The 576,716-nt window shown below is 31.4% G+C and overlaps 3 protein-coding genes and 2 long non-coding RNA genes across 6 annotated transcripts; 2 read left to right on the top strand and 3 right to left on the bottom strand.

Moving 5' to 3' along the window:
• Nucleotides 1-157,033: 157,033 nt before the first annotated feature.
• Nucleotides 157,034-273,968, bottom strand: LOC142332602 (uncharacterized). The gene is made up of 3 exons (XR_012758350.1): nucleotides 273,873-273,968; nucleotides 159,472-159,553; nucleotides 157,034-157,171 (listed from the first exon to the last, which is right to left on the bottom strand). It is a non-coding gene; the product is annotated as an uncharacterized LOC142332602 (long non-coding RNA).
• A 22,579-nt stretch (nucleotides 273,969-296,547) lies between these two features.
• Nucleotides 296,548-306,852, bottom strand: LOC142332103 (nudC domain-containing protein 2-like). The gene is made up of 3 exons (XM_075378325.1): nucleotides 306,590-306,852; nucleotides 301,186-301,404; nucleotides 296,548-297,083 (listed from the first exon to the last, which is right to left on the bottom strand). The coding sequence occupies exons 1-3, from the start codon at nucleotides 306,779-306,781 to the stop codon at nucleotides 296,961-296,963; spliced, it is 534 nt and encodes a 177-aa protein (XP_075234440.1). The 5' UTR covers nucleotides 306,782-306,852; the 3' UTR covers nucleotides 296,548-296,960.
• Nucleotides 306,853-307,191: 339 nt separating this feature from the next.
• On the top strand, nucleotides 307,192-357,022 carry Ndfip (Nedd4 family interacting protein). The gene is made up of 7 exons (XM_075378672.1): nucleotides 307,192-307,349; nucleotides 323,061-323,321; nucleotides 330,082-330,210; nucleotides 330,846-330,969; nucleotides 336,160-336,345; nucleotides 345,149-345,283; nucleotides 351,171-357,022. Exons 1-6 carry the CDS (start codon nucleotides 307,323-307,325, stop codon nucleotides 345,250-345,252), a joined length of 831 nt encoding a protein of 276 aa, XP_075234787.1. The 5' UTR covers nucleotides 307,192-307,322; the 3' UTR covers nucleotides 345,253-345,283; nucleotides 351,171-357,022.
• Nucleotides 357,023-362,575: 5,553 nt separating this feature from the next.
• Nucleotides 362,576-557,427, top strand: LOC142332554 (uncharacterized). 2 transcript variants are annotated; one of them, XM_075379008.1, is made up of 19 exons: nucleotides 362,576-362,788; nucleotides 464,729-464,887; nucleotides 473,665-473,900; nucleotides 479,453-479,589; nucleotides 485,055-485,173; nucleotides 490,045-490,179; nucleotides 496,931-497,111; nucleotides 499,959-500,119; nucleotides 507,629-507,793; nucleotides 512,336-512,501; nucleotides 515,877-516,175; nucleotides 520,720-520,931; nucleotides 525,491-525,657; nucleotides 527,519-527,640; nucleotides 529,975-530,101; nucleotides 536,214-536,378; nucleotides 539,791-542,371; nucleotides 546,953-547,027; nucleotides 553,733-557,427. In XM_075379008.1, the coding sequence occupies exons 2-18, from the start codon at nucleotides 464,748-464,750 to the stop codon at nucleotides 546,994-546,996; spliced, it is 5,157 nt and encodes a 1,718-aa protein (XP_075235123.1). In that variant the 5' UTR covers nucleotides 362,576-362,788; nucleotides 464,729-464,747; the 3' UTR covers nucleotides 546,997-547,027; nucleotides 553,733-557,427. The 2 variants fall into 2 exon arrangements, with proteins under 2 accessions (XP_075235123.1, XP_075235124.1); XM_075379009.1 differs by lacking the exon at nucleotides 546,953-547,027.
• A 138-nt stretch (nucleotides 557,428-557,565) lies between these two features.
• Nucleotides 557,566-559,266, bottom strand: LOC142332555 (uncharacterized). Its single transcript, XR_012758325.1, has 2 exons — nucleotides 559,006-559,266; nucleotides 557,566-558,124 (listed from the first exon to the last, which is right to left on the bottom strand). It is a non-coding gene; the product is annotated as an uncharacterized LOC142332555 (long non-coding RNA).
• Between the last annotated feature and the right edge of the window lie 17,450 nt (nucleotides 559,267-576,716).

The raw sequence follows: 576,716 nt of genomic DNA, 5'->3' as shown, positions 1-576,716 counted from the left end.
CGGAAAAGTAAAAAGAATGATATACTTTACACACAAACAACTTTTAATTACAAGTTTTTTACTTTCCTGGTATCATAGCTCCAGAGCCATGCTGCAAGAAGGAAAATATTATAATCAATTAAAAATTGGGTATATCTGCATTTTTTGCCAAAATGCAAAAACAATATTTTTTGCATTTCTCAACGATTCATGACCTAGGGACCCCCCCAAAAAAAGTGGAGGTAATATTCTACGTACGTTGGCCTGTTTGAAACTTAATAACCTTTGACTGGATAAACTGATTTTGATGAAATTTTGAACAGAGATTACTATATATAGGACAATTTATTGGAAAAATTTTGGGGTCAATATCATCAGGGGATTGGGGATAGTTAATTTTTTGGAGTCAATGTTTTCAAAATTTTGCGAATATGACCTCACTTTATGTTAAGCTCAGTACGTACGTGCATGCTTATCTTACAATTTTTAAAAAAAAAGCTTTGCTCCAAAATTCTCCCTTCCCAAAAAATTGAAAAGTTATAGTTTTATTTATTGCATATTTTTTAACTGATTTTTTTATGTTCCTAGACATACTAGTAGTGCAAGTGACTTGCAAAAAAAACCCATTTTGGAGGTGGGGAAGTCGATAATGGTTTAAAAATATCAATTTTTAAAAATATTTTTTGGTTTATTTTCATGTATCGTTGTTTTCTACAATATAAGAACAAATAACCAATGACAGAACAGTATTAAAACTTTGTTGTCATCTTTTTTTATATGCAGTGTCAAATTATGACTGTTCAACAGTCAAATAGAGAAAAACGAATTTTGAAAAATATTTATTACTTATTTTTTGGTATGAAACCATTATACGCCACGCCCCTACGGAAGATAAATAAAAAATCTTAAATGACAATGGGAAAAATTTTGACACATTTTCTGAAAAAATGGATAACATTGACTTCTAACTGATATAAAATGATTTGTTTTAAAAGGTTTAACCCCATCAGTTATAAAAAACTGTTAGATTTCAGTTTAAAGGATTTTTCTGTTTGTTTTCGATGATAAAACAAATTTAAACGTGTTCATACATCCATTCAAGTTGATACATGTTAGGATGCCCAAAACCACTACTGCCAACGAAATCTTCACAAAAATTCACAATTCCGGAACTGATACTGCCAGAAACTTGCTAGAAATGTCCATGATGTTTTGGGTATGAAAAAGCTCTATGGGTGCCGCGTTTTTTAACAATCGGCCAAAGATGCTTTCGATTTAACATCTCTTCAGGATGTTTGAACTTATTTAAAAGCGATTTCGCTGAGTTTCTTCCACGTTTTATAAGAATAGAAGAAACAAAAATTCACTGTTATACCCCAGACACTAAACAGTAGGTGAGAGTAGATGAAAGTGCTCCAAGGAAAGTGAAAACCGTTCCATTTACAGGAAAAGTCATAGCTATGGTTTTTTGGGGATTCTGTTGATGTGGTGTTCATAGAATACCTGGAAAAAGCCAGGTATTATGCCTTACTACTGAACTGATTGAATTCCTATTCAGGTTAAACTTCCACGTTTGACAAAAAATAAAGTCCTCTTTCGTCATTATAATGCGCCTGTAGGCACATCTCGATCTTTAGTGTAAAACTCAATGATTTCCACTTCGAAGTACTTCTAAATTCGCCATATTCGCCAAACTTGTTTGCCATCGATTATTCCCTCTTCCCAAACCTGAAGAAATATCTCGCTGGAATGATTAACCGCTTGTTTTGTAGGGTTTTATATATCTTACTTTACTGAGAATATTAAAAAGTTGTAATTTCATCGATCTAAATGTATCGTATTTCAAGGTTACTACATTGAAAATAAAAAAAAAACCTGAAATATCATGTGTTTTCTTTTCTAGGCCCAAAAATTTCCGAATAACCTTATGTTAGAAAGAAAAAAATCTGTAAAGAAATGAAGAAAAATACTCAGGACGAAATAAAATTAAGAATTTTCAGTTCAACCTGTCGAATGATTCATAAAACAAAAAAAGAAAAAGAATGGGTGCTTTCTTTTTCAAAAATTTTTATTTTTAATGTATACGTTGCAATCTGTTCAACTAATGAACGATAAGCAATCCCTCTACGGCCTCATGAAATGAGGAATATAATAAGTATGACATGTAAATGAGGTGGAATCTTGTACAAACTCAGGCCGACCATTCCTGAAACATGTGAACCCAAACCAACAAAGTACACCGATATTCACTGTCTAATATTCAAATCCGTATAAAAGCAACTAATCTTTACTGGGATTTGAGCCTCAGAAACTTCCACTTCGAAAATAAGCTGTTAAACAACTGTTTTTACGACGACGCGTTACCATCAGACTACCCGGGTGGGCTATATGAAGAAAGATTTATCTAATTTTCAATTAACTTTTAAAAAAATAACTTTAAAATATTTTTTAATTAGAATTTAATTGATAACTCTGGGAAACTATTAAGTAAAAAAAAAAAAAAAAAAAAAAACAACCTGGAAAAAGAAGATTGATTTTTGTTTGGTAAAGGTATGTTTTTGGGTAATATTTTATCGATGGATGTAAATCCGAATTAGGTTAAAAACTATTAACCCACCGAGTTGGTCTAGCGGTAAACGCGGTTTTCGCATTTTTTAAACGGCTGATTTGGTAGTCGAGAGTTCCAGCGTTCAAATCCTAGTAAAGCCAGTTAGTTATTTTTACATGGATTCGAATACTAGATCGTGTATACCGGTGTTCTTTGGTAGTTGGGTTTCAATTAACCACGTATCTCAGGAATGGTCGAACTGAGACTGTACAAGACTACACTTCATTTATACTCATACATATCATCCTCTGAAGTATTATCTGCCAGGTAATTACCGGAGGTTAAACAGGAAAAATAAAGGTTAAAAATATTAATCCATTTTTTTTTTTAATTTTCTTCATTGTTTGAAATTAAATTTCAGTCATAAATTGGTACTGAATATGTTTTACTATTATTATAAAACGAAAATTATTAAGGTTTAAAACTTATCGATATAAATATAATACAATAATTCTATAATATAAATGATTAACAAACCATATACGACTATATACACTACATTTATTATCTGAGATGACATCATATTAGGAAAAAAATTTATTGTTCTACAATAGTAGCTTGTTAAATATTAGTATTAGAATTGTGTGTAACAATAGAATTGGCAGTTGAAGTTGTTTGGCGGCCTTGCGGTTACAACTACATATAACTGTGATGTTTCTTTGTGTGTATAAATGTTATTACTATATATGTATTGTACGTGCGTTTTGTAACTGAAAGAAAAAAAAAATGTGCGTGTACACGTCCGTTCAAGCGAAAATTTCTATCTTATATATATATATATATCTGAATACTTCCCAGCTTGTTATAAATACAAATAACCGATTTGTTTCCCTTTTATAAACTGTGTCGTAGACATTATTTATTTCTTTACTAGTACATTAAGAAATAGAGTAAATTGAGCATTAAAATGTAATATGTTCTTTTCCTTTTGTTTATATATATATATATTTTTTTTCTTCTTCTTTAAAGAAGATTTACTATTATAATCTTTTTTCTTTTTATTCAAAAAGTGTTATGAATATTTAAATTCTTTTAAAATTACTTCTCTTCAAACTTACTTTTATTCCTTCATAATTACTGTACAATAGGCTACATTTATTTTATCTCCTCGTTTTTTACATTATTTTTTACCTCCTGTTTTTTTAATTGTGTCTCCGTAAACTGGAACGCGTATTAGTTTTTTCCTTCTTTCTTTTTTATGGAAAGAATTAAAATACATATTCTTTTTTTTAATATATTTTAATATCACAGAATATTTATTTTATTAATAAATAATTCTCTTTTAATTTTTTTTAAATCCTATAATTTATTTATTTTTCCATTTGTCCATTTGTTTATCATTCATACACATGTTCGTATTGTTTGCTAGAAAATTTAAATAATTAATAAGCTATGTTAAACAAATTGGATGAAATAACTTTTTTTTTTAAATTCTCAAAATAAACTTTAAACAAAGTTAAAAAAAATCAATAAATTAATTTGAATTTCAATAGTGTAGTAATCATCATTAATAATTTAAAAAAAAGGAAAAATTCACTTTTATTTAAAAAAAAATCCCTTTCGGCACGCCGGAAGGAGGAGGTAGATTTCACCGATTCTGAGTAGAGGATAAAAAAGATTTCCACCATAAAGTTAAGAAAAACTTCAAATTTACTAAATACGACAATGGTTGCATGTGAGAAAAAGTTTCACACGAGCATACGACAGGCCCACATCTTCTTACAATTCCAGCAGTATTTTGTTCATCCCTTGCCGTAAGCGTTGGTCGTATTAAAAATTGTTCAAACAAAAGTTTTACGTAATGTTCAGAGGACTAACGATCACTTTAAACCGATTCGATTCTGTGCCTGTTAAGGAAGATATGATTTTTTTTTTATCTTCAAAATCCCGTTTTTTCTACTTCCTGGGCAGATGGTTGTTGATATCAAAAAACTTTATTTATATAAGTTTTAGGTCTTTATCCAAAAAATAGTAGGAAATTTAAAGTAATTAGATATTTTACTTAATAAAAATGTTATAGCGATATATTTTTTTTCGAAAAAGCCTTCCCCCCGAAGAGGAAGATGATGAAGAAGAAGGAAGACCCTCTACTCGACCCAACATCACGGACAGGAGTCCGGAAAAGAGCCTAGCAGAGATGCGTCCCGAAAGGCAGCCATCACAGAAGTGGATTCTACTCAACCTTCTACTCAACCTCTCCCTTTAAAACTTACATTTAAATTAACTTAAATCAGCAATTGCGACTCCTCCGGAGAAGGGGGCGCATTGCTCCCTCTCAGTTAGTGCCTCGTTGTGGCGTATTCCTACTAGCCCGTGAAGCGTTAGCACCGAAAGGACTTCAGTGGACGGTCTGAAGGGGAATTACGTCGGGAGGACAGGTTTGATAAGCCTAGCCTTCCGCGGTCGGCCCATAAAATGGGTTCGAGAACGCTGGTTTAACAACGGATTGGAATGCAATTAAATCCGTCCTTAAAAACACAAAATATTAAATAAGACAAAAATTGAAAAATTAGACCCGTCACCTAAAAATAAACCTTTAAATACACGCCCGATAGAATCATCCAGCAGCAAGGGACTCTGTCCAGGTTCTGCGATCCGTAGGGAGAATCTATAAACTCCCGTCAACTTTGCATTCCATTCCATTCCTTCCCCCCATTTCCAGCCTCATGGCCCGATTTCACCCATTAACGAACTCGACCGAGATTGTGGGTGATATAAATATATATATATATATATATATATATATATATATATAAACTTTTGAACTGACGGTGGTTTTGGGATCTGGGAAATGTGAAACGCGAAGATATATCAAAATTTTGTGGAAGTCGAATTATGTTACCCATTACAATAAGTAGCTTTCTTATGAAATTTACCTAAAAAAAACACTGTTTTCTTGAGATCATCAGAAAAACAAAATTTAGACAGCTGTAAAAAAAAAATAACGTCAATAAAAATGTGATATAATATTTTGCTCATCTAACTCGTAATTTTACACTCTGCCGAGTACCAGCCTGATTAAAGAATTTTTCAAACTTCCATAAAGTTGTAAGTTTGGTATATTTGCAATTAATCAATACGAATTTGATTTTAACAATTTATAATTGAAATAAAATCATGAAAATATGTAATGGAAGTAGATTTGGATTTGTTTTCAACGAACGAATATTTCGTTATGAGTTCAATATTGTGTGTGTGTGTGTGTGTGTGTGTGTGTGTGTGTGTGTGTGCGTGCGCGCGCGCGTGTGTGTGTGTGTGTGTGTGTGTGTGTGTGTGTGTGTGTGTGTGTGTGTGTGTGTGTGTGTGTGTGAACACTTTCTGTCTCGGGTTTTGATGTTGGACTCGAATTAAGCATCGTTAGAGGATTAAAAAAATACACGAATGGCAGCGATTTGACCATCAGATTCACCTCAAAATGAGCGCTAAAATAAAAATTTTCTAATAATCATTACGCAGTAAAGGTGTAAACTATCGCGTTGGTTCAAACGCCCTAATGTGAGGCTTACGAAAATACATAAAATATATATATATATATATATATATATACATTTTTTAAATCAATTATAAGACCTCAAAATGGCGGAAAAACTACATTTTTGATAATTGAGAAAAAATGTCATAAACCGGTAAAACACGGAATAAATAAATTATATTTACTTAGTGTATGTAGGAACCCAAAAGAGATTTATTAAAACTATAACAAACTCATTTGGGTCACCAACAGATTTAAGAAGAAAAAAAAGTTAAGTTAGAAAAATATGTAACTTTTTAATTGAAATAGGTACTTAATAGGAATTGAAGTCGTATAAGACTATAAATTATGATAACGTAATATACGCGCCCTGATTTAATCGGCCATCAAATAATGGTCACGTGATCTAAGGGAACTTTAAAACATAAAGTTTTATGCTGCATATAAAATCTGTTAATAGCAATTTGTATTAATTCAAACAATACTCAGATGTATTATACAAACTGTAATATCTAATAAACTGAGTTAAGTAGAAGTTACAGGTAATAAATTTGTTAGAAATGAATTAATGATTGAGAGAACAGTAATAATGATAAGAATGTTCGTTCGGAAAACTCTTATTAGATATTTAATTGATAACTGGTATGAATTAAAAAGATTCGCGACGAATGCAATTGTTAAAGTACACACAGTTTCAACCGATTAATTATACTGTTGTGAGAAATTTGTAAACAAGTTAAAATAACAAACTGCAAATACTTAATGTAATTAAATCAGACTGCACTTTAACGAGAGAATTGACGTTAAACGAACGCCTTTTTAATTCATAAATTAAGTTCACACTTATGCATGTCCATCACAGGTTTCCATCTTTATATTTCGATTTTAAATTATAATCAGATTCATATTGTAGTGATGATGCCAACAACATCAAATCCTACCCTACTAAAGGACATTTGTATATGTCTGTCTGTGTGTGAGTCCCGCTTAGCTTAGCACCGGAATGTACCGATTACTAGCGGAAATTCCCGATTCGTTAGTAGATGTCTCGTGGTGATCAGGTGTATACATGTTATATTATTATACAGGATGATTTTTTAGCTGTTACCCAATTTTAAAAGTAATTTAAGAAGGGAAATTTAGGTGGAATAAAAGAATGTATTTGTTACTTACAAAAGAGATTTAATAAAAAGCTATTACTTACATAATTGTTAAAGAATATGCTCAAAATGCCCACCCCTTGCGGTTATACACGCACGGACTCTTTTCAGCATATTAGCAGAAACTTTTTTAAGAGTTGCATTGAAAATATTCGCGATTAAGTCTGTAATATTGACTTAAGTTCATCAATAGTGTGAGGATTGTTTTTGAAGGCCTCGGACTTAATATAGCCCCACAAAAAGTAGTCAGGAGATGTGAGATCTGGGGATCTTGGAGGCCATAAGCTCTTGCTTATTATTCGATCATCAAAAAACTCTTGCAGAAAATCCACGGTTTCTCGAGACGTGTGGCATGTAGCGCCGTCTTGCTGAAACCAGCAATTCCGTTCTTGAGGTTCCAGGAGGAACAAAAATTGGCCCGCAATATTTCTGTATACTTCACCATTTACTGTCTGTTCGAAGAATATGGGTCCGACTATACGATGACGAGATATCGCACACCACGCACCAATTTTTTCAGGATGCAAAGATTTGCCTTGCAAAGCGTTAGGATTTTCAACCGCCCAAATTCGACAGTTTTGACTGTTCACATAACCGTCAAGATGGATCCAAGCTTCATCTCTAAAGAACACTGTGTTTAAAAATTCGATTCCGTTATCGTTTACGAGAGACCTAAACCGACGGAAATATTGCAATCGCTTGGTTAAATCTGGAGACTGAAGCTCTTGGACTAATCGTACACGATACGGATACAATTTCAATTTTTTAGCAGCTTTCTGAACACTCGAATATGACAAACTGACTTGCGTGGAAAGTTTTCGTAAACTTTTCCGTGGAGAATTGAGCGATCTTGTCTTCAAATTCTCTAAAACGTCATTGGTCAAGCGAGTTGGTCGACCACTACGTTTTCTGACACAAACACTACCTGTCTCTCGAAATCGGTTTGCTAGCCTAGAAATTAACATTTTTTCTGGCGGAGGAACACCAACAAATTTAATTTGAAATTTTTCTTTTACACTCGCGTACGATTTCGTAGCAAAATGTTGTTAGTTTTAAGTTAATTATCACCTATTTTGAACGCTTTGTTTGTTTTTTTAATAAAAATTAGGAGATGAATGATTAATTTCTTCAACAATCACAGAAAACTCGTTCTGTGGTAAAAGACATTCTGTTCGTAATACGACCGGAAACGGCACGAAAGTTTACACAGCTCAAGGAGAATCAACTCACACTGCCGTATCTATACCGGTTGAGTAGCGCTACCAACTTCGTGTCACAAAACAAAATTTCTCTTTTTTAGAAAAAAATTACCAGACATTAACAATTGTGTAACAGGACTAAAAAATCACTCTGTATATCGATATAAATGTGTAATATAATTATATTATTAAATTTATATTAATAATATTTTTAGTTTTTTATTTCTGTGATTGTTTTTCTTCATATAATAATGAACAATAACCAAAAACGTAGACACCGGAAAGTAATCTACCGGGTTGATCTAGTGGTGAACGCGTTTTCCCAAATCAGCTGATTTGGAAGTCGATAGTTCCAGCGTTCAAGTCCTAGTAAAGTCAATTATTTTTACATGGATTTGAATACTAGATATTCGGTGAATTACACAGTTTTTATAAAAAAAAAACATATTAAACTTTAAACTCATCGGTAAAAATATAATATGACTAGTATAGTTAATAATAATGTATTATACCATTATGAAATTATTAAGATTATCTGTTTGGCCTTAGGCAGGTCCCTTGCAACATTTTTTACTCCATTCTCTTCTATTTTCAACTGAATTTGATCAATTTCCATTTGCATCTGTATAATTTGTGTATAAATAAATAATATGTAATCTGTTACGACCCTTCTTTCCATAATATACTGATGGAAAGTAATATTTAAATTAACAAATCCTTACTCCTTTCATGATATATCGAGACCAATTAAATTTCAGTTTCTGAATTATTCGTATTAAATTTTTATTCTTTATTACATTCCTTATATTTTTTCATCATGAATTAATCCCCCATACAAAACTTACAAGCTTGTGCGTGGGAATATGGAAATGAAATTTTGCAGCTTATGTCAAATGCCATGCCTGACCGGGATTCGAACCCGGGACTCCCAGATTAAAGGCCGAGATGCTACCACTCCCCCATGGAAATCGGCAAAAGTTTTCACTTCACTGTATCCTCTTATCGTCTTTCCTTTTCCAGTTTTCTTATTGCTCTTATTTCATAATTTCATACACTTCAAATGTAAAATTTCACAGTACAGTTTTAATTCTACTCCATTACTCTTTTGTTATTGCATAATAACAATTTTATTAATTATTAAATGATTTCTTAAGTACTTATATTAAATGAGTTCTTAAGATAGTTTCTATTCAGGCCTGTATATAAGCCGTGCCAACAGTATTCAGCTTTGCTGTTGCAGAGAGCAACGGTACAGCTCAATTCCCTATGCTTTTTTTCTTAAAATTAGATTGGTTGGGCAAACTTGATTGCTTTTAACTTGTTAATTTTTTCCGAAAGTAAATTACATTTTTCAGAGTTTATTTTTGAAAATTTATTATAATTAATTTTATACGTATACATTTTTTTTTCAACTTATATATTCCTATTACTTTCCCTCTATATAGCAGCTATAGATATGTAGAAGGGAAAGTATGATGGTCGGAAACCTACGGGTTGGTCTAGTGGTGAACTGGTCATCACAAGTCAGCTGATTTCGAAGTCGAGAGTTCTAAGGTTGAAGTCCTAGTAAAGGCAATTACTATAATACGTATTTCAGTAATAGATTATGGATACCAGTATTCTTTGGTGGTTGGGTTTCAATTAACCACACATCTCAGGGAATAGTCGACCTGAGACTGTTCAAGATTCCATTTTATTTATATTCATATATATCATCCTCATTCATCCTCTGAAGTAATACCTTACGGTGGTTCCGTAGGCTAAACAGAAAAGAAAGATCCAATACACTCCTTTCTATAACAGTTAATAACGTGTCTTTCATTCGATCGAGGACCGCAAATATGAAAAATTCCTTTGTTTCTTTTGAAATTCCCGTAAACACTCTCTGTTGAAGGTAAACCGTTCCCAAATTTATTTTGGCTTAACAGAAAGAAATTCATTTATTTCTACTATTTCAAACGTTTCTTTCTTTTTTTTCCCTGTTTACCCTCCGGGAATTAACGTTCAGGTATTACTTCAGAGGATGAATGAGGATGTTAAGTATGAGTGTAAACGAAGTGTAGTCTTGTAAAGTCTCATTTCGACCATTCCTGAGATGTGTGGTTAATTGAAACCCAACCACCAAAAAACACCGGTATCCACGATCTATTACTAAAATCCGTATAAAAGTAATTGCCTTTACTAGGACTTGAACGCTGGAACTCTCGACTTCCAAATCAGCTGATTTAGGAAGACGCGTTAACCACTAGACCAACCCGGTGGGTCTCTACGCTCAGATTCCACGTATTATTACTGGATTACGGAGTAAAATGTCTGTACACACTTCCATTACAAAGGTTTTTCAATCACAGCGGCAATACCCATTCCAAATTCTTAATTACAAAACTTAAAACACGAACCGTACAGAAAATAAACAACTTCCAAATTTCAGTTTCCTGGCTTGCAGCCACGTACCGCTTTTTAAACGAACAGAATTGTGTCAACTCAGTTTCGTACAACGCCTGTCATCTTCCCTGTCGCTTATCGAAAGAATTTCATGAGCTTTTATAAAAAAACCTACGGTTTTTTATAATCGTTTCGGCTTGCAAAAATCGAACAGCATATTTTATCTGAAACTTCACGGATTAATTCAATTAAACCAATGTCGGATTAAAATAACAAGTAGAGACAAGCACAACAAACATACGCAGTATACACTATTGAAGTAATTGACAGCACCGATTAATATACAGCCAGCGATATAAATATCATAACATAAAGACAGATTGAAATATAGCTACGACAAGATAAACATTAGTAATCTAATACTGTATATAATTATTTAATCGTAAATAATTTACATAACATTATAAATAATTCAGTAAATGAATCCTTAATTAAGGATTGTATCCGTTTCGAAATAAGATACAATTTTTTATCACTTATTTTTATTACATATTCTAACGTATTGGTTTTTAATTTTGACAGAAATCATCTGTTGAATATCCTATGTACATCATCTCCTGAAAATACCATGTCATGTGAGACCCTTATAAAATTTATTTTCCTTCTTCCTACGTTGATCTTTTCATCCTCTTGTTAAAATATTTATGACCGTATTTTCAATATAAATATTAAATAAGGTTTGGAATATAGGTAGAAATAAGCTTATTTTATATACAATACATTGTGAAGTAAACTTTTATCACAAGTTTACGTATAGTCATAAAAAAAAAGTTGTAAACAAAAGAGGATCATAAATATTGAAGTCAAATTACTGTAAATATACAACAGGCTGTATACATTATTAAAGGCAGGCTATTTTATATGTATGAAAACCAGTAATATATCAATCATATGTCGTAACGTTATTACTTCCTTCTTCCCCGTATTCTGCATTACTACCTATTTAATAGACATTCAAATTTTACTGGCAAATACAAACAATCAAAATTCTCTCATATTCTCTTCATTGTTATCATAATTTGACTCCCAACCCTTCGGATATAATATTGTTAACATAATACCAATGTTGACTGTAATTTTGGAAACAATAGAATAGTTTATGTTGTTGTTATTGTGTTGCAAGAACTATTTTGCTATTATTATTATTATTATAATACTGATTACGACATAATGATTACAATAATTATTAATTTATAAGTAATATAAAACAATAGTTATTTTTCTACATAGGTAATTAATTATATTGAATTTAAAAACAGAGCGTTTCATAATGTTCTTAGGAGTTACAAAAATTCAATACAAAAAAAGTATTTTACTTACCTAAATGAAGGTTGTACGAAGTGATGCAGGGACTCAAACAGTTTTTGTTAAAATCTATAAATGTTCAATATGTGCTCCTCTGGTGACACGGCACACATCAACACGAAAGTCCAGCTCTTGCCAAACTCGTTCTAACATGTCATTTTCGATAGAGTTGATTGCATTGATTATACGATCCTTTAGATCAGCGATACGGTGCGGAATTGGTGGGATAAACACCTTATCTTTCACGTAACCCCAGAGAATGAAATCACATAGCGTGAGGTCTGGTGATTTTGGTGGCCACAGCATAATGTGTCGGTGTTCTTCAGACGCACGTCCTATCCAGCGCCGAGGTAATTTTGTGTTAAGGTACTGTCGAACCTCGTAATGAAAACGGGCAGGACAACCATCTTGCTGGAAAATGAAGTCGTTGAGTAGCTGAGGCATAAACCATTATTGTAACATATTCAGGTATATCATGCCGGCTACTGTGCCGGCATGATACATGTATTTCACATTTTATGCAATGCCACATTACAGCTATCCTCCCCACCGCTGCAAAGCCGCGAACTGGTCACTTGTTCGGATCTGGATTCCGTTCCGGAACCAGATCCAGACTCACACCGAACGCCGAACACCAAGTCTGAATGTATCGGAAGTTCCGATACATTCAGAAAAATGTATCACATTTGCAGGCAAATGTATTTCACATTTTATGCCGTTTCTATAAAAAAAGAACGGCCCATACACTGCCTCACGAGAGATCGCACAAAAAACGTTTACTTTCGGAGAATCCCGAATGTGTTCCACATAAGCGTCTGGGTTTTCAGTTCCCCAAACTCGCACGTTATGACGGTATAATTTGCCGCTAATATGGAAAGTAGCTTCATCGCTAAAAGTTATCTTGTTTACAAAACCTTTATCTAACAACATCTTTTCCTGTAACTGTAAACAAAAATCGAGCCTACGTGTTTTATCTCCATCAGAAAGACGCTGGATTAATTGAAGACGGTGCGGTTTGAAAAATATACGTTTACGGAGAACTCTCCACACTGTTGTTTTCGGAATTCCTAATTCTCTGCTTGCAGCCGCAGTCGATTTTGACGGGCTGCGAATGAAACTTGCACGCACACGTTCGACATTGACTTCTGAGGTTGATGGACGACCGGTTGATTTTCGCTTGCACAAGCAACCGGTTTCACTGAATTGTTTATATCGTGCACGAATTGAATTGTTACTTGGTGGCGCCTTATGAAATTTCAACCGAAACGCACGTTGCACAGAAATTACTGACTTTGACAAGTGAAATTCTTACACAAAACGACTTCTCGCTTCCCGTAGCAACCATTTTCTCTACTGTCGACGCCTAGCGAGCAAATGGTTTACTAACTGCCTAGTATATGTGAAAAAAACTATTTGAAGTACTCTTTCGTACAGTACTTGTTTTATTCTTATGAGTGAAGTAGTTTTTTTTAATGAATTTTCAAAACTCCGAAGAATATTATGAAACGCCCTGTACTTTTACAAAATATCTGATGAAGTATTGTCCAGCTGTGCCGGTTCAGTTATGATTATTAAAATAAGATTCTTGTATCAAAATAATCAAATTTCGAATAAAAATGTTTGATTTTAGGGGCTTCCTTACTCTGTGCGGAAAATTTAAGAAAATATTTCCTTAAAGATGTGATTCCTTAAAACAAAAATAATTTTAAAATATTGAAAAAATAAAATAAACTTTTATGAGTGTTATGAAAAAATATTGCTTCTAATTTTGGGTCCAGAATATAGATGCCAAAGCTACAGCTACTGAAATGATCCAACATTTAACCATAAAACTGTCTGCTTCAGTACTGATTTAGTCAGCAACTTAAAATATTACTATATGAAGAATAGTGTTATAAAATTATAACACATTCTCTGTATAACATTTTTTGGATAGTTAATGCAAATTGCATCATTTATGAGCTCTTCTGTTTGATGGCGTGGCACGATGTTCATCAAATTACCTCTTCGCATTTCTATAGTTTTTGTTAACAGCCCATTTACCTCTGTGGTGTTAACATAATATTTATTTAGAAAGGTTTCTACAATGTCTCTAAAAAGTTCATCGTTAGCTACCTGGAACTGAAATTTATGTTTAACGTTTGTGTTTTATGTTATGTTTTATTTCTGTTATTTTTACTCTCCCAGCTGTTTATATTTATAAATTTTTGTTTATATTTATCAATTTTTATTGCACGTATCGAATCCAAAAAAATATATATATTTCTCTCTGTGTCTTTGTTTTGGATACATAAAAGTAAAATAAGACTATAATTTCTTTTATTTTTTAAGTGAAAATAGTTTTGATTTTTTTAAAACTTGATTGAACTTACAAAATCATTATCATAAGAAATTTATTATTAGTTTGATAAAAAAAGAAAATGAAAATAATTGTTACTTTACAAAGAATAACTATATTTCAAGTTAACAAAATAAATTTAATTAATATGTAAGAAATGATCCAACATTTGTTTTCGCAACAATTATTTAGGTTAATCATTTTATTAATAATTATTAATGTGTTTTTTATATTGGCAGATGTGACAGCAGTTCATGAATATTAGTTTCTTTTCTTTCCCAGTGTTAGTTAGTGATGGGATAAACGATTCTATTTCAGGATCGATTCTTTCCATTCGATTCTCAGAAAGGATTCGTAAAAAAAAAAATCGTTCGTCCGATTCAACGATTCTTTTACTTGCCCCGAATACCAGTAACGTAAACTCTAATGCGCATGTTCTCTTTTTCTTTTTCACCCATGTTTAGCGATTCATCTGTGTTCATACTCTTGTTCGTCTCACCTGGTGTATACCTACTAAATGTCTTCAATTCTTCTCTTTTCAAATCTTATTCGACTACTTAAGAAAGATTGCTATGAATCTAATCGAATCGTAACTAAGAAAGATTTGATTTCCTATCGCCTATATAATTTTGAGAATCGTAAACAGAATCGATTTCTCCCGCAAAATGATTCTCGATTCTTTCGTTCATTATAAAGAATCAATAAGGAACTACTCGTTCACGATTCTTCCTACTGTTAGTGTGTCGTTTAAAGATGGCTGACTGTGGAACAGCGCATAAAGACTGTGTTGTTTTTTAATGAAACGAAAAGTGTGGTGCTTACAAAAAGACTGTATCGTGCACATTTTCAAACTCGGAGGTCACCCTCATTTAAAACAGTACCTAAACTTTACGAAAAATTTAATACTGATGGTTTAGTATTTGAGAGTAAGCGGGAACTGCCGATGTTCGTTCTCCATAGAATGTTGAAGTTGTCAGAACAACGTTGCTGAGGAGCCCGAGCAAATAAAAAAGAAAACCAGCAGCATGATTTGGAATTTCTAGGCGATCTGTGCAGCGAATTTTAAAAACTGATTTGAATTTATATCTGTAAAAAATAATAATGTTGACTCAATTAACGGTTGACAACAAACATCAAAAAATGGCATTCGCTGAACGGGCTGTGAACTGAGACGTATTGTTGAACAATGTTTGGTTTTCAGATAAAGCACATTTTCATCTATACGGGGGTTATTAATAAACAAAACATGCGTTTTTGGGCTTCCGAAAATCCACACGTGGTTTCATGAAAAGGTGCATCACTTTCCAAGAATTATATGTTAATTCATGGGGTAATAGGACCATTCTTTTTGACCAGTGAACAGTGAACGTCATCTAAACATGTAGTAATTTTGCTCCTCAGTTTCTTGCAAAAGGGTTTCAATTAGAAAACGAATGGTTCATGCAGGATGAAGCCGGACCACACACAGCTAATCTTGTTTTAGATTTTCTGTATCAAACTTTTAACGCAAATCTCATTTCAAACCGATTTCCTAATCGTTTTGCGTATGGGTAGAACTGGCCCTGGAACAGTCCTGATTTGAATCCATGTGATTATTTTCTTTGCAGACTTCTATAGAGAAAGATTTTCCCTAAACATCCTCGTTCAGTGATAGAACTGAAAGTGCTGATCATTGAGTTTGCAACGAGATAAACGATGATATATGTAGTCGAGTTATTAACAACATAGGAGTTCGTATTGAAGAAGTTGCTAGACGTGATGGTGGAACCCACCGGGTTGGTCTAGTGGTGAACGCGTCTTCCCAAATCAGCTGATTTGGAAGTCGAGAGTTCCAGCGTTCAAGTCCTAGTAAAGCCAGCTATTTTTACACGAACTTGAATACTAGATCGTGGATACCGGTGTTCTTTGGTGGTTGGGTTTCAATTAACCACACATCTCAGGAATGGTCGAACTGAGAATGTACAAGACTATACACTTCATTCACACTCATATATATCATCCTCATTCATCCTCTGAAGTATTATCTAAACGATAGTTACCGGAGGCTAAACAGGAAGAAAGAAAGACGTGATGGTGGTCATATTGATCATATAGAACATAATTTCCAAGTATATTGTAACCACCCACCGGGTTGGTCAAGTGGTGAACGCGTCTTCCCAAATCAGCTCATTTGGAAGTCGAGAGTTCCAGCGTTCAAGTTTTAGTAAAGTCAGTTAGTTTTACACGGTTTTGAATACTATATAGTGGATACAGGTGTTCTTTGATGGTTGGGTTTCAACTCGTCTCAGGAATGGTCAAACTGAAACTGTACAAGACTATATTTCATTTACACTCGTACATATCATCCTCTGAAGTACGGTAGTACTTCTGAACGGTAATTACCGGAGGCTAAACAGGAAAAAAGTATATAGTAAATACGTTGTATTTTACTTTTCTGTATTGCAATTCCAATAAATATTTTTTAACAAAACCAAATGTTGGGTCATTTCGTACACTTTAATTTTGATAGCCCTTTAAGTGATGAAAAAAATAAGTTTTAATAATAAAAATTAAACAAAATACATATGCATTTTAGAGGTGGGAAATAAATGTTAAGAAAAATTCTTCTTAAGATATTTATATACAGCAGGTATCACGAAATTAATAAATTACTTAACGGTAAACCGATCACACTCAAACTAAAATTCATAGAAAACCTTCGCTTACGTCAGTTTCAGTTCACAGTACCCGATATACTTAATGTACCATACAGAATGATTTAAACACTAATACAGTATTACGCGTGTTGAACAGGTTTTATTATATTATTGCCAACTTTGAAATAATAAAAAACATTATTACTAAGTAATTTTTATTCATTGATTTTTATTTAACAATTTTTATGTAATTTCCATTTTTTTTTAACTTTTAAACAGCAAGAGTAAACTTTGTTTTTACAAATTTTTCACATCACTGAAAAAGAATTTGGTTTTTATTTACATTAAATAAATACTTTTATAACAAACTAGCAGACCCGGCAATGATTCGCTATTGCTATATATATATATAGAGAGAGAGAGAGAGAGAGATAGAGAGAGAGAGAGAGAGAGAGAGAGAGAGAGAGAGAGAGAGAGAGATTAAATGAACACAATTAAAAATTTGATAAAAAATTTTTTTTTTTAATTCTGACGGAAGGCTCGTTTCGCTTGTGCTATTCGGCATTTTATATCGATCCTGCTTCGTCCATCTTTAGTAATTCTACTTCCCAAATAACAAAATTCTTCTACCTCCATAATCTATATAAAAAAAATAAAAAAACAATTTCAAAAAAATTTACCTTTCACTTATTCTCCTTCCCCTTTTCCCTTTCCAACTTCTCCCTCCCACCTGTCCCAGTTTCCTTTTTACCCTTTCCCGTTTTTCCCTTTTCTCTTTCCACTTTTCCCCGTTTTCCATTTTCCCCTTTTTCCCTTTTGCCCGCGCGTAAATCGGTCATTAGTTTTTTGGTCTTTAGCGGACACACATACGAACATGCTTTTTATATATACATATATAAAGAGAATAAAAAAGTCTGTTGGTATATTTGTTTGTTTGTTTCGTAAATATCTCGACACCTCCCCACCTAGCGGGTATAGTTTTTACAAAATATTTCTTATTCATATTCTGAATATGAACCACTACGGTCCATAAATATAATTTTTCTAAATATCTCAACCCCAGCGCCATCTAGCGATTTCATTTTTGCAGAGATAATTCTTTCCATGTAAGTAACATGTATTCTGAATATGAGGCAAATCGGATCATAAATACAATTTTTCGAAATATCTCGACGCCAGCGCCACCTAGCGGGTCCAAATTAATTCAGAAACCTTCTCCGGCATGCGTCCAACCATTCCCCAAAGTTTCATTGCTATCGGATGAACGGTTTAGGAAGGCATAAGAGACATACAGACAGACAAACATTCCTTTTTATATGTATAGATTTAGTAATGTATTGTTTCTAAATAAGATTAGAATTTTTGAAACTTTTCTTTTTTTTATTCAACTTATCTTCACCCGTTTTGTTCAGAATTAAATTCTCCATAAGTTTTGTTTAAAACTTTTGTATGTTTACTACCCATTTAACAAAGTTATTATGCGTCAAAAATAAAAATTAAAAAAAAAACAGGGGTTTTTACCCCAATTTATTGGATTTCATCTCAGATTTCTCAAAATCAACTACAGATACGGTTCTGGGATATATTTTATTCGATTTCTCAGGTCAAAAACCATAAGAAATCACTAATTCTGCTCCTTAATTAATATACTCAAGGTTTCAATACGACCTCATTCCGCCTGGGTAGCTGAAATCCGAGTGAAATCTTTCACACTAGCCGTAACTCGCAAACGAATCATTTTAGGATATATGTTTATGTGAACTTTTTCCATTATTTTTACGAGTAGAATTGGTTATGAATGTCCCTGGAGAACTTCGTGATACTCTCTGAATATATATATATATATATATATATATGTGTGTGTGTGTGTGTGTGTGTGTGTGTGTGTGCGTGTGTGTGTGTGTGTATGTGTGTATACCAGTAGGAAAGCAATAACGTTTAAATTATTACTGAACTAAAAAGAAATATAAATGGTATTGATATTTCCACATATAGTCATCATAAATTTCTATGAATAGACAATTATTCCATTGCTACAATCTTCACGTAGAGTAGGAACTGTTTAGCATGCGCTTCTTAGCTAAAATTGATTCTGAACCGTGGGGTAAGAGAAGAGTTAAACTTATATTTCAATTCCCATGTTATTTCCCGTTCGGGAACCGTTCAATAGCAAAGTTTTACGTAACATATATATTCAAATATCTTACTAAAATTACTAAAGTGTAATCCTGATATCATAAAAACTCCTTTTACAGGTCACAGGAAGATGAACTGAAGGAAAGTTTAAGTTAATCCTGTTTTGTATATTTTTCCTTAATCCATTCATCCTACTTTGTGTTTAATCAAGTTAAAACGACCTCCAATAAGAAAGTAATAGTATCATTAATTTTCATTGTAAAGGGTCTGGATTCGAATCCCGGTTAACCTTGAAATATTTCTCCAAATATTTAAAAAATTTCATTTCTCATCATAATCATCACAGAAAGTGAGATACTAAAAAAAATGATCAAAAATTTAAGATACTAAGAAGATTGATTTTTAATACAACGCAACATTTTTGAGAAAATCATTTATCTCATATAAACTATTATACTCCAAGATAGGCTGTACATCGTCGAATATAATTATTTTTTTTAAGAATAATATTTTTTATATCATTAACGATTCATAGGACGTTGCAAAACAAGACAAGTCAAGATACCAAAACTGAATTTCTATAAAATATTGGCTCTAATTTGATGTACATTAGCAAGGTTTAGGTAAAAAAAAGAAGTTGAATAAGCTTTACAGACAACGGAAGCAATTTTAGGAGGGAAGCAATTTTAGGCCTCAGATTAATAGTAGAAGGAAGATTAAAGAAAAACAAACCAACATACTTGGCGTTTATGGACCTAGAAAAGGCATTCGATAGCGTAGACTGGAATAAAATGTTCAGCATTTTAACAAAATTAGGGTCCAAATACAGAGATAGAAGAACAATTGCTAACATGTACAGGAACCAAACAGCAACAGTAACAATTGAAGAACATAAGAAGCCGTAATAAGAAAGGGAGTCCGACAAGGATGTTCCCTATCTCCGTTACTTTTTAATCTTTACATGGGACTAGCAGTTAATGATGTTAAAGAACAGTTTAGATTCGGAGTAACAGTACAAGGTGAAAAGATAAAGATGCTACGATTTGCTGATGATATAGTAATTCTAGCCGAGAGTAAAAAGGAGTTAGAAGAAACAATGAACGGCATAGATGAAGTCCTACGCAAGAACTATCGCATGAAAATAAACAAGAACAAAACAAAAGTAATGAAATGTAGTAGAAATAACAAAGATGGACCACTGAATGTGAAAATAGGAGGAGAAAAGATTATGGAGGTAGAAGAATTTTGTTATTTGGGAAGTAGAATTACTAAAGATAAACGAAGCAGAAGCGATATAAAATGCCGAATAGCACAAGCTAAACGAGCCTTCAGTAAGAAATATAATTTGTTTACATCAAAAATTAATTTAAATGTCAGGAAAAGATTTTTGAAAGTGTATGTTTGGAGTGTCGCTTTATATGGAAGTGAAACTTGGACGATCGGAGTATCTGAGAAGAAAATATTAGAAGCTTTTGAAATGCGGTGCTATAGGAGAATGTTAAAAATCAGATGGGTGGATAAAGTGACAAATGAAGAGGTATTGCGGCAAATAGATGAAGAAAGAAGCATTTGGAAAAATATAGTTAAAAGAAGAGACAGACTTATAGGCCACATACTAAGGCATCCTGGAATAGTCGCTTTAATATTGGAAGAACAGGTAGAAGGGAAAAATTGTGTAGGCAGGCCACGTTTGGAATATGTAAAAAAATTGTTAGGGATGTAGGATGTAGAGGGTATACTGAAATGAAACGACTAGCACTAGATAGGGAATCTTGGAGAGCTACATCAAAGCAGTCAAATGACTGAAGACAAAAAAAAAAGACAACGGAAATGAAATTCCTCCAATCGATAAACGGGTACATTCGAGTTGATCGATTAAGAAAGGTATTCGGTTACAGTTACAGATATTTCCCTTTAATGAAAAAATTCTATTCGGCACGCCGGAAGACGAAGGTAGATTTCACCGGTGCTAAGTAGGAGATAAAAAATATTTCCAACTTAAAGTTAAGAAAAACTTCAAATTTACTCAATACAAATAACATTAACTTCTAACAAACTTGGGGATTTATTGAGTAAATGAAAGCAGCTGACTCACCTTTACAATCACCTGATATCATTCAGTGTTACCAACCTGTATGTTATACCATGGAAAGGGACTTTATGGTCAATTTGTAAATTTAACTGCAGCTACTTTTTATTATTCAGAGCATTATTTTTATTGTAATTCATAAACAATAAATAAAAGTTTACAAGGTTTGATAATAATATTATAAGATTATTTACAAATTATTTAATAATAAATAATATGTACATACGCGTATTATTCACGTGTATAATTTATACGCATTTTGACTGACGTAGTTACATCATTCGACATGGCTCTAAAATGTACGAACAATTCATTTTCATAAAAAATGCAGTAAAGTTAACAGTATTATCTCGATATTCTCAAATTGTTCAGTTAAAATATTTATTTTTATTCTCAGAAAAAAAATACGAATGAAAAATTTAGTTCAATTAAAAGCGGTACCCTATTTGTATTGTTAGTTGACTGTACCTGTTTAATCAGTTAAATTGAAGCATTCTCCCTTCAGTAACCTAATTATATTAACTCATGTATTATTACCAAACGCCAGAGTGATTCTAAAATAAAGTACGAATAATTTATCGTGTACAACATGATATTATAGACTGTAATTTCACTATGGACTGTAATACAGAGATATTTACGTTTCAATTGTAATTATGCACAACTGGTAATATCTTACAGTATATGTTGGAAATTTCCAGCAATTTCCTGAAGGCAGGTCCAAACCCTTTTCACTATATTTTTTGACAGACACCCTTTGTATAACATCACGGCTAATGGTATTCATCTCTGCAGTAATGGCTCGCGCTAAGTATTGTAGAGTACGTGGTTTTGCTCGATATACAGGTCCTTTCAATAAGCCCAAGAAAAAGACGTCTGGTGACGATAAGTCAGGGAAACGAAAGAACCACAGACCTTTTGAGATAATGCGATCACCAAACATTTCTTCCAAAAATTCCATGGTGTTTTGGGATGTATGGTACGTTATTCCGTCTGATTGCACGTAAGAATATCGTTCATCAGGTTGGAGAAGAGCTAAAAATTGCATAATTATAGCCTAGTATGTCCAAAATCCAAACACTGTTTTTTTTTAATTAACACTTTTGTTTTTTTTTTTTAATTACGATTTTTTAATGGGTGTGATGGTGTTCAGCGCGGCGGCTAACCTACATAGTCACTGCCACTGTTATCGTATGTAAGACGTGATTGGCTGCACCTACCTTCGGTTATTTGACTAAAAAACAAAATAAAAAAAAGACCACGACGGAAACACAAGTAACCACATAGAACGGACAAAGGTGCAACGAGGAAGCTAGTGTATATATATATATATATATATATATATATATATATATATATATATAAATTAATTATTTTATAGGAAAGTAGTAAAGGAATTGCTTTTTTTATTGTTACTGTACTGCTATGAACGTTATACATGTTAAAGGTGTTTAATTAACACTTAGGATATTAAAACTGATGCTATAACATAATATCACCCGGTTGTGTACCGCTGGTTTAAAATATCTATCCAATATTTTTTTATTCGATTAAAATTTTTGTTTGGTATTTAACTACTTGATTTGATTCAGAAAGTACATTAAACTTAAAACAATATTAAATTTTCTATTAATAATAATTTAATTACGTATTTTAGAGATTTATAATATGTATCACACAGTTTTGATGTAATATATTATACATTTTTTTAACACTGCTTGTAAAATTGGTAGGCATAGAAAGACTCGGTAGTTTGTAAATATCCCCTACTCTTTTCGTTCGTGAAAGGGACCAGATGACGTCACTATTATCCTATACACATCTTCACCCTTCTCCTAACCGCCTACTAAAACTCGCCTACAAGTCCCCCTACCGCTATTTTAATACTGTTACCTTTAAAACGAGAGCAGCAGTTCTGCTTTGTGCTTAATCCCTTTTACCCCTCTTACCTATATAGGCACCAGCGACCTGCTAATACACATCGGATTGTACTGCGGTCAGCATTAACCTATCTACCTTTCTCTAACACACATGAACCTCTCGCAATATTTCCATCTCTTATTTAAATTTTACATTCTCTTAATTCCCAAACGTCCTATGTGTGTTTTATACGTTTACTTATTTGTATTCATAAATGTTAATATTAGTATATTCATCAGTAAAATATAATAAACATATATAGAAAAGGGAAACGTCAATTAATCTATTGAAGTCTAAATTATTCAACGTTTCATATCATTTAATTTTTGATACGTAATTACTGTTAATATATATGTGTATACTTTTTTATGTACTTTAATATGCGTGATACAACACTAAAAACCTTTGAATTTACATTTAAATGTTTTGTATATATTTACATTTAAATTATTGTTTTTATTAAATAAAAGCTTATATCATATATACAGAGTGTATCACGAAGTTCTCCCAGGACTTTTAAAACCTATTCATGAAAGTAATGGAAAAAGTTTAAACATATATCCTAAAATACTTTGTTTGCGAGTTACGGCCAGTGAAATATTTCGTTCGAATTTCAACTACCTCGGTGAAATGAGTTCGTACTGAAATTTTTAGAACAAATTTAGAGATTTATTATGGTTTTTTACCTAAAAATTCTAATAAAATAGGTCCCAGAACCATATATGCAGTAATTTATGAGAAATGTGGAGTGAAAGCCAATAGATTGGGGTAAAAAACCCTGTTTTTTTTTTTGGCATACAGTAACTTTGTTAAATGGGTAATAAATACATGAAAATTTTAAACAAAACTTATAGAGAATTTAATTCTGAACAAACTGGTGTATGATAAATTGAATAAAACAAAGAAAAGTTAGAAAACTTGGATTTTGTTTAGAAACATGACATTATTACATTTGTCAGAAAAATTTATCACTTAATATTAACGTAAAACTTATATTGGAAACTATTTTATATTTTGTCAAATAGATTTTTGAAACTATAAAATATTTATGTGGAGTGTAGCATTATTAATTAAGAATCTTGGGCAATAGAAGAAACAGAAATGAAAAGAATATCATTTTATTAGAGAAAGATGAAAAATGTTGGGGTTATTAAATGCCCCAATCGGATTAATACATACCCCAAATACGATAAGAAGAGATCTTAAAATGTTCATGAGAGGAGAAAAATTTGTGAAAGAATCTTTTTAAAAAACTTAACGAGATTGGTTGACCGTTTGTTAAGATACCTAGGATTTATTAAGTTGATTATAGAGAAATTATTTTAAAAAGATAAAGATTGAAATATCTTAGAATACATAATATATTAATTATATTAAAATTAAACTACAGTTCTTTCGCAGTTCTGTATAAGAAGGACATTTCGTTATTTTATTTTGTTTCCTTTTGAAAATTATCAACTAAAAAAAAAAACACCCCAAAAAAAAACTTTGATCCATAAAGATAGATAAGTTAAACGTCAAAAAACAGAACAATTAAAAATGAAAATAAAAAAAAAACATTTCTCTATTCATTCACCATTGTCACTCACAGCATAAGCGCGTATGAAAAATGCACCACTACACAGTCAATTTAATCTCAAATTTTTTACAACCTTAAAAAATGGTTGAATCGTTGTTGAGCGTAACTCAACAACGATTCGATCAATCTTCATAAAATTTTCACATACACAACTTTATATACACTACTACAGCATATTTAAATTTCAGTGAATTGTATGTAGTAGTGTTGGAAATTTCGAACCACAAAATTTTATACTTTGACCTATATATATATATATATATATATATAGAGAGAGAGAGAGAGAGTTAGAGAAAGAGAGAGAGAGAGAGAGAGAGAAAGAGAGAGAGAGAGAGAGAAGGAAACCTGGAAAAACCTGATTTTAAGTAAATGATATTTTCGTTCTCTTCATACTTCAAAACGTAAAGAAATTTCATTTTCACTATCATTCCCACCATTTGACCGAAACTAGTACCTTACTTTTCTTCGAAAAGTCGGTAAATAATAGTACAGTACAATATGAAATGGAGAATAACGATTTAACCAGTTGAGAAAGCTCAGGCTTGTATTTGTATAAAGAACTTCATCAGGTAATTTTATTTAAAATTATTAAATGATTAATTTATTTAAACTAATTTTTAATAACTTCCGGTTGGTTTTTCAAGTATTTGTATGTTAATTTTGAATCACCTTTAACAATTCCAAAAATTATTAAATTCCGAAAGTATTTATCAAACTTATTAAATTTTGGTAAAACTCTGCGATGATGAAATCTCAAAAAAAAAAAAAAAAAATACCAACACTAAACACATTTTTGTCTACTTTTTGATTATCTGAATCTTAATTTTGAAATTCCAAGTATACGAATGGAAATAAAGATTCCTGTAACGAACTAAATTTCATTAATGTTCGCTGAAAAATATATAAAAATTACGTTATTAATTTATATAAAATAAATTTAATTAGTTTAGTATTTGATTTTAGTCTTGTTTGCTATTTTATTAATGCTTCCTTAGTTTTTAATTAGTTTACGAGCTGCGTGTGTGTGTGTACTTATATGCGTACTTGTTTATAATTAACTTAATTTTTGTATGTATTAGTTAACGTCTTTTCCAAATAACAATCATTAACTTAAATGAGTAAAAGTAAAACTAATTTCAAGAATCTTACGTGATTTGTTAAAAGATAAACTGTCTAATTTACAATCGTTCATCCTTTAAATTATGGGCAATTGTAATCTGAATGGAAGAAAACGTTTGTGGGATTTAACTGATTAAATTTAACACAATAAAATTAAAGTTAATCCGTTAATTAGAACCAGAACTTAATTAAATCCGTTCTACTTTAGGGTATTTCTTGTTAAGTTTGATTTTCACATAGAACTAAATACTGATATAACAAACTAAGTGATAAAATATACTGACTATTATTGTTCGAACAATCTTTGGTTTCTCTTTAATTCTTTATCTCCTCACTCCAACCGTCCCTCCTTTTATATTTCATTTCCTTTTTTTACTTTGTCTTCATATATAAATACACAAAAGAAGACAAGATTATCCGTCGTCTTAAAAAAACGTTTTGAATAGATATGAAAATTTTTGTTTAAAATAAATAAATACTGCTCTTTCCTTTTCTTATCCACTAAATAAGAAACTCCATCGCTTTTAATTTTCTTATAATTGTTTATTCTCTTTCATTTCAATTTAAATCTGAATCAGCTTTCATTTAATAATTAAAATACTTCCTTGTTATTCATATATCCAAATTGTATGAGAGCATTCCCACTATTTTAATGAATCCGCAAATAGGAATTAATCATCACTATAAATAATATTCTAAGCAACCAATAAGGAGAGTATGAAATGTTGTCTTGCTATTCGGATACAACTGTAGTAGATTTTCATAGTTAATTTTCATCTGGGATAAGAAAATCCTTTGATTATGTGGAATTGCCTATGTAGTAAAAAAAATTAATAACAGCCCAACCACCATTGGTAATAGGTATCCCAAGAAGAACTCGCCGGTTTTAAATTTAATTTACTTTATTTATTACATTTAAAATATAAATTTATGTATTTTATTACATGAAAGTAATGAAACAATGTAATGTTTTCTTATTTTTTAATGTAATTTTATATCAGCACCGTTTACAGTTCATCAGATTGGTTTACTTGGCATTTCTCCCGCCACCACCCCATTCAGTCGCCCTAAAGCATAAGACCGAATGTCTGTGCCACAAACGGCAATTGAGCCTTGAACAGTTTAACTACCAGTATCCTAACATAGCTCTTAGAGCTTACCTAACAGCGTGAGCGGACTAAGTACGGTGCCATACACCACCGGCTTACGTCTCCCAACTGCACACTTGTCATATATTTACTAAAATGGGTAGGCGCACCCCGTAAACTACTAAAAATATATATGATATCCATAAATTAAAATTTACTTCGTCTAGACAGCGATTCGTTGCCACGCCTAACTCGCTGAATGTCAGCAAGTACCTGTCCACCATTTATAGCGCTTGGAGCCATAATAATTGGCTGGTGATCAGCCATACTCGGGTTAGCTTCCCACAGCAAAACGGTAAGAGTCTTTCCCTTAAGTAAACTACGGATGCCGGTTGAACAAAGCAACCGCGTCTAGGAACTCCCATACTGTCTGACAATGCGGCTCTCGCCACATTGACTCGTCGCTTGTGAGTGGCCAATTTTCCCCTTGTCCTCTAAGTTCCAGGGTGGCCCGGTCACTGTCCCTCCCCCCGTCAAGAGCAAGACAGTCAAATATCAGGTGTTCATTGACTGGATTGTTCCGCAGGCGGACAGCTGATCAGCTGCTAGGCGGAACCGAAACAGATATTGGTTCAAGTTAGCCTGGTTGGTGAGTACTTGGGCGCCTGTTGCCCTTAAAAACAAGTTCGAGGCATACCATCCCCCCAGATCCTGTATAAACTTATACAAGTTCATCTGATGTCAAACACGATAACCTACCTAATTCCACTGTTTGGTGAGCGTGTTTGCAGAAATTTGTACGGCTGCTGTTTATTCTTTGGTGCAGGCAGTCGAGTGATTAGATTTTTTTCTTTTTGTACCTTAAAAAGAAGAAATTCATTAGCGTTAAATCAGGAATTCGGGGTGGCGAAGCGATGGTAGCTTCTCTTCCTATCCAGCCTTTTGAGAATCTGTCGTTGAGCGCAGTCCACATAACTTCTACATGATGTGAAGAGGCTCTATCATGTTTGAAAATTATGTTCTTCATATTTTCAGTCTGTAGAAATACAAAGATCTCTAACATGTCCGAGTATACTATACCTATACTAGTCTTATTATGAAAATAAAAATTGCCCTAGAGTTTAATTATGCATGATACAACACCAACTTTCGGACAATTGTAGACGAGTTCTATCGATTTGTGTGGATTTTATGAACCTCATATTCGATAATTTTGGTGATTCATAAGCATGAAATTTTGTTTCATTTGATAATAAAATACGCTGCAGGTAGTTTTCATCACCTTTTAGGGCTTATTGAACTTTTTGGCTTAAGAACTTTTTATAGCTTATTGTTAGGTTTAATTTCATGGAGTATCTGCAACTTATATAAGTTTCAATCACTTGCGAACCAAATCATGGACAATGTATTTAGGAATGTTTAATCGATGATTAAAACTGCAAACTAAACATATTAGACTTCGTTGGAAATGCAACCAAATTCTTTTTATGTTTTAGGTTTACCTGATGAGTGAGTGACCTTTCAAAACATTTCCGGTTTCAAAAAACTGTTCACACCACTTACGTATGTATTTGTTACTCGTAAAATTTTAACGATCACTCGCATTCCTCGTGCGACAATCACCGTTTCTGTTTTCTGCGATTCAGTAAACGTACTATGCTTTATGTTGTGGTGACGTCATGTTATTAAAACCCGACACCTCATAATAGTTTGGCCTAAGCAATACTCTAACTCAGCTGCTATCTGACGGAGATTTTGTAAACTAAAACTTAATTAGTCTTGCTTCAAGATTACGCATAAAACAATATTGAGTGCTAAAAAAAAAAAAAACTAAAGCCGGAGTTACTTTTTGGATACTGGTATTTAAAAATAATATTTTTACAGGTATAAACTTTTAATAATTTATGGACTTTATTTTTATTTTAATAAAAAAAATCCTATTAATAAAGAATCGGACGTCAACATAATATAACGAATAAAACACATTTTTTTTTTTAAATTACTTAACCGGATTTACATTAAACCACAATACGAATCACAAAATGGTTCAAATACCATAAAATAGATATGATTAAATTTTACTTTTCTAATTCATTTGTAAATCTAAAAATGTTTTCATAAGAAAACATATTTTCCTTTAAATTCATACAAAAAATTATTTTAAAAAAAATTTGTTTTAGCTAAGAAAAAATCTCTGTTGAATTTTATTGTTACATTTATATGGAGAGAAAAATTATATTATGACTAAATCAAAAACTGTTCTTCCCCCCCCCCGAATTTTTTTTTTTTTTAATTAAGAAAAATAAAAAATAGAAACGTGTTATTTATATTATTAAAAATTGAAGAAAGTCATGATTTTATGTTCTTTCTCGAAGAAACTATGTTTAGTAAAAAAATTAATATATAGTTTCCTAGTATTGAGTATTTTTTCTTATACATTGAAAAAATCGGATATGGGCACCACAAGTCTTCCTTATACGCCTATTAAATTACACATATACATTTTTAAAAGTATATAAAATTTTATTTCATTAATAACTTCTAATATTTTTTCCTTTTTTTAATATTATTGAATTGTTAACATAAATTTTTTTTACAGTCAGAAGTTAAAAATTATTAATAAATAAATATATTTAAATTTAAAAAAATAAACAAAATAAATAAAGAAAAGGAGATAAAGTGTGATTCGAACCGATGTGCCTTCCCTTGTAACATCCAAATATTTCATTAATTAAAATTTTATTTGTCTATAACTCTGGAACCAATGAAAATAAGTACCATTTATGATGATACATCGTTGAAAATCTCTCAATGAGGGCTTATTACTGCAGTTAAGAAAAATTTCAAAATCGAAATTGTTTTTGAATTTTGGGCTTTTTTTGGATACTTTTGATTCAGTCGATTGCAATCAGAAAGAGAGGTGCACAAATAGACGTTACAACAGTCCTAAATCTAAAATTTCAACATCCTACGGCTAATCGTTTTTGAGTTATGCGAGATACATACGTACGTACAGACGTCACACCGTTGAAGGGGCGCATTGCTCCCTCCAAATAACCAATCACCTCTTGTGGCGTGTTCCTGCTAGCCAATAAAGCATTAGCACCGTAAGGACTTCAGTGCACGGACTGAAAGGGAATCACGTCGGGAGCACGGGTTTTAAAAGCCTAACCTCCTGCGGTCTGACCCAGACTTGGGTGTGATAACGCTGGACATGAATGGACACGGAACGCTATACAAAATCCGCCCATAAAACTAAAAGAAACCACTAAAATCATACCCGAAATTAAAATAAACCCATAAACACGCCCGAATAATAGATAGATACAGCAGCAAGGAACATTGTCCAGGCTCTGCGTTTTCGAAGGGAGAAATGAAACTCCCGCCATCTTTGCGTTCCGTTCCGTTCCGTCACGCCGAAACTTGTCAAAATGGATTCAGGGATGATGAAAATAGATATTTCCGTTGAAATCTGAAAACCGAAATTTTACGCGATCACAATACTTCCTTTACTTCGTACAAAGAAATAAAAACAATGATGTAAGAAAAAAATTCAAAAATCGATATGTTTAAACTTTTATGGACTCTCGCACCCACAAAATATTTTTTTTCATTTGCCACATGCACTACTACTATATTTAGTAAGATACAAAGAAGAATTCGGTTAAAAAACATGCAATAAATAAAAATACAGATTTTTTCGATTTTTGGGAAGGGGAGAATTTAAGAGAAAGTTTTTTTGTAAGGTAGCATGTACGCACGTAGTAAGCTTAATATAAAGTGGATTATGTTTCCAAATAAATTAAAGAATATAATAATAATTATTTTACCTAGAGATACTAACCCCAAACATTTACCAACAAATTACTCTATACATGCGAATCTCTGTGCCAAATTTTATCAAAATTGGTTTATCCATTCAAAAGTTATTAAACTTCAAACACGCCAATACCCGTACAAATGAATATTATCCCCAGTTTTTATTTTTATTTTTGAGTCCCTAGGTCATGATGCCGAGAAATGTCCATACCCCATTTTTTGACTGATTACAGTACTTTCCTTTTTATAGCATAGCTCTAGAGCTGTGATCCCAGGAAAATAAAATTAAAAAAAAAATTATTATCTAAGTATAAATAAATACATAAAGAATTAGTTATGCTAAGATTAAAATAAAGTTAAAAACTGGAAAATATAATTATTTATATTAATTAATAAAAATGAATTGTTTACAAAAGCTTAAAAAAGCTAGATACCCATATTGTTCGTTAAAAAGTCATCATTATTGTAATGTATATATATTAAGTGACATAACCTTAAATGTTGTAAACGACCTGATATGAGAATATGAGGAGTGAAGTGGTGTCTTATCGCTATCTTCACGCAGCCAAATGTACGTTATATATGATAATGCCAAGCCCACGAAATACAGATTATATTCAACCGAACAAGAAACATCAACACTTTATTCAACTCAAGAGTATGGCTGTATAATGAACATCATTACTCTTAATAAAATAAACTCTGACTAGTGTTTCATAATGTTTTAAATCCTTTATCGTAAAAAAATATGTTTAAGCGTATTATATACACTATTTTAATTCAGCAGAGAAGTTATCGATAAACGTACGAGAATTTTAAAAACTAAAACCAAAACCACATTATTACGGTTTGTAGTAGCAAAACATGGACAATTAGAAAACCAAAATATTTATTTTCAGAGGGTTTAAAAATTTTTTATTGCACTTAGAAGAATATGAATTGATAGAGTTCAAAATGAAGGCGTTTTAGAACAAATCGGATATAAAATTAATCCATCTGTAAAAAAAAAAAAAAATTATGTTTAATTTTACTGTTATATTTAACAACCGAAACTAAATTAGTTATAAGAAATTACAAAATGTTAAAAAGCTTAAATACTTAGGAGAAATATAGAATGGAATAGTAAAAAAAAAAAAAAAAACAATTTCTCTGAAAAAGTCTAACTTAACGAAATTTGGCATATCCACTAACACAAGCCCATATATCTATAACAAACATTTCCCCCTATAAATGTGGTGACTCATGCAGAAGTGTTTTACGTTTCAGAATATTTGATGACCAATACAGAGTTTTTAAAAGAAAGAAAAAGTTTTTGAAATAAATATTTGGTTCTTTAAAGGACAACGCAATATATATATATATATATATATATATATATATATATATATATATATATATATATATATATATATATATATATTGTCGCCGAATGGCTTCGACGGCATGTAATTCATAACCTTGCGGTGGCCCTGAAAAGGGACTTTTTTTTACGTTATCTCTGAGAAGAGCTGTTGGTTCCGGAAGCTAGTCTCCGACGAAGTCGGGGAGTTGCGGCTCGCCCGACCGGGCTTTCCCTCAGCGGCAGTTGGGTCCCCACTACAGCGTGGGGCCCCCACGCCCCAGAGCCCCCAGAGCCGATCCCACGCTGAGCCGGCTCTTGCTGCTGAGCCCGGCGAGCTGGAGCTGGAGAGGGAAGGTAGCGTCCGCGTCCAGCGGCTCCCCCTGGCGGGTCGGCTAGGCCAGCTTCTCCGGCGGGGATGTTGACATCCGCCGGGAGGTCCCACGTTGAGACGGCTGGGGAACTTCTTCTGTCTTCTACAGGTGGTGGTCGACGATGAACTCCTTCAATCTCGTGGTGTACGGTCTTTTATTGGAGCCTGGGAGTGGTGGGGGTTGCATCGCCGCTATGGTGGAAGAACTGCTTGGTCATCTCGCGCGGCGGTACTGATGTTTGTATCAGCGCGTCCGTATACTGTGCGCTAGCTCGCATCTAAGTTGCCATTGTTTTCGCCCGCCGATATTAAATTAGGCATATATGTGGTAACAATATAACAATATATATATATAGAGCCGATCTGTTTGGCGGAGTGGTAACTTTTCGGCCTTTCATCCGGAGGTACCGGGTTCGAATCAGCGTCAAACGTGGCGTTTTTCATACGCTACAGAATTCCATTTCCATATTCTACGGATAAGCTTCAAGCTTATGTAGCTAGATCATTGAGCAAAAAAAAATTACTCTTATTAAATATTATAATGGAAATTTACAGAAGTAATGCGTCAGGGGATATTGGACATCATAAGTTACATTTTATGGATGACTTATAATACAATTCCTAAAAAAATCCTCTGATTTTACCTAGTAAAAAAAAATTAAATATAAATAAGTATTGTGATTAAATTAAGAAAGATTTAAACAAAAAAATTAAAAATTCCGTATGTATAAAGGCGTGAATTAATCTAAAAAAAATTAAAAGAAATCCTAGAAATTTTTCTACAAAGGAGCTTTTTAAAAAAAATTAGTAGTAACAGAAAAAGATAATGAGACACTTTTAAAAAGTAGTAGCAAGAAAGAAAGGAGATAAACGGTAATTATGAAACGTAATCCATAGTTAGCAGAAACTAAAAAAAGAGAATCTAAATTTATTTATTTTTAATTAATGGAAAATATGTAGATTACAAAAATACAAGTAGATTAAAGTATAATAAGCTAATAATTAGAAGATAGGATAACAAAGGTATTTAAAGATTAATGTAGAATAGAGAAATGTAATAAAACTAGTAAAGCGTCTGTTGACCCAGAAAAATAATGTAATGATATAAAAGTGAACGAAAGTAAAGATTGCAAAATGGATATAATTCGTAATTTTACGTAACAGAGGTGTAATATAAATGTAAAGTAAGACTAATGGAGTATTTTTAGAATGAGTAGAAGAATGAAAATGAAAGGAAGTGGGAGAGAAGAGATTAAAAAAAAGTAACAGAGAGAGATAAGTTAAATTGAATGTCGTACCAGATGTTAGTAGAGTAAAAGTATAATCCGTACATAAAAAATGAAAAGAAAAAATAATTTTTAACTGAATGGGAAAAAAATGACAAGTAAAAAACATCGAGACAAAACTCATCAACTGATTTCTGTTGAAAGTCTTTTTTGTTTTTTATTTGATAGCATTTCGGTATAGTAGTAATAATAAAAACTTTTTTAAAAAACCAGCAACGAATTGCGTAACTTTCCCGAGTACGCCGGTCATTTGCAATTCATTTTGAAAAAAAAAAATTTACGGATCTTTGATAAAATAATTCCTTTATAAAGAAATTAAATAAAAGTTTGGGAGTACCAAATTTATAGAATAGGAGCATTAGATTCAAAACATGAATACAGGGGCAAACTTTTCCTGGCGATCAGACCAGGTAGAAAAAGTTCCTAAGCATGCATCAATTAACATTCTTTCTTTCTTTTTCCTCTTTAGCCTCTGGTAATTACCTTTCAGATAATACTTTCAGAGGATGATATGTATGAGTGTAAATGAAGTGTAGTCTTGTACAGTCTCAGTTCGACCATTCCTGAGATGTGTGGTTAATTGAAACCCAACCACCAAAGAACACAGGTATCCACGATCTAGTATTCAAGTCCGTGTAAAAATAGCTGGCTTTACTAGGACTTGAACGCTGGAACTCTCGACTTCCAAATCAGCTGATTTGGGAAGACGCGTTCACCACTAGACCAACCCGGTGGGTTTCAATTAACATACTTCTTCTTACTTCTCTTTTTCCGGTTTAGCCTCCGGTAACTACCGTTTAGATAATTCTTCAGAGGATGAATGAGGATGATATGTATGAGTGTAAATGAAGTGTAGTCTTGTACATTCTCAGTTCAACCATTCCTGAGATGTGTGGTTAATTGAAACCCAACCACCAAAGAACACCGGTAGTATCCACGATCTAGTATTCAAGTCCGTGTAAAAATAGCTGGCTTTACTAGGACTTGAACGCTGTAACTCTCGACTTTCCAAATCAGCTGATTTGGGAAGACGCGTTAACCACTAGACCAACCCGATGGATTCCAATTAACATACTAGAAGTCGACAACCTCACTACCATTCTGACATTTGTTTGTAAACAAAATAAAATTTAAGAAATAAATTTTTTAAATTTATTTTGGATGTAGGTCGTTATATATTGACTTTACAAAAAAAAGAAAAGAAATCAGAGCGAAAACATCTACACAAAAAAAATCATTGGACGCATTCCGATTAAATAAAAAATAAACGAGCTAGAGCAATAAACAGTAGTGCCCTATAAATTGCCTATGCGGAGAGATATGAGGTAATCGACGGCACCATTTCAACACGCGTGCGTGATAAACAAATACCTATAACTTTTGATCTACGATAGACAATGCAAAAATACAAAATGCCATCGATAAATTATACCAAAAAAAATAATTTTTGGTAAATTTAAATCATTTGCTACATTTAGGAATAACATATTACAGTAATATGTCAGGTCATATATATATATATAGTAATATATCGTAGTAATAGTTGTCAGGTCGAAGTATATTCAAATTTGTTTACCAAAGAACTGCAAATAAAAATTCAAAAAATCAAAATTCTGATGTGGACACCACATGATCTCCTTGTATGCCTGTTAAGTTTAAAAAAGTAAATCAACTTTACCAGTTAGTGATGATTGGTCTAACCTCTCACGTGTTCGGTAAGCGCTCTCTCTTTCTCACTCTTATACTCGTCTTTTGCGTATACAAAACACGTGCATGCGTATAACACAAAAGATCTGCGTCAGTGTTGAATAAAGATACAGTCACTGAAATCAAAGACCGATTACTCGCCTCGTCAAATAAATCGATCAGACGTTTGTCTGCTGAAATTAATTTGTCTAAATCGACCGTTCATCGGGCGACCAAACGATTACAATTACGACCTTATCGCATTCAAACGGTTCATCGACTTCTTGAGCCCATCAAAGAAAAACGGCTACAATATTGTCAACGGTTCCGTCGATTTCTGCGCGAGGGAATTAATGTTATGGATTCGTAATTTTTCACAGATGAAGCACGGTTTCATTTGGATGGCTACGTAAACAGCCAAAACAGTAGAATTTGGAGCGCTGAAAATCCCCACGTTTATCACGAAAAACAATTACACCCGCAGAAGTCGGGGGTGTGGTGCGCGATATCGTGGAAGAAAATAATCGTTCCTATTTTTTTCGAGTACACCATTAATGCAGAACGATATCAGGATATTTTATTTCAGTTCATCGCACTCTCGGAAGAGGAAGACAGACACTGCTGGCTACAACATGACGGTGCGACATCGCACTACGCAGGTTCAACTTCTAATTTCGTCGAGGAATTCTTTGGTAATCGTGTTATCGGTCGAGGCTTGTGGCCACCAAGATCTCCAGATTTGACTGCGGCGGATTTTTTCTATGGGGTTATTTCAAAGAAAAAGCCTACAGCAACAAACCACGAACACTTGAACGATTGAAAGTCAATATTGAACAAGCTGTATTAAATATCGAGCCACAAACTTTGAAAAGAATTGCAAGAAACGCTGTAAAAAAATTGAAGCTTGTATTCAAGAAGATTCCAACATTTACACTAAATGTAAGGTAATGGATGGTAATAATAAAAATTACATTTACATTTACACATGCCTTTTTATTATTTCAATACCTTCCAATATAACGTTGGGTTGCGTTTTATATGGGACACTATATATATATGTAATAGACGTTAAAAATTGTTTGTTTTACATATATATATATATATATATATGTGTGTGTGTGTGTGTGTGTGTGTGTGTGTGTGTGTGTGTGTGTGTGTGTGTGTGTGTGTGTGTGTGTGTGTGTGTGTGTGTGTGTGTGTGTGTGTGTGTGTGTGTGTGTGTGTGTGTGTGTACAAAAAACAATAACATTATTCTAAACTGTACACATCAGTGAGACGATAAAAAGAATTTAAAACGTCGTCTGTTTTATGTTAAAATCTGTTAAAATGTGGTGGTTGATTATTATTGAAACTTGAAATAAATCCCGTTAAAAATAATTATTTTTTGTTTATTTATTTTTTATGTTGTTTTTTTTTTTTACTATATGATTCCATCATATCCACATGCTAAGATTATTTTTTTCTTTTTTCTTGTTTGCGTAACTGTTGTTCTAATTTTCTTTTATTTTACACTGTTTGTTCTTTAATTATTACCCTCATAAATTTAGTTATTATTATTATTATTATTACACCCTGTTGTAATAGAATTAATAATAAAAAATTAATGCATATTATAAATCGCTATTTATGAAAACAAAATATAATAAAAAATGTTACAAGTTAATCAAAGGCTATTAATAAGTAAAATATTGTACAATAAACAAATAATTCTGATTAAAATAAAATCAAAAACTATTAGTGTAATATTTTTTTTTTGTCTTCAGTCATTTGACTGGTTTGATGCAGCTCTCCAGGATTCCCTATCTAGTGCTAGTCGTTTCATTACGGTATACCCCTTACATCCTACATCCCTCAATAATTTGTTTTACATATTCCAAACGTGGCCTGCCTACACAATTTTTTCCTTCTACCTGTCCTTCCAATATTAAAGCGACTATTCCAGGATGCCTTAGTATGTGGCCTATAAGTCTGTCTCTTCTTTTAGCTATATTTTCCAAATGCTTCTTTCTTCATCTATTTGCCGCAATACCTCTTCATTTGTCACTTTATCCACCCATCTGATTTTTAACGTTCTCTTATAGCACTACATTTCAAAAGCTTCTAATCTTTTCTTCTCAGATACTCCGATTGTCCAAGCTTCACTTCCATATAAAGCGACACTCCAAACATATACTTTCAAAAATTTTTTCCTGACATTTAAATTAATTTTTGATGTAAACAAATTATATTTCTGACTGAAGGCTCGTTTCGCTTTTACTATTCGGCATTTTATATCGCTCCTGCTTCGTCCTCCTTTAGTAATTCTACTTCCCAAATAACAAAATTCTTCTACCTCCGTAATCTTTTCTCCTCCTATTTTCACATTCAGTGGTCCATCTTTGTTATTTCTACTACATTTCATTACTTTTGTTTTGTTCTTGTTTATTTTCATGCGATAGTTCTTGCGTAGGACTTCATCTATGTCGTTCATTGTTTCTTCTAAATCCTTCTTACTCTCGGCTAGAATTACTATATCATCAGCAAATCGTAGCATCTTTATATTTGCACGTTGTACTGTTACTCCGAATCTAAACTGTTCTTTAACATCATTAACTGCTAGTTCCATGTAAAGATTAAAAAGCAACGGGGATAGGGAACATCCTTGTCGGATTCCCTTTCTTATTACGGCTTCTTTCTTATGTTCTTCAATTATTACTGTTGCTGTTTGGTTCCTGTACATGTTAGCAATTGTTCTTCTATCTCTGTATTTGAACCCTATTTTTTTTCAAATTCTGAACATTTTATTCCAGTCTACGTTATCGAATGCCTTTTCTAGTAAAAATAAACGCCAAGTATGTCGGTTTGTTTTTTTTTAATCTTCCTTCTACTATTAATCTGAGGCCTAAAATTGCTTCCCTTGTCCCTATACTTTTCCTGAAACCAAATTGGTCTTCTCCTAACACTTCTTCCACTCTCCTCTCAATTCTTCTGTATAGAATTCTGTAAGATTTTTTATGCATGACTAGTTAAACTAATTGTTCTGTATTCTTCACATTTATCTGCCCCTGCTTTCTTTGGTATCATGACTATAACACTTTTTTTGAAGTCTGACGGAACGTCCCCTTTTTCATAAATATTACACACCGGCTTGTATAATCTATCAATCGCTTTCTCACCCGCACTGCGCAGTAATTCTACAGGTATTACGTCTATTCCAGGAGCCTTTCTGCCATTTAAATCTTTTAATGCTCTCTTAAATTCAGATCTCAGTATTGTTTCTCCCATTTCATCCTCCTCAACTTCATCTTCTTCCTCTATAACATCATAAATCTTCTTTACCTCCTCTTCATCAAGTTTCTCTAAATTCCACCGATTCATCTTACACCTTTTCTTCAGGTTTTTAAACCCCAATTTATATTTCATTATCACCAAATTATGGTCGCTGTAGGCTTTTACCCTGCTCCAGGGTAAGTTTTGCAGTCCACGAGTTGATTCCTAAATCTTTGCTTAACCATGATATAATCTATCTGATACCTTGCAGTATCGCCTGGCTTTTTCCAAGTGTATATTCTTCTATTATGATTTTTAAATTGGGTGTTGGCAATTACTAAATTATACTTCGTGAAAAACCCTATAAGTCGGTCCCCTCTTTCATTCCTTTTGCCCAACCCGTATTCACCTACTACATTTCCTTCCTTGCCTTTTCCAATGCTTGCATTCCAATCTCCAACTATTATTAAATTTTCATCTCCTTTTACGTGTTTAATTGCTTCATTAATCTCTTCGTATACACACTCTACCTCATCATCATCATGGGCGCTTGTAGACATATAGACGTTAACAATCGTTGTCGGTTTAGGTTTTGATTTTATCCTTATTACAATGATTATATCGCTATGCCTTTTGTAATATTCTACTCTCTTCCCTATCTTCTTGTACATTATGAAACCTACTCCTGCCTGCCCATTATTTGAAGCTGAGTTTATTATTCTCAAATCACCTGACCAAAAGTCGCCTTCCTCTTCCCACAAAAAATTGTTTTTTTTTTCCAAGCAATAATTGATTTAAAAATATTATGTTTTCAAATGCAAATCGATGACACTTTGATAAAAATTAGAAGGGATTTCTTTTTTGTATTTATTAATAAAAATTCAAAATTTTCCATCTTTTGAAATCTTCAATTTATTATAAAATGAATAAGGAAAGTATTTAAGTGATATAGCAACATTGATTCTCTTTTATATTTTACTTATAAGAGATAATGTTATTAAAAAGTGGTGCAGTTACTTATACTATATTTTTACAATTAGATTATAGTTCGTAATCTTTATTATATGCTACGGTATACTGAAATTATTCAAATAAGTAAAAAATCTTTTATATTGACACTATACATTGATTTTTACCAGTTTTCGAAGAAAAGTACGGTATTACTTTCAGTTATATGGTGGGAGAATGGGAGCTGAAAATGAATTTTCTTTACGTTATGAGGTATGAGGAGTACAAAAATACCATTCACTTAAATTGCGGTTTTTGTTTTATATATATATATACTACTAGATAGATTTCAGTGGAATTTAGATACGCTGTAGTAGTGTATCTGAAGTTCTGCATGTGAATATTTGATAAAGATTAGTTGATTGTTCTTGAATTCCTCTTGATTACAGGTCGAAAAAATTTGAGCTGAAAAATTTAGAAGCGTGGTTCGTTATGATGCTGTAAATTGGAACGTTGACGTTTCTTTATCTGCGGTATTTATTGTTAGTAATATTGTTCGGCATATTTAGGAAACTTTACCTATTTTGAGGTTCATCATAACCGGGTATATGTTTGAGCGACACAAAAGATAACAAAATAAAATAAAGAAATGTCAATCTTTTTGCACATAACTGCGCAACTATTTTTTGTTCTCTTCTTGATAAATATCCAATAATTTTTGTTATTATGAGGGATATCTCCAAAGTAAAGACCGCTGGGAAATTTCTCTTTTTAAGGTCGGCGAACCAGTGTCGTTCATGGCCACGCTAGTAATGAACACACTGCATTGTTGTCTGTAAGTTGTCGCGCAGTAGTATCTTTGATTATGTGTGAGTTATTACGTTATAAAATGAATAGGAAAATCTATGTTGTCGCCGACTATGAAATACGTGGAGTCATACGTTATTTAAACCATTAAAACGATAAGCCGGCTGAAATCATAGGCAGTTGGTTGCTATATACGATGGTAATGTAATGATGAAAGAAAGAAACGTCCGAAAATGGTGTGAAAGGTTTAGAAATAACAGAATTAATGTGCATGATGAAGAACGTTCGGGGAGGTCTTCGATATTCACCGAGGACTTGTTGAAACGCGTCGATGATGAAATCAGAAAAGATCGTCAATCAACGATTTCCGATCTGGCCCTTCTTTTTCGTGATGTTTCAAGAGCTGTTATCGATCGCATTGTTCATGACGATTTATGCTTCAGAAAGGTTTGTGCACGTCGGGTGCCGCACCTCTTAACAAACGTCACAAAAAAATCCGAATGGAATCTACTTTTGAATTTTTGGCGCTACATAGAAAAGGGGGATTCAATTGTTACCTACGATGAAACATGGATTTCGTATTACCCACCACAGAGAAACGGCAGTCAAGTGAATGGCGTCATTCTCAATCACCAGCCAGAACAACAAAGGTCAAACCACAGTCATTTGAACGCAAACTGATGGCCACAGACGTCCACATGTTGCGGGTCCGACACGTGATTTAATGAGAACATTTGGATTTGAAATTTACAATCATCCAACATATAGTCGAGACATAGCTCATTCTGATTACCATTTGTTTGGGAAATTGGAAGAATTTTTGAGTGGTAAGCAATTCGCGGGTGACGATGAACTTAAAACTGCTGTTAATAAGTGCCTAAATAGACTGCGGAAGAATACGACGAGGGTTTATTGAAGCTAGTGTATCGCTAGCATAAATGTCTTAAATCATTTGGTGATTATATAGAGGAGTAGTATAAACTATGTAGTATAAGATAAATAAAAAATATTTATAAAGTTTTGGGAATAATTTTATTTTCAATAAAAAGGTCTTTACTTTATTGTCTTTATTGGTCTTTACTTTAGATAGCCTCTGTAATTTTTGTATATTTTAACGGTAAATATTTAAAAAAAATTCCAATTTTTTTTAATTTTCGAATTCAATGTTTTCTTTTGAAATTCCTCTTTTTTTAATGTGATAATTTAAAGATATAATATCACATTCATTCTTCTTTTATGATCCCCTTAATCTTAATAATGCAAGACATCTGAAATATTTGATAGCTAAACGCATCAGAAAGGTTTTCATTGTAGTGATTTATTAGCTGCATTCACGTCGGAAAAGAATTAAGGTAAGATTTCGGATTGCATTTAAAGATAAGAATATATATATTCAATTCATATTTGACTTTGCAAGGATTATGGTTTTTTTTTATCTAAAACAAATGACATAACGAGTTGGACTGTATCTCCTGAAAGTAATAATCTGAAATAATTCGATAAACATTTTACAAATGAATGAAATCCCACAGTAAATAGAAAATCCTTTTAAAATTTAAAACCAGGTAAAGTTTCTTGATACATTATACCAACTTTCGTTTCAAATACATGTTTATTTCAACGGGTAATCATAAAAATACATGCGACAAACGTTTATAAATTTTCAATAAAATTTTTAATGTCATCGGCTGATGTAAGAATCACTAAACGACTTAGGTATCGGTATTCATTGATTTTAAATAATAGTAAATTTCTCTGAAAATTTATTCATCATTGGCCCGTTTAAAACAGTACCTTAAGGTTCGTATAAACATTGCTAAATGAAATAAATGCCATAGTCTCCCTTACAACATAAAATATAAACATTCAACCAATCATATCGCAGATATTACACATCAGTTTCACCGCCCCTAAAGATTACTTCAGTAACTAACCAATCAGAATACCGTATTTTAATAACGAATCACACATACGAAAACGATTGACCAATCAAAAAATCACTAATTCCCACCAATCACAACTGTAAAATAGACTAACAGTTACTGATAAGGCAGTAAAGTCAAACCAATCATAATCCTTGTTTTTTAACCAATCAAATGTGAGAATAAAATATATCAATTGGAACATAACAAATTTTGACCGATAAGATAGGTACCGTCCTTGAATTTTGTTAACACTATATCATATACCATTAAGAAATTGTACATTTCATCAGACAACGATTGACAACCATCCAGACAAGAATTCCTTTTGATCAAACAAAAAATAGAGAAATATAAATATTATTTTTACTGAAAATCTTAAAGGCAATATTTTTTAACCAGTGCAAATCCATTTATTATTCAATATTTATACAACCCACTGTCTATATTATAAGATTTCAATATGAAATGCGAAAAATGTATGTTTATAAATTTATACTTTTTAAAAAAATCCAAAAGGGAATCTGTGTTTGTACGCAAAATAACGTATTAGATTTTTGTTTTACGTATTTTTCAACTTAATATCGATACCTGTGGCATTCGCCAGGATAGGATTTGGATTTGGTCGAAAATGAGAATTAAATTTACATATTTATAATTCATTTCAGCTGTTTATTTTACCAGTCGAAAAAAGGTAAAGGCATATAGCGTTTTTTAATGTTTATTCTTCACCGGAATTGAAAGTTCTTCGATACATTATATCATGTAAAATAATAGTAAGATTTTACAAAATTAATAGATTAGTAAATTAGAAATTAATAGATTTTTACAAAATTAAATTAGTAGAAGATTTTACGAAATTATACGAAGGGTTATTCACGATCGTTATTACACGATCTAGTATTCAAATCCGATAACTTAAGTGACCTATCAACGTTGAAACTACAAAAATCGGTAGAGAAGAACATTTTTTTATCCATATTTAGGTTTTTTTTAAATATTAAAAATATAATCATAATACATAAATTTATTTAGTAATTTATTTTTATTTTTTTACGTCGTGTTTTTTTAATATATCTATAAAATTTAAACTATATTTTAACACATTTATGTAACATAAAATATTTTTTTAAAACTGCAATAAACGTTTAATAACATAAAATATATCTCTGTTTTATGTTAGGGCAGTTTCAGTTGAGTTATGAATTAGGTTAGTTTAGGTGTTCAAAGCGTCAAGATTACTTGTGAGTAGGCATACTAGAGTGAAAGAGAGATTGAGAGAGAGAGCGTAAATAAAATTTTAAGTGTAAGCAATTGGAGTACCATCCCCTCATCAACCTACCTTCTTCTCTCATCCATCAACGCCACTCAATTAAGCATTATAAGAGGGTACAGAGAACATGAAACGCGTAACAGCGTTCACTAAGGTGATACACGAGTATCTGACCTAACGCTCTACCACTTCACTTTTACTAGTAAATTTTTTTTCTATAACAACTTCAGTATAATTTAGTATTCCTTTTAAAACTGTTTTTACGTACATTATATAATGTTCTAACGGTAGCGTAAAAGGTTAAACTTACTATAAAAAAAAGGAATTGAATAGAAAACTCATACATAAAAGGAATCTATGGAAATACTTTTTCTTTTAATTTTGAATTCAATGGTTTTCTATATTTCACTTTATTCCTTGCAAGAAAAAAGAATTTATTTTACTTCTTTCAAATCGAATTCCTACCGGTATTATTTATTACCTGAAAAATAAATCCTTGATTAAAATTTAAAAAAAATTTTAATGTAAAAATTTGTTTAATTCTTCTTTAAAAAAAAAAAAAAAATACAAACCAACAGTAAATAAAAAAATTCTTGCCCAATTCTGCGCAAGAAAACCGACTTTATGCTATTCTATTTTGTTAGTAACGTTATCAAGTCATTTCATCTAAAAAATAAAAAAATAAAAAATAGAAAACTAAAAGAGGTATAATTTTTTTAATTTAAAATGTATTTTTTGTTTATAACAAAATTAAACAAATTAAAAACTAATAATGTGATAAACAAAGATGGTACACCAATATATAATACGAAAGGTAAAGTCGATAGATGGGTGGAATATATTGAAGAGTTATACGGAGGAAATGAATTAGAAAATGGTGTTATAGAGGAAGAATAGGAAGTTGAGGAGGATGAAATGGGAGAAACAATACTGAGATCTGAATTTAAGAGAGCATTAAAAGATTTAAATGGCAGAAAGGCTCCTGGAATAGACGGAATACCTGTAGAATTACTGCGCAGTGCAGGTGAGGAAGCGATTGATAGATTATACAAACTGGTGTGTAATATTTATGAAAAAGGGGAATTTCCTTCAGACTTCAAAAAAAGTGTTATAGTAATGATACCAAAGAAAGCAGGGGCAGATAAATGTGAAGAATACACAACAATTAGTTTAACTAGTCATGCATCAAAAATCTTAACTAGAATTCTATACAGACGAATTGAGAGGTGAGTGGAGGAAGTGTTAGGAGAAGACCAATTTGGTTTCAGGAAAAGTATAGGGACAAGGGAAGTAATTTTAGGCCTCAGATTAATAGTTGAAGGAAGATTAAAGAAAAACAAACCGACATACTTGGCGTTTATAGACCTTGAAAAGGCATTCGATAACGTAGACTGGAATAAAATGTTCAGCATTTAAAAAAAATTAGGGTTCAAATACAGAGATAGAAGAACAATTGCTAACATGTACAGGAACCAAACAGCAACAGTAACAATTGAAGAATATGAGAAAGAATCCGTAATAAGAAAAGGAGTCCGACAAGGATGTTGCCTATCTCCGTTACTTTTTAATCTTTACGTGGAACTATCAGTTAATGATGTTAAAGAACAATTTAGATTCGGAGTAACAGTACAAGGCGAAGAGATAAAGATGCTACGATTTGCTGATGATATAGTAATTCTAGCCGAGAGTACAAAGGATTTAGAAGAAACAATGAACGGCATAGATGAAGTCCTACACAAGAACTATCGCATGAAAATAAACAAGAACAAAACAAAAGTAATGAAATGTAGTAGAAATAACAATGATGGACCACTGAATGTGAAAATAGGAGGAGAAATGATTATGGAGGTAGAAGAATTTTGTTATTTGAGAAGTAGATTTACTAAAGATGGACGAAGCAGGAGCGACATAAAATGCCGAATAGCACATGCGAAACGAGCCTTCAGTAAGAAATATAATTTGTTTACATCAAAAATTAATTTAAATGTCACGAAAAGATTTTTGAGAGTGTATTTTTGGAGTGTCGCTTTATATGGAAGTGAAATTGGACGATCGGAGTATCTGAGAAGAAAAGATTAGAAGCTTTTGAAATGTGGTGCTATAGGAGAATGTTAAAAATCAGATGGGTGGATAAAGTGACAAATAAATGTCACTTGTCACTGTATTGCGGCAAATAGATGAAGAAAGAAGCATTTGGAAAAATATAGCTAAAAGAAGAGACAGACTTATAGGCCACATACTAAGGCATCCTGGAATAGTCGCTTTAATATTGGAAGGACAGGTAGAAGGGAAAAATTGTGTAGGCAGGCCACGTTTGGAATATGTAAAACAAATTGTTAGTGATGTAGGATGTAGAGGGTATACTGAAATGAAACGACTAGCACTAAATAGGGAATCTTGGAGAGCTGCATCAAACCAGTCAAATGACTGAAGACAAAAAAAAATAACAAAATTGAATTATTATTAATATAACGGAAATAAATAAATAAAAAGATATTTTATTTTCTTATATAAAATAATTACGATTTTAAACTGACTTATTTAAATATTTATGTTTAAAATTACGTTTTAGTAAATGAAACATTTTATGCTACTATCTATTAATAAACTTAAAACATTTATAAAACAAGATATAATATTAAAACTTAAAAAAACACAACTGAGAAGAAACATTGTTCTTTAATATATGGTAATTTCTAATTTACGATAATTAAAAAGCATACGGGTGACAATGTTGTATATAATATTTGTGTAAAGTATATGTTGGTTTGCTTGGCATTTCTCCCGCCATCACCTCATTCGGTCAAGCATACGACCGAATGTCTGTGCCACAAACGGCTACTGAGCCTCGAAACAGTTTAGCGACCAGTGTCCTAACTAGCTCCTAGAGCTAACCTAATAGCGTGAGCGAAATAAGCGTGGCATAATACCCCACTCGCTTCCGTGTCCCACCGCCCACTTGTCATATATCATTAAAATGGGTAGGCGCACCCCGTCAACTACTAAAACATGTGTGACTATCAATAATTAAACTTATCTCGTCAAAGACAGCAATTACTGCTACGCTGAATGCCAGCAAGTACCTGTCCATCATTAAAGCGCTTGGAGCCTTAATCTGGCTGGTAGCCAGCCATATCTCTCGGTTAGCTTCCTACAGCAGCGCGGTAGGAGTCTTTTCCCTTAGGCAAACTACTGATGTCGGTTGAACAAAGCAACCGCATGAAGGAACTTCCACACGGTTCGACAGTGCGGCTTTCGCCACATTGTCTCGCCGCTTGTGAGTGGCCAATTTTCCCCTTGACTTCTAAGTTCCAGAGTGGCCTGAGTTCTGGCCCCTCCCCAAGAACTGGGCTGTCGAATATCATGTGTTCGTTCAACTGGACCTTCCCGCAGACGCACAGCTCATCAGCTTCCAGGCGGAACCGATACAAATATTGGTTTAAATTTCACTCGGGCTCCCGTTGTGTAAAGTATAATACTTTTTCAAATTTTTTAAATTTATTTAAGCATTTATATATATATATATATATATATATATATATATATATAGAGAGAGAGAGAGAGAGAGAGAGAGAGCTATGGCACTCCAGGATTTGTAAGCAGCATTCGACTGCGTAAGGATTCGATTTTAGTAAGGATTTTACAACTTCAGCGCCATCTAGTATTTCAATTTCAAATTATACGGCATAACTTCAACGACATTAATTGTAGAGGAGAATGTCCTCTACATTTTTTGTTTGTAAAACCTTTCTCTAAAATTCATAGATTCAGCGAAAAACGCATTTCAAAAACATTTTGAGTTTTTCAAAAATCTATGGGAGGGGGATGTTAAAAATCTGGAGTTAAGCTTCCCTCATCGCCCCTAACATATGGAAAAAATATCAATCGGTAGGTAAGGATTTTCAAATAAAAATACAAATTGACTGTACTATAACCAAAAGAGTCGATCTCCGTAATCTGATATAAAAAAAATAAATTATTTATCAGTTGGTTACACTGTATTTACTATACCTTTATATAGATGGATGAAATGGATGGATGAAATGAAAGTTATGTATGTTAGTTCCGAGTTATAGATTGTTAGGGAATGGGAGATAACGAATCAATTATTCCATTTGGGGGGAAAAAACAGTTGCAATGGTTGTTGAGTTGTGGGAATTCTCTGTTATATAATGCCGTGATGATGTAACTTTACTTACATTGTTATTTAATAAATGCGTTGATCGTTTATTTGTACACAAAATTTACGGGGTTAATAACTAATATTTTCAGTAAAATGATATTTTATTTAAGTTACATTATTTCTAATAAATACTGAATATTAAAGAATGATTACAATAATAATTTTAATTTAAACTGACTATACAACAAAACTTAAAATTGATTAATTTTCATAAAATACGACTATATTTTGATTATATTTATTTATTTTTTTAAATTGCCAAACTAGTAAATAGATTAAAATTTCGACTTCCATGATATAATAGTAACTTTTAAAAACCTTTTACCACAGATGTCCCGGGTTTGAATTCCGGCTGTGTTTGATATTTTTCAAATGTAAAAAAATGTCCGTATAAGATTGTATTTATAAATTTAAATTAAATTTATAAATTCACACGCATAAAATTGAAGTTTATCTGGCGAGTTAATCATGTAAAAAATCTAAAAATTGATATAAATAATGAAAGAGATTTCTTCACTCAACCAAACTGTTCCATATTGAAACCTAATAGTACAGGCAATTATTTGTCATCAAAATAGGCTGTATTTGAAAATCCTTACCTACCGATTGATGTTTTTTCCATATGTTAGGGGTGATGAGGGAAGCTTAACTTCAGATTTGTAACATCCCTCCTCCCAGGGATTTTTGAAAAACTCAAAAGGTTTTTGAAATGCGTTTTTCTCTGAATCTATGCATTTTAGAGAAAAGGTTTTCAAACAAAAAATATAGAGGACATTCTCCTCTACAATTAATGTTCGTGAAGTTATGCCGTATAATTTGAAATTGAAATACTAGGTGGCGCTGAGTTGTAAAAAACGTGTTTTTTCGGCTTTTTCACCGGAAAAAATTGTTTTTCGTCTGTATTGCATTTGGAAAAGTTGTTAATCTAAAAAAAACAGACAACTTTTATTTAAACAATTTTCTTGACCGACTTAGCATTCCAGAGTTACAGCGGTACAATGGCAACGCAGCGGTCCTATTGTTACTGTAGCCGGAGAGATCGGTATTGTTCAGCGACTAGACCGGTTTCGAACACGTGCCCAATTCACATTTTCACACTTTCACAAGCTACAGCTCGAAAACGGTAAGTCGTACAAGAAAATTGTTTAAATAAAAGTTGTCTATTTTTTTAAGATTAACAACTTTTCAAATGCAATACAGACGAAAAACAATTTTTTCCGGTGAAAAAACCGAAAAAACACGTTTTTTACAACTTCAGCGCCACCTAGTATTTCAATTTCAAATTATACGGCATAACTTTAAGGTCATTAATTATAGAGGAGAATGTCCTCGACATTTTTTGTTCGAAAAACGTTTCTCTAAAATGCATAGATTCAGAGAAAAACGCATTTCAAAGATGTTTTGAGTATTTCGAGTTTTTCAAAAGTCTGTGAGAGGGGGATGTTAAAAATCTGGAGTTAAGCTTCCCTTATCACCCCTAACATATCTGAAAGTTTGTGTCTGATAATAACTACTTCACCAATTTGAACAATTTTTTCTCTAAAAGTTTACTTGTTTACAATTTATACAGAATACATAATAACTGTGTCATCAAAAAAGTTTATTCTGTTTATTTTCCTTTTTATTATAATGTATGAAACATAAAATCAAATTACAACAAAAAAAAAAACCGTTATTATAGATCCATCAAATTTTGATATCAGTTATTAGTTTCTCAAATGTTTTTAATTTAGTTAACACCCATTCAATTAAATTCGGCACCCTACTAATAATTATAATTAGTATCACGAAGTTCGTTATAACTTCGTCGGTAAGAGACGACGAAGTCGTCGAACTACATTTACAGCTCTAAAGATGTCCTAACCTAACAGTGAAATGAAAATTAAAAAAAAATTATAAAAAAAATGAAAACATTATATTTCAGTTCAATTAGAATTGTAATAAAGAATACTTTCAAAAAATACCTCGAATTTTGTTAGACAACTTTTTTCCATTTCATGAACTGCGGGACTCGAATATGTCATTTTAATCATTTCTTTAATATACCTTTACAAATCACACCGCTAGATAGCAGTACTTGTTAGTACTAGGTAGCGTACAAAAAATTGATAATGTACTGAAATAATAAATTTAAAAGAAATTATACTACAGCTTGTTTTAATAGTAAATGCTCTTATGTAAATAAAAGTACTGAAGATGAAACAATTTTTTTTAATTCCCATCACTTCTTTAAAAAAAATAAAAGTATTAGTTTAGTGTAAACTAAAAGTATTAGGAGTGTAAAAAACCCATTATTTTATGTTTGGCGTAAAATAACTTTTAAAATAACTGTTAAATGGATAATAAGCATAAAAAAACTTGTAGATAATTTTATTCTGAGTAAAATAATATAAATATAATCCACAAAAATAAATTCAAACTTAAGAATTTCAAAGTTTAAAAAACAAAACATATCAAAATGTGGTTGATTTTTACTGTGTATTCAAATAGATCACTCATTTAACAAAGTATTTTACACCAAACATAAAGTTGTATGTTTTTCGACCCCAACCCTTTGTCTCATTATTGTGTGTGTGTGTGTGTGTGTGCGCGCGCGCGCGCGTCTCTGATTGTTGGGTTTATTTAAAAAGTAAATGGTGTCTTACATTTTAGGCACGGACTGGAGTCCGGAACAGAGCCCAGCAGAGATGCGTCCTGGAAGGCAGCCATAACAGAAGTGGATGAAGAACTTCTACACAACCTCTCCTTTAAAAATTACAAGTTAAATAAAATAAACCAGCAATTGCGACTCCTCCGGAGTAGGGGTCGCATTGCTTCCTCCTGATAGTTAGTGCCCCGTTGTGGCGTATTCCTGCTAGCCTATGAAGCGTTAGCACCGAAAGGACTTCAGTGGACGGTCTGGGGAATTACGTCGGGAGGACAGGTTTCATAAGCCTAGCCTTCCGCGGTCGGCCCATAAAATGGGTTCGATAACGCTGGTTTAACAACGGATTGGAATGCAATTAAATCCGTCCTTAAAATACTAAATAAACAAAACAAAACTTGAAAAATTAGACCCGCCATTTAAAAATAAACCTTTTAAAAAAACACGCCCGATTAGAATCATCCAGCAGCAAGGGACTCTATCCAGGTTCTGCGATTTGTAGGGAGAAATAAACTCCCGCCAACTTTGCATTCCATTCCATTCCACATTTTAGGCTACTTTGAAACCGTAAATGATATTTTGTCCTATAATATTCGTTGGATCAAAAAAAAAATTGATTAAAATATTACGTTATTGGAATTATTTTTTTGTTCAAAAATCATTCTATTTTTACATAAAGAAAGCTCAATTATGCTAAAGAGATTTGCGAGTTGTGTATATTACAGATACACTCGTCCCATTTTCAATTAAGAAAGTAATTCAATCAGTTTCATTTTTGAAAAAGTGTATTTTGCTTTTGGTGAGTAGAAAATTTAATAATATTAAGTGGTCTATATATGTATGCCCTTCGTGGTTATTCGTAGGACTATTCAATTAATCCATTCAAAAAGAATTAATGGTTAACAGAAATTAATTATTAAAAAAATTAATATTTACTTATATATAAAATAAAATCTTGTTTATTCATTGCTTAATGTGTAAGTTCTTTGCACATTAACGTTTCTATTAAAATTTATTCGATAAAATCGGCTATTTAAATTTCTTTTTATTTAATAACGAACTCGATCGTGATCAAATTTCAAATGAAGTCAATCTTAAATTAGTTAAAATATTTACTAATTTTTTTTTTTACGTGTCACAAACTATTCTCTTTACGAAAAGGACCTATTTTAATGAGTTTTTTATTTTTTAGAATTTCCTTGATCTTCAGGTAATTTAGATATTTTTAACCAAAAATTTTATGAATAATTTTAAGATATTTTTATTTATTATATTTACATACTAGCTCGGAATTTCCGGCGAGACGTCTAGCTAGGGAATTCCACCTCTGGACCTTCGAGGCCGATCCAGGAGTTTTCTGGCCCTCCAGGGCCCCAGCACTCCCCAAAGACCCTGAGAAGCTCCTCAGAATCAAGCCGATCGGACCGGTACCTGGACTCCCACAGCTTGCTTCGCTCGAGATTACCGATTAACAAGGGGGACCGGTCACTACAGCCCGTAGTTTCCGTTACTACTTATTTTCGATCGCATGGTGGGATTGCGGTGGTAAAGATGAATTTTCTTTACGTTTTGAGGCATGAGGAGTACGAAAATATCATTCATGTACAAAATTTTGTGGCTGGAAATTCTCCAAAACAACTTAATCAATTTTATTGAAATTTATAATTGTTGTAGTAATGTATCTAACGTTGTTTATGTGAAAATTTGGTGAAGTTTGGTTGAAAGTTTTTTGAGTTACACTCAATTACAGGGCGAAAAAATTTGAGCGGGGTAAATTAGAAACGTGGTTATCATTATGCTGCAACTTGGAACGTTGATGTTACTTTATCTGCGGTATATATTGTTAGTGTAAAATAAAATTTAAAAAAATATGAAAACATTAAATTAAATTAACTAAGTTTGTCTTCTTGCGCAGTATACATATTTTTTTGATTATGATTGAAAATGTGTATTTTTAAAAATATTTAAAAATAATAATAAAAGATTGAAAAGTGATTCTATCCGCTACCAAAATTTAAATTAAAAAAAACATCTTTTCTTAGTTTATTTCAAACTAGCTGACCCGGAAATGCTTCGCCATTGCTAAATTTGAGTATATATATAGATATAGATATGTAGTTAAAACGAACACAAATAAAAGTTTGACAAAGTATTAAAAAACGGAACTTTACAAAATTTAACCTTTCCCTTTCTCCCATATTCCCCTTTTACCTTCATCCCTTTTTCCCTTCTCATCCCTTTCTCCCTATTTCTCTATTGCCCTTTTTCAATTTTCGCAAAAATATTTCTTTTCACGTAAGTAATATATCTATATATATTACTTATTATATAACTTATATTGGCTCAGAATATGAGCCAAATCAGACCATAAATAAAATTTTACCATAAATACCTGTAGAATTACTGCGCAGTGCGGGTGAGGAAGCGATTGATAGATTATACAAACTGGTGTGTAATATTTATGAAAAAGGGGAATTTCCATCAGACTTAAAAAAAAGTGTTATAGTAATGATACCAAAGAAAGCAGGGGCAGATAAATGTGAAGAATACACAACAATTAGTTTAACTAGTCATGCATAAAAAATCTTAACTAGAATTCTATACAGACGAATTGAGAGGAGAGTGGAGGAAGTGTTAGGAGAAGACCAACTTGGTTTCAGGAAAAGTATAGCGACAAGGGAAGCAATTTTAGGCCTCAGCTTAATAGTAGAAGAAAGACTAAAGAAAAACAAACCAACATACTTGGCGTTTATAGACCTAGAAAAGGCATTCGATAACGTAGACTGGAATAAAATGTTCAGCATTTAAAAAAAAATAGGGTTCAAATACAGAGATAGAAGAACAATTGCTAACATGTACAGGAACCAAACAGCAACAGTAACAATTGAAGAACATAAGAAAGAAGCCGTAATAAGAAAGGGAGTCCGACAAGGATGTTCCCTATCTCCGTTACTTTTTAATCTTTACATGGAACTAGCAGTTAATGATGTTAAAGATCAATTTAGATTCGGAGTAACAGTACAAGGTGAAAAGATAAAGATGCTACGATTTGCTGATGATATAGTAATTCTAGCCGAGAGTAAAAAGGATTTAGAAGAAACAATGAACGGCATAGATGAAGTCCTACGCAAGAACTATCCCATGAAAATAAACAAGAATAAAACAAAAGTAGTGAAATGTGGTAGAAATAACAAAGATGGACCACTGAATGTGAAAATAGGAGGAGAAAAGATTATGGAGGTAGAAGAATTTTGTTATTTGGGAAGTAGAATTACTAAACATGGACGAAGCAGGAGCGATATCAAATGTCGAATAGCACAAGCTAAACGAGCCTTCAGTAAGAAATATAATTTGTTTACATCAAAAATTAATTTAAATGTCAAGAAAAGATTGTTGAAAGTGTATGTTTGGAGTGTCGCTTTATATGGAAGTGAAACTTGGGCGATCGGAGTATCTGAGAAGAAAAGATTAGAAGATTTTGAAATTAGGTGCTATAGGAGAATGTTAAAAATCAGATGGGTGGATAAAGTGACAAATGAAGAGGTATTGCGGCAAATAGATGAAGAAAGAAGCATTTGGAAAAATATAGTTAAAAGAAGAGACAGACTTATAGGCCACATACTAAGGCATCCTGGAATAGTCGCTTTAATATTGGAAGGACCGGTAGAAGGGAAAAATTGAGTAGGCAGGCCACGTTTGGAATATGTAAAACAAATTGTTAGGGATGTAGGATGTAGAGGGTATACTGAAATTAAACGACTAGCACTAGATAGGGAATCATGGATAGCTGCATCAAACCAGTCAAATGACTGAAGACAAAAAAAAAAAAAAAAATTGGCTCTGAATATGAGCCAAATCAGACCATAAATAAAATTTTCCAAAATATCTCAACCCCAGCGCAATCTAGCGCGTCCATTATTTTCAGAAGTATTTCTTTCCACGTAAGTAACACATATTGTGAATATGAGCCCAGTCGGACCATAAATATAATTTTCCGAAATATCTCGACTCCAGCGACACCTAACGGGTCCAAACTAATTCAGAAACTTCGCGGGCTGTGTACAGCTCCTCAAAGTTTCATCGCAATCGGATGAATGATACAGGAACTCATACGGAACAAAAAAAAACATTCATTTATATATATATATATATATATATATATATATATATATATATATATATATACTGGCCAGGTTATCCGTCGCTGTCCCGCCCACGCGATACTTGATTTTTAAAGATATTTATTGAATGTTTTGAAGTGATGTTTTTGCTTATTATGTTGCTATGTTTAAAAGATGTCAGAAATAGGTAATAGAACTCCTATTCTTATAACTCATAATCATCATTCTTGATCATCATAGTTACTTTGGATTCCCAAAAAAAAAAATAATAAGTGAAAAGCAAGCGCTCGGAACAGGCACGCACCATCTCCTTTGATGGCTTTAACTGTTTGGGTTATAAAAGTGCGGTTGATAGTTATCTTTTCAATTGACATATTTATTCACTTTTTGAGTAAAAAACCCTTTTGGGTGAAGTCAACTAACCTGTTGACTCATGAAAAATCTTCTTTTTTCTTAAATGTTTATAAACGATCAGTAGGAAGAAGCAACACCAACAAATAAGAGACGGAAGAAAAAACATGCTTACATGATGATGCCCGTAAAAAATCATACAATTTTTTCTTAAATGTTTATAAATAACAACATTAATAATAAATTTTACTACCGTAATCCTTTCGTTCAATATCGATTGATCTTAAAATACAAATATTTTCGACACAAATCGATACTGAAAATACTATCAATTATTCATTTGAACCCCTTAAAATCAAAATTTCGCAAAATCCTTTCTTAGCACGCCTACTAAAGATACGAAGGTACCCTGAAAATTTCACGTCTCTACCTATAATAGTTTTGGCTTTTGATTATGACTTAGTCAGCCAGGACATTCTCTTTTATATATATATATATTTTTTAATCTTATATATATATATATAAGATAAATAGAGATAAATAAGAAAAATATGAAGAAATAAATATTTTGGTTATTGGTTTTTTTTTTACAAAGGAAAATTTCACAATGGTAAGATAAATTAATTAGTAATTAACATGTTTATGGCGGAACATATGAATTAACATATAATTAATTTTATCGTGTATTTAATTTTTGATTTTATAAAAATTAAATAAAATCCATTTAAATACGTAGTATGTAATGTTACAAATTCATAATACTGAATATGTCAAGGTTATAATTAAATTTTCCTTTAAATATCATACGTTTAACTGTAACGTAAATTTAATGTAACATCTTTACATAAATGACAGCCAGTTTTAATTTGAACGAATATAGTCATTCGGTGGTACTGATTATATGTATAATATTCTATTTTAATATAGACTATACTAATATGTCGTATTTAAACAACGTTACATATATGTGTTTAAATTGAGTACCGTGTGCTGTTAGTAAATAATTCGAAAAATTAACTGTAATGAAGAGTAAATAAAACGATTAAAGTAAGGCTCTTTTTTAAATAAAAAGAAAAGTGAAAAAATTAAAACAACATTATTTGTTCATAAAACCTACATTTATTTATTACTTTTTTACACAGATACCTTCAACTTCAACACACTTATCATGGCATTTGACTAACTTCATTCCCTCTTCAAGAAATTCCGCCGCCAGTGACTTAAACCATGTCGTAATCGTTAAACCTTTATTACAAGTCACTTTTTAGGGTATATAAAAATAAAACAATCGTTGGAAACTAATTGAGGCCTCATCCTCTGATTTGCTGTGTGTGGCCGGGATTTGTTATGGAAAATTTCACTGGATTATAGTTGGGTCCCCACCACAGTGGTGGCCCACAGAGCCCCTCAGTGTCGGGTCGGCGTCGGTCGTCCTTCGTCGGCGAGGCGAAGGACGACCGACGTGGCGGTTCTCTCCGAGTGATCCCACGCTGGGCCGGCTCCTGCTGCTGTGTTCGCCGGCCAGAGCGATTGAAGCTCGGCGAGCTGGAGCGGGAAGGTAGTGTCCGCATCCAGCGACTCCCTCGGCGAGCCGGCCAGGCCTGATGCTCCGGCGGGAATGTTGGCATCCGCCGGGAGGTTCCACGTTGAGCCGGCCAAGGGGCTTCTTCTGTCTTCTTCTTGGTCTTCTCCAGGTGGTGGTCGACGATGAATTGATAATTCACTCTCGTGCACGCTCTTTTATTGGAGCCTGAGAGTGGTGGGGCTGCAGCGCCTCTATGGTGGGAGAACTCCGCGGTCATCTGGGCGGCGTAAGTGATGCTTGTATCAGCGCGTCCGTATACTTTGCGCCAGATCTCATCTCAGTGAGTCCCGCAGGGGTCTGTACTCGGACCCCTACTTTGGAACATCTTCTATGATGAAATTTTCCGACTTCAATTCCCGCCGGGGGTGAATGTCGTAGGATACGCGGACGACATCTCGCTACTAGTGGAGGCCAGTACCTTAGATGAAGTGGAGGACAAGGGGAATATTACCTTAGAATTAGTGAATGAATGGCTCGTCAACAACAGTTTGGAAGTCTCTCCTTCCAAATGCAAAGGTATCCTCTTCACTGGTAGGAGGATACTCAGAAGATTAAATCTGCGCCTGAGAGGATAGGCAATTGTCGAGGTGGAAAAGGCTAAATATCTAGGGTTGTTACTGGATAAACACCTCAAACACTCCAGCCATGTGGCCATGATCTGCGACAGAGTGGAAACAACAATCCGTGCCATGCGAGGTCACTTTGCGGGACAAGGAATTCCACGTGCGTCGAAGAGGCGACTTATCACCTCGGTGATAACGTCGTCTCTGTTGTACGCCGCCCTGGTATGGGCTGATGCGGTTAATGTCTACCGCAACAGAAGAAAACTGACTAGCAGTCATAGGAAGTCGCTTCTGGGGGTAGTTTCAGGGTACCGAACGTTATCGTATGATGCACTGTGCGTGCTTTCTTCGGTGCCCCCGATAGAATTGCAGATTAAAGGACGAAAACTAAGGGCGTCCGGTGTAGGCAAAGATGAGACCAGTTCTATTATACGAGAACAATGGAAGGTGGCCCGGGCGGGTTCAGCAGTGGCCGCATGGACAAGAAGAATTATCCCGGACCTGGATGCTCGGCTAGATCGCTCTCATGGTGAATTAGATTACCACACAACGCAACTCATGTCGGGACATGGTGCGTTTGAACAATACCTGCATAGGTTTGGCAGGAGAGAGTTCTCCATCTGCTGTTACTGCGATGCGGTTGACGATGCTAAATACACTATTTTTGAGTGCAGACGATGGGAGGAACAACGTATAAATGCAGGACTGATGCATACCCGACCGAAGCAGCTCTCGGAGTGGCTCTTGGCTATGTCCGGAAACTGGAATAATTTTGCAATATTTGCAAGAACAGTTATCAGAATAAAAGAAGATGAGGCAAGACGACTGGGATACTGAGGGGTGTAGTTTATAGTAGGGCTGGGCGGACAGCCCCGTTCCTGAGGGCTCACATGCCCTGGTGTGTGGGTTCCCGTGATGGAGCGGGGACTCCTGGGGTCCGTTAGGTGCGAATGAATGAAAAGACCGAGACCCGGCCGGCGGTGTGGGTTCCCGGATACGCTTTGGCGGCTTCAGCTCCTGCGCCGTCGGTTTGAGGCTGGCAAAAAGAATGACCGAGACCCGGTCTCCGGCGGGGGAGCTGGGAACGGCATAGCCGGGCCTGGGTCTTACGTTGGAGATTAGAGGCAGGCAATTAAAAGATCCGGAAAGGACACGTCCCCGAGTCGAGTATACTTAATTGGATGTCCGGCTCGGGGATGTAGGGCAAAAAAAAAAGATCTCATCTCAATTGCTTTACTGTGTTTGTCCGCCGGTATTAAATTAGGCATATATGTGGTAACAATATATATTTATAATTGTATGTTCCACCAAGATATTGAAAATATCTAATAAATTAAATTTTCTTATAAATACAATTTATTACTGTAAAAACAAAGAAAATAAATAATCATAATAATAACGACAATATGAATGTATAACATACAAACTAGTAATTGAAATATAAAGGCCAAGATTTGTTAATGACAGTTAATTTATAAAAATAAAAAAAAAAACAAAAAAAACACAGAATACAGTGCAGTTTACTAAAGACGTTATTATGACTGATAGAACTTAATATTGTATTAACAACAAGATAACACTAGAAAAGGTTAAAGTACGTACAATTCAATTTTTACAAGTATTATTATTTTTACACTTTTTTTCTGTTTAACCTTCGGAACCACTGCAAGGTATTACTTCAGTGGATGATACGTATGAATATGAATGAAGTGCAGTCTTGTACAGTCTCAGGTCGACCATTCCTGAGATGTGTGGTTATTAATTTAAACCCAACCACCAAAGAACACCAATAACCACGATCTAGTATTGAAATCCGTATAAAAGAAAACTGTTTTACCAGGATTTGAATCTTAGAACTGATTTGTGATAACCAGTTAACCATTAGACCCGTTGGGATATTATTACTTTTACTTTTTACAATAGAATTAGCCTACACTTTACGAATGAGTACTGTCACTTCCACAACTGTTTACCAATAACTCAATGAACAACTTCCTGCATTTACCTACTCTCCACGCTGGAATTCTCATGAAGAACTTTTCACTTGCTGTTACCACATCCTTGCTGATATTGCCATCACGTCAACCGCATCGAAACTACGAAACTGAGCTATTTTTTAAGCGTAATAATTTTCATTGTCTGCGCCCTTACGTTTTTTCTATAAATTCCTTCTTCCTATCCAGTAATCCTTCTGGTCGAAGAACAGCTATTGGAGGTGCCATTGTTTCATATGTTACAAAGAGCAAATTGTTAAACGTACCTCTCACTCTGAAAAAAGAATCTATTTTAGTTGCTTCTTTTCATTATTATCATCTCTTTCTTTATACTAAATTTAAAGAAATTCATTATCCTAGTCCGTTATGTTGGTCCTGTTGCACTCTATAAATTTTGTTAGCTGATTTCATCTCTATCTTTTAATAATATTTAAAATAAATGTTTATAATACTTTAGAAAAAAGTGAAGAGGGTCATAGGCTCTATAAGTGTGTGTGTGTGTGTGTGTGTATGTGTTTAAATAATTTTTTTAAAAATTGTACAGTATATTACACATAAACACACATAGTATACAAATATTATATAAAAATTGTTACCCGCACACTCTTTAATTATCTATCCTATATTAAAGAGCAAAGTTTATCAGCAATGTGTTTTTTTGGCAGTCATGTTTTTAATATTTTAGTATATTCACTACCCTATACTACAAATATTTTTTAAAGATGTTACAAAGATTTTTTCTTTTGTTATTTCCTTTTGTTTAATTATTTTTTATTGAGATGTATGGGTCTCAACTTTCAAGGTTATTATCTGTCGACACATTGTTTAAAACTATGAAAACAATCACCTACAGGATCGCCAGATGTAATGCTATATAGGATCCATACATTTAAATAAAACAACAAAATTAAACTTAACACTAAAAACATTTAAATAAAATACAAAAATTTCTAGAAAATACTAAATGAAGAAAGAATCCCTACTACAGTTACTAGACATCAGACTGTTGTTAATGTATAAACAAATAAATTTTTTTTTTTTAATTTCCTGTTTGTCTTCATTCTTGCCTTATCATCTTTATTATTATTTTTTTTGTCTCCACCTCATCCTCTCCATTCACTTCTTCATCATCGACTTATTTTTCTCTGTTTTCTTCTCTCTTTTTTACATTTCTCTTCTTCTTTCTCTCCTCTTTTAAAACTGTTCATTTTCCTTTCCTTTTTCTGAATTTTTCACTTCACCTCTTCTTCATCTTTTATTCAACCTTTTTTCCTTCTTATTCTCTTTTTATTTCTATTCTTCTTCACCTTTTCTTTCTGTTTGATCTTTCTTCTTTTTCTCCCTCTTCCGCTACTGTTTTCTCTGATTTTTCTCCTACTTCTTTTTATCCCTTTTATCCTTATTTTTATTTTATTATTTTTCGTTGCTTTTTGAATTCATATTGTTCTTTTTCCCGCATTCCAATCCTTCTTTTCCCTTATTCATCTTTTTATTTCAAATTATACTAATTTTTTTAGATATCTTTTTATGTTTCCATTTTAATTTTTTCATTCTTTATCCTTCTTTATCACTTCTTCTTTTACAATATAATTAGTTTTCTTTTCTTTTTTTTTATTTTCATTTTATTTTGCTTTAGTTATTAAAGTGTAATTTTTTCCTTAATCTTTATAATCATCCTGATCTTTTTCCTCTTCCTTCTTCCACTGATAGTGCGATCTTCTTATCCGTAATTCTATTTTGATTTTTTTGGGAAGTCAAATCATTCTTCATTTTAACTCTTTTCCATGATCATTTTAATCTTACTTAAATAGAAGCGGACAAAAATATACTAAAATAAAAAAAAAAGTTTATGTAATCTTGTGTTTGATCAGGAACTGGATTAATTAGAAGATGGGTGATGTAAAATAGTGGAATGAGAGATTAGATGTTTACAGAAATAATTGTATGATACATCTTATCTGAAGTCGATCAGTGTTTCATTTACATCAAAAGATATTTGTTGAAGATGGGAGACACACAATCTTAAACCCATAAATTAGAGAACTAAATTAGAATTTTATGTTACTCGTTTTTATTACAATAATATATCCTTTAATAATTTCATTGTTCGTTACTCTTCTTCTTTTTAACAATATTGATAATCCTATCTAATACAATAAAATTAAATAAACAATACACTTATAAAAAGAAACAAGTTTATTTAGGTATATAGAAGTAATAATATTTTTTTGGGGGGAATTTTCTAAATTACAGGTTTTAAAAGATGCCAAATTAATATTTACTGAATAGATTTTTTCCCAAATCGATATCCCAAATTTTATATTTAAAATGAACCTTTTTATTGACTTTTTTCAGCTTCAAAACCAAATTAAATCTGTAAGATCTTTTCTGTTATTCCACATTACATGTTACACATTTAAGTTTTATAATAAAAGATGTTGGTATAAATGTAATTTTGTTTGGAAAATTAGAGAAAAAAATGAAAAAAATTATCCCATTTAAATCACCCATTTTATTTATCACGTTAAAGATGAGGTTTAGACGTTAAGGTTAAGGGTTCTAGTATGAAAAAGGAAATAAATTTTACTAAACGTCTAGTCTATCTAATATTCTTCTAATTATAAGCACAATTTCGTTTTCCATACTAAAAACCTTCACCTTATTGAACTAACCTTTAAATCAAATTGTGAAACAAATACGGAAAAATAACATATACCCAAATTCACATAAGTCCATTAGTTAAAAAAATTTAAATCTATTCAAATAATTTATTAACAAAATAATAGAAATTATAAAATCAAAAATAGATTCCAAACCTCAGGAGAGCAAAAGCTATTGTCTTAAAACATTTTATCAAGTAAATTACGGAGAGGTGACTGTCCCGGTTTGTACTTCGATGGTGTTTTGATCCCGCAAACGGAGACTGTGCGGTATCTGGGACTTCACCTGGATCGGCGTTTGACCTGAAAGTGTCACGTGAGGATGAAGAGGAAACAGCTAAACGCAAGGTACAGGGAACTTCATTGGCTGCTACGGAGGAACTCAGGTCTCATGTTATCAAACAAGATCTTAATTTACAAGACTATCCTGCGCCCAATCTGGACGTACGGTGTGGAATTGTGGGGAACGGCTAGTACTAGTAATGCGGAAATTATACAACGACTTCAGAACAAAGTAGCGAGGGTAATTGCCGAAGCTCCGTGGTTCACACGGAACGATGAGATTCAGGATTATATGGAGCTCCCACCTGTTCGTGAGATTGCACGACAGCGTAATGTCAAATACCTGCAGAGGGTTGAGAATCATTTAAACCACTTTGAAATTAATCTACTCGATAACAGCAGAGACGTCCGACGGTTGAAACGAACCCATGTACTCGACTTAGGGTCTGCGTAACAGTTTGGAATCTAACACCGTCAAGTTTAGTGGTGTCGTATCTAATTTCTTGTTACTTCTCATTTTTCTTTTTTATTTGTTATTAATGTTTGTTTTGTGGACTATATGGTGCTGAAATTAATGGTTTGTGATTTATGACTGAGCTTGAAATTTCATATTTGATTTTAAGTTTGGTTGCAACTGTTTATTGTTTATTATTTATTTTGGGGGTTCCTTAAGGACCTTCTTATCACGTGATTTTGTCAGGAAACTCATTTATGGCTTCGCAGGAGAGCAGATTACAATTGTAATTGTTATTGATAAAAAAAAAGTAAATTACTTTTATGTTGATTGTCCATTCACATATACTCGCAGAGGTATATGTATATACAATATAACAGTAATAAAGTATAACGATTCCTACTGGAACCATACGCCTTCTTGCTTCATCTTTTCATAGCGCCCCATATTGATTCGACTATCCCACCTTTACGCATCAACAAAATTTTGAAGAGTCATTATCATCATGGGACGGTAATTTATGTTAGGAATGTTCGGTATAAAGAGAATGACTTCATGTGGTGTAATTAGCAGATACACTTCTAGGCGAGTTACATCATGAGAATTTTTTGTAACAAATTTTACCGAATCCTAACACAAAATACCATAATAATGGTGATAAAAACTTCTAGAAAATTTAAACTTTAAAAATGGTGGGGAATAACAGAAATGATCCAATTGTTTTTCTGTATTAGAATAAATAAAACTAGAATAATTTTTACCGAAAAACAAATCTTCGGGAATAAAATATATTTAAAAAAGTAATGAAACACTGGATTCAAGTTTTAAAATAATTTTTTTTTTGTCTTCAGTCATTTGACTGGTTTGATGCAGCTCTCCAAGATTCCCTATCTAGTGCTAGTCGTTTCATTTCAGTATACCCTCTACATCCTACATCCCTAACAATTTGTTTTACATATTCCAAACGTTGCCTGATTACACAATTTTTTCCTTCTACCTGTCCTTCCAATATTAAAGCGACTATTCCAGGATGCCTTAGTATGTGGCCTATAAGTATATTTTTTAACTATATTTTAACTATAAAATATATTGGCTTTTAAATATAGTGGCTTTTAACTATATTTTTCCAAATGCTACTTCCTTCATCTATTTGCCCCAATACCTCTTCATTTGTCACTGAATTACCTAATAATACTGAATTCGTTTTCAAATTTTTGGTTTCCTAAATCGTTGAAAAATTACAAAAAAGAAAATTATTATTAACCCCTTAATAAGTCAAAAAAAATTTTTGATTTCAAAAATAAAAAAATTGAATTTTCTTGTATTATTTTATTAGTACATTTTGGAAGTTGGTTTCACTGTTAATTTCCCATCTAGATAGTAGTATAGCAGTGCTACAGCTCTGGAAGAGAAAGTATTGTAATCGGTCCAATTTGGGCTTATGCAATTTTCACCAGATCCTTGATATTTTGACATCTAAGAAACCCGAAAAACCAAAAAATCGAATGTGAATTTTCTGGAATTAATGTTCCTAGTTACGTGTATGTGTTCGGTGTTGGCCTCTAAATAACCATCTCCGATCTATTTTGACCAAACTTGGTCAGATTACTTCTATGTATAAGGCACTGATGCCATTAAATTTTCAAACTAAAAGCTCGAGGGGTGAAACTGCAGAGAAAGGCCACCCTCAGTATCTTGAAATTTCACCTAATTAAGGTCTTATTTTTTTTAGGCACATCTGTTAACAATTAAAAAATAAGAATACTTACAAAAATAAATTTTGGAAAATCGCACCCTTACCCTATTGCTGTGATAGTCGACAGCTATGTTGTGGCGTAAGAGGTGAGCGATAGAATTAAATAAATGAGTATTATTTAAAGTGTAAAAAAAGAAACTCGATCTGGCTGGATCACGAACTTGATCGTCCGGTTGACTCAGTACCTGGTTCGTTAAGCCTTGCGGCTACACCAGTTTGCCGGCCGTTTAAGCGAAATTTGTTTTATGTATTTTGTGAAATTACATTAGTTTAGTTAGTGCCAACGGTCGCCGCTAGTACCGCCACGCCCGCGCGAAATGAATTCGGTATGCGTGCGCGCTTTAGTACAATCATTGAATTTTAACTTTATTAAAACTTATTACGTTAATTTTTTTTTGTTGAGTTTTTAGTTAAATCTTTAGTGTTGTAAAAGATAACATTAATTGTTTACGTACATTTTTTTTTAAAAATTGTATAAAATAATATTATGTAAATGATTTTATCAAATAGTTAATGCACATTTATTTGATTCGTTGTACGAGTGAAGTATAGATATATATAGATATATATGAAAGCTAGATCGCTCTCATGGCGAATTAGATTACCACACAACGCAACTCATGTCGGGACATGGTGCGTTTGAACAATACCTGCATAGGTTTGGCAGGAGAGAGTCACCAATCTGTTGTTACTGCGATGCGGTTGACGATGCCGAACACACTATTTTTGTGTGCAGATGATGGGAGGAACATCGTATAAATGCAGGACTGATGCATACCCGACCGGAGCAGCTCTCGGAGTGGCTCTTGGCTATGTCCGGAAACTGGAATAATTTTGCAATATTTGCAAAAGCAGTTCTCAGAATAAAAGAAGATGAGACAAAACGACTGGGATACTGAAGGTTGTAGTGTATAGCAGGGCTGGGCGGACAGCCCGTTCCTCAGGGCTCACATGCCCTGGTGTGTGGGTTCCCGTGATGGAGCGGGGACTCCTGGGGTCCGTTAGATGTGAATGAATGAAAAGACCGAGACCCGGCCGGTGGTGTGGGTTCCCGGATACGCTTTGGCGGCTTCGGCTCCTCCGCCGTCGGTTTGAGGCTGGCAAAAGGAAAGACCGAGGCCCGGTCTCCGGCATAGCCGGGCCTGGTTCTTCCGTTGGATATTAGAGGTAGGCAATTAAAAGATCCGGAAAGGACAGACACGTCCCCGAGTCGAGTATACTTAATTGGATGTCCGGCTCGGGGATTAGGGGGAAAAAAAAATATATATATATATATACACGCACAAAATATACTCGTTTGCCCAAAAATATTTTCTTACGTATAGTAATAATAGGTATTAAAATATCTCTGTATTTTAATTATTCATATTTTTATAATTTTAAAACAGCTTAAATAAATATATAAAATATAATACGGTAATAATTTAATCTTAATATTAAATTTGTGATACGAAAATTTAAAACCCAGGAAAAATTAATTTACAAACTAAAATATTGAAAATTATATACTAGATTTGAATCATATTTTAATTACAAATAAACTTATACTGTTGTTTTTAGATCAAGTTTTAATTTCTAAAATTGAGCAGACGATCTGCCGAATAATGGAAATTTATCTCACGACTTTATCTACGGTAGAATGGATTTTAAAAATAAAATTAATATATTAAAACATAATTTTAATGATAATTATGATAATGGAACTAATAAATAATGGATTATTTCATTAACAAACTGTTAAAGAGCAAAAGTTACAGGTCTCGTTCAATCCATTCAACCGATGCGAATTAGCGGGTTTTGTATTGCATTAAATTGTGACCTATTGATTTCTACCGTGCTAACTCTTCCTTGTTCTAATCATTTAATCTCCCATACGTCATCTTATTTATTTCTGTTAGAAAACTATTGTTTTCTTTCTCTTTAATTTAACTCTTTTAACTTATTTCCAATTTTATTCTTTATTTTAAAAAAAAGTTATTATAATACGTATAAGCCTTTTCTTTCTTTTTTCTGTTTAGCCTCCGGTAATTACCTTTCGGATAATACTTCAAAGGATGATATGTATGAGTGTAAATGAAGTGTAAAGTCTTGTACAGTCTCAGGTCGACCATTCCTGAGATGTGTGGTTAATTGAAACACCAAGGAATACCGGTATGCAAATCTATTATTCAAATCCGTGTAAAAATAACTGACTTTACTAGGCCTAGTTCCAGAACGCTGGAACTCTTGACTTCCAAATCGGCTGATTTGGGAAGACGCATTCACCACTCGACCAACCCGGTGGGTTAATACGTATTAATCTGTTTTTATTTATATAAAACACATGTCGTGAGCGATTCATAATCAACGCCCAGTAAAACCTACTGAAGATGAATTGATGGGAATATTTATACACGTTCTTCTTGTAAGAACGTGTATAAATATTTTACCGTTCTCCCGGTAAAATGAGGTCATACTGAAATTTTTAAGGAGCTATATTACGGGTAAACTTGACGGTTTATTATTTTTTTTTGATTTGAAAAATAGAATGAAACAGTTCCCAGAACTACATCTCCTATAGTTTTCATGACATCTACTGTAAAACAGAAAACTTTATGAAACATGAAAATTAATAACGTGTGTCGAATCTTTAAACATGTGAAGATTTTTACATATATTATTAATATCATCATCATTATAAAATTATCTGCCGTTAGGTAGGTCCTTTGCACCATATTTGTTTCAATTCACTTTTATTTTCAGCTAAACGTTTTTTTTTCATTTCCTTTTAGATCGTTTTTAATTTTTAATCTGTTGCTCTTTTTCTTCTACTGATTGTTCTAGCATCGTTTTAATCAGTCCATTTTCTTTCATGATATTTCCCTGTAAAATAGATCTCCTGTTCTGAGCTGTTCAGATTAAACTTTTGTTTCATTCGCTCTACTTATTACTTTTTCATTTTTCATTTCCCCTATCCAATCTTCTTCATGACCACATTTTAAATGCCTTCAAACTTTATTTTTTTTTCCTTTTTCTTACTGACCACGTTTTATATTCAACTTAACAATTTACAAAGATGCTTCTTGAATTCTAACCCCATCTTACTAAATAATAATTGTATCTATGTATTGAATGATTCCTTTGATATTTCTTATTTTATTTTATTTTAACTTCTTGCAATCTTCTATTAATATTTTACTGTAATAATACCTGTACTGTTTGCGTGTTCAATTCTTCCTTCTTTTTTGTGTAGATATTCATTAGTTTGTTGTTTTCTATTCTCGTTACGCTAGTTTTTTAACACAAGAATCTCAATAATTAAACTTTTCTAGTAGGTCTGAAAAAATATTTGCTGAACCTCTGTTATAATGTATCTCTATAGTAAATATATCTATAACAATTATGTATATCTACAACTAGACAGAAGAATTATATCTTCTATACAGAAGAATTGAGAGGAGAGTGGAGGAAGTGTTAGAAGACCAATTTGGTTTCAGGAAAAGTATAGGGACAAGGGAAGCAATTTTAGGCCGCAGATAATTAGTAGAAGGAAGATTAAAGAAAAATAAACCAACATACTTGGCGTTTATAGACCTAGAAAAGGCATTCGATAACGTAGACTGGAATAAAATGTTCAGCATTTAAAAAAAATTAGGGTTCAAATACAGAGATAGAAGAACAATTGCTAACATGTACAGGAACCAAACAGCAACAGTAACAATTGAAGAACATAAGAAAGAAGCCGTAATAAGAAAGGGAGTCCGACAAGGATGTTCCCTATCTCCGTTACTTTTTAATCTTTACATGGAACTAGCAGTTAATGATGTTAAAGATCAATTTAGATTCGGAGTAACAGTACAAGGTGAAAAGATAAAGATGCTACGATTTGCTGATGATATAGTAATTCTAGCCGAGAGTAAAAAGGATTTAGAAGAAACAATGAACGGCATAGATGAAGTCCTACGCAAGAACTATCGCATGAAAATAAACAAGAATAAAACAAAAGTAATGAAATGTAGTAGAAATAACAAAGATGGACCACTGAATGTGAAAATAGGAAGAGAAAAGATTATGGAGGTAGAAGAATTTTGTTATTTGGGAAGTAGAATTACTAAAGATAAACGAAGCAGAAGCGATATAAAATGCCGAATAGCACAAGCTAAACGAGCCTTCAGTAAGAAATATAATTTGTTTACATCAAAAATTAATTTAAATGTCACGAAAAGATTTTTGAAAGTGTATGTTTGGAGTGTCGCTTTATATGGAAGTGAAACTTGGACGATCGGAGTATCTGAGAAGAAAAGATTAGAAGCTTTTGAAATGCGGTGCTATAGGAGAATGTTAAAAATCAGATGGGTGGATAAAGTGACAAATGAAGAGGTATTGCGGCAAATAGATGACGAAAGAAGCATTTGGAAAAATATAGTTAAAAATGGGCCGTAATATTTATCAAATTTAAGTACAAAAAATCGATGTGAACACCCCATGACTTCTTTGTACACCTTTTAAATTACATATACAGATTTTTTTTAAATGAGTAGTAGTACATAAAATTTTATTTCATTAATAACTTCTGATATTTTTTCATAATTTTTTTTATTGTTATTTTTTAATTACTATTTATCGTAATTTATTTTTTTACAATCAGAAGTTAATAAATTAATAATAAATCAATATATTTAAATTAAAAAAAAAAAGGGAGATGAAGACGGATTTGAACCGATGTGCCTTCCTCTTATAACATCCAAATATTTCACTAATTAAAATTTCATTTTGCTAAAACTGGAACCAATGAAAATAATTACCACTTATCATATATTGTTGAAAAGATCTCAGTGAAGGCTTATTTTTAGAGAAGTCGAAAATCCAAATTCTTTTGGAAGGGGTTTTTTTGGTTCAGTCGATTACAATCAAAAGGGGAGGTCCACAACTAGAGGTTACAACAGTCCTAAATCCAAAATTTCAACATACTACAGCTCGTTTTTGAGTTACGCGAGATACATATGTACGTATGTATAAGTCAGAATGCATATTTCCGTTGAGATCTAAAAATCGAAATTTTTCGCGATCACAATACATCCTTTACTTCGTACAAGGAAGTAAAATACCATTTTTGAATAATTAACAGGGTCGTTCAGCAATAATTCTCAGCCTGAAACAGAGGTGGGGTAAGTATAATCAAACGACTATGATATTTGTTAATGATGATATTTGACTATAATGTTTGATGATCATAAGTTCAGAGTGTTGTGAAGTTTCAAACGCGTACTTTTAATTGTTTTTTTAGGGCGATCGAGTAAAGCAAACAAGTTTTAACATTTTCTGAAATATAGATACAGTTGAGGTTTGAGCTGTTATGTAAATACTTGATTTTAAAAGGTTTAACTCCGACGAGAATATAGAATAGAATAGAAGAGAATAAATTTCCATTCGGTTTTTTAGTTTCCTTAGGTATCAAAATGTCAGGATATGTGAAAACCGAGTATGTCTAAATTAGACAGATTACAGTACTTTCCCTTGTATAGCTATAGTTCTATTTTAGTGCTACCTAGACGGAAAAGTAAGTTAGAGATGGAAATCCTAGATGGAAAATCGTTAGTCTAAATACATCGAACTGCAAGGTGACTCCGCTGAATATATTTTTAAAATCTCTGAAAAATTTTGTGTTTTCGTCTGAGAACTTTCCGAATAAACATCGTATCCTAAATCTCAGCCTTTTATGTGATTATAGTACGGGATTATTCGTTAATAAAGAAACCATTTGAAGGCTTTCTGATTTATTAAAAAATAAATATAAATAATTTTGTTTAAAAAAAAAAAAAATCTACATTTAACATCAGAAATTTATTAAAAATCTTTAATTCATTATCACTATAATTTTTGGATATTGATCGAACATTTAAGGAAATGAATGATTTACGTTCTGTCTTAATTTTTAGTGGAAGTGTTAAGTAGAGATGTTTTCTGTAATCGTTAATGAGTGGAATAGTATGTACATATGTATGTGGAATATGTATTATGTACGTGGAATATAATGTACGCAGTCAATAAAATTAAAAATAATATTATATGGTAGTAATCTTGAGAAAAAAACACATTATAGTAGATTATTTCAATTAATTTCAAAATATCTATCTAAATAATAAATGATTTTTTTTTTTTAATTAGATTTTGTTTTTCTATCTTGTTTTTTTGTGACGGACAAGCGAAAATTATATAACACTATTAATTACCATTTTGAAACAAATTTACTTTAAATTAACGTTTATTTATTTTTTTTTAATCTACGTTATAATTTATTACAGCGACGATTTTCATGCCACTGGGTGTTACTATTTTTCGCTAGGTCGTTAGTAAATGTTATAAATTACAGGGTTTTTTTTAAAAATATTTTTTCCTTATTTTTAATTAATTTTAAACGGTATAGTATATATATTTAATTTTATTTAACATTACTTACCAAATGCGATGAAGATTTTTTCTGTTATGAAGCAAATAAGTGGGGTTTATATTAAATGTCATCCCCACGACACCAATATGCAATATACTTCAATCTCCTATTAAAAAAAAAAACAAAAGAAAAACAATAAGAAAACATTTTAATATACTCTTTATTTTAAAGTAAACTTCATTTAATTTTCTTCAGTTATTTGTTTTTATTTTTTTAAATAAAAAATTCAGTAATGAAATTACATAGTTAAAATAAAAGCAATTAGAAAATAACATAAGATCTGATGATAAAATTGTTTACTATTATTATGAAGCGAACTGTTAAGTTTAAAACTCATCGGTGAAGATATAACGAATCAAGTGTAATGAATATCCAACGGAGACTAGCCCTCAGGATAACGTCCACCTACTCCTCAGTCTCAACAGAGGCTGCTCTGGTTATTGCTGGAGTTCCCCCTCTCCACCAGTTGGTGATTATGCGGTGTGACATCATTAGGGGAGGAAACAAAGTAATTGCTCGTGCAGGCGTGATACGAGAGTGGCAGAGGAGGTGGGATCTCTCATCAACGGGGCGTTGGACCCACCGCTTGCCAAACGGGTTGCACCATGAATTGACCGCAAATTTGGCCGACTCAATTTCTGACTAACTCAATTCTTAACGGGGTACGGGGTCTTCAGGTAATATCTTTTCAGGAGGAGGAGGGCTATCGCTTCCAAATGCCTATATTGCGGAGGCTATGATTCCCTGAACATGTCGTGTTCAGGTGTGGACGGTGGATGGTCGAAAGAGGTATCTGCGAACAACTAATTGGACCGGTCGATGTAGACACGATTATAGTGACAATGCTATCTGGAGTCGAAAAATTCAGAATATATAACAACGATACTACAGAACAAAGGCAGTGGCGATGAGGTAGCGAGGCGGTGATGGACAGCCTCCTGTAGAGTCGTCGTTTGTCCGGGTTTGCCGGGATGGCAGTGACGATGAGACACGAGGACTCCATCGCTCTGGAGGTTTAAGACCGACACCCGACATGGAGTAGATTAGAGGCAGTCAGCTGTTAAAAGATCGAGACCCGGTGTGGGCTTCCTATGTCGGTTACTCACACTGGAGGCAAGGCATCAAGACCGAGTCCCGGTCCCTAGGGTGGGATTCAGGAACTTCACAGTAGAGCCTGGATACCTTGCCCTAGGGGTTACAGGCAGGCACTGAAGCGATCCGTTAGAGTTGACAATCCTCTGAGTTGTGCTTATGCTTCACGGTAAATCCAGCCCAGGAAACAAGATTTAAAAAAAGTATAATCAATATACCGGTCTCCGTGGCGCGAGCGGTAGCGTCTTGGCCTTTCACACGAAACCCGGGACTTTCCTGGGTTCGAATCTCGGTCAGGTATGGCGTTTTTACACACGCTACAAATCTCATCTTTTGAAGTAATATTTAACGGTTGTTCCGGAGTTTAAGCAAAAAAAAGTTTAATGAATGATTGGCTAAGTTTTATTATTTAAATATCAGTTTGACTATTTTTGTTCCTCTTAAAACAAAATTTCTGGCTGTAATTTTATCACTCTTATATTAAATCGCTCATTGACTATGTATTTGAGATTCATGGTACGGAACTTTTCAGTCAAATTTTGAAGCACTTCCGCTTATCCATTAGCTCTGAAATTTCACATACAGGTTTGCTCATAATGACAACAAATTTTATCAACTTTTTCAGGTCGCTAAGATGTGTTAATTTTTTTTTTTCCGTAGGGGAGAAAAAGCTCTGCCAGCTGCCGCCAGGACCACTCTGTCGGCAAGTGCTAAATACCTCCCCCCCGTAGTCACGCAAGAGACAGACCTAATCCACATGATATGTACACACAGCCCCTGCGCAATCACTCGGCCGCTCTTGACACCAAATTAGAATAGTCAGAGCGACGGTAATTTCCGTACAACGTGTACTACACAAATATATGTTCAAATAATAAGTAAATTATTGTTTATTAATTTTTGTATTTTTTTTTTGAGTTTGTAATTTTTATCCCCCCCCCCTTGTTCCGGACACACAACTAATCATAAACACAACTCCAGGGGGTGCCATCGCCTCAAGCTATCTCATCGAGAACCATAGTTTCCCTCAGGTAGCCGGGACTCGGCCTTTAAGTTCTGCGACATGCCTCTAATGAGCGGATCCTAAAGGAATCCCCCTCCACCGGGACTCGGTCTTTACGCTACGCCTCAAGTGAGAATCCCAAAGGGATCCCACACCGGGACAAACGAAAGAATCCCCCCACACAAAACGAAAGAAAACATAACGAAACTAACGGAATAAGATAAAACTACGAACGAAATATAAAAGAGAAACTCAATAAAATTCGAAAACAGAGATAAATGTTTGTATTTACTCCCACCATTTGTTCACTTTAATATTTATTATTTAGTGTGTTTATATTTTTAATTATTTATGTGGCATTTATTATTGTTATTAATTATGTATTTTGTGATGCTGCTCTGATCAAAGTTTTTTTACTTTGGTTTCCCTTGATCCATCCAGGCAAATGCTACGATAGTTCCTTTTTTATATCCATGGAGTAGCATATTTATCTACTTCTGACGGTCTATATAATGTATCATTATGTGCCAATCAGAATAAAATTAATGTATTTATTAAAACTCGATATTTTTTTATTATTGAAAAAAACAATTCGTTGATGGATTCTTGTAACAATATTTTTTTCTTTTATTTCTTACAATATATTTTATTATAAATTTAGCTGTTTAATCTCAAGTTGTTCACATCGATTACAGTGCCGTTAATTAAATTTAAACGATTGATTTTCTTTGATAATTCTCAGGTCTGTTAGCATTAAAAAACAGCTACATTTGATTTACGATCTGTTAAACATTAGAAATAATATATATGTGCTTTATTATTTTAAAGATTTAAATTCTTTACATTTTTTTTAAAAAAAGGAATAAAAAGAATAACAAATTTGTTAAAGAATGTACAAATAATCACTCAAAATAATAGAAAGACACAACAGTCATTTATTAAAATTTTAATGTCAAACTAGTTTCATATATTCCCTAAGGTAAACCAAGAATTATAAAGGATTATTTCCATTGAGTTTCTAATCCTAGTCCGTTTTCTACTCTAGAGAAATACGTCATCAAGATAAGCTAATAACTCCTGAGGGAATATTACTATAAGGATAAAACAACCCACGCAACATCCTATAGCACGAGTTAAAAGCGAGCAGTACATTTATAAATGTTGGCTTTAGATATAATGAAAAGTGAAAACTTCTTAATTATTGAATGTATGTTTGTTTTCAAAGATTTTAAAATAATAATAAATTATAAAGCGAACGACGTAATTAAAAAATAAATATTGTAATTAAACGGGTTTATAAACAAATTTTTACATTTTAATTAAAAATGTGAAGAAGAAATATTAGTTGTTTTTTTCCTTGACGTATAAAACATAGGATTTATAAATGTTCTAGAAGGTTTAAATTTGAATAACCTACTTTCCTTGATTGAGAAATGTGCAAGAAAGAAACAATCTTAGATTTTTTGTGTAAGGATGTAATTTTTTTTTCTTAATAAGTTTAATTTATTATCAGTTTCCTAAATTACATTTCGAAATCGTAATTAAATTGAATGGAAAATTATGACAAGAATGAATACCATAAAATTTTTGGACACAAGCGTTACAGTAGACATCAATTCATCTTATAAGCAATACTTCATGAAATTGTAACACTAGTACAGTCGTTAGCAATAAAAATAAAAATAAAGTAATATTAAAACGACAAAACAAAAATAACAGATAACGAAGGTTAAGAAGGTAATAAGAGAAAAAACAATAATGATAAATGTGTCAGTATAATAATGATAGCACCTGACGATAGTAAATGTTAGAATACCAGAAAGTTGCAACGACAATAAATAACAATGTTTCAAAAAGTAAATTAGTAATTACTGTGATAGGAGGTATATATTTTTTTTAACCTTCGGGTCCACCGCCTTAAAAATTTCAATATGAATTTATTTCATCTCGGGAGTAAAACCTAGGCAAAAGTTTTCATTATCCGTAGCTCGATAAGAAAGCCTTTTCAGATATATAATTTTATAAACTTTTTTCCTTATTTCAAACTATAGAATCAGTTTCCAAATTATTTCTGTTTTCTTCTGAACCACTCAATATTCTCAACGAAATAGTCTCATATTACGTACAATTATAAGAAAAGGCCTTATGAAAATTAGATGGTGGTTATTAAAAAACGACTTAAGTTTAAACGTAATGAAGACAGATTAGAAATATAATTTGTTTACATCAAAAATTAATTTAAATGTCAGGAAAAGATTTTTGAAAGTGTATGTTTGGAGTGTCGCTTTATATGGAAGTGAAACTTGGACGATCGGAGTATCTGAGAAGAAAAGATTAGAAGCTTTTGAAATGCGGTGCTATAGGAGAATGTTAAAAATCAGATGGGTGGATAAAGTGACAAATGAAAAGGTATTGCGGCAAATAGATGAAGAAAGAATCATTTAGAAAAATATAGTTAAAAGAAGAAACAGACTTACAGGCCACATACTAAGGCATCCTGGAATAGTCGCTTTAATATTGGAAGGACAGGTAGAAGGGAAAAATTGTGTAGGCAGGCCACGTTTGGAATATGTAAAACAAATTGTTAAGGATGTAGGATGTAGAGGGTATACTGAAATGAAACGACTAGCACTAGATAGGGAATCTTGGAGAGCTGCATCAAACCAGTCAAATGACTGAAGACAAAAAAAAAGAAGACAGATTATATAATTTTTCAATTAAAATGTCTGTCAAAAATGTTTTACCGCATAAAATATCACAGTTTAAACTGTAAAACAAACATAAATTGCTCATGCCAAAGTATACCGCAAGTAAATACGGTTAATTATCTGGAGTAATTTTAGATGTGAATCTGTCTTGGAAGAAACTCATAAATAAAATTAAAAAAGAAATCGGATTAAGTATAGATAAATTTTATTTTGTAAGAATTTTTGTACAACTAAGTTACTGAAGATGTTTTATTAATCCTTGATTGAATCGAGATTAATGTACAGTGTGACTTACATCAAGGATTAATAAAATATCTTCAGTAACTTATTTGGGAGAAATGTATTTTTCTAATATAAAGGCATTATTGGTAACACAAAAAATGTAATTAGAATGATCTAAAATAAAAATAGATTTAGCGAATTTTTAAAATTTTTTCATAAAAACTATATCACATTGCCCTTAAGATATTTGTATGTTTTTACGGGTCCACAATTTTTTTTTATAAAAGATGTAATATGTATATAACTACATATATGAACCTTTGCTTAAAGTTGAACGCAGGATTCTTAGAACCTGCATAAACAAAAAATATAAACACGAAAATCAGTACAGATTATCGCCTAATAAATTTCTGTACGAAAACTTGGAATCCTTAATTGATAACTATGAAAAAGAAGCGAATTTCTTTCTGTGCACACTTGTTAAGATTACTGCAGGATAGGATTACTAAGAGAATTATCGATCGATTTTGGTCTTTAAAAAATCCGCCATTATGGATCAAAGAAATTAAAGAAGACATGCAAGAATTAAATTTGACTTACGAAGATTTACTTAATAAATCCGAAAAAATTAAAATTTGTTATTAAAGATCCGAATACCAAACTTTAAAGTAAGAACTTTTAATTATACAAAAAGGGTTTATTCCGAAGAGGATCGTAAAGCAAGATCATTAAGAACGATTAAATATTGGGAGAAAGTAAAAGCTAAGAACTTAAAAACCAAAAGATCGGCAAAAAAGACTTGAATTATTCTGACTAAAGTGGTCCTTTGCGGCCTTAAAAGTAAAAAAAAAAAGCTTACGTCAAAGATAATTTAAGTAAGAATTTCTGTTTGTTACCTTTGCCAAAATTAGACTGTTTAGATATTTTTATTCATTTTTGGCTCCGAAAGTGTACAATTTGTTACGTAATAATATAAAGGAATCGAGAAACTTTAAGAATACAATGCTCTAATTATTTTTCTGTTCTTATTTATATGGTTACTAGAAATCTATGAAATTGAAAAGTTATTATTATTCTAATTTAATTACTGAGGAAAATTGTTGAAAGAGATTACTATTTTAGGATTACATTATATATAAATTGTTATTGTTCTTTTAAGTTGCTGGCGATGTATCTCAGAATTTCTGTTTCGCTTTATAAAATTTTATTGTAATGGTTTTGACACGGATTTGTATACAGTGGGTACTTAAATTTTCATACAAGTTGCATATTTTATGTTATACTGGAAAAATTGATTTATTGAATTTTCTTTTTATTAGTATTATTAAAAATAAAATATATAATTTTGTTACTGTTTGTGAAAATAATAAATAGTTTTTTTAAAAATTACCTATGATAATTTCTTAAAATTCTACTGGTCGGCTAAACTTTATCGTTAAATTCGATTGGCAACATTTAAATAAACCGAGTTTTTACTTCTTTGATTAAAATTTAATATAGACAAAGATATCTGTGTTAGTTGTCTCAGGCTATAATTTATGAATAAAGGACAAAATTCCTTTTTAATTTTTTAACATATTTATAAAAATTGATTTAAAATTTTTTATAATCTAATATCGACAGGTAAATTTTCGTGAAGATTAGACTTATAAAAAAAAATAAATAAAAAAAATTTAACTAGAAATATAGAATAGACTTTTATCTGTAATCGCATACTAGGTTATATTTACTTATAATTTATTATACGAGTAAAACTACTGATCGACTAAATTTTATCACCCCATTGAACATTCTGTATGTATATTTAAACAAAATTCCCTTTAATTTTTTTCAGGGCTGCGTGCACAAAAATCAATAACCGCAAAAGAAATTATCAAAAATCAATTTGTGTAAATTTTTTTATTGTTGTATACATATGTATCAGTTATACAGAGTGATTTTTTAGTCCTATTACCCAATTTCAAATGTAATTTAAGAAAGGGAAATTTAGGTTGAATAAAAAATGTATTTGTTACTTACAAAAGAGATTTAATAAAAAGCTAAATTTAATAATTGTTAAAGAATATGCTCAAAATACCAATCCCTTGCGGTTATACACGCACGGACTCTTTTCAGCATATTAGCAGAAACCTTTTTAAGAATTGCATTGGAAATATTCGTGATTAAGTCTGTAATATTGACTTTAACTTCATCAATAGTGTGAGGATTGTTTTTGAAGGCCTCGGACTTAATATAGCCCCACAAAAAGTAGTCAGGAGATGTGAGGTCTGGGGACCTTGGAGGCCATAAGCCCTTGCTTATTATTCGATCATCAAAGAACTCTTGCAGAAAATCCACGGTTTCTCGAGACGTGTGGCATGTAGCGCCGTCTTGCTGAAACCAGCAATACCGTTCTTGAGGTTGCAGAAGGGACACAAATTGGCGCGCAATATTCCTGTATACTTCACCATTCACTGTCTGAAGAATACGGGTCCAACTATACGATGAGATATCGCATACCACACACCAATTTTTTTCAGGACGCAAAGATTTGTCTTGTAAAGCGTTAGGATTTTCAACCGCCCAAATTCAACAGTTTTGACTGTTCACATAACCATCGGATCCAAGCTTCATCACTAAAGAACACTGTGTTTAAAAATTCGATTCCGTTATCGTTTACGAGAGACCTAAACTAACGGCAGTATTGCAATCGCTTGTTTAAATCTGGAGGCCGAAGCTCTTGGACTAATCGTACGCGATACGGATACAATTTCAATTTTTTAGCGGCTTTCTGAACACTCGAATATGACAAACCGACTTGCGTGGAAAGTTTTCGTAAAATTTTCCGTGGAGAATTGAGCCATCTTGTTTTCACATTCTGTAAAACGTCATCTGTCAAGCGAGTTGGTCGACCGCTACGTTATCTGTTGCAAACACTACCTGTCTCTCGAAATCGGTTTGCTAGCCTAGAAATTGACATTTTTTCTGGCGGAGGAACACCAAAAAATTTAATTTTAAATGATCCTTTTACACTCGCGTACGATTTCGTAGCAAAATATTGGTCAAGAATGAAAACTTGTTGTTCTATGGTAAAAGACATTCTGTTCGTAACAGAAACCGGAAACGGCATAAAAGTTTGCACAGCTCAAGGAGAATCAACTCACACTGTCGTATCTATACCGGTTGAGTAGCGCTAACAACTTCGTGTCATAAAACAAAATTTCCCTTTCTTAGAAAAAGTTACCAGATATTAACAATTGGAAAACAGGACTAAAAAATCAACCCTGTATAACATGTTCATATATATTTAAACAAAAATAATTAGGAAACTTATTTTATTTGAAATTAACTTTTTAAATTTTTGTAATCTTTTATAGAAAATCCATTCTTTGCAAACTTCATTTTTATTTACTTCTTAACCATTGGCTAAACGTAATTTAATTCTCATAAGGTCTAGATGACTTTATGAGAATAAGGTCTATTCTTAAGGTCAATTCTTAGGTTTTGAATTCTTAGATAGAATTCAATTTTCGAATCTGTTACGGTATTTTATTTTTATGGAATTAATAAGAGAAAATCCACTTTCGCAGTTTACGCTGGATGCTTGAAATGTTTCCATAATGTTATATAGAAAAGAAAGGTTAGATAATTCAGGATTAGTTTGGGCAAATGTTAATGTATCGCTAAAGGTCTCAAACAATCCTAGTTTAGTTACTACTAGAATTGTAAATTTCAATTCTGAATATTCGTTCCATATTTTATCAGTATCAACGTTTTTAGTTGCCATAAATTTTGAATATTTTTGGAAAACTGTATTATATTTTTCTTTCTTAAAATCAAAATATTTTCCTGAATTTATAATAATTTTAGCTGATGGAGCAAATCGTTTTGACATTTCGATAATATTTCTCTTACAGTGTCACTCTAAAAGATTTTGTGTCACAAATATTGTGTTTTTAGTTTATTAATTGTAATTTTTATATACCGATGAGCATCAATAATTGTTAAATCAGTAGATATTTGCATAAGGATGTAAGCTCGTCTAATACATCTTTCCGAACAAATTATGCTACCCGATATTGTGAATTAGTCAGAATCTTTTCATAATATTTATAAATCAGTTACGTGGATAAATCCGGAAAAAGAAACCAGAATTGAGGTAAAACCAATAGTTCCTTCACCACGACAATGCGTCCGTACACTCAGCTTTCTCAATTCGTCAGTTTTGTGCCAAAAATCAGATGACTATCCTCTCTCAGTCTCCCTAATCGCCAGACCTGGCTTCTTGAGATTTTTTCTAATTTCTAAAATTAAAATCAGCGATGAAAGGACGCCGTTTTGAAATTATTGATGACATTAAAGCAAATTTATCATGACCATCTCAACTGAAGCTATCCAGGATTTCTTCGTCAAGTGGAAACATCGCTGGGGAAAGTGTGTGAATAGGGGAGGGAAGTACTTTGAAGGATTCTAGAATTAATAATCTGTAAAATTAATAATAAAGATTAAACAAATAAAGTTCAATTATTTTCTGAACAGACCTCGTATTTATAAACTCCCGTAAGAAAGTCACGGTGTATGCTACTTCGTTGTCTCTAAACGTGTCATTGAGTACACCTTACATATTTACAATATCTGATTTTTGATGTACGGGCAATAAAATTCTCCGTGCATTTTATTGCAATACCTCTAAAATCATTTGGCGGCCTCGTACTCGCGCAACTTAGAGGAACTATTTATGTACGTGAACTGGTTGATAAATATAAAAGATGCTGCATTGATATTTACGTTTATGGGAAATACTATTCAATTTCGGTACAAATTACTGGAAAAGAAAAGACATTTTTTCTAATTTGATATGTTCTATCATTATTTGTAATGAATACATCGATTCATATATATTTTTAATAAAAAAAAAATCAGAAGAAATAAAAATACACATCGAATTATTTTGTCTCTTGATTACAAAACGGCGGTTGCCTGGTTACCCTAATCTCGAAATACATCACAATTATCACTCGTAATTTCTTACAACTCTATTGATCAGCTGAATTTTATTTTATCGTGAAACAGACATGCAACTCGGGAAAGCGTGTTTATCGATTAACAACAGTACCCTGGTTATTTTATACCATTAAAAGGAATTTCTTATAACTTTTATCCTATGATTTTTTTTTAATATGTTACTCTAAGGATTGTTTTTATTTTGGAATTTAATAAGTAATAAAAGAGTAAAGCGTAAACTAATTACTTGGCTAAATTTTGTAATTATATACTTGACCTTTTTACTTAATGACCTTTTAAATAACGTTCTATTTTCACACCTTCAATCATTATTCATAAAAATTAAAAAATCTTGTGTAATATTTGAAAAAATATTAAATAAAAAATAAAAAATAAAATATATAAATATGTATAAAAAATATATATAAATATAAAAGAAAAAAATATATATATAATTAGATATAAATGTAAATTTAAATTACATTTTTTTTTCTCTCAATATAACACCGATTTTTTTTGGATAGTGAAATCACATGCAAAATCTCAATTATTGGTGATAATTTCTTGCAGTTGTGTTAACCAGTTGAATTTTATTGTAACCTTTAATTTTTTTAAAGTTTTAACGAATGAAAGTTTAAATATTATATTTGGGCAAAGAAATGAGGGTAGAGAACCTTTAATATCAGGTTCAACTGTAAATTGGAATTTTCCAAGACGTAATTGCTAAATTGTTTTTTTTTTTTTTTTAAGATGTTGAACATCAATTAACTACTTTGGTCATATTTTCCTTATGAGAATGAAAAATTTGTAGCGTATGAAAAATACCATAAGTGACCTAGATTCGAACCCGGGACTGAATGGTTTAAAACGGAGATTTAAAAAAATAAATTAAATTTAAAAAAATCCTTTTTAAAAATTTCAATTTTGTTATAATTATATATCATTCTAATGCTTTTATATAAATTTGTAGTTCCAACAAATTTTTATAGAAAAATGAAATTCTATCTCTCGATGTTTAAGTAGTAAGCTGTTTAGCTTAATCTCAAAATATGTAATAGTTGGAGTTATTTATTGGTCGCAATAGAATTTTAGAGAAGTCTATCATTTTTTTTTAATTTCATGGAATAAAATATTAGTTTTCGTAACCGGGCGATAAGTCATGAGTACTGATAATTACAGTAAAGGTTTATACTGAATGATTCACGAACTACATAAAAAAACTGTCAGGATATGTTCTACTGGTGTAAATAAAGAAGAAAATTCGTATGAATATAGGTTTGGAAACGCTTCGGCTGGTTTTCGTCCTGATTTCTGCGCCTTCGGTTAAACTAATCAGACTGTAATTTTTGGAACCCAAATTAAGGGATAAATTTAATGGTTTTATATGAAATCTGACCAGAAAAATTAAACAAAAGAGATAGGTCTAAGAAAAGTATTTTTATTAGTTTTTGAGAAATTTGGGGTGAAGGTAAAAGATTGAGATCGAAAAATGCATTATTTTATGTTTGACCAAAAATAATTTTGTTAAATGGGTAAAATTCATAAATGTTTTAAACTAAAGTTGTAGAGGATTTGATAAATAATTTTTTTTTTTTTTTTTAAATTCCCCAGAAACTAAATACAAATATGAGAATTTTGAAGCTTATTAAAAACAAAACATATCAAAGTTTTGTAAATATATCATTAATTACTAGGTATAATAATTTGCCAGATCTGTTGGAAGATCTTCCTCTGATAATAATAAGAAGAATGATATACTATCAGTATATCATTATTACTAGAATACTATGGGGAAATCTACCAATTTGTATAACACAAGACAATATTTTCATTTTCAAAAAAAAAAAAAAATATGCCAGCAAGGAGTTACCCTATCGATTCAATTTAGCTTCTTCTTGGTTTTTTTGTTACTCGACTGCCGAAAAAAGAGTTTAATGTTTTTAGGATGTACGTATATATGTTTGTTTGTTCCTCCGTAGCAGCTCAACGGCCGAACCGATTTAGATGTATCACCCCGGGTTGGAATCCATACGTTACGGTAAGTGTCATAGGCTATATAAATATGTATATATTTATGTTTAATTGTAACTAAAAGGCCACAAAAAAGTGTGATGTGGACACCACGTGACTTCTTTGTACGCTAATTAAATTACATATACATATTTTATTTTTTTAAATGAAAAGTACATAAAATTTTATTTCTTTAATAACTTCTGATATTTTTTAATATATTTTTTTATTATTATTATTGAATTATTATTTATTGTAATTTTTTTTTACAATCAGAGGTTAATAATTATTAATAAATACATTTAAATTTAAAAAAAGAAAGTTAAAAAAAAGGAGATGAAGTCGGATTCGAACCGATGTGCCTTCCCCTTGTAAGATCTAAATATTTAATTAATTACAATTTTATTTGACTATAACTCTGGAACCAATGAAAACAAATACACCTTCATAAAATAATATCACCTTCATAATATCTTTGAAAATCTCTCAATGAGAGCATATCACTGCGGTTAAGAAAAAGTTAAAAATCCTTTTTTTGGATTTTAGGCATTTTTGTACACTTTTGGCACAACTAGATATTACAGCCGTTCTAAATCCAAAATTTCAGCATCCTACGGAAATTTTATTTGACTACGGATGTTAAATCGTTTTTGAATTAGTTATGCGAGATACATACGTACGTGCATACAGATGTCATGCTGAAACTAGTCAAAATGGATTCAGGGATGGTCAAAATGGATATTTCGGTAGAAATTTGAAAACCGAAATTTTTTCGCGATCACAATACTTCCTTTACTTTGCACAAGGAAGTAAAAATCCTATTCTAAATGAATAATCGATAGTATTTTCAGTATCGATTTATTTGTGTCGAAAATATTTGTGTCCTAAGATCTGCTACGATATTGAATGAATGGATTACGATAGTAAAATTTATTTTATAATTATCATTAATTTTGTTTATTGTTTATAAACATTTAAGAAAAAAATATTAGAATTTTTGACGGGCATCATCATGTAACCATGTTCTTTCTCCTGGCTCTTATTTGTTGGTGTTGCTTCTTCTTACCTATTGTTTATAAATATTTCAAAAAAAAAGAAATCATATGATTTTTTGACGAGCAGTACGATCATGTAAGCATATACTTTATTGCTAAATATTAACCAATAATCTCCTTCTTTTATTAATAAAATTAACAACAAATAATAATAATAAGTAAATAAAAATACAAATGTAAAATATATTTTTAAATAATGTACACTTAGAAATTAAATAAAATAATCTGTAAATTAATTGATAACGGAGTGCTTTAGTGGAAGGGAGCCGTGTGCAGCAGTCCGCCGCAGAACCATTGGTCCGTCACTCTGCGCAACAATTTTATTGCTAAATTTAACTAATAATCCCTTTCGTTTATTAATAAAATTTAATAAATAAAATTAATAATTTACTCGAATGTTCAAAAAACAGTGTAGTATTTTTAGGTATAGGTATGTGTGTTTGTTTCACCGTAGCAGTTCGACGGCCAAACCGACTTAGATGAATGACACCGCGTTGGAAGCCTTACTTCTCCGGCAGTGTTATAGATTATTAAATACGCATATATATTACATATACGTATGTATATTTATAAGAATATATGTAGTATAAGAATATATGCCGGTTGAAGCAAAAACGTTAATGAATTAAACTGTGAACTGTGAGCTCTGTCACTTTGTTAGCTGGGTTTGAATTGAATGATTCAAATCAATCGAATATACGTTAAATAAAATAGTATTAAATAAATTTAAAAAAAGGCTGTTTAATAATAACGGGTGTTCCGTGAGGACTGCGTGTGAGGTTTGAGTTTTGAGGTGATTCGAGTACCTCATGCGAGATTAGGGAAATTATCATCATCATTAACTGATAATAAATGGGGTGCTCTGGGGCGCTGTTTTGGGAGGTGAAGTGGGGTGCTGTTATATCTATGCACAAATCGTCCGATTTTCAAAATTTCAACGAGGTATTTGCTAGTTAATACAAAATCACGATGGAATCAAACCGGAACAAAAGAGCAATGTCAGAAATGATTTTTTTTCTACGGTTGTGTTTTTTATTTTTTAATATTTATCTCCTGTTATAAAATATAAACAAATTAAAGTACGAGTATTTAGAAAACAAAACTATTTTTAATAAAAAGTAAATAATTTTTTATGGTTTCTTAAAGCTCTGTTAATGAGAAATTCTTTTATTTAATCCTATTAAAAGATTAGGTAAATAGCATTTCAAATTTCGGTCTAGTGAGTTTTTTTAATGAAATAAGACGACACGATAAAATCATGAATTTTAAAAAAGTTCAACTTCTTGAGTCAGTTTATAATTAAAAGAAGAAACAATTATTATAATCAAATGTTGTAATTAAGACTTCGAGGTTACAAAAATATGCTTAAATTTAAAAAAGTCCAAAAAAATACATATTGTTCATTTTCAGAACACTATATTTAATGCATTTTTACTATACTCTGAGTGTAGCTTAACGAAGATTTTTCCAATGTCGTGTCAAACACCTTTCTACATTAATTAGAGGACAAGATAATACATGTATTCCAGACTTTTGCTCAACACTGTTTGTATGAATTGTATTTTTTTTTCTTATAATGTACTGAAATTATTATCCTCCGTCACGGCTTCGCGCGCGCTTTATGCGTATAGAATTTCAAAAATCTGAAATAATTTTAAAGCGATTATGTATGGGTTATGGTTATTGCTATTCACAATTTACCGGATGAAACATATTAATTTGGATGAATAACAACTTTTCAGTAAAATAAAATTTCATAAAACATGATTAAATAAAAAAATTACAAAACTTTAAGAACGTTCTGGCGTAAATTCTAGTTGTCTACTATTATTCTAGTAGACTTAGAAGTTTTTCTTCTTATCTTTAACTTCGCCGACCTCTCTCTTTTTTTCTGTTTAGCCTCCGGAACCACCGTAAGGTATTATTTTAGAGTATGAATGAGGATGATATATCTGAATGTAAATGAGAAGTTTTAATAGTCTTGTACAATCTCAGATCTACCATTCCTGAGATGTGTGGTTAATTGAATCCTAAACACCAAAGAACATCAATATCCAAAAAGAAAACGATCCAATAAAAGATAAATATCCAAAAAAAGAATAATGAATATCCATTAAAAAAATCGATCTAGTGTAGGTCGATTTCGCCGATGTAGCTATTATGAAAATATTAATATCAAATTGAAAGTCGAATCTATGCCAATTAGGTGTATGGCTTACCTTTTTAGTTAAGGATATAAAAAATCGACTGTACACGCGTGGTGATGAATTCTTACAGGTCACCACCAGATTAGATGACATTTTTTTTTTCTACCTCCGGGTCCATCGTTAGGTATTGCTTCAGAGGATGAGATGAATGATTTATAGCGTTGTGAAAATGCCATGCCTGACCGGGATTCGAACCCGGGGACCTCCGGATTAAAGGCCGAGACGCTACCACTCGCGCCACGGAGGCAGGAAATAGCATTAAATTTAGTAAAACACATAACCTTCTGAAGAAGTCGATATTGATATCGAAATTTAATATTCCTCAAGTTATAAAAACGTTTCTAGATATATAAATAGTCTTCATTCCATTTAATTATATTAACAAACTAATTTGATTTACGCACATTATGGTAGTGATAGAAATTGATCTATTATAGACAATAATATTAAGTTTTTTTAATCACATAACTGTCTGTCTGAAGAAGTCGATTTTGACATAGAAAATGATCGATATATACAACATTAAATTTAGTAAAAGAAGTTTTAGGTTATTTATTTTTTATTTGTAACTAGCTGTACTGGCCACGCTTCGCTTTGGCACATTGTGGCTGCATGGATGAGAAATGAGAAACAAAACAAAGCATACGTTTCATAGAAGTTTAATTTTGCAATACTTGTGGATATACAATATATTTTTGTTTTTCCACGGTCTGCGTAGATATAAAGGCTATCTGGTTTGCCGACTCGGGAACACACAACATACAGTTGTCCATGTGAGAAGCAATCCGCATCTAAATCTAAACCACACAATTCTAAAGATTGACCTTGAGCTTTATTGATTGTGATTGCAAATGCCAATCGAATTGGGAATTGCAATCTTTTAAATTGAAATGGTGTATCGGTCGGGATCATGCATATTCGAGGAATGAGGACATCTTCACCTTTGAAAGGCCCCGTTAAAATCGTTGCTTCCACTACGTTATTCATCAATTTCTTAACTGCAAGTCGCGTGCCGTTGCAGAGTTTAGTGAGTTAAGTGAGTTTAAAAATTCCGTTGGATAATTAACTACTTCATCTGCTTCCACAACGCTGTCTATCGACTTATATGTAATTTCCTCACTTTGAATGCTGGATTGAATAACATTATTAAGTCGATAGACATCTTTATTCTTTGCGGCAAGGATAGCTCGTTCACTGAGCCAATCCTGATTTCTATGATTAATTTGAATATCAGGAAATACTTTTTCGATCAGTTCTTCTTTCGATGTTGCTAAATTACAAAAATTATCAGGAAATGATATTCGTCTAGTCGTCTCGTCGACTGGCAGCTGTCCGTTTCCATTGTCCAGTAATTGTCGTGAGAATACCTCAGCTGATGGATCATTCTGCAACTCGACACGCATATTCGTAGTCAACTGCAATGTACGTACGTGTCGCCACAGTTTTGAATATTTCAGGCAAGCATTTATTTCGTCTGCTAGTGTCGATCGAGAAATTACAGGCAATGTTTGCCTAAAATCTCCTGCGAGCAATATCAAAGCATTCCCGAATGGTTGAACCTTTCCACGCAAATCTCGTAACGATCGATCAAGAGCTTTAAGCGATTTTTTATGTGCCATCGTGCATTCATCCCAAACAATAAGTTTACATTTTTGTAATACTTTTCCCATACAGAATGCTTTGGAAATATTGCACGTGGGAGTCGCGATGATTTGCATGTTTAATGGCAACTTCAGAGCTGAATGCGCAGTCCTTCCACCTGGTAACAATGTCGCAGCTATTCCAGATGAAGCAAGAGCTAAGACTATGTCATTTTTTGATCGAACCGTTGCTAGAATCAATCTAATGAGCAATGTTTTCCAGTTCCTCCTGGCGCATCCAAGAAGAAGGTCCCCCCAACTCCGTCATTTATCATTTGTATTATGCGATCATAAATGCCTTTCTGTTCACGCGTTAATTTGGGAATGTTTGATTGGACATATGACTGAAGATCACCAATGTTGTAACTCTGTTCACGGCGTAAATCCACATCAAATGAAGCAATCGCAGCTAGGGTGGGTGCTGGTATTCCCAGTTGACTAAGAACTTTATTTGCATTAGCTAAGCACTTGTCTTCAATATTTATCAATGCTTCATTGTAAATGCCTTCTGTAAATTCAGACAAAAGTGAATATTTAACCTAACAAAGGATTTTTTAGTCATTATGTAGGGATATTATTTTCTATGTATTTGGTTATTTCGACTTTTTTTGTTTGCATAGTCTTAAGTCTATCTGGGCTATAAGAAAGTTGGGTGTTTTAATTTATTTACTGTAAGTCATCCTTCTTGGTGGCTTTTCTTTTTGTTTTGGTGTTTTTTTTTTGTTTTTTTTAATAAAATACAGATGTTTTAGCTGTTAAATATAATTCAAAGAAATTTGTTACTTAATCAGTTGTGATTTTGTTTACATTGGCAACGGCCATACGGGCTCTTTGTGATTGGTCGTTGTGTTTGACAGCGGCCATCTTGCATTGATCTGATTGGTTTTCCTTTGTTTACATTTCCATCTGATTTATTAAACTCTTATTTATTCAAAAACTGTACAAATTAAAAATATATAGATAGATTTATTAAAAATAGATGAAAACAATCTTTGATGCGGGTTATATATCGTGCTAAAATTTTTTTTTTCGTGTTTTTTTTTTTTAATAAAATACAGATGTTTTAGCTGTTAAATATAATTCAAAGAAATTTGGTAGTTGTGTTTGACAGCGGCCATCTTGCATTGATCTGATTGGTTTTCCTTTGTTTACATTTCCAAATTAAAAATAGATAGATAGATTTATTAAAAATAGATGAAACAATCTTTGATACGGGTAATATATCGTGCTAAAATTTGTGCTTAATCGGTGCAGAACATTTTGAGTTTTTGAAGCGTACACAAATGTACTTAACATTTTTATATATATAGATTTATTTAGTGGTGAGACGAATGAACAGTTATAAACATTTCTGGGTTCATAAGAAAGCTATAGTTAAAGTTTTTATAACGATTGATCAGTAGTTTTTACGGTTATCGATAATAAACGAAAAAGACGATGTCTTTATATAATAGTGAGATAAGGAAATTTTTTTTACATCAGTTATTATAATTATAAATAAATGTTTAATTACTTTCATTAATTATTATTAAATATTTCCTGGTACATATAAAAACAGAAATATGACAAATATATAAGTTTAATTAGAAATTGTTTCAAAGTTGGAAGTTGACTGCTGTATATCATAACTTATTTAGGATTTAAGTGCTTAGCTACCCACTCAGTAATTAAATATTTAGCCTCTATTCAGAGGTTTATCTTACGGAATATAATGAGTAAACGTAGTATTTTAATGACTTCAACTTTCAACATAAATTATAATCAGTGACAGATATATTTAAAATACACATCACAATGAAGAGAAAAAATCAATAATTTTATATTTTTTAATTAGCTTAATAAAGTTGAATTTTATGTAAAATATTACATCATTAAAATTATATATATATTGATTGATTAATAAATAAAACAGCTTTCAAAAACATCTCTTCGTTGCTATTGTTTTTTATAATTCACCATATAAGCTCGAATTTTATAGGATGGAATATAGAATTAAAATTATACAAAAAATGTTATTCCTAGCCCCAGGAGGTTTCCGAATACATGTATACAACACTATTGGTCTGACCACAAGGTACGGCAATTTTAAAGTGAGCTTACAAGAGGTTATTTTAATAGGATTGATTAATTATTGTATTCCGTTGGGTAGGAGACGTTGTGTATTGTTAATTAAGTAAATTTGTTAAATAAAACATATAAAGTTATTGAAGAATAAAAAAATTATATAGAATTAAAATTAAATTGAAGCAATGAAAAATTTAATAATCAATTAAGAATAAATAACTTTTTCAGAAAGAATAAAACAAAAATTGAAATAAACTTTCTAAGAACTATTATAATAAAAAAAAATAGGAGGAATTAGAAATAAATTTGTTATATATACAGAGTGATTGAGGAGGATAGGGTAATACTTTGACAACTCATTTTATTGGCTAAAAATAAGAAAAAAGTTCATATACACACAGGTCCGAAAACGCTTCGTTAGCGAGTTATACAGATGAAAGATTTCGCCCGTGTTTCAGTTCCTCCTGGTAAATTAAGGCTTTCTGAAATTCTGGGAAGATAAATTAAGGGGCAAATTCAATTATTTCTTATGGTTTTTGAGGTGGGAAATCGAAAAAAATAGGTCCCAGAACTGTATCTCTCTTATTTTCTATGATATCCTATGTAAAACGCCAAAAATAGGGTAAAAAAACTCATTTTTTTACGTTTGAATTACAATAACGTTGTTAAATTGGCAATAAATCATACATTTTTTAAACATAAATTGTAGAGAATTTAATTATAAGAAGATTGATGTAAATAATGTCAACAGAAAACAAATAAAATTTTAAACATGTCAACTTTTATTAACAACAAAACCGACGAAAACTTAGAAGAAAATGTTACAAAAAAAAGAAAACAGATGTGTCTAATAGGTACAATAATTTTAGACCTACGGAAAACAAGTTGACAACACTGTTTCAATGTCAAAAGTATAACAGTCATGACTGTAATCATTTTAATTTTTGGCTTATATTATTTTTATCTCCTAATGATGGTTTGAAATAAACCGAAAGATCTCGGGAAAACACATCTTTTTGTGGGTAATGTGGATATAAACATTTTTAATTATTTTTTATTTTATTAAAAAAATTATCAGCGGAAACTATGTTTTAAGTAATTTTTACTTATTTATTCTCATTTTATAATTGTTGCGTAATTTCCAATTTTTTCAAAACATTTTATAACTACAAATTTTAACAGTAAATTTTGTTTTTAAATATTTTCTACATCACCAAAAAAGATTTTGATTTTTGATTACATTAAATAAGTACTTTTCTGACAAATTTAGTAACGTACTGTTTTTAAAGAAAACTCGAATTTCCTAACTATTCTTTCTTTTATTCAAATTTTCTTCACTAATTTTGTTCAGAATTAAATTCTCTACAAGTTTTGTTTAAAAATATTTTGGTTTTTATCCCAGATTTCTCAAAGACTACTACAATACGGTTCTTGGACCTATTTTATTCGATTATATAGGTCAAACACCATAAGAAATCACTATTCTTTAATTAACGTCCTAAAAATTTCAGTGTAATTTCATTTCACTGGGGTAGCTAAAATTCGTGCGAAATCTTGAACTAGCTGTAACTCGAAAACAAAGAATTTTAAGACATTTGTTTATATGAACTTTTTCCATTATTTTCACGATTAGAGTAGGTTATGAAAGTCCAAGGAGAACTTCATGATACATTCTGTATATCGAGATTGGAGTTGCAAAAGATGTAACTAAATGAAAATCCGAGAAACTCAGAATAAATAGACAAGTGTATGAAAATGAGAGGAGATGAAAGATATAAAGAAAAAGATAGAGAAGAAAAAATAAAATTAAAAAAATAAATACATAGAGATATAAACTTTAAGAAAAAAATAAAAAGCTCTAAGATAAAATAGAAAAATATTCATCTGAAAAGGTTGAAAAGGCATGATAGAAATAATACCAACCAAAAGAAGAGGGAAAAAAAGAAAAGTAAAAACAAAGAGTAGTAAAAAAAGTATATATATATTTGAGAAGAAAAAATTGTATCTAACCAATAACGAGGAAAATCTCAATGCCAACACTTATGAGCATCTAAATGTAAGTTGTACGATAACTAAGTTTGTTAACATCTGCAACAGTTGCTGTTTCTTCTTCCATGACTTTTTTCAGTAAAATATTCTTTTTACTTACATCTTGTGCTATTACCGCTATTCACAATATCCGACTACCGTAGTTTTGTTTTACCCATTTTCAATCTAGAAATCAACTATTTAATATTCATTTTATATCTTTTACTATGAGTTTGTAATTAATAAATCGCTTCATTGTAACAGTAAAAATACGATGGTTATCTTTTTTTTAGCCAATTATTTTTCTTTTAACCATAAATTTTTATTTCATTTTGCAAATTTTTTGTTTAAATATATAAAGAAAAACTTGTAATTTGTTTTCTCCTGCTCCCCTGGGCGGATCGGCATTCAAGCAATACTCAACCCAGGGGAGCGAATCTTTTATTCACCTGCCTCAAATCACTGTTTTTAATCTAACACACTTTAGGTAAAAAATGCAAAAATATGCATTTTTGATTGTGTAATTATACAGCAGTTTTCTCAATGTCTTTTCCCAACGTAAGAATCTTTAGATCGGACATTTTTATTTTCCCGATCTTGTCAAAAATGAGGTATCAGTTTTTTGAAAAAAATTTACGTTTTAGACTCCAACTGGTTCAGCTAGACATACTCATATATAGGTATGTATGTACATACGCATGTGTGTCGCACTGCTTTTGGCCTAACATCTCAGGATTGACAAAAACGATTTTCTTAAAATTTAGCTCAAATATTTCTACATATGGGCATATTAATTTTTTTATAATTCGTTATGGGGGGGGGGGGGAACCACATTTTTTCTTCAATAGATTTTCTCTAACAACTTTTTCCAGTAAAGAGTTAAAAGAAGATGAGAGTTCACCTCCTCTTACCTAATACTATCTAAACGGATTTATGATTTCCCGCCCGGAATTTTATTTTGTAGTTAAATTTTAATAATTTTTTTCTTTTGAGTTCTCGTGTTTTATTATCTATGCCAAGTTCTTCCAGGATTTTTATTTATTATCTACAAGTATTTTAATCAGCTTATCAAAATGAACACTATTTTTGTTGTTATTTATTTAGCGTTGATTTTTAAAACATGAAATTTAAAGATTAGAAAATTATTTAATTTTTTATTTATATTACTTTCTTAAGTAATTTAATGTTTTATCCAATCGATTGGAATTATTGTATTATAATCACCACATATAAATTCATCCAGTTAGGTATCAATCATTTTTCATTGTTTATATATATTTCAATGTGATTTTATTAAAAGAAATTTTACTCAAATGTAGAAGAAAAAATGAATTTATGGCAGAGCGGGAGTTAAAATATAGGAGGTGTATCAGCGACTAAATAATGGTTGAACGCGCATTTTTACACTTTTTTATGTGGTTTAGAAATACTAACTGTTAACGAATATTGTCAAATATTTTTATAAAAAAAATAAAAAACATTTATATCAAGATTAATTACAATATTTTTCAGAAAAAATCAAACGTAAATATTCAAACTTAAAATAGTTACTTCAACAGAAAACAATGTTTCATTACCATTGCGGTAATGTGCGGTAAATCTTAATTAAGGGATAAGTATACGTTAAAAAAACTGAAAAAAAAATTTCCATCAAACTTTTTTCACTGTACTTTTTTCTTTAAAATTTCCTGAAAAAGTTGATATATTTATTATTTTTTTAAGTTACCTCTAAGTAAATAGAAAATTGTATGATTAACCTACACATCTTAAGTGCCTGGCTGAAAAGGAATATCGGTACTTTTATAATAGAGCGCAAGTACATGGTAAAACTTCTGAGAAACATAAAGATAATATGAAAATAGCGATCAGTTCGTTTGTTTTGCAGCATGTAGTCCCTATATATGAAAGACTAACAGACAACCGACTGCTTAGGTGATGCACTGGAGGGTTAATCCAAAATGCTAATGAAAGTGTGTATAATTTAAAATGGCAAAGATGTAACAAAACCTACAGTTTTTCTCAAAAAATCGTTGAGATGGCTATAGCAGAACATATTGGTGAATAAAATTCAAGAATTATATCAATTTTATCAGCAATGAATAGGATATTTATCTAGTATTCTTGGACGAAAAATAGACAGGAGAAGAAACGAAGAATTACAAAAATACAGTCAAACACATACCAAAAAAGAAAGAGAAGGTTACGATTAAAGAATTTAAAAGATAAATAACAAATAAAAAAAATGCCTCAGCTTCACAGAGGTACATCGGACATGGATATTTCTCATGTTGATTAAGGTCTGAAGTACAAATTACACAGATTTAAATTTATATATTCGATAATATTTTTTATTTGATCAAATTATGCACATATATACATTAAAATATATTACAACCATTATATACATATTTTACACTTACAAGCAATAATTCGTCACCTAGATTACAATTCATTACATCACATTGATCGAGTTAGTAGAGGACGCAGTCGTAGACAAAAGAGGACGGTGCGTACTGAAGTACGAAACATACGCTTTCGTTTCGAATAGGTCGATATATCGAGAAAATACTGCGTCGATACACATAGAATTTCGCGTTAATATCGTATTAAAAGTACACAATCGAAGAAATTCGTCAAACCTTTTATCGTCGGTAACATTTGCTCTGGATGGTGTATCTCGAAGAAACTGTTGGAACTCCTCGCTGCTGCGTAGACCATTGTCTCGCTTACGTTTGCGGGACTCCCGCATCAACTCAGCTTTCGATTTAGGGGCCATAGTTTTAGATTAAACTATCCTATAATAAAACAGAAGTTTTGAGTCGCAGAAGAAAAGATAAGCGATAAGAAATTATTTTTGATTTGATTTTATTCTATTAAATTTAACAAGTAAAATTTTATTTATACTTTTAATTTACTTTATTTAATAAACGTTATATATTTGAGTTTGACGCATACTTACTTTGGCGGTGCTATTCTAACCTATTCGTTTTAAAAGAACGATTAAAACAGAAATTTTACATATAAAATAAACACTCTGCGCATATCTACAGCGCATCGCGTGCTGAGTGCGACCCACTTCTACTCCCACTATACCAAGCCTCTTTAACTCATGATGAGTCATGGTAACGCTCGGTGTGACAGAAATTTTTTCTAAGACCCCAGCCGTATGACATATCCATGTCAATAAAAACAAGTGCAGAAAGAAGGTATAACATATGTAGCAGGGCAGTTCTGATTCACAGTGAGCTTTAGTGTTTAATTGTTGTTAATTTTATTTTGTTGTTTCTAAAAATTATTTTTTCCGTGTTTTCATTTGCTAGATCATATCAGTTTATACTAGGTAGACACATTTTTTTTCTAAGTGTTCAGAATTCCTTGATCTATGATATGATAGAAGCATATATTGTGATTTATAAGGTATTTTAAAAAACTTACCCAATTAACCTGAATTTTCATTAAAAACAAAAAAAACTAAAATAAAATTCTTGCTTGGGAACAGAATATTTTTAATCTGTTCTTAGAGATCATAAAACTAAGTTAGGCCTTTCAAATGAGACTAAGTTTGCTGTTGTAGTTTCAGCACCGATGAAATTATGATTTCTCTAACAAATCACTGTTTTTGTTACTTCAACCCCTACGTCAGGGGTTGTAAATAACTATTGGGGTTGAAAATTATGGTACATAACTGTTATAAACTTATGAGAGAAAAAAATGTCACCATAAATCTAATATTTAAAAAAAATAGCTTTTAACGTATACTCCCCCCCCCCCTAATTTAACTATAAAAAATTGCTGATATATTACGTCACTTACAAAAAAAAAAAAAACTTATGTAGGTCAACTAGATTTTATTATCCACTTTTCTCTTCTTAAAACATGTAGTAAAAAACAGAAATATTTGTGTTATATGAAAAAGGTTCAACAAAAATAACACATTCAAGTCTCGTAAAACTACCTCATACTACCGGTAAAATACTTCATACTACTATACTTTATGACAAATACAGACAGGTTTGCCAACAATAAACATGAATAATGAAAAAAATGTGCTTATAAATTAAAAAAAATCAGTAATAACAACCCTGTCTGTTTATAAACAATTTATAAAGTGATTACATATATATTGTTTATTATTTATGCTTGTATCGTCCATATATATTTTTTATATTTATTAATAAAATTTAAATTTTATATTGAAAATTTTTACTGTTTTATGAGGTTTCTTTTCTATAATATTTTATAAATGGAGAAAAATTATTTTTTAATTGCCATTATTGGTAGAGGTTTTTGGTAACTTGTTTTTTTTTTTTTTTTATTTCTCTTCCTTTTTTACTTCCTTGTACGAAGTAAATGAAGTATTGTGATCGCGAAAAATTTCGGTTTTTTCAGATTTCAACGAAAATATCCATTTTGACCATCCTTGAATCCATTTTTGACTAATTTCGAAATGACAGGTACATATGTATAGCAAAATATTCAGAGGACAAAAGACGACTCCCGTTAAAGCCCATCAGGGCTATGAACGGTGGAGGGTGGCGACCGGAAATGTCACAAGGCGGGTATCTTCCCCTACGGTGTTGGGATGTACATACGTGTGTATATGTACGTAAGCACGTATCTCTCATAAACCAAAAATGATTAGCTGTAGGATGTTGAAATTTTGAATTTAAAACTGCTGTAACATCTGCTTATTCACCTGCACTTTTTATTGTAATCTACTCGACCAAAAGTGTCCAAAAAAGCTCAAAATTAAAAAAAAATTGGGTTTTGGACTTTTTCTTTACTGCAATAATAAGCCCTCATTGAGAGCTTTTCAACGATTATCATAAGTGGTACTTATTTTCATTGGTTCCAGAGATATAGCCAAATAAAGGTTTAATTAATGAAATAATTGGCTCTTATAAGGGGAATGCATATCGGTTCGAATAATTCATCTCCTTTTTTTAACTTTTTTTTTTTTTAATTCAAATATATTGATTTATTAGTAATTAATTATTAATCTCTGATTACAACAAATAATAATTCAATAATAACAGTAAAAATAAAAAAAATATCAGAAGTTATTAATGAAATAAAATTTTATGTACTTTTCATTTAAAAAAAATGTTTATATGTAATTTAATAGGCGTACAAGTAAGTCATGGTGTCCACATCAGATTTGATGAAACATCTGATTATTCGTTTTTGTTTTCATTTTTTTGATAGTTACATCACAATAATGTAAAAAATATATTGGATAGTTATAAGACAACATTTATTTAAAGCATTGATTCCCAAAGTGGTCCAGGTGGACCCCCAGGGGTCCACGGGAGACTCGACGGGGGTCTACGTTGGCGTAACAAAAAAATGGGGGTTCACAATTCGTAAGCGGGGGTCCACGAAAATTCATCTGGTTTCGATAGTGAAGTACTAAAATGTTGGCTTGACTTTGCGTATCAATCTAGGCAGATTATGTTTTGAGAAGCTCAGCGACTGTTACTTGTAAAAACTTGCGTATTCCATATTCAGTACAACGAACGTGTCGAGACTTGCAAAGCGCCGCCGCCGCTGTCCGCAACGCTTGTTTGATAGCGTTTCCCTCATCATATCTTGTGGAAAAAAGTTTTAGTGTCGTTACAACCTTTTATCAAAAAAAAAGGAGCAGATTCAATATCACAGAACGGGGAGATTTGCGCTTATTCCTAACAAAACTGAAGCTAAATATTGATAATTTGCTGTCAATCCATCAAGTACATCCCTCCCATTAAAATTGTAACTATTTTGTGATTGTCATTGTAGCAGTTACATTACGTTATTAATGTTTAATTTTAATTATATTACGGCAATTTTATTATATTACATTGCAATATGATAACGATAATAATTAATAGTGTAATGATTACATATTTGAATAAATGCAACACAAAAAATATACTATTTTTCTTTTGCTTTTTACCACTCTGAATTGGAAGTTTTCTAAATAAAATAAGTGAGAATTGATTGCTTTCTTGTACTGTGAGTAGATGTCAAAAAAGTAAAGTTGGACGGAAGCATTTTTTTTGATTGGCCAACTTTACTTTTTTGATATCCACTCACAGCACGGTCAATCAAAAATTAACCAATCGATTCTCACTTTTTTTTCGGAAGCTGTTAGTTCGTGGAACTCAGCCGTAACGCAAATTTTCATAGTTATATCTAATCCTCACATTTTCCGTCGACTGGAAATATGGTAGAAATGTAGCTGCAGGGGGTCCACCGGAACCAGCAAAATTTTGAAAGTGGTCTATGAGAAAAATAAGTTTGGGAACCTCTGATTTAAACCTTACTTAGCGTTTCTTCTATGTTTTTGCCTTGAAGCCTGACTAACTAATTTGAATGCCTTAGGATTAAGTAAAGGACGCTATTTTCATGAAGGACGCGGTGATATGTACTGATGGGTCGAAACATGACAGTAACGTTGGTTGTGCTTTTGTTATCAATGAAGAGACTTATATGTTTGGTCTACCTGGTATTATGAGTGTCTTCACCGCAGAACTACTCGCTATGAATAGGGCTCTAAGTATCGTTAGCCCTAAATATAGGAGCATTCTTATTTGCAGTGACTCGTACAGTGCTCTCCAGGCGTTAGAAAACTTTTATTTCAAACATCCTGTCGTCATTGACATTTATGATAAAATCGCTGAGTTAGATAAACTCAACAGAGAGATAAGTTTTTGCTGGATCCCTAGCCACGTAGGGATTGTAGATAACGAAGGAGCAGATTCTGCTGCCAAAGAAGCGTGTATTCAACTTCCTTTCACCACCCGAGTTACTACCTTTGATTTTATCAATCGTATAAAACAATCACTGAGAGCAAGGTGGCAAAGTGACTGGGCGACTACCGTCGATAATAAACAACGACGGATTAAAGATTCAGTGTTGCAATGGGGCTCCTCTTGCAGAAAATCTCGTCGTGAGGAAGTGGTCCTCTGCCGGTTACGGTTGGCATATACGAGGATCACACACGAATACCTATGTCAGGAGAAGCCCCGCCACTATGCACACGATGCAACTGCCGCATGACTGTGCACCACATTCTCGTGGACTGCATATGTTATGCGGCGTTGCGTCGACAGTTTAATATACCTAGAAACATCCGTGATATCTAGTGCAATAATAATGGAATTTTGGACCGGATGTTTCCTTTTTTGCATAGTACCAGGTTACTGCAAAGACTTTAATATTATATATATGTTTTTCTGTTAGAAGAGTTTTTTTAATAATTTTAACCTTACTTTCAATTTTGATTTTTTTGGTTCTATGTATTTAATTTTACTATCCGAGGGGACTTTTGCACAATCCATCGGAATTAGGTAAGTTTTATATAGTTTCTTTATTTGATTATTTTAACTTTTATATTTTATCGACTTCGTCTGTGGTATTAGTTTTGAGTTTTATTTTGCCTTCTTAGTTTGTTTTAATAAATTTTTACTATATGATTAATATTAAATTTACACCGTATAAACTTTATTATTTTGGAGTTATTTTACCCTTTTATTAATAAAATTCCGGGCGATGATAACGCCCAGGCGTTTTTCGCCCACACAAAAAAAAAAAAAAACACTAGACCAAACTACTAGTGACCAAGTTTAGGTTATGACCAGTTTAGCATATAAATTGTATTGAATTTTTATGAAAATCTGAAAATTTTCCTTTTTAATTCAAATTAAAAATGTGCATTTTCATGAAAAAGCTTCACCACAAAAATATTAAATACTATTAGTAGTTATAAAATATGTTTCAAAAATTTTCTTCGCTCAAATTTAAATTTTTTTAGAATTTGAAATTTGTTACCTTTTAAAATAGAGATTAATTTATGCCAAGAAAGAAGAGGTAATTCTATCAGTTTACCGTTAATTAATGTATATTTTACTTTCCCGTCTAGTGCTATAACAGAGCTATAACTTACATCTACAAGTAATTTTTCATAAATTCCATGAACCCACTCATTTAATTACATAAATATATGTTATAAAAACTATAAAATTAAAAACAAGTAAACGTTAAACGTTTATTATATACTTGCTTAAATTTCTTATATGTTATAAAAACAAGTAAACGTTAAACGTTTATTATATACTTGTTTAAATTTCTTTTACATCATTCGTTAAACGAATGTTGTACAACTAACGACGAAAAAAGGATGTATTTACCAGAATAATTGAAAAAGTTTAATGTAATGAGTAAAGTTAAGATAGATATAAGTTTTTTTTTGTAGTTTTTATGTGTTAATTTTTTTTTATTTACATGAAGATGGTTTTAAACTGAAGTTGTTTAGTTGAACAAGTTTCGATACAGATTTTATATATATATATATATATATTTATATATATTTATTTATTTATTTACGAATTGCAGATATATATTATATACATACCTACAATTCGTTAACAAGAAAAAATTTAATAAAATTATTCATATACAGTATCGCATGAAAAAATGGGAAATATTTCTGAACATTATTTACAAATGAAAATAAAGAAAAAAGTTTATATATAAAAATAGGTTCTCGAGTTACAGCTTGCAAAAAGTTACGTCGTAATTTCTGTTCCAAGGATAAAATGAGACCATACTCCAATAAAGACTTAAATTTTATGGTTTCATATGTTTTATGATTTGAAAAATTAAATAAACAAATCCAAGAACTTTATCTCTTGTCATTTTTAAGAAGATTATTATAAAACACAAACTGTTTATTTTTGATGTCCGATAAAATTTTGTTAAATTGCCAATAAACAAAAATACCTTTTTGCAAAAAAAAACCATTGCAGACAATGAATTCTGAGATAATTTATAAGAAATATCAGCATGATATGAAGAAAAGTAAGAAATTGGACTTTTATTAAAAACAAAGCAGATCGAAATCTGACAGAAAAATAATGTATATCATAATTTTAAACTAAAACATGAATCGTTTCAATATTAGAAAATAAGTAAAAATCAAAATCAATTGTTGTTCTTTAAGATAATATATTATCATTATAAAGATAATATTATCTTTTCTGCTAACATCTTTATAGTTTCTATGTTGACTACTGCTTACCTTTCTTAGCTTCATTCTTTTATTATATGTTGCCGGATTTCAGAATAACTCCATTGTCAAAACTTATTGTACAAGGAGGGGCATTACGTCAAATAAAGGAGGAGCGTTGACTAAATGTTATAAGAAAGACTAACAGAAATTTAAAAGTATCGGTACAAATGAGTTTTGACAATGGAGTTATTCCGAATCGCGTCACCAAGTGATGAAAGAATGAAGCTAAAAAAATAGAATAGAAACAAAATCAATTATTAGAACGAAAATAAAAAAAAACATATTTAAGTAAGTTTCTGTTGCAATAATTATTCTTCATTTTCTCTTTCACCGTATACACAAAATTCCGTTTGATTAAAAATTTCTTGGGTCGTTGTTTTTAATGTACGTATTAGAAATGTTTAATGAAATCGTCTTACGTTGAACATTCTTTTCATTATTTCTTTTTACTTTTCCGTCTAGATAGCGCAATAGCAACCCACCGGGTTGGTCTAGTGGTGAACGCATCTTCCCAAATCAGCTAATTTGGAAGTTCCAGCGTTCAAGTCGTAGTAAAGGCAGTTACTTTTAAATGGATTTGAATACTAGATCGTGGATACCGGTGTTCTTTGGCGGTTGGGTTTCGATTAACCACACATCTCAGGAATGGTCGAACTTAGACTGTACAAAACTACACTTCACTTACACTCATACATATCATCCTCATTCATCCTCTGAAGTAATACCTAAACGATAATTCCCGGAGGATAAACAGGAAAAAGAAAAATAGGAAACTCTAGGCTGACATTAGATATGAGAAATGAGGCGACAAAGAGCTGTAACAAAGTTTGTTGAAAAAATATGTTATAAAATTCTGAACTTTAAATTTAAATTTGTCTCGTCCACACTAAAATTATATTTCATTAAGTTATCAACAAACGAGCATTTCGTTATTTAATTCAATGTGTATGTGTGTGTAAACGCTTTTTTCTGGAATTCGGATTAAACGTCGTTAGCGGATTACAAAACTACACGAATGGCCGCGATCGGACTTTGGGTTCACCTCAAAATAGCCGCCAAAATTAAAATTTTGTAATAATCATTACGTAAAAACGGTTTAAGCTATCTAGTTGGTTCAAACGCACTAATTCATAAGGTTTATTAAAATATAAAATATATCATTTTAAAAAAAAATCAAATGTAAGATCCTCAAAATGGCGGAAGAACTAATCTTTTAATAACTAAATAAAATATGTCATAAACTGTCAAAACACGTGATAAATAAATTATATTAATTATCGTAGGAATTTAATATTATTAAAAGTTATAGATAATAATTTTGTTAGAAATGGTTTAATAATTGAGAGAATAGTAAAAATAATAATAATTCGAATATTCGTTTTAACTTTCATTTTGAAGGTCCCAGGTTTGAATCCCCCGATCAAGCATGATATATTTTATACGCTGCACAATTTCCAGTCTATTATTCCACGCACAAGTTTTGAGATAATGGGGTGAATAATTCATCAACTCAAAAAATGAAATGAAACAGTCGTTTCTATCGAATTCTGACGTTGTTGTTTTAAAAAAAAATAATATTTTTTTTTCGATAATGTATTGATAATATTTTTTCGATATTGTATTAATAATCGATTGTAAAAATAAAATGAATCTGTGTATAAAAGAAATAATTATTAAATTAGTATTATTCATTAATTTACTTATGTATTTGCATAATTTATGCAGCTACTTTCTCATTTTATCAAGCCAACTGTAAAAAGAAAGAAAAAGTCTAAAATTTGCATTTTCCATTGTTTTATTTTGATAGGCTTGACATATCAATTATAAAAAAATAATGAATTTAATTAAAATTGTTATTTTTCTTGAATCTTATAAAACATTTTAAAATCATAAATTTTAATTAAAAAACAAACAGCGCTACAGGAATCATTTTTATTGTAGAAAATACTTTTCAACTTAATGGAAGTGTTAATAGATACAAGTCACAAATTTGGAGATTCAAACCTTTATGTAATTTTTGATAAAGAATATGACATATCCTAAATTAATTTATGGTGTGGTTTAATGAAAAAACGTATTTGACTTTTTATTTTTTGAAAAACTATCACTGGAAATTTTTTTATCTAGATATATTAAATAACTGTTGTTTTTCCTTTATCAGATAAACATGAAAACTTAATGGAATTTATTTCCCACAAAATAATTCATATCCCTCTACTTAAATAAATTTTTTAGCCACACTGAATGAAAAATTACAAATAGGTGGCTAGGACGAAAGGCTGAATATCGATTGGTCATTTGTCGAACAACGTAGGGCGCGCGTATTGAAATTTATTGATTATGTAATAAAACTATGTGAAATGGAGAATTTAATTAATAAAACAATGTAACTGCAACTATTTTTATTTAATTCATTCTTTAAATTCTTTTATGATGACCCTGTTATTATCAAACAGGAATGTGTTAAAATTATTTTTAAAAAGGCATAAAGAATACATTTTTAAATGCTAATCGTTTAATACAACATGTACTTTTTTAATAAATTAAAAGAAATATATTCTATTGGCAGCTGTTAAATTAAAATAAGCGATAGATTTCACAACTCGGATTATTATTATTATTTATTAATAAATAAAAATCGTTAAAAAGTTATGTTAATCTATTACGTATAAAAATTTACTTTAAAACCAATTCTGAATATTTTAATTTGAATTTAAAAAACGCGTTCTACCATGTACGTAGAGTACACTAAGATAGCCGGTGGGATCTAGTTGAAAGCGTTGATTACAAATTATTTTCTAATAAAACAATGTTTCAATAATTTCTTTCTATTTTAAACTGATCCATTCCAAAAATTAAAAATTGAATTTACAATATTATTCCCGAAAAAAAATGTTATTTTTTAAATTATTTTTTTATTTTTGTGAGGTGGTTAACTTCAATGTGGAAACTATTATTCTGTCCATTTTACTTTCCCGATGAATACAGCTATAGAATAGATGTATTAAAGGAGAACGTATGGTGATCGTGTCTAAAATTAGGGTATCGGGGTTTTTGTAAATCATTACGTTTCAGTATCCAACCAGTTTATCAAAATCAACAAAGGTTTCAGTTAACTACACATTTCAGGAATGGTCGACCTGACACTGTACAAGACTACACTTCATTTACATTCACACATATCATCATCAGGCTAAACAGAAAAAGAGAGAGGGATCAACAACGACATCATATGTATTCATACATATCATCCTCTGAAGTAATACCTTATCGTGGTTTCAGAGGCTAAACAGAAAAAGAGAGAGGGATCAACAACGACATCATATGTATGTATATATGTGTGTACGTATGTACTTCTATGTATTGTACTCGTCAAAAGTACATTGTGTAAAATGTCAAAAATGAGGTATTAGGTTTTTTTTGCAGGTCGTTACGTTTTAGGGTAAAATTAGCTTCATCTAGACCAAAAATAAAAAAGACCAGCTTGATCTAGTGGTGAAGGCGTCGTCCCAAATCAGCTGATTTGGTAGTCGAGAGTTCCAGCGTTCAAGTCCTAGTAAAGTCAGTTATTTTTATACGGATTTGAATACTAGATCGTGGATACCGGAATTTTTAGTGGTTGGGTTTCAATTAACCACACATCTCAGGAGTGGTCGAACTGAGACTGTACAAGACTACACTTCATTTACACTCGTTCATATCATCCTGATTCATCCTCTGAAGTATTATCTGAAAGGTAATTACCGGAGGCTAAACAGGAAAAGAAAGACCAAACACTTGTGCTTACGTATGTACGTTTGTTTGCGTAGCACTGCTTTTGGCCTTTTATCGCAGGATTGACCAAACCGATTTTCGTCAAATTTGGCTCAAACATTTCTGTACATGTGGCGTTAATCACATCATTTTCTTTCGAAATTCGTTAAGGAGAGGGGATGTTGGAAAGAAAACTAATGTACGTTTTTTCAGAGACATTTAGTAAAAACGTTGGTAAATTACAGGGTAAAATCTCCAGATTTGAGTGCAGCGGATTTTTTTCTACGGGGTTACCTCAAAGAAAAAGCCTACATCAACAAACCACGAACACTTGAACGATTGAAAGTCAATATTGAATAAGCTGTATTAAATATCCAGCCACAAACTTTGAAAAAAGTTGCAAGAAACGCTGTAAAAAGAATTGAAGATTGTATTCAAGAAGATGGCGGCGGCCACTTCTAACATTTACTCTAAATGTAAAGTAATGGATGGTAATAATAAAAATTACATTTACATTTACACATGCCTTTTTATTATTTCAATACCTACCAATATAAGGTTGGGTTGCGTTTTATATGGGACACTCTGTATTTATCTACATTACATATCTAAATAATCAACAAAAAAAACTTTTCAAAAATTCAGTCCTCACCTTTTAAAATTTAAATATATATTTTTTGTTCTTTCGTTCTATTTCCTTTTGGTTTAATATTTTTCAATTAAAGTTTATATTTCAGATATAGAGCTATCAAGAAATATCTACAATCGTTTTTTAAAAGTGTAGACTCCGGTAAAGCAGAAAAGTTTATTGAATTTTTTTTCTTATTTAAGTATCTGTTGAAGGGGGTGTAAGATTTAATAAAAACTTTAAAATTTTATTAAGTAAATTTGCTTAGCTTAACTTATCCGTACAGAAAATTTTTAGAAAAATATTTCTTATAAATTATTCCACTTCTGAAAAATAAATTCTGTTTTTTTGGCCCTAACTCTTTCAATTTTTTTTTCTTCATCACTTATAGGTTATTAAAATTAAAATATCTTTGGCACCTTCCGGACCGAAAATTAGAAACAATTTTTAAAATATTACTTTCATAAACGTTATATTTTATTTTTTCAATATTTAAAAGATTTATTTTTTTAAATATTAGTCAGGCTGTTAATGTTTGAACTGTAAAAACTTTATGGCGAGGTCAGAAAAATTTTGCAGTTCAAACATCAAATATCAAAATTTTGACCGGTTTTAATAAACCGATGATATTCCAGCTTATATAAAGATATATTATAAAATTATAATAATTTACATTTGAGGAAAAATCAATTATACAGAATTATTATAACCGATGGTAAAAATTTCTGAAAAGTGAACTTTCAATTACAGGGACTGAATTAGTTTTTTACACACATACAAAGTATATACACACACACACACACACACACACACACACACACACACACACACACACACACACACACACACACACACACACATACATACACACACACACACACACACACACACACACACACACACACACACACACACACACACACACATGAACACATGTGTGCATGTTTATGTGTCTATGCATCTTAGCGAACCACACACGTATTCCTACACCCAAGCCGTTACACTAGGAACATTGTTGATATAGTGAAGGATAAACCTTGACATGCTAATTAGTTTGCACATGTATTTGTGTGAGTTTATGTTTGCACACGTACGCGTAATACAGACTGCAGTATTATTCAGTGGGTTGATGTTTAGTTCAGTAGACAACATTAATATCTTGTACCCCAGTGTAACGGTTAAATATAAGCAAGCGGCTTAAAACGGCAAGGCAAATTCATAAAATTTAAGTTTTAAATACCAGAAATATTAGTAGTAGTAGTACTAGTAATCTCTGCTTAAAATGCTATATTACAACTTCCGCATATGGTATTAAATTCACGCATCAAAAAATTTCCGGATTTATTTTTCATATACTGGTGTAAAATTTATTTATAGAATATTTTATTTTAATTCAAAATACTATACCTGGTATTTTAAAAAATAAAAATTTCCAATACCATTTGGCTCAATTTAGATATTAACTTATAATCCATTTAGTTAGTAACACGTTACATTATTCCATGGATGGAAAAAATGAAAACTATGTTTTTTCTCAAGTGAATCTATCATAAAAAAACTTTTTTTGTTAGCACTGTTGGAGTTGATCAATACCCATTTTAAATACGTATATTTTACTCAATTTATTGATAAAGATGGCTAATTTCCACCGATTTTGTTGTTTGGATTGATAACTATTACTTGGAAAGCATCTGTTTGGGTAATTTGATAAGTCTTACTAACCTTCTTCAGATAATTTATCTCCTTTTTGTTTAAAATCCTTTCATTTATAATTTATTTCCTTTTTCTTGGAATTTTTTCTTTGATTTTGTTTACACAACCTGAATTCAAGCTAAATTTGTTATTATCTGTTGAATTATGTATCCTTTATTTTTATATGATTTGGTAAACGAGCCTTGGATTTTTCACCAGTTCAGAGACTCTGTTTTCTAAATTTTAGTTACAATAAAAGTTCAACCAAGAAATGAGAAGCTAACTAGTAAATCCAGGCCATGTAGTCTCTAGAATTATAAAATATTAACAGTTTAGTCTTAAAAAAATTGTTCAAAAATATTTCAATAAATGTCAGCGTATTTTAATGCAATGACAATTATAAATCCCCATTTAATCTGATATGTATATAACTTCTGTGGTTTCTGTGAGTCTGTTACGCTTTCACGCAAAAACTAATCAACCGAATGACCTGAAATTCTCCATGAACATAGTTTTTACACTTGGAAAGAACATAGGACTATTTCCATTATGAAATGTGTCGCTGTTTCCAGATGTTAGCCGTTTTAATGGTTTGCGTTACAACTAGATTATGTTCCTTACCGATATTTAACTTTACTAGGGCCAAATTGTTGATCAAATCGAATTTAGAAACCACTTACAATATTTTTAATTAAATTTTTTTACAAAGAGATTTCCGTTATTTTCGTTATTTCTTTCGGTTAAGGAAAATTGCTTTAAATTTGCACCGGTTCAACCAACAAAACCACTGTTATTGTGTTGCGATGTGATTAACTGTATCTGCTTCCGGTTTACTAAAAAACATAAAATAAAAAAATAGAAATGATATACGTTCATCTCCTCGTATGTAAAACAATTTCTTTGATATCCACATGCAGTAGTTGAATTTTTGAACAGTTTATCTAAATATCTTCTCAATTGTAATATTAATTATTTTATATTTATGGAATATGTGTTAAATGTTTTAATTTAATAGAAAAGTGAATAATTTTTATATGAAAGGTTTTTCTTTGCCTTATACATGATGTATAACAATTAATAATTTTATTTTATTGTATTCTTCTATTTACTAAAACAGTGTACCAATATTGAGGAAATGTTTAGTTTTTTTTACGCTGACAAATTATCTAGTTTTATTGCCTTTTCTATGACTGTATGAAATTAGAATGATTCAAAATCGATGTATATTTATTTTTCCTTTTAAGAATATATATAACTTAATTAGATAAAGATGCTACGATTTGCTGATGATATAGTAATTCTAGCCGAAAGTAAAAAGGATTTAGAACAAACAATGAACGGCATAGATGAAGTCCTACGCAAGAACTATCGCATGCAAATAAACAAGAACAAAACAAAAGTAATGAAATGTAGTAGAAATAACAAAGATGGACCACTGAATGTGAAAATAGGAGGAGAAAAGATTATGGAGGTAGAAGAATTTTGTTATTTGGGAAGTAGAATTACTAAAGATGGACGAAGCAGGAACGATATAAAATGCCGAATAGCACAAGCTAAACGAGCCTTCAGTAAGAAATATAATTTTTTTAAATCAAAAATTAATTTAAATGTCAGGAAAAGATTTTTGAAAGTGTATGTTTGGAGTGTCGCTTTATATGGAAGTGAAACTTGGACGATCGGAGTATCTGAGAAGAAAAGATTAGAAGCTTTTGAAATGCGGTGCTATAGGAGAATGTTAAAAATCAGACGGGTGAATAAAGTGACAAGTGAAGATGTATTGCGGCAAAATAGATGAAGAAAGAAGCATTTGGAAAAATATAGTTAAAAGAAGAGACGGACTTATAGGCCACATACTAAGGCATCCTGGAATAGTGGCTTTAATATTGGAAGGACAGGTAGAAGGAAAAAATTGTGTAGGCAGGCCACGTTTGGAATATGTAAAAAAAATTGTTAGGGATGTAGGATGTAGAGGGTATACTGAAATGAAACGACTAGCATTAGATAGGGAATCTTGGAGAGCTGCATCAAACCAGTCAAATGACTGAAGACAAAAAAAAATGTGTTAAATGTTTTAATTTAATAAAAAAATGAATAATTTTTATATGAAAAATTGTTCTTTGCCTTATACATGATGTATAACAATTAATAAATTTATTTTATTGTATTCTTCTGTGTACTCAAACGGTGTACCAATATTATGAGGAAATGTTTAGTCTTTTTTTACGCTGACAAATTATCTAGTTTTATTGCCTTTTCTATGACTGTATGAAATTAGAATGATTTAAAATCTATGTAAATTTATTTTTCCTTTTAAGAATATATATAACTTAATTGCAAAAAAAAAACGGTAAAAGTGTCTGAAAAAAAACACTGGACGTCAGTGTCGAATGGATTAAAAATATTTCTTGAAAACCTATTAGAATATTTTTTTGTATTATACAAGGAATATTTAGTTATTTGAAAAAGATTATTTTTTTAGTATGTTGTATTATTTTATCAAATAACTAAATATTAAATTCAAACAAACAATTTATTTTTATGTTATAGAATAAAGAGAAAAATTGTGATATTATATAAGACTACTAAAAAAACGTTTTTAGTTCTTAATATTATTACATACAAAGTACTGCGCACGGTGTTCCTCCTGGCGAATAGAGTACAGTTAATTTGTACTTGCTTGCTACCTAACGTTGTAAAACATAAGTGAAATGAATTTGATTATTTATATTTAAACTTTTTTTTTAATTTCTACTCTGAAATTAATTTTTTTTATTATTTACTTTGTTTTTCTTTTAATTTTCAATTATCCTATTATTTACTTCATAGTGTGCATTCATTTTGAATCTTCTCAAAAGTGGAGTATTCGTAGTTCAGATAAGGTGAGTTTGCACTTCGCTGTTACACAAATTAGGAACTCCCTATCCTATTGGATCCAATCCCGTCATTAGCGGTGAAAATTTTTGTATAGCCTTGCCTCAACCGGGATGCTGGCTGAGGTAGGCCATTTGTAAATAAATGTCTTAATTAACGTTGTTTCAGAAGCATGCTTTGTTTACTAGATTATTTTTTTGCGTAGATTATTTTTATTTATTATTATTAAGGAAGCTATTATTTTATACGCGATTCTGCAGTTACATAAAATGTTATTATAAATATATAAAACGTGGATTAGTAATTAATAATCATTATTAGACCAAAACAGTGGTAGAATTAAATATAAGATGGGGGTGGTAACTGACCTGAAATAGATGATTATTAGTTAATATTTAGCAATAAGATTATGGGACAAACCGGATAAATATGGTGGGTCGTCGGGCGGCTGCGCTCGGCTCCCTCCTCCATGACTCTCACTCGCTAGAAGTAGTCGGTTGTCGATTGATTTATAGATTATTTAATTTCTAAGCATAGATTATTTTTATTTATTATTATTATTATCTATTAATTTTATTAATAAAAGAAAGGAATTATTAGTGAATAATATTTAGTAGTAAAAAGAACATGATTAAACATTAATTAGAATATATAATCCTTTTTTCTTAATTTTTTTAAAAAATAAATAAGAAGAAGCAACACAAACAAGTAGAGCAAGAAGAAAGAATATGCTTACATGATCGAACATACTGCCCGTCAAAAAATCATAAGATTATTATTCTTAAATGTTTATAAATAATAAATAACCCAACTCAGCTGATATGGAAGTCGAGAGTTCCAGCGTTCAAGCCCTAGTAAAGTCAGTTATTTTTAAACCAATTTGAATACTAGATCGTGTATACCGGTGTTCTTTGGTGGTTCAGTTTTCAATTAACCACACATCTCAGGAATGGTCGAAAACTGAAACTGTACAAGAGTACACTTCATTTACGTTCATACATATCATCTTCATTTATCCTCTGAAGTAATACCTGAGCGGTAATTCCCGGAGGCTAAACAAGAAAAAGAAAGAAAGTAGATTATAGGCTTTTTCGTCTCGGCCTTTCTGGGATTCGAACCGGTCAGGCATGACATTTTTCACACACGCTACTAGTCATTCACCTCATCCTCTGAAGCAATATCTAACGGTGTCCCGGAGGTTAAACAAGAAAAAAAGATTATAGGCTTTATATTAATGCTAGATAAGAATTCTTGGAGAGCTGCATCAAACCAGTCAAATGACTATAGACAAAAAAAATTTTATCAAAAATGTATAGAATGGTTTAAATTCTATTTTTATATAAGATTTTTCTAAGTCCATTATGTGATAATTTTATGTTATTTTTTCTATATGTTATATTTTTAATTTTAAATAATAATTTGTTGATCAGTTTTTAATTGTAACCATTTAATACTGCTATATTCTTTATAATGTTTATTTCGGAGTTTAATTTTAAATTGTTATTTCTAAGATATTTAATAGTTTTATAGGGTACTTACGTATTAACGCCACCGCAGGTACAGTTTCATTTAAAAACAAAGTAGTCAATCGGATTTCGGTGGAAAATAGGCCGATATAGAGTTTAACATAAATAAATAAATATTTATTTTATAAATATAATTTAACCAAACTTAACCTACGCTCGCTAACCTTGACTAATTAACACCGTAATTTTTTAAGTATTTATTTAATAAATTCAATTATTATTGCAATTATTTATTATTTAAATAACAATACTCAAAAAATTACGGTATTAAGTAGTCAAGTTTAGCGTGCGAAGCGAGCGTAGGTTAAGTTTGGTTATGTTATATTTATAAAATAAATAAATATAAATAACCATTTCTTAAAATTAATAAAGAGACTCAATAAAATAAATACTCAATTTTAAATAAAGCTGTAGCTGCGGTGGCGTTAATACGTAAGTACCTTTTATAGATTAAAGAATTAATAGCCGCCATTTTTTAACTTCATGGATGAGATGAATTAGCTTATATTATAGTGTTATGTTGGTTTTCTATGTATGTCGATTTCTAGAGTATTACTACTGAATTTTTTTTTCATTGATCATATCTAAATAATTAATACTATTATTATTAATTTCATGATTTATTGTAAAAGTGGTATTATGATTTATTGCGTTAATTTTATTAAAATTTATATTTGTGTCATTATCTATATTTTTATTAAAAATCATTAAAATATCATCAACATATCTTTTATATAAAATTATTTGGTGATTTTTGAAAATGTTAGGTAAAAATTTATTTTCAAATTCGTCCATGTAAATATCTATCATGATGGCTGAGAGAGGTGATCCCATATTAAGTCTTTTTTCTTGCTGGTAATATTTATTGTTGAATTTGAAGTAGTTACAATTAGAACATAGTTTAAATAAATCCGTTATTTAATTTATCTATTCAATATGTCAATTTAATTTAGATAATCGGTTACATATGTTTATAGTTCCATTTGTATCAATATTAGTGTACATATCTTTTATATCCAGGGTTATGAGTAATTTTATCGATGATTATTAATTCATAATTATTTTTTAGGTTGTATTTATTATTTAAATTAATGTTTTCCTTCACTTTTTTAGCTAGAAATTTATGATCTTGGATTGACAATCCGAGACCGTATTCGGAAGGTCTTGGAAGTTAAATTTTTCCATCCCGCCAAAGTTAATGATTTGAGAGACCTTGATCATTACGCATGACAGTCAGTTATTGTTTTAAAGCTTTCCGAGAACAAACGATAAAAAAAGGTCACGTTCTCAGATTAGCGTGTGATTCATCGAAGCTCTCGTAACCGAAATGTTTTTTTTTCTGGGTGAAATATCATTTTTTTTTATAAAATCGACCACCATCCACTTCATGTTATGATTTGGTCTGGGATGACAGCTGAACATCTTGGTCATTATTTTTTCGATTACACAATTTATCAGTTCTAGAGACAATTAAGAGAAAACTTTAAAAGCAAATTTAATTCCTACAAGGAAAATCAACCCCCACCTCTTAAAATTGTAAAATATGATTTTTGTTTTTTCGTTGTATTTCTCTTCGGTTTAAATATTTTGTAAGTTTATACTTCATTTTTAGAACAATTAAGAAATGTCTACAATTTTTTTTAAATTATAGATCCCGGACCTAAAATACAAAAAAAAAAAAAGTTTTGGAAATATTTTTATCTTATTTTAGCCTTTATTGAGGGGGTGTTTGATTTAGAAGAAACTTTACTTGAACAAATTTATTAAGCTATATATGAATAATTTAAGAAAAACTTTTCTTAATTTATTTACCACCTTTAAAATATATATATTCTGTTTTTTTTGGCTGTAACATTTTATTTTATTAATAGCCGGGAATGTTATAAAATACTTTGTCAGCTTTTTTAGTTAAGATTCTTATGATTTTATTTTTTTGTACATTATTTCTTATAATTTATTATTTATGAATTTATTTAAATAACTTATAATATTTTTATATTTATTATCATCAGAAAATTAAACGATCATCTATTTATTATCTTTGGATATATTTTTATAAAAATCTTTCCTTATCAACAAATGGGTTTTATTCATAAATATATATTTATTTCTTTCACAAATGCAATGTTGTTTGTACGTATATATATATATATATATATATATATATATAGCTATAAGGAATATTACACTTTAAATACTATTTTATTTTTATTTATTTGCGGGCGAAGAAGTTTGTGACAGCAGCAAAAGGTGTGGATGATTTTTTTTAGTCAGTGGGTTAAAGCAAGCAAGCAAGCAAGCATTATGTTACAGCTCTAGAAGAGTAAAAAACGTGGTGATGGAGTGAGTGAATGGTTTTGGTTAGTCACGCGCGCGAGCGTGTGTGTATTTTGTACATGGATGAGTGGGTGGATGGTGAGATATACAAGGGATGAATTGGCGAGTTGGAAGGAAAGCTGTGTGAACTATGACAGCTCTATGTGTGTATATATATATATGTCCCTTCCTCCATTAACTCTCTAACCTGTTACATATATATATATATATATATAATATAGCTTACTACAACAATGTATTACCTTTATACGGTAACATCTAACCAGGTGAATCCGCATGCGCTTTATAAAACTGAATTTTCTGTCAAAACAATATAGCCTGTAGTATTTTGTTCGTCCTTTCATTTGTTTACTGAAATAATAATCTACACAGATAATAAAACTTTAATAAATAAAAATATAAATAAATTGTTTTTATTTTTATCGGAAAATTTTATTAAAACTTATAATTATAACCTGGTACCCGTGCGTTTAAATTTCCTGCTGTTTTATAAATATTAAAAGTACCTTGTATAAAATAATGATAATATAAAAAAAGGTTTTATTATTAAGAATTTCCTTATTCTCTTATTTATTTATCAAACAAAATATCAAAAATATTCGTTTTACATTTATTATTAAAACGATAAAATAGATTGTTTGTTATAAATATTAACGCAAAATCAATTGTGTTAAGTTTTATTCTTAGATAACAAAATGTACGTAAATCATATAGCACTTTAAATGATTTATTAAGTCTTTCAGTCCAATTTTGTTTTTCGTTACAAGTAATGATCTCTCCAAGATATTTAAATTTTTCTACAAGTTCTACTTTGTTTCCATTAATATTGACAGAATTAATAACTAAAGGATCTATAGCCATCATTTTAATATTTTCGTAAGAAATTTTAAGTCCAATTTTATTCGCAAGTTCTTCTATACTTGTTATTTGTATTCTCGCTTCTGCGATACTATTAGCTAATAAAACTAAGTCGTCGGCAAATCCAAGGCAATAAGTCTTAATTTTACCAAAGGCGCTGAAATTTTTTGCCAGCTGGCACTCGCTAACAAAACTCTTCCGAAACTGCACTTATATGAACTGTCTTCTTTATTTTCATCAGTAGAACATGGCCTGTAAGTTTTGTTATGTTATTCGTGCATCATTCTTTATATATATATCATCCTATTTAAGTTTGTATAAACTTTAACTAAATCTGAGTTACCTTCCGTTCTAAATCAGTTTTCTTCAGACTACTACTAGAAACGCTGAATAGTACTTTGTTTTTGGATTTGGCGTTGTTGTTCGGATTAGGTTTTGAAGAATCTTATGAGATCTTTCTTTATCGTATATATAATATTTTAGCATTATGATGTCTATGCATGTTTGATTTATAGTAAATAACTTTGTAGTTATATTGAGGTTATAACGTTGATATATAATTGAAAGGAAATTATTAATGACTCATAAATTTAAAATTGTATAACTTTCTGATTTTCTTTACAATAAGTGTATTATAGGTGAATTTACTTGGTTAGTCATGTACCGACGATTTGTAAACGCTTGCTTCTGCACGGAGAATATTTATTTTAAGCGTACACAGTATAATAAATCGATGAAATAGATTACTTTGCTAAAAAGGAACTACATTTCTTGGATCTAAATTACTGTAAAAAATTTTTTTAGCGTGATAAAATGTAATTAATTATCCCTTTAATAATATGTGATTAATAACAAAAGAAAATATTTTAGTGCAAAAATAGAAGTTTTCCCTTTTACATTTGTTTTATAAATAATACAATGTGATCAAAGAATGTTTATTTATTTGCTTAGCAACGAAAATATTATTATTTTTATTTGTTTATAAATATCCTGTATTTCCCTGATTCGATTTCATTATTAAGAATGTATGTAAGCGATATGATACAAAACATAAGTCACTCACGAAAATTCTCTATCATTTTTTTATTATTATTAAAGAATATCAAACATCCAAGGTCAGGCTTATTAGGGAACATGAGAAGTAAATATATTTGGCTCATTGCCTTCTTTAATGAACCTTCTTTAATGAATAATTCTTAAATATCAGAATGTAAATTCAATTGAATTTCAGATTTTATTCATCTGTACAAACGTCATGTTTACATTTAATCACAGCAATTTACCTATAATTAACATCATTACCATCAGAGAAAGTATCACTAATTAAACGAAGTCTGTTAATAAAATAACCGAACTTTATTTTTTAAATCTTTATTATTAATTTTACAGATTACTGGTCGGTTCTTGTCCCCTTAAAGTACTCCCTTCCCCTATTCACATACTTTTCCCAGCGGTATTTCCACTTCGCAAAGCATTCCTGGATAGCTTCATTTGAAATAGCCTTGATGAATTTACTTTAATGTAATCAATAGTCTCAAAACGGCGTCCTTTCATCACTGATTTTAATTTCGGGAATAAGAAAAAATCTCAAGGAACCAGATTTGGCAATTAGAGAGGCTGATGGAGAACAGTCATCTGATTTTTGGAACAAAATGATGTATTGACAAAGCTGAGTGTACAGGAACATTGTCGTAGTGAAGGGACCATGAGTTGTCTTGCCACAACTCTGGTCTCTTTTTGCGGATGTTTTCACGTAACCGTATAAAACGCCTTGATAGTACGCACGGCCTCTATTTTACACTGAGGAAAGAATTCAAAATGCGTAGATCGAGGTTGACGTGTCATCTTGGGGTGCGGAGATCCTTTGCCAATCCACTGTGATGATTGAACTTTTATATATAATTTCAAAAACAGCTTACCAAATTCGAATTTGATTTCCTCTAGCGCTTTCGACTATTCTGCCATCTTCAAGAGTACAATTATGATTAACATAAATAAAATTATAATCTTACGTATTTAAATTATATACAGAGTCATTCACGGGAACCGGATGTTTTTAAAATAATCATAAAAAAATTGAATATTTAAAAAAGTTTTTTGGTACTGAAACACTTGTTAAATCAAAGCATTTGTTACTTACTCATGAACGAAAAATTATGTCCGGCAAGTGATGTCCATTATGGGCAATACATTGTTGTAGCCTTTCACGGTAACTGGCCTCAATTCTTTGCAGCATGTCTACATCAATCTGGGTGACGTGATGACGAATTGCGATCTTTAGGTCCTCCAATGTACGCGGTTTATCGCCGTACACACGCGATTTCAGAAACCCCCACAGAAAAAAATCACAACAACTCAAGTCGGGTACCGAGGGGGCCAAGGAATGTCGCCGAATCTGGAAACGATCCGTCCCGGAAACAAGTTACGGAGAACGGCCATCGTTGCCCACGCTGTGTGCGCTGTAACTCCATCCTGCTGGAATAAAACATTTTGAAAATCGATTACCCGGTTTCGTAACTTAGGGATGAAAAACGTATTCAACATCGCAATGTAACGATCAGCTGTTACAGTTACGACAGCGTCATTTTCTTCAAAAAAATATGGTCCAACACCGAACTTTCCTATTGCACACCAGACAGTCAGTTGGGCTATGAAGTGGTCTCTCGTGAAGCCGATGTGGGTTTCTTTCTGCCTAATACCGGCAATTCTGTTTGTTGACGAAGCTATTCAGATGAAAATGGGCTTCTTCACTCATTAACAATAACAAATTTTCATTTTCTTCAAAAACGGTAAGCATTTGTCGATAAAATTGTAATCGTGAAATTTAACTGCTGCACGACGGCTATCTTGTAAGGATAGAAATGTAAGTCTCTATGCAGAATTCGTCTCACCGTACTTGTGCTCATTTGAAGCGCTGCTGAATGCCTCTGAATAGAGCAGCATGGGCTTCTGACAATGGCTTCCCTTACTCGTTCGATGTTCTCCGGAGTGCTAGCAGTTCGTCGGGGACCCGGTGGTTTTTTCTTCAATATTGAACCGCTTGTTCGAAGGTTGTTTACCCGTCGCAATATTGTGTTACGAGAAGGGACGCTTGCATTACGATGGATATTAAACTGACGGCGGAAATCTCGCTGAACAGCAGTTACGGATTCGTCATTTCGCACGAAACTGTCATACGCGTTCAGGCGTTGGTCTAGCGTCCACGGCTCCATCTCAACGACTAAAATGTAAATGCTATGAACAAAGGAAACGTCAGACACCAGCCACGTGCCCCTCCCACCACGAACGCCCGAGTACAACCCACTTCAAAAACATCCGGTTCCCGTGAATGACTCTGTATATATACAGAGTTTATATATATATATATATATATATATATATATATATATATATATACAGTTTTTTTTTTAAAACGATATACTATTTAAAAATATACTAAATATAAATATAATGAGGTAATAATTTAATCTTATAATTATCTTTTTGATAACATGGTTCCGTTTGATTTCATTTTAATCTACCAGAGTACATGTACATTCCTTCAGTATATTGGTAGAACCAGACAGTCATGACTGTTTTACATTTTAACTGTGATCTTTTAAATTCTTGACTTTAATGAAATAATTTTATCTCCTGATGATGGCTTTTAAGTAAGCCGAAAGATCTTGAGTTTATATCATTGCGCTGGTAAGGTGAATTTCATTAATTGTTTATATTATTTAACATATCAGCGATACTGATATGAGATTAATTCGAGAAATTAAATAATATGTAGTAAATAAATCTATAGAGAATTCCATTTTGAAAAAATTCTAATTACGTAAACGTCAGCTGAACATAAAATTGACGTTTATATTAAAAACAAAATTATTATTTAAATTAAATAAAACGAACGTGACAGATTAAGAAGTGCCATTCAAGGAATTTTAAATCAAGCGGAATATTATATATTTAATAAAGAAGGAAATTTTGAACAATTATTGTAATAGTAAGTTTGTTTGTATTTATTCATTTTTAAAACTGGTATTTGATTTTTTTTTCAAGATATTTCCCAATATTAAATTATTCTTGTTTGGGTATTATAATAATACAGTATCTTTCTGCCAAGTTTCCACCTGTTCATATTTTTAAAATTTTTATTCATATTCAATCAATTCATTCATATTAAAAATTTCTCAAGATTAAATTGTATACAATTTTTTTTACAAGTTGTAATTAATTGTATACGTGTACATTACAATTTGTAAAAAACTTCAATAATTAATTTTTTGAATTACATCTTTCCAAATTAGGTAATTTCTATTTATAATAATTTTGTTGAACATGGCCCCGTTGGTATAAGTATATAATTATAATTAATATACAAAAGACCGTTTACCAACAATTGAATTTGACGCGTTCAAGCTCTTTCGGAATTAAATTCCATCTTCAGGAACTCTCATATTCGTCGTATTTTTAACATCTTTTAAGACCACCAAATTAACAGGACGTGTACGTTATGACAACTGTTATATTTTCAATAAATATCATGATTCTCTTATAATGTTACATATGAAGTTTTATGTTATAAATAGGACGAATATGAGAGTTCCTGAAGATGGAATTTAATTCCGAAAGCGCTTGAACGCGTCGAATTCAATTGTTGGTAAGCGTTTTTTTGTATATTAACTATAATAATTTCTATTTGTTACGTAACTTTCTTAAAACTATCTTTTTAATAAATTAACTTATAAGTTTTCTGGCAATTTTAGGCCATAGCTAATTTCTCTAACTTTTTACACATACTTTGATTCTTTATTCCAATTTCAATCTTTCTTTACTTTGCCCTAAGTATCTTTGATTTCCGTTATTGTCTTATCAATCAATATACAAATACCCGCACTTTGGATGGGTTTAGTTTATTTATTTTTTTTAATTTAGATTATATCAGATGATTTCTATTTTCATGATAATATTTGTAGAAAAAACTTTTTTTGACCTTAAATTGGATGTAAGTCAAGAACTACTCAATCAGTTACTTCAACAACTACTTCATCAAGTGAAATTGATCTGGTAGTATTAGAGATTTTAGTGCCACAAAATGTTGCATATAGGCACAAACACGTATATATATATATATATACTAGCGGATCCGACAGACGTTGTCCTGACGCGGTATTATTCTGTAATAAATGAACACACACAAATATAAGTAAGTAACTTAATTAAGTTAAAATTAGTAGGAATGTGTTCTAAATTGCATTAAAATGACTGTTAGTGAGACATTATCAGTTTGTGATTGTTGTATTATTGTAATGGGTTTATTGATTAATTATGTGTAGTATGGTTAATATTTATTTTCAATAAATATTGAGATGTCCGATGAAAATTGAATTAAAAAATCGATACGTCGTAAAATTAATAATTAGTGTAATTAATCAATTTTCATCCACATTACTACTAATTTTCACTTAACATCATTCTAAAAAAGTACCTCCTACAAATTTTTTTTTTTTTAATTTAATAATTTTGATGTTTCATAACCATGTAACAGCTTAATTAATCAATTAATAAAAAAATTAAAGCACTGTAAAAAAGTAACGTAGTTAAAATTTTAGTAGAAATTTTTATCATTCTGTATTTTAACATCTATTTTACCAAATTTTAGATAATTGTAAATTAAAAATAATTTTAGAAAACATTTTATAAAATTAATCACCTAAAACATTATAAATTCAATTTTTTTAATATACTTTCAACTTATATTATATAATTAACTTATATTTTAATTTTATAAATGTTATAATTTATTTCACAAACTTAAATTTTTATTTTCAAAGAGCCGTTCAATACTTCATAAGTTGCATAGAATCAAATGAGAACTGACAATTTAAATTTGTAAGTTAAGTTGATTGTTATTCAATGCACGTGTATACATCATTAAAATTCATGAAAAATCATGTAAAATACTCACTTCAATACTGCACCTTACAAATTTGCACGACGTACATTTTTTAATTAAACTTTCAAACGTTATTTCAATAAATAATAATATAATACAATATTCTCAATAAGCGCGCAATTCTAGCAGACTCGGCAATGCTTCGCTATTGCTAGATCTGAGTATACATACAGATTAAATGACATTAAGTGAAAGTTTCATAAAACCTTAAAAAACTGAACATTAGCAATTTAACAAAATTTAACCTTTTACTTTATAAAAGTCAGAATGTAAATAAATCTAAATGGCAAAACAACAGCACTACCTATCGGATTTAATTCACACCACTCTTTAATCACAGTATTCGGTGGAAAATAATTTTTTAACAAAATGAGTTGTGGCTGCAAAATCATTACAATTAATACTGAACATTAAGAAACTTACAAAACATTACGGAACCTTATAAAATTTCACCTTTAACTTTATAAAATTCAGAATGTAAATAAATCCAATTGTTAGAACAGCACTATCTACTGGATTTAATTCAAACTATTCTCTAAACGCAGTAGTCCGTTAAAAATACGAATTTTAATGTAAGAACAACACTAAGCTACGACGCAAGTAACTGATATGCGAAAAAGCAACAAAATAAAAAAAATTCCTAGAATCCGATCGCACCACCAACTACCGGGTTTGACTGATAAACCAAAAGTTAAAAAAACTTCTAAAACGCGATCGCAGCTCTGCCTACCGGACCGACATGCTGCCTACCGGACCCAATTGTGAACCTTAACCATTCCAAGATCAACAACACATAAATAAATTAAAAAAACATTTTCACTTCAATACTGTACCTTACAAATTTGCACTATGTATATTTTTTAATTACACTTTAAAACGTTATTTCAATAAATAATAATATAATATCTCTCAATACGCGCACAATTCTAAACGCGATCGCAGTGGTGCCTACTTGTTACTAAATCAGTTGTGATTTTGTTTACATTGGCAACGGCCATACGGGCTCTTTGTGATTGGTCGTTGTGTTAGACAGCGGCCATCTTGCATTGATCTGATTGGTTTTCCTTTGTTTACATTTCCATCTGATTTATTAGCCTCTTATTTATTAAAAAAACTGTTTTCTCGCGATTTTTTGTAGCACAATAATAACACAAAATTACGAAATATTTTTGTCTATTTGATCACAGCACCAACTGTCGGGACAAACTAAAATTAAAATAGAATATTATTGAATATTCGATACTGCGAAGGTAGTGCAGTCTGCCGGATCCAATGTAAAACATTCCAAAATCAACAACTACTTATAAATAAAAAATTAATTAAAAAAACATTTTCCAGTGGACCAAATTGTGAATCTAAATCATTCTCGAATCCCCTTGAACACACACAAAAAATTTCATCAAAATCGGTCCAGCCTTTTTGGAGGAGTTCAGTTACACACACACGCACACAAGAAATATATATATAAGATATAATTTAAATGAGTAAATTTAACTAATAATAAGTAATTTAAATAATAATGATAATTTAAGTTTAATCCCAATTTAAATGAGTGGTATTTTTGTACTCCTCATATTTAAAAACGTAAAGAAAATTCATTTTCACTCCCCATTCCTACCATCATGCAACTAAATATAATTTCGTAATTTTCTTTGAAAAGTGAGTTAAAAAAAAACTGTCATTTTTATTCTAAATATTTTTTTTCATTTCTATGTTTTTATTTTTCACTTTTCTTCTTTTTTACAAATATAAATAGCTTTATTTTGTTTTTTTTTTTAACTTATTTATTTTTTTTATATATACATACTTCAACTCCTTTTTACTTTTAGTCAAATTTACTTTAGTAAAGTTTAAAAAACTAAATAAAAAAGGGAGAATATTACATTGAAAAGTTTTATAAAGATAACTTTTTACAGAAAGTTAATTTTATTTTACGTGATGTGGCAGTAAATATTTAAAAGGGAAGGGATATCTACAAAAGTAAGATAAAATAGTTGTTCGTAATGATATGTAGAAGGTTTTTGCGATTCTATCTAAGATAAAGGTGTATTAGTAAAAAGAATATATCTACCTATCAACGGTGCAAAAGAGCCTATGACTTTTATTTTTCAGCAAGTCTTTCCGCGTTAATATAGATAGCTAGCCGGTCGGGGCTTCACCCCCCTGATCCCTGTGGCCCACGTCGGCGCAAGTGAGCCCCGCGGTTGACCCAAGGGCTCCCCAGGGCCTCCCGGGCCGAGGGACCGATTCCAGGACAACAGAGTTCGCCATTCCCGTCTAATCAGGACCCCCGCAGTGTTTGTTACTTTCATGGTTGTGATTTTTTTTTTTTGTCTTCAGTCATTTGACTGGTTTGATGCAGCTCTCCAAGATTCACTGAATTGAAGATTAACTGTTAATCTTCAATTCAGTTAATTGAAGAAATTAACAGTAATAATTTCTTCAATTATTACTGTTGCTGTTTGGTTCCTGTACATGTTAGCAATTGTTCTTCTATCTCTGTATTTGAACCCTAATTTTTTTAAAATGCTGAACATTTTATTCCAGTCTACGTTATCGAATGCCTTTTCTAGGTCTATAAACGCCAAGTATGTTGGTTTGTTTTTCTTTAATCTTCCTTCTACTATTAATCTGAGGCCTAAAATTGCTTCCCTTGTCCCTATACTTTTCCTGAAACCAAATTGGTCTTCTCCTAACACTTCTTCCAGTCTCCTCTCAATTCTTCTGTATAGAATTCTAGTTAAGATTTTTGATGCATGACTAGTTGAACTAATTGTTCTGTATTCTTCACATTTATCTGCCCCTGCTTTCTTTGGTATCATGACTACACTTTTTTTGAAGTCTGACGGAAATTCCCCTTTTTCATAAATATTACACACCAGTTTGTAATAACATGGTTGTGATAATAATACTTATAAATAAGAAATTAAAGTATAAAGGCTTTACAATTATCTTAAAAAGAAACTAAATTACAAAAGACAGAATAGTATATTATTTCATATTAATAGTAGAATATTTCATCAGTTATTTTCGTTGCCATAGTGACAGAAATTAATTTTTTTTTAAACCTCCGGGACCACCGTTAGGTATTGCTTCAGAGGATGAAATGAATGACAGTTTCTGTAGCGCGTAAAAATGCCATGCCTAAACGGGATTCGAACCCGGGACCTCCGAATGAAAGGCCGAGACGTTTCACTCGCGCTACAGAGGCCGGTTTCATTAGTATCTTTAATTGACAACTTCACTCCCGAGGGGCTATGCTCTTTTTGACACGAATGTATCCTGTAAATTTAAAAATATTCGGTCGGTTGGTTTTCCCGTGATGCGAGAATATACAAACAAACAAGCAAATAGACAAAGAAACAAATTTAGGCTCTATGTATAAGATTATGATTTTACACTGTGTGAGAAAAACCTTTTTTTTTATAATTTTTATGTTTAATTTGTATGTACATTCAGTAAAGCTTCTGTAAATAAAGATTTCATATTTTATTTATTATGCACCTTTAATCGTATAAGCCAATAATAGATATATCAATCAATATTTGCAGAACTGTTTCTCGATTTTGATGTGAACATTAAACAAATTCGGTGACATATAAGTTAAGTAGTTCTTATTCCAATGTTGATTTCCCGTACTGTTGATTGTCTGGCTACTTTTGTCAATCCACAAACTTTTGAGAGTTATTCGTTATCTGGTGAATATAATTCCCCGGTAATCTCGGACATCACTCTGTACACTCTGTAATCGTTAAAAAAAAATTATAATCGATCCAGATTTAATATGCTGCATTTTAATAGGTAGCATAGTTTCAGAAAATCTATATACGATTATTAATAAATTTTTGGGAAACAAGAATAACAACAAGAGATAGCTTTGGCTATTAGAATGACAACTGGCGCTGTAAACGTTAGTTTCAGTACTACCGGGGGTTGGCGGATTATTCCATTCTACTGTGAAGAGGTGATTGTGATGAGCGAGCAGTAAATGATTTAATAGAGCCCTTTGAGACTAACCTCTAAATGATATATTTATATGCCGTACTGTTGTTACATTTCTGAAGCCCATAGGGGACCGTCAGTAATATATCCTATTCTCAATTTTTTATTTTGTTTGATAAATTTTATATTTATTACAAACAATTCTTTTAGTTTATTTTTACGTATAATCTGTAATATTATTATTATTATTATTATTATGGGAATCTAGTAATAAATTTATCATTTTACAATAAATTTATTTTAATTTTAATAAACCTAAAATTCAAGCGTAACATTTTTTAATACATTTAATTTTAGCGTAATTCATTAAAATAATTGAAATCGAAATATATAAATTACTAGCATCCCCCGTCGCGGTTTCATCGGTTCATGTTCTACATGCACATAGATCTTCAAGAATTAGAAATATTTTTTCAGTAATTATGTATGAACTATTGCTACTCACAACGTACCGATAAAATAGATTAATTTGGATGAATAACAACTTTTCAGTAAAATAAAATTTCATAAAGCATAATAAAATTAGAGAAATGTGAAACTTCTGGGTAAATTATATCTTTTTATTTATGTAATACCAGGTTACAGAGTAAAAGCACAGTGACATCATGTCAAAAGTACTTTGCAGAGATGCCAAGGCATCTGTTCGCAGTCTAGCGTGGAAGTGTAAAGATGCCGGTAAATGTGTAGTTGAACAGACTCAGGGTCTCCACTCCTGAGATGTGTGGTTAATTTATACCCAACCGCTAAAGAATACCGGTATTTACAATCTAGCATTCAAATCCATATAAACGCAACTGCCTTTACAAGGAATCGAACCGTAGAACTCTCAACTTCACTGTAGAGATCTCTCACTAATAATACAGCTATTTCATCAATTGTAGGCGCATTATATAGGCCTCCATGTTCACCTAACGGAATCCAGTCGGCATGAATAATCAATTTCAAATTGTTTAAATCATAATCAGATCTCGACTCAGGAGTATACTTTTTTATTCAAGTGTAGTTTCCCCTCCACCCCGACGCACAATTAAGCATAAACTCAGCTCCGGGGGTCCCTTCGCCTCAAACTACCTTGGAAGGACGCAAGGCCCCGCCCAGGCAGCCAGGACGGTCTTTTTGCATGCCATGTCTCAAATGCCATGCCTCATAAGGGAACTCCCCATCGGAACTCCGGTCTTGATGCCTCGCCTCTAGTAGGGAACCCTAAAGGATTCCCAATCGGGACTACGGTCTTACATTCCCCCCAATGGCATCTCAAAGGAGTCCCCACCCGAACATTGAAGGTGGAAGATCGAAGCCATCCACCCCTCCCGGGTAGTGCTGTCCCTCAAAGAAACCATGATATTAATTTGAAGACATAACTCCTGCCGCAAATGGATCCGTCTTGCAACTTCGACCTCCAGGCGTATGACCGTATAACTTGCAGGATGTGCATCGAGGCTCCTGCTTAGAATCTTTACGAATATGGCCAGCCTTATTACACATAAACAATGGCCACTTCTATCTACGCCATTACAGAACTTGGCCGTGAGGCCAGCACTCCAGGATCTAAAGCCGAATTCGTTGGAGGCACGCCGCGTCACCCGACAGGCCACCCACCCAATGCGAACACGCGTATCAGAGAGCAGTTTGTCCGCAAGTATGGGCGGCACAGCTAATATTACACCCACATTTGAAAAGGGGACTCATTGCATTATTGCAAAAATATTTGTAATTTGTGACCAATTCTGTAAGGTCTCATATAGGATTACGCTTTAAAATGTGTATGAGAATGTACAGAGTTGGTCACAAATTGCAGATATTTTTGCAATGATTCAATGAGTCCCCTTTTCAAATTTGGGTTTATATTTGATCGATTTCAGAGATAAGATAACCGTATAAGAATCTGGAATATTCTCTGATTCCAGGATTAAACTCCCAATCAAATGATAAACTTGATCCTGTATTTTAAAATTAGGAATGAAATTCCCTTGTCTATTTCTTTTACTCCAAATGATGTTATTTGAAATATCCTATTGTACTAACTAAAATTATGAAAGAAATGTTAGATAAATGATGTGTTCCCGTCATTAAACTTTTCATTAAATCAGGAGGATAAAGTTGCCATTAACTATTTTGTTCCCGCACAAAAATCCAGGAGTTTTATCATTCAATTTTTTTTTTTTTTTTTGGCGTAGCAATTGTTACATTCTAATCATCGTTCAAATTAGGTAGTTAATTTCAGGGTCATAATCAGAAGCTGATTTGAGATCTAAGATATTTCTCTAAGGTTGAACTCGATTTTCAACCGAGCGCATATGTTGCTCTTCAAGTCCTTGAGAACGCTTTGGCATAGATTTACGTTGTCTACAGTCGTAAATTCTAATTACCCTCGAAGTTCTTTTTCCTATCTATGATCACGCCAACCTAACCGTTATGAAAATATTAATACTAAATTGAAAATCGAGTTTATGCCAATTATGTGCACAGTTTATCTTAATAGAACTTCTTACTTCAGTATATAATAACTAAGAGTGCTACTTTGCTAGCACGAGGATGAGTTCTTGCGGAACACGGCACATAGACAATTATTATTTTCCAAACGTGTACGTTGCAATCTGTTCCAACTAGTGAACAAATTGCAATATAATAAGCAACCCAACCACGGCTCAATAAATGAGGATGATATGTATGGCATGAAAATGTGGTGTAGTTTTGTACAGACGTAGGGAAATGTGGTTAACTGAACCCCAACCACCAAAGTACTCCGGTATCCGCTGTCTAGTATTCATATCCGTATAAAAGTAGCTTACATTTACTAGTATTTGAACCTCAGAACATTCGAAATGGAAAATTTAGCTTTTGTTTTCCTATACTATTTTTTATTTATGATTTATGTAGTAGTGAGATTGATAAGATTTGCAATTTGGTAAACATTACGGAGTCAACATTTAAACTTTGGTGAACAGCTAAAATTTCGGAATGATTAGTTCAGTAGTTTCCGTTATCGGGAATAAATGAAAATGTTGCCTCTTTATATTATAAACTATATATATATATATATATAGAGTGATAGAGAGAGAGAGAGTGAGAGAGACACTTGATGAGTTGATATTTTAAGTAAATACAAAAAATATTGAATTTCAAGGGTACCAACGTCTAATTTATTTATTTATAAATAATTTTATATCAAATGTGTTAATATAAATAAAATAGCGTTTTTTTTTTTTTTTTTTTTTTTATTAAGATAAAACGTTTATAAACTTTCTAAAAAGCGTCTAAATTACAAGGTTGTTTATGATCTTTAAGATAAAAATACAGGGGTGGCAATCCGTAACTACACTGTAAAATATTAGCGTTTATAACGATTTAAAATTCATGACTACTGATGTTATATTTTCTCTGTTTTTGATTAAGGAGAATGTTACCTGAAAAAGAAGTTATAGAAACACTCTCTTACATGCTAAGAGCTTAAAGATGGAGCACGGCCATTCACGAAGGTCATACAGAATTGACTCTGCATATATATATATATATATATATATATATATATATATATATATATTTATATATATCTTTCTTCTTCTTTCGTTTTTTCTCGTTCCCTTTTATTACTTCATAGCAAAGGTGCTCTTTCTTTTCAGTACTACATCGACGTTCTTGTTTGTGAATTTCTGTTTAGTTCACCTTTCCCAATTTTAACTGTACGATTCTGGAATTCACTTCCTGAACGCATCGTTTAATCCATTTCAAGTAAATTTTTAAAAAGACATAACTTCATTATTCCTTGATAAACTAAAACTGATTTTCCTTCGATTTTCTTTAATGTTTTTTTTTTCTTTTCTGATATTGTCTTTTTTTATTCCTTCAAACCATCTTTAGTTTACATTTACATATTTCGGATTTACTCTTTTCCTAAAACTTCCTCTATCTCTTTTTCTTTTTTACTTCTTTCCTTGTTCCAGTTGAGATTATTTTTATGTTTTATTTTTTCTTAAAACTCAGAGTCTTCAACCAATTTCCTAAATGCATCTTTTCATATATAAAATTTTTATTTATCTTTACTTCCTCAAAGTTGTTTATCTTTAATTACTTTTCGATCTGTTTGTACAATTTTTTTTTTGTATTTTTTTTTTCTATTATTGAAATTAAAAATGTTTTTCATCAATCTGTTATTGTTCATTCAATATACATGCAAACAGAATTTTATTTTATTTATTTTTATCGTTTCAAAATTTTTTATTTCTTGATATAACTCACCCGTTTTTCTTAGTCGGTTATATATACTCTTATATTTCGGACTATAGATATATATTTTGAGGATTTCTTTTTACAAATCTTCTTATGTTTTTGCTAGGAAATATTTTTACTGTTTCTGTATTATACAGAATGTATCACGAAGTTCTCCCGGGACTATTATACCCTATTCTACTCATGAAAATAATGGAAAAAGTACTATAAAGATATGTTCTAAAATGCTTCGTTTGTGAAGTTTTTCTTTATTTTCACTTGTAGACATTTCCTAAAATTATTTGTATTTCTTGTGAGATATGTAAAACATTATACCCTGCAGGAATGTATAAATAAATCAACGTAATCTATATTAAATTGAATTACTCAATTATAAGTTATTCATGTACTAGTATTTTTGTTTCGTTATTATATTTTTTTCTTGATGATTTCGCCTCATAAGCTTCGACATTTTCCGTGGGATATGAAAATTTGATTTTATACCATATGGAAAATGCCTCCAAGACCGGGATTCAAACTGGGACCTCCAGATGAAAGGCCTATACGCTACCACTCTTTGATTTATTTAATTTTATTTTTTACTTTGCAATTTTATTTTTAAATATTTATTCAATTCTGTTTCAGTTTTTATTATGATTTTTTTAATGCAATTTTTTTAATTTTGTTTTGTATTTTGAAGTAGATTGAATTTGATATTTTTTACTTCGCACCCTCTATAGTTTTTTTTTCTAAGTAAAATAAATACAATAATAATAAAATTTATAAATTTTAAAATAATTTCAGTCTTAATTTTTTTTAGCATATTATCCAATGATAAAAATATATTGACAATGTAAAACCCGAATAATGATGAGTATCGTTGAATATATATATATATATATATATATATATATATAGAGAGAGAGAGAGAGAGAGAGAGGAATGATAGGTTTTTGTTAAAATAAAATGGACTTTATTGTAAGTTACAAGAGCAAGGTACCAGATGGTGTGCTTATAGTCAAGATCGTTACAGGTGTTACATGAAAGATACTCAGGTGTGTTTTTTGGGTGCAAGTTTTAGAATCATTATTTACAACACGTTTAGTTAGCTCTTTCTACTTCGGTAGAGTAACCTAATTTATTTCACACGCGCGCACACACACACACACACACACAGAGAGAGAGAGAGAGAGAGAGAGAGAGAGAGAGAGAGAGAGAGAGAGTGAGTGAGAGTGAGAGAAAGGGAGATGTATTTATCCATAATACAAAAAAAATTATTGTATAATTTTCTAAGAACAAGTAAATGTTTACATGATTTAATAATGAACATGAAATTCATTAATATTTTCATGTTTCATACATTTTTGTTGTTACAAATTTCACATCTAATATTGCAAATGTCTCATAAGGATTAATAATTATTAAAATAGACTTATCACCGTCTATCATGTAATTTTTAGTTTTTTTTGAGAAAATGCAACCCTTGGTGCTGATTTCTTGTACTATTATTATTTCTTGTAACTATTTTAAGTAATTATTATTACTATTAATATATATATATATATATATATATATACACACTAGCCGGTCGGGGCTCCGCCTCCTGTTTTCCCGAGGCCGAGTTCCGCCCGAGTGATCCCGGAACTGATTCAGGAGCTTCTCGAGGCCAGGTAGCCTACCTCAGAGCCACAGAACTCGCTTCGCTCGCCTTTCCCGTCTAACAAAAAAGCTCCGCTCCCTGGACCCCCTACTGCCTTCATGGTTGTGGGAATAATACTGATTAATAACAATAAAAGTATTCAGGATTTATAAAAACCTGAAAAATAAATTAAATTACAAAAGACAGCATAGTAGTAAGAAGAAAAGAAAAAATTAATAAGAATAGGTAATTCACGTAGACTGGAATAAAATGTTCAGCATTTAAAAAAAATTAGGGTTCAAATACAGAGATAGAAGGACAATTTCTAACATTTACAGGAACCAAACAGCAATAGTAATAGTTGAAGAACATAAGAAAGAAGCCGTAATAAGAAAGGGAGTCCGACAAGGATGTTCCCTATCTCCGTTACTTTTTAATCTTTACATGGAACTAGCAGTTAATGATGTTAAAGAACAATTTAGATTCGGAGTAACAGTACAAGGTGAAAAGATAAAGATGCTACGATTTGCTGATGATATAGTAATTCTAGCCGAGAGTAAAAAGTATTTAGAAGAAACAATGAACGGCATAGATGAAGTCCTACGCAAGAACTATCGCGTGAAAATAAACAAGAACAAAACAAAAGTAATGAAATGTAGTAGAAATAACAAAGATGGACCACTGAATGTGAAAATAGGAGGAGAAAAGATTATGGATGTAGAAGAATTTTGTTATTTGGGAAGTAGAATTATTAAAGATGGACGAAGCAGGAGCGATATAAAATGCCGAATAGCACAAGCTAAACGAGCCTTCAGTAAGAAATATAATTTGTTTACATCAAAAATTAATTTAAATGTCAGGAAAAGATTTTTGAAAGTGTATGTTTGGAGTGTCGCTCTATATGGAAGTGAAACTTGGACAATCCGAGTATCTGAGAAGAAAAGATTAGAAGCTTTTGAAATGTGGTGCTATAGGAGAATGTTAAAAATCAGATGAGTGGATAAAGTGACAAATGAAGAGGTATTGCGGCAAATAGATGAAGAAAGAAGCATTTGGAAAATATAGTTAAAAGAAGAGACAGACTTATAGGCCACATACTAAGGCATCCTGGAATAGTCGCTTTAATATTGGAAGGACAGGTAGAAGGGAAAAATTGTGTAGGCAGGCCACGTTTTTTAGTTTATATTTATTCAACGTGTTATGGGTTTTTTTTTCAATTTTATAACCTGTATAATAATGTTACCACTTGAGAATTATTAACCAAAATAATAATTTTCTATTACTTTAAAAATAATAAAAAATCGATGTGAACACCACATGACTTCTTTGTACGCCTTTTAAATTACATATACAGATTTTTTTTAAATGAGTAGTACTAAAATTTTATTTCATTAATAACTTCTGATATTTTTTCATAATTTTTTTTATTGTTATTTTTGAATTACTATTTATCGTAATTTATTTTTTACAATCAGAAGTTAATAATTAATAATAAATCAATATATTTAAATTAAAAAAAAAAGGGAGATGAAGTCGGATTCGAAGTAACAGTACGGCATCGATGAAGTACTACGCAAGAAGTACCGCATGAAAATAAACAAGAACAAAACGAAAGTAATGAAATGTAGCAGAAATAACAAAGATGGACCACTGAATGTGAAAATAGGAGGAGAAAAGATTATGGAGGTAGTAGAATTTTGTTATTTGGGAAGTAGAATTACTAAAAATGGACAAAGCAGGAGCGATATAAAATGCCGAATAGCACAAGCTAAACGAGCCTTTAGTAAGAAATATAATTTTTTTACATCAAAAATTGATTTAAACGTCAGGAAAAGATTTTTGAAAGTATATATTTGGAGTGTCGCTTTATATGGAAGGGAAACTTGGACGATCGGAGTATCTGAGAAGAAAAGATTAGAAGCTTTTGATGCTAAAGGTTGAATGTTAAAATGCTATAGGAGAATGCTATTGCTATAATGCGGTGCTATAGGAGAATGTTAAAAATCAGATGGGTGGATAAAGTGACAAATGAAGAGGTGTTGCGGCAAATAGATGAGGAAAGAAGCATTTGGAAAAATATAGCTAAAAGAAGAAACAGACTTTATAGGCCACATATTAAGGCATCCTGGAATAGTCGCTTTAATATTGGAGGGACAGGTAGAAGGAAAAAATATGTGTAGGCAGACCACGTTTGGAATATGTAAAACAAATTTTTAGGGATGTAGGATCTAGTGGGTATACCGAAATGAAACGACTAGCACTAGATAGGGAATCTTGGAGAGCTGCATCAAACCAGTCAAATGACTGAAGACAAAAAAAATTTAATTCACGAAAAATGTAACAAACTTTCAGGACATGTTCTACTGGTGAAATAAAGAAAAAAGTTCGTATAAACATAAGTTTTTAAACCCTCTATTAGTGAATGTCGGCTGGCGAAAGATTTCGAACTTTGTTAAAATTAAGCCAGAATCTAAATCTTGAGACCCAAATTAAGGGGGACATTTAATATGAAATGTGACCTCAAATGTGAAATCAAATATTTCGTTTGAAAATTTATTCTAGATACAAATTCAAATTCCAACCGATCGAAGCTGCGAGCAAAATCTAGTTAGTTAATGTAAAGGTAATCAGATACGGGAAGGTTCTTTTGTTTTTAATGATACATTTTTTAATTAAATGATATTAATAAACAGAAAATAGGATGGGAAATAAAACTTTGAATAACCGATTTTAACATTTCTGTTGACAGTTATTTAGCTTCGACAGACAGACAGATATACATACATAAATATATATCCCTATATATACAGAGTGTTTCTAAATTAGTGGGATGGCTATACTTTTTCGGATTCTAATTGTAAAACTAAACAAAAAATATCCTTAGGAAAGATGGCAATTTCTCCTTCGTTGTCCCCCTGTCCGCATTTTGTTATTTTTATATAAAAATTATATCTCAAGTTCGGATAGACGAATCACATTAATATTTGGTAGGCGTTTTGGTAATAAAGTTTTAAAATTAGAAAAAATCAAGACTTAAATACCTTCGCAAATTGCAAAATGACAGCCATATTTATTTTTCAATCCCTTATATCTCCATAAATATTAGTTTTATCAAAATTTATGCTATTTGCTAAAATATTAAGCGTTTTATTTTGAATAAAATGACATTTTATTTTTGAAAATGGGTTTACAAATAGCCGAGTTATGGCAGAAAATTGATGTTGTAATTTTGTGTCATTGTTAGGTTTATTATTGTGAGAAAATTATTACCTTATTTGATACTAATTTACAATACTGGTATTAACAATAAATTAAATCAATTAATATTTAATCGAATTGAACGTAAAGTGGAGGACATGAAAACATACACAAAATTACAACATCAATTTTCTGCTAAAACTCGGCTATTTATTAACGATTTTCAAAAATAAAATGTCATTTTGTCCAAAATAAACGGCTTAATATTTTATAAAATAACATAATTTTTTTATAAAATTAATATTTATGGAGATATAACGGATTGAAAAATAAACATGGCCGCCATTTTGTAATTTGCGAAGATATTTAAGTCGTTATTTTTTTCTAACTGGGCGCACCATACCGTTATTTTAGTGGATGCATTATATACATCCCTTGGGAGATTTCATTGCCACAACTTTGACGATTTGGAATTGAGCGTAATCATTGAACATTATTTTCCTTAGAAATTCATAATCCATGACGTGGTCTCTTTGTTGTTGATGGTCTCTAGGAAGTAAATCCAGTTACATTTTTTATGCATGAAGGAGTCTGTCAAAATTGTTTACATTGTAGCGATTTTTTGTGCAGACCTATCGGAACATTGACGCTACACGCGTTGTATCATCTTTGAGGTATACGTATATCATCTGCGCTTAAATTGTTTAATTAACTCTTCAATTGACCTTGATGGGGAACTGTGTTTATCGAAATACGAATATAAGTTTGTAATATTCTCAAAGTACATTACAAAAATTTTTGTAATGGGTTTTTATAATAAATAAAACGTTCTAATGGGTAATGTGACATTTCTAATAACCTGTAAGTCCCAGTAAGACTTAGACCGTCACGAAATATGTGGGCTTAAAATTTTGTTCTTTGAGAATGTAATTGTGTAAATTAAAAATTTAATTTGTAATTTAAAACACCGGTGTATATATATATATATATATATATATAGTAATAGTAAATATTTACTTTAATTCCTATTTGATTTACCTTTTTGATTATTATTGTAATAAGTAAATTTTTTTGTCAACCGAAATAATATATGTTAAGTAAAATTACGTGATTTTTATTACTATTTGAATGTTGGGTATTGATTTTCTTTCATACAAGTTTTATTACCTTTGTTTATTTATAATACGAGTACATTATTTTACTTAAATATACAAAAGATCTATGAATAGTTCATGCAATTCAAATTTGTGTGTGTGTGTGTGTGTGTGTGTGTGTGTCTCTCTCTCTCTCTCGTGTGTGTGTGTGTGTAGTGTGTGTGTGTGTGTGTGTGTGTGTGTGTATTTATGTAGTCGTTTATTTATTGGTATGTTAATTTGAAATTTCATTAATAATAAGTAAAGTCAGACATTAAAGTCAAATTATTAGTGTCGTACCCTATATTCTATATTGCTCTCTGTTTTCACATACACTTAATTATACGGGCGCACACGCCACACATGCACACATAGAGAGAGAGAGAGAGAGAGTGAGTGAGTATGTATGCGTAACTTTATATATATCTATAAATATACACAAGTATATATATATATATATATATAGATGAAATTATTAATTAAACTTACAATTTCACTACAGTATTTTTTAATGAAATAAAAGTATTCTCACTTGAACCCTTACTCTATCGTTTAAATAACACCCTTTTCATGTTTATCATTCTCTCTCTCTTCCACGGTTTCTCTCTCACATCCTATTACTCCTCTATTACACTATTTCCCTCTGTGTTTCTTTAAACATGTCTTTCTTTTCTCAATATGCATTGATATTGTATTTGTAAGAACATTATTAATTTTGTTTTTTATTTCTTTATTTTAATTTATAACAAATTATACAGAATGATTCAAAAAGAATGTAATAATATTCATAACATATTAAGCTGATGGAAAAAAAGCGGAAAAAGTTCATGTAAACATAAGAGATGGCAGAAAAAATTTCATGAAACTTATTACCAACAACCTCACACTTCACTGATCCGTTATGCTTTCAAATAAACTTTCCGGAGCTTTTTTCAGAAGTTTTAAAAATATTCTTTATTTGAATTCTGTTTATTTAGGGAAAATATATTATTGGAAAGAACTGTTTTTGAAGCAATTTCAGTATATTATGTTGTATTTTCATGATATTTGAAACGTTTTAATTTCTATAAATTCAATAAAGATTATTTTTATAATACTGATTTTTTAATTGATTTTCTTCTTCGTATTCCTTTCACCGGACTTCGGGGTACGTTGGATCAATCACTTTTTAGTGGTCTGTGCCTTTACTTTAGCCCAGTATTGTGTCATATTCCTTTCTTCTTCGGAGAATTAGATCTTATGTTTAATTATGGTTTTCGCTTGGAAGGTCGTTTTTTTGATTTTGATGATTTTTTTTATGGTTTTGTTCAGAAGCAAGCTTTCTATGATTTGGAGAGATATGAGATCGTTTTCCGTTTGGTTTAACCAATCTGGCTTTTTTGTTTTATAAATAATCAAACATTTGATTAATCTGCATTCTTATTCTAAGGATGTTCGTTCTCATTCTAAGGATGTAACCATAGAAGTAGATTCATAGAAGTAGAATTCTCATTGTATCCGAAATATTTCTGTTGTGTTTTTTTTTTTTATCGGGTTTTGTTTTTGATGTGGATTAGTTGACTGTTTTAGAATTTGAGGGCCTAGAATATTTTTCTTAAGATTTTCCTTTCTTTGATCTCCAATCTTTCGATTGGGCCGTAGTCTGTGATGGATAATGTTTTGGCTGCATCTACCGTATTGCAGTGTTGTATTTTTGCATATCGGGATAAAGAATTTTTGTTGTAGATGTTGCTGAGTTGAAAAGCTAATTCCAGTTTGTTTTTAATTGATTTTTTTCTTTTCGTTTCGACTACTACGAATCACGTTTACATAGTTTTGACTTCTTCTTCTTTTCCCAGAAGGTTTTTTATTTTTTTATTTTTTTCACTGTTGTCATTTTTCTTTCGTTCATTTATTCAGGTTTATACCCTTATTTTTTCTTTTCTCTCTAAAAATCTAGATTTTGGAATCGCTTTGCTAAATTTATATCTGTCTTTACACAGATCTTTAGAAATGTTTAATGTTTTTAGATCCGTTTCTATTTCTTTAAACCAGTTAGTCTTGTGGCCCTGTTTATGTAGAAATTAAATATTCGTTTTGTGAATTTTTGATTGTTCATTCTACATAAATATCCATAAAACTGTAATCTTCTTTTCCGGATTAATTCCCCTATTTTTTTTTTTTTTTTTATGTTTGTAAATTTCTTTTTCACTTTTCAATTTGTAAATTCCACCTTCATATTTGGGTCCATAATATTTTTTTTTTAAATCCATTTTTCGACTGTTGCTATTTCTTGTTCTGAAAAAAAAATTGCAAACATTTTTCCCGTACTTCTGGTCGGAAGTATTTTCTGCCTGTGGTAGGAATACAGTTTTATATTGCCTCAGTTTGGAGTTATATGTCAGGAATTTTTTATTGTAAAATTTCTTCATGAGATGATAACAAGTTTCCATTTTTAAAACTCTATTCTTCATCCATTTTTTTTTTCAATTATATTCGGTGTTATGGTTTCTCCCAAATATTTAAATTTCTGAACTGTATTTATTATTTTTTTTGTGGGAAATTTTAAGGGTTTCAGCTCTGTTCTCTATGGCATTGGAAAACCAGTTAGTTTTTTCATAACAGACTTGACGACCAATCTTTCTTGCGCATTTGCTTAGTTTTGAATTTTAGATTTAGCCTCTTCTACTCGTATACCACCTGTTACGTAAATTACAATATTATCTGCTAAGACCAGAATATTTGTATTTATAGATTTAGTTTTAGTGAATTTTCGTATATTTTTAACTTTATATTCTTTCTCCCATTCTCTTCTAACTTTTTCGAGAGTACAATTAAATAGAATCTGAGGCAGTCCACCGCCTTGCCTTACACCAGTTTCCTTTTCGAATGGTTCTGAAAGTTCCCCTAAGAATTTCACTTTTAATTTTGTATTTTTCAATGTTTCTTTTATTGTATTGGGATATATCTTAAATTTTTAAAGGATTTTAAGTAAATATTCCCTGTGAATGGAGTCGTAGGCTTTTTTAAAATCTATAAAAGTTTTTTTGGGTTTTTAATTTTTTGGTATAGTAAAACGTGTTTTTTTATTAAAGATTTGCTTTGCACAACTTCTTCCAGATTTAAATCCACCTTGATATTCTCAAATTTCTTTTTCTAATGTCAGTTGTATTATACTTAACAATATTTTGGACAAATCTTCGCCTGGGACTGACTTTTAATAATAAAATGTTCATTTTAATTCATATACGGTTTAAGTTTAGCTTTTCTTGAATAGTAATTCTAATTATAGAATATAAATTTCGTAGCAGCAATAAAGACGTAAAAACAAATTGTATTTAAACTTAGTATTAATAAATCGTTTGTTACGATAATTTGTTTCTACAAAACATCTGTTACAAAACAAACGAAGACATTACTGTTTAACTCTTAATGTTTAACGCACCGCTTAACCTGCTCTTTAGAATCAAATACTAAATACTCTAGTACAATTTAATTTAACCTTAATTACTAAGCCTTTATAATTACATGTAAAATTCATACATAGATATAATTCACTAACTTTCAACATAAAGATGAGAAAACACAGCTGTTTCGATGGTATTTTAACATTTTCATAAATAAATTTATTCGGTTGTTCTATTAACGTTTACGAATTTATTATTCAATTTTAACAATTTAAATTTATTTATTATTTAATATTGCTATTTAGATTAGGTTTTATTTGCGTAAATTTGTTTATTTAATTTTTAATCTCGTTTGCAAATCGCTTTATATTAATATAAAACAAAATATAATGAGTGAGTGACTCATCAATGCACAGCTCAAACCGCTTAGCGTAGGTAAATGAATTTTGGAGGATATATTATTTTAATAATGAAGACTCCCATTGATAAAAAAATTTTGGAAAACTATATCTATAAAGTTGTGAAAATGGGGAAGAAAATCTTTTTATGAAAAGTCTATATTTCAGGAACCGAAGGAGTTAACAGTCGTCAAAATAGATATTTAATTTAAGGCCGTTAAAATTTATATTTAAATATAAAAGTATTATACCATTTTCTAAAAATTAATTTTGGTTTGGTAAAGGGGAGGCAACGTTTCAAAATTTTTCATGAAATTATATAAACCGAAGATGTTCCTTTTTGTGAAACGTTGGAATCTAGACTTTTCTTTGAAAACAAAATGTCACATCTTTTATAATTTTCCAAGAATCAGATTTTTGAGGGGTAAGAGAGGGGCAAAATTTTTATATAGAAATTCTAAATCTATCAAATATGCAATTAATTATTGTACTTTAAGAACGACTCTGGTCGTCCAATGCTAACCGGAGTCTCACTGGAGTCGGTGTTTATTTTGCCAAAATGTTTTATACCACCAGAGTATATTTTTTTTTCAAAAGACTTTGGTTTACTCTAAAACTATGTTTCACCTTGATTATCAAGTAATCCCAGAGTCAGAGGCTGAAAGTGGTGGAAATTGATCGGCAGGGTGATAGATTGTTCATCGGCAGTATTACATGCCTTTTTTCACTCTGAGTTTATTAAATTCTCTAATATCCATATATACCTGAAGGGGAACCCCTTGATGTGTGCAAAAAAGTGCTCAAGTATATATTTTTTTTTTTACTGTTCGGCTCGGCTAAAAGAATATATCGTTCTGTAAACCATAAACATGCTGGTGAAAAAAGTCTGAATTGTACGAACATACCAAGATTTAAAGCTAAATAATTGGAAAGGAAACTCACTCGGCAAAATTAATAGATTAATTTGCAGTATTCCCACTAAAACGTCAACAGTAGTGTGGAAATCTCAGATTCTGCAACACTTCGATCTTTGACCCCTAGAATTCAAGTTGTTGCAGAACCTGACGGTATGTTTTCCACGATTATTTCTTGTTTGAGTTAACTTTTCACGCAGAAAGAGTGGATTTACTGCAAAATACAAAGCAAAACATGGTTTGAGATGCCCCCAAAATTACAACAAAGAGCCAACAATGAAAGTGTTACAGAACCTGAGAGTATGTTTTCACAGGTGTTTCGGTAAATTAAATAGTGATTTCCAAAAAAGGGCGTATCTCGAAAACGGTCAACCTAGGCCAATTCTGACGGGATTTTGAAAAGCTTAACCGAGAATGGTAATTTTCAACCTCCCGGAACGATAGTCCCTAGTCTCATACGTCTAGGTCCAACCGTTCTCGAGATACGCCCCTTTTTTCAGAAATTTTTCATAGGGAACCAGTGTTTTCTCAGTGAATCCACAACTTCATCGTGAAATTTTACTCCAAAACACCATGATTAACTGTAAATTTATGATGATGTTCTACATCAATCGGTCATCATTACTTTCAGCGAAAACGGGTGTTGTGTGATAACGTTGTGGAGTTTTTTTCTTATAGTTGAGCTAGCTAATGACGTTATGTTATTTATTATACATAAGAAACGGATGTATCTTACATTAGATGATGATTTCTGAAAAAAGAGCGTATCTCGAAAACGGTTGGACCTAGACGCATGAGATTAGGGCCTATCAGTTGTATGTATCGAGTTGTAATGTACTGAAACACCCGTGAAAACATACCCTCACGTTCTGCAACACTTTCATTGTTGGTTCTTTGTTGTAATTTTTGGGCCATCTCAAACCCATGTTTTGCTATGTATTTTGCAGTAAAGCCACTTTTTCAGATGAAAATTTAACTACAAACGGGTTAATCGTGGAAAATATACCCACAGGTTCTGCAACAACTTGAACTCAAGGGGTCAAAGGTCGAAATGTTGTAGAACCTGAGGTTTCCATACTACTTTCAACCTTTAAATTATGGTAGAATTTTAACAAAAATTTAATGATTGATAGATAAAGCCCTGCTTTGTGACGTCGTCAGTTCAGGTTCAAAATCACATATCCATATTTAATTATTCGATTCAAGAACTGCTTACCTTCCCCTCTCGTATCGTGTAAGTATTTCACGTGCAATTTCGAAACGCTTTGCTGTTCATTCAGTCGGTATGGCACCCATCGCGCTGCGACATTTTTTTGTTCAAATGCGGTGTATTATAGTTTTTGTATTCTGATTTCATTTTCGATTTCTTTCACTGTCATTTGACGGTCTTCGTCGATCACAATGGAACCAGTAGTGGTGCTTGTATTGTCTATAGCGGTAGACAGTCGGAAAGAGCGAAGATCATCTGCTCTACTCCTTCTGATCACCCTATACCTTTTATGCCAATGCTGGAAAGTGCTACGATTTATAGTATTACCACCACACATTTCTGGTAACGGTTGGTAAATTATTGGCAAAGTATTGCCTTTTAAATTTGCGATTATAATGTGTACGCGTAGCTCGAATTTTATTATCCGATCCCATTATATTTCTGTCTCGTATTCGGGCTGCACTGACACTGTTAAAGCACATAATAATCGAGAACAACTTGTATCATCTGCTTCGAGACATTTTCACTTGCCTTGTCTTCGCTTTTGCGCGCATGCGCACAATGCATTACTTTTTAACAAACATTATTAGTAAATAAAACGTTTTTTACGTCATGATTTTTTTATCGCGAAAAATTTCAGATTTCAACGGAAATATACATTTTGACCATTCTTGAATCCATTTTGATTACTTTCGGAAAGACGTCTGTACGTACGTATCTTGCATTACTCAAAAACGATTAGCCGTAAGATGTTGAAATTTTGGATTTAGGACTGTTGTAACATGTGGTTGTGTTCCTCCCATTTTGATGGCAATCTATTGAACTAAAAGCGTACAAAAAAGCCAAAAAATTTGGATTTTGGTCATTTTCTTACCTGTAGTATTAAGCCCTCATTGAGAGCTTTTCAACGATGTATCATAAGTGTTACTTATTTTCCTTGGTTCCAGAGTTATAGCCAAATAAAATTTTAATTAATAAATATTTACATCTTACAATGGGAAGGCACATCGATTCGAATCCAACTTCATCTGTTTTTTTAACCTTTTTTTTAATTTAAACGTATTGATTTAATAATAATTATTAATTTCTGATTGTAAAAAAATGTTCACGATGAATTGTAATTGAATAATTAAAAAAAAAGAGAAGTTATTAGTGAAATAAAATTTTATGTACTTTTAAAAATATGTATATGTAATTTAATAGACGTACAAGGAGGCAATGTAGTGTCCACATCAGATTTTTTTCATATTGGGTGATAGAAGATAAACACAAGAGTGCCTAAATAGTGACGTAAGTTTATAAATAATCATTATTTAATAAATCTAATTCGGTTTGTTATTTTAAAAATTAAAATAATCTTTAGCACCGTCTGTCATAGAGAAAAAGAAAATACATAGTTGTTTAAAACTGGTTTTTGTAAATTTATTTTAATGAATAGTTGACTACATAAGCATAAAGCTTGTAAATGGGAATATGAAATAAAAATTTTGTAGTGAATGAAAAATACCACGCTGACCAGGGTTCCGTCACCTCCAGATGAAACCTCCGTCACCACCAGATGAAAGACTAACACGTTACTATTACACCATGGAGGTCAGCGTTTACTTTTCTGTTTTATTTCAGTTCAGTTTCTTAGTACAGCTCTTTCCTTACATTTAATGAATAAATTTTTTTTTTTTTTTAAAAAAAAGGATTTGAAATCTGTGTTGAGAAATGATAAGCACATGTTATTATATATGAATATAACTGACATATAGTTTAATTTTTCTTACTACATTTTCTATTGATTTTTTAAAATTTAAATCTTTTTCAATTTTCGTTAATATTTTATAATTTTTTTATTTTTTTATTTTGATTGTGGGCGAAAAACGCCTGGGCGTTATCATCGTCCGGTAGTTATTAGTAAAAGGGTAAAATAACTCCGAAATAATAAACTATACAAGGTGTAAACGTAATATTAATCCTATAATAAAAATTTACTAAAATAAGCCAAGAAGGCAAAATAAAACTCAAAACTAATACTACAGACAAAGTTGATAAAATATAAAAGTTAAAATAATAGATTAAAGAAAGTATATAAAATTTACCTAACTCCGGTGTTTTGTGCAAAAATCCCCTCCCCGGATAGTAAAATTAAATACATAGAACCAAAACCAAATTGAAAATAAAGGTTAAAATTATTAAAAAAACTCTCCTTACAGATAACATATATGAGTATATTAAATCCTTTGCAGTAACCTAGTACTAAGCAAAAAGAGAAACATCCGTTCCAAAATCCCGCCATTATTGCACAAGATATCACCGATGCTGCTGGGTATATTAAACTGACGACGCAACGCCGCATAACATATGCAGTCCACAAGAATGTGGTGTACAGTCAGGCGGCAGTTGCATCGTGTGTACACGGGTGGGTCTTTTCCTGACATTTCCTGACATTAGATATTCGTGTGTGATCCTCGTATGCCCCAACTGTAACCGGCAGAGGACCACTTCCTCGCGACGAGAGTTCCTGCAAGAGGAGCCCTACGGCAACACTGAATCTTTAATCCGTCGAAGTTTATTATCGACGGCAGTCGTCCAGTCACTTTGCCACCTTGCTCGCAGTGATTGTTTTAATCCGTCGAAGTTTATTATCGACGGCAGTCGTCCAGTCACTTTGCCACCTTGCTCGCAGTGATTGTTTTATATGATTGATAAAATCAAAGGTAGTAACTCGGGTGGTGAAAGGAGGCTGAATACACGCTTCTTTGGCAGCAGAATCTGCCCTCTCGTTACCTAGAATTCCAACGTGGCTAGGGATCCAGCAAAAACCTACCCCCTGTTTCGTTTATCTAACTCTGCGATTTTATCATAAATGTCAATGACGACAGGATGTTTTGAATAAAGGTTTTCCAACGCCTGGAGAGCACTGTACGAGTCACTGCAAATAAGAATGCTCCTATATTTAGGGCCAACGATACTTAGAGCCCTATCCACAACGAGTAGTTCGGCGGTGAACACACTCGTTACACCGGGTAGGCCAAACATATAAGTCTGTTCATTGAAAACAAAAGCACAGCCAACGTTACCGTCATGTTTCGACCCATCAGTGTATACCACCACGTCTGGGTTCGACTTGGTGAGGAGATACTGAAACACCTGCTGGAAAACAATAGGTGGCGTTGATCGTTTATCGTACCTTGTAAGATCAAACGTAAAATTTACATGTTTTATTCTCAACGGGGGATTCGAGCACGGACATGATGGAAAGAACGAGGGAGTGCTAACATTCATACGCTGCAGCAGACGTCGTGTACCCACAGGAGCAGTACAACGTGGACGGTACTCATACTTCCTCAAATTAGGATTCTTAAGAACCGGGTCAAAAGCTGGGTGATTCGGCTGTCCGCTGAGACGGGCAAAATAAGACAACAAAAGCTGGTCTCGTCTATCCCAAAGTGATGACTCGCCACTGTCTACAAGTAAGCTTGCGATAGGGCTCGATCTAAACGCACCTGTGGCAAGCCGAAGGTGTGAATGATGCACACCGTCCAGCATCAAATTTTTTGTTTATATCTTATGATACAAGAAAGAAAAACAATTTTTTAAGATATATTAAGCTTTTTTATCGTAACTTTTTTTAAACATTTATTTTAGTAATTAAAACTACTAATTTAATTAACTATTTGAAATTTGTAGAAAATTTTTAAGTTGATTTCTTATAGAAATAAAAAGAAATGGTAAATTTATAAATACCGAGTAATTAAGTTACTAAAAAATAAAAGCTAATAAGAAATAAAATAAGATATTTGTTTGCATAAAATTTCCTGGTGTAGTTAAATATATATAAAGTTTATTTTTATGAAGCAAAACACATGTATCCGCGAATATATTTATATACAAAGCTGAATGGATTATAGTTTCAAAGATTAAATTAAAATAGTAGCTACTGGGTTGCACGAGTATGGTATATACAATGCTGGTGGTCTTGTTACAAAAAGCGCAGCAATTATACGCGCGGTTTAAGGACTTCTATCCGAGCTCACAAAGCCCTTCCTATCCTTAGTTCCTTATAATATTATGAACATTATACCCTGCTATCCCTTTTTCTAACCATTCATTCTCACTGACTCACTTACTCAATATGCTTTCCTAACTAAGCTTATCATTATAATGTTAAAAGATCTCCCTTCATCTGCACTTTTACTATGTCTCTCTCTCTCTCTCAATCTCTCTCATTCGCTCTCTCTCACCCACTACCGTCTTTATTTTTCTTGTGTTATTTCTTTAAGATTAACTTTTTCATTTTAATGAATTGGATTCAGTCATTTGTTTGTTTATTTATTTATTTTTTTTTTTTGTTCAGACCGACTTTCATCAACTTAAAATCTCGTTATCTCATTACATAATTTTATTTCTCTTTATTCGTTTTTTTTATTTTATTATTTTTTTTTGTAATATAAGTATCTTAAGAAAAAGAAAAATGCTTTAAAAATTATTTTTGAATACCAATTAAATTTTAAAATATACCATTTAAAAATTAATATTCTTACACTGTTATGTCAAGGAAGAAAAAATATATTTCAATACCAGTTTTATTTTTTTATCATTTTAATATTTAAATACCTTAGAACGTTTTTACATTTTTTGATTGCTTGAAATATTTTTCCGTATAATATTTTTAATTAATTATGATTTACATTTTTTTGTTTTATTAAATTACGAACGATATTTGAACAAAAAATTATTACATTTTGGCATGATATTTTTTAAAAGATTTCAATAAATGGTTAATTAAATTTAATTATCATAATATTTGTTTTATTAATGTACTTTACGTTTTGTCAAATTTAATTTCATTTTTTTAATGAAAAAAGTTCTTACGGTATCCCTTTGTTAGAGTTTTAGGTAGATTTTATAAGAAAGCTACCTATTGTAATGGGTACCATAATTCGACTTCCGGAAAAATGACATATCTTCGCGTTTCACATCCCCTAGACCTTAAAACCACCGTCAGTTCAAAAGTTTATTTATATATATATATATATATATATATATATATATATATATATTCCACTTTTTTGTGAAGACGATAACTGCCGTAATTTTGCGCCAGTCACTCTCAAATTGATACATAAAATATAACGACCCAAAATCTCAGTCGAATTCGTTAATGGGTAAAATCAGACCATCCCCATAGAAATAGGGTGACTTTTCCGAAAAAAAAATATCGCTATAACATTTTTATTATGTGAAATATCGAATTCGTTTAAAGTTCTTACTATTCTTTGGATAAGGGCCTAAAACTTATCTAAATAATTTTTTTCTGTATCACCAACTATTGGTTCAGAGGGTGGAAAAATTTGGGTTTTGAAGACCAAAAAAAATCATACTTCCCTTAATATGCACACTTTCGAATCGGTTTAAAATGGTCGTTTTAAACCAAAAAGGTTTTTAGAAAATCGCGCTCCCATTTCAAAAAATGCTCCAAATTAACTAGTGGCTAAGTAGGTATACTGCGTCGATAGTACCCTCTCTCACCACAAGAAAAGCTTGTGTAGCACTGATATACAATTTCTGTAGTTATCTATTATGTTGTGACGTCATGGGTGAGCAGTAGAAATAAATAAATGAATAATATTTAAAGTGTAAAAAAAAAAAATATTTTAAGTGGCCGCTTGTACCGACACACCCGCGCGAATTAAATACGCGCGTTTTAATTAGAATCATTGAATAAAATAAACGAAAAAATATTGTATTTAAATAAAATGATAAATATTTTAAATTAAGTTGTTATGTAAGTGTGTGTTACCCGTGCATCAGAAAAAAAGCCGGGTAACGGGGAAAGTCCTACAAATGTGTTGTCAGCTTTCTTTTTCAATCATATTCGGTGGGATAATTTCTCCCAAACATTTAATTTTTTTAATTATACTTATTTCTTTGTTGTCGGGAATTATAAGGGTTGACTTCTGTTCTCTTTGTTATTGAAAAACCAGTTAGTTTTTATCATAGGAAATTTTGAAGACTAATTTTGCTTACACATTCGCTTTGTTTTTGAATTTCGATTTTATCCTCGTCTGTATCTTTTGCGAAAATTTCAATATCGTTTACAAAGACCAGAATATTTTTATTTATGAATTTAGTTTTAGTGCCCATTTTTTTTTGTTTTCGTGTACGTTTAATTTTTAAAGTTCTTTCTCTCATTCTCTCATCTATTTTTCAACGACACATTAAAATTAGACTGGAGACAATCCGTCTTATAGCCTTACTCCAGTTTTAATTTCAAATGGTTTTGAAAGTCCTAAAAAATTAACTTTTGATTTTTTGTTTGTTAAGGTTTCTTTTATAATGTTTATAAAATTATATACCTCCTCTATGAATCATGAGACCTTGCCGTTGGTGAGGGGGCTTGAGTGCTCAGGGATACAGAGTAGCTGGACCGAAGGTGCAACCATATCGGAGAGGTATCTGTTGAGAGCCAGACTAAGGAATGATTCCTGAAAGAGGGCAGCAGCTCTTTCAGTAGTTGTTAGGGGCGTGAGTCACAATGACTTAAACGGCCGTATCAACATCACTCAGTCCTCTGAGTACTGCGCAGCTGAAAGCAATGGAAAACTACAGCTGCTTTTTTTCCAAGAAAATGTGGCTCTCTGCATTTTCACATAGCAACAATGGAGGCGCCTTCCTTGGTAAAATATTCCGGAGGTAAAATAGTCCCCCGTTCGGATCTCCGGGTGGGGACTACTAAGGAAGGGGTCACCAGAAAATTAAAAAATAACATTCTACGAGTCGGAGCGTGGAATGTTAGAAGCTTAAAAAAGGTTGGTAGGCTAGAAAATGTAAAAAGGGAAATGGATAGGGTGAATGTGGATATAGTAGGAATTAGTGAGGTTCGGTGGGAAGAGGAAGGCGACTTTTGGTCAGGTGATTTTAGAGTAATTAACTCAGCGTCAAATAATGGGCAGGCAGGAGTAGGTTTCGTGATGAACAAGAAGATAGGGAGGAGAGTGGAGTATTTCAAAACGCATAGCGATAGAATCATTGTAATAAGGATAAAATCAAAACCTAAACCGACAACGATTGTTAACGTTTATATGCCTACAAGCGCCCATGATGATGATGAGGTAGAGTGTGTATACGAAGAGATTGATGAAGCAATTAAACACGTAAAGGGAGATGAAAATTTAATAATAGTTGGAGATTGGAATGCAAGCATTGGAAAAGGCAAGGAAGGAAATATAGTGGGTGAATACGGGCTGGGCAAAAGGAATGAAAGAGGGGACCGACTTATAGAGTTTTGCACGAAGTATAATTTAGTAATTGCCAACACCCAATTTAAAAATCATAATAGAAGAATATACACTTGGAAAAAGCCAGGCGATACTGGAAGGTATCAGATAGATTATATCATGGTTAAGCAAAGATTTAGAAATCAACTCGTTGACTGCAAAACTTACCCTGGAGCAGACATTGATAGCGACCATAATTTGGTGATAATGAAATGTAGATTGGGGTTTAAAAACCTGAAGAAAAGTTGTCAGATGAATCGGTGGAATTTAGAGAAGCTTGAGGAAGAGGAGGTAAAGAAGATTTTTGAGGAGGACATCGCAAGAGGTCTGAGTAAAAAAGATATGGTAGAAAATGTAGAAGAAGAATGGGAGAATGTTAAAAAGGAAATTCTTAAATCAGCAGAAGCAAACTTAGGCGGAATAAAGAGAACTGGTAGAAAACCTTGGGTTTCAGACGATATATTGCTGCTGATGGATGAACGTAGAAAATATAAGAATGCTAATGATGAAGAAAGTAAAAGGAACTATCGGCAATTAAGAAATGCTATAAATAGGAAATGCAAACTGGCGAAAGAAGAGTGGATTAAAGAAAAGTGTTCAGAAGTGGAAAGAGAAATGAACATTGGTAAAATTGACGGAGCATACAGGAAAGTTAAGGAAAATTTTGGGGTACATAAATTAAAATCTAATAATGTGTTAAACAAAGATGGTACACCAATATATAATACGAAAGGTAAAGTCGATAGATGGGTGGAATATATTGAAGAGTTGTACGGAGGAAATGAATTAGAAAATGGTGTTATAGAGGAAGAAGAGGAAGTTGAGGAGGATGAAATGGGAGAAACAATACTGAGATCTGAATTTAAGAGAGCATTAAAAGATTTAAATGGCAGAAAGGCTCCTGGAATAGACGGAATACCTGTAGAATTACTGCGCAGTGCAGGTGAGGAAGCGATTGATAGATTATACAAACTGGTGTGTAATATTTATGAAAAAGGGGAATTTCCGTCAGACTTCAAAAAAAGTGTTATAGTTATGATACCAAAGAAAGCAGGGGCAGATAAATGTGAAGAATACAGAACAATTAGTTTAACTAGTCATGCATCAAAAATCTTAACTAGAATTTTATACAGAAGAATTGAGAGGAGAGTGGAAGAAGTGTTAGGAGAAGACCAATTTGGTTTCAGGAAAAGTATAGGGACAAGGGAAGCAATTTTAGGCCTCAGATTAATAGTAGAAGGAAGATTAAAGAAAAACAAACCAACATACTTGGCGTTTATAGACCTAGAAAAGGCTTTCGATAACGTAGATTGGAATAAAATGTTCAGCATTTTAAAAAAATTAGGGTTCAAATACAGAGATAGAAGAACAATTGCTAACATGTACAGGAACCAAACAGCAACAATAACAATTGAAGAACATAAGAAAGAAGCCCTAATAAGAAAGGGAGTCCGACAAGGATGTTCCCTATCTCCGTTACTTTTTAATCTTTACATGGAACTAGCAGTTAATGATGTTAAAGAACAATTTAGATTCGGAGTAAGAGTACAAGGTGAAAAGATAAAGATGCTACGATTTGCTGATGATATAGTAATTCTAGCCGAGAGTAAAAAGGATTTAGAAGAAACAATGAACGGCATAGATGAAGTCCTACGCAAGAACTATCGCATGAAAATAAACAAGAACAAAACAAAAGTAATGAAATGTAGTAGAAATAACAAAGATGGACCACTGAATGTGAAAATAGGAGGAGAAAAGATTATGGAGGTAGAAGAATTTTGTTATTTGGGAAGTAAAATTACTAAAGATGGACGAAGCAGGAGCGATATAAAATGCCGAATAGCACAAGCTAAACGAGCCTTCAGTAAGAAATATAATTTGTTTACATCAAAAATTAATTTAAATGTCAGGAAAAGATTTTTGAAAGTGTATGTTTGGAGTGTCGCTTTATATGGAAGTGAAACTTGGACAATCGGAGTATCTGAGAAGAAAAGATTAGAAGCTTTTGAAATGTGGTGCTATAGGAGAATGTTAAAAATCAGATGGGTGGATAAAGTGACAAATGAAGAGGTATTGCGGCAAATAGATGAAGAAAGAAGCATTTGGAAGAATATAGTTAAAAGAAGAGACAGACTTATAGGCCACATACTAAGGCATCCTGGAATAGTCGCTTTAATATTGGAAGGACAGGTAGAAGGGAAAAATTGTGTAGGCAGGCCACGTTTGGAGTATGTAAAACAAATTGTTGGGGATGTAGGATGTAGAGGGTATACTGAAATGAAACGACTAGCACTAGATAGGGAATCTTGGAGAGCTGCATCAAACCAGTCAAATGACTGAAGACAAAAAAAAAAAAAAAAAAAAAAAAAAAAAATTATATAGTACTTACGTATTAACGCCACCGCAGCTACAGTTTTATTTAAAAACAAACTAGTCAATCGGATCGGATTTCGGTGGAAAATGGTCCGATATAGAGTTTAACATAGATTCAAAACAGTCTCTTTATTTATTTTATAAATATAATTTAACCAAACTTAACCTACGCTCGCTTCGCTCGCTAACCTTGACTAATTAACACCGTAATTTTTTTTAGTATTTATTTAATAAATTATTGTAATTTGATTATTTAAATAATTGCAATAATTACTGAATTTATTAAATAAATACTCAAGTCAAGGTTAGCGAGCGAAGCGAGCGTAGGTTAAGTTTGGTTAAATTATATTTATAAAATAAATATTTATGTTAAACTCTATATCGGCCCATTTTCCACCGAAATCCGATTGACTACTTTGTTTTTAAATAAAGCTGTAGCTGCAGTGGCGTTAATACTTAAGTACCAATTATATTATTTAAAATAAAAATACTCTAGAATCTTTATTTAAACAATTCTTTTTTCAATTGATTCAAAGGTTAAAATTTTTAGAAATTTACAGATATTTTCGATTAAATATATTCACAATAATTTCTATCTGGACTCCCTTTTTGTCTTCTGAAAAATAGTTTGTTCAAAATGATATTCACTCTTTGCTAAAACTATTTAATCAACTCTGCCACAACGATGGTAATGATAGTTAAAATTCATATATCAAATCATAGATTTTTTTGATGTTAAGAATATTCTTAACGCATTCATTGCTGGCTTGTTTTCGGTGTATTAATCCTCGTGATGAATTATCTTTTTATTTTTAACTCATTTAATTATCCACATTTATATATTATTTGGAATATAAAACCCTGAAAACACAACTCGTGATCGAAAAACACGGGAAACGAAAAAACATTGGTTTTATCTCATCTGTGTTGAACACTTAATCGCGCGTGATTGAGCGGATTAGTAAACTTCTTACTTGTTCATGCTGGTAATTTTATTTACCTTTACTGATTTTCTAGTCTTTTCTTTGATAAGAATATTAATTTATTTCTTCGTTTTATGAAAAAAAAAAGAATGATCAAAGTTCATGGATTGTACTTATATTAAATTAAAAATATGTATATATTAAATAAAATTCTATGTTAAATTTAACCGCAATAAATGCTCAATTTATTCCTAATATCAAATTGATTTAGAATTTTTTATTTTACTTTTGTAACTGTTAGATTAATTTATAGTTTATTTTCATTTATCATCTGACTTGTTTACGATCTGAAAATTAGTTTTTACGTAAATTCTTCTGAACGTTTTAGAACAGATCTTATAAACAAGAAAAGTAACTCTATTATTTATGTTTTAAACACGTAATGAAATAATAAATTTTACGTTTTAACGATTTTATTTAAAAGTATAATAACAAAATTAAAAATATTTACGTAACTTCTTATAAAGGATATACGTAAATAATCGACAAAAAGTATTAATTTAAAATTGAAAATAATTGATCAATAATTATTATAAAATAAAACATAACTGTCTAATCAATACTAACTGAAATACAAATAATTATAAAAAAATAAATTTATTATAAATGTATCCTCTTTCAAAAGCGATGAAGGTTCACGCAAATTTAAAATGTCACTTCAATGAAATTAAAAACGAACTTAACAGTTCCAAAATATAAACGTTTCTGTAGCGCTAACACACGATACCGAATCAAATGTAACTTGCTGACCTCACCAGTAGAGATAGAAAAGCCGTTGTACTAATACGCGTACTAGTACACTGAGCGCCTCTATGCGCTCAGCACTGAATGTGTTAATGTATTTCCAAAAAGTAAAGTCCATTGAAAAAAAGGTTTCTTAGGATTTTACCGTATGAGTAGGAAATGCTGTAATGATTGTGGGGAGCAAGATACGGCGGAACACGTAGTGTTTTTTGCACAAGTTGGCGAGACTTGAGGACCGTCATGATGGACCACGGTGCAGTAAGTATGGATGTCATAAGTGTGATGTTGGGTTACAGAAATGCTTGCATGAGAGTAACGACTGCGGTGTCAGTCATAATTCGAAACAAGGCAGCGGTTGAGAGGACAGGCAGGCTGGAAGTCTGTAGTCGACCTGAGGCGGAGCGACTGATGCCGGATGGCCGTGGGCGGCCAGCCTTAAGGTGGGGAGGAGGCTCCTCGGAGTCGTCGTTCGCCGATGATCCCCTGGGGACGTTGCTCTGGCTGTTCTAATTCGGTGACAAGAGCGCCCGGGGTGATTGCCTAGGGGCTGCGTATGTGGATTAGTTCTGGCCCCTGCGTGACTAGAGGGGGAGGAGTTTTAGCAGGTGAGAGCCCCGCACTTGTCGTCAGAGAGCCTGAGCCGCTGACAGAGCTTTTTCCTCCCGCTACGTAAAACAAAAGAAAAAAAAGGTTTGTAGGATACCTGTATTGTTCTCGATCTTTTTAGAAACACGCATTCAAAATTTTGATGAACAGGAAAGATGAAATGAGTTCACTTACCACTCTTAATGAAAATTATATAAATATATTTCAGTCTGAAAAGAAACATAAGATTCTAGGTTTTTTCTTTACATTGTCATCGGTTAGTTTAGATCGATATGAAGATTACTTTCTCATTTATGGTTTTTCGTTAAATAAACCGCGTTTAAAATATCGATGGATTGCCTTATCATAAGATATATGTTATTCAGTATTAGGTTTCTTGAAAATTAAATTCACCATATACATAGTTTGAGTCCAATTTTACATACCAAAGAACGTGCTGCGGTTCATGTTGTACATTTCACACCGTATTGACGTCTGGCGACATCCCACAGAGGTACGTTATAGGGAGTTCGCCTCTTTCCTCTCCGTTCCATACCCTTTATCTCACTATGAGTATTAAACAGTACTGAGTATTAAACATCTACACGTTACACCATTATGACATACATTGATACATAGTAGGGTGTTCAAAAATCAAATTCTAATTATTCCAATAATAATTTTACAAATAGATGTACAAAGTTCCATTCTGTGGAATATCTAGAGTAACATAAAAGCTTCAGTTCCAAAAATAAGTGTTAAAATACTGCCTAATCTAAATATAATTAATCTAAAGTTTGTAACATTTGATTCTAGTTCATATCATTATATATATGGCGGCGTGTGGTTCAATTAAAAAAAAGTAGTAAAAAACCTTGATCATATTGTAAACTTTGAACATTATTTTAATTTTATTTGTTTTATATTAATTTTATTCATTCTAATTTATAAAACAAAACACTAACTAGTGTTCGGAATACTAGTAACCCGTACCTTCATCTGTTTAATGAAGATATTTTCAATAGTTATACGCTTTATACTATTGTCTAATATGTTATAAATTTTATGTCCTAAATAGACAAATTATTTTCGAAACTGTTCTTCAAATACAGCCAGGATTTGTGTATTTTCTTCATCCATACTTCTTGTACTGTATACATTTTTATTTTTTTATTTTTATAACTATTGAAAAATAATCTTAATACTTTGTATATATATAGATTCTTTACGGGTAAAATATTCAGTTTTTTGGAAATCTCAAGAGATGGGTTAAAACTACTTTTGAAATCTATAATTGTAATTATTCTTTTTTGTGCTATTTCCCCATTTTTTAATTCAGATTTCTAAGTGCCTACTCGACATTCAATTCCAAATTCAAGTGTAGATTTTATAAGCGCATTATATATAAAAACCAACCATTTTTGATTGCAATAATGTCGTAACTTGTGAAATTTATGCTAGTAGTTATTATACTCGTATAATTATAGAATTATACTTAATTCTATACTTAATTATAATTAAATAATTATACTTAATTATTCCCTTAATTACAATATGTGTGGCTTCCAACTCAATTCAGAATCTATAATTAGGTCTAAATATTCAGTGGAATTAATTTGCCTTATACATTTACATACACAAATAGTGTTGCACGGACAAGAGTGTTTATGGTACTTTATAATGTTACTTCACTTTCTCCATATCCAGGAAATTAAGAAAATTAGATTTACTCGAGCTAAGAACTAATTTATTGTTGTAGAATCGATCTCTGATAATAATGAGTTCTTCTTTCATCTGTGTTTTTATACAGAGCGTTTCATAATGTTCCTAGGAGTTACAAAAATTCAGTACAAAAAAGTATTTCACTTAGCTAAATGAAAGTTGTACGAGGTGATGCAGGGACTCAGTTTTTGTTAAAATCTATAAATGTTCAATATGTGATCCTTTGGTGACACGGCACACATCAACACGATAGACTAGTTCTTGCCAAACTCGTTCTAACATGTAATTTTCAATAGAGGTGATTACATTGATTATGCGATCCTTTAGCTCGGCGATATCGTGCGGCACTGGTGGGATAAACACCTTATCTTTCACGTAACCCCAGAGAAAGAAATCACATGGCGTGAGGTCTGGTGATCTCGGTGTGGCCACAGCATAATGTGTCGGTGTTCTTCAGACGCACGTCCTATTCAGCGCCGAGGTAATGTTGTGTTAAGGTACTGTCGAACCTCGTTATGAAAACGGGCAGGACAACCATCTTGCTGGAAAATGCAGTCGTTGAGTAGCTGAGGCATAAGCCATAATTTTAACATATCCAGGTATATCGTGCCGGTTACTGTCGTTTCCATAAAAAAATAACGGCCCATACACTCTCTCACGAGAGATCGCACAAAAAACTTTTACTTTCGGAGAATCCCGAATGTGTTTTACATAAGCGTATGGGTTTTCAGTTCTCCAAACTCGCACGTTATGACGGTTTACTTTGCCGCTAATATGGAAAGTAGCTTCATCGCTGAAAATTATCCTGTTTACAAAACCTTCATCTAACAACATCTTTTCCTGTAACTGTAAACAAAAATCGAGCCTACGTGTTTTATCTCAATCAGAAAGACGCTGGATTAATTGAAGACGGTACGGTTTGCATAATAAACGTTTACGGATAACTCTCCACCACAATGTTGTATTCGGATCGGAATTTCTAATTCTCTGCCTGCAGCCGCAGTTGATTTTGACGGGCTGCGAATGAAACTTGCACGCACACGTTCGACATTGACTTCTGAGGTTGATGGACGACCGGTTGATTTTCGCTTGCACAAGCAACTGGTTTCACTGAATTGTTTATATTGTGCAACAAACTGAATTGTCACTTGGTGGCTTCTTATGAAATTTCAACCGAAACGCACGTTGCACAGAAATTACTTACTTTGACAAGTGAAATTCTAACACGCAAAACGACTTCTCGCTTACCGTAGCAGCCATTTTCTCTACTGTTGACGCCTAGCGAGCAAATGGTTTACTAACTGCCTAGTATATGTGGAAAAAACTATTTGAAGTACTCTTTCGTACAGTACTTGTTTTATTCTTATGAGTGAAATAGGTTTTTGTTAATGAATTCTCGAAACTCCGAAGAACATTATGAAACGCTCTGTATTTTCCCACTTATCGTAGATATAACTTCCCACTTATCGTAGATATTCTTTAAAGAATATCTACGATAAGCAAAGAAGAAATTTTTCCCTCTAAAATTTTTATTACGCAAGTTACTAATGAATATTAAAAACAGAACAAAGGAGAGGACAGCACCCTGTGGAGTGCCACATACGATACTACAACCCAATCACTTAAATTGTCACTCATTCTGACACATTGTAAACGATTTGATAGATAAGATCCAAACGAGGATAACGGGGCTTACTGTCTCCGTAGTTTAGCTTGGAGGATTTTGTGATTAACTGTATGAAATACTTTTTGTATATCTAAAAGCAAAACTGAGAATTTTTTCCCTATATTTATTCTGCTGTATACGTCGTTAAATAGTTTTCAATACGTTTATACTATTGTCTAACATGTTATAGATTTTAGGTCCTAAATAGATAAATTATTTTCGAAACCGTTCTTTAAATACAGCAGGGATTTGGTATGTTCTACATCCATACTTCTTGTATTTTACACATTTATTTTTTTATCTTTACAATTATTGAAAAATACTTTGTATACGTAGATTCTTTACGGGTAAAATATTCAGTTTTATGAAATTGAATATTTTACAAGAGATGGATTGAAATTGCTTTTGAAATTCATAATTGTAATTATTCTTTTTTTTACTATTTCCTCACTTATTAAGTGAGATTTCTAAGTGCCTGCTCGACATTTCGTTCCAAATTCAATTGTAGATTTACTTTCGCTTAGATTTACTTTTACTTTTAATTTCACTTTGTACCATTTTAGCATTTTTATCCTTTATGAATTCAAATTTATTCTTACTTGTACAGAGAAAATTAATTAATCTTTTTTTGTGACTCGTTTTATTATTTTGGATAGGATAGGAACCAAAGATATCAGTCGGTAGTTTTCCGCCTCTCCCTAATCACCTGTTTTGAAAACCGGGATAACTGTAGACCTTTTGACCTTTCGACTATGTGTTTTTCTTCTTGAAGCTTAGCAGGTGACGTACTTCCTGGAAGTTTCGAATATTCTGTTTACTGTCCTGTCCGGTGATTACATATAAGATATACTGTACAGATAAATAAAGTAAAATTAGTGGTCGAAGTGCCTTTAGAGTCATAAAGTCGGTCTCCTATTCATGTTCTGGTCAAACAGTCAATCGTGCTTTATTAATTTTTCATATCAAGGTCATGTTGTGTCTATTTGGATTTTCTAAAGAATAATTTATATTTTTTACAATAAATCAATATTTTATTTATAACTTCATTTCATTTCATTTATAAATTTGTTTATAAAATTAATTAACTTTTTTTTTTTTTAATTAACTATAATGTAAAATTATTTGAGATTTTTGAGCGTTTTTGTTTTTTTTTTTTTATTTATTTTTTAAATTTCAATAATTTTAAAAATATTTTATTTTAATCAATAGAATCCTTTTTTACACATTTGTATATATTTTAAAACATATAAAAAATTTGTAACGGCGCCATTAACTGTTGGAAAAATAAAAAAAAATTAACACATTAACTTTTAAAGAATAAAAAAAAAAAAATAAAATAAATTACGTCGAGAAAAGAGACAAAGATGGAAAGAATTTATTAGGGAAAAATGTGACGTGAAAGTTCAAAAGTATAAAAAAAAGAAGAAAAAAAAAGAAAAGGGTTGAGGAAGGAATTAGAGAAAGAAAGAGTGAATTTATAAGAGAGATAGGGAATGTTATATTTCTTTACAGTAACCTTGTTGGTACATACGTTTTGTTACACTTTATTATAATATACTGCTTTGTTATTTCGTGACTATACATTGAAGTTAGCTGATGAGATTGCGCCAACTAGCAAAGTAACACTGAATTCTATTTTTGGTCTAATTACAAAAATTGCACTTAATGTACCGTGCCTCTTAGCTTCAATAATAATTCTTTTAAATTTTATAAGATATAAAATAATTGAATTCACTTAACTATATTAGTTTATTTTGCACTAAAACTATCGATATTATTTTTACTTATTAATGATTTATAAGTCCCGTACACTGGATTGGATATAATCCTTTAGAAGAGGGAATTCTAAGGATTAACACAACACCGTAATTTAAATAAATACATTTATTTTCATTTTAATTTACAGGGTACAAAGAATTTAAAAATTCAAATTCCAATCATTTTTAATATGGCTTTCAAATATTCTATAAATAGATAAAAAGAACATTTTCCATAAAGATTTTAATTATTTAAAGCAGGAATTTCTTCATCGTTATTGTCCTTTTATTATAAAATGTTTTACGAACTATGTTATTTGTATAATATATATTTTATAAAATGTAATCCGTAAATACAGGTTATCATAAAAAAATGGTGCGGTTTCAGTAACTCCTAGGAAGGTTGTAGTGAAATTTCTAGATGTTATTTTGGTTGGAGGATAGCCTCCAACCCAAAAGGTTGTTTATCAGCAGTTGTAATCACAAAGTCATTTCTTGTATTGTTGTTGCGGTGAGTTTAGCGAGTTACTATGTTTTCGGATAAAGACAAAGCAAAGTGTGTTTTATTGATGGCCGAATTAAAATCCGTAATTTTAGTTCAACGTGCGTTTCGACGTGAATTGGGAAGATAACCACCACACAAAAATAACGTAACACGTCGGTTCAAACGATTCGAAGAAACCGGATCGGTTAAGAAACAGAAATCAACCGGCAGATCAAGTGTACCAGACGAAACGGTTGAGCTAATTAGATAATCGGCTATTAGAAGTCCTGGGAAGTCCATCCCACGTCGAAGCGTCGAATTAGGTATTCCAAAATCAACAGTTCACAAAGTTTTACATAAAAAAATGAAATTATACGCTTATAAAATACAGATACTGCAGGAATTGAAACCCGATGATGGTGTAAAACTTTACAACTTCGCTGTTGAAATGTCGGACAGAATAAGTGAAAACGAATCATTTTTAGATGATATAATTTTTACAGACTAAGCTACATTCCATGTGATTGGATGCGTTAACAGACATAATTCACGAATTGGCTCTGAAAACCCACACGCAATTATTGAGAAACAACGCGATTCGCCTAAAGTTAATGTTTGGTGTGGTGTGATGAAAAATCGTGTAATAGGGCCTTTCTTCTTTGCTGAGAAAACAATTAATGGAGTTGTGTATCTTGATATGTTAACCGATTATTGCTTTCCTCAGCCGGATGAACTCGAAAACATTCATCGACTTCATTTCCAACAAGATGGTGCTCCCCCGCATTGGTTACGGACGGTTTGAACGAAAAATTTGGAGATTGATGGATAGGCCGGCAAGGACCCATACTTTGGCCTCCAAGGAGTCCAGACCTGACACCTTGCGATTTTTTCTTGTGGGGATACATCAAAAGCATTGTTTATGCACAAAAAATTTGCGACCTAAACCAATTAAAAAACAGGATTAATGAAGCAATGACAACCATTAACGAAGAAATGTTAACTAATGTTTGGAGAGAAGTTGAGTATCGTTTGTACATTTGTCGAGCGACTAAGGGCGCACATATTGAAATTTATTATTTATGTAAAAAAATGATTGAGACGACAAATTTGAAAAATAAAAAACATAAACTGTAAGTAATTCTGTTTTAATTTAAACCATGTTCAAAATCGCACCATTCTTTTACGATAACTCTGTATAAGTTATCTTTGCCGTACGTATTTACTCTTATTAGTAAGATAAATTATCTTTAATTACACGTATACTGATTTTTTATTGAAATCTTTTTAATTTTTAAAATTAAGGTGAATTTATTATACTTATTCTTTACTTACTTTCTGTCTTACTTATCTACGTCACTTGTATTAAGTTTTAAGGCCTTCGTCGTGATGCTATATGCATGTAGATCTTCAAAATCTGGAAATAATTTTTTAGTAACTATGTGTGGGCTATTGCTGTCAAAGAGATCATTATTCACAACTTACCGGATAAAATAGATTAATTTGGATGAATAACAATTTTTCAGTAAAAAAAATTTCATTAAACATAATAAATTAAGAAAAATATAAAATTTCTGGGTAAATTATATTTCTTGTTTTGTTAACAGTTGGTATCAAGATTATTTGATTTTTAGGATTTCTAGTTCTATAAAATACAACGTATAACTGGCCATGAAAGAAATAAACGGCGATCAACACGATTGAGATTTTGGACTTGCGAATAGTAATAGCAAAAGAAACTCTGTTAGGGAATTGTAGACGTTTAAATTGAAACAATAGATCTGTAGGGATCATCGGGATTCTAGGGATAAATGCAATTTCTTCTGTCGCTAGCCCAGTAAGAATTATAGCTTAAATGATATTTTTACGCAGAGCTTTGATTTGTAGTACGGTACCATTACACAGATTGAAAAGTTAAAGGTTATATAAGAATTATAATTGGAAAAATAATTTTTAATTTCAGTATGTGAGGTGGAAATCATCCTTAAATTTAGTTCTGAACAAGTCGATATTGATTCGTAAATTTAATATTCCTAAACCATCAAACCTTTGTTAAATATATAAAAATAGTTGTCTACCTTTAATTTTATTATCAAATGAATTTCTTTTTACATATATTACGATAATAACAAATTGATGTTTTATAGAAAATTACAATATTTATAGTTAGTATAATTTCTAAATAATTTATCCAAAAAATTACAATGAAATTACAAACCGTACGGTAAGAGTCTCACAGATATCATTTCTTCCGCTCAAAAAATATAAATAAAATATATTTATTTATATTTTTGTAATATAAATAAATCTGTTTTTAACAAAACGATACTGATATCAAAAAAGGTAAGACATTACATTTCTGTTATCAAAATCTGTATTAATATAGAATTTAATTTACAAAAAAATACATGTTAAATAAATGTAATAGACAATAGATGTGCAATAATAGATAAACTATGTTTAAGCGTACTATGCAAAAAATAGAAAAATTTGTTGCAAAACTCTTACTGGCCAAATTTCATTTATTAAACAATGAATAATCATAACTATTGTACAGAGTGATTTTTTAGTCCTGTTACCCAATTTTAAATATAATTTAAGAAAGGAAAATTTAGGTGGAATAAAAAAATGTATTTGTTACTTACAAAAGAGATTTAATAAAAAGCTATTACTTACGTAATTGTTAAAGAATATGCTAAAAATGTCCACCCCTTGCGGTTATATACGCACGGACTCTTTTCAGCATATTAGCAGAAACCTTTTTAAGAGTTGCATTGAAAATATTCGTGATTAAGTCTGTAATATTGACTGTAATAAGTTCATCAATAGTGTGAGGATTGTTTTTGAAGGCCTCGGATTTAATATAGCTCCACAAAAAGTAGTCAAGAGATGTGAGGTCTGGGGACCTTGGAGTCCATAAGCCCTTGCTTATTATTCGATCATCAAAGAACTCTTGCAGAAAATCCACGGTTTCTCAAGACATGTGACATGTAGCGGCGTCTTGCTAAAAATCAGCAATACCGTTCTTGAGGTTCCAGGAGGAACACAAATTGGCGCACAGTATTCCTGTATACTTTTACTGCCTGTTCGAAAATACGGGTCCGACTACACGATTACGAGATATCGCACACCACACACCAATTTTTTCAGGATGCAAAGATTTGTCTTGTAAAGCGTTAGGATTTTCAACCGACCAAATTCGACAATTTTGACTGTACACATAATCATCGAGATAGATCTAAGCTTCATCGCTAAAGAACACTGTTTAAAAATTCGATTCCGTTATCGTTTACAAGAGACCTAAACCAACGGCAATATTACAGTCGCTTGTTTAAATCTGGAGGCTGAAGCTCTTGGACTAATCGTACGCGATACGTATACAATTTCAATTTTTTAGCGGCTTTCTGAACACTCGAATATGACAAACCGACTTGCGTGGAAAGTTTTCGTAAACTTTTCCGTGGAGAATTGAGCAATCTTGTTTTCACATTCTCTAAAAAGTCATCTGTCAAGCGAGTTGGTCGACCGCTACGTTTTCTGTCGCAAACACTACCTTTCCCCCCCCCTCTACATCCCTGGGCCGGACATCCACTCAAGTATACACGGCCCAGGGATGTGTGTCCTTGTGACTCTAAGGGGGCCTCCCCACCCACCGGCTGTACGTCCGGCACGGCAGATCAGCCCCCCGGTTCCGGATCTTTTCTTACTGCTGCCCGCCTCCAATCCTCCGCACGTAAGGGAAGGTCCGGCTATGCCGTCCCCCCCCCCACACCCAGAGAACCGGGTCTCGTTCTTTACTCTTTTATGCCTGCCTCAAACCGGCGGCGCCAGCCCCAGCAAGCATCGAAGCGCCCCCAGGAACCGACACCGCCGGCCGGGACTCGGTCTTTTCTTTATCCCTTTCAGGCAACCCCAGGAGTTCCCACCCCATCACCGGAACCCACATACCTAAGCATACGGGCCCTCCGGGGTTGGACTGTCCTCCCTGCCCTATCTTCGCGCCTATCGTCTGTGATGCCTCTCCTCTTCCTGTTTAGATTTGAGGACGGTGCTCGCAAAATTGGAAAACCAATCCCAGTTGTTATTGGATTGCATTAGCCGGCTAACCAGGTTTTCAGGTGTCAGGTTATTATGCCTTATTTCATGTCTGAAACCCTCCCATCTGTAGCAGTTGAATACGGTGTTTTCCGCGTCGTCTTCTTCCTGACACTACGGACACCTTGACGTCTGCCTTTTCCCGATTCTATTAAGGTATTTGCCGAACGATCCATGTCCTGTCATCAACTGAGTGGTGTGGAAATTTAGTGCGCCTTTCTCCCTACCCAACCGCTCTTTCAGATTGGGAATAAGTCTCCTTGTCCACTCTCCTGTTTGAGCGGATGACCATGCGGTTTGCCAGTTGCTAACGACTGTGTCTTCTACCTCGGCTCTTGGCACACCTGCCGCCCTCATGCTTCGGCCTTTTATCTGTAATTCAATGGGAGGCGTTTCAGCTAAGACACATAACGCATCGTAAGAAATTGTTCTACATCCTGAGACAACTCGTATTAGTGCTACTCTGTGCACGCTTCTAAGTTTGCGTTTATTGCGTTGTACATTCATTGCAGTGCCCCAGACTGGTGCCGCGTATAAGATAGATGACATCATTGCCGTTGTGATCAACCTTCTGACCACCAGTTTCGGTGCACAGTGGTTATTAAATAGACCTCTTAGAGCCTTAATTGTAGGGGCAATTTGTCTTTTGACAAATCATATCTATGTGATAACCGTACTTTAGACTCTTATCAATGAATACGCCCAAGTATTTTACGTTACTGACTTCACGAATAATTTCCCCTCCTTATTTCTATATTTATTCCTCTGACCCTTCTCCTACCAGAGAGCAAAATGCATTTTGACTTAGCTGGGGCTACTTGGAGTTGGTTGTTATCTAACCATTCGTCTAATAATTGTAAGGCCTGATTTGCCTTAATTTCAAGACGGTCCACTTTCCTATCTTCCACCAGTACCGCAACGTCATCTGCATAGCCGACAATCCTTACTCCTTCCGGATAAGGAAACCTGAATATTCCATCATAGAAAACATTCTAGAGTATGGGTCCGAGAACGGACCCCTGTCCGTCCGCAAACACTACCTGTCTCTCGAAATCGGTTTGCTAGCCTAGAAATTGACATTTTTTCTGGCGGAGGAACACCAAAAAATTTAATTTGAAATGATTCTTTTACACTCGCGTACGATTTCGTAGCAAATTATTGTTCAAAAATGAAAACTCGTTGTTGTATGGTAAAAGACATTCTGTTCGTAACACGACCGGAAACGGAACAAGTTTACACAGCTTATGGAGAATCAACTCACACTGCCGTATCTATACCGGTTGAGTAGCGCTACCAACTTCGAGTCACAAAACAAAATTTCCCTTTCTTAGAAAAAAATTACCAGTCATTAACAATTGGGTAACAGGATTAAAAAATCACTCTGTATTATTCCTGTAAATGCGATATATACTATTCGTAATTTTACTTCATTTTTTCTAATTATTTAAAAATTTTCCCGTTTCTCTGCGCCATTCTGTATATAACTACTTCAGATAGAAGGGAAATTAGAACTAAATAAATATTAACTGACAAATAAACAATTCTCACGAAATAAATTGACTATTTCCAGGACGGGTTTTAGAAAAAGGGTAAAAAAATACAATCAACTTTTGTCGAAGGTAATCACAATAAAAAATTTATATTTGCTTTAAAAACGTACAAATTATTTTATTCTGTTGTTACGTTGCTCGCTGAAACTTAATGTACAACTCTTATATAGCTTTGACAGATGAAATTTATCTCAAAAAAGATAGAGGGAGCGTGAATCCTAAACCAATCAATTAAATATCTCTATCAAAAATAAAATTTAAAAGAAGATACTACCTAGCGTTGTTATGATTAAGAGCTTTCAAAAAAAAATTTTTTTTAATAAATTTAAAATTGAAAAATGCAATTAAATATTGGTTCCGTTGTTCAACGTTAAAGTTTCTGCGTCAATATTGATAAAGTAATTTTCCTAACAATGTAATTATTTTTTTAAATACATTTTATAAAATCGCAGTACTAATAAACTAATTTTTATACCAGTTTCATGCAACAGTGAGATACATCCGATTTTTTTAATATTCTATATTTATATTGTTCCTTTACTTTCGTTTCAATTTTAGGCCTCAGATTAATAGTAGAAGGAAGATTAAAGAAAAACAAACCAACATACTTGGCGTTTATAGACCTAGAAAAGGCATTCGATAACGTAGACTGGAATAAATTGTTCAGCATTTAAAAAAAATTAGGGTTCAAATACAGAGATAGAAGAACAATTGCTAACATGTACAGGAACCAAACAGCAACAGTAAAAATTGAAGAACATAAGAAAGAAGCCGTAATAAGCAAGGGAGTCCGACAAGGATGTTCCCTATCTCCGTTACTTTTTAATCTTTACATGGAACTAGCAGTTAATGATGTTAAAGAACAATTTAGATTCGGAGTAACAGTACAAGGTGAAAAGGTAAAGATGCTACGATTTGCTGATGATATAGTAATTCTAGCCGAGAGTAAAAAGGATTTAGAAGAAACAATGAACGGCATAGATGAAGTCCTACGCAAGAACTATCGCATGAAAATAAACAAGAACAAAACAAAAGTAATGAAATGTACTAGAAATAACAAAGATGGACCACTGAATGTGAAAATAGGAGGAGAAAAGATTATGGAGGTAGAAGAATTTTGTTATTTGGGAAGTAGAATTACTAAAGATGGACGAAGCAGGAGCGATATAAAATGCCGAATAGCACAAGCGAAACGAGCCTTCAGTAAGAAATATAGTTTGTTTACATCAAAAATTAATTTAAATGTCAGGAAAAGATTTTTGAAAGTGTATGTTTGGAGTGTCGCTCTATATGGAAGTGAAACTTGGACGATCGGAGTATCTGAGAAGAAAAGATTAGAAGCTTTTGAAATGCGGTGCTATAGGAGAATGTTAAAAATCAGACGGGTTAATAAAGTGACAAATGAAGAGGTATTGCGGCAAATAGATGAAGAAAGAAGCATTTGGAAAAATATAGTTAAAAGAAGAGACAGACTTATAGGCCACATACTAAGGCATCCAGGAATAGTCGCTTTAATATTGGAAGGATAGGTAGAAGGAAAAAATTGTGTAGGCAGGCCACGTTTGGAATATGTAAAACAAATTGTTAGGGATGTAGGATGTAGAGGGTATACTAAAATGAAACGACTAGCACTAGATAGGGAATCTTGGAGAGCTGCATCAAACCAGTCAAATGACTGAAGACAAAAAAAAACTTTCGTTTCTTTTTTTTTGTTTCCTCTACGTATCCGAAATTTTATTTTTCGTTTAGATTTTAAAAAAAACGTTTTGTAAACAGTTTATTTGGATAATTATTCACCATAATTATTATAGATTATTAAATTTCAATACTATAATATTAATGCTATGCTGTCATTTATAATATAAAATTATGGTACAAAAATTCAATATTAAATGATTTCGACAAAAAAAAATAAATCAAAATTTTTTTTAAATCTTATAACGCAACTTAATTTTTCCTTTAAATACTCGATGTAGAATAAACATAAAATCGGAACACAAATGAAATCTACTCTTCAAAACAATTCAGATCGATCCTTTTTTAAGAAAAATGGATCCTTAATTTTTAAGAAAAATGAAGGCTTGAATTTAAGCAAAAAAAAAGATTAAGAAAGTTTTCATTTTTTTGATATCCGCTAAATAGTACTAAAATTTTCGGCAGTTTTAATGATCTTTTTGTACTTCATACCCTTTTTTATTCGGTTGTTAATTGAATTAGTTTCATGAAATTATACATATGCTAATTAGAGTTGTTAAAAATACAGGGTTATCATAAAAGAATGGTGTTGTTTTGAACATGGTTTAAATTAAAACAGAATTACTTACAGTATATGTTTTTTATTATTCAAATTTGTCGTCTCAAACATTTTTTTACGTAATTAATAAATTTCAATATGAGCGCCTTTAGTCGCTCGAAAAATGTCCAAACGATACTCAACTTCTCTCCAAACATTATTTAACATTTCTTCGTTAATGGTTGTCATTGCTTCATTAAGCCTGTTTTTTAAGCGGTTTAGGTCGCGAATTTTTGTGTATAAACAACCCTTTTGATGTACTCCCGCAAGAAACAATAGCAAGGTGTCAGATCTGGACTCCTTGGAGGCCAAAGTATGGGTCCTTGCCGGCCTATCCATCGATCTCCATATTTTTCGTTCAAAACGTCCGTGACCGACGCATTGAAGTACGGGGAGCACCATCTTGTTGGAAATGAAGTCGATGAATGTTTTTGAGTTCATCCGCCTGAGGAAAGCAATAATCGGTTAACAATTCAAGATACAAAACTCCATTAATTGTTTTTTCAGCAGCTCTATTACACGATTTTTCATCACACTACATCAAACATTAACTTTAGGCGAATCGCGTTGTTTCTCAATAATTGCGTGTGGGTTTTCAAGAGCCCCATATTCGTGAATTGTGTCTGTTAACGCATCCATTCACGTGGAATGTAGCTTCGTCTGTAAAAATTATATCGTCTAAAAATGATTCGTTTTCACTTATTCTGTCCGACATTTCAACAGCGAACGTTTTACACCATCATCGGGTTTCAATTCCTGCAGTATCTGTATTTTATAAGCGTGTAATTTCAGTTTTTTATGTAAAACTTTGTGAACTGTTGATTTTGGAATACCTAATTCGACGCTTCGACGGGGGATGGACTTCCCAGGACTTCTAACTGCCGATTGTCTAATTAGTTCAACAGTTTCGTCCGGTACACTTGGTCTGCCGGTTGATTTTTGTTTCCTAACCGATCCGGTTTCTTCGAATTGTTTGAACCAACGTGTCATGTTATTTTTGTGTGGTGGATCTCTTCCGAATTCACGTCAAAACGCACGTTGAACTAAAATTACGGATTTTAATTCTGCAATCGATAAAACACACTTTGCTTTGTCTTTATCCGAGAACATAATAACTCACTGCAACAAGAATACAAGAACTGACGTTGTGGTTACAACTGCTAATAAACAAACTTTTGGGGTTGGAGGCTTTCAGGGATACTAATATAACATGTAGAAATTTCTCTACAATCTTCCAATGAATTACTGAAACCTCACCATTCTTTTATGATAACCCTGTATATAACTCTATAAAAAAAAATCGTATTTTATTACGAAAAAAATTTCTATATTAATGATCGGCATATTAAACCCGACTGCAGGAAAGTTTTTCTTAAAATTTTAAACTTTTTTTTTTCTTTTCCCATAACGGATAGTCACGTTGAACTGATCTGGTGCCAATCTATTCCTCTGCCGATTAATTCTCTTTTCCAAATAGAATATAAATTCAGGTTAACAAACGTAGTCTCTAATATCCTTCTCAAATAATTGCTTCACCTGATGGATGGTGTCTTTAAACATTTCTATTTTGTGCAGCCTTTAAACTCCTAGAGAGAGGCTTCTGAAGTAAGAAAAATCTCAACTCGGCAGCGTATTTGCTTTTAGGTAAATTTAATAAGAAAGCTACCTATTATAATCGGTACTATGATTCGACTTGCGGAAAATTTCGACATGTCTTCGCGTTTCACATCCCCCAGATCCCAAAACTAACGTCAGCTCAAAAGTTTATATATATTTCACTTTCTTGTGGACACGATAACTGCCGTAATTGTCCGTCAATCACTTCAAATTGTTCCTTAAAAATAACTCGTCCCAAAATCTTGGTCGAGTTTGTTAACCACCAAAATCGAATCATGAGGTTGGAAATGGGGGGGGAGGCTTTTTCGAAAAAACCCAAATATCGCTATAAATTTCTTATTAAATAAAATAGTGCCTACTATTCATTGGATAAGCACCTAAAACGTATTTAAGTAAAGTTTTCTGATATCACTAACCATTGGCCCAGGGGTTGGAAACAATGGGATTTTGAAGACAAAAAAATAATACCTCCCTTAATAGGTACAGTATCGAATCGGTTTAAAGTGGTTGCTAGTCCTCTAACACTACCTAAAAACTTTTGTCTTGAATATTTTTTGTAATGACCAACCCTTACGGCAAAGAATAACCAAAATATTTCTGGAATTGTAAGAAGATGGGTCTTGTCGTATGCTAAACATGTGAAACTTTTTTCACATGCAACCATTGTCGTATTGAGTAAATTTGAAGTTTTTCTTAACTTTAAAGTAGAAATCGTTTTTATCCCCTACTTATCACCGGTGAAATTTACCTTCACCTTCCGGCGTGCCGAAAGGGATTTTTCTTCTTTCTGTTATTATAAACCCATCCTCACTATCATACAAAAATGTAAGGATTACAGTTATGTTTTAAAATTTAAGTTACATAACCCTTCTTGTTATAATATTCGGATGCGCGCGCATCCGGAAAATTTCTATCCGGTTTTTTCGTTTCTTTGGATTTCTTAGGTGTTTAAACGTCAAGATGTGGTGAAAATCGCATATTCCCAAAATTTGACCGATTACAACATTTTCCCTTCTAGAACTATAGCTCTGCTATAGCACTATCTAAACGGGAAAGTATAAATAAAATGTAAAACAGTAGAAACTCAATATTTTTCCATCAGGTAGTTCGTAAGGTATAATTCTTCCAAAAAAAAGACCTTTTTTTTATGATAACATTAAATTTTAATATTACTATTTGATGATATGTATTCATTCTTCTTACGCAAAATCTAAAAATTTTAAAACAATATCAATGTTTTAATTATATTACATTTTTACTTACAAACATGAGTATGTGGATGTTAGTATAAATTTGCTTTATCCGAAATTATGTTTGAACTTAATTTGCATATGATCGATATGTAACCTAACAGATATTTGCGCATGTATTTGTTATCCGTGTGTCTCAGTATATATACATGTACATATACGTGTAAAAGTTTGAATTCATCTATAACAACACAAAGTCTCCAGTAATCGTGCTTTGAATTTGTGAATTGATTTACGTAAATACAGGAATTGCTGCTATAGAACTTAAGCTACATAAATTGATTTTGAGTACGTTTTCAAACACAACCGTTGAACCAACGGTTCAACGGTTGGTTCCGATGAGAACGGTGAAAGAATAAACAATTCACAATGACGTATGTTTTTTTTAGCGTATACATTATTCGGAATAAAAAAAATACCAATACAGTATAAACTGCTGTTTTTTTTTACAAGCTGGATTTTATCTGCGTTAATTTAACAGATCGTGCGCGCATTTACAAATATTTTATATTATATGTTCTTATACAGAGTGATTCAGTAGGAAAGGAAAATAATTTGGGAAATGATTCTAGATATTGAAATTAGGAAAAAGTTCATAGAGATACACATCGAAAACGCTTTGTAACGCGGTAGTGTTACGGCTAGCGAAGCATTTCGCTTGGATTTAGTTTCCTCGATTAAATGAGGTCATAATGAAATTTTTAGTAACTTATATAAGGAGTAAACTTGGTGGTTTTTTATATGTTTGACCTGAAAAATCGAATAAACAGAGTTGTATGTTCCGTACTCTCCATGTTATCCAACGTAAAACAGAAAAACTCAGTGACGAAGACACGTTTTTTACGTTTGAAGTACAATTAAATGTAGCATTTAATATTACAAGTTTAAATTAAATTAGGCAACAACAATTATAATTTAACTTAACTTTAAATTTTTATTTGGCTATAATTCTGGAACCAATAAAAATAGCGTTGAAAAGCTTTCAATGAGGGCTTATTACTGCAGTTAAGAAAACGTCCAAAAACCATTTTTTTCGGATTTTGGGCTTTTTTAGATATTTTTGGTTCAGTCGATTGCAATCAAAAAGGGAGGTGCACAACTAGATGTTACAACAGTCCTAAATCCAAAATTTCAACATTTTACGGCTAATAGTTTTTGAGTTATGTGAGATACATACATAAGTACGTACAGACGTCACGCTGAAACTAGCCTAACTGGATTCAGGGATGGTCAAAATGGATATTTCCGTTGAAATCTGAAAACCGAAATTTTTCGCGATTACAACACTTCCTTGTACGGTACAAGTAAAAATATAAAAAAAATATTGACAAGATTATTATATTTAAGTGGACAAACTGCAGCAAAAAAAAACAACTGCACAGAAAATTATCAGAACTATTTTAAGTGGCTAGACAAAACATATACTTTAGCTTCTTTCAGAGGATATCTACAGCTGATGATCACTAATAAGTATGAAATATGTTTTTGCCTTTCATTGGGATATTAAAACCACAAATGATTAGATGAAAAAAAAACATTAGTATGTATTCTTTTTAGTATAATATTTTTTTTGGAATAGCAAGGTACAGTTTCCTACGAGGCACGGAGTTGGCCTGGTATAATTAAATAGAACTAGAAAAGTTTTTCAGGCGGACGCAAATGACCGAGATCCTTTTACGATATAACTTCATCATAAATAACCCCCATCCCAAAAAAGTAATCTTAGATAAATATTTTCACGTATAATTATTTTTTCACTATATGAAAATATGTAACCAGTTGTAATACTTTCCTGGCATTGGCCAGGAAAGTATTACAACTTTGTTTTCAGCCTTTTTTTACACAAAAGCTTTTCCTTTTGAGTTCATAAATGCATTCTATATCTGCAAATCAACGTATAATTAATTTTTTTTTTTAATTTCCAGCATCTTTAGAATATAGATTTTGAAATTTGAGATCTCTTTTTATTATTGTACCCTATAAAAAATGGTTTTAAAAAAAAATCGAAAATAGTTTTCATAAAATTTGTTAGTTAATTTTTACGCCAAATTTGAATCCTTCGTTTTCATTCGTTTTATAATAAAACGAATGAAAAATTCAATTTTTATTTTTATTTTTACTTGTATCGTACAAGGAAGTGTTGTAATCGCGAAAAATTTCGGTTTTCAGATTTCAACGGAAATATCCATTTTGACCATCCTGAATCCAGTTTTATTAAAAATAAAATTCATAGGAATTAGGAAATCTATACACATTCTGTTTCACCATTTTGTTGGTGATTAAAAAGGAAAAATCCCATATTTATAATTATTTATACTGGTTCAACGGTTCTAATATTTAAAACAAGCATTAGTACATACAAGCAAACATTCTGATAACCGTAACGGTTTTAGACCATGTTATAAGTGTTATAAAAATTAAGATTATCCATCATTAAGAATAACAAGAATTTCATGTGAGGTTTAGTAGAGAAAATTAAAAATGATGTGGTTTCCGTTTTTTTTCTTGTGTTTCTATATAAGCATATCCAAACACATAGAAATACAGATGATTTCAGTTTTACAAGTGTATTAAGTTTATTTCAGTTTTACACTTTTATTAAGTTTTCCAGGATCTAAATACCATCAAATTTGATAAATGATTTGTACTTTCGGTGTTGTATATGATTCATAGCCATATCAAAGATCTGGGAGATAATGTAAAATCTACAAATAATCTAGCCGGGATTTATGTACCGTATGTTCTACAAAGAAATGGATAAAATTTCAGTTCTTGTTCTACTGGTAAAAATAATGAAAAACTTCACTTAAACATACGTTTGTAAACGCTTTCTTTTCGAGTTACGTCTAGCGAAAGATTTCGCCCGGATTTTAGCTCTTCTAATAAAAAAAAAAGTCTTAGTTTAGTTTTTGGGACCCAAATTAAGGAGTACAGTCGGTGGAATCTTATGTAATTTGAGCTGAGAAATAGAATAAAAGAGGTTCCAGAACTGTAAATCTAATAGTTTTTAAGATATTCGACGTGAAATACAAAATTAGGTGTCAAAAAGCAAGTTTTTTTAGGTTATAGTAAAATAGTTTTCTTAAAAAACTAATAGCGAAAGATTTAATAAAAAAACCTGGTAGAGTCATATTTTGAAAAAAATTATTGTAAATACAGCCAATAAAAAGTAAATAAAAACTTATGAAAATCGGTGTTTATTGAAGCAAACAAGACAAAAAATGGATAGAAAATCATATTATTTTTTCTGTTCCTAATAAACATTATTCTTAATGGAGCAAAACAAAAAAATATAATACATATAATCATAATTGGTAACAGAATAACAAACCTCAGTTACACTAATTGTTCGAAATTCCCTCCTTCATAATGTACACAGCACTCTGCCCGGCGAAAAATATTTCCGGTGGCATTCCGTATCAACTCAGGATTGTTTCTTATAAACTCAATTGAATTTCTTGTTTTAATGAGTAATTCTTCTTTAGTATTAACTTTTTATTGGTATACTATCGTTTGCAAAATAAACTAATCTAGTGGCGTTAAGTTAGACGATCGTGGTGACTAATTTATCAACCCACCAGGCTGTTCTAGTGGTGAACCCGTCTTCCAAAATGAGCTGATTAGGAAGTCGAGAGTTCCAGCGTTCAAGTCCTAGTAAAGCCAGTTATTTTCACACGGATTTGAATACTAGATCTTGGATACCGGTGTTCGTTAGTGGTTGGGTTTCAATTAACCACACATCTCAGGAATGGTCGAACTGAGAATGTACACTTCATTTACACTCATACATATCATCCTCTGAAGTACAGGGTGTCCCATATAAAACGCAACCCAACGTTATATTGGTAGGTATTGAAATAATAAAAAGGCATGTGTAAATGTAAATGTAATTTTTATTATTACCATCCATTACCTTACATTTAGAGTAAATGTTGGAAGTGGCCGCCATCTTCTTGAATACAAGCTTCAATTTTTTTTTACAGCGTTTCTTGCAAATTTTTTTCAAAGTATGTGGCTGGATATTTAATACAGCTTATTCAATATTGACTTTCAATCGTTCAAGTGTTCGTGGTTTGTTGCCGTAGGCTTTTTCTTTGAGGTAACCCCGTAGAAAAAAATCCGCCGCTGTCAAATCTGGAGATCTTGGTGGCCACAAGCCTCGACCGATAACACGATTACCAAAGAATTCCTCAACAAAATCAGAAGTTGAACCGGCGTAGTGCGATGTCGCACCGTCATGTTGTAGCCAGCAGTGTCTAGTCTGTCTTCCTCTTCCAAGAGTGCGATGAACTGAAATAAAATATCCTGATATCGTTCTGCATTAATAGTGTACTCGAAAAAAATAGGACCGATTATTTTCTTCCGCGATATCGCGCACCACACGCCCAACTTCTGCGGGTGTAATTGTTTTTTGTGTAAACGTGAGGATTATCAGCGCTCCAAATTCTACTGTTTTGGCTGTTTACGTAGCCATCCAAATGAAACCGTGCTTCATCTGTGAAAAATAACGAATCCATAACATTAATTCCCTCACGCAGAAATTGACGGAACCGTTGACAATATTGTAGCCGTTTTTCTTTGTCGGGCTCAAGAAGTCGATGAACCGTTTGAATGCGATAAGGTCGTAATTGTAATCGTTTGGTCGCCCGATGAACAGTTGATTTAGACAAATTAATTTCAGCAGACAAATGTCTGATCGATTTATTTGGCGAGGCGAGTAATCGGTCATTGATTTCAGTGATTGTATCTGTATTCAACACCGTCGGAGATCTATTGTGTTCCTTGTTATTAACAGAATCAGTCTCTCTAAATTTTGCGACTAACCTTAATACTGATGTTTTGTTAGCAGCTGGTTTATCTGGGTACTTATGGCGAAACAAATCTTGCACTGCAACCGCTGATTTCATACTGAAGTACGACTCAACAATGAGAACACGTTCATCTAGCGAAAACACCATCTTATCTCTAGCAATACACTGAACGTTATGATTGCATTGTTGTTACTATCGGTAGTGTTCTACTGCGTCGCCGCGATGTTCAGATGTTGGACGAGTCCATTTCAGTAACGAGTAGGGGAGTAAGCTTGACTTTTGAAATTTCATGAATGAGTGATTGATGGGTTGCGTTTTATATGGGACACCCTTTATTATCTGAACGGTAGTTACCGGAGGTTAAAACAGAAAAAAGAAGGTGACTAATTTATCGGTCCACCGCGTCCAATCCAGTATAAGAAATTATCATTTAAGTGATGTCTACCTACTAAAGAAATATGTGGCGTTCCATTATCGTGCTGGAAAATCATTTACAATCTAGTTTGTAAAGGTATATCCTCCAAAGAAGTCGGTAAATTATTTTTTAAGAAATGAACGTATGCATCTAGAGTAAGATTTTCATTGAAAACAAATGATCCCAAAAATTTTTCATAAATAATGCCATACCAAACATTAATGTAAAATCTATTTTAAAAAACTAGTTTCCGCAGTACCATGTGGATTGTCTTTGCCACATAAATGACTATTTTTATAACTGAAAACTCCGTTTCTCATAAAAGTGGCTTCATCAGTAATTAAAATTGAATTTACCTTATCAGCGTTGTTTATAAGCCAATGATTAAGTTTAACCAATGGGGGTAATATGTTGGAAACAAATTTTAAACCTTGTGCAGGCGGAAAGGATAGATTTTCTTTTCATAAGATGCGCCCCACTTTGTTTTTTGACAAACCAGAATTTTTATTCTTCGGGGTTTTTTTTGAATCGATTTTTTATATTTTGTTACTTTAATTATATTTTCCTTGTAAAAATGCCTAGGCTGAATATCCTGAATCACACACATGATGATTTACTTGACAGAAAACGAATACGTTGAAAATAATCCTTCCATTCGTAAACGCTGAAATACCAAAGAATGTTTAAAATTAATGCTTTAAATGTTTAAGTAAAGAAATAATACGATTTTCTATCTGTTTTGCTCCAATAAAAAACTGATTTTTTTACTTTTATAAAAACTGAGTTTTCCAATAAAAACTGAATTTTTTTATACTTTTATTGGCTGTCTTTACATTGATTTTCTCAGAATTAAATTCTGTACAAGTTTTGTTACTAAATCTTCCGTATTTATTAGACATTTAACAAAGTCTAGCGATTGTACTACAAATCTAAAAAATGATTGTTTTTCAACACAAAAATTTGTTTTACATCGGATATCATAAAAACTCCTGGAGTTGCAGTTTTGAAACCTGTTTTATCCTATTTTTCAGCTTAAATTACATAGACATCAACTTTAATCCTTAATTGGGTCCAAAAATTATAGTAGGGCTCCTTTTTATTAAAAGAGCTGAAATCCGGGCAAAATCTTTTGCTAAACTCGAAAACAAAGGGTTTTCAGATCTATGTTTATAAGAAACCTTTATCATTATTTTCACCTGTACAACATGTCCTGAAAGGTTTTCGGTTTCTTCGGTTTTAAATAAGGATTGTATTTAAATTCAGTGTTAGAATAGCTTGTATTAATATAGAACATGATGAATGTTTTATACGGTTGATCAATACGACCGGGCGAGTACATTTTGTTCCATGTAAAATTAGCTGTCATTTTATGTAAATGCGTACACTGCATTAATATTAAATCTTCATTTAAGTTGGATTTACAAGATCTGATGCTAAACTTTGTTGTACTCTAGATATCTTCTTCATTATACGTTTATACCTTTTATACCTTTATCAAACACTTTGAGTGCCACCTATACAGAAAGTAAAACGATTTTAATGGCCAGTTTTCGTTTCTCATATAATTTCATTCAGTATCACAAAAAAATGTATTAGTAATAACTGTCACTCATTTGAGTAAAAAATACGTTTTTAGCGATTGTTTTTTTGTGTGGTGACGCATTGGCTTCACGCGGCCAGTAACAGTTAAAACCTTTTCCCATCACAATGATCCGCGGTTGATTAGCGCTCCGCGAAAATATGTTGGTATCTGATTGCCTCCCTTCATAGTCTTATGCTACCCTCTTGTGAAAAAAATTTCAAAAAATTACAATATATCAAAGAGATTTAACAGATTATGACAAAAAAAAACCAGTTATGATTGGATATTTTTTATGCCTGTAACAACAAAAAAATTGAAACAGTACAAAAATTACGATAATTTGATTGCAGAATTTTTTTGCGCATTTCTACCGCGTTTTTCATTAGCGATTTTTTTTTTTTTTACTTTGTCTTTATGAAAAATAGTTTGCTGATTTTAAAAATAATACTTTCAAGCAAATTGGTTGAAAATTGGGAAAAATATGATGAAAAACCCGTGTCATAAATCACAGATTAGTTCAACTCGCTTACGTTTTATAAAAATTCCCACCACTCAAAAGGCTATTCAGACTGACAAAAAATCATTTTTACTGTATACTGTTATTCATTACGAGTCATTATGCGTTTCATATTTACCGATATCTTTTGTCAGAAAAGATATTTCACACTTTTGTTTGGACTGTTTTTTTGGTATACGTAAATATTTTGTCTGAAAAGTTAATTTTTTTTTATTCTCTAGTTGAAATTTTATTATCTATATTTTATTTTCAAGCAGATTTTCTGCAGTTTCTTTTGTCAATAAAAATAACATCATATTGTAGTACTGATATTCTGCATTATTTCATTACATTTATCATACAGTAATAGCCATGTGACACCAGTGTGGACTCGCTATCAACAGGCCAATAACAGTTTCATGACATACTGGCCATGCTCTTTCACTTGCCATGTGTTTTAATAGGAACTATGAAACCAAAGCGGAGTTACACGGCCATATAACTAACCCTAACATGTGGTGACACATTCGACTCACGCGGCCATTAGATCTGTAACTCTGTGAATCCACGTTGGACTCACGTGCCACTCAAATTGTTAAAGTGTTTAATTGATTTTAATATTTACGTATACACACGCGCGCGCGCACAAACAGATATGCGACAGCACAAGCTCTCTTTCACACTCTCTCTCTATCTCAAACACACACACACACACACACACACACACACACACACACACACACACACACACACACACACACACTCACTAGTATCGTCGTTGCGGTTTCACCCGCTCTATATGGTTACTTGCGTTTCCCGCCGCGGTTAAATTTTTTTTATGTTTTTTAGTCATTTAACCTAAAGTAGGTGCAGCCAGTCGCGTCGCACATACAGTAACAGTGGCTTGTGTTGTCGAGCTGCAGCAACGTACGCCGTCGTCCCCCTTAAAAAAATCAAAATTCAAAAAGCCCGAAAATGGTTTCTATATACCTGTTTGAAGAGTACTTGCTTTTTTTTTCTCCTGTTTAGCCTCCGGTAACTACCGTTTAGATAATTCTTCAGAGGATGAATGAGGATGATATGTATGAGTGTAAATGAAATGTAGTCTTGTATAGTCTCAGTTCGACCATTCCTGAGATGTTTGGTTAATTGAAAAACCCAACCACCAAAGAACACCGGTATCCACGATCTAGTATTCAAATCCGTGTAAAAATAACTGGCTTTACAAGGATTTGAACGCTGGAACTCTCGACTTCCAAATCAGCTGATTTCGGAAGACGCGTTCACCACTAGACCAACCCGGTGGGCTGAAGAGTACTTGCTAACCTAAATCTACTGAATATCTCATTTAGTATAGTCGGAAATGAGGAAAATTTGCAATCATTGCTCAATTTTTTTTACTTTTCGGAACAGAACGCAAGGATAACGGGAGTTTATTATCTCCCTTCTAATCGCAGAGCCTGGACGAATGACCCTTGTTGCTGTGTCTTTCGTTTATCGGGGGAGGGGTCATTATTTATTTAATGGCGGTTATAGATTATTTACTTTACTTCACCGCTTTCAATGTTGAATTTTGAAATATCTAGAAATTTTTTTTTTTAGATATTTACATTAAAATTACACACATCAAAAATGAAGTTGATATCATCGTTTCTTCCGAGAAATTAAAAAAAAATATCCAGGTTTCAAAGAAAAAATAAAATTCATATTAACGAGTAAACTCGAAATTTCAAAAATCTAGAAATTTTTTTTTTTAGATATTACATGAAGTTTAGACATACCAGATATCAAGCTGATATTTATTATTTGTTACTGAAAAATTAAAAAAAAAAAAAGAAAATTCCATTTTTACCTTAATTTAACCCTTTAAATTCGGAATTTCAAAAATTCTTTCTTAGGGTGCACTTACACTGTAAGTAGAACATGTATACAATTTTTTTCGATTTTTTTCTTTAAATTTTACTTTTTTGAAGTTTGTAACAAATAGACTACTAAAGTTTTTTTTATTTGTACTTTCCAGTCTAGATATTGCCGTAGCTCTAGAAGGAATGTATTGTAATTGGTCCCATTTGATTATATGCGGTTTTCACCGGATCTTAACGTTTTGTCACCTAAGGAACCCAAAAAAAAACCAAAAAAACGGATGGAAAGAAACGCGTGTGAGTGAGTGTGTGTGTGTGTGTGTGTGTGTGTGTGTGTGCGTGTGTGTGTGTGTGTGTGTGTGTGTGTGTGTGTGTGTGTGTGTGTGTGTGTGTGTGTGTGTGTGTGTGTGTGTGTGTGTGTGTGTGTGTGTGTGTGTGTGTGTGTGTGTGTGTGTGTGTGTAAACCGTGCATCAGAAACAACCCACAGTTGTAGGACTTCCCCGGATCGCGGCTTTGGCCACGTGACGGGAACGTCCTACAACTGTTATCAGCTTTTTTATTTAGCAAAATCTTTTTAAATTACAAATGCAGGAAGAATAATTTTCTTTAATCTTTAAGGCAGTTTTTTTTTCTGAAGTCGTATTTTTTTTATTATTAATTAATTATGTGTAGAAACGTTTAATTTAACAACTAATATGAAATTATTCAATTTTTAACGCTGTTTTATCGCGTGCTTTATATTTATACATTTGCATCATATATCTATTAAAAAATAAATTTTATCAGCTTAAAATTAGAAGCCAATTAACTATTGTGTTGCGTGTTTTGTTTGATGTGATATTTATTATTCTCTTTTCTCTAATTTAATATAAACGTGTATGTAAAGAAGAAAAAATATATTTTTTAAAAAATAATTGATTGTTTGCATGTAATAAGTGTTTTTACTTCTTCGTCTAACATACGAAGAGCTATAAAGAAATGTGGCTTGTGTATTTATTTATTATTTTAATACGATTTTAACCTATTACGAGTAATTTTTTTCAATTTTACTTCTTAAAAAATTAATTTTTTTTTTAATTTGTACATGGTATGAAAATTTAAGTTTTCAATTTTTGAAAATATACGTAAACGTTTTTTAATTTGAAAAGTAATATTTTTGTTCTTGTTTCTTGAATTTGTTAAAAATTATATAGAGTATTTCACACAGTACTTAATTTATTATTTTTTTAACATAAACCTTTTAAAAGATTAAAATATTTATTGTAAAAAAAAAAAAAGATAAACAATTCACGAGTAATCAAGAGGGGTTTTTCGGGGACAGAAAGATCTAATAAGATGAGAAAGTATTCGGAATCAAGAAAACTTAAAAATTCCAAAGTTAAGAAACAAATCAAACACCAGAATAAATGACTACAGTGGTCCAATGAAGGCCGAAAAAAAAGTATATTTATTAAATTCTTTTCTTTTAAAATGATGAATTATAAAATCAAAATAGCGTGACTCCTGATATCAAAGTTTATACGGATGGCTTTAAAAACGTTAATTTTGTTGGTTGTGCTTTTGTGGTTGACAATAGAGCATACATGTTTGGCCTTCCCAGCATCGTCAGTGTTTTCGTTGCGGAGCTGTATGCTATTAATAAGGCCTTAAATATGCATAGCCCAACATTCCTACACGTACATATCTGTTCAGATTCCATGAGTGTCTTGCAAGCCATTAGTTATATGTGCTCCATACACACCCTGTTGTCTGTGATATGCAGTCTGTCATTTATGAAATGACTCAGCGTAATACAAGTGTGAGCTTCTGTTGGATTCCCATTCTCATTAGAATTTCAGGCAATGAGCGCGCTGATAGTGGGGCCAAAGAATCTTGTTTGCAGTCTCCTTTCACTTATCTCATTGTTTCGAATGATCTATTTTGTTTTCTGAAATGTAGTTCGAAATGAGTGGAGAGTGAATAGAATGCCACCATCGATAATAACCACTGTATCACCATGGAACTCTTCGTGAAGGAATAACCCTCGTAAGGAGGTTATTATTTGCCGTTTTCGAATAGGTTACACTAGGTTCACTCATGGATATCGGATGACTTAAACTGATGTACCCATTTGCGTTCGCTGCAACTGCCAGATGACGAAACACTACATACTTGTGGACTGTGTCTGTTACGTGGCGTTGCATCGAAAATTTAAATTTTGGCCTAAATCAGAAATATCTTAGGAAATAATGAGACTATGTTATCTTATTATTTTTTTTTTTTTTGATTTCTTAGAGCCGTCCGTTTTTATTCAAATATTTGAGTTTTTTAAAATAATATGTTTCTGTTATTTATACCATTTGGCGCATGGTAAATTTATTGTTTTGAATTTGGATTATTAATATAACATCTCATTATGGTTTTATTTCGCTTTTAGCACACATCACAGGCGTTTTCAATTCATTCTATGTTTTTATGTTATTGGGCTATAGTTTTTAATTTAATTTTTATTTATTATATAGATATTTGTGTCCGGCTGCTGATAATGAAATTTCGTTGTGTGCTATATATATATATATATATAGTTAGTATATATATATATATATATAGTTAGTATATATATATATATATATATATATACTAACCGTTAATTCATTATCGACTTCAAAAATTTTAAATTGAAATAAATAATCAAAACTATTAAAAAAATCCCTTTCGACATGCCGGAAGGCAGAGGTTGATTTCACCGGTGCTAAGGAGAGGATAAAAAAGTATTTCCACCTTTAGTTAAGAAAAACTTCAAATTTATTCAATACAACAATGATTGCATATGAAAAAAAGTTTCACATGTTTAGTATACGACAAATTCCATCTTCTTACAATTCCAGCAACATTTTGGTCATTCCTTGCCGTAAAGGTTGGCCATCTCAAAAATAGTTTCAGACAAAAGTTTTAGATAATATTTAGAGAACTAAAGACCACTTTAAAGTGATTTGATACTTTGCCTGTTAAGGGAGGTATGATTTTTTTCGTCTTCGAAACCCCATTTTTTCACCCCTCTGAGCCAATGGTTAGTAATATCAAAAAACTTTACCTAAATAAGTTTTAGGACCTTATTCAAAGAATAGTAGGAACTTTAAACGAATTCGATGTTTTACGTAATAAGAAAGTTATAGCGATATTTTTTTTCGAAAAAGCCTCCTCATTTCCACCCCCATGTCACCCCGAATGCCTATTTAAGAACTCGACCGAGATTGGGTCTTTATATTTCATATATAAATTTGAAAGTGGCGCGGTAAATTAGGGCAGTTATCATGTTTACAAGAAAGTAAAATATATATATATATATATATATGTAATATAGATTATATTGTATGTATAATCTTTTGAACTGACGGTAGTTATGGTGGCTGGAGTATGTGAAAGGTGAAGATATGTCGAAATTTTCCGGAAGTCGAATCATGGTACCAATTACTCGTACAATAGGTAGCTTTCCTATGAAATCTACTTAAAAACATACCCCTCTTAAAGTGATAATTTTTTTTATTGGATCACCTCCTCTCGTCTCTTACACTCGTTCGCCACCTCCATGAATATATTTAATCTACAAACAGGAAATCTGGGTAGATTTAGAAGAAATTCAGCAGAACAGCAATGTGAAAAACCTTAATGAGCTCCACTATCATATCGGAAGTTTGGAAACTTACAGAAAGTAATTATTTAGTTATTTGGTCTTCCTTCAGTGCTCCATAAAATGGTAAGACTGTAATTTCTTTTGGCCAGACCTCCGGCATAACAGTCTTCTCATAATCTCTTCATCTAATACAATAAAATGAATACAGTTGCATTTTTCTTAGTCTTGATGTTGACGCAAACAATTTCTTTTATGTGAGTAGCGTCTTTTAATAACCTTTGTAGCTCTAGAGCTTCAGCAGTCTCTCAAACCGTATCACAAATAGAGCATTCTTGCTAGATTTAACAAACTGTAAGTTAACTACACTACTACCTATGACATTAATCTTCCCGGGTTTTCTTCGAGTATTTACAGAGTTTCATCAATTTCCACTTACTTACAGGATTCTCCCTCTGGATAACAACATTGCTACTGCAATCATCGGTAGTAAGAGGAATTAATTATCTTATCATTCGAAATGGGAACTCAGCCGCTTCGCTTTCAGTCCGACATCTTAAATTGTCTTATCAACAATACGGATGGTATACAGGTTCCATTGGTAGAATAGTTTGAATACTATACATTGGTACAGGTTGAATACTAGATCGTGGATACCGGTGTTCTTTGGTGGTTGGGTTTCAATTAACCACACATCTCAGGAATGGTCGAACTGAGAATGTACAAGACTACACTTCATTTACACTCATACATATCATCATCCTCATTCATCCTCTGAAGAATTATCTAAACGGTAGTTACCGGAGGCTAAACAGGAAAAAGAAAGGAAGGTTCCATTGGTAGACCCATCTTAACTTGAGTACATATATAACTCAGTTTTTCTTGTCGAGTCGCTCATTTGCATCATCAACTGACTGATTTGTTTTTCTAAATTAGAGATGAGTCCAAAACACTTGGGTATCAAATCATCACGCATACAATTGGCTTGAATAATAACGTTTTTTTTTTTCAATTTTATTAACTTTAGCAACTTAATTACTGCTAATTCTGGTATTTAAAAGTTGAATTATCAGCACCAGTTGTACACCAGGTGTATGATCACCCTTAGATACACGCGAGCAATTATCGCAGATATATTTTCTCACATAGTTTACAACCACGAAATCATAACGGATGTAGATCATTTCTTTACGAGTAAAGAATTTTACTAGTAAAATGTATTTTACTATGTAAAATATATTTTACATATTTTACATTAGATGGAACTATCCATCGGGATCCACGATCTAGTACTCAAATCCGTATAAATGTAACTGCTTTAACTAGGATTTGAATCTTAGCATATTTGTTTTCAAAATCAGCTGATTTGCGACGACGTGTTCACCACTAAACCAAACCGGTGGTTAAATTTTCAAGTCCTGTACTGACCATACAGTTACTCTGACGAAATTACAATGTAATATAGATTTTATAAATTGAAGAGGTTTTAATTGTTTTTATTATTATTATTATTCTCACAAGTTTGAGATTAAGGAACGCAATGGAAGTTCATTAAAACAATCTTCTTGTAACATGTACCAGTATTCATACACTAGCAACTCAAAGTTAACCAGCCTTTAAAATACTTTTTGTAGTACCAAACGAAGCGTGGAACCTCTTAAAAATACTATTATGAAAAACTGTTTTTTAATCAAATTTCTGAAAATTTAATATATTAAATAGTTTTTTTTTGTCATCAGTCATTTGACTGGTTTGATGCAGCTCTCCAAGATTCCCTATCTAGTGCTAGTAGTTTCATTTCAGTATACCCTCTACATCCTACATCCCTAACAATTTGTTATTTTTTAATTTTCTGGTGACCCCTTCCTTAGTAGTCCCCACCCGGAGATTCGAACGGGGGACTAGTTTACCTCCGGAATATTTTACCAAGGAAGGCGCCTCCATCATTGTTATATGAAAATTCAGAGAGCCACATTTTCTTGGAAAAAAAGCAGCTGTAGTTTTCCATTGCTTTCAGCTGCGCAGTACACAGAGGACTGAGTGATGTTGATATGGCCGTTTAAGTCATTCTGACTCACGCCCCTAACAACTACTGAAAGAGCTGCTGCCCTCTTTCAGGAATCATTCCTTAGTCTGGCTCTCAACAGATACCTCTCCGATATGGTTGCACCTTCGGTCCAGCTACTCTGTATCCCTGAGCACTCAAGCCCCCTCACCAACGGCAAGGTCTCATGATTCAAAGAGGAGGATTAAATAGTTAGTATATTAAATACTAACAGTGGGTCTCAAACAAATCAAATGTATTTAATTTTTTTAAAAATTAGAAGTAAAAAAGGAGAAAATGAAATTCAGCATTATTAAATTAGATGTGTTAACTGCTCTTAAAAGAAAATATACAATAAACAAAAAATTAAGTGAATAAATATTAATGAATTCTTTTTTTAAAGATTTGTAATGATTTATTGACTATTCTTGTTTTTATTTTTTTTTATTATTATTATGATTTTTATTATTATTATTCAACAGATGTATTTATAAAGCTTTAAGTTATATAAGTGAATAATGTTGAGTAAGTAGCTGTATACATTAAAAGCAAACACATTTATAAGCTAGCAAATGACATTACATTGTGTATTGTTGCCAAAAATCATTCATTGTATATCTTTCACAGCAGCCAATTTTTCTGTAGTTTTTTTTTTTACAAGCAATTATATATACATATATATTTGATACTTCAAAACCAAATGCTTAGAGAAATAATTTAACACTCAGAAAATAAAAATAAAAAGTCGTTTTTTTTAACTTGTTGCAAATGATCCAAATAAACATATTTTACTGGGGGTTACAAAAATTTATAATTTTCTTCAAAAGGTAGGAAATATAGATTATTTTCCCAGTAAATTTTTTCAGAGCCATTTAATGAATGGACTTGCAACAATTTTTTTTTAAAAATAAATTGATTAACCACTTTTCTGTAAAATAATAACAATAATAAGTTTTAAATGTACCAAATTTCTTTTATATTCTCTTTTGATTTTCCAGTTTTACTGCTTTTATAGGAAAACTTAAGGAAATCACTCTCCAATTGTTTTTCTCCTTCCAAAAAATGTCTGAAATTAAAAAAAAAATTAACCCCTTCAATTAATTTTTTATTTTATATTGGCTGCTTTAATATAAATGTAATTATTTTTTTATTGACCAATAAAAAACGCAATTCGATACATTTTTTTTGTTTATTTTTAAGACTTACTTTCCATGGAAGACTTCAGTGATTTATTTATTTTTTTTAAACCGATTTTCTCTGACAATCAGTTACAAGTTTTTTTCATACAACTTAAGCCGGAGATGTTTTTAACAAAGAAATATAGGATCAACATGATAATTCTTTTGTCGATTTCTCCATTTTTTCGTTATCATTGGTTAGTACTGAATTGTAAAAGTGTAATTATACGAGAGCTTATCTCTAAAGTAAAGACTGTTACATTGTAAAAAGAAATTATAATTTTTTTTTTTTTTCACTTAAACTACATACCTTATACTACTTCTCTATATGATCTCTACATGAATTAAGACATTTATCGTAGCGATACACCAACTTCAGTATACCATTGTCGTATTCTCCTGCCGCCAGTCCATTTAGCCACTGATTAACAGCATTTTTAAGTTAATCGTCACCCGCGAATTACTTACCACTCAAAAAATTCTTTCAATTTCTCAAACAAATGGAAATCAGAAGGAGCTAAATCCGGATTATATGGTGGGTGATCGTAAATTTCCCATCCAAATTTTCTCACTAAATCACGTGTCGGACCCGCAACATATGGATGTGCATTATCGTGTAGCACAACGACGCCGTTGGTCAGCCGCCCACGTCACCAATTTTGAATGGCGCGCCCTAACTTACGTACAGTTTCACAGTAGGCTTGTACATTTATAGTCGTTTCACGTGGCATGAAATCAATCAGCAGTATACAAAACAGATCCCAAAGGTCTGTAGCTATCAGTTTGCGTTCAAAAGGCTGTGGCTTGACCTTTGTCGGTCTGGTTGGTAATTGAGGAATACCTCAATTACCAACGCCATTCACTTAACGATCGTTTTCTCTGTGGCGTGTAATATAAAATTCATGTTTTATCGCTGGTAACAATTGAATTAAGGAACTCATCACCTTTTTCTGTGTTGCTCATCAAAAATTTCAAAGCACATCCCATTCGGGTTTTTTGTGACTTTGTTAAAACGTGCTGCACACGTCCTACACAAAGCTTTCTGAAGCCTAAATGGTCATGGACAATGCGACTAATAACAGCTCTTGAAACATCAGGAAAAATAAGAGCCAGGCGGAAATCGCTAAGCCACGATCTTTTTTGATTTCATCATCGACGCGTTTCAACAAGTCGTCAATGATTATCGAGGGCCTTCCCGAACGTTCTTCATCATGTACATTAATTCTGTTATTTCTAAACTTTTCATACAATTTTCGGACGTTTCTTTCAATTATTAGATTATCACCGTCCTGTGACCCAACCAACTGCTTATGAATTTCAGCCGGGTTAACGGTTCTGATGGTTTAAAAAATGTATAACTCCATCTATTTCACAGTTAGCGACAACATAGATTTTCCTATTCATTTTATTACGTAATAACTCACACGTAATCAAAAACACTACTACAACGCGACAACTTACAGATAATAATGCAGTGTGTACATTACTAGCGTGGCCATGAACGATACAGGTTCGCCAACCTTAAGGAAAGAAATTTTCCAGCGTTGTTTATTTTGGATATATCCCTCGTATATAGCTTTTTTCATTCTTATGTATTGAAACTACTTCATATAAAACTTTAAGAATATTAATAAGCAAACTTAGATTAAGAAAATAATACAGAGTGATGAGCTAAAAGATACGCAACCCTAAATTCGAAAACATGTTGGGGAGGGAAATTTAGTTTTCGCCAGTGGGAATGTGCGGGTTGGCTGCGGGTGACCTTGTGGTAGAAAATAGCACAGAAATTTCTCATCTTTTTCATGACAGTGAGTAAACTGTGAGCGGACAAACATGCGTTTCTCCAGGCTTAACGTGCGTTCATTGTTAAAAGTTACTTTAAGTCGCAATCATTCTTAAAATGGCAGGAGATAGCTTTTCCAGAATCGCGGTTGCCTAATAAATCAACGACTTTAAGCGTAGACGCTCGTTTTAGAGAAACCTGTAGTTTAGATGAATGTAAACGGTCCAACCGACCTACAGTTTTAAGTGTTGCGTCCTTGAAAATTCCACGTTCATCATTCCTTGAAAATTCAACTTGCTGCCTTCATCATGAAAGTCGATTCGAAAACTGTTTCAGCAAACCGAAATGTCTTACGGTAATGTTTGCAAAGCCACAAATAAGTTAAAACTCTGTCTTTATTGCATTCACGTAGTGCATGAGCTTCAAGAACCTAATAAACGAAAAAGACTAAATTAATGTCGATGGTTTTTGCGTTTCATTTCGCAGTAGAATTCGGGTGTTGGATTATGTCTTCTACTCTACTGAAGCACTGTTTTACCTTTGTAGCTTCATAAACAGCCAGAACGACAGATAATAAAGTTAAGAATAGCCTCACATTTTTCAATGAGACCCCGTTACATTCATAGAAGGTTAGAGGTCGGTGTGCGATTTCACGGAATATAATTGTAGGCCCAATTCACGTAAAAGATATATATCGGAATTAATTTTTAATTACATTTAGAGATGTGTAATAAATCGTTTTTCCATTACACCGAGTTATTATATAAACTTAATGCCTGTTCTTTTGTGAGGCCTTTGCGATTTATTCCGCCTTGAAAGTTATCGAAACCCGTAGTGATGACAGCTTTCTAGTAATTACCAACTCTAGGAGCGTACTTGAGAGCTTGAGCAATAGATGTTCTGAATCCATCGTACAGATAATTCATGATATCCTTTCAAGGATAAATAAGACTGTGTACTAGTATGGATTCCTGACAATTGTGGCATCCTCAGGAACGAATGGACCGATTAGGCTGCCAAGAGAGCTGCAATAAATGACATCCGAGTACAATCGACATGTGAGAGAGACTTCATGAGATCAGTCCGTGTAAAATTGCGGGCTCAGTGGAACAGCTTCTAGCTGCTGAGTCCTCCCACGGCATTACATAACATCCGGGAGAACGTGCTCGAGAAACCTCTTTCCCCGAGCAACAGAAGAAACCAAGTCATCCTAACTCGGCTAAGGATTGGACACACCAGGCTTACCTACGCTCATCTATTTGGCTCTCCTCAGAAGATCTGTGAGGCTTGCAAGGTCAAATGATCCGTGCACCATCTGGTCTTTGATTGCCCAATCTTTGGAACCATCCGACAAAACTTAGACCTGGGTTCAGATATGAAATTTCTACTAAACCGGAAATAAGGTATGAATCGTCTGTTGCGGTTCCTCTCCTACAGTGGAATAAAGAGTACAGTTTATTGGTTTTCGTCTGATTTATGGGTTTTAGTTTGTATTTGTTGTTGTTACTTGTCTATGTTTATTCTTTACTAGCGTACCCCGTCGCGACTTTGCCCGCAAAATAGATGTTGCGAGTGAAGACTCGCAATGCTTATTTAATAGTAAACTTATTTTTTTATAAATAAAATTCTCCCTTTCTTCCCTTTTATGTTTTTCCCCCTATTTCCCTTTTCCGATCTTTCCCTTTCTCCCTTCTTCCCCGCGCGTAAATCAGTAGTTTTTTAGTTTATAGTGGACACACACATATCGAAAACAATGAAATGGAATCGTAAAATATTTAATGTAGCGTATGTTGCTTTTACGTCCAACAGATAGCGCTGTTAACACGAAATTTAATTTTTTATCGATTTGAACCCCTTAAAATCAAAATTTCACAAAATCCTTTCTTAGTGCACGCCTACTTAAAGATACGAAGGTACCCTGAAAATTTCAAGTCTCTACCTATAATAGTTTTGATTGTACGTTGATTATGAGTCAGTGAATCAGTCAGAACATTCTCTTTTATATAAGAGATTGTTCCAGTTTCTTTATTGTTTGTTTTTGTTGTTTATGATTTTTGCTGTTTTATATAGCAACACTACAGGAGATAGTGTTACTTTAGTCGGTAATGACTGTAATTGTTGATGCACTGTAAATAAAAGCGTTAAAAAAAAGTTTTGATTTTTAATTGTTTTTCCTTTATTTTGATTGTTTACTTTTCTAAAATATTTAATTTTTATATTGAAAAATTTGTTTCCTTTAATACCTATTTAAAATCTTCCACATTTTGATAAGTTTTGTTTAAACAACCTTAAAAAATTCTTACGTTTGTACGTATTTATTTTCTATAAATTTTATCCATACCACTTTACTGAGAATGAAATTCTGAACAAGTTTTATTTAAAACGTTTATGGTTTAATACCTATTTAACAAAGTTATTTTACGTTAAACTTAAAATAGTGTGTTTTTCATTTCTAATCTTTTGTCTTGAACCCCAGATTCTTCGAAAAATTACCAATTCTGGGACCAATTTATTTCAATTTTTCAGGTCAAGCATAATTTAAAAATCACTAAATTTACCTCTTAATTTACAATCCGGTTTAATTTTATCGAAGGATCAGAAAACAGGGCTAAATCTTACGCTAGCCGCCAATCGCTTACGAAACGTTTTCTGACCTTATGTTTATACAAACTCTCTTTTTATGTTCACTAATAGAACATGTCCTAAAAATTTGATTCTTTCTTCGTGAATCAGCAAATATATATTTTTTTGTAAGTCGATAGGCTAGTTTCATTTTATTTGCTTTCATTTCTGAGTTCTCTCTTTTAGAACCCTATACCGTATCATTTTTAAGGTAAAAAAAAATCATTTTATTTTTGTATTTTACTAACAATTTATACTTAATTTTTATTTATTCTTTTATTAATTCGTGGGTAATAATAAGATATCATGATTTTTTATTAGAGTTAAGCTCAAACCAGGAATCGAATTAGAGATCTTGCTTATATCAATTCTTTGTCCTCAACTAATCTAGTGGGTTTATTATTTTTAAGGTAAGTGATACTATATAATTTAATGATAATAATAAACATATAAATTTTATCCATTTTTAATTAATATATATTATATTTTTATATATTCTTATTTATTATTTTATTCCGCTGCTATTTATTAAGTCCAAATACTATGTTCATTGTTTTTTTCTTTTTAAAAGAAAATTTGTTAAAAGAAAATTCTTTTATATCGTTTCTTTACTTTCGTTTTATTATTTAAATTAATGTCAAGTTGATTTTTATAAAATGTGTTTTATATATATATATAATATATTTGTCCGTATATTGCGTGATAACTGGATTTAGCAGTTGTTTCTTTTATTTTTTTCCTTTTTTTTCTTACATGACTTTATTTTTGGACTGACACGCAGATATTTTAATATAATATATATATATATATATATATATATATATATTCCAATTCCATTCTTGTAAACAATGTCCAGTATAAAAATAATTTAGAAAATATTGATTTTCTAATTAATTTTGAAACGATTTTGAAACGAAATGAAAACAATTCAAATATTACAATAAAAATTTATTGACCTTTATGTATAGTAACGATTATATTAATTAATCTCAATAGGGAATTGAATTAATTATATAAATATATAACAAACTGCATAATATTCTATATTACATTATTTAATTACATAAACGTATAACGTAGTATATACGTGGTACTTCCTTATGCTGCTGTTAAAAAAAAAAACATTTGTAAAGCAACTATATTTTTTTTATAGTGACGGTCGAAATTTTCACCAATTTGGAAATTCTTATCTCCATAACAATTCTTTCATCAGTTTTAAGTAATTAATATTAATAACATATGTATATAAATGTAGTGGTAACAACAAAATTCATTGAAAGAAATAATAAAAATAAATCTACACTCTTATATAAAGAGGAAGAGGGTTTTAGTTTGGGATGCACAATAAACTACTCGATCAATCGCAATTAAATTTTTCCCCATGTTTCTTGGCATAACTGAGAAGGCTTTTAGATATATTACATCTCGAAAAAAAATATATATATCTATATTTATACCATTATATATATGCAGTATTGGATATTTGCCGGTTGAACCACAAACTTTAACGAATTGAATTAATGAACTATGAACTGTGTGTCTCTATCACTGTGTGAACTAGATTTGAAGTGAATGATTCGAATCAATCGAATGTATAATATTACAAAAATAATAGAATTAAATTTGCGTAAAAAAAAAAGGTCATATTAAATAAAATAAAAACATTACTGTTTAACAATAATGGGCTTCCCGTGGGTGACTGCGGGTGAGGCTAGAGTGGTGAGGTATTCGACCACCTCGTAGGAAGCTAGACCGATCATCACCATCAACCGGTAAAAAACGGGGTGCCTCTGGGGCGCTGTTTTGGGAGGTGTAATAGGGTGATCTTAAAATATCGCTACAAAAAATCACCTGATTATCAAAATTCATGCGGGGTTGTTTTTAATTGTTTGAAGGCTAATTTTTACATCCATCAGGTACACTTTTGATCTAACAGATCACGGTTATTCTGATATACATATATATATATATATATATATATATATATATCAGAATAAAATATGTATATATTATATGTATATATGTATATATATATAATATATTAGAGTATATATATATATATATATATATATATATATATATATATATATATGTACACTGTATATATGTATACTTGTATATATATATATATATGTATGTATATATATACTTGTACTTGTGTATATATATATATATATATATATATACACAATAAAATTTGTCTGTTTGTTTGTTATCGCATCACGCGAGACAAACCGACGATTACTTTCAAATTTGCAGGATACATTCGTCCCAGGGGAAGTTTTAACCCATTGACCGAGGCCCTAGCTCCCTGGTAGTTTAAGATATTAAAAATATTCATTATTTCTTCGCCCCCCAAGGAAGGTGAAGTTCTGAATTAAAGATAGTCATTAAGAAAAAAATTAATTAATCCTTTTACTTCTTTATTATATTTCTGCTGCCATGGCAAGGAGAAATGAAAATTTTTCATCGTCAAAGAATGTGTGTACTTTAGTTACGATAGTTATCTTTTGTAATTTAGCCTCTTTTTCAAGTTTCTATAAAGCCTGAATACTCTAATTATTATTTCTCAGTATTATTCTCACAATAATGAGAATAACTTACAGTATGGGGGTCCAGGGAGTGGAGCCCTCTGCGCGTAAATAATGGGAATGGCGACCAGAGCAAGCTCTGCGGATTTCCAAGGTGCCGATCCCACTCATAAATTGGGAATAACGAGCGAAGCTAGCTCTGCGGCCCTGGGGTAGGCTCCTTGGCCTTGGGAGGTACCGAGGAGCCCCTGAGTTGGCTCCGGGATTCGCCTGGGTGACTTGAACCCGAAGGTACAGGTTCTGGCTAGACGGACCGGCTAGTAGTAATTATAATAATAATAATGCTTACAAAGAGGAGAAATATATTTATTTATTTTTTAATGTCAATGTAGGGACCTACTCTAGGGAATTTTTATGGTTAACTAAAAGTTAAATTTCTTTTGCTAAATAAATTTAAATACGAAGGTTTTTAATACAGTGTCTCACGAAGAAATGAAAATAATTTTAGGACTTATTGTGAAAGTGAAAATAAACAACAAATACTGTATACAGTATGTATTGGATAAGTATACTACTAGAGTCAAATTTTGCACATCGGGTTTATAAAAGATCAAATGTAAAGACCCTTTAACAAAAAAAAAAGTAATTTTAACAATAATGGGCTTGCCGAGGGGGACTGCGGTTGAGGCTATAGTGGTGAGATATGCGAGCACCTCGTAGGAGGCTAGATCAATCATCACCATCAACCGGTAACAAACGGGATGCCCCTGGGGCGCTGTTTTGGGAGGTTTAGTGGGGTGATATAATATCTCTTTAAAAAATCACCTGATTTTCAAAATTCATGCGGGGTATTTGTTAATCGGTTGAAGGCTAACTTTTGCATGCATCAGGTACAGTGGTACACATGGTTGTATTTACCATCAATTTACCTCTTAATTTATACGTACCAATTGAAATTATACAAAACACGTTACCCTGATATATATATAAACATTTCCTGGACCGCTTTTTTTTTTGTTATAGCTTACAAAAAGACACCGCTGCAAGCTGGTCTCAAGCCCGAGCCTATCTTTTAAGAGATTGAGGAAGTGTGGAGTGGGAGGAGTATTAATCTCGTTAAAAAAACTTGGGTCCATTTGGCACCGGATGGTTAGCACCCAGTCATAGGACCCTGCCTAGGGTTACAGATGACAACCGTCCCGTCGAAGACAGAAGAGGAAGATTTTCCCAATGGCAAAGAGGACAGAAGAGACTAAGTGTTGGGTCTCGGTAAAAAGTATAACCAGAAGCTCTGAGATGTTAGCTCCACCACTCTTATCCGCAATCTAGTTATTCGCTCATTCAGGGAAACTGAAATATTTTCAATCATCCAAAGAAGCCTGGGAAGGCCGATGAAAAGATTAAAAGACTAGTTTACATAAGATAAAAAAAGGAAGGATGACGTAATAGGCTCTTGTCTTATATATGTGAAAAAGAACAAGAAGCTTACGAAATATTTTGACCTGATTTGTACTCCAAGAATAGAATAAAGAGATCCTGAAATTCTCGGAACTTAAGGAATAGATTTACTGGTCTTTGTCCTAGAAAATTGAATAAAACAGGTACCAGAACTGTATTTAAAGTAATTTTTTATAAAATTACTAGCTGTACCCGCCACGCTTCGCTGTGGCACATTGTGGTTGCATGGATGAGAAATGAGAAACAAAACAAAGCATACGTTTCATAGAAGTTTAATTTTGCAATACTTGTGGATATACAATATTTTTTGTTTTTCCACTGTCTTTTATCGTAGATAAAAAGGCTATCTGGTTTGCCGACTCGGGAACGCGCAACATACAGTTGCCCATGTGAGAAGCAATCTTGTTTTGTGTTCTTCAAAATTGAGAATTTTGTTTAAAATTCTCAATTTGATTTAATTCTTATTTTTTACTTTTTAGAGGGTTTTTCTAATTTGTTTCCTTTTTTTATTAATGATAATATTAATATTAGTTAAATAATGCGATGTTCTGGCTGCTGAGTCCTCCCACGGCATTACATAACATCCGGGAGAACGTGCTCGAGAAACTTCTTTCACTGAGCAACAGAAAAGACCAAGTCATCTTAACTCGGCTAAGGATTGGACTCACCAGGCTTATCCATGCTCATCTACTTGGCTCTCCTCAGAAGATCTGTGAGGCTTGCAAGGTCAAATGGTCCGTGCACTATCTGCTTTTTGATTGCCCAATCTTTGGAACCATCCGACAAAGCTTAGGCCTGGGTTCGGATATGAAATTTCTATTAAACCAGAACGAAGGTGTAAAACGTCTGTTGGTTCCTCTCCTACAGTGGAATGAAGAATACGATTTAGGGATTTTTGTCTGTTTTATTTTATATTTATTGTTGTTACCTGCCTATGTTTATTCCTTATTGTTCCTGTTTCTTTATTTTTTATTTTTGTTGTTTTATATAATACTACATGATAGTGTTACTTTAGTCGCTAATGACTATAATTGTTGATGCGACTGTAAATAAAAGCATTAAAAATAAAGAAAGTTAAAAATAAAATAAAAAGTTAAAAAAAAAAACAAAAGGAGATGAAGTCTGATTCGAACCGATGTGCCTTCCCTTTAAGATCCAAATCTTTCATTAATTACAATTTTAATTTTAATTTTCATTGCAATCGAAAAGGGAGGTGTAGATGTTGCAACAGTGATAAATTCAAAATTTTAACATCCTACGGCTAATCGTTTTTTAATTATGCCAGATACATACGCACATGCATACATACGTACGTACAGACGTCACATCGAAACTAGTCAAAATGGATATTTCCGTTAAAATATGAAAACCGAAATGTTTCGAGATTACAATACTTCCTTTACTTCGTACAAGGAAGTAAAAAAAATTATAAAAAAAAGGAGATGAAATCTGACCAACATTTTTCGCGATCACAATACTTCCTTTACTTAGTGCAAGGAAGCAAAAATATTATATTTGGTACACCTCTCCCTTTACTCTCTCATTAACACGAAAGTGTAACAAATTTTAATAAGAGATGCAACTTTTTTCTCATCGCAACCTACTACAGGTCAACGTTTAATATTTAATTCCTAGCTGATTTCCTTTTCTTCCAACTTTCCTTCATTTATAAACTATGTTATTCCTTCCTTTCTTGCGACAATTTTTTACTGCTGTACTCTTCTTTCTGAAAATCTTCACAAACATGGATCTTCTTCCTGTTCCTGGAATAAATCTGTTGAATTTATCCCTGCAATTACGAGATCTTCTTTCACCTGTATGAACCACTTATTGTTCTGCAGTTTATTTATTCTTGAGATGCAGTTTTATTAAAAATAATATTTTTTTCAGATTTTATCAATTTCCGAAATTTATTTTTTCTGCATCATTAAAATAATTACTGTTCGGCTTACATTATTATTATTATTATTATTATTCGGCTTACATTATTAAAAATAACACATTTTAATACCTACTGTAATTAATTGTGATGTAATACATTACCTTTTTATTTTAACTGGATGTTTGAAGGTAATGCTTTTTGCATAACTTATGCCTTCATTACATTTTTAATTGATCGTGACTTAAAAAATGGGTCAACTTTCTTAAAGTCTTCATCTTTAGTTGTTGCATAGATTTTCTCAAAATTAAATTCTCTAAAAATTTTCCAGTAAAATTATATTTGTTTATTGACAATTTAACGAAGTTAAACTTCTGAAATTCTTTTGTATCTTACAACAATTTATAAACAAATATAAACAGTTTTTGGATCTATTATGTTCAGTTTTTCAGGTCAAAAACTATAGAAAATCATTAAATTTTCTCCTTAATTTAAGTTCCAAAAATTTCGGCTTAGAGCAAAAATTAGGGCGAAATTTTTCGCAACTTATAGCTCAAAACCGAAGTGTTTCCGGACCGATGTTTATGTAGGATGATTCACATAATGTTACTGGCACTTTCTGAGTTTATTCTACTAGCGAAAATAATGAAAAGATATCATGTAAACATGAGTCACGAAACGCTCCGTTTAAAAGTTACGGCTAGCAAAATATTTCGCCCTCATTACAGGGCAAAGAGTGAAATAAAACGATACTGAAATTTTAGGAACCCAAATTAAAAAGTAAACTTGATGGTTTCTTATGTCTTTTGATCTGATAACATGTATAAAACAGATTTTAGAACAATATCTCTAGTATTTTTCATAATATCCGATGTAAAACGAAAACGTTTTTTGTCTAAAAGACCGTTATTTTTTACGTTTGCCATAAAAACTTGTTAAATGGCTAATAAATGCGTAAAATTTATTATTAAAACTTGTAAAGAATTTAATTCTGAGAAAACTGATGTAAAATAGCTCAATAAAAACTAAACACAAGTTAAAAAAAATTGATTTTATATCTACCATTTATTGTATAAAACGAAGGGATTACAAGAACACGTACAAAGCATGTTTGCTTTCCTACAAAGTGCAATGATACAAAAAACAATGTTGTAATAAAGATAAAAATAAAATTAAAAGATTAATAACATAAAAACCAGTAATAATGTTATTCAGGCAGTAAAGTTTATGTATCTATATCGAATTCACTGTCAAACTGAATATCTGAGAAATTATAATTTCATAAGTTCGTAACATAAAAATCAGCCGGTCTACAATGCATTTTATGTCGTGTCAAGAACTTTTTTCTTTATTTTTAGTTGTAGAGAACATGTACTTAAATTCTTTCAGTTTTTGGATGCATTTAAACCTTACAGTTTACCATATAACGCAGATTTCAATCTGCGAGAAAAGATTATGGAGGTAGAAAAATTTTGTTATTTGGGAAGTAGAATTACTAAAGATGGTTCGAAGCGGAGCGATATAAAATGCCGAATAGCACAAGCTAATCGAGCCTTCAGTAAGAAATATAATTTGTTTACATCAAAAATTAATTTAAATGTCAGGAAAAGATTTTTAAAAGTGTATGTTTGGAGTGTCGCCTTATATGGAAGTGAAACTTGGACGATCGGAGTACCTGAAAAGAAAAGATTTTAAAATGTGGTGCTATAAAAGAATATTAAAAATCAGATGGGTGGATAAAGTGACAAATGAAGAAGTGTTGCGACAAATCGATGAAGAAAGAAGCATTTGGAAAAATATAGCTTTAAGAAAAGACAGACTTATAGGCCACATACTAAGGCATCCTGGAATAGTCGCTTTAATATTGGAAGGACAGGTAGAAGGAAAAAATTGTGTAGGCAGGCCACGTTTGGAATATGTAAAACAAATTGTTAGGGATGTAGGATGTAGAGGGTATACTGAAATGAAACGACTAGCACTAGATAGGGAATCTTGGAGAGCTACATCAAACCAGTCAAATGACTGAAGACAAAAAAAAAAAAATAAAATAAAAAAATAAATCTTCTTAATAATTAATTCAACTGCACGGCACAAAAGAAAATTTTATGCATCACAAAATATGTTTTATTAGATTACGTGCCACTTGAATTGTTTGCTAGTTATTATTTCTTTAGTAACATATTTATTTTTGTTAAATCCAGTAGTTATGGATCCTGTGTAGCAGTTAATCAGAAAAAAGGTTACGATTTGTTACGTATTTCAGCACACTCGTTTGCAAATATCTTATATATTGCAGTGAGAGCGTAATAAAATTGCTTTCCTTCCATCTCATTTGGTAGAAACTCGTGTTTTAAATTGAGCAATTTTTTTTTTTTTTTTTTAGATTCCGTCGTTTGTAACTTACCTCTCTCAGTTTTCTGTTTAGCCTCCGGAACCACCATAAGGGTAAGGTACCTTACCTTACCTTTCAGAGGACGAAAGAAATGATATGTGTAAAAACGTAAATGAAGTTTAGTCTTGTACAGTCTCATATCGACCATTCTTGAGATGTGTAGTTAATTGAAACTCAACCACCAAAGGCCTCCGTGACGCGAGTGGTAGCGTCTCGGCCTTTCACCCGGAGGACCTGGGTTCGAATCTCGGTCAGGCATGGCATTTTTCACACACGCTATAAAACATTCATCTCTTCCTCTGCGGGACAAATACTTAACTGCGGACCCGTAGGGTAAACAAACAAACAAAAAAAAAACCACAAAAGAAACACCGGTAACACCGATCTAGTATTCAAATCCGTATAAAAGTAACTGCTTTTACTAAGATATGAAACTGAGAACTCTCGACTTCGAAATCAGCTGATTTACGATGAGTTAGCCACTAGGTCAACTCGATGGGCTTATAACTTGACAAATAAATCCCCCCGTATACAGATTGCTCCATATTAGTAAATTTTATGTTATTTCTTCTTAATCCTTTCTTTTCTTATTTTTATTTAAAAGTAAATTTTTCTTCTTTTTTACTTCTCTTGCAAACTGCTTTTTTAATGTTGATAGTATTATTTTTTAGGTTTACACATAATATAAATAAAATTTAAACGAAAAAATTTCAGTTTTTTCAATTCGTCACAAAATTAGTAAATTGGTACAAGAGGTTATTTGTTTTTTATTTGAGGCTTCTAAACATTTTAATATAAAATAGAATTTAAAATTTAGATTGTTTTTTTTTTTACTTTTTATTACTAATCTGTGTTTTTTAAATCTTTTTTTTTCCGAATTTGACCGAATAAAAACCACGGGATTTAATCAATATTTATACATTTATTTTTTGTGTTTTTTATTTTCTGGTATTCCAGTAAAGTATTCATCCTTCCTCTTTGTACTTTGAAATCTTGTACAAATTTTTTAGACGTTGTTCTATGTTGTACTATTTTTACAGATTCTTTAATTTCTTTTACCTTTTTTGAACCATTGAGTTCCATTTATTACCGTTCTTTTTGTTATAAATGCAGTTGAAGATCTATTTTGGTGACCCTGTCAAAAACAGGATCATTTTTAGATTCAAAATCAGAAATAAAATCTCTATGAATTTAAAATAACAAAAATCTACGTATTTATTAATCACTTAACAAAGTTATCGTACTTCAAATCTAAGAAAAAAACATGTTTTTCATCACGTAATATTTCTGCTTTACGTTGGATATCATGAAAACTACGGGACATACAGCTCTATTTTATTTGATTTTTAAAGTCAAAAAAACATAAGAAACCATCAGGTTTATCCGTTATATAAAGCCTTAAAAATTTCAGTAAGAACCTCATTTCCCCGAGGGAAATGATATCGGGTGAAATTTTTCGCTAGCCGTAACTGAGTAACAAAGCATTTTCGGACACATGTTTGTATGAATTTTTTTCCTTATTTCAAACTCTAGAATAAGTTCCCAAATTATTCCCCTTTCCTCCGTAATTTCCTGCATATTCCTTTAAAGCAAATCTTTGGAAATTTTCCATTTGAAACTCTTATTTGACTCATATTTTCAAACAAAAAAAGGAATCATTTTTTCTTCTGAAAATTGGTGTGGTATTTTGTGTTTTTCGAGGACCAATTCTGTTAACTTTTTTTTCAATGATGATGTGTAAGGAAGGGGCTCTAAATCGCAAGGAGAGCTATAAATTTTGTTTTTACAATACGTTTTTGTTTAAACAAAATTTGCTTGTAAAATATTTATATTTAAAGGGTATTAAATATTACTTTCCAAAATTTTAATAGAAAAAATATGGAAAGTATATAAAAACAAAAACATACATAAAATTTTTGGCAATTAATAAAGTTTCAATAAATCATCTCAATAAGTTTTAAAATATTACATTAAACTGTATATTTTTACATATATATTTTTTTTAATGAAAATTGTGGGTAAAGAAATGTGTAAAGCTATTAGTTGTGTAACACTGAAAGATAGATAATTTAATTCCGTTGTTTTTAACACATTCAAATCTGTATAATAAATTTATATACAGAAGTATTTTTACAAATTTTTCGAAGAAAAATACAGTATTATTTTTCGGTTACATGGTGGGAGTGGGAGATAAAAATTAATTTTCTTTATGTTTTGAGGTGCGAGGAGTAAGAAAATACTATTCGCATAAATTCTTGTTTTCTTATACATATATATATATATATATATATATATATATATATATATATATACATATAGGCCTATGTGTAAAATTTTGTGACTCAAAAATCTCAAAAACTACGAAATTTAGAAGTATTGTATCCGAAGTTATGCATGTGAAAAATTCTTGAATATTGCTTGAGTCGTTCTTGAGTTACGCGCATTTTAAGGTGATATAGAAAACATTGAGGTTATGTTGACTGGTGTATTGTATTTTTTATACGCGTTTATGCAGTGAGCCACAGTGGTGAGTAAGTTAAAATGTGATGCTTGTGTGTTGGATCTACTGGTAAATCGACCGTAGTGTTGCGTTGTGTTGTACTGTGAAAATCAGTGCGTTCTGACTGCGAAATAGTAAAGGCTTTGGAAACGCAAAGTCGGTATTCTTGCACAGAACTGCAAAAGATGTCTTTTAATTATAATACTATAAATCCAGTACGCATAATTATAATTAAAGTTACTTGCGTTTTTACATGATTTACAGATTATAGTATATTATTATTATTTTTTTTTTTGAGGATTTTAGGGGCATCGACTACTTTGGTCATTAGCCCCATCGCACTTCAAAAAAAAAATCAAAAAAAGGGTTCATAATTTTCGATTTCCATTTCACTCTTGAAACCTAATTTTTAACGCCTAGGCTTACCTTTCGGCCATCCTTTCTTGCACCGTTTTTCCGTTCTGCGAACGGCCTCAACTTCCAATGACAGTGTGTCTGAGGCCTCGGACATGGCATCTTCTTCTCTTTCTGATGCCAATGACGTTCGCCGGCTTACATCAGGTAATGATAGCTTCGTTGGTGCTATTAGCATCGTTGCTATGGAATCTAAACTAGCAAGCGACGCAATTTCGGCGGCTGATGAGCTGGATTCTGTCTCTAAAGGAGTGCTGGGTACAGGTGAAACAGACGCTCTCATCGAAGCTGTTCTTTGAGCTTTTGGAGGCTCCATTGTTGCATTTTTTATATCATCTGTGTCCGGTGCTTTCTCAATAATGACTTGCACCTACATTTCGGTAGGTCACAATTTCCTTAGCCTTGTGACTAGACGACGGAGTGATCTGTTCCTCTTTTTCTGGCTTTGATTGTCGTTGATAGTTTCGACGTGTAATCCATTAAAAGTCTTCCGGATTTCTTTAACAGGACCACCAGTACAATTATCAATCTCTCTAGCGATTAAGAATGGACTAACTTTTTGGAATTTTCCATTCTCCTTCGTAATAATTAAAAATCTTGGCTTAGGTACATTATAGCCAAATAAACTTTTCCTTAAGTCTTTACTGATTCTATCAGCATCTTTCTTAATTTTATCTGATTCTTTACTTTTTTCCTTTTCGCTTGTGGCGAATCAGAGGTTTCTAAACGAGGGTGTTTACGTGCACCCTCTGCCACGTTTGATTGTTCAAGTATGTTCATTTGTGATATTCCCTTCTGTAGCAAGGCTAGCCGCCGGGGTACACCCCCACTCCAGGGCTACTAACCTTGGAGGTCCGATCCGGTACTCCGGTGGAACCGGCATATGTCCTAGCAGAGAGCGGATGCGCAATCTCTGCACTGACTCCAGGCTCCTATTCACCGAATCTTTCAGGCTCCCATGCACCGACATATATGGGCACCATTGCTACATGCTTACCATCTTAGGGGACATCATGTGGACAACGGAAGGGTCTCCGTTACACCTGCAATAACATTGACCCTGGCCGCCACATCGCCAGCTCTAAATATGGTATGTGTCCACTTCCTGATCATTTAATTGTTCATATCCTGCAGGTGACCAAAAAATCTCATCCATCTGGTGACCTGAAGATGGAAACAGGTCAAAAAGAGTAATATATCCGAGGAACTTACTCGGAGCCCCGTTAGCTAGTTATAAGTGTTGTACATAAGTACAGCTGTTGCCGCCCTGGACGTGGAACGTAGATGTTGTGTTCCGAACGTGGGGATTACCTATCTCAGGGCATTATTATTATTATTATTATTTTAACCATTGCTCACGTCCACGGATAATCGAGATTTGATTTTATTGATTTTCTGTAATAAGAGTATGGCTACATCATAATTACATTACCTTGTTATATAGAATTAAAATTTTAAATCAAGTCGCAATTTAATTAATAATTTATATACTGAAATCAATTAATTTTAGGGTATTTAAATAAATTCGTTATTTATTCATTTATTTTTACTCCTATAGCATCATTAATCAAATATATTTTCTCTCTTTTTTTTTTTGAATTTGTCCTACCTTTTTAACGGCATAACAAGCCAGATTAATTAGTGTTGCAGTCATTAGTTTCTGTGTCGTTTTATATGTACTGTTTATACCTATTTCCCTACCTCACTTTCTAATCAATCTCTTCACATTCCCTCTCCCAGTTATTCTCTCTTTCTCTTTTATAAGTTATGTTAAACAACAAATTATACGCAAAGTACAATTAAATATATTCGTTCGCATTTAAAACTAATCGATCGTTTGTTTTTTCATTAGCATAAAACGATGCAACACTATTTTACTATCCCATTTGTTACCCGCATGAAACAAAATAAAGTATTAATATCAGTCTAAAAAAAACTCCCTCCTTCTTACTTATTGTTTATCTCAACAATTTAGAATATTGGTTTAAAAATTAAAAAAATCTACGTTAATTCTTTGTTTTTATATTACAAAATTAGCGATAATACGCTTTTATATATTAGTTGTCTAAAACGTATTGAGTCTTTGTAGGACAAAATTGAGAATACATTTTTTGTTACTGGAAAATAACATTATGAAACTACATATAACCAATTTTTTCGATGATTTTCTGCCATTTTTCTGCCAACACTGTAATCCCGTTGCTATAGAACTTCTGCGATCTCTGATCAAAAACTTGTGACACTTGGTTTTCACAGCCCTCTTTTGAGACTAACTTAATATCATTCGTGGAGTTCTGCAGAAACTGAAACAAATGATAGTCTGGTGGTGTCAGGTTTGGGCTATACGACGGATGCATAAAACCTCCCATTGAAATTCTCTCATTTTCTGACGGGTCGTTAAAGGTGTATGCGTTTTGATGTCGTAGGGTGGTATACGACAACCTTAACCCACCGGGTTGGTCTAGTGGTGAACGCGTCTTCCCAAATCAGCTGATTTGGAATTCGAGAGTTCCAGCGTTCAAATCCTAGTAAAGGCAGATATTTTTACACGGATTTGAATACTAGATCGTGGATACCGGTGTTCTTTGGTGGTTGGGTTTCAATTAACCACACATCTCAGGAATGGTCGAACTGAGAATGTACAAGACTACACTTTATTTACACTCATTACATATCATCCTCATTCATCCTCTGAAGAGTTATCTTAACGGTAGTTACCGGAGACTAAACAGGAAAAGAGGGGGGGGGGGTATACGACAACCTTTATGTTGACCATCTCAACCCTGTAGGGGGAAGACACCCACCTTGTGACATTACCGGTCGCCACAGCACCCCCTCCGTTCCAAGCCCTGAGGGGCTTTACCGAAGGTCGTCTTTAGACCCTCTAACTGATTACACCTTACAGTCATCAGCCAGGCCTCGGTCGGGGTGCCACCGATGTAAATGCCTCGGCAGACATTTGCATCAGTAAAATATATATCAAATTTTGCCTTCACGTAGGCGAAACGGACTTGTTCACATCCAACCTAACATGATTCCCTCAAACTAACTAACCGAAACTGCGGAAGCGCGAACCCCGCGCCTAGTCCAGATTTGACAGCACCGTTCGTGACTGTAAATGCCTCAGAAAACGAACGAGTTTAAAGTTAAATCAGTGCTACACTCATACCAATCAAAATTATGTATGTTGACCAGCTCAGGCTGTTTCTTTTGAATTGCTAGGTGTAATCGCGCTAATTATCGATATTTCAGGTTTGAGTCCATCGTTCTGCGTGGCGGCAGCAGCTCGTGATGCACGATGTCCTTTTAATTCCACCAAACGCACAGCATAACCTTTCTGGACGTCAGTACGGGCTTTTCCACAGATTGTGAAGCTTCTCCTCACTTCAACCACGATCTTTTTCGTACACTGTTGTCGTAGATTATCCACTTTTCATCACTCGTTATTAATCGCTTCAGAGATGTCTCGATTTCGTTACGTTTCAGTAGAGACTTGCAGATAGAAATTCGATCGAGTAAACTTTTCTGAGTCAGATCATGTGGCACACAAATATTGAGAACTTCTTTTTGTATGCAGCTTTCTCTAAATGGTTTAACATTGTTTGATGGATGTTTATATCACTGGCGATGTCCATGACTGCTTATATGCCAATTGCGATTTTTGCCAGAATATACTAACGCTATCTCGTACGCAAAAGGCTCAATACGTTTTAGAATACCTATTATTAGTAATTATTTAACATACATTCTAAAAATTGGTGTGGCATTTTTTGTTTTTCAAGGATTAATTCTGTTTTTTTTTTTTTTTTTATACTTTCCCGGGGAATATAGCTAGAAAAGCTAAATTAAAGAAGAAAGTTTGTTGATTATCTCCTAAATAGTGTGTCGTGTTTTTTTTTAAATCTTCACGTTTTAGAATTCAACTAGTTCATTCAGACTAAAAAACACAAATATATATGTGAATCTGCATATGTGTATCACACTTCTTTTGGTCTCATATCTCAGGATTGACCGACTGATTTTCTTCAAATTTGGTTCAAATATTTCTATATAAGGAGCATTGATCATATTATTTTTTTTTTTAATTTCATTTAGGGATGGGGATATCACGAAAAACAATCTCGATTTTTCTCAGAGGAATTTTAGAGAAAACTTCTTTAAAGTAAATATTTTACGTAAAATGTATATATAAGTAATCTAAAAAAAATTAAAAAATCAACCCCCAGTTCTTATAACTGAAATATATGTTTTTGCTCTATTTTTTTTGTTCTTTTGCTCTATCTCCCTTCGGTTTTAATAAGTTTTTGGTATTTTATACATTACGTATAGGTTATCAAAAAATATCTATAATTTTCCAAAATTATAAATACCGGACCTTAAATGAGAAATGTATTTAAAATTTTTTACGTTCATATTTTAGCCTTTATTGGAAGTGGTGTTAGGTTTAGAGAAATCTTTAATTAAGCAACTTTTTTTTAAGCTTAACTTATATATGAATATTTTTGGAAATTTTTTTTTTATTTATTCCTCACCTCTAAAAAATATATTTTCTCTGTTTTTTAGGCTCTTACTGTTTTAATTTTTATCATTAAAAATAAATTGTTTTTTTTTTTTGTCACTTAAGGAAAATTAAAATTTAAGTAGTTTAGACCCCTATTATATACCCTGAATCAAAAATAAGAAACGATTCTTTTCATCAGTATCGTAAAATTTAAACTTTCTTTTTTGAATATTTTTTAAATAAATAATTTTTTTTTTATCAAAAATTATTTTACTAATTATCCCCATAGAGAAAAAGAGCTCTTAAAATCAAAAAGATCTATTTCAAATTTTTAAATTTAGTGCTTAAATCTTATTATGACAATCATTATAATCAATAAAAAAATCCCCACTTAATTTAAAAAAACGGGGGGGCTCATTTTTTGTTTTATATATTTAAATCTTTATTATGAAAATAAAAAAGATAAGATTTTTAATTATTGAATTGTCAAGATTTCCAGTGAAGCCGGAAATATTTTCCAATAAATGAGCTTTGCAAGATATTGTATGACTTGACCGGCGTAGCTGGAAAAATCATGCGGTACATTACCCGCTTTGTTAAATTATTTAATAAAACCCCATTCATAGTATTGCAATTACGAACAACAAAGAAATTTTATGAGAACAATTATTCATTCTGATTAATGTAATCATAAAAAAAAATTTAATCTATACATTTTATATACAATTACGAAGATGTATTATTATACTTAAGCTGAATCTTTACCAAAAATGTAACTAAAATTTATTTTTATTAGCAAATCCTAACTGGGGATCATGTCAAAAATTATTGAGCCAGGAATAGAAGAATTAAAAAATTGAAGGCAGATATTTTCTCGATAGATTATAAGTTACCAATAAGAAGATATTTTTCTTCTCGCTCGCTTAACCGTACAGAAGTTAAAAATGTTCAAACTTTTTTTTTAAACAAAAGTTTAGATAGGACACTGAAATTCTAAAATAATATTTACGCAAAGTTTTGAGATTTCCATTAAAAACTTTTCTTACGGAGATTTATGAAATTAGAGTATACTTTTTAATCTTCTTCTTTCCTTTAAAACTACTACGATAAAACCTTGGAATTCGGCGTAGTTGATATCACAAAAATATTATGAAAATACTACTCAGGTTTTCTCTAATCATCCATTAAATGATGAAGCTGAATTTCATAGTTCCATTGAATTGAGAAAAAACTGGATTTGGGAGAAACCATTTCTGAAAGTAACTACTCGTACAATAGAATCTAATAAAAAAAAAGTGTTGACTCCTTTGTAACTATTTCTAAAAAAAGGGAATAAATAGGATAGACTTAATAGTCTTTTCTTTGTCTTATTCTTCTTCTTCCTAAAACATTGTCTTTTTATGGAGAATTTGATTGACTATCTCTTCCAAGGCTTGCCTGCAATTGGTTTGTATATCTTAGCTTCAAAAGGGGTCGGTTTTGATTCACCTCTCATATTCTATTTATAGAGGGTTATCATAAAAGAATTGTGCGGTTTCAGTAATTCATAGGAAGATTGTAGAGAAATTTCTAGATGTTATATTGGTATCCCTGAAAGCTTCCAACCCAAAAGTTTGTTTATTAGCACTTGTAACCGCAACGTCAGTTCTTGTATTGTTGTTGCGGTGAGTTTAGTGAGTTACTATGTTCTCGGATAAAGACAAAGCAAAGTGTGTTTTATTGATGGCCGAATTAAAATCCGTAATTTTAGTTCAACGTGCGTTTCGACGTGAATTGGGAAGAGATCCTTCACACAAAAATAACATAACACGTCGGTTCAAACCATTCGAAGAAACCGGATCGGTTAAGAAACAGAAATCAACCGGCAGACCAAGTGTACCAGACGAAACGGTTGAATTAATTAGACGATCGGCAATTAGAAGTCCTGGGAAATCCATCCCACGTCAAAGCGTCAAATTAAGTATTCCAAAATCAACAGTTCACAAAAAAACTGAAATTACACGCTTATAAAATCCAGATACTGCAGGAACCAGGTGATGGCGTAAAACTTTACAATTTCGCTGTTGAAATGTTGGGCAGAATAAGTGAAAACGAATCATTTTTTTAGATGATATAATTTTTACAGACGAAGCTACATTTCGTGTGAATGGATGTGTTAACAGACACAATTCACGAATACGGGACTCTGAAAACCCACACGCAATTATTGAGAAACAACGCGATTCGCCTAAAGTTAATGTTTGGTGTGGTGCGATGAAAAATCGTGTCATAGGGCCTTTCTTCTTTGCTGAAAAAACAATTAATGTAGTTGTGTATTTTGACATGTTAACCAATTATTGCTTTCCTCAGCCGGATGAACTCGAAAACATTCATCGACTTCATTTTCAACAAGATGGTGCTCCCCCGCATTTCAATGCATCGGTCACGGACGCTTTGAACGAAAAATTTGGAGATCGATGGATAGGCCGGCAAGGACCCGTACTTTGGCCTCCAAGGAGTCCAGACCTGACACCTTGCGATTTTTTCTTGTGGGGGAACATCAAAAGCGTTGTTTATACACAAAAAATTCGCGACCTAAACCGCTTAAAAAACAGAATTAATGAAGCAATGACAACCATTAACGAAGAAATGTTAACTAATGTCAGGAGAGAAGTTGAGTATCGTTTGGACATTTGTCGAGCGACTAAGGGCGCACATATTGAAATTTATTAATTATGTTAAAAAATGTTTGAGACGACAAATTTGAAAAATAAAAAATATAAACTGTAAGTAATTCTGTTTTAATTTAAACCATGTTCAAAACCGCACCATTCTCTTATGATAACTCTGTATTTTTCTACAATTATTTTATTGTATCAGTTAAAGCCAGGATTCCTAATCCTGAAAGTATACAGTCATTTTGTTGTCTCTCCGGGAATGATTCCCTAATTTTTATTGATTTTTTAACGCATTGGATAGAAAGTTAAAAATCTAATTTAGAAAATTATGAAATTAGGAATTTTTTATGTAATTATGAAATTTTATGAAAACCTTATTTAAGATTTCCCTTTAAATTATCATTAGAGTGAACGTGTATAATGGAGTTTTGTTATTCTAATTTTTCTTTCTAAAATATTTAAAAATTAGAAGCAAGCATTAGGATGAAACATTAGATGTTATTCAAACATTTCGATCAACACTCGAATTTCAGATTAATTTGGCTACGTAAATAATATATATATATATATATATATATATATATATATATGTATTTCTTTTGACTGATGGATTACTTCACCACAGAAGCTTACAATGAAGCTTGTACATTGGAATGTGAAAATATAAATTTTTAGCGTATGAAAAATGTCATGCCTGACCAGGATTCAAACCCGGCACCTCCGGATAAAACGCCGAGGCACTACCACTACTTCACGAAGTTCGATTTATAATAAAAGGTGTTTTCTAGAGCTGAAAAAAGCAAAGAAATTCAAAAGAGGAATTATATTTACCCGTCAAAGGATGAACCTTTTTGTTAATTAAAAGTAGATTAGTTTTTATTCCATTTAATTCAACTGCACTCCTTGGATTCTATGGAAAATATTTGTACTATTTTACTAGAGTATGATTCTTTTGTTATTTTTAGATTTGTTTATTTGGTTATTATATTGTTTCCTATTATAACGAGTTTTTTTTTCTGGAAATAATATAAAACTTACCATCTGTGTGTGATATATCCTACAAAAAAAAATCGTAAGTTTGTACAGTAATAATGTTGATTTAACCAAAACACAGACTTGAGTAGTTAAATAAAATATTGAAAATTTAAATCTTTTACAAGTTTTCATCACAAAATCAACCAAGATCTACACGAAAAATAGATTAATTTTCTAATGAACCGTTTAATTAACATATAAACCGGTTAACTGACTAGTAAAATAATCGTTGTCATATATTATTAATATTACATATATTTTCTTATTAGTTTACAAGTAAATAAATACTTTCAAAGTATTTGGAGAATTCTATATATATATATATATATACATATATACAATTGAATACAATTGAAAGTTTGGTAAAACATTAAAAAGATTAACATTACCGGAACTTCATAAAATTTAAACCTTTTACTTTATCTCTTTTTCCCTATTTCCCTTCTTCCCTTTCAATTCTTTTCTCTTTTTACCTTTTCCCTTCTTCTCTTTTCCCTATTTCCTGTTCTTTTTTCTTTTCCCCATTTCCCCTCTTTCCTTTTAAATCGGACCAGTAGCGTAAATCGGTCTAGTAGTTTTTATTCAATAGCGGACACACATACGAACATTGCCTTTTATATTTCATAGAAGAAGAAAGTCTGTTTGTATATTTGTTTGTTTGTTTCGTAAATATCTCGACACTGGCGCCACCTAGCGGGTATAGTTTTTGCAGAAATTTCTCTTTTCGCATAACTAATACGTATTCTGAATACGTGCCAGGTCGGTCCATAAATACAATGTTTCCAAATATATCCAACTCCAGCCCTACCTAGCGGGTCAATTTTTTGTAAAAATATTTCTTTTCACGTAACTAATATATGACCCAAATCCGACCATAAATGCAATTTTCTCCAGATATCTCAACCCCAGCGCCATCTAGCGGGTCCATTTTTTGCAGAGGTCTTTCTTTCACCGTACAACATATTCTGAATATGAACCAAATCGGATCATAAATACAATTTTTCAAAATATCTCAACCACAGTGGGTCCACTAATTCAGAAACCTTCGCGGGCGTGCGCACAACTTACCAAAGTTTCATCGCAATCGGATGAACGGTTTAGGAAGGCATAAGAGACATACAGACAGACAAACATTCATTTTTATATATATAGATTAAATACCTAATAATTATTAATTAATTAATTATTGAGCGAGGACAGTATTAGAAATACTGTTCTCGTCCAATTTAGGTGTTTTTTGGGTCAGCGATTTTTTTTACATTTAACAATTAAGTAAATAAAAAATTGTGATTAAACAAAGGAAGTAATATTTGGACAGTACCAGACAAGGTTTACCGGCAAACTGGAAAATATTGAAAGACAGATTCTACGACGATGTATCGGAAAAACATTAAAAAAGAGGGGATTCTGAGAATTATTCCAAACGAAGAGATTTACAAAACGATCATCCCGATAACTAATAAATTTAGAAAGAAAAGAATTTCCTTTCTAGGACATATTTTCAGAACGGAAGAGACCAGACTTATCAGACGGATAATCGAATTTTTCTGGAACAAGAAAAGCAGACCGAACTGGTTATACGAAGTACAGAAAGTCATGGAGGAATTAGACGTAACCCGTGAAAACCTAAAAACGAAAACCGGAAACTATGAGAAATTAAAAAATTAAAGAAACAAGATTCCTATCAAAACCCAAGAAAACAATAAGCCGGGTGTACTCTGAACAAGAAGATCTGAAACCCTTAGAAATTACTGGCAAAAAAGAAAAGCTGAAAAACAACAAATCAGCAAGAAAAGAAAGAACTTGCCAAAAAAAATGAACTAAAGTGATCCATTATGGTCTTAAAAGTAAAAAAAAAGGAAGTAAATTTGTATGTAATATAAAGATCCGGCCCAGGAGGGTTTGTTGGAGAGGGGGTTAGGTTTAGTCGGTAGTGGGCAGGTATATAAAAGCACTTTAATATCAACTAACGGAACTTTGGCATAGCGGACTGCTTTATAAGCTAGCGCGATCGGCGATCCCCTACCGCTATGTCAGACTGATGCGGTCATATCTGCTAGACCGACATTTTGTCGTACGCGTAGGGGAAACGATTTCCTCTACCAGAGAAATAGCCGCTGGGGTTCCCCAAGGAGCAGTACTTTCCCCGTTCTTGTACACTTTGTACGTGAACGATATGCCGCTGTCGGAAGGGGTCAAAACGGCCCTTTACGCAGACGACACGGCATATTTCTACGAATCCGCAAATGTGGATTACGCGGTCCGGAGGCTCCAAAGGCAGCTGGACTTAGTGGAACCGTGGCTCGACATGTGGAGAATCAGGGTCAACGGTGAAAAATCGGTGGCCGTGATCTTCACATGCAAGACACGAAAACCGACCAGAGAGCTGGAAATCTCAGGGGAGAAAATCCCTTTTGAGAAAACAGTTAAGTACCTGGGGGTGGTGTTGGACAGGCGGCTTACCTTCGGCGAACATGTAAATTATGCGACCCGGAGGGCTAAGGCCGCCAGAGCCTCGCTATACCCAGTGCTGAACAGTGCCAGCCCGTACCCACTGGCAACTAAGCTTCTGATTTTTCGGCTGTACGTACTGCCGATTCTAACATATGCTTACCCGGCATGGGGGGCAGTGTTGAGCTCCTCGCTTTAAAAGAAGATCGAGGCCGTCTAAAACATCGCGTTGCGGACGATCTTTGGAGCTCCGTGGTTCGTCAGGAACGCCACTCTCCGATCTGATGCGAGATTTCAATCCGTGTCCGAGGTGGGGGTGGCGCAGGCGCGCAGACTGTTCGGGAGAGCGGCTGTGTCCGAACACAGTCATCTTCGGGACATCTGCCGAGAGGACCCAACTCCGACAGTTGTAAGGAAGCGGCCTCACGCCGTACTGGACGAACCACCGTGATGGTGCGGTGCGGTAGCCGAAAATCGACAAACCAGGCTTAGGGGCCTCCATATCGCATGAGCCATAAACGGAATAGTGCGTCAGACGCGTTTCCGGGGTCGCGAGTCAATAGTTTTCGCGAGTTATATAGTTTGAAGACGTCAAATACGGTAAGTCGCGCATAAAAACAAAAAAGCGGTTTTTTTTGGTTTTTTTTGGTTTTTTTTCGCGTGTGTTTTGTTCTGTTTCTCTTGTTTCAGAAACGGGAGAAACGTGGATGTGGAGCGACTCGTCGTGCCGTCTTGGGAAACGGCCTTTCCGTCCTCTCATCCTGCCAGTCCAAAGAAAAGTAAAAATTAATTTTTTTTTTTTTTTTTTTTCGTGTGTGTGTTCTGCTTCTTTGTTGCAGATATCAACAGCCACCACAAAAACAAATGGTTTCTTCACTGCGGCCACGCGGTCCCCCCAACCACTACTCAGACACACGTGTGTCTAAAGGTTAATAATTACGTGGAGTGAATAATTTCTGTTTACTTCTTCACAGAAAATCGCCGCCCCAAAACCGCGATCGCGAATAAGTATCACCATTTGTAAGTTCCCTATTACCTTCCTTTCCTTTCAAGAAAGAAGAAAGAGGGAACGAGCCCAGCAGCCATCAGCCCAGCAGTCACAAGCCCAGCAGTCACCTGCCCAGCAGCCACTGACAGCACAGAAGAACGAAGAAACCTGCACTTTCCCCCGTTCAGCCCTTCGGGGCTTCGGGAATTCCAAGGTTAATGGTATGTAACTTCGGTTACTACCAATTCTTGGAAAGTGCAGGCCAAAGAAGAACGAAGAGGTCTTCGGAAGAAGAAGAGGGAGAAGATGAAGATGAAGAAGAAGGAAGACCAGCCACTCGTCTCAACATCACGGACTGGAGTCCGGAACAGAGCCCAGCAGAGATGCGTCCTGAAGGGCAGCCATACCAGAAGCGGATGAAGAGCTTCTACACAACCTCTCCTTTTTAAAAACTTACAGTAAGACAAAATAACCCAGCAATTGCGACTCCTCCGGAAAAGGGGACGCATTGCTCCCTCCTTATAGCTAGTGCCCCGTTGTGGCGTATTCCTGCTAGCCTATTAAGAGTTAGCACCGAAAGGACTTCAGTGGACGGTCTGAAGGGGAATTACGTCGGGAGGACAGGCTTTATAAGCCTAGCCTTCCGCGGTCGGCCCATGAAATGGGTTCGATAACGCTGGTTCAACAACGGATTGGAATGCAATTAAATCCGTCTTAAATTCACTAAAATAACACAAAACTTGAAAAATTAGACCCGAGATATAAAATAATCCTTTTAAAAAACCAAGCCCGATTAGAATCATCCAGCAGCAAGGGACTCTGTCCAGGTTCTGCGATAAAGTAGGGAGTAATAAACTCCCGCCAACTTTGCATTCCATTCCATTCCCTAACGGAACTTGTTGCGAGTCCGACACTTTGTCCGTAACTGGGATTCGCCCCGTCATCAGAAAAAAAAAATCACTATTTAGTGGTGAAAAGTAATATTTGTAAATAAAAATTTTATTATACATTTTAGGTCCAAATAATGAATTATTCAGTGTTTATCTTAGGAGCAACGATCTAAATAGAATAATGTAAGATTATGTTATATCATTGTTTCTATACTTTTCTTTCCATAAAAACAATTAATGTAACAATTTTAAAAAAATCTGTTGCAGTAATTGCGTGAGAAGGGCGGATTTCCTGTTTTAGTTAACTTCTGAAGCATATCCAAAACCCCGTTCTTTGGCTCTAACTCCTTTTCCTACAAACCGATTTGCTTGAAAATCTATAGAATTCTGTTTTCAATAGGTTTACATCACCCCACCAAGTTTTGTTAAAATTGGTTATGATTTGCGTCCGGTAGACCGGACGACCAAATCTTTTACATTCATATATATATATATATATATATAAATATATATATATAAACATTGCAGAATCGTGTTCAATAGATTCCAAAATGTAAAGAAAAGTTAGTCCTCCCATCCCGACACCCCGTTATATAATCTGATCGGGCGCAGAAGCAATTTCTAAATTTTTTTTTTTTTGAAATCGCTAAAATAAAAAATTTATCGTATTATTGTTTAATTATTTTAGTTTCTAATTAAGATATCAACTCGTAATAAAAAAAAGATCTCAAGTCGTATATACGAGTAATTAAAGATTTAACTTAGTATATATTATTACTATTATTATTTAAATATTACCTATGACAGTATAAATAAAGGTATTTTGTATGTTTCACCAGTACTACATAGGCTTTGGATAGAACAGTTGATAAACATCAAATCAATTTTATTTCTTAAAATAATTTATTGTTAAGAAAATAAAAGAAAATGTAACAGAAATTACGCCTAGTAGAACAAAAAAAAAGCTGAAAATGTATCCAAAATTCCCATTTTTTGGCTCTAATTCCAGTTCCTGTGAACCGATTCGCATGAAAATCAATAGGATTCTATTCCTAATAGATTTACATCTTCCTACCAAGTTTCGTAAAAATCGGTAAAGAATTGCATCCAGTAGAGCGGGGGAAAAAATGTTATATATATATATATATATATATATATATATATATATATATATAAAACAACGTGAACAGTACTGCTAAAAAAAATCTAAGTACAGTTTCATTTTTGATGTAACAGTGGTTAATTTTAATAATTATTTGTTTGTATTTACGTTAAAAGAGTCTATAACCGTCACCGTAGTACATTATACGTGACTTGATATGCCACAAATTACTACCAAAAATTCTAAACTTAGTTTCTTTTTTTTCCCTACTCCTCTGAGCCGGACATACAGTTAAGTAAAACTCGGCCCAGGGAATTATCCTTACCTTAAAGGGGGGGGGCCTCTCCACTCACTGGCAGTTTGCCCCCCCCCCCCCACCCTGGTTGGACCTTTTCTCTCTTTGCATGCCTCCAATCCCCAGGAGGAGACAACCAAGCCCGACTATGTCGTTTCCGCCCCCCCCCCCCGGGACCGGGCCACAGTCTTAAATCGTGCCAGCCTCTAACCGCCGGGAAGGGGAACCAGGCCCGATTATTTCGTTCCCAGAACCTCATCCGGGGCGACCGGGTCCCGGTGTTTTATTTTCCAGTCCTAGTAAAATTCTACATAATAATCAAATACAGCACGTGTTTTCTTAACTCATTAGTATGTGGTGGCCTTGAATATTAAATCACTCGTGGGAATCCAAACTTGATTATACCATCCCCTCAAGAATAAGTCACGTTAAAGAAGATGAGGAGTGAAATGGTCTCTCTTTACTTTATTCATTGATCCAAACATATTTCCACCCAGGTGATATGCAGCTCTTATAATTATACCTTAATTCTGTTCACCACAGTAATAGAACAGTGTGAACATCACGACTTTCAAAGAAAGCAACTATTACTATTCCTTCTCGTACCTCAACTGGTTTACATGTATCACAGCCAAAAGAAAGACTCGAATATTGTTAATATTCCTTTTGTGCGTTATATACATTTAACTCTGTAGGATAAATTACTTTATGAGGTGTGATAAGAAATTAACGAGAACTTTTATTTTTAACAAAAAGGATTTATTTATTCTTCTGTATTGATGCTATCTCTTCAAAGTAGTCCTTCAGTGGATTGGAAGTATGCTTGCATTTGTTTTATTCCTCAAAGTATTTGTGGAAAGCATTTTTTTTGTATAGCTTATTTTTTCTTTATTTCATTCTCGTTACAAATCGTGGTTTTTTCAATGTTTTCTCAATCCATGGTAACAAGAAAAAATCCCAGGGTTCCGTGTCTGGAGAACATAGGTTCCGGGATCAAGTATGATGTTATTGTTTTGCTAAATAATCGTGAATTAGTAGTAAAGTGTAAGCTTTATAGTTGTTTTCATTAGTTTACCCACATTTGCAATAATTTTCTTCAGATTACCTCTCCTTAATGGTCTAAAACTGCTAATTAATAATGTTTTTGACCGTACAAGCTTGTAGTATGAATTCATATTAAACGACGCCAATCCATTATCGAAAAAAAATCAAAAAGGAGAACCTTAATATTCGATTGAACTCGGCTGGTTTTTTCAGTATTGCTTTTTCAGAAACTTCTGTTGGAATGATTTGATCTTCATTACAGTATCTCTGTGTACTCTCGTTTCATCACCTGTTATGACATGTTTATGTAATTTTGAATCAACAGCGATGTCAGCTATTCCTTTTATTGATAATTCAAAAGGCTTTGGAACAAATTTTAATGCTACTCGATTCATACTTAAAATATCAATCGAAATAGTTTCACACGATCAATAGGAGAGGATCCATCTCTTCAGCAACTTTTTTTAATATTGATTCGGCGATTTTTTAATCATCGATTATTTTGTTGATTTTTTTGTTGGTTCTTGATGTGTTAGGATGTCCAACCCTTTTGTCGTTTTCAAAGAATTCACGGCCTTCTTGAAATAGTTTTTACCATTCATAAACCCTTGTTGTCAACAGAATATCCTCTCTCTCTTTTTTCAGTTTAGCCTCCGGAACCACCGTAAGGTATTATTTCAGAGGATGATATTTAGGAATATAAATGAAGTGTAGTCTTATACAGCCTCAGGTCAACCATTTCTGAGATGTCAGGTTAATTGAAACTGAGCTAACAAAGAACATCGGTATCCACGATGTAGTATTCATATCTGTATAAAAGTTACTGCCTTTACAAGGATTTGACTCCTAAGAACTCTCGATTTCGAAATCAACTGATTTCTGATGACGGGTTCGGCACTAGACCACCTCAGTGGGTTACATATATCCTCTCTCTTTTTTTTCTGTTTAGCCTCCGGAACCACCGTAAGGTATTACTTCAGAGGATGATATGTGTGAATATAAATGAAGTGTAGTCTTGTACAGTCTCAGGTCGACCAGTCCTGAAATATGGGGTTAATTGAAACCCAAGTACCAAAGAACACCAGTATCCACGATCTAGTATTCAAATCCGTATAAAAATAACTGACGCCTTTACTACGATACAAACCTTAGAACTCTCGACTTCGGAATCAGCTAATTTGCGATGACGGGTTAACCACTAGGCCAGCCCAGTAGGGCACATAATATCCTCTCCAGAATTTCCTTTATTTTAGCGATATTTTCATCGGTTGTTGTGTTAGGACGTCCAGATCTTTTATCATCTTCAAAATAATCACGGCCTTCTTAAAATTTTTTATACGGCTAAACATAAACCTTTGATGTCGACAAAACATCCTCACTAAGAACCTGCTCTTTTATCTTTATCGTCTCACTGCCCTTTATTCCATTTTTAATACAATTTAAAGCATTAAATTTAATTCAAATCTTTTGCTCTGTCAGTTTCAAATTAAATAAATGACCACTCGTAATAAAATACGTTTTAATTACTAGAACACCGTAGAATATGATTTAAAAAAATTGTTATTTTTTTGTTACCTCGTATATTTTTCCTTATTCATATTATCAAAAAAACTGGTTATTTTTTTTTAATAATAATTTCTAATTAAAATAAGCTATTACTTGAAAAAAATGCTGAATAAGTTATTTTTTATTCAAATTATTTTTAATCCATAGACGCTCAAATTAAAAGTTATGAATATTTAAAAAAAAAAAAAGTTAATAGGGTAAATCTTTTAACATTTAACCCGTTTCATATGGGAGTTTAATTTAATTATTTTTTAAATAGCTAAAAAAAAAAGAATACTTTATTTAGTTTCTTAAAAAAGTTTTCAGTACTGAATTAAAATTTCTTAGGTTAATAGTAAAGTGATTGGGAAAAAATGTAAGATTGCACTTGAGTTTTTAAAATTATTATTTATAAAATAAATTATTAAATTTCAAATTAATCTGAAATGATATAAAATTACTGTTATAGTATATGTAATTTTTTCTTCGTGTATGTAAGTTGTACGCGTGTGTTAAAAAATTTTTTCTTGATTTTTATGAAATAAACAACTACATTTTACGTTTAAAATTTATAAGAAATATATCGAAAAAAAATCAATCTTTTGCGCTTCAGTTTCTCCCACTTTCTCCTACCCATACTCACACGCGCTCGCACTCGGGCACACACACACACACACACACACACACACACACAATAAAACAAGTATATTTTGTCCTAAAAATGTTCAGTATCGATTTTTTTGGAGGTTAAGTAATTAAAAGAATTTTTTTTAATGTAAGATATTTTAGTAATATTGAACGAAAGAAATAATCCTTTGAATTATAAATTCAACTCACAGATATAAACTTAAAATAATTAAAGCAGTAAATCAAATTTCTCAACTTTTCTTTCACTTTCTCTCCCTTTCCCACGCCCCTCTCTTGCTCTTTCCATTGTTTTTCTATTACTACTACTACTACTACTACTACTACTACTACTACTACTACTACTACTACTGCTAGTAGTAGTATTATTCTCTCTCTCTCTTACTCTATCAATCAATCTCTGTTTTCTTTCTGGATCTAACTAGATGACGAAACCATTATGCCCCAAACAGCTTCTAATTTAATAAAGTAATCAACACTCAATCAATATGCCTCCCTTATTATTTTTCTCATTAGTTTATTTCTCCCCGTTTTTCTTCTTTATTAAATATTAATATCTATTTTTCCCTGATTTAATCACCTGTATATAATTCCTAAATTTAATTCTCTTCATCTGTACTGTCACTTTGAATATGTTTTGTTTCCGATATAATCAATCAATTATTTTTTTAAATTTAATTTTTCTTTTATTCTGAATGGTTTATATATATATATATATATATATATATATATATACATAAACAGAATCAAATAAAACAGAAATACAAAAATAACTTTCCACGCTAAGCTGGTCAAGGTATTCAATTCTTTTTTTGAAAAACAAAGTTTTCATTTTAAACTCTATTTGCATCTTTGTGATAAAATAATTATTTTTTATTGAAAAACAATAATCAAAATAAAAATTATCCCTAAATGGTGATAACAAATTTAAAAAAATAATTTTTTAGAATTGTTTAAAAATACAACCATAATTATAAGTAACAAAGATATAATTTTCTTGGAAAGGGGTGATAATGTTTTGCTATTTTTTTTCCAAGAAATAATAAAGAGTAAAGGCTCTCAAAAATCAAGAGTTTTGCATTTTAAATGCAATGAATAAGTTGCGAGAAGGATTTAAATATTTTATGTAACACAGACCATCGGAGTTGGTCGGGCAAAAATGTTTATAGAGGTTTGAAGACATATTAATAAAGACCGATCGAAATAACTCATTTAGAGGAAAAAAAATTGTTTCCAGTACATTTATGAATGAAAATGGTAAAGGAGTTTATATTAAACGTAAAAATAATAAATGTGACCGGGGATGGTAGTACGTTCATTTGAGGGGTTTGAAAGGAGTGTAAAATGGTATTATTGCGATTTCCGCCGACAATTAACGTCAAAAAAATTTGTGGTTATTAAGATATAGAAAGGTATACTTTCACCAAGTTTCGTCAAAATTAAATTATTTTTACGGAAATGAAAAATAAATTTAAAAAAAAATAAAAGATTATTCGCATTTTTCTCGGAAATTTTGAGGTTATGTTAAAAAGTAACATCTACAAAACTTGTAGATTTTTGCATGATCTACAACTTTTGTTTGGAAAGTTTTTTTGCAACCCCTAACCCACAAAATCACACCTCCGCCGCCAACACTCACGCATTTATGTTTTTGATTATAAGCCCCTTTACAATTTCCAATAATAAAAGTCCAGGTAACAGTTTTTTTTTTTTAGTGTAATTTGGTTGGACTATAAAGAAAATATAGATGCAAAAACTGCTAGCCAATAACTCCTTTTCCGAAGCAAGATGGAGTTAAAAAAAGAAAAATATATTCTTTTTTGTGAAGGGATGAATATTAAATAAAAATATTTGATTATTAGTGAGCTTAAAAATAAATATTTCAACTCTTGTAAAATTAATTTATTGATAAAGTGCCCCAGTAAAGATTTGAAATTTTATTTACGCCTAAAATAATTCCCTTTATCCAATTTTTACAGTGATTTAATACATTTTTTTCCCCTTCGAAGGTAGTACCTATCTACCAAGCTGAAGAAAATCGATCTACGGAGCCAGAATTATAACTTCAAATATAGGCCAACATGTATACGAAAGTACGTACGCACAAACGTCCGTCTGATAAAAATACATTTTTTTGAACTTGGGAGCGTTGAAATAAAAAATTTCTTTCGTAGATTATTTACAGTTTATTTAATTCTATTTTTTTTGTTAATTTTTTTAAAAATACTTCCTTAAGGCACACATATTAAAAAGACCAATTTTTTTTTATTTCTTTTTTTGATCGATCTACATAATTTTCCGTTATAGCTATAGCACCAAATATCTCTATAGCAGAGAAAGTAAAAATAAAAATAGAATTTCATGTAAAACAGAAATACAGATAATAGAATTACCTTGTATTTAAAAAATTATATTTTAAATAATTTAAAAATTTTATATGTAAACTAGCGTACCCCATCACGACTTCGCCCAAAATATAGATGTAGCTTCACTCGCAATGCTTTTTTAATAGGAAAATTACTTTTTTTATAAATAAAATATATTAATCGACAATATATTTCGATTTTCATTAAATCCTGGGTAAATAAAAATTTTTATCAAAAATACTGAAGCAATATACGATAAACAATGAATTGTTGCCCAAAAAAAAGGAAGATAAGAAAATTGAACAATATTTGTTAGACCAATCCATTTTATGAATGAATTAAAATAGTTCAGTATATAAGTTCAATAAAGATAAACAAAAAATTTATTACAATCCCAAATCTAGCATCCCCATCTCGGCTTCACCCGTGCTCTTTGGTTACTTGCGCTTCCCCTCACGATCAGAGGGTCATGGCTCGCTTCGCTATCCCTTCCCGTTTTTTCCCGTTTCCTTTTCCTTCTCGCGTTTCTCTTTCCCTTACTTCCCTTTCCCCTTCCTCTTCGCCCATTTCTCTTTCCCCTTCCTCTTTTATTTTTTCTGTTTTCCATTTCCTTTTCCCGTTTTCCTTTTCCTCGTTTTCCCCGTTTTCCCCTTTTTTATTTTTCCCATTTTTCTCTTCTTCCCGTTTAACCTTCTTCGATTTTCCCTTTACCGAATTTTTCCTTTCACCCTTCTTCTCCACGCGTAAATCGGTCCAGTAGTTTTTTAGTCTACAGCGGACACATATATCGGAAACATTGAAATGGAATCTTAAAATATTTAGTATAGCGTATGTTGCTAGAAGCCGTAATAAGAAAGGGAGTCCGACAAGGATGTTCCCTATCTCCGTTACTTTTTAATCTTTACATGGAACTAGCAGTTAATGATGTTAAAGAACAATTTAGATTCGGAGTAACAGTACAAGGTGAAAAGATAAAGATGCTACGATTTTCCGATGATATAGTAATTCTAGCCGAGAGTAAAAAGGATTTAGAAGAAACAATGAACGGCATAGATGAAGTCCTACGCAAGAACTATCGCATGAAAATAAACAAGAACAAAACAAAAAATATGAAATGTAGTAGAAATAACAAAGATGGACCACTGAATGTGAAAATAGGAGGAGAAAAGATTATGGAGGTAGAAGAATTTTATTATTTGGGAAGTAGAATTACTAAAGATGGACGAAGCAGGAGCGATATAAAATGCCGAATAGCACAAGCTGTTTGGAGTGTCGCTTTATATGGAAGTGAAACTTGGACAATCGGAGTATCTGAGAAGAAAAGATTACAAGCTTCTGAAATGTGGTGCTATAGGAGAATGTTAAAAATCAGATGGGTGGATAAAGTGACAACTGAAGAGGTATTGCGGCAAATAGATGAAGAAAGAAGCATTTGGAAAAATATAGTCATCCTGGAATAGTTGCTTTAATATTGGAAGGACAGGTAGAAGGAAAAAATTGTGTAAGCAGGTCACGTTTGGAATATGTAAAACAAATTGTTAGGGATGTAGGATGTAGAGAGTATACTGAAATGAAACGACCAGCACTAGATAGGGAATCTTGGAGAGCTGCATCAATCCAGTCAAATGACTGAAGACAAAAAAAAAATTGTTGCTTTTACGTCCAACAGATAGCGCTGTTAATACGAAATTTAGTTTTTTATCGATTTGAAGCCCTTAAAATCAAAATTTCGCATAACTCTTTCTTAGTGCACGCCTACTTAAACATACAAAAGTACCCTGAAAATTTCAAGTCCCTACCTACAATAGTTTTGGTTGTACGTTGATTATGAGTTAGTGAATCATTTATGACATTCTCTTTTATATAAGAGATAATAAACCATAATTTTATACTTTTTTTGTTAATTTATTTCCAATGAATTATAAAGTCTAATATTTATTTGAGTAAGTATAAAATGTATCTAATAATAAGTTCATGTTTTTCTAAAGTTTTATTCTTTTGATTTCGTTTTTATTTGTAGATGGAAATTGTTTTTTATACTTTTTTATTTTCTATATTTTTTATATAATTATTTATATCAAAAGGTTTGAAATAAATTTATGTTTATAATAAACAATAATTAATCGAGGAAATCGTGGAAAATGTATATATTCTTTCCTTAATCAGATGATTGATCACCCAATATATTGATTCATGTAAAATAGCAGAGTATCTAAGGTTAATAGGTTTATATATAAAACAAAACCTTTGTCAATTGAATAATGATTGATTATTCAATAAATAAAATTTATGGAACATCAACTCCCTTTCTGAAATTCCTAATATTTTTCACGGGTAACCTTAAAATAAAAACTAAAAGTGAATTTAAATATTTATCCAAATCTGATTAAGATAATTGGATACTTTTACTTTTTTTTTAATTTTAAATACTTAAAATTAAATCGTAAAAAATTGTATAATAAAATTAAATCAAACTTTGAAAAATTGCATACGAAGCTGGAAGTTAAAACTTTTCCCACTTTTGGATTTAAAATTAAAACTTAAGTACGATAAAATTAAATCTTATAACTAAATGTTACGTATACGTCTTTTTATTCTATGTAACATATAATGACAATTTTTTAATACGATAATTTACAGAGCACTTTATCTAAATGTTTACTACAGAGAAATTAATTTTACAATATACAGAAAAGAATTGATATAAAATTTATTAATTATACAAAAACAACCATATTTAAGAATAATAGAGAAAAAAGTTTAAAGAAAGCATTGATGAAAATTACATATTCCTCCGCATCAAAATACTAAAAAAAAAAAAATCCCTTCGGCACGCTGGAAGGCGAAGGTAGATTTCGCCGGTGCTCAGTACGGAATAAAAAAGATTTCCACCTTAAAGTTAAGAAAAACTTAAATTTACTCAATACGACAATGGTTGAATGTGAAAAAAAGTTTCACATGTTTAGCATACGACAAGCCCCATGTTCTTACAATTCCAGCAACATTTTGGTCATCCCTGCCATAAGAGTTGGTCATATCAAACGACCACTTTAAACCGATTCGATACTGTGCCTATTAAGGGAGGTACGATTTTTTGTTTTCGAAATCCCATTTTTTCCACTCCCTGGGCCAATGGTTGGTGATATCAAAAAACTTTACTTAGATAAGTTTCATGCCGTTATCCAAAGACTAGTAAGAATTTTAAACGAATTTAATATTTTACTTAAAAAAAGTTAAAGCTATATTTTGTTTTTTTTTTAAAAAGCCATTTTCACCACCATAGTCCGATTTTGACCGTTAACAAACTCGACTGAGATTTTTGGGTCAAGTTATTTTTAGGGAACAATTTGAAAGTTATTGGCGCAAAATTACGTTAGTTGTCATGTCCAAAAGAAAATGAAATATATATATGTAAAATTGTAAATAAATGTATATATAAACTTTTGAACTAACGGTGGTTTTGGGATGTGGAGGATGTGAAACGCAAAGATATGTCGAAATTTTCCGGAAGTCGAATCATGGTACCCATAACAATAGATAGCTTTCTTATGAAATCTACCTTAAATTGAAAAATAACTTTATCATCCAATCGATATCTAGAAAATTGGCCTTTTCCCTTGATAATGGATAAAGGCAAAAACGAACCCCTTAGAATAACCGGTTATAATTTATAAGGATAAAAATTATAATTTACGATATCTACAACAAATTAAAAGATACATTGAAACTAATGTAGAATTTGACGCATTGTAAACAAAGAAGACCAACCAGTTGAAGCCCTGAAATGCTTCCAAGAAATGTTGGGCCGTAGCCCCAACATTTCCTGGAAAACCGAACAAAAAATTGGATTTGATTTATTAGGGAAAAACGTTTTAAAATATACAAAATAAGTAGGAATTAGATACTTCGAAATTCTACGACATTAGTAATGCTGCTTTATTTCTGTATAACGCGGTGGTATCCATATTAATAGTCTTTTAACATTTAAAATTTATTAAAAAAATCTTTTTGTAAAAGTTTCTTTATTACAAGAATTTAAACTGTTATCTCTTCCCTTAAATTATGTCTATGGGAGGGATATATTTTGGATGGGTTTATGATTCAAGTTATCTATTTCTTTTTTCAACAAATTTTATCTTATTCAGTCCTTTATTATAAGCGTACATTAACTTGTGTTAGACAAACAATTGGAAATTTCAATTGTCCATTTTGTTTTTAAAATAAATTCTCACTTTCAGCTGAGATAGATTAAAATCAGGCTTCATGCTTTTTTGTTAATTTGTATTTTGATTTTAATACATTTATAGAAATATTCGTTTTCGTTAAGTATTATTATTACTATCAATATATTTTTGCTTTATGAATTAATTCACCACGAAAGCTTTGAAGCTTGTATACGGGAATACGGAAATAGAAATTTGTAGCATATGAAAACAGCTATGCCTGACCAGGTTTCAAATCCGGGAACCCCGGATGAAAGACCGAGACGGTACTACTCCGCCACAGAGATCGGCATTTTCCATGTCTTTATTTTTATTTTTTTATGTATATAATTTCCACATCATCGATGATTACAATCGAAATAATCATCGTAGTTTTACATTTAAGTATAATCTTTGTAAACAGACTTCAAATACTTTCTTATTTTCCATTTTATACGAATAAATGGTTACAACAAAGAATTTTTTATTATTGATAAATAGCTATATTACATCAAGATTGAATAGGTATCTACTCCACAGATATAAAAAGGAACTGCCACATCAGTTTTCTGATAGGAATAATGAAAACCTTGATGTTTAAGGCATTAAATTTAAAACCAAATGGACAAAATTAATGATTTGATCAATTATCAAATCGGCTAAATCGTCTGAGTAGTATGCCATTTTATCCAGAAGGTTCCAACCTGGTCCTTCCGAGCCGGAATTGGAAAAAGGGTTTAGACTTCTCGTTGACCGAATGCGTATTCTTTTGGATCTTCGATAATTAAATAATCCCTTAGGTTATCTACAGTCGGGATGTGATTCCGACTTTAAAAAACTATACAGATAGATTACTTTTACTTCCCCTTATCGTTTTCATATCAACTACTGATAATCAACAATAAAATATTTTATAAAATTGAATCATAATGTATTAAACAATGATGATATCGCAGGTTTATATGGCAAGCCAAAAAAAAATTCAAACCAAAAAGTGGAACAGAAAATGTTATAATTTCAGAGATTGGACTAGCTCATATTTTTTTGGAATATCTCTGGACTTTTCAGGCAAATTTAATAATTCCTGATGGCTCCTAATAATTTTGTAATTTTCAAATTTTGGTTTGTACAGTGAAGAGTAAGATAATTGAGAAGTTATTTCAAGATTAAGAAAATAATCGTAGAAAACTATTCCAAAGGACCTCATTAAGGGATTCCTCAGGGAGCATGTTTGGGTCCTATATTTCAGATTGATTTTTGATCATTTATTTTTGGAATTATCCCTTCTTGCACGTTGTAAGCAGTTTGTATTTGCTATTACCATTTACTGGTGATCTGGGTGATTTTAGGAAGAATTATATTCGTTAAATAACGATATTTTAATATGTATTTTTTTCCATTTGACAAAATGAAAATAAAGGATAAAAAACCCAATATTTTTTTTAAATCACCATTTTTGTTATTATTATTAATTAGAATATTTGTTTGATCGGGAAATACTTTGATACCAATTGTCTCTTAAACGTGCGCACGCATTGTGTACTTAAATATATCTAAGGATTTAACTCTTATTGGTTAACGACTGGCGAAAAGTATGGTTTAAATTATAGAAGTTTGAATGAAGATTCAATCATGTATTTGCAACAAAAATACTTTATAAATCAATACAATATCTAAATAATTTAATCTTTTATACATAAAATCCGCAAATAGAGTAAAAATTAAAACAATAATACAAATAACTGAAATTGTTTTGTGCACTTCGTTAGATTAGCTATAGTATAACAGTCTACCGCTATCCCGTATTTAAATAATACATATTGCAGTCACATGTAACTCTATGATTATAACCGACTGTATGAAAAGTAAATCAATATGAGGAGATATTGATTGTATTTTAAAATCATTCTAGATATCCCGCATTGTTTATTATCTTTATATTTTTTTTTTCATTTTAGAGAGGCGAATATATATTCCATACATAAGTAGAACAACACAACAAAATTTATTCCGATTTTATTCTCTGTTATTTTTTAGGAAGAGCAGAAAACATACTGTTGATTTTACTTTAATATTCAAGTCATATTATTATTTTCCTTCGGTGTATATTGCAACTCCCACTCATTTGTTTACCCCGTTTGTATTGTAAGCTCTTCAAATATTTGAATACACATTATTGTTTTTTTTTTTTTTCATAATTAGAATTAAAAATGCAAAATCCATATATATATAAACCCATTGATTTCTTTGAGTCTATTACTCTTTCACCCAAAAACTACTCAACCGATTGAATTAAAGTTTTGCATGAACACAGGTTTTATACCTAAAATGAGTATAGGACTCTTCCCGTTACGGAAGAATTCACCGTATGAAAATGATAGCCATTTTAATGACTTGCGGTCATATACAGAATATACGGTTTTTTTTTTTAACCTCCGAGACCACCGTTAGTTATTGCTTCAAAGGATGATATTTAACGTGTGAAAATGCCATGCCTGACCAGGATTCGAACCCGAGACCTCCAAATGAAAGGCCGAGACGCTACCACGGATTATGTGTGTTGCCGAAATTCAACCTTACTATGACCAAACCATTGGTCAAATCGGATTAGAAGATCGCTTGCAGTATTTGAAATTAAATTTTCTACAATAAAGGTTTGTATATATCTTTTGGTTATGGTTTAAAAGATCTTTAAAGGTGTGACGATGTACGAAGGGCGCAACCAATGTCATTGTTATTATGTATGCGACGCGGCTTGCTAAAGTTTTTTCCTCCGATTACTTAATTAAAAAACAACAAAAAAATGTAAAATAAGAAACGAAATACGGCTGTGAATTCGTCGTGGTGTTTTTCGTGTAAGGCTTCTTTCTTTTTCCTGTTTAGCCTCCGGTAACTACCGTTCATATAATACTTCAAACGATGAATGAGGATGATGTGTGAGTGTAAATGAAGTGTAGTCTTGTACATTCTCAGTTCGACCATTCCTGAGATGTGTGGTTAATTGAAACCTAACCACCAAAGAACACTGGTATCCACGATCTAGTATTCAAATCCGTATAAAAATAACTGGCTTTACTAGGACTTGAACGCTGGAACTTTTGACTTCCAAATCAGCTGATTTGGGAAGTTCACCACTAGATCAACCCGGTGGGTTTTCGTGTAAGGCTAAGAACAATACAAAATGTTTTTTCCCCGTACAAAGGACTGGTAACCAGCTATAATTACTATTCTTTAGATTGGGGCTATGCTGAAACCTGTATAAGTCACACAGTTTCGAGGTCTGTGATGATCAAACTGTTGATCTAAAGAACTATGTTGAAAGTACTGATAGTTTTTATAAATCGAATAGGCTTTAATTGTTAATTATCAGTATTGTTTTCAGAAGTATGAAGATAATGAACACTGTGGGAGATCAGGCCTGTCCGAGTTCTGAGTCCTGACCGTCTAGTGTACTATATATATTATATGATATGGAATCTTAATTCTTATTCAGGATAAAAAAAAATGAATAAAATTTTTAAATCCTTCTCATCGTTCAAACGATTTATAATTTTTATTCACGGATATGATCAGTTAGTTTAATTTTTTAGAAATTAACATTTAAAAAAACATTTCATTTTATATTTTATATTTTGAAAAAAAAAACATTGTTTCTGTGACCCATATTAGACAAAAAAATGACTTTTTTCTCGTTGATCGCGTATTTATTCACATTCGTCGTTATCTCTTCATCAATTTCAATTTTTATTTATCAAAAGTAAATAATATATACTATAGAAAATTTTTTTAAGATTAAAATACAGAAGAGAGATTAACAACAGTTAGTTTAACTATAAATTTCCATTGTTTTTCACATGTAGTAATTAATGTATCTTTAAATAATTATCGGGCCTATTCGATAATTAATTTAACTGTGATTTTAGTATGGAAAACTGATTTAGCCAAATTTAATAATTGATACGAATAATTTACTTTTCATCCTAATGATCATAATCCCTCTCCTCTCCCTCTTCCACATCTTCTTCTCCTCCTAGTTATATTCCTTCATCTTCTTCTTCTCCCGTGATCTTCAAATTCTCGTTCCTCTATCTTCTTTGAACCTTCTCCTGTTTTTTCCTGATTGCCCTCCTTCCTTTTATTCTTCACTTTCTTCTTCCTATCGTGGTTCATTCTTTCTTTTTTTTATCTTTCTTTGCTTCTTTCTGATGATTTTACCTTTTCCTCATTGTTTTTTTATTCTACTTGTTCGTAATTCTTTTTTAATTTTTTTCAATTCACTATTACTCTTTTATATCTCGATTTAGTCTCATTTCAGAGGAACAGCGTAGTTTCATTCTGAGTACATTTTACGTTATTTATTTGTTTACTTTACTATGGGGTGTAAATTAAGATAACCTTCAATTCTTAACCGCTGTACTTCCTTCCAGCAACAGTAGAAAAGATAAACTGAACAAGATAATAGCAGAGGTCGGGCTGGCAGTAATGCATACTTGATGATACCCAGCATCTCAAGACTTTCTGTACGTGTGTAGGATGTTATAAACTTAAACCTCTTATGTTATATTCTTCCACTACCTAGATTCTTGATATCCCAACGATAAACATACATCTTCTTTAACTTTAATCCGTACAGTTTATTTAACTTTGACTATAAACTGTAAGGTAATCTTGAAACATTTTTAATTTATGTAGTAAAAGGAAAAATAAATATGTAAAAAAAATATTTATATTTTATTATAATTTTTTATCTACGTATATGTTTTATCGTTGTACTTTATTTTATTTATTACATTACGAATAATCATAAAAATTTATTTATTCTAATAAATTTTTCATTCTTATTATTTTTTTTACTGAATAATAAACCTAAATTTTTTTTATGAACTGCCGGCCTCCGTGGCGCGAGTGGTAGCGTCTCGTCCTTCCATCCGGAGGTCCCAAGTTTAAATCACGGTCCGGCATGGTATTTTCAAGCGCTAAAAAAATTGCCGTTTCATATCATCTTCTGAAAACGGTGATCCAGAATGAAAAAAAAATTACATATGAACTGTGACAATAGTTTTTATTTTTATTAACATTTTTTTTTGTAAAACCGTTCATTTTACTGAAACGTACATGTAACGGTGAGGAGATGTAAAACTGTTATTTTTATACTACCAGTCAAAGGTTATTCTGCATCACAAAATAAGATAAAAAAAGGTTCTTTTATTTATTTATGTAATACCACGTTACAAAGACGAAGTCAACTGTACTCTGCAGAGTAAAATGTTTTAAAATCCGGGCGAAATCTTTCGCCAACTCGAAAACAAAGCATTTCCAGACCTATGTTTATATGAAAGTTTTTCATTATTTTCACCATTAGAACATGTTCTGAAAGTTTTTCCATTTCTTTGAGGAACACTCTGTATATATAACTTTTTTTAAAAAATCATTTATTTATCTATTACAAATGTATTTCCAAATTTTGATTTCTTTTCATATTTTATCAATTTTTATCAGGTTCTTTGCTGTAGAATCTAATTAATTAAATATGTAATTTAAATTCATCGTGATAAATAACTTTTAAAGTACGACTAACTGTAATACATTTAATGTAATTATTCATTCATTAAACTTGGGAAAAGTCGTCAGCCGGAGTTGACAGCTCAATTAATTTTTATCAAAGTTATTTATAATCGATATAATCAGAAATAATTACAAATTTAATAACGGAACAAATAAAAACAAAAATGTATTAAAGAGAAACAAGATTAGATTACAAACTATAATAAAAATTGAATAAAATGCAGTTTGGCAGTAGATAAAATTAAAATTATAATCTACCTTTCTCTCCTTTTTTACCAAATTAATTACAAATTTTTTATAAATTATATGCTTAAAAAAGCGGTGACCACTCCTTCTACACATAATAAAAAACACGTACTTCGAATGAATTTTTAATAAATTACATTAAATTTATAAAAATTTAATTTAGTTAAGAAAAAAAATTGTTAAGTTTTATTATTAAAAAAAAAAAAAAAAACCATTAATCTGTTTAATAAATCCATATTAATCACGTTTTCTTTATACCTTGATTAAAAAAAAAGGAAAAATGATCCTTTAAAACAACTTAACCAATCTTCATCAGATTTTCACATGCATAATTTTAGATATACAGGGTGTCCCATATAAAACGCAAACCAACCTTATATTGGTAGGTATTGAAATAATAAAAAGGCATGTGTAAATGTAAATGTAATTTTTATTATTACCATCCATTAACTTACATTTAAAGGAAATGTTGGAAGTGGCCGCCATCTTCTTGAATACAAGCTTCAATTCTTTTTACAGCGTTTCTTGCAACTTTTTTCAAAGTTTGTGGCTGGATATTTAATACAGCTTGTTCAATATTGACTTTCAATCGTTCAAGTGTTCGTGGTTTGTTGCTATAGGCTTTTTCTTTGAGGTAACCCCATAGAAAAAATCCGCCGCAGTCAAATCTGGAGATCTTGGTGGCCACAAGCCTCGACCGATAACACGATTACCAAAGAATTCCTCAACGAAATCAGAAGTTGAACCTCCGTAGTGCGATATCGCACCGTCATGTTGTAGCCGGCAGTGTCTGTCTTCCTCTTCCAAGAGTGCCATGAACTGAAATAAAATATCCTGATATCGTTCTGCATTAATAGTGTACTCGAAAAAAATAGGTCTGATTATTTTCTTGCGCGATATCGCGCACCACACGCCCAACTTCTGCGGGTGTAATTGTTTTTCGTGATAAACGTGGGGATTTTCAGCGCTCCAAATTCTACTGTTTTGGCTGTTTATGTAGCCATCCGAATGAAACCGTGCTTCGTCTGTGAAAAATAACGAATCCATAACATTAATTCCCTCACGCAGAAATCGACGGATCCGTTGACAATATTGTAGCTGTTTTTCTTTGTCAGGCTCAAGAAGTCGATGAACCGTTTGAATGCGATAAGATCGTAATTGTAATCGTGTGGTCACCCGATGAACAGTTTATTTAGGCAAATTAATTTCAGCAGATAAACGTCTGATCGATTTATTTGGCGAGGTGAGTAATCGGTCTTTGATTTCAGTGATTGTATCTGTATTCAACACTGACGCAGATCTTTTGTGTTCCTTGTTATTAACAGAACCGGTCTTTCTAAATTTTGCAACAAACCTTAATACTGATGTTTTGTTAGGAGCTGGTTTATCTGGGTACTTATGGCGAAACAAATCTCGCAATTCAACCACTGATTTCGTACTGAAGTACGACTCAACAATGAAAATACGTTCATCTAGCGAAAACACCATTTTGTCTCTAGCAATACACTGAACGTTATGATTGCATTGTTGTTACTATCGGTAGTGTTCTACTGCGTCGCCGTGATGTTCAGATGTTGGACCAGTTCATTTCAGTAACGAGTAGGGGAGTAAGCTTGACTTTTGAAATTTCATGAATGAGTGATAGATGGGTTGCGTTTTATATGGGACACTCTGTATTAGTACAGCAGATCTACATTTCAATGAAATTCTAGTAGTTTTGGATATTTCGAGCATAAAACTTTTATTCATAGGCTTATATATATATATATTTAAGGTGAATAGTATTTTCGTACTCCTCATACCTCAAAACTAAAGAAAATTCATTTTCACCCCCTCCCCCTTACTCTCACCAACAACTGAAAGTAATAGCATACTTTTCTTCCCAACCAAATACAGAAATCGTAATAATCATTGCAGAAATATGATAATGAAGTAAAAAAAATAATCTATTTTCTCCTTAATGAATATCTTTAATTCACAACTTAAAAGTCGGTAAAATTACCGATGTTGTATATATATATATAAATGTATATATATATATATATATACATTTTATTATATATATATATATATATATATATATATATATATATATATATATATATATATAATTAACAAGTTTCGTCGTATGGATAATTCCAGTTTTAACAATTCAAATATATGATCAGTTTAAATAAAAATTTAAAAAAAAGTTTTCCAGTAATTTATTACTTTACCAGCTACAGCTCTGTTTCTGTTGTAATAGCGTAGCTATAAAGGGAAAGTAAATCAAACGACCAAAATTTTAAAAATTAAACTAAAGAATTTAACATCTTTTTTGAGTTTTTGATAATTTCTGATACTTTGAAGGGGATTGGTAAAATGGTACCCAAATATTTTTACTAAAAATGTTGTTTTTTTTTTTTAATTTCTTTAATCATACCCTAAATATCGTATAATTAGGTATTTAATATTTTAAATCCCTATAAGAGATAAAAATCTTTCAAAGGTGAAATCGGAAAATTAATGTAATCCTTTACCGGTTTTTTGTCTATATTAAAATTGTCTATGACGCACGCGTTTATAGTTGTTTTTAAAAAAAATTTTTGATTAAAATATAAATGGAAAGAAAGTTAAGATTATGTTAGTATATAAAGACTTGAATAATGAATGACGTATGTTTTTATTATATTACTGTACCATACTGAACGATAAACTCTGTAGTATAAGTGAGTTTATAATCTTTTACAACTGCTCATTATTTAAGTCACTGGTCTAAATCGAAACAAAGATAAAATAAATGCTACTATAATGGTATAATAGCGTTCTAAAATTTGATACTGCACCACATGTACGTCATTGGATTTTATATATATAAGAAATAGACTGACTACCTCTGTGGTTTCAGAATCTTTAAAACCTAAATTCGTGCTCTTGATTATGATTGAAATTTTTTTTTTCTTAAATCAATATCATTGACGTGTAGTTAGAAAAAAAAACAAATAAGCGAGATTTTTAATCTCGTATACAGCGATTAAAAATACATTAGTGTTATAACTAATTAAAAAACAATCAATCCAAATTATTGTACATAAAGTTATTTTTTAAATATTATTTAATAATATACAGCATGTATATGGTATTGGTGTGGTAACAAAAATTCCTTTTAATAACGTAAACGCTATATTTCAATCTACAATATGAAATAAAATGAAAACTCCATTTTATATAATTTCAGCTGTTCTTACAAAGACCATTTATCAGATTTCTAAATAATTGTTTATTTTAATGTACGTTTATAGTTTTACTTCCTTGTACGAAGTATTGTAATCACGAAAAATTTTGGTTTTCAGATTTCAACGGAGATATCCATTTTCTGATAATCCGTGAATCCATTTTGACTAATTTCCGTGTGACGTCGTATGTATCTCGCATAACCCAAAAACCGTAGAATGTTGAAATTTTTTATTTAAGACTGTTGTAACATCTAGTTGTGCACTTTTTATTGCAATTCACAAGATCAAAAGTGTCAAAAAAAAGCTCAAAAGATTTAGATTTTGGACTTTTACTTAACTGCAGTAATATGCCTTCAATAAGAGCTTTTCACTGATATATGATAAGTTGTATTTATTTTCATTGGTTCCAGAGGTTATAGCCAAATAAAATTTTAATTAATGCACATCGCCTCGAATCCCACTTCATCTACATTTTTTTTTTACCTTTTTTTTATTTAAATATATTAATTTATTAATAATCATTAACCTTAGGTTGTAAAATAAATATACAATAAATAATAATCCAATAATAACAACAACAAAAAAATGGAAAAAATCAGAAGTAATTTGTGATATAAAATTTTACGTACTTTTCATTTTGATTCAAAACTTTTTACAGAGGTTAATAATAATTATTATTAATAAGTCAATATATTTAAATAAAAAATATATATGTATATGAAATCTGATTCGAATCGTCGTATGTATGGTTACGGATCCGACATTTTCTCATTTGCACCACATAACTACTTGAGCGACGTGTAACAAGATTAATACATAAACTAATATAAAATGCTGATACGGACACCACAAAAAATATGATGCATGTGGTGTCCTCAACAATGCAATTGTGTAACTGTCCACTTTATTAAAGAACTTTTTTTTCTTTTTTTTTTTTTCTCTCAGCTCCCCTGGGCCAGACCGACTTGTTGGTATTACGCCGCCCAGGGGAGTGTCTTTAAACTCAAATAGGCCTCCCCACCTACCGGCAAGGCAGGTCGGCCTACCGGTTAGGTCTTTTTGAGAGTTCTTTATTAATATTGCCCTTTTGGACACCACGCCAGACCCAGTTCGCCGCGACGCGACGCCGGGTCCCTTCAGTATTCAGTGTGCTGTTGCCTGACTGTTACCAGTGGAGTCCTTGGTAGCTCATCAGTGCCAACACACCGCAGCATGCTGGACCTCACCAGCAAGGCTGTCCACCCAGTCCTATTCTAGTCAACACCTTGTCTTCTCTCATCGGAGTATTTCTGTAGAACAACTTGTCTAACAAAACTAGCAAAATTATTCCAGTTTGACTCGCTTCTTAGCATGTAGTCTATTGTTGTCTCTGGAGTTATACCTGTGAGTGCCTTACTATGTCTAAGTGTGTCCCACCTATTGTACACAAAAAAGGTGTGCTCAGTATCATCTATCTCGTTGCAGCAGTTGCAAATTGGCTCTTCTCTCTTGCCTATTTTGTGCAGGTAGTTATCGAAGGAACCATGTCCTGTAAAAAATTGCGATAGGTGATGATCAACCTCACCAAATCTTCTCGACAACCATGGCTTGATGTTGGGGATGAGGGTTCTCGTCCATCGACCCACAGCTTCCTGCGACCATCTTTCCTGCCAGATATTATAAACGGCATCCCTGACCTCTTGTTCTGGCTTCCCTTGTGCCCTCTCCACCCTCTTTTTTGCGATTAGGTCAATAGGAGATGTACCCGATAACACGCACAGGGCGGCATAGGACACTGTCCTGTATGCGGACACAACACCTAGGAGCACACACCTGTGCGTCCTCGCCAGTCTCTCTTTGTTGCGCCTGATGGCGATAGAGCGCCACCAGGCCGGAACGGCATACATAAGCGAAGACACGACGGTGGTCGCCAGTAAACGGCGCTTTGAGGCCCGAGGGGCATTCTGCGATGACATAATGATGTTTAGACTTTTTATCATCCTTTCTGCCTTGTTGCATACATTGACTATGTGCTCGGTGTATCTACCGTTTTTCTGGAGGATAACTCCTAAGTACTTGATGTTATTCGCTTCTTCTATAGCATGACCGTTGATGGAAATATTGAACGGTTCTAGCACTCTTCTACCCGTAAAGGCAATACACCGGCATTTTTCCGTAGACAGTTGCAGACCCCTGGACCTCAACCACTCCTGTATAGTGTCGATGGCCGCATACACCCTCTCCCGCACCTCCAAGACCGACCTTCCCTCTACGAGGACTGCAAGGTCATCTGCATAAGCCAGGACCTGGACGCCGACAGGAAACTCCTTCTGAAGGAGTTCATCTATAATCACCAGCCACAACAACGGCCCCAGAATAGAGCCCTGCGGAACTCCACCGTGCATTTGAAAATGTACTGTTTCTTCCTGTGCTTCTACCAGACATCCTCTGTTGGACAAGTAACATTCAATTTGCCTACGCAGGTACGGGCTGAGGCCCCTAGCCGCAATTGCGTCATTAATGTGACCCCAACCAATAGCCCCGAACGCGTTTTTTATGTCTAGTGACAGCATCAGTGGAATTCTCCTGGTTCGCCAAGTGCCTCTCTTCACCTCGTGTAATGAAATTAGTTTAAATGAAGAAAAAAATTTGTATATGTAATTTAATAGGCGTACAAGGAAGTTATGTGATGTCCACGTCAGATTTTTTTTCAATTTAGACCAACGGATCGCGTGAACAACTTTAAGTATGGTTTTTGTTTTTACTGAATTTTACTGTAAAAATTTTTCATTTTACTTTCCTGGCATCATAGTTTCCTGGGATGCAAGAAGGAAAGTATAATAATCGGTCAGAAATGGGGATAGGGTTTTTTGCATTTCCCGAAATTTCGAATCCAGAGACCCCAAAAGAACAAAATAAATTGGGGGTAATATTTCTACATACGTATGTTGGAGTGTTTGAAGCTTAATAGCGTTTGACTAGATAAACTAATTTTGATGAAATTTGATACAGAGATTTGAGTATATGGGGTAAATTGTTGGTAAAGATTTGAGTTGGTAAAGACAATGGGTTAATATCTATAAGGGGTGGGGTAGATAGTTTTTTGGGGACGGTATTCTCAAAATTTTGCCCACATAATCCAACTTTATATTAAGCTAAGTACATGCTAATATTACCATTAATTGAAAAGGTACGAGCTGGCATCCATCGGCTTGATGTACGGGCATTTATTCCGCAGCCGATGAGATGTTTTAAGTGTTAACGATTCGGACACACAGCAGCTAGATGTGAAGCGCAGGAAATATGTATATGTGGAGAGAAAACACACGAGGATGACCCATGTAAAGACCCTCCAATCTGCGTTAACTGTAGAGGGCATCACAACTTTCGTTCAAGGAACTGCCCTACATATAAATTAGAAACAGTCATTCAGGAAGTTAAAACGCTTCAGAAGGTCAGTTATCCTGAAGCGAAGAAAATTGTTAATCAGCTTACACCACGACCATCGACTTCTTATACAGAAGCAGCGGCTGCCCCTTCCACATCTAAAATTAATGTGGAGCAGTTGCTTAACACGATGGCACCAAGTCTTGCGTCAATGATTGAAAGAATCATTGATTCAAAGATTGAGTCGACTCATCAGAGAAAACAAAGTAAAGATGAGACGGCTCATCCCCGGACTGACGCCGTTGACATGAGAGACGCACCAGCGCCGTTTAAAAAGCCAGCCAAATCTGCGATCGTAAAGCCACCAACTAGCGTAAAAATTAAAAATCTTGACTTATCTGACAAAGAAAAACAGATCACTCCGTCGACTAGTCACAAGCCTAAAGAAATTGTGACAAGAAAATTCGAGTCTACCGAAATGGAGGTGCAAGTTACTATCGAGAAAGCACCAGATCAAGATGATATAAAAACTGCAACAATGGAGCCTCCAAAAGCTCAAAGAACAGCTTCAGTGAGAGCATCTATTTCAGCTGGACCCAGCACTGCAGTAGAGATAGAAGCTCATCAGCCGCGGAAAGTGCATCGCTTGCTAGTTTAGATTCAATAGCAACGATGCTAACTACACCAACGAAGTTTTTGTCTCCTGACGTCAGCCGCAGAACGTCACTGGCATCAGAAAGAGAGGACGACGATGCCATGTCTGAGGCCTCAGATACGCTGTCATCAGAGGTTGAGGCCGTTAGAAGAATGGAGAAACGGTGTATGAAAGGATGGCCGAAAGGAAAGCCTAGGAAGTAATTTTTTTGGATTCGAAGTTATAGAAAAATGTAATTTTTTACCTTTTTTGATTCATGAGAATGTGAATCACTGAACCTTTATTTATTATTTTTTTATTTTTTTTATTTTTTGAAGTGGGATATGACCACTTAGTGGGATATGACCACTAATGACCAAAGTAGTCGATGCCCCTAAAAACTTGAAAAAAAAATATTACCATTAAAAAAATATTGCCCCCAAATTTTTCCTTTTCACTAAAAGTTTAAAAAGATATATTTTATTTATTTATTTCATATTTGTAACCGAATTTTTTTTATTTATTCCTAAACATAGTAGTAGTGCAAGTGGCCCAAAAAGAAAGAATGTTTTGGCTGATAAATTGAGGGCGGGAAACCCAATCAAATTTTAAAGGTATCAATTTTTTGAATTTTTTTTCATGTATAATTTTTCCACTATATAAAAATAAATAAATAATACCAGAAAAGTATTCCAATTATTTTATCAACCTTTTTTGGGGAATGGAGCTCTTTAGATTACGCCACGTTGTTGTCGATTTGTTTTATTAGTTCTTAAAACGCACTTATATTATTGATTTTGTCTTGAAATGTATTCTAGTTTTGTTGTGTTTCTTCATCGATCACATTTATTTCTTACATATCTTTACAGATATCGTCGACCCATATATTCCTCTGAGTTTTGTGAGAATAAGTTTTGTTAGCGTTATTAAGACATTCATGTGAGAAAAAAAAGTGAATCTTACTTTTTCGGATTATATCGGTGAGAGTTTTACAATGTGTTTTGAGTATATTTTCAGTTCGGAGTTTGTAGTTACCATAATTTTTCCTTGGCTCTAAAATTTTCTCGAGAACCTTTCTTTCTTGTGATCAAGTACTTGGGTATCTCATTTTGTTACTGGTCCCAGGCCTTGTTCTGCATACGAGCATTCGGATCGGATGATGGCCTTGTAGCGGTGGATCTTGGCGTTGATGAAAATGCATTTTTTATTGTAGATGTTTCGAATGAGTTGGTATGCGAGTTCAAATTCGCATGCTCGTTCGTTTTTTTGCTTCTACTTCAAATGTGTTGGGTGTAATGTTTTCTCCGATATATTTGAATCTACTGATTACAGATTTGATCGTTGTCGATTTGAATACGTTCAAGAGAAAATTTATTGTATATAATATTTTGTGTTTCTTCAAAGAAAACTTGGAGCTGAGATCTACCTGCATTCTTTGAAGGATTTTGAGTCGTAGGGCTGCAGTTTGTATGTTTTCAGAGTAGAACTACGTCGTCAGCAAAAGCTGTTGAAGTTGAGATTGTAATTTTTAAATCCGAGATGAATTAGATTTAGGAATTTCGAGTTAAAGAATTCGACTTTAGAGAGTTACCCGTTCCCTGATGACCCTGTCAAAAACGCAGTTGGAAGAGAGAGTTTTTTTTTGGGGCTGACGCGATTTTGTATTTCTAAGGATTTAGATATTTCCCCCTTGAACCTTATTGTAGATGTGTTGGTTAAGGTTTGTTAAGTCAGATGAGAGGTTTTGGAGTCACTTCTGAGTTTTAAAAAGATATTGAAAGGTCTTGTCTGGTCAATGGAATCATAAGCTTTTTAAGATCGACGAATTTCTTGTTTGTGGTGTTGTGTTTGAAAATCATTTAAGGTTCCATATTTGTTTAGCGCAAGATCTGCATCGACGAAATCTTGGTATTCACCGATTTTGTGCTCTCTTTGTTGTTACTGTCTAGTCAGAATGCCATTCAAAGAATTTTGTACGTGACTGAGAAAAAATTTATTTTTCATATATATTGAACAATGAATTAGAAAACTTTTTAAATTATGATAAAAGACCTCACTATGGTTCCATTGCATTTTTTTTAATTATCAGATCATTTTAAGAACATTCCCTCCAAATTATTTAAAATACAATTAAAAGAATTTCTTTTATAGAAACAATGTTACACAAAGTAGTAGTAAAATAAGTAAATAATAATATTTTTTTAATTAATATTTTCTGTGTTTTTATTCTGTTTTTAACTTTTTTTTGTGTTTTTTACAATTTTTTGTGAAACAGTATGTGAACAACATAACCTAAAGAATCTACCTGTATACAGTATTTAAAGCTTTTTTTCTGGGGTGAATAGATAAAGATATCTAAATCCCCAGTCCCCACAGGAGACTCTGGAGCAAGCATACAACTGCTTGTGAGAGAAGCATTGATTCTCCAAGAGGAGACCAGCTCCTTGAAGCGTCTACACTTGCGACTTATTTATTGTCATAGAAAAAGCAACTTTAATTGCAAACTGGAGTCACTTCAAAGCAAAATTAGGGCAAGTCAAAAGAATTTTAAGCTTTACATCTTTGCACCTTTAAAGCAACTATTCTAGATAATCGAAAGATATTGAAAAAGTCAAAACACCTTTTTTAAAGATGATTTTATTTAAAAAACTACAAGTGGTTTCTGAATTCGATTTGACCCTCTGTTTCATCTTAGTATAGTTGAATATCGGCAAGAAACATAATCATTCGGTTGTTATCCGCAACTCGTTTAAACGGTCACCATCTTGAAACTTAAAAATTTTGTAACGGCAATAGTCCTATATTTTTTCCAGCTATAAAAACTATGTTCATGCAAAATTTCAACTGAATCGATTGAATAGCTTTTGACTGAAAAAGTAACAGACCCAGAGAAACCACTAGATTTATATATATATATCAGATTTTCTTTGCATATATGCATCAATATTGGTACTTAAAATAATTATTTTTTAGTTTTAATATAGATTATAACCACTTCTGTTTTATTTATACATAAATCCTTTAATTTCTAATGGTGTTTTTGTGTCAAGTTTTTTCATTGATTTCCCTTGGTACATACAGGAGAATACACTGAAACAATTCCTTTTTTTATCGTAGAGTAGTATAATACCCTTTTTAATATTCTTGAAGTGATTATATGTGTATATTATACGTTATATATAAATATATATATGTGCGTGAGCGTGTTGTGTGTGCGTGCGCGCACGTGTTTCTTAATGAAAATTACGTTGCATTTTTGTAAATATAACTAAGTTATAATTTAAATAGAGTATTTATTTATTAATCTAGTATTATAATATAGAATGAAATTCTACACCTAATATTACCTATTCTTTTATTAATAACGTGATATAACAACATTACTGTTTATATTTAAATTATTCATACTCAGATGCATAAGCTATGGTAAAACTTTACCTACGTTATTATTACAGTTTAACTAAACAAAAACTAATCTAAAATGAATGGATTAGTATAAAGTTATTATAACACAAATTTAAAATTTGATTACGGAGAATAGCTCTATTATTTCTACAGTATAAACTCGGAACAGTACAATCAACTTATATTTGAGTTAATTGGATCGGCTATGCAACACGTATATATATATATATATATATATATATATATATATTTCAAAACAACTATAGATAAACCTTAATAATAAACAAAACTAACCGCAATATCTCCCAATAGTATTATTCAATTTGGTTAGCTATATCTGTGTAAACCTCTTACAATTAATCCAAAAATATTAAATTAAACATTTATGTACTTATACAGAGTACTTCACGAAAAATGTAATAAAAGTTTTGGATATATTCCACTGATGAAAATAAAGAAAAGGTTCGCGTTAATAAAGGTTCAGAAACGCTTCGTTTGCGACTGTCGGTTAGCGAAAAATCTCGTTCTGATTTCTGCGCCTTTGGTAAAATTAAGCCAGACTGACCTGTACTATCGACAGTTATCGCGATTGCACCTATTGTAATTCTTGGGACCCAAATTAAGGAGTAAATTTAATTGTTTTGTATGAAATTTGAACTGTAAAACCGAGAAAAAATTATTTCTAGTACATTATTTTTTTGTAGCTTTTGAGAAATCCTGGATTAAAAGATAAATATTGGGGGTCAAAACGCACTATTTTATGTTTGGCGTAAAATTACTTTGTTAAATGGTTAATAAACACATAAACATTTGAAATAAAACGTTTCGAGAATTTTATTCTCTACTGTATCAGGAAAAGGGAAATTTCCGTCAGACTTCAAAAAAAGTGTTATAGTAATGATACCAAAGAAAGCAGGGGCAGATAAATGTGAAGAATACAGAACAATTAGTTTAACTAGTCATGCATCAAAAATCTTAACTAGAATTCTATAAAGAAGAATTGAGAGGAGAGTGGAGGAAGTGTTAGGAGAAGACCAATTTGGTTTCAGGAAAAGTATAGGGACAAGGGAAGCAATTTTAGGCCTCGGATTAATAGTAGAAGGAAGATTAAAGAAAACAAACCAACATACTTGGCGTTTATAGACCTAGAAAAGGCATTCGATAACGTAGACTGGAATAAAATGTTCAGCATTTTAAAAAAATTAGATTTCAAATACAGAGATAGAAGAACAATTGCTAACATGTACAGGAACCAAACAGCAACAGTAAAAATTGAAGAACATAAGAAAGAAGCCGTAATAAGAAAGGGAGTCCGACAAGGATGTTCCCAATCTCCGTTAGTTTTTAATCTTTACATGGAACTAGCAGTTAATGATGTTAAAGAACAATTTAGATTCGGAGTAACAGTACAAGGTGAAAAGATAAAGATGCTACGATTTTCTGATGATATAGTAATTCTAGCCGAGAGTAAAAAGGATTTAGAAGAAACAATGAACGGCATAGATGAAGTCCTACGCAAGAACTATCGCATGAAAATAAACAAGAACAAAACAAAAGTAATGAAATGTAGTAGAATAACAAAGATGGACCGCTGAATGTGAAAATAGGAGGAGAAAAGATTATGGAGGTAGAAGAATTTTGTTATTTGGGAAGTAAAATTACTAAAGATGGACGAAGCAGGAGCGATATAAAATGCCGAATAGCACAAGCTAAACGAGCCTTCAGTAAGAAATATAATTTGTTTACATCAAAAATTAACTTAAATGTCAGGAAAAGATTTTTGAAAGTATATGTTTGGAGTGTCGCTTTATATGGAAGTGAAACTTGGACAATCGGAGTATCTGGGAAGAAAAGATTAGAAGCTTCTGAAATGTGGTGCTATAGGAGAATGTTAAAAATCAGATGGGTGGATAAAGTGACAAATGAAGAGGTATTGCGGCAAATAGATGAAGAAAGAAGCATTTGGAAAAATATAGTTAAAAGAAGAGACAGACTTATAGGCCACATACTAAGGCATCCTGGAATAGTCGCTTTAATATTGGAAGGACAGGTAGAAGGGAAAAATTGTGTAGGCAGGCCACGTTTGGAATATGTAAAACAAATTGTTGGGGATGTAGGATGTAGAGGGTATACTGAAATGAAACGACTAGCACTAGATAGGGAATCTTGGAGAGCTGCATCAAACCAGTCAAATGACTGAAGACAAAAAAAAAAAAAAATTGTTTTTATATTTATATATAAAGGATCATTAATTTTAAGACTATGAGTATCTTGTATAATAGCAGCATCTACGAGGCAGTTACGCTATATACAATACCTGTTTGGACGGACAGGCTAAAATTTAAAAGCTATCGGAAACAAACTATTACAGGTTTAACGCCTTGTATTCTTAACGGTACCCTGTGGTTACCATACAATTTCACGGAAGGCAATCGTGGTGATCGCAGGCATAAAACCGTTAGACTTGATTGCGTCTGAGAAGTAACAGCGTGATGTTGCTAAGTCAGGTGAATTGGCTTCGGAGAAAATAAAAGAGATAGAACTACATGGTGTCACCCTGTGACAGGCCAGATGGGATGAGATAGACTGTGGCCGTTATACTCATGATCTTTTCCCTAATGTTGTTGATTTGCGGGACGCCTCTTGGGTACACCCGAACAAGTATGTGACGCAATTTCTTTCAGGAGATGGCGCTTTTCAGTATAGACTACAGAAATTCGGCCTGGTGGACTCTGATATTTGTCTGCAGTGCGGATTATTGGACGATGCTTATCATATGATACATGAATGTGCTAGGTATTACATAATCCGCAAGAAGATCATTTGTCGTTTTGATATTATCGGTCGATCTCCGTGTTAATTGGAAAACCCCGAATAGATGATGGTAGAAAGTTTTATCACATATTGGCAAAAGAAAGGATCGTTGAAAGGGTGTGATGTTCCGTTTAAACTTTCCTTCTTTGTATGCTTGGTTTTATTATTATTTTGTTTTATGGTTTAGTAAACTGTTGCCGTTTTTGTTTCTGTTTGGTTATATATGTGTTTGTTTGTCGTTAGTTATGTTTTATGTTACTGTTAAGTTACCTTATTGTTATTGTTACGTTTTATGATTCGTTGTGTGTCGAACTCTTTTACCTTTCGGGTAGAAGAGCAGTTCCTTTCTTCCTAAAAAGTCATTCAGTCTTGTTTGAGACTTGCCTAGATGTGTTTTGTTTTGATTTATGTTAATTAGTGGTACACCGATGGGAATGTCGCTTGTAGCATTCTGGCTGAGGCTGGACTGAAACATGTTATTGCCAAGGTACTGAAGATGATCTCCGGTAAAGCTCATAAAAGTTAGGTACGGAGGGGGTGGCGTGGCGACCGCAACCGACATATGGAGGGTGTCGTCTACACCTACGGTATCAGGATTCATGAGCAAAGAGAGATAGGGTATGTTTTTATTAGAGACTTATTAGAGACTAAGTAAATCAAGAGGACTTTTTCGATTGTAGGACAAAATTGTTGTTGTTGAGATCAACTTTTTGTTTTTTTTGTATGATGATAGTATTTTTAGTATTTAATCAGAGTACATAGTCTAATTGAAGTTAGATATAGGAAGAGGTTTTTTGCAAAACCTTCTGCGTTAGAGAAAGACGCGGGGATCGCGCTTCCACGAATCGGTTAATTTAATTATCGATTTTTATCGGTTAATGTCGATTTCATTATCGTAAGTTATGGTATGTGACCGTGGTTGAAAGATGCCCTACGAAAGCGATAGTCGGTTATGTAAATACACTGATGAAAATCTCTCCCGAGGCATTAGCATCGTTGACATCCTAACAGAAATCAAACTGATGCCTGTGTTGTGTTATCAATTTTAAAGGGTCTAAAAAAGGACCTCCGGTAAAGCCCATCAGGGCTAGGAACGGAGAGGCTGGTGTGAGGACCTGGATCGTCACAAGGCCGTAGTATTCCTCTACGGAGGTCATGATATATTGTATATATAAATATATATATATATAGAACATAGAATATATATAGAAAATAGAACTAGTAGTAGGGTATATATATATATATATATATATATATATATATATATATATATGTATTACTATGCTTTTATAAATTCCTTGTGGAAAATCAATTTTCCTACAAGTAACCGATAAGAAAATTACGTATTTATCTCTTATCTTTAAAATGTCGTTTGTCATCTTTGTTTATCAATTTCTCTCCTAGAGTACTCTTTCTCTCATCCCCTTTTTCTCCTTTTTCTTTCACCTCCACAACTTTCTCAGATAACTTTTCTGTGTAATATTTTATTTTAAATGTATAAAATTGTATACCTTATCTTTCACCATACAATGCCATTAATCATAAATACATTATATCACAAAGAACGGTAGCCGTATTGAGACTGCAGTAGCTATCATCATAATTCATGTGGAGATATTTATTTCAATATTGTATAATAATTTATGGTTAATTGGTTTATTATTATTATTTTTATTATTATTATTATTATTATCATTATTTAATTTATTACATTTTTATGTACAATATTTATATATTGATATAAATTATACTAATTTATGAAATTTCTCAGAATATTATATTACACATGAAGTATAATGATATTTCCTGAGACTACACTATTTATCGTTGGCAGAATGACATGAAGTAGCTTTTTTTTTGTAATCATGTTTGTCAAGACGTAAATTCGCATCTGAGATATAGTATATCATGACTTGGGATTACTTCAACTCAGAACGTATTTTCTAAATAGAAAAATGTAAGTAATTGTTTGGCACACGTAAAGATAATTAATATCACGACCTCCATAATAATTATCGATTATAATTTTCTAAAAATTAAAATCTATCTTTTCAAAGTAGGCAACAGAAATGTTTTCGTACAACTCAGCATACGAGGTATGTGAGAAAAATAATGAGACTGACTTTTTACTTACCAAAGTTTTTATTTTTTTCAAACAACAATATTATCCCCTTCAAAGTAGTTCCCTTGGACAGCTATACACCGGCTAAGACGTTGTTCCCACTCTTGGTAGCAGCGCTGGAAGGCTTCAACTGATAGGACTTTTAATTGGTCGGTCACAGTCTTTTTAATGTTCTCCAGAGTTCCAAAATGACGTCTTTTTAAGACATCTTCCAATTTCGGGAAAAGGAAAAAAGTCACAAGGACTCAAATCAGGTGAATAGGGAGGGGGTTGAGGAACCGTAGGAATGCGTTTTGAGGTCAAAAATTCCCTGATGGAAATGGCCGTGTGACACGGGACATTGTCATGATGAAGTACCCACTTGTCTGCAATGTCTGGTCTCACGTGAATCACTCTTTTTCTGAGCCTTTCAAGGACACCTTTTTAAAACACTTGGTTGACAGTTTATCCTGGAGAAACAAATTCTTCATGCACGATACCCCTACTGTCAAAAAAGCAAATCAGCATGGTTTTTATCTTTGATTTGCTCATTCGACATTTTTTCGATCGAGGAGATGACGGAGTGTGCCACTCTTCGCTTTGCCGCTTTTTTTCAGGATCTTACTCAGATATCCAGGATTTATCACCTGTGATCATACGAATGAATAATTCTTGGTCATTGTCAATCCTCCCAAGAAGATCAACGCACATATTTCTTAGATTGTCCTTCTGTTCCATTGTGAGGTTTTTCGGCACCAGTTTCGCATGTCCAAATCATCTGTCAAAATTTGATTTGATTTAAACGACGGTCTGATCTCACAAGAACCCTCACACGCTCAACGTTTCGTCAGATTTTGAAGTTGAAGGTCTCCCTGAGCGAGGTTGATCTTCAACGTGTTCTCGGACTTCCAAAAATGATTTGTGCCAGCGCAAAACTTGTGCTCCTGATAAGCAATGTTCCCCACTTTTAGTATGTTAATTGAGTCATGCTTCGGGAACTTTTCTACCTGGTCTCAACAATAGTGAAGTTTTACTCCTATATTCATATTCTGAATCTAACGTTCCTACGCTAATCACTGTTTTCTAATGTCTGATTTTTAAATCTTTAGATAAAAAAATTTGTTAAAAATGTTACGAATCTTGAAATGGTCAAGGTATAAGATTTTTATAGATTACATCATTATAGGATAAATTCAAATTATAAGATAAAAAATAAAGATGATTAATTTTTCACATTAATCATTTAAATACAAATATATGAAAAAATGTTAAAGGAATTACATTAAACATAAAAAATTATAACAAAATAATCCACAATTCAGAAAGCGGTATTGAAAATTATTTTGAAAACATATTTGCGTACATCTTGAACTGAATGCATAAAAATCAGGGATTTTTATAACTTTTTTTAAAATTATTATCCAAAGATTCATTGTTAAAGTAAACAGCTCAGGTAAAAGGAAAAAATTGTGCATGCAGGCAACGTTTGGAATATGTAAAACAAATTGTTAGGGATGTAGGATGTAGGTGATATACCGAAATGAAACGACTAGCACTAGATAGGGAATATTGGAGAGCTGCATCAAACCAGTCAAATGACTGAAGACAAAAAAAAAAAATTAAACCAAATCTGTTACCTATAATGCATATATAAATAATCCAAAAAAAACATTTCAAAAAGTTAACCCCCACCTCTTAAAATTTAAATATATGTTTTCGTTCTTTTCTTTATTTCCCTTCGATTTAAATATCTTTTTAAATTTTTGAAACAAAAAGTTTCAAAAATTAAAAAAATATTTATACTTCATATATAGAGCTATCAAGAAATATCAACAATTTTTTTTTAACCTATATATAAATATTTTTAGAAAATTTCCCATTTCTGAAGAAAACTTATTTTGCTTTTTTGCTCTAACTCTTCTTACCATGTTATAATATAGCGCACATATATAGACTTTAATTACATTTATTACTTTTCCGTCTAGATAGTGTTATAGCAGAGCTATAACTTTAGAAGGGAAAGTATTATAATCGTCCAATTTTGTCATAAACAGTTTTCACTAGATCTTGATGTTTTGATAACTAAGGAGTCTAAAAAACCGTATATATATATATTTCTTGTGTGCGTGTGACACACACGCACACAAGAAATGGGGATTCGAGAATGATTTAGATTCACAATTTGGTCCACTAGAAAATGTTTATTTAATTAATTTTTTGTTTATAAGTAGTTGTTGATTTTGGAAAGTTTTACATTGGATCCGACAGACTGCACTACCATCGCAATAATAGTTAATAATATTCTATTTCAATTTTAGTTTGTCCCGACAGTTGGTGCTGCAATCAAATTGAGAAAAATATTTCGTAATTTTGTGTTATTATTGTGTTACAAAAAATCGCGAGAAAACAGTTTTTTAATAAATAAGAGGCTAATAAATCAGATGGAAATGTAAACAAAGGAAAACCAATCAGATCAATGCAAGATGGCCGTTGTCAAACACAACGACCAATCACAAAGAGCCCGTATGGCCGTTGCCAATATAAACAAAATCACAACTGATTAAGGAACAAGTAGACAGCACTGCGATCGCGTTTAGAATTGTGCCTGTATTGAGGAATATTATATTATTATTTATTGAAATAACGTTTTAAAGTGTAATTAAAATATATACATTGTGCACATTTGTAAGGTACAGTATTGAAGTGAAAATGTTTTTTTAATTTATTTATGTGTTGTTCTTGGGATGGTTAAGGTTCACAATTGGGTCCGGTATGCAACGTGTGGGTCCGGTAGGCAGAGCTGCGATCGCGTTTTAGAAGTTTTTTCTTTAATTTTTGGTTTATCACTCAAATCCCGTAGTTGGTGCTGCCATCGGATTCTAGGAATTTTTTTTATTTTGTTGCTTTTTCGCATATCAGTTACTTGCGTCGTAGCTTAGTGTTGTTCTTACATTAAAATTCGTATTTTTAACGGACTACTGTGTTTAGAGAATAGTTTGAATTAAATCCGATAGGTAGTGCTGTTCTGATAATTGGATTTATTTACATTTTGAATTTTATAAAGTTAAAGGTGAAATTTTATAAGGTTCCGTAATGTTTTGTAAGTTTCTTAATGTTCAGTATTAATTGTAAAAAATTATTTTCCACCGAATACTGTGATTAGAGAGTGGTGTGAATTAAATCCGATAGGTAGTGCTGCTGTTTTGCCATTTGGATTTATTTACATTCTGACTTTATAAAGTGAAAGGTTAAATTTTGTTAAATTGCTAATGTTCAGTTTTTTAAGGTTTTATGAAACTTTCACTTGTCATTTAATCTGTATGTATACTCAGATCTAGCAATAGCGAAGCATTGCCGAGTCTGCTAGAATTGCGCGCTTATTGAGAATATTATATTATATTATTATTTATTGAAATAACGATTTAAAGTTTAATTAAAAAATGTGCAATGTGCAAATTTGTAAGGTGCAATATTGAAGTGAGTATTTTCATGATTTTTCATGAATTTTAATGTTGTATACACGTGCATTCAATAACAATCAACTTAACCTACAAATTTAAATTGTCAGTTCTCATTTGATTCTATGCAACTTATGAAGTATTGAACGGCCCTTTGAAAATAAAAATTTAAGTTTGTAAAATAAATTATAACATTTATAAAATTAAAATGTATGTTACTTATAATATAGTTTAAGGTATATTTAAAAAATTGAATTTATAATGTTTTAGGTGATTAATTTTATAAAATGTTTTCTAAAATTATTATTAATTTACAATTATCTAAAATTTGGTAAAATAGATGTTAAAATAAAGAATGATAAAAATTTTTACTAAAATTTTAACTACGTTACTTTTTTACAGTGCTTTAATTTTTTTATTAATTGATTAATTAAGCTGTTACATGGTTATGAAACATCAAAATTATTAAATAAAAAAAAAAATATGTAGGAGGAACTTTTTTAGAATGATGTTAAGTGAAAATTAGTAGTAATGTGGATGAAAATTTATTAATTACACTAATTATTAATTTTACGACGTTTCGATTTTTTAAATCAATTTTCATTGATCAATATTTAGTGAAAATAAATATTAACCATACTTCATATTAATCACATTAATCAATAAACCCATTACAATAATACAACAATCACAAACTGATAATACCATACTAATAGTCATTTTAATGAAATTAAGAACACATTCCTGCTAATTTTAACTTAATTAAGTTACTTATATTTATGTGTGTGCATTTATTACAGAATAATGCCGCGTCAGGACAACGTCTGTCTAGTATATATATGTATATATGTGTGTGTGTGTGTGTTCGATGTTAAACACTAAATTACCGTATATTTCCAGAACTACTGGACCGATTTTGACCGAACTTGGTCAGATTACTTCTATGCGTGGGGTATTGATGTCATTAAATTTTCAACTTAAAAAATCAAGGAGGTGAAGCTGTAGAGCAAGGTCACCACCCTGAGTAACTCGAAATTTCGCCTTAATAACAATAAAAAATAACTCGCCTTAGTAACTCGATTAAAAAATAACAATATTTGCAAAAAGGTTTTTTGAAAAATCGCACCCCTACTCCATAAACTGTTCTAAACTGCTATGTTGTGACGTCATAGGTGAGCAATAGAATTAAATAAATAAACAATATTTAAAGTGTAAAAAAGTAACTCGGTCTGGCTTGGTCTCAAACTCGATCGCCCAATTGACTCGGTATCTGATGCGTTAGGCCTCGCGACTACACCTGTCTGCCGACCGTACGAGCGAAATTTGTTCTACATGAGTTGTGAAATTATATTAGTTAGTGCCGACCGTCGCCACTCGTACCGTCACACCCGCGCGAATTAAATACGGTATGCGCGCGCGATTTAGTTTATTAGAATCATTGAATCAAATAAACGACAAAATATTATATTTAAACAAAATGATAAATATTTTAAATTAAGTTGTGTGAGTATGAAAGTTTTTTTTATTTTTGAAACTTTAAAGTTGATCTTTCTTATCTATTTTACTTTCCTAACAACACAGCTCTAGAGCTATACTGCAAGAAGAAAAGTATTATAATCAGTCAAAAAATGGGGTATGATTTTTTTCCATTTCCTGACATTTCATGATCCAGGGACCCCCTCCCCAGAAAAAAAGTGGAGAGGGGAAAACATTCGTACGTACGTGTGTTGGTGTGTTTTAAACTTAATATTGAATGGAAAAATCGATTTTTTATGAAATTGGTTCAGAGACTCTTGTATACGGGACAATTTATTGATCAAATTTTGATGTCAGTATCTCCAAAGAGTGAAGTAGATAGTTGATCGTTTGAGATTAATTTTCTCAAAATTTTTCAAATATAACCCCACTTTATATTAATTTGAGCATATTTATACACGCTTATCTTACCATTTTAAATAAAATTTTGTCCCCAAATTCTTCCATTTACCAAAAACTAAAAAAAAATTCCTTTTTATTTATTGCATATTTTTTAATCGATTTTTTTTGTTTTCCTAAGTATACTATTAGTACAAGTGGCCCAAAAAAATACTTTGGGATCAATATTTTATGTCGGGAAGCCAATAAAAGTTTAAAAATATCAATTTTTTAAATTTTTTATAAGTTTATCTATATATTAGTTTAATCTGTATATCTGAATTCTTTGCCTATTTCTACGTTCTGTATTTCTGTTTGTATATTTTAATGTTTGTCATCATTTTTGTCTTCTCCATTGATATTTTCTGCTTTATAATTTGTTGTTTGTCCTTACATATATATATATTTTTTTTTTAATATTAAGAATGAGTAGAATTTATTTAGCAACCAAATTACACACATCAAAATTAATTTTTTTAGTAATATACCTCATTATAAAAACTAATTTAATTTTAATTTTTTTTTTTTTATCACAAGAAAAGAAATATTTTTGACAAAAAATTAAAATTACTTTTATATAATTTTTTTTTTTAATTTTATAATTAATTTTTTATATCAAAAAAATATATATAAGACTTAAAAAAAGAGAACGCCCAATTTTGTAACGAAATCTTTATGACGAGCTGATGACGTTATTTTAAAAACGAAATATTCAAAGAAATAAAGATTTTGTTAATTGTAAGTGCCTAACAGAACAGGCGGCAAATGTTATAATATTTTTAGCTGCAAGGATATATCTCTAATTCATGTCAATAGAAGTTTAATGTTTTATATAAGTATATACTAGTATATATATGTGTGTGTGTGTTTATAACTTCGTTTTTATTTGTTTATATATATATATATATATAAAACAAGTTTGGACGGACAGAACTCTGAGATGACTATTTCATCCTGTGGGAAATACCCATGCGGCAAAAAATACCCATTTCATATTTTTTTGTGTTGGATATCGTCGTGAACTGATAAAAGAAAAGATGAAATTGATTTATATTTTTATGTCTGTACAGATGTGTGTGTGTGTATATATATGTATGTGTATGTATGTATGTGTGTGTGTGTGTGTGTGTGTGTGTGTGTGTGTGTGTGTGTGTGTGTGTGTGTGTGTGTGTGTGTGTGTGTGTGTGTGTGTGTGTGTGTGTGTGTGTGTGTGTGTGTGTGTGTGTGTGTGTGTGTGTGTGTGTGTGTGTTGTGAAGTATGTGTGTTGTGAAGTATGTGTGTTAGTTTTCCATAGATATAGATAGAACTTATAGTAGCAATAACTTTTTGCAGCCAATCATAACTTTACTTTTTCTTTTAACTTTTTTGTTGATGGTATTGCGTAAACTTATATGATTTAAGTACAATTCATCCTTATATAAAATAATTTTTAAACAACCTAATATAATCAGCATATATTTTTTTCTCTCATATTGTTTCATTATATAAAATTATTTTAAATAATAATAATACAATGTTATTTTTTAGATGTTATTTTACTTTCACAATAGGAAAATAAAGTAAATAATAAATTTTATAAGGTTTTAAAGTCGTAAAATGAATCTTGCATAACAAAATATATCGTACAATATTTTAACAAAATGTTTCGTAAATGAATTTAAATCACATTTTGTTTGTATTTTTTTTTTCTTTTTTAATAACATAACTTGTTCCTTTACAATATATGTTCTAATCTTTCTTATAGTTATTTGAATGTTAAATAAAAAAAATACTAAAATATAAATACTAATACCAAATACTAAAATATTTCCATGTAAAAAGCTAAAATTAAAAGGACAGGAGATAATTAATGAACAAATAAATATTCAATCCGATTTAGTATTTAAACATTTTAAATTGTTAAAATAAAGGATCAAAATAATTAGTTTCAAGAAATTGAAAAACCATTAGAGCGGGAGTGACAAAGCAAAAGAGGCCATGACAGTATAGATATTGAGTGGGAAGAGTTACCAAATTTCAATCGCTATTTATTCGAAGATTGCAACTTAGGAAGGCTGAGTGCTAAAACTCTTTTTGAGAATGGAGGTACACCAGAAGTCGTCAATTACGAATTTTAAGAGTAACGATGCTAGGAAGGGCACAAAACAACACTCAAATCAATTTTTTTTTAAAAGTGTTTTTCGTCACTGAATTTTTCTGTAAGTTGAATATTATGAAACCTACGCGAGATACAGTTCTGGGGGCCTGTTTTATTTGATTTTTCCAGTCAAAAAAAATAAGAAACCATCAAGTTTACCCTTATATAAAGCCTCACAAATTTTCATTATGATCATATTTTACCGGGGGAATGGAAATCTGGACGAATTTTTTCGCTAGCCACACCACGATAACAAAGTGTTTTCGGATATATGTTTGTATGAACATCTTTCCTTATTGCAAGCTTTAGAATCGGTTCCTAAATTATTTCCCTTTCCTCCTAAATCACTCTGTATTTAAATAATTGTTTTCATGGTCAGTATCATTCTTATACAAATTTTGATGCATTTGAGAATAATCACGGGACTTTGTGTACGTGTATACGTAAGCACAATATTTTCATATATTATAATAATTTATTTATAATATGTAAATTAAAATTCCTTGATATAACCACAATAAATTCAAATAAAATAAATTTCATTAACGAATTAACTAATAAACCTACTCACGATTAAAAATAATGTTGTATTACATATGTGAAACTTGGACCCTCAAGGCCAGAGATAAACAATGTATCGATAATTAGGAGATGTATTTTTAATGTACGGATACCAGAAGGATCGAAAAACGAACGGTCATCGAAGATCTTAACATTTCAAAACGACTTTCTTCCTTTGTCAATCAAAAAATCCTTCAGTTCTTTGGACATATTATGAGAAAAGAGAACCTCGAAAAAGCCTTGCAGAAGGAAAGATCAAGAGGCTCAGGCTATGGGGAAGAACAGAAAGCAGATGAATAGGCCAAGTAAAGAAAGTCACCAGTTTACCTTTCTAAAAGGTTTTGAGGTGAGCTGAAATCCGTGCAGGATAGAAACGCATGGTCAATGGGAGTCAAGACGCTTTAGCAATGAGTAAAATGATTGATAAAATATATGTGAATGGATTTAAATATTTCATTAATATCCGGGAATAAAAGTGATAATAAATTGGACAATTTCAGAATGTCTCGTGATAAAAAAATAACGTAATTATTATTTAAGGCTAGTTTTAATAGTTTACATCTTCTATCCCAACAAAAAAAAAATCAAAATTATTCTTAAAAACTATTTTTTTAGATCGATGAAGATAAAAAACAAACCTACACTGTTTCTGAGACTTTTTTAATTGAAGATTATCAACATGGAAAAATAAAATGAAAAAGTTCTTAAATAATCTACGATACCGTCTCAAGAATAAACAAGATAACGGTAATAGTATGAGTTCAGGACCATTGAGGCATTCTCGGAAACGAACAGGCTGTTGAGGCAGCTAAATGAACGGCAACAAATGGCCTCCGATTAGATTTAACATGCGAGAGCGACCTCATGAAGACAGTCCGTGTCAAACTACGTACTCATAGGAACAAGTTCTAGCTGCGAAATTCTCCCACGGCCTTATATGGCATCCAGGAGAACGTGTTCGAGAAACCCTTTATCCCAAACAACAAACGAGACCCAAGTCAAATTCAGCTGCGGATTGGGCACATAAAACTAATCCACGCCCATCTATTTGGCTCTCCTCAGCAGAACTGTGAGACGTGTAATGTAAAATGGTCCGTAAACAACTTACTCATAGATTTCTCAGTATTCCGGTCTATTCAACAATGAACCCTTGGTTCAGATTTGAATTGTTTAATCAACCAGAAAAAATACATCAAAAGTCTATTGCAGTTTCTCCTGTAGGATGTGGGATGAAGAACTTAATTTAACGATTTTTCTTACGTCAGATCCCTTACGGAATACTACGTGCGCAGTGAAAATAGACTAGTGGAGATGTTTCAATATTTATTTATTCGTATTCTAGTTTGGGTTTATTGTTTAGTGTTTATTGTGTTTGGTGTTTGTTGTTTAATTATTTATAATCGTGTAGTTACATTTAAGTCGTTTAATGACACTATAAATAAACGGTGGAAAAAAGATGTTCTTATAGTGGTAAATTTATTGAAATGAATGATAAAATATTTAGACTTCTATTCTGTGTATTTTATATGGCACAGTCCTGAGTTTTAAAATTATTTATTTTGTACAAAAATTTTTTAAATAATTTAAACTTCTGAAACCCTCTTTATAATTGTTATGTAAAGACTTTTTTTATTTTTTTTAAGTCCGATAAATATAAAACTTAATGGATTTACGGATGGTACGTTGACATGAAACGTTTCGGAAAATTTCGTATTTTGATGTGTATAAATGATTTAAAAGTTTTAATCTAAAAAAAAGCCTTAAAAATTATTTACATTTTTTATAAGTATTTCATCCCTGAAAATTTCCCATAAATTTTAATAACCATATACTACACATACACACTTAAAATTCATTTAAAATAATTGTGTACATTTAACGATAATTTTCCTTGCGATAAATGTTATTTATAGTTTATTTTGTTGTTGTAGCCCTTTAATAGTATGTGTCGTAAAATTTCATTAGTACCATAAAGCAAAGTGAACTTTAACTATTCACTTAAATGTTTCAAACTGTTTTCTATTCTTCCAAAAAAAGGAAAATCATTTAAAAAAATATATTTTCAAATAGTAAATTAATTTTATCGTTTGGTAATTTTTCATAAAAAAATTATTAAAATTATTATTTCTTAAATGGAATAATAAGTTTTATTCAACTTGTGAACATGAAAAGCATAATCCGTAACTTCATAAATTCGATTAAATTAAATTACTTATAATAAATATTAAAAATTAAAAATACACGAAAGCCGAAAAAAAATGGCTGACAAATATTGCTGTTTAATATAGGATAATTTAATAGCGTGCGGGTAACAATTTTGTATATATATTTTATTTAAATTTCTTAAATCTATTATATATATATAATAGAGGTACGACAATAAAGTAATGAGACGGATTTTTCTTGCAAGATGAGGCAACCCTGCAGCTTGCGTAGGCACACCATCTTTGACCTTGGTTTATAAGCTACTTATAGTACAAGCGGCACATTGATGCAACTTCTCAGTCGTGAGTTGTGCTGTAATAAGTGAACACGTGTTTGTGTCTCTCGTCACAGAAATGAAACCGCAAAATATTGCACAACGGTATGCCATTTCTTTTTGCGTTAAATCGGATGAAAACTCGACGACAACTTATGGTAAGCTTCAGAAGGAATTTGGAGAGGAGGTTACGTCAAGAGCTCAAGTTTTTCGGTGGCATAAAATTTTTAGTGAAGGCAGAACGAATGTTGAAGATGAAAACCCCAGTGGACGACCATCAACCTCACGGACAGATGTCAACTTGACCAGGGTGCGTGAAATCGTACGATCTGATCGAAGATTATCCGTGAAAATGATTGCAGAAGAACTCAACATCAATCGAGAAACGGTTCGTCTAATATTAACTGAAGATCTTGGTACGAGAAAGATTTGTGCAAAAATGGTCCCCAAAAATCTCACACAACAACAGCGAGAAACACGGGAAAATGTGGCAGCCGATCTGTTAGAACAAACGGAAATCAATCCAGATTTGTTGAGCCGTGTTATCACTGGTGATGAAGGTTGGTTTTTTCAATACGATCCAGAGACAAAACGCCAAAGTTCGCAATGGTGATCAAAGGGATCACCCAGACCAAAAAAAGCTCGCATGTCTAAGTCAAAAGTGAAATGTACGCTTGTGTGCTTCATCGATTCCAAGGGAATTGTTCATAAAGAGTGGGAGCCTCCTGGACAAACAGTTAACCAATATTTCTACAAAGAAATTTTAGAAAGACTTCCTAAACGAGTTCTTCGTGTCCGTGCCAACATTGCTGATAATTTGATTCTGCATCACGATAATGCACCGTTCCATACTGCTCTGTTAGTACAGCAATTTTTAACCTCAAAACAAATTTCAGTACTACCACAGCCTTCACCAGATATCGCTCCGTGCGACTTTTTTCTATTTCCAAGAGTCAAAATGGCGGTCAAGGGACACTATTTTCAAACAACACAAGATGTCCAAAAAGCTGTGACGAGGGTCCTGGAGGATATTACAGAAGATGAGTTCCAGAAATGTTACCATCAATGGCAGAAGCGCTGGAATAAGTGTGTGCAATCAGAGGGGAACTACTTTGAAGAAGACAACACTAAACATGACTAAAACGGTAAGCAACATATTTTTTCACATCAGTCTCATTACTTTATTGTCGCACCTCGTATATATATAAATGTTCGTTTGTTCAAAATCTTAAATCTCCAAAAGTTCTTCATCGATTGCTTTGAAATTTTGGCACAACGTTGCATTCGAATACGCGCGTGTTTTTATATACCTACTTTTAATCTTCCTAAGGTATCACACACCTGTGACAGGTAAAAACATGCTTATTTTGAAAAACAGCACTATCGACGTAAAAGCAACACACTAATTATTTTACGATTCCACTTCAATGTTTCCTATATATGTGTCCGCTATAGACTGAAAAACTACTGGAACAATTTACGCGCGGGGAAAGAGATAAAGGGAAAAATCGAAAACGGTAAAAGGGAAAGGACAAAAATGGGAAAGGGAAAATGGAAATAAGGGAACATAGAGGGGGAAATTGAGGGGAATGGGAAATGGGGGATGGAAAGTGGGGAAATGGTAGAAAAGGAATATTGTAAAGTAAAAATGAGAAAAAGGAAAATGGAAGAAGGAAATGGGGAAAAGGGAAAGGTAAAATTTTGTGATGTTCTGTAATGTTCATTTTCTTAATATTTAATCAAACTTTCAATTGTGTTCATTTAATATATATATATATATTAAATGTATGTTATATATATATATATTTATTTATGTATAGCCTATGACACTTCCGGTAACGTAAGGATTCCAACGTGTGGTTATACATCTAAATCGGTTCAGCCGTTGAGCTTCTGCGGTGAAACAAACGTATACACGTACATATATAAACAATAAAAATTGCACTCCTTTTTGGATAGTCGTATAAAAACACTAGTTACATGAATAAAATTGATCATTTGATCTATCAAATGATAGATTTGAAAAAATCTATCAGATGAAGGAGTTGTTTTTGAAAAACTCGCATCTCAACGCTTCAGTCTGAACGATTCGGCATTCTAAAAAGAATGGAACTATTAGTTAAGATTTAGCAATGAAGAATAGGTTTACATGATCGAACATACTGCTCGTCAAAATACCAAAGATTTATTTTTTTAAATCATTATAAACAATAAATAACAGTAATAATAATTATAAAATAAATTAATAAATTTTACTATTGTAATTCATTCAATCTATATAATAGGAGATCTTGAACACAAATATTTTCGATACAAATAAATCGATGTTGAAAATACTATCCACTATCTATTTAGAATCGTACATATGTTGTTTTTTTTTTGGCCTTGTAGTTACAATAAATATACATAATTATATAGCATATGACACTCTCCGTACCGTATGATTACTACGCGGAATCATACATCAAAATCGGTTCTGCTGTTGAGCTGCTACGGTGGAACAATCAAGTCGTGTAAAAAAAAATTACGCAAAATTTTTGCTGAGTTATTAAATTTATTATCTATTTAATATTTAGTTTAATTTTTTTAATCAACATTTTAAAACTAAGAAATTTATTTGAAGTATTTTTTTATAAATTTTATTACAGTTTTTTACTCATGAAGTAATTGGTTGAGAGCTGATATGGATTTAAATGATATTATTTTGGAAATTTCAGTACCATAATTGGTCTAATAGTTTTTTATTACTTTTCTGGCATCATAGCTCTAGAGCTATGCTTCAAGAAAGAAAGTTTGGTAATCAGTCAAAAAATGTGGTATTTTGAATTTATCGACATTTCATGACCCACGAACCCTCCAAAAAAAAAAAAACTAATAGTAATGTTCGTTCGTAAGTATGTACATGTGCTGGCGTTTTTTAAGCTTAAAAATATTTGACTGGATAAACAGATTTTGATGAAATTTTGTACAGAAACACTTGTATATGCGGCAATTTTTTGGAAAAATCTTGAGGTCAATATCTCGTGGAGGTTAAGGTAATTAGTTTTTTGGGATCAATTTTCTCAAAATTTTGCAAAATAAATTCCACTTTAAAATCTGTTATCTTATAATTTTTTTGTTAAAGAGTAACAGAGAAACTGCGTCTTCTTGTCTGATGCCTATTTTTATTTCAATTGGTTTAACCTTTTTATATAGATATATTTTTCTTTAATAAATTAAGTTTTCTTAATGTTTCCATAACATGTCCTGATTACTAATCCATTTTTATTATCGGAAATATATTCTGTTTTTTTCAAATGGAATCAAATTTTCCTACTGTTTCTTTGTGAAGTTGTAATCTCATTTAGTGCTTTTTTAAATCTAGATAACTAAATCATCTGCTAAAGCTTGACAGATTATGTAGATTCTTTAGTTCTTCGAGGTTTTATATATTTATTGACAGTTGGCTCCTCTTCAAGTTTTTTTCAATATTCCAATAACTTTGTTTATAGCACTATCGAAAAGGATTAGAGATGGGACATCCTCCTTCTCTAACTCCAGTAAAAACTTTGAAAGGTTTCTCAAAATTTAACTTTAGAAGTTATATTTTTTAGTATTTTTTCCCTTTTTTTATTACCATTATAATGATTTATCTATTATTAAAATAAGGAGAATGAAAGTTTTGTATCTGATATAAGTCAAATCTCCCTACTCTTAATAGAGTTTGGACGTAATCGTAGTTGGATGGAAAACAATGTAGTTAGATAATACCGGTAGGAAGTAATGCTTTGTTCAAGCTTACAATTTTGTGCGACTGCTGATCAGTTAGTGTTGTTGTTCCTAAATAGAAAGATTATTCGTATGATCTTAATTTATGAGAAGTAATTCTATTTATTTATCGTTCGCTTTGGTTATCATATCAATTACATCTTTTATATTTATTAAGATATTATATCTTAAGACAAAGTATTTTAACAAAGAATTAATTTTAAATTAATTTTTATCGAATTTTTTCCTAGTTTATTAAAATATTATAGAATTTTATTTTATTATATTTAATTTGATAAGAAAATTTTTAAGATCGTAAGGAAAATAAAAATGTTAAACTTTAGCAAAAGAGAAGCAATTAAACACTTTATTTAAACTTTTAATTAAATTAATACAAATACAAACATCGACTGCTTTGGTCATTTAGCGGAATGGAATTTTGTAGAGTGTGAAAAATCCCATGCCTGACCGGGATTTGAATCCGGGACCTCCGAAGGAAAGACCGGGAAGTTACCATTCCACCACGGAGATCGGTAATAATATACTAATTGAGAAAATGGGTTGAATAATAAAATAAAGAGTGGAAGAAGTGTTAGGAGAAGACCAATTTGGTTTCAGGAAAAGTATAGGGACAAGGGAAGCAATTTTAGGCCTCAGATTAATAGTAGAAGGAAGATTAAAGAAAAACAAACCAACATACTTGGCGTTTATAGACCTAGAAAAGGCTTTCGATAACGTAGACTGGAATAAAATGTTCAGCATTTTAAAAAAATTAGGGTTCAAATACAGAGATAGAAGAACAATTGCTAACATGTACAGGAACCAAACAGCAACAATAAAAATTGAAGAACATAAGAAAGAAGCCCTAATAAGAAAGGGAGTCCGACAAGGATGTTCCCTATCTCCGTTACTTTTTAATCTTTACATGGAACTAGCAGTTAATGATGTTAAAGAACAATTTAGATTCGGAGTAACAGTACAAGGTGAAAAGATAAAGATGCTACGATTTGCTGATGATATAGTAATTCTAGCCGAGAGTAAAAAGGATTTAGAAGAAACAATGAACGGCATAGATGAAGTCCTACGCAAGAACTATCGCATGAAAATAAACAAGAACAAAACAAAAGTAATGAAATGTAGTAGAAATAACAAAGATGGACCGCTGAATGTGAAAATAGGAGGAGAAAAGATTATGGAGGTAGAAGAATTTTATTATTTGGGAAGTAGAATTACTAAAGATGGACGAAGCAGGAGCGATATAAAATGCCGAATAGCACAAGCTAAACGAGCCTTCAGTAAGAAATATAATTTGTTTACATCAAAAATTAATTTAAATGTCAGGAAAAGATTTTTGAAAGTGTATGTTTGGAGTGTCGCTTTATATGGAAGTGAAACTTGGACAATCGGAGTATCTGAGAAGAAAAGATTAGAAGCTTTTGAAATGTGGTGCTATAGGAGAATGTTAAAAATCAGATGGGTGGATAAAGTGACAAATGAAGAGGTATTGCGGCAAATAGATGAAGAAAGAAGCATTTGGAAAAATATAGTTAAAAGAAGAGACAGACTTATAGGCCACATACTAAGGCATCCTGGAATAGTCGCTTTAATATTGGAAGGACAGGTAGAAGGGAAAAATTGTGTAGGGAGGCCACGTTTGGAGTATGTAAAACAAATTGTTGGGGATGTAGGATGTAGAGGGTATACTGAAATGAAACGACTAGCACTAGATAGGGAATCTTGGAGAGCTGCATCAAACCAGTCAAATGACTGAAGACAAAAAAAAAAAAATAAATAAAATAAAATACTTTTTTTTGAATTCATGAAATAAATTAAATAATAATGTGAATTAATTAAACAAAGTTTTATTAATTAAATAAATTAATACTTCTAGAAAAATTGTTTTGAATTCATTGTGAAACTGAATAGAATCAATCATTTCTTGCTAATTATAAAAAAAGTATATGAATTATTTAATTCTATTTAAAAGTACTGTTATTTTTTAAACTTAAATAATATTATACGGTTATCCTAGGTATAAAAACCCTTAACAACTTTCCAATAGTTAAACGTAAAAAAAAAATTAAGTTTATTAAATGCTCTTTTCTCGAAAGTTTATTTTTTGTTTCGAGACCACCACATTCCATCCACCAAACTAGTCAAAACATTTAAATTAAAAGGGTTCGGTTGTAATATCATTTTAAATGCTGATTAAAGAGAAAAATTTTGACGCAAAAAAATTTCGAATTATCTCGTACAAACGTAACCAAAATGGCAGCCGTTTAACCTTTTTTCATAAATAGTTTTAAAAGGAAACTGCAGTACTTCTTCCATGATAGCTAAATAATGAAACGAGGAAAAAGTATAAAATTTAACAAATTTTCCTAAATTAAAATGATTTATTTTAGGTAGATTTCATAAAAAAACCTACCTATTGTAATGGGTACCATGATTCGACTTCCGGAAAATTTCTACATATCTTCCCGTTTTATACCCCCAGACCCCAAAACCACCGTCAGTTCAAAATGTTATACATATATTTTTTTTTTTCACTTTCTTGCGAACACGATAACCGCCGTAATTTTGCGTCAATCACTTTCAAATTGATGCATAAAATGTAACGACCCAAAATCTCGGTCGAGTACGTTAATGGGCAAAATCGGACCATAGGGTTGGAAATGCGGGTGGCTTTTTTGAAAAAAAAAAATATCGCTATAACTTTTTTATCAAGTAAAATATCGAATTCGTTTAAAGTTCCTACTATTCTTTGGATAAGGGCTTAAAAATTACATAAATTAAATTTTTCAATATCATCAACCATTGGCCCAGGTGGTGGAAAAAATGGTGTTTCGAAGAAAAAAAATCATATCTCCCTTAATAGGCAAAGTATTGAATTGGTTTAAAGAGGTGGTTAATCTTTTAAACATTATCTAAAACTTTTGTCTGTAATAATTTTTTATATGACCAACCCTTACAGCAAGGGATGACCAAAATCTTACTGGAATTGTAAGAAGATGAGGCTTGTATGCTAAACATCTGAAACGTTTTTTCACAAGCAACCATTGTCGTATTGAGTAAATTTGAAGTTTTTTTTAACTTTAAGGTAGAAATCATTTTTATCCCCCTATTTAGCACCGGTGGAGTCTAACTCAGCCTTCCGGCGTGCCGAAAGGGTTTTTTTGAAATGAGACCATTACTTCGGGGGAAGGCTACTTTTGAAATTACTGTAGCTTAGAAATTATTAAATGGCCCCTAATTTGGTTGGAGTTACCGTAGGCAAAAATTTTATAAGACAAAATGTTTCCGCCGATCTCCAAGTGGGGAGTGGTAACGTTTCGACCTTTCATCCGAAGAACTAAGGTTCGAATTTCACCGATGCGATAAATTAATCATCCAAGAAAATGTTGTTTCTTTTTTAAAAAATATTATTTTCGAAGATGATCTTTTTAGTAAAACTATTAAAATCAATTAATATTTAATAAAATCTATTTAAAAAAGTAATTCATATTTGAAAAGGTTAAAGATCGCAGTTAATGTGCGCAGTTTTTACAGTTTACATTTTTAATATTATATTATATTATTACACATTATATTATAATTATTTTATAATAATAATAATAATACTTCCCCCTCCCATCAATTGAACCAATCCCAGGAAAGTATGACAACTATCTGTCAGTTTTTAATTTTTTTTTTTTAAATAATGGGCATGTATGTGTAATTATTATTTTATTATTTTACATTTTGATATAATAATCGATGTATTTTTTACTTTACTGTCATCACAGCTCTTAAGTTATACTGTATGAAGAAAAGTACGGTAATCAGTCAAAAAACTGGGTATGGGTCTTTTTGCATTTCTGGACGTTTCATCGCCCAGGAACCCCAAAAAATAAAAAAAGGAAGGGTAACGTACGTACGTACGTATACATTTAAAAACGTTGCTGTGTTTGATAATTAATAATTTTTGACATGGTAAACCGTTTTTAATGAAATTTTATTCAGATTCGTAAATGTGGGAAAATTTGTTGGTAAAATTTTGGGATCAGTATCTCCACTGGGTAAATACTTTTTTTTAGGATAAATTTTATTAAACATTTGCAAACATAACCCCATTTGCTATTATGATCAGTACATCTTACCATTTTGTTTTTAATTGTCCCCAAATTCTCCCCTTCCCAAAAAATTGAAAAAAGCTATTTTTATATTTATTGCAAATATTTTAAGCGAATTTTGTTTTTCTAGCATAGTTTTGCTAAGCATAGTAGTAGTGCAAGTGGCCAAAAATAAAACTTTAAGGATAATATCGGTGGTGAGGAAGCAGATCAATAAATAACCAATCCCAGGAAAGTATGACAACGTTGTCGTCAGTTTTTTAAATATAATTTTTTAAACGGGAATATATGTGTTGAAAAGTAGCTTTTTTATTGTTTTTCATGTTTCTTTTTACTTTAAAACTCTTGTTTCTGCTAAAAACATCACAAAGAAGTAAATAACTTACTTAAACGTTATATATTTCTCTCTCATCACTCACTCTCTCTCTCTCTCTCTCTCTCTCTCACACTCTCTCTCTCGCTCTCTCTCTCTCGCGCTCTCTCTCTCTCTCTCTCTCTCTCTCTCTCTCTCAATCTCTCTCTGTCAGTCACTCTCACTCCCTCTCACTCTCCGCCGCTCACTCGAATTATAAGATTACAAACTTTATCAATAAATATTTAATCTGAATGAACCCTTAAAATTGAAAATTTTAAACTTAACCAAGACTTAATAAAAAATATTTTAAAATATGTACCATATTTAAAACATAAATATACATTATCAAACATTAATTAAATTAAATGATTTTCCGCAAATAGAAAAAATATTTTTAAAAAAAGGCAAATCATGTTAGTAAGTAAATCATATTAAACCGTTTTTCTTTTGTTATTTTTTACGAGTTAATATTTCATTTTGAGTAAAGTTATAGTTATAGCAATTAACTAAACTGCAACAATAGTTTTAAATTAACAAAGTAAAACATTTTTAGTCCATACAAAATTATTTACCGTAAAAAATTGCTTAAAGTTATTTAAATTTGACTGTATTTTAAGTACCTTAACTTTTACAAATTGAATTATTTTTTTTTCTTTTTAAACTGATAAGAAGTACTAAATTTTGTTTTTTTTATTTTTATTTTAACGTAATCTTTTTTCGTTGTTTGTTAATAATTGTATCAACGATAAAAGTCATTAGTGATTTATAATAAACTAAGTGTTTATAAGTAATTAGGAAATAAACACAAACACTGGATAAAAAATATCCAATATTAACAGTGATAACATCACCATTAGAATATTTTTACTACGCACACAATGCAATCTCACGTAACCAAAACCACTAAATTTTGATCTATAGCTCATATCTTTTGATCTATAGCTTCAGATTATAATCCTTCAGATCTGAACTCAGGTTCAATTGACGACCCGAACATTGGAAAAATCTAGAAGAAAGTGGTTTTCGGACCATTTTACATTGTACAACACCTCTCAGTTCTGCTGAGAAAAGTCAAATAGGTGGGCGTGGGTTAGTCTTTTGTGTCCAATCCCCAGCTGCGTTAGAATGACTTTGGTCTCTTTTGTTGTTTGGAATACAATTTTTCTCGAAGACGTTCTCCCGGATGCCATGTAATGTAAGGCCGTGGAAAGCCTCAGCATCTCAACCCCGTAGGGGGGACGTTCCGGTCGGCCACCCTCCCCCCCGTTCATGGCCCTTTTGAGAGGGAAGACTCAGCAGCCAGAACTTATTCCATTGAGTATCTAGTTTGACACGAAACTCCCTTCGTGAAGTCACACCCACACGTTAATTTCAATCGGAGGCCATTTTTGCAGCTCTCTTAGCAGCCTCATCGGCTCATTCGTTCCCGAGGATGCCGCAATGATCCGGGACCTATACGAATACCACTGTCTTCTTTACTCTTGAGAAGGTGTCATAGATATTTTGAATGATTGGGCTTAGATCGCTTACAATTCAAGTTCTCACGTACTCTCCTAAAGTCAGTTATTATCAGGAAGGTGTCAGTGCAAGCCTCAATAACTCTCAAAGCAGAGTAAATTGCGAAAGCCTCGCAAAAGAACGCAAAAGAGTAAGCACTAAGCTTATAGTGTCCCATGAAGAAACTTTCAGGAAATGGGTGATAATCTGAAATTACTGGTGATAATAATGAAAAAAATATATATAAACATAGGTCCTGGAAACGCCTTTTTTCGAGTTGCTGAAGTTTTAATTTTTGGGAAGAGCCAAAAGTCGCATGGTGCTAAATCCGGTGAGTATGGCGGATGTGGGCAGACAGGATCACTTTTTTCGACCAAAAACTCGCGAATGAGAAGTGAGGTGTGACATGGCGCGTTGTCGTGATGAAGAAGGAAGCCATTGGTCCATTTTTCTGGTCGCTTTCTTCGTACGTCGTTTCGCAAACGTTGCAGTACGCCCTTATAAAATTCAGAGTTTACAGTTGTTCCCCTTGGAACGAACTCTGATCGCACTATGCCCTCACTATCGAAAAAAACAACGAGCATGACCTTGATGTTGGATTTTGACTAACGTGCCTTTTTAGGACGAGGAGATGAACTGGTTTTCCATTGGGAACTCTGAATTTTGGTCTCAGGGTCATAGCCATAGACCCAAATTTCATGCATTCATGGCCAAATTTTGGCCATGAAGTCCGGATCTGCATGAAGACGACCCTTCAACTCCGTGCAAATTGACACACGAATTTCCTTCTGTTCATCACTCAAAAGTCTGGGAAGAAATTTTGCACTCGCTCGTCTCATTTGCAATTCATTAGTTAAAATGCTTTGAACGGATCCGTACGAGATGTTAAGGTCTTCCGATAGCTCTCGAATAGTCATTCGCCTGTTTGAACGAACCATTGTTTCCACTTTTTGCACATTTTCAACTGTTTTTGAGGTTACTGGACGTCCCGCACGCTGCTCGTCTTCAACAGACTCATTTCCGTTTTTAAATCGGTCATAGCACTTGTACACTTTCTTAAAGTTACCACATTATCGCCGTTTCTACACCGATTCTAACATTTCGTGAGCTTCTTTGGCACTCTTTTGCAACTTAAAACAAAACTTAATGTTAATGCGTTGTTCAAAATCCATGTTGCGCGACAGACACGATAAACACAACCTCACTCTAGCGGCTCTGGCAGCTGACTGGTAAGCTCGAACGTGTTACAACTTGTCCCTACCTTTCTCAGTTGATCACGCCATTGGACCAATCACAGTATATGGATGTAGCGTCGGCAGTTGCCGCTACAAAAATTCATTCACCGTATTTTTTTATCACAAATCGTAAAATTCCCTAGAATTATTATTAATTATTCCCTAGAATAGTTCGCATGTTATCCCCTAATTAAAACTTATGACGTAATGCCACATAACAGATACTATCCATAAGGATGAGGTGCATTGTTCGGTAAAGTGTTCATCTGTTTGTGTCATCAGATATTCATGAATGAACTTATTGTGCCCTATTCGCAAACGGCAAATAATAACCTCCACTCGACGGTTATTGCTGCATGAGAAGTTTCACAGTGGCACAGTTTTCTTAAGTGGAACTTTATTGTTAATAATAGCATCCCAGTCACTTCGCCACTCATCATGAACTATCCTCTTTAGAAAACAAACAAGATCGTTCGAAGCGACGCAATTAAAGAGGCTGGAAACAAGCCTCCTTTGATCCACTATCAGTATGTTCATTTCCTGAAATTCTAATACGGCTGGAGATCCAACGGAAGCTCACAGTTTTATTACGTCGAAAAAAACAGTTAATAATTTTTTTTTTTTAATCAAACTAATGCGGATGAATTAAAAAAAAACCCGAAAAACATCGATTTTCTCGTCGTATTTCATTAAAAATGAATATATTTCATTAAATTACAGTTCATTAAATCATATTTAATGGAAACACATTTATTTATATTTAATATATTCCATTACTTCCTCGAATTTTCCCCTCGGGAAAGTTGTCTATGTAGTCTTGTAATATTTAATGCAATACGAAAAGAAAATCGATTTGTTTTAATTGATTCACACTACTTCGAATTCAAACGTACGTATTAACGTAATTTATTACAATAAAGAATTAAAGTAAAAAAAAACTAATTTTAAAACCGTGTACAAAGTTTTTTTTCTTTCTTTTTACTTTATAACTTATTTTACACAAATTTAAAATACAATTGAATAGACTAAGCGTTAATAATATTATAGTATTTTTTTCACGTTAATCAAGTTTTAAAACTATTTTACATCTTTAAAATTCTTTGAAAGTATTCAATCTGTAAAGCAATTAAGCTGAGAATTAACATAACTTAACGCTACTTTAGAATTTAACTTAAATTTGAGTCAATTTTAAATGCTTAGTTTTTTGGTAAAAAAAAAATAAATAATTATAAAAGAAAAGAAAACAACATTTCACGTGTATTTATTTGTAGTTACTTTAAATAACTATTACATTATTGTTTTTTATCATTTTATTTATTATATTTTGCAATGTTTTTTTTATAATTTTTTTTTTTTTTTTGTTACGAAAGAGCGGGCTTCAACAGCTATGATCATTAGCCGGGTGGAAATTGTTTGTATATGAAAATATCCCATATCTTCCCCGGGATTCGAACCCTGGACTTCCGCACGAAATGCCGAAATGCTATCTACTCGACTACGGAGATCAGATCTTATAAAATTAATTTATATTTTAATAAATAATAAAGTTTGTTTGATAGCAAAAAGATTATCAAATTTAACGTGGAATTTATTTATGGGCAGGTCTTCTCATTAGAGGCATGGTATATCACCAAAAGACAGAGTCCCGGCTGCCTAGGGGGAACATTAGTTCTCAGTGCCAGATAAAGGCGAAGGCACCCCTGGAGCTGTGTTAAGGCTTATTTGTGTGTCCCGCTTCCGGGGGAAAGGATAATAAATGATGTTCTCAACAAAAAAAAAAAAAAAAAAAAAAAAAAACATAAAACCAATAAATAAATAAAATAATATTAAAGAAAAACTTTACGTAAAGATTTACAAATGAAATCCGATATCCTATCTTTGACATGATTACAACACTTGTACATTCCCGTTTAATAACTACTCTAGCCGTATTCGCTGGTAAAGTAAAATCATGCAAATAAAATGTTTACTTAAGTTAATCATTCTCCTAAAATTAAAATATCTACAATACATTTTGGGTTATTTGGACAAGTAGTAAAAATTAAAAGAAAAAAACTTAAGTGTGATTTATTCCTTTAATTTTTTTTCAAATAAATTGAAAACTATTTCATCTCAACTATTTTTTCATTAAGAAAGAATGAGATAATTTTAATTCGGTAAATAGAAAAAATTGATTTTTTTACGTTGTGGTTTTTTATTTGTCCTTGATTAACTCTATGATAAAATCTAATTTATTTTCTCATTATCTTCAAATATCTTATTAAAAAAATTCAATCATCCTCTACCAATACATTAGAACGAAAATTTAAGATTAATTGAAATATTTTACAAATTATAGAAAATCTTCTTTTAATTAAGATGTAGCAACCTTTTCTTTTAATTTGGCGCCGTTTTCAAAATTCAAAATTTAAAGAAGAATTTAAAAAATGTATTTTTATTTTCTTATACGCTCTTTTTCTTAATTGTGTTACATTTTTTATAATTTTATTCGTAAGATTTTTTAAAATTTATTCAGAAGAATTAAATTTTTTAAATGTTTTATACTTTATCCTAATTTTTTGTTATAAAAATAGTTTTTCGGCCTATCTCCGCGGCGGAGTGGTATCATCTCGGCCTTTCCTCCAAAAATACCGGGTTTGAATTCCCGACAAGCACAGCATTTTTCATACACTACAAAATATTCATTTTTATATTCTCATGTACAAGCTTCTGATATGAATTAATTTAACAAGCGTAATAAAAATTAAAAAATAAATTTGTAAATAATTTTCTACGATTAAAAAAAAATATTTTTTTTGTAAATTGTTTTTAAATTGAATTTTTTTTTAAATTTCCTAATTTTTAGCATAGAAAGTGCAACTGTTGTAAATTAAGTATACGTATAAAATAAATAAAAATAAAAATCAGTTTTGTTCGATTAGAATAACCTTTTAAAGGTACAAGTAAAGAATAACCTTTGAAACAAAATTATTTTTATTTATTTGTTTGCTTTGTTTATTTATTTTATTTTGAAATGATTACCACTCATAATTTCGAGTAATAATTCTTATAAATTAGATTTCATACTTTTGATAAACTAATGTAAGAAATTACGTTATCTATGTATCTATGTATATGAATGCTAGTAGTACCTGTATCTATAAACCAAATTGTTCTGACACATTCATCAACGCCCAGGTTAAACCACCGAATATATATTTATGAAAATTTATATATATGTTTTTCATACAGTGTAAATGCACAGTAAGAAACAATGTTTTGAAATTCCGAGTTTAAAGAATTAAATTGGAATAAAATTTAAATTTACTAAGTTTTTAATTTCTTACTAAATGATGAAATCAACTTGATTTTTGTTATGTGTAATCTTCATATGAATATTTAAAAAACTAATTTTTAGGTTTTTTGAAATTCCGAATTTAAATGGTTAAAATGGATTTTGAATTTTCGTTGAAACCCGGCTATTTTTTTTTTCAGTAAAAAATTAAGATATTAACTTGATTTGTGTGTGTGTGTGCGTGTGTGCGCGCGCGTGTGTGATCTTCATATAAATATTGAAAAACTCTAAAAGAATTTAGAAAATTTCTACATTTTTAAATTCGTGTTTAATGGTACAAAAATTTACCATAATATGGTACATTACATATAATAATGGTACAAAAATATGGTGTTTAATATGGTACAAGGTTCAAAATACGGAACCTTTTTTATGAAACCCGGACAGTTTTTTTTAATTTCTCAGTCACAAATGAATATATAAACTTGATTTTTGGTTTGTGTAATTTTCATGTAAATATCTTAAAACCAATTTCTAAATTTTTCGAAATTTGACCTTGAAAAGGGTGAATTGAAATAAAAAATATTTGAACGTTTGGAAATTTCCCCCGTTTCAGACTATACCATACAAAATATTCACTCGATTTTGGTTTGCAAGTACTCTTCAGGTAAATATGTAAATACTAATTTTGGGTTTTTGAATTTCAATTTTTTTAAGGGGGTGACGGTGTACGGCGCGGCGGCTCAACCAACACAATCATTACCTCTATTAATGTAAGTGCAACGCGATTGGTTGCAACTGCCTCCAATTACTTCACTAAAGAACATAAAATAAAAAAAAAATTGAAATTTAAAAAAAAGAGAAACAAATTGCCATCTGCTACTGGTATTTGTCAAGTAACTCTAAGAATCGGCGAAATACACTTTTACCCGTACGAAGAACGGGTAACCAGCTGTAAATAATATTTTTAAGATGGAGGCAGGCTATTTTGAAACCCTCACGCTTCAGATCACCCAAAATTTCGAGTCCTATATTGACCAAACCTTTGCTCTAAAGAAATTACAATACAATATTTTTTTATAAATTGAAAAGGTTTTAATTTTTATTTATCATTATTATTCTCTCAAGTTTATTGAACACAGCAAGATCTAGGAGGTAGAGTTTTCTGGGTAGACAAGAAGGGTGAGTGAAGCGAGCCCTGACTTGTTAAATATCCCGTGGCCGCGACGGGAAATGCAAGTAACCATACAGCGCGGGCGAAGCCAAGACGGGGGAACGCTAGTATATATATATATATATATATATATATATATATGTATATAAAAACAACATGTTCTGAATGACTGATAATAATTAAAATGTTTAATAATTAAATTTTTTTTTTTTTTAATTATTTAATTTTTAAATAATTTTTCGAATTTCTCGATAACAAATGAAGATATCAACTTGATTTTTGGTCTATGTAATCTTCATGTAAATATCTAAAAGCCGATTTCTAGATTTTTTGAAATCCGATTTTGTTAGGACTGAAGAAAAATTAAAAAAAAAAAAAAACATTTCGAACGTAATTGCAAATTTTCCCATTTTGTATTATACTAAACAGGATTTTACTAGATTTGGGCTTGAAAATACACGTCAGATAAATATTTTAAAATTATTTCGGATTTTTAAACTATTTTAAGGGGGTAAAAAAAAATAAATATTTTTTTACGTTTTTACCGTTTTATGATACCGCTATTGAATCAATCTTTATGAGATTTGGTAAACATTATGATGGTAATTTATGTTTGTAATTTTGATTAAGTATTTAAAACGGGAAATGCTAGCATATATATATATATATATATATATATATATTATAACCTAACAATATATATTGGAAATATTACAATCCAAACTTAGAATATAGAATGCATTAAATGGTATCCGATTTACATACCCTTGAAAAGAAAATGAGAAAACAAAATATGTACAAATAACGTAAGTTTTTTCTTCCAACGTTTATCCAATTTTTGTAATGGTTAGCACGATGATTTCTCATTCAATTCATCCTGGATTCCATTCTTTGTTAGATCTGGAATTTTAAATGCCATTTCATTTTTATCCTCCCAACCCCCCCCCCCCCCAAAAAAAAAAAAAAGAAGAAATTTACATATATATATTTTTCAAAATGAATTTGTTTGTACATATATTCGCTTAAAAACTGTGGAGCCGATCTAACAATTCTTTACTTTTATTATATTTATTTTTTATTTAATTTATCAACTTGGGGTAAACTATTCTTGGTACAACTGCGATTTAAAAAAAATAATTATATCACAATCTTATTGTTTAAATTTATATAATGTAAACTTCAGTAGGAAAAGAACTTTTATCAGAATTCCTTATTTAAATTTATATACCAATTATTGTGATTTATGACCGTCTTAGTATTTGTACGAGATTACATAAGTACGACTTAGCCTGTTTTAGCTTGAAAAATGATTTTTTTTTACTAGATACAATTTATATATTAAAAAAAAAAAATTTTTTTTTATTTTTATTTATTTATATACATTTTTATTTATTTGTATGCATTAGCAACTGCAGGATAACCTCTCAGTTATAGTTTCTAAAGATATGGTATTTTTTAACGCATCATAAATTAAATCTGATTAGGATTCGAACCTAGAACTTTACAGATGAAAGGCATAAATTGTAGAAACAGTTATTATCATTATTGCAATTATATACAAAATTAAACTCGTTCCCTTTTTTTTGTTAAACTACTTTTATTTTACACGCTTCCTATAGATTTCGACAACAAAAAATAAGATTTGGACTGATTTTTTTAAGTCTTAAGTGTGTTTTTTCCCTCTTCCACATCAAAGGAAAATTATAAGTTGTATGCAACTTTTATAGAAAAGTTTTTTGAAATTTTTAACGGGGAATTCTTTATCCATTTTACGAGAGTAATTTTTTGTTATTTTCTCACTGTGGATGGATTTTAATTAAAAATATTTCACTGGATTAAAACAGTAGAACAAGTAATATATGAATAAAATTTCGTACGATTTTTTTTAAATTTAATTGAAAGTCTTTCATACGATTTTAAAATTTCCTACCGGAAGGAACACTCATATTTTAGTTTTATAATTTTTTTAATAATATTTACTATTTTAACAATTAAAATGTAGTAAAGTAATAACTATTAATTGTAATAATAATAATTATTATTATTAATAGTAATAATTATTTAAGAAAAAAAATTTAAGAATGTTTTTAAAAATTACTTTAATAATTGTTTCTATTATTTATTACAATTATTATTATTATTAATTAAAGTAATTTTTAAAAAAATTCTTAAATTTTTTTTCTGTTTGCAATAGATTTTTTTTTAATTTTCTAATATTTTGCTTTATTTTTATGTTATACTTATTTATTTACCATTCTCTTTTATTTTTATATTTAATATAAATAATAATAACACAAATATAAAGAACAAATAATACTCGTTAACAGATTTAAAGAACTGACCATGTGACAGACCGATTTGATGCATGAAGTTTAACATAGTCCACGACTATCGGCGCCTGGCATCGTTATGTCTCAGTCCCGGCGTTTAGACGCCCTCCCCACTACCGTACCAATATTATATCTACGTCGGCCCCGTCGGTCGACCGAAGTTACCCCCACCACCGTTGACCTGACACCATCGATCGCGCATGTCTTCCCTAATAGCAATCTAACTAAAGGAACGAACGCTACGTATGCATTCGCATCCACCAAACACTCCTCAGAATCCCAGAGTCGAAACGTCTTCTCCGTAAATCGTCATGCTGACCAGATTGCCTAGGTAAATATTCTAGTCGAGCTTAGAAAAACTTCGATCTCACCCGCCCACTCAACACATAAAAACTACCCCGAAAAAAATGATGCATTATACAAATTCGCCACCTTTACCAATAATATAGGATTTTCTTTAAAAAAAAACATCATCCCTTATCAACCTTTTTTTATTATAGAAAGTGTAATATTCATATATATATATATATATTTATTGCCTTTTCATTTAGAATAATTTCAATCAAGAAATTACTGTGAAAAACGTTCTATTAAAATAAATTCGTAATTAAAAAAGCCATTAAGAAACCATTACCAAGTGATAAAAAGCTTTCTTTTTTTAAATAATATGCACATTTCAATTGTAATAGTCATCATCAGTAGATATAAGATATTAGTTAAAGTTTAAAAAAAAATTAAATAATAGAAAAAATTGAAAACATCATAATTATTAATATTACAAATTATAAAAATAAATTAATTATAAAATAAATTATTATTAATTGGGGAAATTTTTTTTAACAGTCATAACTTACTATTAGTGCTTATTTGAGCTTGCGTATAAAGTATACCGTAACTCTTTAAGTATCTGTTTAAAACACTTAAAGATAAATTATTAAAAATCTTTGGGATTTTTTCGATAAGAGTACAACTTTTTTTTCAAAAAAAACAATAAAAACGCGGATTCTTACATTTATATAACAATAACCAAATATTTTTTTTTAAATTATTGTTATACAGAATATCCCATATAATACGCAACCCATCAATCACTGATCCATGAAATTTCAAAAGTCAAGCTTACTCGTTACTGAAATGGACTCGTCCAACATCTGAACATCGCAGCGACGCAGTAGAACACTACCGATAGTAACAAAAATGCAATCATAACGTTCAGTGTATTGCTAGAGACAAGATGGTGTTTTCGCTAGATGAACGTGTTTTCATTGTTGAGTCGTAGTTCAGTACGAAATCAGCGGTTCCAGTGCAAGATTTGTTTCGCCATAAGTATCCAGATAAATCAGCTCCTAACAAAACATCAGTATTAAGGTTAGTCGCAAAATTTAGAGAGACCGGTTCTGTTAATAACAAGGAACACAAAACATCTGCGAGTGTTGAATACAGATACAGTCACTGAAATCAAAGACCGATTACTCGCCTCGCCAAATAAATCGATCAGACGTTTGTCTGCTGAAATTAATTTGTCTAAATCAACTGTTCATCGGGCGACCAAACGATTACAATTACGACCTTATCGCATTCAAACGGTTCATCGACTTCTTGAGCCCGACAAAGAAAAACGGCTACAATATTGTCAACGGTACCGTCGATTTCTGCGTGAGGGAATTAACGTTATGGATTTTTTATTTTTCACAGATGAAGCACGGTTTCGTTTGGATGGCTACATAAACAGCCAAAACAGTAGAATTTGGAGCGCTGAAAATCCCCACGTTTATCACGAAAAACAATTACACCCGCAGAAGTCGGGCGTGTGGTGCACGATATCGCGGAAGAAAATAATCGGTCCTATTTTTTTCGAGTACACCATTAATGCAGAACGATATCAGGATATTTTATTTCAGTTCATCGCACTGTTGGAAGAGGAAGACAGACACTGCTGGCTACAACATGACGGTGCGACATCGCAGTACGCAGGTTAACTTCTGATTTCGTTGAGGAATTCTTTGGTAATCGTGTTATCGGTCGAGGCTTGTGGCCACCAAGATCTCCAGATTTGACAGCGGCGGATTTTTTTCTACGGGGTTACCTCAAAGAAAAAGCCTACAGCAACAAACCACGAACACTTGAACAGTTGAAAGTCAATATTGAACAAGCTGCATTAAATATCCAGCCACAAACTTTGAAAAAAGTTGCGAGAAACGCTGTAAAAAGAATTGAAGCTTGTATTCAAGAAGATGGCGGCCACTTCCAACATTTACTCTAAATGTAAGGTAATGGATGGTAATAATAAAAATTACATTTACACATGCCTTTTTATTATTTCAATACCTACCAATATAAGGTTGGGTTGCGTTTTATATGGTACACTCAGTATTTATTACAGAAATATATGTCTTTAAATTATTACAAAATACGACAAAAATAGGTGAACCTGGAACTGTTGTAAAAATTGATGAGTCTTTGTTTTCTAAAAGAAAATATAATAGAGGACAAATGTTACCACAATAGTGGGTTTTTGAAGGAATTTCGTGAAACAAAAAAATGTTTCATGTATGCTGTTCCTGTGAGAACAAAGGAATTACTAATTTCTATAATTGTATCATGGTATCGAACCAGATGCTAAAATCATATCAGATTTATAGAAAACATACGATTGTACAGAAGATTTAGAAGGTATGAATTAAATACTTACAGGAATGACGATAGAAAAAAACGAGTCTTCATTTTCAAAAAGAAAGTACAGTAGAAGCAGAATTCTTACAAATCAGTGGATATTTGGAATTATCTGCAGATAAATTATAAATATAATTAACCATACTTAACCTACGCTCGCTTCGCTCGCTAATCTAAACTAATTACAAACATGATACAGTAAATCATACCGAAAACTTTCTTGATCCAAAAACAGGTGCACATATCCAAAGTATTGAAAGTTTATAGAGGCCAGCTAAAAATCGCAATAAGAAGAAATATGGCACTAATGGATTATTGGGAGATTATTTTAATAAAAAGTATGTTTTAGAGGTTAATTTGGTTATTAAAAATCGGGTTATTTGGTTACTTTCTGAAAAAAAAAGAAGAAAAATAGTGGCACCCGCTTACCGAAAAAAGACCAAATTTTTTTCACCAGTAATTAGAAATAAAAAAAAAGGTCCTCAATTTAGGAACAGGTGTTTGTAATTTGGAGAGGTGTCTAAAATACACTAAACTATATGACAAAAGGGTCAAAACATACAGATTTTATCGCTCTAACAAGTTGTATACCTTGCTTTTCTTCATACCTGAATAAGTTGCGCATCTCATTTTAGCAAGCAACTCGACTGGTGGTGTTCCTGCTATAACAAAGACTGCCTCAGTTGAGACAGTTCTGTATGCGGAGCACGCTCTCAGGGCCATATGAACTCTTTAACCCTAAAAAAAGGCAGTCTCTGTGATTGCCTTACTGAAAAATTTGGATTCCTGCCAAAATAAACTTTTAACCACTTTCTTCCTGTGATTTCGAATGTTTTTGAAATGTTATGGTTATATTCATTCAGTGAAGCTAATTTGAACGCCATTGCACGCACATCTCTAGCAGTTAATCCATATAATTTATTTTCAATAATGGTACAGTATTTTTCAGTCCTGTATTTGATCAAAGCTGACTATCTACCAATAAATCTAGTCGTAGTCGTAGTAGATCCTTCTTTGTTATTGGAAATTTTTAGTTAACGCTCTAACGTTGTTTGGGGCAAATTGAAAATCCAAGCAGCTTTAAAAGATCTCATTTCCTTATTTTTCACTTAACAGCAGATTCCATTCTTTCAGATTCCATTATTTTCTATAAACCATTTGTAAATAAAGAAATGTGATAAAACTTTCAAAAATGTAAGGTAAGCGCAATTCAGAGCTCCCCAAATTAGGCAACACGACACCTCCCCGAATTGGGACACACCATCTGTTAAAATATAACCTGTAATTTTTCCTCAGTACGTTAAAGCAAAGAAATGGAAATCAAACCTGCTTGTTATTTCACTAAATAGCTATGTAGAAAAGAAAAATATCATCCTACTCAAAATATCATTTACTATTTGGGAGATACAGGTGAACAACATAAAAACGAACCCATGATGAAACCGCTACCCAACACTATTTATGAAAGACTCTCACACAACTAGCGCGACTAGTGGATGTACGTGTTACTACTGATTGTTGCTGCCGGAACCGGTGAGCCGACCTGCCATACCGAACGTACTACCGGTAGGTGGGGAAGCTTATTACAGTGGCAAGGACACTCCCCTTTTTTCTCTTTCTTTCTTTTTCCTGTTTAGCCTCCGGTAATTACCTTTCAGATAAAACTTCAGAGGATGATATGTATGAGTGTAAATGAAGTATAGTCTTGTACAGTCTCAGTTCGACCATTCCTGAGATGTGTGGTTAATTGAAACCAACCACCAAAGAACACTGGTATCGACGATCTAGTATTCAAATCCGTGTAAAAATAACTGACTTTACTAGGAATTGAACGCTGGAACTCTCGACTTCCAAATCAGCTGATTTGGGAAGACGCGTTCACCACTAGACCAACCGGTGGGTTAAGGACACTCCCCTAGGCTGAATAGTACTTGATTGTTAAGCCGGTCCAGGGAAGCAGAAGAACAAACAAAAAAAATAAAAAAAATAACTAATGTTATTTTATTTTTTTTTAGAAGTTTAATTTGCTTCCACAATTTTACCTATTAATAGAAGGCTATTCATTTTAGTCTAAAATAGTAATTCAACGTATATTCCATATTGGTACCTATTGTTCTGCATTAAATAATACATTATTATCTTTTACTACTATTTATTAACTTTATTTACATCAATTTTCTCAGAATTAAATTCACATTATTTAACTGATAATTTTTTTTTAAACAATTTTAGTTCTTTTACGACAAAACTAAAAATCTGTGTTTTTCAAGTTAACTATTTTATAACACCCTATTTCGTAGAAAATAATAGCTATACAGTTCTGGAATCCACTTTTTTAGTTTTTTTTTTTTTTGTCAAACATCATAAGAAACCATTAAATTCGCCCCTTAATTAACCTTTCCGGAATTTCAATGGGGCTTCATTTCAGCAGACGAGCAAAAATCGGGGTGAAATCTTTCACTAGCCGTAACTCGCTAACGAACCGTTTTCGACCTATGTTTATATGAACCTTTTTCATTATTCTATTGAGAAAAATTCGCCTATGAAGTTTAGCAAAATTCTGCTGTGACAATCTGTATTCATTTTTTTGGTAAATGCTTTATATCATGGTTAGAAGTAATTTTATTTATGGTAACAATTTTTCACTTTAAATTTCTCCAACCATTGTTTGTAAAATCGTTATTGGTAATATGAATTACAATAAAATGAAAAAAAAATCTGTTTTTTGCTTTTATTTTTTTTTTAATGAAATACCTTCACATATTAAAAAATAAATGAAAAATGTTAACGTTTCAAGTAGAATTAAACGCAGCATTAATTTTTTTCAAAATTGTATAAATGATTTTTTGAGAAATATTTCAAAATAGTGGTCGAAATTTAAAAGTAAGTTAATAATCTTTAAATTAACAAAAAAGTGGTTTAACTTTACAATAAGAAAAGAAGGAGAGAGAGAAATTTAAAGATGAAAGAGGAAAGAAAGTGATTAGTAGTCCTAAATCAAATTGTATGTATTCAAGTAAATATCGAATTACTGTGTAATTAATTGCTCCTATCATTAGTTACTATTGTAACCAATTGCAGCTTCGTAACCTTCCTTTAGCCCCTCTATTCACGATAAGTAAGCCCCATACTGATTCCATGACCCGGATATATTCTGCTAATGTATTAATCTTATCCAAAATTAATCAAGTTTTTAGTGATTATTCAAATATTATCTACCTTTATATATATATATATATATATATATATATATATATATATATATATATATATATATATTCTAAATATAAATTAATATTTATGCTGCTGAAAAACAAGATTAAATAAGCTGCTCAAAAATTGTGTTTATATTTTTTTATTTTTAAATTTAGGTAGCCATTTAGGTAGCACAAAGGAAAGATGATATAAATAAAAGCTGAAAACACAACTGTGGGTTGTTTCTGATGCACGGCTTACACACACATAATTTAAGATTTACATTTTATTTAAATATAATTTTTTTCGTTTATTTAATTCAATGAATTTAACTATAGCGCGCACGCATACCGTATTTAATTACCGCGGGTGTGGCGGTACTAGCGGCAACAGTCGACACTAAGTAAATTAATGTAATTTCACAACTTACATAGAACAAATTTAGCTTGTACGAACAGCAAGCTGGTATAGCCACGAGGCTTAACGCACTAGGTACCAAATCAAATGGGCGATCGAGTTCGAGACCCAACCAGACGGAGTTACTATTTTACACTTTAAATATTATTCATTTATTTAATACTACCGCTCAGCTGGGACGTCACAACATTGCAGACGACTACAACAACATATTTTGGGGTGGGAGTGCGATTTTGCAAAAACGTTTTTCTTAAAATATTATCATTTTTTAATTGTTAACAAATGTGTCTATGAAAAAATATGGCTTTAATTAGGCGAAATCTTAAGATACTGAGAGTGTCCTTGCTTTGCAGCCTTACCTCCATTGAATTTGATTTTATCAACTTGATTTTGGGTGTGTAATCTTCATGTGAATATCTAGAAACCGATTTCTAATTTTTTTTTGAAATTCTTCCTTTAAATGGGTGAAGAAAAATAAAAAAATTCGAACAATGATTCGAAATTTGATTTTGCAAATTTTCCCAATTTTCGATTATTCTAAACGAGATATTCACTCGATATAGTCTTCAAAATACTCTTCAAATAAATATCTAAAAACCATTCTCGGATTTTTTGAATTTTATTATTTTAAGGGGTAAGAAAGCATGAATTATTTTTTACATTTTTGCCTTTTTACCCACGATGGAACGGAGACGGCATATGCGTTTGGGGTAAGAGGTTGTCTGTGAGTGTGTGTGTGTGTGTGTGTGTGTGTGTGTGTATCTCTGCTAACATTTTCCTGAAAAACTACTGGACCGATTTCGATGCGGTTTTTTTGCATTACTTAGGTATCACTTCAGAACAGGTACTAAATATGTTTTACGGTTATAGCCCACCAAGGGGCGCTGTAGTAGATGTGTTTCTCTAAAACGGCTGAGCCGATTTTGATGCGGTATTTTGCACTACATCATCTCATTGCATAGGTATCACTTTACAGCAGGTTCTTAGATTAGTTTTACGGTTATAAGCCACCAGGAGGCGCTGCAGTAGTTTCTTTAAAAAGGCTTTTGAATATTTCTAAGTCTTTCCAATTCATTTTTTTTACTTAACGTGTATTTCGTTGTGGTTTTCTTTAATCTTGTTTACTTGTAAAGGCTGAGGAGGCCTTTACAGTTATTATGTGAGATTTCGTTTTAATAATCAGATAACGCTTTTAGTTGTTATAGTTCATTGTTACATGCTACCACTGTTGAATCAATCTTTATGATATTTGGTAACATTATAATGGTAATTTATGTTTATAATTCTGATTATGTATTTCGCGTATAACATAATCAGAATAAGCACAGGGGAGTCCACAGGGCAAAGTCTCCTGGCGAGCAAAGCAATCTCTGACCGGCTACACACCACGTGACCGCGACGGGATATATGTATGTATATATATATTTATTTATTAGTACTCCCTATCGCTGCATTTCCCATGCTATATGCGTGCAGAACTTCAAAAATTGGAAAAAGTCTTTTAATAATTATGTGTAAGCAGTTACTTTGAGATTTATCGTTATTCACATCAAAGCGAATAAAATATTTTTTTTATTATGTGTTCCTAAAATCAAATTTCTAATGAAACCATGAGATTATTAAACTTATTCAAGAACTACTTTTCTCACAGCACAGAAACACCAGGAGTTTCATCATTCGATTTTTTGCATGGCAATGATTACATTTTTTAATCGTGTTACCTATCTGAATATCTTTCAAATTTAGAAAGTAAATTTCAGAGTGATAATCAAATGTTGATTTATGATCTAACATATTTCTCTAAATTTAAACTCGATTTTGAGCCGGACGTATATGTTGCTCTTTATGAATGCTTTGGCGCAGATACTAGTTGTCTACGATCATGAAATTTTCATGATTATGAAAATATAAATACCAAATTTTTAATCGAATCTATGTTAATTATGTATGCCTTACTCTGATGGAATTTCTTAATTCAGTATATAAAAAAAAATCTACAGTGGTACTTTGCTCGCGTAAGAATGAGTGCTCGCGGGTCGCCGCCGAATTATAAAATGACATTACATTTTGTAAATTACTATAATAACTACCTGAATAAATCGATATTAATATCGACCGATATAGAAGACAACTGCATTAAATTTAGCAAAAGGTTTAACAATTTGTTCAGCTTATTTCTTTTTTTTTTTATAAACGACTTACCAAATTGTGAAATTGGTTGTAAATATTCCGGTGTCATAAAAAAGCCTTTAAGTTAAAATTTCATAATTATTATTTCAGTATTGTTCACGGTTATCAGGAACGAACGATAAAGACGTTGTTTCTTTGTAATAGTGAGATATAAATATGCGAGCGGCACATACACGCACGTGAGTATGTTACAATAGCCGGTTCAAGCGCTAGTCTGGGTCACTAGAATGTGGGAGTTTGTTTGTTCTGTCGCGGTGTCAGAGGAGTTAGTTGTCTTTATCGCAGGAAAGAAGTGTTATTAAATAGTTGTGATGTTATATGATCTTGGAGCGGTGGCCGGTTCTAGAGCGCAATGATTTTGAAGAGTGGCCGGTTGTGACGTCATATGGAAGGTTGTAGTGTTTGATCTGACAGAGGCGCTGCCTGGGGGAATTGGTAGCCTTTATCTCCTGTAGACTATCGAAAAGAATAGTTGTTATTTAATAGTTGTGATGTTAAACGACCTTGAGGTATGGCTGGTTCTAGTGAAGTGACGTCATATGTCCTTGAACTGTGTGTACCGCCGACATATACTGTGACGTCACCAGAACCGGTATCGAATGGCCAAGTGCACCTCCGTACCGCGACCGATGCAATAGCATAAACGTGTCGCAACTTCCATCCAATTATAACAGGAGCAGTCATGAAGTTTAAACGTGTATTACTGCTGGATACATCCCTAAGCAAACGTGCTAGACCAGAGCTTTGTGATTCGATAATATACAATTATGTAGCGAAACCACCTCAAAAATATAATATAGAATTATATATGTATAAAAATCTTATATCCGATAAAAAAGATTTTGTTCCTTTCTTGATAGTGTAATGGAAGATATTAAAAGTCTGCTGATGGTTTCAGTTAAAAGGACGGGTTCAATTAGGTTTAATCTCGTTTTGGAGTGTACATTTTATATTCGGGAAACAAATTTTATATGGAAACAAGGAGATATAGAACTTTATAACGTTGGTGTTGACATCGAAGTGAAAAGCGTAAGCGGTTTAGATGACTCGTTTATAAATGCATTACGTTTATTTTGTGTATGTATGTGAAGAATACAGAACAATTAGTTTAACTAGTCATGCATCAAAAATCTTAACTAGAATTTTATACAGAAGAATTGAGAGGAGAGTGGAAGAAGTGTTAGGAGAAGACCAATTTGGTTTCAGGAAAAGTATAGGGACAAGGGAAGCAATTTTAGGCCTCAGATTAATAGTAGAAGGAAGATTAAAGAAAAACAAACCAACATACTTGGCGTTTATAGACCTAGAAAAGGCTTTCGATAACGTAGACTGGAATAAAATGTTCAGCATTTAAAAAAAATTAGGGTTCAAATACAGAGATAGAAGAACAATTGCTAACATGTACAGGAACCAAACAGCAACAATAAAAATTGAAGAACATAAGAAAGAAGCCCTAATAAGAAAGGGAGTCCGACAAGGATGTTCCCTATCTCCGTTACTTTTTAATCTTTACATGGAACTAGCAGTTAATGATGTTAAAGAACAATTTAGATTCGGAGTAACAGTACAAGGTGAAAAGATAAAGATGCTACGATTTGCTGATGATATAGTAATTCTAGCCGAGAGTAAAAAGGATTTAGAAGAAACAATGAACGGCATAGATGAAGTCCTACGCAAGAACTATCGCATGAAAATAAACAAGAACAAAACAAAAGTAATGAAATATAGTAGAAATAACAAAGATGGACCGCTGAATGTGAAAATAGGAGGAGAAAAGATTAAGGAGGTAGAAGAATTTTGTTATTTGGGAAGTAAAATTACTAAAGATGGACGAAGCAGGAGCGATATAAAATGCCGAATAGCACAAGCTAAACGAGCCTTCAGTAAGAAATATAATTTGTTTACATCAAAAATTAATTTAAATGTCAGGAAAAGATTTTTGAAAGTATATGTTTGGAGTGTCGCTTTATATGGAAGTGAAACTTGGACAATCGGAGTATCTGGGAAGAAAAGATTAGAAGGTTCTGAAATGTGGTGCTATAGGAGAATTTTAAAAATCAGATGGGTGGATAAAGTGACAAATGAATAGGTATTGCGGCAAATAGATGAAGAAAGAAGCATTTGGAAAAATATAGTCATCCTGGAATAGTCGCTTTAATATTGGAAGGACAGGTAGAAGGGAAAAATTGTGTAGGCAGGCCACGTTTGGAGTATGTAAAACAAATTGTTGGGGATGTAGGATGTAGAGGGTATACTGAAATGAAACGACTAGCACTAGATAGGGAATCTTGGAGAGCTGCATCAAACCAGTCAAATGACTGAAGACAAAAAAAAAAAAACGTTTATTTTGTGATAAGGCTTTTAGATCAACAAAACATTTATCTGATTAGTGTCAGTTGCTTACTCATCCGAATAAATGTAAAGTGTAAAGGGTACGTTTATCGGACGAAGGTAAATTGAGAACGAGTTTTACGGTAATGATAATGTGCGGAAATCTATAAAAATCAGACTAAATATATGTCAAGCTGCACTATTTAGTACTGTTGAAAATGCGTTCGATCACAGTCTGGTAACATATTACTACAGCAATTCGGTGGATTAAAAGACATGTACATACTCATGCAAAATTTAAAACAAAATATCGTAGACCTCCTGACCGAAACCCTTCATCATGAAAAATCACTCAAGTTCAACCAATTCTTGGAATGTACATATGAACGATTTCGATTAATGATAAACAGAAATGACGATAACGTAACATAGATACAAACTTCATAACACAAGAGATTACCGTTCATAGTAAAACGATTTAAACGAAGCACTTGATAATGCGATTGATAAATTATTCAAGGAAGAGACGAAATTCATAGCGAAGGAAAGCGGCTGGAAACTTCTTTCTATAGATGGTTTTATTCGTACGCGTAAAGATATATTTCCGCTGCTTGGTTCATCGTACATAGATTTACCAGATATTATGAAACGAAAGAAAGCTGTTATGAATGTGAATAATAATGACAGCAAATGCTTTGTATGGACAATATTGAGTAAACGTTTAATCGGACGTCATCCACAACGACTAGACGAGCAATACACAGCGATAGTGAATAAATATGATTTCAGCATGTTTAAATTTTCAATTGAAAAAAAAAAACGTTGTAAAGTTTGAGGAAGCCAATAACGTTTCAGTAAATGTATACACGTTAAAGAAAAACAACGAAGTAAAACCGATAAAGGTTTGCTATATTGGAAGATTTGTTTGCTTAGGATTTCTCCCGCTACCACCCCATTCGGTCGCCCTAGCGCATAAGACCGAATGTCTGTGCCACAAACTGCTACTACTGCTGTGCTACTGAGCCTCGAAACAATTTAGCAACCAATGTCCTAACTAGCTCCTAGAGCTAACCTAAAAGCGTGAGCGGAATAAGCGTGGTACCGTACACCACTCCTTGCCTGTCCCACCGCCAACATGTCATATATAACTAAAATGGGTAGGCGCACCCCATCTATTAAAACATATATGACTATCAATAATTAAATTTATCTCGTCAAAGACAGCAATTCGCTGCCACGCCTAGACCGCTGAATGCCAGCAAAAGTACCTGTCCACCATTAAAATACTTGGAGCCATAATCTGGCTGGTAGCCAGCCATATTTCTCGGTTAGCTTCCTACAGCAGCGCGGTAGGAGTCTTTTCCCTTAAGCAAACTACTGTTGTCGGTTGAACATAGCAACCGCATCAAGAAACTTCCACAAGGTCCGACAATGCGGCTCTCGCCACATTGACTCGCCGCTTGTGAGTGGCCAATTGGATATTGAAAGATTGAATCACTTCGATCTACTGTACATAAAGAACGAGAAATCTAGTCGTTACTGTTACATATCAGACTTCTCACGTCTGATCAGTTCGCAATTAACAAAAGATGATCATAGAGTAATTATCTACAAACGCTGTTTCAGGTTCTTCCGTAAAGATCAAAATAGTGATAGAATTTAAAAGTCTATTCAGATTACTACCCGTACGATGACTTGAAAGGGGACATCAGTAAAATGTACAGAATGTTCATAGATTTCCAAACATCGTATTACGGTCAAAAGGAAAGCGACCTGGCATACACTTATGCAGATTTCAGAAAGGATGTACCTCTGTACGTGATCGATTGCTATCATCAGAACAAATCGCTGAAATCGGTCTTTATCGATCACCTAATGGTCACCTTTGCAACTGATAATGCCGTAACTGCAAATAGTACAGCTTATTGTGTATTAATCTACGAAACGGTTGTGAAGTTCGCGCCTTTGAATGGTGAGGTGCAGCCTATGAAATAGGGTCAGACTGCCTGCCATGTTACACCCCGATGTAACGTAACTTATATGTATAATTGATACGTACTACACATTATAGACCCACTGTAACAGATATATAATGCTCGATCTAAAGGATTATTTCTGCCGTCGTTTTAATGCTATCGCTAAGGCAAACAAATCAAGTACACCGACAAAAAATCCTAGAGAAATGATTGTTGCTAAGCCGTACTTAATCTTAGAAATGAAAACGGTAAAAAATCGACAGGGACGTTCTCTGTTATCCACTGTAGATGGTGACACTGAGAGGCAATTTAACATATTCCTTCCGATTAGATACGCTAATGCCTTCGATGATGAGGAATTACTGCAGTTTAAAACTTTAGAAAAAAAGTTGATTTACAACGATATGTTTAATAGGTTACATCCGATTCTATTTTTTAAATGTGAATACAATAAATGAATTACATCATCAGTCTTGCAACTCGTTTATGCTATTGTATCGGCCGCGACTCGGAGATGCATCTCGCCATTCGATACCGGCTCTGATGACATCACAGCAATATATCGGCGATAACACAGTTCAGGGTCATATGACGTCACTGCACTACAGCCGGCCACTGTTTCAAGGTCACATGACGTCACAACTATTTAATAGCAGTTATTCATTTCGATAAATTGTATAGTCTACCGAAGGTAAAGGCTACCAACTCCCCCCAGGTACCGCCACTATCACCGTGAGAGATTAACAACCTCCCAAATGACGTCACTGCGCTAAAACCGGCCACCGCTTCAAGGTCATAACATCACAACTATCTGACAGCACCTCTTTCCTGAGATAAAGGTTTGTTTTTTAACAGTTGGAAGAACCCCATTTCCGAGCGCCGAAGCAGTGTCGGACTCGATAACAGGTTCTGCAAGATAGTAAAAAAGGCGTATGTATTCCTGCGCACTACCGACTAAACCTCCATCCCTGGCAACCCGCCTCTCCAAAAAAAAAAAAAAAAAAAAAAGGAATAGCTGGTAAAGCATTACTTCAGGAGGGGTATCATTCAGATCCAGCACAAAACAACATCAAACACACTTGAACCAAATAAACAACACATATGCATCATCCGCGTACAGACACACGCACACCAACTCTCGCAACACTCATACTTACCATACGCATACTTACATGCCATCAGCTTTAGCTAGGAAGTGAGGGAAGTCCTCGAGACCCCAGCAGGTAGAGTGACCGCAGCTTCATTGCATCCAGTCGACCCCCACAAGATCGGGGGACTCTCTAGACACTCGCCCGCACCGGGACACCAAGGCCTCTACTTAACCTGTGGTTTTCTTCCACAGAACGTAATTTCTCCACAACTGCTTTAGCATATCGGCTACCTACTCCCAAGCCACTGCCTCTGACACCGCGACAGATCAAATACTATAACCTCCCATAACTCATTTTCATAATAAACTACTCGCGCGCGCGTGCGCACAAACACACACACATATATATATATATATACACGCTTTATACCATAGTGTTCTTCTTTCATAAAGTATTTTTCCTGACTAGCCCACATGAAAATCCTTAAATTCCCCCAAATAATCATATCTGATATTAATTCTTATGTTATCCTTTGCTTGTTTCTACAGTATAATAGAACCTGTAATTGTGCTGTGGTAAATTATCTATTTCTACATGTACTACTAGAAAATACTCATTTATCATAAATGATCACACTTGAAGACATGTTTCTAAAACTATTAAAATAAAAATATTTTGTAAAAACTCCTGAATCAAATTTTTATTTTATAAAATATTTTAATCTATTAAGTAAAATAATATTAAAATTTGTAAGAAGAATAAGGTTGACTTTGATTGATTGCATACTTTACTCATTGTTGTTTGGGTCAAGTAAGAATAATTCATACTAAAAGAAAAAAACTGAAAGGATAGGCGTCGCATTAAATAAATATGTATGAACTAAAGAGGAAAAAACAAATAATATGACAGTATTAATGAGGAAAGAAGTGCAGGAAGGGGAACGTTGTTAAACTGAATAAAAAAAAAAAATAAAGATAGTTAAAAAGAGACAGCTTTTATCTGAATATGTCAGGAAATAGTGTTTTCAACTAGGAAATACATTCATTAATTTTCTATATATAGTATTTTATTTTATATTTTTATGTAGCGTATATTTTTTGAAGTCTTCATCGATCATCATGATAGAGTGGTAGCGTATTATTTATTTTTTCAAAGATCTGGGTTCGAAACCAGGTCAGTTAAATTTTTAATTCGTTAATAATCTAATTTTTTATCAGGATTTCTGTAATTAGATACTTGTTTATGATTGGAGAAGTGAATAAATAGAGATAAATATCTTTTTAATTTTTTCTATTAAGATAAACAATTATACGATATAATTCATTTCAACTAAAATAGAAGAAAACTATTTTTTTTTAAATTTAAAAAATATATAAATTAAAAAATTTTGATAAATTTTATAATACATTACATAAATCACATCGTTATAGGATAAATTATAAGATAAAAAAAAGCTGATAAATGTGGGATGTTTCTGATGCACAGCTTAACTTAAAATATTTATAATTTTATTTAAATATAATAATTTTTCATTTAATTAAATGAATCAAACTAAAATGCGCAGGCGTACCATATTTATTTCGCGCAGATGTGGTCAGCACTAACTAAAAACTAATGTAATTTCACAATTTGCATAGAAAAGATTTCGCTTGTACAGTTGGCAGACTGATATAGCCACGAGGCTTAACTGACCAGGTACCAAGTCAACCAGGCAATCTGGTTCGTGACCCAGCCATATTGAGTTACTTTTTTTTCACTTGAAATATTATTCATTTATTTAATTTTATCACTCACTTGTGACGTCAGAACATAGCAGACGGTTATAACAGGTATATGTCATTGTTACCAATCTTTGAAATATTAATGAAATTAAGTAAAATAAATAATAAGATTTAAAGTTGAAAAAAAAAATTTGGTCGGCAACTCTGTGGAATTTCAAATTACCTGATCCAACAGGACGAGGGAAAAGGAAATTTCTCACAGAGAAATTTGCTATTCCAAAATAGCAAACTGCGACACTAGCGCTACTTGTGTTAAGAGGGGGTACTATTGACTCAGTATGCTCACTTAGCCACTAGTTTAGAGTATTTTTTTGGGGTGGGGGTGCGATTTTACAAAATGTTTATGCAAATATTGTTATTTTTTAATCGTTAACAAATGTGCCTAAGAAAAAATTTTCTTAATTAAGAGAAATCTCAAGATACTGAGGCTGGACTTGCTCTGTAGCCCCTCACCCCCTTCATCTTTTAAGTTGAAAATTTAATGTCATTAATATAATCTATTAATTATATAGAAGTAATCTGACCAAGCCTGGTCAAAATTGATTCCGTAGTTCTGGAGATAAACAGTGAGTTACTGGTCAAAATCGAAAACACACACATACATACAAGCATTAACATCGAGAAAATTTTTATCCGGTTTATTGGGCTCCTTAGGTATCAAAACATCAAGATCTGGTGAAAACCAGATATGACCAAATTGGACGATTATAATACTTTCCCTTCTAAAGTTATAGCTCTGCTATAGCACTATCTAGACGGAAAAGTAATAAATGTAATTAAAGTCCATATATCCCCCCTATATTAAAACATGGAAAGAAAAATGTTGAAAATATTAAAATTGTAATAACTCGAGACCTAACTGATCTACTGGGATGAGCAATGACTTAAAACAGTTGGAAAATCAAGTCACATCTAATGAGGCCTCGTTCATGATATTTCCTCAACTCTTGAGTCGAAATATATGAATATTGTTAATCCTAAATCATGAACATTTTAAGAAAAATGCTAAAATGTTGGCTTCAAAGCAGCCAAGGTGCGCAGCACTAATCAAAATTACAACAAAACATTTCATATTTCAGAACCCACTATTAAAAATTATTTTGAACATATATTTATGTACATGTTGTATGGGATGCGGATAATTTTTTTTTTTAATTCATTTAAATAACAATAATAAAATTCAAGAGTAATATTATTTATGTAAATGAGTATCATTTAATTTTACTTAAATAAATTGATGGGAAGATTCTTCAAATAGTTCAATACTTTATTAAAAATGGCAATCTAAGCATAATACCCTTCCTAGCTGAAGTATTGTGTTGAATTATCAGAAAACAGTTTTGTTTGGTTTGGTAAAGGTGGATTTTGTTATTTTTGGAGGATAAGGGACCATTCATTTTAACAAAGATTGCACATTCATAAACACAAAGATATGTTAAATGTTATTTATTATTTCAACCAGTTTTTTCGAGCTTGCTGCCAGATCTGAGTGTTAATGTGTGTGTGTGTGTGTGTGTGTGTGTGTGTGTATAGGTAACTGCAGTTACTGCTACTGGCTTGCCAGGCCTGTAGCTGCAAATATAAGTGTAGATCTACTGGTAAACATGTAGTCCTGAACAGACTCAGGTTGAGAACTCCTGAAGATGTGTGGTAGATTAAAACCCAACTACTAAAGAACATCTGTATCCACAGTCTAGAATTTAAATCCATATAAAAGCAACTGCCGTTACAAGAACCTTAGAACTCTACACTTTGAAAATCAGCTGATTTTGTGATGACAAGTTTAGCCACTTGACTACTCTGGTGGATTGATAAGTTAAATTTAATTATCTAAATATCGTTTACACTGTTCATAATTATGGGGGTCAGAAAATGATCTGATGGCCCATTTTTGTATCTTAAAACTCTTTCTGATTTTTGAGGGAGCCTAAGAGATGACATATTTTATTCCGAAATAATAAGTATTTAATAAAGATGACAAGCTTATCATTTTATTAAGGTGTTTCAAAGCAAAACAGTACGATTTGATCTTGCTACAAACAAAATTAATTTCATCATCTCACGTCAACTTGTCTAATAAAATATCCAAAGATTTCACTTTATGGGAAATAAAAATACTATTGTTATCTTTAATATGAAATCTATTAGGTTTTTCACTCTGTAAATTAGCAACATGCAATGGCTTCATCTTCTTTTCTTTGATCTTAAAACAAAATCTATGTGAAGAAACAGCATGTGATAAATAGTATTCTATACATAAATTGAAACTGTCGACAGTGATCCGGACACAGTATCAATTGTAGGTGTGCATTTTACATAAATGTAAATCCACCTTAAAGGCTTTCATTTTAGTTTTTATAACTAAAATTTAAGGTATATTTTAAACTAATTACAGGTATAGCTTTAAGTTTTTAGTTTTAGTTTTAATTTTAGTATTATAAACGATTTAAAAGAAGATTTATTACAAAAAGAAAAAAATAGTTAAATATTTATTAGTACAGCAACCAGAAGAAACATTATAAAAAAATTTACAGAACATTATTGAAAAGACAAGATGAATTTAATTTTAAAAATGCTTAGAAATTTGTTTTTTTTTAGATTATATAAAAATCAAAGGTATTATTATTATTATGTAATGATGAAATTGTAACAATTTCTTTTAATAAACCTGAATAATAAATTGTTCTATTTTTAACACACGCCACCTTCATTGCTATATGTATGCAATCTCACAATGCACATTTCATAACGCCAGCTTCATAAAAACTATCATTCTGTGGGCTTTTAATACGATTTGTAGAATCTGACTTGACTATCTTGCCTGAATTACAAATAATTTTTATAAAATTTATGAAAATTTAAAACTGTTTTCTAAACAGTTAATTATTTGAATTTGTTGGTTATTAGAATTGTTATTTCTATTTTACAAGGATTAGGAGGTTTGATTTATCTAACAGAAATTTTATCTGTTATAACAAATGTTGCAGATGGATAGGAAACAAAATTTTCAGGCTGGTCCATAGGCAGCCCCCTCCACCAAGTAACATCCATGAATCCTCAGTATGGTCCTAGTATAATCAGAGCTACACCAATTCCTTTTCCTAAAATGGGAATAAAGAATAACGGATAAGGAAGAAAAGATAAAACATAACAATCTGTCTTTTGAGAAACAATCCTTTTCTTTTTCTGTTTAGCCTCTGGAACCACCTTAAGGTAAGGTCAGGGGATGGATGAGTATAATATGTACGAATGTAAATAAAATGTAGTCTCACACAGTCTCAGGTCGACCATTCCTGAGATGTGTGGTTAATTGAAACCAAACCACCAAAAAACACTGGTATCCATGATCTTGTATTCAAATCTGTATAAAAGTAAATGCATTTACCAGGATTTCAATCATAGAACTCTCAACACTGAAATCAACTAATTTGTCAGATCATGATTTAAATCATGATTCAAATCAATGATTTAAATCATATTCGATGATTCAATCGATCATTCAATCAATGATTCAGATCATGATTGTCAAATCAACACCTTTTTTTCTTTATCTATTTAGCCTCTGAAACCACCATCATTATTACTTCAGAGGACACATTTCTGAGATGTGTAGTTAATTGAAACCCAACCACCAAATAACATTGGTATCCACTAGATATTGTGGACACCGGCGTTATTTGGTGGTAAAAGTAACTGCCTTTACTAGGACTTGAACCTTAGAACTCTGAACATCAAAATCAGCTGATTTGCGAAAAGTTCACCACTACACCAGCCTGGTAGGTTTTGGAGAAACAAGAAACAATCCTACCCAAATGAAAGCTCACATCCTTCCTTAGGCGGCAGACTCACCTACCATTTTTATTCAACCAAGAGATCAGGCCATCTATATCAGATGTGTTAGTTTGTTGATTAATATACTTTTCATAGATGTAAAATGCTGAAAGTTACTAAAATTCAAAATAATCATTTAAGAATTTAATTATTTTCAGGATTACTAAAAAATACCAATCGTTATTTCAAAAGGTTTTATAGCATTCCACTTAAATGTTTAATTATCACTGAAAACATTGTCACTACTTTTGTATACGTAAACCAGTTTCAGTTAACTTTACTTTCTTTTAGCTAAAAGTATTTCTTTCCCACTCCTGCCCTAATAACATCACTTCAAAATGTATTTAAATATAGATACAACTTTTTGCACTTCCAAAAAAACAAACATGTTTTAGCTTACGTACTATTTAACACTCATCTTGTAGTCACTCACGTTTTTATTGCCTATTTCACTGTAGGCACTGCTAGCACTTATAAAAATTCAACTTGCTTTTGTGTGTATCTCTCTCTCTCTATTTCAATCTTGTCTTTTAGAGTTTATAACTATCAATTTAAGTTGGAGTCATATCAACATTTATTTTGTTAGAAAATCTTTAATTTTCTAATGATAAATGAGATGATATTCAAACATCTCATAATTTTCAAGGTAGCAGTAAAACATTTAGGAAAATGTTCTGGGGAAAGCAGGTATTACAGGATATGCATCCTGTTCGTTCCAGATAGAATACTGTAACTTCGGCAGCACTCAAGTTTTCAATCATAATCATATTCGTTAAGTTCTTGCACAAGACAAATTATTTTAAAGTTTGAAATTTTCACTTATTATTGTTCGAATTACTGAACTTTAGCTACTGTTATGTTCTCGTGCTTCTTTTCAAGTCGAGGAATGAGGATTTTCAATAAATTCTTACATAATCTCTAACGATTTGTTATTATTTGTTGCAGATTTAGGCCTACCTGGTTTTGGTTTTTTCCTATTATTAATGTTCCCTGCTTCTTCAAATCATTTGATGGTTTTAGACACTGTACCGTTTGAAACGGATTATGATTATTAAATATTCCATTAAACAATTTACAAACTTCATTATAACTTAACTCTTATCACCAAACAAACTTCATTATAACTTAACATTTATCACCAAAGCCCCTCATCATTAAAAGTGTGACCATCTCCTGTTCACCAAGTTACTGGTTGATTGCAATGTTAGCAGACAGCACAGAAAAGATTAATTCAGTAAAAAACAATGACAAAAAAGGTAAAAAAGATGTAAATAACATAAGTGGCTTACAAGTGCGGTAAAGGTAAAAAAAATCAATTAGCCAAGCCAACCACTCACAATAAATTCTCATAAGAAACTAAGTGTAGTAATGAAACACTCTAAATGCAATATTTCACAACAATGAAGTAAGCTCCATTTTTGCAACAACAGTAAGAGACCATCAATGATCAGCTGATCAGCATGAGTAAGTGACAAAATTTTCATTTATTACTCATTAAATTAGAACAAAAATAATTTTTTTGTAAAAGTTAATTTTTTTTAAATTTATGTTTAACTTTTAAAATAAATTTTAATTTAATTCAGTTCAGTTTCTTTTTATTTAATTTTATTATTTGAACTTACTAAATTTTATCATTTTCAAAATCCAAACTTTATCCTGCTGCCTATTTTGGGTTCAGACATCATACCAACTTTCTATTTATACACCAGGTCTTACAGATTTATTTTTTATTTTATTTTTTTGTTAAACGTCTTGGACCACCATTAGTTAGGTATTGCTACATAGGATGAGATGAATGATTTGTAGCGTGTGTGAAAATGCTATGCCTGACCAGGATTCAAACCTGGGACCTCTGGATAAAAAGTCGAGATGCTACCACTTGCACCATAGATGCCGGCAAATACCTCTAAAATGATGTATCACACAAAGGCTGTTACCATGAAAAATATTTGAGTTACAACCACTGGGCCATCCCCCAAGAAGAGGTTGAAATTCTATTTCTTGTTGTAAGGTAAAATAGTTGACCAATACCTTGTCCTGAAAATTACAGTATTCTATCTGGAATGTTTTAAAATTGTTAAGGGGTTTCCATAATTTTTACTTGCTCAGTTTAAAAATGTAGATATTTTTGTTGCAACTAATTCTCTTTTTTTGTAAAATTCAAACTTATTATCTTACACATAAAAAATTAAGAAAAAAATCTATATTTTAAAAAAAAACCTTTTTTTAAATTTTCTCTAACAAAACCTAAAAAAAAAAAAAAAAAACATTTTAAATAGTATTCCAACATATTATTGATACTCATTTCAATTGTGTAGTGAAATTCATTAAAGTAATATGTCATTTACTATATCATTCTATGTTAATTAATTTTCAGTCTGTAAGCATGTAAGTAACATACTTCTTACGATTTGCTAATATAAAGAAAATTAAAATATTTGTAAAACAATGTGTTTGTTTCAAAATGTTGCAAGATCTTATGGGAAAGAAGATAAGAGAAATGTAGCATTATCAAACACATTAAAAATAAAAAATAATGTGAAGATGATGTTCATCATTTCTGGAATAATATTGTTAATTTATGAATTCGTTCTTTAAATTATTTTAGTCATGATGCTCAAAGCCCAAACCTCAGCAACAATATGGTAATTTATTTTACAACATCTTAGTAAAATATAGAAATGATATAGAAAGAAAGAAATAATAAAATATATAAAAACAAATGAAAACTTTGTAACACATGACTAAAAAACGTAGGCAAAGCAAGGAATGGAAAAATACGACTTTTCGACTAGATCAAAAAAATGAAATAGGATTTGTTAAGTATAAAATAGTGGTTCTTAACACACTTTTTAAACCTCAAAAAATAGGGTTCACCATTTTCTAAAATATGCTTCATCAGTTTTTCCAACATATATTCTTTAATCCTACAGAATACTCATAAAAAAGCTGTACATTTTTTCAGTAAACATAATGTTTTCACAGTTATATTAAAGTTCATTACAGTTGATCGAAATGCATTGATTAAAAAATAATGAATAGTAATTGCAATATTTGAAATGAATTCAAATGAATTTTTAAACAGTTTCATTATAAGTGTAACAATACAAAAAGATGAGCTGTATCAGTTACAAATCTTACATACAATATCAATTGAAATAAAATTTACCATACACATACAACTTAATGTTATATAAAAACAATGAAAACAGTTACTTTTCTTAATTATTTATTCTCCTTTTTCTCTTTCTTTTTTTTTATAAAATATAATTACAAGCAAATTAATATTTTACATAACTAACTCAGCATATTCTACTTCTATATAACCGTAAGTAAAAATAAGAGCAAATTAGATAAATATAAAATCATACAAAAAAAATTCATTAATATAAATAAAAAAGAAATAAAGGATCTTTTTTTTAAATAATAACTAAAAATTAATACTTAAATCGCACTTAAATTCATTTCTTATTCTCATTATTAAAGCTGATCAATAACAAATGAAAAGACCAGTTAAAATTTCTTATCGTCGTAAAAACTCACTGTTTAAATTAAATCAGATTTTTATTAATATCCACACGTTAATTATACACACTGCTTCATGTTAATAAAAGTTTACGACTGTTGTTGTTCAGCTTCAGATTTGTCTTGAAGTTCCAAACTTTCAGAAGGAGGATATCCAGGTATTGTATCATAACATTTTTGTAATTTGGCTTTACTAAAATCCATTCCAGGATTCTATAACAGAAATTTAAAAAAATATATAAATCAATAAATTAAATATAAAAATAGTTTCTATATGATAAAATATTAACATAATTTGAATACAAATGAATGTATTTTTAAATACAGCTACCATTGGTGTTTCTGAATAATCCTGGCATTCAAAATTTAATCCTTTCCTTAGTAATAAATATTTTAAAAAAATTTTTATGTTTATACCTTCTTATTATACATGTATAATTCAATTATCTACTTGTCACTACCTGATAATTATAAAAAATGAAACAAGAAAAACAAAAAAAGTGTAAATATCTATGAATTGTAAAAAACAAGATGAAAATTAAAATAAACTTATTTTTATTTTTTTCTAGTTTTAAACAAAATTTGTTTGTTAGGTTAATAATTGTTAAATTCAAATAAAATAATAATAATCAAATATGAAATTTATAGTTTTTTCACAATTTATTATAAATACTATTATTTTTTTGAAGATGCATAGGAAGTTCTTCAGTCTTTTTTAGATTTTCCAATCCCCAAATTTGACAATTTTGTTTATTGACAAAACCAGTAAGAAGAAAACATGCCTCATTTCTAAAGATGATATTTTTTGAAAACTAATTAAATTGTTATTTTTATAATTTCTACGTGTTTTTCAAGTATGCACTTTTGCACAATTGAACCACAATGTTTGCTGATAACAATATATAAAAATCTCTACTCTGGTTTTACCGTGAAAAAAATGGTCGAAAATTAAAAATATCAGTTCATTTTGGGAAACCCTATATAATCAGTGTGATAACAACTTCTAATATTTTTTTTTTTTAAATATATATTTTATTATATTTATACATTTAAAACTTCCAAACAGTTCATTAAAAATTACTGATTTTTGCCTTCACACCTTGATTTGCAACTCTTACAACTACTGGCCTAACAAGGCCAATAACAGTCATACATGTGACTCCCTCTGGTGAAGGGACCCCTCAGTAACTATATTCTGTCTACTTTATCTTGAAGCCTGAATTAAACAATCTACAAATGCGATATGTAAATACACAACACACATATGACAACCTTCAATGAGTTGATGCAATCTACTAAGTGGACAAAATGACATACCACTTTTACAAATAGCTACCACACGATTAGAACATGAATCATTACTTACATCTGTTATTAATCTCAGATTATCACATTATTAGTATTATTATGTAATTATAAATATGTTAAGTCTACAGCAATGTAAACAATACAATATTATTAAAACATTTATACTAATTTCAGTTTCCTAATTTTATGATATTTATATTACTTGCTACTTGATGTGTAGAGTAAACAAATGCTCTGTATGTTAGTGAAAGTATCTCAATTGCAATTCCGTACATATCACGTATGATGTTATATAAACAACAGTTACACTTCATAGCTATTTATAGTTTTCTGACACTATTTTAAAAGTGATTACTTGGTCTTATGAAAGACCTCTCCAAGATTCCCTTTCTAGTGCGTCATTTCATTTCAGTATACCCCCTACATCCTACATCCCTAACAATTTGTTTTACATATTCCAAATGTTGCCTGCCTGCACAATATTTCCCATCTACCTGCTCCTCCAATATTAAAGTGATTATTCCAGGATAATACATGGCCTATATGTCTGTTTCTTCTTTTAACTGTATTTTTCCAAATGCTTCTTTGCCAAATCAATTTGCCGCAACACCTCTTCATTTGTGACTTTATCCACTGATCTGATTTTTAAAATTATCCTATAACACCACATTTCAAAATGTACTTTCTACGTTCATCCACCAGCTACAATAATATTTCCTCCGATATCCAAGGTTTTCTACCAGTTCTCTTTGTTCTGCCTAAGTTTGTTTCTACTGACTTAAGAATCTCGTTTTTAGCATTCTTCCATTTTTCTTCTATATTTTCCACCTTATCGTATTTACTCAGACCTCTTGCAATGTCTTCCTCAAAAATCTTCTTTACCTCCTCTTCCTCAAGCTTCTCCAAATTCTACCGATTCATCGGACACCTTTTCTTCAATCTACCCCAATCTACATTTCATTATCACTAAATTATGATCACTATCAATGTCTGCTCCAGAATTAGCTTTGCAGTAGACAGTTGATTTCTCTTTGTTCAACCACGATATAATCTATCTGATACCTTACATTGTGGCTTTTTCCATGTCTATATTCTTCTATTATGATTTTTAAATTGGGTATTAGTAATTACTAAATATACTTCATGAAGAACTCTGTAAGTCAGTCCCCTCTTTCATTTTTTTTTTGCCCAGCCCATATTTACCCACAACATTTCCTTCTTTGCCTTTTCCACTGCTTGCATTCCAATCTCCAACTATTATTAAATTTTCATCCCCTTTTATGTGTTTAATTGCTTCATCAATTTCTCCGCGCACACACTTTACCTCATCATCATCATGGGAACTTGTAGGCATACAGATGTTACCAATCGTTGACGGCTTACATTTTGATTTTATCCTTATTACAATGACTCTATCGCTATGCATTTTGAAATACTCTACTCTCTTTCCTATCTTCCTGTTCAATATGAAAACTATTCCTACTCGCCCTTTATTTGAAGCAGAGTTAATTTTTCTAAAATCACCTTACCAAAAGTCATTTTCCTCTTCCCAATGACCTCGCTAATTCCTACTACATCTACATTTAACCTATCCATTTCCCTCTTAAATTTTCTAACCTACCAACCTTTTTTATACTTATTACATTCCATGCTCTGACTCGTAGAATTTTATTTTAATTTTCTGGTGACCCCTTCCTTAATAGTTTGCACGCGGAGATCTGAATGGAGGACTAGTTTACCTCCAAAATATCTTACCAGGGAAGGCGCCTCCATCTTGGTTACATGAAAATGTAGAAAGCTAAATTTTCTTTGAAAAAAACCAGCTATAGTTTTCCATTGCTTTCAGCTGTGCAGTACTCAGAAGACTTAGTGATGTTGATATAGCCGTTTCCTGACTTACACCCTAACTACTGAAAGAACTACTGTCCTCTTTCAAGAATCATTCCTTGGTCTGGCTCTCAACAGATACCTCTCCAATATGGTTGCACCTTCAATCCAGCTACTCTGTATCACTGAGCACTCAAGCCTTCTCACTATCGGCAAGGTCTCATGATTCATGGAGGGAGAGAATGAGTAAGTATCATACTGAAATTTATGACTTATTTACTTTATTACAGTGTTATCTAAGTTTTTCTTTATAAGTGTTTTTAAGTGTCATTTAATTTAATAACTATGGCCAAGAGTCCTTCTTTCTTGCCATATAATTAAACATAGAAGTAAAATATTAGGAATCGGAGTAAAGAAAATAGTTCTTAATGTTTTCAATAAATTTCACGAAAGATACCCTACTTTAGAAATTAAACTAGTAGAAGCACTTTATAAAGTTAACTAATAATGCACAGTTAACAAATCCATCTTCATTTTCTACATGACCTACAATATACCATTTTCCTTTGTTACTTGCTGATTTTACACTGGTACTTAAACTGCCATAGTCAACTTCACTGACTGAAAGTCAATAAAATTTGATGTTTGGTATGACAAATTTATTAGTTTATTGTCTTTGAAAATGAATAAAGACAATAAAATCGACAAGTAACAAAGGAAAATAGTTGATTGTAGGTCATGTAGGAAATGAAGATGCATTTTTTAACAGTACATTATTAGTTTTCAAATCCAACAAAAAGGGTGATTACCATAAAGATATGAATGGTAATTTTTTTAAAAACTGGTTTAACATGATTATGATATTAATTCTGTCGAATAGTGTTACTGTTATGGATAATGCACCATACAATAGTGTAAAATTTAAAAAAATTCTGAACACATCATGGCTAAAGGATGGGAATACAATCCCCAATTCCATCCTAAAACAAAACAAATATATATAAAACTGCCATTAAATAATTTTAAAAAACCACCCAATAATAAGAAAGACGCAGCAGCAAAGTACTGTTGTCCAGGTTGTGCAATTAATAGAGGGATATATATATCCCCCAACATCCTTGCATTCTGTTATTTACAACTATACTTAAATACATACACTACAGTGATTATTAAAATTTACCTCAATTTGAAATTTTTCTAAATCAATCTTTTTTCTCATTTCATGGAACGTCAATGGATCAGGTTGATAACTACGATCAGCCATTAAAGCTTCCCATATTTTTTCCTTACCAACATAATCTGCTTTAGTCAATACTACACTTAAAACACGCTGACCACCCTCTCCATCTTCTATTGTCCATAACGAATCATCTTCTCTTATTGTACTAAATGGTTTACCCTAAAAAATGAAAAGAAAAAAAATCAAAATTAACTTTAATAAAAATAACAACAAAAATCCACACTTACTTACTTACAGCAGCATTGAGCAATATTTTCCACAACAATGGTAACAATTTCATCAATGTCAGAAGGTCCAAATATAGAATATGAGTGAAATAAAAATAACAAATATTTTAAGTTTACCATATAATAAAAATAGTGGAAAAAGAAAAATTACAATCAGGAAATAGAAAATTCAGAAATTATTATGTCATACCATAAACTATCATAAAATTTGTGGTTTTATAACCAAAGGTATAATTAAAAATTATTACTCCACTTTTCTATATGCTGGTGTAGTAGCAAATTAAACTTCCACTGAAAATATTTCAATCTCATTAGGCACAACTTTTATATAGTATAAAATTATCGTATAGATTTCTATGAACAATTTTCAAGCTTATGTAATAAAGTCATTGTTACAAAAATGAAGGAGTTGATTTATACACCAGAGTAATCTCATTTTTCAATTTCAATCAATTAAAAACCAATAATATAGTAATATTGTATTACATATAAATTAATAATTTATAAATAATTCTTATTATAAGACACTAAAATTCTAATTGTTAGAAATTGTAGACAGTTTAGAAACATATCTGCAATAAAATTGATCTTCCTTGGTTGTATCTACGTTACCACCCATCAGTTACCTAGTGTTCTTATATTACGTTAAAAAGATAAAGAAAAAATTTCTTCATTCCATTATTTATTTTATAATTTTTATATATTCAAATGCTGTATCAGGATTCCCTTTTTTTGATATCAACTCTCTTAAACTAAGACAAAGAGCTGCCGCCTTACTTTATCCGAGTTGCATTTTGCTTTGAGAGTGATAAAAAGTATCTATTTAAATACTGCAATAAGTAATTCAAGATTGTGACATTTATTTTACAATAGAACTTACAGAATCAATTATGCCCTGAATTCTCCCGTATCTTTTATGAAGTGTTTATATAATAATATCAGTTCTCATTCTGATGCCGATTTTTTCCCGATAATAGAGATTTAAGATATCCATAATAGTGGCCTCTTCAACTAAATAATTAATATGTGCATTATGTATATGTTTGTTGTAGTTTTTCCTTGAGCCTCTCAGAGGGCATTGCAGATTGGGTAGATTCTATTTTGTATAAAATTTATTGGGTATACTTTGTTCTTTATTTATATATTGTTTTATATTTTGTTTAAATCTTTGACATTGAACTAGAGAACATATGTGGAATTAATTTGTATCACAGTAAATTTTTATTTTTCAAATAAAAACTGAAATGGGAATCGAGGCGCCCTATGTGGCTCCGGCTGGTAGGCCTGGCACAATATTAAAAAGACTACTTGAGTGCAAGGAAAAGAACAGCTATTATACCTGCACAAGGTGGCAGGTGGCAAGGTGGTGAGGCAGGAGGAGTCCTCATGCACTATGGCAATTAGGGCGGAAGGACGTAGTTTCACAGAGTTATTTAAAATGGTTAAGGAAAGTTGGCAACCACGTGGCAAATGTACTATTGGTGAGGAAGGGTACTGAGGACGAAGTCCAAATCCAAGTTAGGGCGAAACAAGCAGAAACTTTAAAGAATACTATCAGCCATAACATTGAGGTAATGGCGTTCAGAGAGTACATCCTACACATCTCCATGTATAGGATGAAATCACAGATATCCGAGGGTGCCACACTGATGGCATATGCTGACAATTTGACCCTGGTGTTAGTAGGAAAAACTGAAGACTGCCAGAGAGGGAGCGGTCAGCGTAGTACAAAGATGGTTGTCCACTAATGGTCTTTGCCTTGAGAAGGAAAAGATGGAGGTGGTGATGATGTCAGGCCAACAGAGGCTGAGTCCTATCCGTTTTTGTGTAGGTGATACTATAATCTACCCCAGTACAACCAAAAAATATCTGGGTGTGGCTGGACAGGAATCAAACATGCTCAGTCAGTGGTTTTATAGAGGGTACAGATTTGGTGGGGAATTCTTTCCAAAGCTCAAAGTGTGAGTCGACTAATGAAGCTGCAACGCAGATTTAACCACCAGATAATTACAGGATACAGAAACATAAGCACAGAGGCAGCATCGGTGATTCCTTTGATGGATTTGCAAGCTAGGATGATCCTCATTGTGAATGGCAGAGACAGGAGGTCATCAGCAGTAGATGAGCTGTATGCAGAGTGGAACAGAAGTTGGCAAACGACACCCACGGGTAACGATATAACCATGGGTATATGGACATACAAGTTCATCGGGAATGTCAGAAGTTGGGCAGAGAGGAGCCATGGAGACACAAACTTTGAGTTTACCCAATTCGTGTCTGGCCATGGGTGTTTTCGTAGATACTTACAACGGAAGGGTAGGAGCATCACCAACCAATTTCATGATTGGTGGGAACATGACACCGCGGAACATGTGGTGTTTTTCTGTCCAAGATGGCGATATTTGAGAGTCAAACTGGTGGAACAAGGAATAGTGGACGCGAGCAATATAATAAGAGTAATGTTTAGCAGCAAGGACAAGTGGGATGAAATATTGGCAGTGGTCTCCACCATGATACGTGAAGAGGCTCATGAGGAGAGAATTTGACAGAATATGGATCAATGATGAACCAAGGTATGGAGTCCAAAGATGAATGATCATGAGGGTGGGCAGAGGGGGCTTTCCAAAGTCACCATCTGTCAATTGCCCCAAGGGAACACCACATGGTTGTTTTGAATCGGATAGAAGAGAGCCCAAACGATCACACGGGGGCCAAGTACATGCCATAGAAATTATTTCTGGCCCCTGCGTGACTTGAGGAGGAGGATTTTTAGCAGGCAAGAGCCCTGAACTGCCATCAGAGCGGGCCTGGCATTGGCTGGAGAGCTTTTTCCTCCCCCTGTGGAAAACAAAAAAAAGTTTTTATTTTTATTTTTATCTTTTTTGTTTTGTTAAGTTTGATGGCAGAGTAATACATCTCTAATTTATGCATTATAATTTTTATTATCATGTGAAATAATTGGACCTACCTTTGGTAGGTTGTGAATAAATAAATATAAATATACCCTAACCAAGAAATTTTGATAAAATCTAACATGAAAATTTAAGAGTGTACAATATTGTACAGAAAAAAATGAAATATTCACTATTTTTTATATTAATTACAAAAGCAGTTACATATTGATAAGGTGGCCAACTTTTTACAATGAAATGGAAGACACAAATAAATTGAAGAAAAAATATTATAAATAAAAAAAATATTTTATTCATTGCAACAATAATACAGAATGCAGAATATAATATGATAAATGCATAATGAAATATTAGTGGCATTTTATATTGTAATTATGCTTACATGCCTATTAATTATTATTTAAATGAGTACTTTTCCAATGGATGAATATTTTTTGTCAATGTACCATCTTCTAAGAATATACACTATATAAAATATATCACTTCTAACAATACACATACATCACATCACACACAACAGATCAGCTCAGCATCGAATATAGAAATTTACAGATAAATCTTCAAATATTTTAAAGGAGGACATGTAGATGGATACTTTTCAAGGAAAGACAGAACTTGCAAAAGAAGGACTGTCCTTCCTAAAGGAGGATAATTGGTCGCCTTAATATTAACAAATTTATGAAATAAATGCTCAGTTGATGTTATGAAAAAAATGTATAAAATGCAACAATTTGTTTAATGTTCAAGAATATTATGCAGATTTATTGTATGCTCAGTTGATGTTATGAAAAAAATTTATAAAATGCAACAATTTGTTTAATGTTCAAGAATATTATGCAGATTTATTGTTGTAAAACTTATATAACTGAATAAATTTCTGTGGAAAAAAATATTTAATACATGCTTAACGAAGTTATAAATTTAAAAAAAATTACAACGTTTCACTGATATATTTCATTACTATTTTGTAATTCAGCAACTCCAGAAAAAACTATTTCTTACAGTACCTTTTTTTTGATTCTAAATTCTAAACGGGTAATAACTTGTTCTTTAGTTCATGACATTTATTACATTTGAATGTTAATATTTTATTTGGTAAAAATTTATAAAATAGTCCATTTCTCAAGATTAAAAATGTCAAATTTATTATGAATAATTATCCTTATGAACAATCTATAATCTCCTTAGGTATAGTATTAATCCACTATTATAAAATTTGTTAATATTGGTACTTGCTCATGAACGATTTTAAAAATCATTCTATGTCTTAGTTCAAATTTAATAAGCAAACTAATACTGGATTTTGAAATAATAACAAATTTGGCAACATTGAAGAAAATAACAAGAGTACAAATTAGTAGTACATTTTAAACAATAACTGAAAAAATTAATTTTATTATTATTTAAAACATTATCTGGTGATTAATATGATTTGTGTAAAAGAAAATATTAACAATATTTATTTAATATTAATATTTATTTTATGTTAACAAATAATAAGATATCTTGTTACATGACAATGGAGCATGTTACAATGATTTACAAGTTCTGTATGTTATATACGCAACTTTCTTGCAGGTTATACTCTTTAAACAAAAACTTTGAACCAAGATAACCCATCCAAATTTTACCTATATATGATACACTACCTTCCACGAAACTGAAACACTAATGAGTGTTGTTCTCTCCCCCATTTCATCTGATCTCTCTTTCAACATAACTTTTACTGGGAATGTTATCACTCTGGTGATAAAATTAAAAAAAAATAATAACTGGGAGAAATATCTTTTAAGTGGATTGGTAATTAATTAAAAAAGAAAATGTAGCCACATATTTATTAAATATACAATTAATTTATAAATAAAACCTTTGTTGTATTAAAATATTTTAATTTCTTCCGAAAATGTACTTTGCTGAAATGAGTGAAAACATTCTGCCATCAGGTTTTTTTGATGGATTACAAGTGCTTTTTTTTAAGTAACAACTTATTTTTTTTTTTTTTGAGTGGGGCAAAGAATTTAAAGAATATAAATTCAGTTATAAGCTAGAACGTTTAATTTATTAAATATCACTCTACATAATTCATGTTAAGGACCCCAATCACCTTAAGCCAATTTCTATATCATGGAAATTTGTTCTGAACTGCTTCAAGTAACATCTTTAACATAAATTAAAACTCTCAATTAAAAAAAAAAAAAAAATTACCTTAATAACAGTATTATTCAATACGGAACACTCTAGAAAATTCGGCGAAATTTTAACCTTAATGTCTTTTGATTTTATATTTGATTGTAATAAAACTTCTATGTGAACATCATGAACTGTTTGCCACCATGAACCCCATGATGTATGACAAAGTATAACTCCACTTTTTTCATCAAAGTGACTCAGTGACATGGTTCAGAAACAAAATTCACTTCACTGTTTAATTAAACATAACCTAATAAATAACGTATATTAGATTAGTTAGGTTAGAATTTATGGTTCAGAATAGCCAATATAAAAATTCGGAAATTCCAACAAGTTTTCTAAAATATTTTGCAATTTAAAAATTATTTGTTCAATATTTTGTGTAAATAAAGGTAACTCTAGAGTTCTGTTGCTCATAAAGTCTTTTTATTAAAAATGTTTTTATAATACATAGCTTAAATCAGATTATACGCAATATATCTGATAAATGAATTAAAATGTATACTGAAATTCATTTTATACTAAAATTAAAAATATATAAATCTTTAATAATCAATATTACTAACTTTTTGTTACATTAGAAAACCTTTTCCAGTCTCTGATCAGCTGGTAAAACTGACAGTGTAGCATTTTACCTAGTGTTTTTATCGTGTTATCGGCTGTGAAAATTTGTATGAAATAAAACTTTATTTTATCATTTTGTGCTGTTTTCTACAATAATTTCTAAATTATTTGTTATCATTAGATTATGGAAAGAAATACACCATATGATATTGTAAGTTGCATTTTTAATAAAATTAAATATGCTATGATTAATCTACCTCTAGTTTTAACGAACGTAATGTTTACCTTCATGTCGTAATTCGTTAGATTTTTATACATTTACTTAAATTTAGTCTTATAATCATTTATGTTAGTTTAACTTTATGTAATTACAGCATTGGTTTTATGTTACTTGACCAGTTGAGTCCAGATCGTTGTTGTTTTTACTCAGTTAAACCATATATATCTGCATTTATCTTTATACAGTGCTTAAAGATTTTATTACTTTTTATCAGTGAACTTAATTGTAATGCAGAAAATGTATCTTAAATCCCCTGAAGATGTTTTTCAATATTCTGTAGGTCATACTAGTTTTTGTGTTTTGTTGAAAATTTTAATTTGATGGTACAGTAATAAATAAAAATGAGTTCTATAGTTAACATCTCAGATAGAATAGGTTTTTCAGTAAATATAATTATTGTACACAGTGACTAATTTACTTATCTTATAAAAGTTATTGTATAATCAAGTTAAATTTTGTAGACCTAACTGGTAAAACACGTATTTTTTCTTATATCATTTGAATTTATTTAGTGTAATAATCTTTTATATTCTATTCTAAATACAAAACTACTTCAAATGATTAAATTTATGGTGTGTTATATCTCTAAACAAAATAACCTTAATTACATCTGAATTACAGAATAATTTATGCTTTGTTAATATTATTTAGGAAATCTGAAGAGTTTTATTTTTCATTTCACCTCTAGTAGAAATTATTTTTCTGCTAATAGAAGTAATGTATTTATATTTTTACATTAATTTTTATCTAAGCTTCCCTTTTATTACTATATTAGTTTTTGTCTATTAAAAAATGTGTTATTAATTAAAAATATAAGCCAAATTTTAAAGTATCCATACATTAATAATTTAATAACTGATAATTCATCCTGCAAAAACATCACAAAACACTAAGCTATTAATTATCTAGGTACTTATCGGTTATGCGGGACCCCTACTGTAGTTAGTTAGTTAGTTAATTCTTAAATGGTGCCACTGAAACGCTCTATTGAAATAAAATTTAACCAGATTAACCTAGGCTTGCTAACCTTGACTAGCGAGCAAAGTGAGCATAGGTTAAGTTTGGTTAAATTTTATTTATTTATATTCTTATTTCAATATAGCATTTCAGTGGCACCATCCAAGAACTAACTTCAGTAGGGGTCCCATATAATTGATAAGTACCATCATCTAACATTTTGCATAACTAAAATGTATATTATTTTGATACAAAATAATATAGTAAAATGTACCCATCACACACACATTCACTCTCAAAAACACATAAGCTGGTTGCTTGAACGATTCAAAAAAAAAAAATATTAACTTACCCACACTAGTTTCCTACATGTCTCAGGACCTGGACCTTAACACTATTTTTCTTGTAATTTTTATTTAAGTAGTTTACCTGTGGTGGCCATTTTTGTTATGGTGCACACACCAATTTTTGTGATTGTAAGGGTTTTTGGAAAAAATTGTAACTAAAAAACTATTGGTCCTGGAAGGATGAAACAAAAAACAATTTATTCAGATTTTCTCAAGGTAAAAGATTGGCCCAGTGGTTTATTTATCTCTCTCTCTTCTTTCTATGAGAAAAAGAAAAAGATTACCAAAGTGAAATTTCACCATTTTTCGAGTTCAACTTTATTGATAATTGTCTTATAGAAAGAAGAGATAGATAAATAAACCACTGCACCAACTTTTAACCTGAGAAAATATGAATAAATTGCTTTTTGTTTCATCCTTCCAGAACCAATAATTTTTTAATTTTTAGTTGATTTTTTCCGTAAACCCTGACAATCACAAAACTAGCTGTGCGCACCATAACAAAAATGGCCAGCACAGGTAAACTGCTTAAATAACAAATTTAAAAAAAATAGTTTTAAGGCCCTGAGCCATATAGGAAACAAGTGGGTAAGTTTATTTTTATTTTTTTTAATTGGTAAGCAACCATCTTGGGTCACTTCAGATGGATTGACCCATATATGATGAAAAATATATGGTATGATAAAAATAATATTAACATAATACCCATAATGATAAAAAAAATTAAAAATATTAAAAGATATTAAGGGTATTATTATAATATACTACTACATAAAATACTATAGATAGTTTTTTATTTGTTTTTATTCTGAACTACATTTTTAGGTTTTTAAACTTTTTAAACCATAAACAGTTGAAAAATATATTCCACTATTTAAAAACAAAGTATTGAAGGTGAGGTATGCAAACATTTAATAAAATGACTGTAAGTAATTATATAAAATGTATAGCCTGTAAATGAAATCATAGTGTAGCATAATAAAGAGTTTTTATAAAAGAATATTTCATTATGGTAATTAAAAAAACACTTCGTTCAATTTCGTCACCATTATTGTTGAGCTGGTGGCTTAGATTATAATTTTTATTTTATTATTATTATAATTATTTTTATTTCAGTATTATAGATTTATTCTAACCTAATTGTTTTTGCAATTTTTATGCAGTTCCCAGATATTACTACTGAAAAAATGTAGTTAGAAACTAATTTCTGTGTTGAACTGTATTAAATTTTAATCCACCATTTTCTTATAACTAATATATTATGAATGTTAAAATAAATAAAATACTTACTAACAATAAAAATAAAAAAAAGTTTTACATCATTTTCTTTATAAAATTTATATTGGTTTAGATTGCAGATCACAGACTTTCTTTATTTGGTTCTTTTAATTAACTTCCACAAGAAAAAAATTTATTACCTTAACTCAATTTTTTGGTCCCTATCTAGTCAGGTTTGTGGTCATTAGAGCCTTTTCATATTATGTTAATATTAATTTTTTTTTTTTTTCATTTTACATTTGTAAATGGAAAATGTTTCCCTATTAAATAAAATTTAAAGTAAAAATATAATCTTTATGTTAAAGAATTAATCACTAGATATCATGTGAAAGAAAAAAAATTTTTGTTACCATATTATTGCCACTGTGGCAATATTAATGAAGTATCATTAACATAATGATTTTCTTTTTTAAATAAAATAAACTAACAAAAATGAAGTATTCTGACATTTACTTTAAAAGTAGAACTATGAGATGCGTCTATATTGTTAAAAACTGTATTGGAACAACAACAGAAATAGATTTTTTAAATTAATCCCTATAGTAAAATTAAATACTGTATTATAGATTGCTGATGTAATCATTTGAAAGCAAACATGAAAAAACATGTTGGCAGAGGTGTAGTTACCATACAGATGGTTGACAATGTGTAATTTGGAGACATATTTGTTTTTCACTTTGTATCTAGTTTAATTTTCATCCAAAACTTATGAATAATATTCGCAAATGATCTTTACAAATAAGAAAATTGTTTTTATTTTTTCTTTAAATAATATATTTAATTAGTTAAAACTTGATGATAAATATGCATGTATATTGAAGAATTTGATCCATGCATTTAACACAGATTTGGAGAAACTTGTATCTGTAGTCATATTTTACCTCCCAGATTTTTAGCACAGTAATTACAAATCATTTATTCTTTTTTATCTAAAAACTAAATTATTTTCAAATTGTATAATTCTAAAACAAACAAAAAATTTTACATGTTGTACAGTAATGTAGTAAAGTATTCTACAGATTTAGCTAAAATTAGAAAAAAAAGCCCATTCAATTACCGTTAAGTAAAAATGCAATAAAAGTGGTTGTAATATAATATGATTACATCTTTTTTTTTTTTTTTTTTTTGGAAAGATACTAGTAGATTAATGTTGATGTCCATTTTGGAGTGGTAACATCTTCCCTTTCATCCAGAATTTTCTAGGCTTGAATCCCAGTTGAGTATGACTTTTTTTATTCCCTGCAAATTGTTAATTTCGTATCCCCATCCTCAAATTTTAAACTTAATGAATTCAGTACCAGATTAAGGCTCTACCAGGTCCAAGTAAAAATTTAAATTTGGGACCCACTTATATAAGTTGCAGACAACTTCAAACAAAAAGACTACCTTCTCATATTTTTGTTTGATTTTAAAAAGAATAAAAGAATGTTTTTTGCACTTTTTAAATTTCAAAAATATTATTTATCTTTTATTTTTTAAAAAGTACTCTATATTGACCTCATAGAAAAAGGCATGACCCACCCCTTGGATCTGCCAGTGTCACTGATTTGATTTTATTTGTCAATTATTATGATGACTTCTTTGTATTATATAAAAATAATAACATAATATTCTATATTAAGGATAAACAAAAATTTTTTTTTTTTTAGTTAATTTATTTTTTATACTGAAGCCACACCCCTCCAAATTATAGTCCCTATACATTTGTCAATTTGTTAATCTGACCCTGGGTGAATCAGATCATTTTGAAAGAAAATTACATTTAGTTTCTTAACAGTAATTTGCCTATAATTGGTATGTATTATTAATAAAATGATCATTCATTTCACTTACCATGAATAAATTTACAGATTAAAATGATTTTCAAATTAAATCATTTTTTCTGTATTATTTTTTTATAAATTTGACCTGATCATATAATTGCTGATTTATATTTGGTGTCTACTCAAGTGACTTGAAAGTTTATTTTATATTAATGGGTTTCTTATTTTATGTATTGTTCTGATATTCATAAATAAATAGTGAATGTTCAAGTACGACCATAATCATTATGAATTGAAATGCTGAAAACATAATAATTAGGAGAACTTTATATGCTGTTTTGAAGTTTTATATGCACTATATTGTTTTAAAAATTGACTGCAGTACCTTTATTCTCCAAAAAAATTACAATGAAATTGTAAACCGTACGGTGAGAGTCTCACAGATATCATTTCTTCTGTTCAAAAAATAAAAATTTCTGTAATTTAAATAAAACTGTTTTCAACAAAATGATACTGATATCAAAAAAGGTAAGACACTACATGTCTATTATCAAAATCTGTTATTAATTTAAAATTTTGTTTAATAAAAATACAGTTAAATATATGTAATAGATATGCAATAATAGATAATAAACTATTTTTAAGCGTTACATACAAAATATAGAAAAATTTGTTACAAAACTCTTACCGGCCCAGTTTCATTTATTAAACAACGAATAATACATATCATTTACAGAAATAATACAATTCTTATGATTAGTTATTATTTAATAAATGAAATCGGGCTGGTTAGAGTTTTGAAAAATTTTTCTATTTTTGCATGGAAAGCTTAATTAAGCATCGTTTATTATCTATTGTCTATTGCATGTATTTAACATGTATTTTTTTTTTAAAGAATATTCTAAATTAATAACAGATTTTGATAATAGAAATATAGTGTCTTACTTTTTTGATATCAGTATCGTTTTGTTAAAAATAGATTTATTTATATTACAGAAATTTTTGATTTTTGAGTGGAAGAAATTTTATCTGCGAGACACTCACCATATGGCTTAAAATTTCATTGTAATTTATTTTTTTATATCATTACATTTTGTTAGATTATTCTTTTATTTTTTTTTGTGAATTACTGATTTTTATCTTATAGATTTATTATTAAAATTTATTACATTTTTTGAATTTCACGGCAAATTTTTTTTGTTGATAATCATATCATTCACTTCATTCCATATTTTTCCTTTTTAATAAAACTAGTATAATGACCTTCATGAATCGAAGATCAGTGATATAATATTGCACTTATCACTTTATAAGTGCAACCCTCGATTTTTATTGTTAAATTCGATCATCAATTGAATTTATTTCTGTTTTATTTATTCTTTTTTTAATAAAACTACATAGAATAATCTGTTGTAAGCTAATACTTAAAATTTGTTTTTAAAGAAGTGATGGGAATTAAAAAAAAAATTTTTTCATCTTCATACTTTCATTTTCATAATAGCATTTACTATTAAAACAAGCTGTAACATATTTTCCTTTAAATTTTATTATTTCAAGTACATTATCAAGTTTTTGTACGCTACTTAATACTATCAACTACTACTATCTAGTGGCACGATTTGTAAATTCACATTAAAGAAATGAATAAAATGACATATTTGAGGCCTGCAGTTCATAAAATGGAAAAAAAAGGTTGTCTAACAAAATTTGATATTTTGGTATTTTTGAAAGTATTCTTTATTACAGATCTAATTGAACTGAAATATAATGTTTTCATGCTTATTTTTTATTCCCATTTTCATTTCACTTTTTGTAAGGTCCTGTTTAGAACTGTAAACATTGTTGACTTCACCGTGTGCGAACTCTTACTGAGGTCCCAGGTTCGAATCCTGGTCAGGCATGGCATTTTCACACACGCTACAAATCATTCAACTCATCCTCTGAAGCAATACCTAACAGTGGAACCGTAGGTTAAAAATAAACAAAACCAAAAAAGATAGACTTGCCGACAAAGTTCTAACAAACTTCGTGAAAGTGAATGTTATGAAAATTTTACCTTTGTCTGAGCTAGCTTTTGTGTTATATTAAGCATGTCTTTAACATTGAGCAAACGTTATCTTGCAATTAGAATTTTTATTACTTTCTAATTAAAATGATTTTTTGCAGTATTAAAACACCTAAGTTTGTCATTTGCTGCTTTCTATATTCCAGTGCTTCTATACTCTTATTCATCTCTATGCAATCATTTCTTCCTCATTTTGTCTCCAATCTGTTCATCCATCTTCTAGCCAGTCTGTTATCTTCGATCCAGCTTATACACCAATACCAAAGAAGCCTTTTTGATTAGCGACACAAAGACTGAATCAGTCATTCATTCACAATTTTTTTATAACTTCATTCAGAAAATGCTCCAATCAAGAGAATCTACTCTTGAAAATCCATCTCAACTATCCTTAATTTTTGCTTACTCATTAATTTCCCACATTTGTGCTCTATATATCATTATTGATTAATGTATGCCCCTTCAGTTCTCCTCTTAATCTCCGTTTTTAATTTTTTTTATTTTTTAATAATGTGACATGAATGGATTAATTTAAAACTCCTATCGCTGCAGAAAGTGTGTGCACTCGAGTTTGAAGCTTTATAAAAATATTAATGAATTCTTAACAAATATATATTTAGTAACACCTTTTAAAATCCTGTCCTGTGTTTATATATTGTATAAATCTTAAGATAATTTATTTTATAAATCTAATAATAATTCAAAACTGGTTAAAGATACTTTTATTACATTTTGTAGACAATAAGATAATAGAATGTGCTAGCTTCAATTAAAATTTGAATGTGATTGGTTCACAGAGGATGGTTTCAGAGGATAAAATAAGAAAAAGAAAATTTTGAAAAACCTTTTCTGCATTTTAAGTTCAGGATCTACAATTTTAAAAAATTGTAGACATTTCTGAAGTATAAACTTTCAAAAAATATTTGTAAACTATTTAAACTGAAAGTAGATAGAGGAAAAGAACAAAAAAACATATATTTCAATTTTAAGAGGTGGTGGTTGAGTTGTTTAAAAACCACCTTTTTTATTATTTATATGTGAAAATTGAGTAACAAATTTGCTTTAGTAAAGTTTTCTCTAAAATGCCTCTGTAGAAAAATAAAATTGATTATTTCGCTTCATCCCCCACCTCCTTAATGAGTTTAAAAATTAAAATTAAATGATCAAAGGCCCTATATATAGAAATACTTGAACAAAATTTGAAAAAATTGGTTCAGTCAGTCAAGGCCAAAAGCAGTGTGACATACATATGTTTGGTCTAGATGAACTAGTAGGACCCTAAAACAAAGATTTGCAAAAAAAAAAACAAATACATGACTTTGGCATGACCACCATATTTTTTCCCTTCTATATAGCTGTTATAGATATATTTGTCTGGAAAGTTGTGTTTGTGTGTATATATATATATTACGATAAAAGTGTAAAAAATTACAAATGAATAGTACTTACAGAGCACTATAAAACTAGCATTTCTTAGCAGGGGTTTTAATATTGGAATAAAAAATAAAGTAAAAGGTACATACAACTGTTGTTATTTGAGAAGGTAGCATTTCCAATAGAAGACATGAACTAAATTCAAAAGCATCTAAACCATATAAACCTCCTTTTCAGATTGCTTACCACAACATAAATGTATGCCTCTTATACTGGTTAAATGTAAAAAACATATCTTTTTAAAGATTAAGTTAGCATGAACATTGATCCAGTCAAATAACATATCCTTGCATTTGAACAAAATTTTAGGGAGGAATAACCATTGTTTAATATTCTTTTGATTGAAAACTTTTCTAAAAAGAATTTTAATTTTTATTACTTTGATAACCTGAGTTTCCAAATTTTTTATTTCATTGAATTCTTAAGTTTATTAGATTCAAATTGCCCATTTTTTAAAGTTACATTGATAAGTAAAATTATTATTAAGCAAACTGAGTGAAGATACCGAGTAATTTAATAAAATGGTACAAAAAATATAAAATTGTAGAAGTCATTAATTCAAATTATTTGTCTCTGTACATTAAAAATATGGAGGGAATTTTATTTTTTAGCTCATCAATAGATTAATATTTTGATATTCTCTAACAAGATTTTTTATCCTATTTTTCCTTCATATTAATCCCGTTGATCCTCCTAGAGCATAGGCCCTCCACTATTCCTCTCCATCTGACCTTGTTGGCCTCCTGCTTGATCTCCTTCTACATCCTTCCTCTCTCCCTCAACCCATCCATCAGTGTCCTCCTTCAAGTATTACTGTACCTATCAACTCTTTTTCTACCAGCAGGAGTCCGGTCAAGGACTACCCTAGCCACTTCACCGGTGTCCTTCCAAATAGTATGGTGGACCCACTGCTACTTCCTTCTTTTGATTTATACTTTTATTAATTCTTGGTTAGACTGGTGCCATAACTCTTCTTTTGTTATGAAGTCAGGCCATCTCACACCCAATATTTTCCTCAAGCACTTATTGACACGTACTTGAAGATTTTTTGTGATAGTTCTACTCAACTTCCAGAATGTTGCAACAACATACTTATGACAATGAGTTGAAACCACATATTTTATTCTTTTCAGAAAACTTGTTTGATTGACCCACATCTTACTCAACATACTGAATGATCCAAAGGCTTTACTAATTCTTCTTATATCACTCTCAATCTCTCCACTCCTGTCCACGACACACTCTTTGTTGTCATCCCATTTTATTTTAAATAAATTGTACAGAATATCTTTTAAGTAGGTTGTTTATTTAAAATACACTTGTCTGTTTATCACAATCTCCCCACACCACCACATATTATTCAGAAGTAGCAGAAATAGCTCATTTATAAAAGTAAAGCTTAGATAAGTTAAAATCTTATATGTATTAAATATTAGTCTACATGATATGTAGTTATAAATGCCAAAAAATGATTTAACTGTCTATTTTTGACCCAGATTGTGGTCTTTTAACAAGTGATTCTGAAAGTTCCTTGCCTGACGTAGAGATGACCAAAATCACTATTTGTCAGTTATGATCCTTTAGATAACATGCTGTGAAGTTTCAGATGCATGGATTTAGTTGCTTTGTTTGCTTGTAGCAAACAAACTTCTTTGTAAGAAAAAAAATGGATAAAATTGAATTTCTACCTGTTATAAAGCGCTTCATTTTAAAAGGTTTAACCCTGACAAGCATACAGAAAGAATTAGATTCCACTTTAAGTTCAAGTTTTATGAAAAACTTTTCCGCTCAATGGGTACCATGTTTGTTAATAGTCAACCAAAAACGCATTCAGCTGAACTTCTCGAGGGTATTTTGACTTATTCAAGTACTATGCCATTGAGATTCATTGAGGTAGATGAAAGCATGGTTTTACCATTACACGCCTGAGACCAAATAGTGGATGGGAGCCAACTAAAGTGCTACAAAGAAAGTGAACGCTGTTCTTTCAGCAGGAAAAGTCATGGCTTTGGTCTTTTTTGGGATTCTGGTGGTGCAGTTCATAGACTACCTCTTTCAAGACCATCTCCAGGAAGTGTTACTCTTTGCTACTGGTCTAATTGAAGGGTGCTTTTCTGATTAAAAAGAAAGTGCTCTTTTACCAAAATAATGCCCCTGCATGCACATCTTAAATTGTTGATGAAAACTCCATGTCCTGTGCTCCAAAGTGCTCCCACATGTACCACATTTGGCTCTCAAAGATTACTTCCTCTTCCCATATCTAGAAATATAACTTGTTAGACCAAGATTCACTTAAAGTTATGAGATCAAACCTGAGACAATCGCTCACTTATATTTTGTAGATTTGGAGATCACGTTGTGAGGTTATTATAGAGTTGGAAAGTTGTTTGTCTAAATGTATCAAATTGATTACTTTTTGAAGAATAAAAATAAATTTCTGAAAAATGTTTTGTTTTCTTTGACATGTCGAGAACTTTCCACACAACTCTATGTAATAGTAAATCATTAGTGATTTTGCTGTTAATTATCATGTTATGTTTACTGTATATGAAATTGTCAATGAATATACTATACTGTGCTATATACTAACACTAACTATATGCTTAAAAATTAATTTGAATAATACTTATTGTAAAGTTGTGGTTTTGTTAATAATAAACATTTGGCGGTTTAGTTATATTTGACATAATTCTGATTGTATTAAATTATTTTTAAGAACCAAATTATGTATGTGGTGTTTTGCGGTTTAATATATTCTAAACTGTACCTCTATTTTTGCAATTGAATCTGAATTTAAAAAAGTGAAATTTCATATTGAATTCTTTGTTTTGACAAATGCCCTTCATTCATGCAGAGTATGCTGATATGATTTTTGTGATGAAAATGCTCCCTCTAGCTGCGGTGGAAGAATATCAACATAGGTATCCTGGACAAATAGTTCCAAACTGTAATATATCTTTTAGATTTCTTAATAATCATCGCTGAATTTTTCTGTTTTACATTGGATATCATGAAAACTAGTTCTGGGACCTGTTATATTCAATTTTTCAGATCAAAAAATCATCAACTTTACCCCTTATATAATACCTTAAAAATTTCAGTATGACCTCATTTCACTATTTGAACTAAAGTCCGGGTGAAATTTTTCACTAGCCATAACTTAATAAGAAAGCATTTTCAGATATCTATCTTTGTATGAATATTTTTCCTTATTTCAAGTTCTGGAATCAGTTTCCAAAATATCCCTTTCCTTCTGAATCACTGTGTATTATACATATATATATATATATATATATATATATATACTTTTTTTTTTGTAAACATTAAATGTGATCTAAATTAGAATAATAATATTCCAGCAGAGTATATAAAGTTATATAAAAACATTCCACTCATGATATGATATTTCTGAGAATTATTTGTCATTGCATGACAAATAAATATTACACATCAAAATGAGTTATTGTACAAGTGTGTAATTCCCCTCTTCCCTTCCTGTTATTTAACTGTCTCTAAAATTTTAGTCTTTATTTTTCCTGCAAATAACTAAAGGTAATTTACAAGGAAAATGAAAATAAATTTCACAATAATGAAAATATTTGATTAAATGTCTAATATATAGTAAAAACAAAAAAATCAGTGTATGTCAAGTACATGAAAATTGTTTGTGTTTCTTTGTTTTATTTACTCATAATGTAATTATGCAGTAAAAACAAAAAAATAGTCACAGTTTTAAGTGAATAATCTCTTTTGATGCTTTTATTGTGCACAAAATGAAATAGGCCTACCTGATTTTTTTTTTATTCCATCTCTTATTTATTATCTAAAAGGGAATACTAAGTTACAATTTCAAAAATATTTTATATGCAAGTCATTTTACATTTCACTTGATTCTTTTTCATTAATTTTATTATTTTTTTTTTATTTAATCGTCAGCAAGTAAATAAATTAAAGAGGGAATTATTTGAAATTTAAATAAGATTCTAAAAGCTTTAAATAAAATCCATGTTTTTTTAATTTTTATTGCTTGAATTTTTTATCTAAATTGCATCCTTAGTTAATGAATAATGGAAAGGAATTTCTCCATCCATTCAGAACAAATATAAAAAATTCTTAGACGTGTTTCAGGTTTTTCTAGTTAAAGCTTTTTGCTAAAATGCATCTTGAAGTGTAAGTTATGAAACCTTTTCAGCAAAAAGGGAGTAAATTTAATTTTTATTATGTTGGTTTTTATCTTCAATAAGAAAATTACAAAAAAAAAATTCATTTTTTTCCTAAAGATGGAGAAGGCCCATTCATAAATATTTCAAATGAAAATATACAATAATAATATACATAACTAAGATTTTATTTGTATATATATTGCTATGTTTTGCTAAAATAAGTTAATTCTGTAAGTTTTGTTGAAACTTTCAAAATTTGTTGTTTATGCATAATCTGCGTGGATTATATATTAGACCAGGTTTTGATTATCTTCCAGTTTTTTTTTCGTATTTAATCTACTACTAACTATAAATATCAGACAGATTGAAGTAATATGCTTTTACTTCAGTTTTTTTAAAAAGTAATTTAGAAACATTATGGTTTTATAGATTACGCTTTGTATAAAAAATTACATGACTTGCTTGATTATATAACTACAAAATTGCTAATATCTCAAGAACAGTTTATCCTATTTTGATAAAAGAAATACCAAATTAAAATTACATCTGCTACATTTCATTTGCCAGATCACAACTATTTGATTAGAAAACTTGGTTTAGTCAGTGACTCAGAATATTACTACAAGAATAATTATTAAGTAAAATTAGGCATATTGTAATTTCTGCCAGTTGGAGAATCGCAATTCTCTAGATGATAGAATTACAGGAATTTTGTATACAAAAAAAATCATAAAAACCCTGAAGTCGTGTAGTTATTGTTCTACGTTATTGATTTATTTCTTCATTTCATTTATTTCTTACATTTATTTCTTCATCTCAGACTCTTGTCCAGGTTGTGCCTTATTAAGCACAAATACATCATTATTCAAATCCATTTAAAAATAATAATTGACTAGATATATGTTTACCAGCACATTTTTCATACAGGGTGGTGCACGAAATATCCAACATTCGTTTTGGCAATAATTGTTTAGGTTAATTATTAGTGTGTTTTATATTGGCAGAAATGACAAAAGTTCATGAATATTAATTTCTTCTCTTTCTGAGTGCATCGTTTGTATATTGTTCCAGATGGCTGACAAAGAAAGACTGACTGTTGTACAGCGCGTAAAGTATTTTAATGAAACAAAACGTATGGTGCTTTGCTTACACAAAGATGGTTTCATGTACATTTTCAAACTCTGTGGTCGGCCTCATTTAAAGCAATATGTAGATTTTATGAAAAATTGAATAGTGATGGTTCAGTATTTGAGAGTAAGCGCGAACAGCCTGCCAATGTTCATTCTCAACAGAATGTTGAAGCTGTCAGAGCAGCATTGCTGAGAAGTCCGGGTAAATCAACAAGAAAAGCAGCAGCACAACTTGGAATTTCTAGGCAATCTGTGCAACAAATTTTAAAAACTGATTTGCTTTTGAATTCATACAAAATAACAGTGTTGCCAAAATTAACAGTCGACAACAAACATTATAGAATGGTATTCACTGAATGGCCTGTGAACCAAGACATGTTGTTGAACAATGTTTGGTTTTCAGAGAAAGCACATTTTCACCTAGGCAGGGTTGTTAATAAACAAATTGTACATTTTTGGGCTTTTGAAAATCTACATGCGCTTCATGAAAAGGTGCATCCAAGAATTACGGTATGGGCCACTATCTCAAGTCATGGGGTAAGAGGGCAATTCTTTTTTGAACAGACTGTGAACACTAAATGTTATCTAAACATGCTGTGTAATAATTTTGTTCCTCAGCTTCTTGCAAAATGGTTTCAATTAGAAAAGAGTGGTTCATGCAGTATGGAGCCAGACCACACACAACAAAACAAATATTGTTTTATACTTCTGCATGAAAGTTTTAATGCAGATGTCATTTCAAACAGATTTCTTTATGTTTTGCATGTGAACAGAACTGGCCCTCAAACAGTCCTGTTTTGAATCTGTGAGATTATTTTCTTTGGGGATTTCTAATAGAACATTTTTTCCCTAAGCATCCTCGTACAGTGATGGAACTGCAAATGCTGATCATTGAGGCCAGCAACGAGATAACCGAGGTTATGTGTCATTGAGTTTTTAACAACATAGGAGTTCATGTTGAAGAAGTACCTGGGTGTGATATTGAAGAGGTCATATTGAACATGTGATAAGCAGAACACAATCTCCAGGTATATAGAGTTATCATAAAAGAATGGTGCGGTTTTGAACATGGTTTAAATTAAAACAGAATTACTTACAGTTTATGTTTTTTATTTTTCAAATTTGTCGTCTCAAACATTTTTAAACATAATTAATAAATTTCAATATGTGCGCCCTTAGTCGCTCAACAAATGTCCAAACGATACTCAACTTCTCTCCAAACATTAGTTAATATTTCTTCGTTAATGGTTGTTGTTGCTTCATTAATTCTGTTTTTTAAGCGATTTAGGTTGCGAATTTTTTGTGTATAAACAACGCTTTTGATGTACCCCCACAAGAAAAAATCGCAAGGTGTCAGGTCTGGGCTCCTTGGAGGCCAAAGTATGGGTCCTTGTCGACCTATCCATCGATCTCCAAATTTTTCGTTCAAAGCTTCCGTGACCAATGCATTGAAGTTTGGGGGAGCACCATCTTGTTGGAAATGAAGTCGATGAATGTTTTTGAGTTCATCCGGCTGAATAAAGCAATAATCGGTTAACATGTCAAGATACACAACTCCATTAATTGTTTTTTCAGTAAAGAAGAAAGGCCATTAACATTAACTTTACGCTAATCGCGTTGTTTCTCAATAATTGCGTGTGGGTTTTCAGAGCCCCATATTCGTGAATTGTGTCTGTTAACGCATCCATTTACATGGAATGTAGATTTGTCTGTAAAAATTATATCGTCTAAAAATGATTCGTTTTCACTTATTCTGTCCCAACATTTCAACAGCGAAATTGTAACGTTTTACACCATCATCGGGTTTCAATTCCTGCAGTATCTGGATTTTATAAGCGTGTAATTTCAGTTTTTTATGTAAAACTTTGTGAACTGTTGGATTTTGGAATACCGTATTCGACGCTTTGACGGGGGCCAGGACTTCTAATTGCCGATTGTCTAATTAGTTCAACCGTTTCGTCTGGTACACTTTGTCTGGCGGTTGATTTCTGTTTCTTAACCGATCCAGTTTTTTTGAATTGTTTGAACCAACGTGTTATGTTATTTTTGTGTGGTGGATCTCTTCCGAATTCACGTCTAAACGCACGTTGAACTAAAATTATGGATTTTAATTCAGCCATCAATAAAATACACTTGGCTTTGTCTTTATCCGAGAACATAGTAACTCACTAAACTCACCGCAGCAATAATACAAGAACTGAGATTGTGGTTACAAGAGCTAATAAACAAACTTTTGGGTTGGAGGCTTTCAGGGATACCAATATAACATCTAGAAATTTCCCTACAATCTTCCTATGAATTACTGAAACCGCACCATTCTTTTATGATAACCGGTATAGTAAACACATATTTTACTATTCTGTATTGTGATTTAAATAAATATTTTTTCACAAAACCAAATGTTTGATCATTTCGTGCACCACTCTGTAGTTTAAATATTTAAAACTTAAATATTTTTTTAAAACTTATTAAATAATTTAATAACTTTTTCAATTGTTTTGTTTTCAGTCTGGCACTACTGGTACTACATTAACAGTGATGTTACCACCAGAGAATATATCACCATGTATTGATATTACTGTAACTGGTGGTAATAACACTGTTATTACACCAGTAATTACTCCATTAAATCAGTGTAATATTTCTGCACCACCACCACCACCTCCGCCTCCTTCACAGCCTTCACATGTAGTAATGACAGGGTTACAAAATGTTGGTGGTTTAGACCAAGCTGCTTTTCGACAACCTAGTCATTTGCAGCATCTCATGGTAAGTTTCCATTTTTTTTTATTTATGAACTCTTTGATAGATTAATTGTGCTTTAATATTTTATTTTATTTTATTTTAAAAAAGCAGACAAGATTATTGTAAATGTATTTGAGGATGCAAAGTGGTTAGTTGAGAATAGTAATTGTAAAGGATATTTAATAAATAATGCACTGTCTTTTATGCTCACATATATTTTATTTTGTGCAACATCTCTGAACAATTCTTCCAGCGAGTATCATAGTTTTCCTACATTTTGAAAAATTTCTTATTCCTTTCATTCAAACTTTACATACACCAGATAACTGCTGTAGAAAATGTTTCCCACCCTAAAAAGGAAACACTGTCTGCACTTAGGCGTTTTTAATTTTAGTAACAAGTCTTTCTCTGGTAGACTTAATGTGTAATCTTTATGGTGTATGAGAAAACAATTTCCTTTATTCATCAAATTTGTTATAATTTTCTCTAATTGTGGTTGTGCATTATCATCCAAAGTGATTGGCTCATCTGAGCAACCCTAGTCAGTTTTAGTCAAAAAAAAAAAAATGTATTTATTCTACACAATATTATTTTCAGTATTTTGTAATAATAATTATAACTAAATAATTGGATGCTGTCATAACTTTTCCACTTGAAAGTGTAATTATCATGATGATTCTTCAGTAATTATCGGCAGAGGTCATTTGCCTGATCTTTGATTGTGTTCATTATTATTTTCTGGGTCACAAGGAGGCTGATACTCAATATATTTAACTACTATTTCAATTATAGTTCAAAAACTTTATTAGTAGTAATAATCAGTCCAAAAGTTTTCTTTTCAACTCATTGTTTTTCAAAATCCAGTCTGATGTTGCCCGATTCCAAGTATTTTGGGATATTTTCTTTTATGTTCCTTGGTAATCTTCAAGGAAGTCCGTTAACAGCTTATCTAAAGTTATCTTAGATCAACTGTTGATATTTTTAGTAGTTTTTGGCATTGGGTCATTTTTTATCATTACATGTTCTTCACAAAAAATAAAAAAATTACTTAATTGGAAAGTGAGGTGCAATCTACTACTCTTTTATCCATCAAGTTGGAAAAAGTAAACGTACTCAAAAAGACAGCACATAGATTTAAACACAAAAAGGTTAAATTAACATGTTTTGAAATATTTATATTTACTACATTTAAAAAAAATATATTCAATTTTGTTATTGTTAAAACAAAAATAAAACATCAATTTATACCGCACAGTAAGAATGTAAACAAACAAAATCACTGTGACTGCAAATATTCTAATGTTTATTTCATAATTCATCACAAGTATGTAGAGATAACTATGTAATATTATGTTTGTTATTTAAAAACGCTTGAATAATACAGTGAAGGAATAAAAAAATTAGTTGGTGGATCAAAGTCGAATTAAGCACTGAAGGGAAGTTTGACTAAAAAATTATCAGTGAGAGGGTTAAAGGTTTTCAACTGTTGACAATGACGAATTACATAAGTAAGTTTCAGATGCCATTACATTTGTAACTTAAGGAAGCTATAAGTTACTATACTTCAAGGAAAAATATTAAGTGCCTCTTCCTTTTATCTAATAATGCATTTATATATTGATTTTTTTTATAATTATGATTACACAAACAGCAAATTTACGTTTTGTTACAATAAAATATTTTCTAATGTTTTTTTTTTATATTAGTATGCTTGTGCAGTAATTCAATAAGTGCTTTTAATAATTGTGTGGGTAATTTGTGTAAAAGTTTATTTTTTTATTTATACCTTGATAAAAATTGAACAAATATTATGTTATATTGTCAAAATTATTTTTAAAAAAATCTGATCTGGACAACATATGACTTCCTTGTATGTCTATTAAATTTTACACATTTAAAAAAAAAAATGAAAACTAGGAAAAATTAGGGTTCAAATACAGAGATAGAAGAACAATTGCTAACATTTACAAGAACCAAACAGCAACAGTAATAATTGAAGAACATAAGAAAGAAGCTGTAATAAAAAAGGGAGTCCGACAAGGATGTTCCCTATCTCTGTTACTTTTTAATCTTTACATAGAACTAGCAGTTAATGATTTTAAAGAACAATTTAGATCCGGAGTAACAGTACAAGGTGAAAAGATAAAGGTACTACGATTTGCTGATGGTATAGTAAATCTAGCTGAGAGAAAAAAGGATTTAGTAGGAACAGTGATGTCCTACACAAAATGAAGTCATACAAAAAACTACCGCATGAAAATAAACAAGAACAAAAAAGTAATGAAATGTAGTAGAAATAATGAAGATGAACCACTGAATGTGAAAATAGGCGGAGAAAAGATTATGGAGGTAGAAGAATTTTGTTATTTGGGAAGTAGAATTACTAAAAATGGACGAAGCAGAGCGATATAAAATGCTGAATAGCACAGACAAAACGAGCCTTCAGTCAGAAATATAATTTCTTTACATCAAAAATTAATTTAAACGTCAGGAAAAGATTTTTGAAAGTATATGCTTGGAGCGTCGCTTTATGTAGAAGTGAAACTTGGACGATTGGAGTACCTGAGAAGAAAAGATTAGAAACTTTTGAAATGTGGTGCTATAGGAGAATGTTAAAAATCAGGTGGGTGGATAAAGTGACAAATGAAGAGGTGTTGCAGCAAATCGATGAAGAAAGAAGCATTTGGAAAAATATAGTTATAAGAAGAGAGACTTATAGGCTACATATTAAGGCATCCTGGAATAGTTGCTTTATTATTGGAGGGACAGGTAGAAGGAAAAAATTATGCAGGCAGGCAATGTTTGGAATATGTAAAACAAATTGTTAGGGATGTAGGATGTATACCGAAATGAATCGACTAGCAGCACTAGATAGGGAATCTTGGAGAGCTGTATCAAACCAGTCAAATGACTGAAGACTAAAAAAAAAAACCAGTAGTGACTAATTATCTGATTAAAAAATATTAGCTTATCAAATTACATGTTTCCTAATGTTCAATTAACATCATTTTTTGTTACATTTATGTTTTAAAAAGGGGCTTAATTGCATTGATTACTTGAGCAATAAGCCAAAATTAAAGCTGAATTCATTTAGCTTTCTTATTCAGGAAATGGTTACCATTATTGCCATCCATTATTAACCTGTCATTTTGGTCAAAGATCAGTTTCCAATCCATTTAAAGGTGTTAGTAGTTAACATTTTACCCAAAGATTGGTATAAAAAAAACTTTATTAACCATTTGTTCCTCAAATAATCAAAGTTATAAGTAGCCCTTCCTTGTTTTTTTGTATCGCTCTGCTATTTTTACTACAGTGTTACAGTTTCCTCATTATGTTAAGACTGTTATGTTTGAATAACCTCTGTTTGAAAGATTTATCCAATAATAGAGGTGCTAGAGCTACTGCATTTTCCTTCAGTTTTCTTTTCATTGCTCTGACTTTTTTTTTGCTTGGTCGATAAATTAATTCACATAAGCTTGGTGCTTGCGCATTGGAATATGAAAATGGAAATTTTGTAGCATATGAAAAACACCATTCCTGATCAGGATTTTAACCTGGGATCTTCAGATGAAAGTCCCAGATGCTACCAAACCATCATCGAGATTAGCAAATTTTGTATTTTTGGAGTATCATATGCATTTATATCAGCAATTAACAAAAATCACCTATGAATCCACAAAAATTAAAAGCTGAATATATAACTTATTAATTTATATAAGAAAAATTAAAATCTGTGGATTCATCATCAGTTACCAAATGCTTTATCAGGTAATGGCTTATTTATATACTATTTCATAACTGTTGATAAATACATGAATTTGAAAAGCTTTTTTATAAATTAATGTTACAAATATAGTATGACATCATTGTAACTAATCAACATTTATCCAAAAATTACACACAATCATTTTTTTTAAATGCGTAGTCCAATTCAATAGACTCATTTATATATTTCAATGTATATTTTTATTAAAGGCTGCAAACTTCTCTTTTAGAATACTATTTTATTTTGATATTATTATTATTGATTATTTATTACTTTGAGAAATAATGTAATTTTATGTCCTTGTACAATGTTAATTAGCAATTCAGTAGTTTGTAGCGAGCGATAGCTGTATAACATAAAAATATTTAAAATGTTAAAAAAAAATATTTTCAATTTAAAATCAACAAAAATAAATTATTTTATCACATTCTCATTTATATTGCATATTCCTTTATCCTTAAACTTATTTTTAGTTCCTTGTATCAAGTAAAGGAAATATTGTAATCACAAAAAATTTCGGTTTTCAGATTTCAACTAAAATATTCATTTTAACCATCCCTGGATCCATTTTGACTGGTTTCAGTGTGATGTCTGTGTGTACATATATATATATCTCACTTAACAAAAACAGTTAGTTGTAGAATGATGAAATTTGGATTTAGGACTGTTGTATAACATCTAGTTGTGCACCACTCCTTTTGATTGCAATCGACTGGACCAAAAGTGTCCAAAAAGCTCGAAATCCAAAAAATTTGGATTTTGGACTTTTTCTTAACTGCAGTAATAAGCCCTCATTGAGAATTTTTCAACAATATATCACATGTGGTACTTCTTTTTACCGGTTCCAGAGTTATAGTCAAATACAATTTTTTATAATGAAAAATTTAGATCTCACAAGGGAAAGGCACATCAGTTCAAATCCGACTTAATTTCTTTTTTTCAACTTTTTTTTTTTAAATGTATTGATTTTTTAATTATTATTAGCCTTTGATTGAAAAAATAGTGAAATAAGATTTTATGTACTTTTCATTTTAATTCAAAGATTTTTACAGGGGTCAATAATTAATAAATCAATATATTTAAATTAAAAAAAAAAATATGTGTATGTAGTCGGTCGAACCGATGTGTACATGGTTACAGATCTGACACGTTTACACTTACACCGCATAACTACTTGAGCAACGTGAAATAAAATTAATATATAAACTAATATAAAATGATGATGCAGAAAACATAAAGAAATGTGATGCAGTTGTTTAACTGTCCACTTTATTAAAGAATTGGAGGAGATCGTATCTCACTTTCAAATAAAATAAGTTTAATTGAAGTGCAGTAAAAAAGTTGTATATGGAATTTAATAGGCGTACAAGGAAGACATATAGTGTCCACATCAGATTTTTTATTTTATTCGTTTTTCTGACTACCTACAATTGAGTGAACCTTTATTAATTTAAAGTATTCTCCTAAAGTTATTAACCAATCCCATCATTGTTGCAATACCTTGAAACATGATAGGCCTCTTTTGGGATCGCTTTTAGGTCCCATTTACAGATCTCATATATATAGTGTCCGTATACCTTTAATCTACCTTTAACCTATAAAGGTATACTACCTTTAATCTTGAAATTTTTTCTTCAAAAGAACATTTTAATTTATGAAATAAGAAATGTCATCTGCTAGTGCCAAGATGGGTGAGAAATATTGCTGAGATAGAATAGTTTCTTTTTTAGTTTCATCCAAAAAGTCATGAAATAAGAGTGATGTGTGCTGGCATTCAGTCTTGTTGTAGGACCAGCATTGCTATCTGTGACAATTAAAACATACAACTTTATGAATATATGCGATATGAATATCATCACATGACAAAAGAATTCTTGAATATGGTTGTTTGTCTGTTGATAGTTGTCCATCCTTAAATTACTTAAAATATTGCAACAGTGCAAATGGATTCTGAATTATTCTCTAAATGTTTTTTTTTTTTTTTTTTTTTTTTAATTTTATATGTTTCTACAAGTGTTTTACTACGTTTAAATAATTAAAATTATTTAACCCATAAGTGTCAGCAACCTCAGTTATCACAGAACACATTCTATTCATACTTGAACAAATACCTGTAATTCAATTAATAATCCCAATCAGATGATTCAATTGACATTAAATTTGTTACAGAGAATGCCATTGTGCAGCATCGCATACCAGGCGATGACACAATTTCTTGTTAGTATAATATTTAAAAAATTCTTGTTTTGAACAATATCAACGCTAATTCGTGAGACATATAACTTATTATTTTACTTAGGTTGCTGTTATATGGTAATTTGAAGAATCTATCACCAGCACAATTTGAAGTTTTAGTTGTATGTTTATTGATGTAGAGAGAGAATTGTGGATAACTTTGCTTTCAAATTGAATTTCCAAAGAATTGTGGTCTGGGGGATAATGGAATGGAATGGAATACAAAGGTAGAGGGGGTTTCACAAATTCTCCGTACAAATCACAGAACCTGGACAGTGTCCCTTGCTGCTGTGTGATTCTATAATCGGGCATGTTTAATGGTTTATTTTTAATGACGAGTCTAAGTTTTAAGTTGTGTTATTTTATATTTTAAGGACGGATTTATTAGCATTCCAGTTCGATTTTTACCAGCGTTCTCGAACCCATTTTATGGTCCGACTGCGGGAGGCTAGGCGTTTTGAAACCTGTTCTCCCGACGTGATTCCCCTTCAGACCGTCCACTGAAGTCCTTTCGTTGCTAACGCTTCATAGGCTAGCAGGAATACGCCACTACAGGGCACTACTGTGTGAAGGGAGCAATGCGCATCCTTCTCCAGAGGGAGTCGCAATTGCTGATTTAATTTAATTTAATTGTAAGTGTTTTTAGGAATGGATAAGGAGAAAATCTTCATCCACTTCTTTTATGGCTGCTCTTCTCGGTGCATCTCTGCTGGGCCTGGGGAATAAATAGTAAAACTAATTAATGTATATATTTTTTTAATTGTTGTATAAATTATTTTTCAGGTTGAAGAGATTCCACCTCCTAAAGCAGATTTTTCAGCTCCCCCTCCTTATGATTTAGCAACTAAGTTGCCATCATATGAAGAAGTTCAGCGGGAGAAAACACTTCAAGGAGAATTGCCTTTACCAAGGGTAATATTGCTGCTAATTATTTTTTTTTTTTTTTTGAGTCCATCTACAGTAGTTTTCAAATTATCAAAAAACTCCCAGTGTTCGTATTAATTTCATCATATCTGAAAATGTACTTTCAATTGGGATCAAATTGTTTTATAAGATTTTGATTATCTGCCAATTTAATAGCTTCACTATTTTTTCTAACTGAAATAAAAATTATTCAACATAATCATTGATTTATTTTAAAAAAAATTAAATTAACAATTCAATTGCACAAAATAACTGCAAAATAGTAACAGTAATAAAAAATTGTATGACTAATTGTTGTAAGTTATATACTATAGATATATACTTAACATATTATCTCAAACACTTAAACATTGCTATTATGAATATTAATTATATTCACTATATTATTATGCAAGATTTGTTTAAGTTTCTGTAAAAATGCTGCTTGTATTTATTGCAGTAAAATTACTGTAGGATTGTACCGTTTAAATTTTTATTTTATTTACTTTTAACAATAAAGTTTTAAATTTCTCAATTTTATTAAAAGATTATACATTTAAAATATTTACTATTTTTCTGGTTAAGTGTTGTTCTTCTATATAAATATTAGTACGACTGTTATTTACTATTTATTTGTTTAATAGGGTCCTGCTTCACATCACCGTCAACAGACATTGGCATTTCTCGCCATCGATACAGAAGCAGGAGATGCTGATGGTGAAAATAGTCTTTTGGGAACAGATTTTATGTTTGCCATGGCTTTTTTTGGTAGGTTTTTCTTTTGATATTTATTAAAATGATTATTATATAAAATGAAATAAAAAATTATTTTGTTTTAGATACTTTATTTAAGTTTATAAGCCTTTCCTAAAAAGACCTGACTTTTCCCATTCAGGATGTCATAAGTTTCTAAAAAATTATTTAAATCAATTCTATTTCTGTAATCTGAATCTTTGCAGTATACTTAAAAATAATACATGAACACAGTTTTTACTAACCAGATTTTAGAAAGATTATTTTCTATATTAGATCACTTGGGAATGTGATTTTGTTTTACCATTTTATAATAATTGTATAAATACCAATGCAGTAAGAGGTAGGTAATCTGATATTAGACAAAAGTGTAGAATGAAATGATTCCCTTAACTTGAAAAAAAGTTCCCTTTTTTTATGAAAAAAAAAACATTTATTGTTTATGTATTCTTATACTGTTATACAAGATCTGTTCAGAGAACAACCGAACATTTTTAATTACATGCCAACAGAGGTATTTAGTGTCATGTAGTTAGCAGCATTGTTTCATATAACCTCCTCTGTAACCACATGTTCTTGGATTGTTAATATCTCATTTAGTTTTTGTTATTGTTATTTGAGTGCAACGTATTTAAGGGTTAATAATGAGTTTTTTAATGTACTATTTTCAGGAGCAACGATGCAATGTAAAATTTTGAATGAAACTAGGGAAAACTTTCACAAAAACAATTCAGCTTTTAAAACAACTTACGGATATAAGCTTTGGGTTGTACGCAATGTTACAAATAGTTCTCATGATTTAAAAATGGTCATCAGAAAATCAACAATCTGGTGCGTGCAGATCGTCAGTTAGCTGTCAGAAAACTTTCAGAAGAGGTTAGCATCTCGATTGGATTATGCCATGACATTTTGTCTGAAAAATTGAACATGCATTAACTTGCAACAAAGTTTGTTCCTTGTTTGATGACCGAACAGCTGAAAGAACATCGAGTGGATGTTTGTCAGCAACTTCTTGAACAAACCGATGATGAAACTTTAATGCAAAGGATCATAACAGGAGATAAAAGCTGGGTTTATGGCTACAAAACAAAAGTTCAATTATCACAATGGATTGGCAAAGGATCTCTATGCTCCAAGGAAGCACATCAGTCTTGTTCCAATGTCAAAGTGTTGTTTTCTTTTCTTTTTTTTTATTTTAATAGATTTGTACATTTTGAATTCATGCCTCAAGGTAAAATGGTGTACTGTATGTCAGTACATACAGTAAAAATGCCTTGATAGTTCAAGGCATTTTTCTACAGTTACATAAAAAAATCTATAAATAGAGATCAGAGTTGTGGCGAGACAACTCAAGGTCTTTCTCCATGACAATGCGCCCTTACACTCAACTTTCTCAATTCATTAGTTTTGTGGCAAAAATCAGATGAGTGTCCTCCCTCAGCCTCTCTACTCGCTAGACCTGGCTCCTTGCAATTTTTTCTTATTACCAAAATTAAAATCAATGAGAAGGATGCTGTTGTTTTGAAACTATTGATAATAATGTTAGAGCAAATTCATCATGAACTGTAAAGGCCATTTCAAATGAAGCTTTCCAGGACTGCTAAGCGAAGTGGAAAGATCGTTGGGAATAATGTGTGATTAGGGCAGGAGCGTACTTTAAAGGGAACAAAGACCAATAACCTGTAAAATAAATAATAAAGTTTAAAAAGTAAAGTTCAGTTATTTTCCAAACAGACCTTGTACAATACTTTTCAAAGGTAATAAATGAAATTATACGTATCAGCTTAACTAAAGCTATTGTAACCTGGTAAGGTTAAAGAGTAATAGTATATATCCTCCCTGTATAATAAATTGTAAGAGAAATACTGAAAACATGAAAATTGCAGTAACTTGAGACCTAATTGATCTTCTGGGTCTGACAATGACTTAAAACACTTAGAGAATCAAGTCACACCTTACGAGGCTTCACCAAAAAATGTTTCTAACTCTGGCTACAAAGCAGCCAAGGGCCTAGCCGGTGTTTAAAAATAAAATAACTAATTTTTTTTTTCTAATTCAATTTTTCATTTTATTTTTGGAACCATATATGCATCTTTTAATTTTGATAACAGCCATTCACTAATATACACTTGTTTCATTCTTTCCAATTTCATATTTTTCAGTTCTTACAATAATTGCTCCACCCCATTACTTTTTACTTTCCTTTTTAAAGTTTTTGATGGGAACATAGTTTTATTTTTCCTTCTAGAATTATTCAATTTTCAATCCTGTTAGTTTTACTATTTGTTATAGTGTTATTATTATTATTTTACAATGAGTATTTCTATAATTGTTATGCCTTTCTCCTATCCTCCTTTCCTTCCTTCTCTTCTCTCTTTTTTGTTTTTCTTGTTTTTAAGAAAGACATGTAAACAAATCATATGTGAGAAAGAAATTAGGAAGAATTATACAAGAGAGTGAGAAGAGTAAGAAAAAAGGAAAGAGGAAGGATTATGTGAACAAATATTGTTGGAATATAAAGTGAAATTTGTTTAATTACATGTGTAGTTATAAATTATAAGTGTTATAAGCTGTTATAAAAATGTATATTAAATATATACTCATATATTTTTTAAATAATCTTTAATATTTATCCTTCTTTTTCTGCCTTCTCTTTATTTTTTGTCTTTCTTGTTTTTATTGCCATTATTTCAATACCTGTCTAAATTATTACTTCTAGGCATTTCCTTTTTACTGTTTTCAGACTAATTGCTTCTATTACTTTTTATTTCTCTTTTAGGTAGGAAGGTTTTCTAATTTTTTTTTTCATTTCATCCATTTTCAATTCTGCTATGCTTAATAGTTCAACATCTATCAACATAATTATTATCATAAATACTTCCTGTCTCATCTGATATAGTAAGAATTTGTTCAACTTATCTATTATTGCATCTACTTTCTGATATATTAGAACTCATCATTACATTAATGTAACGTACAATATGTGCCAAAATATACAGTACTGGATTTTGCGTATGTTCGTTCATCGGCGTATTGTTGCCACAGCATTATGTGTTGTTAGTAGTGCAAAGAACATGGTGCTGTAAGGCTGGAGTTGAAAATGGGTCTCACGACTGAGGAAAAAGTTTTCGTTGTGAAGTATTATTTTTGCTTGTATGAAAATGACAAACAAGGCAGACCGAGTTTGAAGTTAGTGGTGGAACAATATCATGAACAATTTAATAAAGCGGCACCGAGCAACACAGTTATGCTGTTTATCGTTATGAAATTTCATCATACTGGTAATGTATTGTGTAAACGGAAGGGAAGATCTGGTAACTGTGTTCACAAATTAGATTTATGACATGTCCTCGATCAGGTTTTGGAGTCACTTAAACAAATTCCTTGAAATGAACATCAGCAATACACCACTTCGGCGATTATTTAAAGACGTAGGTGGATTTCCGTACTGAATTCAGGTTGGACAATAAAAATAATACAGAATAACAGCTCCACTACTGTATATTTTGGCATATTCTGTATTACTACATTGATGTAATATATTTAATACATTATTAATATATTAATGTATTAATATATTATTGTATTATATATTAATACAGTATTAATGTATTACATTGCATTAATATATTTGTTACATTCATATAGTTTTTTCTCCTTAATACATAAATATTATATCAATATTTTAAAAAAGATATAATTTATCTTATCTTCCATTTATATATGTTCACATTAAATTTTATTTTGCATGAGTCATTAATCATTTATCAACGCAATATAATATGAAAATAATTTATCATTAATCCAGTAATTTAAAATTTGTTGATTATTAAAAATCAAAAATGGAGTATTCGGTTCTTGTAAAAATGTTTACATTTTAGGGTCCAGCTGGATCATCTTGACCAAAAAACATATGTATGTGTGTACATATGTCTTTGACCTTATATCTCAGTAGGATTGACCTAACTGATATTCTTTAAATTTGGCTCAAATGTTTCTATAAATGGGGCATTAATCATATTAATTTTTTTTTTCAGAATTCATTAAGGAAGGATAATGGAAAAAAACCAATTTCGATTTCCTTCAGAGGCACTTTAGATAAAACTTTATTAAAGCAAATTTTTTGCTTTTGCAATTTTTTTGCTATTATTGTATACAAAACATAAAAAAAAATTGTTTCACAAAGTGAACCCCACCTCTTAAAACTGAAATTGTGCTTGTTTATTCTTTTGGTCTCTCTCTCATTTTTTGAGTTTGTATATATAGAGCTATCAATGTGTTTTTGTTTGTTTTTTTTTTTATTATAGACCCCTGGGCCTGAATGCAGAAAAGTTTTTGAAAATTTAAAATATTTTTATTATAAAAGAAAAATTGTATTTTTCTTCATCACTTTAAGGACTGTTAACACTAAAGTAACTTTGACACTTATATTTGGACATTGACTTGTTTAATCTTTGATCTGTTAAAATTTTATTTATATGATATCAATTATAATTTAATCTTCTTTTATTTATGCAGCAAGTATTCAGTTTCAGTAATCAGTTCTGTTTAATATATTTTTATAGACTAGGTAAATTAAATGCAGTTGAGATTTAGTAGTACAAGTGACACCCTTTCGCTCTATTCACCACAGCCGTTGACTACATAGTGAACATTATCCTGACTTTTATTCCTTGTACATTAAATATTTTCTAAATATCATTACCATCATAAAAAAAAAAGATTGGGGCATTAATTTAAAGCAACAATACTTCCTTTTGCTGAAATTCAATTTTTTTCTTGATTGATTAGGAACAGGAATAGGAAGTCTGGCTTTACCCATTAAGACACCTCGGCCATTAGTTTGGATTTTTAAACAATCCGTAGATAGAAAACGTAAGAGTTCTTTGATAGTTCTGGCATTCAGGATCACAGGCACCATTTCTGACTATTAGAAAGTCCCTCAGATGGAACCAATTCAATTCCCATGACAATTGTTCAAAAAAGAAGTAATTAGAATAAGACAGAGAAGAAAAGAGGAAGGTTTAGTCCTCAGAAGGACTGCCTCTGATCAAAGTTGACCAGGACCATCTCCTCCTAGACTCAACAGAAAGACTTAAAAAATTTAGGAATTTTAAGATATCATCACTGTTGTGCTGATATTAATAGGATATTTATTTGATAATACGTAAATTTTTTTATATAAAATATATTTATATTTTTCAGTTGCATTTCTTTTCAATTGGATTGGATTTCTTTTGTTGATGTGCTTTTGTCATACTGTTGCTGCTCGTTACGGTGCTTTATCAGGATTTGGTCTTTCATTGGCAAAATGGACATTGATTGTTAAACATTCCACTGAATTCGCATCTCATGAAAACAGTTGGCTTTGGTGGCTCATAATGGCTTTTGGTAATTATAATCCTTTTTTTTTTTTTAATAGTTTATAATTTCATAAAAAGTTAAAATGTAAGGTAATATAAAATTCTTAAACTATGATCTGTAAAGTGAATAAAATGTTGTATAAATCTTGACATATTTCTATCTGTGTATTTGATTTTTTATGTTTCTGTTCAACAAAATGGTAGTTTTTTGTGTGAAATATTTAACATTTTGTTAAATTTTTTAAAAATATTGTATTTTTATTTAGTCCCTTATGTTTAGTACCGCTCTGCCTTTCATATAAATTGCTTGAGTTGAAATCCGAACAAATGTGTTTAATTAATTATAATTTTTCATATTTTTGTTTATGTAGAAGGCTGCATTTTGGAACATGGAGGCCAGATTACTAAAAGAAAAGCCTTTGGTTGAAAGAAAAAGTTACTAAATTTCATTCTGTCTTATTTGTGGTAGGAGTTTATTGAGGTAAACCTTCCAGCAGCAGCCTGGAAACCCAATTACTGTTATACAATTGTCTTGTTTATTCTAAAATCAGCAATTCTGAAATCAGCATATTCTCATTAATTGAGATACAGCAACTAAAGAACATGAGGAAGAGTTTCAAATTCAGTTTTATTTTATCAGATTATTAAAAAAAAAAACCAACAAACAACAAACCTTTGTTATGCAACAAAGGCTTGCATAATTTTTTTTGTGAAGCTGAAGAAAGTTTTTCAAAATCTTACATAGTTTTAGTCTTAGTTCTCACTAGTCTGTTGAAGACTAACCTTTCAACTGTCTACTATTTGGAGAAAAATAAAGTGAACATTAAAGTATGTAGTATGCAAATGGTTATGTAAAAAACATTATTTTACTCTTCGAGAAAAACTTTTTAAGATATGGAACATATGGTGACCAATAGCAAGCACAATTAAATGGCATCAATGATAACCCAATTGTTACTCAAATATCCAGAAATCATCATACAAAATTTTATTACAATCGAGCCAGTATCCAGTCTGATAGTATCAACAAAACAGTTGGTAAAAAAAAAATAGTCTTATTATCATTCACCCCTGAATAGTATTTCCCAATTATACAACCAAAGTCACAGTATATTGGAATCGTTTAATTATTAAAAGAACATGACTGTATCCAGAAACAAGAAAAAAGAAAAGAGTTTGTTTGCCCCTACCCCTTTATAGAGATTTGAATAAGACCAAGCACAATCAGAAAACATTTTAACTTGCTTAGGAGTACTAAATTATATGAAAAAAATTTGCCTATCCTTTGTGTAAAATTTTTAAATATGGAAAATGTAACATATATATCTTCATTCTGCCATCTTCCAATTGTGATCAAAATTTAATTGGTATCAGTACCTTATATTCAGAAATCATCATGTCAAATTTCATCCAAATTGTGTGCCCTGTTTGGAAATATCAAGAAAATAAACAGGAAGATATGTTTGTACATAAGTTTGTAAATACATTCTTCTGGAATCTTTTAGTGCTAAATTATTTTTTATTTTTTTGTTAGAGGGGAAACATTAAAATCTGCAATTCACCAAACATGTAAAATTTGACCTGATTAAACATTATTCATCTTTATTCAGTGTAACTGTAGCGGAAAGCAAAAACAAAGAAAAATCTTAAAATAAAGATACAGTTAATGTAAGGTAATAAAAATCTAGATAAAAAACATTCTCAATCGTTTTTTACTTTGGTTTACACTAGTAAAAGATTATATTTGAAAGTCATTTTATTATTGAATTTGCTGTTAATAATCGAAATAAGTTACTAATGTTATTAAATGATTAATCTGTTTCTCGTATTTTTTAATTTACAGTTATTTATGTAAATCATGAACAAATTACTACGGGAAACTAACTGCAACTGTTTTTTGTAATTATTTCTAGAAGAAGATAATAAAAAAAATTATGTAATTCTTACTATCTTATCAAATTGATAAAATGCCATTTTTTAACCTGAAAAAAATAGCATAACTAACCAAATCTTCTTTTTTTTCTTTGATGAATAAAACTATATTGCACTACGCAATTACTTTGCAAAATACTATAATTTTCTTTTTTTTAAAGTATATATTTTTTTTGCTTTTGACATATATATATATATTTTAAAAGAATGTACTTTTACTTTTATAATCTATAATAAATGAAATGTATCGTCTCAAAAAGACCTATTCAGATATATATATATGGAATCAGAGGAATATTGTTGGGTGAAGCATATAAGGAAGAGGGAGAATGACTGCATGGAGGTTTTTGAGATCTGAATATGGAAAAGTAAGGTGGATAAATAAAGTGAGAATGAGGAAATAATAAACAAGAAAGATGATTTAAGCGGGTAGTAGAAAAGAGAAAAGGAAACTGGTTGAGATATAAACTGATTAGAGGAAGTGGAATATTAATAACTGCATTGGAAGGTCAATAGAAGGCGAGAAGGAAGTGAGGAGGAAAAAAAGAAAAGTTAATAGATGAGATGAAGATTGGAAACTACAACAGGATGAAGGAGAAGGCTTAGGACAAAAATGGATGGAGACAGTTGATAGCACGAGGGATCTATTGCTATTAAGAACACCAGATGATAATGAAGACTCAAAGGATCATGATACAACGAAGTCTAGCAAAAAATCACTTACTGAAATGTGATTGTTGGGTAAAGTTAACTAAGAAAAAACACAGCTCGTATTTGCTAAAAGAAATTGGACTTTAATTGAGAAAGAAAACAACTGAACTTATGTTAAAGCATAACCTTAAATTAAAATGAAATTATGAAATAAACATAACTTAATTTCACATAAGAAATATCAACTGAAATCAGCATATCAGTAATAATATTATTAAAATGAGATTTACAATTATAAACTTAGAAAAACAAAACATCAATAAACATAGTATGACTGGAAAACTATTGCATTACTGACAAATGCTGTAATATTGAAAAATTAGCAATGAATAAATGTCATTAACTTAGAAAAATAAATTACAGTAAATCTTAATTGGTACTGGCCTTTCCTGATTTGTGAACAACAAACTTAGCATTAAATAATTCAAACATGTAATTCTAGTTTAATGTAGAAAAAAGGCCACAATAATATTATAGTACAAAAAGAGTTAATTACAATAATCAAATTGAAACAAATAAACATATAAATAGAGTTCCTTTACTAGTAAGCTTTCTTGAAAATATAAAATACAAAGTCCTAAAACATAATTGCACATCAGGAACAAATTGTTTTAGGTTAATTTTAGAGCAGTAATGAACACAGTTCATGAATAGAAATGGATTAATCTCGGCGATTAACAAGATATAAGATTAAATTGTAGAGTTAATTATCATAACTACAGAATTGAAATTAATAAAACACGTGAAATAGGTTGCAGCTGAACAATGACACAACCTTATGTAAGTAACCTGTCGTGACTGTACTTAAGTGAAATTGAAACTTGAAAGGCGTAGATATGATGAACTGAATGTTCCACAAATATTAATGATAAAATAACTGTTTAACGTAATAAATGATGAAAATTAAACTTGCCTGTAGCACACCAATATTAGTAAACGACGAACTCGTAAATGAAGGTAAAACGAATACATACAGTAAATTCATGGGGGTAGTCCGCCGTGGTGTATCAGGAATACAGTGGTGAGAGTGTGGCTTCGAGGTTGAGCAAGACTCGGCATCTGAAATGTATAGCAACAAGTTTGAAAAAATTCTGCTTCGCTGAAATTCTAATAAGAAGCTGGAGAAAATTCGGCGTCGACAGAATTGACAGCTTGTAGTAATTGAAGCACTTTCAGGAAAAACGAAATATAGTGAATTTGAAGAATAACTGGTCTATTCTGGACTGCGTTTGCGTTGTACGAAGTAAAGAAGTGAAGTAGGTCAACACACCAAGAAAGTCTGTTCTGGACAGCAACTGTACGAAGATAGAGAGAAGACCGAGTCCTGGGTCAGCACACTACGAAAGTCTAATCTGGACAGCGTTGTACGAGAGGGAAAGAGAACGATCCACAAATGGTGAGAGTAAAATTTGAACTGCAACTGTAAGAGATAGAGAAAAGACCGAGTCCAGGGTCCGCACACTACAAAAGTCTGGTCTGGACTGAAGAAAATGAGGGCGTGAAGAGTAGAGGGGGAAACAAAGAAGGCGATAAACCAACGAGAGTATGTGTGTGTGTTGACAACAAGAGCTAGTGTGCTGGTATTGGTAAGACAAGAAAATTAGCATAGACGGGAAGTTTGGGTAAGAAACAACATATCGAAAAATTAATATTATAAGCAAACAGACCATTAAAAGAGTTATATAAAACTGATAAAAATACTGAAGTACGAATAAGTACAGGAAATGATCGCAGACAAAGAAATGTATATTTCTAGGAACTTGACAATATTAAAATGAGCTAACAAAAAACAGTTAAAAATTAACGTGGTTAAATAGAAATTGCTTTTATGAAACATTGCGACCACAGCAGATGAGATAAAAACAAAAAACATTATTGAAAATAAAAACAACTTTACGGCGTAAACAGTGATCATATATATATTGGTTTTGGTTTTCCTTGATATTTTAGTAAGGAATTTATATAAAGACTTAAAATTTGATCAGATGATTTCTATACGTGCAACATTAACATCGTTAAATTTTTTTAAATTATCTGCCTAGGGGCAAGGAAATAAGAAGATAGGGGTCATTGAAGTAAAAATATGGGTAGTTATATTAAAGAAAAAAGTATGGCGATCATATCAAAATTAGGATATTAGGTGTTTTGCAAATCTTTATGCTTCAGGGCTTCTAAACCATTCGTGACCAACCTTTTTCAATAAGGTGCCCTTTTTTGAGTGTTGAATCTTAAGAGTGCCACTTTCATGACCCAAGTTCTTTCTACTGTCTTACCTTTCCTTTATTTTTAAGCTTATAACTTCACTTACGTCTTAAATGATAATTTTCTTAACAGACTTATATTTTAATTTTAAATATTATCCTAAATATTGCATCTGACAACAAAAAAAAATGAAAAACTATACAAAAAATTTTTCCATTCAAAATAACTTTTAATCAGATGGTTATGGATACACTGGTAGCATATTTCATGTTAGATATATTTTAATTTTGTACTGTACAAATTTATGATGCTAATGCAATGTTAATAAAAAAATTATATAGATTTATTGATTTAACAATAATGAGTAAAATATTTAATTTTGCAATGAATTATTGACAATTGAATATTAACATTGCTACTATATTACAAAATATAAATTGTAAAAAATTAATTCAAACATGTACAATTATTACAGATTTAAATTACAGTAAAACTAATAATGATAATTAATTCAGAAATAACATCGTACAAAAAATTAATTTTTCTACAAAGTTGTTTTAAGGAACAGATTATTTCAACAGAAAGGAAACTATCTCTAATGAAGTTTTTGAATTTACAAAGTCTTTACAATTTTATTATATCTGAGTTGATTTTTGAAGAAGGAAACAGTAACAAGTTTTTTTTAATAAAAATCAGTTAGCTATGATCAGAATTAATTTTTTATTACATTCATAATTATAAATAACTGTTTACAAACATTTGTGGAGCCAAACTTACAACAAAATTTCAGAGCAAACTCATACAAATTTGGAAAATCAGTAGTCGAGAGAAATTTCCAAAACTCATTTTCATTACCTGGGATTGAGATTGCTTTTTTAAATTTACTTTTAAAAACATTATGGTGCTGAAGATCAGTTATTTATAATATAGTTTACAAATTCACCACTTGATAGTGTTGCTATATTAGTTTCTCAAAGCGTGTACATGAATGTACATAAAGACAGACATTGATTTTGTTCCAATATTCAAAAATTAAACAGAAATATTAAATACTGAAAATTGTGTTTTTGTTGTTCCATGAATGTTGTCTTAAGATAAACCTTGTTGATATTTTAGTCCATTTATTCATAGTTAGTTATTATTTCTGGTTATAAGATTATTTTGTATTGTTTCTACATACATTTCTTTGTTATATTTTTTACTTTGTTTCTTTGAGTTTTGGTTTTTTTTATTCTGCAATACCAGGGGCTATTGAAGCCTAACCCAATCACGGCATTAGTGAATATTTTGATAATGAGTATTAATTTGAGTGAATCAGACAATGAGGCACTCAATAATATAATTGATGATGAAAATGATGAACAATTGGAAGACCTTGATTACTTGGAAACAATTGCTCCTGAACAGCTGCAGCCATTATCTCATGCGTACCAAGAACTTCCAGAACCAAAACACATGCCACCCATGGGATCTCCACCAATTGTGTAATTAATTTATTTTTCACTATAACTCTGTTAGAACTCACTGCTAAAGAAACAAATCGCCCTGCAAAGCAGTTTGTAAATAAATCTGCAAGAAAGTTTAGTAGCTCAATGGCTAGAAGCAAAAAACGCAGGTAAAATGATCCTTGTGGTAAACCAAGGTTGAGGAAATTACCAGGGAAGAAAGAAGCAAGATGATGTGTGTGCATATCAGAAGGAAAAAACAAAGCTCAATAACTGTTTGTACCTTGAGTAGTAAAGGAACATGGGGAGTCTTTTCCTAATCATAAATATTAACAAAACATTTCAAAAAAACTAATATCTAGGTAACATACTATCAGGCTTCCAGAAGCCATAATTTTGTAAATAGTGATCCAATTTTCATAATTTCTTTTATCAAGAAATTCATGTAGATATTTACATTCATTAGTGCATTTTTGTAATTGCTAATGACTTTTTAGAATATAGAAAAAATAAACATTTTATTAAATTTGACCATCCAAAACTAAAGTTTATGATAAATAAAAAATAAAAACAGTGTAAAATGTTATAATTTTTGGCGACAATCATATTCTGCAGGATGTTTTTGTTAAGTGTGAATTTTTTCATATTTTTAGATTGAATAATGTTCGATTTATTAATGTTTTGAAATACCACTACATAACAGTTAAAACTCCTGACATTTTTAGCACATCCCAGTTCAAAATGCTTGATGGCAAAAGGGTTAACAATCAGAATGACCATGAAGGTTCAGATTTTAAGTAAAAATTTTGTAAGTGGTTTTTTAGTATAATCTTGTTATACAGTGTTATTTGGCCAAATTTTGTTTTATATAACTCTTAAAGCCTCAAGGTAACGATATATCGTACATGAGTGCTTGTGCTAAAAGTCTCACCCATACGATATATCGGTATGTAGTTTTATGTTCATATATTTCTTTACGTTACCGCTACATAGCTCATATAGTATCTTTTCTTAAAGCTTAAAATTCGTAGATATCATTAGTTTAGGTAGTTTTCATTTTACGATACGTTTTTTAGAAAATAATCGATTTCAAAATTCCAATAATCTCTGATGTAAACAGAAGTGTGTTCCGTACATTCATTGTTATGTTTTGTTTACTCCTTGCGTTTAAAAGGGTTTTTTTAATAGGTATTATAATATTATTTTATGAAATTAGAGTTTCAATTATAGTGTTAGTTGTAGTTTTAGTTATCGTGATCCGTAAAATATTCAGATTTATTCGTTAGTTCGGTGTTTTTTTTTCTACAATGTCCGGGCCTAGTAGACATCTTACCGATGCAGAAATTTATAACTTTTTTGTTGATGATACTGTTAGCGATTTCGAATTATCTAGTGACAGTGGGGCTGAAGAAGATGATGAATTAATCACAAGCGATAGTGATGGAGATTCAGAAGAAGAAGAGGCATACAGAAACATTGAACCGGTAGATAATGTCCCTCTTCCACATCAATTTTTGGAACACCCCGGCCCAAAACATATGCCTAATCCAGGTTCCACACCTATAATTTATTTTTATTTATTATTTACACTTAATTTATTTGAACTGATGGTGAAAGAAACCAATAGATCAGCCGATCAATATTTAAATGCAAATAATAGAGATAGGCTGTCTGAACTATACCGAAAATGGAAAATATTACCATTTCTGAAATGAAATGTTTTATAGCTTGCATACTGAATATGGGGATAATTAGAAAACCTACTCTTAAGAGTTACTGGAGTACAGTATCATCACAGGCAACCCCTTGGTTTGGTAAAATGTTTTCAGCGCACCATTTTAGAATTATTTTGAAATTTCAAAGCATAAATGTTACAAAAAAATGGTAACACAAAAATTTCAATAACTCTGTAAATAATATGAATTTTTAAGTAAATTTTTTTTTATTTTGTTCACAAATAATTTTGGTTTTTAGAAACAGTGATAGATTAGATATAAATAGCAAGGATTTTTTTCAAATAAAGAACAAATTCAGTATTTTTTTTAAATGAAAAAAGTTGAATTTTATTTTTTAAATAATAATCAAGGGTGTAATACCATTTTGGATCATAGCACCACAATCTACATAGTTTACTGAGTAATTACAATTTTTTTCATAATTTTATCATATGCATTGTTATTTCTGTGGCATTTCTACCAATCATCTACTTTTTCTGAAAAACGTGCTTGAGGCCATAAGGTTAATCTTATATATCATTTTATATAGATGATTAAATGTAGTTTATTTGTAATTTGAAATTGAAAAACCTGAAACAAGAAGTAATTAACATTATACCACAAGGAGTAATGTGTAGTCATGTTTACGTTGTGAAATGTAGTTATGATAGAAGTTCTTATCATACAATTCTTACCCTGACGTCATTTCTGAAAAGGTTTATATGAATCAAAAGATTAATTAGAAAATTATTTTCATATTCTTTGATTATTAATTGTAATATAAAACTTTATTTTTATTTTTTTTGGTTTTTTTTGTTTAATATAGGTCTCCTAATTTGTGTACGAGCTGTTATTCAGTATTTAAACATCAAAAGAGGATGGAGACTTTTATCTGGTTCAGCTCAGGAACGACTTCTGTTCTTTTATTAATGTTAAATGTTAGAAAAGAGAAAAAATTACTGTATGTATATTAATTATTAAATTATTATTAATAAGCTGATTAATGGAAAAATACTCTATGAACCAGTATTTACAAATATATATATATATATATATATATATATATATATATATATTTATTTTACTACATATATAATGTGATGTTGCACTCATTGATTACTAGGAATCAATATTATTATTATTATGCTATTATTATTTTTTTATTAGAAATCACAGAAATTTACAGTTATTATCACATCAGTGCTGTTATTATGAGTAATAATATGTCTATATTTATTCATCTATTTTAGTATATTTTTTACTAAAGTAGACTTCCTTTTATTAATTTTTTAACAGCACTAATATTTGTTCCGGTGAACTGTCAGCTGGTTAAAATGGAAACAAACTAAATTAACAATTCAAATTTATTTTTAAAATGTAATACACTTTTGTTATTTACAATTAATATGACTATGTAATTTTACAGTGGATGATCATAAAATTTGTAGAATGTTTTTATAGTTTATTTAAAGCATTTAGTTATAAAATTAATCCTTGTTTCATATATTGAAATTCAGAAAAATGTTTACAGACTTAAAGTGTAATAATACTTTGTTATCCGATGGGAAAATTAATTATAATATTATGTCGCAGTCATTAAATACCATGAAATCATGCACCGATCTCACAGTACACCTCCATTTGTCATTGGATTTGAGTTTGAGTTTAATTTCTCCTGTAGACTTTTATACCCAGTAAAATTAAGTTACTGTAGAGCTCATCCACTAATCTTCTAAATTGTCTATTTGCTTATTACAACAAACAAAGCACAAGGCTTTTAAAGCACAACGCATAAGTAGGTATGTGGACAACATGCCTTGTCTTGGCTGTCTAAACCGTTTAACCAGAATAATATGTGATGTGCATTTTGGCCTCAGTTTCAACTCCATATAGAGAAATAGAGTGTATTATTGCACTGTACAACTTCGTCGTTGTTCTGTCTTACAGTGCTTTTGATTTCAATAGGGGTGCTACTGCATGTAAATGTTATGAACTCACAATGGTCCTCTTTTTGTTTTTGATTAGGTTGTTTATAAAAATCTTCTTAGGCATCTGACTTTCCACATACATTTGAAAGGCTGCAATTAAAGATCATAACATAAGTATTCTATTTTCCTTTCATCAATGCTAAACCAGGCCTCTTATCATTTGCAACTGGCCATTTTTCATTTAAATTAGTTCTTAGTTATACTCCAATAAAATTTCAAAATTATCCACATCTACTGTAATATGATAATTTATTTCACTACCTTTCCATTTATCCTGTCTACCTCCCTTATTATTTTTTCTGAAATTATATGAATGTAATTATTTCTTCTACTGTAATTAACAGAAAACTGTAAATTTTCCCTAAGCTGTTGTCGAGAGAAGTAGTGGCATGTCAAAACAGCTAGAGGCTCAAAGTATGCTGTACAAAATTACCTTTCATATCAAAAAAATCAGAACCAAATTTTCACGTCAAAAAGGTCAATGAAAGGTACATGTTGTCCAGAATTCATAATTGCTTTAAAGATTGTTATTGGTACCAAATTTTTAGCAACTTGGCAACAGCACGTGAAATTTTTAACAAACAAAAGTAGTTATTTAATAAATATATATATATATATATATATATATATATATATATATATATACACATATATATATACACATTAAGTTATTTAAATTAAATTATTGTAGTCCATATCTCTGTATGTAAAATCTAGCTCAATATATTATTCAAAACTTTTATTCAGTCACTCCACAGAATTAAAGAACATTCTTACCTTACTTTTTTTTTCATTATAGTGCTTTCGGAACATCTTCCATCATTTTTTATTAAATTTGACTTTTTTACATTTACACAATAGATAACATGATACGTTGAAATTTATAAAACAAATATTTCTTCAGTCAATAAAAAAAAAAAGGAAATTTTTTAAAGGAAATATTTGTTTTATAAATTTCAACGTATCATGTTATCTATTGTGTAAATGTAAAAAAGTCAAATTTAATAAAAAATTACTGAAGATGTTCCGAAAGCACTATAATGAAAAAAAAGTAAGGTAAGAATGTTCTTTAATTCTGTATTTTTTGATTTGGGTGAATAATTTTTATATCATATAGTTAGCTATATACAGTAAAACTTGGTTATAACGAGATTCAAAGGGCCGATCAAATGTGCTCATTACAACTGAGTGCTCAGTACTTCTGAATTGCCCTCTCTTAGCTGGAAATTTTTACGCTGTCATCTATATATTACAAAAATTATACGGTATACCTAAGAAGAAGCTGTTTTAAAATAAAATATCGATGTGTTTTGTATTATAGACTAACAAATAAAATTTAGATGTAGTACAACTTTTAGATTCTAATACGTTTTGCTTTTAACCAAAACTATTAGCGTTCAATGAATTAATAAAAAAAAATGGTAATAAATGGTAGTACTTATTTCTAAACTGAAAATTTTGACTACTGAATTTACCAGTGGGGGTAAGACAGGTAAAATTTATCCTTAACCACACCACTCTTCAGACTTTCACTTAAATCATTGAAAATGTGCTATAGAGTTCGATGAACCTGTTTGGACGGATCATTATTTGTCCCATCTTTCCTAGAATTTTGCAAACAGAAAAACCCAAGTAATTAAAATAGCTACCAGCCTTTGTAATACCGGATTGGAACTTGTACAATACGTACTTGAATTGTACATACTGTATAAGGTCCTGTTACAAATCTTTTGTTCACCCTTCAGACCCGACCTGAACAAGCCTAAGATAAAATGTCACAATCTCTACATATAAATCGTAAATGAAGAAATGGAATTTCCCGTGCGTTGAGATTATTTGGTTGTTATTTAACTTTTTTTGAATTACAGTATTTTAAAAAATGAAAATTCTCGTAATAACAAAGTTTATAATACCTCACTAAAAGCAAGTCAATTTATCATTAATGAGATAGAAAACCAAACAAATCCCGGTATTTTGCTCGTTACAACCAAGTTCTTGTTACGAGCGAGCTCATTATTCACGGGTTCGTGTGTGTGTGTGTGTGTGTGTGTGTGTATGTTGTTGTTGTTGTTTTTTAAATAGTGTATAATTGTAATTTTTTTCTTAGAGAATGGCTATGGCTATCCATTACTGGTCTAAAAAGGATCGTCCCATAAATTTACTAAAATTATTTTAATTAAATTGGCACTGCTTAATAGAAGCATCCTTATTTACAACACCAAAGATCCTATTTTCAATTACTGGCCAGAATCAGAAAGATGTGTAACAAGTCAATCTAGAGACTGATGACTGCAGTAGTTGGTGTAATTAAAAATAATAAAACTATTTTATTTTATTAAACCAATATTTTTGGAAATTACTAGGAGACAAAGAAGACCTAGGACAGGGATTGATGAGATGATATTTTTGAACTAATATTAACTCTGTTAATCAGTTTTTAAATAGGAGTAATACTGGTTGAAAAAAAATAATTTTTATTAATGCATTTTAAATTTTAATTTTTTTGTACTTTTTTTTTAATAATATTGATTTTAACCATTCATACTTTTTTTACTGCTGTGATAACAGATAGCCCTCCTGTTTTGCTTGAACTGTCTAGGCAAATGCATTGAGCCAGTTTCTTTTTAATTTATACACATAGAGCATGCGTATTCATGTCTGATATGATTTATATAATGTGTAATTACGTATTGATCTGAATTAAATAAAATTTATATAAAAAATGTTAATTTTTTTTTTAATTTTCAAAAATTTCTATTAACTATTTGTTCAACTGGAAATACTTGATTACTTAATCAAGATTACAAAACTGTTGTATGTTAGGATAAACCAATTTAATTGATTATGGCTAAAAGGAAGTCTGCTATACATATTCTACATACTATTTTGATTATTAATGTATTTATCTGCTATATAATTTTAACTTGAGCACTGTCTCAATTATTTTTATTATTATTAACTACAAATTGTAAATATTATAACGATTAGATATATGTAATATAATACTTGGTGTTTTGATAGATGATCTATTAGATTTGCTCTACAATGTAAAAGTATAAGTATACTTTTACATTTTATAAGTGTACTTTGTGCATTTTTATATGTTGTGTAATGTATGTTATTACTGATAAATTTCAAAAAATAAAAAGATTAGGAGTGGCACAGGTCTGGATTAGGTGATTCTACTTCATCTCCAGTGAGCAGTATATGTAATTATATAATATAATTTTAATAAGGGAATTGCTAATTTTTTTTAATCTAAAGACATCTCTGTTTTTGTGTGAATATATTTTTTTCCAATTTTATAAGCTTTATTAACTAGTTAATTTATATCAGATAGATCATTCAAATATAATGTTATAGAATTTATGGTTCTAGAGAAAGATTTCAAAAAAAGGTGGTGTATGGATAATCAGAAGTTTTAAATAGAATTAATCTATTTGAAGTGTTAAATATCTCAGTTTATAGTTTTATGTAGATATAAAATATAGGTATCTCACTCATCAGAGCTTTTTTTAGCCATTCACTGCAATTCATCATATGTTTAAATAGTTATGGCACTGTATCAGACTACATAAGTCCCTGATTATCAGTGCCATATTTGTTTCATTTAAACCTTTTTACTATGTTTTAGCTATAAAAATAAAAGATATATTACAAATTCTTGAGAAAAAACAAACTGTTTTGTATTGAATATTTTATTAAATTGTAATAGCATGTCAAACTTCTGTTTATATCTTAGGTTGACATGTTTGAAATATTTTTTTATTTCTTTAATACATCACCTGAATGATTTTGGGTATTTTTCCATTTTCTAATTTGTATTAGCTTGATAGGTTCTCAAACTTGTTGTACAGTGTGTATGGTTTTCAAACTGGATGCTTGTTAAATATAAATTTTCTGTTTATTTATTCATTCTTACATACTGAGAATTACAACTGCTGTCTTGAATGTAAAGACTGTTTTATTATTTATAATTAAAGCTGTATACCTTAGCTTACATCTCTGTTTATCTTATGTGATGTTACTTACTTCTCATTTGTCGTAATGATTTAAAATTCCCTCATCATACTCCTTTCCTGTCATTCCATTAACCTACTGTTACAGCTTCTTTCAATTTTTCCTCTTCCCTATCACTTGCTGCGCAAAATGTTTTTCAACCACTTAAACAGATTGATTTCAGCAACACTCAGTCAAGATTATGTGATGGATGACAAAACATCCCATCAGAATTTTTCCATTAATTGTATAGCTGCCAAATGTAAATGTGTTATTAGACTACAATACTTCAACATTATATTATTATCGCACAGATATTTTTTCCACCATTCCAAATTTATTTTATTCATTATATTAATAACTACATAAACAATAATAAGGGTATGAATTTTAGTTGATACCTGAGGGTTAAAAATATAATGCAATATGAATGAATTTCATAGGAAGCTGCTATGTTGATGGTTTTATTCATTTTAAATATATGTAACTTGCACATAAATGACCATTGGAAGAAGTGGCAAATAATAGACTACAACAAACTGTTTCTACAAATGATCAAACTTTAAGGCCGTTAAATGTGCTGAACCTCCACATAAATTATTGGTTGATAGTTACCTTTGAGATGCCATATTAAATCTCGTTATTATGCTGTATATTTTCCAGCCTTTATTATTCTTTATCGTAATAGGCCCAGAAGCAATTAGTTATACATAATTATTTGTGAAATTTATCTAGATTATTGGTTATTATCAGGTTATATGAATAATATGTATCTACCATAAACGGTTTATTCTTCTTCAGTCATAATTTTGTATTGCTTAACTCCTACACACTATATAGCATCTCTGTCTTATTTTCCAGAAGATCGAGATTAAATATCGGATTAGGCTGTCAATAGTGTTGATACTTGCAACAGCCTTGAACTTCCTCTCTCTCTTAAATGGTTATAATTGCACATTAGGATGGATGCTTAATAAAGACGCTCAATTCATGGTAATGCAAGGATCTGCTAGAAAGTAAAGAATGTTTTGATGTAGAAAAATCAAGATAAAAATTAAATTAACAATTTTTATTTTATATTTACAAAAACCCTTAAACTATGTTTCAACATAGCTGTTACACAAATTCTAATATTTGTCATTCTAATACTTGGCAAATTTTTGTGTAGCACCATTTTTTCTGTACCTTCTTTGAACACTTCTGCTGCCAAGTTCTTCATTGATATTCACAACTTCTTTCAGATCATTATCATCATGAAAATGTCTGCCTCCTAGAAATTCTAACAAAGTTAATAATTGTATGAAGTAAAGCTCATGAAATTTCAGAAAAGCCACTGTGTAAACCATCTAACATGAAACATCTATCCTCCTGCACTTTCTCAAACTTTTTTCTTGAGTTCTTCAGCGATGAGGTAGGGTTGACCAGAATGTTCATCTTCGTGTACATTTGTTGTCCCTCGTTAAACATAATGCACCATCCTAACCGATGCTTCATTCATTACACAATCACCATAAACTTCCTTTGTTTGTCTGTAAATTTCTTTGAGCCAAAATGTTTTTGCAATCAACTATCAAATAACAATTCACACTGCACATTTGGCAGGATTTTATATTTTGTTGTACATTTTAAATGCTATTTCTACCGATTTTGTGTAGAAAAAATACAGATGTCTGAACAATGTCTTGCAGTTTAGCTTGCACTGTGCTTGTAGTGGAGGGAGATCAATGATATGGCCACAATAGCTGGCAGGACTGGAGACATGTGCCAAAGTCAAGTGTTCTTTACTTTCTAGGTGACCCTCATAACAATATTATAACATATCAGTATTCTTTTGATTAGTTTATTGTACAAGTTATTTTTAGCTTTTACTAAATTTATGTATAATTAAAATTAGTTATTCTACTAAAAAAGAGTTTTGTAATATTGTTGTAACATTTGAATTTTAATTTACGTAAACTTGAGTTATAATATTTTCACTAATTCTTTATAACTTTTCGATAAAATTTATTTAAAAAGATCTACACGTACACGCAATTATTAAACTAAGTGTTGAAGTTTGTTCTCTTTTTTGAGTGAAAAAATACACATCAGTCTTTTTTAAATGCTTATGCATTTCACATAATAAATATATTTGAGTGTGATTTTTTGTACCTACTTACATCATTATACTGTTTAATGAGAAAGTATTATTTAATATTAGATATTTACATAAGACTATTATTGCAATTAGTTTAGTTTAAAATACTAATTTATTATTTTAGTATTACTACACTACTTTACCTGTTTTATATATATACTTATTATTAAGATAATTAATTATATTTAGTAATTGATTGTAAAATAGGATTATAAAATTTTACTTTATTTGTTAATATAATTGTTTTATTTTTAAACATTGTTTTATACATGTGGAAAATTTTATTTTAATTTTTTTAACCATACAAGATTTCATATGTCATCTCTTTGTATGTTATTACATCATGATTAAGGCTTATTAAAAAAATTAATATGGTAAAGTATACTTGTTGGAATTTACATACAGTAAAACTCAAGTTATCATATTATTCTTGTGGGACCATACATCAGACCAATGTTTGCTTTGAACTTCAGGTTACATCTTCTCAATAAGCATTTTACTCTAATGAATATTGCTTATTGTTGAGCCTTGTTCCTAATAATTTTCCACTATTGGGTCATGTTAATCCCTAAAAAGTCACCACTTCTGGTGACAGTTGACTTTTGAACTTTTTATATAAGGTGATTTTTGATGATCATTATTAGAGCAAGCAAAATTTTGTTGACAGATATCCAAACACACTAGGTTACACAATATTGTGAATTGTTTTGAGATCCACCGTGTACAAATTTTATGAAAGTTAAGTCTACTGTAGACTATTTTGTAATTTGGACATGACTAATTTATAGAGCATTATCCACTTTATAAATAATTACTCATTTGCGTTTAAGAACCATGATGCTTGCACTCGTTATTGTTGGTGTAGACAGGTAAGCTCCTTTTTATATAAAAAGCTTATACAACCATTTTTTGATTTTTCAACCAACTCGGATAGTTATAATTCATTGTGGTTAAACATTATTACCTTATGCCAAAAAGTATTTAATAGATTTTGGTCTCTTACACCTTCCAGTCACAAAAATCCAATTACCGAATGCTGTTCTTTATGTAAAAACAGAACCATGTACTCCAACCAGATTAGATTACACTTAGAGAAAAAAAATTGTTACCTGGACTATTAGAAGTGGAAATGGAAAACGGGCTTATAATATAATAAACGTAAAAAAATAAATGCATGAGCAGAGGTGATGGAGGGGAGATTTGGGTGGTTGAAAAAAGTATCCAATACAAAAGTTGTAGATCAAGCAAAAATCTACAAATTTTTAACATAAGCTCAAAATTTCTGACAAAAATGTGAAAATCCTTTTAATTTTGACGCAAACTTAGTGAAAGTATACGTTTCTGTGTTTAAATAACCACAAATTTTTTCCCCTCTAAATGAGTTATTTCAATCGGTGTAGTGATTAATATTATAGTTGCAAGAATAGAAGTGACTTATAAACTTCAAATTTACCAAGAATTGTTAAATAATACTACATCAGCATATAAAAACTTCAGTATTGCCAACAGAAACAAAAATTTCATTACATTACAGAAAATGATTGACTCATCTTCCTATTTACTAAGTCCCTTATTTAGTATCTTAGTATCTCTTGTATTGCTTTCGTCAAGATCATACTAAAATCATCATCTTTGGTTGTAAATTGAGAAAATATTTTAAATTGATTTGGAAAGTGCTAACACACTCAGTTCGTTTTTGTTAAAAGAAACTATTAAAAATGAAAATAAATATAAAAATCATCAGAACATTAAAAGTGTCGCTACAAACCAATAAAAAATTGAACAGTTAAGTTTCATGTACAAAAAATTAATAGGAATTAGGACAAATTTTGTAAGTTAGAATGAGTTACAGTATTTTTAAAGATTATTTCAAATTGTTCTAAAATACATTGTATTATATGATATTATAATTTCTCCTTGTTTAAATAAAATCTCCTTCATGCCAGCCATTTTTTCATGGTGGTGGAGAACTATTAACAGTCTGAAGGAGCCAAATCTAGAGATAAGGGATATGCGGAACAAAGTTTAAACCCTAACTCTATCGCAGACACAACTGCAGCGGCGTGAGCAGGTTTCTTATTTTGATGGAAAAGGACTTTTTCATATATATTTTTTTTTTAAAAACTTACAAACCCTGCATTCATGTTTAAATTCAACATAATAATCCTTCAAGAAAGAAAAGTGTACCATAAATGCAGATTTATAAATCAAATATAATTTTAAAGGGCATACTGTAAGAAACATCGAGCTCAAACAAAAAATTGTATTATAAATTCTAGGGTAATGTACAAAGTCGTCATTAACGTTTAACATTGTAAGTTGGGAGATTAAGAACAGAAGGATTATACATAATATGCGCCTCAACCTCGAGTTTAGCTTTTTGCAATTAGAAAGGTGATATATACTTATACCAACAGAATAAGGGTAGCTGATTCCTGCTATGATATGGAAAGTATGGAAAGTTATCATAACCTTTTGGTTTTGGCACTTAAAATTCATACATACATATAATGTAAAAAATTAGTGCAACTTAAGTAATGTGTTTAACTCACATTTTACATATGATTTGTATATATTTCTAGTATCTTTCAATTATATTGCTTATAAGCTAATTGTACATTTATGGTACAACATTGATTATATCCAGAAGAATGACTTTTCATATAATGAAGACACAGAATCTGTTATGAAAAATAACAGATACTATGATGTACTGTGGTGCAAGGTTTTGTGAAGTGTATGCTTCATGCCCTCTACAAGATTACAGTTAAGTCCATGGCGATGTTACTAGATATGTTTTTTACCTTTCATCTCCACTGCTGCCTACGTGTTGTCTCCACAATTACAACTCATACATGTTAATGATCACTCATTTCTATCAGACTAGCCTTTTTTTCTACAGTTACAGAATTGCTGTATTAATCTGAATGTTATTCAATTGAACGTTATATACACAAACACATGGTTGCAAATATTATAATTTCAGAAATATTCTATGAATGAAAACATCATAAAATAGATACTTTTAAAACTTTTTATATAAAAAATGGTTCATTTTTACTTAACCTAGTTGACTTTACTTTGATTACTCTATTCCCAACATTCCTGGATTGCTTCATTCAAGATACTATGTTGTTCACCTGTAAATTTTCTTTTTTTGAGTCTATTAACTCAAAAGATTTAACACAGGTAACACGTTAAGCTGTGCATCTGCTGCAATCTCATGTTTTCATAATGTTTGAAGCATTTCTAGGAGTATAAGCATCTCAACCAGAGAATAATGGGGCTGTGAAGATGTTGACATCAAGGGAAACATATGACGAAGTCAAAAACAGCAGATCCTGTCGTTTATATGTAAGCATGAGGGCAAGTGGACGGTGTCTAAAAACCAGTCAATATTTTCTAGAGCATTTGCATGCACATGAAGCATGAAGCAACCATTATTTTAAACTCAAAGTACTTCTTTTTTTTATGACGACCACACAATTGAACCTTCTTTTTCTGATGACCATACAATTGTGGGGTTTCTCAAAATATTTCTTGATCTCTTAACTTGTTCTTTGTAAGAAAATCATTATGAACAATTCCACCACTCGCATTATTGAGTCAGTTTTGCTTCATTCCTAAATACTGGTCTTTACATTTCAAACACGCATTGATGACAAATAGACATATTCAGTGTTTTCACTAAATTGCAGGCAATATTATTTGGTATATTAATTAAACAGTTGTGAGAGTTTACTAGACAAACCTCAAACCTGAATACACAGGAAAAAACGATCAGCTCAGTTCCAATTCTCTGTTAATTCAATTATGTGCACAATTGTAAACAGAACAAATTTTTTTTAAATTTATTTAAAAAGATTTTTTTTTAAATTATTTGTCACAATTTCAAAAAATTGTTATATAATATTTTATGTGTGCTTTAAAATTGTATAATTATTAAAATAAAACAATAAAATTTGTGTGCAGTTAATATATCCTTTTTAATTTTTTATTTAATATTTAGTAATGAAAAGAATTTGTGAAAGATGTACAAACTCTGTTCTTGACAGAGTAAATATGTAAATGAATAAGTATTACACCTTTTGCAGTCTCTAAATGATTTTTTTTTTTTTTAAGTATAATTAAAAATATATGAAATTTGTTAAATCTGAATGACAGCATAAAAAACTTTTTATTTTTCAATATCTGCAAATATTAATTTTTTCTTCTTCATTTGCTATGTTAATATTTATAACGAGGCATATTCATAAAGTAAGGGCCGTCAGCTTATATAAAAGTATTTATACAATTTAATGAAGGAACGTTAATAAAATTCTCATTTCAAACATCTGTGTTTCATAGTATATTTTCTTATTTATTATTTACTGTATATTTTCACCAGCAAAAAATGTAGAGCTGAATCGAATGCCTTGTTGAAATTACAAAAAGTTGAAGATGGAATATTTTTGTTTTGTATGGAATTTAAAATATTTTTCAAAAACTGAAAAATTGCTGTGTCAATAGACAATGTTTAATCAATAATTTGCTAAAAAAGTCATGCTAATAAATCATGTTTTTCAAGAAATGTTAATAGTCAATATTTCATTATTTCTTCAAAAACTAAAAAAAATATGGACATTAACGAAAATAACCTATAATTTTGGAAATTTAGTATTGAAGTTTTCTAAGGGTAGGAATAACAATGGAAATGTTGCATCAACTATGAAATATTGTTAAAAGATTCATTAATTAAATTTATCAGAATGATAATAATATCACCTATAATTTTTTATAAAGTACTGATAGGAATTTCATCAGTATCCATTGAATTATTTATCCCTTATATTTAAAATAAATGTTAACTTCCTGGATGTCAACAAGTAAAAATACTGACTCATCACTATTCAAAGTGAATGCTTTTGTTTGACATGACTTAGTGTTATTGTTATTTAAAATAATGGAAGAAGTAGATTGTTAAATTCTTCTGCTATTTGAACAGAGGACAAGGATAGATGAGTAATTTTGATATTTTTGGTGAAGTTATATGACGTATTTATTTCCAATTTTTTTTTCTGTTTAGGCTCCAGTATTTACCTTTCAGATAATACTTTAGAGGATGATCTGTGTGAGAGTAAATGAAGTGTAGTCTTATAAAGTCTCAGTTTGACCATTCCTGAGATTTGTGATTAACTGAAACCAACCACCAAACAACACCGGTATCCACAATCTGTTTTCAAATTCAAATCTGTTTAAAAATAACTGACTTTACAAGGATATTGCCAAACCTGCTTTCACTTTTTATAATTGCGCATATAGTTTTAAATTTATTGTTTGAATTAAATGTTAAATTATCATTAGGAAAACTCACTGGTATATACTAAATTAGGTATATAGTTACTTTTCAAACGCACTTTACTATTAATGAAGTATCAACTGAAATGGGTAAATCCAATCCTATCTGTTTCCCATCCAGTGACTGTAGAAAAAAAAATCCATTCTGGGTTCAAAGTAAAAACTTATTAAAGCCTTGTAATAGTTTGCAATAACTGAAAATAATCTTTAAAAAAGAATGACTTTTAATTCTGGAGCCCTATAGTTTATTATTTATTTTCTTTGACAGCTAGAGTATCGCCTACTTACATTTACTAAAAGATGATTTTTGTAATGTGTGAAATCTTTGATCATATTTTTTAAATGAAAGGCACAGAGAAGCTATTTATTTATCTTGAAGATGTGTATAGATATTATTAATCAGTTCACCAGATCACTTAAAACCTCATGACAAAGTTATAAATCAATATATTTATATTATAATTGGCTTGCCAACTAGTTTACTGATTTCTTGATCTGCTGATCTGCGGTTCAATACCTGACAAAGATATGACATTTTTTCTTTTACCTCGTTCCCTTTATTAAAATCCACAGTTAGCACATGAGAGGTTATAAAAATAAAAGAATATATTTTCATTTTTTCTGTAAAAACACAAATAACTCAATTTTTGTAGATAGGAGAGAAAAATAATTAACAAATATTAATAAATGTTTTTGATACATTAAACAAAACACAGTATTATATGATACAATATACAAATTTTATTTTTTATTACAATTTTTAAGACATGTTTCATTACATAGCCACTACATTTGCTGACCAGCCATAAAGTATATTATTTATCTAACTACCAGAAATTAAAAAAATACGTTATGTTGGCTACTGTTTCACTGAACACAATTAATTATCTTGCATATAAAAGAATATATAATCTAAGTAATTTTTAACATTACTTCTAAGAGTGCCAAGAGTAATGGAATGTGTTTCAAATATATATATATATATATTCTTGAATGTGAAGGAACTTAATTTCAAACCCAGCCAATCACAGTTCACCTTTTTTTCAGAAAAACAAGAAAAGTGTTATACCCAGTAGTAGGTATATGAGTGCTGATTATTTTTTTATAACTCTTTTATTTGTTACCACCCACATAAAAGTGTCCCAGAAATTATTTTAAAATTGTAAACTTTTAAAAAATATTAATTAAACCAATTTTATGGTTAAAATGAAAAGTTTTTAATAATTAAAAATTTTATAAAATATATACTTCTAAAACTTGGTTTGCTTCTGTTTGTTTTATAATTTCATCTAATTATAATACAAATAGTTTCCAAAATGTTCAAAAGATTTAAAGAAATCATTTAGAAAAATGGAAATCACTAACTTATTCCTTGTAGATAATAACCAATTTCTTGTATTACACTACAGTAAATTTGCTTTTTAAAAATAAAGATAAAATTCAGAGATATGAAATCATGGAAAGTTTTCTTCATTATTAAAATTATATTAATATTGTGTATATTAATTTATGCACTTGTTTGTATTTAATTATGTTATAATGTACACTGATTTTTGTAAATTATCATTTTAATGAACTGAGTGGAAAAAAATTATAGCAATTGGTATTTCATTTGAAATTTAGAAAAAATATAAATAATTGGAAAAATAGTGTTTTAAAATTGAAATTGAAAATTTGGTATTCAAGATGACACATATAATTATTTAGATTAGATTATATACCATTGTTATAGTATTACTCAAACATGTTTTAATATAAAATGGAATGCATGCAACCACTCTCACATAGAAAAAAAGCTGCTTTCAAAATATTTAAATACATGATTCCTCTAAATTTTTGAAAAATTTCTTGTACAATGGATAGAAAATATATTATTATAAAATGATTTACTGGAAGTATATACCAAAAACTTTAAAAAGTGACTCATTTTAAAGTAATTTCTTTATAAGAATTTACATTATACAAACTCATTTTGCTTTTCTAGAATCTAAATTTTTATTTAATGTAACTTACTTGAATATAGGATGACATTCCATTTTTTAATTTAACTTTCAGAAAAAATATTGGTTGAAATGTTTTTCTTTTTACCAAATAAAATTTTACCTTCAATAAGAAATTAATTTTGAAATTTAATTTGCATAACTATGTAATATTATACATACTTTTTATTATATTAATATTTTATTATACTTTTTATAATATTATACATCTTCTTCTAGGTGAGTGTTTACAGGTATAAAAGGCATCCATCTCTCACATCCCAACCGCCAAACTCTTCTTCCCGCCAACTTTCCTTCTCCAAATTCCTTCTCTCTATTGCCTCCATCACTCCAGGCATCAACTGCCTTGGAGGTCGTCCTCCAAGTTTCCTCCTCTCTCCTGGAGACCATTCCAACATCCTCCTAAGCTATCTACACTCTTCTATTTTCCGAAATTGCCCAAACCATTGTAGTCTTCTTACCTCCAAAATATACTGTACCAGTTGCCCCAATTCTTCTTCTGATATCATTTTTCATGCACCACATTCTAGAAACTGCGCAACTCCTGCACAGCACATTCATCTCCACATCTCAATTTCCCAATCAGCTCCATCGCAGAGTCCCGTGTGACGTTTACCTTCTTCCGTTAACCGCTGTCGAAACGCCACTGCAAGCCATCTAAGCGGCATGCAGCTACATTCCGCCGACAGTGTCGTATGCTCATAAAAAAAAAATGCCTCTGTCGAACTGCGACCGCACCCCCCAGGACAAGGAATTCCATGCCCGTTGGCAGCGGCCGCAACTCCGCCGATGGCTTATCAAACATTCATCTCCACAGCCAACACTTTTCTCTCATCTCTTTATCTAATTTCTCAAGTTTCTGGCCCGTACAATAAAATGCTCTCAACAACACTTTTGTGCAGCCTAATTATACTCAGTTGCTTTCCATATCCATACACAACCAGACTACCATAAACAACTGCACTTCTGGACAGCCATCCGCCCCAAAGCCATACAATGACTTATATCTTTTATATTATTTCCATTCTTATTTGCTTAAATTTTATATTTAAATAGCATCGTAAAAAAATTCCTTTAATTGTTTACAAGATTTTTAGTAAGAAATATTTTAGAAGAAATAATGATTGCAATTTTAAAATTTTTATTTAAATTGTTTTTTATATTTTCATGAAAAAAGAATTGCATTAAAAAATTCATTACTTAACAAAAATTCCTCACAACATATGAACACTTGAATTGATGCTATCATCACCATTACTGCCATCTGAAAATAAAATGTTTTCTTTATTTGATTCTTCCTCCCACAGAATATCATCTTCAGTTTCATCTAATTTATTGCTAATGCAACATTTTTAAAATTCTTATCTAATGCTATCTGGTGTTATCAAGTCCCATGATTTAATAAACCACCCACATAACAAGCTCATAGAAGGATTTTTTATTCTTCCAATAGGAGTTAACTGATGACTAATTACTTCACTTCTAAGAATTATAATTTTTTTAAAGATTATCTTTAAATGGCCTGTCCAAAACTGCTTCCAGATCCTGTAACTGTGAAGTCATATCTCCAGGTATTGTAACTAAATTCATGTTTAGTTTTTTTTACTTCCAATTTTAGAGTTTCAGTAAAAATGACCCTTGAATGCATCTAATATTAACATGGCTCATTGTCTTCTAAGACCTAAGTTACTAGACCAGACCATTTTAACCCAATCTTTGACCAAAGACTCATCCAACCAATCTTTTTCATTAATTAGGTACTTCTATTAACAATAATAACTGATGATTATTATTACTATAAATATAAATTGTATTACATTCCTCATCACAAATAAAAAACAAAAATAAACCATGAAACAATTTAAAAGCCTGTTCAAATCCAAACATAAATCAGCCATGCATATAAGTTGACCCTCTCCATTTTATGGGAGAAGATTTAGGAAAAATCCAACTTATGTGGGAAAATATGTTAATATTGATGGTAAGCCAGTTCTGTTTGTAGTAATTAAATGTAGGATTATTTAAAATCATTTTTAAGTTTGCTCATTAACTGATAACATTTTAGTCAAACTAATTAAATACAAAACTATTAATTTTTTTTTTTTTGACAAGGGTTGATCTGATATAATTTTGAGATTAATGCTAGTACATTGCGAAACCATAGTTTGTTTCTCACTTACAGAAGTATAATTTCTAATAAACAGTCCACTAAGATTACAAGGTTTCTCTTATTTACACAGTTTATAATATGGTGTGTTTAATATTCTACGTAACTATAACTCAGACTTACTGAATTTTGTTTTTTTTTCTTTAGAACTATGAAAAATTAATTTTTTATTATTCAAACAAATAAACTTTTTTTCTTATAATAATATAAATAACAAAATTTAAATTTATGAAGTAATTAAATTAATACAAAAAAATTACATTTTATTGCACTATAGCACGAAAGAAAATTAAAAGATTTGTAATCAAAATGTAAATATAAGAACAATCATAACATCAAAATAAATAAAACATAACATCAAAATCAGATTAATATTTAATAACATGTTTAATCTATTACCAAAAAGAAAGAAAGAAATGAGTAAAGAATAATTGAAATCACTGAAAATGAAAGAAAAACAAAATAAATTATCATTATTTTGCAATTCTAATAAAGTGAACTAATTTATTATTCAAGTCTTTTATATTCTACTTACTAAATAAACTATAAAATTTCTAACTTAAAAACATAAACTTAATAAAAACATAACCAATAATTGATATTACTAATTAAAATTAATCTGGAAACTTAATGGAATATTTTGTTACTTATATTGGTAGCCCTGATATACAGTTGAATCGAGCGTCATTCACCGCTAATTTAGTTGCACGTGGAGATCAGCTGATGGGTGTTGCTAACTTATGTTGCTCTATCGTTAGCGTTAGGGTAACTATTGCAATAATTATATCAGGAAATGTTTGTTAATTTAATCGTTTCACAAAGTTTTATGTTATTTATGGTAAGTTTTGTTTGTTCTATTTTAATAAATTATTTTGTTTCTTATAAGTGTTATTAAATAATAGTTTAATAATGCCATAAACTGTTACATAAATTAATATTAATTACTTAATTTTATTTTAAGAATTGAAATTAATGTCGTTTTTTAAGTCACGTAAATAATATATTTTTCATAATTGCAGTTTGTATGAAATACTGTTGTTACTTTTAATGTAGGCTAATGATTTAACTCTGACCTTAATTTAATGTCATCTAATAACGGGTTTTTTTTAAATACCTTATTGGTTGAATATTCTTTATATTGACTTATTCCTTTTTTTATTTTTTATCATGAAATTTGTGCATATATTTTTTTTTATAACTAGTAGTATTCTTAATATTTTAGGAGAATGTAGACATTTTGCAAGTTATAAATAACATAACCTCTACAGAGATTTCTGTTGGCTGGGCTACTCGTATTTGAATAGTATCTATTTCAAACTTTATTTGTTAGCATTGATTTTTAGCTCGTGGTTAATATTCTTTGTTTATGTCGGTTGCAACAAGTTACACATTAGATATTTTAAGTACACTCATTAACTATGAAAATTATATTAAGGTTAATTTGTGTTAAAAATAGAAATATAATTTTGTATCGTACTTCGATTTACGTGCAGAATTACTTTATAATAAATGTTTTGAAAAGATAAATTTATGTCTGCATGTGAGGTGATAATTGGCATCGTATCGACAGAAATTAAATAAGTTAATATTTTCAATAATTTGATAGCAAAGAATTACAATTTCATCTTTAAACGATGTTATGACACGTAAGCTAATATCATTCATTGTAATAAGATCTTTGAATTATTGAGGTCCGTGCGTAGAAGTTAAACACGTGCAACTGACACAGCAACTTGTGTTATCGCTTACTCCATTCTTTAGCTTTGCTCTGAAATTGTAAAAATACACTAAATAAAACAAATATTTAATAAATTGATCTCTACATATGCAAATTCCAAAAAAAGAAGATTAAACATTATTAAAAATATAATCGCATAAAATAATATAAAGGTAAATACTTTCAGACATTTAAAAAAGTAATAAATAAATCGCAATTAGAAGACTATAATGAAATATTCATGTTGAAGAATAAAAAAAAATTCATTTAATATTTAAAAATTCACAAAGTAATAGTGTTTGTTAAAGAAAATTTTAATTTTACATTAAATATATTTGTGGAAGATTTTTAAATAATTGAGCAATTAATTATATGTGACAATAGAGATATAATAAGAAACCCCCTTGATTAACCTAACTATTTACATGGCAATTTGTTACGGGGTTTTTTGATTGTATTATTTATTTATAAACATTCACAGTAGGGAAAGTATGGTAATCAGTCAAAAAATGAAGTACAGGGTTCTTTTTTGTTGTATTTTTCGAAATTTCATGATCCAGGGACCCTCGCTCAAAAAAAAAAAGTGGGAGTTAATGTTCGTACATAGGTATCTTGGCAGCGTGTTTGAAGCTTAATAACGTTTGACTAGATAAACTGATTTTGATGAAATTTTATACAGAGATTCGTGTACTTTGGGCAATGTTCGTACATAGGTATCTTGGCAGCGTGTTTGAAGCTTAATAACGTTTGACTAGATAAACTGATTTTGATGAAATTTTATACAGAGATTCGTGTACTTTGGGCAATATACATACATAGGATAACATTTTGCAAGCAAAACGCTACTATATAGCTCAGTACATGCGTGCCTGCTTTTCTTACCATTTTTTATTTATTTTTTAATGCCCTAGTCATAGTTGTAGTGCAAGTGTTCCAAAAAAAAACACCTGGGGAAATATTGGGGATGGGGAACCGATCAATGTTAAAAGCTATCGATTTTTTGAATTTTTAAAAACTGGTTTATCGAAATTAAAATTTCATGAAAATTTATCCCCTCATCAAAAAAGAAATCCTAGGTAACCTTTTACTGGTTGTACATTTTTCAGTGGAAGTTTTGTTTTTTATTTTTTTTCCTTTAAAAAAGTAAACGTAGAAAAATAAAAAATAAATTTGGTGGTGGGGGCCGAAAATAATGCCGATTTTTAAAATTTAAAAAATTTTATGTTTATTTAAACAATGATAATTTTAAATTATAATCATAAATGAATCCCACACTAAAAAAGAAACCTAAGAAATTAAAAAAAGAAAAATATTTTTTTTCATGTATCATTTTTCCACTGTATAAGAATAAATAATTGCCAAGAAAGTAGAACTTGCTGTCAGCTTTTGAATATTCATGCGTATGAATATTTCTAGATTAATGGGTTTTTTTATATTCGTCACGCTTTGACTTCCATTTACTTTTAATGTGTTTGGACTAACGTAATTTCTAGTTATAGCTCTAATTATAATAAATAACTATTTCAGTGTGAAATAAAAAAAAAAAAATTCATTTTGATTAACCGAATAAGAAATCTTCACTTTAATTTTATATAAAAACAATTTATATATAATATATAAACCCTCGGGTTACTCTAGTGGTTGAACTCGTCACCACCAGTTAAGTTGATTTTCTAGGTCGAGATCGAGTCCTTGTAAAGGCAGTGCTTTTATATGGATTTCAATTTTATACTGTGGATACCGGTGGTCTATGGTGGTTGGGTTTTCAATTGATCATACATCTCGGGAATGGTCGACCTGAGAGTATACAGTACTACACTTCATTTACATTTTTACATATCATCCTCTGAAGTATTATCTGAAAGGTAATTACCGGAGGCTAAACAGAAAAAAGAAATTGAAGGCAATTGCAAACCACACGTGAACCGTGAAACCTGCCAGTAAAATTCCAATGGCAAAAATCATTGTTATATCGTGGATGACGCAATATTTATAAATAAAAATATTTTCAAACATTTAAGAGCACATATTTCTTAAAAGAAAATATTTAGAAATTAATAAAAAAGCAGCAGCACATATAACCCACCGGGTTGCTCTAGTGGTGAACGCGTCTTCCCAAATCGGCTGATTTGGAAGTCGAGAGTTCCAGCGTTCAAGTTCTAGTAAAGACAGTTATTTTATACGGATTTGAATACTAGATCGTGGATACCGGTGTTCTTCGGTGGTGGTTGGGTTTCAATTAATCAACACATCTCAGGAATGGTCGAACTGAGACTGTACAAGACTATGCTTCATATATACTCGTACTTATAATCTTCTGAAGTAATACCTGAACGGTAATTCCCGGAGACTAAACAGAAAAAGAAAGAAAGAAACACAAAATATCATAATGACAGTATAAATAGTTGTTAACTTTCATTACTACTTTGTCTCTGTTTTAAAAGATTATTATTATTATAAATAGATTTGTTTAGAAAAATAAATCTTATCTTTGTTTTCTTAATTATTAGCAATTAAATATTGGATGAAGACAGATAAGAAAAGGTTAGTTATTTTATGCAGTTGGATTTCCTTTTAAAACCTATTCTGTTCATTTACCAAAGCGTAACACGATTTGAGGAGAAATAAAAGTTGTTAACAGTGATAAAGGGGAAGAAATATTACAATTCAATATACATTATTTTTAAGAGAGGAGAATGTTTGTATGTTTATCAAACAGCCTACTTCGAGTAGAGAGCGTAGGTTTAGTTTGGTTTGATTAAAATTATAGTTACTCTGTAAATGGTAAAATGTTTAAAAATGCTTAAAAAATGAAAATTACATATTTTAAAGAAATTGAAAAACTTGCAGGTCAATATATAGGTAAACTAAAATATTATTATTACTTAATGATTTGAAATAGATATTCTTAAAAAAACGGGTACTTACGTATTAACGCCACTGCAGCTACAGGTTTATTTAAAAACAAAGTAGTCAATCGGATTTCGGTGGAAAATGGGCCGATGTAGAGTTTAACATAGATTCAAAACAGTCTCTTTATTAATTTTAATAAATGGTTAGTTATTTCAACCAAACTTAACCTACGCTCGCTAACCTTGACTAATTAACAGGAGTTTTAATTATTTAAATAATTGCAATAATTACTGAATTTATTAAATAAATACTAAAATATTACGGTGTTAATTAATCAAGGTTAGCGAGCGTAGGTTAAGTTTGGTTGAAATAACTAACCATTTATTAAAATTAATAAAGAGACTGTTCATTTTCCACCGAAATCCGATTGACTACTTTGTTTTTAAATGAAGCTGTAGCTGCAGCGGCGTTAAGCACCAAAAAAACATTTTTAAGATTGATTAAAAAATACGAAGATACAACCAAAATTCCAAATAAACAAAGTTGTAATTTTCCCAGAAGAGGTAAATATTTTTGGCATTTTTTTTTCTTCTAGAAATAGTTATGTGATGTAGGTGTTTTCTTTTGTAACAAATTCCTGTTTGTTACCGTGGATTATTAGACTGGGTTGGACAAAAAAGAAGTGTAGTGGTTTGAAGGCCTATTAATGTTGAAAATTTAGACGCATAAAGCTCTCATTAACTCCTTTTTAGGAGTTAATGAAGGAGTTAAAAAAGATTAATTTTTTTTTTGAAAGTGAATACTTAGTAAAAATTTTTTGTTAATTTGTAATCCTGATTAGAAAAGTATACTTTAAATGAAAAACTTCTGCTAAAGTGCCCCAGTAAAGATTTGAAATTTGATTTAAACCGAAACACCCCCACCCTTTTTTCTTGTTTTTTGCAAAAATGTAATACAATCTTTTCTCAAGAACGTAATACCTTTACTAAGTATGAAAAAAATCGGTCAACGGAGTACAGAGTTATAAGATGAAAACCAGGCCAACATACATATAACGTAGGTATATACGTATTGTGCGTACATATACTCAAATTCGTCTTTATAAAAATAGATTTTCTGGAGTTTGTGCACTGAAATAAAAAAAAAAACTTTTTCCCGAGTATTTACAGTTTATTTTAATCTTCTTTTTTTATTTCCTTGTACGAAGTAAAGGTAGTTTTTTGATCGCGAAAAATTTCGGTTTTCAGATTTCAATGGAAATATCCTTTTTGACCATCCCCTGAATCCATCTTGCCTAGTTTTGGCGTGACATATGTATGTATGTATCTGGCATAATTCAAAAACGATTAGGCTGTTTAAATTTTGGATTTAGGACTTGTACCGTTTTTTTTTTTTTTTTTTTTTTTGAAAATAGATTGATTTATTAATCTCTGATTGTAAAAGAATTTTTACCATTAAATAATAACTATATTAGAAAAAAAAAATTTTAAATCAGAAGTTATTGGTGAAATAAAATTTCATGTACTTAAAAAAACTGTGTATGTAATTAAATAGGCGTACAAGGAAATCATGTGATGTCCACATCAGATTTGGTGAAATATCTGATAATTTAGAATCGTATTATTTTTTTTTATTTATGCATTTGTTTCGGTCTACTTGTAAATAAATATCGCTATAAAATAATAATTTCCTCCTGTTTCGTTTTTGTTTTCATTTTGTTGATTGTTACATCATAATAATTTACAAAACAGTATTAAATACATATAAGACTTAAGGGTCTGTATTAGGTAAATATAAGGATATAGGGGAAAAGGGTCAAAAGTGGGTCGTATGTGTTGCTATGCCATTGAACCGGTTACGATGAAACTTTGGTGAATTATACGCAGGCCTGCGAAGGTTTCTGGATTAGTTTGGACCCGCTAGTTAGCGCTGGAGTCGAAATATTTCGAAAAATTGTGTTTATAGTCCGATTGGACTCATCATATTCAGAAGCCACCGAGTTGGTCTAATGGTGAACGCTTCTTCCTAAATCAGCTGATTTGAGTAGAGAGTTACAGCGTTCAAGTCCTAGTAAAGTCAGTTATTTTTACACGGATTTGAATACTAGATCGTGGATACCGGTGTTCTTTTGTGGTTCTGTTTTTATTAACCACACCTATCAGGAGTGGTCGAACTTAGAATATAACAAGTCTACACTTCATTTACACTCATATATATCATCCTTATGCATCCACTGTCGTAAAATCTGTACGGTAATTCCCGAAGGCCAAACAGAAAAATAAAGAAATATATAATATGGAATGATTATTTTCCATTTGAATATAAAGCATACGTTCGATTGCGTAGCTTTACACGGCCATTGTTTTTGGTGGTGGTTTTTTAGATAATGTTGTATGAAGATTAATTTTAGTTAGAAATTGGTCAATGATTGGATAAAGAATAATGTTTTGTGCATTAATACAATTAAAACCGAGGTAGTTTATTAAAATATCTTCGGACAGATTTTGATTGTAATCTTAAGTTTAATATCCATATAAATAATTTGGTTAAGAAGGTCAGGAGGTTCTTTTACAAGTTTACGATACTTGTCTTGTGAAGACGACACTTCCTTCATTTACACTCATACATATCATCCTCTGAAGTATTATCTGAACGGTAATTCCCGAAGGCTAAACAGGAAAAAGAAAAAGGCTCATATTCAGAATATGCGTTACATGAAAAGAAGAAATACATCTACAAAAAAATGGTCCCGTTAGATGGCGCTGGTGTTAAGATATTTGAAAGAAATTACATTTATGGTTTGATTTAGCTCATATTCAGAATATATATTAGTTACGTGAAAAATATTTTTGCGAAAAACGGAAACGTGGTGAAGAAGAAGGGAAAGATTAAATTTTTTTTTTGTCTTCAGTCATTTGACTGGTTTGATGCAGCTCTCCAAGATTCCCTATCTAGTGCTAGTCGTTTCATTTCAGTATACCCTCTACATCCTACATCCCCAACAATTTATTTTACATACTCCAAACGTGGCCTGCCTACACAATTTTTCCCTTCTACCTGTCAATATTAAAGCGACTATTCCAGGATGCCTTAGTATGTGGCCTATAAGTCTGTCTCTTCTTTTAACTATATTTTTCCAAATGCTTCTTTCTTCATCTATTTGCCGCAATACCTCTTCATTTGTCACTTTATCCACCCATCTGATTTTTAACATTCTCCTATAGCACCGCATTTCAAAAGCTTCTAATCTTTTCTTCTCAGATACTCCGATCGTCCAAGTTTCACTTCCATATAAAGCGACACTCCAAACATACACTTTCAAAAATCTTTTCCTGACATTTAAATTAATTTTTGATGTAAACAAATTAAATTTCTTACTGAAGGCTCGTTTAGCTTGTGCTATTCGGCATTTTATATCGCTCCTGCTTCGTCCATCTTTAGTAATTCTACCTCCCAAATAACAAAATTCTTCTACCTCCATAATCTTTTCTCCTCCTATTTTCACATTCAGTGGTCCATCTTTGTTATTTCTACTACATTTCATTACTTTTGTTTTGTTCTTGTTTATTTTCACGCTATAGTTCTTGCGTAGGACTTCATCCATGCCGTTCATTGTTTCTTCTAAATCCTTTTTACTCTCGGCTAGAATTACTATATCATCAGCAAATCGTAGCATCTTTATCTTTTCACCTTGAACTGTTACTCCGAATCTAAATTGTTCTTTAACATCATTAACTGCTAGTTCCATGTAAAGATTAAAAAGTAACGGAGATAGGGAACATCCTTGTCGGACTCCCTTTCTTATTAGAGCTTCTTTCTTATGTTCTTCAATTGTGATTGTTGCTGTTTGGTTCCTGTACATGTTAGCAATTGTTCTTCTATCTCTGTATTTGAACCCTAATTTTTTTAAAATGCTGAACTTTTTATTCCAGTCTACGTTATCAAAAGCCTTTTCTAGGTCTATAAACGCCAAGTATGTTGGTTTGTTTTTCTTTAATCTTCCTTCTACTATTAATCTGAGGCCTAAAATTGCTTCCCTTGTCCCTATACTTTTCCTGAAACCAAATTGGTCTTCTCCTAACACTTCTTCCACTCTCCTCTGAATTCTTCTGTATAAAATTCTAGTTAAGATTTTTGATGCATGACTAGTTAAACTAATTGTTCTGTATTCTTCACATTTATCTGCCCCTGCTTTCTTTGGTATCATAACTATAACACTTTTTTTGAAGTCTGATGGAAATTCCCCATTTTCATAAATATTACACACCATTTAAGTATGTTTAAATAAATTAAAAAATTATACTAATACACAATTGTCACCCGCATGCTCTTTGATTTTCCGATAATAAAGAGAATTTTTTTTAAAATTTGTGTTTAATTTTTAATATTTATTTTGTTTTATATGTTCAAACAGTACCGTATAGTACAATTTAGTACGCAAAATATGTGTAAACGGCGAAAATAAAACAAATTTCCAACGATGTGTTTTGGTTTTTTACTGCCGTGATAGTATGTACTAGTATTATTATTTTTAGTTAAAATTGTAGTACATGTTTTCTTAAATATTTATGTATTTTTTTTAAATATTTGATTATTTTTTCTACATTTATAATTTCTTAAAATATGAATTGTGAATAGTAGTTTGAACTAGTGCGGCAGCTTGTAATTTAAGATATGAAAATAGATATCGATGTTATTAGATAACAATTTCGAAACGTGTATTAGAGTTTGTTTATTTAATATTATTGTTATACACATGCTTTTCATAGATTATCGTCTCATCGGGTTTGGTAGACAGACAACATTACTACGTCATTTTATGCGATTTTACTGTCCACTGATATCCGAGAGGGACGTACTTTTGTACCAGCGTAACAATAGAGCGGCGCGCTATTGTTTTTTTTCTCCGTGTAAACACCCGTGTTGCTCGTTCAGTTGATGTAAGTGGTATCTTTCTTGTATCGTCTTTTCCGATATATTTTGTGCCTCCTTGATTTATAATTATATTTATTACGCACATGTCACGATATTGCAAAAAAAAAAATATATCTTTTTTTTGCAACGCAAATCTCGCGTAACATATTGTCGCGTGTTATCCGTTCATCAAAGGATATTTGATATTTTACTGTAAATATACAGTAAATACAAGTAAATTGTATGTCAGAATGCAATTATGATTACTATGAACTTTACAATAATACTAAATTAACAAGTCAAATAACTATTAGAAAGTCAATAATTAACTTTATGTAGCGCGATTTTCTTCATCCGTTTAGCCCTCCGGAACCACCTTAAGGTATTACTTCAGTGGATGAATGAGGATAATATGTATGAATGTAGTAAATGATTTGTAGTCTTGTACAATCTCAGGTCGACCATTACTGAGATGTATGGTACGTACTGCACGTTGGTCAAGCCGTTCGATAAAAACACCGGTGCCCTAGCCCGTGAATATAGGTGGTCCATCACTACCAGCTTCGGTGCCAGCGATCGTCATAAAGATCGCTGGCCGTGTTGCCTTCCCACATTCTCCAGTTTGCAATACGGGCAGCAAGCTCAGGGGAGACAAAAGTCACGTAGATTATAGAGCCCGAGGGCCCTCTCCGAAATGTACATGCATCGCTAACATTTAACACTACTAAATCCAGTGCTGTCGTCATGTCCATAAGCAACGAACCTCTTGCGTTTGTCCTGGCAGATCCTCACTCGGTCGACCAGGCATTAAAATCGCCTGCCACCAGCACTGGTCGACGTTTAGACATATTCCCTCATCATAGTAGTTAAAATCTCTTTATAACACTCCATGCTGATGTTGGGGGAAAGGTAGGCGGAGTACTCCTCCCACCCTCGCCCTGACAAAGTCCCGTCCCAGCCGCATATCACAGGCAGGGAGTCCCGTACAGCACCAGATCGCTGTAGTCCCGTTCTCAGATATCAGCCAACCAGGACTCTGTCGAGAAGCGTACGGTTCGGAAATGAGCGCGACGTCCGCGCCCACCTCCGCTGTATAACTAGTCAGGAGGTCCTGTGCCAGCACTGCATGGTTCAGGTTCGTCTATAGTATGTATCTTCATCGACGAGTTGGAGCGTGTCCAGTCTTCCCCTGGCTTCTACTACGTCTCTCCGTAGTAGCCTCTCCATGACATGCTGCCGCTCCGGTACGGTGTCCCTCTAAGCCACATCTGAGGCACTTTGCAGTATTCCTACACTCAGCAGCGGGGGGTGCCCTTCACCATCGCAGTTGAAGCACGCAGCTGACCTATCACACCTTGGCAGTTTCTGGCTGTATGGCCAAAATCCAAGGATCGATAACACTTTATAAGTAGATCTAAAACATCTACTTTGCATGACACGAGGTCTATCTTGACCCTTTTTCTATGCATCAGTGATAGACGATCGGCGCAGGAAGTCGACACGTCGCCCCACTGTAGTTTCTCCGAATCCAGGTCTGACGATCACTTTGAGATCATCCGGCATTTCCTGACCGCTGGCCTCAGACAATAAATTACAAAGTTCCTGTGTGGGATGACTGGAATATTACAGAACTGGTTTCTTACGAATTACCTTTAAAACACAATACGTTTTGTTAAAGTTTGATTTTAAGCTTAATATTTAGGGTCTTCTGTTTTTCCCCCACATTTTTTTTTACGTTACGTATAACGTATTAGTAATTGCTCATGTAATAATTATATGCTTATAATTATAAATAAAATTAACCAAATTTAACCTACGATCGCTAACCTTGATTAGCGAGCGTAGGTTAAGTTTGGTTAAATTATATGTATAATTTCAATGCAAATACCTCCAAATTCTATATAATTATAACATGAGAAATTACTAATCTAATATGTAACGTTAAAAAAAAAACATTGTGGGGGAAAACGTAGAAGACCCAATGTTCAGATTTTCGACTCTTAAGTTTTAGCATGATAATTGTGGGATGTTAATTACTTTTTAATTTTTTTTTAACCTGCCAAGAATTTCGTCAAAATATTTGGAAAAAACATTAGGTCTTGAGTAAAAAGGTTTTTTTCGTTATTAGTTTCGATTGTGCCTTTCTGTTTAGAAACTGTAAATAAATGAAATAGTATTATCGAAATCTGAAGAACGAAAAACGTGGAACTCTAACATCGTATCTAAATAACAACTGATATCATTCTTTGGCGTTTTTTTTTTTATTTACATAAATCTCTTATGCTCTTTAACCTTCTTATCTTTCACGCCTGTATCATTTCAATAAATTCTGCCTCAATTATTTCTGATAAATTAAAAAAAAAGATCATTTTTACGGAAGTTTAGTCGGAAAGCGTCAATCCCGATAAATTTCAAGGTTACTATTTTAATCTTCAAATTAAATTTAATTGTTATTTATTTGATTCATTTTTAGACCGTTTACAGTCCTTTAATATTTTATATAGTTGACGTAGTTCCAAATGGAAACTTGTAGCTATGAAAATGCCAAGCCTAACTGGGATTCGAACCCGGGACCTCCGGATGAAAGACCGAGACGGTACCACACCATGCAGTTATAAATTTTCTGTTAAATAAAATAATTTTTAAATTAATATTCTCTTTAAAAAAAATTAATACTCGTCGTAATTTAGAGAGCGTTAACATATAGATGCGCAGTTGTTTGTTATCTAACTCACCGGTTTGGTCTAGTGGTGAACGCGTCTACCCAAGTCGGCTGATTTGGAAGTCGATAGTTCCAGCGTTCAAGTTCTAGTAAAAGCAGTTACTTTTATACGGATTTGAATACTACATCGTGGACACCGATGTTCTTTAGTGGTTTGGTTTCAATTAACCACACATATAAGGAATGGTCGACCTGAGACCGTACAAGACTTCACTTACACTCATACATATCATCCTCGTTTATGCTCTGAAGTAATACCTGTCGGTAATTCCCGGAGACTAAACGGAAAAAAGGCCAGTTGCCGGTTCACCATTCCATCCCAAACTTCGCGCCAAATGAATTTTTCAAACGTTTGGCTAATAATAATAAAAAAAGGCTCAATATTTTCACCGTTACAGTGTTTCAGGTTCATTGACGATGATGTAACGTATCGCTAAGTCTCACCGTATCTCTTCGTGTCGTGAATTAAAATCGTGATACTATGAATCGTAATAGCGTTATAAAATCGTGGGTAGCCTTTAGTTGTATTCCGTAAAACGTTTTATTTATTACTGAAACTTTTTTAAAAGCCTCTATTTAAAAAAAATAAAATAAATTTTAGTTGATATTTGGAATAAAAACACGGGAAATGCGTTTTTTTTTACATAAGCAATATTTTACGTAATAAGTAATGTTTTATTATCCATCGCCCAATTTGAACGGTTGAACGGTTTTTTGGGCTAACCGATCGCTTTACAAATTAAAGTTGTTTTGGTTCTCCCATTCTCATTTCGCCAAGTTTTCATTTAATGAATTACAATGACGATTTTCATCACTATCATATTTTTATACTACTATAGCTATTAAATATTTGCATATTACAGAGATATAGAAAATATGATTATATTAAGAGAGTGACATATTTGAAGATGCGCCTATTGGCATGTTTCTATTTCTTCACTTCACGAAAGTGTTAATACTTTTCAACCGAACGTTTTTTTTTTGTTTTTTTAAAAACTTATCCGGTTTCACAGTAGTAGCGTTTAAAGTTAGGTTCCTTTTTTTTTACCGTATTCCTATTTTTCCCGTTTTCTGATTTATTTCGTTTTTACGAAATAACTTTTCTACTTGAAAGTTCCAAGATATGATATTTTGCCGAAAAATAAATTAAGTAATCGCGGACACAAAACTGGTTTTCAAAGTTTTAGTATAGCAGAGAACGATGGCGTTATAACAGCAAGGAATGCCTAATTGACGTTCAGCTGTGTCTTGAATATATTGTTGCAAAGTTCCAAAGTAAGTCCGGCCAAAAAAAAAAAAAAAAATATATATATATACGGCATTATTCTGTAATAAATTCACACACATAAATATAAGTAACTTAATTAAGTTAAAATTAGCAGGAATGTGTTCTAAATTTCATTAAAATGACTATTAGTATGATATTATCAGTTTGTGATTGTTGTATTATTGTAATGGGTTTATTGATTAATTATGTGTAGTATGGTTAATATTTATTTTCACTAAATATTGAGATGTCCGATGACAACTAAATTAAAAAATCGAAACGTCGTAAAATTAATAATTAGTGTAATTAATAAATTTTCATCCACATTACTACTAATTTTCACTTAACATCATTCTAAAAAAGATCCTCCTACATATTTTTTTATTTATTAATAATTTTGATGTTTCATAACCATGTAACAGCTTAATTAATCTATTAATAAAAAAATGGAAGCACTGTAAAAAAGTAACGTAATTAAAATTTTAGTAGAAATTTTTCTCATTCTTTATTTTAACATCTATTTTACCAAATTTTAGATAATTGTAAATTAAAAATAATTTTAGAAAACTTTTTATAAAATTAATCAGCTAAAACATTATAAATTCAATTTTTTTAATATACTTTCAACTTATATTATATAAGTAACTTATATTTTTATAAATGTTCAATACTTCATAAGTTGCATAGAATCAAATGAGAACCGACAATTTAGATTTGTAGGTTAAGTTGATTGTTATTGAATGCACGTGTATACATCATTAAAATTCATGAAAAATCATATAAAATACTCAATTCAATTCTGCACCTTACAAATTTGCACGATGTACATTTTTTAATTAAACTTTAAAAGGTTATTTCAATAAATAATAATATAATATTCTCAATAAGCGCGCAATTCTAGCAGACTTGGCAATGCTTCGCTATTGCTAGATCTGAGTATACATACGGATTAAATGACAACAACTGAAAGTTTCATAAAACCTTAAAAAACTTAACATTAACAATTTAACAAAATTTAACCTTTCACTTTATAAAAGTCAGAATGTAAATAAATCCAAATGGCAAAACAACAGCACTACCTATCGGATTTAATTCACACCACTCTCTAATCACAGTATTCGGTGGAAAATAATTTTTTAACGAAAAGTGTTGTGGCTGCAAAATCATTTCAGTTAATACTGAACATTAAGAAACTTACAAAACATTACGGAACCTTATAAAATTTCACCTTTAACTTTATAAAATTCAGATTGTAAATAAATCCAATTGTCAGAACAGCACTACCTATCGGATTTAATTCAAACTATTCTCTAAATACGAATATTAATGTAAGAACAACAAGATACGACGCAAGTAACTGATATGCGAAAAAGCAACAAAATAAAAAAAATTCCTAGAATCCGATGGCAGCACCAACTACCGGGATTTGACTGATAAACCAAAAAAAAACCTTCTAAAACGTGATCGCAGCTCTGCCTACCGGACCCAGTTGTGAATCTTAACCATCCCAAGATCAACAACACATAAATAAATTAAAAAAACATTTTTACTTCAATACTGTACCTTACAAATTTGCACAATTTATATATTTTAATTACACTTTAAAACGTTATTTCAATAAATAATAATATATTATTTGTCAATACGCGCACAATTCTAAAGGCGATCGCAATGCTGCCTACTTGTTACTTAATCAGTTGTGATTTTGTTTACATTGGCAACTGCCATACGGGCTCTTTGTGACTGGTCGTTGTGTTTGACAGCAGCCATCTTGCATTGATCTGATTGGTTTTCCTTTGTTTACATTTCCATCTGATTTATTAGCCCCTTATTTATTAAAAAACTGTTTTCTCGCGATTTTTTGTAACACAATAATAACACAAAATTACGAAATATTTTTCTCAATTTGATCGCAGCACCAACTGTCGGGACAAACTAAAATTAAAATAGAACATTATTGAATATTCGATACTGCGATGGTAGTGCATTCTGCCGGATCCAATGTAAAACATTCCAAAATCAACAACTACTTATAAATAAAAAATTAATTAAAAAAACATTTTCCAGTGAACCAAATTGCGAATCCAAATCATTCTCGAATCCCCTTGAACACATACAAAAAATTTCATCAAAATCGCTCCAGCCGTTTAGGAGGAGTTCAGTGACATACACACGCATAAAAGAAATATATATATATATAAAGATATATTCATGGAGTTTTGAATTATTTTTCGTTAAATTTTGTGAACGTGATTTAGAGATTAACCACAATACATATGTTGACTACAGCGATTACGTGGCGGGGAGATGTGTGCGAATGAATTGTTGAATAATAATCATGTTATTGGTGGTCGAGGAATAGAAATTGATAAATCTATGTACGTTATAAAAAAAATACGATGTCCTCAAAGTACCGCTAGAACGATTGGTTTTTGTCGAGATCTACCGCGAAAAAAACGAATGTTATATGCTTGCTGATCGAAGTATGGATTCGTTACTGGTAATAAATCGATTTCATCGAACCGGGTTCCTTAATTATTTCAGATCAGTCGCCGGTCTACAACTGGTTACGAAATTTGAACCGTAGTTATGTACAAAAAGAATTTTATTGATTCAATTTACTGGGATCCACCGGGGGTTGGTGGTCTAGTGGTGAACTCGTAATCGTAAACTGATTTCGAAGTTGAAAGTTCTAAGTTCGAATTCTACTAAAAGGCGTTTACTTTTATACGGATTTGAATACTGGATCGTGGTTATACCGGTGTTCTTTGGTGGTTGGGTTTCGATTAACTACACATCGCTGGATGGTCGACCTGAGACTATCAGACGACTACACTTCATTTACTCGTATATATTCTCATTCTTCCTCTGAAGTAATACCTTACTGTGTTGTCGGAGGCTTAACAGAAAAAAAAAGATCAGTTGCTGTTTATGTGAATTTCTCATCGGATTGGAATCCGTTGCAGTCCTTTCTAGAAGACGTCGCCTTCTTTTAACTCCTGTACGTACAGTAAGTCAATAGTCGGTTTTATGTTGTAATATAAACTTTTATAAATGTGTTACTTAAAATCATTAATTAAATTTTATAAATTTTAATAATTAATATATTAATAATAATGGTTAGTTCATTAAAAGTTGTGGCAGGATAACGGAAGACAAGAGTGGTTAAATCAAGAGCGGAAGTTCTTTCTTGAAATAAATTAAGTTTTTTTTAAGGAATATATATATATAAAATAATATTTATTTTTATCTAATAAAATTTTAATAATAGGTTCTTCATTTTGATCAACAATATCAGTTCTTTATTCTACTGAATAAAAAAGTACGCCGCAAATGATTTTTATATTTGTAAATAAAAATGTGATTAAAGATCACATGCTTCCGAACGAAGAACAATAACATTACAAGAAAAATGAGATAGTCATACATTGCTTTAAAAACACTATTTCACAACTTATGTTCACTAATATCTTTTGTTTTTTTTTTTGTTTTTTTTTTTGCTGTTATAACTATTTATTTTTCTATTCGGTATTATGTCATCTGTATAGATTACAATTAATAATATACAAATAATTTTTTGTTCTGACCTTCGCTTTGAACAAATTTCTTTTTAATCCATTTATAAATGATATTAAAAAACGTAGCACCGGCAAAATCAGTATTGCTTGAAAATAGATTTGATCAGCGAATTGTGCAAATCAATTTGATTACACCACCGATAACGCAAAATACAATGAAAACGGCTGTAAACTGCAAAATAGAGTAAAATACCGAAAGTAACAAATCTACGTAAGTACAATCTCAACTGATACAATAGTTTTAATTCCCCGGCGAATATAGGTAGAAATAGCCATACTATTAGAGAATGAATGGTTATGTCAAAAATATTTTCGGGTTTTTTTAAGGGCCCAACTAGTTCATAAAAAAAAGAAATAGAAAAAAAAGAAACGTATGTGTCGGCACTGCTTTTGATTTTATATCTCAGGATTGACCCAACAGGTTTTCTTAAAATTTAGCTCAAATATTTTTTTATACGATGATCATAATAATTTTTTTTCAAAATTCGTTCACGGGGTGGAGGGATATCGCGAAAAAACCAATTTCGATTTTCTTCAGAGAAAATTTTATTAAAACAAATTTGTTACCTAGAATGCATATATATATAATCAAAAAATATTTTTATTATTTTTTTTTTTTTTATTCAAAACTGGTCCCACATTTTTAAAATTTAAATGTGTTTTTGTTGTTGGTTCTTTTGCTCAGTCTCTTTCGGTTTAAACATTTTCCAAAAATCTTTTTAACGTTTATATTTCATATAGAGCAGTCAAGAAATATCTACAGATTTTTTTAAAATTATATAGAACCCGGACCTAAAATGTAGAAAAGCTTTTTTAAAATTTCGTTTTTGTATTTTAGCTTTTATTGAAGGGGCTGTTAGATTTTGAGAAAACTTTAAACAGAGTTGTTAAGCTTAACCTACGGATGAATTTTTAGAACAAACTTTCAAAATTTATTCTCCGTCCCTAAAACTTTGTTTTTTTTTGGGGGGGGGGGCTCTAACTTTCTATTTTATTATTTTTTCTTATTATTTAAACTTTTCAGATCATGTAGCCATTAAACTGACGTTTATACGATGTAAAATGTTTTATTTAGACTAGAAGGAATACCCACATACTAAGGCATCCTGGAATAGTCGCTTTAATATTGGAAGGACAGGTAGAAGGAAAAAGTTTTGTAGGCAGGCCACGTTTGGAATATGTAAAACAAATTGTTAGGGATGTAGGATGTAGAGGGTATACTGAAATGAAACGACTAGCACTAGATAGGGAATCTTGGAGAGCTGCATCAAACCAGTCAAATGACTGAAGACAAAAAAAACAAAAGAAAGAATATGACCATTTTTTTCTCAGAAATGTGTGTGTGTGTGTGTGTGTGACTTGTGTATTATAATTGCTATGAGGGTTACGGATTTATTTTATTATTTAAAAAAATAGCTTATTATATTAGCAACATATCTATTTATTTAACGTATTTATGACCACAATCATGTGTTTGAATAAATAGTCACTTTTACTTAAATCTAAAATATCTTTTCTGACAAAAGATATCTGTAAATATGAAACACATTCCGATTCGTAATGAATAAGAGTATACAGTAAAAATGGTTTTTTGTCAATTTGAATAGCCTTTTGATTGGTGGGAATTTTTATAAAACGTAGTTTTCTGAATCTACTTTCATTTATACTAACATATGTTACTAATCTGTGATTTATGACACGGAGTTTTCATCATATTTTGCCCAATTTTCAACCGATTTGCTTGAAAGTATTATTTTTAAAATCAGCAAACTATGTTTCATAAACACAAAGCAAAAAAAATAAATTTCACTAATAAAAAAAAACTGTAGAAATGCGCAAAAAAATTCTGCAATTAAATTATCGTAATTTTTGTACTGTTTCAATTTTTTTGTTGTTTCAGGCATAAAAAATATCCAATCGTAACGGTTTTTTTTTGTCAAAATCTGTTAAATCTCTTCAATATACTGTAATTTTTTGAAATTTTTTTCACAAGAGGGTAGCATAAGACTATGAAGGGAGGCAATAAGATACCAAAATATTTTCGCGGAGCGCTAATCAACCGCGGATCATTGTGATAGGAAAAGGTTAAAGGTCTATTAAAATTAAAGTAGCTTTGGTACCTATATTATATTCCTTTTCCAAAATGAGAAGCAAGTTTTTTTCTTATTATTTGATCTTTTTCAATATTTTTAAGCGATTTTTTTTAAATTATTTTTTTTAGGCGGATACGTTTTTATAAATCATTTTTATTGTAATTAAAAATAAAGAGTTAATTTTCATAAATTTTTATTTACAAACTAACATTTTCCGTCGCTGCTTCGCTCGCGAATACATAATTAGATTTGCAATCATAAATTACCAACCATCACAATTAAAAAATCTGATAAACATTAGTTCAATAGCGGTTGCATAAAACGGTAAAAATGTTGTAAAAATAAACAAATTACTTTTTTTTAACCTCCTGAAGATATTCAAATCCAAAAAAACCGAAAATGATTTTTAGATATTTATTTGAAGGATGTTGCAAGCTTAAATCATATATCTCGTTTAGTATTCAGAAATGGGGAAAATTTTCAATCGTGCGTTTTAAAATAATTTTTTTTTTACCCCTTTCAAGGTCGAGTTTAAAAAATCTAGATTGACTTTAGATATTCATATGAAGATTAAACACATACAAATTCATATGCCATCTAGAAATTCAAGAAATAGTTTAATAATTTAAAAATTAGTCAAATTCAGTATTATCTCATTTTAACCCTTTAAACGGGATTTAAAAAATAATCCTCTCTTAATAGTGGTAGTCAACCTAAATTTTTGTTTTAAGAATTTCGGATTCTTTTGCTGTTCTGGTATGAAAATGCACTAGTATTCAAATCGTATGGTTAAAAAAAAAACATATTCATATTTGATTTACAACCCCTAAAATTGTGGGTAGGGGTAAATAGTCGTTATTTACGAGAAACGTTCATGTCTCAGATATGATTTATCCTAGAAACCTAATTCTTTAACCAAAATAAACTAAGTTTTTCTCTGTTTTCTGTAAAGATGGTTATTGTTTGCCAGTTTTCACTATGTCGGAAAACGTTTTTGCCAAAATTAACAGAAATGATAACGTTTCCTTGATATTTAATTTCATGTGAATTATTTTAAGATAATATCCCTACAGTTCACAGATCAGGAATTTATATACAATTTATAAAAAAAACTTATCATAATAATCATGCATACAAGTTTAATTCTAAAGTTTCTTGCGTTTTAAAATCCTGGAAAAAGGTTTTTTTGATGATGTAAAAAACATTTTTTAAGACATAATTAATTGATAAATTCAGGTCAAACATCATATATTTGTTCTGATTTTTGAAAATAAGACAGTCGTAGACTAAGATTTTCTGTGCTAATGTCACATTTACTTAAATGAGAAGGTGCTAGCCTTTGGTACATTATGTTATCCCGGGGGCTACCCGGGTAACTAGAGTTTTTGCCAAACATTTTTCGCTGATAATTTGAACTTTTGATTTTCATCCACTTACATTTTGTTTTTCTAAAGCAAGTTGTTTTTTCAGTCCCATAAAAAGAAAAAAGCAATTGTTGTAAATTGCTTAAATACCATTAATATGGACTAACTAACCTAAATACTAGAATCACATGTGAACAATGGTTTAAAAATTGCACGTTGTATATTCCAAATAACTACAAAAGAACAGTAATTAATGATACATTGTAAATAATTTACGTTACGAATCCAAAAAAAATGGAAAAAATCCAAAGGCATTTGTCAAAATACAGGTGTCCCATATAAAACGCAACCCAACCTTATATTGGTAGGTATTGAAATAATAAAAAGGCATGTGTAAATGTAAATGTAATTTTTATTATTACCATCCATTACCTTACATTTAGAGTAAATGTTGGAAGTGGCCGCCATCTTCTTGAATACGAGCTTCAATTCTTTTTACAGCGTTTCTTGCAACTTTTTTCAAAGTTTGTGGCTGGATATTTAATACAGCTTGTTCAATATTGACTTTCAATCGTTCAAGTGTTCGTGATTTGTTGCTGTAGGCTTTTTATTTAAGGTAACCCCGTAGAAAAAAATCCGCCGCAGTCAAATCTGGAGATCTTGGTGGCCACAAGCCTCGACCGATAACACGATTACCAAAGAATTCCTCGACGAAATCAGAAGTTGAACCTGCGTAGTGCGATGTCGCACCGTCATGTTGTACCCGGCAGTGTCTGTCTTCCTCTTCCAAGAGTGCGATGAACTGAAATAAAATATCCTGATATCGTTTTGCATTAATGGTGTACTCGAAAAAAATAGGACCGATTATTTTCTTCCGCGATATTGCGCACCACCGACTTCTGCGGGTGTAATTGTTTTTCGTGATAAACGTGGGGATTTTCAGCGCTCCAAATTCTACTGTTTTGGCTGTTTACGTAGCCATCCAAATGAGACCGTGCTTCATAGGTGAAAAATAACGAATCTATAACATTAATTCCCTCACGCAGAAATCGACGGAACCGTTGATAATAATGTAGCCGTTTTTCTTTGTCGGGCTCAAGAAGTCGATGAACGGTTTGAATGCGATAAGGTCGTAATTGTAATTGTTTGGTCGCCCGATGAACAGTTGATTTAGACAAATTAATTTCAGCAGACAAACGACTAATCGATTTATTTGGCGAGGCGAGTAATCGGTCGTTGATTTCAGTGACTGTACCTGTATTCAACATTGACGCAGATCTTTTGTGTTCCTTGTTATTAACAGAACTAGTCTCTAAATTTTGCAACTAACCTTAATACTGATGTTTTGTTAGGAGCTGGTTTATCTGGGTACTTATGGCTAAACAAATCTTGCACTGCAACCGCTGATTTCGTACTGAAGTACGACTCAACAATGAAAACACGCTCATCTAGCAAAAACACCATTTTGTCTCTAGCAATACACTGAACGTTAGGATTGCATTTTTGTTACTATCGGTAGTGTTCTACTGCGTCGCTGCGAAGTTCAGATGTTGGACGAGTCCATTTCAGTAAAGAGAGTAGGGGAAGCTTGACTTTTGAAATTTCATGGATGAGTTGATTGATGGGTTGCATTATATATGGGACACCCTGCTGTATTACTCAGTAGAGAAAGATTGTACTAAAAGAAGACAGCAAGAATTAAAATAAGGCCTTTCGTTTTCTGTTTAACCTCCGGTAATTACTGTTCAGGTATTACGTAAGTGGATGAATGCGGATGATATGTATTAGTGTCAATGAAGTGGTGTAGTCTTGTGTTGTTTCAGTTCGACCATTCCTGAGATGTGTGGTTAAGTGAAATCCAACCACCAAAGAAAAAACACCTGTGTCCACAATCTAGTATTCAAATCCGTATAAAAAAACTGTCTTTACTAGGACTTGAACGCTGGAACTCTCGACTTCGACTTTGATTTGGGAAGATGCGTTCACCACTAGACCAACTTGGTGGATTTAAAATGAGTCCTAAATGACCTACGTTTCATTATTAAAACCCCAGAAATAAATTTTCAAAAATCGACGAATTTTTTTGTTCAAAAAGAAGAAATTTCATCTAGCAACGACCTATAATTTAAAATCCACTTCCATCTTATGAAAAACGTGTATATAAATTTTCATCAATTTATTTAAAGGAATTTTTGTTTGGCGTTGATTATGAATCGGATTTAAATAAGTAACAAAGTTTCAAATTCAAGACTTAATGATGCTTTAAAAACCTTTTTAAGTTAACAGTAAGCGTGTTAGTGTTTTAAAGTATTTTATTTTAAGGCTTTAATTTCATATTACGAAAGAAGAAAAAGAATTTTAAAAGTCAAATTTAAAAAGTAATAAAAAATATGATGTGGACACCACATGACTTTATTGTACGCCTATTAAATTACATATACATATTTTTTAAAAATATATAAGGTTTATTTCATTAATAAGTTTGATATTTTTAATTTCTTTTTCTTTTATTTTTATTTAATTTATCATAATTTTTTTTCAATCTGAGGTTAATATTATTAATAAATCAATATACTTAAGTAATACGATTCTAAATTATAATTTTCAATTAAGATTATGTAATCGGATGTTTCATCAAATTTATTACGTATACACATAAATGCCTATTAAATTACATTTACACATTTCTGAAAGTACGTAACACTTTATTTCACTAATATTTTTTTCTTTTTTTTATTATCTTTGGGTTATTATTTATTGTAAAACTTTTTTTACAATCACGGGTAAGTAATTATTAAACTAGTATATTTAAATTGCTCACAGGGTTGGTCTAGTGGTGAACGCGTCTTTACAAATCAGCTGATTTTTTAAGTCTAGTCTTCTAAGGTTCAGATCCTAGTAAAGGCAGTTACATTTATACAGATTTGAATACGAGATCGTGGATACAGGTGTTCTTTGGTGGTTGGGTTTCAATTAACCACACATCTCAGAAATGGCATATCTGAGACTGTGCAAGAGTACGCTTCATTTACAACTCATACATATCATCCTCTGAAGTAATTCTGACTCTGATTCCTGAGGTTAAAAAAAGAAGCACATTTAAGTTAAAAAAGTAAATAAAAATGTAGTTACAAAAAAAAAAAAGAGATGAAGTCTGATTCGAAACTATGTTGCCATCCCTTTAAGATCCAAATATTTCATTAATTACAATTTTAATTTCGATTGCAATCAAAAAGGATAGGTGCACAACTAGATGTTACAACAGTGCTAAATTTAAAATTTCAACATCCTACGGCTAATCGGTTTTTTTTTTTAGTTATGCGAGATACATACGTCACGTCGAAACTAGTTAAAATGGATTCAGGGATGGTCAGAATTTTATTTCTGTTGAAATATGAAACCGAAATGTTTCGCTATCACAATACTTCTTTTATTTCCTACAAGGAAGTAAAAAAAGATAGTAGAAATAAAAAAAAAAAGGCGGTGAAATCTACAGATTTCATCGCCTTTTTTTTCTTCACTATCACAGTACTTCCTTTACTTCGCACAAGGAAGCTAATTTTATGCATATGTTGTTTTATGTATATTTGTAATTTTGTATTTAACATTTAAATGTATATTAAAAATTAAAAAAAAATTGAATAGAAAAATGTTTCTAATTGTGTTAATACATTTTGTTATTATTATTTTTTTTACAAGATAAAATTATTTTATCATTAAAATAAAAGTTCGACCCGGAATGTTTCAATTGCAAAATGCTTTATTTTTTTTAAGCCGGAAAAGACGTGGAATACGTTTTTTAATGGTGGTGGTTGCTTTTTTTTTTAATGGTGAGTGATCAAAATCAAGTAACGCGACAGAAGGCTCAGAAAATGGTGTCATGTTGACTTTTTACTACCATAAAATACTATTTTAACACGTTTAAATATAGAATAAATTATCTGAACTGTGGTAAGACGTTTTTTAATCACCAGGAATAGTTTTATCATTTTTTAACGCTTCAGTTTCGATTATATATAATGATTGTGCCAACAGTAATAATTGGAACAGGTGTTGTTGAGGTTAGTAATGTACTATAAAAAAAAAGTTATTCAATTTTTTTTTTTAAATTTAGGAAATTGATAATGCTGAAATTATTGGCGTTAAAATGCTTTAACGAATCGAGTAAATAACATTACCATGCTAATAAAAATAATTACTTTTGTTCAACAATTTAAACTTGTTTAATTATTTATTCGTAAATGAGTCATCCGATGTGCTTGCAGGATAGACCTTTACCATCGAAATAAGTACATAATTGTTATGCGTGTATATCTTTTTAATCTTACAAAAATTTCACTCAATTACCTCGAAATACATTAATTTGTAAGTTATTAAAATCATTAAGCAAAAAATAGTACTTATGGATATTTCTAAGTAGGGTTGGAAATAAAATTTTAATTTAAAAAAAATAACGAAAAAGTTTAGCGAGATAAGTTTTTTGTGTCTTATTTCTAAGAGAACCGTGATTTTAATAAGTATTTTTATAGACTTATCATTTTTTAGGCAGGTAAAAAATTTAGTATAAATACAAATGTTATGCTTGTAGCTTTCTTTTAAAGCTCGTTAAAACGTTTCTTTGAAGAAATCAGCGTTCAATTAGTTTTTTTTATATTATTTATTTAACTGGTTTGAATAGAAGAAATAGTATTTTCAATTCTACCAGTATGTATGTTGAAATAATATTTTTATTTCTTGCTTTGAACCTTACCGTTATCATTTCAATGTGTTTTTGTAAATTAAAAAAAAAATTAAATGTTTTATCTGTCACATCCAAACCATAGGGGGAAGACCTTGTGACGTAACCGGTCGCCACACCATCTCCTCCGTTCCGAGCCCTAAGGGGCTTTACTGGAGGTAGTTTTTAGACCCTCTAACTGATTACATGTCACAGTCATCAGCCAGGTCTCGGTCGGGATGCCACCGATGTAAATGCCTCTGCAGATATTTGCATCAGTAAAATACATATCGAATTTGACCTTCACATAGGCTTCAAACGGACATTTTCACATCCAACCTAACATGATTCCCTCAATCTAATTGACCGAAACCGCGGAAGCACGAACCCCGCGCCTAGCCAACATTTGACAACACCATTCGTGACTGTGAATGGCTCGAAAAACGAACGAGTTTAAAGTTAAATCAGTGTTACACTTATACCAATCAAAATTGTGTTTTACGAAATTCAGACCTACACCCAAACAATTCGACCAATTTAGGTCACTTAACGAGGGGAACATAACCACATTCCGGTCCGTGCAGGAGCCGGGGACAAACCCTGCATCACCACCCGATCCCATCATGGAGTCTCGCGCGGCATTACCAAGTCACAAGCAGGACTGCCACCGACGGAACAAAGCCACGCCCCCGGTCGCACGGGCAACCCCACCAACGGGAACCCCAAGTCGAATCGCAGACAACACCAATATAACCGTGGCACGATGCCAATGAGTCTACCTCCAACCAATCCAATTCCTAAGCCGAAACCCTAGCCACCCGGGATCCTACCTCGATTAAACTCCCTCTACAGCAAATATTTTATTTTATTTAAATATTTTTTCTGCAGAGTGATTCAAAACTATACGACAGTCTTTCGGTACCTGATTCTACAGCTAAAATCAGGGGAAAAAAGTTCATGTAAATATGGGCCGAAAACGTTTTGTTAGTGAGTTACGGCTAGCGAAAGATTTAGCCCGGATTTCGGTTTTACCTGGGAAATGAAGACTTCCTGAAATTCTGGGACTATAAATTAAGGGTTTTGTCTTTGGTTTTTGACCTGAAAATATTTTTAAAAAATGGGTTCCAGAACTGCGCCTCCATTATTTTTAAAGATATTTGATGTAAAACACAAAAATTGGGGATAAAAAATAACACGTTTTTGGATTTAATGTAAGAAAAGTTTGTTAAATGGTTAATTAAGTTTTTTTTTTTTCAATTAGAAATATAGAAAATTTAATTCTGAAAAGATCCATGTAAATTACTTAAGAAAAAATTGAATGTAGAATATTGAAATTTAACTTTAAACAAAACGGAGTGAAGTGCGATAAAAAATTTTAACGGCGTGAAATAACTAATTTTGTCCATAGGTTGGAAACAACTTTTAACGTAAAATATACTTTAACCTTGAAAAGAACGGAAAAATGACTAAAAATAAATGAAGGCGTTATTAAGTTATATTCAATGTTGCTCGAAGTGGGCCCCTCGGTTTAGTTCAGTACATGATTTTGCTCGACGAATCCATTCTTTTCTAGTGCGTCTCATAACGCTAGAAGTTTTCTTAATAGTTTCTGCAGCTTTTATTATGCGATTCCTTAGCTTTTTTTGTGTTTTAATCCGTTTTGATTAAACAAATGACTTCATTCAATCTCACAGAAAAAAATTCTAATGACGTGAGGTCGGGAGATCGTGGTGCAATTTCACTGGTCCATTTCGACCAATCTACCTTATGTATTATTTAAATGATCCGTACATTGTTAGAAAAATGCAGAGGTGTCCCGTCGTGCATAAATCACATCTCTAATCTGTTTTCATAAGAAATATCTTCCAAGAGGGTGGGCAGGTTTGTTTCCAAAAATTCGGGTAAGTACATGCTTCGTTTGTAAGCCTCCTTGGTATGAAAAATGGACCAAATTATCAGCTAGAACAAAACCAAAATTAATTGAAAATCTGTGCTGAAAATTTCTTGCCGCAGTTTAGTGTCGGTTTTCCGCCCAAGTATGGGTGTTAGGAAAATGTACTATTCCATTTTGTGAAGCATGATTTATCAGTTACCAGAATATGACGAAGGAAATTGCAATGTCATATCCTTTTGTTAGTTAACCATCGACAGAATATCTTCCTTTTATTATGATCTTTTGGTAATAACTTGTTTAGATTTAATTTACTAAGCATAATAGTCGTAGCATAAGTCATAGAGTAATTAAGTAAGTCATATAGCATAGCACAGCACAATTAATTTAATAAGCATCTTTAATACAAGGGCTATTTAGAAAGTAAGGAACGTTTCCACCTGATGCCGCCAGGCGCACGCCAATCGCGTATATATTGGTATGCTCGTGCTCGGCACCTCAGTCAGCGTCCAGCCGTGACAACAGAAACATCTCCGCACTGCCCGTTTTTTTATATACAAATTTGAAATGTGTTTTGCAATCGAAAATCCCGCCAGTTGTGGTCTGTGATTCGTTTTTTGTCGGCAAAAAACTTAAAACCAATAGAAATTCATCGGGAACTGTGTGAATTCCTAAAGATGAAGTAACAGCTCCGAAAGTACTAGGATTTACATTTTTTAAATTGTTCGTTTTAAATCGTTTGTTTGGAAATTTAATTTGTACAATAACACTTGCACCCATGTTACATGGAACGGATATAACTGTGCCTAATGAAGTACTTGCCATACCTTAATTATGAAATATTTAAATGCCGTGATACCTGTTTGGTGCTTGTAGTTGGAGGTAATTGTACAGCATTTATTATTGCTTGTTCATTATTATGTTTTCTCGCACTTCGTTGATGACTTGGAACTACTCGTTTTGTTTTAAACTCGTTTGATTTTTCCACGTCGTCTTTTCAAAAGTTTTGCGACCAGGTTTTCTTCTATGTGGATAAGTATTTCGATATTCTTGAACTGTAGCCAAACCTTTCTTGTTTACTTTACCGTAAATTAATATCATGTCCGTATACTTGCCAAATGAATACATATTAGCATTGTCTCCCATTAAATAATAAAGAAAATATTATTAAATTTTGTTAACTGTTCTCTGAATGAACACAGAATTTCGCTTATACCTTAATCAGGCAGTAGGTAGGTTTTTTTGCTGGGAGGGGGAGTCTATGGGCTGATGGGAGGTTATGATAAAATAATAATAATAAAAATCATTTTATATTGAAACAGTATTTTTTTCTTTATTGCATTTGAAGAATACAAAAAATATGCTTAGATCTAATACATTATTTACTACGTAAATAAAAATCATAATTTTAGTATATAATTTTTTCATAATCCACACTTATACTACACACACACACACATATATATATATACATTTACACTCCAATAAAAGTTATAAATTATTAGAAAACTAGTTGTCGATTTTCGAGGGGATACTATAACGACTACTCGTCATGGTATCTAAACTTCATCAGGATTAACAGTAATATCTTTATGCACTGACAAAGAAACTAACGAACTTAATCTTCCATGCCCTGACTTGTTACATGCAATTGTTTTGACTCTTCATTGTGAAGAACGGGTGTTCATCAGTACAAGTTACCAGAAAAGTCACTAAAATTTGCGAGAGATAATGGATATTCGGCAAATCTTCTTTATTGCAGTGATCCAATATTTCAGTCACTTTAGCATTTTAAATTTAATGATTTTATCTCCTCGCACCAAATTAGATAGCTTGGAGGACAGATTCAGAACATTATCATAATACATCGCTAAAATGTTTAGTTCATCCGCTTTTCCAGGACTACCTGAACTTGACAAAAGAACTTGAAAAACTTTTTAAGATTCTTGGAACGCCTAGCTGCCAATGCACGTGTTAGAAAATGTGACGAACAATTTGTTGCATTTCTGGCTTGCGGGAAATTCCCAGTATTCAATTATTTTTATAGTGTTGCGTCAGAGTGAGCGAGGCGCTCACACGTCGAGTAACGGGTTAAGGTATATAGGAGGGGTTAATGGCTAGGGAGTTGATTATGTAACCGATTTATCTGAAATGATGTGAAATTCTTTTTAGATGAGGGCTGTAGCCCCGTCGCCTGACAATTTCAGCGGGGGCTATAGCCCCATTAGCTCCCCGCTCGCTACTTGCGTGTACAATACTAAAACTACCTTAATACAATATAAAAACACCATCAAGATTATTCAAACACTTTCAAAGAAATCGAGCAAAAAAGAAGTTGTTGATCACCCGATATTGCCAACCTTTGAAAACAAATTAATTCATTCTGATAAGAAAGTAGTAAATAAATGATGGGTTGCTATTTCCAATCTGTGGACAAAATTAGTTATTTCATATTTTTTTTAAATTTTTTCACAATTAATCAGTTTTGTTTTGTAATCAATTCAAATTACAATATCCTGTATTAAATTTTTGCTTAAGTAATTTTACATGAATCTTATCAGATTTAAATTTTCTACATTTCTAACCGGAAAGAAAAACAACTTAATTAACCATTTAACAATGTTTTCTTATCCACATACGTGTTATGTTTTACTCCCAATTTTTGTGTTTTACATCAGATATCTTTAAAACCAATGGAGTTACAGTTCTGGGACCCATTTTTAAATATTTTCACATCAAAAACCGTACGAAATTAAATTTTCTCCTTAATTTACCTTTCCAGAATTTCAGGAAGTCTTCATTTCCCCGGAGAACCGAAATCCCGGCTAAATTTACCGGTGTTCTTTGGTGGTTGGGTTTCAATTAACCACACATCTCTGAAATGGTCGAACTGAAAATGTACAAGACTACACTTCATTTACACTCATACATATCATCCTCATTCATCCTCTGAAGAATTATCTAAACGGTAGTTACCGGAGGCTAAACAGAAAAAAAATAAATAAATATAAACCTATTGGGTTTGGTCTAGTGGTGAACGCGTCTTCCCAAATCAGTTGGAAGTCGAGAGTTCCAACGTTCTATTCCTGGTAAAGTTAGTTATTTTTACACGGATTTTAATACTAGATACTGGATAACGGTGATCTTTGGTGGTTAAGTTTCAATAAACTACACATCTCAGGAATGGAACTGACTGTAAAAGACTACACTTCATATACACTCATACATATCATCCTCTGAAGTATATTATCTGAAAGGTAATTACCGGAGGCTAAACAGGAAAAAGAAAGATAGTATATAAATATCCAATTTAATTATTTGAATAATAGCATTAGTTAATATTACTAGTTATACGACTGTTTCAGGTAACTTTGTACCAAAAATAAATTTTCGTTTCTTTAAAAACATGTGCTACTTATTACCTGCATTTAAATAGTAATTAAAGTATTGTTGTCAACTAACCACAGTACAATAGAATATAAATTAGATATTTGTAAAATGGGAAACCCTTAAATATTGTTTGGAGATATACTGGGAAAGAGAAAAGGTTTATAAATTCCAGCAGATAAAGGTATGCCCACACATTTAAACAGCAATTTTATAATTAGACAATGTGAAGGTCTTTTGTTATTTGTCACATTATACTTCGTGAGCAGCTTAAAATCGAACCGTTACTGCTAAATTGAGTTGCAACATGTCATGAATTAAATAAAAACTTAAATTGTACTCTGTACTTACATTAGCAAAAGTTTACGTATTGTTACAAACGATTTTAATGGTGAGGGGCTGCACAGCGACGCACTTTTGTGTTTGGCTGTATAGTGCAGGCAATTTGTCATCAAAATAGGCTGTATTTGAAAATCCTTACCTACCGATTGATCTTTTATCTGCGTTAGGGTTGATGAGGGAAGCTTAACTCCAGATTTTTAACATCCTCTCCCATAGATTTTTGAAAAACTCAAAAAGTTTTTGAAATGCGTTTTTCTCTGAATCTATGCATTTTAAAGAAAAGTTTTACAAACAAAAAATGTAGAGGACATTCTCCTCTACAATTAATGTCTTTGAAGTTATGCCGTATAATTTGAAATTGAAATAATACTAGTGGCGCTAATAAACGTTGTAAATGAAGGAGTAAACCACTAGACCGGTTTCGAACACGTGCACAACATTTTCACACTTTCACAAGCTAACAGCTCCAAAACGGTAAGTCATACAAGAAAATTGTTTAAATAAAAGTTGTCTGTTTTTTTTTTTTGTTGAGATTAACAACTTTTCCAAATGCAATACAGACGAAAAACAATTTTTTTCCCGTGAAAAAACACGTTTTTTTACAACTTCAGCGCCACCTAGTATTTCAATTTCAAATTATACGGTATAACTTCAAAAACATTAATTGTAGAGGAGAATGTTTTCTAAATTTTTGTTTGAAAAACTTTTCTCTAAAATGCATAGATTCAGAGAAAAACGCATTTCAAAAACTTTTTGAGTTTTTCAAAAATCTGTGGGACGGGGGATGTTTAAAATCTGTAGTTAAGCTTCCCTCATCACCCCCTAACATATGGAAAAAACAACATCAATCGGTAGGTAAGGATTTTCAAATAAAAATACAAATTGACTGTACTCTGGTACGTATCGAGATTCGGTCACCTTACTACGCAAAATGCCGCCGACTTGGCCCGCCTTCAGCTCATCCATAGTATGGAATTGATTCATAATCAATTTTTAAAATTGCTTTAAAGTTGACAAAATAGCAACTAGACATATCCGGGGAACACGAAGATTGTCGTCCGCCGGTGATATTCCTTTTTCTGTAAGAACCCCATGAATGAATTCTAACGAAATGATGTTTGACACAGCGTTGCTCTCTCTGTCTTTTTAGATGATGCACTCCTTTTAAGGATTTGTTAACTCGATGAAGAATTATCCGAAAATTGTCATCTCTGAATTGATTGTCCGGTCAAAAAATCCCTCTTTCGGATTTACCCCCCTAAAAGCTTTCTATCTTTTTTATAACGATATATATTTGTAATATTTTGTACAATATCATAATTCATTAAAAATGCATGTATTTTAATGATTATAATTATAATTTTTTTTACATGGTTCAAGCACTCATTGGAGCAATTCTGTTCTATGTTGGGAAGATCATTTCTGGGAATTTTTCTTCTTCGCCCAATACTCTCTCATTCTTATAGACTTCTGGAATCATTGTTCCTCTGTGGCGTTGTAATTTCTTCGTTTCAGAGTTTTGATTTTTAATATTGTTTTCTTTTTTTTAAAGGATAATTTTTTCTTCCAGTTTCAGAATCATTTCTTTCGTAATTTTAAGGTCTTCTATTTCTTTTAACCAGTTGTTTTTAACTTATTTTTTTTGTCGGTAGATTAGTAATTTCTTTGTTATCCTTGCTAGATGACTATAGAAGGCTACGCTTCTTTTCCTCATGATGTTCAGTAAGGGTTCGTTCCCTTGAAATATGATTTCATTAGGGTGAAGTCTTATGTTTTTCATCTGCTATATGTGTTGTGTTAATGATTGTTCTTAGAATTCTTTCCATCTTCAGAATTTCTTCTGTTTTTGCTTCTAAGAATGAGTAGTTATTTCTGGTCGTGTTACTAAATTGTAGTGTCAATTTTTGTCTTTACTGAGAGGGATTTATTTTTGTATCTGGGCCATGTTAATTTCTATGCAAGTCGGGAGTTTATCGATTGTATTTGTGATTTTTGGTTTTTCATTTATATTTTTTGGTATTATTTCTCCGAAGTATTTAAATTTGTCTTTGGTATTAATTACTTGTTATTTTTGGGTGATTACTAAATACTCAAACTTTACTAAACTGTAATTATACTATAGGATGAAATTCACTAACTTGTCGAAGTATCAAATTGAACATCTTCCTCAACCTTACGTAGATAAGGCTGTAGAAATTCACTAACTTGTCGAAGTATCAAATTGAACATCTTCCTCAACCTTACGTAGATTAGGCTGTAGAAATTCACATAAATAAGAATCCAACAAACTTTAATAACCATCATTAAAAATTTTATCATAGTTGTATTTAATGTTAATTAGAGAAGGTTAGCGATCAAGTCCTAGTAAAGTCGGTTATTTTTACATGGATTTGAATACTAGATCGTGGATACCGCTGTTCTTTAGTGGTTGGGTTTCAATAAACCACACATCTTAGGAATGGTCGAACTGAGAATATACAAGAGTACACTTCATTTACACTCATACATATATCATTCTCATTCATCCTTTGAAGTATTATCTGAACGGTAATTACCAGAGGCTAAGCAGGAAAAAGAAAAAAAGAGAAGGCTAGCGAGCGAAGCGATCTTAGGTTATTTTGGCATTCGTCATAGATCGTTAACAAAAAATATACAAATTTGGGGAGGAGAATTCCGAAATACCACCAAAAACTATTGGGTCTGCTATACGATTCCGGAACAACGCATAGACATAGATTTTCTCATCGTGTAGTGGATGCTCAAACGTCTGGTGAGTATTTTCAATCATCATTGATACTTACTTTTAGTCAATACTCAATAATAAATCTATTAAAATAATATTAACTTTATTAACCGAATAAATTCTCAAAAAAATTGAAATAAATTATCAATTTATTAAAAATACTTTTGTTTTGGGAATTAATATGCCCAGATAAATTAAACCGGGTCTCCTCGCCCGACCCACCGGGTTGGTCTAGTGGTTAACGCGTCTTCCCAATTCAGCTAATTTGGAAGTCGAGAGTTCCAACGATCAAGTCCTAGTAAAGCAAGTTATTTTTACACGGATTTGAATACTAGATCGTGGATACTGGTGTCCTTTGGTGGTTGGGTTTCAATTAACCACACATCTCAGGAATGGTCGAACTGAGAATGTACAAGACTACACTTCATTTACACTCATGCATATCATCCTCATTCATCCTCTGAAGAATTATCTAAACGGTAGTTACCGGAGGCTAAACAGGAAAAAAAGGTCTCCTCGTCCGGCATGAAATAAAGCATCGACAGTTTTTTTTCTATAGAAATTCACAAAATAAGAATCCAACAAACTATTTTTTTTTTGTCTTCAGTCATTTGACTGGTTTGATGCAGCTCTCCAAGATTCCCTATCTAGTGCTAGTCGTTTCATTTCAGTATACCCTCTACATCCTACATCCCTAACAATTTGTTTTACATATTCTAAACGTGGCCTGCCTACACAATTTTTCCCTTCTACCTGTCAATATTAAAGCGACTATTCCAGGATGCTTTAGTATGTGGCCTATAAGTCTGTATCTTTTTTTAACTATATTTTTCCAAATGCTTCTTTCTTCATCTATTTGCCGCGATACTTCTTCATTTGTCACTTTATCCACTCATCTGATTTTTAACATTCTACTATAGCACCACATTTCAAAAGCTTCTAATCTTTTATTCTCAGATACTACGATTGTCTAAAGTTTTACTTCCATATAAAGCGACACTCCAAACATATACTTTCAAAAATCTTTTCCTGACATTTAAATTAATTTTTGATGTAAACAAATTATATTTCTTACTGAAGGCTCGTTTAGGTTGTGCTATTCGGCATTTTATATCGCTCCTGCTTCGTCCATCTTTAGTAATTCTACTTCCCAAATAACAAAATTCTTCTACCTCCATAATCTTTTCTCCTCCTATTTTCACATTCAGTGGTCCATCTTTGTTATTTCTACTACATTTCATTACTTTTGTTTTGTTCTTGTTTATTTTCATGCGATAGTTCTTGTGTAGGACTTCATCTATGCCGTTCATTGTTTCTTCTAAATTCTTTTTACCCCGCTAGAATTACTATATCATCAGCAAATCGTAGCATCTTTATCTTTTCACCTTGTACTGTTACTCCGAATCTTAATTGTTCTTTAACATCATTAACTGCTAGTTCCATGTAAAGATTATAAAGTAACGGAGATAGAGAACATCCTTGTCGGACTCCCTTTATTATTACGGCTTGTTTCTTATGTTCTTCAGTTGTTGCTGTTGCTGTTTGGTTCCTGTACATGTTAGCAATTGTTCTTGTATCTCTGTATTTGAACCCTAATTTTTTTTTAAATTCTGAACATTTTATTCCAGTCTACGTTATCGAATGCCTTTTCTAGGTCTATAAACGCCAAGTATGTTGGTTTGTTTTTCTTTAATCTTTCTTCTACTATTAATCTGAGACCTAAAATTGCTTCCCTTGACCCGATACTTTTCCTGAAATCAAATTGGTCTTCTCCTAACACTTCCTCCACTCTCCTCTCAATTGTTCCGTATTCTTCACATTTATCTGCCCCTGCTTTCTTTGGTATCATGACTATAATACTTTTTTTTAAGTCTGACGGAACTTCCCCTTTTTCATAAATATTACACACCAGCTTGCATAATCTATCAATCGCTTCCTCACCTGCACTGCGCAGTAATTCTACAGGTATTCCGTCTATTGCAGGAGCCTTTCTGCCATTTAAATCTTTTAATGCTCTCTTAAATTCAGATCTCAGTATTGTTTCTCCCATTTCATCCTCCTCAACTTCCTCTATAACACCATTTTTTCTAATTCATTTCCTCCGTATAACTCTTCAATATATTCCACCCATCTATCGACTTTACCTTTCGTATTATATATTGGTGTACCATCTTTGTTTAACACATTATTAGATTTTAATTTATGTACCCCAAAATTTTCCTTAACTTTCCTGTATGCTCCGTCTATTTTACCAATGTTCATTTCTCTTTCCACTTCTGAACACTTTTCTTTAATCCACTCTTCTTTCGCCAGTTTGCACTTCCTGTTTATAGCATTTCTTAATTGCCGATAGTTTCTTTTACTTTCTTCATCACTATCATTCTTATATTTTCTACGTTCATCCATCAGCTGCAATATATCGTCTGAAACCCAAGGTTTTCTACCAGTTCTCTTTATTTCGCCTAAGTTTGCTTCTGCTGATTTAAGAATTTCCTTTTTAACATTCTCCCATTCTTCTTCTACATTTTCTACCTTATCTCTTTTACTCAGACCTCTGGCGATGTCCTCCTCAAAAATCTTCTTTACCTCCTCTTCCTCAAGCTTCTCTAAATTCCACCGATTCATCTGACACCTTTTCTTCAGGTTTTTAAACCCCAATCTACATTTCATTATCACCAAATTATGGTCGCTATCAATGTCTGCTCCAGGGTAAGTTTTGCAGTCAACGAGTTGATTTTTAAATCTTTGCTTAACCATGATATAATCTATCTGATACCTTGCAGTATCGCCTGGCTTTTTCCAAGTGTATATTCTTCTATTATGATTTTTAAATTGGGTGTTGGCAATTACTAAATTATACTTCGTGCAAAACTCTATAAGTCAGTCCCCTCTTTCATTCCTTTTGCCCAGCCCGTATTCACCCACTATATTTCCTTCCTTGCCTTTTCCAATGCTTGCATTCCAATCTCCAACTATTATTAAATTTTCATCTCGTTTTACGTGTTTAATTGCTTCATCAATCTCTTCGTATACACATTCTACCTCATCATCATATCATGGGCGCTTGTAGGCATATAGACGTTAACAATCGTTGTCGGTTTAGGTTTTGATTTTATCCTTATTATAATGACTATCGCTATGCGTCTTGAAGTACTCCACTCTCCTCCCTATCTTCTTGTTCATCACGAAACCTACTCCTGCCTGCCCATTATTTGACGCTGAGTTAATTACTCTAAAGTCACCTGTCCAAAAGTCGCCTTCTACTTCCCACCGAACCTCACTAATTCCTACTATATCCACGGTTATCCTATCCATTTCCCTTTTTAAATTTTCTACCCTACCAACCTTTTTTTAAGCTTCTAACATTCCACGCTCCGACTCGTAGAATGTTATTTTTTACTTTTCTGGTGACCCCTTCCTTAGTAGTCCCCACCCGGAGATCCGAACGGGGGACTACTTTACCTCCGGTATATTTTACCAAGGAAGGCGCCTCCATTATTGCTTTTCAAAATGCAGAGAGCCACATTTTCTTGGAAAAAAAACAGCTGTAGTTTTCCATTGCTTTCAGCTGCGCAGTACTCAGAGGACTGAGTGATGTTGACATGGCCGTTTAAGTCATTGTGACTCACGCCCCTAACAACTACTGAAAGAGCTGCTGCCCTCTTTCAGGAATCATTCCTTAGTCTCGCTTTCAACAGATACCTATCCGATATGGTTGCACCTTCGGTCCAGCTACTCTGTATCCCTGAGGACTCAAGCCCCCTCACCAACGGCAAGGTCTCATGATTCATAGAGGAAGAAACTATTATTAACCATCATTAAAGATTGCATCATAGTTGTATATAATTTGTGTATTTAATGTTAATTATAGAAGATTAGCTTGCGAAGCGATCATAGGTTTCGTTAGTATTCGTACGATTCGTCATTTATCTTTAACAAAAAATAGAAAAATTTTGGGGGAATTCCGAAAAACCACAAAAAACTATTTACTCCTTTTATACGATTCCTGAAACAACGCACTAGACATCGATTTTCTCATCTTGAAGTGGACGCTTAAACGTCCGGCGTGTATTTTCATTCATCTTTACTTATTTTCAATCAATATTAATTTAATAATAAATCTATTAAACTAAATATTAACTTCATTAACCGAATAAATTTTCAAAAAATTTAAATAAATGATCAATTTATTAAAAATCCTATTGTTTTGCGAATTTATATGCCCAAATAAATTAAACCGTGTCTTCTTGTCCGGAATGAAATACAGCAGACAATTTTTGTTTTGAGAAAGCAGTTTCAATAGTTTTGTTTTTTCTTAAGTTGCGAAGTTACACAATATGATTTCAGATTTAAATCGTGAATAATCTTACGACAAGCCGTGTATTTTACACCATTATTTCGTGATAGTTTTTTTTAATTGATTTTATCGGACTGGCATAAATTTTATGAATGTCGGATACGAGTTATTTGTTTATTTAATTCGTTTGAATAGATGCAATACGATAATACACATATAATAAAAAGTTATAAGTATAGAACATTTAAATCAATTCTATTAATACACACATAAGCCTGCTCTTAAAAAGTAAATATTGAACAGAGAACAAGAGTATAAATACTGACTAATCAAACAAAAAAATCTTATCAAAATTATAATTTACATGTAAAACCACACAATTTACATTTATAGGAAACCAAAAATTACTACAAATAAAATACAAACACAATTTAACTTAATCATATACAACACGTACATCGTATAAGAAAAATAACAATAAAATATATCTTATAAAAAACAGTCCCGTAGAGGAATAAAAACTAAATACATAAATTAAAATACGCTGTTTAAAATCTTATTAATCATTTACATCCAGATTCCCGTTGGAGAAGAAATCCGCCCTGTGACGATCCCGGTCGCCTCACTGCCACCACCGTTCGTAATCCTGATGGATTTTACAGGAGGTGATTTTTTTAGATCCTGTAAACCTGCTAGTACATCACAATCATCAGTTTGGCTTCTGTCAGGATATTTCCAGGATATCCATCAGTGTATTTACAGAACCGATTATCGTTATCGTAAGGCCCCATCCAATCACGATTACCTATCTGTATAACTTACAGTCCTCAACTATCAAAATTAACAGATACGCGGAAACACGATCCCTGCTACTTCCTGTCACACCGAAGGGTTTACACTAAAACTCATCCCAACTTTAATTGTACTATGCACTCAGATCATTATTTTATCGAACCTTTAAATACCAAAAATACTATTCTTTTACCAACAAAACAAGTGTTGATCTCATTAACTACAATTTTCTCATACAATTCAATTTACTCAAAAAACCTCTTGAATTACTTAAAATTCAAGAAACTGATTCAATAAAAATCTTTCAAATATCTTTAGGTATTAAATAGAAACGAAATTATTCAAATAAATATCAAGCATTAACAATAGTCGACTATAATATAATTACATCATATAGAACGAGTCAAAAGAATGGAAACCCCTCAACAACTTTAAAACCGTTCCAATAGAATACTGTAAAAACCACCACCGGTTTGGTCTAGTGGAGAACTCATCACTAATTAGCTGATTTGGAAGTTGAGAGTTCTAAGGTTGAAATCCTAGTAAAGGTAATTAATTTAATATGGATTTCAATAATAGATCGTGGATTACGTTATGGTTCTTTCTTTTTTTTTTTTATTGTTTAGCTCCGGTAATTACCGTTCAGATAATACTTCAGAGGATGATAAGTATGAGTGTAAATGAAGTGTTTAGTCTTGTACAGTCTCAGTTCGACCATAACTGATATGTGTGGTTAATTGAAACCCAATCACCAAAGAACACCGGTAACCACGATCTAGTATTCAAATCCATGTAAAAATAACTGACTTTACTAGGACTTGAACGCTGGAACTCTCGATTTCCAAATCAGCTGATTTGGGAAGACGGGTTTACCACTAGACCAATCCGGTGGGTACGGTATGGTTGGGTTTCAATTAACCGCACATCTCAGGTATGGTCGATCTGAGACTGTACCAAGACTACACTTCATTTATATTCGTACATATCCTCTGTAACAATACCTTAACGATAGTTCCACAGGGTAAAATTCAGGATAGGGTATCTGTCAATTACTATACCTTTTGACGAGAAATAAAATTAAACTTTTTGTTAAGTATGTTTTGGGGTGGCCCATGAGTTGTAACTTCATTTTAAAGATCTCTTTAAGACAAGAAAAGTTGTATAAATAAAAGGTTAGTACGATATCTTTACCCAAAATGGCGGCGGGATTAAATTTGTATATTGAAAATTACTAAATGTAGTAAGTTCAAATGATAAATAAAAAGAAATTAAACTAAATTACAATTTTATCTAATTAATTAAAATTTATTTTAAAATTTACATTTAAAAAAATTAAAATATGTTTATTTTAAACACGAAAAATGTTGTTTTTTTCCAAGTTGATGAGTAAAGAAATAAAATTATTGTCACCTAATCATGTTCTGATCATTGATGGTCTCTTACCATTGTTGCAGAAATAAAGCTTACTTAACTTTATAATATTCCATTTAGTGTTTCATAATTACACTGTTAGTTTCTTATGAGAATTTATTGTTATCGTTAACCCATTCACTTTGTCTACCTTTACTACAATTATAAGCCACTTTTGTTATTTACATCTTTTTTTACGTTTTATGTAATTGTTTTTTACTGAATTAATTTTTTCTGTCCTGCCTATTAACATTGCTATGTACATGTTAACCGTGAACAAGAGAGGGTCACAATTACAAGGATAAAGAGGAGCTTTGGTGATAGGTCGTATAATGAAATTTATAAATTGTTCAGTGCAACATTTAATAATAGTAACCCTATTTTTTTTAAAAAGGAGTTGCAAAAACCATCAGACGATTTGAAGAAAGTGGGAACAGGAACAGTAATAATAGGCGGTAAACAACGGAGGCCTAAATCTGCAACAAATAATAAATTGTTAAGAGGTAATGCAAGAATTTATTTAGAGTTCTCATTGCTTGGCTCGAATTGCACGAACATAACATAACATTAGTCAAAGTTCAGTGATTCGAACATTAAAAAAAAAAGTCAAACTTTTCAGAATTCCGTCCAGTGCAATAAGTTATTGTACCGAACGAAAACTTGAGTTCTGCGAAATTATGATGAAAAAAACGTATGTGGATCTTAATTTATTGAAGAACATTTTTTTTTAGTGATGAGGCCACATTTTATTTTTTAATGTCAATGTAAACCACAAGAATTATCGATACTGGACTAATGATTTTAATTCACAGTAGTATTGTGAGGATATACCCAGTTAAAAATGTACGGGCAGGGTATTGGTGGATGATTGATTGGGCTTACTTTTATTGAAGGAAATTTAAACACAGTGAAATATGAGGCTTTGCTTCTCGACGTGCCAAACATTCAAAATTACTGCCCCCAACTTCCAAAACATTTGGTTTCAAGATGGTGCCCCGCCGTATTTCAATTTTCAGGTACGTGAAATTTTAAATGCCCTTTTTCCTGTAAGATGGATTGGCCGAAGGGCTTGAATAGATCACCTTACTTGTTACCGTCGGATATATTTCTATGGGGCCACTTATAAAGTATTGTTTATCATAAGATGCCTTCAAGATATCGATGATTTACAAAATATCGCTAGGGAATCGTTGAATAATGCGGTATCATCCTTTCACAACAGAATGGTACTATCAAACAACAGGAGGAGAACATTTCGAACATGTATAACATGAAATGTAAGTAGATGAGCAGAAGTTATACTTATTAAATAATCTCGTTTTTTTTGTTGAATAAATTTATTTGATATCCATTTAATCAAATTATTATAAATGTATTTATTTGCGATAACAGTTTCTTAAATTACAAATATAATTTTTTCAAAAAAAAAAAAATTGCGTTGCCATTTTGGGTATAGAAATCGTACCAACGTTTTATGCATACTATTTTTCTTAAAAAATCTTTAAAATGATGTATCACACAAAGGAGTTTACCATTTACAATATTTGAATAAATCCGTGAGGCATACCCCAGTAACGGGTTGAAATTCTTATTTCTTGTCAAAAGGTAAAGTAGTTGACACCGATGCCTTATCCTGAAAGTTACAGTATTTTATGTGAAACGGTTTTAAAGTTGTTAGGGATTCCCATACTTTCGGCTCGCTCTGTCTAAATCTCTCCTAAACAGAATTCTTATCATGAGGTAGACAAACATTACTCATCAAAGATTGTCCAGTTATTTAGAAATGATTATTATAGAATTTAAATAAATATTTATTTTTATAAATAAATAAGTTTCCAACAATTAAATTTTGAAGATTATCACTTGTTAACAAAGATTAAAGCAAATTACTAGGAAAAGTATACGGTTTAACCAAACAATAATAATTATTAGCGGTTGTAGTACATATCAAACGTATTTCCCCAAACCAAAATGCAGTATGCGAGTAATGTCTCTACAAATGAAACCATTCTAAGCTGGGTATAAGACAAAATATACCTAAGTAATCCTAAACTTGTAATAGCCTTCTAATATACCTTCTTAATCAAATTATTTATATGGATATTAAACTTAAGATTACAATCAAAATCTATCCGAAGATATTTTAATAAATTTCTTCAGTTTTAATTGCATTAATGCACAAAACATTATTATATATCCAATCATTGACCAATTTCAAACTCAAATTAATCTTCATACATTATCTAAAGAACCACCACCAAAAACACAATGGCCGTGTTATCAGCTAAGTAAACGAATGTATGCTCGATATTCAAATTTAAAATATCATACATATATATCTATATTTTTCTGTTTAGTCTCCGGGAATTGTTCAGGTATTCAGAGGATGATGATATGTTGAGTGTAAATGACGTGTAGTCTTGTACAGTCTCAGTTCGACCATTACCGAGATGTGTGGTTAATTGAAACCCAGCCACAAAAGAACACCGGTATCCACGATCTATTATTCAAATCCGTTTAAAAATAACTGGCTTTACTAGGACTTGAACGCTGGAACTCTCGACTTCCAAATTAGCTGATTCGGTTGGTTCTTTCATATATATCAGAAATAAAATCGGACCCAAAAACAGTATATTTTATGGAACCCTAGCAATCATCAGGAAGAACAACATTAAATACACCATTCTAACGGAAGATTGCTTATTTCGTTGTTCGGTTTCGAATTGAACCGGTTGTACGCCATTTTTCCTGAATAGCTCTTTCTTTTTCCTATTTAGCCTCCGGTAATTATCGTTCAGATAATACTTCAGAGGACGAATGAGGATGATATGTATGAGTGTAAATAAATTGTAGTCTTGTACATTCTCAGTTCCACCACTTCTCTGATGTGTGTGGTTAATTGAAATTCAGCAACCAAAGAACACTGGTATCGACGATACTACTATAATGCAAGAAGTATGATAATCAAACAGAATGGTTTTTTTTTGCATTCTTTACGATTCATGACCCAGGGATCTCCAAAAAACAAAATAAAAGGAGGTAATATTCGTACGTACTTACGTTGGATATTTAGTAACTTATTAACTTTTGATTAATTTCATTCAATGCTTCACATTTGTCGTTAACGTGTGTTAAATATGCTTGTTATAAAGTTTATTACAGTTCTCAATTACACAGCAGATGAAAATAGTTAATTATAAGTCATAAAAATTGATTAATAAATGCCAATTTAAACCTAAAACTAAAAGATTATATTATAAATTTACTAGTAACTGCTCAATTATTTTCAATTTAATTTTTCGCAAATTGTGTCCAACTTTAACTGAATTTTCCTGTATAATCTCTAAATTTTCATTTGTTAATATATTTTTTTAATACTGTTAAATTTAAATATTGTATTATTTAAACCCATTCAGACATGCAATTTTTCCAGAAAATTGCGTTAATATTTTTATATATTCCCTTGCAGTAAAATGTTATGTTTGGAAGTCGAGTGTTCCAGCGTTCAAGTCCTAGTAAAGTCTGCTATTTTTACGCGGATTTGAATACTAGATTGTGGATACCGGTGTTCTTTGGTGGTTGGGTTTTTCAATTAACCAAACATCTCAGGAGTGGTCGAACTGAGACTATACAAGACTACACTCATACGTATCATCCTCAGAAGTATTATCTGAACGGTAATTCCCTGAGGCTAAGGAAAAAGAAAGTAAAATGTTAAGTAACTTTTTTGTTTAAAAATGTGTTTCTTGTGTAAGAGATATGGATTGTTATTTAGTATAATTAGTTGTACATAGAAATAACATTTTTTTTGGAGTTGGCAAATTATTTAAAACAGAAAATATTGAAGTGTTCAGAGTTTTATTACAAACAAAGGTGCATATAATCTCGATTACCTCTTTGTTAAAGCATCACGTATTATCTCTTAAACAGTAATACAAAGAGCATTAAATATTTACACAGTTGGAATAGAAATGTAAGTAGAGGAAAAACAAATTAGCTAATTATTTTATAGATAATATAATGGTTTTTTTTATTTTCAACGAATTTAATTTATGGCTTACAATTGCAGATTTAAACAAATACATTTTTAACGTGCATATGTGGTTGCACAATCGCAACTTTTCTGCTTGAAATGTTTAGGGCGGTTTCACCCATCAAAACTACGAAAGAGGTTAAACCTTTATTTTTGTACCTATTTTGTTAAAAAATATGGTTTTACAAATGGTTTTCATTATTTCATATGTAGATCTGGTACTTTCTGAATATATAATTTATTTACGCCAGAGATATTTTGATTTCAGATTAAGATATTTTATGATGTAATCATTTATGAATTGATTTGTTATTTTGGATTTTTTCCTGGCAAATTCCGGAGATATGCTGCAAAAAGTAAATATTGCAATCGGTCAAAAAATGGAGTTTTTTTTTAATCCCTACATTCCCGGGCCGGACATCCAATTAAGTATGCTCGGCCCGGGGGACGTGTCCTTTAACTCCCCACCCCCCGGCACAGCAGGTCGCCCCCCCCCCGGTTGGATCTTCTGTTGCCTGCCTCAAATCCCCAGCGGACGGTAACCAGGCCCGACTGTGTCGTTTTCAAGCCCGCCCGCCAGAGACCGAGTCTCGGTCATTAGCATTACCTGCCTCTAACCACGGGAAAGGGAAGAACCAGGCCCGCCTCTGCCGTTCCCAGCACCCCTTCCCCCCCCGCAAACGGGTCTCGGTCTTAACTTTTTTCCCACCTAGTGGCCTTCTGGAGTCCCCACCGATCATTAAAGGTCGCACACCTAAGCATGCGACCACTCACGGACGAGGCTGTCCACCCTTTCCTACTCTTGACATCCTCTAGATCAGGGCTTCTTAAACTTTTTTATATAGCGACCCCCTTCAAGCTTAGGAAATTTTAAACGACCCCCTCCTCCATATAATGAAATATATATTAACCGTAGATGTAGATGTAATATCGCACTATTTTACAATGTAAATAAAATAAGGATTAAAGAATACGTACCCATTCATTTCACATATATATAATTGGAAACGTTGACGGGATATCGGTCGTAATAAAACACAATAAATAGAATGACATAAAACTATATATATATTTATTCAATAGAAAAAATAAACTTTTGTAACAATTTTTTTATAAGAAAACATAAAACTATATCTATATATTCAATAGAAAAAATAAACTTTTGTAACAATTTTTTTAATAAAAACATATTATTAACATCAAACAATATTAATGTGACGGATGTGATTGTTTATTTTTACACAAATAATTAAATCTAGGCTCAATTTGAGTTAGTGCAGATCGTAATAAATTTTCAACGTTTATTAAAGTTGAACGGTATTTTGATTTTATGTAAGTTAATGTGGAAAAGGCTGATTCACATAAATATGTTGTACAAAATGGCAGTAATTTGTTCATTGCCATTTCCGATAGTAGGGGATATTCTGATTTGATTTCTATCCAAAATTCATGCACAGGCACTTGAGAAAATCTAAGTCGCAAGGTAGTATCACTTGTTAATTCGGCAAATTCTTCTTGTGCTTTTAAGTTTAAAAAATTAATTTCTTCCATTTCAATTGAAAATGGATTGCAAATCCATTGTTGTGTATCGATATAATTGGGAAAATACCTATGCATGTAAACTTCCATATCCTTCAAATGATTAACTATAATTTTTGTTATAGGAGTATCTTTTTTTGAAATATTGTTACTAATTATATACTCGTCAGTAAATGGAAACATTTCGAGCGATCCACTTTCCACTCTGTTCTTCCATATAAGAATTTTTTTAACAAAGGCCTCAAGTTTATTTTTTAACATAAACATATTAACGCAGACTCCCTGCATTGATAAATTCATATCATTGATTTTATCAAAAATATCTGCCAAATAGCATAGCTTGAGAAGCCATAAATTATCTTGAAAATAATCGGCCAAATTAGAATTTTGCTGTGTTAGAAATATAAGAACTTCATCTTTTAAAGTTAATAATCGTTTCAAACTTCGACCTTTTGATAGCCACCTAACTTCAGCATGTAACAATAAACTTGTATAATCCGAATCCATATCAATGCAATTCCATCCTTGGCTCTTGTAGTGAAAGGTTGTGTTTTGTTGTGCTCTGTGAATTGTCAGTTGTAACCAGTCCAGCCAGGTGTTCAACAGTTCTTCTACCTGCGTCGCCAGACAATGTGAGAAGGGTCTGCTAGGACATCAGCCGGGCGGCCAGCTACCTGGACTACAGGCCAGTCACATTAAGAAAAGGATAATCCTTTTCTTAATTTTACTTTTATACTATTCAATATTTCTAATAATGTAAAGTGAACTCTTGTAGTCATTGTGAATACGTTAAGTAAATAGCCTATTATTATAGGACTATTGTGCTACTTTTAAAATAATTTTATTTTTTAATTGATTTTCTTGTCAGTGATTTTATTTTACAGTAAGTGTAGATTAAGAAGTGTAAATTAAGTTTAATTTTAATTTTTAAATTTTTCTTCCTTATTTTCCTCAATGGAAGGAAAAATAAGGCCTCCTCCACCCCGTTCTCCCACCACGGAACTGTCCGACGGTGGAGAGGAAAGCGGGTCTGGCGCTAGGAAGCGCCAGAAACGCCGGGACTCCGCGCCTCCTATGGAGGCGGAGCCCGTAGCGGGCTGTAGCAAGGCTGCAGCAGCCGCCAACTCGCAGGCTGATGATGGGGCCCCATCACAGCCTGCTACCGTCAGGCGGGAGAAAATCCCGCCGATAATGCTGGACTGCCCGAAAGAGTGGCCAGCATTGGCGAGGGACATAAAGTCGAGGATTGGGGGGCGCCTGGTGGCTAAAAGCACCGGGCTCTCGATAAGGCTGCAGCTGGGCAGCGAGGCGGATTACCGGGCGGTGCAGAGTTTTCTGCACTCGAAGGGAATCGCCTTTCACTCCTTTCAGCTCCCGAAGGACAGGGAGCTGAAGGTGGTTATACGGGGGATCCCCTATGGGGCTGCCCCGGAGGAAGTAAGGGAGGAACTGACCTCCCTTGGCTATGAGGTGGTTTCGGTTAAGAAGCTCCTCACAAGGGACGGTCGGGAAACCCCGACCTGCCTAGTGGCCCTTAAGAGGACCCCTTTGGCCCGGGCCATTTATGACCTTGGCAGTATTTTTTACTGCAAGGTCGCAGTGACTGCATTTGTGTCACGAGGGGGGCCACCCCAGTGCCACAGATGCCAGAAATTTGGACACTCGTCCAATTACTGCCAGAGGGCCCAGCAATGCGTAAAGTGTGGTGGAAACCACGACACTTCTGCCTGCGTCAAGCCGCGTGAGGAACCAGCCTCATGCGTCAACTGTAAGGGGCCACATCCGGCCAATTACAGGGGCTGCCCCTATTATAAGGAGCAGACAAACAAAGTCAAGGGACTTAAAAAGCCCGCGACTTTGGACGGCCGCAGCTGGGCCCGTGTTGCCGGTGGGGGAAAAACAGTCCCCAAACCGGAGGTGCCGGCACCCGTGGCCAAAGCGGTCGTGAAAAAAGGGGAGGTAACCTCCCCAACACCCGCCAAGCCAAAACCGGCGGCAACCACCAAGAAGGTGGTAAAACAAAAGGCGGCGACAAAGCCGGCCCCGGCGAAGAAGGCCAAGCCTTCCTCGACGGGAAAGGCAAAGCCGGCCCCGGCGAAGAAGGCCAAGCCTTCCTCGACGGGAAAGGCAAAGCCTGCTCCGGCTGGGAAGGCCAAGCAGGCTGTTAAAAACACCGCGGCCCCTGTGGCCCCGCGCCCCACCAAAAGGGCGGCCGCGCCAAAAGGCACCCCCAGCGGCAATCCGAAACCGGCTACCCCGTTGGAGACCACTGGCATGGACTTCCTGTCGCAGATGACAGTGAAGGATATCCTGCCAGATATCATGATGGTTTTGCCACGCCTGCTCCAGGCAAAATCTCTCAAGGACTGTATTCAGTCCTTAATAGAGTGCCTCATGGCTGTACTGTCAAGGTATGGTTAGGCCCACCCTCAGACTCTTGCAGTGGAACGCCAACTCAGTAGTAGGCCGGACGGAGGAACTATGCCGTCTGGCCGAGGATCTACTGATAGACGTGATACTGTTGTCTGAGACGTGCTTGAACCCAAACAAGCAACTGACCCTTCGGAACTATTTTACATATAGGACGGATAGGCCAGTTCGACCCGGATCTCGCACCTCTGGTGGAACTGCGGTTTTAGTCCACAGACGCCACATGCATACGCGCGTTGTTCTTCATACAAACGTGATGGAGCAAACGTGTGTGCATGTGGAGCATCTGGGCACGGTGTATCGGCTGGTTTCGGCTTATAGCAAGCCGAACGACGCGGTAACCGGCGCAGATCTGGATGCCGTGCTGGAAAATTGGGATGGGCCCGTGATACTCATGGGCGACCTCAATGCCAAACACGTGTCATGGAACAGCATTCTGACAAATCCGAATGGCAGATTGCTGTACGAAAGGGCGAGAGCCCGCCGCTTGGTCGTCGTAGGCCCTGAGGTGCCCACGTTCGTGCATCGCTCAGGCAGATCTAGGCCTGACGTGCTGGATATCGCAGTCATGAAGGGGGGTACCCTCCCATTCATGATTGAAACGATAGAAGACCTCAGCTCGGACCATTCCCCTGTCCTGTTGGAACTAGGTCAGGCAGGGGGTGGCCGAGATCCCCCGCCTATACCCCGAAGGTCAGTCAACTGGAAAAGGTTCTACGAGACCCTCCAGCGGGAGTACAGGCCGGTAAATCCTGAGCTCCTGAACACCCCGGAGGAAATCGACGACACTGTCGGGCGCGTCACGTCGTCAATGACCGAGGCCCTGGCAGGCAGCTCATCGGCCAAAACTCGAGCAGTTGTTCGAAACGACCTCCCTCCTCATATCTCCGAAGCCATAACGGAGAAACGACGACTGAGGAGGAGATATCGAATCACCCTGTCCCCCGCTGATAAGCGGGCCTTTTATAATCAAACGGACAGGGTAAAACAACTGCTGACAAGCCATCGAGAGGATTCGTGGAACGAATACCTCGCCTCGGTCTCTGACGACATCTCCTCGGTGTTCAGGTTGAACAGGAGACTGCGAGAAGGGAAGAAGCCTCGCCATCCGGTTGTGGGGCAGCGAGGTTTTCTTGCATACTCGGAGGCGGAGAGGGCCGAGGTATTCGCCGATACCTTGGAGGAGCAGTTCACTCCAAACCCCCCTCCCTCCCCGAACGACGAGCACACAACCGAGGTGGAATCCTTTCTTGTAGATTATTTCTCACAGGTGGAGGACGCCCCTCTAGAGATTGACCAAGTCACTGAAGCGGAAGTTTCCGCAGCCATTAAGGCCACAAGCCCCGACAAGGCCCCGGGTGTCGACGGGATCAGCGCCCGTGCATTCCGGAACATACCGGCCTCCGTGATTACAGCAATTTCGGTGATATTCACGTCCATTTTGTACGTCGGATATTTCCCGAATTGTTGGAAAACGGCCAAAGTCGTATGTTTACCCAAACCGGGGAAAAGTTTACTTTTCCCACGGAATTATAGGCCAATCTCCCTGTTACCGGTATTGTCTAAGTTGTTCGAGAGGATTTTTCTCGAAAAACTGAGGCGATACATGGAGGGAGAAGTGCGGCCCGAGCAATTTGGGTTCAGGGAGGGTCACTCAACCACCCTCCAACTGGTAAAAATAATAGACGACCTTGTCGGAGGCCTGAACAGGAAACGGGTGACTGCAGCCGTTTTTCTGGATGTGGCCAAGGCCTTTGACAAAGTTTGGCATAGCGGGCTGCTTTATAAGCTAGCGCGATCGGCGATCCCGTACCGCTATGTCAGACTGATGCGGTCATATCTGCTAGACCGACATTTTGTCGTGCGCGTAGGGGAAACGATTTCCTCTACCAGAGAAATAGCCGCTGGGGTTCCCCAAGGAGCAGTACTTTCCCCGTTCTTGTACACTTTGTACGTGAACGATATGCCGCTGTCGGAAGGGGTCAAAACGGCCCTTTACGCAGACGACACGGCATATTTCTACGAATCCGCAAATGTGGATTACGCGGTCCGGAGGCTCCAAAGGCAGCTGGACTTAGTGGAACCGTGGCTCGACATGTGGAGAATCAGGGTCAACGGTGAAAAATCGGTGGCCGTGATGTTCACATGCAAGACACGTAAACCGACCAGAGAGCTGGAAATCTCAGGGGAGAAAATCCCTTTTGAGAAAACAGTTAAGTACCTGGGGGTGGTGTTGGACAGGCGGCTTACCTTCGGCGAACATGTAAATTATGCGACCCGGAGGGCTAAGGCCGCCAGAGCCTCGCTATACCCAGTGCTGAACAGTGCCAGCCCGTACCCACTGGCAACTAAGCTCCTCATTTTTCGGCTGTACGTACTGCCGATTCTAACATATGCTTACCCGGCATGGGGGGCAGTGTTGAGCTCCTCGCTTCAAAAGAAGATCGAGGCCGTCCAAAACATCGCGTTGCGGACGATCTTTGGAGCTCCGTGGTTCGTCAGGAACGCCACTCTCCGATCTGATGCGAGATTTCAATCCGTGTCCGAGGTGGGGGTGGCGCAGGCGCGCAGACTGTTCGGGAGAGCGCCTGTGTCCGAACACAGTCATCTTCGGGACATCTGCCGAGAGGACCCAACTCCGACAGTTGTAAGGAAGCGGCCTCACGCCGTACTGGACGAACCACCGTGATGGTGCGGTGCGGTAGCCGAAAATCGACAAACCAGGCTTAGGGGCCTCCATATCGCATGAGCCATAAACGGAATAGTGCGTCAGACGCGTTTCCGGGGTCGCGAGTGAAAAGTTTTCGCGAAGTTATATAGTTTGAAGACGTCAAACACGGTAAGTCGCGCATAAAACAAAAACGCGGTCTAAATTTTAAAAAAAAACTTACAGTAAGACAAAATATCCCAGCAATTGCGACTCCTCCGGAAAAGGGGACGCATTGCTCTCTCCTTATAGCTAGTGCCCCGTTGTGGCGTATTCCTGCTAGCCTATTAAAGAGTTAGCACCGAAAGGACTTCAGTGGACGGTCTGAAGGGGAATTACGTCGGGAGGACAGGCTTTATAAGCCTAGCCTTCCGCGGTCGGCCCATGAAATGGGTTCGATAACGCTGGTTTAACAACGGATTGGAATGCAATTAAATCCGTCTTAAATTCACTAAAATAATAATAGACAAAACTTGAAAAATTAGATCCGAGATTAAAAAATAACCCTTTTAAAAACAAGCCCGATTAGAATGATCCAGCAGCAAGGGACTCTGTCCAGGTTCTGCGATAAAGTAGGGAGTAATAGACTCCTGCCAACTTTGCATTCCATTCCATATCAATGCACAAATTTTTAAACAATCGACTATTAAGTGCTCGACTTTTAATAAAGTTAATGATTTTGACTGCATCAAAAAACACAGTGTTTAATTCTGGTGCAATTTTTTTAACAAGTGCCTCTCGGTGAATCATACAATGTGTAAATGTAATATGATCATTTCCAGCTTTAACAAATGCTGTAAAACCAAGATCTTGTCCGGTCATTGCTGCAGCACCGTCCGTGCACACACCAACACAATTTTTCCAATTTAATCCTTCTTTTTCAAAAAACTCATTTACTTTTTTATATATATCTTTTCCACGAGTATGACCTTCCAGAGGACGACAAAACAGTATATCTTCATGAATGCTTCCCTCATAAATATATCTTACAAAAAGTAACAACTGTGCCATTTTTGAAATGTCTGTCGACTCGTCCAGTTGTATTGCAAACTTTGAGCTGTCTTTAAGCCTCATAAGAAGCTGTTGAAATTGATCATTGCTAATGTCTGAAATTCTTTTGGACACAGTGTCATTTGATAATGGAATTTTACTAATTTCAGCAGCATACTGTTTTCCATGAACAATTTCAGACATTCTTATAGCTGCAGGTAGTAAAAGTTGCTCTCCAACAGGAAAAGGCTTTTTCGTTTTTGCTATCAAATACGAAACTTCATACGATGCCAATAGATATTTATCATTCAAAGTAACATACTTCTCCAAAGTGTTCTTTTCTTTATTTGATGTTTGCAAAAGACGCTCAAAATATTCTATTGGCTTTTTTGATAACGTTGCATGTTTAGTATTCAAATGTCGTTGCAGTTTTGACGGTTTCATGCTTTCTGCAGCCAAAACTTCTTTGCAAATTAAGCACACTGGTTGTTCTTCATTGTTGTGAGAAGAGCATGTGAAGCCATACTGCAAATATGATTCGTCATATTTTCTTTTTTTTGTTTTGCTAGAAGTCGGATTTGAAGCACTGCAACTTGGTTGTGACGGCGTGGCAGACTTATTAGTTGGAATTTTAATTAGCCATTTATCCATGATGGTTAAATAATAATAAATAATTAAACAAAATGTAGTTGAACTTTAACGTAATAATTAAAAACACCAACTGAAAATTACACAGTAAATACACACATGTCACTACGAAGACAAAGCTGAGTCCAAACTGAAGTACAAACAGAAAAATAACTACACTCGAATCTTTACCAGTGCAATGACAACAAATTACGATCAGATCAACCCCGACGCATGGCGTGTTCAAAGTGTGCAGCGCACAAAGGCACCGTATCACAAAGACGCCGAAAAAGAAGCTTTCATTTAATTTTTTTTATTATTCTTTTATAAAAATAATATGCCGATTCGCCTAGCCTAGCTTGATTATGCTTCCGTATTGTATGTGTAAGCTGTAAGGCGACGCGGCGTCTGGGTACTTATAATCACTAAGTTATCTTGCAAACACGGACGCCGGCGGCCAGACATCAATGTCGAACGTTCAGTTGAAAATCGAGGAGCGCGTTGTATTTATTATTTTAAATGCTACTTCCATATTTTCATTTATAGGCCCTACATAACAGTTTTGAATTGCCACTTTTTTCAAAAAATAGTTATAATAAAACTACAATAGTATTTTGTATGATTTATATTTGTACGTAGTGTGTATACTAATTTTAAAATTTTATTTATAATGATTGAAAAGTATCAGATCTTTGCGACGACCCCCTTTCAGCAGTCTCGCGACCCCCCTGGGGGTCGCGACCCACAGTTTAAGAAGCCCTGCTCTAGATCTCTCTTCTCCTCCCCTCTGCCACCTTGGCGGTGAGGACTTCGGTCGCGAAAGTCTCAAACTTCCTCCAGTTGGCCTCCAACCCTAAAATAAATGTCAAAGGATTCTTTACCTGAAGCTCATTAATCCGCCCGTTCTTCTCTGATTCTGCCATTCATTGCATACAAATATGGTGAGTTCTGCGTCAACCTCCCCGTCAATTTACGTGCAACGGGGAGAGGACCTTCTTTGGAATTTGTACAGGTAACTTTCAAAAGCATCGTGTCCTGTAAAATATTGAATCACGTAATAACCGAGCTCACCGTGCCGCCTGTCAAACCAAAGGTCAAGATCCGTGACAATTCGTTTGGTCCAGCCTGCTCGGTCTTCCCGCCACCTCTCCTTCCACTTTCTACAGATTATATCTGTAGCCTCAGCCCTGCCCACACCGTCAAACCAGAACTTGGATTTTTTTCCCGAGGTTTTTTGGAACCCGAAAATACAAAAAAAAGAAGGGGATGATAATTTTCGTAAGGATGTGTGTTGGCGTGTTTGAAAGTTTAATAATTTTTGACTGGATAAACCGATGTTGATGTGAAATTTTATTATAGGGACAATAGTTTGAGAGTCAAATACCCCCGGGGATGGGGTAGATTATTTAGGATCAATTTCCTCAAAATTATTGCTAACATAATCTCAGTTTATATGAAGTCCAGTACTTGCATACATGCTTACTTACATTAAAATAAAATTTCCTCCCAAATTTTCTTAGTTTTTTCTCAGAAATTGGAAAAAAGATACTTTTTACTTTCTCGTCTAGATAGCGCTATAGCCCTTGAAGGGAAAGTATTGTAATCGATCCAACTTGAGTATATGCGATTTTCACTGTATCTTGATGTTTTTGATTCCAGAGGAACCCAAAAAACCAAATGGAAATGTTCTGGATCTTAATTTTCGTATATTCGGTGTTTGCCTATAAATCATTTTATATCTTCAGAACTACTGGACCGATTTTGACCAAACCTGATCATACTTCTGACTTACTTCTATATATGAGGTATTGATGCCATTAAATTTTCAACCGAAAAGGTCGAGGGGGTAAGGCTGTAGAGCAAGGTCATCTTCCGTATTTCGAAATTTCGCTTGATTAAGGTCATGTTTTTCGTAGCCACATTTGTTAACAATTAAAAAATAACAATATTTGCAAAAAAATGTTTTTGAAAAATTCTACCCTCAACCTAAAAATGCTCTAAACCACTGATATGTTGTGATGTCACAAGTTAGCGGTAGAATTAATTATATTTCAAGTGTAAAAAGGTAGCTAGGTCTCAGCGAGACCGAGCTATCGATTTTGAGACCCAGCCGGTTTCGCATTCGATCGCCCGGGATTGACTCGGTATCTGGTGCGTTAAATCTTGTGGTTACACTAGTTTGTCGATCGTACAAGCGAAATTTTTTTCTACGTAAGTGGTGAAATTAATTTGTGTCTCGCGACAGGCAAGTGAGGATGCCGAACTTCAACGAAACAGGCCTATTGTAGTCACGCGCCACACTACTCTTGGCGCGTTATTTGAACGCGCGAGGATGCATGAACATATTAAGCAATCGGATTTATTATTGAATAATATTAATATTAAGGGATAAAAATTACGACAAAATTCTATTGTTTGTTTAATAGAGCAAATGAAAAGTAATAAAATAAAAACAGAAAATAAAAAAGAATGAAAAAAAATTGAAAATGAGTAAAAAAATGAACGAAACATTAAAAAAAAATGTTTAATTATTAAAAATATAACAAACTTATCTGTAGTTTGAAAAACAAATTATAGAATGTTATGAAATTAGGAAATTGACCAAAGCTGAAAAATCGTAAAATCGTAATAAAGAAAAGTTTTAAAAATTAATAATCTTGGGAAGTAGAGAAAACAATGCTACTATTGGATAACAAATTTATAGCAATATCGTGTGTTTCTTGTATAGTGGAAGCAATTATGGAATTCGTCGGTTTCTGCCTTTGCTTTTTGGTAGACAGAAATTTCCGTTTCATTGGCGGTTCTTCTGATGAAAACATGACACTTTGTGTCATAGAATTTGCCGCTCGCATGGTTGTTTGAGTCTGGACAATCATCTTACTAATAAATTCTGTCTGTATCCGAATTAGCTTTATTTTTTCATTATTTTTTATTTTTTATTGTTTAAATCTGGTTATGGTTTTTTTTTTATTTTATTACTTTTCATTTGCTGTATTAAACTAAGAATAGAATTTTGTCCTAATTTTTATCCCTTAATATTAATATTATTTAATAATAAATATCCGATTGCTTGATATGTTCATGCATCCTCGCGCGTTCAAATAACGCGCCAAAAGTAGTGTGGCGCGTGACTACAATCGGCCTGTTTCGTTGAAGTTCGGCATCCTCACTTGCATGTCGCGAAATGAAAGTGTGAAACTTCATTAGTTTAATTAGTGCCGACCGTCGCAACTAGTACCGCCACATCCGCGTGAATTACAACATACCCGCGCGCTTTAGTTAAAATCGTTGAATTAAATAAACGAAAAAAACATTATTTTTTAGTAAAATTATAAATAATTAAAATTAAGTTGTGTGTGTATGCTGTGCATCTGAAACAACCCTCAGTTGTAGGACTTTCCCGGAACGCGGCTTTAGCCGCCTAATGGGAAGTCTTACAAATATGTTGTCAGATTTTTTTATTTATTGCATATTTTTTAACCGGATTTTTTTTTACGTCCTCCTAAACATAGTAGTAGTGCATGTACTCCCAAAAAATTACTTTACGGAAATATTGGGGTAGGTGGAACTGATCAAAGTTTAAAAATATAGATATTGTTAATTTGTTTATTTTTATGTATCATTATTTTTCTTCTATATGGGGATAAATAACCAGTGCAAGGAAATAGTTAACGGGAATTTAAAGAAATAGGCTACGAAAAAATATTTCGTGAAAATATTTTTTCTTGTTTTATCCTTACTTTAGTTGTGAACATAAACGTTTAAATGGAAACTCATTGGATAATCGAAGTAATGTATTCCGGAAGTGATGGAATAATTTTTATTTATTTTATTGTTCTTTTTTCTTCTTATTAATTATGCAAATTAGTTGTGGTATTTCCAAATGGAATAAATATTAAAGAATGATTCATATATTCTAAAGAACCTGTTTAAACGACTGCTGTACACAATTCTGACGCGTAAATAATTAATTTTATTCGCTAACTGATTAACTTAATACAAGTTTTGAAATTAAATAAATTTACGTTTTACTTGAATGAAACACGAAAATTTTATACACGAAATTAACACAAGTTAATGTTTATATTAATATTTTAATATAAAAAAAAAGGCTGGCAAAGTACTTACGACTTTGCCGTCTTAGTTGGTTAAGAATATTTTGCGTAACTTTTTTATGGCAGCCATAGGGTCGTTTGAAAATATCGAAAAAATAAATTATAACAAAAGTAATGCAAAAAAAGAATATGGATTTTCATTTGGAATATAATGTCCAGAGTTACCTTAATTTTATTAATAGCTTTTTAAATGAAGAAGAATATGACAAAAACGATTTCTAATTATAAAAATTAAAAGAGAGTCAAAAAAGGAGAGGCATTCTGTTTTGGTGGAACAAATTATTAAAACATTTTTTTCTAAAAACATTGTTTTATAGGTTAAGCCTAACAAATATGCTTAAGTAAAATTTTATCTAAATCTAACACCTACTTTAGTAATAAAATTATAAGTTTTAATAATAAAATAATTTTGTCTTGTTTTTTTTTTTTGTCTTCAGTCATTTGACTGGTTTGACGCAGCTCTCCAAGATTCCCTATCTAGTGCTAGTCGTTTCATTTCAGTATACCCTTTACATCCTACATCCCTAACAATTTGTTTTACATATTCCAAACGTCCTGCCTACACAATTTTTTCCTTCTACCTGTCCTTCCAATATTAAAACGACTATTCCAGGATGCCTTAGTATGTAGCCTATAAGTCTGTCTTTTAACTATTTTTTTCCAAATGCTTCTTTCTTCATCTATTTGCCGCAATACCTCTTCATTTGTCACTTTATCCACCCATCTGATTTTTAACATTCTCCTATAGCACCGCATTTCAAAAGCTTCTAATCTTTTCTTCTCAGATACTCCGATTGTCCAAGTTTCACTTCCATATAAAGCGACACTCCAAACATACACTTTCAAAAATCCTTTCCTGACATTTAAATTAATTTTTGATGTAAACAAATTATATATCTTGCTGAAGGCTCGTTTAGCTTGTGCCATTCGGCCTTTTATATCGCTCCTGCTTCGTTCATCTTTAGTATTTCTACCTCCCAAATAACAAAATTCTTCTACCTCCATAATCTTTTCTCCTCCTATTTTCACATTCAGTGGTCCATCTTTGTTATTTCTACTACATTTCATTACTTTTGTTTTGTTCTTGTTTATAAAACAATAAGAATTGCCTTCGCTTTGCGGACGATTTAGCCCTGCTATCCCAAAATATAGAAGAGGCCAGATACCAACTGTCAACACTGGAAGAGATTGCAGGAAAAATTTCTCTAAAAATTTCATACGAAAAAACCAAAATTATGGTGAGAGACCCACTATGCATAAGTAAAGTAAAAATAAACAATAATGACATAGAACTAGTAGGAAAACTTTAAATATTTGGGGGAAAACATCACACACAACCTCCAAGAAAATCCAAACTGGAATGAAAGAATAAATAAACTCATCAAAGCCACAATAATAACACAAAACATTTATAACAAAAAATGCATGTCCATAAACACAAAAATAAGACATTATAACTCAGTTATCCAACCGGAAATACTTTACGGATGCGAAACCATATTTGGACCGTACCAGACAAGGTTTACCGACAAACTGGAAAAGATTGAAAGAGAGATTCTACGACGATGCTTCGGGAAAAACATTATAAAGACGGGATTTTGAGAATTATTCCAAACGAAGAGATTTACAAAACGATCATCCTGATAACGAATAAATTTAGAAAGAAGAGAATTTCCTTTCTAGGACATATTTTCAGAATGGACTTATCAGACGGATAATCGAACTTTTCTGGAACAAGAAAAGCAGACCGAACTGGTTATACGAAGTACAGAAAGACATGGAGGAATTAGACGTAACCCGTGAAAACCTAAAAACGAAAACCGGAAACTATGAGAAATTAAAAAATAAAGAAACAAGATTCCTTTCAAAACCCAAGAAAACAATGAGCCGGGTGTACTCTGAACAAGATCTGAAACCCTTAGAAATTACTGGCAAAAAAGAAAAGCTGAAAAACAACAAATCAGCAAGAAAAGAAAGAACTTGCCAAAAAAAAAAAATGAACTAAAGTGATCCATTATGGTCTTAAAAGTAAAAAAAAACCCAAGAAAATGTTTTGACACAATTGGAAAACGTTTTTTAAGGAACTTTTTTAATGTTCTTAATTGTTAAAATAATAATACATTTAATTGTTAAATAGAAAGTTAAAAATTTTAACTTACAAAACATTTTACATTTGGAATTTCACTTTTTAAATTTCTTTTTCTTTTATTGTAATGTAAAATTAAAGCTTTAAAATAAAATATTTTAATTAACACTCTACGCTTATTGCTAACTTGCTAAAATTTATTAGTATCATGAAATTGAAAGTTTTTGCTTATTTAAATCGAAATTTATGAAATAACAAACATGTTGTAAGCGATTCGTATCAGCGCCGAGCAAAAACTAGTTAAATTGTGGAACATTTATATACATACGATCTTACGGTGGAAGTGCATATTAAGAAACGATTTTTTTTTGTTGAAATCCTAGTTTAAAGGGTTAAAATGGGATAACATTAAATTTGACTACTTTTTGAATTATATAACTCTTTCTTGAATTTCTTGATAACAAATTAAGATATAAACTTGATTTTTGGTGTTTGTAATCTTCATGTGAATATCTATAAACCAGTTAAAGAATTTTTGAAATTCTATCTGGAAGGGTGAAAAAAGTAAAAAAAAATCCGAATAGTGATTACAAATTTTCTTCTTTTCCGTGTTTACTAAACGAGATATATTTGCTCGAATTGGGCTTGCAATATTCTGATAAATATCTAAAAATCATTTTCGGGTTTAGTTGTTTTTTTTTTTTAATTTTAATATTTTAAGGAGGTAAAAAAAGTAATTGGTTTTTTTTTACCGTTTAAGCGACCGCTATTGAATTAATTTTAATGACATTTGTTAACATTGTGATGGTAATTTACAATTTTAGTTCTTATTATGTATTTCTCGAGCAGAGCCTCGACGGAAAATTGCTAGTTTCTAAATCAGAATGAATAAAGATTAAATTTAAAAAAAATCTTATTAAATTGTAAAACATAAGGAATGTTATAAACATGTAATAAAAAAATATTATTTATTTTTTTAAAATAAGTAATTATTAGTAAATAAAAAAGAACCACCTTTAAAAGAATTTTTAGAAATGTTTAAGATCAAATAATAAAAAAAAAAATTTTTTTCATTTTGGGTCCGAAATATATATGTTTTTAGGGGCGGGAAAAAAATTCTATTAAATATTCATACATAGGTTAAGCTGAACGAATTTATTCAAAATAAAGTTTTCTCAAAATCTATCACTCCCATTTAAAAAGGCTAAAATAAAAATTTTCATAAAACGTCTCTGCATTTTAGATCCGGGGAGTATAATTTAAAAAAAAAATAATTGTAGACATTTCTTGATAGCTCTATACACGAAGTATAAACTCGAAGGATTTTTTGAAAAATATTTTAACCGAAGGAGAAGATCGAGCAAAGAACCAGAAAATAATCCAATTTTAAGAAGGTGGGAGAATTTTTTTTTTTATTATTTGTACGTGCATTGTAAGTAATAAATTTGCTTTAATAAAGTTTTCTCTAAAAATGCCTCTGAAGAAAATCGAAATTGTTTTTTCGCGATATCCCCAACCCTCGACGGATTTTCAAAAAAAAAAATAAAAATACGATCAATGCCCACCCAATATTTAGAAATATTTGAACCAATTTTAAGAAAATCTGTTTGGTGAATCCTACAGCCAAAAGGTGTACGACACGTACATCTACATTAAATAATTGGATCCTAAAACGTAAAGATTAGAAAAAATCCGATACTCTATTTTTCTCATTAATGTAACTATTATTAATATTCTGGGATGTAAAAATTATAAAATAAATCAATTCAGCGAAATTAATGATAGAATATTTTTCGACATATAAAATCTTTTAAATGAAAAATAGTAAATATTCTAGGAACTATAATATTGTGACCCTTCTCGTAAATTGAAGAGTACTGTGTTGAGTTTGACATTAACAGTTCTGTTATTGATAATAGTTCTTTTTATAAGTGACAATATTATACTTTTAGACCAGTTTAAAACTGTGCATACAAGAGAACTTAGAAGTTTGTGCAATAACATTACGAGATTTTAAAAAACCTTGGAGGTATTTTTACATTCACTTTTATTACCGTCTTTTTTAAAATGAAAAAAAAGTAGTGACCCTTTGCTACACTGCAGCGTTATTATTACAAAATAATGATATATATATATATTCAAAAACATTAATAAAAACCTGGTGGACCCGTGCTACTCCACAGCATTATTACAAAGCAGTGTTATGTATTAAAAAAAATAGAAACCGGCTAAAAACTTCCATTTACAACGCGTCTAATTCTCAACCTCCTTGTTTTTCTCTTGCCTTTCCTACCACAGGTAAAATACGTGCTCAAAACCCATTTCCATTCCGGATAGATGTTCTGTTGGATGGATTGGGCTGGGTTTTTTTTTATTATGCTCGGACTATCCCGTGGATATATCAAGTATCGACGGATGCATAAACTAACCCACTGTAGTGTAGTGGTGAACGCATCTTCCCAAATCAGCTGATTTAGAAGTCGAGAGTTCCAGCGTTCAAGTCTTAGTAAGGTCAGTTATTTTTACACGGATTTGAATACTAGATCGTGGATACACCCGGTGTTCGGGTTTCAATTTTTTTCCCCTACATCCCTGGGCCGGACATCCACTCAAGTATACACGGCCCAGGGATGTGTCCTTGTGACTCTAAGGGGGCCTCCCCACCCACCGGCTGTACGTCCGGCACGGCAGATCAGCCTCCCCCGGTTCTGGATCTTTTCTTATTGCTGCCCCCCTGTAATCCTCCGCACGTAAGGGAAGGTCCGGCTATGCCGCCCCACTCGCAGAGAACCGAGTCTCGGTCTTTACTCTTTTATGCCTGCCTCAAACCGGCGGCGCCAGCCCCAGCAAGCACCGAAACGCCCCCAGGAACCGACACCGCCGGCCGGGACTCGGTCTTTTCTTTATCCCTTTCAGGCAACCGCAGGAGTTCCCACCCCATCACCGGAACCCGCATACCTAAGCATACGGGACCTCCGGGGTTGGACTGTCCTCCCTGCCCTATCTTCGCGCCTATCGTCTGTGATGCCTCTCCTCTTCCTGTTTAGATTTGAGGATGGTGCTCGCAAAATTGGAAAACCAATCCCAGTTGTTATTGGATTGCATTAGCCAGCTAACCAGGTTGTCAGGTGTCAGGTTATTATGCCTTATTACATGTCTGAGACCCTCCCATCTATAGCAGTTGAATACGGTGTGTTCCGCGTCGTCTTCTTCCAGACAGTACGGACACCTTGACGTCTGCCTTTTCCCGATTCTATTAAGGTATTTCCCGAACGACCCATGTCCTGTCATCAAGTGAGTGGTGTGGAAATTTAGTCCGCCTTTCTCCCTACCCAACCACTCTTTCAGATTGGAAATAAGTCTCCTTGTCCACTCTCCTGTTTGAGCGGATGACCATGCGGTTTGCCAGTTGCTAACGATTGTGTCTTCTACCTCGGCTCTTGGCACACCTGCCGCCCTCATGCTTCGGCCTTTTATCTGTAATTCAATGGCAGGCGTTTCAACTAAGACACATAACGCATCGTAAGAAATTGTTCTATATCCTGAGACAACTCGTATTAGTGCTACTCTGTGCACGCTTCTAAGTTTGCGTTTATTGCGTTGTACATTCATTGCAGTGCCCCAGACTGGTGCCGCGTATAAGATAGATGACATCATTGCCGTTGTGATCAACCTTCTGACCACCAGTTTCGGTGCACAGTGGTTATTAAATAGACCTCTTAGAGCCTTAATTGTTGGGGCAATTTGTCTTTTGACAAATCATATTTATGTGATAACCGTACTTTAGACTCTTTATCTATGAATACGCCCAAGTATTTGACGTTACTGACTTCACGAATAATTTCCCCCCTTATTTCTATATTTATTCCTCTGACTCTTCTCCTACCAGAGAGCAAAATGCATTTTGACTTAGCTGGGGCTACTCGGAGTTTGTTGTTATCTAACCGTTCGTCTAATAGTTGTAAGGCCTGATTTGCCTTAATTTCAAGACGGTCCACTTCCCTATCTTCCACCAGTACCGCAACGTCATCTGCATAGCCGACAATACTCGCTCCTTCTGGATAAGGAAGCCTGAATATTCCATCATAGAAAACATTCCAGAGTATGGGTCCTAGAACGGACCCCTATGGAACGCCACCGAAGATCTGAAAATTTACCGTGCCCTCAACAGTCTTGACCTCAGTATGTCTATCGTGTAAGTACTGATTAATCTGATTTACAATGTAATCACCGATGTTCATGTTTGTTAGAGCATCAATAATCGCCGGCCACGGTACAGATCCAAATGCATTTTTTACATCCAGTAACACAAATAATGGCAGACTTCTAGATCTCCGAGTACCGCCTTTGGCTGCTGTTGCCCATTCCGTAACTCTCTTAATCGCCTTTATCGTGGAACGCCCTTTCCTAAAGCCGTACTGTTCTTGGTGTAGGCAGTTCTTCTCCTCTAACTCATTCTGTAGTCTGGAGGCTATAAGTCGTTCAACCGTCTTCCCCATATTTATGATAAGACTTATGGGCCGGTATCCAGCTTGATCTATATTCGCGGCTTGCTTGGGCAGGAAGACGGTTCTTGCCGCCTTCCAGCAGCTTGGAAACATGCGGTTTTGAAGTCCAAAACGGATTTTGGGGATTATCTGAAAGGTAATTACCGGAGCCTAAACAGGAAAAATAAAGACTTATAAAGGGGTTTCCAATGAGTAATAATCGCGGAAAGTTCCCCAATTAAATAAATCAGGATTTTTTTTAAAGGAATTCTTGGAGGAGACTCAAGTTTAGTCGTATGAGATGCTCATTAATTTTCTAATATGAGATTTTTTTTTCTTTCTTATAGATTGAATAATATAATTCTACTTAAGTATTATGCTTGAATTATTCAATGAAAAATATCGTTTATCGAACTCTTTTATTTCTAGAATGAAGTATTAATATGATATAAAAATGAAAGGAAAAAATAGAAAATGGTTCTTGATTAATGGCGCTGATGAATGGATGAAATTTTTTTCCAAATGTGTAATTAAAACTACAGAATGCTTTGTATGTATAAACACATGATTTCTGTTGTGTTTTTATTAATATTAACATGCGGCATTCGCTTAATTACTTTTGAAATGTTCAGTATCATTGTAAGATTATTTTCTATCCGCATAAGTGTTCAGAAGGTCATCTGTCCATCTCAAGACATAGTAGAACAGTTAGTTCCTTGTACATCTTCGTTCGATGGAATTTACTCACTTTATTTTCATTTATAGTAATTATTATGAACTCTATTTCGTTCATTCATTTTCTTATCCACATCTCAAAAACTTCAATCTAGTTTTTCCCTATTCCTCATCATCAGATCTTCATTTCCAAACAAGTCCTGTATCGAATTAAGTATTTACCGGACCCTAGACAAAATTTTAATTTGGGGTTCCATTTATATAAGTTACGGATAAGTTCAAACAAAATTTAAAGGTAGTCGGAAAATTTCCTTTTCGGCATCAGAAAAGAAACAAGAACAAAAACCCACCACTTCAAAATGTACCTGAGAGTATAAGCATTATTATTTATAAGTATAATCTAACCAAACTTCGCTTCGCTAGCCAACCCTGAACTAGCGAGCGTAGGTTTAGTTTGGTTAGATTATATTTCTAATTTCTCGGGTTTAAACATGAAAAATTACTGAATACTAAAATATCCGAAAAGTTACCCTATGTTTTATTATACGTACGTAATGAGATCGCATTGTTTTTTTTTTTTTTTTGTATACGTTAGAATAATAATGAAATAATATTCAAGTAAATGTTACTTAATAACATTTGTTTTCTGTACAAAATAAGGTGTTCTGTTCTTCTTTTCTTATCTATTACTTTTAGTCTCAATGAATTTAGTTTTCCCTTATTTAATTTAGTTTTCCAAGTTATGATCATACATATATTTTTTGTTAAAATGAAATCTGTGTTTCTTAGCATTTTTATGCAAACCAAGTTTTCTTTTGTCTTGGAAAATAATGTAGGCTTTTTGTGAAAAACTTTAAGCAATCTTTGGTGAAAACCAAGTATAGCTGGTACGAAAATTGCTTTTGTTTGTTTTTATTTATTTTTTCTATTAACCATGATACCATGATGTTCATTTTTATGCAAGAAAATTATTGTTTTTTTTTTGTACTTTGCAATTTAATTTACCGAAACAATTTATCACAAAAGTATATCTTAATTTTAAATGTATATTTAAAAAAAAAATAACTAAAAAATAAACTTTTAAAAGGAATGTAATAATAAATAATAAAAAAAAGCATGAATTAAGCAGCTATGAGCTATTTTGCGAAATTTTGATTTTAAGTGGTTTATATCGATAAAAACTAAATTTCGTGTTAACAGCGCTATCTGTTGGACGTAAAAGCAACATACGCTATACTAAATATTTTACGATTGAAATGTTTCCGATATGTGTGTCCGCTATAAACTAAAAAACTACTTGACCGATTTACGGCGGGATAGAAGGGAGAAAGGGGGAAAATATAAAAAGGGAAAATGGAAAAAAGAAGAAGGGGGAAAGGGAAATTGGGGAAGAAGGGAATTAAATAAATTTAATTAAAATTAAATAAAATAATAATTAACTTAAAATGGAATTAAAAAATTAGAATATGTAAAGCAAATAATTAAAGATGTCAGATGCAACAAAAAATTGATTGTGATTGAAAGCGAAGGTAAAGCATGGAAATGAAGTAATTCATTGCATCTATCAAATAAGTTATATTAATACATCGTGCGTGCGCACAGAGCTACAAAATGATTTCGTGAGTGCTCCAGAATGGCGTTAAATTTTACAGCTGTATTTCTCTGTTTAAAATAACAAAAAAAATTTATAATAAAAATGTGTCCGGAAAAGGCTTTGTTTTTAAATTAGGAATAACAAAGAATTTTACCATGATTTCTTCTTAGCGGCAAAATGAACCTATACCAAAATTCATCGAGAACTGGGGAGGAAGGGAAAAATCGATAAAGGTAAAAAGGAAGAAGGGGAAATGGGAAAACGGGGAAAATGAAAGGGGAAGAGAAACGGGAGGAAACGGGAAGGGAGAGCGAAGCGAGCCATGACCCTCTGATCGCGACGGGAAGCGCAAGTAACCATAGAGCACGGGCGAAGCCGCGATGGGGATGCTAGATTTAGGATTGTGATAAATTTTTGTTTATCTTTATTGGCCTGTTTATTTTTACTTTTAAGGCCGCAAAGGACCACTTTAGTCAGAATAATTCAAGTCTTTTTTGCCGATCTGTTGGCCTTTAATTTCTTAGCTTTTACTTTCTCCCAATATTTAGTCATTCTTAATGATCTTGCTTTACGATCCTCTCCTGAATAAACCCTTTTTTTATAATTAAAAGTTCTTATTTTAAAATTGGTTTTCGGATCTTTAATAACAAATTTTAATTTTTCGGATTTATTAAGTAAATCTTCGTAAGTCAAATTTAATTCTTGCATGTCTTCTGTAATTTATTTGATCCATAATGGCGGATTTTTTAAAGACCAAGATTGATTGATAATTCTCTTAGTATTCCTATCCTGCGGTAATCTTAACAAGCGTGCACAGAAAGAAATTCGCTTTTTTTTCATAGTTATCAATTAAGGATTCCAAGTTTTCGTACAGAAATTTATTAGGCAATAATCTGCACTGATTTTCGTGTTTATATTTTTTAGATTCTAAGAATCCTGCGTTCAACTTTAAACAAAGGTTATTGGACTTTTATATTGAACTATTTTAATTCATTCGTAAAATGGATTGGTCTAACAAATATTATTCAATTTTCTTATCTTCATTTTTTTGTTTTCCTTTATTTAAGTTTTGAGCAACAATTCATTGTTAATCGTATATATCTTCGAGTATTTTTCATAAAAAAATTATTTACCGTTTTATTAGCATTTAATGAAAATCTAAATAATGTTGATTAAATATTTTTTATTTATAAAAAAAATAAGTTTGCTATTAAAAAAGCATTGCAAGTACATCTACTCGTATATTGTGGGCGAAGTCGCGACGGGGTACGTTATTTATACGCTATAAAGAAAGGGCCAACGTTTTAAAATACAAATGTCGTTATGATATTCGTCTTATCTCGTAGTATTTTTTTGTAATTTAATTACTGATTTTTTTTTTTTTAAAGTTATAATTTTCAAACTAGATTTGCATTTAATGATATTTGCATTGCTTAAATTTCGGTGGACGTCGGCAACAGGAAAATCATAATTCTTGTCTACTAAGCGTTTGGTATGTTCAATGAGTTTGTGATGACTGGTCATCTCGTTTATAAACGTTACGATTATCACAAACACAGACACACAAACTCTCTCTCTCTCCTCTTCTCCCTCCCAACACACACACACACACTCTCTCTCTCCTCTTCTCCCTCCCAACACACACACACACACTCTCTCTCTCTCTCTCTCTCTCTCTCTCTCTATATATATATATATATATATGCACACAATTTTTCCTTAAGATAAATTGTGCCAAACCAAATGTAATGGTTACCATTACATTACCAAATGTAATGGTTTATCACATTTTAAACCATTAAAATGTGATAACATTTTAATGGTTTAAAATGTTATCACATTTTAAACCATTTTGATGGTTTAAAATGTGATAACCACATTTTAAACCATCAATGTGGTTATCAATGTGGATAACCACATTGATTATCCTTGTGGTTTAATCAATAAACCACAAGGATAAATTGTGTATAAATAGACCACAAACAGTTGAGTAGCTCAAAAAAAAATTCGACACAACATTTCTGACATGGCTCATTTGTTAGATGTTTTGTATCACACATAACCTCCACATTACTATTTTCTAATAAAGTAAAAATATTATTGCTATCAAATAAAATATGTGTTTTATTTAAAAAAATAAATTCAGCTCATCTTAGGACATTCATTAGTTTCCAAATGGTTCAGCCCGTTCTTGAAATTCACTTCCACAGAATTTTCATTTGGTTCAGTAAGATTCTCAATGTTTAGATTGATGCCAATTTATGGAGTTATTATACTGGTTTTTACGAAAAAAAATTCTCACTGTTTTACTAGTAACTTGTTTTATAGCCATATGAATCCATAAAACTGCATCCAACACACTAATCATTTTAGAAACCTCATCAGCATCCGTAACTTTCATTATTGACAATAAGCATACCGTAACAACTTTTTTCTGTATTGAATTATTAAGTTCTGAATGATCCCCTGATCAAGCGATTGGCGTAATGCAGTATTATTTGGGAGAAAATGATCAATTTTACATTTTCTAAGCTGACTTCAGGGTGGGATTTGCATTACCTAAGAATAGTATGCCTTAACCCACCGGGTTGGTCTAGTGGTGAACGCGTCTTCCCAAATCAGCTGATTTGGAAGCCGAGAATTCCAGCGTTCAAGTCCTATTAAAGCCAGCTATTTTTACACGGATTTGAATACTAGATCGTGGATACCGGTGTTCTTTGGTGGTTGAGTTTCAATTAACCACACATCTCAGGAACGGTCGAACTGAGAATGTACAAGACTACACTTCATTTACACTCATACATATCATCCTCATTCATCCTCTGAAGAATTATCCAAACGGTAGTTACCGGAGGCTAAACAGGAAAAAGAAAAAAAAGAATAGTTGTTTGAATACATTCAGTTTGTAATGAATTTTGTTCATGCCGTTAAAACGTCGAGACTTTGCGCGATTATTTATGGTTTTTCATATTTACTTGACATATTCATAACCATTATAACAGTCACTCTTTTGATATTTTCTTCTCTTTACATTATTCCTCTTTCAAACGAATCGTTGCACTGGACAAGCCCGGATAAAACGACCAGTCTCATCACAATTAAAAATGTTTCTTTCATTATAACTCACGGATATTTCATTTAACTTTTCCTTCACTCAGATGCAAAATTCTCATCTTAAGCACCAGCTTCACAAGAAATATTTTATATGTCTAATTCGGAATTTATCTAACCAACTCCCTGATGCTGTAAACTCATCCTAACCGAGTTGTTTAACAATTTCTAGGGCTTTCTCATGTATCAAAGTTCCAGAGACGGGGAGGTTCTTAGTACGAGCACCGCAAAACCACTCGTAAGTCAAATTGTCAAACGCTAGCCCTGGAGTTTTAGAGATGCACGTTTGCTTTGTCATTTTCAGTCCATGACTTAGGAAACTCACCGGGTTGGTCTAGTGGTGAACGCGTCTTCCCAAATCAGCTGATTTGGAAGTCGAGAGTTCCAGCGTTCAAGTCCTAGTAAAGCCAGCTATTTTTACACGGACTTGAATACTAGATCATGGATACCGGTGTTCTTTGGTGGTTGGGTTTCAATTAACCACACATCTCAGGTATGGTCGAAGTGAGAATGCACAAGACTACACTTCATTCACACTCATACATATCATCCTCATTCATCTTCCGAAGTATTATCTAAACGGTAGTTACCGGAGGCTAAACAGGAAAAAAAAGAAAATCCATGACTTAGGAGATCAAGTTTGCTTTTTAAGATATCGTTTATTTGAAATTTCTCGACGTTAAAACGTTTTGCCATATCACTCACGCTAACGTATTTCGTAGACGTTTATAACTGCTACTTTTTCTTTTAATGTCAAGCGTTTTCGAGTTTAGATATTTTAAGTTGCTGTAACGATTTTTATAAAATATACAAAATTTAAATAAACGTACATACAGAAGATGTACTAGAAGAAAAAATAAATGCTATACCTAAAAATAATATTTTACGTGTTTAATGTACATTGTACACTTGCACAGCAACTGATGAGGAATCACGCTGGATGATAATGATTAGCCCACCGGGCTAATGGTTAAATGGTCTAATGGTTAACTTATCGTAAATCTCGATTTCATAGTCGAGAGTTGTAAGATTCAAATCCTACTAAAGGCAGTTACTTTTATAAGGATTTGAATACTAGATCATAACCAACCGGGTTGGTTTAGTGGTGAACGCGTGCGTCTTCCCAAATCAGCTGATTTGGAAATCGAGAGTTCCAGTGTTCAAGTCCTAGTAAAGGTTACTTTTATACGGATTTGAATACTAGATCGTGGATATCGGTGGTGTTCTTTGGTGGTTGGGTTTCAATTAACCACACATCTCAGGAATGGTCAAACTTGAGACTGTACAAGACTACACATCATTTACTACACTCATACATATCATCCTCTGAAGTAATACCTGAACGGTAAACAGGAAAAGAAAGAAGAAGATTTACTAGATCGTGGATACCGGTGTTTTTTTTGGTGGTTAGGTTTCAATTAACCACTCGGTCGACTTGAGACTATACAAAATTACACTTCATTTACGTTCATAAATTTCATTCTCTTAAATATACCTTTCGGTGGTTCCGAAGGCTAAACAGAAGAAAGGATGATTACTGATGAAATCATAAAATTAACGTGTATGCAGGAAGTGATGCAATACACATTAGATAAACAAATTAGTGAAGTCAACAAGTATAAATAAGACAAGGAAAAATACAATATTTATTCCTGTTGTTCGTTTTTCTGAACTGATAAAACCGTTTTTATATGTAAATTCATTCCGCATCCGTTATTGAAAAGTATTTTATTCATTAATATCGTTATAAAAATACCGGGAATTCTTAAAAGTGCCCGATGTTAAGAGGAAGTGTCCTTTAAGGGAAGTTAACTGTAATAAATAATAAATTTTATTTTCATTACTCAGTATTACTCAGTGATTTAAGTTTATTTTTTCCACAAATGATGTTACTTAAGATTATTCTAGATCTTTACGCATTTAAAATTTGTGTTTGAAACAATTTTGCTTTTTTGTAAAGGAATTATATTTATGATAAAAGCAAAAACTTGTGAAGTTGTAATGACTAAGCGAAATTTGTCAATAAGAATAGGCGAATTGTATATAATAGTTAAAATTAAATATTGTCAATTTAAAATGTGTTGTGTATGAATGAGTAATTATTTTTGACATGTTTGGTTATCGATCATTTGTAATAAATTAACGTTATTTGTAATAAAATGTCATCATAGTTTTTAAACATGTAATTATTTATAATGGCGGATTAAAATTTATAATATTTAATAATTAATACTGAATCATTAAATGAAATAAAGTGTTATTTATGCCAGTAAATTGTATTTTCTTTTACTGCGTGTCTATTGGGGCGTACATTCATTCAATATTAAGCTGATTTTACATCGACACCAACTATCGTACGACAATGCATGCGTTACTATAGTGGTACTTCAAACCAGTTATTTTTACACGGATTTGATTACTAGATCGTTGATACCGGTGTTCTTTGGTGGTTGGGTTTCAATTAACCACACATCTCAGGAATGGTCAAACTGAGACTTTACAAGACTACACATCATTTACATTTAAACATATCATCCTCTGAAGAAATATCTAAAAGGTAATTACCGGAGGCTAAACAGGAAAAAGAAAGTGGTACTACAAACTCGCGCATGTATGCATTAAAGTAGTAGTGTTGGTTGTTACTAAGTAGTTTTACAATTGGTCAAAATGATGCGAATAAACAATATAAGAACAACAAACTGGTAACTAACTAGTCCAATTTAATATCATTCGGAAAAAACTTAAGTTTCCGCTGTACTTAGTAATTGCTAAGTTTATTTTATATCTGGTTATTATAAGTGGTAAAATGAAAAAAGTTAGTAGTTACTATCGCTAAGCTGTTTTTAAGTAACTACTACACTGTTGTGTGCGCGTATGAACTTACAGGGAAGGTACTTGTAAGTACAGTGTCCTGAATGTACATAACAATGTACGTGAGTCCACATGCGCGTATGCACCAATGGGTTAAATAAATATTTTTTATTTTATTTATTTAAATTTTTGAGAAAGGGAAAAAGTTTTAGAAGGTATTTTATTTTAACGAAAGAGAACAAAAAACTAAAAAATCTTCCAACTCTTCGTTAGTTTGAACAAATTCCCTATGATGTTAACGGAGATAACATTCTAACATTTCTTAAGCATGTTTCCCTTTGCTGTGAGAATATGTTATATTCGAGCACAATGTGCTCTGCTTTGTCATCCTACCTTCCGTAATAATATGTATTGTGTGCTTTGATGCCACTCGTACTCTGCTTTCCACCCAGCTATCTGTGAAGATCTTTCTCTTTTTCTGTTTAGCCTGTGGAACCACTGTAAGGTATTACTTCAGAGGGTGAATGACGATAATATGTATGAATGTAAATGAAAGTGTAATTTTGTGCAGTCTCAGGTCGACCATTCCTGGCCTCAGAATGGGGCCAAGATACGGTGGGGTAGTTTTCTTCCACGTCACACCGGGTGTAACCATGAGGTAATGCTGAAAAGTGATGCCGGTTACTCCTGGGGTGGTTAAAATAAGGTCAACCATTCCTGAGATGTGTGGTTAATTTAAACCCAATTACCAAAGAACATCGGTATCCACGATCTAGTATTCAAATCCGTATAAAAATAGCTGACTTTACTAGGACTTGAAGTATCCACGATCTAGTATTCAAATCCTTATAAAAAGTAACTTTTTTTTTATAAAAAAAGCCTTTATTAGGATTTGAACCTTAGAACTCACGACTTCGAAATCAGTTGATTTGTGATGACGAGTTAAGCACTAGATCAGCCCGGTGGGCTACCTCTGAAGGTCTGGAATCGGTCTACGAATCAATTTAACCTTACTCGACTACTGCAAAGCATTTATATCACTGTGGTGTATGAGAAATCTGCTTTAAAAGATTGTTCTCGCATAATTTTTTTTTTTTGCGTATTTTAGGTAGAAACTGGCACCACTACAATTTCGTGAAAAATATTTATAAAAATGTTCTTAGATTGTTGCTTATCTGTTAAAAAAAAAAAATAATAATAAATGAGCAAATAAATAACAGTTTAAAAATATTTGTAGATTTAAATATATGAAATACAAATTAATAAAATCTAAAACCAAGATATTATTTGAAACATCGAAATACTTACATATGAACAAAAATATTGTGTAAGTCAAAAAGCGGCAATATATTCCAGAATTATTTGAAACGCATTATGATCATCCGTTTTCCCCTCTTCTCCGTCATAAGAATTCCCAAGTTGCTGTTTTTCTTTTCCTTTTGTATTGGCTGAACTTAAATTTAATTTAACATAAGTTTTTAAAATTTAACTTGAGTTTTTGATTTAACTTAATTTAAACTTAGGCTGGGATGAACATTAATTTCGTTAACTGAGCATTTTATACGTGCCGCAATAAAATTAATATAATTCCCGTGGTAATGAGTAATTTTCGACAGTTGACCGGTTGGGGGGGAGAGTAGATAGCAGAGAACATCGACCTTACAAACATGGACAAAAAAGTATGGAGATATATAAATTTTACGAGTATATATAAATCCGTAAGCTTGGCTGTTTACAACAGCAACACGCGAAAACCAACCTACAGATTGCTTTCAAATTTTCAGGATACATTTTATCCCAGGAAAGGTTTTAAGCCACAGATTGAGACCCTAGCCTCGATATGTGGCTAAGATAGTCATTGCCCCCTGTTTATTTTTTTGTTTAGCCTCCGGGAATTACCGTTCAGGTATTGCTTCAGAGGACGATTTTTATGAGTCTTGTACAGTCTCATTTCGACTATTCCTGTGATGTGTGATTAATTGAAATCCAAACACCAAAGAGCACCGTTATTCACGATCTGGTTTTCAAATCGTAAAAGGAACTGCCTTTACTAGGACTTGAACGCTGGATTTCTCGATTTCCAAAATATTACCCCTTTCTTTACCCTTAGATATTTTAATCACTTTCTGGGGAATCTAGCATACGTGGCCGGGTATCAAAATGATACTTATGAGAAAGGTGATCAGTGCCTGATAGTTGAATACGAAAGTTTCTCTCGCAACCATTAGGATAACGAACGCGTCGTGGGTCCAGGGGGCGGAGATATACAATAAAATATTAGTTAGGATTTCAGATTCTTACTTCAAAAATAACTCCTACTATTCATTAATCTTGAAACGTGGCGAAAAACTTAAGTTCTTTTATCATATTGTGCAAGTCATGTAGCTTAAACAACATGGCTTAAGTTCGGCAAACTTATTTTGCAATTCTGTACATCGTCCTTAACAAAGTTTTGAAATTACAAAAAAAATCACTTCATACTAACCGGGTTTTCTATTTCATCTCATTGTTTCAACGAGCGCTGAAAGAAATTTTATAAGCTTTGTAACGCGATATGATTGCACAGTTTAAAATATCTAGCTATTTGAAACGATAATATAATTTAAAATAACGTCACTGTTATGGAAAACTATTGTAATAATGTTTTTCTTTCTTATTCTGTAGAACCAAAATATTAATGTTCAAAAAGTTATTTAATTCAAATTTTTAAATAAATTTTCTACTCGTGATAAATTTGTCATATTTAAAAAAAATTAAATTGGCTATTAAAATTTATAAAAGCGAATTTTATGTCAAAGCAGACAGTGTAAGCAATATACGTGCCATGATTTTGTTTAACCTATTCTAGATACTACGATTCATAACAAAATTCTATTCGACTAATTTAATTTCTAAATTAATTATAAATTAGCAGTTAATTATAATAATTTATTTAAAATTTTCTTATTTTGCTTATCTGAATGAACATTTTTATTTCGTTTAAAAAAATTGTTTTTATTACCAGATAATTTATAGTTTTTTATTACCAGAATTAGGAGTGGATAATAAGGAAAAAGAATGTTAATTAGAAAAAGTTAATTGATTTTTTTCTCGTAGGCGTTGTGGTATTAACTGAAAAACGTTAAATTTTTTTTCTGTTATTGGTATTCGGAAGCTAACTAGATATAAAGATATAATGCGACTACTATTATGCATCATCATAGAAACAACTTAGCTTATCTTAACAAGTTATATTTATCTTATAAATATAACGAGGTTATATTTATCTTATAAAATGCTTGATAGAAGTAATTGTTTATTTCTTTGTTATCTTTATTTTCCCGGCTGTAGCAATATACGAGGCGTATGAGAAAAGTAATGAGACTGACTTTTTACTTACCAATGTTTTTATTTTTTTCAAATAACGATATTATCCCCTTCAAAGTAGTTCCCTTAGGCAGCTATATACCGGCGGAGTCGTTCCCACTCCCGGTAGCAGCGCTAGAAGGGTTCAACTGGTCGGTCACAGTCTTTTCAATATTCTCCAGAGTTCCATAATGACGTCGTTTTAAGACGTGTTTGAATTTCGGATAAAGGAAAAAGTCACAAGGACTAAAATCAGGTGAATAGGGGGGTTGAAGAACCGTAGGAATGCGTTTTGAGGTCAAAAATTCGCTGATGGAAATGGCCGTGTGACACGAGGCATTGTCATGAAACCACCCACTTGTTTGCAGTGCCTGGTCTCATGCGAATCACTTTTTTCCTGACCATTTCAAGGACACCTTTGTAAAACACTTGGTTGAGTTTTTGTCCTGGAGGAACAAATTCTTTATGCACGATACCCCTATTGTCAAAAAGCAAATCAGCATGGTTTTGATCTTTAATTTGCTCATTCGACATTTTTTCGGTCGAGGAGATGACGGAGTGTGCCACTCTTCGCTTTGCCGCTTTGTTTCAGGATCGTACTCAAATATCCAGGATTCATCATCTGTGATCACAGGATTGACAATGACCAAGAATTCTTGGTCATTGTCATCCTCTCAAGAAAATCAACCCACACGTTTCTTCGATTGTCCTTTGTTCCTTTGTGAGGTTTTTCGGCACCAATTTCGCACAATCCTTTTGCATGTCCAAATCGTCTGTCAAAATCTGATGTAGACCAGCGTAGAAACATGGCTGAAAACACAGGCGGCTCCGTTCTATGACGAGGGTATTGGAAAGTTGGTACCACGCTACGACAAATGTTTAAATCGCAGTGGCGACTATGTAGAGAAATAGCGTAACTATAAGTATTTGTTACAAATAAACAATTTTTTATTTTCACTGTAGTTTTAATTTCGTGACCTATCGGACCTTGAAAAAAAACAACTCTCGTACATTACACATTTTTTGCTGCGCTTCATTTGAAAGTGAGGATACAGTCCTCCAATTCTTTAAAGTGGACAGTTACACAATTGCTGAAATATTAGTTTTTACTAACATGAAATATTTATACAGTTATTAATTCAACAATCTTAACATGAAATATTAGGATAGAATAAAAATCCCTTTATTACTGGTATTATAAATCACTAAATTTCGTCTAATTAACTTTAATAAAATTTTGGTTTTGAAATTCCGAAAATGTATTAAAGGGATACGAATAAAGTTGTAATGCATGGCCTTACTATGTACTAGTGACAACACTTTCATATCACTAAGTTAGCTTACAATAAGTAAGAAAACAAAACTTGTCATATGTTTAGCAAAATTTGTAACAATTTTGGAGTTTTTCTGTTGTCCCTAACCCTGGTTTTTAATTATTTCTCGCGGATTTATATAAAATTATAAAACCATTTAAATCGTCATATCAAATGAATTATGTAATATTGTAGATAAATAATTTCTTAAAACCTTTATACCTATGTTTGCCGATACGGCTTACAAAATGCTCTCTCCTCTACCTCACTTCTCTTTCCTTTCCCTGTTGGTTACGCCTATCTGTCAGAATCAAAAAAGTATATTCGTTCGTGTTCAAGCTGCCGCAATAGATACAATTAGAAAATTCTCGCCGATGGAATCGGTGAAATTAGATGTCGAATTCCCTGTGCCGAATTTGGACACATAGTAACCGACTTCTCACATATCATCCTCTGAAAGGTAATTACCGGAGGCTAAACAGGAAAAAAGAAAGTAACCGACCTCCCGTATCCCCTGGCTAACCACGGCCGTAAGTCAGAACTTTATTATACGCACCCGTCAGGGTCACCTCCCATTCTTCCTGCCACTCATTAAACAACAAAGCTGAAGCATCCTTCTTTCTTGTACCTTCATAAATACGCGTCCTCCTTCGGGCCTGGATTCCAGCAGCCGCGGCGGAAACGGTCCTATATGTCGACGCGACTTACAAATTCTTTATCCGTTGCAGGGAGCTCAGCTTGCGTCTCTTTCATTGGATGTTGAAAGCCCGGAACCAGGCTGGCGCCGCATATAACAGAATTGATTGTTTTTTGGTGGTTGGGTTTCAATTAACTAAACATCTCAGAAATGGTCGACCTGAGACTGTACAAAACTACATTTTATTTACACTGGTACATATCATCCTCATTTATCCTGTGAAGTAATACCTGACTGTAATTCCTGGAAGTTAAACTGGAAAAAAAGAGGTTCCGAATTCAACGAATATATTGGGGGAAAAAAATTCATAATAATGCAGAAAAACGAAGAGTACGGGCGCATAAAGAACATTTTATTTTATTTGTATTAACAAAAAAAAATTAAAAATAATGTGGTAAAGGAAAATCACACCGTTAATACGTGGATACATGATGTAATCGTTGATACAATTTTTTTTCTTTTGTACAAGCCTATCTTCTTATGTATGTTTTATATTTTTGTTAGATTCTTAATTCAGTTATTAGTTTGATTTATTATCATACTAGTATTAACATAACAGTTTGGTTTTTGTGTTATATTAATTTATGATTGAAGTACCATATATTTGCATTTAACAATTTTTATTATATACACGTTGTCCTACGTTATGTATAAATAGTGATTATCAAATCTTAAATTATATGAGTAAGTTCAGAGCTTGCAAACTGACGACATCTGACACGTGGCTTTCAAACTATTGTACGATCAGCGTTTTGAAAGAATATTACTTCACTTGGTGAGTAGGAATTTTTCATTTCAATATTGCAAAATTATCAAATTTGTTAAAAATTTCTTTTGTTGTAGTTTAAAATTATTAATGAAAAAATTATTGGTTCGGTTGTCTATAGTTATATGTTGTGTCGTGTAATTATATTACATTTCTTTGCAATATAAAATGAGTGTCTTCAAAAATGTATAAGGAGTTCATTGTATTTAAAATCATCCATTATTTTACCTTGAAAATTGTCTTCCGTCTGTTTTTGGACTTGATGATAGTTTGGGCTTGGAGTCGTGATTTTTTTTTTTGGAAATTTTTTGCCACATTTAAATGTTGATCACATATTATTTCATCACCTTAAAGACAATTATAATTTTAATTGGCAGCTCAATTAACATCGCAGTTTTTTTTATTGTTTTTATTTGTTTTAGCTTTTTAGTATTGTTCCGATTTTTAGATCGTGGGATCTTTGCTTCTATTTCATCTTCTCCTTTTCCGTTTCATATTGATTATAGAAAGAACATTTGATCAGTATGATTTGATAAAAAGATCGAATTTTGGTGGTTTTGGTCAGTTTTATTCCAGTATTCTTTTTGCTTTTCAAATTCAGAGACTGGATAATAAAAATCGTGGTATTTTTCCGTTAAGTAACAGAAAATCTGACCCTATTTATAGGCAATTTTTCTTAGTGTTGGGTTTATTAAATATTTCTTAAGAACTTAATATTTACATTTAAAAAAATACATTTACTGTAGTTTTAGTAAAAACTACAGTAGTTTTACTAAAACACTTTTAGTAAAATTGATCTTATAACGAAATTGTAGTTTATGACAATAAATCGGTACATACCTCTTTTAATTGATAGAATAAAACAATAACTCACTGTCATTCAGATGTCCAAGTAAGCGGCAAATCTTGCAAAATCATAATATATTTACGCTGACGCCATATGAACTACGTCAGGTAGGAATAGTATCCGGGCCGATTTGATTCTTTCGTTTTGAAAAGTGCTTATTTTTATTTCGATAGTCATGGCAGGCTCACCACCGATTTGTACTAAATGGTTCATTCAGTGATGAGTCCCCACCTCTCTCATGTATTGTAGTTGCACCAGTCGTCTACCGTACTGTGGTTTATTTCTAATTTTTCCTTGTAAAATTTAAATAATTCCCAACCCTTAGCCTAACAAACGGAAAAAATTTCGGAAAGTCAGTTATGAACCATTTATACATTTTTCTTGTCGTAGTTTTTACCGAACGCAATTTAAGAAGACTACGTAATAACAAGCGATACTCAGACTGCAGCTGATTGCGGTAATGTAATCGTTGACGAGCGTGAATGAACATGAAACTTGTATAAACCTGCTGCTGAGTAAGTGAAATAGGAAACGTCTGAGATAACGTAAACAATCACATACAACGATAACTAAATACCAAAAATTAAGTAATTTTAGCCATTTGCATTTCTTTACAGATAACGGAAAGTTATTTAATTTATAAATAATGTAGAAAAAAACAATGCGTGGTGCATAATATAAAACAGACGAATTTTTTTAAAGATTTAAAAAAATTAGATTAATAATTATTAAAAAAGTATTAGTAGTTTTCTTTGATATTTTTAAGTAATCAGTGTGTTTGATTTCAGTAATGAAATTGAATTGCGTAACTTAAAAGGATAGCGATATAGAAGTAAAGATAAAAAATTACTTCAAGTTTTATTTATTAGTTTTATATATATATATATTTTACCGTGGTTGTAATAAAGCGAGACGTGTGAAACTCATTAACAAAGTTAATGTATGCTAAAGATAATATTTTGTAATTATAGAAACTCATTTTTATTACTTAATCGTTATTTGGGACTAATTCATAGAGTATCTATCATTTAGAGGACAATATGTCTCAAAATTACTACCTGAAATAAATTTCCACGCTTAACTGCCTTGCGAAAGAGCTGACTTTTCCTACCGTAAATCCTGTGAAAACATATTTTATAACCAGCTAGAAAGAGCAGATGGTTGTAAGTCGAAAAATTAAGAAAAAATCAGTATTTCTTAATTTTCTTTTATTCCTCTTTCTTCGAATATCATCTTTCATGTAATTTTTTTTAATTTACTGTTAAACGGGAAATTTTACTGTTAAAATAAAAAATGTAAACCAATAAAAGGTTAACTTAAGATTTCGCGCCTTTTCCCCCTACAATCGTTTTTTTTTATGTTACCTATTAGTAATTGCTCGTGTTAAACTAATTGCATTAATAACGTGCATAGTTTTAGCAACAGAGGTGTCATGCTTCCATCTGAGTAACAAGTTCCCTAATAGGGAGCTTAAAATTCTATTCGAGAATACATGGCTCTTTCACAATAAGACACCAAAATACCTAGGCGTGCACTTGATAGAACGCTTTCATTTAAGGAGCACCTAATGAAAACTGCAGGGAAATTGAGAGCGAGAAACATGATCATGCATAAGCTCTGTGGAACGTCGTGGGGAGCATCAGCTTCCACTTTGCGCACATCGGCTCTGAACCTGGTCTTCTCGGCTGCTGAATATTATGCGCCAGTGTGGTTTAACAGCCCTTATTTTCATAGAATTGATGCTCAACTTAATAACACTATGAGAATGATTACCGGGGTTATCAGATCTACTCCCGTGGAATGGCTCCCGGTATTGAGCCACATACCACCTCCGCGCTGTATGAACGCTCTATACAGCTCTATACCGCGCTGTATAATCTTCTAGTAGAAGATTATAGACAATCGAAACCTGCCAATACATGAGGACATTGAGGATGCCAATCGTGGTCGCCTTCGATCTAGGAAGCCACCTATCAAAACAACAATTGCTGCCACAGAGGACGGATTTAACCTAACTGACGCCTGGCGTCGAGAATGGACCACAAAGCAGAATAAACAAATCCCAAATATTACTCTGCCGCCGGGTTTTCACTTGACACGTAAGACGTGGTCAACACTAAACAGAATACGGACTCAGCATGATAGGTGCGCCTATTTCTTGTATAAATGTGGTAAAACACCGACGCCCCTTTGTGAGTGTGGTGAAAATCAAACTGTCAGACACATCACAAAAGTTTGCCGTAGGACACCTTATGAAGAGAATCCTGAAGATTTCCTGATGGCGACTCCAGAATCGGTAGCATATATTAGTTTGTTAAATCTTTGTTTGTAATTTTTGACTGTAATTGGTGTTATGTTTTGGTGCCATTCGCTAAATAAATAGTTTTAGCAAGTCAGTAATACCATATAATATATTGCTGGCGGTTTAATCTCCTTTTCTTTTTCTTTTTTATTATTTTGTTTTCTAGTTTAGGATCTTTTTGGGTAAGCGAGTACCACTTTTCTCTTTTCTTCCAAATCTGTGGGTGTTTGGAGGTATTTTCAGAGAAATTATAAATATAATTAACCAAACTTAACCTATCCTCGCTTCGCTTGTCAAGGTTAGCGAGGAGAGAACGTACGTTAAGTTTGGTTATTACATTATAATCTAATTTTACCAAAAAATAAGATATTAAGTAAAGTAAGAAGTTTTTTTTAAAGTAAGTTACTAAAACATAATTATTTTCATAACGTGTTTAAATAGTCTCCTTAAAAAAAAAAAAAAAAAAAAAAAACATTGTGAGAAAGAAACAAAAATACGAGATTTCTTTTTACATGGGTGGGGGGTGAGTTATGGTGAAATTTTATTGTTTTTATTATGTAGACTTTTAATAATATTAAAAGATAAATAAAAAACGTATAAACAATTATAAAAATCAATATTTTTAAACTTTTTCGGTAGTTTCCTCCCCACTGAAAAGTTTGCAATTTTTCACCTGGAAATAATTTGAAATATCAGAAATTATTGGTATAACAATAACTAGTTTGGTGCAATATCTCAGTAACCCGATACAACTTTTTATATTACCACTTTTAAAACCATTTGTATGTACTATATTTACTTTTTAAATATAATCTAACCAAAGGATTTTCAAATACAGCCTATTTTGATGACAAATTGCCTGTACTAATAACAATATTTATTAAATTGAACAGCTATTTTTTATCAATATTCTCACAAGCATGAAGATAATGAACACAGCTGGGGTCAAGAGCCTGAAGGCTCGAGTGGTAGTTTTCTTATAAATTAAAGATTTTGTAGATTAACAGAACAACGGTTTTTGTTAATTGTGCATCATTTAATACAATTAAAATTGATATTTTTCGATAAAAATGTAAGTTTTATTTACAGTTTATACAATTTTATTAGCAGTAGATTATGTACTGAAATTAAACTTACAAAAACAAATATTTACTATTGTTGAATTTTTCATGTACTGTTAATCATTAATAAACCGGTTTTTAATTTAAAAAAAGAATGTTTCCCTCCGAAGTAGAATTTTTTAGGGTACGGATGAATTCGTTGATATAATATCAACGATTAGGTAAATAATATTATATTTTATTATTATGTACAAAATAATTTAAAAAAAAAAAGAAGAAATGACGCGATGTAAATTTTAAAATAAGAATTGAACACCAGCGCTATTAGTGAATCTTTTTATTTAGATAATTATTTTTATTATATGTCATTAACAATCTTATTTTTATATAGTAATGAAACGTTAACTGTGTTAGTTAATTAACGCTAAATACGTGGTAAATACGTGGTTAGTAAATAAACGTGGATATAATACGCCGGTAACGGATTCCACTCCGTATTTGATTGAAAGACCAGCGGCGCCCACAAGGCTGTGCCAATTCCCAGTCCTAGCGAAATCGCCAGCAAAATCCCCGATCGCAGATCTATCAGCTGCACGTATATGATGATGTTCTGTGGCCGATTCGTATCTACGGTCGTGTTCAAGCGCGATCTGATCATCGATGTCCACCGGGGGCCCGTTATCGATTGGGTTGCCAGGGCCGAGGTAATTGTGACCGGGGAAATTCATACAACAGACTGGTCGACGGTCGAGAAGTGCGGTCTTATATACCGCACACAGCTCACCACCCCACTACCGCATGATCGCGTACTGGATACTTGTCCGGATCTGGGAACCAGATCCCGCCTCACACCTCGCAGACGAACAGCATGTCTGAATGTATCGGAGGTTCCGGAGCACTATAAATTCAAATTAAAAAAATCAAGAGCCTGAAGGCTCGAGTGGTAGTTTTCTTATAAATTAAAGATTTTGTAGATTAACAGAACAACGGTTTTTGTTAATTTTGCATCATTTAATAGAATTAAAATTGATATTTTTCGATAAAAATGTAAGTTTTATTTACAGTTTATACAATTTTATTAGCAGTAGATTATGTACTGAAATTAAACTTACAAAAACAAATATTTACTATTGTTGAATTTTTCATGTACTGTTAATCATTAATAAACCGGTTTTTAATTTAAAAAAAGAATGTTTCCCTCCGAAGTAGAATTTTTTAGGGTACGGATGAATTCGTTGATATAATATCAACGATTAGGTAAATAATATTATATTTTATTATTATGTACAAAATAATTTAAAAAAAAAAAAAGAAGAAATGACGCGATGTAAATTTTAAAATAAGAATTGAAGACCAGCGCTATTAGTGAATTTTTTTATTTAGATAATTATTTTTATTATATGTCATTAACAATCTTATTTTTATATAGTAATGAAACGTTAACTGTGTTAGTTAATTAACGCTAAATAGATCTATTACGTCTGATTGTTTATAACTATTGGAATTTTAATAATAATAATTTTATCGAAATTATTAATATTCATTTATGTTAATTATCTTGCAATTGCCCAGTTTTGCTCTCTTTTATACTGTATGTACAGAATATTAAAAACGTATGAGTTCCCTTTATAACTTTTCAACCGTAAACATTAAAAAAATTATGATTCAGTAAAATTGGTCCTACTTCGAAATTATTCATTTTTCGTTGAGCCACAATCGGGTGAGGAGGAACCAACAAATTTTAAACGGGAAGAGTAGAATTTGGAACACAATTCTTTAGGCCATTTTATACAATTACGTAAAAAGGAAAAAAAAATTATACATCCATGACCACTGATGTCCAAGATTGGATTTAACTGCGTCAACAATTTCCCGTCATCTTGTCTGTCACCCGCCCACAATTTAGTAAGATCGTTTTTGATTTGAACTCGCTATCTCTTGTTTTGGTCTGCCTAATGGTTTACTTCTTTTTGGTTTGCCCTTTGTTGTTTGTTTTAAGACGGATTCTCTTCTCTTCGTAAAACTTAACCTGACCGCCTAATTTTTCTGCTTCTCACTTGGGACGCTGTGTTTTGCTCCTTGTATTTTTGACGCTACATACAAGTTAATCTTTGTTTTTCTTGATCCTGTATTTACAATCTTCATTTATGAAATTAAAGATCTTTAGGATTTTATTTTAAAACACGATTTCTTCTTTCGTCTTTTAATTTAGTAATCCATGTTCTGCCCCGTAGTGTACAGTTTGTTTGATGATGCATTTCAGTTTCAATTTTGATTGGGGATATAATAATTTTGTTGCACGCATAAAGGCATCTGCTGGCAAGATTAATTCTGTTCTTTATTTCTACTTCTTCCGTGTTTTTATTTGATAATTTATCATCGCCAAATATTTAAATTGATCTACCTCCTCAAAACAGTGTCTCTCTTACGAGTATTTTCTATTCAACTGTGAATTATTTTGTCTTGTAAAATTTATATATTTTGTCATATCATTTATCTTTAGGCTGATGTATGTTTTTCTTTATTCGGATCTTTGATAATCTCTTCAACGTTTTCTTGCTTATTTCCGAGAAAAGTGACGTCATCTGCAAATGCAAGTATGTTAATCTTTGTTTAAATATTTATTATTTATTATACATCTGACTGCCTCGCATTAAAAAAATTGTTTATCTTTTTTTTAAATAGAATGCTTTTTTTTAAATAAAAGGTCATCATGTATTACATATTTTACGTGTAGGAATTTTAAGAGGTTAACTTTTTTTAATCTCTACATTATTTTAAATAAAATACTATTTTTGGTGGAAAAAAAAATTATTTATATATACTAGCGGACCCGACAGACGTTCTGTTCAAAGGTTGTAAATCTAAAAATTAAAGAATTTTTCAAATAAACTATAAATTGTTTGGACGGTTTGATAAAATATGTAAAAAAAAAATAATTTTTAAAATACCTGACGCCACCACGCGTACACTTATGAGCACAACTCGACCTGTCAGATCTTTCAGCGTTCTATCGAGAGCTTCAAGTGAATGCTTGTGAACCATAGTGCATTCATCCCAGATATAATTTTGCATTTTCTCAAAACTACAGCCAAACTTAAATGCTTTTTTATGTTACACATTGCGTCTGGATTTGTGTGAATGTTCAATGGACCTTGAATGTTGAATGCGCAGTCCACCCACCATCAAGCAAGGTCGCTGCGTCGCCTGATGAAACAGTTGCCAACGCAAAAAAACCTTTCCAAAGTTGCCACTATTTCTCACTCCTCCATCTACTCGATGTGGTTGTATTGGCAGCGTGTGTTAATTTGTTGCTCCTCATTGCCCATGAAGTAGATTTCCAAAAATGTTGGATCGGCATCAGGCATTCAGAACAAAGAACCAATTTGATGATACACTTGACCCTTCAAAAATACATGTTGATTCAAAATTAGGATCATCCTCATTCTGAACGATTTTTGTTGCGCCAAATTATGTCATTTGGAAGTAAGAATTGGATTTACGAATTTTACGCAAAACAATTTCGATTGAGATGTGGCCTTAGCCAATAGTGTTTTCAATGGTTCTGCCGGCGAATTCAATGGCGGAAGTGAAACTTTTCCTGATGCGCAGCAAAGACCGACCGATTCACCTTTGTATTTAAATGCATGACAGTGTTGGCATTCTTTGTACATATTGCCGATGACAATTAATGCATGTGACGAATAGTCTATTTTCGGCTCATATTCGAACGCAAGGCGGTGAAGTGATGCACGTGTCAATGCGCGACGTCCTTGTCGCGCTGTCGATCATGTGCTCTGTGTGCGTCGGTGACTCATTGACGTGCCTCTCTTTATCTCTGCGTTAGTTTAGAGACGTTCATTGTGATGCACTCACCTTCATTTGTGTTTACAACTTCGTCTCTTTAATTTACATTGTCCGTCAATTGATCTTCTGCCGTTCTACTTAACCGACTGTTATGGGCTATTTGTGCTTGCCGTGTACGTCGTAAAATTAATAATTAGTGTAATTAATAAATTTTCATCCACATTACTGCTAATTTTCACTTAAGATCATTCTAAAAAAGTACCTCCTATATTTTTATTTATTTAATAATTTTGAAGTTTCATAACCATGTGATAGCTTAATTAATCAATTAATAAAAAAAAATGAAAGGACTGTAAAAAAAAGCAACGTAGTTAAAATTTTAGTAGTAATTTTTCTCATTTTTTATTATAACATCTATTTTACCAAATTTTAGATAATATTAAATTAAAAACTATTTTAATCGGCTACAAAAATTATAATTTCAATTTTAAATGTACTTTAAACTACAATTATTATAATTAACTTATATTTTAATTTTATAAATGTTATAATTTATTTTACAAACTTACATTTTTATTTTCAAAAAACCGTTCAATACTTCATAAGTTGGATAGAATCAAATGAGAACTGACAATTTAAGTTTGTAGGTTAAGTTGATTGTTATTGAATGCACGTGTATACATCATTAAAATTCATGAAAAATCATTTAAAATACTCACATCCAAATCGGCTGATTTGGAAATCTAGAGTTAGCGTTCAAATCCTAGTAAAGTCAGTTATTTTTATACGGATTTGAATACTAGATCGTGGATACTACCGGTATTCTTTGGTGGTTGGGTTTCAATTAACCACACATCTCTAGTACACTAGTACATACCATCCTCTGAAATATTATCTGAAAAGTAATTACCGGAGGCTAAACAGGAGAAGAAGATGAATGAGGATAATTTGTATGAGTGTAAATAGTATATAGTCTTGTACATTCTCAGTTCGACCATTCCTGAGATTTGTGGTTAATTGAAAACCCAACCACCAAAGAACACCGGTATCCACAATCTAGTATTCAAATTACCGTTTTCTTTCTGTTTCCTGTTTAACCTCCGGTAACTACCGTTTAGATAATTCATCAGAGGATGAATGAGTATGATCTGTATGAGTGTAAATGAAGTGTAGTCTTGTACATTCTCAGTTCGACCATTCCTGAGATTTGTGGTTAATTGAAACCCAACCATCAAAGAACACCGATATCCACGATCTAGTATTCAAATCCGTGTAAAAATAACTGACTTTACTAGGACTTGAACACTGTAACTCTCGACTTCCAAATCAGCTGATTTGGGAAGACGAGTTAACCACTAGAACAACCCGGTGGGTTAAATTACCGTCTGGACAGCGAATTTATATCAAGAAGAATAACAAACGACGTGTTCCACCTCTCCGTTCGATGAAATCCCTCCATCGATTTATAAGCAATCTTCGTCATCGAATTAATTGTTTGGTCTTGATTTCTTAAATATGTTTAGAACTTTACTAGTTCGCTATATATATATATATATATATAAACCCATCGGGTTGGTCTAGTTGTGAAAGCGTCTTCCCAAGTCAGCTGATTTGGAAGTCAAGAGTTTCAGCGTTCCAAGTCCTAGTAAAGCCGGTTATTTTTACACAGATTTGAATACTAGATCGTGGATACCGGTGGTTTTTTGGTGGTTTGGTTTCAATTAATCACACGTCTCAGGAACGGTCGAACTGAGAATGTACAAGACTACATTTCATTTGCACTCATACATATCCTTATTCATCCTCTGAAGTACTATCTGAACGGTGTTCATTCGTATTTCATATCTGTATAAAAAATTATTGTTGCCAAATTTAAATCGTTTATATATTTATTTAATTTCGACTGTTGATTGACTGGAATAATGCTACACTTTAAAATGTTGAATAATATTTATATTGTATAAATTAAGTTTCCACTTGCCAACAATTTAAAAAGGGTAAATCCTAGTACTTTCGGTGCTGTTACTTCATCTTCAGGGATTTTCTAACTGATGCTAATTTAAATTCAAATCAATCGTTTTTAAATTAAACTGTTATGTTCATAATAGTCGGTCTTCAAGAATAAAATTAATTTGTACGTCAATAAGATAGTAACGTCATGTTTTTAAAATGTTTGCGACTATTATCTGAAGATGAAGTAACAGCTCCGAAAGTTTAAAATTGTTGATTAGGGGAACTTTATACAATTGTAATAATACCAACGGTGCCAAATTCCTAGTAAATTAAATATTTATATGTCTTAATATTTTAATGAAAAAAAGAAATTTTTTAATATAGAAATTTATAATGTGATAATGGTGTTTTTTAAAAATAAAACTTTCAGTAGTAGTATAATGCTTTTTTTTTTACATTTTAGGCGATATAGTTTTTTTTTATACACTTAGCATTAAGTTTCAACTCGCTCACCACTGTGACTCACTGCGTACGCGTATGAAAATTAAACCACGACATAATTTAAGTTTAGATGTAAAAAAAATTTGGATCTTAAATTGAGCGAAACTCAAGAACGACTCAATTTTAAACAATTTTTTTCAGATTTACTCTGATGCACATTAAATTTCAATGATATTAACATAGTCGTTTGGAGATTTCCACAAAATTTAATACATAGGTGTGTGTGTGTGTGTATATATATATATTTTATTTTACGTGAATGACGTTTTCGTTCTCATATCTCACAACGTAAAGAAAATTCATTTTCACCCCCCGCTCCAACCATGGGACCGAAAGTAACTTTTTTTCCAAAAAGTCTGCAGAAATGTAATGAAAGTATCAAAATAGTCATAACTCGGCAATATCAGATTTCTCTTGAACAGTATTTACTGTAGTTATAATTCTATTAAATTGTTTTTGTACTGGCAGAACCAATTAAAATCAGTTGCAAATCGACAAACGCCATTTTTCGATTCACTTTGCTAATTGTTTCGTTGTACACCTCAGATTGTTACATTGTATTGAATGATAAGCATTTTATGAGTGTTTCTGATATTATTAATTACATTCTGATGAGTATGTTCTGTCACGTGGTATCTAGTTATCATTTCGCCTACTTACATGGGAATGCGAGTTATCAGCGTTATTTTAAAATATTATGAAGTTGAAATGTGAAGTACGTAATATTTTTTCTGTCTTGAAAATCTTTCTCCCTCTTTCCCTCCCACACTTCCGCTTCCTTTCTTTTTAAGATTTAAATAGTAATTTGTTTTTACTTTCTCGCTTGTAGCTATAAAGGGAAGGAAAATATATATACAAAATTTCGATTTCGATTTTTTATTATTATTGTTGGGAATATCGATGTTTCACGATTGTGTCTCAAAATTGTGGCTCCTGGAATAGACGGAATACCTGTAGAATTACTGCGCAGTGCAAGTGAGGAAGCGATTGATAGATTATACAAACTGGTGTGTAATATTTATGAAAAAGGGGAATTTCCGTCAGACTTCAAAAAAATGTTATAGTAATGATACCAGAGAAAGTAGGGGCAGATAAATGTGAAGAATACAGAACATATAGTCATGCATCTAGTATCAACTAGCATCAACTAGTCATGCATCAAAAATCTTAACTAGAATTCTATACAGAAGAATTGAGAGGAGAGTGGAGGAAGTGTTAGGAGAAGACCAATTTGGTTTCAGGAAAAGTATAGGGACAAGGGAAGCAATTTTAGGCCTCAGATTAATAGTAGAAGGAAGATTAAAGAAAAACAAACCAACATACTTGGCGTTTATAGACCTAGAAAAGGCATTCGATAACGTAGACTGGAATAAAATGTTCAGCATTTAAAAAAAATTAGGTTTCAAATACAGAGATAGAAGAACAATTGCTAACATGTACAGGAACCAAACAGCAACAGTAACAATTGAAGAACATAAGAAAGAAGCCGACAAGGATGTTCCCTATCTCCGTTACTTTTTAATCTTTACATGGAACTAGCAGTTAATGATGTTAAAGAACAATTTAGATTCGGAGTAACAGTACAAGGTGAAAAGATAAAGATGCTACGATTTGCTGATGATATAGTAATTCTAGCCGAGAGTAAAAAGGATTTAGAAGAAACAATGAACGGCATGGATGAAGTCCTACGCAAGAACTATCGCATGAAAATAAACAAGAACAAAACAAAAGTAATGAAATGTAGTAGAAATAACAAAGATGGACCACTGAATGTGAAAATTGGAGGTAGAAGAATTTTGTTATTTGGGAAGTAGAATTACTAAAGATGGACGAAGCAGGAGCGATATAAAATGCCGAATAGCACAAGCGAAACGAGCCTTCAGTAAGAAATATAATTTGTTTACATCAAAAATTAATTTAAATGTCAGGAAAAGATTTTTGAAAGTGTATGTTTGGAGTGTAGCTTTATATGGAAGTGAAACTTGGACGATCGGAGTATCTGAGAAGAAAAGATTAGAAGCTTTTGAAATATGGTGCTATAGGAGGATGTTAAAAATCAGATGGGTGGATAAAGTGACAAATGAAGAGGTATTGCGGCAAATAGATGAAGAAAGAAGCATTTGGAAAAATATAGTTAAAAGAAGAGACAGACTTATAGGCCACATACTAAGGCGTCCTGGAATAGTCGCTTTAATATTGGAAGGAAAGGTAGAAGGAAAAAATTGTGTAGGCAGGCCACGTTTGGAATATGTAAAACAAATTGTTAGTGATGTAGGATGTAGAGGGTATACTGAAATGAAACGACTAGCACTAGATAGAGAATCTTGGAGATCTGCATCAAACCAGTCAAATGACTGGAGACAAAAAAAAAACAGTTTTATTTATATTACAGAAAGTTTTTGGTTTATGACCGGAAGAAATTATATCTGCGAGACTCTTACCGTACGGTTTACAATTTTATTGTAATTTTTTTTTGGATTTCACTGCGATCAAATTACTGAAGACAAAAAAAAAGTCTCAAAACGTAAAAAGTATTATAGAAATTTCAGGAAGTTGTGTTACGTATGTTCTGCCATTATTTTGATTAGGTTGTTTAACGGCGAAAAGTTTTCTGTACCCATAAGTTTTTTGTCTTCACTCATTTGACTGGTTTGATGCAGCTCGCCAAGATTTCCAATGTAGTACCAGTCGTTTCATTTCGGTATACCCCTTACATCCTACTTCCGTAACAATTTGTTTTAGATATTCCAAACGTTGCCTGCCTGCACAATTTTTTCCTTCTACCTGACCCTCTAATATTAAGGCGACTATTCCAAGATGCCTTAATATGTGATGCCTATAAGTCTGTCTCTTCTTTTAACTATATTTTTTCCAAATGCTTCTTTCTTCATCGATTTGTCGCAACACCTCTTCATTTGTCACTTTATCCACCCATCTGATTTTTAATATTCTTTTATAGCACCACATTTTAAAATATTTTCTTCTCAGGTACTCCGATCGTCCAAGTTTCACTTCCATATAAAGCTACGCTCCAAATATATACTTTTCCTGACGTTTAAACTAATTTTTGATGTAAACAAATTATATTTCTGTTTGAAGGCTCGTTTCGCCTGTGCTATTGGGCATTTTTTATCGCTCCTGCTTCGTCCATCTTTAGTAATTCTACTTCCTAAATAACAAAATTCTTCTACTTCCATCATGTAAAATTTTAAAGGTCGAACAGACCTAAAACTGTAAAAACTGCCCCACAGAAATTTTTAATCCAACATCGAGGTCGCAAACAAACCTATCAATAAGAACTCTCCATATTTATAACGTTTTTATCTCTAAGATATCTAAATCTTTTAATCAAAATTACATAAATAAATGTAAAAAAAATAAAGATTAAAATTTTATTTGTCTCGCCAACAAAATTTAATCTACAATTAACAAATAAAAAATAAACTAAAAAAAAATTGCAAATAAAATAAGATCTATAGGGTCTTATCGTCCCTCTTCAAAATCTAAGCTTTTTAACTTAATAATAAAATTCAAATTAAATTAAAAAATTAAGTATAATTCTTTTCTCTAGTTCTTACGTAGGATTGCATCCATGCCGTTCATTGTTTCTTCTAAATATTCTTTATTCTCGACGAGGATTATTATACCATAAGCAAATCTTAGCATCTTTACCTTTTCACCTATTACTGTTACTCTGGATCTAAATTGTTCTTTGACATCATTAACTGCTAGTCCTTTGTAAAGATTAAAAGTAATGGGGATAGGGGACATCCTCTTCAGACTGCTTTTTTCTTTATTACGGCTTCTTTCTTCTCTTTCTTTTTACTGTTTACCCTCCGGTAATTACCTTTCAGATAATACTTTAGAGGATGATATGTATGAGTGTAAATGAAGTGTAGTCTTGTACAGTCTCAGTTCGACTATTCCTGAGATGTTTGATTAATTGAAAAATCTAACCACCAAAGAACACCGGTATCCACGATCTGGTATTCAAATCAGTGTAAAAATAACTGACTTTACTAGGACTTGAACGCTAGAACTCTTGACTTCCAAATCAGCTGTTTTGGAAAGACGCGTTCACCACTAGATCAACCTGATGGGTTACGGCTTCTTTCTTATGTTCTTTAATTATTACTGTTGCTGCTTGGTTCCTGTAAATGCTAGCAATTTTTCTTCTATCTTTGTATTTGAACCCTAATTTTTTTTTAAAATGCTGAACATTTTATTTTCCAGTCTACGTTATCGAATGCTTTTTCTAGGTCTATAAATGTCAAGTATGTTGGTTACTTTTTTTTTAATTTTCCTTCTCCCATAAGTTTAATATTTTATAACTCTCTATATAAGTAGGTTAAAAAAGTACTTTTATTTCAGATTTTCCACGTTTATATTTCATCATTTTTGAAAAAATTTATTTGGAATATTGTAGTACGCTTCTTGACTATTTAAATAATTTATCTTGATTTGTTAAAAAAGTTCATATATTTTACCGATGAATGGGATTTTTTTCAGCTTATCACTCGATCTGTTATTTAAGACTTTTATTTCATTTTTTCCTAACGTGTACCTTGTAATCTGTGAACCAGTAAACGATAAGCAATTCACCCGATAAGATGACGATGATATATATGACGTGTAAAGTAGGTGTACAGACTCTGTCGTGGTTGTCAATTGAGTCTTACACAGACTTAGGCCGATCATTCTTCGGAACGTGTGGTTAATTGAACCCCAACCACCAGATTACACCGGTATCCACCGTTTAGTATTCAGATCCGTATTAAAGCAACCTACCTTTACCAGGATGTGAACCTCAGAACCCTCGATATCGAAAATCAACTGTTTAACAACTGATTTGCGACGAGTTAACTAGTAGACAAGCCCGGTGGGCTATTTTTAACATTTTGAAATAACGATGGCTTGTAAATGGAAATGAAACGTTCTCTATAATCAGTTACTGCATTTGCTTATTTAAAATTACCTTTTATTATTTTTTTTTTTTTACTGTAACATAATTGCTATAAATTTTTAGTTCGCCGTTATGAATTTAACTGAATATTTACAGGGCAAATTCTGGTTGTTCTATATTCACGTGATGTGAGTATACTTTTTTTATTGAATGGAAATTTATAATCCTTTTTCATCATCCGTTTTTTTAAAATAAAATTTAACTGTATACGGGTGGACCTTTACTTAAACCTACGATATTTTCTATCTGTTTAATCCGTATATAGCACTACGAAGGTATTTTAATGTAATGGTTTGTTTTTACTTTCCCGTCTAGCGCTATAGTAGACTATAGCATTAGAAGGGAAAGTATTGTAATCGGTCCAATTTGGGCATATGCGGTTTTCACCGGATTTTGATGTTTTGACAGCTATGAAACCCAAAATACAGGATTTGAAATTTTCCCGATATTAATGTTCGTATGCGCGCGTTCGATGTTGGGCTCTTAATCACCTTATATCCAAAACTACTGGACCGATTTTAACCAGACTATGTCAGATTATTTATACATATCGATGCCATTAAAGTTTTAACTTATAAGGTCAAGGACATTAATTAAGCGAGTGGTTTCCAAACTTTTCCGAGTCGCGGCACTCTTTTTCAATTAAATATTTTCCATGGCGCCCTACCCAAAGTAAAAGTATAACTACTCGTAAAATTAAAAGAGAGATAAAGATAAATAAAACTTGCGTATCTTCATTATTTTTTTATTTGATTAACATTAAATTAATAATTGTAAATGTGTCTTGGTTCAATTAATTATGAAGCTTTTACAATATTTCGCGCCGCCCCTGTGAAGAGGTTGCGGCGCACAGTTTGGGAATCACTGGATTAGACAACAAAGCAAGGTTACCCTTAGTATCTCGAGATTTCGCCTAATTAACACTTTGACTCCTAGAGATATATTTGGTAAATCTTCCCCGGAACCTAGAACCCAAACTCGTTTTTTTTTATTGCCAGGGACCAGAGGAACAGATTGAACCATTTAAAACAATGCTAACTGTGTGGCTGCTAGATACACGATCCGTTGAAATGTGCCTCTACCTGAGTATCCAGGATATACTCATGGGCTGGCAGTGAATGTTTACTGTGTATCTGTGAGATACTCACGGGAGTATTATGGTCTTATTTTTTCTTGGGTACATTTGCTAACAATTAAAAAATACTTTCCAAAAAAGGTTTTTGCAAAATTGCATCCCCACCCCAAAAAAATACTTTAAATGAACTAGTGGGTACAGTGTGTCGTTAGTAACCACCACGAGGAGCGTTAGTGTTTCACTGACGTACAGATGTAGTCGTTTTTGAGACTGTCAAGCTTAGTATCAGGTAGCCATCCCACGGTTTATGAAAAAGATAGACATTTTTGTATGGAACTGTGCGCTTCACAGTTCCCGCGGCATGGTGTTAGGCTGTTGTGCGCATGCGTACATAGGAAGCTACATGCGAGGCTGCGAGGGAGCACTGTCGTTTCCGCATTGCCGACCCTGGCTTGCTGGTGGTAGTTTTTTTTTGCTCCGCGTGTTCATAGAACGGTTCCTTATTCGTTCTCCTTTCTAGTTTAGTCGGTGGAAGGAATATGAAAGCGGTTTAGTTTTTTCAGTAGTAATCAGAAGATGGCGGAAAGCAAGGGGGCTCTTTGATTCCCAAATCTGTCCAAAAACACAGTGAAAGGACGAATGGTAATTAGTTAAAACTAACTATGCATTTGTTTTTGTGTACCTAGTAATTTAAATTAAATAAGCACCTTTTGACTATAGTGTTTTTAAACGGAAATGTTATTAAGTTATCTAATAATACTAAAAAATATCTTTATTACCTTTTTAATATTTATTCGATTAAATCGAATAAATGTACCATACTTTTGAATGTGATGGTGTAGAATTAGATTAATTATCCTTCCAGCTGTTGTATTTGATTCATTTTTTCCGGTTCTTCTATTTTACAGAAAATTTCAACCATGTGCTTGAAAAAGCCCAGAAAAACATTTTCTGGGGCAGGATTCCTGCTAATTTTAGCTACGACCCACCACTGCGTCTCAAGAATTTGGTTTATTTAAATTTTAAATAGTAATATTATAAAAATAAAAAAAATTCTTGGAAATTATAGGCTAGGAAAAAGTTACTAGATTGTTGTCAATTTTTTTTTTAAATTAAGATTTTGCATTTTACTAAATTTGAAAGGTGTTACTTATTTTTCATATTTTTAAGAAAACATCATTAACCTCCGTGGAAGGGAGCCAAGGACCCATTTGGATCCGACACATTGCACTTTTCCGATGTTATTTCTTTGTTAGTTATAATGATGAAATTTTTTTCTTATTGTTTAAAAATAACATAATATTCTATATTAAAACAAATATATATTATTTATTTTTACTTTTCCTGTACTGAAGATAGGCCCCAAATTTCGCGCCCCAGAAGTTTGTCGTCTTTATTTATTTATTGGTTATTCTGTTCCTGAATCGATACGTAATGTTAAAATAAAACGTAGATCAGTTAAATAAAAAAAATAATTTTACGTAAAAGGGCAGTTTTATTTTTATTTCTTTCAAAAAGCAGTATCGGAACGGCGCTTCAGCTGCTGTGCATCCTTGTTTTTACGATTCATGTGAAATCTTTTCCAACCGTAATGAGGGAACAAGAAGCTTTAAAACCTTTTCAGATCATGTAGCCATTGAACTGGCTACGTACGGCGTCAGTTTTAAAACGCTGTTACAAAATCATTTTATATGGGATCTAAGTCGGTTATTTTTTTTTTTTATATTCACAAAGGAATCAGTTTTATTACTACACAATTTGAACGACGTTTATACGATGTAAAATGTTTTATTTAAACTAGAAAGAATATGACCATTTTTTTTTCTCAGAAATGTGCTTCTGTGTGTGTGACTTTTGTATTATAATTGCTATGAGGGTTACGAATTTATTTATTATTTACAAAAATAGCTTATCTTACTAGCAACATATCGATGTATTGAAACACATAATAAATTATGATATACGGCGCACAAAAAAAAAGAAGGTATTTGGGGTCATAAATACGTCACTTTTACTTGAGGCCTATAAATATCTTTTCTGGCAAAAAAGATATCGGTAAACATGTAACACATAGATTCGTAATGAATAACAGTATACAAAAAAATAAATGTTTTTTTTTTGTTAATCTGAATAGCCTTTTGATTGGTGGGAATTTTTATAAAACGTAGTTTTCTAAATCTACTTTCACTTATACTAACATATGTTACTAATCTGTGATTTATGACACGGGGTTTTCATCATATTTTGCCCAATTTTCAACCGGTTTGCTTGAAAGTATTATTTTTTAAATCAGCAAACTATGTCTCGTAAACACAAAGCAAAAAAAAATTTTCGCTAATAAAAAAACGCGGTAGAAATGCGCAAAAAAATTCTGCAATTAAATTATCGTAATTTTTGTACTGTTTCAATTTTTTTGTTGTCAAAATCTGTTAAATCTCTTTAATACACTGTAATTTTTTGAAATTTTTTCACAACAGGGTACCATAAGACTATGAAGGGAGGCAATCAGATACCAACATATTTTCGCGGAGCGCTAATCAACCGCGGATCATTATGATGGGGAAAGCTTAAAAAGAGAAGTTATTTGTAATTTTTTTATGAGTTTTCAAATAAATTATAGTTTAAAATAACGCGATAACTTCGGTACTTAAGATAATAGTACTTAAGACATAATCTTTTTTTCCCGATTCATACTGTGTAATCTTCACACAAAGTTTTATACTTGTACTTATAAAAGTGTTAATTTCCGAGTGAATTAAATTCGACGTAATTCTTTGATTATAATTTTTCTAACTACATTTGTTTAATGTTTATTTTATTCGTGATTATTTAAGAATAATTTGTTTAGTCTATGTTTTTCCTATCGTTCATGTCAACATTAATATTCGATAGCATTTTATATAAAATTACCATCAATTAATTACGTATTTACTTGCTTATAGCGTAATAATTCTTTTCTTCAGATTTTAATATGACTTAAGAAAGATTTTCAACTTTAAAACAAGATTTTTATGTATTATGTTGCATTAAAGTAACTTAATTTTTATTATTATTTTTTTTTTTTAATCTCATCTTGCTCTTATTTGGTTTTATTATTAATATCTTTTTTCGCCGAACTGCTTCGACGTCACGTAATTCATAACTTTGCAGTAGCCCTGAAAAGGGCCGTTTTTTAGCGTTAGCTTTCAGAAGAGCTGTTGGATCCGGAAGCTGGTGTCCGGTGAAGTCGGGGACTTCCCAAAGAAAAATGAAGAGGTCATCGGAAGAAGAAGAGGGAGAAGAAGAAGGAAGACCCTCTACTCGCCCCAACATCACGGACTGGAGTCCGGAACAGAGCCCAGCAGAGATGCGTCCTGGAAGGCAGCCATAACAGAAGTGGATGAAAAACTTCTCCTAACTATCTTCTAACACTTACAATGAAGTTAAATCAATCAGCAATTGTGACTCCTCCGGAGTAGGGGTCGCATTGCTCCCTCCTGATAGTTAGTGCCCCGTTGTGGCGTATTCCTGCTAGCCTATCAAGCGTTAGCACCGAAAGGACTTCAGTGGACGGTCTGAAGGGGAATTACGTCGGGAGGACAGGCTTTATAAGCCTTCCGCGGTCGGCCCGTAAAATGGGTTCGATAACGCTGGTTCAACAACGGATTGGAATGCAACTAAATCCGTCTTAAAGTCACTAAATAATAAACAAAACTTGAAAAATTAGACCCGCCATTTAAAATAACCTTTTTTAAAAAAAAAACACGCCCGATTAGAATCATCCAGCAGCAAGGGACTCTGTCCAGGTTCTGCGATGAGTAGGGAGATATAAACTCCCGCCAACTTTGCATTCCATTCCGGGGAGTTGCGGTTCGTCCATTGACCGGGCTTTCCCTCAGCGGCAGTTGGGTCTCCACTACAGTGTGGCAGTGGTGGCCCCAAGAGATTATAAGTTGAAAAATTTTGCGGAGCGTTAGAAAATTTTTATTCTCAGTATGGGAGATGGGCGAAAAAGTTTGAGAATCAATGGTTTAGGCGGTCTGAGAGACGACCTCTGATAAAGTCCATCAGGGCTAGGAATGGAGGTGATTATGTGGCGACTGGGATCGTTACAAGGCGGGTTTTTCATCTACCGTGATCAGGATGTTTATTATTATAATCTTTTTTCCTACTGGATATTTTTTTTTTTAGGCATATCATTATTAAAATAAAGGATGAGTTAATATGATATTTCATGATAAAAGGGAAGTACATATTTTAATTAGTTATGGATTATATAACCTTTTTTTTTTTGGAAACAGGATTAAATAACATATATATGAAACGTTTACTTATTATATATGAAATATATATAATATGTGAAAAGACTTTTCACAAAGGTTTTTTTCTTTTGGGGTTATTTTTTTGTCATTTTGGTGAAATAACATCTATTCTTCATTCTGTAACTATATTATTACATTTAAATTATTTATAGAATCATTTTTCAGTGATTTTATAAAAATATAAATGAATGTTTCCGTATAAAAGATGTATAATATAAAAGATCAGTTTATAATTTGTAACAATATATTTTTTATTATAATAACTAACTAATATATCATGTTAGGTTTTTCTTTTTTTACCGTCTTCAAAAAGAAGAAAGGTTCGTTGCTTTCACTTTGAAAAGGTCAAGTTTCAAAATCAAAAATATACTGATATTTTTGATTTTGTTTTGTCCGGGCATAACTTTCCGGCAAGTTCATCAATTTGGTTGAACGTTTCTAACAATATAGAATTATTATCCCACGGTAGTTTGACATCATTACTAAGTGGTACTAGAAATGCAGGAAATTCATTTTTGAAAATAATTTTTTTTTTTTAATTGTATCATTTTAAGTTTTTATCTGTTTCTTTATGAAAAATTAATTCCTTTTTATTGAAGAAAAATAAATTAAAATTATAATTTTTATTCACATTTTTATGTAAAAATATTTAATTCGAATTTATAATTACGTAGAAGAAATTGCAAAGAAGTTTTAATTTTTTTTTATTCCGATACTCGGCGGGAAAAATTTTCATAAAATTATATTTTAAGAAAATAATCCGTAGTTGATATATTTAAAAAAGAATTTTTTTAAATTGTTAAGAAATACAAGACATAGCCATAAAAAGTAGTTTCGTAGGAAGAGGTGAAAATTTTTGGCTAATTAGAAAGTTAAGAGTAAGGGTTATAAAAGATTATAAAATTTTTACAATTTTAATTGCGATGGATAAGTTGGGAGATGGATTTATAATTTTTTTTTTTATTAAAAAAATATTTTGTTACCATAGACCATTGTAATTCGATGGGCAAAAACGTTTTATTGTGGTTTGAAGGGCTATTAATGTATAGATGAATGAAGCTCCCATTACTCCATTTCTGAAGCAAGATATAGCTAAAAAAAAGTCGTTTTTGGGGAGGGGATGGTTATGAAATTAATATTTTTGGTGATTTATTATCTTGATTACAAAAAAAAAAAAATGTAAAAAAAGGTTTTTGCTAAATTGTTCCAGTAAAGATTTGAAATTTTATTTGGACCAAAACGCTCCATTCCTTTTTTTTTCATTTTTTGCAAAAATTCAATAAATTTTTTTCCCCAAAAGTAATACATGTTAATAAAGTTTAAAGAAAATTGGTTGGCAGGGTCCAGAGTTACAAGGCCAAATATAGACCAGGCAATATACGTGCAGACTTCGTTGGATAAAATTTTTTATTTTGGATTGAAAGCACTGGAATTGTTTTGTTGTAGATTTGCAATTTATTTTTTAAAAAAATTTTAGATTTTGTTTGGCCCATCTTTGTATGCTTCCTGCTATAGGTACAACAGCATATATTGCTATGGAAAGTAATAGCAATAGCATATATGCTTATTGGAAAGTAAAATTACGGTATATTTAAATCACGCGGGTCATTTTGTCTGGAAGGCGGTTGCGAAGTAGCCTATGCGTCATTAATGATTAGGGTTTCACATTTATGAGGTAATCATTTAATTTATATAATATGTACGATATCAATCTATTCAGTATTGTAATACAAACCGTTTTGTTTTAATTACAAACTCTGTGATTTAGATAAAATAAAAAAACTTTGCAATGATTAATTACTTGTTTTAAAATTTTAAACTATTATCAAAGACGTGACGCCAGACATTTGGAAAGGCTCCTTTGAATTTTCTCTTACATAGGCATTATTTCATACCCACCGGGTTGCTCTAGTGGTGAACCCGTCTTCCCAAATCAGCTGATTTGGAAAGTCGAGAGTTCCAGCGTTCAAGTCCTAGTAAAGTCAGTTATTTTTACGCGGATTTGAATACTAGATCGTGGATACCGGTGTTCTTTGGTTTCAATTAACCACACATCTCAGGAATGGTCGAACTGAGAATGTACAAGACTACACTTCATTTACACTCATACATATCATCCTCATTCATCCTCTGAAGAATTATCTAAACGGTATTACCGGAGGCTAAACAGGAAACTGAAAAAAGGCATTATTTCATGCGAAAACATTTTTATCGATCACTTTCAGTTTTTATTGTGACTACGACCGTTCACAACGTTTCGTTTATAATAGAATTACAGAATGAGGGGAAAAAATCAATTGCGTTCGTTCACTGTGTTAGAAAGTACTGAACAAGTTCAGATCAATTCTGCATTCTTTGCTTGGCGAAAGAAAGTAAACAAATTCCTCGTATTAAAAAAAAAAAAAAAAAAACAGGAGACTTTCCGAAATATTCAGGCAGGCAAGACGCCGGTCTGGAGCGTATATGTTAGTGTTCTTTGGCAGAGGTGCCATCTTTTTTTGTGTGTATGGCGGTCAGACGCCGCCTACTGTTAGGATGGTGTTTCGGCTGTAGCGGAAATGCTGCACAGTTATGGGGGGGGGGAGGTGGAAAAGATACGGGCACCCGGGTGCGAAACGTAAAACCGTGTGGGGTCAGGGGCCAAACCACAAACAAGAGTGGCTTGGTTCGTTACGGGCGCGCTGGCCGGGGACTATGCGTGGGGAGCATACTTGGACCCTGAGTAAATATATATACGAGAAGGACAGTCCTCTTGGGGAGGAGCACCCTGGCCTTCCAGAAGCGGAAGGTCAGGGAGTTCTGATGAGCCAGGAGGAACCCCGACGGGGGAGCCAGTAAGGGCCCTAAGCTAGGGTGGGTTTACTCGCCGCCACGGCCCACGGGTGCTACTGAGGTAGCGTTTATTAGGCGAATGCCGGTCGCCCCTTGCGAGTTGAAAGATAGTATTAAAAAAAGGCAAAACCAGTATCTTATTGAAATACCATCAACAGTTGTAATTTTAGGTGTAAAGTGTTGAAATACGAAGAACCGGTTTACGGGGTGATTGTGACAATATTTTCAGACGGAAAAAAATTATTCCCAAATCTAGTTGGGGGAAAAAATCTGAATAATTTCCACGCGATATTGGCGTACGAGCCCCAGAAAAACGATTAATAATTAGTATTGGACTTAATTAATTTCGTCTCGTGGGGTCGACTAGGTACTTCTACATTAAAACTTTCCAATGGACAGTTTTAGGGGTCATAGGATCAATAATAAAGCGAAAATGATTGCCGGAAAGTGCAATCAGGTTATCATTCCTGGTGGAAAAACATTTATTTTTTTGTCTCTAGATATCTGATTAAACGGATCGTTTAAAACCAAACTTCGTTACCGTTAACATTAGAAAAAGTGGATACATACACTACACTTCATCTAGTAAAATAAAGAAACCTTTGATAAGGATTTGTAAGCAGGTTATTATTGCTTAGTCAGAAAAACCGGATGATTTGATTAAAAAATCGTTCAAGAAATGTTTTTATTTATCGAATGCTTTCGATGGAAATGAGTTCAATTATTTACGGGAATGTAATTGCTAATAAATAGCAATTCTATGAATGTCGGAAACTCGATGACTGATTACAGTAATTAATGCATTAATGATTACAGTAATGTAATTAATATACATTCAGATAAAAACATTTTTTTTCCAAAAAGAAATATTGGAACAGTGTTCCAGTACCAGTGCACTTCTTGCGTTGGTAAAATAATGAATGGAGTTTATGTCAAGAAATAAAAAAATGTCTTTATGCAGACATCTTACTGGATATTAAAAATAATAATAAAATGTTATATGTATTAATACCCATATATGACCATTTATTTACTGATTTTCCCTGCAGAAAAATTTTAATAGGATTCCAATTCTATATGTTGATGATACTATCAGGTTGCCTTACACACCTCTGAAATTCACAGAAATTAAACAATAAATTTTAGTTATGAGGAAATAACACTATTTTTAAAAAAATTCTTAAATGTAATAATTATTAACAAGAGTTAATAAATTCCATGAAAAAAAGTTAATTTAAGCTGAGAAAGAAGTAATCAAAAATCGTCTAATGTTATGTTATAGTTAAGATCTATCTGTTTTATATTATGCATGCAGCATATATATATATATATATATATATATATATATATATATATATATATATATGTGTGTGTGTGTGAGAATATTTCCTTGCATGCATATGTGTTCACTATAAACACAAAATAATTTTAACCTATTTATAAAATTATATTCCACTTTAAGAGGGTTGGTTTTTAATTGATAGGTTCATCATCGGATAAAAAGTAACATAAAATGAAGTTGAACATTACCATTGTTTTATCTAAAACTTTACAGTCGCCATAATCAAATGATGATCATCAGTCATGATCACATTTTAATAATAGATTCAAAAACATTTTTGCGAGAATTGGTAAGTTAACCAAATGGTAATTTATAAGAAAATTTTGTCAGTATCAAAGTTATTTCATTGTATCATAAGTCTTATGTTTATTTTTTTTACAGTATAAGTTGGTGAAACAGAATGGCAGTTCCTTATAAAATGGATACAGGAAATTTCGTATTCTTTTGTACAGTTTGCAATAAACAATTTCCAGACGAGTCGGAGTCTTTTCACACTGAAACTGAACGGCATATATTAACAGAAACATTTTATAGCAATAGGTAAGTTGATTGAGAAGGGTCAAGAGTGTGTGAGTGGTAAGAAAAGGATATGAGTAATTAAATGATGTTGCAATGTGAGGTAATCTGTTTTTTCTGATTAAATAAGTAATTTTTTTTGTAGCCACATTTAAAGTAGTGAAATGGTACATAAATATAAATTAAAGATAATTAAATAAATTAAATGCAGAACATAAATTTTTATATATTGTAGGTTTAGGCAAGACAACTACTTTAGGGTAGCTGATTTCTGATGTATTTATATATTTTTTTAACATAAGAAGTAAATAAAAAAATCATTGTATCTATTTTAAAAATTTTACTTAAAGTTTATAAAGAATATTTTTAAAATGTGATCTTCAGTATACTTACAAATTTGAACCCTTTGAGGGCATTCTTCAAAGGGTTCTTTGGCTTCTCTTAGCTTTTAAATCTTATTCCAAAAATTTCCTTTATGTTTTTATGTGGTTTTTGATTATATGTGTAAAATTTCTCTTTAAGATAATTCTGGAAAAAGAAGTATAAAATCTACAGTTCTGGTTAGTTTTTGGCTACCTGAAACCAATATATACATGTTCACGTGTATTTTTTGTATCACAATTTGAAAAATATTTGCTAAGGAGGTTACTTATGATTTTTGTTGTTTAAAAAGTGCTTCATTTGTTCGAAAGCAGGATTCAACTTGTTTCCATAATTCAGTAAACAAAAAAAAAATCATTTGTGTTTCTGAAGTATTGTCTGTTTAGCCTCCTCTTCAGAAATAAAAATTTGGAAAGTTACTGCACACTGGAATTCTGGAAATGTAATTGTAAAACTTTCTTAATTTATTACTTTGTTTTTTTTTTATTTCATTATTTTATAGAAACAGATATGACAATAACTGGAATAGTTCATAAAAGGTGTTGAAAATGACCTCCTCTAACATCAACACAATACTACACACATTTCAATTCATTGTCAAACATGTTTACCAGCTGATATACTGGAAAGTTTCATACGTATGCTGTTATTGTGGTTTATAGTTCATCATTTGTGCATGGTCCGTTGTGATTCACTGCTTGTTTCGCTTCCCAACATAGAAAGTAGTCTTGGGGGTGTCAGATCGGGCAGTTGTGCATGCCGCAATCCTCTCGAAATGATTCGTTCACCGAATACATTTTGTAAAGAAGACCTGTCTGTGCTATGATGTCATCTTGGAACCAACCATGATTGATTTCCACTTCTGTTAACTGAATAATGAAGTTTGTTAAAACAGGACCATAACGACCACTATTTAACCGTATTTTCAAAACCACAATCTGTCTTCTATTTACACCCACCAAGACTTCATTGTAACTGTGTAATTTATGGAGGTAAATTGTCAATCACAGTCATTTATTTTGAAATTAATATATCCTCTCGGAAGAAATCACACTTCATCTGTAAAAAAAAGTAATAATGTGAGAATACCTATGGAATTTTGGTCAATAAAATGGTTTAACCCATTGACAATAATTTAGTTTTTTGGTGTGATCTGTAGGTTTCAGTTCTTAAACATACATTTGTTTATAGGAGAAAAGTTGCAGTTATTTTCTTACAACTTTATGCAGTACCAAGTCTGATATCTTGCTGTGCTAACTTACACATCGACTTTGATGGACTTTTGGCTATAACATCCGAATGCCAAGCAGCTTTGTTCATTTAGTTTAGCTAATCTTCAATGGTGCCTGTGGCGCAAAATTTTTTGATAAGCATTTCAGCTGCATTGCGGTGAGGAACAGAAGTATTTAGAAAATTTTTAAAAAACCTTTGTGTTTCACTAAATTAGTATAATGTGTCAATTTTGTGAAGGATGTTTTCAAGAGAAAAATTGTTCCTATATTGTGTTCAAGAGAAAAATACTACGTTCCTATACTGTGTTCAAGAGAACCATTATGTTTCTCGCAACTGTTGATTCTGTAAACAAAAAACAAATAAAAAAGAAGCATGTTTAATCGCAACTTCAACAACTGAGGTCTTAGTTTATTACTGAACAATACCCAACAACCTCACGGGACAACCAACCTAACGCTAAAAGAACAGTGTGCATTACATAATTCTAAAGCATACTGCACAGTAATTTCCCAAACTTCCTTTTATCATTTGCTAAATTTACTGGGTGTAAAGAACAGTGCGTAGGAGCCGTTTGTTGATTGGTAATAACTAACCTGATGAAAGATAAACTAAGTGGAGTTTTATGTTCATTATTATTTAATTTTTTTTTCGTATGAACTTTCAACTGAATTAGAATTATGTATCTTGCTTCTACAATGTGAAATAATGGTTATTAATGACAATTTAGTTTCTGTGATAATACAATGCATTCAAAATAACTAACTATACATTTATAAATACGTTTATATGTTGAGGGATTGCTACTAGTATTTTCTGCAAAGGTGTATATTTGTTTTTTGCAAGTGTGCATTTGTCTTGGTGGTGGGTGACCTTGAGATGTGAAGGTGTGTCTGATTCTTTGTTGTTCATTATGTGTTTGTTAATGATCGAGATATTCTCTATGTATGCTCAGAATGGTATTAACTTTTAGAACAGTGAATATTTTTCATTGAATATGTGTTTTGTGAGTACACGCATACACTGAAAGACCAGCAGTTTTCCATTATATTTTCAAGTACATTTGTTTCGTAATCAACATAGTGTAAGAGCGCTGCTATTCAAGGAAATTAGGGAAACATCATTGGTAATGATCTATGATCAGAGTAGTAGACTATTAGTAATGAATAAAGAAAAACTGCATGACTTATCAGCTGCTATGCATGGTAGACCCATCAAGTCTTGCAAAAGTTGCCCAGAGAAAAAAAAACATTGGTGTTACGACGACTGTACACGAGATAGTTTGTAAGAACTTCAGTCATATCACATATATAAAGTGAAAGCGGTTCAACAGTTATTGGCGAAAAAGTTGTGAAAAGTGAATTTGATACCGTGAACAGTTTCTAGCATACAATTCTAATGAAAATTTGGATTGTAATTTCTATACTGATTAGGCATGGTTCCATTTGTCAGGGTATTTGCAAGCACAGAACTTATGGTTATGGTCTACCAACAACCCCCATCTCATACATTAAATTCCTCTACATGACCAGATGATTGGGTTGTGGATTACAATATCAAGGAGAAGAATATTTGACCCAGTATTGTTTACAGAAACAATAAATTCAGCTTGTTATTGTGAAGCCATTCACCAGTTCATGGGAGAGCTAACAGAGGACTTAATTAGTAATGCTTGAATTTAACAAGAAGGTGCGCAGCATGCATACAGTCAGGCAGTCTTGTGAAGTTACTGCGATATAGGTTTTTAGAGATTGAATCGTATTTAAGGCTTGCGACCACCTTTTTCTCTAGGCTTAACCTTACTGGATTTTTAGTTCTGGGTTTATACAAAAAGTATGTTATCGAGGAACTCCTACAGCCTTCAGGAACTTCAAACTGCTATTTATGATTCCACCATGAACAATCCAGATGAACAACTTGTGAGAGTTTGAGAAAAAGAAGAAATGGATACAGATGTGTTTAGATGTTCATGGAGACCATTTTTAACATCTATTGTTAGCTAACTAGATGTCAGATATTGAACTCCTACTTTACTGGTGTATAGTTTATTTTTTGAAAGCAGTTAATTAGCATAATAAAAACCAATTATAAATGTAAAATAAAATATAACTAGATATGTAATATTTATGGAGTTAAAATTTAAATGTTTATCAACTCGTATAAATGAATACAAAGAATAGATTTCGCCATTTTCCCATTGTGGTAGGATATTTATAAAAAAAATTAATTCAAAACAAGATTATTACATCTCATGAAAAGCTACTCACATAGCAGTAATTAATTTTTTTTTTTTTTTTATTATATTTATATATTGTGAAATTTATGTAGTACCAGAATCATTGGTTCCGCCTGAAAAGCTAATTCAGAATCGTAAGATTAAGCTTCTGATTTAGTTGACTGGCTTTCAACATGCTCTAATAAATCAGATTGCCTGAAAAATAAACTGCAGTAATGATATTATGATTAAACTGCTAATACACTACTTTCATATTGGGAGAATGTTCAAATATAAGATTTTATTACATTTTTAAACGTATATATTTTTTTTTTGTCTTCAGTCTTTTGACTAGTTTGATGCAGCTCTCCAAGATTCCCTATCTAGCGCTAGTCATTTCATTTCGGTATACCCCCTACATCCCTAATAATTTATTTTACATATTCCAAATGTGGCCTGCCTACACAATTTTTTTCCTTCTACCTGTCTCTCCAATATTAAAGCGACTATTCCAGGATGCCGTAGTATTTGGCCTGTAAGTCTGTCTCTTTAACTATATTTTTCCAAATGCTTCTTTCTTCATCTATTTGCCGCAATACCTCTTCATTTGTCACTTTATCCATTCATCTGATTTTTAACATTCTCCTATAGCACCACATTTCAAAAGCTTCTAATCTTTTCTTCCCAGATACTCTGATTGTCCAAGTTTCACTTCCATATAAAGCGACACTCCAAACATATACTTTCAAAAATCTTTTCCTGACATTTAAATTAATTTTTGATGTAAACAAATTATATTTCTGACTGAAGGCTCGTTTTGCCTGTGCTATTCGGCATTTTATATCGCTCCTGCTTCGTCCATCTTTAGTAATTCTACTTCCCAAATAACAAAATTCTTCTACCTCCATAATCTTTTCTCCTCCTATTTTCACATTCATTGGTCCATCTTTGTTATTTCTAATACATTTCATTACTTTTGTTTTGTACTTGTTTATTTTCATGCGATAGTTCTTGCATAGGACTTTTAATGCCATTCATTGTTTCTTCTAAATCCTTTTTACTTTCGGCTAGTATTACTATATCATAAGCAAGTCGTAACATTTTTATCTTTTCACCTTTTACTGTTATTCCGAATCTAAATTGTTCTTTAACATCATTAACTGCTAGTTCCATGTAAAGATTAAAAAGTAACGGGGATAAGGAACATCCTTGTCGGACTTCCTTTCTTATTACAGCTTCTTTCTTATGTTCTTCAATTGTTACTGTTGCTGTTTGGTTCCTGTACATGTTAGCAATTGTTCTTCTACTATTAATTTGAGGCCTAAAATTGCTTCCCTTGTCCCTATACTTTTCCTGAAACCAAATTGGTCTTCTCCTAATACTTCTTCCACTCTCCTCTCAACATATATTTAATTTTTGGTATTGTCTAAAATTGAAATGTATATCTTGCATCAAGATCAAATTTTATTTAATTTGGTTTAAAAATGTTAATTTTAATTATTAAAATTAAATTATTTTAAAATTTATCAAAAGTACCATTTGGTAATTTGAGATAAATAGCACTGATAATTGTCTTTAATAATAGTTTTATTGATAAAAAGTTAAATTCATTAAATAAAAATAAGCAACAATGGTCTTGACAGACAAAGTAGGATTATTTGACTTTATGTTTAGTATAGTATTAAATTACATAATTGAATAAAAGTATTAAAATATTATGTTACCATTCCTGTAGAGAATAAGTTGATGCAGACATTTACTGGATGAGAGAGAGATGAATAATGGTTTTCTTTCTCATTTTATTTTATTTTGAAAATAAAGCTTATATATAATAAAGGGTCACATAATTCAGTCCTGTAATGCCAATCTTACCATATTTTATTAAACTTCTCATATAACGTTTAAAATATACTTTTATGAAATAATGTACTATACACAATCTTGTGAAAAGTTTAATGTAAATTAATTCATCAAATTGTTATTTTTTTCTGTAATTAATCTGAACGGTGCAATCTGTGTTGGAATAATGAAAGCAATCCTTTGGTCCAATGTAATAAGGATGATATGTATGACATGTAAATGAAATGGAATTTTTTTTTAAGATTTGGGATCTTTCTAGAGATGTGTAGTTAATTCAACCCTAACCACCAAAATACACCGGTATCCACTGCCTATTTATTTTTTTGAGATGACTGGCATCAAACTTCTTTTTTGGTCGTTTTACCATATGTGAATGGAAGTTTGTGCTTCGTAAAAAATATTCCATGCCTGACAAGGATTCGAACCCAGGATCCCTGGATAAACGGCTGACATGCTACCATGTGCCACCAAATATGTATAAAACTAATTTACCGTTACTAAGATTTGAACCTCAGAACTATCTGCTTCAAAATAGTTTATTTGGAATATTTTTTACCACTAGAACAAGCCGATTGGTAAAAAGTTATTTAACGGTTTTTTTAAGTTGTATATTTTTTTTTTGTCTTAACCACGATTATCATTAATTGAATCAACAGAAAGGCTTGAAATTTTTTATTTACATTGTAACATATGAGAAGTATTATACAATAATTAAATACAGATTTTATTAAAGTGGTTGAAGTATAAGGTTAATTTCCAGTATTCTAATAAATATTAATTAATTTTTATGTTTACTTAATAATAATAATATTGTTCAAACCAGTTTTTCAGTTACTGCTGGGTTTGGGTGTCTGTGTATAGGTAAATGCAGTTTCTGCTACTGGTTTGCCAAGCCTGATGTAGTTGTAGATTAGTACTGATAAAACATGTAATCTGGAACAGACTCAGGTTGACCATTCTTGAGGCACGTGGTTAATTGAAACCCAACCACCAAAGAACATGGTTATCCATAATCTTGCATTCAAATCCATGTAAAAAGCAGCTGTCTATAATAATAATAATATAATATGAATTTTTTTCTTTAATGTTTTAAGAGCTGTTTCTGTATGTGGAGAAGAAATCCTTTTTTCACTTGATTTTTATTTTGTTTATAAACATAATAATTTGTGTTCAGGCAGCGCCGTTGTCTGGCACCACCTGATATTAAACATTAGTTTTTTTTTCTTTTCAACATAATTATTTTATTTTGTATTTCATTAGACGTGTGTTTTTTTATTCATTAATTTTTAGTGCGTAACGTTCAACCATACAATACGGCTGAGTTGCCAGGATATTTAGATTCAATCTTATTATATTATCGTAAGAAGTATTAAATTATAATTGTTAATCAGTCTGTTTTATTTACAGTCCACGTAATATAAATGAACCAATTTGTTCTTACCTTCATTTACTTTTAATAAATTTTTAAAGCCTTTTCATTACTAATATGATGTGTAGTTTTGTTATAGGCAGTTATATATGTGTTCCTTATAAATATTATATACATGATTTCATTTAAATCATGACAGCTGATTTTTCCCATTAGATCCTGTGAATTAAATCCCACTTTAACAAAAACATACTATAATTTCATAATCCTTTATTCTTTTTTTTTTATTAAATAATGTAAAAATGATATTTACAATAACAAAAAATATGAGAAATTTTTTAATTGAAATGGTATGTTTTTTTTTAAAATAAAGAAAAAATACTGTCATAGTTTAATTCATGTATAAATTTAAACTAACCAGTTCATAATTTGGCATTAGTGTAGTAGTCGACAGAGACAGATAGAAGCATATGTTTTACTACTATGCGGCAGTAGATTTTAATATAAACCTTGATAACAAATGAAAGTGTTCATTCACAGTTAATGTATAGTTAAAAACTAATATTAATTTTTACTAATTGTTTTATATTATATAGTAATAAATGAAGAATTTTTTTTGTCATTCCTGTTACAATAACGTTAATGGTAATGAAAGTATTATTGCTAAAGTGGCTGTACATTTTTGATTACTCCTAATTGTGAGAATGAAGTAATAAATCTCAAAATATGCATGTTGATTGCGTGGTATATTTCACATTACTGAAAATCAGTAGAAAAAAACATGTGACATTTTTCATGCCCAGTATCGATTCATTAAAGTGTTAAAAATATGTTCAACAATCACGTTTATAACCTTGCTGTCAATATACTAATTCATTTTATCGCAGGTTCAGTGTAAACATTACTTACTATATGAAAGTTTTTTGAGATGTGACTTTTTGACATCCGTTTAAAGAATAATAACAAACACCCTTTTAGTTCATCCTCATAAGTAAAAATTCATATGCAGCACGCGCGTGCACACACACACACACACCACATTCATTCGTTCATTCATTATTAATTCTGTTAATCTTCTTGATAATTTAGGGAATGCACATAAAAATATTTAGAGACGTGTAGAAAGTATGAAGTACATAGAAAGTATTTAGTATCTGATTTAATACTAATCACAGTTAACAGAAATTAATTTTTTTTTATAAGTAAAATTATACTTTTCATAAATCTTTAAATGTTTTAGAATAAATTACAGTATTACTTCCTCACAAAAAAATAGGTGTGTATTATCTATGAGATTGTTAAGGTAAAGGTGCTTCTTGGTCATTAAATGATAATGATAACCTGATATTTCTCCCTCTCCTCTAAAAGTTTCTCTTTTCTGAGGTAAAATGGTTTTGTGTTTTATTATGGCAACAGTAATTTTCTCTTGATAAAAGAATGACATTTTGACAAAACCTGGGTTTACTTAGTTTATGGTTAAGAGTTTTTCCTTATTAAAAAAACAAAAAAAAAACCTTTCTGAGTTCCCTTCCCCATAGCAATTGATGTACTAAAAATTGAAAAGTTTCATGTTTTAATTAAAAAAGTTAAAAAAAAATAAAAAATAAATGTATTACCAAAGTAAAAAAAAAAAGAAAAAGAATTATAACAACGTTTTCTTTTTATTTATTAGACATTTTAGAACTTTAATATTATTTTTAGTTTAATTAATTACAATAATTGAATTCTTTTGAATTTTTTTTATAGGGCGTTATTTAATATTATCAATTCACAACATCCAATTAAAGTAACACAAAAACATTTCAATTTTGTGAATAATGTTATAAAGGTACAATGGAAACATGAAAATGTTGTTAAATTTAATATTCGTAACATAAGCAAAGGCTCAGTGACATTATTAGACATCTTTAGACTAACCAACGAACAGGATGTACAAGTAGTTAACATTAAAAAACCAACAAACCCAGTTGTAATTCTTAAGGGTAAGTTTATATAATTATTTTAAGATTAGCCTTCTTTTTATGATTTAGATTTTTGTACATTTCTTTTAGCATTTTATATTGTGAATAATTTCCTGAAATATTTATTTGTTTCTAATGTATTTATTCCTAGATTAAATTCCTAATGATATATAGTTATGGATGTTTTGTAATATGGAAAGAAAGGAATTTTTCTGAAAGTTGATTATTAATTGATAATGGCTAGAAATGAATATTTCTAACCAGCTTGGGTTTTTTTTTTATTGGTCTTAAACATATGAGGTCTGTTCCGGAAATAACTGAACTTTATATTTTTTAAAATCTTTATTAATTTTACAGATTATTGGTGCTTGTCCCCTTCAAAGTAGTACCCTCTCCTATTAACACACTTTCCCCAGCAGTGTTTCCATTTCGCAAAGCAGTCCTGGTTAACATCATTTAAAATGGTTTTTCAGATCTGTGACAAATTTCCTTTAATATCATCAATAGTCTCAAAACGGTTTCATCACAGATTTTAATTTCAGAAATAGGAAAAAGTAGTAAGAAGCTAGGTCTAGTGAGTATGGAGAGTAAAGGAAGACAATCATCTAATATTTGGTGCAAAACTGACAAATTGACAAAAGCTGATCGTACATGGGCATTATTTTGGTAAGGAACCATGAGTTATCTCGCCACAACACCGGTCTCTTTTTGCAGATTTTTCACGTAAATGTTATATAATGCCTTGATAGTATGTACAGTTCACTATTTCACCTTGAGACAAGAATTCAAAATGCACAATTTCATTAGAATTGAAAAAAAAAACAAAAATCGTATGAGAGCATTACTTTGACATTGGATGAAGACTGACATGCTTTCTTGGACTGTGGAGTTCTGTGCCAATCCATTTTAATGATTGAACTTTTGTCTCGATGTTGAAACCATTAACCCAGCTTTCGTCTCCTGTTGTGATCTTTTTCATGAATGTCTCATTATCATTGGCTTGTGCAAGAAGTTGCTGAAAAATGTCTACTCTTTCTGCTGTTTGGTCATCAAACTATGAACAAACTTAACTGCTACTCTGTGCATGTTCAGTTTTTCAGTCAAAATGTCGTGGGATGATCCAATCAAGATGCTAACCTATTCTGCAAGTTATCCAATAGTCAATCGGCAATTGGCTCGCACTAGATAGTTGATTTTCTGAATGCGAGTTTCATCAGTTGAAGTTCAAAGGCTTTCCTGGTCAAGGGTCAGTCTTCAGTTGACTGACAACCACTTTTAAATCGTGAAAACCATCCGTAACATTGCATATGAGCACCATCTCTCTGGAAGTTTGTTTCAAAAGTTTTTAAATGTTTACGTGAAAATTTTCTGTAGTTTATGCAGAATTTTACATTGTATTGTTGCTCATAAAAATCGCTCATTACAAAAATCGCTACTAACACTTAAACATTTTGCACTCTAATAACAATAACATGAAAACTAAACGGATATCATCAATCCAATAACATGTGGTTGTAGAGGAGGTTATGTGCAAACATTGCTGCCAACCACACATAACTTATCTTCATTGGCACGTAATTAAAAATGTTCGGGTTTTTCCTGAACAGACCTTGTATTTTGTAGATGTGTTAGCCATGGTGATTGATATTATTTATTAATAAATAAATATTTCTACAGAATCAAGTTTGAGGTTAAATTAATGAAGTTCATTAATGATGTAAAAGAACAAACTGTTTTTTGGTTAAAAATACTACTTTGAAGTTCATTTAAGTTCATTTACCATGGTGAAGACGGTTAATTTTCAGATTACTACCATCAGAATATTTATATGAACATAAATAATCAATGTGTATGAGGTAATTTGATATATTATACATTCTGTATTTTTAAATTTATGTTCATTATTAATTTTGATTATATATTTTTTTTACATTAGCACTTTCTGTTAACAACAGCTTATATTATATTGTAGTTTCAAATTACAGCTTCACTCTGTTTTTAAGTTTTTTTGTGTAGAGTTGAGAATTGATGTTTTCTATTTTGTTAGAAATCAAGGTAGAGCATTTTCTATAAATTCAAGATTTTGAAGATTCCCTAGGGAAAATGTAGTTGTTACTTCTTGTGTAGAAATGAGCGTGTTGGCTTTGAATATTTGCTGGATTCAACTTGAATCGGAGTATGTTTCATTTCAGTCATTGTACAGACAGAAAATAAAATTATTCTTCCCCTTCTTTTTGATGTAGAAGTTATGTATAAATTCCCTCCCTTTTTTTTTAGTTAGCTTGCATGGACGCCATTACAACTCATTCAGTTTGCAATTGATTTTTTTTTATTTTGAGTATGGTGGGCCTTATTTTTGAACTTTCTAAAAGTTAAGCTTCCACTCCCCTATCTCTTTCCAGCCATCAAAAAGCTGATTGTGGAAAATTTTAGCTCAATTTGACAATTGAGGTGGTGGTCCTCATAGATGATAAAGTTTTGAAATATTCGCTCGGTAAGTCATTGTTTCAGATAAACATTTTTTTTTTAGTTACTTTATTTGTAATTGCTTGTAAGCACAAACATTAGGGAAACTAATGGGCATGATAATAAAAACCTGATAATAAATTTCACTTTTCAACATTTTTTTTTTGAGAAGCAAGACACAGAAATTCAACTTAAATGTAACCATAATGACTACCAAGAATTAGTGTTGCATTGAAATCGAAAGCTTCTCCTAGGACTCATAGGTGTTGAAAAGGTTGATAGACTGTTAATAATGATAACATTTCAAGGCAAATAGTAATTGTTGGAAGTCCCTGCAATCCAAACATCTTTAGGAGAAGAGCAAGCTATGGCTGTTTACCAAGCAGTAGATAAGTGGGCTGTAGCCAACAAAATTCAGCACTTTGCTATGATTTGACAGCAAGCAACACAGGTTGAGTAAATGGTGTCTGTATAAATGTAGAAAAATTGTTCACTCATGACCCGTTGTATTGGGCAATACAACTATGATGGCGAGGGCTTGCCATCATCACAGTTTTGAATTTGTTTTGAGGAACTGTTTTGACTTGCTGATAGGTGGTGCAACTTCTAGTTTAAACGTGGCATTTTTCAAAAGATTTTGAGAAACCTGTTTTAAACTTGCAGAACTTTACGTAAGTGATCGCAATAAAGTGCCTGATGTCTGCTTTACTGTTCTTGGATTTTTGAACACCACCTTCTGTACAGAAGCAACAGCAAGATGATATCTGAGAATTGTTGGAGTTAATGATGGTGTTTCTTAGCAGCATTCCGAAGAATAAGATCTAGTTTTTTATACGAGTACTAGGAGCTGTAAGAAATGCTAGGAGGATGTCAAAAACAATTTATGTATTCAAGATATACCTGTTTCAAAATCAGTTCTGGTTATCTCCGGGAGAAGAATTCTTTAAGAAGAAACACATTTTCTTGTGCAATGTATGTTTGAGGATCGTTTTTTTTTCATCTGAAGCAATTTAAAAACCATATCATGATTTCTTATTCATGTGTCATTTGATAAATTATCAGGATATTGATTCAGAAATCGGTAAGGCTGCTGCATTAAAGTTTTCCAGCTATCTCTGGTGGTTGGTTGCTGAAACTGTGGTGATCTGTATTTGATGATAATGTACAAACAGTGGTTAAGTATTGCTTAAATTATAGGAAGTAGATATAAAGACGAGGAAAAAGAAAAATCACCTGAAGAGTGATTTCTTCTCAAAAATGATTTTTCTTCCTTTACAAACCATCAATTTTTCGTCTTTAGAACACCTGGTATATAAAAACTTTATTCATGAGATTTTTTTGTCTGCTCTGATTTCCTCGACAAAAATCCTTAACATGGAAGAATGATTCTGATTATGAAAGTGGAATTTAAAAACTTGAGTTGATAAATTGTAAATGATGTCGCAAAAAGAGGTGTCAAATTCATTCAGGATTACAATAAATTCTCACAAAAGGTGAAACTTACAAACAATTTTTTTACAGATTCCACAAACCGTAGAGAATGCTCAACTCCTACTAAATTCTCTGTTGGGAAAGAATAATGTTCCAATGTTCATTAGTTTACATTATGTTTTAATTTTACAGAAATTATTATTAATAAAAATTTGTTTCTCTTTTAGAAGTTTTGTGCGTTAAAAAGCAAAATATTTCAAAAAATTTATATGATATTTCAGGAATTCTTCAAATTAATTTTTGGAATTTTTTAATCAGTTTTTTAAAAAAATTGTTGGGATTGCTTGGAAATTTTTGTTGTAATGGTGCACAATGATTTTCCTGTGTATTTTAATGGATTTACTTAGGTTACCCCATCTAGAATCCACATCTTGTAATTTGAATAAATTTCCATAATTGCTTAGTTTAAAAGCGCGATTTATAACATCATAATATTATTTAAAGAACTAAACCGTTACTATTTATCTGTTTATATCTGTTAGATAAGTAATGAGTCCACATAAGTAAACCTTATGTGTGCACATAAGTTTTTCTAAAAAGAAGAAAGAAATTGGTCGAGATAGGGAAGAATTACCACTTTAGAATGAAATGATCATTGTGTATAGTATGTTCCAACTTGAAGGTGTTTGAGGGTCACTTAACAGTTGTCAGATTGAGCTAAAAGTTTACACAGGTCGTATTAATTATAATAACAGAACATTATATTTTTTGTCATTTTTTAAACTTCTCTTGTACATTGCCAATTGGTAGATGTGTATTGTTGATGAAGCATATTGTGCATCAATTTGTCACCATCTGGCAGCACTGCATTTATCTGTACATGCTGTAGTTATGTGGTTTTTTATTGCTTTATAGTGTTAGATTTTAAGTTCTTTTAACTTCAGTGACACATTACTTATGTAACATATAAACAGATGTATAATCATTTTTTAGTTTTTTTAAATAATCTTATAAGTTATTTATAAATCGAACTTTTAGGCTAGTCAATTACGGGTGTTAATTCAGATTATAAGATATGGTTATGTAGTGTTATACATACCCATATATATAGGGAAACTAAGTACATCCATTACAGTATACAGGAAAATCAATGTACCATTATTACAAAAATCAAAATCTAGTTGCTCCAAGTTCAAGATCATTTTTCCCCCTCATCTTGAATTCATCTTAGTATTACAAACTAGCGATTTTTTTTTTTTTTTTTTTTTTTTTTTATTAGAGAAGCTACAAATAACTGGAGTTTTTTTCAAAAATTCACAAATATCACTTAAATTCTGCAGGCAGTATGCTTGAAATATGTGTGTTGGCTTTTATCAAAGCACATACATCTGTTATCTTTCAAGATTTTCTATTCTCCTTACTCGGGTGCGTCACACTATTAAAAAAAAAGAATTTGATATTCAGAGTTTGCCAATTTTAAACTGTAGATGTGATAAAAAAAATTTCATTTTGGGATCAATTTTTTATTCTACAAACAAGATTTCAATATCCACAAGGAGTTTCAATAGTCTTTAATATTTTGCTTCTGTTATATGGATATATTTTAATGTATTTTTTATTTAATTAGTGTAAGTTAGTAGAATTTATGTATTTAAAATTCTGATTATAATTTATAGGTGAATTGAACAATTCTTTCAATATTACTGTCGTTATTAACGATTTTGGATACTTCGAAGTTCCTATTGCATTCACTTATAGTAGTTCATCTTCCTACGAAAGTGTATCAAAAATATCACATTTTGTTCTTGTATTGGTAAGTTTTTTTTTAATTTAATATTTTAATAGAGTTAAATAAAAAATAATTACCCAACCAAAAAAATGTTGTAACTTTTTATTTTACAGGTTTTTTTATTGATGATTATTTTTAAGACTATATTTTGTTTCATAGTTATGTTATCACAGTTAATGGGTGAGATTTAAATTACCTTTATCATATTTGATCCTGAACAATCGTATATGAGAACAACCTTTAACCACCTAGGACAATATGGTAATCCTTAAACCTTAAGCCAAGGACAACTTTGGATTGAGATTATTGCACGTCATATCATTCCTTTACCATTATATTTTCTTTAACCATTTTTTGTGGGTAAGGTATGACTTGTCTCTTATATTGGCAGCAGGACAGCCAAAATATTTTTGTGGTTTATTTTTTTTTGACGGACTAGAAGTGTTGGATTGCTGCACATCTAGTTAATGGAGGTGGCAAAAATAAAAGTAGTAGTTAGGTGAGTCGAGTGTTGAATCGTGTCTTCTTCCTCTAAAACTTAAATCTCAATCCAGTTAATATGTCGGTCTTTATCCAAGTGTATATTTGCATACTATTCTAAGTGTGCAAGAAAAGGAACTTGTCGTGGTTCATCTTTCCTGTTCTACAATTGTTTGTAGAGGCGGTTTCTATTGGTGGGATTCAAACTGGTTGATAACTTTTTATCAAATATGATGTGTACATAATATATTTTCAAGTTATAATTATTTTTTAATAAGCAAGCGCAGACCTGATAATAACTTTAATAGTATGTCTTTAATGGAGGTGAAAGTTAGTTAATAAAAAAAAGATTTCATTTTATTGAGATAACGCAATAAATCCCTATAATAATGTTATTTTAATTTCTACTTTTTTTTTGTGAGATTTTTCTCCATTGTAGCAGATGAAATAAATTAGAACTAAGTTGGAAGTTGGTGGTATAAGAATAAGACAGAAGAAAATAAGAGTGTAATTATTGCAAATTAAGCAATAAGTTAAAAAAAAGCTTGTGAAAGGTGGTTGAAGGTATGACTACAATGATATTGATGATCGGGAAAAGGAAGTGCAATATAATATGATGTATGGAAGTTAAAGAGTATTAGATGGATAAAATTTTAAAGAAAATAGTAAAATGAGAGAAATTGAGAGTAGGGATGGTGAAGTGCTACATGAGGAGGAAGTAAGAGATAGTTGGTAGGAATACTCTGAGAATATGTATATGAGAAGAGAGAAACCTAGGGAACTAAATATGAAAAGTACATTATAATGTGAAGTACAGAAAGCAATTAAAGAAAAATAAAACATCGATAGATGAACTTATCTTATAGAATATTTTAATTGCTTAAATATAATGACTGACTGAATGGTTTTAAATTGAGAGCGTGGATTCTCATTGATATTGTTCAGTATTTATATTAAAGATATTATAAGGTATATTAGATGAAGAAAAAAGATTAAGTATGAGAGGATGAAAAATAAAATTCCTAAGTTATGTTAATGTTATAACTCTAATTTTATACTCGTGCTTCAAAGGTTGTTAATAGTTGGAGGAAGGAATGAAAGAGTACGGAATAAAATAGATATAGGAAAACTAAAGTCATTGAAGGAAACAGGAAAAAGAGTTTAAAAGTAAGGAAGGACAAGTGAAGGAATAATAGAAAACAAAAAATTACACATTTTTGGGTTCTATGGTGACAAAGCATAATGGAAGAGCATAGGAAAAAAGGAGGATAGCAATGGCAAAGGAAACTTTCAATTAAGAGGAAATTATATAGTAAAAGTTTGAACTTAAAAGTTAAGAATAAGTCAGTCAAATGCTATGAATGGAGTTTCTTGTTGTTTGGAAGTGAAACATATGGATAATGAAGAGAGAGAGGGACTGGATTCAGGCTTTTGGGATGTGGGTATGGAGAAAGTAAGATAAACAGACGAAGTAAGTAATGAACAGAAAGAAAGCACTCAAATGAAAAGTTGCGCCGTTCTTGGCCAATCTCGCTTCGCCCTGCTCCAATGATGTGCCAAGAACGACACAAAAAAAAAAGAAAAATGTACTTATATTAGATCTAAAACAATTGAATATAAGTTACATACAAGATACAATGTTAAAAAACGTTACTTATATTAAATCTAAAACAACTGAATACAAGTTACAATTACGTCTAATATAATTGAACATAAGTTACATACAAGTTACAATGTTAACTTTATTTTTTTCTATTCATGAGGTTTGAGACACTTCAGAGTATACAAAAAAAATAAACTTGTTAGGACATGTGGTTGGAGTGAGTTAAGTGTTGACTATTGCATTGGAAGTGTTGGTAGAAGGAGAAGGAAATAGTTGAGTACATTAATTGTGACCTACAAGGAGATGAAGAAGCAAGCTTGGGACAGAAATGGATGGAGACAACAATGTGGCATAAGGGATGTGTTGCAAGCAGAACATATGATGATGAGCTGATGAATTAAGTACATTTTCTTTAATAGACCTAAAATTAAACCTTTTTTTTTCTACGTTGCCTTATAAAATTACTGGGTACACAAAAATTCTTTGCTCATCTGTCTATTTGGTGAATTTATGCACTTCCTTCCATTAACTTTATAATTTTTTTATTTCGTTATAACCATGGAATCAAGTTTTATCTCCAATCGCAACTTGAGCAAAAAGCTGATAGTCTATTTCCTCAGATTGTGACAAAACATTAAAACAAATTTTTTATCTGAAGAAATTTTGAAGACTTTAATTAAATATTTAATTTTCAAATCTTATGTTAAGTTTCACCGAAATGAATTTCAAAAATATATTGGTCATTTTGGAAATCTTATCAATGATTGATACAATCCTTTTTAAAGATTGTATTAATTCAGTTGACTAAAAGTCTGCTAAATCTTCGTTTGTATTTCGAGTAACATATCTTATTAAAAGACAAGAATGTCACTTATTTACTTCCATTTTATTCAGTCTTTTGAAACATCAAAAATAATAATCTCAGCTGTGAGAAAAACCAAATTTTTGATCATATATCTGGCTCTTTTCAAATATTCAAAATATAATATATTCAAGATATTAGCAAATAATCAGTTGTGCAAAAGTTTTCAGGTAATTTTCTTGTCCAAAAAAATTATTAATTTTCATTGGTAATTATTAGAGTTTTATTGTACTATTTCAGATATTAAAGAAATTTTTTAAAAGAATTAGATTTCTGCAGTCACTTGTTGAATCTTCCTCAGAAATTATTCGTCAGTAATTGTTGGAAGTTCAGAAATTGTTTATCAGGAATTTTTATAATATTCGATATCAAAATCCCCAAAGAAAGTAATCATGATTTTGTTGGCTATGGTTTGAATTACGCAGCCTGAAGATTTCTCACATAACAGATCAAGTGGTTCTCCCACATTGTTGCATGTTGTACAATCTTGTGGAAAATACAAGTTGTTGCCTCCAATTGAGTCTTATCATGGCCAAAAAAATTCATTCAGAATGTTAGCAGCATCATCCACCATTAATCATAGTCGCATTTCTGATATCATTGTAAAAAACATATGGGCTTGTAGTTTCACTAGACCATAATCTACGCTAAAAAATGGATTTCAGTGGATATAAAAACCTCATAAGTGCTCGGGGATTTTCTGTCCCCCAAATTGGACAATTTTTCATGCTGACATACTCATCAAGATAGAATTGAGCATCATCACTAAAGATTATCATGTATAGAAAATCGCTGTTTACTGCTTGATGCTGCAGCAAAAAATAAACCAAATTTTCTGATGATCCTTAGACTTTAGTTATGTTAACTATTTTATACGGGTTATATATAGGTCTTTTGTTAAAATTTTTTAATTTGTTCTCGTCAAGTTCTTGTGAACAATGGAAAGTTATTTTTGGGTTTTCTATAACACTGTCGCACACTGACTCATGTTATCAAGAGACTGGCTGGTGTGAGGGCAACCAGATATTTTTACGTCTAAAACAGAACCAATTTCTTCAAATTTTCTAATCCCCGAACTGTCGACTCATTCAGTGAATTTTTTCTACAAAATATTTCATGAACTATTTCTGCAAAACGCGTACCATACTTGAGTTTTAATAATAACATGCCATTCTTCTTATCAATCCAAATGTATATTTAATTCAGAGTTCCTGCTTGGAATTGATGAAGATAAGATAAGCAAGACATTCAAGGTTGACAACCCTTCCAAACGATAATTGTGAGCAATCTAAAACTGGCATTATTTTTTACAACCCATTATATACATATTACTACTAGCATTTCTCATAGCAGTTTCACTTGCAAAATATATAATTAGAATTTGAAAATGAATACAAAAATTATTTTTCAAAGCCAAGCTCATTTTACTTTTTTAATTACAAAGAATGAGTACATATTCAAACATAAAGTATTTTAAAAAGAAATGAACACAAAATAGTATGAATTATTCACGAGTTGAAAAAATAACTGTAAAAAAGGAAAATGCATAGGTAAATACGTACAATGAACGGTAAGTGTATGGTTACTCAACATATCCATATATACGTGGAAATCTGTAAATGTTTCACTGTACATGTGTTTTTTTTTGGTGCATTCTTAGAAGATAATACTATTTTAATTTTTAGTACTGCCTTGTAAACTCCATTAGTAGTCTTTCTTTCCTGAGGCAAATTCATAAGACTACTGCGTGAGCTGACCCTAGAGCAGGCTACTTAAAATTTCCCGTGAGAGAAAAAAAAACAGTGTTTCCTTAGATTAATTCCTATCACCTTTAAGGATTGTACTAGAGACTTTTGTCGTTGCAAAACAGTTTATGAAACAAACTTATTGATTGCCATTAAGAAGCAGTTTTTGTTTTTTACCCCTTAAATTATTAAAATTATAAATCTTTGAAAATAGTTTTTATGTATTTATCTGAAGAGTATTTGCAAGCCCAAATCTACTGAATATATTGTTTAATCTAGTTGGAAATGGGGAAAATTTGCAATCTTTGTTAGAAATTTTTTTTTACTCCTTCCTGTACCCGTTTCAATGTTGAATTTTGAAAAATCCTCAAATTGGTTGTATTCACACGTCAAACGTTTAGTTATTTTATATTAGGTACTTAGAAATTAAAAAAAAATTATTGTTCCTCATTTTAACCCTTTTAACTCTGAATTTCAAAAAATTTACAAATTGGTTTTTAGTTATTCACATGAAGATTACATACGAAAAAGCAAGATGATATCTTCATTTGTTATTGTGAAATTAAAAAAAAATATAGTAAAATTTCATTTTAACTGTTAAATCCTTTATTTCAAAAAAACCTTTCTTTTAGTGTGGATTTACATCGTAAGAAAAATATGTATACAAATTTTTATCAATCTATCTTTATTAGTTTTTGTTGGGCATTTATATGAATTTGTCACATGTTGTTTTATATATATATATATATATATATATATATATATATGTATATATTTTTATAACTGCTGTATTTTTCAGGATTTCGAAATTGAAACTGATTGGACAGTATTACTACGTCCAAAGAGACCATATAAGAGAGAGTCAAAAAAGTCTTTTCTTCATGTAAATACACAAATTTCTGGACCTGAACTAAAAGCGTAAGTTTTGAAATATTATTGTTAGATTACATCAAACATAATTTATTAATTTTTTTTTTTTGGTTGAAAGATCTTTTTTGTTTTGTACTTTAATTTTATTTTGTTTTTCTTTAATTTTTTACAACACAAATTAAAGAGAAACAAGAATATTAAACTGTTCCTTTCTATATTCTTAATTTCAATTTACTTTAAGAAAACTATGGATTAAGGGAAATTGTGTCCAATGTGTTTTTTTTTTTTCTATAAGATTATATATAATAAAAAATATTTTTTTTATATTACTGGGAACAACTCTCTCTTTTTTTCTGGTGGTCAATTTGAATTTGACCATTTTTTTTAAAATGTCCAAAAAAACGTTTTTATGGTATATATTTAGTTTCATGATTAAAATTAATGATGGAGTTGCATGATTAAATAGAAAGCGGTTATAAATGATAGAATTATTTTCATTTAAACAGTTAGAATTTTTAGCTTTGTGTTAAGAGAAGAATGCATTCACCTTGTATTGCTTCACAGTGAGGTACAATTTAACAGCATTACAGATAATTTCTTAATAGAAATGTTATTAGCCGTTTAAATAATAAAATAATTTATGAACCAAATTAAATTTATTTTAAATTGCTGCCACATTAAATCTGACCATTGGGGAAAAAATTAAATATAACATTCTTCTTCAGAATACTTACTTAATAAGGTCTTAATCTATTATCAAAGTTGTCTATTGTTGTGTTTTAATTTCTCTAATGTCTTACTCTCAGTAATGTCTTATATATTAGCAAAGTTGTGAAATGTTAAATACTATCATATAAATGGGCAAAAAAAAAAAAGTATATCTGTGTGTGTTATGTGTAATTTTCCTTTATATTTACTAGTTTTCTCTTAAATAATTGAAACTAACACAAAAAAGAACTAGGTTCAGTATAATATAAAAGTTTATAATTTTCATCAATCACGAGGTTATAACATTTTACAAAAATAGAAAATGTAAAATTTTGGTTTAATGCATTTATCAAATTAAGCAATAAACCCAGTTTAATGAAACTTATGAACACAGCACAGCACTATTACTTTTCTATATAACCATCATTCAGTTCCAAGCATTTAGTAAGCTGGGGTATCAGATTTTGTATTCCTTTCACATATCTCTACCATCATCCCCTTTGACCATTCACGCATGGGATTCTTCACCTTTCAATCAGTTAAAAAGCATTTTCCATCCATATGGTTCCATTGAAAGGGTGAAAAGAAAAAAGTCTCTTGGTGCCAGGTTGGGACTAGAAGCACAATGGTTCAGATTATCACAACCAAAAATATTTAGGAAATTAACCGTTATGCACGCTATGTGAGGCCGAGCATTGTCATGCAGCAGGCACACTTACTTTTTCAGCTCTGCTCTTTTCTTTTGTTTTAAATGGCCCAACAATGCTTTTGGAGGTTCTTATAGTATGTTGACATTTTTGGATTTATCTGGAGTCAAAAAATCAATGAGAAAAATCACTTTTTGATGCCAGAAAAATGTTGCCATGACTTTTTTTTTGCTGCCTGCTGCTTTTCAAAATTTTTTGCCAATGGGGAACTAGTATGCTACTGCTGCTTGGAGTTTTGGATTCCGGTGTGCAGTGAACCATGCAGGTTTCATCCCCAATCCACAATACACTAGGGATTCTTCACTATTGAACTCATAACAGTTGAGAAATTCCAGAGCACAATGAACTCAATTTGTTTTTATTCTTCTGTTAACATTTTGATGCTCACCACATGTACAGTTTTCAAAAATCCAAATGGTTGATTACTGTTTCATACAGCACAGTTCGACTGTCTTCTGGACGTATTTCATGAATTTCATCCATAGTCAAATGGTGATCTTCACAAATTAACCGTTTGAAATTTGTCAACAAGTTCATCTTTCACAATTAATGTTATTTCACTCTGTTCATTGTGAATGTTCTGCCATCTTTAAAATCCCTACACCACTTTGTTACTTTATCACATGATATTAGATCACTGTAAACAGAAATAATTTGTCAGTGGATGTTGGTGGACTTTTCATTTTTAGCGATAGTGAAATATCAAATGAATACTCACACTTCACACTTTGTGGGAACTGCCAGGGTCATGTCGAGATGAAATTCTGATGTAACCAATCAAGGTTTCTAACCCCATCTCGGCTTTTTTTTTCTTCACTTGGGCCAGCCTTCTGATAGGAGTCCCAACTTTGAAACAAAAAATTTCCGTAAGAGCTGCATGTTGTAACTACTTTCTGAACATACCTTTTAGTTCATTAGATCAGTGTTTCCTGACCTTTTCAAATTCTAGACATTTTAAGGAAATTCAGAATAAATTTGGGCGTTTAGTTATAATAAATGATAACAAAATATTAGATAAACAAAATAGACATTTATTCCAGTTTTTTTATCACATCAATAAAAGAAACTTCAATTTTTAATTTTACAATAAATATCGTAAAAATAATTAAATAAAACAAATAATATAAAAATTAAAAATGAATGCATTTTTTGTTTCAATAAATCCTTCAAATCACAAATTTTTTTTAATGTCAGACAATATTAGAAACCTGAATTCTTTAATCAGATGAAGCATCAAGTCAGTTCCTATATTTATATTTTATTGTTGAGTAATGTGAAAACCTTCCTCGTACAAATATGTTGTCACAAAAGAAAGTAACATATGAGTAGCTCGTTTTAACAAGTTTGGATATTCTTCTGTCAGACTTACAACTTTGTTTAACCCATTGGTGACAATGTACAGACAGTGCTCATCCTAAATCTTAGCAAGTTGGTATGCCGGAAGATGGGCATTGCCAGTCTTGGTATTTAAGATGAATTTCTTAAGTTTAACAACAGATGTCATTGTTTGAACTGATTTACTGTATTCTTTATTTTTTGTCTATGAAGAGAAATGTTTTCCCTAGTGTACAATACTTTTTTGTAATTAACCTTTTACAATTCTGAAGTTGAAGTGTGCAGTGTTTATTACCACAGTTTAGCATTCTGCTTACCTTTGCCTGGGAAATTATGATTTTGTTGTGTTTATAGATAAGTTTTGAATAAATCCGATAATGATAGTGTTGTAATTGGTGAATGTTCTGAAAATGAAGATAGTAATGACAGTAGCGGTGAAATAAAGATTCTTCTAACTGAAACAAATCCCGTTGGGAATGGAAACACTAAAAAAATAATGTTAGTGATATTCCATTTACTGGTAGTGTTGATATTAATCCTATAATAATGTGTTGTCTTACTAATACAAGTCAAGAATAAGATGTAGTCAATCAGTTTTTAGGTAATAACTTTCTGGCACTAAGTTGTTTTGGAATCAAACGCTTATGCTAGGCTAAAAAATAACTAATAAACGAATGAATGTAAAGCACATGAACTAAAAGCATATTTATCTCTTATTCTTATAAAATATCAAAATTAAATAATTATTGGACAACCTGCATAATAAGTCATTACCTAATTTTTTCTGAAACAGTGGCCCGAGTCAGATTCAAACTTATTCCTAAAAATCATAATTTCTCTTCTTCTAATGATATGACAGATAAATGCAATAAAGTAAGGCCTGTTATTGATTATTTAATAGATAAATTAAAAAAGGTGTATTCTAACAAATATAATTGTATTGATGAAAGTCTAATGGTTTTTCGTGGGAGACTTTCTTATATTCAATTCAAGCCTTCCAAACAGGCTCGTTTTGGTATAAAGATTTATAAAGTGTGTGATGCAGAAAATGGATATTGTTAAATTTTAATATATATGTAGGTAAAGAAAATCTAGAATCTACTGTAAGGAATTTTAATGTTAATGAATCGGTAGTTTTACAATTATGTAAAATGATTTATTCAGTGAAAGTTAGATTCTGTACATGGACAGTTGGTATTTTTCCTTGAACCTTTTTGTTGAACTTCTAAGACGAGGTACACTTGCTGTTGGTACTGCAAAGAAAAATAGGAAAGATTTATGGAAGGAAATGTTGAAGACCAAATTGAAAAAAGGTGAAATCACATTTTCAACTTGCAGGAATTTGTTGTGTCTTATGGAAAGATAAAAAAAAGATATAGTAATGCTTTCTTCCCTCTATGATTTTCCAGATTTGGTGGAAGTGGTTATACGAACGGGAAATTGAAAAACAAACCCTAAAGTAGTCTTAAAACCAAATATTGTAACTAATTACAACCAATTTATATGTGGTGTTGTCAGGCAAGACCTGAAATTCGATGTTATGCAAAGGGGTACAACATTTTTTATTTACTCGATTTTGTTTATACAATGCTAGCGTCATTCACATTCTAACTACTGGCAAAAAGTAAAACTTCTCTAATTTTTGCCTAAATGTAGCGGAATAGCCTTTAGAAATTGTAACTACCTGAACACAATTGGAAGACTGCCCACGACTGTTCCAACACAGTTGGAAGACTGTACACGACTGTTCCAACACAGTTGGAAGACTGTACACGACTGTTCCAACACAGTTGGAAGACTGTCCACATCAGATGACAACCCATTATGCTTACAAGCCAAACGATGGGGTCATTTCATTGAAAATATTGATTTATGTTATAGATGGTGCGAAAAAAGATAAGCTTGGTTGAAAAGACTTAGTGCGTAGAATTTCTTGTTATTTCTTGATCACGCATGCACGTGCAAATGTGTGTGTTGATGTACAATGCGTGTGTGTAAACAATTAAAGCATATATAGCGTGTTTTAAAATTATCCATAAATTCTCTTTGTGTATGTATGCATCTGAATGTGTATATTCTAAGTGCATTTGTATTTATTTTTATAAAAGTAATTGCTTATTTTGTTTGTGACAGTGTACGCAATTATTATTTTTTTTTTTCATTTTGCAGGGATGGTGATATGATGGAGAGAATTTATTTGAAACAGTATAAGCCACCAGATGAAATGATAGCTATATTAGAAAATAATCTGATAGAATCTAAAAAATTAAATCAAAAAGAGTTAAAACTACTTCTTGCAGTTAGGTAAGTTTATTATAGTTTAACACATGAGATCTAAGCCCATTTGTCAGTTTGGCTGTGGCTTTAGTGCTGTGTACAATGTCAGTTTTAATTTTATTTTTTATAGTGCCTTTTGGTTATAATTTAAATTAGATGATTCAGGGTCAGAAAGAAAATTGTAAATATCTGTAGTATTATGTTTCAGAGTTTAAAGGTACAGCTACACAACTGTTAGTGTGAGTGCATTGTGTTATTACACTTATTTAACTTGCCATAAAAATTTGCATTTTGGCAATATATATGTTGAATTTATTGCAAAAATATCTAACATTTGATTTATTGAAAAACAATTAGTAGACATTTGTCTTGCTGAAAAAAAGGCAAACCTTATTTGTTTAGTCAATTCCAAAAAGAGTTGCTGGTAAATTTGATAGAAAAGAAACTTCTTCATAGTGTAGTTCTTAAGTGTAAAAATTAACTCTTAAATTATCATACGCTGGTAGTTATTCATAACTGATTTTTTTCTTTCAGAAACTTGCACTTATAATTTTTTTAAATTTTACACGTTTGAATTGTACAATTTAAACAAAATCTTCTGAAGATTTTTTTTTAAAACGCATTTTATTATGAAATAAATTTTATTCAATAGTGCAAACAATTACATCATCAGCTTAATTGTATTGAACACAACCTTACCACTGTTGCCAGTAACATGGTTAGTTTGTTTAAAAAAGAAACATTAAGTACAAATAAAATTAAAATAAAACATAAAACAGTCCAGTCCAGTCACACTGTGATTAATTGTGCAGCTTTCTCTGCAGCATCTGCAGACAAAAATATTAAGAAAAGTTAGTACTTTTAGTACTACACAAATGCACATTATTAAATTACGAATTTTTGAAAATTGAAAACATGAGCTTTTTTTTTCATTTATCTGAACGTTAGCTCCATCTAACCACATTAAAGTAAAATTTGAAGCTATGGACTTTACAGTGTTGGAAAGAAGCATTATGCACTCTTAAAAAAAAAGATTTTTTCTTGTTTTTGAAAAATGTATTTTAGATAATTTAAGTGGTTTATTTTGTTATTACAAATAGCAATATTTTACCACAGTATATTTTTAAATTCAATCTCAGACCTGTTGATGTACATACAGCAAAGTGAATATTATGTTTTTTTTTTTAATTTTTCATTATCATATCTCTGAAAGGTTTGAAGATACACATTTCTAACCTGTGTGCTGCTTATGACCAGTGTTTTTCATAAGTTTGTTTTTTATTGGCATATCCAGATTTTAAATAAAATAAAATAAACTATTAAAAATATATATATTTTTTTAAATTATTTAATTTTGCCCCTGAAGTCATTGCCAAACTAAGGGTTAATAGTTTGTTGGTAGTTTATCCTTAGATTTTTCTTATTTATTTTATTGTCAGTTAAAAATTACATATACAATTTTATTCAATATATTTATCCTTGACGCAAGTAGCAAAAGAAACTTTGAGCACTAGTCGCAAGTTCATATCATTATAACAGGATTATTAATAAAATAATTAATTAAAAATACAATATTTAACTATATAAAAATACATGATTTTTGTAACAAGGATTTTTAGTACATACAAATAAACAAATTTAAATTGAAAAATTAAGTTAAATAAAATGTACTAAAAAGAAAAAATACACAGAATCAGAATGTAAAATCATTTTGGTTTACATTAAAATCAAATCAAATAAAATACAATAAATTTGTATTCTCAAAAATGAGGAAAAAAATTATTTTATAATGTAGAAAGAAAAAAAAACATAAGATAACATGAAAACAAGAAATATTAATAAGATAAGGCAACTGAATAATATTATGAATTTATACTGCCTTAGTATTCACTTAAACATTCACGGTTTTATATCTGTAGGTTTTTTAATGTTTAGTATATTAATGTATTTTTTTGTATGTTATTCATTATAATAGTATGCTAAATTTATTTTTATTACTGTAGATTATTTTTCTCTTTCAATTTGGTAATTTAAAATATATATGTTTCCCCCATTCATCTATTTCCTTGATTAGATTACTATTTATTATTTGGGTGTTAAAATGATTGGGGACTATTTAGAAAATATACTGGAGTAATACGAGAATTGACGTTTGCAAACAGTTAATTTTGAAAAGATTGTGGTATAAGTTCTTCTGCACAAGTATTTTACACTTTTTTTAAATTCAAAATGATTTATATATATTTGTTTATGTGTAATTATTATTTTCTTGACATATATTTGTCTTAAAGTAGGTACTTAAAATTCTTCAATTAAGCATGTACCAGGATATAACCTTGGTGTACCAAGAGCTGCCCTAATTAAATATTTCTGGAGCATAAATATTTTATTGGAGGTATCATATGCTCCTTTCCATATCTCGATTCCATATTGAAAAATTGAATGGGCATATACAAAATATATAATAATTATTTCAAGATATTTAATTTTGTAAAAAGTATGAATAAGGTAATTTTAGTCTATATTAAATACTGTACATAGACATTCCACTTCATATGATTGTCCAATATTATTCAGAGATATTTTATCAACTTGATTTGGTCTATCGAGTGACAACGGCAGTTACGGTTTATTGATTCACTATTATTTACTGAACAAATGTGTAGTTTTAGTTGAAATTCATGAGGGGATTTTCCTGTTCAGTAGGCGAGAATGACCTTTATTTTGTCTTATTTAGGTTGAACGTAAGAATATGGCTTCAAACAAAGATTTTACCGTAAGTAATCCACGGGTAGCTTTCTTATATTCTTCATCCCACGTCTTGCATGAAAAAACCAGAACTGTCTCATCAGTGAAAGATACTGTGGTACTGTTAGGAAGGTTGAGTTTTAAAAGATCGTTGACATATATTAGAAAAAGTATGGCGAGAGAACAATACCCTGTGGTAACTTTGGATTACTTTGGTAATCCAAAGTATTTTTGAGGATTTTCTGTGATCACCGACATTATTTAAAATCAGAATTTGAGTTCTACTCTTGAGGTAGATTTCAAACAGATTTTTAATTGGCCCTTGTATACAGCAGTTATTTAGTTTATCTATTAATATTTTATGTGAGGAATTGTGTTAAATGCCTTGGCTAAATCAAGAGCTATTGTCTTATTATTTTTATTAAAACTGTTAATTAATTATTTTAGTTGAATTTAAAACCGCATCTTTAGTTGATTTTCCAGATTAAAAACCTTACTGATTTTTATGAATAAAATTATTTTTATCAAGAAACTTTATTTTTCAGTTATTTAAATTATTTTGGAAAAGTTACTTAACAGACTTATAGGTCTGTAATTTGCTGGTTAGTTTTGTACCTCCCGATTTATGTATTGCGATTATTTTAGCTATTTTAAATTTGTTAGAGAAATATCCTTAAATAAAGCATCTGTTTATTATGTGTTCAAGTGGTTTTGCTATGTAGTTATTTTTTTCAAGCAAAAAAGCATTAAAGCTATTGATTCCAGGAGATGAATTATTTTTAAAATTTTTTTCACATAATATTTCAGTAATAATTGTTGGGTTAAGAAACAGGCTATTAATAGAGGGTGGGGTTAATGAAAGAGACAGATTTAAGTTATTTGTATTTTTTAGAATTGCATAATTTTCTCCTACATTTTTAAAGTATTTAATTTGTTAGGTTCAGTTTTTGGTTGTGTAAATTCCTTTTTTCATATCTAATATTTCATGAATACATTCCCATGTTTTCTTAATATTATTTTTCTTTAGTTGGAACTTATTAAAATAATCAATTTTTGCTTTCTTTATTGTTTAATGTGCTCCTATATTTCTTATAATCTTATAGTTTTGTATTAAAAGGCTGTTTTAATAGTTTATGGTGCATTTTATCTCTCATAGCAGATTTGATATAGAGTATAAAAAAAGATTATAATTCAGAGAACTGAAAAAAATTGTATTTATTTTTTGTTTTTAGTTAATTTTAGTTGTCTTGTTTTTAAAGGTATTTTACATTTTCATAAGTAGAATTAAGAAAGTTTTAAAATAGGTAATTAATACATGTTAGATACAACTTAAAATAACCGATACAACTTAATCCAACTGGACATGCCCAATTGAACAGTACATATTTTTTGAACAGAACTCGTATTTAATTCAAGTCGGTAAAATGGTTACAGTTTACTTACAAATCAACAGGTTGTATATGTCAAGATTTACCGCTGTGTTGCATAAGTTGCACTTTGAGGTTTTTTTTGGCTTTGCAACCGGTTCAGACATGTTCCATTATGTTAATTAGTCAAACCCATTCCCAATGTGCTTTATATCACAAAGGCTCCGTTTCTATTTGAACTGGTATGGGCACATATGTGTTTGTATTTCATTTATTAATATTATATTTTATATTAGGGCATTGAAAACTTGTTGGCAAGTTAGATACAAACAAATCAAACTTCCAAGTGGTCTAAAGGTTAGGAATTTGTGCAGATAATAAAAACAGGGCTCACTATGAGGAAATCAAGTGATTACCATATGAAGCGATGTTTGGATTTTTAAAGAAAATGAATGTTGCAAGTTCAGTAGAATAAAGCAAACGCTGAAGAAGATTTTGAAGAACTGTTAAATATTTTGACTCTAGTAGTAATCAAGAAGGTGGTGAAAAAATACCCAAACAGTGAACATTGTAAAAACTTTTCTGCAAGATAGTTAAAGTAGAATGGAAATATAATCTGAATCTTCAATAACAGATGAACCTGAAATTGTTGAACAACCTGATATAGCTGTGTATATAACTGCTATAAAAAGCAGGATTGATACAGTGAAGTGCTTTCAAAAGAGAGCTGCCTAAGGGATTAAAAAATTATAAGAAAAAATTACCGTGGTCTCATTGAAAAGCAGCTGAACCTTTACTTTGACAGAATGTGAGAATAAAATATCCAGATGTAGACTGGGCAAAGGCGGAATCAAAATCAATCGTACTGTCTGTGAATATTGAAAATGAAGAATTTTGTTAACTTGGTACTACAATTGGCAAACTTGCATCTTTATGTACAAGAAACCAGTTCACCTTGTGTACAGAAAGTTTTTATTAGCATTGCAGAAGTAAGAAACTAAGAAGTTGTTCAAGATGTGATTAATAAATTGTCTTCAGTTGGAGAACAAGGATTCAGATTCAAAAATTGCAATTGTTTTAAAAATGTGTTCTACAAGGAAGTGTTTATGCAAAGTCTCCTGTTTGTTGTGCAATTCTAAATGTCATAATAGTGAAACCTGCTGGAACAAGTAATTTTTCATTTTGTAACATTACACATAGGATCAATTTATTATTGTATTAAAAAAAATCAGTTAAAAGATCATGTATTTTTTTTTGTCAGTTAGATTACATTATTAGAAAATGGTTAAAATGCCTTTAATAATTTTTTCAATTTTTATATTTTTAACTGTAGGTTTTTTTTTAATAGTTTTACAGCAACAAATTAGAATAAAAAATTATTTGAAAAACCAAGCAATAGTTGTAATGCATTAGCTTTTTGTCTTCTTTCTTCATGTATTTTTATGGAAACATTTGTTAAAAAAAAAATTGATTAACTATAAATTTCATTTAAATTAGAGGTACTGCAGTATTACCAAAATGCAGTGGTAGATCTAGAAATTAACCACTAACTGTTTTTAAATGTCCAAATTTGAAACATTTTAAAAGTATCTTCAGACATGTACAATCATAAAACTGTAAATCTTAGGTCATACCAGTAAAGATTTGCCCTATTTTGCCATTTTACAGTAACATATGTACGGTAATAAGAAACATAAAAATTCATTTTCATCTGGATGGGGTTTTTTTTCTCCGTGATAAGGTACTTAACATTTTAAGGAAGTAATATAAATATATTTTTAAATTTTGGATTAAAATCTACAAAGCCTGTATGGAAATTGCTATTAGTACATGGGGTGGGGTCATTCTTACAATAAGCTCTCTTCTGAATTCAAAGATGAACAGAATGTAAATTTATATAAAAAATATTATCTAAATGCCTTTATTTCCTTCTTGATGAGTGTTTTCAGTATTTAGAAAGAAAAGTTAGGATTTTTGCCTTGTTTTTTTTTTTTGTTTTTTTTATTGGTTGTATTATTATCTTGACTTGGCAAGCATTACTAGAGACATACTCCTAATTTCTTTAATATGTTCTATATTAAAGTCATTGAATTTAATTCTTGAAACTTATCGGTAGAAAAAACTTATAGGACAGCAGAAAGTCAATAGAAAGATATGCATATTGTTGATGCAAATAGACTATTATAATTTATTCATACATCTAGACGTTGGTTTGTTATAAATTTAAAAAAAATGAATACGTGGGTAAAAATTTCTTTAACAAAATTATTTTTTAGTCATGTAAAATTTAGTAATATTTACATTGACCTGTCCTCGAAGGTTTAAGTAGTTTTTCTCCCTTATCATATTTGTCTGCTACAAGTTCTATCTGCTAGGACTGTTTCCATCAGCTCTTTTCTTATTCATGAATATATTATCCTGTTTGTTGGGGGGGGAGGTTGATTTTTTTCATATAAAATGTCTGCATACAGTAGGCATTTCATGAATTACAATCACTTACGCAGTTCACACCTTGCTTCAGCATATATTACATCCCTTTTCACCATAAACTCATTAAGGAGTGAGAATTGTCTTATCAAAGACTTCCATTGCTTTTACTTTTAGGATTGTTTTTTTCTAAATTTAAATGGTCTTTATAGGTTTTCCTTTTCTTTTTTTTACAGAAAAGTTCTTGGTCAGAAAGGAAATGTTATTGATTTCACTAGAAAAAATTATGTAGATAGATTTACATACCTTTTATTTATGGAAGAAGCTGAGGAATTAATTGAATTAGAGCAATTCAGAAAGGAAAAAGTCCTTTTAGAATCTGTTAGAGAAAATAAAATTGATTATTTTAGATTGCAGGTAAGTACTTAAAATTTGATTTTTTGTAAATTGTATATCATCTTGAGTTTGGATATTTATTTTGGATTTGGGTGTAATTTTTCACCTGAGATTTTGTATTTTATATAGATTTTTTCTACCATTATGTGTTCATAAGTAATTTTTGTTAACAATTCTATGTATGTTGGCAGAATAAATAGAAGATTTATTTTTGTAATATCATTGCAATTACTTCTGTGAACTAATTTAATTTGTTTATACATACTAACATTAGTAACAAATTTTGAATCTGTACAACCTGATTATTCATTTGACACTTCCAGAAATGAAATAAAACATTTTTTAATGTTACTTCAATAGTTTAATGTAAACTTACACTCACCGTAATAACTTTGTAAATCTTAACTCACAACTAAATCCCCAAAGTGTCTGGGAAAACAAATTAAATCATTTATTTTTCATGTTCTTTAATTCAGATCACTTTATTAGATTATGTAATGCATATCTTGTATTGGACTTTTTTCTTATATGTTACAAACAAGCCTTTCAATAATTGCTGACGTAGCTGGTACATTAATTTTATGTATTATTTTTTAATTTTAATAGCACTTAAATATCATATTCAGTTAAGGATAAAAATGTTAGGAATGATAACACATTCAGGAATCTTGATTGTCTTATAGTTACTATTTTTGCAACTCTTAAGTAAAATGTACACTTATCTTACAAGTGCAATCATTATAATATTTTAAAGTTGATGTAGTAGATCTCTTATTTATTATACAAATTTTATCATCTGAAAATAAAATTTAACTTATATGACAGGATTTATAGTTATTGTCCTCAAGATATTTATAGGGTTAAACTATCTGTTACATTTCTTAACATAAAATGTTTGTAGTCAGTTATCTTCTAAGTTTTTATTAAAAGCCTTTTATAAATTCACTATTTAAAGAAATGAAATATCCGAGTTATTTCAGACTTCTTTTAAATGTGATAGTTCTGGAAATGTTGCGGCTGATTAGTCCTTACCTTTCCTTGTAAGAAACTGAGTTAATGTTAATGATGACTCCTCTACACTGTCTCAGGCTGTCTACTATTATGTTTTAATTAACAAAATATCTGCACAAAGCCTTGAATACAAAAAAAACTACACTAGATATCTGGAGGCTTTTTATATAAGAGGGACAGCAGAATGAATACCACTAAAGTGTAATGAAAGAATAAAATGTATAAAGCAACAAGTGCTTCTATCTTGTAATTTCATTTCCGTACTATGAACATCCCAAAACTTTTTGACCCATGCCTTCCTCTAATTTTGTTTGTTGGCATTGTTATGGAGTTTAGTACACCTGCTATGTCAGTGTATCTAAAACGTGTAGAGAGTTTTTTTAACAGTGATTGAAGTGAATGCTATTGACATTCGTTGTGTTCCAAATGATTTTTATAGTGCTAAAAGTGTGAATCAAAGTACTGTGAGTAGAGCAGTAAAATTTTGTGCGTCAAAAACTGGTAAAGCGAATATTGAGGATGAACCATCCTTACAGTGGTCAACAAACTACTTACTGTAACTGATGAAAGCACTAAATAAGATGGATGAATTTATTCGAGATGACCTTTGCATCACCATCCGTATATGTATGTTAAAAGAACAAGTAGAACATATTATTCCACAACTGGGTAACTGTAAAACTGTTTGTTATTGTTGTCATGCAGACTTGCAGAAAAGAACAAACAACAATAAAAGGAATTTTTTAAACAGTTTTTGAAACATATTGTGATGGGGTAGACTACTTCATTTTCAATATTGTGATGGGAGATTAAGCTTAGGTGCATCATTATAGCCCATAAGAAAAACAGCGAGAATGATATACCGCTACTATAGTTTTCCCCCAATAAAAAAGATTCAAAACACCATCTTTTGCATAAAGCATTTTCTCTATAGTGTTAAACGATTCTAAACACTTGTACACGACTAAGAAGTCAGAGCAACAGTAAATTTTGTGTGATAAAAAGACTGATAAAAAACTTTAGGAGACATGTTGCTGTATTTGACAATCCACAGAAGGAATAATACTGGAACATGATAATGCTTAGCCTCGCACATCACATGCAACTACACTGAAGTTCTTGTGAATTTTACATTTGAACTTATTTCACACTCCATACTCATCGTTTAGCTATTTTAATATTTTTCTGCAATTGAAGATAGATATGTTAATGGTATTCATTTCACCACAGATGATGAACTGAAGGATGTAGTGCGGCTATGGATCACAAAAATACTGCCAGCATTTTTTGTTGATGGAATGAGAAAACTGATACAGTGCTGGAAGAAATGTGCAACTATAATGATAACTATATAGAAAAACTATTTTTTGTAGCCAATAAAATCTACTTTTATGATAATGTAAATAAAGAGGAATTGGTTGAAAATTCAGTTTTGAAGGAAATACACTAATACATTTGAAATATTAAACTGATGTTCGCTTAAGTAATACAAAGAATTCTTTGGAAATTAGAAAATAACAAACGTATATTTCATTCTTAATTAATGAATGAATCATATTCTTTGTACTGAATTCTTACTCTTATATCTTATGGTTCTGTTCTTTCATAAAACCTTTTTTGCTTAATAGGTGTTTTTTTTTTTATTCAAAGATAAAAACGGATGTAATTATGTTTTATTCTTAGGGGTTTTTTCCACATTTAAAAGCATTAAATCACTTAGCAGCGAGTAGATTTGTCTTGTATCATATATTAGATTAAATGATTTTAAGTAATAATTATATTATTTATAAGGAGTACAATAGATTAATTTGTCTGTAACTCTTAATAACGTTTTTTATACATACCTATTGATTATAGGTTGGCGATGGCCTAGTTGAAGGAAGACCATCATTAATGGTTGGAGATAAGGCGCTAGTCTATCCATTGAATGGTAAAAAGTATGGATTGAAAAGTGTGTGGTATTCTGGATTAATTTGTAAAGTAGAACTAAGAAGTATTCTCTTACGTTTTAGAGCAGAGTAAGAATCTCATTTTCATTTTTTCTGAATTACTTATTTTTTACATTAATCAACAATTTTTGTTTTCTTTTACTATTGTTATTATCACAAAAAAAAATATATATATTTTTTTTATTAAAACTGAACTTGCAATTTGCTGATAAAATATGTGCAGTTAAAATCCAACACGGTGTGGGTTACAACCATGAATTTTTAGTGCATTATTTATTTTGATATGCTTCAACTGGAATCATTTTCATTTATGAGCGAAATTACAGAGCAGTTACCACCAACACTATAATGATAATTGCTGTTGCTATAATTGAATAATGGGAAAGTAAAGGTCTGTCCAATTTGGGTAAAAATTGAAGCAGCTTAAGACTGCAAATAGGAATTTTATCTAATAAAAAGTTAGTCTTTATCTGTTTATCCTCTGGCATTTTATCTAATACCTGCATAGAAGTAGAGTTTTTGGACAAATTTATAGATCTCCATCCTGCTAAGTTTCAATAAAAATGTGACTACAAGAAGATACTAGCATGCTGCTTTATATGGAACCAGAGTGGCTTACTCATTGTCATGTTAGTTGTTCAGTGAACCAGAAATAAGGGGTAGGAAAAAGGGAGGAAAGAGTAAGCAATGTTCAATGCAGAGTGGGGCTGTCTCTGGTTAGAATTTATTCGGATTAGGTTAAGAGGATTTTATCTGGTTAGGTTTTATTTATATAGTTTGCTTTATTTCTGGGATTGACAGCTCAGGTCTGTATAATAGCCATCAGATTACTGTTTGAGAAATAAACATTTTATTTAACCCTTAAAGCCTCATGTGTTTTCAGCTAATATCAGTCAAAAACCTCAACCCATTTTTCCGAATAATGTAAACCTTTACTAAAAATAGACATAAAATAAGTCGACAAATTCTAAAATTTGTAAATGTTCTCCTAAAATTAAAATGTAACTGATAAATTTATGTTTTTGTACTTATTTTTTTCTTAAAAGTATGATATTTTATGAGAAAAAAGATTGCTGAATTATATACAATATTTACAAAATTGCATTATCTTTACTAATTATTGGTACTTTCAAAACTTGTGCTTTGGAAAGCATTCACTATGTAGTCCTTTGTTGCAGCAATTACAGACTGTTCTTGATGTTCTTTTCCTCCCTTCCTTCGTGCAAACACAACACCTTGATTCCTTTCTTTCTGGCAGTTTTCTCAATCCAAGGGAACTATGAGGATCTTCCGGAACACCTTTCATTAACAACCATTCATTTCCCAATGTTTCAGTAACATTTATCATGAAAACAGGCGGTGATTTAATCTTCGTACCAGCATTATGCTCTTTATACAAAATGTATGAGTTGATTAGCGTTCTATCCATAACATAAAATGTAATCTTCCAATAACGCATAGACTTTGTTTCATCCTAATATGTATACAACAGACATACATACAGATCTATCAATTCCACTCATTTATTTATTGTGTAATTTCTGGTTTGGAAACAACTTCATGTCGTCTTTGAACAATTACATCTTTTCCTAAGCATTTTCTGGATAAAAGAATAGGAGCTGTTTGAGATTTTTTCTCAATAAGCACAAGCAAGCTGCGGCTCGGAATGATATTGTTTTTTGCTGACAGCAAGTTTTCTTTTGAACTGTTGTAAAAATTTTCTGTTTTTTCTGACAGTGCCTGTGATATAGATACCAGACTCGGATATTGCAAGAAAGGTACTCCTTTTTTTCTGTTTAGCCTGTAGAACCTCTGTAAGGTATTGCTTCAAAGGATGAATGAGGATGATATGTATGATTGTAAATGTATAGTCTTGTACAGTCTCAGTTTGACCATTTTTGAGATGTGCGGTTAATTGAAAATCCAACCAACAAAGAACACCGGTATCCATGATCTAGTATTCAAATACTTATAAAAGTAACTGTTTACTAGGATTTAAACCTTAGAACTCTCGACTTCAAAATTAGCTGATTTGTGATGACAAGTTTATTCACAAGTCAAATCCGGTGGGGTTGCAGTAAAGGTACAAACATGAAAAAATTGTCAACAAAAATATGGTGGCACATTATTTGCAATTTTTTACTATAAAATAACAAAGATCATGTTTTACTAACTTCAGTTTTATTTTCATCCCTTTTTGAACCTTCATAGGTAAAAAATCGTAAACTGTAATTACTAACAGTCGCACAACATCCAAAATTTAATCCCCCAGTGATGGTGTTTTTTGTTGGGCAAATATTGTAGTAATGATGTGTAACTATCAACAATACTTATTTGTTCATGTGTTATATAATGGTTGCAGAATACATTGTTAGTATGTTCAACTAAATGTTGATATCTAATACAGTGATCATAATCTTTGTGGTCGGGGGTAGATAAGTTTCACTAAAACTTAATAGAAAAATTTTAATATGAGTGAATCTTTATGCAGAAAACATTTTCCCAAACCAAAGTGTAGCCTGAAATAAGACTGTATTCCAGTAACATTTTAGGGTTGGCTTTCTGTATATACACATTTTCAGTATGCAAGCAATGAATCCTTTTATTTCAGATTTAGTCGCATTTATCCACTTTTTTTTGGTCCAAATAACCTGTCCTTATTTTTATTCAAATATTGTTCAGCATTTGTTTAGCTATTTGTTTCTTTCACAATAAGTTGTAATAAACTAGTTGTAAATAACAAATAAAAATAAGTAATTACATCAGTACCAATTATGGGCATATTTTTTGGGCCAGGAAGCTTCAAAAATGGATGTGGCAAGGCTATGTCATCTTCAGGTTCAGTTTAAGAAATATAAATGAACCTGAAATTGATGTAATTTTGTGTCATAATTATTAGGTCTATTGTGAGAAAATTATTACTTAATTTAATACTAATTTACAATACTAGAATTAATAATAAATAAAACAATATTTCATTGAATTGAACATAGAGTAGAGGACATGAAAACAGACATATAATTACAACATAGATTTTCTTCCATAACTTGGTTATTGTTAAATGATTTCCAAAAATAAAAGGCTTAATATTTTTGTAAATAACAAATTTTGATAAAACTAATATTTATGGAGGTATAACGAATTGAAAATAAACGTAACCGCTATTTTATAATTTGTGAAGGTATTTTAGTCCTTATTTTTTTGCTAATTTTAAAACTTTATTTCAAAAATGCTTACCAAAATATTAATGATTCGTCTATCTGAATTTGAGATATAAATTTTTATATAAAAATAAATGGCAGACAGGGGGAGAAAGAAGGAGAAATTGCCATTTTTCCTAAGGATATTTTTTTTGTTTAGATTTACAAGTAGAATCTGAAAAAGTATAGCCAGCCCACCATTTTAGAAACACTGTATAATATTTGTATGCAGCCTGCATTCAACTTGAGACTAATTGTAAATGTGATGAATTATTTCATTTATTCATCAATTGTTCTTATCAGTAATTTATATCTAATGTATACTTTAAAATAATACTAATTATATAATTTCTGATTTCCATAGTTTTCATACTCATCTTTAATTTTATTTTAAATTTTTTTTATAGTTTTTAAATTTCAGGAAGCTTTGTAAAATATTTATAAGCAATAAATTTATGTTTGTTTTTTTTGCCATATTCTTTGTTACCTTTGAGTAATTGTAAATTTTTATTTGTGTTGCTAATACTTCTATTAAAAAAAAAAAAATACTTTCAGTTGTTTAAAATGAAGAGTAATATATTCTAAATCATACTTTTCCCCTCCAGTTCATTATTAAAACAGTATTTCATTATTAATTATGTCATTCTTAAAAACTATTTTATTCATGTTCCTTGCATTATTCTGACAAGTTCAGAAACTCTTTTCCATATGTTATAATATAAACCATACATAAATGTGAATCAATATTTATGACTTAGTATCTTACTTAACCATCCTAGAACATAGGTAGTGTATTTGTCTTCATTTATTAAGGTTGCATGTGATAGTCCCATTTCATATTAAAATCAATTATAATGCCTAAGTATTTGGTATTACTAACCATTGTAATAAATTCGTTATCTAGAGGAATATCTAAAGTAAAGACTGCCAGGAAGTTTTTTCCTTAACATTGGCAAACCTGTGTTCATGGCCACACTAGTAATGTACACACTGCAATGTTGTCATGTTGTAGTATCTTTGATTATGTGTGAGATATTTATTATGTTATAAAATTAATAGGAAAATTAATGTTGCTGCCGACAGTGAAATATGTGGAGTCATACGGTTTTTAAATCATCAAAACGTTAAGCCGGCTGAAATTTGTAGTTACTTGGTTTTGCTGTCTTCGGTGATAATGTAACGAATGAAAGAAATGTCTGAAAATGGCGTGAAAGGTTTAGAAGTAACAGAACTAATGTGCATGATGAAGAACTTTCGGGGAGGCCCTTGATAATTACCGAGGACTTATTGAAATGAGAAAAGATTGTCGCTCAACGATTTCCAACTAGGCTCTTCTTTTACCTGATGTTTCAAGAGCTGTTATTGGCCGCATTGTTCATGACCATTTAGGCTTCAGAAAGGTTTGTGCAGGTTGGGTGCTGCACGTCTTAACGGAACATGATAAAAAAATCCAAATTGGATCTGCTTTGGAATTTTTGTTGCGCTATGCAATAAAATGTGATAAGTTTCTTAATTCATTTGTTACTGGTGATGAAACACGGATCTCGTATTACATGCTAGAGAGAAAATGGCAGTCAAGTGAACGGTGTCATCCTCAATCACCAACCAGATCAACAGAGGTCAAGCCACAGCCATTTGGATGTATACCAATTGCCACAGTCTTTTGGGATCGGTTTGCCATACTGCTCATAGATTTCATGCCACGTGGAATGACTATAAATGCAGAAGCCTACTGCAAAACCCTATGTAAGTTACGGTGCACCATTCAAAATTGGCGACATGGGCTGCTGACAGACAGCGTCGTCGTGGCGCACGATAATGCATGTCCACATGTTGCAGGTCCGACACATGATTGATTTATTGAGAACATTTGGATTGGAAATTTATGATCGCTTACCTTATAGTCCGGACTTAGCTTCTTCTGATTACCATTTGTTTGGGAAATTGAAAAATTTTTGAGTGGTAAGCAATTTGCAGGTGATAAACTTAAAGATGCTATTAATCATGTTAAATGGACTGGTGGCAGAAGAATATGATGAGGGTATATTGAAGCTGGTTTATCACTATAATAAGTATTTTAATTTGTGTGGCTGCTATATAGAGAGAGAAGTAGTATAACATAAGTAGTTTATGAGAAATAAAAAAATTTATAGTTTTCAGAATCAGTTTTTTTTTACAGTGAAACTGTTTACTTTAGAGATAACCTCTCGTATATTAATAGTAAAAGTATTGGAGGCAATATCACAATTGTTAGAAAATTTGATAGAAAGTGTTTTGTTAATATTTAAAGCTAATAAATTAAGATTAACTAATTTTAAGCAGGTCTTATGTCTTTTTAGCTCACATATGAACATGAGTGTGCTGGTTTGAAGGGATTATTCTCTGGAATTTGGGGGAGAGGTTGAACACATTAATGGCCTCAACTGGGCTCTCTGTCAATAGTTCATGTCAGAGCAACAGGTTCCATTGTCAGAGGTGTTCAATGTGTTATGAATGAGAGTGCAAAACTAAAATTTTGACTAGACAGCATGCACTGTTTTGGTATATGATAATGTACCCAAGTCTATGAATTTACCAGCAAATTTAAAGAGGGTATGAATCTATAGAAAATGAGTGAAGATAGGCAAGTGTGTTTGATGGTTACATGTGATCGATCTGAAACCTCATTAAAGATGATCTGTACCTTGTGATTAATGAAATTTCTTTGGAAGTTTGTATCAATTGTGTAACTGCCTTTTTAATTTTTATAAAGCATTTTTACTAGTGCAAATTTGTGAAAGGGTTTCAAAACCAGAAACTGTCCTATCAGGAAATTTGCCAGTGACTGCTGAATCGGTTTCGATAACAAGGAAATAATATTTTTGCATCAAATAGTCTCGTATATGGTGACACTCCTTAGTTAAAATGTTGTGAGTGTGGAATGGTGCAAGAATAGAGAGCCTTAGCTTGCAAAGGTGAAAACGCCTCTTATTAGCTGGAAAAGTTCTCGCAATATCTTCTGGAACTGAAAAGGCATATTGCTTATTGATTTTGTCTATGAATGTTGCTCCGTGTATGTTTCATACTACTGCTGGCTTAGAAAAGAAAAAACCTTGCTAAGGAATAAAAGGCATCATCTGATCTGAGATGTGATCTTTTTTTTACAGCAATGCCTACGGCTTCACACAGTTGTTAGTACTCTGAATATATTGGAAAACAATTACTCTTAGGATACCTTAGAACATCCCTATTTAATCCAGATATATCCTTACAGTTTCTTTCTGGTTTGGCTATTGAAGGAGGACCGATTCCAAAACGAAAATCAAGTAGAGTAGTTCAATACAATTGGCTCTTGACACCTCTTCTAAGTTTTTTTATTTTTATTAAAAAAGGGTTCCACATGATCCCCTTACATTGGAAAAATATGTGGAATTTCAGTAAGATTACATAAAAAAGCAGTAAATATGTTTTGTATTTTTCTGTATTAATAAATGTTAGAAACAAAATTGTAATTTATATTTAGTGGCCCTCACATGTGCTATATCTAATTATATTTTTGTGACAATCTGTTTTCCTACGTGTTTAAAATGTGTGAAAAAATAAAAAAATTCACTCTATGAAGGACATATTAAAGATGTGCATGATAAAGGTTCAAATTTGTCGCAAGGTTTTTTTTTTACATATTTTAAAAGATCTTTTTTTTATGATTCATAAGAATAAACCATGTTAAAAATTGTGTATAGGTTTAATGATGATATATATGTTCATGACAACAATTCTTGATGATTTTGTGTTAAAGAACTGAAAAAAAATTTACTTACAAAATCTCTAAAGTTAGATGAAAATCAATGAATTACATTATTTCTGTAATTTCTTTTACTTGAATTTGTCGATGAACATTTTGGCTCAAGAAAATCATTTAGGTTGATTCTTTAGTCAGCACACCTTGTCTTTAATAGTTCGAGGAAGATAAGAGCATGCTTGTGATTTCAGAAGTCATGTAAGCGAGATGATTTTTTTAATTGATGCAGTGATGAAACAGATCTTTCATAGAACAAACAAAAGTAAGTTCGGTTCAGTAGGTTGGTGTTTCTTTTTTTTTAAAACGTCATTGAAGTAGCATGTAAATGTTTTGTGGAATGAGAAAGGCTTTTTGCTAATTAATCATTTTCCATACTGTTTGGAACAATAACAAATTAACAGGTTGACTATAATGAATTTTTCTTATGATGGAAAAACCTAGCATAATTAATTGGTGATTTTGTTAAACATTAAGGAATGTTTTGTTGTAAGTAGTGAAAAATTTCTTAAACTATTTTTGTTTTAAATTTAATACAAAAAAATTAATTCGTGTTTTGTTTCAAGTTTAATACAGCTAATGTTCCCTCAATTGTTTCAGTTTTCATAAGTTATTAAAACCTGAGTCTACACAAGTTAATGCTAAATTTGTACCTCAAAGACTTCCATATAGAATGTGTCATCGAGCTTTGGAATTTGTAAAAAAAGAACAGATGGAGTTTATTCTTTTTCCATTAGAAAATTTTCCATATAAGAAAAGTCCAAAGTAAGTTACTATTACTCTTGTATTTTTTTTGCAATTACTGTTTATTTTGTGGATGAAAAAACTGCTACTTGATTTTTATTATAAACTTATATTTAATTAATTAGTTCTAATTTGTAGTCTTAGAGGCTTAATAGATTTGGACTGTTGAAATAGCAGAAAAAATTTTCCTAAGCAAGACCTTGTGAAAAGGGTCCCTATAGGTGTGTAGATTAACTTAACGTATGAAACTCATTATAAAAGTATCTTGTTGCTAATTTTTTTATTAACAAATTATAGTAAAAAATCTTTTTTTCAGTTTCTTGAGGTTTTCGTTCAATACATTGGTTATTTATTAAAATAGTGATACGGTGTTTGCACTATCAGAAAACAGAAAATTCTACACAATTCTTTACTGAGCACCTTTTTCTATGAGCAATAGGTTCGGCAGTATTAATTTTAAAAAAAGCCACTCACTAAGTAGTCATGCGAGTATGCGCCCGCTGCATCAGTATATAGTTACAAGTAGCTTGCACCATAACAAATGCCTGTAACATTTGATATATTAAAGATATTTTTGGAGATCAAAATGGCACGTATAACTAACTAATACTGAAGACCATTAATTAATCATATTTTGAATGTTTGAATGCCCAGTTTTCTTGCTTAAGGGTGAAATTTTCCAGTTTCTTGATTTAAGCCCCTATACTTATAAACAAATTTGAATAAAGTAAAATACACATGTAATTTCTTCTTAATGCTGTTATCTACAAATTTTATACGTACAGGCTATTTATTATTATTTTTATAACAAATTTTCAGTTGTCTGTTATAAAAAAAAAATTAATTTTTCCATCTTCTCAAATTGGGAAAAACAATCACTATTTTCTGTAATTTTTTAAACTTAAAAATAATTTAGCTGTTTTTAGTGAATAAAACACGCATACTTTCAGATGATTGAATTGGTTTTACTAAAACTTAAATTTTTCAGCAAGTTTTATTAGCAAGAAGTTGAAATTATTTCAAAAATATGAAAATATTGCTATAAACATAGTTATAAAAAGTTATTGAAAATAAATTTTCATTTAAAAATGGGTTAAGTTGTAGATAAATATGTCTTCTGCCAATATTTAACCTTAAATAGTGACTTTAGTTTTATGAAATTTGTTATACCGCAGTGGTGAATTTTGTACTACTTTCAGTAATAATGTTCACTCTGTACTAAGGATGCTCTTCTAGAGTTGTAAGTCTAGAAGAATACCCAGGGGGAAGAATGGTATTTCATTTTTGCAAAAATTGAATAAAGGGGTTGGGTGTTTTGTTTCAAACAATATTTCAGATTCTTAATGGGGCTGTTAAGAAAAACATTTTCCTTACAAAAGTTGAGTTTATTTTATCAAGGTTACAGATTACTGAAAATTTTTGCTTAATATTTACCTCCTCCCCAAAATATGATATTTATTTATTGTTATTTCTTGCTTCAGAAAAGGAATTGATGAGTGTTCTTTGAATCTTTTTTCTCTATATCAATGGGCCTTCATTCAAAATACAGTAAGATTTTTTCTTATCCTACTCCAATGATTTATAACAAAATTAATTTATTGATTTATTTTAAATTGAAATGCATCTTGTAAGACCTATTTTATTTAAAATTTAAAAAACATAATGTTTTTGATAGGTCTTTTTTGTTTTAGTATTTCTTGAAGAAAAAAATCAGCCAAAAATTTTCATCCCTTAGAAAATTATAACTTTGTTTATTTAGAATTATGTTGTAATTTTCAAAATTTATTTTTTAATTTAATATCACCACTGGAATTATTTTCTTGAAAATTAATTTCCCCCGAGTACATTCACTTGAATTTGGGAGCTCTCGAAATAAAAAAATATTTTTCCCAGATTCAAATTTTTAATGCTCAAAACATTTTTAAACAATATAGTCACTTAAATAACTTACTTCCATTCTCCTGATAGGGGAGCTCCCAAATTTATAAAAATCGAATGTTTTTTTTTTTTTTAATTTCTATCTTAATTTATTTGAAAATCAATTTTTTGTGAATATATTAACCATTACAAAAAGCCTGTTCTCTACAAGCCCTGAAATCTTCAAAAATTCAAAAACATGTTTTTTTGCTAATACACTAATATTCTTTTTTGCATTATAAAATTAGAATTAAATATTTTTACACAAACACGTGAAAAAAATAATTTATAATTGTGGTTATTGTTTTCAATAAAAAGATATTATTTTATTTTAACAGCAAAAATTTCAAATTATTCAATTGAAAAAACTTTCAGATGTGTCCAAAAAGTTGTTTAAAAAATGAATTGCATAACTTGACCAGCGTAGCTGAGAAATTTATGAAATTCATTCTTTAGTAAGTTTTTAAGATGGAACTATTTGTAACCTTTACGAAATAATTTATTTTCTGTAAAAATTGAATTCGTCAGGTTTTTACACTGCCTAACCACACTTCTTCTTATGAGCATCTGAATATTTATTATTTTAATGTATAATATGATGTCATTATTTTTTACATTATATTTTTAGTAACGCCAAAACAGTTTTATATATTATTTAATTTCTCATTAAACTGATCTTATGAGCTGCTATTGCTACTCTTATTACCACTGCTGATCAGCAGTAATCGTAAACAAAAATATAACAAAAAAAAAGTTGCAATAATAACGAGCACAATTTTTACAACTGACAGGTTTTTTAACATCAGTTTCAACAATTTTCACCCTCAGAATCTCTGGACTTTGCCTAATTAAGATCATGTTTTTCTTAGGCATATTTGTTAACAGTTAAAATATAATATTTCAAATTTTTTTTGCAAATTTTCCACCCCCATGCCAAAAATGCTCTAAACTAGAAGCTAAGTGTGCATTCTTCATGTCAATAATACAAACTCTCACCACACGGAGCGCTAGTGCTGTAATCCACCATCTTGGAATTTACCTTTTTTTGTGGGAAATTCCCTTTTCTCTTGTTCTCTTGGAGCATGAAATGTTTAAACTCCACAGGGTTGCCAACCAAATTTTTTACACTAAATATTTATTTATTTAATTTAATTTAGTTAATATTTCAAAGAATGGTAACACTGACATTTTTGCTGTAATAATCTGCAATGTTATGTCACAGGTGAGCAGTAGATTTAGATAAATGAATAATTAAGTGTAAAAAAATAATAGTCTGGTTGGTCCCGAACTTGATTACCCTGTTGACTTGTGTTCCAGGAAATTCCTACAGTTGTGTTATCAGCTTTTTTTTATATGCCATTATCAGACCTTATGCAACAAGATTTTATCAAGTTTTGTCTGTGCAAATTGCACAGTTTTGTACAAATTTGAGCTGAATGCATCAGTCAAAATTAACAAGGTTTTTGTTCATAGAACTGCTAGTTTCTTTTCTAATATTTATTTTGAAAATTTGGTTTGATTATGTGTATGTATAAAAGCATTATTTATATAAATATATTAATACTCGTTAAATAAATTCCCTTTTCTCTTGTTCTCTTGGAGCATGAAATGTTTAAACTCCACAGGGTTGCCAACCAAATTTTTTACACTAAATATTTATTTATTTAATTTAATTTAGTTAATATTTCAAAGAATGGTAACACTGACATTTTTGCTGTAATAATCTGCAATGTTATGTCACAGGTGAGCAGTAGATTTAGATAAATGAATAATTAAGTGTAAAAAAATAATAGTCTGGTTGGTCCCGAACTTGATTACCCTGTTGACTTGTGTTCCAGGAAATTCCTACAGTTGTGTTATCAGCTTTTTTTTATATGCCATTATCAGACCTTATGCAACAAGATTTTATCAAGTTTTGTCTGTGCAAATTGCACAGTTTTGTACAAATTTGAGCTGAATGCATCAGTCAAAATTAACAAGGTTTTTGTTCATAGAACTGCTAGTTTCTTTTCTAATATTTATTTTGAAAATTTGGTTTGATTATGTGTATGTATAAAAGCATTATTTATATAAATATATTAATACTCGTTAAATAAATTCCCTTTTCTCTTGTTCTCTTGGAGCATGAAATGTTTAAACTCCACAGGGTTGCCAACCAAATTTTTTACACTAAATATTTATTTATTTAATTTAATTTAGTTAATATTTCAAAGAATGGTAACACTGACATTTTGCTGTTGTAATAATCTGCAATGTTATGTCACAGGTGAGCAGTAGATTTAGATAAATGAATAATTAAGTGTAAAAAAATAATAGTCTGGTTGGTCCCGAACTTGATTACCCTGTTGACTTGTGTTCCAGGAAATTCCTACAGTTGTGTTATCAAGTTTTGTCTGTGCAAATTGCACAGTTTTGTACTAATTTGAGCTGAATGCATCAGTCAAAATTAACAAGGTTTTTGTTCATAGAACTGCTAGTTTCTTTTCTAATATTTATTTTGAAAATTTGGTTTGATTATGTGTATGTATAAAAACATTATTTATATAAATATATTAATACTCGTTAAATAAATTTAGTATTAAATATTAAAGTATGTTATGTATTTTACTTTTTTCTTTTTTATTGTTTATTTTGTTTTATGTTTAGTTTTGTTGACAAGTTAAAATTTTCCAATAAAGATATAAATAATAATCCAGAGCAAGCTCAGGCTGTATTAAACATTGTTAACTGTACTTCAAGGCCATATCCTTACTTATTGTTTGGTCCTCCTGGTACAGGAAAGACTGTTACTTTAGTAGAGGCCATTATTCAGGTATTTTTTTTAAATATATTTTTTAATTGTGATTTTTAAATTTGCAGATTTAACCTGTAACTCATACTTTCTTTTTATTTTTCCAATAGTGATAATTTGTTTCACTTAACTTTCCTGGCATCATAGCTCTAGAGGTAGGCTGCAAGTAGGAAAGTATGGTTATCAGCCAGAAAATGCAGAATGAATTTTTTTTGGCATTTCCAGCATTTTCATGTCCCAGGAACCATGAAAGAAAAGTGGGGGGGGGGGGGAGAAATAATGTTCATGTGTATATTTGCATGTTTGAAGTTTAATAATGTTTGATTGGATATACTGATTTTGATGAAATTTTCTGCAGATACTTGTGTTAATTGGGCAGTTTGTTAGTGAAATTTTGAGGTCAATATCTCCAGGAATGATCTTATGGAAGATAAGATTATTCAGAAAAATATTTTTTCAGAATTTGTCAAACCTAACCCCACTTTTATATTAAGCTCAGTAAATGCGTGCATATTTAACTTGGAATTTTTTTTTAAATGTGTAAAAATTCTTCCTTTCACCAAAAATAAAAAAAAAATCCGACTATTTATTGCATATTTTTCAACTGTTTTTTTTTTTTTTTAATTTCTTGGTAGGGTTAGTAATAATGCCAGTTACTAAAAAAAAAAAAAAATACTTGAGGCAACATTAGGGATAGGAATTTAAAACTCTCAATTATTATTATTATTTATTAAAACATTGTTGGTTTATATTAATGTATCATTATTTTTTCACTATAAAAGAATAAATAACCAATGTCAGGAAAGTATTACAACTTTGTTCAGTCTGTTTTTTTTTTGGTAATAAGATGCGCTAGTACAATGTTAAAACTAAGTCGTAAGGAGAGGTACAATAGAATATTATTTACATTTACTTTATTTATACATATTAATGTGTCAATTTTTCCATTTTAACTGGCCATACCAATTTTTTTTTTTTATTCTGAACACTAAACAGTGTAGAGGTAAAATAATGTTTGTGTAAAGAAGTTATATATTTTTATGTAGTACACAATACCATATTAAAAACTTGCTCTTTCGTATTATCTTTTTAAATTACAAATTGTTTGTAGGAAATCGCTATTGCGTATAAATTTTGTATAAGATGTGTTCTGTTTTTCTGTAATGCAACTAAAGAAATCGTAACTTATTTGGTTATGAGATTAAAAAAATCAGTGTTGAACACTTTTACTGGTGAACATACGTCAATGGTATTAATTTAGTATGTAGGGTGGAAAAATTATAAATGTATGTGATTGGTTCGAGTGCATAACAAGGATATATAAAATAGGATAAATGATTACAAAACTAATTGAATGATAATTACTGAAATTGTATGATTTTCTGATAAGGATGAGTGAGCCACAGAGTTTTGTTTAGGAGCCACCAGATTTTCTTCTTGCTTGGAGTCTGATAAAAATACAAGAGTTGTTTTACAAATGGAATTGATTTTAGGCGTCTCATTTTTATATAATTTACTATGATTACAACCGTTGTTAGCACAATATTCAGACCATGACTCATTTCTTTGGAAGCCAGAGCTCCTCTGCGGATCATCCAATGTGTCCAGACACACCGTGGAGTTTTTTGTTTCACAAGTGCTTGTACACTTTTGAATCTTCCAGACATTGAACTAGCACCATTGTTGCATATTTTGACACAACTTTTCCACTGTATTTATAAAAATCATTTAAGATAGAAAATAATGCTAGTGCTGTTGCTTTTAGATCTATTGGTTTGCAGAAAATTAGCTCGTCTACTGTTGACACACTATCACAAAATCGAACATAGGCGGTGAAATGTGCATCGTTATTGTTTTCTGATGCCTCATCAAGCTGAATTGAAAACAATTTGCCATGCAACTTCCCAAAAAACTGATAATGTACATCTTCCGCTCTATCACCAATTTGAAGGGCAACAGTATCATTTGATCGAGGTATAGACTGCAATTGTTTGACATAATTATCTCAAAACATAGTTTTTACAACCTCAGTTGTAGCTGGCAAATAAGCTCTTCATCAGTGGTTTGAGATTTTTTTTACATCTGGCAATTTTAAATGAAACTTTGTGAAAGGGCATTAAAGCTTTTTCTTTAACTAAGGTTATTTTTTAAATGATTTGCTTTTCATATGATTTTAATTTAAAGAATTCTCGGGGGTTTGTAAACGTACCCACTATAAAGTGTTCCCAAATGTTTAAGTTTATTAGGTTTCATGTTCTCTGCTGCCGAAAGTTTTCAGCAAATTATACACAGGATTTTTTCTTCATTTACTTCAATACTGATACTGGTAAACCAAAAATATAAGTATTTTTGAGGATATTTTCTTGATCTTATTTTCAAAACTGCGCTTGTTTGTGCACTTGTTAATGCTTTACTATCATGTAATGCTAGCTTACACCCACTTAAAAATTTACCCATGATTCTGTTAAAATTACTGTCGTGAATATTTAATACTGTGAATTGTAATTAACTCTCAAATTACAACATACATAGTCACAATAGATTCAATAGCAATATTAGGATCAACTCGACTGAGACTGGCTGGAAGTGAATGAGGTGCAGCATTTATATATGTCTGCACAGACGTACCAGATTGTTTGAGACAAAATCGGAATTTCTCATAAAGCCATAAGAATGTTTGATATGGTGGATGTAAGACAGAGAGAAATAAGAGGCATTGAATCTAGTTTTGTCAATGCAGTGGGTCGGTGTTTCAAAATATCAATAATTACTTATTCTGGTAATTTTTAAGGTTTGTAATTAAGGTCATATTGTAACTTTAGTGTCAAAATACATTATTATTGTATACATTGTTGTTATAGAGAGGGGTGGCGCGATAAAAATTGGGTCACAAAGACTGAAAACTTGAAAAACGCTTGTAAGTGTTTTATATATGAATAAAATCAGAAAAAAAAAAAACATTTGTACATTGAACTATGTATAAAAATCTTACAACCTGGAGACTTGTGGCTTTGGTGTAATTTATCATTTTAAATCCAGGTACTTCTGTTTCTTTTTGTAAGCAGGGGTTTCATACACAAGATTCTCATTGTTTAAGGTGAATGTAAAAGTAAATACATTTATTTATATTGAAGTAAAATTCTTATTCAGGACTAACTGAACAACAGTAATATTTAGTTTTATCCAGAATAAATAATCCTAGTGAAAAGTAATTACATCTTGAAAGTTCCTACTACACACTTGTAAATCAATTTAATAAAAACAATTCCTAAATCCAAATACTTTCCTCCTTTTTTAAGTCTGATTGAACATTAATAGTTAAAAATTGTATAATTACCTTAAAGTGTTGAATTGATGTGTCTTTTCTTTTTTATCAGTTATTCTTTTTTTTTTCAGAATTGGAAACTTAAACCAGAAAGTCGGCGAAAACAATTAATATGTGCATCATCAAATGCAGCAGCTGATATTATAACTGAAAGGCTTTTAACTAAAAGTGGAATTCCTGATTCAGACATATTAAGAATGTACTCGCATTCTACAAAAGATTCTCAAGTATCGGAACTTATTAGGAATCATGAAGATGCACATAATCTAGTTTACAATAATATTAATAAAAGTAGTGACATAATTTTACCAAGTTATGAAACTATTATGGAGAAAAATATTGTTATAACTACTATTATAACTGCTGGAAGGTCAGTATGTTTATTAATAATGTATATATACAATACATTTGCTGAAAGTTTGCCTCTCGTTGACTGCTGTGTCTAGTCTACTACTCATTATATTGTATTAGTGTGTTGTGTTTACATTTTATATACAAATGTGTCATGTTATTTGTAATCAGATGATGTTACAGTACAACAAACACTGCTTTCCCGTCCCTCCTAACCCAGCCAACAGTTTGATTGACAGACAGTGGGAAACCTTCAGTTCACTTAAATGTATCCTTACATCTGTTATAGTGAATAATGTGATATGAAGTTTTTTTTTGGAATTTATTTTAAGCTAATAAATTTCTTTAACGAGAGAAAACCAAATTTCATAGGTGTAATGTTTTGTGCCATAACACTCATCATTCTTTCCACTATTTTTGCTGACCGATGTTTTCACCCTACCATCAGCTGAGGGCAGTTTTTTCCTAATTTAACCTAATTTTAATAGTTTAGTAATTTACGTTTAGTTAATTTTAATAGTTTTTTCCTAATTCACCTGAATTTGTAACCCTTTTTAGCCCTTTGTCGTAGTATACTCTTTATTCTGAAATTCACATCAGGTGATTTCGAATTGGAAAATATTATGATTGAGTTTTCTAGTGACGATTCGGAAAGTCTGTTTAGTGATGATAGTGAATGCGATCCAACAGTTAATGAAAATACTCTTAATTGGCCTTCAGGATCACAAAGTGATAGTGAATTTGAGGTTAGTAGTCAGCTAGTTTGTAACTATATTGAAGATATTTCTGTGAGTAATGCCGATAATTCTGATAATCATATTGACTTAGCTTTGGGAAGTGGGCCATTCAGTGATACTTGTTATAATGCGTTATGAGAAAAATGCGATATAATTGATGATGATTTGCATTATTTTATGATTTTTTAATTTTATTATACTATTTTTTTAAATTTTAGCTACAAACAATTAAAGTAATTTTTTAAGTATGAAAATAAATCTAATTTTATAAGTATGAAAAGAAATCTATTTACTTGAAAAAAGGAATTTCCAGGTGTCATAATGTAATAAAATAAATGTTGGGAATTGCAGAGAAATTAAATTTCATTCAAGACAGAAATATAGAGAGAGTTCCTTGCTATAAAAATGGGACCTGGCTAGGATATTAGTGAAAAAAAATTGACTAGGCTACTTGGTCATTTACTATAAAAAGACTGCAAAGGGCTAAAGAATGTTGTTAAAAAATAAAATTTTAACAAGATTTATTTTCAAATTTTCAGTCTCTGCTGATACGTTAGTACAAGCCAGTTTGAAGTTTTCTTGAAAATTGTAGATGTAAGGGTAAGAATTGGTTAATTCTGAGAATACCGTTAGAAAATTCCCCACCTTCATTCTTTTCTGTTAAAGGAGTCTTCCTTTTTTATTGTTAGACATTTACTATCTAATATGGTAACAGTTGATCTTTTACGATTTTCTTTTTGTTACTGAGTGGTTAAGTTACAGTATTGCTTTGCCAGTTGCAGTTATAGCGAAAAATGATTTTTGTAAATTGTCTTAAGATTAATAGCAAATATTCTAATTATGCTGCGAGTTTCAATTAAAAGTGATTGACTATGCAGGGAGACACAAAACAGAGCAGGTGGAATTGAATTTCAATTCCTGAATTTAGCCTGCACTACTGGAGGAAACAAAAACAGGTGCTTGCCTAAACTAATGATCAAGGAGAGCATCCAGGGTCTCTAGACTGGAAAATTTGCATAACTTGAATTAGAATTATTAAGACTATGTTAAAGAATTGCGTAATAAGGTGTGTGTGTTCACGTAAAATGGTCTGTTTTAAGACTAAAGAATTTACAAACATGCAAGGTGTTAGTTTATCATTTTCAAAATGAGGAGAGGCTGGGCATGTCGTTTTATGAAAAGGAAAGGTATCGCTGAGAAGGTGAACAGATTGTGTCAATTCAAGCCAAATGACTAATGACAAAATTATATATTTTATAAGCTTTCTTTTGATCTACAAAAGACAATTTTTGTTGTCTCAAGTAGACATGTATCTGACACCTGTTTTCTTTGACATGGCAAGCCACACAACCATTGTGAAAAAGATGGTATTTCATTCTTTCATAAAATTCATCACTTGCTATTGACGTGTTTTAGTTTTTTAACTTGTTCTAGCAGTCAGTATGTATAAATTAATATATAAATTGCTATTTTGACTATTTTTAAATGAGGTTATTTTATTAAATAATACGACAGTTAACAGAAATATGAGCGATTTTCACAGGATAATTAAAAGCGCACAACATTGCAGCTCTGCATGCACACAAGTATCCAGATGTGTTGTCTACTTTTGATGTCAATTTCAAATTGATTTTATACTTTACTGTCAGAGCACAAGGTGTGTTGGGTTGCCTACCTTGGAACAAATTTTAGTCAATGTTGATTGATATTTTAACATTTTCCAAATATTATGCAATTCAGTTTTGTGCCCATTTAAAAAAATCAGCTTCTAATATATACAAAATGTTGAATGAAACATTCATTGAAGGGTGTGTCTCGTGTGTAACATGTTTTTGTTGGCATGGCACATTTTTGGTCAGAAGATATAGTGAGAGTGGGTGAATCGAGCACAATGATTAACAACTTTAAGCTTGAGTGTCATTTGTCATCATTTACAAAGATTGGTGTGCATTAATTGAGGAACTGCTACACATCTCAAAAAGCATTGCTTACAATATTGTGTTGAGCGTGTGCGTATGAATTGCATTGCATTGCATGTTGTTGGATTCTATGGTTCTGAACACCTGACTGAATGGATTAATGTATACTCTGCTGCAAAAATTTTCTGGCTTGCTACAAGAAGGAAGGAAGACGCTTTTGGATAATTTAGTAACCATTGATATGTCTTGGATTTTCCATTATGATCCTGTGATGATACAACAAAGCTCCTGATGGAAGCCTTCACCACTTCCTAGAAAAGGAAAACCTGCTCTGAATACAGTGCAGTTAAAGATATAATGATCAACTTTTTTGATCATGAAGGATTCATTTGCCAACATGTGATACCTATAGAAATGACTGTAAATGCTCTCCGGTACAGCAGTGTGCTAAAGATAATGCTGACTCATTTCAGAAAAAATGGGCTGAAAATATTGAACTTTGTTATATCACAATAATGTGCGCTACCACATCCTTCAGATGTATGAAAAGTTTTGAATGAAAAAAATAGTTCCTCACCCATCCTACAGAACATATCATTCATGGAGCCTGAATGTTTAGTATCATTTATGGGTTTAATTACTAGTCCAAATTAACATGTTCATGGATGTTGATATTAGTTGTGATCGACAACAATTAGGACCTGTGTTAAGATCATCTGCAATCTGAAAAACTAATCTAGAAGTTGTGAAAGCCACGGAGGTGAAACGCTAAGTGGTTTCAATAATTCATAACTATAATTATTTGTGATAAAATATAATTTTTATTAACTTATCTGTTTTGTGGGTTATTGAAGACAAGTAATATGGTTAATTTTTTTTTTGGATGATGTTTATGTGGGTTTTTTTTTTTTTTTTTTGAGAGAGTAGTGGGAAAGGCAACACTTTGGATGTTAGCTTAGCGACAGTTTTTAAATCATCTTAAATGGAAGTTATGACAGATTTTGTATTTACATAAACCTTTGTGGTATATAGTTTGAGACAAAATTAAATTGATATTTCATAATGAGTGATGTTTAAAATTATTTGTAACTACTGCAAGGGAGTGAGTGATGAATTTGATATGTACCCACCCATTCATTGATTTATGGAATTCACTATTCAGCAAAACCAATTTCATTATTTTTTTTTTTTTTGACAAGATACTGTTCAATTTCATATCCAGTTAATGGTAATATAGATAGGAGTAGATTTCTAACATCAAATTTTTGGTTTGAACATTGACGACAATATCTGAATTGATGTGTCATGTCGATAAGCTTGTCAGCGGTGAATATCTGAATTTTTGTTCTTAGAGATGCTCCAGTTACTTCAGTTTTCTGCAATTTTTACATAGTTATATCACATGTCTGCATAGGGAGCCTCTTTGGGAAAAAATAAAAGTTAAATTTTATTGTTTCGGAAACCTGCTATTTATGTATGAAAAATTTTAAGCAGTAATGCATCTGTAGGCATGTAGTCTGCTGGTCTTATTATACTGGAAGTATAGAATCTACACATTTTACACGTTATTGTTTATGATACAAACAAGATCTACAAACATTCCGTGATTTTTCTCACTATAGTAATAGAAGTAGACAAGAATATCTGCCAAACCTTATTTTTGAATTTTTTTTAAAAAGACAAATTTTATGGGAGTGAAATTACTAAATAACTTGCCAAAGTTTAATAAGTAAATATAATGCAAAAGAAATTTTAAGGCTGCCAGACAAAATATTTTCCATTTCATTTTCTAATTATTTCTTTGAAAATATTTTTGTTTGACATTAAATTTTACAAATATTTTTAATGTAATGTTTTTTAGTGTATGTAAAGGAAGAGACAAATAAATGTGAAATTTATCATTCTAGGTTTATAGGAGGTAATCCTCCAATTCCTGGTACCCATTTTTCACATGTTTTGATTGATGAAGCAGGCCATTGCATGGAACCTGAATGTTTAGTACCATTTATGGGGTTAATTACTGGTCCAAATAAACGTGTTTATGGACAGTTGGTATTAGCTGGTGACCCACAACAATTAGGACCAGTGTTAGCATCACCTGCAAAAGAGTACGGATTACGTAAGTAATTAAAAAGTAAAAAAAAAACTATGCTAGACAGTAATTTAGTTGAAAGCTATTAATTGGGTAAAAAGATTATGCTCAAAAAATATTTCAGTAAAATTACATATTGATGGCCATTTCAATAAAAAGATAACAAGAAAAAATCATAGTTTATTATTATTAGTGTTTATGTGAAGAAAGTGTGTATATGTATTTTGGGGTTGGGGAAAACATTCATAGTCTCCTATTTGATGACTTAAAAGTTGCATAATAATTATAATAAGGAAATCTGTCAAAACTTGGATACATTGCAAAGGGATGTATTGTTCAGTATTTCTAGAAGATTATGATTATATTAAGTTATTACATCATGAATGTAAAGAAGATTTGATATGTTTTGAAACTATTACAAAAAAAGAAGAAAAATGCAACTGAGGTGCTAATATTTTTTGTTTTGGCACAAAGCCGATTCAAGCATTTGCAAACTGAAAATTTTGATATCAGTATGACGCACTTAATTGTAGTCAGCCAATGACTTATAGTAACAAAATCATGGAAAAATTGAGCAAGACTGGGCACAGTATTGGTTATTTATCAATAACAGATTAAACATTGACTATTAGAACAGTTTTAAACCTTTTTAAGATTGATGGATACAAAAAAAATCTAAATTTTTGTGTGATACATGATTTAGCAATGAAAAATATAATGGATTGAATTTCTATATGCAAATCGTTGTTAAACATAATGCAACTGAACCATTTGTGAAAGTGCTTATTATGGGTAATGAAAGATCAATTAACATTAGTGTTCAGAAAAGAGTGGTCTTTATACCACGATATCGAGGATTGATAGCAATGGTAAATCATGTGTAGGACGGGATTGGAAAGTGAATTTTTGCTATTAATTGCTCTGCCTTCGAGTCAAATAATTAATTCTAACCTCTAACAGCTGAAAATATAACATTAAGCAATTGAGATAAAGGGCTCAGAATCATCGCAAATAATGCCAGACCCCCATATCTTTGGTCTATGTAAAATTTAGAGAGCTTGTCTAAGAAGTTTTAATGCTTCTACCGAATGGTCCTGACTTTTTACCATCAAATCACCAATTTTTTTGGTCATTTAAGTAATCTCTTAAATGGTATGAAGTTGGCTTCAGAATAAGCATGTGAAAAATAACTTAAGTCCTTTTTTTTTCCAGAAAATAGAAGTTCTACAGGGATTTGAATATGATTTTACTTCAAAAATGGCCAAAGGTTGTCAAAAAAATAAAAAGGTTTGCCTTAATAAACTTCATTTGAAGTACAAAAAAACCTTTTACTTTATTTATCTATTTTAACCACTGTGCTAATTAAATTTAAAAAAAACAACCACCAAAACACAGTAACAGAAAAAATACCTAATACAAAAAAGTAGTCAACTTTCATGGGATCCAGCATCATCAGTCTGTGTGTAATTCTATAATTACAAAACCAAAGAAGAAATAAAAACTTAAAAGTTTAGAATATACAAACCCTAAAAACCACAAAATTTGTAACAACACAATTCCACTGCCATTACTGGAATCATGTAAAATTTAAAACTGCTACAACCCACGATGTCTTAATTAAAACATTATCTTCATTTACAATCTTTTGGTTAATCATTACATACTTTTGTTTAAATTTATACATATAATATTTTTCAAGTATATTCTTTTTTTTATTACAAATTTCTAAATTATTTTTATAATCGTGCTTACATTGCATCAAGTGGTCAGCCATTTTGATATGCCTCTGTTTTTGATTCTGTAACCATTGTAATGTCCTTATACCTTTTTTTAAAGATCTGTTAGTCTTGCTGAGATAAATTTTGTTACATTCATTACATTTAATTGAATATATATTTCTCTTAAATCCTCTCCTTCATTATTAATTTCAAAATATTTTATAATATGGTTTTTTGTATATGTATTTTTTAAATTTATTTTTATCATAAATCTTAGTACGATTAATTTGTTCTATTATTTGTATAATTGTATTCAAAGAAAAACTATTACTAATTTTTCTGTTAATTTCTTGTTGCAATTTTGTAACGCTATCATGGTACTTAATACTCTTTTAGGTAGATTTCATGAGAAAGCTACTTATTGTAATGGGTACCATGATTTGACTCCGGAAAAGTTTGACATATCTTCGTGTTTCACATCCCCCAGACTCCAAAACCACTGTCAGTTCAAAAGTTTTTATATATATATTTCACTTTCTTGTGGACACGATAACTGCCATAATTTTGTACCAATCACTTTCAAATTGATACATAAAATATAACGACCCAAAATCTCAGTCAAGTTCATTAATGGGTAAAAATCGGACCATGGGGGTGGAAATGGGGATGACAAAAAATTGCTATAACTTTCTTATTAAGTAAAATATTGAATTCATATAAAGTTCTTACTATTCTTTAGATAAGGGGCTAAAACTTATCTACGTAAAGTTATTTGATATCACCAACCATTAACCCAGGGGATGGAAGAAATGGGTTTCAAAGAGAAAAATTCATACCTCCCTTAATAAGCACAATATCAAGTTGGTTTAAAGTGGTCATTAATCCTCTAACCATTACCTAAAACATACCTGTTTACACCTGGCAACTTGGAGGTTGCGGCTGAAAGCTGGCAACCATTTTTTCTTCACATTTTCTTTCAAACAACATTTAAATAAGCTGTCCAAAAAGTAGGATTTCAGAAGGTCCTCTAAATAAGAATCTGTTTGGGCGATGACCTCCTCATTTGATGTTAACCCCGTTGCCTGCCAAGCCATTTTTTCAAGTTTGGAAATAAAAAAATCGGTGGGGGCCAAATACGATGGATGTTGTAATTCAAACTTTAATTCCACTATTTTGGGCATCGAAACTGCACAGGTGTGCACCCGTGCATTGTCTTGATGCAAGAGGATCTTTTTCTTTTTCAAATGAGGACATTTTTCTTGATTTCTTTGCTCAGCCGTTGCAATAATGACATCTACAATAATTGGTGAATACTCACCAATTATTGTTTGTTCTTTTGCCAAGTAATCTTGCAAAATTTTTAGATGATACTGCGTGGATCCCAAAAAACTGTGGTCATCACCTTGCTGGCCGATTTCACCGTTTTTGCCTTCTTCAGAGCCTGTTCGTCTTCAAAAACCCACTGTTTTGACTGTTCCTTTGTCTTTGGAGTGTATTAATTTATCCATGTTTATCTACAGTTATATAACGACGCAGAAACTCGTCAGGATCGTGATGGAAAAGCGCCAAAACAGCCTCTTTGTCACTCATTTCGTGGGTGGTCACTTTCACTGGACTTCTCTAATGATGTTCATCTTCTGTAGTTGTACGCCCACATTAAAACTCGTTTACCTAATTGTAAACAGTTGCAAACACAGTAGATGTGCCATGAACTTCACCCAACTTGGCTTTGATCTCTTTCGGCGTTAAGCCTTTGATATATAAGTGTTTAATCACCACTCAAAACTCACTTTTTTCCATTTTTCTAAATAAACAGTTGTTATTTCAATAAATTATGACAATGAAACCACGTGATAGATACAGCTGTAACTTTAACTGCACTCTAGCGACAAATGACGCTGACTAAAAGCAAACCATTTTTGATACTACAAGCACCATCTGTTGGATTTTCTAAGGACTTATTGAATGACCCTCGTATGATAAACTGAATTACATAGTGACTTAGTGGGTGCAGTTAGTAGATAGCAGCTAGCTATTGTAGTAGGTTTGATCTTAATCTGGTAAAAATTGCATCATTTTGATTTAATCCTTTTACAGTCAAGATAAGTGGTTGATATTTTAGTAATATTTTAACTCAAATGTAAAATTTTAAATAAATTAAAATGTAATCTAGAAATAGATAACCATTATTACTGAAGTTTTTAGAAAACTAACGCACTTGAAAATAACCCTTCATAATTATGTCATTATTGGTAGCAATGTTATGATTTTCAAAAGATAAAGTTGCCCATAATAACAAACCAGAAATAACCAAAAGGATTAAACCAGATTAGATTATAGCAAACTAAAAATGGATATAATTATATTTTTTCCTTCAGTGTACAACTGAAGGAAAAACAGTTACAACTGTTTGTATGGAGTGAATTTTTATAGCATGTCTATAAAATTTGTCTTATCTGTGCTTTAAAGTAAAACTTTTAAGGCTTAGATCTGACATTGTTCTGTATTAATATTAGTTATCTCTAATACTTCTACAGTTTAAAATTACTGACAATAAAATCTGTTAAGAATAGATCGATACAATACTTGTAAATCTACAAGTATGCTGGATAAAGCAAGAGTTAGAATATTAAATTATTAGCATTACCTATATGAAACAAGTTTTCATATATGAGCATCTTCATCTGTAGTTTAATTGTTCTAAAGTTTAGTTTAATTATTATATTATAAATTTAGGTTTTTGTTTAAACAGACTTTGTTTACTTATTTCCATTTTTGTCCATCTATATAATCAAACTAATTTCTACAATTAGACTAATTCATTATAAAATTAATTTTTGTATTCCAGCGTTATATTTATTTTTACAGAAAAGTCACTTTTGGAACGTTTGATGACTTCAGATAGTATGTATAAAAAAAATCCAGAAACTGGAAAATACAATGAATTAGTATTGACAAAACTTTTTATGAACTTTCGATCTCATCCAGCAATTATAGAAATACCAAATAAACTATTTTACGATGAAGAATTGAAAGTAAGTATCTTGAAATTGATAAGTAAATTTTTTAAGTGGATTAATTCGGTTCAGAAAAATCTTAGACACAAAAAAAAAATTAAAGCTAAAAGAAAAAGAAATCATAACTTTTACCTTTCCCAGACTGCCTGAACGCCCCCCTTCATTCTGTGGGCTTTCTACTGTCCCTCCCCTGAAGGTCTCCTGCACTTACAAGGAGGGGGTGTTATCACCCACTTTGAGAACAATTGCTGTAAAGATATCTTTCATTATAGGTCAAACAAATATTGATTTCTGAGGTGACTCGGTTTCACTTCTGGAATTAATATCAAATTTCTCTTCACTACCTGATGTCTCTTCATTGTCTGTCCCTATATTTATAATTATACTCAACGGCATCTTCCATTAACATATCTGTTTTCTAGTAAAAATCCATTATCTCTTCTGAAATTTTGATACTGATTTTTTCCAGTTTTCTATAATAATTGAAGAAATTGCATCTAATGTAACGGCTCTCATTTCTGTTAATGAGATGTGGGATATATTGTCTCAATTTTTTTTTTTTTTTTTAACTAGATGTGAAATAAATTCAGTTGGGTTAATATCTTAATATCTTGTTGATAAGGTGGCAGTCTAGCTCTGTAATTCCTTTGTTATTTAATATTTTGTCTAATTCATATTGTTCTTGGGGGTGGTGTAGTTTTTACAATTTCTATGGGGTTTTTTTTTTTTTTTAATATATATTTATTATGGCAAGGTGCATTATGTATGACTAAAACACAATTTGTCAGTAGTTCTGGGAAAACTTGCTCTTTGATATACTTCAAAAAATTTTCATTGTTGCCTAATAAATAATATAATGTTATGTAACACTATTATGATATGAGTTTGTGTCCATACACACAGACAATAATGTTTAAAACAGCAATCTAATCTCATGGCAGAAGTTGCAATTACTTTACTAGTACACTGGAATGTGACTGCACACAGCAGTAGTTTGTAAACTCACTGAATATGCACCTCACCTTATCAAAAACAAGGACTTGCAATGTATCGCAAATAAAATGAAAGAGTAACTTACAGGTTTTCCTTACCAGTGAGAGAGGACGTTTTGTCTTACAGCGCACACATCCGACAGTTCATTCTGTACTTTAACCAGCGTGACTAGAGTTAATGTAAGCAACAATTGCTTTAATTATGTGCTTTCAAATCTAGCATGTCGGTAGGTAATGGAGGCGCATGCACATCTTTCATAAAACCCCAAAGAAAAAATCACATGGACCCAAGATCAGGTGATGTTGGAGGCCATTGCAAATGAGCTCTGTTATTGAGTCCATGCCCCGACTGATCAAGCTTTTAAGGAAAATTTCATTCAACTGATACCCTACAGAGTTATGCCAGTGAGGATGTGTACCATATTGTCAAATAAAATTCTATAGTCCATCTTGCAGTTGAGAAAAGAGCCATGTACGCAGCATATCCAGATAAGAAACTTCTGCTATGGTTGCTTCAGGACTAAAGAACTTATTGACGAGATATCCACACAAAAAATTTAATTTTGGGGACCCCCTTTTTCGTTATATGAATGCATTGAGATTTTCTGATACCCAAATACAGTGATTATGTATGTTGATTATTCCACTAAGATGAAATTTTGACTAATTGCTGAAGACTATTTGATAAAGAAAGTTGTCATATTCATACTGCAACGTTTTTATCATGATAGAGTGTATACACAGCATAGTCTTTAACTTTTAAAGCCTGTAATGGCTGTAAATAGTATGGGGACATGACCGTTTTATTTTCAGGCAAAATTGGTTCAGTCTAGCATTAAAAATATTTTATCACATTCTAATGATGATAATTTTATACAATTTTTTAGGCTGCTGGGAAAAAACAAATTATAGAAAGCTTCTGTAACTGGAATAAATTACCAACAAATGGATTTCCTATTATATTCCATGGAATTATCGGAAAGGAAGATCGAGAAGATACCTCTCCAAGGTAACGCACATCCTTTTTTTTTTTCATTAACATGACTATTATTTATTGAAACTGTATTCATTCATTTGGGTGTCCCATGTTTATGAAACTGAAAAACAAAAAATGTTATAATTTATTTTAACAAAATTATGTACACGCAAACTTTTTCATACCAATTTTTACGCACATTTTTAAAATTTTTTTTGCAGGTTCAGTTTTTTATTGCAAACGTTGTTACGCCAACTTTTATTTAATTGTGATCATTGTGTTCCATGCTTTGACTACTGTTATACAATTTAGGATATTTCTATTATCATATCCTTAGGTTGAAGCTAGAAAATTTGGATGTTGCTTTTAAAATATTGTCACGTGTTCGTGGCTTGATCAGGATATTTAGAGATTGACAATTTAGAATGTTTATATAATTAAAGTTCATTAGTTTAAAAACATAAAATAATGACAGTGGTAATAATAAGCGATAATAATCAAACAATTAATGCATAGCATAATACATAACATAATCAGAACAGTAAACAATCATGATATTACACATCAAATGGTCATAAATGTCAATAATAATAATAGGCAATAAATAAATATCTCGCATTAATAATTAGAATAATTATGGCACTGTGAAATCCGTTAGACAATAATGGCAACAGTAAACAATATTAATATTACATGTTAATTACAAATAAAAATAATAAATGTCAATCAAAATAATAAACAGAGAGAATATACAAAACAGAGTTTAAAATGCTTATCAGGATTTACTCCAGGTAGATTAATAGAAAACCCAAATTCTACCCATTAACAAAAGATGTAGCATAACCACTTGTGTAACATTTTTAACCACTAGTCTTATTAACAAACAATAGTACACTAGATAAGACAAGTATAATGTTCACTGCAAATACCTTTGCTGCCCACAAATAAAACTACCCTTACAGTTTATGAATGAAATTTGATACATCATTTCTTTCACTTTTACAGTAACTCACTGATAGTATTTCTTGTTTATTGGAATTACTCATGGTGTCGCCTTAATCGTATTGAATTTAATTCACACTGGAAATTCGCTCCTTCATCTGTCCTTCCCACAGTATGCTCTCACTGACTGGTTCGCAGAAGTCCGCCAAACTCACAACTCTACTCTGCAGCCTCTCCCCATAGAACTCACATCGTAAAGTCTTGCTGGACTTTGCCCAACTCCTTTAGCTGGTCTTCCCAGGGGTATTTATACTTCTATCTATTTACCTGCCGGACCGGACCCAACACAGAACTGTGAGAATGATCGACCGAGGCCTTTGTTCCCATGAATTCCATAACCAGATCCGGTAGCTTTTCTCACAGTATAAATATTTATTCATTGTGTGTCAAAAGGATTATTGCAAAAGACGATTGTTAAGCAGACGTGTTAACCTTTCTAAAAAGGGTTCGGGTTCTTTTTAGTCCCTTTCTGGATTGCTCTTATGTAAATGAAAGTACTGAAGATGAAACGGTTCTTTTATTCCCATCACTTCATCAAAAACTAAAAATAAAAGTATTGGTTTACAAGAAAATATAGTTGTTAATAAAACGCAAAAACATGAGCAACAGGAAAGTGTTGCAGATGTGGCAACAAATATTTGTTACATAAAACAAATAAATTGATTGGTAAAAATTTTTATTCTATAATTAGAACTATTTAAACTAACTGATGGATAAATACAAAAAAGTTCATTTAATAATATTATAAAAAGTGTGTCCATGGATGTAAAAAAAATTGAGGGTTACACTTACAAAGTAATAAGTGTAATATAACATCAGGGATCTTCGATTAGTGAAGGTCATCATTATACTAGTTTTATTAAAAAAGGAAAAATATGGTATGAAGTGAATGATATGACTATCAACAAAAACAATTGGCCGAGAAATTAAAAAAATGTATATTTGTTTGTAAGGCCATAAATTTTAATAATAAATCCATAAGATAATTAATTCATAAGAAAAAAATAAAATATAAATACGATACTAGATCGTGGATACCAATGTTCTTTGGTGGTTGGGTTTCAATTAACCACACTTCTCTGGAATGTCGAACTGAGACTGTACAAGAGTACACTTCATTTACACTCATACATATCATCCTCATTCATCTTCTGAATTATTACCTGAAAGGTAATTATCGGAGGCTAAACAGGAAAAAGAAAAGTATAGTAGGTAATAACATATGGGTTTAGTAAGTATAATAGTATATAAATAAATAAATATATATATATATAACAGTTTAAAGTCCACATTTTAATGTAATGTTTAAACATGTTTTTCATTTCTGTAGTAAAAATATCTAATGGTAATTGTTCATTTTTTCAGTTTCTTCAATCTAGATGAAGTAAATTTAATTATGCATTATATAGAAAAATGTTTAGTAGGAAAAATAATAAATGGACGATTAATTAAAACAACTGACATTGGAGTGGTATCACCGTATAAAAAACAGGTATAATTTTTTTTTTAAATGATTACTAAATACATTAAATATAAAAACCATTGTCTCATAATGTAACTGCATTTCGTAAAACTATAATATTATTATTGCTGATTTTAATGAAATTCTCTCAAGAAAGACAAAGAGTATTGTGAATGTTTACCCAGTGACAGAAATATTTCTCATTTTAATTTTTTTTTAAGACTAACCAAATCAGTAAAAACATAAAATTACTTTTGAAATCAGAAGTGATCAGATGTTACCATTTCTGAAACTTAAAATTAATTTATTAAGATAACAAAGCACTTTTATGTTCAAAAAATTATGCACCAATTGATTATTACTAAAATTCAGTTTTATCGCAAAATAAAATGGAGCTTTCTTAATGCGATAATATTTTTTTCTAGAATAATTTGAATTCATTTGATATGGAAGCTTACCGAGTAGAAACTATTAAAGAGTTTTTAGTAGCATATAGTAAAGTATTGACAAAGAGTTAGTTAAAATGGCAAAACAGACTTCTAAGTAACAGACAAGATGGATAAGATAAAACTTGAACAAAAATTGAAAATGCCTTTCTAGTTGTAACAAGGTAAATTATCAATAAAAAATCACAACTTTTTATGTAATTGTTTAAGAAACTTTATTTTAGTATGAATACATTAAACAGTAATCTACTTGGAAACATTTAAGATAAAGATAAAGCTGTTCAAGTTTAATTGATTTTTACTTACAATAGTTACATAAGGAGATCCCATCAGGCTTGTTTAGTTGTGAATTCGTCATCATAGATCAGCTGATTTCGAAGTTGAAAGTTGTAAGGTTCAAATCCTAGTAAAGGCAGTTACTTTTATATGGATTTGAATATCAGTTGTGGATGCCGGTTCTCTTTGGTGGTTTGGTTTCAGTTAAGCACATGTCTCCGGTATGGTCGGCCTGAGTACAAAACTACACATCATGAACCACGGATGTGGCTTCTTTAGCCTCGAATCCAGAAAGCTTCATGGGATATCTGGAGATTTATGGACTGTTCATAAGAAACTATTAATGGTAATATTTAAAGAAATTACCACTTGAAGAGTAAACCAACACATTACTCGAGACTTTGTTATGAAATTGTTTCAATAGTGTAACTGTAGATTTAGAGTAGGATGGATGCAATTTTTCATTGGAATAAACAATTCTGCCATAGATACAGTTTGCATAACCCTTACATGATACATCAGCAAGTCCATTAATTTGAAAAGATTTAAAACTACTGTTTTGTTTAATTGATCTAACAATAACGTTACTAACTAAGCTGAATTGGCTGTACAGCTCTTGCTCTGAAAAAGTAATTTATTGGATAAAATTTCAACCATATTAAATTTAATTTGCCATAATGTCCGCATAAAATGTTCACGTAAAAATACTATTGTTCCAATTAAACTTAGCTGGTCATAAAATCTAGCAATAATAGTTATGTTTCTTTTAGTAAATTGTTGATTTCTTTTTTTATTAAATTTGATTATTAATTTATCTGAATGATTGTTGTTCCATTGAATACCTAATATGTGTTCATTTTATCCTTTTATTTAATGAGACATTAGAATTATTGTTTAAATAAATTTATACTTGGTACATTATTAAACCATTTATGGATTAATAATGAGTGGTATCTTTTCATATATATTTTACACACATCTTTATTGCAACAATCTGTAACAAAATGTCCAGGGTGTAAACATTTTGGACAACATTGTTTTTTTGTCAGAAATACTTTTTATTCATTAATACTTAATTCTGACAGTTTCTTACGTCTATAAAATGATTTGATTTACACATGACGGAAAATATCCTGTGAATCTAAATGATTGAACGGTTTATTTTTATGAGTCTTATTACCAATGTGATATGTTTTAATTAGCTTTTGATATGCTATTGGACTTTTCTGTATTGTTAGTAAATGAATAAGATGTGGTGTTAAGGTCTGTTTTAGCAATCACGGGCTTGGTAATTGTCTTCTAGTTATCAGGGAATTATGTGATAGTCCTGCTTTTCACAATTTTGTTATAACATTGTCTAGCATAGAAATTAAAAACTGGGACAGTTTTTAAGACATTAACTGGTATATTCATGGTTTTATGTGAATTTATTTTTTGATTATGCTAATACAATGAAAAATATTAGACTAGGATTTCCTTTCCAGTGAGCTAATCTTAACAACTAATCATATCAAATGCTGTCCATTATGTGAAGAACACAAGTGTAATTTTTTTATATCAGACAAATTGTTTCTTGAATGTACTATAAATTATTAAATTTATTAAAATAATATTGCATTCAAGAATGTTTCCATGAAACAGTGGTAAATGATGGGCAGTAATTAAATAGGATTGACTGGTGTCATACATATTTTGACTTGAGTCTGAATTATCAGTACTAAAAATATTAATACATTTATTTTGCATTCTAAATTGCATAAATTATCTTTGATTTGAATCCTGTCATTGAATCATTCTCATTAAAATCTAGTTGCCCAATCTGAGACTGAATAGTTTCTTACTTTTGAGCCAACTCTCATAAATTTTTTAATTTTATCTTTAGAGAATAGCTATCGTGTCTTTGTAGGTTAAAAGTATTACTGTATGTTTGAATCCTTGTGATAGAAGACTTGACAACTGTATGTTTGACTTTTAAAGTGGCCGAAGTCAATTTTAAATTTTCTAAGCTGTTTGACATGGCTTATGAATATAATAATAACAGTAATAAAATCTTTTATGTAATTTGTTTGTTGAATAATTGGTTGGTTAATGTTTACATTATCTGGGCAATACAACATGAAGATATGTTGTTGGGAGTTAATAACATAATTTAACACTTATCTGCAATTTGGCCCTTATCTGCTATTCAGCCTGGAGGACCAAATTTTTATGTACAAATCTCTTGTTTAATTGCTTGGCTAATTCATTGTATTGAATTGCTGGTTCTCTAAATGAATGTAGTTTATTTAAAGCTTAAGTAATATTTATTTTCACAAACGCATTAGAATCAAATTATTCAAGAATAGGTAAATTTATTGGTATATAGCAACAGCGATCCACTGCTATCATTAACTAGCTATTCTGGTTTTATCAACCAGAATCGATACCTTTTGCCGTCTGGCTTACATCCACCATATCGAATATTCTTGCATCTTCACGCGAAGTTCTGATTTGTCTCAAAGATTTTAGAACGTTGTGCGTACATGTATAAATGCTGCACCTTGTTCAATTTGAGCCAGTCTCAAATCAGATCTGAATGTATCAGATCTGAATGTGAATGTGTATGTTGTAATTTGCGTGTTAATTGCAATTCATATTATCTAATATTCACGGCAGATATATACAACATCATGGATAAATCTTTAAGTGGGGGTGTAAGTGTGCATTAAATGATAGTGAAGCATTAACAAATGCACAGTCAAGCGTGGTTCTGAAAATATTCTCAAGAATACTTAAAGTTTGGGTTTACCAGTACTGAAGTAAATGAAGAAGAAAGGCCCCTGTTTGTCATTTGTTCAAACATTTTGGCAGCAGACAGCATGAAAACTAATAATTTAAACGACATTTCGGAACGCTTCATAGTGAGTACTTTTACAAACCCTGAGAACTCTTCAAATTAAAATCGTATGCAAAGCAAACATCATTTTTAATAAAAGGCTTTGTGAATGAAAATGCTTTATGGCCTCTGGCAAAGTTTCATATAAAATAGTTAGATGTAAAAAGCCTCACACCATTGGTGAAGAGCTTATATTGCTAGCTACAATTGAGATTGTAAAGTATATTTGGTGGTAATTTTACCAAACAATTGCAGTCCATACCTTAATCAAATCGTACTGTTGCCCGTCAAATTGGAGATATAGCTGAAGATGTACATCATCAGCTTTTCGGGAAATTGCATGACAAATTGTTTTCAATTCAGTTTGAAGCAACAGATATCAATAAAGATGTTCATTTCATTACCCATGCTTGATTTTGTGATTGTATGTCAGCAGTATATTCTGAGTTCTATTGGTTTCTGCAAACCAAAGCAAGAGCACTTGCATTATTTGCTCTCTTATGTGATTTTATAAACAAAGCAAACTTAGAGTGGAAGAATTTCATTGGAATATGCATCGATGGTGCTTGCTCAATGCCTGGAAGATTCCTAAGTATACAAGCACTTGTGAAACAAAAGTCTCCACAGTGAATCTGGACACATTGCATGATCCACAGAGAAGCTCTGGCCTCCAAAGAAATGAGTACTGGTCTGAATATTGTACTAATGTTGGTTGTAACCGCAGTACATATATAAAAATTAGACCCTAAAATCAAGAATCTTTTCTCCACTTTGTAAAAACATGAGTGCAGTATATTCAGCATTAATATTTTGTTGCAAGGCAAGATGGTTATTCATATGGGAAATTTTTGCAATGTGTTTATGAATTAAGAGATGAAATCGCCATTTTTTTTTAGAAGAGAAAAACTGATCAGAAGCTGAGAAGTTTTTCGAGATGGTACATTTTGATGGAATTGAGCTACTTGGTATATTCAAGAAATTAAATACCTTGAATCTTCAGCTACAAGGAGCAAATACCCATATGTTGCATACTAGTGATGAAGTTAATGCTTTTTGTAGATTAGAATTGTGGAGCAGTAATTTAAAGCAAAAAACCTAGAAATGTTTTCAAATGTGGGTGAATGTGTTAAAACTTACAAGGCTGAAGAAGAACATGTGAAAGTTGTGTTCGTAACTGTTAAAAATCATTTAGCCATGTTGGCAAAGAATTTTAAAAGGTATTTTCTTTCTTGCTGATTACAACTTTGTAGCAAGTTAAGTGTAGGTTAGGAATCCATTTCAAAATGCTCTCAAAGAGCTCGCAAGTGCTGAAGAAGAAATCTTTTATAGACTTCACAGTAAGTGGTGAAATCAAAAAGACAGTTTAGTAATAAATCACTCGTGAATTTTGGGCAGGGATGGATGATGAATTTTCTGTACTGCAAAGAGCATTTTGTATACTATTATGATTTTCAACATCCTACCTCTGTGAAACTGGATTTTCTGCGGAGGCTGCTTTGAAGACAAACTATAGAGTTAAGCTAAATATAGAAAAAGAGTATCTATTTCTAATGTTAAACCTTCCTTCGAAAACTGCTCCTCAAGACAGGGCTGAGGGAGTCGCTAATAATTATTAAAGTTGTTTTTAATTTAGTATTGAAAAGTTAATTATTAAATACATCATGTAGTACTGATACAATCCTTTTTATAAGAGTATTATCAGTGAAAATGTATATTTTATTATTTATTTTGTCCGAATGTATTTTGCTTTGCTTTCCTTTCAGTAAATTAATAATTTTTTTTTTAAATGGGCTCACATCCCACTATTTACTGTTATCACGGCCCGCAGGTTGAGAAATGCTGCTGTATGCTGTACTGTATTAAAACAATTAAGTTTTTAAGAAATACATGTTGAACAATATATTTGATAAAGAAGATTACAAGGTGACAGGACTGTTAGAATTTAAGTTTATAACAATTCTTTTTTTTAATGTTTGAATGTCTTCTATTTCAGTAAGATTTTTGTTATTTTTAACTTTGTTTATGATGAACAGTCATAACAAAAATATTAATTTATAACTTAATTTATACAAGACAATACATGTACTATACATGTTCTAGCTCTAAGAGTATTGTCTTTTGATTCAATAATTAAGGTTTATTGTTAATTGATGTTATGGTAAACAAATAGTCTATTAAACATCAGTAATTCAATTTTTAACATCCTTTTTTTCCATTAAAAAAGTTATCAAACTTTTAATCTTCGATAGTAAATATGCACGATTATGCTGGCTCTATGTGATGGGAATGGTAGCATTTTGCTTTTCATGAAGAATGACTCGAATATTTGAATCTGTGCTCATCCATTGTTTTTCATACAATACAAATTTTCATTTTATATTTTCATTCATGAGCCTACAACATATATATGTGGTGAATTAATTAAATGTAAAAAATGCAGTACTGGGCAAATGATACTATGTGGAGTAAGTCAAAATAGATAGTGAAAATTTAATTGATGTTAATTTAAGATTATAGTGTGTGGTTTCTGTTTTTCTTATTATAGATTCAAAAGTTGAGCATTGCTTTAAAAAAGAAACGTTTGGATGGCCTCACACTTGGTTCTGTTGAACAATTTCAGGGTGATGAGAGATTAATAATAATATTATCAACTGTACGTTCAAAACCAAAGGATAAAAAAATTGGTCTTGGCTTTCTAAAAAATCCAAAGGTAACTTTTTTTTTAATACTATTGGATTTTATAAGTAAAATTAAATTATACTGCACTTTCCTTATTATATTTCAGATTCATAGTACCTGATACATTTTGAAGTAATTTTCAAAAAAATAATTGATGTATGATAAGGGTGAAGCACAATGCAGCCAAAGCCATATTTATTGATCTTTTGTGTGCTCATTTAATAACTATGTTTTACACAAAGGCTTACATTGGAACAGGTTCAAAAATTATCCAGAATTAAAGATAATAAATAATAAAAATAAAAACAGTGGAAACCACTGGTATGAGAATTTTTTATGTTAGAATAATGAAGTTGGTGAAGTGATAATAGTTTTACAAGAAATGTTAAAAATACGTATTATTTAATAAATGTTAAAGAAAAGAAATAATCATAAAATTATATTCAAAAATAAAATAATGTGTGCAAGAATCATTCAGAGAGTTCTCAGATATAGAGATAGTAGAGGTATGACCAAACTACTTATGATATTTATCAAGCGTGTCATCTTAATAGTGACCGCGTGTTCATATCTCGCATTATTTATTGCTGCCTTCACACACACACTCTCCTGTCCACTGCTTAGGGGGTTTTCCCCCTCTTTTCATTCACGCCATTTTTTTCAGCAGAGTAGATTAGACATTCACCATGTGCAGTTGACTGCGATTTCTCTCTCGTACTATGTGTTAAATACTTTCATCATATTCATACTCATAAACGTCGTGGTCATTCTCTCTTGCTCTTCTCGTCAGTGTTTGGTGAATTTTGCAGATTTCTATTTATCGTGTAGCCTCGTTTCTTTGATAAGTTAATTTTCAAATTCAGTACATTACGTCTGATAAAAGTGTTTCAATTACTACAAACCAGCCAATTCTATCGACACCGAATCTTCTCCAGCTGCTTATTACAATTTTATCGATGCAGAATTTCTCTAAACTCATTACTACAAATCTGAGACGCCACGTCTTGTTCAACTTCTAAGCCATGTTTCACCTCTGTATTCTTGATACGCCATTGCAGACTATGGCTAGGATTAACTGTATGTATTCATGTGTACTTTCATTCACAAGTTGATTTTTTACAAATATTATGTGTGATTAAGGCAAGTTCAAATTATTCATCATTTATTATATTAAACAGTCATGTTATTAGTAAAATCAGTGAAATACTCAATTTATTTTACATTTTGTATTTGAAATTCAAGATTGGCTTATACAACCATTTCTTCATTTAAGTATAGTCACGCAAGGTGGCTTAGTTAAAAGTTATGTTATCATTTTTCATGTGTAGCACATTTTATGTGTTATTAAATGCCAACTATCGTTATTATCAAAACTACTTTTAATTTAAACACTACTTCAAAATTATAAAACATATGTGTAACATATTTCATATATTATTATTGATAACTATTTAATAATATTCTGGTTGTTCATCAAAAGTCAGTAGATTACCTATCTTGAGTATATTACCTTTACTTGAAATGTTTATTGTAATTAACTCTATCATTTAATCTAATGTAATTTGTTAATCGCCGAGATTAATTCTTATTTATTCATGTACTGAATTCTCATTACTCTTCTTATATTAATCTAAAAATTATATCTCCTGAAGTCGTAATTGTGGACTTCTCTGTAATAATATTGTAATTTGTTCTAGTAATATTTATTCTTTTGTATTCCATCCTGTAGTTTGATTAATAATGTATTTTAGTTATTTAAACTGTTTTTAGCCACATATTTTTTAATGCAATAAATGTAAAAAAAGGTGTTTTATATTGTTTTTCAGGCTTTGTTTAATTGTAGATTCCCAAAACTATTATTTGAAAAATGTTTATTTATGTATTTGTCATTTATTATTACAATTGATATGTTGATTTCATCTGATATTTCTTTATTCTGTATAGAATTAAGTTATGTTTATTTCATAATTTCATTTAATTTTTTAAGGTTGTGATTTAAGAAAAGGTTACATTTTTTTTTCTCTAATTAAAGTCTAATTTCTTTTGGCAAATACGAACTGTGTGTCATTTTAATTTTTGTTAACTTTCCCCAACAGCACCAAAGAAGGGGAAATATATAAGATGCTTTTTGAAATAAAGTTTCACAAATTAAATACACATGAAAAAGGTTTGTACGTTTTTTTGTTAATAGTTGAAATGGCATTTATTTCTATACAATTGCAGATTTTTCCTGTATAAATTTTGTGTTAATTGAGAGCTGTGAATCTTATCCCTACTGTTGCCCTATCTAATCAAAGTTTATTATTGGATATTTGAGTTACTGGGGACTTAACTTCGCCCACTAGATACCTCGGTTATTAGTCTGGCCTTTTGTGCAGTCTGTGGGGAGGAAATTGAGTTCTATGATATCCACTTACATGGAGAGGTTTCTAACTACAGAGTTTTAATGTAGAAATGACTACCCTGCTAGAATTTTTTGGCATAATACTACAAATAGAACCAGGATGGTGGCTGATTCAACTTTCATTGCACGTTCTTCATTACCATTGTGTAGAATGAAGTAATAAATAGGAAGGAGCGGGATAAAAAGAAGAGACAATCGGTCTACAGAATCCGTGTAAAAGGGATTCTTTAGATTGTATTTGTTTGGTATTGTGTCGCGGGCAAAATTTACAGAGCAATTAATATAATAAAATTTATTTTCAAATTAATAAGATAATTATTAAAGAAATTAGAGAGTACTATAACAGAGAATACTATTTAATTTTATTGAAAAGTTGTGTAAGACAAGAATAACAGTTCTGAAATTTGAAATTTCAGAACAGTAAACAGGTCATTGCCCAAACAGATGCTTATTTTAAGGACCTTCCAAATCCTACTTTTGGACAGCTTAAAAAAGTTGGAGAAATGCTTAGAAAAGTGTGTAGAGTTAAACGAAGATTATGTTGAAAAAAAAAAAAAATTACACAAAGTAATTTGTTTTTCTATGGAATCTTTGAACGACCCTTGAAGTTCTGGCAAAACACTTTTATTTGTGTAAAACATGCCATTACAACTACAAACATCTGGTTTCATAAGGAATTATATTTGAAACTGATTTTGTATTGTGAGCTAATATTTTTATAATTAAATGAATATTGTTTTTCCATTTTGTTTAGTTTATATAATAAATTGGTATTCTTCGTGGACTGCATTTATTTGAGAAATTTGAATGCTCCTCATTTTTTTCAAAATTAGATTGTCATTAAAAATGTTATTGGTATGTTTGTGATGGTGGAGATTGTGGTCGGATAATCCTCTTTGCATTTCAGTTGCTAAGAGTTGAGATATAAAATTTATATAGTATAATATAGATGTTTAGTATAATATCTTTTATTTTGTTTAAAAATTTATTTTACTCTAGTCTCCAATATATTATAAAGTTTTTTTTTTTATGTATCAAGAGATTCAATGTTGCTGTTACAAGAGCTCAAGCATTACTAATTATCATCGGAAATCCAATTATTTTAGCTGAAGATGAAAATTGGGGTAAAATGTTAAGATATTGTTATGATAAAGGAGGATATACAGGTATACCTTTTGAATATTTAAAAAATAAAATTGATATAAAATTAACAAACCGTGAAAATAATGTGAAGTCATTAGTATCATCAACTTCATTACTTTCTTTATCATCACGATCCTTTTATGGTGATGAAGTTTTTGATGATTCCATCAGCGATATGTTGTCATCTGCATCATCACGTATTGATACTCTGGAGGAGGAATATTCTAACTATACAGAGAGTATAAATAATGATTTTGAACTTATAGAAGAAGATGAAGAAGAAATGAATGGTGCTCATGCATGTAAAATTTCAGATGAAAAATTAAATACAAAAGGAAGAAGAAGAAGAAGAAGACGAAGAAGAAGTAGTAGTAGTAAAGCCAAACATGAAAAGAAAAAGGATGATGATGATTTTTTTCGTACGTATAAAATGGATGTGTTTAAATATATTGCTGGCATTCAAAGCGGTAAAATAATTCATCATGAACCAAGTGAAATTATTAATGATAGCCTAAAAAAGGATTTAAATATATCAAACACATTAAATATATCTGATCCATCAGATGGTTCTTATGTCTTAATGGAAAGTGATCAGTTAGCAGACTTTAGTGATGAAAATTATGATACAGCTGTTGATGATTATGATTATTATTATTATAATGATAAAGCTGATAATGATAAATCATTAAATACATCTGTTCCCTCAGGTGGTTCCAATAATGGCTTAATTAAAAATGATCATTTGGCAGACTGCAGTGATGATAAGTATAATTGTTTTAATGATAAAACTGATGCTGATAAATCATTAAATACATCTGTTCCCTCAGGTGGTTCCAATAATGGCTTAATTAAAAATGATCATTTGGCAGACTGCAGTGATGATAAATATAATTGTTTTAATGATAAAACTGATGCTGATAAATCATTAAATACATCTGATCCATCAGGGGATTCCAATAATGGTTTAATTAAAAATGATCATTTGGCAGACTGCAGTGATGATAAATATAATTGTTTTAATGATAAAACTGATGCTGATAAATCATTAAATGCATCTGATCCATCAGGGGATTCCAATAATGGTTTAATTAAAAATGATCATTTAGCAGATTGCAGTGATGATAAATATAATTTTTTTAATGATAAAACTGATGCTGATAATTCATTAAATACATCTGATCCATCAGGGGATTCCAATAATGGTTCAATTAAAAATGATCATTTAGCAGACTGCAGTGATGAAAATGATAAATATAATTGTTTTAATGATAAAACTGATGTTGATAAATTTGTCAGGTTAAGTTCTGCAAAAATTAAAAATATGTCTTCAATTGCACATTTAAATAAAGAATTATCAAATAGGAAAGATGCAATTGAAAATGTTATTTTAGAAGTTACAGATGGTAGAAATGAAAGGAAAGAAATGTTACAAAAGTTTTTCATTAATAATGCTATTAATAACAGTGTAAAGAATAGATTAAATACAAAATTACATATAAGTAATGAAGACTTATCATTGAGTAATAATAAAACTGGATATTTAAAAAATTCATTTAATAATATTGTTATTTGTTCAAAAAGTTTACCAAATTTATCTGATAAAAAATGTGACCAAGAAGAAGAATGCACAAATAGTGAAATTGAAAATAAAAATTTAGTAAATAATATGTTAAAAGAAGAAAATAAGTGTAATGTTGTTTGTAAGGTTAATGCAGATAATTATTACAATAAAGATTGCGATGATATAGATATTACAAGTGATCATCTAAAAAGTTGTACTGAAATTACTACAGATGAATTTAATTGTAATGAAACTGTAAAAATTATGCTCGTTAAAAAAACAAATGAAATCGATCAAAGATGTAATGTTACACTTACTAAAAATACAGAAATTATGTTAAACGAGTTAAAAACTTCTGTTAATGTCATAAATAACAATGCAGAATGTAACAATAAACATAGTGATAAAATTATGTTTAATGATTTTAAAACAGAAGACAAAGTTGATATTACTGAGAAAATTACTCTTAGTAATAATACCAAAATTATGCTAAGTGATTCCAAAAGTTGTAAAACTGGTGTAAAAAATAATTATACGCAAGACACATCAAATAGTAATGAAGTAGTAAAACTTCATCATTATGCAGAAGATATTGCTTGTAATTCCAGGGAATATTCAGATGAAAGTAAGCAGGGTATAAGTTATGTAGAAGAACAGATTACATCAATTGCAGAAAATGAAGAGAAACCTTGTTTCAGTAAAAGATTTGATAATGTTTTAAATAATGACATAGAGAAGCATGTAGATATACCTAGCAGTACAAATAAATGCATTTACAACATCGCAAGTAGTTTGGACAGAATTTCTCATAATCATTCATTTCTTCCATCCTCTTCAAAGAAGAATCAGGAGATAAGCAGTAAGAAAAGAAAAGAGATAAAAAAAAGAGAAAAGGTGAAAGAAAGAAAAGATGTCGGTAAGAATTATTTTTTTACATTGTATTTTTAGTGTGTCTCATTTTTTACTGGGATTGTGTTACGACAGACTTCAGGTATTGATTGCAGTCTGTCAGTTGGTCTAGAGCAAATAATCAAATACATCATTAATTAAAAATTTAAATTTTTGTAACAATACACCAAATCAAATGGTATAATAAAATATTTGTAAAAACTTACTTAAAAGTATGTTTTTAGTCACCTTTACGACCATGTTCAATGACTGGTACTGCTACTTTCACACTGGCATCAGCTGATTTACTGAGAAGTTTGTCTTAATTAGGCAGACATATGAAGAATGTGTGATCTCCCTCTTCATTTAGTGTATTGTTTATTTATATTTGTTTATATGTTTAAGTAAGTTACAGTGTTCTTTTTTATGTATGTGTAGAATATTAAAGTTGAGTTCAATGTTAGTAGATCTGTTTGCTTTCTCTTTCTGTTGATTTGTTCTAAGAAAAAAGTTAGTGAACGTTGACTATGTTATTGATGAGAGCTTTTTAAGTAATTGTTTTATCTATTGACCACTTTCTTAATGCAAATTTGTTTAATTAAAAAAAAAACAGAACATGCTAACGGTAAAATCTGATGCTAATATGAAAACTCGCGCCGACCTTTGTGGTGCTAGTGGCATGTTTCAGTCTTTCATCTGGAGGTCCCAGGTTCAAATCCCAGTCAGGCATGGCATTTTTCACATGCTACAAGAAGAATTGTCATTCATTTCATCCTCTGGAGCAATACCTGAACAGTGATCTCGGAGCTTAAAAAAATAAATATGAAAACAACAGCACTAGTGTAGTTGCAGAAATTACATATGCTCAAGTTTGAAGCTTTGTAAAAAAAAAGTTAAAGCTGATTTCTATTACCTGAAAGTTGTGATAGAATAAGTTCGGGCAATATCGTATCCATAGGCGGTAGTCATTTATTTTATGAAGCTTCAAACTTTAATATAGAAATTTCTATGCCTACAGTAATTGATGAAGAGGTTGCGAAAAGTATGAAAAATTTTGACGTAAATGTTTTAAAGTTACTTTATTACTATCAATTTTGTATGGTTTTTTTTTTTTTTTTATTAAAAAAGTTAAAATTTGAAATCAACGTCATTGCCAACCAATGGTGGTGGGTAAATATAGCAAATGTCATAAGAATATCCTGAGAAATTAATTACAAAAGCCCTTGCTAATAAAGGCTTTCAAATTGATTATAACGGTGGTATTTGTCATAAAAGGGAAAGCTTGTCTGAAGATATATATCTTAAAAACTAATAGTAAACAATTGACCTATATACAACATTAAAATTTGTTATTTTCTGCATTATTTTATTGATTTACAATTTATTTAATGTATATATATATATATATATATATATATTTATTAATCTATTTATATATATTTGTTAAGAAAATTTATTTAAAGTAATCAGAGAAGAAAAATTTTGTTTTTTTTTACATTTTTCCATTTGTTCATGTTTTTAATATTCCTTAACTTCTTAGCCCATTCACGGTTCGTCAATATTTCGCGTACAGATTGACTTAAAAGTAAAAAAAAAAGGTATATTAATTACTTTAGAATTTCAAAAAAAAATTTATTTCAAAAATTATGTATATGTCTCTGTATTCATTTTTCAAAAATATTGAATATTTTGTAAAAGAATATAAAAAATAATTAAATAAGTAAGACATTACCTAAAAAATTATCTTTATATCAATAAAAAAAAGCTGAAGCCGCGTTCTAGAATGCTCTACAATTGTGGGTTGTTTCTGTTGCATGGCTTATACAAAAACTTAATTAAAAATTTTTATCATTTCATTTAAATGGTATATTTTTTTATTTAATTCGGTGATTCTAACCAAAGTGCATGTGCAAACTGTATTTAATTCGCACATGTGTGGCAGTACTAGTGGTAGTCGGCACTAACTAAAATAATTAATTTCACAACTTAACATAGATCAAATTTTGCTTATATGGTCGACAGCTGGTTTAGCTGCGAGGCTTAATGAACCAGGTTCCAAGTCAACCAGACAATTGAATTCAAGTCCCAGCCAGACCGAGTTTTTATTTACACTTAAAATATTATTCATTTGTTATTTCTACCACTCACCTGTTATGTCACAACATAGCAGATGACTGCAACAGCATTTTTGTGGGTGGGGGTGCGGATTTGCAAAAATTGTGTTTCAAATATTGTTATTTTTTAATTGTTAACGAATGTGCTTAAGAAAAATATTATCTTAATTATGTGAAATCTCTAGATACTGAGTGACCTTGCTCTACTGCCTCACCCCATTGACCTTTTAAGTTGAAACTTTAATGGTATCAACGCCCCCATATATAGAAGTAATTGACAAAGTTTTGTAAAAATCAGTCCAGTAGTTCTGAAGATATAAGGTGATTTAGAGGCCTAAGCTGTATCTCTGCTATAGCACTTTCTAGATGGGAAAGTAATAGGAAGTTCCTTGAATATCAATTAAAGGATACAGGTGTTATCCTTTTTTTATTTTTTTTTAATATATTTTCACCTTAAAAATTATATTAAGCTGTTATTTAAAATAATAACATACAAAAAGCTATTTTCCCATTTATAAATACATAAAAATTATATTAACACAAATTTTATTTACTGGATTTAAAACGAAAAACAAATTGTTTTATACATAAAAATATGAAAGAAATAGCTTTTTACACGGGAACAGTGTAAGCAAACAAAAAATACTGTGACAGAAAAATTGAGTAGTAGATCAATGTTCATTTTTCACAAATTATACAAGGTAGCAATCCATGTCAGAGTACCTTTTTTTCTTTAATTATAATTTAGGACTAATCGTTAATTTAAAGCAATGTATAGGAAATTAATTAATAGCTGTGAACTTAGTTAAATTAAGCACTGAAGGGATTTCTATCATTTCAGCCCAAATAAAAGGTAAAAAGATTATATTTTGTAGAGTATAAATATTAAATACGTTTAAGAATCTGCTATTTAGAATTTTGTTTATTTTTCCAATTATCAGTTTCAGACAGGCAGTCATTTTTAAAAATAAAATTATTTCAACTTTACAGATTTTTTTAATTGAAATGTGAAATTAGGCTAAATAAACTCTTAACTGTTTGTCAACTCGTTAAAGGAGTTGCACTGTCAAGGATGGTAAGGCACTTACCAAATTTTTTGGTTACAATTTTGTGGCAGTATCTACAAATATTCTTTTCGAGGGCATTGCAGAGCCCTCTCCACTTCTGGTGTTAGTACCTGAAGATCTCATATTACTGATCTCTCATTCTTCTTCTGAACTCACCCTGCCAATAGGTACAGAGTTCCATATTGTTCCAGAACTCACTTGATCAATAGGTATAGTTTCTTATTGACCTCGGCTATCCACCAACAGGTTCACTTCCTATGGCGGCGTGTTTGCCTTTTTATTTGAATCTCCTTAAAGGCATCAGCTATGATGCCCAAGAGACCTGTGAGGCCTACATCACTGAGGCGTGCCAGAAATTGGCCTAAAAGAAGCCAAACCTTCTGACTGACTGTTGGTTGAGGTGCCTTCTGCTATCCACTTTCAGAAGCACTGACAACACACTGCTACACTGTGACCTGAAACAGTTTCATCTTTCATTTATGATTAACACAGGGTCTTAAAAAGTTATATCAACTGTCTGATGATCTTGCCTAGTAAACTGTTCCAAGTATTGTTCAAACACATTGAATAACAAATGATGTATGAGGTGATTTACCAGCTGAAGAATATCACTGTTGATATCTCTAGTCAGGCATAGACTAGTCGTTGCCAAAGCAAATAACCTGCAGTACCTCAGTATCTCGAGATTTCGCCTTCACTTAGTTAAGGTCTTATTTTTCTTAGGCACATTTGTTAACTATTAAAAAACAATTTGCAAAATCACACCCCCACCCCAAAAAATGCTTTAAATAAACTAATGGCTAAGTGGGTATGGTGTGTCATTAGTAACCCCCTATCACCACAAGGAGTGCTAGTGTAGCACCGACATACAGCTGCAGCAGTTGTCTGTGATGTAACGCCACAAGTTAGCAGTAGCATGAATGAATGATAATGAGTGTAAGAATAATATTTAAAGTTTAAAAAAAGTATTTTAAGTGGCTGCTAGTACCGCCACATCCATGCAAATGAAATATGGTATGTACATGCGCTTTAGTTAGAATCATTGAATTAAATAAACAAAAAATATTATATTTAAATAAAATAAGAGATATTTTGAATTAAGTTGTATAAGCCATGCATCAGAAAAAAAACACGCGACAGGATGTACAACTGTGTTAGTTTTTTAACACTACAAAATTTGGGAATTGTAATTTTTTGGTATTTTCGGTTTCACTTTCATTTTATATATTTTCATATATTATTTACATTAGAATTGCAATAATTAGCATAATTTTGTGATTTAGATGACTAAAATAGTACACTTTCAGAAGAAAATAGCAGTTTAATTTCTGGTTAAGAAAGTTTCTTTTTGTTTCTCCAATTTCTGTGCGGTTCAACTAATGTATATCTGTGAAATATTTTATTTTGTAAGTTTGTTTTCTTTTTCAGATTCTAAGTTAAGAAAAAAAAAGGATGATTGTTCTGTTTTATAAATTTATGATTTAATACTTATTCTCTCTTCAGGTAATGGTTTATTTTTTTATTTTTTTTTTGAATTGGTCTAGATCTAGAGTGTTAATGAATTATTTTTTAAATCTGTTATTTATTTAACTTGCAGGATATTTCATTAATGTCAGTTAAAAAATACCAAAGTTATAGATTACCATTTTTTTTTTTTAAAGAAAGTGATATCAAGTTATTTAACTTTTCCTACTAATGGAAATAAGTAATATAATATAAAATACAATTTTTCCATCTATTGGTTTTTAAGATATCAACTCAGACAAGTTTTACTTTTGTAGGAGTCAATGTTTGTTTATTTATTTAAACATAATTGCATGGTATGTTTTTTAAATGAGTACTATTTTGATGTATATCCACTGCACGGCAGCTGTCACTGTTTCATCACTTGTGCACTAAGTAATTTCATGTATTGATTTGCTACAGGCCATTATGTGATTATTATTATACAGTTTTTGTGCATGTGTAAAATGCATATGACTAAAGATAGTACCATCAAAAGTGAAATACATGCTGTAAATTGTTTCTTAAATGCAAGAGAAAAGTGGTAGAAATTCGTCATAAGATTATTGAAGTGTATGGGGATAATTCTGTGTCCAATGGAATGGTAAGAAAATAAGTTAAGGTAAACAAAAAGGGCTATACAAAAATGTACACGATGTGGCATGAATTAAGTGACCTTCTGCCATTACTGATGACCCGGTGTACAGAGTTAATGTAAAAGTCAGTGAGAATAGATGATATACAATTTCATCACTATATAATTAATCTCCTTTAATTTTACAAAGTGTGTTCTCTGTAGAATTGTATTGGTACGCTTAAATTATCAGAAGTTGTGCTCTTGCTGCATACCAAAATTTCTGATGTGCAATATCTCCAAGAAATAATGACTGCTCAGAAAATCACGTGCTTTGTGTTTTGGGATTCGCAGGGGGGCTGTTGTTGATTTTTTGCCTTGAGGTAAAACTATAAATGCCAAGACATATTTTGAGACCTTGACTAAAATGTGTCGCACAATCCAAATCAGAAGGCATGGGATGCTTAGTATCGGAATTGTGCTACTTCATGCCAATGCTCAGCCACTTAGGCTAATTACATCATTTGGCTGGAAACAAATTTAATGTTTACTTTATAGTCATGACCTGATACCCATTGTCTACCACATGTTCCTACATATAAAGCAGCACCGTGACAACACTGATGACATTAAAAAGCCAGCGATGGTTATCTTCTCAAGCAGCAGATTTCTATGAAACTGGAATACAGAAGCTGATTACAAGATATGACCAGTGCCTTAATGTAGGCAGAAATTATGTAGAATTCTTGATTAAGATCCAGACTTTTGATGAATATGATTTTTTTTTTTAAATTGCATGTTATTTTGTATATATTTTTTCTTTTTTTTTTAAATTCACATGGGTTGGCCGGCATTCGCCTGAAAGGCATTACCTCAGCCGCACCCATGAATTGTGGCAGTGACTAAAACCCACCCTTGGACCCTTGCATCACTGGAATGTTCCGACCTGCTTGAAGAGAGCCTGAAAATTCCTCTGCAAAAGGGCTACCCTTCCTGTCCTACTTCTACACAAGGTCCGGATATGCTCCCCTCACATACCCTTCCCTCCCCCTCGGCCAGTATGCCCTCTCCACATACTTTGAGGGTTTAATGCTTCATCGAACACCCCGACTATCCACTCTTGCATGTGGTTAAAACACCCTCTGGCCCTACATGGTCCCACGTTTCGTTGTGGTGATTTTATTTTTTCGCCATTCCCATTTCTGTCTTTTTTCTTTCTTTTTCTAATATTAATTATAATTATAATGGTATCCTTCCTAATTTATAAAATGTACCTACAAGTATTTATGCGAATACATCTTAAATGTGTGGATATTGATTAAAATAAAACAACTGCTTTCAATGATGATTAATTTTTCCAATGTAAAGCGTAAATAACTTGCTTGTGAATCAAATTCATAGGGATGTTTATATTGAAAGAAAAATCATCAATCAATTGTGTTGGCAATTTATTTTTCTTGTTATTTCCATCTGTGGGTGTGAATTTATAACTTAACCAATTTGCAAAATTGAGGTAATGAATTTTTCTGAGATTGGATCCAGCAGTGGCAATCCTTGTAGTTTTATTGGATATTGAAATTTTTTTGTTTCTGATAATTGTGGAATTTTACGATTCAACTTTGTATCAGTCGGCAGACTGAACATACTTCAAAGTTGGTTACATCTTAATCTGAAAATACTAATATTAAAACCATTAAAGATAAATTTATTATTGATTTACATCTCTGAAAAATCATAAACAATCACTTGCTTGGCTGAACTCATTTTTCAAGATTACATTTTTTAAATAACTGTTACTGTTTAACATTAAACTTATATTCTTGATCAATTATAAATCTTTGTCTTTGTGTAGACAAATTAAAATTTATGGATGATTTTCTGCATTATTACTGTCAACTGACATTGACAAATATGGTGGGAGAGATATTCAACCCAGCACTTGAATTCATCTACTTGCCAGTGTAGTTTATTTTTATATGCTCTGACTCGTTCAATTGATGTGTAGTGTCCTGATTTATCTTTCTACCTATTTTATTTTGCCAGTTTCCGGGATTTCAGGCTGTATTTATTGCATGTAAATCATGATAAAAACAAATGAAATTTCCAAAACGTATTTTATTGTCACTAAAAACAGTTTGTAATATTTGACACTTCTTAGTTAAACGCTATTCTTATTGCAATCAGACAATGTAGTTGCTCATAACGCTTATTTGAAATTGACTGTATGATGAAATTCTATCAAAATTTGTGAAGTTTGTGTGAAACTAGTTACATAAAACTAGTTTTACGTATATCCTTTTATTGTAAAACTATATACAGCTTGTTGTGCCAAGTTTAGTGTTCATGTTTAGATCTGTGACTTGAGAATCGTGATTTCATTTTGTCTTTATTTTGTGCATCCAGCCTTGTGATAATTGATTTTATACTGACGTCAATGCATACAATTTCACAAATATTTTTTAAAGAATTCCCTTACATTATGACTCCAGTAGGGGAAGACCTGCCTTGTTACAATCCTGGTTGCCATACCACCCCCTCCGTTCCTAGCCATGATGGGCTTAACAGAAGAGTTGGTCTTCTAACTTTTTACAGATTTTTAAGCATAAAGTTTTATAGAGTTATAGACATTAAATAAATATTAAAAAGTAAAATTAAAACAAAACACTAAATGTAATGGTTAAAACACCAATTAAATGAAAAATAATATAAAAATTTCACTTGATATTATTCCAGTATATAAATTTAAAGCTAACTTACAAAAATATCTGTATAGTTAAAACAATATTAAGTCAGATGTTGTTTACATAAATGTTTGCTATGTTTAGAACAATTAATGTTCGTTTTTTGTCATATTTTTTTAAGGACAAAATTTGGACTGTGTGCATTTGTCCCCTTCAGAAGTTCTTGGGAAAGGCAAAATTTTATTTTTTTCTTATGTTTTTCACAATATTTCTCTTTATTTTATGTATTGCGTAAGCAATGATTTTCCCAATTCATGTAAATAAAATCTTTTAGTTAGTGAATTTTTATTCCAGTTTAGATTAATTGATGTCCAGAGAACATACAAATTTTATGCAGCTATATCAAACATGTTGTAAAAAATTATCACTGGCCATTATACGAGTTATGTGTTGGTCAAGTGTATCTACAGCACCTTCAGTAGCATTATAATCTAAAATGATCTGTGGGTTTTTTCTTGTTCTCATACTTATACTCTATTCCAGTACATAAAGTATTCATAAGTACAACAATTTTGTTGTTTATTTGGATCATAGTTCACTACTGATGTGTTCTTAGCAAAAAAGAAAGATGAGCTGTGAACATCCTTATTTGTCATTTGTGTTCCTACTTTTTCTTTACCATAGATGTAAAAAATGTTATCTATTGTAATATTGTTTCCTCTATGGTCACTAGTCAAATTCACACAACTCCCTGATACTTCTCTGGCTGGTCATGTGGTCCTTTTCCAGTGTAAACGTGCAATTTCAGCACATAAATACTGTCACTTTATATTGTATATTGCAGATTTGCTGGGAATATATTTGAAAGGAGAACGGCCATTAATAACATCTAATTATTTATCAATTGCTACATTTTCATCAGGATAATATAATTTTGGTACAACTTAAATGCATTTTTCACAGACTTCACTTACAGGAGCTAATTTATCTGTACACCTTCGTTCTTGAAGTTTTGATCTATTATCAAAACATAAAACTCGAGATATTGAACAAAACATTTCAAGGGACATTGTTACTTGGGATAGGGAACAACCAACATTTGGACCTCGAGGTTTTTATTATTTCTCTGATATATTAACCCCTGCCAGTAATAATAATCCACAGTATGCCTGAAATGAGATGTTGTCTAAATTCTTCCAATGTTTCTATCAATTCATACGAGGGTTATTTTTTTTTCAAGGTCCGATCGATCGGTCACGAAATTAAAACCACAGTGAAAATAAAAAATTTTTTATTTGTAACAAGTACTTACATAGTTAACGCTATTTCTCTACATAGTCGCCACTCCAATTTAGACATTTGTCGTAGCGTGTTACCAACTTTCCAATACCCTCGTCATAGAACAGCCACCTGTGTTTTCAGCTATGTTTCTACGCCAGTCTGCAGCTCGATGTCTGTGCCAAAAGGTTGTCCTTCTAGCCAGTGTTTCATGTGAGCAAAGAGGTGAAAATCGGATGGAGCCAAGTCCAGGCTTTGGTGGGTGATCAAACACTTACCAACGAAAACGCTGTATGAGCTTCTTTGTTACAGCTGCAGTGTGCAGCCAAGCATTGTCATGGAGAAAGATAATGTCTGATGACAACATTCCTCTCCACTTATTCTGAATTGCCCTTTGTAGACGTTGAAGAGTCACGCAGTATGAGGCTGCAGTGATGGTTTTGCCATGTTCCATGAATTCCACCAAGAGAACTCCATTCCGTACACTTTCTGTTGGAGAAGGAAGGTTCACTTGAACTTCTTTGGTTTACTGGGAGAATGAGAATGCATCCACTGTTTGGATTGTTCTATTGTTTCTTCACTTTCGAAATGGACCCATGTCTCGTCCCCTGTGACAATTTTTTCAAAAAATCTTCTTCATTGTGGTAGCGCTGGAGAAACGTTAGGGAGGCATCCATTATAATTGTTTTGTGATGGTTGGACAGCATCTTGGGAACCCATCTCACACACAGTTTGCGGCAATGAAGTCTCTCACTCACAACAGTGTAGAGAACTGATCTTGAAATTTCAGGAAATGAATCCCTCAATACAGAAATTGTGAACCGACGATTTTCTCGAATTGCCTCATCCACTCGCTCAACGAGATCATCGTTTGACATTTGCTTCCTTCCCTGATCGACTGCGTCATGAACATCTGCACGTCCTGCTTTAAAGTTTCTTCACCATTGTCGCACTTTGCTGTCACTCATTGAAGTTTCACCATACACATTACTTATTCGTCGATGAATTTCAGCTTGAAGAAATCGAATTACCGCACACACTTCACAGTTGGCAGGAGATGATCTTGTTGTAGATATGTTCATCTGCTAGCTGCGTGTTCAGAACTAAACGAAGTGACGCGGCGTGATTGAAGGCCATACTAGAGATGCTGCGCAACACATATGTGCAAAGGTTCATCCGATTTTTGCACGGGTTTTTATTTCACAACCGATCAGACCTTGAAAAACAAAACCCTCGTATTTTATAGAATTGAAAATAAGATGAAATTAACTCGCCAAGTATATTATTTTGGAAGATGCATATCTCATGACACTGGGTGCATTTTTCATAATGTTACGAGCAGCTTATTGTTGGTGTTGTTATGGAGGCTCTCCTTCCAGTGAATCTCTCTGTCGTTAGAAAGTATACTTGGTGCTACTGCAGAATTTCTTTGTTTTGTTCCACTATCCTCATCGGTCATCACTGTCACTATCGCTCAGCCTTTGTATGTATTTCAATCTCTGACACTTCTTCATTATCAGAAAATGCTATGTTTTCCTGAACTTTGCTCTCTTGTATTTCATTTGCCTTATTCATATTGTACTTTATAAAACAATGAAATCAGACTAATTAGACTGAATTGTTTACAGCTGTATTTATAGTATTATGCTAGTGACATGTCTAGATGTGACAGAAATTCATGTTGATATTTGCATAATTACAACAGTTGTAAAAATTTGTAAAAATATTCAGTTGCACAATGCTTTGTTTTTTTGGGATGAATAGTAGTTTATGGTGATGTAATAAGTGCAAGTTCACATATGTAAATTTTCCTAGCAAAGAGGAACTACTATATAATGTACACACACAACCACATATCTCCAACCCATTTTATCCACAGTGGGTAAAACTATGTAATAAAAAATACAGATCCGATCATATTGACCGGAACAGTATATTAATAAAAAAATAGGATAATAATAGAAAATATTATTAAAAACAATCATATGGCTAAATTCTTCAAAATGAAAGTAATAAAGTTCTAAAAACCTAAAGTAAAATCTTCAGTGGAAAAGAAGTAACAAGGAAAACTCTTTCGGGTCATATTGACCCAAACAGAACAGTGGAGTTAATAGTATAGTGATCTTTATGTTTATTTTGTAATTCACTAATGTTTTGGTTTTTTTTTTGCAGGAGTAACAAATTGAGCGTGGACTTAATTTTGGAAGAATATAAAAACAAAAAATTATAACTATAAATGAATTTTTTAATTCATATCCTATATCTATAAGATTTGTATTTTATAATGTAATTATTTTGTTACCGTTAATATAGTTAAGATATAAACATACATACAAAGAATTTTGATAAGATTATTCTAGGAGGTTGTAATAAAATAATTTTATTAGCATTTATTATTACAATTATAAACGCTCACTTTAAAAAAGACTATGTTAAAAGTTTTCTTCCAATAATTGTATTGTACATATAGCACATAGTAAATTTATAAATTTTAATTTAAGTTCTGATGCTGTCTAGCGATACCATCTGATTAGTACACTTGGTCATAGTAGTTACTTAGTATTTTAACTGAATTAAAAATGCACAGGTTCTTAAGAAAGGTAGCACCATATTATATTATTACTGCGTTCAGTAAGTTTTACAAAAATTTATTTAATTATTCTTATGTCATTAGAGACATTTTAAGAAAGTCTTACTGTTATAAAGTTCAGAGAACTGCCATTAAAGTAAATGTACAATATTTGTTAGCATGTATTTTGTGATATCAACTGCGAAAAACTAACACAAAACTAAGGATAAGGTTATAATTCAGTGATTTAAATGTGCATTGCAGTATACATAAAATAATCACTTGTAACCACTAACATATATTGGATCGTTATAAAAAAATATCGTAATGTTTGTAGTATGTATACCAGTTTTTCACACCATATATTCTTACTTAGTTTATTTAGATTTTATGATCGTAATCATTTAATATCCAATAAAAAATTACTTAAAATGATTGAAATAACATGATCGGTCGATTTAATAATCTTATTTAGTTAATATATTTTATAGGTAACTTTAAATACATTTTTCATTATGATACAGAGTAAAACTTCGATTATCAGAGCCAAATGAGGGAGAAACCAATTCTGTTACTGAAAAGTTCCAATAATTAAGGAATTCTTAAAACCTTCAAAAATAAAGTACTATACTGATCAGAAAATCTCTGAAAGAAGCTTTTCTTAAAGCAATATTGGTTTTAGAAAAGTGAATAGAGAGGGGGAACGATTATTAATACTGAAAATATGGTAAGCCTATCGAGAGTACATTTAGTTGCTTTTTCCTTAGTAACTTTCAGATCTTCTGTTTGACAACTGTATGCTTCGGGTACAAACTGTTCATGAAACCAAGGCGAAAAAATCCTTTGCATAAACCAAGCATTTTTTTATGTGTGTAGTAATGAACAGGCATTTTATTTGCCAGAATAAAATCTTTCAGTTTTCATGGTTTTTCCAATTTCCCAATATTCGCTGGTATTAGTAGATGGCTACCTGCCAAATTCGCACACAAAAGAGCAGAGTCTTTGCTTCAATTTTTATGCTGGGTGTGCATTTTTCATTTTTAAAAATCTTGAGTAGTTTTGGAAAGAGTTTTCCAGAATAAGCCTGCCTTGTCGCCATTGTTTATTTGTGACTCCTTGTACTCACTATTGTATATTTGTGATTCTTTGAACCCTTCATGATAATTATTTGATGAAGTTTTTTCCTGAATTGGAGCGACGCTTTCTTTGTTTGCACTTAAGGCTTCGCCATGCAATTTAACATTGCTAATTCGATGGTGGTTTTGGAAATGCTACTGCCATCCATCATTCACCTTAAAATTTTCTATCAGTAAGTGTTCTGGCAGCCTCTCAGCAGCCCGCTTTAGTTCTGTATTCCGAATTGGAACTCCTGCACACCTTTTCTGTAGATACACTTACAAACATCGTCTTCTAGATTCACATTTCCAGCGGTTTGTAAAATTTTATGGGATTCGAGTTTTTTTTTTGCAAATCCATTTTTAGGAAAATGACTTTTATTCTTTTCCCTGTTGGTTTTTTCCTGAAATGGTACTTTTTCTTATTCCGTATTCAGTCATTATACTTTTAGACTGAGTCCCATGATCTAGGCTTTCAGTAATTTTATATTTTTTGGGTATAGTAAGGATAATACACTTCTTGTTTTGTCACACATTTTAAGTAAAGAAATGAAAGACCGATTCAACAAAATACAGTCTTGAATATTGAAAATTTGTTCTTTATCGCATGCAGTAAAATAGTAAACAAATAAAAATGTCACTAAATTTAAAACCTAAACTACTGAATCATACACCAACAACTTTATGAAGTGTACACAATTACAGTATTGTTTATACAGATACTGTATGTATGGTATAGATAAAAAAGCGTGTGCAAATTTTACACACTACATAATATGACATGTCATCAATATCACTGACAAGAGGTTACTGGCTGAGTAGACAATATAACTGACTTAAGATCGATTGTTATCCAGTCTATAATGAACCTCTTATCAGTTTTCATTTCCTATTACAGAATGTTTATTTACAGAGATAATTTAAATGAATTTGTTTATTAAAACTCGTACCTAGACGACTTTTTTCATGAAGATTAGGTATACACAAATTATAAGCACACAGTACAAATTGTGTGGTAGCCTGTCATATCATTATTCCTGAGAATTAAAAGGAAATAAGAATATGTACTGTATTATTTTATAGCTCCATGTTAAAGAGCAATAAAGAATTGTTCAGAGTCTAATACACACAGCAGCACAGAATTACAAGTAGGCTTATATATGCACAATAGCAGTTAGGATAATCGGGGGGTTTACTGTAATTGATTTTTATTCTACATAGAACTTGCTTGTAAGTTGATTACGTTAATAGGATTCTTTTGTTCATAAACATTTTTACAATTCTTTAATTGTTATTTGAATTAAAAAAAAACATAGTTTTGTAGTTATATGATCATTTTAATATGGCTTCAAAGAATGCTATATATTTTTGGTTATTCCCTTATTACATAATCAAAAATTTATTATTGCAATTATCTGAGATTCGAATTCTCTTTGTTAATTTTTAATTTTAGAGGAAAAGATTTCAAAACCTGTAAAAAGCACACATCCCTTGTTTTTGTGTATATATATATATATATATATATAGAGAGAGAGAGAGAGAACATTTAAATCCACCAAATACAGTTCAAATAACAGATAAGAATACTTGCCTGTCTAGCGCATTCAGAGTTTTTACTCCATCATCATTGGACAAATTTTATACAGTTATAAATTAAAAATGTAGTTAAATTTAAAAAAAATTAAAATCATTAGTGTACAAATTTCATAGACAAAACTTCTTACATTTATTGTGATAAGGTTTGTATATCTTACCTTTTATTTGAATTGTAACTGGTGGATTTAAATATTTGTATTTATATTGTATTAGACAGTGAAATATATATATGTATACACACATACATAAGTTGGTGTAAAATATTTGTAATCGGTAGTTTTAGTTTTTTATCTTGTTAATATTAATTAGTTATAAAAAAAAAACATTTTCTTAAAAAAAAAGTTATATTTTACCTTAGATTAATTTAAAATTGTAAGTTTGCCATTTTTGTATTAAATGTACTTATTCTTATACAAACAATAATAATAGCATCAAAGCTTAAAGTTGTATATTTATATAAATTGTTTTAGCATTGTTTGATTTAATTATAAATGCTAATTCATTGTTGGCTAAACGTGAAAACAGTATTTCTTATTTTATCTTAGATTATTACTTTTTTAAATTACTTAGTAGTTCGGATTTCTTAGTGGTTTTTACGAAAAAATACAGTTAATGGAAACTGTGATAATTGGACTGTAAGCGTACAGCTAAATTGTGCCTGTATTAAAATCAATTTTTATATATTGAATAAGTTTAATTTTATAATCTTTTCATTTCTTGTACTTATATCTTGTCTTTAAAATAGGAAATTGATAGAATTCTTTTTGTGTTAACTTCCTTTTGCCTTGTAGTATTAGTATATTTTTTTTATACTGATTTAAATTTCTTTTTTTTGTAGGAAAATTGTTTTAGTTTCAAAGAAAAAAAGTTATAAAATTTAATTTTTTCACTACGATTAAAAAAAAAGTTAGTTATGTATTATTTTATATAAATTTAAAATATATTTTCCAAATCAGTCCCTCAGAGCTAAGGGTAATTGCTAGGAACTTATTTTTACAGAATAGTTAGTTTTTGTCCTTAAAGAATTCACTTATTATTGTAAATGTCCGGTCTGTTTTCTTGATGCACGGGTATGGTATGAAATTTATCATGGGTATCCACTACCTAGAGATAGACATCTGATTGGTGGCCTTAAAGGAATTTTCTTGGATAAATATTTCTTCTCGCTTTGTGGTCCATCAGTTAGGTCTTTTTCCCAAAAATTGATATTTTTGATCTTATTTTCATCAACTCTGATAGAAAATAATCTGTTAGAAAAATTAGAATGTCTACACATTTTTACATCTGTAACAATTATAATCTCCTGTAATTTATTTTTAAAAAAAAGATTATTTGCATAATTTTAAGAATTGTTCACTATTTTATTTTTTATATATCTAATGTTTTCATTTGATGTATTTCAAAATCATAAAAATGTATTTATACCTGTTACTCAAGTAAAAACATGCTGGGAGTCTTCCTCTATCTCTAATGTTGTGGTAGGAGGGTTGTGTTTAATTGGCGGTTCTGTTAATGATTTATTGCTTTCAGTTAAGGAATTTTCTAAATTTTAATGAAAAGTACTTTTCAAAGCATTTTATTTTATCTGCCTATATTGTCTGTATTGTATAAATGTATCGGTACACTAATTTAAAATACAGAAGCTTTAGCAGGTTCTTATTAAAATCGTGCTATGCCATCATATGTTAAAATATTTTGTAAAAAAGTTATTTTTGTGGAGGTTTTTACCTTGTGTGTATTGTTTTGGCATATTTCAAAACTATAAAGCTTAGCTAATGCAATATTATATGTACTGCCATTTAAAACTAAAGACTGAACTTCATAATGTAAGCCGAAGAAATGAATAAAACTCTTCTTTTTTTTATATTAGTACCTGTTGGTTTGAGTTAAAACAGAAAACAGAATTTTCTTTTAGTATTATTCTCTTAATATAGTATGATTTTCAACATTTTTCAGCTCCCATATTTTCTTTTTTAGTTTAATTTTCAAATTAGAGTACTGTTAAATAATTTTAAAAAATACTTTTATTATAAATATAAACAAAAAAAGCAAAATTGAATAAATTCAACATCAGAAAAATCCCAGTTCCTTATTACTATCCTAACAATATTACAAAAATATTGATATATTAAGCATAAAAGAAATTAACATAATTTTCATTTTACCTTTAACCTTTTACTAGGTTAACCCAGTAAATATTTTAAACCTTTTAACGAGTTATTTTATTATTTTGTTTCCATTAACTCCATAACAGTTCTGTATTTTAGCTGAAAATCATATGTGCTTTTTTTTTACTAAATCTTTGTTATTTTGACTCTTTTTTTTGTTTTTATTATATATTTTTGATCTATGCACTGAAATATGACAAAAAACTAAGTTAAGGATTTATTTATGTACTTTTCTTATCATACAATGTAAAAAATAATATTTTGAAGTTAAATTATATCACTATCATTACATGTGACGAACAGGCCATTTTGTACTAATAAATATCATATACAGTACCCAATTGTCATATTAATAATATTGTAGAACATTAACAATTTAAATATCACAGATCATTTACTTGCATAAAAAATTACAATAAGTTAGATTATAGTATAGTAAACAACTGTTATTTCTTATTTATGTATGGTCACATCCGTAGACACAAACAGTTGGAAAATAAAAATATCACTAAAAATTCCTTGAAATTAATAGTAAAATCGTGAAAACGATAAATAACAGAAAGAAATTATGAAACTAACACATATGCAAATTTTGAGTGATCAAAACAATGAAAACAAGTGCATTGTAACAGCTTTTCAGGACACAAAATAAGACATATAGAATAGAGAACCAATATTCTGCTAGTTAAATTAGAGTCAAAATGGAAACTGAATCGCACATACTACAGTAACTCATCAAAAAACAGAATAAAACAGTTCAATTCATGACAGATTATTTCAGCAGAAAAGTTGTTGATAAGTTATTTGATCAAGGGCAATTTTTATCAAGGTAGTAATGATGAGTTATCTTGTCAAAAACCAATAATGGATTAAAAGAAATCTGTTATTAGTTTACCTAGAAAAAGAAAGAAAATACTTTTTTCCAGACCATCTGAAATGCCATAGTATGTAGTCTATGTTGATCGTAGTAATCAGAAAATCTTTGAGAATAAATTACATTATAATTACAATTTTTTTCACTTGTGACTGAAGGAAAAGAAGTAACCACTTCTATTACTTAAAAGAGTTACTGTTTCTGATTTGAAGAAAGCTGGTCAAAGTGTTAAAAAGTTTGTTCTGGTTTAGTTTTGAATGGATCAGTACAAATAACTTTGTATAATGCTTAAACAGTTCTGTACAATACAGAAGATTGTATTAACGTGCTTACCAGAAATGTTAAGTATTAATCTATGTGTTTGAAAATATTGTTTCAAGTTAATATAAGACATTTTTGATTCTACAGTACCTTTTTACTTATAATTGTTGTATCTTGATGTTACATTATTATATACCAATAATTAAGTTGTATATAAAGTAAGTCGATCTCATAGAAAATAGTATTTAAATATATTTTCAATTACATCCTGTTTTGTTTGTATTGTTTTTTATATTTTTTGTTATAAAGTAATTAAAAGCTATTTTATTATTTTTTAATAATTGGAATAATAATTATTGGGTAGTTGCAGAAAAGTGCAACTAATTAATTGATGTAATAAAATAATCAAAATGATATGAGGTAGATGTAATGCGTATTTAAAAATTTATCAAAGTTGTTTTCTCAGTTTTGAATTATATGTTGCTAATTTAAACATTATTTACATTGATTTCTGCCTATACACAGATTTTTCCTATTAATTGAAATAATTATTTCTTTGTCACAGTAATATTCACATGAATACGATGGTTTTTGTAATATTTTTTTTACAAAAACATTTTTTGATTGTAAGGTATTCAGAAGGTAATTGAATTTCTCCAACCTCTTTTAGACAATAAATATTTTTTATATAATTAACATTTAAAAAGTCTTACACGATACTTTTTATTCTTAAAAAAAATGTAATTGCTGTTAACGTGGAATGTTCTTGGCAAAATCATTAATTATATTTTAAGTTTTTGAAAACGGCTTCTCTTTTTTTGTAACTTTATTGTTATTTTAACACTGTTGTAATTGACAATTTCTGATTTTTGTCGCCAGTTAGGTTTCATGTTGTGAATTGTTCTGATTAAGTTTCTATTCTGAGTTCTATTTAATCCTCTCCATTCTTTTTATGCCCAAATTGTAAACCCTAGACTTTTTTCTTAATTTTTTTTGCTACTTCCCAAAAATAAAAGTATATTGTAGACTTAATGATCGGTTACCTTTAGGTAAAATTTGTCAGTAGTTTCATTGTGGTTTTTTTATTTTTTAGATGCGTGTCTTGTTAAAACCGTGCATTGTTAATTTATCTTAAGGAAGCTGGCCTATAAACAAGTGAAGATACAATTTCATATAGGACCAGTTTATTATTACAGATATTTTGTTTAGTTATTAAAAGGATTTTCATGTATGCACTTGTAATTTTTCAAAAGTATATAAAAAATGTGTTTTTTTTTTGTATGTTCACAGTACTTCGATGAAATCATACATGAAATTTAAGTATCATTTTTAAAAAAAATTATCATTATTGCCCGATAGGAAAGTTTGAACTCGGTTACAATAGGGTACCCAATTTTCATGATCACTTAATGCTAATTGTTGAACGCCAGTTGTATAAGGACAAAAATTGGATTTTTTTTCTGATTGCTTCATCTAAAGTTCAAAGTCCAAATGCAACATATGATGTTAATCAAAGTGTATGGTCATGTAAACTCTCGTCTAGTAAACTAGTGAAATTTCCATGTGTTTATATTCTGAAACTTATATTTTGCTCACAGACTCCATATTTGAGCACTCTTGTTACATCCCCTGAAAGATGGAACCCAAATAAGAGATGTTGCTTTTTAAAAAAAAAGATGCTTTCTTGATAGGTCTTTGTACTTTATCATAGATTTTTTTTTATAATTATTTTATAAATCTAACTGCTCTGTATATGATGAAATTTAATTGTAGAAGATTAATTAGTTTTGCAACTTTTTATAAGATTTATAAAATTTGAATATTATATGATGTTAAATTATTTTTGTCTCTTTTCCTCTTTTTCTGAACTTATTTTTCAGTTAGGATGAGATGTTTATTGAAAATAGATAGTTACATTCTGAATGTCTCCATTGTCGTTAATAGTAATAAGCAACAGGATCTCCCCTTAAACAATACATTACTTTTTTAGAAATTATCAGGTACAATTTGATAAACTTTATTTATGAATGTATGTACATATTACTTTATGAGTTTATTATTACTGTATCAATAGAAAACTTTTTGAATTTTAATTTCAGAAAGTTAGACAATATGTATGATTATTATTTTACGTTTATATTTTTTCTGTGCAATGTAAGTCTTAAATTTTAAATTTGGCAGATATATTTTTATTCTGTAGTTTTTTTCTTTATTATCATTTTAGGTTAAATTGTGTATTTTTGTTCCTATAGTACCTAAGAAAATAGTGTTTATTTTTAAGCATTTTTGTGTTAATATTAATATCTTCCTTTGTGAAGTTTACAAGTACAACATTTGTACAGATTAATAATTAATTTAGTAGTTTAATCTTTGAACTGTTTAGTTAACCTAACTGTCTATATATTGATAATTTGTTGTTTAGAATTATAGTGTCAATGTATTAATAGTGTCAAAATGTGATTTTTTTTATACTATCTGAAAAAATGGAATTATGAAAGTGTAATTTTTAGTGTTTTATGTTTAAATATGAATTTTTGGGATTGTTATTTTATAAATTAAACTTTTCAATTCTAATTTAGTATATTGTAAGGTCTCGACAAAAACTGATTTGTTGATTGTGTGCCTTTTGTACGTAATGTACTGTCATAGTTATTACTTTTTTTTTATAATGAAGTTTATTATCAATACATGTCAATTAAACATGGAAACATCATTTTTGTTTACATGTATTCACTTGATTAGTTTTTACATACTTTTATACAAGAGTATATTGTAATCCATTTTATTTTTGTTTAGAACTGATTACAGTAATTATTAATTACAATAAATATATATTTTAAAAATAAAGTGAGAGGTAGCGAGTGTTTTTTTAAACAATTTCAATATACAAAAATAATCTTCAATAAACAAATAATTTTATACTTTTTATTTTTTTATAGTTTTCACTTTCTTAGATAAACATGAGTGAAGTTTCACAAAATTTTGGTGTTGGCCAAAAAATTATATCAAGTGCATTGGTTATGGGAACCAGCAAGACCAGATCAAAGATAAAATATTATATTTAAAACAGAAGCATTTGAGGAAAATAGTATTCTTGAAATTCATATAAGTTCCAATTAATTTTAAATATTTGTGGAAATTAACATGTCCAATTCTGTTAGCTTATAGAGTTTGAGTAAATCGACTGTGCAAACAACTGTTCAGGAAAATGATTTTCAATCATCTCTTGTAAATCCTGATGCATATAAAAGAAACTAAACACATTAATATTCAGTATTCACACACCATTATATTTTACAAAAATTATATATATATATATATACATATATTAGATTAAAAAAAATTAAGACATGTTAAATGATCAATACATATTTACTACCTTGTTTGGCATATCTGATAACGCATGTGTCCACTAACAGTAAAAGTTCTTTAATATCTTAGATTAAATTTCTATGATAGCAAACAAATAATAAATTTAATTCAGTTTTCGTCATCTGATTGTGAGAAATGCGTAGTGGTGTGAGTATTAAGACACAGTGAGAGGCTCAATTTTGTTTTCTATTATATTACCCAATTCCCAATAATTTGGTTCAACATTATCTGTTACTTGTTTTATACAGTTTTTCCATTCCTGCTGGTCTGTTTTGTCAATAGCTTTTAAGCATAAATTTTTAACATCAGCTATTTTAAAAGTAGTATTTTCTTATGTTATGTAAATTTTGATTTGTTCCCAAATTAACTTGGTTGAGTTGAGTTCACATTTATTAGGAAGTAATCAACGCAATGTTTTTACCGCTGGATCTTGCTAACTCATCAATTTTATACGTATTAAAATTGATTTTAATACACGAAACCCTTAAGTTCATCCTCTTCAAAAATCACTTTTAAACGAAGACACATTTTGATATTCTTTTTCCAAGCCATAGTTGGAATTTTTTCCTTTTTACATGATTGATAAGGGGAGTTGTCTAAGACAACAGCATTATCTTCCTGAAGAGGTAACCCATCGCTAAACCGTTTCTCAAAAGAAATTGTTTATCTTATTACAATAGTCTCTTGTAGATTTAGATTAAAAAATCCAGGATTACTACTGTTGACAAACCCAGTATCGCTGCTGATATGTGTAATTATGAGACGTCTATTTTTACTCGATGGAGCCTTATTACCCGTTCATAAGCTACACAGAAATGCTTTTGATGAATTCACAGCTTTATCTTTCCAAATGAAACTTTTTGTGTGGCCTTCATTGACCCTAGTTTCATCCATATAATATATTCTATGGCCTTCTTGACTAATTTTCTTTATTTCAGTGAGGTAATGTGTTCGCCATATAATATCATCCCTCTCAATTAAAGCACTTTCCTGGCCTTGTTTTTCATATTTAAAATTCATACTTTTTAAGAATTTATAAAACGTTCTTCAGAAATCTGGTAGGTCGTTGTTGTCATTACAACTTGTAACACTTTTGTCTGTTTAGAAAATAAAATTGGTGGACTTTTTACAAATCATGTTTCTATCAAAATCATCAATTTTTTCTTCATTTGACCTCTCTGGGGATTTGTTTTCTTAGGAGACCATTAGTAGATTTATATTCTCAAATTACTTTCTACATTGAAGCAGTACAAGTTCCACTTATGTCAGCAATCATATTAACAGCATCCAAAATCAATGCCGTTTGATTACTCTGTAATTCGTTTTTGTAAGATTTAAAATTATATGTTTTTCTGCACATGAGGGCTTTTTTCGGAGGGGATATCAATAATCATGCACTATTATCAGCTGAATCGGAATCAGACATGGTGTCAAAGTAATGTTATAACTCGAGTCATAAATCTATGTATGCTCTACCCAAGTTCCATTAAACTTAAAAAAATTGCATTATATTAACTTCAAATAACATTAAAGTAAATAAATAACAGAGATACAAAAATCATATGAGAACATCACGGGTTTTAATAGAACTGAGAAGACAACATTATATAAACTACTACATTTTATTGGTTACAAGAGGTTACCTCTATTTTTCAATGTAGTCACAATTTACCATTAGCTATATACATTATGCTTAACAATGAACTAATTTTCTCATCATGTCAAACATTCTGACCATCTTCCCTTGATCCTTGACTTTCATCCCTTCTCTTACTTTTTCTGCTTGATAAAATGAACAACCTTCTTGGAAGTTCTTTTCAATTCTGGAAGAAGTAAAAGTCACAAGGTTCCAAATCCAGTAAGTATAGAGGATGTGAAATGGGATTCAATTACAACTTAACAAGACCCGTTGCAGTGGTGCATGGTGTATGAGCATTATTAGCTTAGTGAATATTGTACAGTGCACATCTTTTATCAAGTGTTTTAAATACCTTTTTGTACCAATAGGATTCCCCATTAATCCCAGCTTCCATTAATGTCATTCTATGTATGTGTGTGTTTGTTTTTATATCTTGAATCAGCATCAAGATTTAAGCTTTTTTTGTTTTACCACTCCTAATCCATGAAATTCTACTGCCCACCTTTTAACAGTAATTAAGTCTTAACAGCTTAATCACTCTAAATAACTGGTAAACAATTATGAATGTCTGGAATTACTTTTTCAATTGTTAAAAATTCAATCTTTGCATGGTCTTTGAATCATACTGACAGGATAGAATGCTCGACTCCTTGGCAATAGCTATTTACAAAGAGTAAATTAAAGGAATTCAATGAGAAGAAATGTTTGTTTGTACTGTCATTATAGCTAAAAATGGTAGTATGATTTGTTCTTCCATTACATGTGACTGCATTGCTTATCAATTACTACTTGTATTTGTTAACGTTTACCACTCCTTAGTCAAGCTTGACCTGATTGTATTAATTATAAATTTTCTGTTTTTATTTACTGACCTTTTTTAACTACACCAGGTCATTCAGTAACTGCTTAAAAGATGTTGCTTTGATTGACCTAATGTGACGTGGTGAAGACTAACCGCCACCCTTCAGCACTGTCCGCCCTTCAGACATACCCACTGGCGTTCCAGCTGGTTCCTTGGGGCAACACAATCTCCGCTTCTGGTTGCTGTGAAGCCCCTCCCCATCCCTACCTCTAGTCAGGGTCCGAGTATGCCCCCTGCATACTCCCCCTATAAATTGCTATGTTGAGTCTAACTCGACATTATACAACATAATTTCTAAAATTATTAAATTGTTTTTTCTTTCAAATTCTTTTTAATACTACAACATGAATTGGTCATGTTTTGACCTTGTATGCAATTTTACATTATTATTATTATTGTAATACAACCAACTCTGTTATGTATAGTGCAAGTAAATAACACTATACCTAGTGCTATTCCACAATTTGAAAGTACAAGAAGTATACTTTTATTGTGTTCATAGATAGTTGGTTTATTATCTTGACTGTTAGTATAGTAAATCGATTCTCTCCTCAAAAAAAAAGTATGGCACAATTTACAAATTTTTTGTGAGTGTTTGTATTCGTTTACATAAATATGTATTACTGTTTTTCAAATTATTTTTGTAATTGCAAACTCTTACCTTGTTTTACAAACTAAAAATAAAGATGATAAAGAAGAGAAAAATGATTATGAAGGTAGTGATGACAAATAATGACTCGAATAGATTATCATAAAATATTTTTAGCGATGTCTATTAACGACTAAAATATCAATATATTTGATAGGTTTTATATATACATAAACACACAAACACACGTATTGCCAAAATAGACAGTTTTTAACTTTAGACTACAACTTATAATAATATTGAGATGGGAAAAATATGGAATATCCAAGTAATTAAATCGATCCTGTATAGATAACAGTAAATCTTCTTTTTTGAACCCTGATAAATGCACATGATAATTTTAAATAAGGCAATGCAGTTTCACGGTAAAACATGCTTTTAGGTAAAGGTGCTATGATCTCTATAGGACTGTGAGCTATACAAACATTTATTCTTGGAGAGGCCTATAAGCACTATTAGGTGGTCAGATTTATTGTGTTATATTTCGAGGCCCTTCTATGTGTAGTTTGTCGTCATCTTTGTGAACATACTATTTTTGTTATACTTTCTTGTACAAGGTTATTTTATTAAACGGTCAGACTCCAGCTATATTTGTGTTAAGAATATGTTATAATGACTTTTCAGGAAGTATGTGAACACACTTCTGCGTGAGAATTCTTAGTAGAAAAGTAACCGATCTCTACGACATGACTACACTTCATACAACCTTCTCTGCAACATTTTTAATGTTTTTGTTGGCCTTCAGTTAATTGAGCCCCGGTTACTTTCTTTCTAGGGGTTGACATTCTTATGATTTCATTTAGTTAAGGTTATATTTTAATACATGTTAAGAATTGCTATAGTGATCACTCGGAAGAATAATTATTTGATGGAACGAAGCGTGAGCTAAGTTTAACAACTTAAGAAAAATACTATTTGTGATATGGCCGAATGTGTTTTCCATCTTTATGAGTAGTAATAATGTTCCTGTGATTATTTGTAACGATTTTTCGTAAACTTTTCTGTTTATATAATAGTGGATGGTACCTTCGTTAGGCATTCTTTCCATTCATGATGTGGATCTACTAATGATGTTAAATATAATTCAAATTTGTCTTTCCACAGCTACTACAAATATAATTTGCAGATTTTAGCCAATTTTTGAAACTAATTTGCCTTATTTAAATAAAAGAACAAACTACTGTGCAAGAAAACTGACTTTTCTTGCATAGTGCGTTTGAAAACGCACTGATTTTCAAAGTATAATTCACTATGTAACATTTGATTAATTAATAGACCCTACACGCAAGCATCAAATTTCAACTCCCTGCATTAGCGCGTTTGAAAATTACACCACTACATAACTAATTACAGGTAAAATAACTTCAAATTATTTTTAATCTTAAATTGAGTGTTACTCAACCAATCGATCTTCATCAAATTTTCACATTTACAACATCATATACCGTACTACAGCATATCTAAATTGATCTTGTAGCGACCCTTGAAGGAAAAATATACTGATTGTCTGTAAGGTGTTTGGATGTGACTGGCTTTGATGTGATGTGTGGAGTGTGCGGCGTGAGGTATGTTTTCTGAGTAATGATTGGATGTTGTGGAGTGTATGGTTAGATTTAGTCTGAAGTTTGGTATCTTGGTGTGAGGTCCGTGTCTGTTGGCTGTGGTGTGAGGGTGTATTTCCTCATCCTGAAGTAATGCACACCAACTGTATCAGGAAGAGTGGGTAGCCAGAGGTGGAAATTTAGTCGGTAGTGCGTAGAACATTACGCATTCAAGAACATCTTGCGGAACCTGTTAGCGAGCCTGATACCCAGGCGTACGGAAATGGGGTTCCTCCACCTCTTTAAACAAAAAAAAAAGTATTGTACATTTTCGAGCGTTAAAATTACATATATATATGTAAGGAAACTCCAATTTAAGTGAATGATATTTTCGTATTCCTCATACCTGAAAACGTATATAAGATTAATTTTTCCAACCCCACAACCACGATGCGCCCAAAAGTAATACTGTAGTACTTTTGTTCGAAAAGTCGGTAAAAATGACATGAAAATATGATCGTAATAAGTCGGCAACATCCGGTTTCTCTTGAACAGTGTTAACGGAAGTTGTAATTCTATAAAACTATTTTGACATAGGCCAAACAACAAAATCAGTTGCAAATCGGCAACGCCGATTTTGAATAAATTTTTCAATCCATTCTACTAATTCTTTCGATGTAAACCGCGGTTTGTTAGCGTTTTACTAAATGATGCGTTTTTACCTTGTTAATTAATTTATAATGATGAGTGTTCTGTCACGTAGTATCTAATATCATTTCGCATGCTTACATGGGAATGTGAGTTGTCAGCGTTATTTTTAAAAATCATGAATTTGAAATGTGAAGTACCCGATAAAAATTTTTCTGTTTTGAAATTATCTTTTCTCCTCCCTCCTCCTTCGCTCTTTCAGGAATTGTTAAAAGAAAAAACTTTCATACATATTTTTCCGATGTGTGATTTTTTTCAACTATAGCTTGAAATGATTTTTAACGTTTTCAAATAATCGTGGTTTGTAAAAGAAAATGAAACGTGTTAAATGGAGCAGTTTAATATTTATATAATCTGTTAACGCGTTTATATTTTATTAGATTTTTTATTTTAGCGTTATAATTTCTACAAATTTTAGTTCGCCTGATTAATCCGCTACCGAGCCCTAGACAAAATTTAAATTTGGGCTCCAATTATATAAGTTGCGGACAACTTCATACAAAAGTTTTTTTGGGGGGGGGGCGAAAAACGCCTGAGCGTTTTCATCGCCCGGAATTTTTATTAATAAAAGGATAAAATAGCCTTTATGTTTCAAAATAATAAAACTTACAAGGTGTCAAATTAATATTAATCATATAATAAAAATTTATTAAAACAATAGTCAAAAAAGTGAAATAAAACTCAAAAACCAATATCCCAGACGAAGCCTTTAAAATATAAAAGTTAAAATAATAGAATAAAGAAACTATATAAAACTGACCTAATTCCGATAGGTTGTGCAAAAGGCTCCCTTCTCGGATAATAAAATTAAAGACATAGAACCAAAAAAATCAAAATTGAAAGTAAAGGTTAAGAATTATCAAAAACTCTTCACCATAAAAATATATATGATAATATTAAATTTTTTTCTGTACAAAAGTTGAAGAGTAATAGGGAGGGAAATTCCCTTTTCGCCATCGGAAAAAACAGAAACTTTGCCTTCCCATATTTTTATTTGATTCTAAAAAAAATATTCTTTTTATTTTGAAGGTATTTACTTATTTAAAAATAATACACGTGCTAACCCTCCATGAGAGGGACATGGTCCCCCTTGGATAGGCCAGTGTTATTAATCCGATTTTATTATTTTGCCAATTATTATGATAGCATTATATTATTTAAAGATAACATAATTTTCTGTATTATTAAATATTTTTTTTTTATCTTTAGTCATTTGACTGGTTTGATGCAACTCCAAGATTCCGTATCTAGTGCTAGTCGTTTCACTTTAGTATACCCTCTACATATTACATCCCTACAATTTGTTTTACGTATTCCAAATGTTGCCTGCCTGCACAATATTTTCCTTCTACCTGTCCCTCCAATATTAAAGCGACTATTCCAGGATGCCTTAATATGTGGCCTATAATTCTGTCTCTTTTTTTAAATTATATTTTTTGAAATGCTTCTTTTTTCATCAATTTGCCGCAACACCTCTTCATTTGTCACTTTTATCTACCCATCTGAACATTCTTCTCCTATAGCATCACATTTCAAAAGCACCTAATCTTTTCTTCTCATGTACTCCAATCGTCGAAGTTTCACTTCCATGTAAAGCTACGCTTCAAACATATACTTTCAAAAATCTTTTCCTGACGTTTAAATTAATTTTTGATGTAAACAAATTATATTTTTGACTCGTTTCGCCTGTGTATTTGGCATTTTATATCGCTCCTGCATCGTCCATCTTTAGTAATTCTACTTCCTAAATAACAACATTTTTCTACATCTATAATCTTTTCTCTTCCTATTTTTACATTCAGTGGTCCATTTTCGTTATTTCTACTACATTTCATTACTTTTGTTTTGTTCTTGTTTGGGAATTTTGATGTTTAAATCTTATTTTGGAGATGATAATGAATAAACCAATTACGGGTACTAGACATTTAAATTATTTGTCTTTTGTTTAATCCGGCCCTGCAATGAACGCTTGATATACAAAACTTAGGGCAGACTTAAAATTAAAAAATAATTTTACATGAAAGGATAATTTTTTTATGATTCATGTCAAATCTTTTCCAACTGTTACGAGAGAATAAGAAGTTTAAAAAGAGGGAGAAATTATTTGTAATTTTTTGAGTTTTCTTCAAATAAATTGTAGTTTAAATTAACGCAGTATAGAAAGGTATTTATTAACTTATAATAATAATACTTAAGATAATAGTTCTTCAAAGATAGTCTTTTTTTCTGATTTATACTGTAATCTTTACATACAATTTTATATTTAAACTAATAAAAGTTTTTTTTCTGAGCGAATTAAATTTGACGTCATTCTTTAGTTATAATAATTTTTTTATCGATCTTTGAACTTAATGTTGATTTTATTCGGGATTACTCAACTATAATTTGTTATATAGTGTATGTATCAACATTCTATAGCATTTTATATAAAATTATCAACTAAGTATACATTTGCAACTAATAATTTAGGAATGCTTCAGATTTGAATGTGGTCTTTTTAGGAAAAATTTTCAATTTTAAAACAGGATTTTATGCATTATGTAGCAGTTTAAATAACTTAATTTTTATTTAAACCTTTTTTAATGTTAACGTAAACTTATTTATTATTAATAGTAACTTATTCGAAGGGTTTTCTGAATTTTTGATATTGATAAACTTAATTTATCTTCATTGCTTCCTTTTCTTCATATATTTTAATAGCCAGAACCTAAACCTTTGGACCTGCTACAAAGCTCGCTTCGCTCGCCATGGGGGACCGTTGTCCTAGACACCTGTAGAGTTCGCTTCGCTCGCCATTCCCGTCTACCCAGATGGCTGCGCCCCTGGACCCTTGCACTGTCTGTTATCCTCATGGTTTTTGAATAATACTGATAAATAACAAAGTATTCAAGTTTAATAGAAATCTGAAAAAGAAACTGAATTACAAAAAACAGAATAATGGTAATTAAAGTACACACACCTTTCACGACGAAAAATTCATAACTTATTTCTGTTGCCGTGGTAGCAGAAATACGAGGAGGGCTATTCAGAAAGTAAGGAACGTTTCCACCTGACGCCGTCAGGCGCACGCCAATCGTGTATGTATGGTGTGCTCGTGCTCGGCACCTCAGTCAGCGTCCAGCCGTGACAACGGGAACATCTCCGCACTGCCCGTTTTTTATATACAAATTTGAAATGTGTGCTGCAATCGAAAAACCCGCCAGTTGTGAGGTGCGGTCTGTGATTCGTTTTTTGTTGGAAAAAACTTAAAACCAATAGAAATTCATCGGGAACTGTGTGAAGTGTACGGGAACAACGTAATGATTGAAAGTTCTGTCAGGAAGTGGTGCATTCAGTTTAAAAATGGCCGAATAAACGTTCACGATAAAGAGAAGGTGGACGTCCGAGCATTGTGACTGACGATCTGGTCTCCAAAGTTGACGAAAAGATTCGTGAAAACCGCCGTTTCACAATAACTCTATGTTTCCCACAAGTTTCACGGACTTTATTGTTTGAAATTGTTTCACAGAAGCTAGGCTACCACAAATTTTGTGCAAGATGGGTGCGTCACTGAGTGGTTGAGATCACAGGCGGCAGAATTCTATGACACAGGAATTTCAAAGCTTGTCCACCGCTATGATAAGTGCCTGAATTTGTATGGTGATTACGTTGAAAAGTAGTATTTTAGTCCCTCTTTCACATGTATATAATAAAAAGTTTTTCTTGTACTTGGTTTTTTAAATTCCAAAACTTTCCTTACTTTCTGAATAGCCCTTGTATAATAATGAAGTAAAAGGATTATTAATCTCCCTCTTCTTTAGTGAATATCTTGAATTCGCAACTTCACCCTCCTTGGAGGGGTGGTGAGGAAATAATAATGGATATTTCTAATAAGATATTAGAAATATCTTATTAGATATATTATATATAGATATATATTAGATATATTATATATTAGATATATATATATATTAGATATTAATATCATCGAAGCTGGGAATTCGGTCTATGGCTTAAAACCATCCCTGGGATAACACGAATGTATACTCCAAATTTGAAAGCAATCAATCTGTCGATTGGTTTTCGTGTAATTCGAGGACAGACATACTTTATATACGAGTATATCTATTGAAAAATATCTTGGGACCGGATCACCAAGATGAAAAATTATTTATTAAACGTATAAATAATCCGTTATGGTATTGTACTTCTCATTTGGGCCTCTAAATTCTCATGCTCTTTCTTAGGGCAAACGCGCACTATTCGGCAGCGGCCTCATTACGTACGGCTGAACAAGTAGTCTGTAAGGTAGTGGTCGCGCCTCGGCGGTCAGGTCTTAAGGTGGATGTCACTGAGATAACTGAAGTTGTGTGTTTATCTAATCGCTTGAAACGGCAAAAATAGTATTGGGTGCATCCAATTTTATGCAGTCGTTTTTCAAAAGGCATGTTTTATAATTTTTTTTTTTGATAAGCCTCAACATTAAAAAAAATGTCAATTTCACAAGAATTTTGATGATTTATTAAATACAATTGTGGACAAATAAGAGATATCAATACATCTGTTCATAGGAAATGAAGAAAACTACTTGTAACGTTAACGTAATTTTATTTTTCACAAACTATTAAAATATTAATTTATAATATTATTATTACAGAAAGACAAAGATTATTGTATTACAATAATAATAATGCAAAAATTACAATTTTTCAAAATCGCGTTGCAATTTTGTTGCATTAGCATTTTTCTGAAGATTTAGTAAAACATATAACTAAAGGTGTCTTGTGTTTCTGAAGATGACGTTGATGAAATAAGAAACTGCTATATTGATTTACCTTGACTATAGTATGAATTTGAGGGAGTACTTTGATTATTATCGTATTAGCTTGCATATCCATGCGGAAAAGGTATGTCTGACACATTAGGCGTACCAGTCTCGAGTTGAGGATCTCCCAGAACTTGCATAAAGTGAAGTTTTACGTACAATTTAAGTAAGATGTGTAGGAACTTTTTTCAATTCGCTGAATAAGGATAAGATGAAAATCTATTTTAGTCATTCAATAATTATTTATCATGTTTGATTTTAGCTTCTGAAGATCTTCTCAACATTTGTACTAGTCCTGTTTCGTCACGGCTTCATTTTTCTTTTGCAAGCTCTCGTGTCTCGTAAAGTCTTGTTAGATTGGATTCCGAGTTGTCTGAATTTTCTTGCTCTCGGTATTAGTCGGAGGACTGATGGAATTTAAGAACGATAACATCTTGAAAGAGATGTAAGTTGTATTTTTCTCGTAACAGCAGAACCACTCTTGTCCACATAACCTTCTTTTTTCTCTACTAAAAAGACTCCTTAATATTCTTCCATTTCCTCTGTAAATTCATGCCTGAAACAAAGGAAATGCCTACATAAACATCACTTTGTCGTAAAAAAAAAACAGCAGATGTTAAAACAATGAGATATAGTAAACCATTATTATATAACTGGTAGGCCTCTTTCTTTTTCCTGTTTAGCCTCCGGTAATTAACTTTCAGATAATACTTCAGAGGATGATATGTATGAGTGTAAATGAAGTGTATCTTGTACAGTCTCAATTCGACCATACCTGAGATGTGTGGTTAATTGAAACCCAACCACTAAATAACACCGGCATCCATGATCTAGTATTAAAATCCGTGTAAAAATAAGTGACTTTACTAGGTCTTGAACATTAGAACTCTCGACTACCAAATCAGCTGATTTGGGAAGATACGTTCACCACTAAAGGAAGCCGGTGGGTTATAATTGGTAGGCCTATAAATTACAAAAGCATTGATTTTAAATTTAATATACGTTTAAAAATAAATTAACATCTTTGAAATTTTTTTTATTTTCCATGTGGTTAAAATAATATGATAAAATACATATTCTCTCATTTTCAGGAATCTAGCATCAGGAAATTCATTCGTTAATTTGCACAATGCTTTTTGGCGTGGCGAGAAAACCATTAAGGAAATTGTTAGAAGAATTTGTTCTGCGATTTGGTCTAATTTAAAAAAGTAATGTTTACAAGAACCTACAGAAGTGGAACGGTTTCGAACAGTTTGAATCTTCAGATAATTTTCCTAACTGTTTTGCCTCATTAGATGGGAAGCGCATACGAATTGTGAAACCACCTAATAGTGCGACGGTTTAAGTATAAGAAATAATTTTCCTTCGTATTTATGGCCATTGTTGACGCTAACTATAAATTTCCTTTTGTAGATGTACATGCTATGGAAAATATGTGCCGATTTTACAATATTTGAACAGTGAAGTTTGTATAAAAAAAAATTCTAATTAACCAAGCCGATCTTCCTGAAGACAGGGGAATTTATAATGTAAACCAAACACCTTTGCCCTATGTATTTATCGCAGTTGATGAATTTTCTCACGTAGAATTATGTGACCATACGCAGGCAATCGACTTGATGATGTAGATAAACAATTTTAACTATCCCCTAATCAGAGCTAGATGTTTCGTTGAGTACAAGTTTGGGTTAATGACGAATAAATAAAGAATTTTTCACATACCATTAAATGTAGATTTCGCTGTAGATATTGTAAAAGCGGTATGTATTTTAAATAATTATGTTAGAAGTCGGGATGGCATACAATTTTGGGATACTCTATATGGATATTCTACATTAGGAGGACAATTGGTACAGACTCAACATCAGAGGCGTACATGTTATTCGAACTGCAGAAACCTATTTGCCCGTTACTTTGAAAATGAAGGTGGTGTTGGGTGGAAAAATAGATTTATATTACCTATTAAAAATTATAATAATGTAAATTTATAAAAAAAATTACAAAAATATATTTGATTACATATAAAAAATTATTCTTTAAAAAAGCTTTTATTTAACTAATATTAATATTAACATTAATAAAAAAAGGAAACAAATTAGAAAAACCCTCTAAAAAGTAAAAAAATAAGAATTAAATCAAATTGAGAATTTTAAACAAAAAAATATAATATATTAACAAATATAAAAAGGCACTGAAAAGTAAAAAATAAATTATATAAATATCTACTAAATAACCAATAAATAAATGTAATAATTATTACATTTTTAAATTAAAAGTAATGAAAATATTTAGTTAAATAATAGCGTGACACAGTTTTTGTAATTTATTGCAAACAACACAGTATTTATTTTTACAACAATTAATCTTCATTTTCAATAACGACGCGAGAAGGCGGAAAGGTCTGCTGGAACCTCTCCAGTTGAGACTGACTAGCTACAAGTAACAATCTGGGAAAATGCACCCACTCGCTTTTTTTATACGTGTTCTCACATAGTTGAAGTTCATCTTCGAATTCTGCTTGTAATCTAAGCCAAATTGAACGCACTCTTTCCGCTAAAATTTCATTTTAATTAATTATGAATTTTTATTTAATGAATTCATCATAATTACGATTACTATTATAATAACGATAATAATTAATAATTTTTCAGATTACCGTCAAAATATAATAACTTTGTGCAAGATTTCTAAATTTAATTTTTATTTTTATTCTTATTAACTCTTAATGGTCATCTCGGTGCAAATTTGAACCATCAAAGAATTAAAAATTGAGTTATTTTATTACAGATTAATAAAGTATATATACATATACTAAACAGCCTCATTAAACAAAAAATATATTTTAAAATACAGCAAATATCTATAAATACTTATTCGAAAAGATTGTTATAAAAACTGCGCCACGTTTTTATTTAACTAAATATTTTCATTTAGTTAAATAAAAATTTAATTTTAAAATTTAATAATTATTACATTTATTTATTGGTTATGTAGTAGA

This window comes from Lycorma delicatula, chromosome 11 (assembly GCF_047948215.1).
Source record: "Lycorma delicatula isolate Av1 chromosome 11, ASM4794821v1, whole genome shotgun sequence".
NCBI lineage: Eukaryota > Metazoa > Arthropoda > Insecta > Hemiptera > Fulgoridae > Lycorma > Lycorma delicatula.
This window is presented reverse-complemented; position numbering and strand designations above follow the sequence as displayed.

Excerpts from the sequence above, each read along its gene's own strand:
- LOC142332103 (XM_075378325.1), bottom strand. The coding sequence starts at position 306,781 with ATGTCACTGAGTCACTTTGATGAAAAAAGTGGAGTTATACTTTGTCAT. Across the intron at positions 301,405-306,589 it reads TGAATAATACTGTTATTAAG|GGTAAACCATTTAGTACAAT; the intron begins GTAATTTTTTTT and ends TTCATTTTTTAG. Across the intron at positions 297,084-301,185 it reads TAGAAAAATTTCAAATTGAG|AATCCTGGAATGGATTTTAG; the intron begins GTAAATTTTAAT and ends TTTCTGTTATAG.
- Ndfip (XM_075378672.1), top strand. The coding sequence starts at position 307,323 with ATGGAAAGAAATACACCATATGATATT. Across the intron at positions 330,970-336,159 it reads GTTTGCCATGGCTTTTTTTG|TTGCATTTCTTTTCAATTGG; the intron begins GTAGGTTTTTCT and ends TATATTTTTCAG. Across the intron at positions 336,346-345,148 it reads GTGGCTCATAATGGCTTTTG|GTCTCCTAATTTGTGTACGA; the intron begins GTAATTATAATC and ends TGTTTAATATAG.
- LOC142332554 (XM_075379008.1), top strand. The coding sequence starts at position 464,748 with ATGGCAGTTCCTTATAAAATGGATACAGGAAATTTCGTATTCTTTTGT. Across the intron at positions 473,901-479,452 it reads CCCAGTTGTAATTCTTAAGG|GTGAATTGAACAATTCTTTC; the intron begins GTAAGTTTATAT and ends TATAATTTATAG. Across the intron at positions 530,102-536,213 it reads TATCACCGTATAAAAAACAG|ATTCAAAAGTTGAGCATTGC; the intron begins GTATAATTTTTT and ends TTCTTATTATAG.